The sequence below is a fragment of the Sphaeramia orbicularis genome, chromosome 18, assembly GCF_902148855.1.
Source record: "Sphaeramia orbicularis chromosome 18, fSphaOr1.1, whole genome shotgun sequence".
Lineage (NCBI taxonomy): Eukaryota > Metazoa > Chordata > Actinopteri > Kurtiformes > Apogonidae > Sphaeramia > Sphaeramia orbicularis.
The window spans coordinates 14,176,531-14,753,246 of record NC_043974.1 but is presented as its reverse complement, the minus strand read 5'-3'; the positions used below and the strand labels follow the sequence as shown (position 1 = coordinate 14,753,246).

The 576,716-nt window shown below is 37.1% G+C and overlaps 7 protein-coding genes, 3 long non-coding RNA genes and 2 other non-coding genes across 12 annotated transcripts; 8 read left to right on the top strand and 4 right to left on the bottom strand.

Annotated features, from left to right (window-relative positions):
* Nucleotides 1-70,654: 70,654 nt before the first annotated feature.
* On the bottom strand, nucleotides 70,655-78,486 carry znf16l (zinc finger protein 16 like). Its single transcript, XM_030162848.1, has 3 exons — nucleotides 77,658-78,486; nucleotides 73,615-73,827; nucleotides 70,655-71,673 (listed from the first exon to the last, which is right to left on the bottom strand). Exons 1-3 carry the CDS (start codon nucleotides 78,406-78,408, stop codon nucleotides 70,964-70,966), a joined length of 1,674 nt encoding a protein of 557 aa, XP_030018708.1. The 5' UTR covers nucleotides 78,409-78,486; the 3' UTR covers nucleotides 70,655-70,963.
* A 5,734-nt stretch (nucleotides 78,487-84,220) lies between these two features.
* Nucleotides 84,221-112,453, top strand: sh3tc1 (SH3 domain and tetratricopeptide repeats 1). Its single transcript, XM_030162878.1, has 19 exons — nucleotides 84,221-84,311; nucleotides 87,251-87,322; nucleotides 91,885-92,015; nucleotides 92,179-92,284; nucleotides 93,959-94,099; nucleotides 95,219-95,417; nucleotides 95,550-95,626; nucleotides 96,884-97,079; nucleotides 97,172-97,302; nucleotides 99,031-99,069; nucleotides 99,167-100,525; nucleotides 103,258-103,398; nucleotides 103,476-103,697; nucleotides 106,281-106,461; nucleotides 107,713-107,863; nucleotides 108,001-108,123; nucleotides 108,242-108,392; nucleotides 110,840-111,036; nucleotides 112,190-112,453. Exons 1-19 carry the CDS (start codon nucleotides 84,221-84,223, stop codon nucleotides 112,451-112,453), a joined length of 3,972 nt encoding a protein of 1,323 aa, XP_030018738.1.
* A 21,222-nt stretch (nucleotides 112,454-133,675) lies between these two features.
* htra3b (HtrA serine peptidase 3b) lies at nucleotides 133,676-180,603 on the top strand. Its single transcript, XM_030161653.1, has 10 exons — nucleotides 133,676-134,436; nucleotides 152,572-152,671; nucleotides 155,056-155,188; nucleotides 155,377-155,466; nucleotides 171,418-171,612; nucleotides 173,132-173,164; nucleotides 174,600-174,714; nucleotides 174,813-174,870; nucleotides 178,556-178,651; nucleotides 180,136-180,603. The coding sequence occupies exons 1-10, from the start codon at nucleotides 134,022-134,024 to the stop codon at nucleotides 180,302-180,304; spliced, it is 1,404 nt and encodes a 467-aa protein (XP_030017513.1). The 5' UTR covers nucleotides 133,676-134,021; the 3' UTR covers nucleotides 180,305-180,603.
* On the top strand, nucleotides 160,692-160,783 carry trnar-ucu (transfer RNA arginine (anticodon UCU)). Its single transcript is given in 2 exon segments — nucleotides 160,692-160,728; nucleotides 160,748-160,783. It is a non-coding gene; the product is annotated as a tRNA-Arg (tRNA).
* Nucleotides 180,604-191,773: 11,170 nt separating the features above from the next.
* trnaa-ugc (transfer RNA alanine (anticodon UGC)) lies at nucleotides 191,774-191,845 on the top strand. The gene has a single exon. It is a non-coding gene; the product is annotated as a tRNA-Ala (tRNA).
* Nucleotides 191,846-208,812: 16,967 nt separating this feature from the next.
* Nucleotides 208,813-262,161, bottom strand: acox3 (acyl-CoA oxidase 3, pristanoyl). The gene is made up of 19 exons (XM_030162738.1): nucleotides 261,835-262,161; nucleotides 253,557-253,724; nucleotides 251,003-251,100; nucleotides 250,741-250,876; nucleotides 247,295-247,369; nucleotides 245,570-245,659; nucleotides 243,871-244,014; nucleotides 243,248-243,336; nucleotides 234,509-234,605; nucleotides 233,616-233,798; nucleotides 231,403-231,525; nucleotides 231,199-231,319; nucleotides 228,695-228,817; nucleotides 226,664-226,777; nucleotides 224,374-224,489; nucleotides 223,270-223,444; nucleotides 221,998-222,065; nucleotides 220,641-220,727; nucleotides 208,813-209,300 (listed from the first exon to the last, which is right to left on the bottom strand). The coding sequence occupies exons 2-19, from the start codon at nucleotides 253,716-253,718 to the stop codon at nucleotides 209,181-209,183; spliced, it is 2,121 nt and encodes a 706-aa protein (XP_030018598.1). The 5' UTR covers nucleotides 253,719-253,724; nucleotides 261,835-262,161; the 3' UTR covers nucleotides 208,813-209,180.
* A 12,425-nt stretch (nucleotides 262,162-274,586) lies between these two features.
* On the top strand, nucleotides 274,587-512,791 carry LOC115438981 (uncharacterized). The gene is made up of 42 exons (XM_030162877.1): nucleotides 274,587-274,751; nucleotides 274,955-274,987; nucleotides 275,685-275,921; nucleotides 276,082-276,351; nucleotides 279,387-279,635; nucleotides 397,565-397,834; nucleotides 398,725-398,961; nucleotides 399,122-399,391; nucleotides 403,223-403,471; nucleotides 465,273-465,542; nucleotides 469,364-469,612; nucleotides 469,773-470,042; nucleotides 473,858-474,106; nucleotides 474,246-474,521; nucleotides 474,737-475,006; nucleotides 478,071-478,346; nucleotides 478,465-478,767; nucleotides 479,701-479,967; nucleotides 481,430-481,693; nucleotides 482,513-482,614; nucleotides 482,735-482,750; nucleotides 482,838-482,944; nucleotides 485,152-485,202; nucleotides 485,284-485,334; nucleotides 485,428-485,496; nucleotides 486,917-486,979; nucleotides 488,442-488,473; nucleotides 494,332-494,443; nucleotides 500,560-500,835; nucleotides 500,967-501,236; nucleotides 503,127-503,402; nucleotides 503,521-503,823; nucleotides 504,602-504,868; nucleotides 506,620-506,883; nucleotides 507,610-507,711; nucleotides 507,813-507,828; nucleotides 507,916-508,022; nucleotides 510,235-510,285; nucleotides 510,372-510,422; nucleotides 510,516-510,584; nucleotides 511,485-511,547; nucleotides 512,283-512,791. Exons 1-42 carry the CDS (start codon nucleotides 274,715-274,717, stop codon nucleotides 512,333-512,335), a joined length of 7,317 nt encoding a protein of 2,438 aa, XP_030018737.1. The 5' UTR covers nucleotides 274,587-274,714; the 3' UTR covers nucleotides 512,336-512,791.
* LOC115438581 (uncharacterized) lies at nucleotides 309,608-310,888 on the bottom strand. Its single transcript, XR_003938109.1, has 3 exons — nucleotides 310,801-310,888; nucleotides 310,567-310,599; nucleotides 309,608-309,636 (listed from the first exon to the last, which is right to left on the bottom strand). It is a non-coding gene; the product is annotated as an uncharacterized LOC115438581 (long non-coding RNA).
* On the bottom strand, nucleotides 377,695-379,163 carry LOC115438579 (uncharacterized). The gene is made up of 3 exons (XR_003938107.1): nucleotides 379,037-379,163; nucleotides 378,803-378,835; nucleotides 377,695-377,925 (listed from the first exon to the last, which is right to left on the bottom strand). It is a non-coding gene; the product is annotated as an uncharacterized LOC115438579 (long non-coding RNA).
* On the top strand, nucleotides 412,875-413,808 carry LOC115438580 (uncharacterized). The gene is made up of 3 exons (XR_003938108.1): nucleotides 412,875-413,544; nucleotides 413,626-413,676; nucleotides 413,770-413,808. It is a non-coding gene; the product is annotated as an uncharacterized LOC115438580 (long non-coding RNA).
* A 3,895-nt stretch (nucleotides 512,792-516,686) lies between the features above and the next one.
* Nucleotides 516,687-547,373, top strand: LOC115438980 (uncharacterized). The gene is made up of 18 exons (XM_030162876.1): nucleotides 516,687-516,769; nucleotides 517,837-517,863; nucleotides 518,211-518,477; nucleotides 522,604-522,864; nucleotides 525,186-525,461; nucleotides 525,542-525,823; nucleotides 527,509-527,778; nucleotides 531,098-531,358; nucleotides 531,479-531,751; nucleotides 532,988-533,344; nucleotides 535,555-535,803; nucleotides 538,355-538,594; nucleotides 542,800-542,910; nucleotides 544,444-544,459; nucleotides 544,557-544,648; nucleotides 546,772-546,819; nucleotides 546,896-546,961; nucleotides 547,179-547,373. The coding sequence occupies exons 1-18, from the start codon at nucleotides 516,733-516,735 to the stop codon at nucleotides 547,184-547,186; spliced, it is 3,141 nt and encodes a 1,046-aa protein (XP_030018736.1). The 5' UTR covers nucleotides 516,687-516,732; the 3' UTR covers nucleotides 547,187-547,373.
* A 4,184-nt stretch (nucleotides 547,374-551,557) lies between these two features.
* LOC115438739 (uncharacterized) lies at nucleotides 551,558-565,995 on the top strand. Its single transcript, XM_030162526.1, has 9 exons — nucleotides 551,558-551,655; nucleotides 555,692-555,994; nucleotides 559,510-559,782; nucleotides 562,407-562,511; nucleotides 564,789-564,804; nucleotides 565,273-565,352; nucleotides 565,545-565,595; nucleotides 565,680-565,766; nucleotides 565,938-565,995. The coding sequence occupies exons 1-9, from the start codon at nucleotides 551,577-551,579 to the stop codon at nucleotides 565,943-565,945; spliced, it is 1,002 nt and encodes a 333-aa protein (XP_030018386.1). The 5' UTR covers nucleotides 551,558-551,576; the 3' UTR covers nucleotides 565,946-565,995.
* Nucleotides 565,996-576,716: the final 10,721 nt, after the last annotated feature.

Genomic DNA, 576,716 nt, shown 5'->3' with positions numbered 1-576,716 from the left:
TGTTTATGTGCCTTGATTTTCCGTTGACCTCCTATGAATAAACTGATTAAACTGTGAAGTGCTTGAAAACATTTAAGAGTAGATTTAAAAACAGTCTGTATTTTACATAATTAGTATCAAATTTATGCTAATTTTTTTGTTCCGCATTTCATTATCCTCATAGCATAATTGCCTAACTCATACACAAATGGACAAAAGTATTGGGACACGGTGAATTGAGGTGTTTCTTTTCTAAAAGGGGTCTGGGATACAAAACAATAATGACAAATATCATAAAATAGTTTTATATTGTGAATAAGCATCACTGTCATTTTCACTATCCACTTATGGTCGGTGCTGCCGCTGGGCAAAGTGACAAGTTAGAGCAGGGGTGTCAAATTCATTTTAGTTCAGGGGCCACATTCAGCTAAATTTGATCTGCAGTGGGCCGAACCAGTAAAATTATAACATAATTATATATAAATAATGTCAATTCCAAAATTTTCTCTATGTTTTAGAGTGAAAAACATAAAATTAAACAATAAAAATGTTTACATCTATCAACTATCCTTTCAAACAATGTGAATAACATGAACAAACTGAAAAAATAAGTGTAATTTTAGCAATATTCTGCCTCATTTTATCATTTCCACATGTTTATTATAACTTACAGATCACAGTGGATCTACAAACACACAAAATATTTGATATCAGGCAGAATATTGTTAAAATTTTACTTACTTCTCTTAAAATATTTCAGGTTGTTCATATTTGTTCAGGTTATTCACATTTTTTGTGAAATTATACTTTGTTTTAGTCTAAATACACGGAAATATTTACATTTACAAAGACAGAAATTTGAAGTTGTGAGTATTTATAGGTTCTTATGATAGTATTTTACTGGTCTGACCCACTTTAGATCATATTGGTCTGAATGTGGAACCTGAACTAAAATGATTGTTAATATCTTCAGTGTAATTTTTGCATTTCACAAATTCATCCCAAGGGCCGAACTGGACCCTTCAGCGGGCCGGATTTGGCCCCCGGGCCGCATGTTTGACACCTGTGTTTTAGAGCGAAAAAAGTTAATTTACATTTTGAAAAGGTTTACATCTACAAACTATCCTTTCAAACAATATGAATAACATGAACAAACTGAAAAAATAAGTAACTTTAACAATATTCTGCCTCAGTTTATCATTTACACATGTACATTATAACTTACAGATCACAGTGGATCTACAAACACACAAAACATTGAGTAACAGGCAGAATATTGTTAAAATTGTACTTACTTTTCTTAAGACATTTCCGGTTGTTCATATTTGTTCAGATTATTCACTTTTTTTTTTTTTTTTTTGCAAAATTATGCTTTGTTTTAGTGTAAATACATGAAAATATTTCCATTTACAAAGAGAAACATTTGGAGTTGTCATTATTTTTATGTTATTATGATAGTATTTTACTAGTTCTGCCCACTTGAGATTGAAATGGTCTGAATGTGGAACCTGAACTAAAAGGATTGTTAATATCATGAGTGAAATTTTTGCATTTCACAAATTCATTCCAAGGGCTGAACTGGACCCTTTGGATTTTCATAATTATCCTCTGGTAAAAGGAATATGGAGTCCTTAGAGGTGTGAAAAGAAAGTAGATGAAGTTAACGTGGGCACCTAAAGGGGCAGTGCGTGTCATGAGTGTTAATTTGCTGTGGAGATAATGTACATACATCTGTCACACTGCACTATTAAATCTGTTCAGCTGAGATCCACATAATTAAAGCATTAGCCTCATAGCATAATTGCTTAAGTCATCAAATATATGGACAAAAGTATTGGGACATGTTGAATTCAGGTGTTTCTTTTCTAACAGGTGCCTGGGATAATTATCTCTACTGTATGTTCGCTGTCATGCTTGTTCTTCTCACTAGGGCTATTTTTTTCTCAATCTTCGAACTTTAAAACAGGTCAGTTTGACCCAGAACATAACAGGAGGGCTATGATTTTAAATATTCTTCCTCTAAATTTCTTAAATATTTTTCATGCTCTGACTGTAATTAACTATTTTCTACCACAATTTACCATTTACTTTCTTCACATCTCATTTAGGAAGAAAAATCTCCCATTAAATTTTAAGGAAATATTGATGTATATAAACTATATGGACATAAATATTGGGACGCATCATGGTTACAGATGTAAAATGTCCCGTTCATATTGATTTGACGTATAATCATCAACATTAATAATAAATTTGATATTTATCACAATATAAACCTATATTATAATATTTGTCATTATTGTTTCGTATCCCAGACCCCTGGTTAGAAAAGAAACACCTGAATTCAACGTGTCCCAATACTTTTGTCCATATAGCATATGACTTAGGCAACTATGCTATGTTTATGTTTATGTTTATGCATTTGGCAGATGCTTTTTTCCAAAGCGACTTACAGGGGAAAACCAATCAAGCTATGAGGCTAATGCTTTAAAAATGTGTAGTTGTAAGTGGGATCTCAGTTTAACAGATTTAATAGTGCAATTTGACAGACGTATATATACATTAGGGGTGTGGCAAAAAATGTCTTCATATAAAAATTGCAATTCTCATTTACTACGAATCAGAATCGATTTAAAATGTCCCAAAATCAGTTTTAAAAAATAAAACAAATCCGCCGGCAACCTGCCTCCGTTTTGTACGTGGGACGTCCTGACGTCATCACGCAGCCGGTTCTGGAACATACGCATGCGCAGTAAACACCAAAACAAAGGAAACTAATGGAGGAGGTAGGGTTAGCCATGAGCTTAGCGGTTAGCAATTAGCAGTTAGCACAATCAGCAGCTAGCGCATTGACATGCCATCAAATGGCATTATATAATTCGCAAAAGGATGAAAATACGTACATATAGCACGCCAAATGCAATAAACTGGCGTCACATACAATGCGATTTCCTGAGCTCAGTCTGTCAGCTGCATCACCCAGAGCTGAAGGACACAGTGCAGAGTCAGCCACCAGCAGCAAACCAACACACACTGCTGTGCATCACCAAACTCCTGCCAAACATGGATACATGTTTAAAACTGAATAAATGTGAAAAAGACATTTGAATGTCTGCATTTGTCATTCTGTCCTGCAAAGCAGACTGGAGTAGATCATGAGGATCCTTTGTACACCTATTGACTGAAACAGAAATCAGTATGAATCAAATCATTTTGAATTGAAAATCAATTTTGAATCGAATTGAAGCCCCAAAAATCAGAATTGAATCGAATCTTGAGTAAGTGTGACACCCATGAATGAGTGATCACATTATGGTTTTGAATGTAAACTATTTCAGGTTAAATATCATTTATACATCCTAAAATGTATAGTTTGTGTGGTATATATATATATATATATATATATATATATATATATATATATATATATATGTCAGGGTAGAGACTGTGATCTGGTAGGATCGGCGATTCTACCAGTAGAGACTCCGATCATAGTCTCTACTGGTAGAAACTCCGATCCGAACCCTAACCCTAACCCTTCTACTGGCAGGATCGGAGTTTCTACCAGTAGAGACTCTGATTGGAGTTTCTACTGGTAGAGACTACGATCGGAGTCTCTACTGGTAGAATTGCCGATCCTACCAGATCGCAGTCTCTACCCTTACATATATATATATATATATATATATATATATATATATATATATATATATATATATATATATATGTATATGTATATGTTTTGCTCTCCACACAATAATTTCATTTGACCACAAGGGGGATACAGTCGCACAGTGGGACAGCCAGGTCGGAGTCGCAGCTGGATCTCGTCTTCAGAACAAGAGAAGCAAGTGAAGGAAACACTTGACCTGTTGCGTGTCTCCTTATATTTTCTGTTCTTTACAGGTTAGTAATGGATAAAACTTTTCCAAACTATGTCAAACTCTTGTTAGTACAGCACACATGTAGGCAGCATGTTACTTAGAATCAGTCAGTGGGTTTTCTTTGTCTTACATGACATGCTAGGTGTCTACGTATTGGCTTTTGATCATTAATGCTAGCCAGTTAGCTTAATGTTCGGTGAATAGTTTAAGGGATATAAATACAGGTAATATGTGAAGGTTTTATATTTCACATTAACTAGTACAGCTCCCTGACAACCCAGTATGTTTCCAGTAATGATATATGTGATGCAGTGTTTTTGTGGAAATGTGTATTAATGTTAGTGTGTTCTCAAAAGGTAATTTTCGCTAGCTTCACCATATTTGGTGCTTAACGTGGAAAAGCCCTGTAACCAGTATATCTGGACACGAAATATGATGATATAGCATAACAATATATGGCAATAAGTTTATCATAGCCAGCAGCTTAAAGCCAGTTATAAAGAGGTATTGTACCTTTATTGTTTTCATAGTTATTGAAACATGGACAGTAGTAAATGATTCTAATTAAGTTAGGAAGATGCTGTAAACTAAAAAATGTCAATTAGAAAAGGTTGATTCAGAAAATGTGTACATGAATAAGAACAAAATGTTGACAATGAATTACATGACATATGTACAACAATAAAGAACAAGAGAAGCAAGTGAAGGAAACACTTGACCTGTTGCGTGTCTCATTATATTTTCTGTTCTTTACAGAACAACAAAATTAACCTGTATACAGGCCTCGTGTCCAGGGTGTGTAACATAAGTAAAACATTCCCACCCCAAATATACATTATCTCCACAGCAAAAAACACTCATGACATCTACTGCCCCTATAGGTGCCCACATTAACCTCATTAAGCTAACGATATGTAACATAGAGGAGTTTTAAAGTACAACCACTGCTAGCATAAAAAAATAAAAGACGAACAATCAGAACGGTAGGAATGTAATAATTAATGAAATATAATCAGTAATATTGACCCATAAAATAAATTTGATGATTTAATGTTTGTCTTGTTTGTGAGTCTAAATATAAAAGCATCTGACACTCTCATCAGATTTTGCAAATTAAAAAAGTCAATCCCAGTTAGAAAGGATCAAGAATAATAACTTTCCGTTCTCGATGTGCTGATTTAATTAGGTGGATATGAGTCGACCAAATTTAATCTGATAGTGTCAACAGCTGACTGCGCAGAAGTCTCCTGAGTCCATTTAATGGAGGAAAATAGAGGTGTGATTTATCGTATGTTTGCACAGTTGACGCCTCCACACCGTCTCTTTAAATTAGGTCTGAAGTGTGAAACGAGAAATGAGGCGACAAAACTCGACAATGCATTTCTTCAGTTAGAATAAAAACACCTGTCCTCTGTAGATTTCTAATGTAATAGTTGTAAGTTCATTTTCTTCCTGGATATTTGCATAATGTTAAACAGAAGAGACGCAATTATCCAAAGAGATTACCTCAGAGGGTAGAAATATGAGTGTCCAGCAGAAAAAGTCGGTTATTAAAAAAACTTTTTTTATGCCACCAGGGGGCAATATCACCGTGCTGCCCCCTAGTGGACACAGATAATTCAGTTTGGGTTTGTTTGTTTTGTCAGTTCAGAGCTGCCATGGTTTTCATGTTGTTGGAGATGTCTTGTCAGTTTGGTTGCAGTTAAAGATCAGTTACTTGTTTTTTGGCCCAACAAAATATCTGTCTGTAAGTAGTGTTATATCCTCCTGAGACCTGGCAATGCGTTTTTGTCCCCTGGAGGGAACAAAAGTTTGACAGTTTTACTAAAAAAAAATGCTGTCCATCGCAAATGATATTCCATTAAAAAACTAAATAAATAAATAAAAAGAATTTTAAAAAATGTATTTGAAAAAACTGTTGCATTATGCAGTTTCGACTCAAAATGACTGTTCAATATAAAAAAAAGCTAAAATTTTCACTTTCCTGGGTCTCAGGAGGATATACTAAGATGTTAAATCACTGTACATAGTCATCTGAGGCTCCTTGTGTTGCTTAATACTTTTGTTTATGTGCATTAACAGAAGACGCTAATAGTGTTAGCATGCATATGGGATTTTCCATGTATTTTAGCATCGCGCTAATTGCTATCATTAACTGACTTTTTTTTTTGTATTTTCGGAACTGTAGCTCACTATGAGTGAATGTTGTGTATGATTTACATCGACAAAGCAATGATAGATTGTGTTTTGATGTTTTACACATTTTTTTGCTCATAAAAAAAAGAAAGTATACACGATTGTAACATACATTTTGTTTTTGTGTGTACAGTTTTAGAGTCATCAAGTAAATATCCAAAAAAGCAAGAAGCTTTCAGGGTGTGCTTTTTTTTTTTTTTTTAGTTTGAAGAACTGTTTGCTATCTATACAGCTAGTTGACCAACACTAGTGAAGACAGAATAATCACTGTTGGAGTCTTTAAACTGTACCATACACAGGGGTTTAACTCTTTGAAACCTGACGTGTCATCGCTGACACACCTTGCACATATGCAGTTTGGATGGCTGGAACTCTTTCACTTTTTGTGTAATTGGAAAAATTCCAACAGTTTCTGAAACCTGAGACATTGTGCTTTATAGGCTTTAAAGCAGGGGTGTCAAAGTCCAACTCAATTTCAGTCAAATTAGGTCTAAAGTGGGTCTGACCAGTAAAAGAACAACATAATTATATATAAATAATGTCAACTCCAAACTTTCCTTACATGATGAAAATGTTTGCATCCATTAGGGCTGTGCGTATTGATCTAAATATTGATAGTATCAATACGCATATATCCAATATGCAGAACAAAAGGGGACAAGGATCTAAACTTCCCTAATTTTTACCTGTCAGGACAGGTGCTGAGTGTGAGCACCAAAGTAAAGTATTTAGGTCACTTTATTACAGATCAAATGACCGATGATGATGATATGTACAGGCAATGTCGGATGTTATATGCCCAGGCTAATGTGTTGGCAAGAAAATTCTCAATGTGTACAGAAAATGTCAAGAAGAATCTCTTCAGAGCATACTGTACTCCTTTTTATACTGCCCCCTTGTGGTCCAGGTTTAAAAAGGCTAGTGTACAGAAGCTCAAAGTTGCATATAATAATTCCATGAGAATACTGTTTAAAAAACCTCGATGGACTAGTGCAAGTGAATTATTCTGCAGTGCAGGAGTTAACACTTTTCAGGCTCTTATGAGAAACTTAATGTACAAATTTATCTGTCAACTGAACGATTGTCAGAATTCCATCATTCAGCTTTTGATTAATCCTAGTCATAGTTCGGTGCGATACCAGTCATCCCTGTGGTGACACTGGTACAGTTCTTTTATAATATTGATGATATTTTGTTTGTATTTTTAACCTGTATTTTTAAATGTATTCCGTTTGTTGATTGCTTGTTCATTGGTTTTTAAATGGACTCCCAAGTCTGCAAATAAAGATGATGATGATGATGATGATGATGATGATGAATACGAAGGTGAGTATCGGTATCGGATCAATACTAGCGTGGTGAGATCGATACTTTTGTTATAGTTTCTCTTCTATATGTCCAGTAAATTACTGAGGTGCCCATCCCCTGGGCACCTCATCTCCGTGGTGCAGTGAAGACACTGACCTAGCGCTGCACAGACCAGACCCTTAAATTCAGGGTCTGCTGATGAAACAGGAGCTGCGGCAGGTGGATGATGTATGTCATTATTGAGGGAGGGGTCCGCGGACACGCCGAGGCGGACCAGACCTCCGCCTCCACCTCCGATTCCACTGTGTGTATCAGGTTAGAGGAGGAGAGCGTCAGAGCTCAGACAGGGGGAAGAGGACGGGGCTTTGGAGGGAAGTGGGTTGTTCATGTTCCAACTTTTACTTAGTGCTGTGAGAAATGCCACATCAGTGGGTATAGCTTTAAGTGTTCTGGAAAAATGGGCAGAAGGACTCACTCACAGCATATTTTCTAATCTTTTTATTCTCAAAATAAGTAAAAAAGTTCAGACAAACCATTTTAGGTTTAGGGGGTAATGGGTTAATTGTTAACAAGTGGTTCCAGGCACAACAAACCCCGCCCCTCGCATGTATAGTAGCTTATTTTGGCATGGATCCAGCTGATGTCATCATGTCTATGCATGTGCGGATGTCAGCATATCAATTGCCTTTAAATATGTGCCAAGTTAGAAGTAAATTGAAACAAAATGGATGTTTTTGTAGACATTTGAAATTTCACCCATAAAGGCCCAATCCCAGTTCACCCCTTAGCCCCTCCCCCTTACCCCTACTCCTTGGCCCTTGCACTTGACACTACCCCTTGAAACGGAGCTGCATGGGTTAGGGGTTGAAATGTTCTGTAATGAAATGAGACAACCCCTCAAGACCTGTTACATCATCAGCAGTCATCGATGCCGCTATAAACAAAAGCGACAACTTTGTTTCCAAAAGTATTCCCCATGCCGTCAGCAGTTGTAACCGTCTGTGTTTCATGGGCTTTGGTCATCTTTTTGCGGCTATCAACTATAAACTGCAGAAATGCGATCTATAACACATTAAAATGGCATTAAACGATCGATCAAATGGTTAAGTTGTTTACGAGGAAAATATGTACATTTGTGTGTTTCTTTCATCACACTGCTACACTTTTTGGCTGCGTTTACCTCCATCTTACCAATGATTCGAACAGAATTATGGGAGATTTCTCATTCCCCTGTGTTTGTAGTGTGGTGCTGGAAAATCTCCATTTCAAGGCCTATACAGCCTTTCACCTTAGCCCAGTGTTTTTCAACCTTGGGGTCTTTCATAATTCATAGTTTGAGTTCTTGTTTGTTCAGTATTAATTGTCAGCCTTGTAAATCCAAGCTGGACTGACTGTACATATCCTGACCAAGGAAAATCAAACTCTCACTTTTTGCAGTAATCTACACCTGGCTTTTCTGCCTCCATCCATAATAATATACATTATATAGACTAAATGTCGTCTAAAATTAACATTTATTTACAACATAGTATAGCAAACTATTACATGATCAAAGAAAAATACATGTTAGCAAAAAAAAAAAAGTCTTTGTTTTGAATGTCTTGGGTCACCAGAAATTTGTGATGTTAAGGGTGTATTCACACCTACCACGTCTGGTCAGTTTAAAACGGACCAGAGTTCGTTTCCCCAGAAAGTCCGGACTTTTTTTTAGGTGTGAATACAAACATGCAAATTATGATTCGAACCAAACAAGCGGACCGAGACCACCTCTTCTAGGTGGTCTCGGTCCGCTTCTAAACGGACTCTGGGCCAGTTCACTTCTGGTGTGAATATAACCGACCTCGAACTGAACCAAACCAAGGAATCTTGCGTCTTTTTGTGCTTGACGAGCCACCATAGCCGCTGGAAGTAGCCGAGGTTTACGGGTGTTCAGAGCTAACAGCAGCAGCTATGAGCTGTGGACAGACGTGGAGCAATGAGGAAATTGAATCAGCTATTGACATTTGGTCGGATGCCCGTATTATGAAACTGGCTCCGACTGAGCTTTTCTTGAGTGTTAACATTATTTTCGTAAATTTGTGTCTGTAAAAATACAATTTATATTCCGAAAATGATCACTGTATGTAGGAGCACCACATCTATTTTCATCAACACCGGCCGTCTCTGATTCACCCCGCCCCCGACTTTTCTGTCCAGTGCTAGCGCAGTTCGTCACATGCGTGCTTCTGTTCAAGCATTTTGGTCCACTAGCAAAAAGTACAATGTGAGTGCGATCCGACCCAAATGAAAAAAATAAAGTCCGCATTTGATCCGCATCAATAAGCGGACCAAAGGACTTTTCAGGTGTGAATACACCCTAAAATGAGGTCACAAACCAAAGAAGGTTGGGAACCAGCCTTAGCCCTTCCCCTCTGTCTAATTGAGAATCGGGACAACACTACCCCATCACGTGTACACGCAAAACAGAGGGGGAGGGGCCAAGGGGTGAACTGGGATTCAGCCTATGAGTAAATGGGAAAAAAAAAAAATCATAAAAAATGTGAACTTTGACTTAGCTTTGTAACCACATCTATTCTAGGTCACTGGAAATCTATAAACCGAATCTGCTATGAATTCAACCAATAGTTTTGCTGCTACAGACATGTGAAATTTCACTCATTATAAGTAAATGGGAAAAAAAGATTTGAAAAATTAATTTGAAAAAATTAAAACTTTGACCTACTTTTCCCAAAATGGAACCACATCTGTTCTGGGTCACTGGCAATCTATAAACCCAATTTGGTAGGAATTCAACCAATAGTTTTTCTGCTAGAGTGTAAACAAACAAATAAACAAACCGAACCACAAACAATACCCTTTGCCTTCTCTTCAGAGGGCGGGGTAATAAATAAATAAAAGTGATTGACAGCGCGGTAATGATGTCAACTGGGTTCATGTTTGATTCAGTTGATAAGTACTGTCAGCGTATGCCTCCGCCCACTCACTCACATATATAACCACCACGTGGGTTTAGATTATTAATTAAAATGCTGATTAACTAGGTCTGTGGATCCATGTGGATCTGACTAAATCCTACCCAGCAGGTCTTCAGGTCAGGGCATAGACCGGATGGAAGGGAATCTAGAGGAGTTCAGTGGTTCAGGTCTAACAGTTATAAGAGCTGAACTGAAGTTTGACAACAGAAGAGGTCCTGGATCAGGACTAGCATGGATCCAGTTACAGACCCCATACTGGCACAGGTCAGATAGGAACCCAGACCATACTAACCCAGGTCAGTGCTAACCCAGATCAGTACTAACAATGACCTGAGGGTACCCAAGACCAGTACTAACACAGACCAGTACTAACAAGACCTGATTGTAATCTAGACTAGTACAAACAAAGACCAGTATTAACACATACCCAGTATTAACATAGACCAGTACTAACACAGACCAGCATTAACATAGACCAGTACTAACACAGACCGGTTCTAACACAGACCAGTATTAACATATATCTATTCCTAACACAGACCAGTACTACCACATACCCAGTACTAATACAGACCAGTACTACCATAGACCAGTACCAACATAGACCAATACGAACACAGACCAGTACTAACACAGACCAGTGCTAGCACAGACCAGTACCAACATATGCCTAGTATATGGACCCCTAAGGGTTAATGACAGTCTTGTAGTCTAACTGGAAAGGCCTGTGGTGAATGAATTCCTCCCCCCTGGTGGATTATGTGTGTATTGCATGTATCTAATTGTATACATCAGGTTTTTCAAGAAAAAAAATCTCACCCTGATCATGTAGAGGGCTTCAAAACTCATGTATCAAATATGATACGTTTGGCATTATAGGGTTAAAAGACAAAACGATAACTAACTGACTATTTTGTGCTTAGAAAACTAACTATAACATACAAAAATTATGGATAAAATTCCCTTCGTTTTCATCTTTGCCACTGTCGGACTGAAATAAATCGGTTTATTTCATGTGAGCAAGTTTAGCTCAGAACACGTCTCGTCACTAATGGTTTAGAATCGTCTTCTCGTCCCTATTCTACCTGGAAACATGGAGACTAAAGCTGGAAGAAAGCAGCAGAGTCCTGTCTGAGATTTATGTGAATACGATGGAGAGGAAGAGAAAAGGCTGAGGCTAACACTTTAACCTCTTCATGTATGAATTATGAGAACCTTAATCAAGATTTTTTTTTACCTGAGTGTTGTTTTTTTTTTCTCTTCAGGCATTAAAGAAACAATGCGATTGAAAAAAATTTTATGAGCCTATTTTTCATGGATTTGCAAAAATGTTGATTTTTGAAGTAAAGAAACATGTATTTACAAACATACTGTGTGAAAACTATGAAATAAGTACATTTTTAATGCTGCTAATCTGATGTTTTCTCACATTGTAATATACTCTAATACTAGTCATTACTCACTTCATGGAAATAATATGCAATAAATAAATTAATAAATAAAAACTTTTATTGTTAATTACAGTCTAATAAAAATAGCTAGCAATTGCTTTACACTCAAACATGTTACTGCAGATCAGGTTTATCAAGAACAGTAAAGTTACAGTAATGCTATGAATGTCAGTGTATGGGATGGTGCATGAGCGCCAAATGTGTTAACTGATATGGAACTAAAACAAAAAAAATCCATGAATGTACAAGAGAACAGCTGTAGAATAGCTGTCCACTGTGGTGAGCACTATGCATGAAAGGGTTAATACTGTGGATCTCAGCTGAACAGATGTAATAGTGCAGTGTGACAGACATATATACATTATCTCCACAGCAAATTAACCCTCATGACATCTACTGCCCTTATCGGTGCCCACGTTAACCTCAACTACTTTCTTTTCCCACCGCTAAAGGCTCCATATTCCTTTTACCAGAGGATAATTATGACACCTGACCCTCTAACTTGTCACTTTGCCCAGCGGCAGCACCGACCGTAAGTGGATGGTGACAATGACAGTGATGCTGTTGGAGCTGTGTGAGCGTTCAGCGGTGATTTAGATGAGATTAGCACTGACGCTATATTAAAGCAGTGGTTTTCAACCTTGGGGTTGGGACCCCACGTGGGGTCGCCTGGAATTCTTTTTTTTTTTTTTTTTTTTTATCTTGCACTGCATTATTTATGCACTGTTTATTAGGTTTTACTGTTAAAATTTTAATATAGGACTGATTTTACAGGAATTTTTACAATGTACATAGCTGGTCCTGAGTATATATATGATTTTCACTGAAAAATGCAAAATACAGACCATAATATTACAATAAATGGTGGTAAATTGCTTAAGAAAGGTTAAAAATACAGGAAAAATTAATTTGGGAAATGCTACAAAAAAAGGCACTGGGTGTTTATGGGTTAAAATCCAGATAGAAATGAACCAAATTAACCATTATTATTATTATTATTATTATTATTATTATTATTATTATTATTATTATTATTATTATTATTATTATAACTGTACCCAACAGTGTCTTTAAAAGCAATATTTCCTATTGTTTAAAGCTGAAAGTATGAAATAAAAAGACCCTCACAGACACAGAAATGTACAGTACAGCCTCAATAAACTGCAAAATCCTATTTTTTCATGTTTTTTGTGTTAGTCAGAAATAAAGCATTCATTCACTATGGTTTTACTGTTATTATTTTAATATAGGACTAATTTTATACCAATTTTTACAATGTACATAGCTGATCCTGAGTATATACATGATTTTCACAGAAAAATGCAAAATACAGACCATAATATTAGAATAAATGGTGGTAAATTGCTTAAGAAAGGTTAAAAATACAGGAAAAATTCATTTGGGAAATGCTACAAAAAGGGCACTGGGTGTTTATGGGTTAAAATCCAGATAGAAATGAACCAAAATGAGAAAATATTGGCTTAGAAATTAGGAAAATTATGCTTTTTATAACCATTAAGAAAAGTTGCAGATTATTATTATTGTTTTTTCAATAACTGTACCCCACAGTGTCTTTAAAAGAAATATTTTTTATTGTTTAAAGCTGAAAGTATGAGTTCAAAAGACCCTGACAGACAGGATACAATCAGACTGAAATGTCCAGTACAGCCTCAATAAACTGCCAAATCTGATTTTTTCATGGTTTTTTTTTTTTTTTTTTTTTTGTGTTAGTCAGAAATAAAGCATTCATTCATTATGGTTTTACTGTTATTATTTTATATTTTAATATGGGACTAATTTTATAGGGATTTCTACAATCTACATAGCTGGTCCTGAGTATATACATGATTTTCATTGAAAAATGCAAAATACAGAGCATAATATTAGAATAAAACACTTAAAAAAAGGTAAAGAGGAAAATTTCAGTTTGGAAATGCTACAAAAAAAGGCACTGGGTGTTTATGGGTTAAAAACCAGATAGAAATGAACATTCAAAATTAGGAAAATGAGGCTTTTTTTTAAACATTAAGAAAAGTTGCAGATTATTATTATTGTTTTTTCAATAACTGTACCCCACAGTGTCTTGAAAAGCAATATTTCTTATTGTTTAAAGCTGAAAGTATGAGTTAAAAAGACCCTGACAGATACAGAAATGTACGGTACAGCCTCAATAACCTGCAAAATCTGATTTTTTCATGCTTTTCTTTTTTTTGTTAGTCAGAAATAAAGCATTCATTCATTATGGTTTTGCTGTTATTATTTCAATATTGGACTAATTTTACCCCACAGTGTCTTTAAAAGCAATACTTCTTATTGTTTAAAGCTGAAAGTATGAGTTAAAAAGACCCTGACAGACACAGAAATGTACAGTACAGCCTCAATAAACTGATTTTTTCATGCTTTTTTTGTGTGTGTTAGTCAGAAATAAAGCAACATCCGTGTAAAAACTGAGTTCCACTGAACCCGTTGTGATTAAAATAGCACCAAACAACATTAGTCCAAACCCTGTGGACACGTTCCACTGTTGTTTTCATTGACCTTCACTGAATTGTGAATCATGTTTCATGCAGGTGTGTTGATAACTCACCGTTTAATGGGGAGATGGAGGAATGTTCCGTCCTCCCGGCACCGATGGTGAAAGAAACGGAGGAGGAAAAAAAATAAAAAGAATCTCCTCTTCCCCCGTCTGTGCTCTGAAGTATTTTCTCCGTCAGATGTGTGTGTGTGTGTGTGTGTGTGTGTGTCAGTATACACCCGTCTCCAGGACAGCGAGCTGCTCAGAGCTGCTGCACTCTCATCTGCCTCTCCACATGCTCTCCACCATCCCTCTCTCCCTCTGAGCTGGTAGACACTTGTTTTTTCTCTCCACCACAGTGACATGTTTTCTCTCTCTCTCTCTCTCTGTTTCTCTCTCTCTCTGCTTTTTGCTCTTTTACCTGCTATCCTCCTCCTTTTCAGACAGACCCAAGCATTTCCATGACAAGTGCATCTTCAAGTCAAACAGGACGCACGCCATGCACACATTTTTAATTTTTTTTTTTTTTTTTTTTAACTGTAGGGTTTTCAGACGGAGCTACAGATCAATAACAATAAGAGCTTCAGCTATTATTTTTGGAATCAATTAGTCTATTGATTATTTTTCTTCCATTGGATTAAATGATTATTTGAAGTGGTAAAAAAATAGTAAAAAATGTGAAAAAGATGTGTGTGAAAATGACAGACGACGTGTCCTTTATTTCAGCTCCAACAACCACAAAAAAAAGTATAAAAAGTTAAAGGATATAGGAAATTATAGAAAGAACAACAGGATCTATCTATCTATCTCTCTATCTACCTCTCTTTCTCTCTCTCTTTTTCTGTATCTTGCTCTATCTATCTATCTATCTATCTATCTATCTATCTATCTATCTACCACTCTCGTTCTCTCTCTCTCTCGCTTTCTGTATCTGTCTCTCTCTCTCTATCTATCTACCTCTCTTTCTCTCTCTCTCTTTCTGTATCTTGCTCTCTCTCTCTCTATCTACCTCTCTCTCTCTCTTTCTGTATCTTGCTCTATCTATCTATCTATCTATCTATCTATCTATCTATCTGTATCTTGCTTTCTCTCTCTCTCTCTATCTACCTCTGTCTTTCTGTATCTTGCTCTCTCTCTCTCTCTATGTATGTATGTATGTATGTATGTATGTATGTCTGTCTGTCTCTTTCTCTCTCTCTCTTTCTGTATCTTGCTCTCTCTCTCTCTCTCTCTATCGTACACAATCATAATCACAGGTAACTTTACTTCCATAAACTGTAAATACTCAAGTACATTTATCTGAACTGTTTCCATCTCTCTGACAGTCCTAATCTTCTACTAATGTTCAGAAGCAGAAATGCATTTATGATCTGAGTCCAGGAGGGTACATTACAACATGGAAAACCTGTTTCAATAACACAGACAACTGATAGAACCTTTCAATGAGAAACACAGTTAAGGGACAACAAGGAGGAAATGATAGAAACATCATTCAGCACTAAAAGATGGAAATACAGGAATAATAATAATAGGCTATTCATCATCTTCATCCTCATAATAATAGTCTTTACAGAGTACTTCTCATACAAAGCACATGGAGCTGTTCAATGGAAACTGAAATGCAAAATGATGAAAGACAACAAAGTATGAGACTGAAATGATACATTATTAAAAAAAACAACTACATATGTATGTGTGTGTGTGTGTGTGTGTATACATATACAGCAGGGGTCTCAAACATGCGGCCTGGGGGCCAAATGCAGCCTGCCATAGGTTCCAATGCGGCCCCTGGGATGAATTTACAAAGTGCAAAAATTCCACAGTCAAGGCTGTGGAACTCATTTTAGTTCAGGTTCCACATACACACCAATAGGATCTACAGTAAAATAGTAATAACATAATAACCTTCAAAAAATAATGACTATATTTTCTTCTCGGTTTGATGTGAAAAAAATATTACATTATGTCTGTAAACAATGACAACTTCAAATTTTTCTGCAAAAAGTAACATTAAATTGAATTAAGCAAAAAAATGTAGCTTGAATTAAGGAAAAAATCTTAAACTAAGCAAAAAAAAAAAATAATTCAATTAAGTAAAAAAAAAAATCCTGAATTAAGCCAAAAAAAAAAAAATCTCAAATTTAGCAAAAAAAATCTTGAATTAAGCAAAAAAAAAAATCTTCAGTTAACATAATTTTTTTTTCTTTGTTTTAGTGCAAAAAATAACATTAAATTATGAAAATATTTACATTCACAAACTATTCTGTAACAATAAAATGTGAATAACCTGAACAAATATGAACAACCTGAAATATCTAAAGAAAATTAAGCACAATTTTAACCATTTTCTGCCTGTTCCTCAGTCTTTAGTGTCTTTGTAGATCTGATCCATAATGCACATGAAGAAATGAGAAATTGAGGCATAATATTTTTAAAACTGCACTTATTTTTCTTAAGAAATTTCAGTTTTTTCAGGTTATTCACATCTTTTTTGTTTGAATACTTTACAAAAGTAAGTATCTTCATAATTTAATGGGGTTTTTTGCACTAAAACAAAGTCAAAAGTTTGGAGTTGTCATTATTTATAGGTTATTATGCTATTATTTTACCGGTCTGGCCCACTGCAGATCAAATCGGGCTGAATGTGGCCCCTGAAAGAAAATGAGTTTGAGAGCCCTGATATACAGTATATGTATACAGGGTGGGGAAGCAAAATTTACAATGAACATTTAGTTGTTTTTTCTCAGCAGGCACTACGTCAATTGTTTTGAAACCAAACATATATTGATGTCATAATCATACCTAACACTATTATCCATACCTTTTCAGAAACTTTTGCCCATATGAGTAATCAGGAAAGCAAACGTCAAAGAGTGTGTGATTTGCTGAATGCACTCGTCACACCAAAGGAGATTTCAAAAAATAGTTGGAGTGTCCATAAAGACTGTTTATAATGGAAAGAAGAGAATGACTATGAGCAAAACTATTACGAGAAAGTCTGGAAGATACTATTAAAGAAGAACGGGAGAAGTTGTCACCCGAATATTTGAGGAACACTTGCGCAAGTTTCAGGAAGCGTGTGAAGGCAGTTATTGAGAAAGAAGGAGGACACATAGAATAAAAACATTTTCTACTATGTAAATTTTCTTGTGGCAAATAAATTCTCAAGACTTTCAATAAACTAATTGGTCATACACTGTCTTTCAATCCCTGCCTCAAAATATTGTATATTTTGCTTCCCCACCCTGTATGTATATGCATACATGCTCAGTCAAATGACATCTGCAAAGCCTTATGGTGAATGGAAGCTAAAGGATAGACTGTTGTGTGGAGAACGAGTGGGAACAAGGAATGGGAATAATATTAGATAAGTTACACTTCCTCCCACTCCTTTTTGTCTTTTTGTCACTGTGTAGTTTTTTAAGTTTTCATGTTTACTTACTAACAACTTAAGTTAGAACTAACATAACACCGAAAAAAAGATAAAGTCAAATATATTTAGGCACTGGGTACTGCCAAAATGCTGTGGCATGAAATGTGGGTTTGTCTATTGCCTCAGAGCCAATCAAATGATCTGAATTCTGCACTCTGAAGGGTCTCCCAGTGGCTGATTTATATTCATTTAAAACCCGGGCAAATTCCTCATATGTGGCAAAATAAAAGTCGCCATGTTTCATGTTGTTTGCCTGCATGCTGAAACTGAAAGTGTGAATATATGCACAAACAGTTTCCAGTAACTGGTTCCTTAGCCTTTTTCTGTACCTGGGTAGGCACAGGTACTATAAGAGCAGGGAGATGGGTGACAGGTTACCAGTCTACACAGGATAGAACCAGGGCACTGACTGGCTCTGAGGTAGTTATTGGTGAACAACTTCAAATGGTACAAAGGTAAGCGGTGAACTGCCAGAGGTAAAAAAAAAAAAAAAAAAAGAAAAGAAAAAAAGGTAAGGTTAAACAAAACTGAAAAATAATGTATATTTCAGAATTATACAAAAAGGCAAACAAGAAATGGGTTAACAACTTAAATCAGTTCTGCAGCAATGGAGGTTGATCAAGCCTCGAAAGTTGGTGCTACCAATTCCTACAGGTGTCCAAACTTTTCTGAATTCCTTCCAACCCCCTCTGTCTGCATCAAAGTAGTGTTGGAACATACTTTGGTACCATACCGTTGCGAGCATTATTTGAACAATATTGTACTGCAGAAAGTAGTGTGTCACTATAAAAATGGCGAGGAAAAGGCGATTAACGAAAGAAGAGAGACAGACCATCATAACACTTAGAAATGTAGGTCTGTCCTACAGAGAAACTGCCAAGAAAGTCCAGGTGTCAGTAAGTCCAGTTTCCTTCACCATCCAAAGGCACTCATAAACTGGGGGAAATGCTGACAGGAAGAGGTCTGGCAGAGCCAAAGACACAACAGAATCAGAAGTAGAGTTTATGACAGTCAACAGCTGGAGTGAGAGAAGACTCACAGAACAACAGCTTCAAGCACAGTGAAGATAGTGGTCGGAGTAAGCAAGTCTCAGTTTCAACTGTGAAGAGAAGACTTCTAGTTGCAGGTTTGATGGGTCGAGTTGCTAGAGGGAAATAAATTGATTTTGCGTCAATCCGACATTGACAAAGACGAAAATGAAGGGAATTTTATCCATAATTTTTATACGTTTTAGTTAGTTTTGTAAGCACACAATATAGTTTCAATTGGTTATCGTTTTTTGATTTAATTATAGTTTTTATTTATTTCAGTTAACGAAAACGTTTTTTCAATTCTAGTTTTCGTCATTTCGTTAGTTTTCGTTAATGATAATAACCTTGCTAAGAATTTCACCACTTACCAGTGACACAAAGAAATCTAGTGACACAAATGAATCCTAACTAATACTGACTAAGTGATTGAACTGAAGAATTCAACTATCTAAATTAAAATATTTCAAAGGAAACAAAGCTTCAATTCAGGACAATTGTAATCAAATAATTTTTTTTTAATCGACTTGAGTCTGATTTGAATAATAATGTTGTTGGTCGTATTCATGCCTGCATTGACATGTATCTGTGGCGATTAGAAGAACATGGTTCTAAGTACAGCTGGGTGGTGGATTCACATCTAAATGCGTGGTCACATTCTTATAACAGGCTGCACATACTCATTTGTGCATCGACAGCATCAAGAGTTTTACAGACGTCTGAAAATCTTGAAAAGTACATCGAAATACAGGTGATGACAGGTTGTGAATGGGTGTAAGTGCTGTTGGAGTGCACAGAAACAAGTGTTCTGAAGCTCACATAATCTGAAATTCATGTACATGTCTGTAAGCGATTGAAGATCCAATCATCACTGACGCATATAGGCTACAGGGTTCCATTTGTTTCACACTGCACTTTGGGTAATGAACAAAACCCTTTAATAATGTATTTCCCTCTTCATCTGTAGTGACGCTGTAAACAGAAAATAGGACCAGTGTCCCTGTCTGTCACTGGCATGTTCTATCAAGACTCAATATAACTTGAATTTGCGAGGTTGTACTGTGGTCTTGATGGAGGAGATGAATCTCCCAATAGAAGTGGGTGGTACTTTGACTGGAGGAGAACTCAACTAATCCAATGAAAGTCCATATATCAGTCCATCCAGAAAAACGCAATTATGTGACCAAATAAGTCAATGCATAATCAAGGAAATAGCACACATTATGGGGCGGTCCACATTTTTTCAAAAAGGGCACATACTCACCACAAAAATTGCATATTTCCATGTAAAATATGCAGAATATGCTGGGCTCACATGATGTCATAATTCATACATTTTTTGGCATTAAGTTTAAAGGTGCTGTATGTCGGATTGTGGCCAAAACTGGTACTGCAATCATATTCAAAATACTGTAGAGTGTGGTATCCTCTCTGCCTCCCCCCAGACTAGGGGTTGCCAGATCCAGCATGAGCGTCTACCAAGGTTATAATAGTTTTGGATTTTTAATTATAGTTTAGTTTTAATTAGTTTTGCCTTTTTTTCCCCTCTAATTCAGTTAGTTTTAATTAGTTTTTAGAGCAGGTTTGTGAGTTTTTATTAGTTATCGTTTTTTTCTTGATGCTTAGTTTTAGTTTAGTTTCAGTATTAGTTTTAGTTATTTCACATATTTTATCTTCCTCACCATCCTATTCAAAGAAATTAGTGAGGTGCGAATCAGCGGGTTACTCTGGACACTTTATTTGGGGGTCGGGTTAGGGCGGCTCATTGACTGAGCAGAGACACAAACACATGTACAGTACAATGTATAAATTCCCTATAGTAGTTTGGGGAGGGTGCGATTCATACACGCCACTTACGTGAAACAATGCAAAGATATGTAAAGCGTGAGAGGAGATGCACAAAGCAGCCAGCAGTAAACCACATACAAACATATATAAACCAGATAGAAACATATATAAACCAGCAGTAAACTAGATAGAAACACACATAACCCAGCTAACCAGCAGTAAACCACATACAAACATATATAAACCAGCTAACCAGCAGTTAAACCAAATAGAAACATATATAAACCATATAGAAACATATATAAACCACTTATAAACATATGTAACCCAGTCCATCAGCAGTAAACCACACCTTAGCAGATATCTCATCTCTTAATCATCTCCAGTTCCATTATTAGCCAGCTTTGCTTCAGTTCAGTTCAGCTAGCTGTAGCTAGTAACATCAAATGTTTTTTTTTAACATTATAACAGCTTCCATACCTCTGTAATTGGATTAGTTTTCATCCTCCTCTTTTCTCCTCTTCTAAACTGTGCAGTTCAGGCCTTGGAAGGCCTTTTCATGGTGATAAACTCTCCAGTTTTTACCTGGATGCTAGTTCAACACTGACGCTATCATTTAGCTCCGCTCTGTCTCTGTCACTCACACACACACGGAGCGCAAAAAAAACAAAATCCCGACCCCACGCATCACTAAAGTAAACCCCAGACAGGACTGTGCTGCTTTGTCCCAGCTTTAGTCTGTATGGTCCAGGTAGAGTGGGGACCAGAAGACGACTGGAAAACACAAGTGACCAGACATGACAGACTGTGGAGTGTCGTATGGTGCCGTCAGCTCAAATTGCTGGAGTGAAATAAATCAATTTGATATCAATCCGACATTGACAAAGACGAAAACGAAGGGAATTTTATCCATAATTTTTATACGTTTTAGTTTTGTAAGCTCACAATACAGTTTCAGTTAGTTATCGTTTTTTCTTTTAATTAGAGTTTTTATTTATTTCAGTTAACGAAAATGTTTTTTCAATTTTAGTTTTCATCATTTTGTTCGTTTTCATTAACGATTATAACCTTGGCGTCTACTACAAGTGTTTCCACTAATCCTTGCCACCACACCATAAATTTAATACAAAAAATCATCACCAGACTTATTCTACATAAGTATAATATATAATAGAACAGGACAAACATCCTGCCCACTCAAATGAAAGTTTGCGAAGATTCAGGAGATACGGAAAAGGGAAATGAGCCTTAAGTTTCACTTTTAGTACAAGCGGCATGGATCGCTACGATACCCCCCCCCCCTTTCGGATTACACACCGCTACATGAAGAGGTCACTTCCACAGAAAACACTGAACTACAAGGAGCTACCATGGCAAGTGATAAGTCCTACACCGGTACCCGGTCTGTTCACCAGTCCCAGATCGGCAGTTTCTTCACCAGGGCCAGGAGAAGAGACTGCAGCCCGGCCCCAGGAGAAGACACCACTGCTGGTCTGGAACTGGGTAGCTCTTCCCAGGTGGTCAGACTAAGGGAGAGCCAGCGTCGGTCTTCAAATTCTTCTCCGCTTTCATCCATCTCCATGTTTCAAAATCATCTCCTACATATCCTTGTTTTGTTTCTCACGTATTTGGGAATAATAAGAGTCCTTTTAGGTTTGTTAACGTCAGACATTTGTGATCAGAAATGTTCCAGCTGCAGCTCAGTGGGAACTGGCAACCTGGATGCTGGAAGGCTACTGACTCTGTGATTGGCAGACAGGTGAGGGGTGGAGCCTCAGACCAAAACACACAATGACAACATAAACATAATTTCAGGGCTGACACTGAGCTTTTCAAATGCAAATATTCTGGCTGGACTACTACTGTCAGTGAGATCAGTATTTGAAATGAACAGGATTCCTTCATGTCTGGTGACAGTCAAGGCCATTTTATAATTACTTAGAACAGAATTCCTACATACTGCACCTTTAAAGGATATTGTATATTGTAACTTGACAAAGGTACTGATGTAATATGTGACACGAGATGTCATTGGCTCGTGCGTCCACAGAAGGTAAACTAACCGAGACTCAGAAAAAAATCCTGCAAGATTCTGAAAAATGCAGCTCATTTGCCAACAAAACTATCAGTAAAAAACAGAATAAACCAGTACCTGATGTCCTACAGGATAGCGGTTCATACTATTTTACACCCCATGCAACTGTACATTGGAACATAAAAGAAAATTGACGATGGAACCACTTTACCAGCACGAAAACATTTGAAAATGGTTTCTGCTGCAGTGATAATATTCTGTGAACATCTCTATCATAATACTGGACAGTCTCAGAGTGTCTGTGTGTGTATCTGTGCGGTTCTGAGACATTGAGATGTTTTTAACTAGCCAATTTGGTACCTACAGTTGAGGAATAGTCTCATCTGTTTTTAATGGATTTACTAGGGTGGTCCAAAAAAAATTTGTTTTCAGATTCTCTGGATTAGAACCCTGCATTTGGTTCCATGTCTGGTCAAATTACTTCGGTCCAAATTTTATGCAAATGAATTCATATTTAGAGGTTGCACAAGACACGTGAAGATTGCTCCATATACTATAGCATAACTAGCCAAATGAACAAGGCATATTAGAATAATTTGTCATTTTATTCTCAAAAATCAAACTGCAACTCGCATAAAATTGTTACTTAGAAAGTCCAGCAACCACCGTTGCTTTATTGAAATTACAAAAAATGTTCCTGTGTTCTTTGACAACTTGGAGCCAGTACTGTTTCTGATCTTCATTTTTTGTTCAACTACAGTTGAAGTCTTGAATAAGCTCCACCCCTCCTTCAGCAACATCACTGACAACTTTTCTGGAATACAATATTTTATCAGCCTTCTGAAAGTCTGCATCATCAGCCCAGTCTTCTGGAGGAATTCTGAAGAATGTTTGTGGCAGATCCAAAGTTTCAAAGAAATGCATGGTGCTGGTGGTGACAAAATCACTGATCTGCTTCCCTTCATAATCTGATGGATTAAGGGCATCACAACACTTTAGTGGAACCTCTGAACCTTCATTTTCCATCATGTTGTGAACCATCAGCTGCTTCTGCTCTGGTGTCACACTGATATGTATTTATCTGTTAACAGTCAAAAATAGGCATTAGAAAAATTCCAGTAAATTAACCTGGTATATGCCTTACTTCATACATACATTGCTAGATGAAGCACTCAAACCTTGGTTTTGATTGTACTGCTGCTTCTCTTAGCAGGTCAGCTCGGCTATGCTGAAAATGCAAAATTAGTCCATTTCAAGGAAACTTCCAGCAACTTGTGCAACCTCTAAAACATCTCCTTTTTCTTCCAATTTTTTTCCTAAATCATCTTTTGAATGCCAAAACCTAATGCAGGGTTCTAATTGAGGTTATCTGAAACTTTATTTTTTACCATGATTGCTGGACCACCCTAGGAGCGTGGTATTGTGGTATTGGTAAGTCACAGTACCGCTGTATACAGAACAGTGTTGCACTTCAGCGCTGGATGAAACAAGTGGTGCCAGGCACAACAAACCCCGCCCCTTGCATGTATTGTAACTTATTTTGGCATCGATCCAGCTGATGTCATCACATCTATGCATGTGCTGATGTCAGCATATCAATTGCCTCTGTATATGTGCCAAGTTTGAAGTAAATTGAAACAAAATTGATGTTTTTATAGACATCTAAAATTTTGCTTATTATAAGTAAATGGGAGAAGAAAGAAGATGGAAAAAATTAATGAAAAATGTGAACTTTTACCTACTTTCCCCAAAATGTAACCACATCTTTTCTGCGTCACTGGCAATCTATAAACCAAATTTGGTATGAATTAGGGATGTAAACAATTAATCGACTATCAATTAATTGTGAATAAGAATTTGCTTGGTTAATTGCCCTTTTCCACGACAGCATCGCCAGCATCTCAGTGATGCAAAGTCAGAAATGCCCATTTCTTCTAAACTGCCCCTCTTCAGATCTATTTATTTTATTGAATTTCTTTAGTTCTACTCCATAAATGTCATTGCCTGGATTGTATCCAATGGTACAATGAAGCAATCACTAAGAAATATGATATGCTTTTTTATGAAATATATAAACAGTATTTAGCTTTTATTCTTATAGACCCTAATGAAAGAGAAATTCAGGTTCACAGGAAAATCGGCGCTTATCAATTAATTGTTAATCAATCAATAAGGTCAACCAACTGATGATTAATGGATTAAATGATAATTTGCATCCCTTGTATGAATTCAACCAATAGTTTTGCTGCTAGAGTGTTAACAAAGAAACAAACCAAACCAAAAACAATACCCCTTGTGTCCCCTTCAGGGGGGTGGGGTAATTATTTTTTTCTGAGCTACTAGTGAAACATTGAAGGCCGTGTGGAAGAGGACCCACTCAGGTTGATGTAAATGACTCAGTCTAAGGCAGAAAAATGATCCTTATTTTCAGGTAATTGTACACTAATGAAAAGATAATTATAGATTGCAGGAAAAAAAAAACATATCCATTCATCATCTACTCATCTTATTGTTTCCGGATTTGCACAGAGACATGAAATAACCAGAGCTGCAGGAAATGAAAGTGGACTTGGCCACATACATGCTCATTTATATGTGAAGTGGGGACATTGGTTCACAGGTGAATATAAACATGGGAAACATATTAAATCAGTCAGTTGAATTAAAAAACACTCATGAAAGTGGAAGAAAAGTTATCATTGAGGCAATACCATATGGAGCGTTTTTGTGAGTACAAAGCTTTGAAGAGTACCGTCTGATTATTGTGCATATGGTGGGAACATAAGGTCACTGATGTTTAAAGCTAATCAAAATAACAATCCGCTGTTACATAAAGGCTTTTCAGTGCGTGACTGGAAACACTTCAACAAGCTACTGAGATAAACCCAGCGCAGATTCTTGTACCAATACATAATGGAAGCAGTGCTGTGTTTGCTAACATAGGCCTGATGAACCTCGGAAAAGCGTCTTCAGAGCCCCCACTTCATCATAATTGAAAGGTGGAGTTGAATGCGGCAGACTGGCAGACCTACCGCGGGTGGCTCTCAGCGATTAGTCTTCTGGAATAGACACTGACACACTGGAAGCAAGGACAGTGTGGGGGGGGGCAGGTGTGAGTGTTATATAAGTCACTATAGTGTGTGTGTGTGTGTGCGCCCCACATTCTCACAGCACAGTATCAGTGTGATATAACAGATGCTGGTGACAGAACCAGCTGGGCCTTTAGATCCAGGTGACACAGGTCTGACAGGGAGAACTCACCATGACACTGAACTGGGACTCTGAGGTGACCAGTCATTTTTGGGGCAAGTTGCAACAGGTTGATTTGTTAATGGGAAATGGACTGAACTTATATAGCACATTTTCTACACCTTCATGGTGCCCAAAGCACTTTACAATTCCTTACATTCACCCATTCACACACAGCACTGCCAGGCCCTACTGGGAGCAATTTAGGGTTCAGTATCCCAAGGACACTTCAACATGTGGACAGTTGGAGCCAGGATTCGAACCGCCAACCCTTTGGTCATTGGACGACCTCTACCAACTGAGCCACAGTCGCTGGCTTAAACTAGAAAAGCACTCAGAGAGCGCAGACCTCTGCCAAGGCAGATCAGCCCCCCCCAATCACCACCAAAATGTAATCATTTGTTCCTTGTGCCAGTATCAACATTTCCTTAAAATTTCATGAAAATCCGTCTGTAACTTTTTGAGTTATCCAGCTAACAGACAGACAAACCCTGATGAAAACATAACCTCCGTCGTTACACTTGGTGGAGGTAAAAAGAAAAACGAGAAAAGCACTCGCAGAGCACAGACCTCCGCCAAGGTAGATCAGTCATTGTCGTCCCCCCCCATCACCGCCAAAATTTAATCATTTGTTCCTTGTGCCGGAATCAACATTTCCTGTAAATTTCATCCAAATCCATCCATAACTTTTTGTGTTATCTTGCTAAAAGACAGACAAACAAACGTTGGATCAAGGAGGCAATAGAGATCAAGTATCGGGCGATCAACAATCAGCCGGGAGGAGGGGGCGTACACCCTTTCACACACCTGGGATTCCCTCCTCCAGACACCACCCAAGGCAGGGGAGGTGCGGTCGGCTCGAGGCGTCACAGTCACAGTTGAAACTGTCAAGCAGGTAACATCTAAAAAGTAGAAAAGCACTCTGAGAGCGCAGACCTCCACCAAGGCAGATCAGTCCCCCCACCCCCGATCACCACCAAAATTTAATCATTGCTGGTCCTGGCTACTACTAAGGGTTTAAGAGTCATGAAGTGAAAAAGAAGGAATTGAGAGGAGTCTTCTGTCTAAATATGGACACCCTACCTCCTAAACTCTCACTGCTAATCAAGATTCAAGATTACATTTACTGTCAATGTACAGTTAGTTAGTTAAATGCATCACACACATCTATACTGACTCACACCCTGATAAATAATGATTTAGTGGCAGATGTAAAATGAGAATATCATGCTTGTGTCCTGTTCCTGTTTTTCTTATGGTTTTGGATTCCAGTAGTTTATTGTCCCTGCTCATTTAGATTTTCATTTACTCCACATTCATTTGCAAGTTTGATCTTTGTGTATTTATTTATCAATTCCTTGTTCTCTGCTTGCATCTGGGTCCTGTTCTGTTACAAATTCTTAACAAGTGGCCAATAGACACGATTAAAGGTCTGTCTGTCTGTGTTTGTCTGATTTGAAAAAGTTATTACCCTGTGCAAACAAGATAATGCATACAAGATAAAGAATCTGGATCACACATCTTTCAGTCGTTCCTCACACAAAGTTGATTCCAATCTTAATATCGACACACTCTCTCTCTCTCTCTCTCTCTCTCTCTCTCTCTCTCTCTCTCTCTCTCTCTCTCTCTCTCTCTCTCTCTCTCTCTCTCTCTCTCTCTCTCTCTCTCTCTCTCTCTCTCTCTCTCTCTCTCTCTCTCTCTCTCTCTCTCTCTCTCTCTCTCTCCCAGTCTTCGTTTTGTTTTTGCTATATTTGCAGACTTCGGCCCTGGCATTGTCAGCAAAATAGCTCCATCAATCACATAAATGTGATTTGTCTCCCTCAATGACTGTCACTTGGAAGATGGAGGACAGGGAGGATGGAGCTGTGGTGGGCAGACCAGACCAGCCATGCACAGTTTAGATATTATTATTATTATTATTATTATTATTATTATTATTATTATTATTATTATTATTATGCATATGTTTTCAGTAAATGATTGAATGCATGATGTGGCTGATTCAATAGTCGCTTTTCCATTGAACATCTGCGCAAAACTTTACCAATATTTACTAAATGTCGAAAAAACAGAAGTGCGTAATGTCAGTTTTCCCATTAAATCACAAATGCGATGATTTGTTTATTTATTATCACGAGATGACACGAGAAGTCATTCCATAAACATGGTGTCCAATGTAAATATGGTGTTGATTTACAGATATACTAATTATTATTATATATTACCACTCTATCTCGTACTAAATTAAAAAATGATTGGGTTTCCTGGTGTGTCCACACATACCGCGATATGTTTCTTCTTCTTCTTCTTCGCTTGTTGTAATGTACGTCAACATCCGTTTTTTTAAGTCACCTGACTCTAGTTGCAAGAAAAGGTCTTTCCATTGCAGTTTTGCATGATATACCATTTGTGCTATGCCCAAAAAACCACCTCTTTTGCCAGCGTAAAAACCTTTAATTGAAATATGAGACTTTTGACAAAATTGTCGTTTTTCTGTTTGGTAAATTTTTATGCGCAAGTTATATTCGAGCAATTTGAGGGTCAATGGAAAAGCGACTACTGATGCTACATAATGTCTAGGTATCATGAATTGAGCTGCAAATATGAAATGCATCTACTGATTTCAAATGTTTAACACCTGTTGCACCTGATCCACTAATATTTTCAATACATGTAAATAACTAGTGTAAAATAAAGTTATTCACCTTTTCATGGTCATCAGATATGACCCATTTGGATGTTCAGAGGCTCCATCATTAACGTGGAAACACCGTCATCTTCTACAACATTGATTCACCAGTAAAACCCATATAGTTGGATCAATGACAGTGGATGGACACACTTGGATTATGTTCAGTTAATGAAAGATATGCTGGAAAAGTCACTTTTTGACATGATCAGTGAATTAAATAAAGGAAAATACCTGATTTTCACTGAAAAAACCCATAAAACAGAGGATCATATTATAATAAATGGTGATAAATCACTTAATAAAGGTTAATTATAGGGGGGACTGACAGGATGTGTGAATGAGTGTCACAAGAGCCAAACAGAGGTGAGAGTTGAAAACAGTGGCGTCCTACTGTTGACAAGTGCAGCAAAAAAAGATCTCTTCTACACAAAAAAGATGCCCTTTCCAGATTACCTAGCCAACTATTCACTTCTACTACATATACAAGACGGACCAACTCCAACTCCGGAGGATATAACGAGCTTGGAGGCTTTCATCGACAACTACTATCTACAAAACAGGTGTCAAACACACGGCCCGGGGGCCAAATCCGGCCCGCCAAAGGGTCCAGTCTGGCCCGTGGGATTAAATTGTGAAATGTAAAAATTGCACTGAAGAAACTAGAAGCACTCGGAGAGCGCAGACCTCCACCAACACCAAGGCTGATCAGTGCCCCCCCCCCCGATCACCACCACAATTCAATCATTTCTTCCTTATCCCATTTCCAACAAACCCTGAAAATTTCATCCAAATCTCTCCCTAACTTTTTGAGTTATGTTGCACACTAACGGACAGACAGACAAACAAACAAACAAACAAACAGACAAACAAACCCTGGCAAAAACATAACCTCCTTGGCGGAGGTAATTAATCATTTTAGTTCAGGTTCCACATTCAGACCAATTTAATCTCAAGTGGGTCGGACCAGTAAAATACTATCATAATAACCTATAAATACTTACAACTCCAAATGTTTCTCTTCTAAATGTAAACATTTGTATGTCATTTTACTGTATTTACACTAAAACAATCATTTCACAAAAAAACACAAATAACCTGAACAAATATGAAAAATTTGAAATATCTGAAGTGTAAGTTTACCAATATTGTGCTTCTTTATTAAATATTTTGTGTGTTTGTTGATTCACTGTGATCTGTAAGTTGTAATTTACATGTGTAAATGATTAACTGAGACATAATATTGTTTAAATTGCACTTTGTTTTCTCAAGAATTTCAGTGTGTTCATGTTATTCACATTGTTTTAAAGGATAGTTGGTAGATGTAAACATTTTCATCGCATAATTTAACTTTTTTTCTCTCTAAAACATAGAGGAAAGTTTGGAGTTGACATTATTTATATATTATTATGTTATTATTTTACTGGTCCAGCCCACTTCAGATCAAATTTGGCTTAATGTGGCCCCTGAACTAAAATGAGTTTGACACCCCTGATCTACAAACAACCATGGACTCGGACACAGCAACATCTAACCTCAAAAAGAGGAAGAGGGAGTTGGATCAGTGAAAGTGGATAGAGACACTTGGTTTGTGTTCAGTTAATGAAAGATTTGCTGGAAAAGTCCCTTTTTGACATGATCAGTGAATTAAATGAAGGAAAATACCAGATTTTCACTCAGAAAAAAAAACATAAAACAGAGGATAATATTACAATAAATGGTGATAAATCACTTCACAAAGGTTAATTGTTGAGGAAAACTTCATTTGGGAGCTACCGCAAAAGGTCTTTAGGGGTTAAAAGACTCCTCATTTTTCAGCCTGTCTTGCAGAAGGTCTCAATTTAATAGCTTCTCATCAGAGGCAGAAAAACCAAAGAACAGAAAATGTGATATATTTCAGCCGTGCTTTCACCTGTACAAAGGCTGCTAATGATAAGAAACGCGGTCCTCGTCTGTCAGTATTAACTCATACCAGTATGAAGCTTCCACTTCACAAAAACAGAGCGAAAGCCTTTGATTTCTACTTGGAAATACACAGCAGAGTTACTCTATACGAGAACAGACTAAAGGCCAGTGTTCTTGCAAACTACAATATCAACCACATTTCCATTTTTTTCAGTGAAATGCAAAATTAGTAGTGTTTTTTTTTTAGTTGATTCATGTCTTTTGAAACAGCTTTTGTGTAGGTATTAGGGTTGGGAATCTTAGTTGTAAGGCTGATACGATAAAGCATCTCTGTTCTGATATATTAAAAGATACATGTGTGGCACCTCGTGATGCGATACGATTCACACCCAAATCATGATATAGGGCGATTAAGCACATTCTGATTCAACAAATTCATTTTTCATTCATTCTTAACGATTCCCATCCCTATTTGTATGCCACACGTGTCCCTCTTGTATGACAACTCACAGAGGATCTCATTTCTCTTATGCTGTTTCTCACAACTGGAAAATAGTCTCTGGCAAATGATGAAATGAACCCAGGTCTGGACATCACCTTAAAGCAATACTTATATTTCAACCTGTCACTAGTTCCATTTTAATAACACACCTCAGCCTCTGTAAAAGCCTAAAGCTCTGTATTACTCATGTGTGATTTGGTGAGAATTGGCCTCTGACAGCAACGGAGATTAGGTCAGAGAGGAGGACTGAGTCTACCACTGAAAAGAACACAAAGACGGATCACACATAATAATAATAATAATAATAATAATAATAATAATAATAATACGGCCTTTTCTAAATATTTTCAATAAATCAGATTTTTCCTATGCTTGCAGAGCATGTTTTAATCAGGAAATCACATCTCAAACTTTTATGAATTAATTGTATTTAAATTGTATTTTGCACTGTGAGGCACTGTGTGGCTCTTTGTGTCTGTGAAAAGTGCTCTGTAAATAAAATTTACTTACTTAATATAATCAGGGAATTTTGTATTAGTCTTTAGTCTTTAATCTTTAGTCTTTAGCCTTTAGCTTTTAGCCTTTAGCCCTTAGTCTTTAGCATTTAGTCTTTAGTCTTTAGCCTTTAGTCTTTATCCCTTAGCCTTTATCCCTTAGTCTTTAGCCTTTAGTATTTAATCTTTAGTCTTTAGCCTTTAGTCTTTATCCTTCATTCTTTAGCCATTAGCTTTTAGCCTTTAGTCTTTAATCTTTAGTCTTTAGCCTTCATTCTTTAGCCGTTAGCTTTCAGTCTTCAGCCTTTAGTCTTTCCGCCTTTATTCTATAGCCCTCAGTCTTTAGCCTTTATTCTTCGGTCTTTAGCCTTTAGTCTTTAATCTTTAGTCTTTAGCCTTTAGCTTTTAGCCTTTATCCCTTAGTCTTTAGCCTTTAGTCTTTATCCTTCAATCTTTAGCCTTTAGCTTTTAGCCTTTATCCCTTAGTCTTTCAGCCTTTAGCCTTTATCCCTTAGTCTTTAGTCTTTAGCCTTTAGTCTTTATCCTTCATTCTTTAGCCTTTAGCTTTTAGCCTTCAGCCTTTAGTCTTATCCTTCAGTCTTTATCCTTTAGCTTTTAGCCTTTATCCCCTCAGTCTTTCAGCCTTTAGTCTTTATCCTTTAGTCTTTAATCTTTAGTCTTTAGTCTTTATCCTTCATTCTTTAGCCTTTAGCTTTTAGCCTTCAGCCTTTAGTCTTTAGCCTTTATTCTTCGGTCTTTAGCATTTAGTCTTTAATCTTTAGTCTTTAGCCTTTAGCTATTAGCCTTTATCCCTTAGTCTTTACCCTTTAGTCTTTATCCTTCAGTCTTTAGCCTTTAGCTTTTAGCCTTTAGCCTTTAGTCTTTATTCTTTAGTCTTTAGCTTTCAGCTTTTAGCCTTTAACCTTTAGCCTTCAGTCTTTAGCCTTTAGCTTTTTAACCTTTAGTCTTTAGCCTTCAGCCTTTATTCTTTAGTCTTTAGTCTTTAGCCTTCAGTCTTTAGCCTTTAATCTTTTAGCCTTTAGGTGAAAACCTGCTGCCTCTCCACAGTTTTCAGACGCCCTGTAGCTGCACAGTATTCCATCTATTTACACAAGCGCTGCAGCAGTATCCACTAGAATCTTTTTGCGTTTTAGCATCTCGTAGGCGTAGCTCAGTCTGATTAAACACCTGTAGCCTCCCCTGCCGTCGCACATACAGTATTGACGTTACTCACAGCGGATGCAAATTCAGTCATGATTACTGCTCAGCTGACCTGAGATATTGCCTCTCTGAATTTACACACCTTTTTTTTTTCCTTTTTCTCTGTATTTTCTTCCCACCGTGAAGTTAAAAGCTTCAGTTAAAACAGTTCGACTTTACAATACTTCAAACCTTCATGAGCCTCATGTTCAAACTCGAAACACTGCGATTTCAGCATCAAACTCTGTTCTTTTCATTTAGAGCTAAAACAACAACAGTGTTTCCAGCTTTTACCACTTCATCAGTCTCTGTGACTCTAAAAGTTGTTTCTTTGTGGTTCTCATCCCATCTGGTCACTTTCGGAGGCTTTTCTCAAAAGCCCCGTGGCGTTACTTTTCCTCTCCATGGGAGACCCACACAGTGACTCACATTATGAATATATTCAGGAGATAGTACCAAAATCCAATACACTGGTTTCTTCCACATTAACTTCAGAAATCTTTATTCTAAACAGAAGGTTGGGGGGGGAATATGGGGGGGGGCATTGTTTGAAGGAATTTCTATGATTGTTATATGAACAATAACGTGTATTTATGCACCATATAGGATTGATGCTTAACCCATAAAGACCCAAACATCCACCAGTGACCAAAACCATCTACTGACCTAAACTGTTTAATACCTGTTGATCCACTAATTATATCGATACATGTAAATAATTGGTGTAAAATGCAGTTTGTCATCTTTTCATGGTCATCAGATATGACCCATGTGGACGTTCAGAGGCTCCATAGTTACCATGGAAACTCCATCATCTTCTACAACATTGATTCACCAGTAAAACCCATGGACTTGGTTTAATAACTTGTATTTACATTCAGTTAATGAGATATTTTGTTCAAAAGTCACTTTTTTTTTTCCCTGTTTTGATGTAATAATCTTTGAATTTACACAGAGTTTTTATGAACATCTACATGATCAGTGAATTAAATATAGGAAAATACATGATTTACACTGAAAAATGCAAAACACAGAGAATAATATTATCATAAATCAGTGGTTCCCAACCTTTGTTTATCTTGTGACCCCATTTTAACATCACAAATTTCTGTTGACCCCAGACATTCAAAACGGAGAGATTTTTTTGTTTGCTAAAATTAATTTGTTTTTGATCATGTAATAGTTTGCTATACTATGTTGCAAATAAACGTTAATTTTAGTCGACATTTAGGCTTTATAATAGACGGAGGAACTCAAACTATGAATTATGAAAGAGCTGCAGCATCTTAAACCGACCACAATGAACATTTGACAGATAAACAGAACCACAGTGCTTCAGGTTCAGCTTCACAGTTTGTCATGTCTTTTATGGATTGGGATTGTCTCTGTCAACTCATTATATATTTTTTATTAGTAAGTTTTTATTTTTATCAATTACTAGAAATTTCAGGTGACCCCATTTGAATTCCAGGTGACCCTAAGGTTGAAATACACTGATATACATATTAACATACATGTTCATACATAATAATATGTTTGTTTGTTTGTTTGTTTGTTTGTTTGTCTGTTAGCAAGATAACTCAAAAAGTTATGGACAGATTTTCATGACATTTTCAGAAAATTTTGATACTGGCACAAGGATAAAATGATAAAATTTTGGTGGTGATTGAGGGGGTGGCTGATCTGCCTTGGTGGAGGTCTGCGCTCTCCGAGTGCTCTTCTAGTTACCTCCCCCAGGAGGTATTGTGATCACTTTGCTTTGTGTGTTTGTTTGCTGTTAGCAAGATAACTCAAAAAGTTGAGGACGGATTTGGATGAAAATTTCAGGAAATGTTGATACTGGCACACAGAAGAAATTATTACATTTTGGTGGTGATTGGGGGGGGGGGGGGAGGGGACTGATCTGCCTTGGCGGAGGTCTGCGCTCTCCGAGTGCTTTTCTTGTTTATGTATTGTGGTTATCTCTCTCAGCTCAACATATATTTTTACCTCCGCCAAGGAGGTTATGTTTTTGTCTGTGTTGGTTTGTCTGTCTGTTTGTCTGTCTGTCTGTCTGTCTGTGTGCAAGATACCTCAAAAAGTTATGGATGGATTTGGATGAAAATTTCAGGAAATGTTGATACTGGCACAAGGAACAAATGATTACATTTTGGTGGTGATCAGGGGTGGGGGGGGCTACGGGGGCCCACTGATCTCCCTTGGCGGAGGTCTGCGCTCTACAAGTGCTTTTCTAGAAAAGACAGCGCAGACCTCCGCCAAGGGAGATCAGTGGGCCCCCGTAGGCCCCCCCACCCCTGATCACCACCAAAATTGAATCATTTGTCCCTTGTGCCAGTATCAACATTTCCTGAAATTTTCATCCAAATCCGGGGCACTGATCTGCCTTGGTGGAGGTCTGCGCTCTCCCAGTGCTTCTAGTTTATTAGTAAGTTTTTTTTTATTTGTTTTTATATTTTGTCAATTGCTAGAAATTTCAGGTGACCCCATTTTAATTCCAGGCGACCCCATGTGGGGTCCTGACCCTAAGGTTGAAAAACACTGTCATAAATGGTGATAAATCACTTAAAAAATGGTTAAATATAAATAAAAAATTATTTGGGTCTTTATGAGTTGATGACTAAAAATAAAGAATTACACTTTAAGACTTTTCTTTTTTTAATATTTGAAAGTAGAAAAACAGAATGTAGCCACTTTAACGTCTCCAGTATTCAGGCATTAACAGACATGTGCAACAAATACAGAGATGATTATGTATTTATTGCTATTTCATTCCCAAATATACCCTTTAAATCTGTCAGCAACAGCTCCTCTTCCACCAGGCACCATCTGTCACTGGTAACAATTGCTCATTGGACACAGCCCCGTGCTTGTTCACAACATCTACTGCAAACGATCTTTTCCCTCCTTGTATATACAATATTACATAACACCGTCTTCATGTGACATATGTTGTTGTGCAATGTCACATACGTTGGCATTCAAACAGGCACGAGGTGATTGTAATACAGATGAATATCATATCATGTTGATAATGGGTGATTCATGCCTCCTCCGGCATCACAGCCTTCCCACTAGGATAAATAAAGGGTCATAAATATTAAAACAGTGAGCACATGGGCTGAGCAGGTTCAGTCTAAATGAGTGACTGACGATCATGTGGTGGTGTTAATTACCCTCAACAGCTGCTAAATGTTAGATGGGACTTTGTCTGGATTATTCTAATGCCTTAAGGACGTGGATGTGTGTGTCGGGACTGTTTTAAAACCCTCTGCTTGCTATTTGATATCATCCCGCATGAGGCATCGTGGATTAGTCGGGCATGTTACCTTGGCAACCATTCCCAACAGTTAACAGAGACCTGGTAGCGTCAAGATAAGGCCACATCTGTGCAGACATTTGTTCAGATTAGTCCTCACCTTGCTTGGGTTTTGACCTTTACTGGATTCCTGCAGCTGGCCTTCATATTCAGGCCTACAGAAAATCTATAATTGGAAGTCAATGGAGCTGAAGTTTCACTGCAGAGGAAGACTTACATGCACTGAAATGAACAAAAGAAGCTTAGAACAGAAATAACACTGACATGGAGTTTTAAATGCGTGCCCTGCCCACACTAACATGGATATTTGGCAAAAGGAACATTTTTCTCTATGTTTGGGCCCCTTAAACAACAGTTTATTTATCCCGGTGTTTTTCAACTTTGGGGTAGGGACCTCACGTGTGGTCACCTGGAATTCAAATGGGGTCAGCTGAAATTTCTAGTAATTGATAAAAATGTAAAAAAAAAAACAAAAAAAAAAAAACAACTTACTAATAAAAATATCTGGTGAGTTGACAGAGACAATCCCAATCCATAACAGACAAACACTGTGAGTCTGAAACTGAAGCACTGTGGTACTGTTTATCTTTCAAATGTTCATTGTGGTCGGTTTCAGATGCTGCAGCTCTTTCATAATTCATAGTTTGAGTTCTTGTTTGTTCAGTATTAATTGTCAGCCTTGTAAATTCAAGCTGGACTGACTGTACATATCCTGACCAAGGAAAATCAAATTCTCACTTTGTGCAGTAATCTACACCTGGCTTTTCTGTCTCCGTCCATAATAATATACATTATATAGACTAAATATCATCTAAAATTAACATTTATTTGCGACATAGTATAGCAAACTATGACATGATCAAAAACAAATTAATTTTAGCAAAAAAAAAAAAAAAGTATGTGCTTTGAATGTCTGGGGTCACCAGAAATTTGTAACGTTAAAATGGGGTCATGAGCCAAAAAAGGTTGGGAACCACTGATTTATCCATTAAAACAGATGTTTGTTTTTGTTTTGTTTTTTCTGTGAAAGAATGCTTTACACAGTAACAGAGAAAACTATTTGAGCAGACTTACTGAGAGAGACAAATTCCCATCTCATCCAGTCCACCACATAGGACGATATTATGAAGAAAAACTCCTACGGTAAATGGTGATGTTTTTGATCCTGTATGAATCATGTCATCATTTACTCATACGATGTTTGTCAGTTTTAAGTTTATTACTCAAGAAAATCGTACTTCATTGTAAAACTGTTGAAGTAGCAGTCTGTGTGAAGGTAAGACATAACAAGTTAAGTCAAGAAAAGCTAAGCTAAGCTAAGGTAAGTTAAGTTAAGACACCACAAGACAAGTTAAATCAAGACAAGCTAAGCTAAGTTGAGTTAAGACAAGTTAAGTTGAGACAAGTTAAGCTAAGTAAAGTTAAGTCAAGACATGACAAGACAAGTTAAGACAAGACAAATTAAGATAAGTGAAGTGAAGTTAAGAGAAGACAAGACAAATGAAGAGAAGACAGTTTAAGCTAAGTCAAGACAAGTTAAGACAAGACAAATTAAGCTAATGCCGTGTTTCCACTATGTGGAAGTGGCTCGGCTCGGCTCGGCTCGGCTCAACTCGACTCGACTACCAGGTCCTATTCCTGGAAACAGTTTCCATTACAGGATACTACTGACTTTACAGTACCTGGACATCATAGCGATGCATTACTTCCATGTCGTCTGCTCAGAGAGTTGCTGATAAACTTGCTCGTTTCATCTTGTCTCATCAAGCTTATGCTGAATTTTTCCGTCTGAACCTCCTCGACAACCCATGGTGTAGTTTTACAGGCTGTCATGTGGATTAACCTACCGCTAGATTTACTGTCAACTTCCGCATCTGTTTTTTGTAAAACGGTGGGTCACATAGACAGAGCCCTCAGGATGACGTAGGCAAGGTAGGCAGCTGCCTAGGGCCACCCCCCCCCCCCCCCCCCCCCCGCTGAAAAGGGCCGCATGGTCATTTATCTGTACAACTAATTAAAAACCATCCATTGTAAACACACCACCACAGTGAGGCAGCGTTAACCCTCTCCTGTACTGTTTTGTGACTGGGACCCCCCAGACTAGAGGGACTCCCCCTATGCAATGACAGACACTCTGAGGGTCATGTAGAAGTGACCTCCGCCGTCACACACCCCCCATCACACCCCCACTTGCTGTGAGTGAAACAAACGGTCTGTCCACACTGAGCACGGCGGCAGCCATTTTAAAAGAACAGCAATGATGAAGCGCTCCTACCCTTCAGGGTTTGCAAAAAGACAAAAAAAGAAAGAAGAAGAGGAAAAACGCCAACGACACAGCGTTAAGTATGAAGTAAACCATTGTTTTCTCCAAATAGGCTACAACTGTGTGATATGTTTGAAAGTGTCCAAACAAAAGCCCTCACATCAGTGACCAAACACACAGATAGATGTTAGCATGAGAGGGGGAGGATTCAGTTCAACAACTAATCATATACACACAACACAACTGTGTTCTGTTGGAAGAAGTTAAGGAGAGAATAAACACAACTTCTCAATCACCCTTTTCTACTGCTGGACAGCGTTCCAAAACTTCTTTGGAGTTAAATAATTTGGATGTGGAGGACCGAAGTACGACAGCATTAACAGTATTTAGTCCTGAAAAGCCAAAGCTAAGCCTACTGAAGTGTTTTCACTTACTCTGGACGGTTGTCTGCTCCTGCTGCGGTCACAGACACAACTTTATTCCAAACTAAATCGTCTGGTCCTATGAATCCCATCCAGTTTGGACAAATAATCCATCCAGTTCAGTGGACATTTTCGGTTAGCTAGCAATTTCCGTTGGTGATCTGTCCATCCCATTAGGAGAAAAATGTCCCTTTTCCATTGCGTTTGTCCGTCTCATCCATACGTCTGTTCCTTGTGTGTCAGCTGGTTTAGACACAGAAGAGGACTAGAGTAGGACTGCAGCAAAAGTTTGTATTTTCAAGCCAGTCCCTCACATCAGCTCTGTGCCCTCACTGCGGAACTGAGTTCTGTTCACGTTCAAGGAGGCACACGTAAACAATACATGAGGCGTTCAGGAACAATTAGAATAATTAGGAAATGACATCCCTTTTCAAAATCGTCAAATATTCAGAATATTCAAATACAACATTAAAAAAAAAAAAAAAAAAAAAATGAATGGCGGTGTCTGTGAACCATGTCTGTGAACCATGTAATCACAATCCTACGTTTTAAACTCTGTAATTATCTATATTTCCCACACTTGCCCATCAACACATCACAACACTTTGCACCATGTGCTCAGGTAGTTTTGCCAATGAGGTCTGATGTTCCATTTTGGTGCATTATGGGAAGTGAAGTTCTTCTCCTGCAAAGTTACTATCAAATCCTCCTCACTTTAATCATATACTTCTAGAATAAGGACAAAAGTAAGCCTACTCACCAAATGCCTTTTTTTTTTTTTTTTCTTTGTAGGTGCTTTGCTTAAATTTCTGTCAGCACCAAGTGATAGTGACAGTGCCACCTCCTCACAAGCTGAAGGTATTTGTCAGGCTACATGGAATTAGTAACATCACAGTCTAGGAAAAAAAATCTTATCATTAGTAAATCTATCACAATCAATACTAATTGCATATTTTTATATAATAAATAGGCCTAATAATAATAATAATAATAATAATAACAACAATAATAATAATAATAATAATAATAATAATAATAATTTAAATAATTTTATTTGTTTATCCTTTTATCATCAGTAGTTCTAGTACTAAATGCACCAGAAAACAGGAAATCGCATCTGGATTTTATTTTTCTTCTTCGGTGATTTGACCACCACATCTTTGCGTATTAGGGGCCTCACTTTACTTTCTTGCCTAGGGCCCCCAGATATCTTGAAACAGCCCTGAGTATAGCCCACAGAAATGTTTGTCATATAACAAGTGAACAAATGTGAAAGAGGGAAACTTGTACGCTTGAGATGGACAACATGGTGCTCTGCAAGCTGATGTTAGCGTGATTTTGGGAGGTAATAAAGAGCTCGTTCTACACCTTTGTCTCTGAGTGGTGTAACACAAAGCGAAGTGAAGTAAAGATAAGACACCACAACTTAAGACAAGTTAAGCTAAGCAAAGTTAAGTTCAGACACAACAAGAGAAGTTAAGACAAGAGAAAATAAGTTAAGCTAACCTAAGTGAAGTGAAGTAAAGATAAGACATGACAAGACAAGTTAAAGTAAGCTAAGATAAGACGAGGTAAGTTAAGATAAGATAAGACAAGGCAAGATATGACCTTATTTATCCTACCATCAGGAACTTTCACAGTTCAACAGTATTAACATACAACACACAAGTAAAGATAAAAGGCAAGTGGAAAAACAACCAACAAGTGAAAATGAAATCTATAGAGCAAAATACAAAATGTTGTATTAATATAAATATGATAGAAATTTAGAATTACAATTAAAATTAAATATTATGTACATGTTTACATCGTGGTTGCACATACACATGGTGTGTGTATGTGTGTATGTGTGTGTGTGTGGGGGGGGGGGCGGCACCAAAAGTCCTTGTGGTTATGGTTACTGTCTGTGTCCGTAATCTGCTCAGAGTCACTGAAACTGTCTGTGCTGTCAGCTTCAACAGGACCAGACTGTTTTCTCCTCTTTTAAAACTTTTCCACCTCCTACTTGAAGAATGTAGTGGAATGTGATGAGGTAATGGTCATTTTGGTTTGTCACGTTCGACAACAGATGCAGTCCACTGAGCCGTTACGTTAATGTGTTTTCCAAAGTCATGTCCTGTGGGACACATCAGAAGGCATCTGTTAAATGTAAGGTGTCCACGGGTTAGAGTCCTCCAGAAACAAGGAATTCTCTGAGCATTTGTGCTGGTTTGAGTGTGTACAGATATATTTTGTAAAATAAAAGCTGGGATAAAAAATAAATAAATAAGAGAAAGAGAGAATATATCCATTTAGAAAAAAAATCACATTAATGTGGATGGGCCATTAAATACAGTCATAATAAGATGTTTGTATGTTCTCATCTTTTATTTTAATGGATATGTTACTGTTGTTTTTTCTGGTATTAAAAGATTTCATTATTAATTGTAAATATATGACACACAAAACCTCAGAACATAAGGCTTAAAATACTGATCAGTGTTTATTTATTTATAATGTAGTTCTAATAACATCATAATAAAAAAGTTTTACTGCAGTTTCATATTATATATAATGAGCTTTTCATGTTACAAAACCTATTCATAAGTAATACAAACAAAAATTTGAGAACTTAGAGACTTTAAAGCTCTTGTAGCTTCCATTACCAGTGACACTTACCACTGTTTTTCTATTTGTTTGTGTGTGTGATTCTTGTCCACAGTGAATGTGCTGTGTTATCTAAATGTAAATTATATGTTGTGAAGGCCTCACTTGTAAACAATGTTGATCTCAATAAGACATCCAAATGAAATCAGCAGTAAAAGACCGAAGAATGTGAAACTACATAATGATGTGAAAAGAATCTGAGAATGTATTTTAGTTTCATGGCAACAGTGTAGTGCAGTAAAATCACAGTAGATTAACTCTTTAACCCCTTAGACTTTATTCCAGGTAAACATTCTGCTGTGAATTGTCGTGTTTCAGTAAATTAAGATTTAACAAAAGTATTTTAACAGGAGGATACAAAGTACAACTTAAAAGAATCTTCATTACATGTAAATTTAGATAACAAAAAAAAAAACATATGGAAAGTGGTGCAAATGAGAAAATGCACTGCAAAACACAAAAACACATGCATAATCATCAAATGCTCTGCAAATAAAGAAACGATGCAAACCAAGAAAACAACTGCAGATGAAAAACGCTGCAGAACCAGTCACTATAACAGAAGTGCTCCAAACCTGCAGGGGGCAGCATTTATAGACAACAGACTAGTGTCAAATAGAATCAAATAAAAGTCACATGACTGCTACGCTGTAACGTCCCACTGTGTTCCCACTGTAGTTTGAAACCCTGTCAGTCAGCTGTTCTCCGTCTCTCTCTCCATCCTGTGTGTCTCTGCATTGAGCTGTTCTGCTGATAGCGCCCCCTACAGGTTTGGAGCACTTCTGTTGTACTGACAGGTTCTGCAGCGTTTTTCGTTTGCAGATGTTTTCTTGGTTTGCATCATTTCTTTATTTGTAGAGCACTTGATGATTATGCATTTGTTTTTATGTCTTGCAGTACATTTTTTCATTTGCACCACATTCCATATGTTTTTTTTTTTATTATCTAAATGTATATGTAATGAAGAAAAATTAGATTTTTTGTTGTTGTTTTGTTAACATGAACATAAAAAAAAAAAAATCTGTTGGTCTTGAGGACTCGCTCTGAAATTACAAGTCCTTCTCCTCCACCTGTGATCTGACGTCGACTTTTCATTTGCACCACGTTCCTCTTTTTGTACCTCGTTCAGATTTGTGTTTGAGTTTGTGAATTTGTATCGTTTCTGTACTTGCAGCTGTCTTCTCAAACTGAGACGCGCTGGGCCATTGCAATGTTTGGCCCTTGTCGGCTGCTGTAAAAAACAGTTAAAAAAAAAAAAAGAAGCAAAACCGTCTATTTTTTTTAGCAAGTTGGTCTCACTAACTGCTCTGTGTTTTGCCCCTCATTCTACAGGTAGCAGAGGGTGCACTGAGCATGCTCAGATGTCTATGGAAAGAACAAGGTCTATTCCACAGGGGTCAAATATGCGGACCGGGGGCCAAAACCGGCCCGCCAAAGGTTCCAATCTGGCCGCTAGGATGAATTTGTGAAATACAAAAATTACACTGAACATATTAATAGTCAAGAATGTTGAAATCATTTTAGGTCAATTCAATCAGACTAGTAAAATATTACCATAATAACCTATAAATAATGAAAACTGCAAATTTTCCTCTTTGTTTTAGTATAAAAAAACTAAAATTAGAAAAAAAAGTTACATTCACAGACTATCCTTTTACAAAAAATATGAATATCCTCAACAAATATGAACAATCTGCAATATCTTAAGAGAAGTATGTGGAATTTTATACAATATTCTGCCTGTTGCTGAATCTTTAAGTTATGATGCACATGTATAAATGATTAACTTAGACGTAATATTGTTAACATTGCACTTTTTTTCTTAAGAATTTTCAGGTTGTTCATATTTGTTCATGTTATGTTCGAGTACGGTTCGTAGATGTAAACATTTTCGTACTTTTTTTCACTCAAAAACATAGAGAAAACTTTGGAGTTGACATTATTTAGCAGTTCTTATAATACTATTTATATTATTTCACTGGTCCGGCCCACTTTAGATCCTATTAGGCTGTATGTGGCCCCTGAACTAAAATGAGTTTGACATCCCTGGTCTATTCTATCAGCATGTTTTGAAATTTTTCTTATTGAGCGAACGCTTGAATTTTTATGAATATTTCAAATAAGTCATACATTCAGAACGCTCACCACAGACACGTCAGGGGTTAAAGGGTTAATAGATATCTTCAACATGTAACTAGTCACTGGTGCAGATGAAGAGATAATTACTCCACAGAAACAACCGTTTGTTGTCTCACTTTCTATTTTTCTGATTAATTGAAATGATTAATTTGTTCCAAGAAACAGGACATTTGAGAAGATAGTGGTTAATTAACTTGTAATTCTGCGTCGATAGATACGGAAAATAATTGTGCAGGAATGGATTCTGTAATGATTTCTTTGGATGTTGGAAGTCGTCATCATCAGCGGATCTGAAAACTCCACTGGGAACATTTCATTACACTTCATCAGGAATGTAAATCCATTATTAATGCGGGAATTTATACTTCCACTGAAGCGGAGCGACTACCGCTATAGCATGTTTGAAATGCTCAGCAGGAGTCAATCTATGTGACGCTATATCCAGATTTTTTATCTTCAGCCTGTAGAGAAATACATTATCTGTAAGCAGTGCAGAGCTGCAGAAAAGATGTTCTGCTGCAAATCGTATCTGACGTGATACAGACTCCGAAAGGTTCTGAAACGAAACGCTAATGCAAAAGCAGCATGATGTTGCATTTTGACTGACAGTATGAAATTGACATGCAGAGCACCAGGGCCGTCTTAACAGTATTATGGGCCCCTGGGAAAGTAGTGTACTGGGGCCCCAACTCACAGGAAGTACTATGGGCTTGAAGTTAATGGTCTAAAACATTTTAATAGAAAATGAAAAAATCTGTAAACAAATTATTGCATTTTTTTAGTACAAAATACAAACCAAAATTGTAAAATGATTGAAAAATTCCAGTACAAAATAATAAAATGATTGAAAAAGTCCAGTACTAAATAATAAAATATACATAAAATGATTGAGAAATTCTAGTATAAAATAAAACAAATCTATATAAAAACATTCGAAAAATCAGAATAAAAAATGAAAAAAAAAAAAAAATTGTTTACCCATTGTTGAATAAAATCTCATTGAAGCATCCATCCATCCATCCATCCATCATTCATCCATTATCCATCCATCCATCTGTCCATCTGTCCATCATCTGTCCATTATCCATCCATCCATCATCCATCCATCCATCCATCCATCCATCTTAAATTCAGTTTGACTTAATTCTAGTTTTTTTTTAAGCCAAATTAATCAAGGTGGACCAGTTGAATTTAATTTAATAGGATAAATGATAAATGTTGGATTTAGCTGAATCATCTTCAATAAATGTAGTTCAATAATTGAACGTGGTTTGACACTGAACTGGTCCAATTACAAAAACTTACACCAACTTTTTCATTTAATTGGGTTTAATGTGGAACTAATGTGAAAATTAAAACAAGACATAAAAAATTTTAACAAAAGAGTCAAAGGCTGACTACAGCAAAATCAGAGATGGGAGCATTTTTAAAGATTTAAAGAAGATCATATGCTGTATTTCTCTCTCTCTCTCTTTCTGTGCGTAGATAGATAGATAGATAGATAGATAGATAGATAGATAGATAGATAGATAGATAGATAGATAGATAGATAGATAGATAGATAGATAGATAGATAGATAGATAGATAGATAGATAGATAGACACAGTTGCGGAAAAAATTATTAGACCACCCTTGTTTTCTTCATTTTCTTGTTCATTTTAATGCCTGGTACAACTAAAGGTACATTTGTTTGGACAAATATAATGATAACAACAAAAATAGCTCATAATAGTTTAATTTAACAGCTGATATCTATCCATTTTCCATGTTTTCTTGATAATAACCAAAATCACTTCAGTTCTAAGACCAATATCTATGACATTGTACTGACAAAAACAGTGCTTTTAGTCATTCCATGTTTTCTGTCTGTTTTAGTCACATGACACACACAGGAGTTAGTACTTGATTGCATAACCACTGTTTGTGATGACTTGATGGTCTAATATTTTTTTCCGCAACTGTATACAGGGTGGGGAAGCAAAATTTACAATGAACATTTACTTGTTTTTTCTCAGCAGGCACTACGTCAGTTGTTTTGAAACCAAACATATATTGATGTCATAATCATACCTAACACTATTATCCATACCTTTTCAGAAACTTTTGCCCATATGAGTAATCAGGAAAGCAAACGTCAAAGAGTGTGTGATTTGCTGAATGCACTCGTCACACCAAAGGAGATTTCAAAAATAGTTGGAGTGTCCATAAAGACTGTTTATAATGGAAAGAAGAGAATGACTATGAGCAAAACTATTACGAGAAAGTCTGGAAGATACTATTAAAGAAGAATGGGAGAAGTTGTCACCCGAATATTTGAGGAACACTTGCGCAAGTTTCAGGAAGCGTGTGAAGGCAGTTATTGAGAAAGAAGGAGGACACATAGAATAAAACATTTTCTATTATGTCAGTTTTCTTGTGGCAAATAAATTCTCATGACTTTCAATAAACTAATTGGTCATACACTGTCTTTCAATCCCTGCCTCAAAATATTGTAAATTTTGCTTCCCCACCCTGTATATTTACCTCTGCCAAGGAGATTATGTTTTTGCCAGGGCTGCTTTGTTTGTTTGTTTGTTTGTCTGTCCGTGTGCAAGATAACTCAAAAAGTTATTGACGAATTTGGAGGAAAATTTCAGGAAATGATGATTCTGGCACAAGGAACAAATCATTAAATTTTGATGGTGATCCAAGGGGGGGGGGGCTGATCTGCCTTTAAGGTCTGCGCTCTCCGAGTGCTTTTCTAGTTTATGTATTGTGATTACCTCTCTCAACTCAACATATATTTTTGATTAGTAAGGGTTTTTCCATTTGTTTTTTTTTTTTTATTTTATTAATTGCTAGAAATTTCAGGTCTGGCTCTCCAAGTGCTTTTCTAGTTATATATTTTTTTTAACATTTGTGATTGTAGCATGTCATTTTAAGCAATCTTAAATGTTCTCCTTTTCTTTCTTTCTTTCTTTTTCTTTCTTTCTTTCTTTCTTTCTTTTTTCTCTATTAAAAGCCTGACTAGGGACTGAAGATGGAAACTAGTAATAGATATAATCTGTATGAGTGAATCATCAGTTACTCCAGCTTGTTTGTAACAGGTAGAAGTTTCACTATGTAATTTGCATTGTCCCTATCAAATAAACTTTATAAATAAAAAATACAATAATTTTGGTTAGTTCAGTTAATTTCATCAAATTGGCCTGATCCAATTTCCTTTACTTGGACTAACATAATCGCCTTCACCCGTAAGTAGCTGGGATAGGCTCCAAGCGACCCCCATGACCCTAGTGAGGACAAAGTGGGTTCAGATAATGAATGAATGAATGAATGAATGGACTAACAAAATTAAATTTAGTTGAAACAACCCAAATAAATGTACTTTGACAATTAATTTAGGTAATACTGGAGCTGTTTTAAGTAATTTAATGTAAGTGAGTGAATTTGTACTTATTTCATTTCGTTTTATTTAGGTCAGTGTTTTTAGCTTACCAGCCATCAGGCTGTAAGCTATTGTCGTCATGTGTCGTCTGTCGTCCGTTACAAAAATTTCAATCGTCTTCTTCTCCGAAACTACAATTCCAATTGACTTCAAACTTGGTATACAGCTTCTTTATGACGATGTCAGCAAAAGTTAGTGAAATTACTTGGTTCTGGACCTGATTCTGGATTTGGTGCGACTTTGAAAAATGTCCCCATTATAAGAGACAGGAAGTGAATCGATGCAATAACTCAGTAAATATAAATGATATCCAGTGTAAATTTCTACAGTCCAGCCCTGATGGGGAGATGACCAAAACATAATGTCCACATGCTGATCAGGATCTTCTTCTGGATCCAGGAACTTATGGAAAATTTAACATGGGCTCTTATGGGGAAAACACTTCAATCGTCTTTTTCTCCCAAACTCCAGTTCTGATTGACTTCAAACTTGGTATACAGCTTCTGTATGATGATGTCAACACAAGGTATTGAAATCATTTCGATCTGGATCTGATTCTGGATTTGGTGTGACTTTGAAAAATGTTCCCATTATAACAGATAGGAAGTGGATTGATCCAATAAATCAGTATCAATGATATGAAGTTGGAATTTGAATTTTTTACAGATCTGATTGGAATATGACCAAAACATGGGCTTTTTCTGTAATATAATAAATACACAGAACTGGGTGATAATAAATGGCATCTGGATACATTTCCCAAAGCTTTTAATTTGGCCGGTAAGCTACAGGGCCATTGGTCCTATTTTTCAACCGTGGGGTCGGGACCCCACATGGGGTCACCTGAAATTTCTAGCAATTGATAAAAAAAATAAAATAAAAAATACCATGCAAATAAAAAAATATATGGTGAGTTGACAGAGACAATCCCGATCCATAAAAGACATGACAAACTGTGATGCTGAAACTGAAGCACTGTGGTTCTGTTTATCTGTCAAATGTTCATTGTGGTCGGTTTCAGATGCTGCAGCTCTTTCATAATTCATAGTTTGAGTTCTTGTTTGTTCAGTATTAATTGTCAGCCTTGTAAATCCAAGCTGGACTGACTGTACATATTCTGACCAAGGAAAATCAAATTCTCACTTTGTGCAGTAATCTACACCTGGCTTTTCTGCCTCCGTCCATAATAATATACATTATATAGACTAAATGTCGTCTAAAATTAACGTTTATTTGTAACATAGTATAGCAAACTATTACATGATCAAAAACCAATTAATCTTAGCAAAAAAAAAGGTCTCCATTTTGAATGTCTGGGGTCGCCAGAAATTTGTGATGTTAAAATGGGGTTATGAGGCAAAAAAGGTTGGAAGCCACTGGTTTAGCTGAACCAATAATTCAAATTTAGCTGGAAAAATTTAATTTACTTTAATTAAAGAAAAACTAACTGATTGACTTTAGTTGAACAACTTTAATACAGCATTTGTGGCATTTATTTAGATTTAAGTAACATAAAATCAGATTCCATGTGTACTGCACTGAAAAAAAGAGCCTGAAAATAAAAGTGTGTGCATGAACAGACACAATGTGGTATCTGAATGAAAGGTCAGTGTTCAGCAGCTCCTCCGAAGTCTCCAATATCAGACTGTTCTTGAATGCACCAGTAGCTTTTACATTTAATAGCCTGCTCTCTACTGTATAAAAATGAAATGAAAAGGTCACTCAGATAGATTTCCTATCTGAAAATAGTCTCCCTGAGCTCATTTTAATATTGCACTGAAATGAGTGAGACACCCAACGCCACCTGGAAGGTAACAAATCAGTCTAAAAACATGTGGCGAATAGGTTTGGAAACTGAGCCGCACTAATGTGATGTGCACACTGTGGGATAACACACACAAGGCATTTCTGTTTATTTTAACCAGATAACCCCTTTAAACCAGAGTTTGCTAACACAATAGCTCCTGTTTTTCATAGTTTTAAGGTTTAATAGTGCAAAAAAGTATAGAAAATTCAACTGCATTGTATTGAATCCATTCATCCTTTGACCTTTTTCTGTGTTGGTGCAAACCACGCTAACTGCATCCACCTGCACATGAAAAAGCTTTCTAAATGCAATCTATTTAAGACCCCCCCCCCCGGGGACGTATCCGAGACAAAGTGTAGATTGGAGAAACCGTGAGGGGTGGGAAGTGAAATATCCAAGAGCTGAAAAGGGAATCAGAAACGGTGCTGGTCGCCCCTAGAGACCAGCCACATGTGTTCAAACTATATGTCCAATGGGCACATTACAATTAAATATACATATAGATCAGATTAGATTAGAGTACATTAGAGTAGAGTAGATTGGATTACATTAGATTACATCAGAGTAGATTAGAATAGATTAAATTAGATTAGATTGGAGTAAATTAGACTACATTAGATTGGATTACAGTAGATTGGATTGGATTACATTGCATTACATTAGATTACATTACATCAGAGTAGATTAGATTAGAGTAGATTAAATTAGATTAGATTGCATTGGAGTAGATCACATTACATTACATTAGATCAGAGGAGATTAGATTAGATTAGATTAGATTAGATTAGATTAGATTCGAGTAGCGTAGATTACATTAGATTAGATTTGAATACATCATATTATGTAATGTTATATTGGAGTAGATTACATTACATTTGACAAGATTAGATTAGATTAGAATACATTATATTATATCAGATTGGAGTAGATTACATTACATTACATAACATTAGATTAGATTAGATTAGATTAGATTACATTTGATTCGATTCGATTGAAGTAGATTAGATTACATTACATCAGAGTATATTAGATTAGATTATAGTAGATTACATTACATTACATTACATTAGAGTAGATTGGACTAGAGTAGAGTAGAGTAGAGTAGAGTAGATTACATTTGATTTGATTCGATTGGAGTAGATTAGATTAGATTAGATTAGATTAGATTAGATTAGACCAGTTGGATTGGATTGGATTGGATTGGATTGGACTGGATTAGAATAGATTACATTTGATTTGATTAGATTGGAGAAAATTAGATTAGATTAGATTACATTAGATTGGATTACATTACAGTAGAGTAGATTGTATTTGATTTGATTAGATTGGAGTAGATTAGATGAGATTACATTAGATTGGATTAAATTACAGTAGAGTAGATTGCATTACATTAGATTAGGATTACATTACATTAAATTAGATTAAATGAATTCATTTTTATTATCTAATCACTCTTCTTCATGGGTTTCCAACACACAAATACAGTTGCTATTGTCTGTACGTTTACATCCACACTGCTCACAGATTCAACCTTTTCCTGACCTTAGAGGAGGATCACATGGGGATTAATCAAATGCCTATAGAAAAGCCCGAGCACGTACAGATCATACGTATACGTCCAGTCATTCCCATTATATATGCAAGAGGAAAGGTGAATAGACCTATATTTGTTTCTTTTATTGAGTTGTACACGGCCGGCGCTTCAAGGCTGTCAGTGGTCTGGTGTGTGTCAGTTCTGATAATAAACAAAGCAGACAGAGTGGATCTTGATCTGCATTTATTCCTCCTGACAGAGAAAAGCAACTATAAAGAAGCTCAGTCATTAACAGTATGCCTGCTCCCACTCCTCTGCCTCAAGGGAAACAACGGCATTTACATCCAGTACTTGACAAAGAATACAACTAATAGACATATTAACATGCCCGACAGGGAGAGGCACTAACAACCATGACCATGACTGGGTTTACATGGAGCCCTGATATTAACCAGGCTTGGAAGAATCCTTGACTTTGTGTTTGTGCATGTAAATATTAGATCCTGATTTAAGTAACCCAGATAAGACCACATACTGGTGTTCAGATGTACACTGTAAAAAAAAAAAAAACCTGTAAAAAAAAAAAACAGGAGAGCTGAAAAAATAAAGTTAAATAACAGAAAATAACCATCTCATAAAAATACCCATAAAAATTTCCATAATTAAAATACAGTTTTTGGCCCTAAATTTACATGAGATTTTGCATATTTTGCTGTAGTGGCTCAGTACCAGGGTCAGTACCAGAGTCAGTACCAGGGTCAGTACCAGAGTCAGTACCAGGGTCAGTACCAGGGTCAGTACCACAGTCAGTACCAGGGTCAGTACCAGAGTCCTGTACAGGGTCAGTACCAAAGTCCTGTACAGGGTCAGTACCAAAGTCCTGTACAGGGTCAGTACCAAAGTCCTGCTCGGGGTCGGTACCAGAGTCCTGCATGAAGTCCACTTTCTCCAAACTTTTCTGCCCGTACCCTCACAGCTGAGTACCCTGACCCATGATTAAACCCACTGTCTGCAACAGGGCTGTCAAACTCATTTTGGTTCAGGGGCCATATTTAGCCCAATTTGATCTCAAGTGGGCCAGACCAGTAAAATAATGACTTAATGACCTATAAATAATGACAAATCCAAGTTTTCCATTTTGTTTTAGTACAAAAAACCCCAATTAAATTATGAAAATATTTACATTTTATAAAAAAAGATGTGAATAATCTGAAAAAACAGAAATTTCATTTGAAAAATTAGTGCAATTTTAACAATATTCTGCCTCGATTTATTATTTATACATGTACATTACACACAATGTTACATAAACATTTGGTAACAGGTATAATATTATTAAAATTTTGGCGTTTGGAACTAAAATTTGAACAATTTCTACAATGTTCCATCTCTTATTATTAACACAACTACAGATCACAGTGGATCCATAAATGCACCAAACATTTAGTAACAGGCAGAATATTGTTCAAATTGCACATTTCAGGTTGTTCATCTTTGTTTTTGTATTTATTTGCATTTTATTGTGAAAGAATAGTTTTGTAAATGCAAATATTTTCACAGTGTTATGTTATTTTTTTCACTTAAATTCTTTCCACATAATTTTTCACAAAGAAAATTTGTAGTTGTCATTATTTATGGGTTTATTGTGTTGTTATTTTTACTGTAGATCACATTGGTCTGTATGTGGAACCTGAACCAAAACGATTTGGACAACCTGGACTGTTCTGGTTCATTTTTGCTCTTTCATCCCGTGGGCCATAATGAAACCTTTGGTGGGCCAGATTTGGCCCACAGGCCACATGTTTGACACCTGTGGTCTACACAATAACTCACTTTTAAGGGCTTTATTTTTGGCTAAAACACACACCACACACAGGGACAGGGATCATTTGCAGAAACGGTGACATGGCTGCTGAGCATCAGTATGATGGGATCCGTAACAACCATGTCACATCCGTCCACTGACACATTTTGTGTTTTTGTTCAGCTGTTATTGTTTTAGATCCACAATATGAACACTTATGAATAAGAGGATAATTAGCAATAGTAAGTATATAAGTTTATTCCTAATAAAGTACTGGTACTGACCAGAGCATCATGGGTAATGTCACGTCCGTCCACCAGCAAAAGTTTTCACATACACGTGCTATTCAAAATCCAATATTTCTGAAAATATAGCTTCCACTGTCAAATAATATCAGTAGTCTGTGCACAAATGGATTAGCATTATTTCAACACAGTTCTATGCATTTCTTACAACTTTTTTTTTTTTGACAAAAATGGCCACTCATTTGATCCGTTAACTATATATATACATGTACAGGGTGGGGAAGCAAAATTTTCAATGAACATTTAGTTGTTTTTTCTCGGCAGGCACTACATCAATTGTTTTGAAACCAAACATATATTGATGTCATAATCATACCTAACACTATTATCCATACCTTTTCAGAAACTTTTGCCCATATGAGTAATCAGGAAAGCAAATGTCAAAGAGTGTGCGATTTGCTGAATGCACTTGTCACACCAAAGGAGATTTCAAAAATAGTTGGAGTGTCCATAAAGACTGTTTATAATGGAAAGAAGAGAATGACTATGAGCAAAACTATTACGAGAAAGTCTGGAAGATACTATTAAAGAAGAATGGGAGAAGTTGTCACCCGAATATTTGAGGAACACTTGCGCAAGTTTCAGGAAGCGTGTGAAGGCAGTTATTGAGAAAGAAGGAGGACACATAGAATAAAAACATTTTCTATTATGTCAATTTTCTTGTGGCAAATAAATTCTCATGACTTTCAATAAACTAATTGGTCATACACTGTCTTTCAATCCCTGCCTCAAAATATTGTAAATTTTGCTTCCCCACCCTGTATATATATATGTTGTGTGATTCATCCATGGTGAAACTACTGCAGGATATAACTGTGGATGACGCAGTAACATATTTGAGTTCATTACTGAGGCTGGAGCAGAAATAGGCCTAAATGAAGGCTTTGGCTCCAGTACCTGTCAGTCACATCCATCCTCCCGCCCACCTATCTGTCAGTATGGATCCTGAATTAGCACAGTTGTATTACAATACTAAATCTATACAAGATAAGAATAAAACTGACTGGAATCCCTGTGGTCATGCTTGTGTCACATGTTCTATTAAAACCATCCTGGGCTTATATGTACAGTAACATTCGAAGCACAGACACACAGATCTGACTGTATTTGTCCTCCTGCTGAAGATCCAGTTCACAGTTCACTGTTCATCACTTTAATTAATGTGTCTGAAAATGAATCAGTGACATGAAGCAGTGATGGAGGCTGTGATAGAACACTGCTGTAAATGAAGCTGTACCTGGTGTAATCTAAACCCAGGCCAACAGTCATGTCCATGTTCACCTACTGATGAAAGTTCAAAACATCCACAGACTACTGAGGAAAAACATGAAAAGGTGCGTCCTGTCTGTCAGGATGAGCTTTTGTTTCCTCAGCTGTCAGCCTGACTGATGGGATTGCATCAGTATATTATGGGATGGCATTCTCTCCTCTCCTTTGGTAAAGGATGTTCTCGTGCAGGGGTTTTTCAAAGTGTGGGATAGTGGGCCTCCCCTAAGACAACTCAAAAGCAGCTGAACCCCCCCCCCCCCCGCCCCTTATGTATTATTACTGTTATTGTTGTTGCTTTGTATGTTCCATGCAGGCTTAAAAAAGGTTTCAACATTAAATTTTATAAACATCTTTATTTTTTAAACATCTTAAGCATGTTTATATGTTCTTAAACATATATTTTTTAAACATTTTAAATATCTTTATCTGTGAATGTTCTTAAATATCTTTTTTAGACACATTGTAACACCGTTGTGTGTTTTTACCATCTTTTTTAGACAAATTTTAACATCTGTGTGTGTTTTAAAATATTTTTTTGCACATTTTAACATCTTTGTGTGTTTTAACATCTTTTTAAGTACATTTAACATCTGTGTATGTTTTTAACATCTCTTTTAACACGTCTTAACATCTTTGTGTGTTTTTAACATCTTTTTACCTCCGCTAAGGACGTTATGTTTTTGCTGGCGTTGGTTTGTTTGTCTGTCTGTCCATGTGCAAGATAACTCAAAAAGTTATGGATGGATTTGGGTGAAATTTTCAGGAAATGTTGATACTGGCACAAGGAACAAATGATTAAATTTTGGTGGTGATTGGGGCTGGGGATGGGGGGGTGGGGGTGGCAGTAATCTGATCTGCGCTCTGCAAGTGCTTTTCTAGTTTCCAATATGTTTTCACATCTGTGTATGTTCTGAACATCTTTTCTTCATACTTTAACACCTTAAAACATCTTTAGAATACACTTAACCTCCAAAGACCCAGGAAATGTCAGCAAAGTACAATTTTTTTTTGTTTTTTTATTAAATAAGTGCCTATATTGGAAACATCATGATGCAACAGTTTTTTCAGATGCAGTTTTTAAAATTTTTATGGAATGTCCTTTGTGGTGGACAGTTTTCTTTTCTTTTTTTTTTCGTATAAAGTTGTGAAACTCTTGTCCACAAATGTGGACAGAAAACCCATAGATGGGTCTTAGGAGGTTAAACATCTTACAAAAAACAAAAACATAAAAACAAAACAAAGAAAACCCAAAACATCTTCAATTTTTTAAGAAAACATAATTTAACCTTTCGACAGATTTTTTTCAAAAATATCCTCACTCATCTGATGTTATTCCACATTAACGCTTGTGGGCTACACTTAAAATGATCTCCCTGTTCCAGTAACTAAATTGAAAGTAAATAGCAACAGCCCTAACCTCAGTTCAACAAAATCATACATTTTGAGGCCTATTTGTGCAATTCCTCAAATCAAATGAATAATAATGAACAGATCAACGTCAGTCAGATATTTTTATCATCACTGCGCACCACAGCGCTGCTTTTGTTATCAGCATTTACTTTAATGTTATCCTCTGTATTTTGCATTCTTTTCAGTGAAAATCAGGTATTATACCAAGACATGTTCATGTTATAACTAGACATTTCTTGCTATTTCTCCTCTTGTATCAAGAGATTTACAGGCAATGAGATATTTTCCTAATCACGACAAAATGTTTTCATCTCATAATAATAATTATCATTTCATTTTCATTTAGATTAAAAAAGAGAAAAAAGGTGTATATGTATAGTACATTTACACATTAACAAGATATTTTCACATTGTAACCAATGTTTTTCATGATATTATGAGATTTTTTCATTTACAGTCGTGGAAAAAACTATTAGACCATCAAAAGTCATCAGAAACAATGGTTATGTAATCCAGTACTAACTCCTGTGTGTATCATGTGACTAAAACAGACAGAAAAGAAAACATGGAATGCCTAAAAGCACTGTTTTTGTCAGTACAATGCCATAGATATTGATGGAAGAACTGAAGTGATTTTGGTTATTATCAAGAAAACATAGAAAACTGAAAGATACCAGCTCTGAAATTAAACTGTTAAGAGCTATTTTTGTTGTCATCATTATATTTGTCCAAACAAATGTACCTTTAGTTGTACCAGGCATTAAAATGAACAAGAAATTGAAGAAAACAAAGGGTGGTCTAATAATTTTTTCCGCAACTGTAATTTCATGTGCATAAGAGAAGTGCATTTTAATAAACCGTTGCAGATGCAGGTCACACATCAGCAGAAGGAGAAAGGATGGGGGCTGTTAGTATTCAGGTGAGCTCGGCCTCGGCCCTTCTCCACTGAGTCTTCTTATTTGCTGCTGATCCTCGTTGTGAGACAGGGTTCAATCTGAAACCATCTCTGAGCTCATGCGATATCATCAGCTCAGTGGACAGTCCTCTGAGTTCACCGGCTGTGGTCTAGAAATCAATACTCACACCACATAACACTTCCAAATAAAACAGAAAATGCATAAAGGTACTGCAGTTTAGTGATGATGAAAAGCTACCTTTTATTCATCTGAAAGAATCAGTAATTAACAGAAATAAAAGCAATAATTAAGACGCATTCAAGTCTTTATCTCAGTTTAGCATTTTTACGTAACTTACATACCGTTAGCCTCATAGCATAAAGTCATACACTATGGGCCGGATCTACTAAAGGTTTGCATGTATTAAAACATGTGCAAACTCATTGCACACGCAAAAAAATGTACAAACTGATTTACTAGCAGTGCGCACTAAGGGTTGTGTCTTTTAAAGGTGCAAAATGGTGCGTCTGCATCAGTTTGTATGTTTGACACAATGAATATGCAATAGGGCTGCACGATTCTGGCAAAAATGTGAATCACGATTCTTTTGCTTAAAATTGAGATCATGATTCTCTGGGATGATTTTTTTCACAAAATGTTTATTTCACTGCTGTCAAGGAAAATGGGTTCTTTTACCTCTGATTCGCATCTTTCATAGCAAGTAGTCCAGTCACTTACGCAGTGTTGGCTATGGAATTGATCTGTTGGTGTGGCTGTGTGTAATTGTGTGTATATATATATATATATATATATATATATATATATATATACACACACACACACACACATATATATATGTATATATATATTATATACACACACACACACACACATATATATATATATATATATATATATATATATATATATATATACATATATATATATACAAAATGTAGTCAAAAAATGGAAAACAAAACAAAAAAAATACTATTTACAAATTTAAAAAAAAAAAAACAGGAGAAAAAAACACATCAGTGCAGAGTTCTTCAGTAACTCACTTGGCAGAAGTTGAACACTCAAAGGCACAGTTGCCAGCTCTGCAACCCAGCCAACACTGACCTCCAGGGTTTCAGCAGCCTTCTTTTCAACACTAAGCCCCTTCTACCGGGCCAGTCAATAACAGCCTTTTTAACAAAACATATTTTAACAGTATTTTTAAACATAATTATTCACACCAGGAATAACCATTCAACACTTAATATTTCAGTTGATTTTTCTAATCAATTACCAAACCCAAATACGTTATTACTAGTGATGGGACTTTTGGTTCTTTGAAGGGAGCTGTTCAATCAGGAGCCGTTCACTGAAAAGAGTCGTTCAAAAGACTGACTCTTTTATGTTTTTGGCATTATTTTGAAACACTAATGTTTTAATGACTAAATAGGCTACATGTGATGATTGACATTACATTTTAAAGGTGTTTAATTGGTGCGGCAGTAAATATTATCTTACCGTAAAAAAGAATCATTAGTTCAAATGTGTGGGCTAAATACACGACATGAGAGGTGACATTAGGCAAATGCTGGAATTGGACCAAAAACATCACGGTACATTATGTGGACTAGTCTGTAGCCTAAAAATGAAGAAGAAAAGAAAACATTTTCTTATGAAATAACATTTTATTCTCCTCAAAATATTTTTTTTTGCAAATGTTGCAAGTTGTATGCCCATCTTTTCTTTCTGAAAAGTGCATCCAAATACTCCTCCTTTTTCTTTGGCTCATTACTCACAGGTGGTCACTCACTCACTCACTCACTCTACAACTTTTTCAACCAGTCTTCCAGCTCCACCTCCTCCAGTTTGCTCACCTCACGCTTCAAACTGTTGTTTTTTTGCTAACTTCTTGCCATGAGACATGCGCAGTGTGCAAGAACTCATTTTTTTCTGCTCAAACATCCTCCTCCTGCCCAGTGCCTCCCCAGTGACGCTAAATTGACAGGCAATCGGACATTCCCTCCTTAACAAAAAAAAAAAAAAAAAAAAAATGAAGGGCTCTTTACAAAGACTTGGTTCCCATCGTTCATTTCAAAGAGCTGTTCGAAAGATTCGATTCGTTCGTGAAAGTCACATCACCAGTTGTTACTTGGGATAAAAGCACAGAAAACCAAAAACAGTACATTATTCTATGTTACATGATGCGAAATCCTGTGAGATTTTCTCTATAATACCAACCCAGAACTGACCCTCTGTTCTCTTAACCCAAACTGCGCGGTGGTACATGGCAGAACGCCGCTTCAATACAGACACAGGTAAAAGATTGAAAACGGATGTAAATATGTATGAAATGACCTGAAAAAGCTCCAAAGTGTGCACCCTCGGTTGTGTTACTGTTAGGAACGGGAAGAGAGTGTGAGTAGTGAAAACTAATGAATGAATACAGACACGGACGGGGAGAGAATGTTTGATGTGTGTGTGTGTGTGTGTCTGTGTGTGTGTGTGTGTGTGTGTGTGTGTGTGTGCGTGCGTGCGTGCGTGCGTGCATGTGTGCATGTGTGTGTGTGTGCATGTCTGTATGTGTGTGCGGTGCCAGTTTGTGCGTGCTCCACCCACAGCAGGAGACAGCTGATGCTCAGTGACGGGGTCGCTCCGTCACACATGGAATACATAATTCCGAGGTAAATTTTAAGGTGGTTTCAGAATGAGTCACTGTTTTAAACTACTGCCCAATAGTTCAATTATATGAGTAGGCTAACCTATGAAAGGCTAACCTATGAAAGGCTAACATTATGAAAGGCTAACATTATCCTATGTTTGTCTCATGTTGAATCCATTTCCATTCATGCAGCTGCTTGTGTAACCAGTAAAACCTACAAACTGCTGCTGATCAAGTCATGATCATTTTATAATAGTGAGCAAATACTACTGATGGATTTTTGGGTAAATTAAATAGAGTAGTCTTATATGTTAGTGTTTCTAAAATGGTGTTTTTCTGGACTACTTAAAAAAAAAAAAAAAGCAGCAAAAACTTAGAGTATACCCACTTCTCCAGGGACCACTACACCACTGATTGTACTGTGTCTTCTTTAACAGCAAACTGATCCTGCAGACTGTTGGATAATCTGACCTGCTAATACACAGGTGTCAAACATGCGGCCCGGGGACCAAATCCGGCCCGCCAAAGGGTCCAATCTGGCCCACGGGATGAATTTGTGAAATGCAAAAATTACACTTTAGATATTAATAACACTGGTCAACAACAAATTTATTGTTTAAGTTTTTTGAGCTGATTCAGGATAATTTTGGTGTGCTGAATCTAAAAATCACATTAATTTTGCTCAATCAGGTCAACTTTCTGAACTATGCTACATATTGGCTTTTTAACATTTTTGCTTACATTTATGGGCATTTTCACATCATATGATACAAAATTCTTTCATATTTCTTGCAATAAATGAGTTCTGAAGATTTTACTTTTGCCAATTTATGATTAATGTTTTTTTAATATTACAGGTGAATAAAATGGCTTCGACTAGAAGATGTTGCAAAAATAAGCCTGACGTATTCTGCTACATCTGCGGTGAATACACCATTGTACCTAACAGGAATCAAGTCACAAGTTTCATAAAGTGTGCTTACCAATCTTATTTTGGTATTAATTATTACATTTTGTGAGAAGATCAAATTTTCAAAATCAAATTAGCAAAAAAACCTGACCTGATTGAGAAAAACAGATGTCATTTTTGGATTTAGCGGTGCAAAATGGTCCTAATTCAGTTGAAAAAACCTAGACAACTTGCAAAAAACATTTTTTTGTAACCCAGTGTAATCAATGGTGTCAAAATCATTTTAATTCAGGTTCCACATACAGACACATACAGTCCAATTAGATTTCAAGTGGGTCAGAACCAGTAAAATATTATCGTAATAACCTATAAATTATGACAACCCCAAATTTTCTTTGTTTTTTGGTGTAAAAAAAGTAAAATTACATGAAAATGTTTGCATCACCAAACTATACTTTTACAAAAAATGTGAATAACCAGAACAAATATGAACAAACGGAAATGTCTTAAGAAAAGTAAATGCAATTTTACCAATATTCTGCCTGTTACGAAATGTTTTGTGCGATTGTAATGCACATGTGTAAATGATAAACTGATAAACCGAGGCAGAATATTGTTAAAATTGCACTTGTTTTTCTTAAGACAATTCAAGTTGTTCATGTTATTCAGATTTTTAAGGAAACTTTGTAGATGTAAACCTGATTAGAATATAATTTTACTTTTTTCACTGTTATTATTTTACTGGTTCGGCCCACTGGAGATCAAATTGGGCTGAATGTGGCCCCCTAACTAAAATAAGTGTGACACCCCTGTGCTAACATATGTTAAATACTATATGTTAAATAAGGCTGAGTCATGTTGTCATGTGTTTAATATAAGGTCTAATTCATGTTCAAATTGCTGTTTTCAGCATACTGGTGCTGGCTGATGCAGCCGACTGGCAGAGACTGTGTGTTTTATTCCATTTAACTGCATTCTTCCTCCGTCCTGTGCAGCTCATTAGTTCCTGTTCACTCTCAGCCCAGGCTTCATTTGTACAGTCTCAGCTGATTCCATATCTTTTCCACATTGCACCGCTTCCCCGAACATTTTAACATTCATTGTTAATTTATGTCACTCATCTATACTCAGCTCTTTTATTGCCATTTTGTCCATCTCCCTCTTATTCCAATCACCGTGCGCATCCTCTGTGTTTTCCACCAAATTGACTCCGAGGATTGAAATGTGCATCATCGCCAGTGTCAGTGTTGGGCTCATTTTGCCTGAGAGGCTTTTTTTTCGCTTATTTTTCTGGAGATTATTGAGCTGTTTCACATGAATCCTGTCAGAAAGTGATATTTTATGTCAAACCCACCAGCATAAACTGCTTTCCTTCCTTATGTCAGTATAAGACAGTAACAGGTAGTGTGTTCTGCATTCTCACAGGCTGTTGGGTGGAGGAGCAGCGCCCCCTACTGTATAATAGCAGAAAAGCATCAGAGGAGATGTTTAGTATTCCATTTGAACTCTAAAACAGTGGTTCTCAAACTTTTTACAGTGGAATACCCCCTGAAAAATACACTACAAACAAAAATTTAAGGATATTTCTTTCTTTTTTTGTCATTTGTAAATAAAACTATGGTTGCTCATTCAAAAAAAAAAGTGTTTCAATTCAATTCACACACAAAAAAGGAAAAAGCGCAGTGCAAGAATCCAAACTGAAAAAAAAAAAAAAAAAAAAAAAATGAAAACTACTCTTAACTTTTGATTCGTAGCATATATTTTTTCACCAAATACCCCCAACTTAAGCTGTAGCATTTTGGATTGAAAAAACCTAGGCAAACAATGTATATTTAACTTTAATATATTAAAAATAACACATCTTTGAGTATATTTTGTGTGGAAACTATAAATTGAAAAGTGCCCTCTTTCATTGATAAGAAAACAAAATTAATCGGTCATTAATGAATAAATGAACCTGAATCTACAAAAAATAATGACTTTATTACTCAAATAAACTCAGCTTGAATAATATAAAATAGAAATGTGCTTATTAAGATTTTACCAAAGCTTAGGAGGGGCCTTTGAGTTTTTATAAATATTGACATTAAATAAGGTCAGGAGTGTCAATTTTATTATTATGAATGTATTTATGGTGTTTTATATTTCATTATTAACCCATAAAGAGTCAGTGCTACTTTTGTGGCAGTTCCCAAATGATTAAATTTTCTATTTTTAACCTTTTTTAAAAAAATTTATCACCATTTACTTTAATATTATCCTCTGTATTTTGCATTCTATTCAGTGAAAATCAGATATTTTACATTAGAGAGAGAGAGAGAGAGAGAGAGAGAGAGAGAGAAAGAGAGTGGATGGATGAATGGATGGATGGATGGATGATGGATGGATGGACACATGAATGGATGGATGGATGGATGGATGGATGGATGGATGGATGGACGGATGGATGGATGGACAGATGGACACATGAATGGATGGATGGATGGATGGATGGATGGATGGATGGATGGATGGACGGACAGACGGATGGATGGACAGATGGACACATGAATGGATGGATGGATGGATGGATGGACGGACGGATGGATGGACAGATGGACACATGAATGGATGGATGGATGGATGGACGGACAGATGGACACATGGATGGATGGATGGATGGATGGATGGATGGATGGATGGACGGACGGATGGACAGATGGACACATGAATGGATGGATGGACGGACGGACGGATGGACAGATGGACACATGAATGGATGGATGGATGGATGGATGGATGGACGGACGGATGGACAGATAGACACATGAATGGATGGATGGATGGATGGATGGACGGACGGATGGACAGATAGACACATGAATGGATGGATGGATGGATGGATGGATGGATGGATGGACACATGAATGGATGGATGGATGGACGGATGGATGGATGGACGGACAGATAGATGGATGGACAGATGGACACATGAATGGATGGATGGATGGATGGACAGATGGATGGACAATGGATGGATGGATGGACACATGAATGGATAGATGGATGGACGGATTGATGGAGCATAGATAGATAGATAGATAGATAGATAGATAGATAGATAGATAGATAGATAGATAGATAGATAGATAGATAGATAGATAGATAACTTTCAGACTTTGTGTGTATCCTGTGCACAGTCAGGCTATCCCAGCATGCTTTGCATCACGGTTCACAATGGGCAAGTGACCACACATAACCAGACAAATATAAGGAGTTATTTCTTATTTAAAATTGACGATTAGTATTTTTGATCGATTTGATTTCATCTCTCTGCACTAAAGTAACAAAATTATGTAAGTATGTGATGTAAATAATTAATTCAAGAGAACAAATGACTGACTTGTGTGTAGAAATGATTAATCTGAGTTAGAAAATAAGGTCAGTCAGATACTGTGCACATGAATTATTAATCTGTTCCCCTGAATGTATAATTAGTCCACACAGACTGGGCTGTACTCACTAGTCACTGAACTGGCACACCTCCTTCAATCAATCATGTTGACAGAAAATGAACAAACTGTATAAACGCAGGAATTAAGTCATTCCAACTTATAAATGAGTAATTTGATGGAACGCAGATCTAAGAAAAAACTCAGACTATTATTAAACCTGTGTTAACAGATGAAGGAGGGGTTGAGTTTGTGTCGGTAACAAAAAGGGGGTATCATTGTATGAGCATTTATACTTGAAGTCGTATTAATACTTCAAATTTTTATTTATTTATTTATTTTATTTTAGCCCAGTAAGGACGAGGAGCCTGAGGGACTATCATGGAAGGACAAGCCCTGGCATGGCATGTACCACCGGCAAAGTTAGAAAGTGGCTGATATCGAGAAAACATACCAGTGGATGGAAAAGGCTGGACTGACGGACAGCATAGAGGCATTACTGATGGCTGCACAAGAACCAGCCCTGAACACCAGAGCAATAGAGGCCAGGGTCTACCACACCAGACAAGACCCCAGAGTCTCAAAAATCACTTTTCTCTTCAGATCACAGTGTTATTTAAACCAGTTAATCTCCAACATGATAATAGCCCACCAAAAAAATTTCAGCAAAATCCATCAACATTTGACCCCCCCCTCACTGCAAAGTATGATGAGCCCATCAAAAAACACCAAAAACGCTCATTTTAACCCAGAAAATCACATATAATGTGGTCCTAAGTGTCCACAAATTGCTTTTTCTGGTATTCTAACACATCCCTGTAATATCAACTTCATAGGTTATTCTATCAGGTGATATATAAGTGAAAATAAGGTGATTTTAGGATAAAATAACTCAATTATAGGCTTAAAATTTGAAATAGAAAGAAGTTCAGAACAGTAAATCTAGTTGAACACAATGTCTGTTTTCTTAACCCCCTTTTCAGCAAAATACAGGTTTTAGTGAAAGACAGATATAGCTGAACACTTAAATAATAAAGCTAAATACAAGATTTCAGGTTGCATAAATTAAAGACTATAACCCCTTTAGCCCTATCAGCCCACCTGCGGGCTGAAAAAATTATAATATTCATCTACTATAAAAATATAATAAATCAGGACAATGAATGTTTTTTTTCAACTTTTGCTCAAAGTTTAGACCCTAATGTTAATAAAAGTACATCAAAAGTGTATTTTAGTGCAAACTTTAATGTTCAAACATGATTTTTAATCATTGTGGGGTGAAATATACGCTATTAAAAATCTCCGACACGAACAATTAATTTATGCATATCATCGTCAATCCAGCCGAAAAAAAACAGGCAAGGATAAAAAAATTCTAATTTCTCTTTTAGTTTGTTACAGTTTACTCGGGCATAGTAATAGATACAATATTTTAGACAATGGGAATAGATTCTGTGAGGTCTGTAAATGTCCATAGACACCAAGAACATCCATATGAACCTTATTATTGTGAAGTAATTCCTCATTTACTTTGGGTATGTCTTTTTATAATCTGGACATACCTTTATACATTTCACAGTTTATTCAAATATTACTCGCTCTATAGTTTCTCTTCCATTTCATTCTTGAGAAACTCTGGTAGCTTGATTCTGTGGGAACCATGTTCCCTCTATGGGCTCCATCCATGGCTGCATTGGCATCATCTTGGATGTCCTTAACACCTCTTTCTGCAGCATCATTAGCAACAGATAGCTCCGAGACATTCATTCATTCATTCATTTTCTGAACCCGCTTTATCCTCACTAGGCTCATGGGGGTCACTTGGAGCCTATCCCAGCTACATATGGGCGAAGGTGGGGTACACCCTGGACATGTGACCAGTTCATCTCAGGGCTGAACATACAGAGACAAACAATCACTCTCACATTAACACCTATGGACAATTTAGATTAACCAATTAACCTATCAGTGCATGTCTTCGGATGGTGGGAGGAGCCAGAGTACGCGTAGGGAACCCATGCAGGCACAGGGAGAACATGCAAACTCCACACAGAAAGGTCCCACCCCCATGGGCTGGTGTTGGAATCGAAACCAGGACCTTCTGTCTGTGAGACACCAGTGCTAACCACTGCACCACTGTGTTAGCGGTGACAATAGCCCTCATTTCTCTGTACTGCAGTTGTGTTGCCATGGCTGCTTTGGTTTCTACTGGTACTTCTTTATCAAAGACACTTAGTACCACCGTAGACTCAGTCAGGTACCACATGTGACGCAGTGTGGATGTCTTTACTTTAGGCACTTTAGTATCCATGAAGCATGGTAATGCATTTAAAAACTGAATTTTTTGGTGTTTTTTGGCATTTTTTGATGGGCATACTTTGCGGTGTGTGTGTGTGTGGGGGGGTCAAACGTTGGCGGATTTTGCTGAAATTTTTTGGGGGGGGCTATTATTGTGTTGGAGATGAACTGGTTTAAATAACACTGTGATCTGAAGAGAAAAGTGATTTTTGAGACGCCCAAGGCCGGGGTCTACCACACCAGCCAAGACCCCAGGTGTAGGCTGAGGTGTAAACTGTGAGTTCTGGTGCACAAACAGCTAAAGGCTGTAGCATCGATGGTGTTAAGTTTAAAGCCAAGGACAAAGAGCAGAGCAGCAGAGCAGCAGAGCAGAACCAGAGAAGGGCTGTGAGTATGGAGGTGTCGAAGAGACATGAGAGAACTGGATTATGGGGGGCTTTGAAGGTCAGATGAAGGATTTGGTGGTGGATCCGTTTGAACAGACAAAGCTGTGAAGCAGGATGGGTGGGGGGCAGGTGGTGGATTGCATGTGGGTTATGAGTCGGGTACCAGAGTTTCAGATGATCTGATGGTGATGGAGAAGTTTACTGGAAGGACTGGTGAGAATGGAGAGACTGTAATGGATAAAAGATGTGATCGGCCTTGAACCAGCAGGAAGAAATAGGAAAATATAAGTGAAAAAAATAGGTGAAAGGTGTAAAAAGTGGGGCTGAGTGTGAAAACATCACAAAATTTAGGAAAACATATAAAAACCTTATTTTCCAGAGATATAATTACAATGAACATGAGTACAACAGTAATAGTTATTGATTGTTTGTTCTCTTTTTCTGTAATTTAATGACTGACCTGTTCTTTGTTATGGACAGTATACATTAGCTGATTAACCAAGTCATGTCAAATTCAGGCTGGACAACATAAGCTTAGTTTCTTCCCACTGTTTTTTGGACATAAAGTACTGTTTAATAACCACAATGAAATAGTTGTACATTTGTGTGATATTTGTTTTTCTTTTTTGGCTGATTCACTTCCATATATTGAAGTGTCCTGTTTAAATTGATAATTTCTTTTGCTTACTCATGTTCAAAATAAAGTCTATCTTTACCTATACCTACATCTATACCTATATCTTCATCTACATCTATATCTACATCTATAATTAACCCTCTGGTATCCCATTCAGAGGTCCTTCCTAACCACCACATGTGCATAACAGGCACAGTTGCGGAATAACGTCAACATTTTTTTCCCATAGTTTGTTTTTAACTATTTAACATTTTTTTGTATTTAATCAACTTGAGCTGTAAATAAAAAAAACAAATATTCAATAACTGTCTTTTTTTTTTAACCCTTTAAAATGCCATGTTTGTAATACAAACAAAAAACATTTTTTGATGCAAAAAACAAAAAAAAGGTTTGTGTTTTCAACATACTACATATAAATTGGATGACTTATTTTTCTATTTACACAGGATTTTTAAAAATTAATCCGACCAGTTGTTTTGGAGAAGATTGTTGAAATGTAGACATTGGTGACCTTAAGTTTGATCCTTCAAGGTCACTCAAGGTCAAAGGTCATGGTACCAAATAAAAGTCCATATATGACTTCCTAGCAGTACTCAGTAGTAACTATATTGGTATTTGTAACCATTTACATATTATAAGTCATCAAAACATGGTCCATTATAAGTAAAGGAGAATTTTTAATATTTTGAAAATTCGTCAAAAGTTAAAAAATCTAAGTATCTCAAAACTGCAAACAAACTTTGTAGACATTGTCCCAAGAAAGATACATACACACTTTTAAATGAATCCAATCAGTAGTTTTGAAGAAAATTGTTGAAATGTAGACATTGGTGATCCTTCAAGGTCACTCAAGGTCAAAGGTCATGGTATCAAATGAAAGTCCATATATGACTTCCTATCAGTGCTCAATAGTAACTATATTGATATCTGTAACCATTTACATTTTATAACCCATCAAAACATGGACTATTTTTAATTTTACAATTTTTAATATTTCGAAAATTTGTCAAAAATTTAAATTTCTCAAAACTGTGAACAAACTTTGTTGACACTGTCCCAAAGAAGCTACATATAAAATTTGAATCTGACCAGTAGTTTTGTTAGAGAATACGCTAACGATGACGACAACACAGCACCTTCACAACAGCTCACAGCCAATCAGCTGGTGAGCTATAATAAAATTGGGCGGTACTAAGTTAAACACCATGGACGTTACCTGTTCAAAGACACACCCAGTCATGACATAAACACATCAGTTTATTAGAAAGCAGATTGTCAGTGGTTAGTGTTTTACGTCCATACATTTGGATATGTGTCCCACTTTACAGACAGTCGACAGGTCAGTTGGGCCCAATCCCAATTCACCCCTTGGCCCCTCCCCCTTACCATTCCATTTTGTGCATTCACGTGAAGGGGTAGGGGTGTCCTGATTCTCAATGAGTCGAAGGGAAACAAACGGAGATTTTCCAGGACGGGTATGAGAAATCTCCCATAATTCTGTTGGAATCATCAGCAAGATGGAGGTAAACACAAAAAAGTGCAGCGGTGTGACGAAAGAAACACAAATGTACAGATTTTGTTCGCAAATGTAATCATTTATCGACCGTTTAATGCCGTTTCAATGTGTTATAGATCGCATTTTTGCGGTTTGCGGTTGATAGCCGCAAAAAAATGCCTAAAGCCTCAGCCACAAAGCTCCTTACGAATGATGGGTTTGTACGAATCTCAGAGTTCATACGAGTTCTGGAGTTTGTAGACATTCGTGGAGAGAGCAGTAGTTTCTTACAGCCGCCTTACAAAGTCCGTACTGTTGTGCCGAATTCTACCCCCTGCCGAAAACTGCATCACACAGCAGCTGCCGAAAACCGCTCCCCCTTCCTAAGTCAGGAAGGGGGAGCAGTTTTCGGCAGGGAGTAAAATTTGGCACAACGGTCCACGAAAACTCCATTCTTATAAGTCTGCTTTGAGAAGGTCGTACAAAATGGACCATAAAATGTTCGCACGGTGTTCGTAGCTGGTCGAAACGGCATTTGTGATTGAGGCTTAAAGCCCATGCAACAGAGACGGTTAGAGCTGCTGACGGCATAGGGAAGTCTTTCGGAAACAAAGTTGTTGCATCTGTTTATAGCGGTATCTACGACTGCTGATGACGTAACAGGTCTGGAAGGGTTGTCCCATTTCATAGGGGAATATTTCAATCAAGGGGTAGTACCAAGGGGGCAGGGCCAAGGGGTGAACTGGGATTGGGCCTAGGACTAACAGGCTTGTACAGATAAAAACACCAGACACTTGGATGTTACGCTAGTTCCTTAGTTTTTTTTCTTTCATCACGTGATTTTAATCATCATACAGGCAAATATAACCATGATACAGTCTGTAACATGTGATTACACTGGTTAGAAATATGATGAAGTGTCAGCTCTACATAGCACCAGGCGGTTATCAGGATGAATGACGGTACAGCCCATGGGATCAGTACATGGAGGTTCCACATGTGGGCGCTGCAGTCCCAGTAGCAGAGGTGGGACCCGGGAGCCCAGTCCACCTGCAAGTGTCTGTAACATAACAGACCCTTAGAACAGACCCCAAGACTAAGCTTTCATAATCACTCAGAGTTTCATTTCTTGTTTGTGTGAGTTTGTGTTGTGATTGAACCACAGCAAAAAAATATATTTGTCTTGCATTAAAGGTCACAACAAAAGTTATCCAATTTACAAAATTAACTTCCTAAATAAATGTTACCTTTGATATTTGTTTTCCAATCTTGTAATGTGGTTCTGACAGGACTCTGGAGAGCAGTATAGTGATCACTATTTTTTATTATTTCAAGATAGAAACAAAAAAACCACTGAGGTGGCTGCAAAAAAAAACAATAAAAAAACAAAAAATCCATCTGTCATTAGAGCAAGTGATTGTTTTTTGGGATTTTTTTTTTCTCTATTTCAAACATAAATGTAGCAGGTGTCAGTAAAACATTATAATAGTTAATGGCACCTGCAACAACAAAAAAAATTCAGTTCCAATCTACTGCAGAAACATGGGGACACAACAGCAAACTACTCCCTCTGTTGGTATATTTATAGTTCAGATGCCAATATCTAATGTTATTAGTTACAATTTGGGCCAAATTTTTAAGCGTCGTTCCAATACATTTTCCTTTTATTAAATAATGTATTTTTTTTGGTAAATTAGAACAAACATCTGGATGGATATTGGTAGGGTTTAAAATCTTCTGCCATTCCCAAATAATTACTAGAAAACTGTAGGCTGGCAGCTCTGCTTGAATGATCTACTTATCAGAAATCGTCAATTTTGTATTTTAAAGCTCAGAATAGAGGTAACAGTCTGGAAACGCGATAACAATATTCCATTCTTTTCCATAATGCTTAAAAGTCCTGATAAAATGTCATGCTTGTTGACGTTTAATTATAGCATGCTGATGCTTATAAAACCCAAACGACCTGATGTCTCTCATGTACGTTGTGCAATTATTACTTTCTTCTCTAAAATTCCCAGCTGGCTTTATGGAAGTTACTGTTATGGAGCCGATATCATTAAAAGATGGAAGATGAAACTGTCTATCATCAGATGCATTCGTTTGACTATGAAAAGTGGAAAATACTGGAACATGGAGCTGGGGGGCGGGGGGCGCTCAGGCACAAATGGGGGGGCAAAAATCCCCACTGGCTGGGATGGAAACTGCGCCCTTCCACATTGAGGTCTGTAAGCATTACTTAGTGATACACCAATAGTGCAGCTGACCTATTTGCTATCTGTTTGTTTTGATTCTTATCGGGATGTGACGTTTACTCCTGTGGGTGGTGTTTGGGGGGGGCTCATGATGAGGTGAGGGAGCGTTTGTTCAAAAAAGGTTGAGAACCACTGGCTTAGAAAGTCAGCTCAAAGGCATTTCAAGTCGTTTTTTTTCATCAGACTTAACAATTCAGTCCTAACATTTTCTTTTTGGTGTGTTTTTTATAAGCTCAGAATATCAGTTGGATGGTTCCTTTAACACTAGTACCTATTATGCTGCATTTCCACTATGTGGAACCGGCTCGGCTCGACTCGACTCTGGTACCAGACACTATTCCTGGAGACCGTTTCCATTACAGGATACTACCGACTTTACAGTACCTGAATGTCATAGTGATGCCACGCATTACTTCCGTGCCGTCTGCTCAGAAAGTCGCTGATAAACTCACTCGTTGCGTGTTGTCTCGTCAAGCTCGTGCTGAATTTTTACGTCGGAACCTCCTCGACATAGTGTAGTTTTTCGGGCTGTCATCATGTGGATTAACCTACTGCTAGATTTACTGTAACCTTCCGCATCTGTTTTTTATAAAATGGCAGGTCACAGAGACAACTCTCCGATCAATCAGTGGTCTGCAGTGTTTACACGTAATGTTTTAGTATCTGTTCCCCAGTCCTGGAACCTCAGCGGAGGTGATACCAAAAAAAACTAGTACCAGGTACCAGATTCCAGGTCCTTTGTCGTAATGGAAACGCAGAAAGGCAGAGTCGAGTTGAGCCGGTACCACATAGTGGAAACACAGCATTAGGCCCCAAAAACCATAACATGTGACCTTTAACATCTAGCTCCATCTGCCTGTTGAGCTCAGTGATGCAGCTTTGTTCATGTGTGGTGTGAGTGGGCTCCCCTGTCCTCCATGGCAGCAGCGCCCACAGTGACAGCAGATGTCCACAGGATGAAAGATGACACCAAAGAGGCAGCCCTGGTCCTGCTCTCATATACACCTCCTATGTGTGGTTGGTTACTCTGCCGGGGTGCAGCGGTGGCTCTTGTAGGTGCCCAGGTGGCGGAAGCTGCGTCCACACTGCTGGCAGCAGTAGGGCGTGGCCCCACTGTGGATCCTCTGGTGGGTGTACAGGTTCCCCAGCTCCTTAAAGCGTCGGCCACACTGTGGACAGGCGTAGGGGCTCTCGCCGGTGTGCACCCGCTGGTGTCTCTTGAGTCCAGACAGCACTGAGAAGCCTTTCCCACACTGGGGGCAAGGGAAGGGGCTCTGAGCCCCGCTGTGGACCAGCCTGTGGCTTTTTAGCCGAGCCGCGTGGCGGAAGCGCTCGCCGCACTCTGGACACATGAACGGTTTCTCCCCGGTGTGGATACGCTGGTGTTGTCGCAGGTTCCCCAGGTAATTAAAATGACGGCCGCAGTCCCCGCACTCGTAACCCCCCTCAATCTTTATCTCCTTTTTCAGCCCTCCCACTCCTCGGCCTAAGCTCCCAGCAGCCCCTGGGCCAGCGCCAGCATCGTTCTGACCCCCCGAGCCCCGTCTGGAGTCGGTGCTGGCGTCCACCATGGCGCCAGGTGCAGCTGATGAGGTGGACTGCAGCGCCTGCAGAGCCTGGCCACGAGCGGTGTCAGCGTGTATCAGTTTTATATGTTCCTCCAAGAACACAGAGTCAGGGCAGAAGGTTCCACACAGAGAGCAGATGTAGGTGTGGCCTGGAAACGGCTGACCTGAAACCAGATTAACAGTCATCAGACAAATTCAAGCCTAAAGCTGACATTTTTCTAATGTTAAACTTTGTCTAAATTATGGGCAGGGCTGAGTGAAAGGCTGTTTCCACGAAGACTGACAATGACATCTACCTGATGTAACTCATGTTTCCAGTAGTGCTGGGCAGCGATTAAAATTTTTAATCACAATTAATCGCGTGGATTTCTGCGATCAATCACGAGAGTACTGGAAAGCACAATGCTTGTTCTTGAGGGTTCATGAGCGCTGCACAGCAACAGTTCACCCGGCTCCGGCCCCAATCCATGCATACCTCATTCAGTCTCCTCCAACACCCCTGGTCTTACAGAACAGCCCCAGTTCATACCTATCTGACTAACGTTACATTTCCTACTGATTTATGTTAATGACAAAACAGTTTGTCGGTGAAATTTCCATCCTATTATAACTAATATAGCCAAGCTCAGGCTCTGGCTTCGTTTCCTGTACAGTTGCTCCAAACCTCTGAGAACGCACGATTCATGCACAAAGAGGGGGGAGGGACAAATGGTAGTTGAGTCTGATAGACATATCATCATTCAATCATTTTGATTGGGCGCTTAAAATGATTGGATGGTGTTTTTTCAGTCCTGTCCATTCCACAGGTGACTAAATTTTTTTATTTTTGTGTTCGAGCATTGAATTAATTGGTTGTAATAGGGGTGTGAAGGGGATTTTAAGCAATATACTAAAAAATGCTCCAGGAGAACATCTCGCACCCCACCTTTAATGATTTGTCTCGTGATGAGTCACTGTACGACGGTGAAACATGAAGAGACTGTGATACTGTCTCTGACTGTGAACAATCAATGAGCTGTAGTATGTGCAGGGTTGGTGGTTGATAACATGCCAGTGTGTTTTTTAAATCGGTGGCGTTATGGTAGTTTCTGGGGTCTTCATGTCTATTTTCTCATCTTTGTACGCACACCACCGCCTTGATTATTTAACCCATAAAGACCCACCACTACTTTTGTGGAAGTTCCCAACTGAATTTTTCCTCTATATTCAACCTTTCTTGAGTGATTTATTTTATTACAATACTATCAGTGAAAATCAGATACTTTCCTATATTTAATTCACTGATCATGAAGATGTTCATAAAAGGTCAGATTAAAGTTGAGAATTATTATATCAAAAACAAAAAAACTGATGAAAAAGTGACTTTTTCAGCCAAACTGATCTCAATAAATGGCAGTGCATGTCATGCCAGTTCTTATACCATTTGTCGTGCTATACCTACACATTTTGACCTTTCGTGTGTTATTCAACGCCATTTCATCACGTGCCAATCTACGCTCCGGTTCACATAACCCTAACCCCTAACCCTCAGTGCGCGGTATTTGACAAATTCATTCAGGTTGAACAGGGGGCTAATAATGGTGTGAACACACACAAGGAAAGCTTATAATGTGTACAGATAACACGCCAATTAAAAGTGGTGTGTATATTTACGATAGTCATGATATCATGTTGTTTAAGCAAAGATATCATTTACTGAACATAAAAACAAGTGTCTCCATCCACTGTCATTGATCCAACTCCATGGGTTTTACTGGTGAATCAATGTTGTAGAAGAGGACGGTGTTTCCATGGTAACTATGGAGTCTCTGAACGTCTGAATGGGTCATATCTGATGACCAAGAAAAGATGACAAACTGTATTTTACACCAATTATTTACATGTGTTGATAGGGTTAGTGGATCAACAGTTATTTAACAGTTTAGATCAGTAGATGGTTTAGGTCGACAGTGGATGTTTGGGTCTTTATGGGTTAAGTAAGACTTGTACTAACTGGGTGTTTAAAGCTGAAACAGAAAAAGACACCCTGATGTGTGAATAATACACTACAGATTTCACAGTGTGATGCAGGAACATCAAGTGAGAGTGAGCTGCTGTGTACACACCCGTCTCCTCCTGCCCATCGGTGTTGTCATCTAGAGGACTGCTGCCGTCCCTCTGAGGTCTCGGAGGCTCAATAGGGAACTCTGGCTGCTGGACATGTGAAAGCGAGGTCTGGCCTTGGTCCAGTCCGCCTTCATCCCTCGTCGACATCTCGTCGTCATCGTCATCGTCTGTATCTCCAGACGTTGGGTTGTCGCAGTCAGAATCCTTCATGACTGGGAAAAACGGTAACAACGATAAGGTAGTAATATTAAGGACAGGGTTCATACACAGTTTTCAAGGTCAAATTCAAGCACTTTTAACTCTTGGGGGTCCGCGGTCACGGCCCAGTGACTGAATCACATGACATTTTCAACACGTTGTAGCATCGGAAGTTGGTCACATAGACTACTGGGTACAATTGCATTTGAAAGTGTGGACTTGAAACACTCTCTCACTTTTGATTTGATGTTGATAGAGCAAATACAACTGTAGATATGATGGTTTGAACTCAGAGCAAACAAACATGAAAAAAAGTATGAAAATAAGGTGGGGGGGGCATTATATTTCTGACCATATCTTTGTCATTTTTCAAAACGGAAAAAACTGGCTGAATCTGCGGATTCTAATCCACAGACTGCATTAACATTAAAGGTAAGGGTGAGAATGACCCCCACCTGAACCGGAGGTGGAAACCAGGAGGACCTGGAGTAGGGGGAGAAAACGCCTATGTAAAGATATGCTTTTATGTCACATATTTGAGTATAGTTTTAATTTATTACAATTTAAATTTTATATACCTAATATTCAGAACCAATATTCACTTTTAAAGTCTTTGAAAAGGTTCGTTAAGCATCTTTGTGTTATTTATGCAATAAATTATATACACTTTTCAAATTGGATTTTCTATTTCTTGTGTGTTTTTTGGCCTTTTATGTTAATATAGTAGGTTAAAGTGAAAAAATAATAGGCAGATGATATAGATGAGGTTGTGCTGAAAAAAAAGATACAAAACATGGGTATAATAAACATTTCTATATATAGTACATAAAGGCAAAATCAAAAGTACTCAAAAATGGCCACAATGGGCTCAGACCCTTCACAATCATTTTCTTCATATCAGATGATATCGACATGTATCACAACATAAATCAAATCACAATTTTTTTGTTAAGCTTAAATTTCCCGTTACTCATAATCATAAGTTAGTTGTGAAGACGAGAGAGAGAGAAATACATACATATATCATGGAACTTATGGAAAAGGCCCTCCCTCCACTCTTAGAATCACCCCCTCCCCTCCACTGTTGTGTATTATTCCCCATACTTTATTCACCCCCCCCCAGCCCCCCATCTTAAGATTTATTGACCCTCATCTTATAAGTGTCTTAAGTTTCAGTTATATGGCCATATGGTTTGTGTGTATTAGTATTGCGGTAGGCAATTTATTTACCTTTTATAGATTTTATGAACTTGTAGTTTTTCTATTACTACTCCAAGCTTCCATAGGTGGGTCAAAATTAACCGCATTCACTTTCAGTGGAATTTCATCTGGACCTTTGATTCATCTGACATTCTACATTCACTCATTCTACATTCTACAGCAAGACCAAATAGGTGAAGACACCATGGACCAGATGGTTTACACCTACACCTGCAAGAGTCCAACAGAAAGGTGGTCCAAGGGGGTGTGCTGTAGCACCATGGACCACTATACAGGTCTGGAAAAAATTAAGAGACCACTGCAATTTCCTGTGAAATCAGCATGTGTGCATGTATGACAGCCATTCCATTCCTGTGTCTGTTGAATTCCAACACAAGCACACCTTATTCTACTAAATACACACCTGATCCATGTCTTATTTACGAAGGAGAAGTATAAAAACCACTACTGTGGCCATCACTATCTTCTTACAATAGGTAAAAACAGTACTATTAGTACCACAAAAGTAACTGGAATCCAAAAATAACTATTGAAAACTACTGGACTTCTGCTCTGACAATGTTGTTCATCCACTGTCACTGATCCAACTCCATGGGTTTTAGTGGTGAATCAATGTTGTAGAAGATGACTGTGTTTCCATGGTAACTACAGAGCCTCTGAATGTCCAAATGGGTCATATCTGATGACCATGAAAAGATGACAAACTGTATTTTTACACCAATTATTTACATGTATTGATTGATCGATGGATCAATAGGTATTAAACAGTTTAGATCAGTAGACGGTTTTGGTTGTCAGTGGATGTTTGGATCTTTATGGGCTACGAGTTCAGATGTTCTGGAGCAGAACATCTGGTAAAGCTTCCATTTTACTGTTAACCTCCCGAGACACAGGGAAGTAAAGGTTTTTGGGTTTTTACATTAAGTAATTAACTTGATTGGAAATAGCATGATGCAACTTTTTTTCAGATACATTTTTTTATGGGATGTCCTTTGCTCAGATCTCTGCACTGGCTTCCTGTGGCTCAGAGAACAGACTTTAAAACAGCTCTGCTCGTTTATAAGTCTCTCAATGGTTTACCACCAAAGTACATCTGTGAAGTTTTGGTCCCATATGAACCATCTTGGACCCTGAGAACCTCAGGGACAGGTCTTCTGCTGGTGCCCAGAGTCAGGACTAAACAGGGTGAAGCTGCATTTCAGTTCTATGCAGCTAAAATCTGGAACAGTCTTCCTGATGATGTGAGACAGGCCTCTACTCTGACAATGTTTAAGTCCAGGCTGAAAACAGCTCTGTTCAACTGGGCATAGAACAACTGAAAGGGTTTTATCTGACCTCTTCTCTTTTGCTTTGTTTTAACTGATTATTATTTATTAGGGTGGTCCAACAATCATGGTAAAAAATAAAGTTTCAGATAACCTCAATTAAAACCCTGCATTAGGCTTTGGCATTCAAAAGATGATTTAGGAAAAAAATTTGGAAGAAAAAGGAGATGTTTTAGAGGTTGGACAAGTTGCTGGAAGTTTCCTGGAAATTGACTAATTGTTCATTTTCAGCATCGCCGAGCTGACCTGTAAGACAAGCAGCAGTACAATCAAAACCAAGGTTTGAGTGCTTCATCTAGAAATATATGTATTAAGTAAGGCATATACCAGGTTACATCTGTGGTACTGGAGTGAAGAATTGGTTGGCCTGGCATTTTGTGACTCCAGTGTGACATAAGAGCAGAAGCAGCTGATGGTTCACAACCTGATGGAAAATGAAGGTTCAGAGGTTCCACTAAAGCGCTGGGATGCCCTTGATCAAGCAGATTATGAAGGGAAGCAGATCAGTGATTGTGTCACTACCAGCATGATGTGTTTCTTTGAAACTGGGCTGATGATGCAGACTTTCAGAAGGCTGCTAAAATTGTGCATTCCAGAAAAGTTGTCAGTGATGTTGCTGAAGGAGGGGTGGAGCTTATTCAAGACTTCAACTGTAGTCGAACAAAAAATGAAGATCACAAACAGTACTGGCTCCAAGTTGTTAAAGAACACAGGAACATTTTTTTTTTGTAATTTCAATAAAGCAACAGTGGTTGCTGGACTTTCTAAGTAACATTTTTATGCGAGATGCAGTTTGATTTTGAGACTAAAATGACAAATTACTCTAATATGCCTTATTCATTTGCTAGTTATATTATAGTATATAGAGCAATCTTCACGTGTCTTGTGCAACCTCTAAATATGAATTAATTTGCATAAAATTTGGACCGAAGTAATTTGGCCAGACATGGAACCAAATGCAGGGTTCTAATCCAGAGAATTTGAAAAAAAAAAAATTTTTTGGACCACCCTATTATTTATGTTTATTGATTATGTTTTACTTGTAATTGTGCGTTTTTAACCCGTCTATTTTCCATTTTTGTAAAGCACTGTGAATTGCCCTGGGTATGAATTGTGGTATACAAATAAATCTGCCTTGCCTTTGCAGTGAACTTTTTCTTTTTTTAAGTAAATGTGTGAACTCCTGTCCTCTGTAAAGGACACCCATGCCCTGCTGGTCTCAGGAGGTCCAGTGGACTCTGCCTCCTGGTCTGGGCTGATCTTGGACTGGACTTGGGTCCACATAGACCAGTGTTTACCTTTCAGTTCTGAGGAATACTCTATCGGTGATATCCACTCGTAATCGTACAGCCGTTTGCTTCCTGCCGGTAACATGTTGAAGATGTCATCGGCGGTGGACTCGGGCTCTCCCTGCCCGGGCCCGGACGCAGACATGCCGCTGTCCGGCCACAGGTTGAGGGGGTGGGCGTCCTGCTCCGGCCGAGCCTCCCTGGCCCCGCAGGCTTGGCCGTTCTGGTCTCCATCCATGTCGGCACACCCCCTAGAGTTCTTATCTTTCATTAAATAGTCACAAATGGCATCTATGTTCTCCTTCTTCACCCCGGGCATGACCGCCTTGGCTCTCCGGGGGTCGGTGCTGTTGTGTTTGTTCCCGGAGCTGAAGTCCGCTTTCTTCAGGCCAGCCTCCGCAGACGGATCGATGGACGCCGCGCTGGAGAAAGTGTCCCGACCATCCCTTTGGACCGTGTCAAGTCTTGCTTTTAAGGCCTCGATTTCTTCGGTTTTCTCTCGCAGCTCCATCTTCAGGACTCGTATTCTGATGCTGACCATTTTGCGGATCTCAGACAGCGCAGTGTCCACAACCACCGTGATGTTCCTGCCGAGGTGCTCCGTGATCTCACTGACCGAGCACAGCAGCTCCTCGTCGGGCTCCAGCTCCAGGAAATCGCCGTCGGCTCGACTAGCTGACCCGGGAGGCTCCATGAAAGCGCTGTGGAGTTCAGCAGACAAGCTCGTTTCAACGAAACTATGATTTCTTTTGCGACTCATAGATTAACTTCTTCCAAAAAGGTGTCTTTTAGCCAGACTTCTGCTAGCTACCAGCTAATGTTTAGTGATGCTGTAGTCTGTCAGCTGAATGTGTGCTACCGGATGTAGCTATAATTTACCTTCAAAATAAAAGCACCAGCATCTCAAACTCACTCAAACACAGTCTAAATTTCTCCACATAGACTTTTATTTTGAAATAATATGTGCTAATAAAATTATTCCGGAACTCTGCTCTGAAAATAATTCACTTAACAGATCAGAATCTATCACGAAACGCTCAATATCTGCGGAAAACTGCAGAGTTTAGAGCTGCTGTAATCACTAGCGCCATCTATCAGGACAAACGGTGCTACTGTCAAACAGCTCCCCCTTCCTAAGTCAGCCGTGAACAGGACAAAAGTGCACCCACTTCACCCTGTCACACCAGAACAGCTCCAAATGTGAGCTGCTGAAGTCATTTCACTCCTTTGGCTTTGCAAGTTTATTCTGATGGAGATGCAGTTTTATGGCTAATAAATAATAACTTCAGATCATAGTAGGTCTACAAATGCACACAACATTTAACAGGGATCATATTATCCAAATTGGACAGATTTTTCATTGGAAATTTCAGGTTGTTCATATTTGGTATATTAGTTATTCTTTTAGTTATTCTTTTAGTTTTTTTTTTTGTTTGTTTGTTTTTTTTTTGAGAAAAATGTTAATATTTTCATACTGTAATTTAACTTTTTCTCACCCACCTCATGACGCGCTGGTCAGTCACAGGAGGATGTTCAGTGATAGACTGATTCCACCCAAATGGACCACAGAACCACTACTGCCTGTGTCCATCAGACTGTTTAACTCCACGTTAAAACTGCCTAATTATAATTACACACAATTTCTGCACTCATATATGTATAACTAGCATGTTGATCCATGGGGATCCACAAGTTCTAGATGTGGTAATTTTTAAGCTGTTGTGTATTTGTGCATGCTGTACTGCATTTGTCCAGCAGTCACTGCCAAAGCATTCTGGGTATAGCAACATGATAGTAAGGCTGTTGTATTACAAAATTACTAATAACTCCCAAAATACTGGTCCTATCCACTTGCCATCTCTGCTAGTCTGTTCCTTGACAAAAAAAAATAAAAAATGAAAAATACATGAGTATGAAAAACTGCAGCAGTCAGCTCTGCTCGGATTTTGTGTGAGTCCCCAAACATATGCACACACACAATGGCTGCTTGACTTTTATGATATAGATTTCTTTAATTATCATATTGATAACTGGTATATTATCTAGTACATATGGTGCAAATTGTTCTAATTTTGTGTCTTAATAGAGTATATATATATATATATATATATATATATATATATATATATATATATATATATATATGTATATATATACACACATACATATATATGTATATATATATATATATATATATATATATATATATATATATATATATATATATATATATTTAGAGCTATATATGCGTGTGTGTGTGTGTGTGTAAAAATCAGTTCTGACCTTTAAATGTTGAGTTTAGATGGATGGATGACTGGATAGATAGATAGATAGATAGATAGATAGATAGATAGATAGATAGATAGATAGATAGATAGATAGATAGATAGATAGATAGATAGATAGATAGATAGATAGATAGATAGATAGATAGATAGATAGATAGATAGATAGATAGATAGATAGATAGATAGATAGATAGATAGATAGATAGATAGATAGATAGCAGTGCAGCAAAGGCATTTGACAAACAATAGGATACAAGTTCAAACACACTATACATAATAAATTAGAAGTAAACTTCTAATTGATTATTCATCAGTTATTAATTGATTGCTTGAGAATTGATTAATAAAGTATTCTGATTCTGATTCTAAACCAAGGACAACATTTGGAGTTGTCAGTACTTCTAAGTTATCATGCTTTTATTTTACTTGAGCTCACATCAGGCTCCTAAACTTAAACAGGTTCCACACCCCTGATGTTTAATGTTGTAATTTTTTGCTCATATTCCTGCTGTGGGCCAGATTAGATGCTCTGGAGGGCCGGTTTTGGCCTGTGGGCTGTACGTTTGACCCCCCCTGTCTTAAACTGGTGCACTTTTACCCACTCTTGCAGTCATCTGACAGACGACTGCGTGAAGAGTAAAAGTGTCATAAAACAGAATAGCATATGTTAGCACTGTGCAGGATGTGTATGACTTTAGTGCTCAGTATCTTGTGATTCCTTTCTCGTCATTGTCTATTCGCTGCTGTTATAAATTCCTGAGTTTTGCTCCACTTTTGCTGCTGCTGCTGCTGTTGACAGAGGAACTGAGTGGAGGAAAGGAAATGCTGAGTCTGTTCCTGGAATATTTGAGTGAAAAACACACACACACGCTCTGATCCTGAACTAAAACACCAAAGGAAACCGGCAGAAAAGCATGTTTGTTGTTGAAAAAGTTCTTGGATTATATGTAGGTCATTAACCACGCTGCTGCTGCTGGTGTTTATGTAAGATAAAGCATTAACCCTTTCATGCATAGTGGTCACCACAGTGGACAGTTATTCTACAGCTGTTCTCTTGTATATTCATGGATTTTATTATTTTAGTTTCATATCACCCAACACAATAAACAATACACTGTAATTGATAACATTACAGTAACTTGGCTTTTCTTGATAAACCCGATCTAACATGTTTGAGTGTAAATCAATTCCTTGTTATCGTTATTAGACTTTAATTAACAACAAAAGTTCTTTTTTTTGGTATGAAGAAACTAGTATTGGAGTTCACTACAAACAAAAAGTTAAGGATATTTCTTTTTTTTGTCATTTTTTTGGGGTCATTTTTGCCATTTGTAAATAAAATTATGTCTGGTCATTAAAAAAATGTGTTTCAATTCACACACAAAAAAGTAAAAAGTATTGTGTAAAAAATCCCAACTGAAAAAAATAGCCCCAAAAATTTTAAATATCCATAACTTTCTGTTTGTAGTGTTTGTTAAAATGCAAGAAAACATCAAATTAGCAGCATTTACTGTTTTTATTTCATAGTTTTCACACAGTATATCAGTAGATACACGTTTGCAACTCCATGAAAAATAGCTTCATTAAAAAAAAAAAAAAAATTCTCATTCTTTTTTAAATGCCTAAAGAGGAATAAAGAAACAAATCTTGATTAACGTTCTCATAATTAATGCATGAAAGGGTTAAACACAAGCCTAATGTGTGCATCTGTCGGCCCATTTGGTAATGGAAGGAGCTGTATTTGTTCAGTGAGTGATTATTAACTCCAAAACCACTCTCTTGACTTCTCAGGAAGGACTGTGGGAACATTATTTTAATACTTTTACAGCCTAGAATTAAGGCATGTGTTTGGGCTGATATTCAGATAAAGTGTACACAGCTTTAAGTGTGGAGAACACACAAAAACATGAATAATATCACAAAAAAGAGGCTATAAATACACTAAGACTCAGATACTTCAGGATACTGTTGCAGCGTCAAGTTAAGTAAAGGAAAACAGCATCTGTGAAAGAAACTTCAGACTAAAACAGACCATATTATTTCACACATCAGTCATGTTTTACAGATTTATTCTTGATGATAATGTATCTAATGATGTAAATTATAAATGTAAATGATATAAATAGAGACAACAATTTTAGAAATGTGCAAATAAAATATAGGTAAACACTAATTTAAACTGCATCCTGCAACTCACAATACAACATAAAATACAATTCATTAAATTGAAAATAAATAAATAAATAAATAAATAAATAAATAAATACATTTTTTTGGGTGGGGGGTGATTTACTTTGGAGATGAAATGTACAATATTTTACATATTTTTTACAAGAATATTTGGAAAAAATGGACAACAAAGCTGGTTGGCTGATGTTTTTTATGCATGATAAGTGAAGAATTGTTATTTTATTATATTTTATTTATTAAACTGTAAATCAGTCACTAATATTTCCAATACCTCATGTGTTTAATTTCACTGTTACACCTTTATTGTCTATTTATTGTCTCCTCTACCCCCTGCTGTTTATAGTTTATTTTTTTATTCTATGTTTATAGTTATATTGTTTATAATTTAGTTCTATTCAATTCTATTTCTTCAATTTTTTGTTATTTTTTGTCTATTATGTTCATTTTGCACTGTGGGGCCTTAGAGTCTTGTAATTTCTTTGCAATTTCTTCTTCTTCTTCTTCTTCTTCTTCTTCTTCTTCTTCTTCTTCTTCTTCTTCTTTTTCCACATGTTTCTGGGATACACTGGAGAACAATTACAAGCTTTTCATTTATTTCACTAAAAGACACATGCAAGTTCATCTATGTTTACATAAAAGACGTATAAATCTTATACTGTAAGAAATGTGAAAAGTCAGTTATTTTAATGTGCAGATCATATTTTTACAGTAGACCTGGATCTCACAGACAGACAGAACCATGTCTCTGTACTTCACAGTTTGATCAAATACTGTATATTGTAAACTGCAGCAAGATTTGTATTTTTTACCCCTTTCATGCATGAATTATGAAAAAAATGTATCTAGACTCTTTTTTTTTTTTTTTAGATTGGTTTTATTACTCAAAATTAGGCTAAACTTGGAATGCATTTTATTTTATTTTTTAAAATATGGTTTTATTAAGAAGATATTTAACCTCCTGAGATCCAGAAAAGTACAAGTTTTGCCTTTTTTAAATAAATAATTGCCTATATTGGAAACATTAGGATGCAACAGTTTTTTCAGATGCATTTTTTTAATGAAATGTCCTTTATGGTGGACTTTTTTTATTTTGTTTTTTTGTATAAAGCTGTGAAACACTTGTCCAAAAACATGGACAGAAACCGACAGCAGGGTCTTAGGAGGTTAATATTCTGAGATTACAGAGCAGTCCAAATTCTAAAACTAAGATGATCCTTTTTTTCATTGTATTGTTTAGGGTTTAGAGACTGCCCCCATGTGGTTTGGAGCAATTTTTTTTTATTTTTTATAATCTTCTGGAAAGTGAGCATAAACTATGTGTCCATAAATGTGGACGTCATTCAAAAAGGGGCAAAAAACATTCCTGTTTAGACAGGCTTTTTATGGGCCACCATGATGCTTTCTTTTATTCGTTTGTCTTCCTGATATGGTATTTTATTTTCTATCGGATTGTCTTCTCTCTGTAGCACTTTGAGATTCTGCTGAATGAAAAGTGCTTTATAAATGCAATTTATTATTATTATTATTATTATTATTATTATTATTATTATTATTATTATTAATTAATTTATTTTTTATTTTTTTGATGCATGAAAAGGTTAGCCTAATTTCTCTTTAGTCATGTTCTAAATTTGGTAACGTTTTCTTACTTTTTCTATGGAAGTATTTTGCTTGTGGTCAGTGTCATAACCTGTATAATCCCATCCAAATACAAATGTAAATAAATAAGTAAATAAATAAATTAATTAATTAATTTGCTTAAAAACGGATAACTTAAGCAAAACATAACATTAAATTGGATTATTAGTTTCAAAAATCCATGTAATGATTAAATCTATTAATTTCTGGATAAAACGTTGCAAACAGAGTGTATTTTCAGACACATTTCCTTCCTATCAGGTCATGTAAGGTCATCCCAGTTGGAACCACCAGGGCTTTTATTTTGAAAGGTCCCTACTTCCGGTCCACGGGGGGAGTCACGGAGCGGGGCAGAAGTGTCCTGGTCCACACCGTGGAAGGCATGTGATGGTGGGAAGGAGCCGAATGAGCACCGGGGAATATTTATTATAAACACAAGTATTCATTCATCTGGACATGTCGGCCAGGGCGGACCGGGACCCCGGGACCCACGGGAGACCCGGGTCAGAGCGGGAGTGGGCGGAGAGAGGCCGGGGCAGCAGAGTGGGTACGGAAAACACACACTGGTATACACACTGGTGTACTGTTAGGATGACAGTGAAGGCATCAAAGGATAAGCCAGGAAACTGCTCAGATCAGGTTTATTTTATTTTATTTTGTTTTATCATTTTTAAAAGTAATTTCACATGTTTTAGTTCATTTTAATGCATTTAGTTCCTTAAATCAGTTCACTCTCTCTCTTTCTCTCTCACACACACACACACACACACACACACACACACACACACACACACTTTAATTTAACTTAGATGTGATTTATTTTAGATACACTGTAAAAAATGACCGTATAATTAACATCAAAAAGTTGTACAATTGCAACATTAAAAAAAACTGTAAGTGAAAATACAATGCAAACTTGTTTATTTGAAAAGATTTGTGTGTTATCGATTAAATCCAGTATAACTGTAGTTTTTACAGGAAGAGTATGTGAACAAAAACAAAACCAGATTTGTATGTAGAAATGATGTATTTCTACAGGGTGGGGAAGCAAAATGTACAATGAACATTTAATTGTTTTTTCTCAGCAGGCACTACGTCAATTGTTTTGAAACCAAACATATATTGATGTCATAATCATACCTAACACTATTATCCATACCTTTTCAGAAACTTTTGCCCATATGAGTAATCAGGAAAGCAAACGTCAAAGAGTGTGTGATTTGCTGAATGCACTCGTCACACCAAAGAGATTTCAAAAACAGTTGGAGTGTCCATAAAGACTGTTTATAATGGAAAGAAGAGAATGACTATGAGCAAAACTGTTACGAGAAAGTCTGGAAGATACTATTAAAGAAGAATGGGAGAAGTTGTCACCCCAATATTTGAGGAACACTTGCGCAAGTTTCAGGAAGCGTGTGAAGGCAGTTATTGAGACAGAAGGAGGACACATAGAATAAAAACATTTTCTATTATGTAAACTTTCTTGTGGCAAATAAATTCTCATGACTTTCAATAAACTAATTGGTCATACACTGTCTTTCAATCCCTGCCTCAAAATATTGTAAATTTTGCTTCCCCACCCTGTACTGTTTTGAGAAAATTAAACTGTAAATTGAAAAACAGTGTGGTGCTGTTTAAACTGTAAAACTACAATGTTGGAATAACAGAGTATTAGCTTTCATTTTATACAATAAAAAAGCGATGAAAAAGTAAACATTTAACAATTTTACATTTTAAATCTGGAAATGAATGGATGCTTCAGTTGTCTCACGTGACTCAGTTGGTAGAGTAGGTTGTCCTGTGATCAAAGGGTTGACGGTTTGAATACTGGCTCCAACTGTCCACATGTCCAAGTGTCCTTAACACTGAACCCTACATTTTTCCCAGTTGGACCTGGTGGTTTTGTAAAGAACTGTGGGCTCCATGAAGATGTATAGAATGCACCATGTAAGTGCAGTCCATTTAGCACAGTGTTTTTCAGTAACCCTGTGTGGGGTCACCTGAAACTTTTAGTAATTGAAAAAAATAAAAATATAATTACTAATAAAGAATATATAGTGAGCTGAAAGAGACAATCCCAATCCATAAAAGACATGACAAACTGTGAAGCTAAAACTGAAGCACTGTGGTTCTGTTTTATGTGTTCAGACGGTCCAAACAGAAGACATGTCTGTTTATGTTTGTGCCTTTAACTGAGCGCTGCTGCTTTATTTATGTGAAATTACAAGTAAAAGTGAGATGAGAAACCAGCGTAAAGCCCCAAATGAAAACCCAGAAGGTTCTAGAATAATAGAAAAAGGTTTAAAATTGGAAAAGTGAATGATCTATCTATCTATCTATCTATCTATCTATCTATCTATCTATCTATCTATCTATCTATCTATCTATCTATCTATCTATCTATCTATCTATCTATCTATCTATCTATCTATCTATCTATCTATCTATCATCCATTATCATCCATCCATCTATGTATTCATTATTCATCCATCCATCTGTCTGTCCATCCATCCATCATCCGTCCGTCCGTCCGTCTATCCACTCTCTCTCTCTCTCTCTCTCTCTCTCTCTATCTATCTATCTATTATCATCCATCCATCTATTCATTATTCATCCATCCATTCATCCATCCGTCCGTCCATCCACTCTCTCTCTCTCTCTCTCTCTCTCTCTCTCTCTATCTATCTATCATCCATTATCATCCATCCATCTATTCATTATTCATCCATCCGTCTGTCTGTCCATCCATCCATCCATCAATCCATCCATCATCCGTCCGTCCGTCCGTCCGTCTATCCACTCTCTCTCTCTCTCTCTCTCTATCTATCTATCTATCTATCATCCATCCATCTATTCATTATTCATTCATCCATCCATCCATCCATCCATCATCCGTCCGTCCGTCCATCCACTCTCTATCTATCTATCTATCTATCTATCTATCTATCTATCTATCTATCTATCTATCTATCTATCTATCTATCTATCTATCTATCTATCTATCTATCTATCTATTTTTGTGCAAATAAATGTAAAATCAAAGGTGTTTAAAATTAATATCCACAAGATCAGAATATCAGATATTTCATCAATAGCAGTGGCAGATATTTGTCTGTTGTGTTATATTTTTTGACAATGATTTTGCTTATTCTCGTCAATCAATCAATCAATCAATCAATCAATCAATCAAATCTTATTTATATAGTGCCAAATCATAACAAAAGTTATCTTGTGACATTTTACATATAGAGCCGTTCGAAACCAGACTCCCGTTAACTGATGATATAATGAATAGCCGTCAGACTGTACGGTTAAAACGTTTTAGATGTTTATAATGAGTACAAAAGGGGGCTATATGACACAATTAAAGCTAAAGGAGTAAAGGATCAGCTGTCATATGAAGCACTTACACCAGTCTGACCCCAGTGTGTAATCCATGACAGCCTTAGTGTGTGTTTAACATCTTCTTCTTTGTGTTTTAACAGTGCGTTACTTCTCCAGAGATTCTGCCAGTCTGAAGGGAACTTTATCGATACTAGAGGAGAACGTCCCAACAGGTAAGTCCAGCTTGATTTGGATTTAACCCCAATGGCTCATGGGAATCGTAGTCAATGTAATTGTGTTTGTGGATTAAGGATTAATACCATTAATAATGTGAAATAAGAAAAGAAAACTGATATAAAATACTGTATAATACTGATAATTATTGTTTACTGTTAGGAAATCAGGTAGTATACAAAGATAGTTCTATATTTGTAAAATCTAGTAAAATATGAAGTAAAATGTCTTAAGATATACAATAAAGACACAGTGAAAAGTGCTTTTATGTACTTAGTAGTTTTATAACCCCACAGATAAAGTGCTGCCAAGTGTAAATGTCAAGATGTTTCAGCTTCTGTGGTAAAAATATTTTAATAATGCAATAACCAGTTCCAAAATCCACCTTTACAACACAGGTACAAGGAGATTTTATTGTAATTCAGGTTTTATTACAGGAATTTAATCACTGAAGTCCAGCATCATAGTTGTTTAGGAAAAGATAATGAAATGAAACATGTACAAAATGAAAAAAAAAACAAAAAACCCAGCTGTATATTAGATTATTGTGCAATGAGCGCTGTAAAAATACTCATCAACACCAGATGAGCTTCCTGTACTTTGATGAGAATGAAATTTGGTTTAATAAGTGACTACAGTAGGAACTCAGAGGTTCAAGGTATAAACCTCTTTCATTTCTCTCACATGACTTTACTTTTACAGGTCACATTTCTGAGGTAATGAGTAGTCAAGGTTGGCACTAAGAGCAGCCTTTTATGGTTTTAATGTAGTCTTTTTTATTTTTTTTAATCTCTAATCTAACTTTATGTTTGGGCCTAAAACACTCAAATAAAACTACTGGAATAAATAGAATATAGTTCAGTGTTTTTACATTTGATTTTCATATTTTTATTGATATATTTTCTTATAACTATATCCTGTTGTGTCACTGTAAAATGTCTTATGGGTTCAAAGAAAGAAAAAACAATAAAAAGTGAATTACAAAAAAAAAAAAAAAATACAGTTCAGTTTGATGAGCCTTTTTAATGCAAATTGTCACTGTAGTTGGTGATAATTTAACAATGGTGTGAATGTGTAAATGTTGTTGAACAGTTAGTTTGTCTAGATAATAGATAAAAAAACAAGTGGTGCCAGACACAAAAAAACCCGCCCCTCGCACGTATTGTAGCTTATTTTGGCATCGATCCAGCTGGCAATCAATTAAATGTAAATCAATTAAAATGTGCTCTCTGACGGGACATTACTGTTTTGACCCATTAAGGTTCTCATAATTTGTGCATGAAAGGGTTAAATGTCAGTAGCAGCACTTTGTTCCAGTCAGACTAATGACAACGACAATAAAGCACATTTACAAAAGGAACTAAGAACTGGAATGGGATTATTAAGTACTCATTTTGGTACTCGGTCTGGAAAAAAGTGGTGTCGGTGCATCCTTAATGTCTATGTGTGTGCTGACGTCAGCGTAGACATAGACAGCATAGACAAATTTCAGCCATTGTAAGTAAATGGGGAAAAAAAAAAGATTTTAAAAATTCATATAAAATTTGAACTTTGACCTACTTTCCCCGAAATGTAACCACATCTATTTTGGGTTACTGGCAATCTATAAACCAAATTTGGTATGAATTCAATCAATAATTTTGCTGCTAAAGTGTTAACAGTCAAACAAAGAAACAAACCAAACCAAAAATACCTTTTGCCTCTCCTTCGGGGGGGCGGGGTAATACCTTGGTAGTAATACCTTGGACCTTGGTCATGGAACAATTTGCAAAACTCATGTCAGCTTCAGCATTTTATTACCTTGGGTGAATTCAAATCTGTTCTGTCAAACTGTCTGACAGAAGTGTGTAACTGCTATCCTTAACCCTCTGGTATCCAGGTGCGCCTTTTAGGCACACTTTGCACTTTGTTTTAAAAAACTTTATATTATTTTTCACAATTTAAATGAGGTTAGAATTCAAAAGTTATTCATTTTTACATGATCTTTAAAATTCTGGCCACCAACTAAAATGTGCACATTGTAAACAAAAGAAAATTACAAGACTAGCATCTGTCTCCCAAGTGTGCCTAAAACGCACTATTTCTTCTATTTGATATGTATGATTAGGGCTGACCATGATTTACAAAAATAAAATCAAATTAGAGCAGAAAAATAAATCAATATATAATATTTAATAGTTTGATTTATAGGTGTGCATTTTACGCACACTTGGTGACAGATGCTAGTATTTTTGAACATTTGACCCAGCGCCAAAAATATTAATGCAAATTAACCATTGTTGGAGTTAATCATTGACATATACCAGGATGAAAAAATCAAATAATATGTGATCCACTTTTTATGTAGTATTTTGAAAAAAAATAATTTTTTGTGTTTTTTGCATCCAAAAAAAAAAAGTTAGTTTACATTACAAACACGGCATTTAAAGGGTTAAAAAAATGTGACAATTATTGAGTATTTGGTATTTTTATTTATGGCTCAAGTTGATGAAATAGAAAAAAGTGTAAAAGAATTAAAAACAAACTGAATGAAAATTTTTTTGACATTATTCCACAAGTGATATCCGGGATACCAGAGGGTTAAACTGGTTTTCAGCTTTTTATGTTTTTAGCCAATTTATGCTGTTTTAATTGTATGTAAGTTTTATATTCTGTTAGTTCATTTGTGTTGTACTGATGTGCCTCTTGGTCAGGTCTTTCTAAAAAAAGAGATTTAATCTCAAGGGTTAGGGTCTCCTGGTTAAATAAAGGTTTAAAAAAATAGGGCAGAGAGTGATTTTCTATGTAGAAAACACTGTCATTTACTGTCTTTCTAATTTAGTGATTCTCAGCTGGTGGGTTGCAACCCAAAAGTGGATCGCAAGCATGTTTTTTAGTGGGTTTTGGGTCTTTGTTTGAGGAAAAAAATAATGTTAAGAAACTTATCCTGAGCTTTATTTTTTATGGAGCCGAGCGCCGTGCATTCACACTTCCCAACAGTAGGTGGCGCTAATGCACTGTAATGATAATTAACACCATCATAAAAGAAAACCCAAAAGTTTATATTCATGTCATGGTGAAACTCAGGTATGACTACATCAAATATTTTACCTTTATTAAGGACAAATACCTCAGCATTTTTAAGCATGTTTGTTATCAGGCAAGTGACCATTTTTTGGTAATTTCCGCAAACATTAAATATGGGGCCAGTGACAACAGTCTACCTCTGAGCAGCACTTGCTAAAAAGTAAACACATGCAATAAAACAACTGTTATAATTTCATAAACTGAAAAAAATCTTTCATTTTCACTATTTACAGCTTCAAAATGTCTATAAAATCTCTCTGAATCACTGTGTAGTTATAAAAACCAACATGTTTCTGGAACTCACTGATGCACAGGATTGGCCCCATATTTAATGTTTGTGGAAATTACCAAAAATAGTCACTTGCCCGATAAACGGTTAATGAAAGAGAAAATGCAAGAAATTCAGCACTAGAAAAGAGCTTCAAACGTCACTAACACTTAACAAAAGACATAAACACAGACGTAAAAAAAAAAAAAAACCTTAAGAATTTGATGCATCACCAGAATCAGATATTTGGAAAAAACTGCATTTGCACAAACAAACAGATGATCCTCATGGGGACATTCACTACACACAGTTCACCACACACACACATTTACACTGTGATTATGTGGTGTGTAGGGATGGGAATTGTTAAGAATTTAACGATTCCGATTCCATTATCGATTTTGCTTATCGAGCCGATTCCTTATCGACTCTCTTATCGATTGTCATTGGGTGAGGGAATAAAAGAGTCCAAAGGGGTGTGTTTGCATTAACTGTCTTCTATATTTCCATCTGCACAGAGAAAATATACCATGACACCAGGCCCAGGTCGGGGGGGGGGGGGGGGGGGGGTGCAGTGAAAGTGAAACTAAAGACGTTTTACTAATTCCTCTATTGCCACATTTCCATTACGATGAACCAGTTCGACTCAGCCTGGCTCGTCTCCTGTTGTTGTGCACCTCATTTCCTTTCCCCTACCTTCGGAAACTTGTATTTGGGTACAACATTTGTTGCCCACACCGGAACCGGAACTAGGCCTGGCGTTTAGTCTGCCACTAGATTCACAAGCGTCGCTAAGTAGCGAATCAAATATGTGACATTCCTGTAGATGAATCACATGCTGTGGACAAATGTTTGAGCAGATTGGAGGGATTCCAGCCTTTTGAAGACATGGAAGCTTTGACAGTGTTCCAGTGGACCTGGTGTCGTCTTTTTAGACCGTTTCTGCCTCAACACCATGTTGGCTACGTTCTGACCATAACAATGCAGCGTACGCGTGACGTCATCACACATGCGCAACTAAGGCAGAATCAATAAGCAGAATCATTAAGGAGTCAGGCAAACGATTCCAAGGAATCGAGCTACTGGGATCCGGTTCTCAAAAAGAACCAGTTCTCGATTCCCATCCCTAGTGGTGTGTGTGTGTGTGTGTGTGTGTGTGTGTGTGTGTGTGTGTGTGTGTGTGTGTGTGTGTGGTACTGGCTGAAACATCGGCTGCTGTGTGTTCAGCTCTGCCCATGCTGTTGGATGTGGTCCACGGTCCTGAACGCCTTCCTGCAGACGAGGAGTCACAGGAAATGCTGAGAGGGAAACTTCGCATTCTGCAGGCTGACAGCACTGAGGTCAACGCTCTGTTCATGGTACAGCACAAACATACACACACACACACACACACCTACACACACACACGTTCATGTGGTAAACATTAATCTACACATGGAGGCTAATGCAGCGTCTGTGAGGAAGACAGTCATTACTGCGATGTTGTTTTGTTGTCATAAAACACCAAATTTGTCTCTGCAGGAGTTGTCTGCTCATCTGGTCTCCATCAACAGTGAAGAAAAAGTCATTTTTGTGTCTTTTAAAACATTTGAGGAAATATGGAAATTCACCACTTACTACACAATAGGTACGTTTGGGAAACAACAACAAACCAGATGGAACTGACTATTTCTGATGTAATGTAAAACACGGCTGCATGTGATTGGAAAAGATTGACATCGCATTATCATTTTTACTGCAGTATATGTTAGAGTTTAACCCTTAAACACCCAAACATCCACCAGTGACCCGAATTATTTACTGATCTAAACTGTTTATTACCTGTTGATCCACTAATCCTATCAATCCATGTAAATAATTGGTGTAAAATGCAGTCGGTCGTCTTTTCATGGTTGGAAATATAATATCAATTTTCACTGCTACGTGGATGACACTCAGCTCTACCTCACCTGTCCCGTTTTTTAACCTGCCTTTTGCTTTACTCTGTTTTACTGCTTGTTTTATACTCTCCTGTTTATCATACAGTGTCCTTGAGTGCCAAGAAAGGCACCTATAAATAACATGTATTATCATTGTTATTATTATCAGATATGACCCATGTGGACGTTCAGAGGCTCCGTAGTTACCACGCAAATACCATCATCTTCTACAACATTGATTCACCACTAAATCCCATGGAGTCTGACAAATGACAGTGGTTGGAGAGGCTTACTTTATGTTCAGTTAGTTATATATTTTGCTGAAAAAGTCACTTTTTTCAGTTGTTTCTGTTTTTGATATAATAATCCTCAATTTTAACGTAAGATTTAATGAGCATCTACATGATCAGGAAATTAAATATAGGAAAATACCAGATTTTCACTTCAAAATGTAACATACAGAGGATAATATTAGACCAAATGGTGATAAATTACTTATGAAAGGTTAAAAATACAGAAAAATATGTTGTGGGTTAAAAAATACAGACCAAACCATTAAATACATTATATGAGAGACAGTTGAGAACAGTTTTGCTTGGCTTTGCATGATGTTTAAATTGGCTGTATTTTAGATTTTGGAAGAGCAGTTTACAGTGGTAGTTCTGAAATGATATATTGTGCAGCCCTAATGGAAAAGTTTAAAAGCTAATCAAAGAAGAAATGGCTATGAAACGTATCAGTCTTATAGTCTGTTGTCTACTGTTGTCTATACTGACCAATGAAACAAGAGCCTTAACCCATAAAGACCCAGTGCTACTTTTGTGGCACTTCTCAAATGATTTTTTTCTCTATATTTAACATTTCTTAAGTGATTTGTCACCATTTATTATGAACTCATCCTCTGTATTTTGCATTTTTACAGTGAAAATCAGGAATTTTCCAATATTTAATTTACTGGTCATATAGATGTTCATTAAAGCTCAGATTGTACCAGAAAACAGAGAAAACAAGAAAAAGTGACTTTTTCAGTCAAATATATCATTAACTGAACATAAAACAAGTGTCTACAATCGCTCTTATTGATCCAACTCCATGGGTTTTACTGGTGAATCAATGTTGTAGAAGATGACGGTGTTTCCACGATAACTACAGAGCCTCTAAACATCCAAATGGGTCATATGTGATGACCATGAAAAGATGACAAACTGTATTTTACACCAATTATTTACATGCATGGATAGGATTAATGGATCAGCAGGTATTAAACAGGTTAGATCAGTAGATGGTTTTGGTCGCTGGTGGATGTTTGGGTCTTTTTGGGTTAATGTGAATAAACGGTTCCCACTTCCTGTCACCGTTCTCCTCATCGTTCTCTTCTTCAGGTTTCCTCGGACACTGCATGGAGAATCTACTGTTTGACCAAAAGTTCTGGCTCAGCTCTTTGGATGAGGACATATCTGTTGAGGTTTCCATTCAGGAGGAAACCTTGAATCTTATTTACAAAGCCATCCTCATGCAGGAAGGTACGTGATGAAATGAATCAGTTTAAGGGAGTTCAGTAGAATCTGTTCATGACATCTTACATTGTTGCAAATATACATTTAAAAACATTTGTAACACCTTTGAATACAAACGTACTATGAATAAACATATACAAACAAGTACATTCACTTAGGTATACTAGGTATATTTTGGGATATTAGTGCTTTATTTGGGTAATTATTTTATACATCTATCTTTATATGTACTGTATGTCATACTGTACAAAACAGTCAATAACAGTAGAGATCAAAATAATCTCTAGGAAATTATAGTATTAATCCAACAAATAATGAACATGAGATGGTTAAAACCCACATATACACATTCACAATTTAGATTTAGATTTGACAGTAAATACCCATTCCACATAATGACTATTGCTACTTGAAATAAATTAATTAATCCAACATTTTTCGGCACTTCCAATATATATCGTATATATTGTACAATATGCATATCCAAAAGAAACACAAATTAAAACTAGAAAAGCACTAATAGAGCGCAGACCACCGCCAAGGCCGATCAGCCCCCCTGATTATTACTAAAATTTAATCATTTGTTTCTTGCGCCAGTATCAACATTTCCTGAAAATGTCATGAAAATCCATCCATAACTTTTTGAGTTATCTTGCTAACAGACAGACAAACAGACAAACAAACAAACCCCGATGAAAATGTAACCTCTGCTGTTTCACTTGGTGGAGGTAATAAAATTAAATTAAAAACCTTACAAAGGATTTGGCAGCTTCTCAGTTTTAGTAGAAAAAGGTTTTAATTTGTTAAAAAGTGCTTTAAAAACAGTGTCTATAACATATTTTGTATATCATTGTATGCTGATGATGTGATATTGTATAAATGATATCTTGCCAAATGTTAATTAACTATAGTTTATTTCCATTTCAATAATAATTGCAACATGCTGTATTTATGTAGTCAGTTCTATTAAGTGATAAAATGGTATTCGCTCTTATTGATAATTCATGTACACACATTCAACTGCCATTTATTCTTTACAGAAACAACAACCACAAAATGCATTAAATATTTAATGTTAAAATGGTCAAATATAAATATAACTGTTGTCTTTGTCTGTGTTTTCAGGTTCACTGTTTGCGAGTTGCAGTGTTAACCAGATGTTTGACAGCTCAACATCTGGAGGCGACCTGTACCTGGAGCAGGGAGACATAGCCCAGTTTGAGCCCCCCTTCCTGGGCTCGGGGTGGACCGTGCTGTGCCTGGCTGACGGAGGCCGAGGTACTGCCCCCAAACCTGCTGTGGAGCCGGTCATCCCCTTCCATCAGTGAGTACCACACATACTTACAGACAAACACTGTAGAGGCAGTGTCCTCAGATGGGAGACCTGTGTACTTGTGATTGTACTCTTTATAATGTAGTGTTTTTATTTCTTATCATCTTAACCATCTTCCCACAGATGGTTTCTGAAATCGTGCACAGAGAGTATTTTAGTAGGTGATGGAAAACCTGCGTGCAGCTTCCCTCTGCAGTTTGGTAAGATTTACAACGGAGTTTTATGGACATAATATCAGAAACACATAAATGAATGAATGTAAGTGTAAGGTGCATAAAAGTAGAGTATTTCATGTAACTTAATACTTTTAATCTTCTATATATCAGACAAGTAATCTATTCTTTACTCCACTACATTTGTCTGACAGCATCAGATTCCCATTTTTCTTCCCATTCCTATCAGTTTAAAACCATTTATCCCCAAATGCATTGATTTTACATGTGATTAAGTGTGATGCTTGGTTGTAAATTTAACTCCAAACAATAGACAACATAAAGCAAATGAGCTCAGCCTTAAAATCCAACACAATCATTAATGCAGCAGAAAAAATGAATGAAGTGTGAAAGTTTTTTGTTGTTATTGTTGTGATTTTACTTTTGCTTATTATTATTATTAATTACTTATACCTATCCTGTGATTATTAAACTATATAATATATATATATATATATATATATATATATATATATATATATATATATATATATAGTACATATTATAACATAACATAATAGGTACTTATTATTATTACTATTACTTTATTATTAATATTCTGTTAATTACACATCACATTACATTACAATTGTTGTTTCTACTAGTACTTTTCCAATGTGCAATTGCCTGTTTTGTTTTTTTCACTACTATTTTTTTTAATAGTTTTTATAGTTCTTGTGTTACTATTTTCTTATAATGTTTCTTATACTCTACATTCAGTGTTTGTGCTGTTATTGGAACCTCAACTGAAGTTGTTTTTCTTCCCACCCCTTTTTGGGCATGTAAATCGAACTATTGTGCTGCTCTTCTGTCTAAGATTGTTATGATTGTTGATATTTGTATTATTAGTTATGTTTGCGTGTTTGCATTTATGTTCAATTTCATTGCATATCCGGAATAAATCACTGAGTCAAATCAAATCAATCAATTTCCCAAGGGTTCTGCCCAAGGGAACAATAAAGTTCTATCTAATCTAATCTAATCTAAACTAATCCAACATCATATTTCACAGACAAACACTAATAGGGACCATTTTACTGCTTGTTTAATACTGTAACTTTTGACATTATGCTGATGATACATACTTTTACAAAACATTTTGACTTAAATATTTTTACATTATATTATTAGTGTTATTAGTATTTTTACTCAAGTATAGTATCTACTGTATGTACTTCCATTGATCAATATTTAATAAGAGAGCCTCATAAATCTAATCCGGTTTTATCTTTGTTGTCCATTTAGCTCAAGGAACCTGCGTGGCCTTAGAGGAGTACGATGCTGAAGGTCCAGATGAGCTGAGCATAGCCCCAGATGACCACATCACCATTGTGGGACTTCTGGTATCCTGCTTTGATTGGTTCACGGGGAGGAAGGAGGCGACGGGAGACGTTGGCCTGGTTAAGACAAAACTAGTAAAACCTTCTGGGGACATTTACAGGTGAGTACGTCACCTCGATTTCCTACAGTAGCCCAGTTAACCCAGGTAAATGACTGGTATATGTGCCGCTGTTTGTTCTATTTTATCTCCAGTTCAGAGGAGATTTTTTTGGATGGAGAGAAAAGGACGTTCTTCAGTCTCCAAGAGGACAAAGTCATAGCAGAAACAACTGCCTTATTGAAGAAGAAATCTCAGAATGACACTGGTCACAACTACAAACTGGGTAAGACACACAGAACACAGAGGCTGCATGCTTTTATTTACTCAAGTATTTAACCCATGAAGACCCAAACAGCCACCGAGGACCAAAACCATCTACTGATCTAAACTGTTAAAGACCTATTGATCTACTAATCCTATCAATACGTGTAAATAATTGGTGTTAAATACAGTTTGTCATCTTTTCACGGTCATCAGATATGACCCATTTGGATGTTCAGAGGCTCCGTAGTTACCGTGGAAACACTGTCATCTTCTACAACATTGATTCATCAGTAAAGCTCATGGAGTTGGATCAATGACAGTGAATGGACACACTGTGTTTATGTTCAGTTAATGATATATTTGACAGAAAAAGCCACTTTTTCTTCAGTTTTATCTGTTTTTGATATAATAACCCTCAACTTTAATCTGTCCTTTAACCTGTCTCCTTTCTTTCTATACATAATAACTTCAATTGCGACTGATTACTTTGTATGTTTGATATGAAAAGTCTATATTTGATATGTAAACTGTGCTGTTCTAAATAAAGTAAAAAAAAAAAAAAAAAGATAATATGACATTTTAGAGCAAAGTACAAAAGTAAAAGTCAGCCTCGCATATGCAAACAAACCAGCAGGCAAGGAACCTGAACCCACCATGACCTGCCACATTCACCGTTCTTTGCGTTGTTCTTTATCTGATCCTTATCATGTTTACCCACCTTAAAGCTACACCTACCGATCTGATGTCGCACAGCACTTAGTAAAAATTTGAACATGAACAACCCGCCTCCCTCCAAAGCCCCGCCCGTTTCCCCCTGCCTCCCTTCCTCACCTGACGCACACGGTAGGAAGCGGAGGTAGAGGTGGAGGTGTCACGGTCTGTTCTGGCATGGCTTTGGACCCCTCCCTCAGCAATCAGACACAACATCATCCACCTGCTGGGCTTCTTTATCATTAGAAGACCCTGTATTTAAGGGTCTGGTCTGTGGATTATTGTCTTTTCTGCACCTCATCACCTACAACAAAGGCTCCATAGAGTCAGTGGACTGTGCGTTGGACTGTGCGTACTGTGAGCGGCCCAGACTCCGCACACTGTCCATGGACATTTGACGTTTCAAAGTCGATACATTCAGGGTGCGATTTGTCAAAAAAACAGAGGGGGGCAGCAGTTATCTACATGGGGGTGTGGTCCATAACAAACGTAACTAACGCTGTCTTGAAGTGAAAATTAAACTTTACATACTTTCAACGTCTAACTCCCTGGGTTCTATCTGTTTGAGTTTCAAAACCTGGTGGATTTCTTTTACATTTTAGTGTGATACACGCTTATTAAGAGCATTTTAAGATTACAGAAGAAAAGTGTAAAAATGCCAGATCGTACAGTATAGCTTTAACACTGATGTTCGATTGAATTTAACCAAATCACATCTAACTTTTTGTGTTTTTTTTGTGTGTTGTGTTTTGCTGGTCTTAACAAACTACCCATAGTGGGCTTAATAAATTTCTACTGAATTGAAGTCTCAGACAAGCGTTGAATGAAATCTAATATATCACATATCAGGTTGAAAAAGTCCCCACCTAGATTAAACTAAGGACATAGTTCAGGTCTTTCCATTAGATAAAACTGCAAGTATTAATAAGTTTCATCTTTAACCCTTTAACTGATGCGTGTTCTGTTTCTTTTACTCACCAGTTGTTGTTGTAGTGTATGTTGTCTCATTCACTGTCCTCTGCTTGTACAATCCCAGATAACATCTATCACCAGGACTCGGAAAAGAAAAAAAACAGTGAGTATTGCCACAGTTTTTCATGTTATTTTCATGTTGTTGCAAAGCGTATCTTCTGTACCATAACATCCCCTCTTTTTCTCTCTATTTCCTGAAGACAGTTTTTTAAGCAAAGGTGATCCTCAGCAGTCGGAATTAAAGACAAACATCCAGAGGATCCTTAGTCAAGGGCAAGCTTCATCCAGAGGTCCTGCTGCGACTGTAAATGGGACTAAAAATGACTCAGTCCTGCCTACGGAGACCATAGACCCACCTAAACCACCCTGTTTCACCGTCCATACAGTTGTAGAAGGAAACAACAACACAGACAACTTCATCCCCATCTTCTCTTTTTTGGAAGACCGGGACTACAAGGCAGAATTCGGTGTCCTCTACCGGCTGAGTCCTGAACTGCTGTCCTCCTCGGCCTTTACCGGACACTCCGATGAAGACGAGCTGACGGGCTTTTTGAGTGCTGCCAGGGAAACCGCCAGGAAGAAGCGTCTCTTATGGGCTCAAACTCGTCTTTGCTTTCTGCTGGGGAAGCTCAGCGCCGGACGGTTGAAGTACAGCCAAGCTCGAGTTTACCTGGAGGAAGCGCTCATTGTGCCACGAGAGGGATTTACAGATCTCAGACTGTTAGCTAGCATCTACTCCAACCTCGCCACTATATATCTTTTACAGAAAAACACAGAGAGCTTCTTTGCACTGACAGAGCGACTTGTTGCCTTGTTAATGGGCATGTCAGACTGTCTGGAAAGCATCGAGGATGACGCAGTTCTTAAATACATCCTCAAGAAAGCTATCTTGTCCCGCAACAAAAAGGCAGAAGCTCGAGCTTGTTATCTGTTAACAAAGCATCACTGGACTCAAACCGAGCCAGCTAGAGTGGTTCCTTACCTTGAGAGGTTGCTTGATCTTTGCTCAGGGGCTCCAAAAACTTGCAGCATCTCCCCAAGTTATGGATACCTTGCCTTAGGACGGCTGTACAGCGAGCTCTGCCTTCCCTACCTCAGTGTCAGTTCAACCAGGAGATCTTCCTTAGAGCCGTCAGCAACTCTGACCGACTGCCTCAGCTGCATAGACCAGTTTCTGCGCAATGCCAGCAGACTGTATGGGGTCACGGAGCAGGAAGCCTCCGTCCCATGTCATGTGGCTCCGTACTTACACCAGGCCCTTTCTTTGATCGAGGTCCACGAAGAAGGAAGCGTCGACTACCATGTGCTCAGACACCACCTCACTGTCTGTCTCAGTCAGCTGTTTTACAAGCACAGAATGGTTGGACGGGCCATCCGATATATGCATACCCTGGTCAAAAACAGTCCATCCTTGCAAACACACTCTATCCCTGAGAGAAATGGGGCTCTCATCTGGTTGGCGTGGCTCCACATTGATAACAACCAGCCAGATGTTGCATTGGATATCCTGGAGTCAGTCCTGTCTGCAATGCCAGAACACTGCACTACTCCTCAAGAAGGTCTGTGTTTTAACAGCTAAATGTGTTTAAGAAACAGTGTGTGTTCAATTGTATGTTGCTCATTACCTCTGCCAGGAGGTATTGTGATCACTTTGCTTTGTGTGTTTGTTAGTTTGTTTGCAAGTTTGTTTGTTTGTTTGTTAGCAACTTTATGGGAAAACCGTTCCAACCATCTTTACCAAATTGTACCCACAGATAGGCCTAGGCCCTGGGACCAACCCATTAGATTTTGGGCCAAGTAGGCCAAAGTTCAAGGTCACAACAAGGTCACAAAATCTCAAATTTTCCTATCATTCATCATTGAGCAATTTTTGAAAATTCATAAAAAAAGTCAAAACGACTCTGATTAGCCTCCAATTTGATCCACCTGTAGCTTATAACAATATCTTGTATCTGGCTCAAAATTGTCCACATCCCTGTGGAATGTGGACTCTGTGAACATTTCAATTTAACATTGAAAATCCCATTTACGACACATTTTTCATTATAACTCAACAAATTTTGATTGGAATTTAATATAATTTGACATACACATGACTGGTACCGAGGTTCAACTTTTTCTGCTGTATGGAACAACCTTAAAACTGTTTAATTTAAAAAGAAAAGGTTGATCCACACATGCACACCGTTCGGGGTGCTTGGCGGAGGTTTGCGTTCTCTGAACACTTGTTTTTATTTTGTAGTAACTAGCTGGCTCATAGAAAGCTGAACTCCCTCCCTGTCTGTTTTACTCTGTGCAGTTAAACTTCAGAAAAAAAAATTATTGGGGTCGCGTGAAATTTCTAGTAATTGATGACTTTTTTTTTTCTTTTTTTTTAAATTACTAATAAAAAATATTTTTTAAGGATTCAATATATATTTAATTATAATTAAAACACCACACACTTTTTCTAATAAATAACCCCCCTTCCCCAGTCACCACTAAAATTTTATCATTTGTTCCTTGTGCCAGTATCAACATTTCCTAAAAATTTCATCCAAATCCATCCATAACTTTTTGAGTTATCTTGCTAACAGACAAACCCTGATGAAAACATAACTTCTGCTGTTCCCTGATGGAGGTAATAAATGCAGGATATAATATCTGAGAGGCCATATCTTGATTGACCTGATCATGTGACCGCATGAGTTATTACGTTTCAACCTGCCTGGACAGTCGCAGTCAGAAAACCGGACCGAACAGAGAGTGGAAAGATCTTTTCTGCCTACATCCATAATAATATACATTATATAGCCTAAATGTTGTCTAAAAGTCACGTTTATTTGCCACATAGTATAGCAAACTATTACATGATCAAAAACAGATTAACTTTAGCAAAAAAAAAAAAAAAAGTCTCCATTTTGAATGTCTGTGGTTGCCTGACATTTCTAGTAATTGATAAAAATATTTTTTTATGTTTCAGTATATATTTCATTATAATTGTAACACCACACACTTTTCCATGTGAAAATTGTGGAATAATTAAACTGGATCAGAAAATAACTTGTCTCTCACTGTTACTGTTACTCCCTGTGAAATATCAGTTTGTGTATTACCACAGAACCAATCAGCGCCCTCGTTATATCATGTCTAGACTAGTAGCTTACAGCCTGAAAAGTACCAAGGCAAGCAGATAGTGAATAGGTCTGCTAGTGGTACAGTGGATTTTTAGCTCACTCACTAATGTGTTGGACTGTAAAGTAGAAGAATTGGGTTCAATTCTTGGTTGGAGTAGTACTTTTATTTATTTATTTTTTTCTAAATGATTTTTATATGGGGTCTGGGGGGGCATGGTGCCGGTAGGTAAATCCAACATTGATATAAATCCGCCACTGGGACAACGTTCAGAGTGCGAATTCCACAGGACCACAGCACTGAACTGACACAGAACTGAAGTCCCACAGCACACTACTGCATCAAACATGAAGCTCCGCCCACCTTCTCCAGCCTCCAGAGCAAAGAACACCATAAAACAACATACAGAGTATTTACAACAATTATTCCTATTCTATACTATACACTATCACTAATTTGTCATTTCTTCCATCAATTGCCACAGTACTGTTGTTGCAAAATGCACAAAAGAATGAACTGAAGTATACGCCATGTATGACCACAGTACTGTGGCAACAAGAGACGAATGAGTAAAAAAAAAACAAAAACAAGAGGCTGATGAGTTCATGAAACAGTATCCCTAACTGGCTCTAGTACAAATGCTAACATTTGATTGGTCTGTGACAATAGACAAAATGATATTTTGTGCCACAGTACTGTGGCAGTAAACACTGCCAATTTATTTATATAGCACCATTTATACACAAGACGTTTCAAAGCGCTTTGCAAAGGGATACAGTTACCTTAAAATCATAGAGAATTAAACATTTAACAAAAGGAAAGTGCAGAAAAGATAAAAAATAAAGAAGTAATTTAAAACAGGAATAAGAGACAGTTAAACAAAAGCTAAAAACAGTCTTGACTAAAATTAAGAATTAAATGTTACAGTTAAAATTGTGTGTTTATCCGGGTTTGGTGAATATACAACTGAACTTTTATTTTAGTGACTTTTCTGCAGTTAAAAAAAAAAGTCTGATTGTTATTAATAGTCATTTGTTACTATATAACTATAGTCAGCTGTTTTCTGACTTTTCATTACTGTTTGATACGAAGTGTGATATTTTAGGAGAAAAGTTCACCCTAAGGTATTTCAGGGTCTGTTAAGGTTTTGTAATGATTTCTTTCATATAACATTTAGGTGTGGTTCTGAATATGTGTGGCGTGGCGCTTCGTTCCATGGGTGACCTGCGGAGGGCGGCAGAGAGCTACCAAGCAGCTGTTGACATCTGCCAAGAGTATGAGGACCTGCCAAACTGGGCTGTAGCTCAGGCCAACCTAGGTAACATGCAGTTCTTAAAAGCAGATGTATCTGTGTTGTACTTTCTTGTGTCAGACTGTTTGTTCCTTCACCTGCAGGCCTGCTGTGTCTGAAGGCTGGAGCTAAAAGGTTAGCCCAGAAGCACCTGACCCAGGCTGTAGGTCTGTTCTCTGAGCTGGACCAAGAAGGCCATGAGGAGAACTTCATCACAGTGCTACTGGAGCTGGGGCAGCATTATGTGAAGCAGCACCAGGTGCATTATGGGAAAGGATGCTATGAGTGGGCTCTGCTCCTGGCTATCAGTGCCAACCTGTTAGACTGTAAGTAGAACGGAGTGATGCGGTTAGATATTTTTTTTTAATTGATTTATTCCTGATTGCTACTAATTGACTTCTTTGCACAACATAATATAGAAATGAAAATTCAAGGAAGCAAAAATAATAATACATACAAAAAATGTTATTTTTCCACTTTTCTTCTCATTTTAGAATTTACCATAGAATACAGACAGGCAAGAAAGAGTCCTAATAATTACCCAAAGGGAAGGCAAGGGGTATTGTTTTTGTTTTGTTTTGTTTGTTAACACTTTAGCAGCAAAACTATTGGTGGAATTCATACCAAACTGGGTTTATGGATCGCTAGTAACCCACAATAGATCCAGAGCCCTATAAAAAGAGTTATGACACACTTTGATGTGATCACATGATTCATGTAAGCCTGAAAAGGTTCAAACGAACTAAGCGCTCCCATGTTATTTCATGGGAGAAACAGCAGTGAGCATGGTAAATCTGAAAATAAACCACACACAACTGTTGTGTCACTACTGTATATACTGTTGTGTGTGTTATACTTCTGAGTAGTGGGGTTGACCACTGAAAGGACTGACTTTATTACTTGGAAAACTTCAATTTTGGGGGGACAGGTTGGTGTTAGCTTGGATAGACTACTTACATGAGAGGTGCTAACTTTACAAGTTCATTCATTCTGTAGTTGTATTGTTCTCATAAGGAGATAGACAATTTATCATTTTTAAGTTTTACTATTATAGGACTGTGGTCCAAACAGAAAACAGTGGTTAGCTGTGAACACTGTGTGTCTGCCAAGCTCTGCTCTGATAACACACACAATATGACATTAACCAGCGGATAGCATAGCGGCTAACCTAGCATGTTAGCATTAGCACAGACAATAAACTCATTAAAAACTCAACACTAGCAAACTCAACAGAATCCTTATAGGATGAGTTGGATCTTACAGACGCCAAGTGACAGAAGTTTCTCCTCCTTTAACTCATGAATAATAACTTTAATGAACTTTTAATTATCAGAGCTCAGCTCTACAGCAGCTCTCCTCCTAATTAGCGCATTAGCCCAGCTGACAAACTGAACCAAACACCACCAGGTTCAGCAAAACAACTAAAATAAAACCCACTGATAACAACATTTGTACTAATGTTACCTTATCGTGAAAACTCCATACTTTGTGCTTATAGTGGTTAAATCTCAACAGCTGGACAAGTCAAGCTAGCAAACTATAGGACTACAGCTGAAAATCCAACATAACAGTTGTTTAAGACATAAATGTATACAAACCCTAACCAAGGACAACTGAATTTACAACATGAATGTGCGCTAATACAGGAAATACACTCGATAATTTGAAAGATGATAATATCTTTTTAACTTACCGCTAGAGTTGATAGATCAGCTGGAATAGAAATGAATGTGTTCTGACAGCGTTACACTCAATGTTTGGAACTATTAGCCCCTCCATGACCCAGAAGTAGGTGCGTCTTTCTTTGAAAACAGGAGTCTATGGAAGTGTCACTACTCTGATACATATCAAGGACTCTGAATAGATCTAATTACATTTGGGGAAAAGTATGTCAAAGTTCACATGTGATTCACATAATGGAGGGAAATATAGGATGTAGAAGATGAGCTTGACTGCAAATCAGGAGATAATAAATTAAATAATTATAAATAAAGAAATTGTGTTTGTACATGAAATAAAATTAAATATCTGGGGGAAAATGGTGACAGGTTTCCCAAATTAAATGTATGTAGCGTTTAAGAACAAATTTGTTAGATGAAGCAGTTGTTTTTTTTTTTGTGTTATTGTTATTTTTGATCAGATGTCTGCAGCAAAAGATTTCTGAACTTGTTTTTATCATCACAAAAACACTACACGCAAAACTCCTGCAAGTTAAAGTGGAACAACTGAACACAGTCTTTAAAAAAAAAAAAAAAAAGACTTGCTAGTCTCGCAACATAAATGCTACAAACAACCCATGATGCAACACCCTCCTCATTTACTCTCATACCCAGTCCATTATGTTCAGACAGCAGGTCTTAATGCACAATTCGGATTTTTTGGCAAAATCAGATTTTTTTGTGTGCTCGTTTCTACTACACATTAAATGCAACTTCCATCAGTTTTGAGTATGAACTAAATGCGACCCTGAAGTGACCCACATGAGCAAAAGAAGTCCTGATGTAATACGTGACCAGGCAGGAACACACTGTGTTTAGGTATGCAGAATTGTGACGTTTGTCGCATTTCAATAATGTAAAGCTCGGATAAATGCTACCTGGCCGTTCAGACTGAAGTCGCATTGCAAAATATCAGACGTGTATCGGATTTAGGACCACATATGAAAGTGGTCTGGGTCGCATTTGTGCTGTTCAAACTGTCTTTAACAGATCGGATACAAGTCACAAATGGGCAAAAAAAAATCGGATTTGGGCCACATGTGCCTGCAGCCTGAATGTAATGACAGCCATTTGTTACATTAGGTTCAGCTGTGGTAAAAGACCACCAGACTGTGTATATTTCAGTGGTTTTTTGCCGGGTTTTATTTAGTTTTAACTCTCCAATCATCTGAAGTTCCTCCTCATTTCCAGGTCAGCTGACTGCGACCAGACACTTATGCCGTCTGTATGGGTGTGAGAGTCCAGACCAGGCCCAGTGCATCATCTACAGCCAACACCAGGTCCAGCTGCTGCAGCGGACCGGAGACAGAGGACAGGAGGGGGACGCCCTGGACCACATCAGCCACCTCTACCTGAGTCTGGGCACCGACAAGTACGGCAGTGGTTCAGACCAACGCTGCAAACAGAAATGCACTGTTTTATAGATTTACATACACTGAATAGAAGTAATATTGTGTCATATTTTATGTCTGTTTTCATTTTACTCTACTTTTAGTTCTATTCTTATTTTACTTTTTGTAAAATGTTCTGTTCTATTACTTCTTCATTTTTGTAATTATATATTTGCTTTATTCTTAATTTCTTACGTATTGTTTTTTTTTTCATATTGTTCCTAATTTCATTGTACACACAATAACAATTAAGGCTATTATTCTTCTCCTCTTCCTCCTCCTCTTCTTCTTCCTCCTCCTTTTTCTACCTCTCCCCCTCCTTCTCCCTCTTCTTCTTCTCCTCCTCCTCCTCCTCCTTCTCCTCCTCTTCCTCCTCCCCTTCTTCTTCTACTTCTCTTTCTTCTCCTCCTCTTCTTCTTCCTCCTCATTGTTTTTCTACCTCTCCTCCTTCTCCCCCTTCTTCTTCTACTTCTCTTTCTTCTCCTCCTCCCCCTTCTTCTCCTTCTTTTCCTCTCCTGCTCCTCCTCCTCCTCCTCCTTATCCTCCTCCTCCTTATTCTTCTTCTCTTCCTCCTCCTTCTTCTCCTCCTCTTCTTCTTCCTTCTCATTCTTTTTCTACCTCTCCTCCTCCTTCTCCCTCTTCTTCCTCTGCTCCTTCTCCTCCTCCTCCCCCTTCTCTTCCTCCTTCTTCTTCTCTTCCTCCTCCTTCTTCTTCTTCCTCTCCCTCTCTTCCTCCATCTTCTTCTCCTTCTCTTCCTCCTTCTCCTTCTTCCTCTTTTTCTCCTTCTCTTCCTCCTCCTCCTTCTCCCCCTTCTTCTTCTTCCTCTTCTTCTCCTTCTCTTCCTCCTCCTCCTTCTCCCCCTTCTTCTTCTCCTCCTCCTTCTCTTCCTCCTCCTCCTTCTTCTTCTTCTCCTTCTTCTTCTCCTCCTTCTCTTCCTTCTCTTCCTCCTCCTTCTCCCCCTTCTTCTTCTTCCTCTTCTTCTCCTTCTCTTCCTCCTCCTCCTTCTCCCCCTTCTTCTTCTCCTCCTCCTTCTCTTCCTCCTCCTCCTTCTTCTTCTTCTCCTTCTTCTTCTCCTCCTTCTCTTCCTTCTCTTCCTCCTCCTTCTCCCCCTTCTTCTTCTCCTCCTCCTTCTCTTCCTTCTTCTTCTTCTTCTTCTTCTTCTAACCCCAGTGACATCCCATACTTCTTCTTCCTTGTATTTGTATGTCATGTCTTTCCTGTGTGTGTTTCAGGGCCTATCAGGCAGCTCTAGACTACACTAAGACCAGTCTGGGTATTTCCATAGATCTGGGTTTTAAGGAGAAGGAGGCCTATGGCTGGTTACAGGCAGGAAAGATCTACCACCTGCTGGGCCAGATCGAACTGGTGGACCTCTATGTCCAGGTCAATCAAGTTCTTTTAAATGTAAAAATTATAAAAAGCCCTTAGTTTGCACAGCGCACAACACCCTGAGGATAAACACAAAATGTCCCAATAAATGGAATTGGAGAAACATGTGTTTTTGGAAATGTTATTTGCAGGCAGCTCAAGATGTGGGTCTGAGCACAGGAGACACCAAATCTGTCCTCAAACTACTAGAAGCTGCAGGAGATATTTTCTTCAACAGCAGCCAGGACCGGGACAAGGCCATCACCTTCTACAGGGTACAGTCAGACTAAAACCCCTGCTTTAAATGTGCAGTTTACACCTTTCTGTTTTTCTTTAAAAAGTCTTTAAATGTCCTACTGCTCTGTTTCGGGGTGTCTGTGGGTGTTCGTGTAGGACCGTGCTCTGCCCATTGCAGTGAAGAGTAACCATGTTCACACCAGGCTGAGGCTGTGTAATAAACTGACTGAACTGATGCTCAGTCTGAAACTCCACAGGGAGGCGCTGGAGTTCGCTCAGACCGCCCTGGACATCAGCATCAGCCTGGGTATGAACACATCACATGATCCACAGCCAATGAGCTGACAGACGATTTTACATGTATAATAGATGAAAGTCATGTTATTGTCCTGATGAAAATATAAACGCAATTAAAATATACATACATACATACATACATACAAATATACAGGGTGGGGAAGCAAAATTTACAATGAACATTTAGTTGTTTTTTCTCAGCAGGCACTACGTCAATTGTTTTGAAACCAAACATATATTGATGTCATAATCATACCTAACACTATTATCCATACCTTTTCAGAAACTTTTGCCCATATGAGTAATCAGGAAAGCAAACGTCAAAGAGTGTGTGATTTGCTGAATGCACTCGTCACACCAAAGGAGATTTCAAAAATAGTTGGAGTGTCCATAAAGACTGTTTATAATGGAAAGAAGAGAATGACTATGAGCAAAACTATTACGAGGAAGTCTGGAAGTGGAGGAAGCAACAAAAAACGTACCAAAGCTTTTATTAAAGCTCTCAAATCCAAAATCCTAAAGGATCCAACCAAATCCATGAGAAAAATGGCAATTGAACTTGAGGTAGACAACAAGACCGTTACAAATGCAGTAAAGTATGATTTGAAGATTCAAATTCTCATGACTTTCAATAAACTAATTGGTCATACACTGTCTTTCAATCCCTGCCTCAAAATATTGTAAATTTTGCTTCCCCACCCTGTACATATAATATACATACATACATGCATATATACATATAATATACATACATACACACACATATATACATATAATATTCATACATGCATACATATATACATATAATATGCATACATACATATATACATATATTATAAATATACATACATATAATAGAGGGTATGCACATGACGTCACCGCTAGCAGACGTCACCACGGTTACGCCCACTGAGTGGCAGAAAGAGGGAGATGAGTGGCAGCGTTGGCTTCAATACTGTCTAAACTGAAGAACAATATTTAATAAAAAATGGGGAAGAGTTGTTGTGCGATTGATTGTATGAACAGGTTTGAAAAACAGTCGGAGCTATTGTTTTACAGACACCGAAAGACAAAGAAAAGAGAAGTAGATGGATCCACAAATCCAGGAAACCAAACCTAGATCTGTGGATCCTGTTTGGTGTCAGCTAACATTAATTCATGCTGTATTTTTGGGTCAAATCAGACCTTAAATGACGTATTGTTTTGGCTAACGTTACTTCTTAGTAAAGCTCTTGGTTTCATGATCAGATCTTTCATGGTTTTTATCTTGATTTGTGTGATTCTGAACCTTGTGCTCCTACACGATTAGTAAACTAACTTGAACTGAGGTTAACCTAGTTTTTCAAATATGGGGGAACTGGAGAATAAAGATATGATGGCGTATTAGGGCCACATGAGAAAATAAAAACACTTGTCACTACAAGTATAAAGTCATAAAATATCGATATAAAACCCATAATTTTATGAGAATAAAGTCAAAAAGAATCACAATGTTATGAGAATAAAGTTGTAGTTATAAAAAAAACCCTCATAATTTAACAAAAATGTCATTCGTTTATGAAATTAAAGTTGTCCTATTCTGACAATAAAGACATAATATTACAAGAATAATGTCATAATTTAAAAACAGGTGGGAAAAATGTCATAATTTACGAGAATAAAGTTGTCCCCTGCTGGTCCACAGCAGTAGTATTTGTGTTGTATAAAGTACTTGATCTGAACTAGACTCAGTAAACCTCCTCAGTACCAGTAGATCCTGCATATATTCACTGGGGTCAGTCCACGGTCTACTGTAAATGCACTTTGGATCAGCTGGTTCTGGGCCCTAGTTTTGGACCCTGGTTGTCAGTGATGATGAAACCATGTATATTTGTTTCAGGTAAAAATAGCGCTGATCCCCTACACCCTGGATGACAAGATACGCGATTTCTGTCCACATGTCAGTGTTCATGGACCACTTGTTCTTTGGTAGCTCGTACAGACTCATGTCCAGTCCAATTGTCCTTCATTTAATTTCATATTTCACATTTTCCCACTCTGGCTGTGTTTACAGCTATACTCTGTCATGTTGAGCAGGTTGGTTTTTGCCACTCAGTCTGACTTAGAGGGGCGTGGCCTGGAGAGGAAGTTACGTATGTGCATACCCTCTATATATATATATATATATATATATATATATATATATATATACATATGATATATTTGTATAATAATCCTCAACTTTAATCTGACTTTTTAGATTACATTACATTACATTAGACTTTATTGATACCACATTGGGGAAATTCAATGATCAAGGCAGCAACAGAATGAAGTGCAAGAAAAAAGTGTACATGCATTACATGCAAAAGCAAATAGTTTTTCATTTTTTAGTAAATCAGAACTTTTCAGACATTCAGATATCATCAGCTGAAACCTAACCGTCTGGTTTTTGCGTTCTTGTGCTGATTCTTCCAGGTGAGCGTCTGAATGTGCGGGTGTCCTACCACCGCCTGGCGTCTCTGTATCACAGTCTGGAACAGTATGAACTGGCCGAACACTTTTACCTCAAGACGCTGTCACTGTGTCCTGCACCTCTGCAGTTCGACGAGGAAACGCTCTACTACGTCAGGGTTTACCAGACACTGGGAGACATCATATTCCACGACCTGAAGGTAAGACATTTCCAACAGAGCATTTTTTACCATATTGTTTAAAATCCCCTTCACACACGATTACAAGCAATTAATTAATAAATGCTTGGACACAAATATAAAAAAAATGTAGTCAACTGTGGAACGGACAGGACTGAAAAAACACCATCCAATCATTTTAAGGACCCACCATCCTTCCTTCCTTCCATCCATCCATTAATTATCATCCATCCTTCTTTCTTTCCATCCATCCTTCCTTCCTTCCTTTCATTCATCCATCCATCCATCCATCCATGTTTGTGCAATAACGCCAAAAACCTATTAAGCACTAAAAGGGTTTTGACTTGTTTCTCTAGTATCTGTACATATGTTTAATTTTGGACTTGTTTCTCTAGTATCTGTACATATGTTTAATTTTGGACTTGTTTCTATAGTATCTGTACATATGTTTAATTTTGGACTTGTTTCTATAGTATCTGTACAAATGTTTAATTTTGGACTTGTTTCTCTAGTATCTGTACATATGTTTAATTTTGGACTTGTTTCTATAGTATCTGTACATATGTTTAATTTTGGACTTGTTTCTCTAGTATCTGTACATATGTTTAATTTTGGACTTGTTTCTCTAGTATCTGTACATATGTTTAATTTTGGACTTGTTTCTATAGTATCTGTACAAATGTTTAATTTTGGACTTGTTTCTCTAGTATCTGTACATATGTTTAATTTTGGACTTGTTTCTATAGTATCTGTACAAATGTTTAATTTTGGACTTGTTTCTCTAGTATCTGTACATATGTTTAATTTTGGACTTGTTTCTCTAGTATCTGTACAAATGTTTAATTTTGGACTTGTTTCTCTAGTATCTGTACATATGTTTAATTTTGGACTTGTTTCTCTAGTATCTGTACATATGTTTAATTTTGGACTTGTTTCTATAGTATCTGTACAAATGTTTAATTTTGGACTTGTTTCTCTAGTATCTGTACATATGTTTAATTTGGACTTGTTTCTCTAGTATCTGTACAAATGTTTAATTTTGGACTTGTTTCTCTAGTATCTGTACATATGTTTAATTTTGGACTTGTTTCTCTAGTATCTGTACATATGTTTAATTTTGGACTTGTTTCTATAGTATCTGTACATATGTTTGATGTGGTGCTCACCTCTACAGGACCCCTTCGACGCTGCCGGTTACTACCACCTGGCTCTGGCTGCAGCCATGGATCTGGGCAACAAGAGGTCTCAGCTGCATCTGTGCACGCGCCTCGCCACCATCTACCACAACTTCCTCATAGACCGGGAGCTCTCTCTCTTCTTCTACCAGAGGGCCAGGGCTCTGGCTGCAGAGCTGAACGTCAGGAGGGTGAACCTGTCTCCAGACCAGCTGTACAGGAGCCCCTCACAGTACAAGACCACAGGGGGTGATGGGAACTGAGGCCAGACTTGGATTTCTTTCTTTTTTTTTTTTTCCTTTTTGTACAGAAAGATGGGTGATGATTGGTTAAAACACTGACCTTGAACCCCAACAACCTCAATTCTGACTGCAGATAGAAAACAAATGAGTGATTCACATGAAAATGAAAGAAGACAGCCTTGGTGAAGCAAATATAAACACTGGGGTCCATCACTTTAACTCTCCGGTATCCAGGTGCGCCTTTTAGGCACACTTTGCACTTTGTGTTAAAAAACTTCATATTAATTTTCACAATTTAAATAAGGTTAGAATTCAAAGTTGTTTATTTTTGCATAATCTTTAAAATTCTGGCCACCAACTAAAATTTGCACATTGTAAACAAAAGAAAATTACCAGAGTAGCATCTGTCTCCCAAGTGTGCCTAAAACACACTATTTCTTCCATTTGATATGTATGATTAGGGCTGACCTGGATTTACAAAAAATAAAATTAGAGCAGAAAAATAAATCCATATATAATATTTAATAGTTTGATTTATAGGTGTGCATTTTATGCACACTTGGTCACGGATGCTAATATTTTTAAACATTTGACCTAACGCAAAAAATAATAATACAAATTAACCAGTGTTGGAGATAATCATTGACATATGCCAGGATAAAAAAATCAAATAATATGTGATCCACTTTTTATGTAGTATATTGAAAAAAAAAAATTTGTTTTTTTTTTTTGCATCCAAAAAAAAAATGGTTTGTTTACATTACAAACACGGCATTTAAAGGGTTAAAAAATGTGGCAATTATTGAGTATTTGGTATTTTTATTTACGGCTCAAGTTGATGAAATAGAAAAAAGTGTAAAAGAATTAAAACCAAACTGTATGAAAATTTTTTTGACATTATTCCACAAGTGTGCCAAAAAGGCACACTTTGTGCTTAGTAAGGGCCTTGCTGGACGGGATACCAGAGGGTTAATGTCTGATCTACTACTGCTACTACTACTACAACCAGTACTACTACTACTACTAATACCAGGGTGCGATTTGTCAAAAAAAACCCAAGAGGGATGTTTTTTTTTTTTTTTTAATCATAAAAAACAAACAATCAACAGGGCTAATTCTTTTTTAAGTTAATGCTAGTAGGGGTGTCACAATACCAAAAATTCAGGAATTGATACTGATACCACTAAAAGTACACGATTCTTGACACCAAATCAATACCACAGTAAAAAAAAACAACAAAAAAACAATAATCATAAATACCTATAAACTTAAACAAGAAATACTTGAAGTATTTGCATATAAGTGAATATTGCTGTTGCCTCTAACTGTCTCATCTGTCTGCACTGTCAGTCACAGTTTACTGCTTTGAATGCACAGATGTGATTGGCTGAGTGGTATCATGTGGGATGGCTCTACATCAGGGGTCTCAAACTCATTTTCTTTCAGGGGCCACATTCAGCCCGATTTGATCCCCAGTGGGCCGGACCAGTCAAATAATAAAATAATAACCTATAAATAATGACAACTCCAAATTTTTGTCTTTGTTTTAGTGCAAAAAAAAACAAAAACAGTTACATTATGAAAATACTTCCTTTTATAAACTATCCAAAAAAATGTGAATAACCCGAAAAAAATGAAATTTACATTTCATTTGTTTATTTGGAGCATTTATAGGATACAAACAAATTCACAATTCCCCCCTGAAAAAATCATTCATTTATACTCAAAAAGGAGTGGGAAGAAAAACTTTTTTAATCCCACCCCCATTCTCATCATCAAATAACTGAAGATAATAACTTTTAAATACTCACTCCTGTCCTTTGACTTCAAGCCAGAACAATGAACAAAATAGAACAAAATAGGCCTATACCAAATTAGAATAAACTCATTTGACAGTATTTACATTGCATAACCAAAATGTGTGTAAAAAGACAGAAACAAAGTACATTCCTGGTGGTGTTACCACAGGTAACAGTTAACCGTCAACTTACATGATAATAATTACATACCAACAATGGTAAAAACAAAAAACTGCAATACCACAAGTGGTAAAGAACAGCAATAATTACAGACCAACAATGATAAGAAAAAAAAAACAAAACTCCAATAGCACTAATGGTAAAGAACAGCACATACCAGTGATGGTAAGAACAATAGCAGATGGTAATGGACAACACAGACCAACTAGATGAGGAACAACAAGCACACATTAACATATAAAACAGAGTATTTATGGAACATCAGTATTAAGACCCTCCATCTTTATACTGGGACCAGACCATATTTTTGTATAGCAGTTTAAATTGGTGGATATTTTGGCGTTGCTTGTGTTGGATGTCCAGACTATTCCAAAGTTTCACTCCACATACAGACACACAAAAGCGTTTACGAGTGGTTCGAAATTTGGGTATTTGTGAAATCTCCAAAACCTCTCAAATTATGAGTACTCTCCCAAATTGTGAAGTTTATAAAATATTGTGAAATTTGAAGTTTATAAAACGAAGTAAATAAAAAAACTTAAGAAATTTTAGTGGAATTTTAACCATATTCTGCCTCAACTTATCATTTCTACATGTGCATTATGGATTGGATCTACAAAGACACTAAACACTGAGGAACAGGAAGAGAATTGTTAAAAGTGTGCTGAATTTTCTTTAGACATTTCAGGTTGTTCATATTTGTTCAGGTTATTCACATTTTATTGTTTCAGGATAGTTTGTAAATTTATGTATTTCCATAATTTAATGTTATTTTTTGCACTAAAACAAAGACAAAAATTGAAGTTTGTATGATTTATAGGCATACTACTACTTGTGCTATGACTCTAATACTGCTACTACTATTATTACTACTACTACTACTACATACTCTACCTGCATGTCCTCCTTCACCTCATCCATAAATGTCCTCTTTGCCTCCATCTTCATCATCCCTCTACCAACATATTCACTCTCTCTCCTCTGCACATGTGCAAACCATCTTAACCTATCCTCTCACTTTTTTCCTCTCAATCCCACCATAGCTGTCCCTCTGATATGCTCGTTCCTAATCAAGAATGGAAATGTATGTGATTTACATGGTTAATTTGACAGATGTTTATGCTGGATGTCCTTCCTTATGACTATTTATCTGGGCTTGGGACCGGCCTAGAGACCAGAATTAGGACTAGACCCACATCTGGAACCAGTGGCTGGATTACTGCCTTTCAGATGACTGATAAAGTTAATTGTTTTGAAGTTGCTTTTGTGAGATTGTAATAATGTTCGGTTTTATAATATTTCTGATACATGAAATCTACTTTTGTTTTTTACTTTTACAACACCTGATTGTATTTCCTTAGACGTCTGCCTTTTGGTTTTAACCCATAAAGACCCAAAGACCCACTGGAAACCAAAACCATCTACTGATCTAAAAATGTTTAATGACTTCTTAACCACTAAACCTATCAATACTTTAAAATAATTGGTGTAAAATACAGTTTGTCATGTTTTCATGGTCATCAGATATAACCCATTTGGACGTTCAGAGGCTCTGTAGTTACCATGGAAACACCATCATCTTCTACAACATTGACTCACCAGTAAAACCCATGGAGTTGGATCATTGACAGTGGATGGAAACACTTGATTTATGTTCAGTTAATGATAGATTTGACTGAAAACGTTGCTTTTTCTTCAGTTTTATCTATTTTTGATATAATTAACCTCAACTTTAATCTGAGCTCTAATGAACATCTATATGACCAGTGAATTAAATACAGGAAAATATCTGATTTTCACTGGAAAAAACACAAAATACAGAAGCTAATATTATAGTAAATGATATTAAATCACTTAAAAAAGGTTAAATAGAGAGAAAAATTCCTTTAGGAAGTGACATAAAAGTAAAATTGGGTCTTTATGGGTTAAGGAGCTGGGTTTGTTTGCTTTCTAAGGTTTGATACTGATGAATATGATGAGCTATAATAGATGCAGTTTTCCTCAATTTTCTCAGACAGAAGAGGCCTCCAACAAGGTACATGGAAATAAAATGTTAAACTAATGGGAAAGTTTGTTTTTGTTCAACCTGATGTCTTTCTTATAAGTTGTGCTGTTGTGACATCTTTAAAAAGTTAGAGACTCTAAAGAATCCCAAAAAAATACATGACTTTCTTTTTTTCTTGCATTAATCACAAAATTTCTAAAAAAAAAAAATTCCTGCATAGCGAACTGCATAGGGATCTAAATGTCCAGGTAATTTAACCTCCTAGTACCCAGCTATGGACTGGCTTGTGGACAAGAGTTTCAAAACTTTATAAGAAAAAAAAAAAAAATGTCCACCTCAAAGACATTCCAAAAAAAAAGCATCTGAAAAAACTGTTGCGTCAGTCTATCCTCCATCAACACATACATTAGTCTAAGGACTTTGAAGACAGTTTGCACACATTTGAGTTTGTTGTAAGAACTGAACTGATTTGTAGTAAATTACTTCTTTTGTGGAGGACAAACTGGTGAAGTGTTCAGCTGTAGGACTGTCAGTGGAAACACCAGAGAACTAAACACAGAGGGTCTGGTGTTTCTGAACAAACTGTGGGGATTCTACAGTGAGTTTATGAGTCCAACAGAAGGGAAAGGTGCTGCTTCGCTTGTTGCCTTCGCTGTAAAACCGGAAACTCTGTCGAATTTTCAAAATATTACGAGTTTAATCTCATAAAAGTACGACTTTATTCTCGTTAAATAATGACTTCATCCTCCTTAATCAATAACTTTATTCTTGTTAATCAATGACTTTATTCTCGTTAAATAACGACTTTATTCTCGTTAAATAATGAGTTTTTTAAAACTATGACTTTATTCTCATTAAAAAACAACTTTATTCTCATTAAATAATGACTTTATTCTTGTTAAATAATGAGTTTGTTCTTGTTAAATAATGACTTTATTCTCGTTAAATAACAACTTTATTCTCATTAAATAATAACTTTATTCTCATTAATCAATGACTTTATTCTCTTTAAATAACGACTTTATTTTCGTTAATTAATGACTTTATTCTCGTTAGTCAACGACTTTATTCTTGTTAATTAACGACTATTCTCGTTAAATGAGTTTATTCTCATTAATCAACAACTTTATTCTTGTTAATTAACGACTATTCTCGTTAAATAATGAGTTTTTTAAAACTACGCCTTTATTCTCATTAAATAACGACTTTATTCTTGTTAATTAATGACTTCATTCTTGTTAAATAATGACTTTATTATCATTAAATAATGACTTTTTAAAAACTACGACTTTATTCTCATTAAATAATGATTTTATTCTCATTAAATAACGACTTTATTCTCATAGTGACAAACTTTTTTTTTTCTTATGTGGCTCTAATATGCCGTCGTACTGTCCACCTCAAAGGACATTCCAGAAAAAAAGGTGCATCTGAAAAAACTGTTGCATCAGTGCGCCCCCCCACCCCCGATCACCACCAAAATTTTTATCATTTTTTCCTTGTGCCAGTATCAACATTTCCTGAAAATTTCATCCAAATCCATCCATAACATTTTCAGTTATCTTGCTAACAGACAAACCCCGAGGAAAACATCATCTCCTTGGTGGAGGTAAAAAAGCCAAAACTTGCACTTGTTGTACTTTTCTTGGTCTCAGGAGGTTAAGAGGTTTTAAAATTATAGCATTTAATGAGAAATACATCGATATTTGCCGTCACAAAGAGTTAGATGAAAAAAATCCTCTGAGTAAAGAGCTGACGTGAGCCTGTGGTTCCTTCAGCACATACCTGGCCAGGCACTGGGTTGAGTGGGAAGGATTATTGGATTGTCTTTGTTCACTAATACAAATACCAGAACTTGTGGTCAGAAACAGATAAATCAAAAGCAGTAAAAATGCACTCCAGTGACTCCAACTTAAAAAGAGGCTCTGCATTCTTTTTTGGACATACAATACATTTGCTTTGAAGGTCAGTAAAGGCGTCATGAAATGGAGTTTTGTGTTTAAAGGAGATGAAATCCTCTGCTGTGTAGTGGTCATTACTGTTACAGCCTTTAGGGTGAAATAGACAGAAAAATTCATTGGGGAACTGACACAAAACTAGCACTGGGTCTTTACAGGTTAATATTTATCTTAAAAACAACTTTCCTGAGTCGTTTCTATAAAAAAAACCTCATCACTCTGCCAAACTAAATATTCACCAAATGACATTTTACATAAAAATCAGTAATGTTCTACTTTTACAGTAACTCATAACTAACTGGGCAAAGAGCGGGATCAAGTACCCAGACAGCAAAATCATTATGGCTTAAATCGGGCCCAAAACTGACATGCCATTTTGGCAAAGTTCTGGGTGGATGTATGGGCTCTAAATGGCCCAAAATAGGCAAGCCAAAATCAAACCAGAAGGAAGCCAAAATTCACCCAAAACTAATTGCAGACTTCCAAAATATAGCCATAATTGTCCCAGAAACTTGATCCCGCTCTTTGCCCAGTCTTTTGGTTAACCAGACATATGCCATAACTCAGCCATATATTGCTGGTGCCTCCATATCTATTATGGATCATCTTAATCATACCACAGTTAAGCCTAAAGGTTTTCATAATGCCAAAAGAAAGCCAAAAATGCAAATGTATGCCATAATACTGCCAAAATATTTGCTATCTGGGTATAGGGATGGTATGGCAAGTTTATGGCAAGCCAGAAGATTGACTAAAGAGCGGCAACATCTTATTCCATATATGGATGTGTTTTGGTTGTGTTTTGGCAAATTTCTGTAAAACCAAAACACTGCGCAAAGAGCAGGAATTTCTACCCAGAAGAAAACCCACTTCATTTTAAAAGCATGACCAACACAAATTTTGGCCTCCTTTTGGCCTCTCTTTGGGTCAATTTTGGCTACTTTTTGGCTGGATTGTGGGGATTTGGGGCTTTTCTGGGAAAATTATGGCTATATTTTGGAAGTCCACAATCAGTTTGGGGTAAATTTTGGCTTCCTTCTGGTTTGATTTGGGCTTGCCTATTTTGGGCCATTTAGGGCCCACACATCCGCCCAGAACTTTGCCAAAATGGCATGCCAGTTTTGGGCCAGATTTAAGCCATAATGATTTTGCTGTCTGGGTATATCTGTAAATCAACACAATATTTACGTTCACCGCCATGTTTATGGAATGACTTCTCATGTCATATCGTGGTAATAAATAAACAAATCATCGCATTTGTGATTTAATAGAAAAACCGACATTTCGCACTTCTGTTTTTTCAACATTTAGTAAATATCAGTAAAGTTTTGCACAGATGTCCAAAGGAAAAGCGACTACTGTCATTTATTAAGCTCCATGGGTTTTACTGGTGAATCAATGTTGTAGAATATGACAGCGTTTCCATGGTAAATGCGGAGCCTCTGAACATCCAAATGGGTCATATCTGATGATCATGAAAAGACGACAAACTGCATTTTACACCAATTATTTACATGTACTGATACGATTAAGGGTTTTAAAGTTATTAACCCTCCGGTATCCCATCCACCAAGGCCCTTACTAAGCACCAACTGTACCTTTTTGGTACACTTGTGGAATAATGTAAAAAAAAAATTCATACAGTTTGTTTTTAATTCTTTTACACTTTTTTCTATTTCATCAACTTGAGCCATAAATAAAAATACCAAATACTCAATAATTGTCACATTTTTTTAACCCTTTAAATGTTGTGTTTGTAATGTAAACAAACCATTTTTTTGGATGCAAAAAACCCCAAAAAATAATTTTTTCAATATACTACATAAAAACTGGATCACATATTATTTGATTTTTGTATCCTGGCATATGTCAATGATTAACAACAACATTGGTTAATTTGCATTATTATTTTTGGCGTTAGGTCAAATGTTCATAAATACTAGCATCTGTCACCAAGTGTGCCAAAATGGCACACCTATAAATCAAACGATTAAATATTATATATTGATTTATTTTTCTGCTCTAATTTGATTTTATTTTTGTAAATCAAGGTCAGCCCTAATCATACATATCAAATGGAAGAAATAGTGCGTTTTAGGCACACTTGGGAGACAGATGCTAGTCTGGTAATTTTCTTTTGTTTACAATGTGCACATTTTAGTTGGAGGCCAGAATTTTAAAGATCATGCAAAAATGAACCATTTTTGAATTCTAATCTTATTTAAATTGTGAAAAATAATACAAAGTTTTTTAAAATGAAGTGCAAAGTGTGCCTAAAAGGCGCACTCAGATACTGGAGGGTTAAACATGTTAGATCAGTAGATGGTTTTGGTCGTCGGTGGATATTTGGGTCTTAATGGGTTAAACTCTTACACTCATACTGTGATATTCTATATTATCTCAGGTTCAAAACCATCATCTTTTTATGAACTAAATGTAACTTTTTTCAGTTTGGGTTGAAGCTTGTCATTGGGGGGCAATAGTGGGTCCTGAAGCCAGACCAGTTGAGAACCACCGGTCTATAGTATCTGCCTTGGACTTCCCATGTTCCATCTGAACAAACAAACTTCTGGCTGCGTTGCACAGATGACAAGGTATTAAATGAGCTTAGGTGCACACATGTGTCCGCTCTGCAGAGAGAGGATGGAAATGTCATTACTGAACAGTGTTTCAGCTGTAACGACATGACCATACCGCTGCCTACGCTCAATTACATCAGCTGGATATTTTGCCACATGTTGTGTGTGCGATGAATAATGTGGAGCTTAAAGGCAGATGATTTGTCACCTCCCTTCTGTCGACAGGGGGCGAGCTGTTCTTCCAAAAGAACCTGGAGCGACTCATTGGCCTCAGTGACCCGGGTGTAAGAAATATGGGAGCTCTTTATCTTTACTGATGAAAATTAAAATGCGCAATTGATTATTGTTATGGTTTTACAGCAAGGATTATGTGTATGGGTGTTTCTATGCAACTGGGTTTATTTTGGTATCTGGCACTTTTTAGACCTAACAATAAAAGAGAAATTTAGATGTATTTCCCCCAGGATGTACCTAATGATGACCTCAGATGAATGCAAAAAATATATACTCTTGCTCTGAGCCACCCCAAAATTAATGAATTTTTGAAATTGGTTTTGTACCACTGGATGGCACCAAAGCACATATTGTTTTAACGTCCCATTTAATGTGTACTTTATGAGTCTGTACATATTTTACGTCAAGTCAAGCAGCTCTTAAGTAATTTCCTGTCATATATAAGTACACAACAAAATGAGCAAGGGTTGTGCTCATACTGTATAGAAGACATAAAAAGCCTAAAAACACAAGATTACATTAGGTAGGGGTAAGGGTAAGGGGTAAGCGGGGAATTGAGATTGGGCCTAAATAAAAGCATAAGAAAAAAAGTGCAAAGACTACTAAGATAGGATAGCACTGCAAAAAAGGCCTAGAGGATTACGATTAGATTCGTAAATTGTCTCATTTCAAGAAAAATTATCTGCCAGTGCAGTAAGAAAATTAGATATAAATAAGAAAATATTATGGAAGGATTATTATTTTAAGAAGAATAGACTTGTTTCAACTCTTCATAGTAATTTAGTTTTTTTTTAATCTATGTTATATTAATATATGGTCATGTAAAAATGAAATCACTCAATAGATATGCATCAGCAAAACTGCATAAAACTAGTAAAAATGTCTTGAGGGTAAACAATTCCTGTGTCCAGTGTACTCAACTTCCAACAATGGAGCTGGTTTTGTTATAAATATTGCTTAAAATTAGTTGTAATATCTAAGTGGGGTAGCTCAAGATGAAAATTCCTGGAAAAAGTCAAATAATCTTAGCAAGATTAAGTCTCAGTAAGTAAATAAATCTTTAAAAAATGATCTTTCAAGATAAATATTCCACATTTAAGTCCTTTTTTGCAGCGAGCACCGTGCATATTCACCTATATATTTCAGTTGGGGGGGGCCTGAATGGGAAAAAAATCCCTTCATAATTAGCATTTTTACAATAACCTGGACAGAAATATGCATATTTAAGTTTTTATGAAAAACAAACTTGCAGGTTTGAGTTTTTTCCTGCTTGTGATGTAGCCTTTGCTACATGTGCTCATTCACCTGTTCATGTATCTACTCATTTTCGTCAAAAAACCTGCCTTTCTTTCTTCCTTATCATGGCTATATTACTTTTATGTCATCTGTTCTGGTTCTTTTCACACCAGCACATCCTGTAATACATCTGTGATCTATCATACACACCGTTGCCCATAAAGTTGTAATAATTTTCTCATCACATTCCTCTTTTTATTTCTATTCATACACATCAGTATGACCTTTGACCTGGTGTAATGACCACATACTGAGTCCCAGTTACACTTTATCTATTAAGAATAATTGTCACAATCATTTCATAACAGGCAAAAATATTTTATTCCAACTTCATGAACAACAGTAGTCGCTTTTCCATTGGACTTCTGCGCAAAACTTTACCGATGTTTACTACTTGTCGAAAAAACAAATGCGTAATGTCGGTTTTTCCATTAAATAACAAATGCGACGATTTGTTTATTTATTATCGCAAGATGACACAAAAAGTCATTCCATAAATGTGGCGACGAACGTAAATATGGTGTTGATTTACAGATATATTCATTATTATTATATATTACCCCTCTATCTCGTACTAAATTAAAAAAATGATTGGGTTTCCTGGTGTGTCCACGCATACCGCAACATGTTTCTTCTTCTTCTTCACTTGTTGTAACGTCTGTCAACATCCGTTTTTTAATTCACCTGACTCTAGTTACGAAAAAAGGTCTTTCCATTGCAGTTTTGCGTGATATACCATTTGCGCTATGCCTGAAAAACCACCTCTTGCAAGCACAAAAACTTTTAATTGAAAAATGAGACTTTTGGCGAAATTCTTCCATTAGGTACATTTTTATGCGCTAGTTATATTTGCGTAATTTGAGGGTCAATGGAAAAGCGACTCATGGCTTGATAGCTTTTTGCACACTATCGGCCCGTCGTGTGATTGTCTTTAAGTGGAAGGAACCTCTGCCACCCGCCTTTGTGCAATGATTTGCATGATTTACTTTTCTTTTTAAAGTTGGAAAAGATTAAGTTTTCTGTTCGTGGACAAATTAATTTGTTTTATCAACAATGGAATCCTTTTTTCTCTACGGTCAACAAGAGTGTCCTGCTGTCTCCTATGTCCTTTTGACATATAAATTTGTTGCGATAAAAGGTCTTTCCATTGCAATTTTGCGTGATATACCATTTGCGCTACATCCGAAAAACCACCTCTTGCCAGCACAAAAACTTTTAATTGAAAAATGATACTTTTGGCGAAATTTTTCCATTAGGTACATTTTTATGTGCAAGTTATATTTGCGCAATTTGAGGGTCAATGGAAAGCGACTACTGTAAATCTAATCCATATGTTATGATCTGATACAATATGAAACTTCTGCTTTTCTTGAGCTAATTTAGCTACAGTTAGCATTTATAAATAGTTGTTATTTTCTTATATTTATAGCTACATATGGGCTTTCCCTTTTGCTACGCCTACTTAGTTTTATTTAAAAACTTCCACCGTACTGTATATTTACACATATATTATTGAAATTGGGTTCTAACGCTGGTTTCCTACACACTGTTTTTTGAGAAGCATGCGGTTAATGACTCATAATGTGTCAAATATTCAGTACGGACACAGGAAAAGAAGTAATAGTTTTCTAAATATTACCAAGTGCTGTCTGCATCCCTCCATTACCTTCAGAAATAGCGTATATTGGTGGTGAACAAGGAGCTCTGTGTTTCCTCAAGTGACACACATGTCTGTTTCAAAGACGCACACCCACGGCTGAGTAAGATACATGTGTCTCAGTCGACACCCCTCGTCAGCCCAAACAAACCTGGACTGTCGTCGAACCGTGAGTATGAGGAGTTCACGGCCCTCTTCCCCTCTGCGGCCGTCAGAGTAAAAGGAAGAATTAAAAACAGCCCGACATCTGTAACGTGTCGGGTGGGAGGGTTCGTATATTTGTGTCCATATGAGAACCAGCTTCAAAACCCTGAGAGAAAGAACATTTTTCCAAAGTGAGGTCATGTTGGACCAAGGAAAATCCTACTTTTTACAGCCTGGCTGTTGTTTTTCAATTCTGACCATCAGTATAATAAAATTTAATTAATCTCTCTGGGGAATAAGTGGCTGTGAAAGACACGTTTACAGCACAGCGCATGTGGCAGTAATAACAACAGACACCACTTCAACTGTATTTTCTAAATCTATTGTTATTAACATCAAATTATATTAGATTATATGATATTTACAGCTATAATAAACAGCATTTCCACTTTAATGTAAGTCTGGTTTTTTATTATAATTCTCTATTTATATTAATACCAAATTTCTCATTTTCTTTTATATTTCATTTCTCACTTTTTTGTGGGTTTTTTTCTACCCATCTTTTTCTTTCTATCTATCTATCTATCTATCTATCTATCTATCTATCTATCTATCTATCTATCTATCTATCTATCTATCTATCTATCTATCTATCTATCTATCTATCTATCTATCTATCTATCCCATACGTACAGTACATACGTACGTACATACATACATACATACATACATATATACATACATACACAAACATATTGTACATAGATACATACAGTACATCCATCCATCTATACATACATACATACATGCAGTACATACATACATACATACATACATACATACTCAACATTTAAAGGTCAACACCTAGTTTTTTGTGCAAATAAATGTAAAATAAAAGGTGTTCAAAATTAATATCCACTGATATTTGCTAATATCCAATTTACCAATATTGGCATCAGAATATGAGATATTTCATTAATAGCAGTGGCAGATATTTGTCTGTTGTGTTATTTATTTATTTATTTTTTTACTTTTTATGATTAAATTTTTTTCTCATTCAATCACCAGACTTGAAAACAATATGGTTAAAATGTTTTTATATGTATACTATATGTATCTATTTATGCTACTTCTGTCTAACGTATATATAATGTACTTACTTTATATCAAATGGTTTCAAGAATCGTCAATTTCAGAGGATTTTGTTCATTTGTTCAACTGTCCCTGTCATTACACCTCTTTTTTTAATTAATGTAACATGATGTTGATCAAACTTGAATACTTTATCTTGTCCAAATTACACAATTTCATCATGAGTCACATCAGATTTTCCTCCGTATTGGGCTGAAAACAACTCCCATGATGCCACACTGCATCACCACCACATATTGCGGTATACTGCTGTTCTTAAATCAGATATGACAGATATGACATTAAAACTAGAGTGATAACAAAGAAATAGTTCAAAACACAAAAGAGAAAAAAAGGCTCAGATTCACAGCCCTGACCCTGAACATGACTTCATCTACTTTACAGTTGCTAAGGTAACAGCAGGAGTAGTAAATGAAGTCATCACTGAGTTGCAAAACTTAATCTACTGACTCAAGTGGGCGGCACTGTAACCCCACAACAAGAAGGTCGTGGGTTTGATTCCAACACCAGGATAATTTTCACTTGTTCCATTGGTGATTTTTTTTTGCTTGAATTAAGTAAAAAAAAAAATCTTGAATTAAGCAAAAAAAAAAAAAAAAAATCTCCCAATGGAACAAGTGAAAATGATTTTGGTAAGGTTTTGATTTTTTATAGTCTGTCTGTCTGTCTGTCTGTCTATCTATCTAGACATCTATCTAGACATTTCTGTATGGAGTTTGCCCCATGTCAGCCCCAAACCCCTGTTAATTGCTTAAGCTAAAATTGCCCATAGCTGGCAACACATTCCGCATGAAACCCACCTTCGCCAACAGGTAGCTGGGATAGGCAACAACACCTGTGACCCTCTTGAGAATAAAGTGGTTTAGAAGATGAATGACTTAAGTTATACTACTAATGTTTTGAATTGGGTTCCCATTTAACTTTTTGGGAAAACATTATCCAGTCTTCCCATGACCTCAAGGTCAAGGTAACTTTTTTTGTAACCGTGGCTCAGTAGTGGAGAAACCCAGCTCCATAAAGTCAAAGTCCTGCCATGTATTGGTTCTTCCCTGGGGCATAAATAAAGAGAGAGTGGGGGGGGGGGGGGGTAAACATGACAAAATTCATGGGGCCCAGTATTTGTGGGGGCCCAGTGGATATAGAAGTTGTGAAAACATCGCGTAAGAGCCACTGTGTAAGAGAAGTCGGGAGGCAAACGCTGAAAGCATGTTAAGTTTCTTTTTTTTTTTTTTTTCACGCTATCATAAGTGACGTTGTTTATGTGCCAGTCAGCATGTCCATGTGGACCCAGAATGATTACATTTGGGCTGCATATAAGGCTCCCAAGGGGGTTTGTCTGCAGTTTCCATGGTGACCTCACCTGTGATTGTCCATATCGGTCATACTGGTGAAGTCTTTTTACCTTCGCATTGCATTGTGGGTATTGGGCATGTTGTTGAAAATGTGTTCTTTTTATGTGCAGGGGTTCAGCAGGGTTGTGGTGTTAGTGTTAACTTGGATTTAATGTGTGTATGGCAGTGTTTATTGGCCTTTTTGTGTTTGTTTTTGTATTTTTGTAGAGCTGCACCATGAGTCAGAGCCATAGGAAGAACAATGGCTTTCCTGTTCATCTGAGATTGTTAGTGTATAATGGAAATCTATACGTCTTGCCAAATTACAACCACTCCCTTTACAGTCAAATGACATTGAACTAACTTCCGTTCATGCTACACTATATTAAGTTAAATAATATAACTATTTTGGTCAGGAATAGGATTTTGAGTTTAATTAACTTAAAAAAAGTTGTTGAATTACTGATAAATTAACCCTGCTGCAATTGAGAAAATAGTCAGTGTAACCTAAAATGCTGAGTTGAATGGTTGGATAGTGGGGTTGATTTTACAACAGATTTAAATTACAAATAACTTGTCTTTTAGTGTTTTCTACTTTATAGTTTAAGTTCAATACTTTTAGCATTAAAGTTGAACCTACTTAAACCAACTGATTAGTCGATCATTACTCAAATCATTTAAGTGCAATCACTTGCCTCAAATTTTTTGAGCAAACTCTACTTATCTAGGCTTACAGTGTATTATATGTCTTATGTTTAAGTGTTTTGTTTATTTATTTTCTTCTGTTTGACATTCATATTTGAAATAAATACATCAATCAATTTTCATAATTTAATGTTTTGGGATTTTTTTGCACTTAAACAAAGACAAAAATTTCGAGCCGTCATTATTTATAGATTATTATGCTATTATTTTATTGGTCCGGCCCACTTGAAATCAAATTGGGCTGAATGTGGCCCCTGAAAGAAAATGAGTTTGAGACCCCTGCTGTAGATGATTCGATGTATCCCTCTTCCAACACACCTGATTCAAATGATAAACCTATCACCAAGCTCTGCAGAGGCCTGATAACAACCATCAGGTGTGCTGAAGAGGGAAACATCTAAAACATGGAGGATAGTAGCTCTCAAGGACCAGGACTGGACACCCCTGTTCTGGATTAACAGGAGAGGGCTGCTCCTCCACATCCAGAGGAGTCATTAGAGGTGGACTGGGTTTCTGGTCAGGACATGTCCAACCAGTAGGGGGCCTCAGGACAGACCCAAGACACACTGGACCACCTCTCTGTTAGTCTGGGAACGCCTCTGTTTCCTCCCTGGAGGAAACGGCCGAGGTGAGGGAAGTCCAGTTAAGTGTTTGAAGCATGGATGGATGAATACTTTATTTATTTTCGAGTGATAATTTGTTTGTGAATGTGAGTAAACTATCTGTAACAGCTGCCGGTGGTTTCCCCTCCATGGAGGAAATAGGGCATCTGTGGTGTAAATACAACCATATCATCTGGGTTATCACAGTGTCAACAAACCTCTGTCCAGGCTTTTACAGCTAAACCCACCATCAGGTCTTTTACAATAGACTTAATGGAGCTGCTTTTTATTCAGGGAAACAGTCTCCACATACACATGGAGCTGGGGAGTCCTCATAACCTGAGTAAGACAAAGGTGTAAGTGTGTGTGACGGTATGGTCTGGTCGTCTTAAATTGCCCTTACAAGGGGACTGTACTCAAAGCATGTCCTCATATCCCCAGTCTGCGGCAAAGAATGAATGACTTCATGTTTTGGAAAGAAAGAAAAAAAAAAACACAGCGAGCACATGAAGCAGGCGTCTACACCCCACTGACCCACCACGCTCTGCAATATAAACATTTAGTTCAGTCTGAGCCTTCATCAGACCTAAGGAATACTGCTCAACCTTTATTTGTGTCATTTATACTGTATATAAAAAGAAATAAAAGTGACCTAAGAAATAAAAGGGAACTAAAAGGTTTATTGTATAACCACCCTCATTGCACAACTGGTGTAATGACAGTAAAACCTATTCTATTCTATTCTATTCTATTCTATTCTATTCTATTCTATTCTATTCTATTCTATTCTATTCTATTCTACTGCACACATCATCAAAGAATCATGGGAAATTTTTTAAACAAACCACAGATGTTTCTGTGGGAAAATGCTACAGATAGTCTGTGCTCAACATCATTTATGAACCAGAAATGACCAACAAGTTAATTTTTACTGTCAAGTTTATTATTTATATTATAAAAGCCATGTGGCCTCTGTGTGTGTGTGTGTGTGTGTGTGTGTGTGTGTGTGTGTTTCGGGATCCACACAAAATCCGTACAGAGCTGACTGCTGCAGTTTGTCATACTTCTGTATTTTTGGTCAAAGATCAGACTAGCGAAAACGGAAAATTGGATTAGATTAGATTAAATCAGATTAAATTAGATTACATTAGATTAAAGTAGATTTCATTACATTAAATTAGATTAGATTAAATGAGATTATATTACATTAGATTAAATTAGATTACATTAAATTAGATTACATTACATTAGATTCAATTAGATTAGATTAAATTACATTAGAGTAGATTAGATTAGATTGGATAAGATTAAATTAGATTACATTATACTTTATTGATCCCACAAAGGGGAAATTTAACAGTCAAAGTAAAGTGCAGGAAAATGTGTCCATGCATAAATATATTACGTGTGTGTGTGCGTGCGTGTATAATAATTTATTTATGGATCTATTTAGACATTTACTTTAACCCTTTCATGCATAGTGGTCACAACAGTGGACAGTTACTCTACAGTTTTAATCTTGTATATTCATGGGTTTTGTTGTTTTAGTTCTATATCAACCAACACAGTGGACACTTATGCATCATCTCATAAACTGCAATTCATACCATTATTATAACTTTGCTGTTCTTGATTGGTTCTTGAGTGGAAATCAATTGTTAATATTTATTTTTTGCATATTATCTCCATGAAGTGAGTAATAACTAGTATTAGAATATGTTAAAATGTGAGAAAACATCAGATTAGCTGCATTAAACATGGTTTCATTTCACTGTTTTCATATTACTTTATGATATTGGGTTTTAAATACATGTTTCTTTGCTTCAAGAATAAAATTCATGGTGTAGCTGAGTGGACATTTTTTTTAACTCCATGAAAAACAGGTTGATTTAAAAAAAATTCAATCACATTGTTTTTTTTTTTCATGCCTAAAGAGAAACAAAAACACTCAGGAAAAAAAATCTTGATTAAGGTTCTCATAATTCATGCATGAAAGGGTTAAAACAGCGCATATATATAGTCCTCAAAATCTAGTACAAAAGTTCACACCTGCACAAAAATGTCTCTGTTCTGTTTTTGGATGCAATGACATTAATACATACACGTATATGTATATATATATATATATATGTGGAACACACAGTGACAGTTATTTTGTTGTTATGTTTTGGTTGATTGTTGATGTCTTTTACTCCATTAAATTGTCATTTCCTGTGCATGAGCTGCATCCACATTCCTATATTCAACAGTCTGGGCTAAAACAGTGTCCGTTTCTGCTTTAGGAGCAGTCTGACGTCTGTTCAGTCTGCACTAAAGATTTCATCCATTCACTATTGCCACAGTCTGACCACATCAAAAAAAAAAAAAAAGTCTAGTACAAACACTGCACCCATGTTCAACTTTATATGGGTCAGATTGTTTACATATCGCTAGCTGTGAATATAAACCCGTTTAATCCTATTCACAGAGGTGTGGAAGGTGCTCCATAGGTTTGTTTCCTTTGCATTTCCATTGTTTTTTTTTCATTTGGATCAGGTCAAACAACACTGAATCCATATTTCCTCCCACACAGGTGCAGAACACGTTCCTCACATCCAGCTGGACTTCACCTGTGGGGTTGGGTTCACAGAGTGTTTGATGTTTTTGTCTCAGGTCTTCTGGTTTCGTCAGATCCAGGACCTCTCACATGTTTCCCACTCCCAAACAGAGCCAGCTGTGTCCAAATGGAGAACACAGGTTAACGCTCTACATTTCACCGTCACAGTCCGATTAAAGGTCATTTCCATTTTAAATAAATTCACCATGTGTTTTCTATTTTGGATTCCCTCATTTGCTTCCTCTCAGAACTTGAGATAAGATGGATTTGGAGATTGGGTGTGGTTAGTCGAGTTTAGATTAAGGACTGGAAACGTGAGGGAAAAGCCTAGTTTTATTTTTTTTTTCCCAACATGCTCTGCTCTCAGGTCTCCAAAATAAATCATTAAACATTTTGTAACAAGAGGCAATGCATTGAAAAGTGATTTTAAACACAATGTAACAAAATGTGTATAGAGTTAGCCTCATAGTATAATTGCCTAAGTCATACGCTACATGGACAAAAGTATCGGGACACGTTGAATTCAGGTGTTTCTTTTCTAACAGAGGTCTAAGATACAAAACAATACTGACAAATATCATATTATTGTTTTATATAGGGATAAATATAATACTGATTAACTTATTAATATTAATGTTTATATCTGTTGGAATGACTTAAATAATTACAGTCTCTAGTCTCAGGATCTGTTATCTCTATGAGTTCCAAATGTCAGGACAGAACTGGGAAAGAAAGCTTTTAAATGTTCTGCTCCCACTGCCTGGAACAACCTACAGGAGGTTAAACTGAAGGAACTGGTCTTTTTTAAAATATTCAAAGTCATTTTCAATGAACGGGAAAAGGATAAAACTGGATGTAGATGTTTTTCTAATTGACTGAATTGCATTCTGCTTTGAGATGCTTTTAAAGGAGTGATATTTTGCTTTTTAAAACGGAATTATGCATTTTAAAACATTTCCCTGTGGTCTACATAAACTGTAAATGCTATACTCGGGTCTGAATTCTTCATTAATTCAACTCCACAGGTCCATCTTCAACCCTATTTCTGAGTAATGACACCACAAAGGTCGTTTTGAGTGCTGGCCCTTTAAATGCAAATGAGCCACTTCATGCCCCGCCCCCTCCAGGTTGTTGACTGTGCTGCTCTGTCCCATTCAACCACTTGTGTTTGTTAACACAATCAACAACTGAACATTTTAGAATCAGCTCAAAGTTTGGACATATTTTCAATATGGCCTACAACCGCTGCTGCTGACAAACAATTATGTCATACTCAGCGAAATTTTCTTTGGAAATCTTGACCATATATGTGCAAATGTCGTGACGTGATTAGTTATAAAACATAACAAATTAAGCAAGAAATTAAACCAGGTTATAGAAATCCACTCGATTTTTGCCAAAATGAATATAAAGATAGCTTTGCAGCACCTGGAGGGTTCAAATTCAAACTTTTGGAACTATTAGGGTCCAAATACACAAATAAATGAACCAAAGACTGATAAAAATGGGTTTAGCTAAATGTGACCCCTTTAAGAAACATTGTTGTTATACTTTTAGTACCTTTTAAAATAATGGTGATGTAATACTACTACTACTACTACTACTACTACTACTACTACTACTACTAATATCTCTATTTTACAGCTGTATCCATGATGTGTCCCAATATTTTTGTCCACATAGTTTATAAACATCAATATTTCCTTAAAGGTTAAGGGGAGTTTTTTCTTCCTTAGTGAGATGTGAAGAAAATAGATGGTTAGATGTGGTAGAGAATTATTATTTACAGTCAGAACATGAAAAATATTTTTGAAATTTAGATATCAGCCTAATCAAATCTAACGTAATATAATCTAATATAATCCAAAATAATTTAATCTAATCAATCTAGTCTAATATAATCTAATATAACCTAATATAATATAATCCATTCTAACCTAACCTAATCTAATCTAATATAATCCAATCTAACCTACAGGGTGGGGAAGCAAAATTTACAATATTTTGAGGCAGGGATTGAAAGACAGTGTATGACCAATTAGTTTATTGAAAGTCATGAGAATTTATTTGCCACAAGAAAATGTACATAATAGAAAATGTTTTTATTCTATGTGTCCTCCTCCTTTCTCAATAACTGCCTTCACATGCTTCCTGAAACTTGCGCAAGTGTTCCTCAAATATTGGGGTGACAACTTCTCCCATTCTTCTTTAATAGTATCTTCCAGACTTTCTCCTAATAGTTTTGCTCATAGTCATTCTCTTCTTTCCATTATAAACAGTCTTTATGGACACTCCAACTATTTTTGAAATCTCCTTTGGTGTGACGAGTGCATTCAGCAAATCACACACTCTTTGACGTTTGCTTTCCTGATTACTCATATGGGCAAAAGTTTCTGAAAAGGTATGGATAATAGTGTTAGGTATGATTATGACATCAATATATGTTTGGTTTCAAAACAATTGACGTAGTGCCTGCTGAGAAAAAACAACTAAATGTTCATTGTAAATTTTGCTTCCCCACCCTGTAGTCTAATCTAATCTAATCCAATCTAATATAACCTAATCTAATATAATCCAATCTAATATAATATAATCTAACCTAATCTAATGTAATCTAATCCAATATAATCTAATCTCACCTAATCTAATCTAACTGTCTGAATTGGACAGATCTAATGATGACCACATCAGATGCATAAACATTAAAACATAAAACACACAAAATACTTTTAAATATTTTCCTCTAGGATTAATACAACATTCAGATTAAAACAAGCACAACAGTCCACACAATATAAACTCCAAACTGAAGCGTGCTGAATTAGATCCTTTGCATAAATTGGGGTCAGACTATTGTCTCTGAAGCAGGTTTTGTGCCGGTGTGTGTGAGTATCCTCCATTGTTTACATGGGACCTCATATTCTGAGCTCATACTCCTGTTGCCAAAATCTCCTCGGCCACTCCTCCAGAAGATCAGCTGCTCTACAACACCTCCTCCTTCTCTGGGTCCGGCTTTACTGCTGCTACATCTGAGTGGAAGTGTCCTCAGAGTGTGTGGAGAGAAGCTGGAGGTCACCACATCCACTCTGACTGCACTGGATAGACTGTTTACAGCTGAACACCGGCTCCTGGACGCACAATTACGCGCGTGTGCCACACAGCGTCACTCCACGAGCGCACGTCGGACACCCAGGACAGCTTTATTTTACTTTATTTTGCAATTCTAGTGAGTTAGTTTATAGTCTGCATGGTTTGGAGACTTGGATATTTTAAGTAGAACACCGGGAATATGCGTGCGTAAAAGTCGCTCCATATTTGTTGCATTCAAATCCGTGCGTCTGATCCATTAAAATGCAGATCCTACTGTTCACCACCGTGTTGTTTTACCTCAAGGAGTGCGTTAACGCAGATCCCAAAGCCAAGTGTCCAACACGGTGCGATGTGAGTACCTGTCCGAGCCCCAGCTGCCCCAGCGGATACGTCCCGGACCGGTGTAACTGCTGCCTGGTGTGCGCACAGGGGGAAGGGGAGCCGTGCGGACGCAAAGACGACCTGCCCTGCGGGGACGGACTGGAGTGTAAGCACCCGGCGGGGAAGAGGCTGTCCAAGGGCTTCTGTCAGTGCAGGTTCAGCCACGAAGTGTGCGGCAGCGACGGAAAGACCTACGGCAACGTGTGCCAGCTGAAGGCCACCAGCAGGAAGGCTCTGCAGCAGGGGCTGACCGGGGTCACCCAAGTCCAGAAGGGACCGTGTGAGACCAGCACAGGTACGAGCAATGCAACTGGTGAGGCTTTTAGACCTGGGGTGTCACATTTAGCCCAATTTGAGCTCAAATAGTAAAATAATGACATAATAACCTATAAATAAGTGGTGCCGGATACAACAAGCCCCGCCCCTTACATATATTTCACTCATTATAAGTAAATGGGAAGATTTTACAAATTCATAAAAAAATGTAAACTTTGATTTACTGTTCCCAATGGGATCTATTCTGCATCACTGGCAATCTATAAAGTCAATTTGGTATGAATACAACCAATAGTTTTGCGGTCACAGACATGTCAAAGTTTGCTCATTATAAGTAAATGGAAAAGAAAAAAAGATTTTAAAAATTCATAAAAAATTAAAACTGTGACCTACTTTTCCCAAAATGTAATGACATCTATTCTGCATCACTGGTAATCTATAAAGTCAATTTGGTATAAATTCAACCAGTAGTTTTGCGGTCACAGACATGTCAAAGTTTGCTCATTATAAGTAAATGGAAAAGAAAAAAGATTCAAAAAATTCATAAAAAATTAAAACTTTGACTTACTTTTCCCAAAATGTAATGACGTCTATTCTGGGTCACTGGCAATCTATAAACCAAATTTGGTATGAATTCAACCCATGTTTTTGCTGCTACAGACATTTGAAATTTCGCCCATTATAAGTAAATGGGGAAAAAAATTTATTATTATTTTTTTTAATTCATATAAAATTTAAACTTTGACCTACTTTTCCCAAAATGTAATGACATCTGTTCTGGGTCACTGGCAATCTATAAGCCCAATTTGGTATGAATTCAACCAATAGTTTTGCTGCTTCAGACATTTGAAATTTCACCTAATTTAAGTAAATGGAGGAAAAAAAGATTTTTAAAAATTTGTAAAAAAAATTTAAACTTTGACCTATTTTCCCCAAAATGTGATGATATCTATTCTACATCATTGGCAATCTATAAACCAAATTTGGAATGAATTCAATCAATAGTTTTGCTGCTACAGACATGTGAAAGTTTGCCCATTATAAGTAAATGGAGAAAAAAAAAAAAAAAATCATAAAAAATTTAAACTTTGACCTACTTTCCCCAAAATGTGATGATATCTATTCTACATCATTGGCAATCTATAAACCAAATTTGGAATGAATTCAATCAATAGTTTTGCTGCTACAGACATGTGAAAGTTTGCCCATTATAAGTAAATGGAGAAAAAAAAAAAAAAAATCATAAAAAATTGAAACTTTGACCTACTTTCCCCAAAATGTTATGCCATCAATTCTGGGTCACTGGCAATTTATAAACCCAATTTGGTGTGAATTCAACAAATGGTTTTGCTTTTATAGATGTGTGAAAGTTTGCTCATTATAAGTAAATGGGGGAAAAAAGATGTAAGAAATTCATAAAAATTTAAACTTTGACCTACTTTTCCCAAAATGTAATGGCATCTATTCTGGCTTACTGGCAGTCTGTGAACCAAATTTGGTGTGAATTCAACAAATGGTTTTACTGATACAGATATTTGAAATTTCGTCCATTATAAGTAAATGGAAAAAAAAATAAATACATAAATAAAATTTAAAAATTTATAAAAAATGGAAACTTTGACCTACTTTACCCAAAATGTAATGACATCTATCCTGCATCATTGGCAATCTATAAACCCAATTTTGTATGAATTCAACCAATAGTTTTGCTGCTACAGTCATGTGAATGTTTGCCCATTATAAGTAAATGGAAATAAATAAGATATAAGAAATTCATAAAAAATTGAAACTTTGACCTACTTTTCCCAAAATGTAATAACATCTATTCTGGGTCACTGGCAAGCTATAAACCCAATTTGGTATGAATTCAACCAATAGTTTTGCTGCTTCAGACATTTGAAATTTCACCCAATGTAAGTAAATGGGGAAAAAAAAGAGATAAAAAAAATTCATAAGAAATTGAAACTTTGACCTACTTTTCCCAAAATGTAATGACATCTATTTTGGGTCATTGGTAATCTATAAGCCAAATTTGGTATGAATTCAACCAATAGTTTTGCTGCTAGAGTGTAAAGAAACAAACTGAACCAAAATCAATAGCCCTTGCCTCCTTTTTGGGGGTGGGGTAATAAAAACTATGAAGAATTGCAGCTTTAAGTGATCACCATCCATCTCCTGTTACTTGGTTTATCCACTGCAGGTCATCCAATAGGTTGATTAAGCTTCCATTAAAATAGCACTACATTTACCTTATACCTTTTAATCATTAATATGACACTACAAAAACACTATCTGTGCATAAATCACAGCAGGAATGTATTTTTCCTAGTATCATTTGGACTCATTTGCTAACCCTGTCCTGTGGGTCTCCCTCACTGTTTAATGAGTAAAGCTTCAAACCAGTCAAAACCAGTATACCGGTACAAATACTGGTTAAAAGGCAGGTGCAGTTTTAACAGCCTGTTAAATGGACCTGAGCTGGTTATTTACAACAGAACAGACAGACAGACACAGAGGGTTGTGCTCTTTCTGCAGGCTGCTTTAGATTCCTTTAACCAAAATGAGATCAAGTATGTGACGCTGGGTGCAAAATAATCCACATTCAGCCCAATATGATCTGAAGTGGACCAGACCAGTACGATAATAACATAATAACCTATAAATAATGTCAACTCCAAACATTTCTCTATGTTTTAGGGTGAAGAAGGTTCCAAAATTAAATTAAAAGCTAAAAAAAAAAAACATAAACATTTTTACATCTACAATCTGCTTTAAGAAATATGAAAAACATGAACCTGAAATGTCTAAAGAAAAATAATTATTTTACTTTATTATTCCTCCGTTTACATGCACATTATAACATACAGATCACAGTGGATCTACAAGTAACTGGTAGAATATTAGTAAAATTATATGTATGTTTCATAAGACATTTGAAGTTGTTCATATTTGTTCAGGATATTCACATTTTTTGTGGAAGGATAGTTTTTAAATGGAAACATTCATGTAATTTCACTGTTTTACACTAAAACAAAGATAACTTTTTGGAGTTGTCATTATTCATAGGTTATTATGATAGTATTTTATTGATCTGAAAACCTTCAGATCAAATTGGTCTGTATGTGGAACCAGAACCAAAATGATTTTGACACCCTTATTCATCTCTCAAATTTGTCCCATGAGTCGGATTGGACCCTTTGGTGGGCTGATTGTTGTCTGTGGGCCGCATGTTTGACACCTGTGCTGTAAATGCACACATGCTTCTATTTACGGTAATTCTTTACCATATGTGTTACTGTAACCCATAGACGCAGTGTGACTTTTGTGGAAGTGAATTTTTCTTTAAATTTAACCATTTTTAAGTGATTTATCATCATTTATTCCAATATTATCCTCTGTATTTCACATTTTTTTCAGTGACAATTGTGTATCTATATCATAAAAGCCAAATGGCCTATATAAGTATGTGTATGTGTGTGTATCTGGGGATTCACACAAAATCTAGAAAGAGCTGACAGCTGCAGTTTGACATAGTTATGTATTTTTGGTCAAGAAACAGACTAGCAAAAACGGCAAGTTGATAGGACCAATAATATGGGAGATATTCGTAATTTTGGAATACAACAATCTTGCAATTACGTTGCTATGACCAGAACACTTTGGCGGTGACTGCTGGACAAATGCGGTACAGCATGTACTAATACACAACAGCATAAAAACTATCACATCTAGAACCTGTGGATCCCCACCGGTCAACTAGTTTTCTTATATTTAATTTACTGATCATGTACATGTCCATAAAAGCTCAGATTGAAGTTGAGGGTTATTATATCAAAAACACAGAAAACTGAAGAAAAGGTGACTTTTTCAGTAAAATCTGTCATTAACTGAACTTAAACCCAGTGTGTCCATCCACTGTAATTGATCCAACTCCATGGGTTTTACTGGTGAATCAATGTTGTAGAAGATGACGGTGTTTCCATGGTAACTACAGAGCCTCTGAACATCCAAATGGGTCATATCTGATGAACATAAAAAGATGGGAAACTGTGTTTTACACCAATTATTTGCAAGTATTGACAGGGGTGCTGCTACCAATTGTGGGGCCCACAAAAGGTAAACGTTAAGAATGTGGACCCTTCATAAAATTTGGTATCTTTTTGATCTGTCAGAGTGGGGGGGCAGGCGCATGTACATAGGTGGGGCTGTGGTCCACACATACAGTCACTTATGCCATGTTTCCACTACATGGAACCGGCTTGACTTGGCTCGACTCGACTCGGATACCAGGTACGATTCCTGGAGACCGTTTCCATTACAGGATACTACTGACTTTACAGTACCTGGTCGTCATAGCGATGCGGTGCATTACTTCTGTGTCGTCTGCTCAGAGAGTTGCTGATAAACTCGCTCGTTGTGTGTTGTCTCGTCAAGCTCATGCTGAATTTTTACGTCGCCCACCAAAGACTGAATCTCCTCGACTGACCATGGTGTCATCATGTGGATTAACCTACCGCTATATTTACTGTCAACTTCCACATCTGTTTTTTGTAAAATGGCGGGTCACACAGACAACTCTCTGTCCAATCAGTGTTTTGCAGTGTTTACACGTCACGTTTTAGTATCTGGTCCCCAGTCTTGGAACCTCGGAGGCGATACCAAAAAACTAGTACCGGGTACCAGATTCCAGGTCCTTTTTCGTAATGGAAACGCAATAGGGCAGAGTTGAGTCAAGTCGAGCTGGAACCACGTAGTGGAAACACGGCATTACAGGGGTGTGAAATGAAACTGAAACTTAACATACTTTCAACGTCCGATTCCCGATTTCTATGTCTCTCTTATACACTGGATCTTACATGAAATTTTCACAACTGCTAACCTGCATCCACTGAGCCCCCTCAACTGCTATATGGGTCCCCCACAAATGCTGGGCCCATGAATTTGTCATGTTTACCCCCCCTATCGGCATCCCAGTGTATTGATAGGATTAGTGGATCAACAGGTATTAAACAGTTTATATCAGTAGATGGTTTTGGCCAGTGGTGGATGTTTGGGTCTTTATGGGTTAAACTGTATAAGAGATGGCATTGATTACCAATAATATACATATCTATTCCAGTCATATTTGATAGACAAAGCCTCTACAGCAGTGGTTCCCAACCTTTTTTAGCCCATGACCCCATTTTAACAATATTTAGTTCAGTATAAAGTAGCTCCTTGTTTTGGATAATCCCTTATGGTCCAACTAAAGCAAGAATGAATTTAAAAGTAAAAATGTGGGTCATTTAGAAACACTAATCTCTCAAATTGTCTCTAAAATGACCCATCAGAGAGATTTGGAATCATGTTTTGACCCTATTACAGTATTAAAACGTGTAGTAAATTGTAATTGACTGCTAGATATCAAAAGTTCTAAGTGTTCTGAAAAAAGGACTAAATCAAAGTATATTTTCAAACCTTTATATCAGTGGTTTCCAACCTTTTTTAGCCCATGACCCCATTTTAACTTCACAAATTTCTGGTGACCCTAGACATTCAAAACTAAGACTTTTTTTTTTTGTTGCTAAAATTAAGTTAGTTTTGATCATGTAATACACTCAACAAAAATATAAACGCACCACTTTTGTTTTTGCTCCCATTTGTCATGAGCTGAACTCAAAGATCTAAAACGTATTCTATGTACACAAAAGGCCTATTTCTCTCAAATGTTGTTCATAAATTTGTCTAAATCTGTGTTAGTGAGCACTTCTCCTTTGTCCTTTGCTGAGATAATCCATCCACCTCACAGGTGTGGCATATCAAGATGCTGATTAGACAGCAGGATTATTGCACAGGTGTGACTTAGGCTGGCCACAATAAAAGGCCACTCTAAAATGTGCACTTTTACTGTATTGGGTGGTCCAGGGGGGTCAGAAAACCAGTCAGTATTTGGTGTGACCACCATTTTCCTCGCACAGTCTTCTTCATGAATTCCCTGAAACAGCTTTGGAGATGGCTTATGGTAGAGAAATGAACATTCAATTCACAGGCAAAAGCTCTGGTGGAGATTCCTGAAGTCAGCATGCCAATTGCATATTCCCTCAAAACTTGTGACATCTGTGGTATTGTGCTGTGTGATAAAACTGCACATTTTGGAGTGGCCTTTTATTGTGGCCAGCCTAAGGCACACCTGTGCAAAAATCATGCTGTCTAATCAGCATCTTGATATGCCACACCTGTGAGGTGGATGGATTATCTCAGCAAAGAAGAAGTGTTCACTAACACAAATTTAGACAGATTTGTGAACAATATTTGAGAGAAATAAACCTTGTGTGTACACAGAAAAAGTTTTAGATCTTTGAGTTCAGCTCATGACAAATGGGAGCAAAAACAAAAGTGGTGCGTTTATATTTTTGTTGAGTATAGTTTGCTATACTATGTTGCAAATAAACATTAATTTTAGATGACATTTAGACAAACAATAACTCAAATTATGAATTATGAAAGAGCTGCAGCATCTGAAACCGACCACAATGAACATTTGACAGATAAACAGTACCACAGTGCTTCAGTTTCAGCTTCACAGTTTGTCATGTCTTTTATGGATTGGGATTGTCTCTCTCAACTCACCATATATTTTTTATTAGTAAGTTTTTATTATTTTTATCAATTACTAGAAATTTCAGGCGACCCCATTTGAATTCCAGGCGACCCCACGTGGGGTTCCGACCCCAAGGTTGAAAAACACTGCTCTACAATGACGTTCATACTTGTAGTTTATTGTCCCAAAGTGGTTCTGACTCCTCAATGCGTCCACACACTGTTCATTCACCTTCATTTTTCTTAACCAGAGATAACACCTCATCACATCAGCCCGCTAAACTGCTTTATTTGCGCTGAATACACACCTGCTGCAGTTTACAGGACTCCTGTCAGGTTTTGTGACGAGGACTCAAAAGTACAACTCCGAAGACACTAAAACAGCTTTGTGGTTTATTGAAAACAGGCAAAGCAGATGTCGTCAAAAGGCGGGCGGGAGTCTGTAACAGGAAGCAGGCAATACATCAGCAGACAAAGCGGGTTAAAAGCAGGGGTTCACAACCACCCATTACACTCAGTTTTAAGAGAAAACCACCAGTGTTTATGTGTGCACCCTCTCGTAGTTGTATGAATAACTGCATGCAGTAAAATGTGACAACACCGTAGTCGGATTGTAAATAGTGGGCGACGTCATCATTTGGTTTGTGGCGGGTTGTTTTGAAGCTTTGAGTTTAGCACTTTGTCTGTTTTTGATATTTAAGACACCATATTTAGTTAGATAAGAGCGACCGAGTGAAGCTAGCCAAACAGTGTCATGCTAACCCACACTGAGTTATGACAGGTATTTAAAAAATGGATGCTTCTATGAAACTGGGTTTATTTTGGCATCTGGCTCTTTTCCAGCTTTTTAGAGCCAATAATAAAAGAGAAATGTAGACATATTTCCCCCCAGGATGTACCTAATGATGACCTCAGATAAATACAAAAAATATATGCTCTTGCTCTGAGCCATCCCAAAATTAAAGGTAGGGTAGATGTTATCCTGGAGCATTTTTACTATATTGCTTAAAATCCCCTTCACACCCTGATTACAACCAATTAATTAAATGCTCTAACACAAAAATAAAAAAATTTTAGTCACTTGTGGAACAGACAGGACTGAAAAAACACCATCCAATCATTTTAACCGGCCCATCGAAATGATTGAACGGTGATATGTCTATCAAACTCAACTGCCATTTGTCCCTCCCCCCTCTGCGAGTACAATCTGGTACTCTGGAGGCGTGGCCTCGTGGGGAAGCTTGAAGAAAGGGGTTTGGATTTTGGAATTGTGTATTTTCAAAATGTAGCTTGCTCAAACCGTTTTTCCTGGCTCTCCTACCCTACCTTTAATGAATTTTTGATAAAATATTGGGGCCAAAATTAGGACCAAAATTGGGACGGGAAAAGCTACCTAGGTGTCAGTGCATTTGATCGGAAAACATGGCTCACAATGGTCTTATATACAGCTATAAATAAAAACACTGTGTTGAATTTGATGTTGGTACGGCTACCGTTCAGTTCATGAAATGGCCATAGGTATGATGTAGGAAGGTCCCAAGGCACTATTACGAAGCACATGACAACTGTACAGTCTTCGTACGACACAAAATGACGCCATTTTCTCACGGAAGCCTCAAGTCACTCTTGCGATTTGAGCTATCTTTGAAGGATGGCCTTAAGAAACTACTGCTCCCTCTACGAATGTCTACAAACTCCAGATTTTGTATGAAGTGGAAGATCCATACGAATTCATCGTTCGTAAGAATCTTTGCGACCTTGGCATTAGCTCTCTTTCCTTGAAAATGACAACATCCGTCTCAGGTCTCAGAAAATTAAACAAAAAAAAGAAAAAAAAAACAGGCATTTTTTGTCAGTTTTTCTTTCAGGTAGTAACTTTTCTTTGTCATTTGACAGAGAAAGAAAAAGCTGTTTTTTAAATTTAGTTAAACTGTTTTGACACTGAAAAAGAAAAACGCCTTGAAATTCAATTTCAATTTCTTCTATTTTAAAACAAAAATCAATTAACTACTAGTTTTTCTTTTGTTTCTGAAAGGAAAATCCAATCACCAAAATATACACTGACCATTATCCCTCAGTCTTTGTGTATTTGTAGTGTTATGTGTTTTTAGAATACCTGTAGGAAAAGCAGCAAAACCGTGTTAATTAAGCCAATTCACTGGAACCTCAAATGTTCACACCGAAGAACATTGTGGATTCGTTTTCGGCATCAAATTACCATACTTTCTGGACTATAAGCCGCACCTGACTATAAGCCGCACTCACCCCGTCTCCAACATCTCAACATCGCTTCATCAATGCTAAACTTACATGCAGCAGCTCTATTTCCTTCTTCGTCAGCCGGATCGATCGTTAGCCCAGAAAACATAAATTAGCCGCATCATTTTAGAGCTGCTAGTTCACAGTGTGGAAAAAAGTAGTGGCTTATAGACCAGAAATTACGGTAGATGAACTTTCTGAAGAAGCTATACATGTATGCGCTGAAGTTTTAACTCATGGTTGACAGATATGACCGAATCATGACCAAAAACTAAGAAAACTAAGTAGCTAATTTCACAGAAGAAATGCAGATGAACTTCTGTTTTTGGTTTTTTTTCTGGCGTGACTGGAATTTCAGTCCTGGTTTAATAAACCTATTCAAAATTGCAGCATTATTTTCATACATTTTATTCACATATTGTTCTTATTTCAGGAAAAGTGTGTGTGTTTGAAGCTCTAAAAATATTTTCATAGGCTATGGTTTCCTTCCTGCTTCGTCAGGTCATGTGACCCACCTAAATCAATATCAGATGTTTTCAGCATACTTTACATTTAATGAATATGAAAATATCCCTGTCATAACATACTTTGAGTATTCACACTCGAAGGTTAGGATTCTGCTCATTTGCGGGACATTACATTGACGTACATTCATTTTTTAAGACTTAACCTGACCTTAACTATGACCACAACATACTTCAACCTAAATCTGTTTTTACTTGATCCGACAAGACATGAAAACATGTGACCGCATATATACTTGGAGTACTTGGCCATTATGTTGGCTGCTTTTTGAGTCTTGCTTTCCTTGAATCTGTACAACTTAACTATTGCAAAGGTATCATGACCTAAAACAGCACGTCTGGGAAAGACTAGTGTTCTATAGTAACTAAGTACTAATACTTCACTACTGTACTCAAGTATGTTTTTTGTATTGTTCTGTTTACTTTCACTTTTACGTCACTACATTTCCTACAACCAGCCCCTGGAAAAGTCAAAGATAGAGCACATTAGTTTGTGTTCCTCAGATGCTATACTTACTTTTCTGTTAATGCTCTACTTGGAACATATTCTTACATACAGCTCCTTTAAAGACTTTAACTTGAGTTGCATTTCAGTTCATTTCAAGTCATTTTTTGGTAGGGCACCTGTACTTCTACTCAATTGGGACTTTCCAGTACTTTATACAACACTGGGAAAGACAGCAAGTTAAAAAATCCACACAGTTAGTATCCTCTAGGACACAGGTGTCAAACATGTGGCCCAGGGACCAAAATCAGTCCGCCAAAGGTTCTAATCTGGCCCATGGAATGAGTTTGCAAAGTGAAGAAGATATGAATAGTCAAGGGCGTCGAACTCAAAAATAATAGCATAATAACCTGGAAATAATGACTCCAAATTTTCTTCTTGGTTTAATATGAAAAAAATAATATGACATCAGGGCTATAAATAATGGTAACACCAGTTTTTTTCTCTTTGATTTACTGCAAAGAATATTAAACCCTGATATCCTTTAATAATAAAACGTCAATAACCTGAACAAATATGACCAACCTGAAATGTCCAAAGAAAAATAAGTGCAATTTTAACAATATTCTGCCTGTTTTGTGTCTTTGTAGATCTGATCTGTATGCACATGTAGAAATCATAAGTTGAGGCATAATATTGATCAAATTTTTCTTATTATTATTTCTTATTATTTTGCTTCAGAAATTTCTATTTTTTCAGGTTATTTGGATAGTTTGTAAAATGGAAATGTTTTCAAAATTTAATGTCATTTTTTGCATGTGAAAAATTTGGAGTTGTCATTATTTATATGTTATATTATTATTTTACTGGTCCGGCCCACTGGAGATCAAATTGGGCTGAATGTGGCCCCTGAAAGAAAATGAGTCTGACACCCCTGCTCTAGGATGAAGGGCAGCATCTGTTTTTTTGTTTTGGGTTGTTTTTTTTGTTTTTTTTTTTACAGCTTTTACGCTTTTCTGCATGTTCTTCATTTCCTCTGTTACAATAATATACAGAGCATGTCTGGAGGCTACATCAGTTTACGAGACTACGGCTTCTAAGTGATTAGAGAAGACGAGTTACTGGTCCATAAAACACTGATTCTTCCTTCACTACCGCTGTTTTCCTCTAGTCGTCTGTCCCAGTCTCTATTCATCGCTGCCTGAACTTTCCTGGTCTAAGTGGGACAGGATGGATGCTCGTGGGAAGGGGGTTTATACAGAACACAGCCAATGCATGACCACATTGTTCCAAAGAAAGGTAGATGACAGTGTTTAAGTGTTTGCTGAGTTCAGTTAATTTCAGTGCACTGGGAAAAATGCGTGTAACCTATTTCTTAATTGAACCTTGACTGCTGGATTTCAGAGGAATCTTAAAGCTACATGTTCGGTTTACTTTAGAAGACGGTAAAACATAAACTTGCAGCTCAGAGGAAACAGTGATTCATCATAAGTTGCATTTTATTTTCCTAGCTCTGGCCGTTGCACCCGAAGTAAAAGCAGAATTATGTTGACCTTCCAACCTATTAGAAGTTCTGACTTTTATATCATGCAGGTCGTGTCTTTGAATATGACACATGGAGAGGTTTTTCCACCGACAATGTAACAGTACGCTTCTATAAGAAAAAAAAGCAGAAAATACCCTCGCTGCTCCAAGAAACTTAAAACAAATGACTTCCTGTGTGTGAGGGTTTTTCCTCAGAGAGAGACACCAACCAGACGCCAACTGTTTAAAACATGTGAGAGAGTTCGGATCACTTGAAAGTTGAGATTAAACGTGTAAATATATAATGTATTTCAGCTTGAATTGCTTTCATTTGGAATAATATTTGTGCTTCAAGCCTTAAGTGTGTGACAATACTTGGAGTGCAGAATTCTTTTGCGAAACGTACTCGGTGAGAGAACAAGAAAGATCATTTAAGGTTTGGGTGTTTTGGTTTGGGAGTTTGTTTTGTGGTGGGAGTGTTAACAAGCTAACAGCTGTTTTGATTGCCTACATCCTGTCCACTGATCTTCATCTAAAAGAATTGGGTTAGTCGTTCTGGAAAAACCCTTAAAGGGGTCATATTTTGCTAAACCTACTTTTATTTGTCTTTGGTTCATTTATTTGTATATTTGGACCTTAATAGTTAAAAAAGTCTGAATTTGAACCCTCCAGGTGCTGCAAAGCTATCTTTATATTCATTTAGGCAAAAATCAAGTGGATTCCTACAACCTGTTTTAATTCCTGCTTAATTTGTTACGTCTATAAGTAGTTGAGTCACAACATTTGCACATATAAGGTCAAGACTTCTGACAAACATTTCTCTGTGTACAATATAATTAATTGGTGGGTTATATAGGTCTGTAGATAAAGTTGTGAGAAAGTGAAAGTGAGCACCACTCACCTTATCATTGACTACCTGCTGCCTGAAACAAATTTGCAATAAGGGGGTGTGGGTGGGGGGGGGGGGGGGGATGTGCTGGACAATATGCAACCCCCACCCCCGCTCATGGAACTCAATCCGTGAGCTGAATGATTTATAATGTTGTTATGTACAACAGTAGTTGCTAACGCACCCACACACGTCATTGCCCCCCCCCCCATGTACTCGCGCCCCCCTGGGAGAGTGCCCGCACCCCCCTGGTTGAGAACCACTGTTGTACAACATTGATTCACCTGTAAAACCCATGGAGTTTGATCAATGACAGTGGATGGACACACTGGTTATAATGTTATATTTTACTGAAAAGTCACAGTTTTCTCTGTTTCTGATATAATAACCTATGAATTTACTCTGAGCTGTTATGAATATCTATATGATCAGTAGATTAAATAAAGGAAAATACCTGATTTTCACCTAAAAATGTAAATACGGAGGATAATATTAGACTAAATGGTGATAAATTACTTAAGAAAGGTTAAAATTCAAGAAACATGTTTTGGAACTGCCACAAAAGCAGCACTGGGTCTTTATGGGTTAAAAAACAGCCACAATTTTTTCTTCTGATGCTGATAATTTCCAGTCTTCTTTTGCACGTGCAGAACTGAGCTCCAAAACGACTCCTCTCTTTCTGGTGGTAAAAAAGGGGCAGTTTTTCTTCAAATTGACTGTAATCTAAATGGGCATGATGGATGATTTGCTACAGCAGATTAGGGAGTTGGGCCTTGCAGGTCAGTCAGCCATATATTTTTAGTTTACCACGCCCTTTAAGGATGTAACGCTCCACTGACGCAGTGTGTATATGTGTGTGTGTGTGTGTGTGTGTGTTCGTCGGCCTCATACCCTTTTAACCCACACAAAATAAAGGGTTTGTGATCAAAGACTATTTAAATAGTCTGCCACAACTCGGGGCCGATGGGACTTCCTGTTTCCAGATATCTGTCAGTGGTGTTTGTGTGTGCGTTCAGATGATTGTGTGGGGATTCGTGATGATTGTAGCAGCCGTCTGTTTCATCCATTAACTCTGGAATGACTCTAACACGAAGACTTTTACACCCAATACTTCAAATATGTGAAAAGATATGAGATAGGCAAGTTAATATTCATTTAAACTTATTCTACTTGATTTTTATTTAATCTTTTAGTTTTTTTAGTTATTTTGAGGAGTTTCAATTAAGTTTTCAAAGCATTATGACACAGGTGTCAAACATACGGCCCGCGGGCCAAAAGCGGCCACCAAAGGGTCTAATCCAGCCCATGGGATGAATTTGTGAAGTGTGAAAATTTCAGCCCATTTCAGTCTCGAATGGATCAGATTAGTAAAATACTATCATAGTAACCTATAAATAATGACAAATATATTCCAAATTTTCTCTTTGTTTTAGTGTAAAGAAAAACATAAAATTACATGAAAATGTTTACATTTACAAACTATCCTTTTACAAAATACGTGAATAACCTGAATAAATATGAACAACCTGAAATATCCTAAGAGAAGTAAAAGCAATTTTAAAATTTATTTTTATTTTTTTTATGGGCTCAGCTGGCTGACAGGCAGCTGTCTGTACCGATAAGGCAGCAGCCGACACCAACTGTACTCCCAGTCATCATCGCCCATTTTTCTAACACGTTTGCTTGTGTATCCTCTTTTATTTGGACATTTTACCAGGGAGTATCTCACACTACCTTTTTTTTTTTTTTTTCCCTACTTGTCTTTTCCAGCGTCCTAACAGCAGAATGGTAGTCTGGTTCCTCCCGGTGCTGAACAAATTTGCTTTGCCAAGGGTAACTTCATAAAGTATTTGAAGCACCCTTTGATATTCTACTGTGTTTGTTATGAGTTTTGTGGAACCACATTTCGATGCCGGACCTGAGATGGTTAGGATTAGAAGAAGGGGAGAGAACAAGAGAGAAGAAGGTGGCGAAGACCCTCACAAGAAAGTATCAACAATACAAACAGCAACAACCATGCAGACAATTATAATGAGCAATATAAAGAGCAATTTTTATAATATCCTGCCTATTACTAAATGTTTTGTGTATTCGTAGATCCACTGTGATCTGTAAGTTGGAATGCACATGTGTAAATGAGAAATATGTGTGTGTAACTGTGGCATAATATTGTTAAAATTCCACCTACTTTTCTTAATAAATTCTAGTTTGTTGATGGTTGTTCATGTTATTCACATTTTTTAAAGGATAGTTTGGAGATGTAAACATTTTCTTGGTGTAATTTTACTTTTTTCACCCTAAAACATAGTGAAACGTTGATGGAGTTGATAGTTTTTATATATTATTACCCTCCCCCCTGACAGGAAGGCAAGGAGTATTGGTTTTGGTTCAGTTTGTTTGTTTGTTTGTTTGTTAACACTCCAGCAGCAACACTATTGGTTGAATTCATACCAGATTTGGTTTATAGATTGCCAGTGACCCAGAATAGATCTTACTATATTTTGGGAAAAGTAGGTCCAAGTTTCAATTTTTTATGAATTTTTAAAATCTTTTTTTTGTCCATTTACTTATAATGGGTGAAATTTCCCATATCTGTAGCAGCAAAACTATTAGTTGAATTCATGCCAAATTGACTTTATAGATTGCCAGTGACCCAGAATGGGCGAAATATGTGCGAGGGGCAGGGTTTGTTGTGCCTGGCACCACTTGTTATGTTATTTTACTGGTCTGGTCCACTTCAGATCAAATTGTGCTAGATGTGGCACCGGAACTAAAATGAGTGTGACACCCCTGCATTATGAGCAAAGCCTAATTTTAATGGAAATGAAAATGTAGGATGGAATTATCCATGAGAACAAATATGAACTACACAACACGATTTATAAAAGATCCAACATGATGCAAATCTATTTTACTCTTTTACACCATGAGTCATTAATTTGAGGGAATACAAAACAGATTTTACCTGCCGTTCAGTTTTATTTTAGTAGATCTTTTATTGTTAATTTTAAACATATTTGATTAAATTACATACATACATGTTACACTATGATTTTCAGAAAAGCACTCAGAGAGCACAGACCTCCTCCAAGGCAGATCAGTGTGTCGTCGTCGCCCCCCCCCCCCCATCACCACCAAAATGTAATAATGTGTTCCTTGTGCCAGTAACATTTCCTGAAAATTTCATCAAAATCCTTCCATAACTTTTTGACTCATCTTGCTAAGACAAACAAACAGCCAACCCCGATGTAAACATAACCTCCTTGGCGGAGTTAATAAGTGCAGATCCTGCTTTTTTTGGACTAGTGTGTAGATGTTTGATGTGGCTTTTGTGTAGTCAATACATAGAGACACCTACACTATGTTCAGACAGCAGGTCTTAATGCACAATTCGTATTTTTTGGCGAAATACGATATTTTTGTGTGCTCGTTCATGCAACACGTTAAATGCCACTTCTATCAGTTTTCAGTATGAACTGATAATACATGATTTTGACGTAAAAATGCCAAATACAGAGCATATTATTAGAATAAATGGTTATAAATCACTTAGGAAAGGTTAAAAATAGAGGAAAAATTCATTTAGGAACTGCTACAAAAAATGGCGCTGGGTCTTTATGGGTTAAACTTACATGACTGTAGATTCACGTGTAACACTTATAACAAAGAAGGACAAAAAATATCTGAAATAAATACCAATTTAATACAATTCTAATGCAATACGAATTATTTTTGGTCAATGGAATATTAATAGTGCCTTTTTCAAGTGTGTTTCACTGTAATAGTAACATCCACTGGTTTATGCTGATCCTTATACACTTTCTCATTTGTCATTTGAGGAACTCTCTCCAGTTTAAAATAACAAACCACATCTTCCTCAAAGGCTTGCTCGGCGCAGCGGCGTACACTGCAGCTGTAGAGATTACACCAAGGGCATTATTACTGGGTGAACACTACAGGCTGTATAAATACGATCCTGCCAGTGAAAGTTGATTTTCCATCCAGGCTGCCAAGTTTGTGCCATCAGGTGGGTTTGTCTGATCTGCACTGAAGTGACTTTTTTATGTTTTGATTCACATAGTTCTCAAATCTAGGCTAAAACTTTGAAGCCTGAGCTCACACATATGGTGGAAATAATGACATCCATCTTTTCACCTCATGGCTCTGAGTATGTCATCCATGGATTTTGTTTAAGGCTGATTATCTGATCAACACAAGGCACAGTATAAACAGTTTAACCACAGGCTTTGTCTGTGGCGTGTGTGTTTTTGATTCACTGCCACATGTGACAACGCAGCAAGGTTATAATAGTTTTGGATTCTTCATTACCTCCGCCAAGGAGGTTATGTTTTTGCCGGCGTTTGTCTGTCTGTCTGTCCATGCGCAAGATAACTCAAAAAGTTATGGACAGATTAGGATGAAAGTTTCAGGAAAGGTTGATACTGGCACAAGGAACAAATTATTAAATTTTGGTGGTGATGGGGGGGGGTGTCTCTGGTCATAAATCTATTTACACTTGAGTGTCGTTTTTTTATAGTTCTATCTGTCTATCTATCTATGGCTCAGTAGATCTTAACCCATAAAGATCCATAAAAGTGAGAATCATGTATTTTCCTATATTTCATTCACTGATCATGTAGATGTTTATAAAAGCTCAGATTAAAGTTGATGGTTATTATACCAGAAACAGAGAAAACTGCAGAAAAAGTAACTTTTACAGTAAAATCTATCATTAACTGAACATAAACCCAGTGTGTCCATCCACTGTCATTGATCCAACTCCATGGGTTTTACTGATGAATCAGTGTTATAGAAGATGATGGTGTTTCCATGGTAACTACACAACCTCTGAATGTCCAAATGGGTCATATCTGATGACCATGAAAGGATGACAAACTGTATTTTACACCAATTATTGACAGGTATTGATAGGATTAGTGGATCAACAGATATTAAACAGTTTAGATCAGTAGATGGTTTTGGTCGGTGGTGGGTGTTTGGGTTTTTATGGGTTAATTTACTATCACTGAGCTCTACTTTACATAATAAATCAATTAGATTAAATGTCACTGACATATGTAATAGAAAAATAATGGGGGAGTAATAGGTTTTCACTATACTTAGTATCTCTCAATACTGATTTTTTAGGGGTTTTTTTCCCCATGACTATGATTTTAAATATTCTACCTCTAAATTTCAAAAATATTTTTCTTAACTAACCATCTACTTTCTTCACATCTCAGGAAGAAAAATCTCCCATTAAACTTTAAGGAAATATTCATGTTTATAAACTATATGGACAAAAATATTGGGACACATCATATCTACAGCTGTAAGAAAGAGATATAAACATCAGTATTAATAATCACTATAATATTTATCCCTATATAAAACTATATTATGACATTTATCATTACTGTTTTGTATCTTAGACCCCTGTTGGAAAAGAAACACCTGAATTCAACATGTCCCAATACTTTTGTCCCTGTAGTGTTTGACTTAGACATTTATGCTACGAGGCTAACGCTATACACTTTTTGTCTTTACATTGTCTGTGTTTTATTAACATCTATAAAAAAAAATCCCATTAAAATTTAAGGAAATATTAATATTTATAAACTATATGGACAAAAATATTGGGACACATCATGTCTACAGCTGTAAGATAGAGATGTAAACATCAATAATAATCATTTTTGATATTTATCCTAATATACAACTATATTGTGACCTTTGTCATTGTTGTTTTGTATCTGTTAGAAATAACCCCCACCTGAATTCAACGTGTCCACATACTTTTGTCCATATAGTGTATGACTTCAGCAGTTATGCTATGAAGCTAACGTTATGTCATTGATTAACTTTATAAAACAATGAGAAGTACATGAAGCATTAACTGGTCATTAAAACATATAATTCTTTTTGCCAGTATAGGTCCTTCACATGCATCCAGTCCTCGTTACAAGTTCAACTTCATCGCTGACGTGGTGGAAAAGATCGCTCCTGCTGTGGTCCACATCGAACTCTTTCTGAGGTACTGACTCTTTGTACAGTTTTGTGATATTCTTCTAACATTGAGAGGACGTCTTGGTATCATTAAATGTCCATTTATGGTATGGGGTTCTGGATAATCTTAGGCATTCAGTTGTGATGGTTTTGGAATTACAGTCACAGAAAAAATTGTTTGTTTTCTTATGTTTTCTTCAATTTCTTGTTCATTTTAATGCCTGGTACAACTAAAGGTACATTTGTTTGGACAAATATAATGATAACAACAAAAATAGCTCATAAGAGTTTAATTTCAGAGCTGACATCTATCCATTTTCTGTTTTCTTAATAATAACCAAAATCACTTCAGTTCTTCCATCAATATCTATGGCATTGTACTGACAAAAACAGTGCTTTTAGGCATTCCATGTTTTCTTTTCTGTCTGTTTTAGTCACATGATACACACAGGAGTTAGTACTTGATTGCATAACCATTGTTTTTGATGACTTTTGATGGTCTAATAATTTTTTCCACAACTGTATGTATCTATATTACACAGTATTGGTACTGCACCTCTATTTTACATGGACCATCACTTTAACGGTACTGTTTCTGCATATTCTGTAATTTTGTACATATTAAGAACTTATTTTATTATCATCATTATTATTATTAGTAGTAGTAGTATTATTAGTATTTATTTTTATTTATTTATTTGGATATTGTAAGGTAGTTTTTATTCTATCCTATTTACCTTTTAGATATTTTATTTTATATTTGATCCTTTTATCTCATGCTACCAAACTGAGACCTGGGTATTTATAGTTTGTTCTATCATGTACCATTGATTAAATGACATTAAAGCTGAGTCTGAATAGTTCAGTTAAGGGGACATGAATGTGTTAGAGGAAACACGTGGAACACATGGAATCAACTGTGGTTTTATGTCCATCTGCTGAATATTTTTGAAACAACATATTATAACATGCAATGTTTTCTCTAAAGCTGATAGATTTGGTTTTATTTGCACCAGTTTTAGATCTCTGTGTCTTCTATTTCCACCCATTATCAGTGGAGGAGAGTGGAATTTGGACTAATAAAATGGACATTTCACATCTGGGTGCTTCTATGAAACTGGATTAATTTTGGTACTTGGCACTTTTCCAGCTTTTTTAGACCCAATAATAAAAGATAAATGTAGATATATTTCCCCCAGGATAAACCTAATGATGACCTCAGATAAATGCAAAAAATATATACTCTTACTCTGAGCCATCCCACAATTTAAGAATTTTTAACTATTGGGGCCAAAAACAGGACCAAAATTGGGACAGGAAAAGCTACCTACGTCTCAGTGCATTTGATCTGGAAAACATGGCTGTAAATGGTCTTATATACCACTATAAATAACAACATTGTGTTAAATTTGAAGGTCCTAGTGGTTTTTCTAATCCAGACATGATGGTTTTTCATGAATCTTAGTGTCATTCCAGGTTGTGTGTGTAACCCATTGTGTCCACTGGCGTTACATACAGAACCTGCCCATTTAAACACAAATAAATCACGAATGATTTTGCAACAGCAGTCCTTTTTGTGAAACACTCTCCCTTGCATATTTACTTCAATTCCCAAAATGTACCTGTGAGAGACTAAAAAGATATTCGAAAAAAATAGTAGCGCGTAATTTTCGTGTCCTTTTTACTGTGTTACATGCGGATTTTTGTATAAAAATAATATAAAAATGGGTTTTATCTGAAAAATAGTTTATTTTTTATCTCAGTAAATATTTATTTTTAAAATAGACCCAAAGTGCTTCCAAACTTGCTTTATAACATTACTCTACATCTGGTTTGAATTTTTAGCCCCCATGTGCTGTTTTTAGGGACCAGTTTTTCAGAAACATCCATATTCAACAGTATCTTTTCTTCATAGACACAGTATTCTTGCTACTTTGGGCTAATCCACATTCATGAATATAAACTCACCTATGTTTTGTTTGTTTTGTAGTTCCTGGACATGTAGCTTTACACTTGGTTTCATATTCATTTTGTATTATCTTTGGATGTATTTTGTTTGGTTTGTCTGACTTTATACAGTATGATCTTATAGCTAGTTGTGTAAAGCTAACAATTAAGGCTATTATTATTTCGAAGGGGGCAGGAAATATAAGATTTTCTTCATCCTGCTTCTTTTCGAGCATGGGTGTGTATGTGTTTGTTCACCTGATGATTGTTGAATGTCTGCTGATGAAATGCACAACTATGAACAAAATAAATGAAATGAAAAAAAAAAACCAAACAAAACAGAAACCTATTTTGGACCTTTCTCATGTTTGCGGGACAGTATTTGTTTCGTATTACATTTGGGGGTAAATCACACTGTACAGTCTGAGTCCTACTAAAGCTGCCATTTTATTGATCACACCACAGGCATCCGCTTTTTGGTCGGAACATCCCTCTGTCCAGTGGATCTGGATTTGTGATGTCAGAAAACGGACTGATTGTTACCAACGCCCATGTAGTGTCCAGCACCACGCCAGTGTCGGGTCAGCAGCACCTGAAGGTACACAAACACAATTTCTCCAAAGTCATCCTTCATATTTGACCTTAAATACACATGAACTCACTTAAATACACACTTCAGTAACGACCTAATACATGTGGTAGAGCGCCACGTTCATAAAAGAATCAAAGCTGTGTTATTGTTATTAAATATATTCCATTTAAGTCCTGATGTGTTCTGTCCTATAGGTCCAGATGCATAATGGTGATGTATATGAAGCCAGCATCAAAGACATTGACAAAAAGTCTGACATCGCTACAATCAAGATAAACCCTCAGGTGAGTAAGAAATGTTTTTTAAGTCTGGAAAAATGTTAAGGCATGAACGAGACTAACACATGTGTACAGGTACGTTAGTCTAAGCCCTTTAATAACACTGAAAAATGAAAAGAGTTGGTCAGCCTTATTTGTCTCTAACTGTTAAATGTTTCTTTATGATCTTCATGATTTTCTGTGGAGACTGATGAGCATTACAACCTGATCCACCAAAGACGACACCAAATATTTTTTTTTTTTTGAATTGAAACATTTATTAGACCTTTTACAAAATCCAAACAAAACATTTTGCCATATGTTTTTATTTATATTTATATATTTTTGTATCACATTTGATACATTGGGTGTTTTTATAAAGCATCTTAAATACCTGCAGTATCAAATTTGATACACGTTTTTAACATAATTCAACTGTACTATAAAGAATCAATTATCAAGTAATTACGCATTGTCTCAGTACATGAAGTACTTATTAAGAAAAAGAATATGTATGAATGTTCTTCTTAATGTAACTTTTTGAAAATCACCAAAGATTTTCCTGCAAAAAGTCTGTGGATGATTTAACAGCAGCAGCCATATTGAAATAGGCACAAAAAAAACACCTTCCACTGGCTGCAGTGGGATTATAATCCAGCAGGGGACAGAAAACACCTATGACCCCTTGCACTCCTGCAGCTTCACCTTTTTTGTCTAAATATGGGCACCTCTAGCTCCAAAAAAAATCAGGAATTCAATAGCCAATTGTAAACTGGCTTCAAAAGCTGATTCAGAAACCAATCTGTATCCACTATACAATCAATGAGGGCACTCACAAAACTGCAATTTCTAACCAAAAGCAACTACATCAGAGGTCTCAAACTCAATTTACCAGGGGCTGCTGGAGTCTGGGTCAGGCTGGGCCACATTAACTATTCTACAAAAAAAGGGTTTCTTTACTTTACTCGTAGCTAGTAACATGCTCTTTTTGATGAACTCGCCTTCTTTGAATGTCTTTCCAGCCCTAGCGATCATCTCATACACCACGTAGCTAGCTTCAACTGCTGCTTCATTCTCTTTGTTTGCTTTCTTGACTAAATGTTGTTGCCTCAATAGAATTTTTTCAGATTGTCGACCTGGTTCTTTCTTTTGTCTCCCTGGTATTTTGTAAACTCCTAAGCATGTCAAGTTGAGTAATGACGTCAGACGTTGTATTCCTTATACACTACAACTTTCTCTGTGCATATGAAACACGTAGGGGTGCCCCTGTGCTCACAAAAAAATATTCTGTCTCCTACTTTTACTCCTACTTTTACTGTAATTGCTTGTGCTCATTGCCAGTCTTTCTCCTCATGGCACATTTTGAGAGAGACATGACTGGAACTCGGTGATGGCAGATATTTTCCGTCCACTTGGTGTCACTCCAAAATATGTTTCAACTAAGTGACTAACATTCATACTTCCCCAGGTATTTCGCAGTTGGCTAGCTTGACAACCGTTGACAACAAATGCTGCTGAAAGCTGTCAGGAGACTATATATGGTCGCCCATAAGTGATAAAAATAAATAAAAGCGTAGCAAGACTCGCAAAAAAGTGCGCTTGAGAACTACGTGCGGGCCACACTAACGCTAAACTTATGCCATGTTTCCACTACATGGATCCGGCTCAACTCGGGTACCAGGTCCTATTCCTAGAGACAGTTTCCATTACCGGAGCCTACCGACTTTAGAGTACCTGGACGTCATAGCGATGTGGCGCATTACTTCTGTGTCGTCTGCTCAGAGAGTTGCTGATAAATTCGCTCGTTGCATGTTGCCTTGTCAAACTCATGCTGAATTTTTACATCTGAATCTCCTGGACCGACCATGGTGTAGTTTTGCGGGCTGTCATCATGTGGATTAACCTACCGCTATATTTACTGTCAAATTCCGCATCTGTTTTTTGTAAAACGGCAGGTCATAGACAACTCTGTGGTCCACAGTGTTTATGCGTCACATTTTAGTATCTATTCCCCAGTCTTGGAACCTCGATGGAGGTGATACCAAAAAACTAGTACCGAGTTCCAGATTCCAGGTCCTTTTTCGTAATGGAAACGCAAAAAGGCCAAGTCGAGTCAAGCCGGTACCACGTAATGGAAACGCAGCATTAGATGTCAAGTAGGGTGCCACAATATATCATCCCATGGGCCACGAATTTGAGACCCCTGAACTAGATCAAACATAAACGATGGAAGCTCGATCAAGTACCTGCCTAACAGGTTCAGTGTATGTCTTGCTGTAATGCCAAAAGCAATCACCTTGTCTGCAAAACAAATCTCCCCATGGGTGCAAATAAAGTAACCTTGAACTTTGAACCTTGAACGATGCAACAAAACCACAATCCTACGTCTTTGCAACTGTTTAATAAGGTAATAAATACTTTAAACATGCCTTCCAGTCTTAATAATTAATTTTCATGGGAACCTTTAATTCTAAACAAACCAGCATTTGCAAACACTCCACAGGTATCCAACCAACAGGCTCATGGCATCCATCTGTGCTCCTGGTTCCAGTAAAACTGACTCATGCACACACTGATGATGTGTGTTTGCAGTAGAAGTCACATGTCCAGGTTCATGGTGCTGTTAATAGGGTGGAGTGCACGACTGCAGTCATAATTTGAAACCTCTCCTGGGGTGAAACAAAATACTCACAGCTTTAATGTGAACCTCATCCACAGCTCGTATCACATCAGGAATTAAAGGGGAATTTCAAGATGCTGCTCTGATGCAAACTCCCAAATTTGATTATATCTGTTTGCTGATTCACTGGGCTATGAACCAAACATCCTCCCTGCATATTATTTAGAGTTTTCATCATCATATTTTGGAAAATCAAATTAGCCTCTTAAACCCTCACCATTCTTTCTGTTAAAGTTATATTTAGTATGTCATTTTAAAATATTAGTTCATGGAAAAACTCCAGACATCCCAGTCTGATAAGATGTACCTCTTCATTCTTATGATTTGTTCATTTGTTCAACGATTCTCGAGAATGAAAACAGAATAAAGGCTCAACAGGAGGTGGACGAAAAAGAGATGCGATTAATCTTGACATAGTAAAGTTACACAAATAGGCTCCAATGGGAAGAAAAATTCATGCTAGACATTTTAGACAAAGGTCTCTGGGGACTGAAAAACTTGGAAAGGTATTGGATAAAGATCAGAACAGGAAAACATGCATTTTAACAAAATCAGACAAGTTGGAAGACCTTCATACTGGTGGAATCAGAGCCAAGCATACATGGAGGACAATATGTACAGACTCCATGAGATGAGGTAGACTTGTTGTTTCATACGGGTTGGCTGAGATTGGTTCATTTTGCGATCGTCATGCTCCTCCAGATGGATATTACATCCCATTTGACCCTCAAACATAGAGTAAGTCCTCTTAAAGGGGTCATATTTGGTTAAACCCACTTTTATTAGTCTTTGGTTCATTTATTTGTGTATTTGGGGATGCTAATAGTTCAGAAAGTTTGAATTTGAATGCTCCAGGTGCTGCAAAGGTATCTTTAAATTCATTTTGGCAAAAATCGAGTGGATTTCTACAACCTGTTTTAATTCCTGCTTAATTTGTTACATCTATAACTAGTTACATCATGACATTTGCACATATAAGGTCAAGACTTCCAACGAACATTTCTCCGAGTACGACGTAATTGTTTATCAGCAGCAGTGGTTGTAGTAAAAACTGAAAATATGTCCAAACAACGAACCTAAAATGTTCAGTTGTTGGTTGAACAGGACAGAGCAGCACAGCCAACAACCTGGAGGGGGCGGGGCCTGAAGTGGCTCATTTGCATTTCAAGGACCAGTGCTCAAAACGGCCTTTCTGGTGTCATTACTCAGAAATAGGGTTAAAGATGGACCTGTGGAGTTGAATTAATGAAGAATTCAGACCCAAGCATAGCATTTACAGTTTATGTAGACCACAGGGAAATGTTTTAAAATGCATAATTCTATTTTAAAAAGTAAAATAATAATATGTTTTTTTCAGTTAAAATTAGGTATTTTCCTATATTTAATTCACTGATCATGTAGATGTTCATAAAAGCTCAGAATAAATTCAAAGGTTATTATATGAAAATAGTGAAAACTGAAGAAAAAAGTGACTTTTTCAGTGAAATCTATCATTAACTGAACATAAAATAAGTGTTTCCATCCATGTCATTGACCCAACTCCATGGGTTTTACTGGTGAATCAATGTTGTAGAAGATGACGGTGTTTCCTTAGACACACAAATACAAACAGTTATGTAGGCCACAGCCACATTTCTTGGTTTCTCACATTATATTGAGTTGTCTGAAAATACACTGCAAAGTTATCGTTAACGAAAACTAACAAAATGACGAAAACTAGAACTGAAAAAACATTTTCTTTAACTGAAATAAATAAAAACTATAATTAAAAGAAAAAACAATAACTAACTGAAACTGTATTGTGTGCTTACAAAACTAAAGCACATAAAAATTATGAATAAAATTCCCTTCGTTTCCATCTTTGTCAATGTCAGATTGATATGAAATTGATTTTTTTTTTTTGCTCAAGCAATTTTAGCATACAGCACTTCGCGGTCTGTCACTTCTTGCTACTTGCTGTTTAGAATCGGCTTCTCATCCCTATTCTACCTGAAAACATGGAGACTAAAGTTGGGAGAAAACAGCAGAGTCCTGTCTGGGATTTATTTGAATATGACAGTGAGGAAGAGAAAGATATGAAAAAGTAAAACTAATACTAAAACTAATAATTTAGAAAAAAAATTAAAACTAATAAACCTAGCAAACCTGCTCTAAAAACGAATTAAAACTGAATTAGAGAAAAGTAGTAAATAAAACTAAACTATAATGAAAAATCCCAAACTATTATAGCCTGGATACACTGATGTCATTTTGGTGCATCTTTGATCTTGTATGAATCAGGTATTCTGAGGGATTTTGTTGAAGATTCATACCCATATATGCCCATATGTGGGTATGTACATACGCATGTGTCACTGATCAGATGTTGCCATATTGTTGCTAGACTATTGGATATAATGTGTATCATACAGCCTTTCTGTGTTGACTTTAACTGTTCTCTCAACTCCATGGGGGTTTCCTCCAATAAGACAAACAGGTACATATGGGTTAATTCTCCTGTCTGAGGGTTGTGAGTTTGTGCCTCACATGGGTTTTTTAGCTGGCTTAGATCAGTCAGTAGTTTCCTATAGGTGGCTCTGTGGCGCAATGGACAGCGCATTGGACTTCTAGCTTGTCTTGGTTGAAGACATTCAAAGGTTGTGGGTTCGAGTCCCACCAGAGTCAACCTTTAAAGTTTTGGGGCAGCTGTGGTCCAGAATGTTGGACAAGTGGCTTGTAACTGAAGAGGGATCGTTGCCTGATGTGCCCTTGAGCAAGGCACTTCAACCTCGATTAGCCTTCCCAGTGCCTAACAGTCCACTGCTCTTAGTCTGCAGTGTGTGGTGTGTCCTTGAATGTTCAGCTCATGTTAAGTTTTTGGGGCCAGCTGTGGTGTAGAAGGTCGGAGAAGCGGACTGAAGAGTTGCTGGTCAATTTCCTGGAAAAGCAGAGAAATCGTTGGCTGATGCACCCTTGAGCAAAGCACTTAAGTCTCAAACACCCTGTGTCCGGGGATATTAGGTTTAAAATGGACCTTCTTTAGATCCAGCATTTATCAATATTCAGATGGTCCTGAAGGTTCCACAGACTCCATGCTGGACCTCATCCTTTAAGTCTGGATGTCAGAACTGGGATCAGCACAGTCTATTAAAACAGATTAACCCCAGTCTATCTGCTGCACCAAACACAACTCTAGTACCAGGGTTGACACCTCTACATCTTTTTAAATCACCATAGGCTCTTTTCCACCAAAAGCCGAGGAACTTATTTACCTGGAACTTATTTGGGCTAGAAGAGTTCCTGGTAATTGCGTTTCCATCGCACCCAAAGTTCAGGGTAATTTATTCAAATCAGGCAGATGATGTATGAGGGAGCAGTAACAGAAACTGTAATCCAGTTCATGTACATTCACAAACTAACCTCTAGTTCAATAAAATGGCACAGTACTGTAAGTGGACGGTTTGGGTTTAATATTTTACTGGTTGTTGAATGACTTAATCCATCTGGAATACATTTTAAATGAAGTTAACCATCATTACATATCCTTAATTTATATTTAAAAATGGTAGAACATGTATTTTCAACCTCTCATTCTTTACACTAAATCACATCTAACTTTATGTGTGATGGATGGTTCTGTTTCATTTCTATTGTTTTATAGATATAGTCCAGGTTCAACCGAAGGGCAGACAGATTTACTCAAATGCCTGCATTTAATTTGACTGCATATTACTTATAAAAGCACTTATACTCTACTTATATTTTGATGCCTTGTAAAGGAACAGACAGTATTAGGTTGGATTTTTTTTTTTTTATTAAAGTTGAAACAAAAAGTGCAAAAAGAAAAAAAAAACAACAAGGTGCCTTGAGATTAAAAGGGAAATAAACATGTGTGAAAGTGCAACCCACTCCTGGTAAGTACACCTCGCTCTAGGTTCATGAGGAGCAGAGTTCAGATGTAATAAGCAACACATACACCAAGGGTAAAGTTACTCTAACTTTAGTTAGGAAATTGTATATGTGAACATAATACATACACTAACATACAAAATAAATGGGCCCTTTGAAAATAAAAAAAAATATAAAACAAAATAAAGAGTCCTTCTAGATGACGTTGAGTTTTTGTTTCCTTGAGTTTGTATGAAGTAAAGTTCTTCAGATCCTCAGGTACACGTAAAATCGAACATCATTGAAGTCATTGAAGTCAAAGTCATGCGTGTGGACATTCAATTTTGGAACAGCGGAATGACTGGTACAATCCTACCACAAAGCAGATAGGGCATCCGACCTTTCAGTGGACAGGATTCAGTTCTCAGCACATCAGTGGGGTTGGCTCGCCATCTATTGAGATCGGTGAATCTTCAAGGAGTTTCAAATCCAACAAAACTTGACCTGCATTTTACAACCACGTTATAACCTTTTGTAAACATTAGAACTTTTATCATTGTGCAGGTTACTTATATTTATCTATCAAATGTTAACATATTCACATGGCAACATGTTCACATTATAACTTCTTGGCCAGAATCTCACATTACAGAAATATATATGCTTCTAAATGCTGAATAGTAGTGAATACCAATCAGTTAACCAAATACAGTAATCAGATAGAATACTTAACTGATATAAGAAGTTAGAATAATTCTATTCCCAACTATCATAACTTACAACTGTACCAAATATTAACAGTTCCAGCTTAAAACATTTGAATAACATTTCACATTGGCACTTGGTATGCATTTTACACATGAACATGACCTGAGTTTCAGTTACATGTTTTTAACCTTTCCTTCTCTTTAAAAGTGGAAGCTTATTTCAACAAAATACTTTCAGTATGCTTTTAATTTACTAAGTGTGATAATGTAACACAAAAACATACTTTTCACATCTTTATCAAACTATTTTTAAGCACAAGTTCAACTAATTAAGGCACGAGTGACTCAAAACATTAACACGCCACTCACACATGGAATGAAACAAGCTAGCTTACCGAGACAGGGTAACACGACGGAAACTCGCCGTTTCCCACGCTTCCCTTCAGTAACATCATTCACACTGTCACAGTTCATCCCTTACAGGTTCTTTCCACAACCGACAGTGTTTTTATTAACTTACTCCTTACTTTTCGTAAAGTTCAGTCTTAAAGAAAACGGCTAAACATGGTACGAGCGAAACGGCTGCCTGCTCCTCCCCCATCTGCTTCCGACTAACAGGAAATGAAGTTGAGTGCCTCACGAAGCATTGGCATTTCAAAATAAAAGCACGTGTGTAAATTATACAGTAAAACTTTTACTTTATCAAAATAATGTTTTTAAACAACTTAATCCTTATGAACTTTATTCTCAGAATTTTAACCTAATCTATTTATTATTGTTCCTACTTTTTAACCCTATTTATCAGCTGGGTTACAAAAGGTTCAGGCTTTTGGACCAGTGTGTGGACCAGCTGGTCCTGGACAGCCGGTCTGGAACTCCATGGTCCCGCTCCCTTTTTCACTTTCCTACATGAAAAGTAATAAAACTACTAAAATGAACAACCGAACACATGATGACAGATTCCTACTACTATGATGTGACATGTGACCTGTCTGACCTGGGCCGTTGTAAACAGTAGTAGATGATGGACCAGGACACAAACGAGCCGCAGGTTTGGAAAAAGAGGCGAGTCCGTCCAGTCCACAGGTGTCAAACTCCGGTCCTCAAGGGCCGGTATCCTGCATGTTTTAGATGTTTCCCTCTTCCAGCACACCTGACGGTCGTTATCAGGCTTCTGCAGAGTTTGATGATAGGCTCATCATTTGAATCAGGTGTGTTGGAAGAGGGAAACATCTAAAACATGCAGGATACTGGCCCTTGAGGATCTGAGTTTGACACCCCTGGTCCAGTCCATTTCAGGTGGAAATCACAATACGTAAAGAATAAATCAGTGTTCTGCTCACGGCAACAACACGAACACATCCATTTCTCTGATTTAGGTTTAGTGTCTAACTGTTGACCAGTTAGCATTAGCATTAGCATTAGATTAACCAGACTTTTGACTGAACAGCTGCTGTGCCGTTGACTACTGTTACAGCACGGAACCAACTAAACAGTGAATATTTGGGTGTTTGTTCGACAGTCGGATCCACTGCGACCATTGTGGTCCTTTAGTTTCTTTTAATCCTGCATCAGTTTCTTCTTCTTTTCTCGTATTTCTTTAGGCTTGTGTCTTACATTTGGCTCCGACATCTTTTACTCATACCTCGCTCGTTTCATGTGGGCGATTCAAAGTCCGTCTGAATTTCCTCCTCTGCAAAAATGCTCAAAAGAGCCTGGACCTTGTCGTCTGTCCACTTGTTGTAACTTCTCTTTTTGTCCATTTTTTACGAATTACCAAAATACAAAGCTTGTGGAAATTGAATGAAATTGCGTGGGTGAATGGAATGCAGAAACGCTGGGAGTCTAGTGTGACCGGACTATTCCCTCTGCATTGTGTTATTGGAAGGGCATAAACTCGGGACACAGTGATCTCATGCGGAGGCAGTCTCCATTTATTTACCCTGGACAACAGGATTATAAAGACAGTTAGCTGGGATGCTAAATTAGGTCCCGTACCCAGATCTACAATGATGAAAACATCATATCAACACCGCGCGGCACAGACAACAAAACCAACAAGCTCAACATCAAAGTAAACACAACTTAACAAACATGGACAGCACAAATAATAACAAACATCAGCAAATAAATGTACAAATACACGGGATATGATGACATGAACACTGACCTCCCGCCAGAGACAAGATGAAAAAGGGAGAGCTACGGGCACACAGCGAATTTATACACGAACACTACGGGGGACACATGAAGAAGAAGTGGGTGTGGCTGGAGGACTAACACCTCAAACAAACTGTACAATAAAGGAAGACACCAGGTATGCATAAACTATGGATGAAAATGACAATTTAACCCAATTTTGTGTAATTATATAAACATATATATTGAACGGGTGACACTAGTCCACCACTCAGTGTTCTCCCTTAAAGTTCCTGGTAATCTGGAAAGTACTACCTCCCTACCAGGAACTTCTTTGGTGTAAATTTGGGGCCAGGGGAAAGTCATTAACCTGGGAAATTTTCAGAGCAAATGCACCAGGAACTTTGAAAGTTCAGGGTAATGCACAAAGTTCCTGCAAAAGGAAAAGGGCCTTATGTCTTATGTCTTGGACCTTACACAAAACTAAGCCAACTAAGGGAACTTTCTGTTTTTGGATGGAGCAGTGGTTAGCAATGTTACCTCACAGTGAGAAGATCCTGAGTTCAATTCCAGGACTTTTCGGTCTGGAGTTTTCTGCCCCCCCCGCGCAACCACCACCATTGAAAACATGGATCCCCAAGCATGTCCTGTCGCATTCCTCATGGCAACAGGCAGTGTTTACATTGAAACTTCATCCTTATCGCATAGTCGGCACTAGCAGACACATGTGCAAACTTCACAGTCCAGGTTCTGTGCTTAGGGTCAGGTCATGAGAATCGGAGTTGCAAAGGGGTTCAGAGATCTGGGAGTCCACAAAACAATAAACTCCTGCAATGAAGATTCCATCTCATGGATATTTTAAGGACCCCACAGAGACCGCTGTGACCGTCAGGTTAATTTATGTCTCCCCACCTGCACAGTCCATTCCCCTTCAAAGATCATGCATCTGGAGCCACTGTGAACAGCAGGACGCCCCACCTACAGTTTAACTAGGCCCTAACTTCTCCAAAAAGAGGCCAACTGGATACTTACAGACTGAGTATCCTGGGGGCTTCTGTGATTAATTGTTTTCTTCTTATTTTACGATTCTACTGACAGATATATTTGTTTGTCTTCACCCTCTACTAGATTTGCTTGTGTATGTTTTCAGTGATGCAACGACCTGTTTACGGCAGCAACACACACTGTTTGCATCACTATGTATATAAGAAGGTTTTATTACAGTTGTGTTGACGTGCACTTTTATGCATTTTCTGCTGTTTAGTGGGAAAAATATTTAATAGTTGGAATAGGATACTGCGGTGTGCTTGTTGCATTGCATTGTGGGTATTGGACATCTTGCTTTCTTGATTGATGGTATGTCACGCAAAACTGGAATGGAAAGACCTTTTTTCGCAACTAGAGTCAGGTAAATTAAAAAACGGATGTTGGCGTACATTACAACAAGTGAAAAAGAAGAAGAAACAGGTTGCGGTATGTATGGACACACCAGGAACCCCAATCATTTTTTAATTTAGTACGAGATAGAGGGGTAATATATAATAATAATGAATATATCTGTAAATCAACACCATATTTACGTTCGTCGCCATGTTTATGGAATGACTTCTCATGTCATCTCATGATAATAAGCAAACAAATCATTGCATTTTTTGATTTAATAGAAAAACCGACATTACGCACTTCTGTTTTTTTTTTTTTTTTTTTTAAGTTTTGCACAGATGTCCAATGGAAAAGCGACTATTGTCATTTATCAGATTACATGGGCAGTGCAACTGAATCAATCATTGACCCTCAGATTGCGCGAATATAACTTACGCATAAAAATTTGCCTTATGGAAAAACGACAATTTCGCCAAAATTTGCGCTGTCAAGAGGTGTTTTTTCTGGTGTAGCGACATTGGTATATCATGCAAAACTGCAATGGAAAGACCTTTCTCTGCAACTAGAGTCACATGAATAAAAAAAAAAAAGGATGTTGACGGACGTTACAACAAGCGAAGAAAAAGAGTTTTAAAAGAAACATGTTGCGGTATGTGTGGACACACCAGGAAACCCAATCATTTTTTAAATTTAGTACGAGAGAGAGGGGTAATATATAATAATAATGAATATATCTGTAAATCAACACCATATTTACGTTCGTTGCCATGTTTATGGAATGACTTCTCGTGTCATCTCGCGATAATAAATAAACAAATCATCGCATTTGTGATTTAATGGAAAAACCGACATTACGTGGTTCTGTTTTTTTGACATTTAGTAAATATCGGTAAAGTTTTGCGCAGATGTCCAATGGAAAAGCGACTAGTGTGATTCTTATACTAATGTGTGCTAATGCTAACGCTAAGTACTGTGTGTATTATTAGCCTAATACTAATATTAGGTTTGATAAAATGCAAAGACTGACTTTCCTTGATGTAATAAAGCGAGTTCATATTTAACCTTTAATCTTTATGTGTCAGATTCCTAAACCTGTATACCACTGGATCCATCTGCAAACCAATCTTTTTTGTCCAGTGTCGTGTTAATTGTCTTGACTGGAACTAGGTTAGCCACATTCCATCAAGTGGAAAATCCCGTCCACATCTCCAAAAATCTCAGCTGGCGAGTCTAATTTGATATCACTGGAAACTTTGAGATTATGTGTGTTTGCAAAAAAAATTAAGACACCAGTGGGAAGTTCATTGCAAAAATACACACATCTGCTCTAAAAACCAATATCAGCTGAACATGAGTCTGGTGTGACCTGAGTTTGACATTTACCGCACTTGAACTGGGAGGAATGGAACGGTACCAAGAAAAGGGAGGAGTTTTAGAGAAAGAAAAACAGAATCCAAAACACTCCACCTTAAAGAAATCCCAATCAGAGCCCTTTCAGCTCATTCCTTCCCTCTCTCTGTCACACCATATGTCCAGTCGGCATGTGTTTCTACTCAGCTCTGTTCTTTTCACCTTCTCAGTTCTTAGACTTAGACCTTCTCACATGTTTCCTCTTATGTATATGCAGTGAGTGATGATACTTCACGTCAAGCAGGCAATTTTAACATGTTCTGCTTCATTATTCGTGCTTTGTTTCTGTAATTTTTACAGCTATACTTCATGGTGTTCCATATAAATGTTTTTTTTTTTCTTTTTTTTCTCTTTTTTTTTTTTTTCTTTGAGATGTTTAATCCATAAAGACCCAAACATCCAAAATTGTCTACTGATGTAAACTGTTGAATACCTGTTGATCCACTAATTCTATCGATACATGTAAAAAACAGTTTGTCATCTTTTCATGGTTATCAGATATGACCCATTTGGACGTTCAGAGGCTCCTTAGTGAAAAAAAAAACAAAAAACTATAAAATGAGCAACAAAATGAACAACTAAAAACAACCAAAAAGATCAATAAAATGAATAAAAATTAATAATAAACCAACAAAATAATAAGTAACACAAACAAAACAAGCCACAAACTTAACAAAATTAAAGAAAAAATGATCAAATAAACAACAAAATATAGAAAAATAAACAAAATAAGCAACACAAGTGAAATAATAACAAGGAAAAATTATGTTAAAAATGTACCCAACTGGAGCAAAAAAAAAAAAAAAAAAAAAAAAAAAAAATTGAATTTGAGCCCAGTAGTTTTTGCTTTGCTTTTTGACATCTGGTTGAATTCCAGTCAAGAGTTATATGGTCAAAACTAGGAAAAACAGAGTAAAAAAAAGAAAGAAAGAAAGAAAGAAAGAAAGAAAGAAAGAAAAAGTAGAATTATCACAACACTGGAAACTACGATGGCGTATTAGGGCCTCATAAGAAAATAAAACCGTTTGTCACTACGAGAATGAAGTCATTATTTAACGAGAATAAAGTCGTAGTTAAAAAAAAACACATTATTTAACAAGAATGAAGTCGTTATATTTCGAGAATTAAGTCATTATTTAATGAGAATAAAGTCGTACTTTTAAAAGACTCACTATTTGACAAGAATAAAGTCATTATATTTCGAGAATAAAGTCATTATTTAATGATAATAAAGTCGTAGTTTTAAAAAACTCATTATTCAACGAGAATGAAGTTGTTATATTTCGAGAATAAAGTCATTATTTAACAAAATATAACAAATTTATTCTCGTTAAATAATGACTTTATTCTCGAAATATAACAACTTTATATTCGTAGTGACAATCCTTTTTTTTTTTTAATGTGGCCCTAATATGCCGTCGTAGGAAACAACAGTAAAAACAAAACAAAACAAAGACAAAAACAGAAGGACAAAGGTGTAAAAAAAAAATTTAAATCGAAATTTTTCCTATTGAGCAAACCACTGAATTTCTAGGAATATTTAAAATAAATCATACATTCAGAATGCTCACTACAGACACGTCAGGGGTTAAAGGGTTAAATGAAGGCGTTGATGTAAATTTTGAGTGGGAGAAGTGGAAAATGTGGAAAACACAGTTATGTAAAAAAGTGGTTTTGAACAGAAGTGTCTGCGCTGATTTATTCTGTGGTTTTGTTAAATGGAAATCCTGTCACTTTGAAGCTCACAATTAAAACACTAAATCTGTGGGTTTTGGTCGTTACGTTGTCTGAATGAGGATAAATGGACCTATATGTGGTAAATGTGGTATATGGGCTTTAAACAGTTTAAGAATAAGAGCAGTTTTAAAAGTTTTACTTCCAGAAATGTTTCCTCTATCTCACGGGTGTCAAACATGCCGCCCAGGGGCCAAATCCAGCCCACCAAAGGGTCCAATCTGACCCGCGAGATAAATTTGTGAAATGCAAGAATTACACTTTAGATATTAACACTCACTGGTGTCAAAATCGTTTTAATTCAGGTTCCACATACAGACACATACAGTCCAATTAGATTTCAAGTGGGTCAGAATCAGTAAAATATTATCAGAATAACCTATAAATTATGACAACCCCAAATTATCTCTTTGTGTTTTAGGTGTAAAGAAGTAAAATTACATGAAAATGTTTACATTGCCAAACTATACTTTTACAAAAAATGTGAATAACCTGAACAAATATGAACAAACGGAAATGTCTTAAGAGAAGTAAATGCAATTTTACCAGTATTTTGCCTGTTACTAAATGTTTTGTGCGATTGTAATGCACATGTGTAAATAATAAACTGATAAGCCGAGGCATAATACTGTTAAAATTGCACTTGTTTTTCTTATGACAATTCAAGTTGTTCATGTTATTCAGATTTTTAAGGAAACTTTGTAAATATAAACCTGATCATAATAGAATTTGACTTTTTTCACTGTTATTATTTTACTAGTCCGGCCCGCTTCAGATCAAATTGGGGTGAATGTGGCCCCTGAACTAAAATGAGTTTGACACCCCTGGTCTATCTGCTCCAGGGACACCATCCAGTTCAGGGGTGTCAAACTCATTTTAGTTCAGGGGCCACATTCAGTCCAATATGATCTCAAGCTGGCCAGACCAGTAAAATAATAACAGTGAAAAAAGTAACATTAAATTATGAGAATGTTTACATGTACAAAAATCTGAATAACATGAACAACTGGAAATGTCTTAAGAAAAACAAGTGCAATTTTAACAATATTCTGCCTCAGACTATTAGTTTATCCTTTACACATGTGCATTACAACTTACATTATAATTACAAATGCACAAAACATTTAATAACAGGGTTAAAATATTGGTAAAATTGCATTTATTTATCTTAAGACATTTCAGGTTTGTCACATTTTTGGTAAAATAACAGTTTTTTACTATAAACCTTTTCATGTAATTTTCCTTTTTTACACTAAAACAAAGATAAAATTTGCTGTTTTTATTATTTATAGGTTTAATATGATAGTATTTTACTGGTCTGACCCACTTTAGATCTAACTGGTCTGTATGTGGAATCTGAATTAAAATGATTTTGACATCTTCGATTGTTAATATCTTCAGTGTAATTTTCCTATTTCACAAATCCACCCTTCAAGCCAGAATGGATCCTTCCAGATTTGGCCCCCAGGCTGCATGTTTGACACCTGTGATCTAGTTGAAATCTGGACATTTGATGCAAAATCAGGAAAAAACTTAACTCATAAAGACCCAACCATCCACTGTCGACCAAAAGCATCTATTGATCTAAACTGTTAACTGTTAATACATGTAGATAATTGGTGTAAAATGCAGTTTTTCATCTTTTCATGGTCATCACATATGACCCATTTGGACGTTCAGAGGCTCTGTAGTTACCATGGAAACATCGTCATCTTCTACAACATTGATTCACCAGCAAATGAAATGAAATAGGAGTAACGAGGCTATTTTAAAATGTAAGGAGTAGAACGTACAGATAATTGTGTGAAAACTTAAGTAGAAGTAAAAAGTCGTCTGAAAAATAATTACTCCAGTAAAGTTTAGATAAGTATTTACATTTACGTTACATTTATGCCTTTGGCAGACGCTTTTTTCCAAAGCGACTGACAGGAGAAAAAACAAAATAAAAGAATAAAATACAAGAATACATTAAAGACATACTTCATTCCTTGACACCTCTGATAAACGTGTCCCCGCTTCTACTTTATCTCATCCCTCGTTTTGCGTTCTCTCTTGCAGATCAAGCTACCTGTTCTATTTCTGGGCCACAGCGCCGACTTGAGGCCCGGGGAGTTCGTGGTTGCCATCGGCAGCCCCTTCGCTCTGCAGAACACCGTCACCACCGGCATCGTCAGCACAGCCCAGCGAGACGGCAAAGAGCTGGGACTGAGGGACTCTGACATGGACTACATTCAGACCGACGCAATCATCAATGTGAGACTGGGAATGTGGAAACCTGCTCTACCATTTAGAGCAGGGGTGTCAAACTCATTTTAGTTCAGGGGCCACATTCATCCCAATTTGATGTCAAAGTGGGCCAGACCAGTAAAATAGTAACAGTGAAAAAAGTCAAATTCTATTATCATTATGATCAGGTTTACATCTACAAAGTTACCTTAAAAATCTGAATAACATGAACAACTTGAATTGTCTTAAGAAAAACAAGTGCAATTTGAACAATATTCTGCCTATGTTTATCAGTTTACCGTTTACACATGTGCGTTACAATCGCACAAAACATTTAGTATCAGGCAGAATATTGATGAAATTGCATTCACTTTCCTTAAGACATTTTCATTTGTTCATTTTTGTTCAGGTTAGTCACGTTTTTTGTAAAAGTATAGTTTGGCAATGTAAACATTTTCATGTAATTTTACTTTTTTTACACCTAAAACAAAGAGGGAATTTGGGGTTGTCATAATTTATAATAATAATAATAACGGATTAGATTTCTATAGCACTTTTCTATGAATGCATACTCAAAGCACGTACACAGGATCCATTATTCATTCACTCTCACATTCTCCCTCTGGTGATGGTAAACTACATCTGTATCCACAGCTGTCCTGGGGCAGACTGACGGAAGCGTGGCTGCCAATCTGCACCTCCGACCACCACCGAACATTCACACACATTCATACACCAGTGTGAGTAGCAGCACTGGAGGCAAGTGGGGTGAAGTGTCTTGCCCAAGGACAAGATCGTTTTACACCTAAAAAACAAAGAGAGAATTTGGGGTTGTCATAATTTATAGGTTATTATGATAATATTTTACTGGTTCTGACCCACTTGAAATCTAATTGGACTGTATGTGTCTGTATGTGGAACCTGAATTGAAATGATTTTGACACCACTGATTGTTAATATCTTCAGTGTCATTTTTGCATTTCACAAATTCATCCTCTAGGCCAGATTGGACCCTTTGGAGGGCCAGATTTGGCCTCCAGGCCGCATGTTTGACACCCGTGGTATACACAATGCTGACCGAAAAATAAGTAGGTATATGCCGTATACCGCCAGATACCCTGGACTACACCACTGATCATGGCGTGCGGTGGTGGTGGTCGAGTAGAAACTTCGGTGAATGATTACTGTCACTTTGTTGGAGAAACTTAAGAATACAGGGTGTAATCTGTAATTCAATCCTTATTTTTGAATCAAGTAAACAACCGATAACAGTTATAAAGAGATTTGAACTGGAACTGACTTTGACTCACGACAAAAAGAAATCAGTGCTTATAACACATTGCAAAACACCCGCCCCCCAGACTTGTGATTGGTCGGAATAGAATAGATTGTGCATATTTCACAAAGATCAGCCCAATTCCAGACTGTTTTCTCATAGCTGAATACACTGACAAAACTGAATGGCTGCCCAGGCAAACACTGAAAAATCATTGTGTAGTATTTTACACATTGGTGAGAAATGTTTCTGTTTTGTTTCCTTCCACAGTATGGGAATTCAGGAGGTCCTCTCGTCAACTTGGTGAGCTTCTTATTTCTAACATGCTCTTACATTAGTGGAAAAAAAAGTTTTCGGACACTTAAAATTTTACACAATCTCAAATATTATAAGGAAATAATTGTGGAAAAATCTTTTTTGTATTTCCTGTTTTCATCAAACAGACACAAACAAATGAAAATTATAGTATATGTTTAACAAGAAAAAATAGCACAACTAAATTCATTTTCAACCTGTCATGTCTTGGATGTGTTTCATTATTTTGTTGAAACATCCAGTTTTGACCTCGATGGAACAGAGCATGTGCAGAAGGGAGGCATGTTGGTTTGGAGAATGGACCAATACTTGGCAGAGTTCAATGACTTTAGAGTGATTCTTATTCGAATGCATCACAAATGTGTAATGTACACAAATGACAAATTAGGGCCACAACAGAAAAAAAAAAAAAACGCTTTCCACTTCGAGAATAAAGTCATAATATTTTGAAAATACAGTCATAATATAATGAGAATAAAGTCGCAGTTTAAAAAAAAACAACTCATTATTTAACGAGAATAAAGTTGTAATATTTTGAGAATAAAGTCATAATATAAAAAGAATAAAGTCATAGTTTTAAAAAAAAATCATTATTTGACGAGAATAAAGTCATAATATTTCAAGAATAAAGTCATTATATAATGAGAATGAAGTTATAGTTAAAAAAAAACAAACTCATTTAACAAGAACAAAGTTGAAATATTTTGAGAATAGTCATTATATAATAAGAATAAAGTCGTAGTTTTAAAAAAAAACTCATTATTTGACGAGAATAAAGTCATAATACTTCAAGAATAAAGTCATAATATAATGAGAATAAAGTCGTACCCACTCATCAAATAATGCAGATGTTGGAACATTTAGTGCAGTTCTACTTTCATTTGGGGTTTACGCATAAAGCCCAAATACTAAGTCTATCCTCCCATCAACACATTATCATTAGTCTAAGGACTTTGAAGTGAGTTTGCACACGTTTGGGTTTGTTGTAAGAACCAAACTAATTTGGAGTAAATTTCATCTTTAATGGAGGAGAAACTGACAAAGTGATCGTCCGCAGGGTTATCGGTAAATACACCTGAACTAAAGAGTGTTGTTTCTCAAGAAACTGTGAGGATTCTACTCTGACTTTTTGAGTCCAACATTCTCGTTAAATAATGATTTTTTTTTTAAAACTACGACTTTATTCTCATTATATAATGACTTTATTCTCGAAATATTACGACTTTACTCTTGTTAAATAATGAGTTTTTACTCTCAAAATATTACGACTTTATTCTCGTAGTGACAGTTTTTTTTTTTTTTCTTGTATGGCCCTAATACGCTATCGTACAAATGCATGGGGCGTCCCAAAGCTTTTTTCCACCCCTGCATTATTGTAATTATTTGAGGTTAATCTGGATCATAATGACTGTCTGTATGTCAGGATGGGGAGGTGATCGGCATCAACACCCTGAAAGTTGCTGCTGGAATCTCCTTCGCCATCCCCTCGGACAGAATCACTCGCTTCCTCAATGATTCTCTCGATAAACACAGTAAAGGTGAGTCCACAGTAAATGCTAATCACAGTCCCACAGTAATGGAATAACAGCAGCTGACTTCAAGTGTTTGTTTTTTTTTTTTTTTTTTTTTTTTGCAGATGTGAGGTCAATAAAGAAGCGGTTCATTGGAATAAGGATGTTAACCATCACACCAGCGTAAGTGTCACTGTTAGAACCAAGAAAAATAGAAACAAGTTGTGCCAGGCACAACAAACCCCGCCCCTCGCATGTATTGTAGCTTAGTTTGGCATCGATCCAGGTGATGTCATCATATCAGTTACCTCTAAACATGTGCAAAATTTGAAGTAAATTGAAACAAAATTGATGATTTTATAGATGTGAAATTTCACCTGTGATCAGAAAATGGAAGAAGAAAAAAATATTTAAAAAAATTCATAAAAAGTGTGAACTTTGATCAGCTTTTCCCAAAATGTAATCACATCTATTCTAGGTCATTGGCAATCTATAAACCCAATTTGGTATGAATTCAACCAGTAGTTTTGCTGCTACAGACATATGAAATTTTGCCCATTATAAGTAAATGGGGGAAAAAAAATATTTTAAAAATTCATCAAAAATTTAAACTTTGACCTATTTTTCCCAAAATGTAATGAAATCTATTCTGGGTCACTGGCAATCTATAAACCCAATTTGGTATGAATTCAACCAGTAGTTTTGCTGCTACAGTGTCAACAAATTAAAAAACAAACTGAACCAAAAACAATACCCCTTGCCTCCCCTTCAGGGGTGGGGTAAATACGGCAAAACGATAATGCATCTGCCATCCTTCTGACTTGCATCATAAATACAGTCTACTCTCGTTATACCGCCAACTTCCGTTCACGGCCAAATTGGCGGTATAGCGAAAATGGCGTTACAACGGGTTGCGTCCATAATGTGCATGTCTTTACTATATGATGTCTATGCTGCCTCCGTTAACCCGTTCTAATTGCGTTTCTAAATAAATCTTGATTCTGTTATGTTGTAAGGCAGGGATCGGCAACCTTTAACACTCAAAGAGCCATTTCGACCCGGTTTCCACGGAAAAGACAACACTGGGAGCCGCACCTCGGAGGTGCCACGGCGGCGCACCTCGGAGGTGCCGCGCCGCTGGCGGTATAACGGTCGGGAAATCAATGGTATAAGTGTTGTTTGTGCATGGAACTGGGCTGGCAGATGGCGATAAGCGGAAATGGCGGTATAACGGCGGGCGGTTTAACGAGAGTAGACTGTATAATAATTATGTAAGAAGATGAGAATGTGTTCAAAGTCATTTTGGGTAATTTTTTGTTCAAATAGACAATCTAGAAAACTGAACAGTATTTGTTGGTGATTTGTTGGGTTTCTCTCTATAAGATCTGACTATATAAAAAAAACTACCTTGAGTAAATGGACGATTTAGACATGATATATACAGATTTAGAACTACAAGAAACCACACGATATTTCAGGAATATCATCTGTGCAGAACTTACTTGAGATCATATTCATCTGTATGCGGCCCCTGAACTAAAACAAGTTTGACACCTTCGATTCTTAATAACTTCAGTATAATTTTTGCACTTTGCAAATTCTTACTGTGGGCCAGATTGGAACCTTTGGCGGGCCGGTTTTGGTCCGCGGGCCACATGTTTGACATCCCTGCTACAGTGCATCTATGGACAGGTTCGTCCATCAGTGCCTTTTACTGTCCTAATGTCCCATATGTCACTGGAAAGCACAAAGCCTTTTCTTCCAGTGGGATCTGGAACTTTTTTGATTGCATGAACAGTGACAGTGACGGACACTGAAATTGTGCTTGTGCCTATAGATATGCATTTAAAGAGATTTTCCTGTGAAAAACAATGAAAACCGGACATTTTCACTAATTTATAAAAACCGCCCAGACGCTCTGGACAGGACATGAAAAGAGGACGTTTGGTCACCCTAACCTATATTATTAAAGGTCCCGTATTATGCAAATCTCACTTTGTGACAGTTTTCTTATAGTAGTGTGTGTTGCAGTAGCCTCATTATGAGGTTAGAATTTGAAAACTGTCTGTTTCCTCCCTGCCTTGCTACACCACAGTTTGTGAAAATGCCTGCTCAAACGGCCGAGTTTGAGTTGGCTCCGTTTATGACGACATAAGCGGATTTAACTCCTCCCCCTGACTGTGCCCCCACCCTGGCAAAGCGAGCCCCGCCCTGGCAAACTACCTCTTAGACAACAAACATGGCGAAGGCGAGACACGCAGGTTGTGGTGTTGTTGGCTGCACACACCAACACGATAGTTTAGTTTTGCTCCCCACTTCCGAGCCTCTCCGTAAAAAGTGTCTGGATTCTATCTGTGATGGTCATGGACCAAACAACATTCCCAAACACTTGTATGTGTGTGCCCGGCATTTCACGGACGAGTGTTTTTCGAACATGGGCCCATACAGCTCCGGGTTAGCACAAAGACTCCGAATCCAGAAGGACGCAGTACCAACGCTTCGTGACCCAAGTACAAGTGTGGGAGATGGAAGTTCTGATCATTTGTTTGTATCTTTACTGCATAACCCTACATTACGGATAAGCTGGTGGTTGATGTGTACATCTAACGTTAGCATGGCAGCTAACATAGCTCGGTTACTGCTGCTAACGTTTGCGTCCCCGTTAACATGCAAGAGCTGATAATATCCAGAGACATTCAACAGAACTACTGTGAACACGGGCCTTTTGTGGTTGGCATCAGTATAGTTAGCATCAGGCTTGTTAGCAGCTGCCTGCATTAGCGGCGGCAGGCGGCTTTCCGTGTCAGGTCCACGAACCCGACACAACACCGCCGTTTTCCGTCAGGGCTCAATCACGCTTCAAGGCAAAGAAAGCCAGTGTTTGGAAAGACGTTCTGTCTGAGACATGTGTATTGGAGACGAGAGAGCCATGGCTTCAGTCAACATTAGCGCGTAGTACCGCTAGCGTAAGCCGCGTCCTCTCCCAGAGAGGGGAGGGGGAGTGGGCGTGGACAGATGCGTTCATTTGCATACCCGGAAGCAGGCCCAGAAACGGCCTGTTCTGAGGAGGGCTGGTGAGAGCGACTTTTTCGACCGCTGGAACGCCGAAAAAAGGATGATTTTGGGGTGAACAAATTTAAATACTATGTTTTTGGGCTTCTGAGACCTATATGACGTGACTGAAAAATAGCATAATACGGGACCTTTAATGCTTCTTCTAGTGTTCATAATGTTCTGGCTGATCAGTTTATGTATGAATATTACATATTAAGTAATTACCTGGCACGGGTACAAAGGAGGAACCAAAAGCAGAGCCACAGAATTAAGTCTTCTTTTCAGTTTATTTGACAAGCAAACAAACAACAGACAGGGGACAGGCAGAAGGTGGGTCAGAGGCAGGCGGTGGGTCGAGAGCCGGGGAATCCAAACGAGACCAGTAGGACGAAGGCTGAAGACGTAGTTGGGGACGGACAGCGAGTCAGACATCCAGGGCACAGACTGTGAGACGTGGTCAGGGGAAGGCTGGTCGTTTCCGGGGACAGAGGACAGGCAGGCTTGGTCAGACGGGCAGGCAGGTCGGGAATACAGGCGGTCAAGTCAGGACGAGCAGGGTCAGGATCAGAGGTTCAGACTTAAGAAAATGCTGGAGAGTTAAACACGGAGGTAGAACAATCTGGCAACTGAACAGAGGACAGAGGAGTGAATATATAGGCCTAGCTTAATGGGCTTCAGCTGAGCTGAACAGGTGAACACAGTTAACTGATGAGGAGGTGTGGCTGAGAGGGAGAGAGAGAAAGAGAGAGAGAGAAAGAGACAGGGATGTGACATTACCTTTGAAATAAAACCACTTTCCCTATGTTTCTTCCAGGTTAATTGAAGAGCTGAAACAGCAGAACCCAGACTTCCCTGATGTTGCTAGTGGAATCTATGTGCACGAGGTTGTTCCTCACTCACCGGCACAGAAGTAGGCTTCATTCATTTCTTTTTTTTTTTTATACCCGTCACCACCACCTCTCTTCAGAGGACAACTTTATTTTTAATTACAGTTTGTGTTTAAATAACAATCTCCAACTTCACTTTCACATGTTCTGTATGCATATACAAAGAGGGAGGACTCATATAGACGAAAGTGTACAGGGACAGTCCTGTCAACCTTTATTTAATTCAAAGAGATTTACAAACTATAACAAAGCACTTGCCCTAAAGTCCTATAACTAACTAACTAACTAACTAACTAACTAACTAACTATCTATCTATCTATCTATCTATCTATCTATCTATCTATCTATCTATCTATCTATATATATATATATATGTGTATATATATATATATATATATATATATATATATATATATATATATATAATATACCAACCCCACCCATAAAAATATACATATTTATTTACATACATATAAATGCAAATACCCATAATTATACCCATATTCACAATAGCAAACAATTAAAAAATACATACATACACATTTATACATATATACAGGGTGCGATTTGTTGGGGGGATGGGAGGGATTAACCCCCCCTCTGGTTTTTACATCAGTACTTCTGCTCGATGAATTTCATCCTCTGGGGAGGGCAATCAGCCAGTTGTGATAATAGGCAGGTTGTGATAGTTTTCTGACACCTATATCCTACATTACTATCACTAATGTTCACCTGAACCGAACTGTTGGCAGTCTCAGAATTTGCAAACGTCCCTATGCACTGGGGCACTGTAAAATGGGGGGGTTAACGTGACAAATTCATGAAGCCCAGCATTTGTGTGTCCAGTGGATACCGGTTAGAAGTTGTGAAAATTTCGTGTAAGATCTGCGGTATAATAGAGGAATAGAACTCAGGAATTGGATGTTGAAAGTACGTAAAGTCTCACTTTTGTTTCACGCCAGTGTTAGTTACGGAATGCACCCCCATGTGTATAACTGCTGCCCACCCCCCAATCCGCCAAAAAAGAAAAAAAAAAATTGCACCCTGCATATATACACACATCCTCCTGACACCCAGCAATGCATTTTTGTCCTCTGTAGGGGACAAAAGTTTGACAGTTTTACTTAACAAATGCTGTCTATTGCAAAGGACATTCCATTAAAAAATTAGTAAATAAAAAAATAATAATTTTATAAATGAATCTGAAAAAACTGTTGCATTATGCAGTTTCCAATCAAGACAATTGTTTAATATAAAAAAGCTAAAATTTTTACTTTCCTGGGTGTCAGGAGGATATGCACATAAACACACACATTTTCTTTTTTAAAATGAGAAGAGGCTCAGAAGTCTAGAATGTTCCATGGAAGTATCTGTGATCTGTCTGATGTTCTTCTTCTGTGTAGTTTGGTCAGAATGTGTTAAACCACAGCATGAATTTAATATACATTTTTTATACAACACTGAATACTTTTACATATCACCATCTGTACCCTGGTTTGTCTCTAGAGGTGGAATCAAAGATGGAGACATTATCGTGAAGCTGAACGGTAAACCTCTGCTGACCACTGCTGACCTGCAGGGGGCGCTGCAGGAGGAGACGGCCCTGCTGCTGGAGGTGAGGAGGGACAACGACGACCTGCTGTTTAACATTGAACCTGATGTGATCATGCAGTAGACGGTGGAAGGTGACTGCACTCAGGCTGATTCAGACCCACATCGAAGGCCTGTTTCTGTGAAAGGCCGTATCCATGGGAACTCTGCACCAGCGTTTTTAAATGACCCTCCTGTTTATTTAACTTGACTCTCACCGAAGTTAAAGGAGCATCGCAGTATTGAGGATTTAAAGCTGTGCCTCCCACCTGCTGAGGACAGGTGGACCGTGGACCAGGTACAGACTGGTACAAGATCTAAACCCTGCTAACATATGTTCAATACTGTCTCGCTTTGGTTGCACGTTTTTATCCAATAAAAAAATCACAATAAAAATACAACCTTAAAGGGGTTTTATGTAGTATTGATATTTTAAGATAGCAAAAGCAGGGGAAGTCATATAAAAGAACACACCTAGAACCAAAACCACCAACAAATCAATGCTATGTATCCACAGACTGTATCACTCACTGAATAATATCTAAAGATCAATGTTTACACACATCTGTTTTATGGAATCAAGTTTTATTCTTGTAACGAAAACCCATTTTGACAGACGACACCACGTCTAACAGTCTTTATGTGCTGCATCAGCTGATAGTTTACATTATAGCTTTGTTAGCTTAGCTCTGTTAGCTTAGATGTGTTAGCTTAGCTCTGTTTTTAGACTGAAAACAGCCACGGTTAAACCATTAATCACCTGTTTTCTGTCTGGTTTGTGTTGTCAGTAGCTGAACTAAAGATCTGTTTGGAATCGAACAGAACTGTCACATTAATGAAACTAGAAAAGCACTTGGAGAGCGCAGACCTCCGCCAAGGCAGATCAGTGTCCCCCCCCCGATCACCACCAATATTTAATCATTTGTTCCTTGTGCCAGTGTCAACATTTCTTGAAAATTTCATCCAAATCCATCCATAACTTTTTGAGTTATCTTGTTAACAGTCAAACAAACCCCGATGAAAACATAACCTCTGCTGTTATACTTGGCAGAGGTAATAAATTAAACAAGATATTATTATAAGCTACGGGTGTATCAAATTGGAGGCTAATGGGAGTCGTTTTGAATTTTTTATGAATTTTCGAAAATTGCTCAATGATGAGAGATAGGAAAATTTGAGATTTTGTGACCTTGAACGTTGGCCTACTTGGCCCAAAATTTAATGGGTTCATCCCAGGGCCTAGGCCTATCTGTGGGTACAATTTGGTAAAGATGGTTGTCGTAGTTTTCCTGTAAAGTTGTAAACAAACAAACACACAAACAAACAAACACACAAAGCAAAGTGATCACAATACCTCCTGGCGGAGGTAATCACATTGGAGTTACTATGAAAGAATAAGTACCCTGAACATGATTCAATTACTTAATTGTCAAAGAATATCTTTGAATAGTAACAGTACAAAAAAATCAGGTTGGTGCATCAATTAAACATTAAATACCCTGGATATGAGTTAAATACTGTCACACTATGCAATAAATTGATATGAAGGTAACTAGAAAATTATGTGTTGCATTAACACGATTCTTTCAAGCATTCTGATTTGAATTAAATGCGTTGACTTTACATGCACTAGTTCATAGAAACAAAGTGAAAAAGCATGTCAGATCTCCTCATTCTAATCATGTAGGACCGATGTCCACAATAAACTCAAGTAAACTCAAAGAATCTTTTTTTTTTTCAGTGCAGATTAGTCCGAAACAAGGATCGGCAAATGACAACTTAGCAAAGATAACAACATCGCATATTAGAAACACTGTGATTTCATCATCAGAGTCCTTTCTGTTCATTTTACAGCTGTGTCCAGTGGTGAAAACAACAGTGCTTCAGCTTTTCATCACGTGGTCACTTTCTTTGATTCAAAAAGGTGTTTCTTTATGGTTCTCATCCCTTCTGACATATTGAACAAAGATCCCATTGCATTAGTTTTCTTCCCCATGACTGACGAAGTGACTCACTACTTCTTCTAGTGGTCACATAAATACATTCCCATGTCTGTTAGTGTAAATATATTAATTTCATGTCTCTACAATTCAATACATCAGCATCTTTTGGCAAAATTTCATAATTTCATTGCTTATTCCAAATGCTCCAGTGACAATTTCGGTAATTTTTTAATATTTGAGAGTAAAAATACTACATGTAGCCCCTTTAAAAGGAAGCAAAAATAGACTGAATAATGTTAACATCTAATATGAGAGATGGAAGTTCAAAAAAAAAAAATAAAAAAGCTAAAGTGATAAATTATCAAGTATTTGCTTTTTAGCTCACAGCCTATCATTCAAGGAAAAAAGTAACATTGGAGTATTTTTTGTTTCACATACTGTATTTCCATCATATTTGTTGCTTCCACCTCTCATCAGAAGGTCACAGTTGTCTCTGTATTTGCCATATCATCCATGAAAGATGTGATTATCAAACGGTTACCCAACAGTCAGTGTGGTGTCGCTTGTTCTAATGATATTTGCTGTATGTTGAATTTTTTTTATTTTAGGAATCATGCCAGTGTTTTATGGGACAAATGTGCTCAGCTAAGTCAGCCTCCAAAACCTCATTGGGTTTAGGTATGAAAATGGTTTGATTAAATGATCATGAATATAAACCAGGCAGCTTCAGCCCAAAAGTTTGTGGTGGAAAAAAGTCTTAAATCCTCAATCTGTGCTCAATTTGTGCTGCATAGTTTTAACGTGACCCATGACAGAAATGCACCATATCCACATCCAATAGAGTCAGTAGCTTCAGCCGTCACCACTTTCTACAGGGTATATATATAAAAAAAACTATACATTTTGAAAAAAATTACCCTCAGTTCTGCATTTGATCATTTTTGGAATTTTCTTTCATGGACGTCAGTAGGTAGGGGATCGGTGGACATTTGTTTAAATTTACAGACCCAGGTTTTCATGCATGAGTGAGCAGGGGCAAATTGCACAATCCAAGTTAAAACTGGTTTGCGCAAAGTAGCGGTGGGATTTAAATCCAATCAGAGGTCATGGGAGGGAACAATGGGCTTCCATCTTGTTTTCCACAAAATTTACAAACAATTAACAAATCCACAAATCAACATTGAAAGGCAGGAACAGCTGCCACGGGTAAAGAAATGAAATTGACATGGTGTCCAAAGCGTTAATGCTGTAACCTGGCAATTTTGTGAAAAACAAGATGGATGCCCATTGTCCCCTCCCATGACGTTTGATTGGATTTAAATCCACTCTTTAGGTGATTCTGTCTTATTTTAAGTATGATGAGATATTCTGACTAGAAATGAGAAAAATACACTTGGTAAGATTTTGTTTTTTTCCAATGCTCCTCTCACATGACATATTTCCAGCTACTCACGAGCACATTTTTCCTCATCTAATATCCACTTTATTACTAATTTTTTGGGGTTTTATTTTGAATACAGTAACTATCAGGCCAGTATTATATTTACACACTTATGATTTGTTTATGATCATTTTCAAATGCAATTTTTTTTGCTTCTGGTACGAATATTTAACATTTATCATCTGGCAGCACTGAGCCTCACAAATGATCTCTAATGATGCTAATTGTCCTTGATCTGCCTTTGTCTCAACACTAGGCTTTCACTGTGTAAAGCTGAAAAGATATTTTGATGTCTGTCTTGCATAACTGTCTAATATGCTATGCTAACTGTTAGTAGCATTAAGAAGTGGTGGATTCTTAAAATGCATTAGTCTAAGCACATTTTATTCTACAGTTTCTCTTGCAGAAATCTTATTACTGATTCCTCTGTTTAGATTTAGATGTTAATTACCTGTATTTTAGTACCTGCTTCAGCACTTGTAGGTATAGATCAATGAAATTCCAATATTTACTCTCAATAGCACAGTCTTATGGTAATGAATTTGGTTCTTTAGGTGCTAGATGTTCCACTTTCTTCAAAAGCTACTAATAGTAACACTACAAGGAATGCATTTATCTGCCCATTCTATGCAGAAGGTGCACACAAACTAAAGTGCAGCAGAAACTAGATTAATAATAGTGAGAATGAACCCAAATAAAGAGTGAAAAGAGGCTCCTTGAACTGCAGAGCTGAGCATATGGACACTGTGAACATCTACCGTCAGAAGCAGCTCTGGTATCCGTTGCTTGATTAGTTAGTTTGTTACTGAAGTACAGACCAACCTGTCTCTCTACTGGTTAGTGAGATCAAACTCAACATCTACTGAAGTGCAAGATTTCATGGCAAATGTAAAACACGCCCTAAATGTGAGATCTTTTCTTTAAAGAGGAACTATGTAAGATTTTACCGTTTTGGTTCTTTTTTGTGGTTTTTCTAGCATTTTTCTATATGGAGCTCCCCCTACAGTTTTGAAGTATATATCCACTGTCGTAAAACCCATTGTTACCCCCCCCCCCGACCATGTGCATTTCTTTTCAATGAAGCCGGCCAGCTTAAGAGCTAACAGGCTAACAAACATTAGCAGCTCTCACCTGTCACCATGTCCTGGCCCCGTTAGCGATTAGCATGCTGTCATCCCAGGGCTAACATTTATAACAACAACAAACATTAGAAGCTTCCACCTGTCACCATATCCTGGCCCTGTTAGCAATTAGCGCGCTATCATCGGGGAGCAAACATTTATAACAACATTCTTTTTGTAACAAATCATGTAACCATCACAATTCCCTCAAAGCTGTTTAATTAAGGTAAAAATGTGACATAGTTCCCCTTTAACCAATACTCGACTGACATCAGTGGGTTATTTAAGTGAATACACATTATTTGTGTCTACATTTCCAGTGTGGGAGAAGATAACACTGTTGACTTTGTAACTGTGTCTTTAACCCTTTAACCTCTGAGACATTGTTTTTTGACATCTGCTAAACTCCAAAAAGCAGTTATATGGTCAAAATGTGGAAAAACACAGTAAAAAAAATAAAGTAAAATCACCACAACACTGCAAATAACAGTAAAAACACAAGGAAACGGTGTAAAAAAAAAAAAAAAGTCCAAACCATCTATTTTTTTTTTTTTTTAAATCAATTTTTAAAATTTATTTTCATTGTGAATTTCCAAAAGTGTAATACAAAAAAAAGAAACAAATTCACATTTTATGATAAAAGATTTTGTAACACACAAAGTATAGCACCGCCCCAGAACCAATGGCGACCCCCATACCAACCCAACCTGCATCTCAAAAATGCGCAAAACCACTAATAATAACAAATACATGTATATAGATGAAAATGAATTTAATTTGCAGATATAAACAGATAGGTGATCAGTATCATAGACAATTATGTTGCATTGTTTCTTTAACGATAATGCAAACACCATCCCACATACTAAGGGTTTTTCGACTGGCTGCATGCATCCAGGCCACTGACCTCTCCATCATAATTATATCTAGAAAATAACTGGTCCATTGTTGCCCGAACCGTCCATTTTTATAATGAGTCGGTCTTACTCACTGTGTTTTGCCCCCATTCCACAGGCAGTGGGGGGTGCATTGAGCATGCTCAGATGTCTATGGAAAGCACAAGCTCTATTCTATCAGCATGTTTTGCTAATTTTCTTCATAATGGTCACCACAGACACGTTAGGGGTTAAAGGGTTAACACCACAGTACACACACACTCTATGTTCAACATCGTCATGTTATCTCTGCTTTATAATCGATGCTGTACTTTGTCATATCATAATCAAATGTGAACGGACTGTGTGTTGACGTGGTTTAACTCATGTACTCTCTGCTGGAATGAGGAGTAGATTTTATTAATTCTTCACTAGTTGCTTTTCCACTGACCCTCAAATTACACGAATGTAACTTCCGCATAAAAATTTACGTAATGGAAAAATGACAATTTTGCCAAAATACTATTTTTCAATTAAATGTTTTTGCGCTGGCAAGAGGTGGTTTTTTCAGGTGTAGCGCAATTGGTATATCACTCCAAAAATGCAATGGAAAGACCTTTTTCCGCAACTAGAGTCAGGTGATTTAAAAAAAAAAAAGCAGATGTTGATGGACGTTACAACAAGTGAAGAAGAGTTTTAAAAGAAACATGTCGTGGTATGTGTGGACACACCAGGAAACCCAAACATTTTTTTGATTTATTACAAGATAGAGGGGTAATATATAATAATAATGAATATATCTGTAAATCAACACAATTTTTACCTTTGTCGCCATGTTTATGGAATGACTTCTCATGTCATCTTGCGATAATATATAAACAAATCAGCACATTTGTGATTTGGTGGAAAAACCGACATTACGCACTTCTGTGTTTTTCGACATTTAGTAAATATGGGTAAAGTTTTGCACAGATGTCAAATGGAAAAGCGACTACTGTTGTAATTCACGTGTGTTTGTGCTTTTTATAATGACATCCAGACCTAAATGTTTACATGTGAAGCACTCATCTACATCAGCTTTTGGAAGAAACTTTTCCCACTGAATAAAGTTTTTTTTTTTTTTTTCCTTTTACAACACATAAAATGTTTATTACAGCTAATCTTGTTGTTGTTTGAATTCCAAAATAGGCCACATTTTGGAATCTGGGTCACAGCAAATGCATGATGGGAACATTAAAGAGCTATTCAGACATGGAGTATAATACCTGACTGTGTGAAAGCAGGCTGAACTCTGCTTGTAGCCGTCATAAACATTCCTGAATGGAAACAAGGCTCGTGTCCTGGAATGCAGTGAAAACAACACAGAGGAAAGTCTTCTTGGGGTTCACTGAGAAAGTTTCTGCAGATGTTGAACAGTTTTAACCACAACTGTTCTTAGACAGTTCATGACAGGTCAGAGAGTATTTTTAACCAGAAATATTGAGGTCATGAGTGACTGAAATGTCTTTTTCATCAGTGTCAAACTGGTTTACTCAGATTTTCCCTCAGACATCCCATCTACTAACAGGTCAGCTCATTTCTGTTTGTCTGTACATTCATGCCTAGAAACAAATATTGAGCTATCAGTGAATTAGACTCTATATTTAACTTTTCTTAAGTGATTTATCACCATTTATTGTAACAGTATCCCCCTTATTTTGCGTTTTTTCAGTGTAAATTATGTATTTTCCTGTATTTAATTCACTGATCATGTAGCTGTTCATAAGAGCTCTGATTAAAGTTGAAGGTTATTATATGAGAAACAGAAAAACTGAAGAAAAAGTGACTTTTTCAGCAAAGATATCAATAACAAGTGTTTCCATCCACAGTCATTGATCCAACTCCATAGGTTTTACTGGTGAATCAATGTTGTAGAAGATGACGGTGTTTCCATAGACACACTAGGGTCAAGTCATGCGCCTATTGACTTTGAATCAAAAAATTAGAATTGAGATAATTTCAAACTTTTTGTAGTTCAATAGTATAACATCTTAAGTTTCTAAATCCATTAAAATTTTTGCTAAAAAAGGATTTTCAAGGAAATTACAGAACTTTTTATATGAACTAAATTCAGTCCCTCGGAAAGTTCTCCAAGAATGAATAATAACATAACTTATCAATGCTATAATTTGAAATCTCAGTCATATATTTCTGTTTTCAGTATAGTTTTATGACCTTTTACACACCCTTTATGCAAACAGTTAAGTAGGAAGGACCTGTTGAGACCAGTAAAGAATGATACAGCCACATTTCTTTGTATCTCACGTTATATTGAGTTGTATTAAAATACACTGCAAGGTTATTATCGTAAAAGAAAACTAACAAAATGACAAAAACTAGAATTGACAAAACGTTTTCCTTAACTGAAATAAATAAAAATTGTAATTAAGAGAAAAAACGATAACTGAAACTGTGTTGTGTGCTTACAAAACTAAAGCGTATAAAAATTATGGATAAAATTCCCTTCGTTTTCGTCTTTGTCAATGTTGGATTGATATGAAATCGATTTATTTCGCTCGAGCAATTTTAGCATAGAGCACTTCATGGTCCGTCACTTCCTGTTACTTTTTGTTTAGAGTCGGCTTCTCATCCCCACTCTACCTGGAAACATGGAGACTACAGTTGCAAGAAAGCAGCAGAGTCCTGTCTGGGATTTATTTGAATACGACGGCCAGTGTGTCCATCCACTGACATTGATCCAACTCCATGGGTTTTACTGGTGAATCAGTGTTGTAGAAGATGATGGTGTTGCCACGGTAATTATGGAGCCTCTGAACATCCAAATAGGTCATATCTGATGACTATGAAAAGATGACAAACTGTATTTTACACCAATTATTTACATGTATTGATAGGATTAATGGATCAACAGGTATTAAACAGTTTAGATCAGCAGATGATTTTGGTCGCCGGTGGCTGTTTTCTGTCTTTATGGGTTAAAGGAGTGATATTTTACTTTTTTAAATGGAATTATGCATTTTCAAACATTTCCCTGTGGTCTACATAACCTGTAAATGCTCTGCTTAGGTCTGAATTCTTCATTAACTCAACTCCACAGGTCCATCTTCAACCCTATTTCTAAGTAATGACACCAGAAAGGTGTTGACTGGTAACTTTCTAAAGTTACCAGTTACCATGGGTTAAATTAACCCATATGGATTTATCATTTACACTGTCAGAGTTTCTCCTTTAACTCAAACTGAGTTAAATTAACACCATGAAAGTAACAAAAATAACACTCATTTTACTCAATTTTCACTCTGAAAGTAGTGTGTTTATTTTAATCATAAAAAAGTGAATCCATTAAAAATGACTTAAAATTCAATGTGAACAGGATGATTCAAAGAAAGCTGATGCATTTTTTTTAGAAAATTTATTTTTCCTCCTTTTGCTCTCTGACAGTGACAGTCTGATAGAAATTGCACAGGTTCACCTGGTTTGAAATGCAGGGGCCAGGCAAATTAACACTGGAGAGACACAAAACAACACTTCTGCCGAGGTAATTTCCACAGGCTTGGCTAACTCTTTTCATTAACCCCAACTCTGAGTGACATTTAACTCACAGTGAGTTAAAACTACACTTTGAGAGTGAAAATTGACTCTCAAATGTTTAACCCTGAAATTTCAACTCTCCAATTTTTGCTGTGTTTACATGTATTAATAGGATTAATGGATCAACAGGTATTAAACAGTTTAGTTCAGTAGATGGTTTTGGTCACTGGTGGCTGTTTGGTGTTTATGGGTTAATCCAGTGTTTTTCAACCTTGGGGTCGGGACTCCACATGGGGTCACCTGGAATTCAAATGGGGTCGCCTGAAATTTCTAATAACTGATAAAAAAAGAAAAAAAAAAGAAAAAAAAAACTTAATGACAAAAAAATATATAGTGAGTTGACAGAAACAATTCCAATCCATAACAGACATGACAAACTGTGAAGCTGAAACTGAAGCACTGTGGTTCTGTTTATCTTTCAAATGTTCATTGTGGTCAGTTTCAGATGCTACAGCTCTTTCATAATTCATAGTTTGAGTTCTTGTTTGTTCAGTATTAATTGTCAGCCTTGTAAATCCAAGCTAGGCTAACTGTACATATCCTGACCCGGGAAAATCAAATTCTGACTTTGTGCTGTGGTGGGAAAATCTGTCCATTGAGAACTCAAGAGTTAAAACTGGTCTTTGGTATGAGTTTAGTTTGCTTGCCCCCTGAACAAGTTGTGGGAGAGAGTAAGTGAGAATGGAACAGTACGCACAGAAGAAGATAGGACAATGAAAAAAGCAAGGTTACAGTCTTTGACAGCTGACAAGTGGTCGAACGTCATGAGATAATCAAGGGTTCTGTGGGAGGGGTCAGGATGGGTTCAGAGGCCCTTCATATGGAGGGAAACATTGAAGGGGTGATTTGATGGTGCCCATGTATGTCAGCAGGAGATGCTTTGTGTTCCCTGATACACACGACGGCTACTGTCCTTGATAACAGAGAATGTGCTGTGCAATTAGATACAGATAGTGTGTGTTTTGACCATGTGGTTTGAAGTTAGTTAGGAATTGTACAAGTGACATAAGTTAGCCCAGTTAGATAGGAATTACATGAGTGATATGGTTTTGATTGTTACTCAAGTGATATACAGGGTGTATATATAAAAAAAAAACCTATACATTCTGAAAAAATTACCCCCAGTTCCACATTTGATAATTTTTGGAATTTTCTTTTATGGATGTCAGTAGGTAGGGGATTGGTGGATATTTGTCCAAATTTACAGACCCAGGTTTTCATGCATGAGTGAGCAGGGGCAAATTGTGCAATCCAAGTTAAAACTGGTTTGCGTGAAGTAGCGGTGGGATTTAAATCCAATCAAAGGTCATGGGAGGGGACAATGGGCATCCATCTTGTTTTCCACAAAATTTCCAGGTTACAGCATTAACACTTTGGCCACCATGTCAATTTCATTTCTTTACCCATGGCAGCTGTTCCTGCCTTTCAAAGTTCATTCAACATGTTTAGGCCTGAAAATGTCACTGAGGACAGGACAAGTTAGGGTTAGGGTTAACCTAGTGGTGATTTCTCATAGACCGCAAGGGAAGCCCGGCTTCCCCTAAAATTATGAAAATTAAATGGTTAAATATGTACAGTTGTGTTGACATTTCATCGACTACAAATGTGTTAGAACACGTTCATCTCACAGATGAGTTCGTTCAGAATCAGCTTTATCACAAATCAGCAGACTCTATGTTGTTCACTTCTCATACATTCCTGTTGCGCTGTTTTCTCATTCGATCTCTGCTCAGTGCATTTGCCCGTAGACGCTCTGCGTCCATGCACTTCAATGGGACTGAGTGGAACAGTTTTTTTCATTGCCTCAAAACTGGACGGTAATTGGATAAATGCCACGATGTTGTCCCGCCCCCGGACGCTTGGCGTCTCTGGGGGTGAATGGAGCTGTGGGCGGAGCTCGGCCGGGCTGGATGCTGGGCTTCCACGTGCTGATTGGAGGATCAGTCGAAAGGCTGAATCCCGTTTGATTGACAGCTAATTTCAGATGTACTCCTTCACTGACACAGTTCAGTTTAATACCGTCGTGCATTCTGCTGTGAAATCGAGAGAGAAACCACTACGAAATCACTTGTTCATTTCTTGCACTGTAAATAAAACACACTCATTGTACTTTCTTGTTTCAATTTAACATAATTTCAGTGTTTTCTTGTTTAGTTGGTACGATAAGGTCACTGACCATTTTCTTAAAAAGGAACGGAGGGACGAATTTATGTTTAAATAACTTGACTTTTTTTTTTTTTTTTTTTGATGTAAGCCGACAATGAGCTTCCGCTCTCTGAAAGATGAGCAGCCGCCAGTGGGTTAACCCTAACCCTAACCAAAGTGTTAATGCTGTCACCTGGCAATCCCACCCGGTTCAATTAATGATCAGCTCATCATCAAGCTCTGCAGAAGAATGATAACAATGTAATGGCTTCCAGGTGTGATGGAAAAGGGAACTATCTAAAACATGGTGGATTCCAGCCCTTCACAACCGGAGCTGAATACTCCTGGGTTAAATGCACACAAACATTTATTCTGAAAGTCACTAAAATGACCAGATAATAGTGTGATAACTCTATATATTTTCAAAAGTGAGAGTGAGGGGATGTAGCTCAGTGGTAGAGCACATGCTTTGCATGTATGGGGTCCTGGGTTCAATCCCCAGCATCTCCATTGATGAGCAGTTTTCTGTGAGATTAATGAAATAATCTGAGTAATTACAGTGATCAGATTTTCATCCAGGCTTGAATTTCTCTGAATATCACATACTTTGAGTCCAGTTTGAACATTTTGTGTAACTGTATCTGAAAGATAGCAGCTGAAAAGTAATAAAAGAGAAGAGAACAGAAGAAAATAGAATAGAACAGAATAGAACAGAATAGAAGAGAAGAGAAGAGAAGAGAAGAGAAGAGAAGAGAAGAGAAGAGAAGAGAAGAGAAGAGAAGAGAAGAGAACAAAATAGAATAGAATAGAATAGAATAGAATAGAATAGAATGAAGTGGACTTAAACTACATTTAATTATATAAATAATCAAAACTGTACATGTTTTTTTAGAGACATTGATAAAAATCCTCTTCTGCTTGAACTTGTGTATTACTGGTTCTAGTCGAAGCAGATTTTCCACAGTAACAGAACACACACCAGACGTGGCAGCTATTATCAGCATATGTTTAGTCATAGATTTAGATGAAAAACCTCCGTCTGAGCTACCTCAGCCACTCCACCATAATGTAGATCTGGACCTTTGTCAAAGCATGTAAGCATTTTTTTTTTTTTTTATTACAGTGTAAAAAACTATTTCTGTTGTCTCCTAACAGTAAAGTGCAGCCATGTTTCCATGAGCCAGTGCCTCTTTAATTAGAGACCGCGTTAGTCGTTTGGACCTAAAAACACAGTTTGGGTGAGTGCAGGGAGCCTCGGTATGGGTAAAGCAGACATGGTCGTGCTGAGTTGTTCTGTGGTGGGTTCAAACAGACATGATGTGGGGATGCAGCGGCTGTAAATATAGAATACCAGTCAAATGAATGAGTGTGGGCACACGAGACCATGATAATATGCTTTTCACTGGCTGCAACTCGCTTTTTGACGTGGTTTCATGTGAGCCAAGTATCAGGCCTTACAAACAGCTGGGTCTGCAGTTAAAATAGTGTAATATCACTTTAATTCAGGCTAAACCTCAAAGACATAACCAGCCACTAAAAGCATCAACTGTTTAAACTAAAATGTGTAATAACTTTTCAACTGTTAATTCTATCAATGCATTGAAATAATTCAGGTAAAACATCTGCTATGACCCATTCAGACAGTCGGAGGTGCTGTTTCGATATATTATTTATTTATTTATTGGATCATTTTTTAAAATTTATTTTCATTGTGCATCTCAGAAATACAATGCAAAAGAAAAAGAAAGAAATTCACATTTTATGATATAAGATTTTGTGACACACAAAGTATAAACCCCCCCCAGGACCAAAGGCGACCCACATACCAACCCAACCTGGATCTCAAAATGCGAAAACCAACTAATAAAAACTAACACACGTATATAGATGAAAGAGAATATAATTTACAGATAAAAACAGAATAGTGATCAGGAAAGTCATAGACAATGATGTTGCACTCTTTCTTTAACCATAATATAAACACCATCCCACATACTAAGTGTTTTTCGACTGGCTGCATGCATCTGGGCCACTGACCTCTCCATCAAAACTATATCAAGTAATAACCATTGTTGCCGTGAAAAAGTATGAGGCAGACATAATATTTATTGAATTTATTCTTTTTTTGCACAGTTATTTTTATTGAGTATTTTACAGCAATATTGCAAAAAATATCTAAACAATAGGAACTGTTGTTTTTATACAGAACAAAACACATACAAAACACACATACAGCAAAACAAACCAACAAAACAACCAAACAAGCAAAAAAAAAAAAAAAAAAAAAAAAATCACAATGCAAACCACCTATCGTCTTGAACAAATGTAACAGAGTTTGTTAGATGCAAGTTTACATTTAAACATAGGTACAAAATATCACCAAAAGAAGAGGAAAAAGAAATAAAAGGAAGTATATATACATACATACATACATATATCTATACGTGCATACACATAGTTTATTCTGAGCTTTTTTTAACATCTGCATGTTGAGTCAATTAAAAAAAAGTAAAATACCTGATTTTCACTGAAAAATTAGAACCAGAATAGACTTTATTGTTATTATGCAGTTGTATGCAACAGAATTAGGGTGCTCAATACAGTACAGTGACATAAAAGATGAGAATTCACAGTATTATTAAATAAATAAATGAATAAATAAATAAATGGAAGAAACTGTAAAATAGACATAGTGTACATAAGTATTGCATTACAAATGAGATATAGTATTGCACATGAGGTGTAGTATTGCAAAAATACTACATCATTAGTAACATAAAATTTAAAAAAAAAAAAAAAAAGGGAAAATGCAGAGGATTGAAATAAAAGCAAATAAAAAAACACACACAAAAAAAGGAAAATGCAGAGGATTGAAATTAAAAAAAAAAAAAAAAATCACACAGGGACGTTTACATGTGGGGAAAAAAATGTTCTGAAGGTGCTACAACAACAGGTCCTTAAAAGGTAATGAGATGTAGATGTGTTGAATAGAATAGAATAGAATAGAATAGAATAGATCTGTCATTGTTACAGTGGCAATGAAAATCTATTTAGCAGCAAACACTTAAAGTGAAAAGACTGTTTAAAAAATATCACATAAAAGACTGAAAAATATTGGCAATATACAAAAACTACAAGATAAAATATTAAATATACAAATACTACTAAAATACTACAAAAATATACAAAAGCTAACTCTGTACTACAGATAATATGTACAACATATAAGTGTTGCACTCCAAACGAAATATAGTATTGCACATGAGGTGCAGTATTGCAAAAACACAACACCATTAGTGTCATGAAATTCAAAAAATGTAAAATATAAAGGATTGAAATAAAATAAATGGCAAAAAAAAATTACACAGGAACGTTTACATGTGGGGAAAAAAATATTCGGAAGGCGCTACAATAACAGGTCTTTAAGAGGTTGTGAATTGTAGGTGTTGTGTTGAATAGAACAGAATAATAGCATTAAGCCACCTGACGATAAAGGGTTAAAGACATAAAGTAAAGTGTGAAGGAAAGTCACGCTGTTTTTCACACTGTGCTTTATCTTCTCATATGTTGTGGTTGTATCTGAACCCTGTAAAACCTGAACCATTCAATCACTGACAGAAAATTCCAGTTCTTTGAAACTGGAGCTTTTATTGGTCCTTCTGAACAACCGAAAAAAATGTATTTATTTTTTTTCAAATATGAGTTTCAAATTTATATCATATCAATTAAGCAATCAAATTTTATTTATATAGCGCCCAAACATAACAAAAATTATCTCATGGCACTTTACATATCGAGCAGGTCGAAACCAGACTCTCATATCATATCTCGTATCATATTTGATACATCAGGTCTCTTATTATTATTGAACAAACAAAAACCTAATATAACACAAACATGGCTAACAAATTGGTAATTTCTTTTCAAAATTGTCAAAGTTCTGGATCCTTCCTCATTAATGACAGTCTTGTAGTGTCACTGGAAAGGCCTCTGGTGAATGAATTCCTCCCCCCTGGTGGATTATCTGTGTATTGCATGTATCACCTGTCCTGAAACAACACCACTAGCTTCCTGTTAAATTCTGCATCGTGTATAAAATCCTCCTTCTCACCTTCAAGCCCATAAACCCCCTCATCCCTCAGTACCTCACTAACCTCCTCCACATAAACATTCCCACACACACTCTCAGGTCGTCTTCATCCATCCGACTCACCCTCCCACCTGCCCGCTTGACCACCATGGGGTCCAGAGCCTTCAGTCGCTCAGCCCCCCCGCCTCTGGAATGCCCTCGAGGAACACATAAAAAATGCAGACTCTGTGACCACCTTCAAATCCCAGTTTAAGATTTTTCTATTCAGATTTATTCAGCGATATTTAATTTCACTTTTATCTACTGCCATTTTATGTACCTATATGTTTTATATATGTATGTGTGTATTTTTGATTGTGTTTTATTTATTTTAACAACTTTGTATGGCGACCTTGAGTGTCCTGAAAGGCATCTATAAATAAAATATATTATTATTATTATCTAATTGTATACATCAGGTTTTTCAAGACAAAAAAATACCACACTGATCATGTAGAGGGCTTCAAAACTCATGTATCAAATACGATACGTTAGGCGTAACAGGATTAAAGCAGAAACTTTGCTAAAACAGCCTTTACACAGTACTGCATATATCCTGTGGTTTGCACGAACGTACAAAAGCGATATTTGATTCAGATTAAAGAGTAAATATTCCATCCAGTAATAGTCTGGATGACAAGAAGAATTCCAGACGTACACAAACTGATTTAAGCTGATTTCTGTGTTGAGTTAAATGTGTCAGTATGGTTCTGCGCTGTGGTCAGTGTGGTTCAGATACTGTACACCACTGACTCAGTGTGTGTTCATACACACACACTATTGTATTCTGATGAGCCGTCCTGGCTTAGCGGTGATGAACGTCTGATGCGTTTGCTGTCAGTTGTTTTCATGGTGTTTCCCAGCGTGAGCAGAATCTTTGGAATGTCATTTATTACTCAGAGTCAAGAACAGTTCAGCTATAGTACAACACCAGTACGTCTAGTCCACAGGTGTCAAACATGCGGCCCGGGGGTCAAATCCGGCCGGCCAAAGGGTCCAATCTGGCCCGTAGGATGAATTTGTGAAATGCGAAAATTACTCTGAAGATATTAACAATCAATAGTGTACAAATCATTTTATTTCAGGTTCCATACATGCACATATAAACTAATTAGATCACAGTTGGGTCAGACTAGAAAAACACTGTCATAATAACCTATAAATAATGACAACTGTAGATTTTATCTTTGTTCCAGTGTAAAAAAAAAAAAAAGCAACATTTCATGAAAATGTTTACATTGACAAACTATCCTTTCACAAAAAATGTAAATAACCTGAAAAAATATGAACAACGTGAAATGTCTTGTAAATGCAATTTTATCAATATTATACCTGTTATTAACCCTTTCATGCATAGTGGTCACTACAGTGGACAGCTATTCTACAGCTGTTCTCTTGTATATTCATGGATTTTGTTGTTCTTTTCGTTGTTTTTTTTTTTTCACATATATCTTTATTAAAGTTTTAAGACACTACATATCTTTTCTGACATGAATTGGTAACATTATGTAGATCTCTCCTGAGCATAAACCCCCAGAATTACAAGCCCTCCCCAGAGTTTTCTCACAATTTATCAATAAATATATGTTTCTGTGTCAAAAATTAAACGTGTGGCGTCCAGGTGAGTGGACATTTTTGCAACTTCATGAAAAACAGGTTAATACGAATTTTTTTTTTTTCATTAATATTTTTTCTTTCTTTTTTTTTTTTCCAATTATTTTTTATTTTATTGATTTATTTTGATTTATTTTGGACATTTTTGCAACTTCATGAAAAATAGGTTAATAAGATTTTTTTTTTTTTCATTAATATTTTTTCTTTTTTTTTTTTTTTTTTCAATTATTTTTATTTTATTTATTTATTTTGATTTATTTTTCAGAAGAAAATTTTCAATCGCATTGTTTTTTTCATGCCTAAAGAGGAATAAAAACACTCAGGAAAAAATTTTGATTAAGGTTCTCATAATTTGTGCATGAAAGGGTTAAATGTTTTGTGTATTTGTAATTGTAATGTAAGTTGTAATGTACATGTGTAAATGATTAACTGATAAACTGATGCAGAATATTGTTAAAACTGTACTTGTTTTTCTTAAGACATTTCAAGTTGCTCACGTTATTCAGATTTTTAAGGAAACGATGTAAATACAAACATTATCATAATGTAATTTTACTTTTTTCACTGGTATTATTTTACTGGTCCGGCCCACTTGAGATCATACTGGGGTGAATGTGGCCCCTGAACCAAAATGAGTTTGACACCCCTGGTCTAGTGGAAAGAAATTATGTCGAATGTTTGTATTACTTCCGCCAAGGAGGTTATCATCGGGGTTTGTCTGTTTGTTTGTTTGTTTGTTTGTTCGTCTTTTAGCAAGATAACTCAAAAAGTTATGGACGGATTTGGATGTTTCATATTAAACCTAATGTCCACCACATTTGGAAGATTCAGTGACTCTGAATATCATTTTTGTAACTGATCACTGGTCAAATATACTGCACGGCCAAAAAAAAAAAAAAAAAAAGCCACACATGCAATATTTAACTGCACCTCCTGTGGTTATGATTACAGAAGACATTCACTGTCCCATCATTTTTGCCATATGTAGTGTCACAATAAGGTTCATAATATTTCCTGGTGTCCTCTTCTACAACATTAGTGGCTTTTCCATCGGACATCTGTGCAAAACTTTACCCATATTTACTAAATGTCAAAAAAAAAAAAAAAAAACAACGAAGTGCACAATGTCAGTTTTTCTATTAAATCACAAATGCGATGATTTGTTTATTTATTATCGCGAAATGACATGAGAAGTCATTCCTGCCTGTTTTGTGTCTTGGTAAATCTGATCTGTAATGCACATGTATAAGTTATAAGTTGAGACATAATACTGATAAAATTGCACTTATTTTTCTTCAGAAATTTCATTTTTTTCCCAGTTATTCACATCTTTTTTGTTTTGGACAGAAATAGTTTTATCATTTAATGTTAGCTTTTGCACTAAAAAATTTATAGTTGTCATTATTTATAGGTTATTATGCTATTATTTTACAGGTCCGGCCCACTGGAGATCAAATTGGGCTGAATGTGGCCTCTGAAAGAAAATGAGTTTGACACCCCTGATATACAGGATCAGTGAATTACATATAGGATCATACATGATTTACACTGAAAAAACACAAAATAAGGAGGATAATGTTTCAATAAATGGTGATAAATCACTACAGAAATGCTAAATAGAGAAAACATTCATGTGGGAGCGGACACAGAAGTAGCACTGGGTCTTTATGGGTTAATTATTTCCTGTTTACACTCATACATGAATCCTTTAATGGAACAGACAGATGAAACATAGTGAGCTTTTACAGTTAGAGAGGCTTAATGCGACCACGTCTGAGACAGCCCATAATACACTGTGAGGGTGTTTGGTCTGAATAACGGCTCCGTTCACAACATTCAGACAAGACAGTGCACAGTCTGACATGAGTCACACTGTTGGCCGTGATTATTAAAACAAATCACTCAGTATTTCACAACGCAGGGTGACTTGTACTCCTTCATCACTCTGTTGCAATTTGAGTAACGGCACATTTGGAAGGATGACAGATCTGTATTCAGAGATAAAGGGCCTCTGGAGGGTGGATGACCTCCATTTGGAGTTAGATACATGTGGTGAAGTTAACCCATAAAGACCCAGTGCTACTTTTATGGCAGCTCCCAATGAATTTTTCTCACTATTTAAAATTTCTTTCGTGATTTATCACCACTTATTATAATATTATCTTCTGTATTTCGTGTTTTTTCGGTATAAATCATGTATTTTCCAATATTTAATTCACTGATCATGTAGATGCTCAGATTGAAGTTGAAGATTATTCTATCAGAAACAGAGGAAACTGAAGAAAAAGTGACTTTTTTAGTAAAACATATCATTAACTGAACATAAACCCAGTGTTTCCATCCACTGTCATTGATCCAACTCCATGGGTTTTACTGGTGAATCAATGTTGTAGAAGATGACAATGTTTCCATGGTAACTACACAGTCTCTGAACGCCCAAACGGGTCATATCTGATGACCGTGAAAAAATGACAAACTGTATTTTACACCAGTTATTTACATGAATTGAGAGGATTAGTGGATCAACAGGTATTAAACAGTTTAGATCAGTAGATGGTTTTCGTTGTTGGCAGATATTTGGGTCTTTATTGATTCAACAATTGCCTCCATCATTATTTTTCATTTATCCATATAGTTGTAATAGCGTTTATTACGTAGTTCCGTAGCTGGTACAGGTTTCTTTTTTTTTTTTTTCTTAGTTACCTCCGCCAAGGAGGTTATGTTTTTGCCAGGGTTTGTTTGTCTGTTTGTCTGTCCGTTAGTGTGCAACATAACTCAAAAAGTTATGGACAGATTTGGATGAAATTTTCAGGGTTTGTTGGAAATGGGATAAGAAGAAATGATTAAATTTTGGTGGTGATCGGGGGTGGGGGGGCCCATGGGGGGGGCGCAGACCAGAAAATTTCATCAAAATCTGTCCATAACTTTTTGAGTTATGTTGCACACTAACGGACAGACAAACAGACAAACAAACCCTGGCAAAAACATAACCTCCTTGGCATGTGGGGGCCCACGGGGGGGGGGGGGCCACTGATCAGCCTTGGCGGAGGTCTGCGCTCTCCGAGTGCTTCTAGTTTAGTTTATTTTGAATATGCAACAAGACAAAATAATCTTACTTAGTGCTTAGAAATAAAACAGGTAGTAAGAAGTCATGGAAGAAAAAACAAAAACAAAACTTATACATATACATGACTTCATCTGCACATTCAAAAAGGAGTGGAAGGAAGTGTGCACATATATATATATATATATATATATATATATATATATATATATATATATATATATATATATATATATATATACATATATATATATATATATATATATATATACTACTAACAGCTGCAGTTGTAGTACATCCACTGTCAGTACTTGTAATTGGAGTAGTAGTATTAACAGTTATGGGTATTTGTACAAGCAGTTGGTAGTTTTGCTAGTAACAGCTGTTCTAGTTTTCAACAGTTGTAGTTCAGTTTGCTGTGCATCCATGTGTCTCCACTTATATAAATAGAAATTGGATTTGAAACCACAATATTTGCAATAATTAGATTAGACTTTATTGATCCCACAATGAGGAAATTCAATGGTCAAGGCAGCAACAGAATAAAGTGCAAGAAAAAAAAATGTGCATTCATAAAGATAATGCAGAAAACAAGATAAAATAGTAAATGAATAAATGAATAAATTTTATTTATAGAGCCCTTTTCACAGACAGGGAGTCACAAAGTGCTTTACAGTGCAAAACAATTAAAATACATTTTGAAATGCAATTAAAATAGTTTAAATACAATTAAAATACAATAAATACATTAAGTGCAATCATTTTATATCGCTTAGGGTAACCCTAACCCTAACCCTTTGAACATCATTCCTTCCATTAGTACCATTACTTCCTGGTACCTAACAAAGCAGGTCCACTCACTGTTCATGCAGAGGTGGACCTTACAGACCCTGTAGACCACATTGGACCTGGGACTGTTGACTCACTGTCTTGTAAAATAAGCAGAAATTGCCAAAAATAGTCACTTGCCCAATAAAGTGTTAAGAACATGTTCAAACTATATGCAAACTGTTGATATGAAGTTAAAATCAGAACTGAATCCCACTGGACATGTCCGATTATCTCCTGTTTCTCATTCATGCATGAAAGGGTTAGTGTGTGAATATAATGACGCCATGCCACCGTCTACTTCTTTCCACATTATTCATCGTTCCATCTTTTTTTTTTGTCCTGCCTACATGTGTCTTTTTTTCTGCCATTTCCAAGCAGCATCTTAATTTCACTGTTATTTTAAAGCCATCCTGTAATTTAGCTCTTGGTTTTAGGGGCAGACAGCACGCTCTATAAATGGTGGGGGTTTTGGGTCTGTTTCACTGAGGGCGCTGGCACCATCCCAGAAAAACACACTGAAAAGATTAATTTTATGTCAAGTTTTCATGTACTCACCTGGTGCTATTTCAGTGAATCATTATCTCCACTAAGTGTAATGGCGGAGGTTATGTTTTCATCGGGGTTTGTCTGTCTGTCTGTTTGTCTGTCTGTTAGCAAGATAACTCATAAAGTTATGGATGGATTTTGATGAAATTTTCAGGAAATGATACTGGCACAAAGAACAAATGATTGGAACAAATGAGCAGGAACACACCCAGAGCTTATGTGGTAAACAAACCTAAATAAAAGCACAAACTCATTTTACCACAAAAAATGACCTTTTATGAGAACTTCATAATACTGTGGTAGCCTTTTTCCACCAACTCGGCTCGCTGACGATAAAAGCCTAGAAGAGTGATTGTTTCTGAAATACTCTTTCATATTTCCTACTAATTTCATTATGAGACCAACAGCCAAAACATTTGACATTAATTGGAAGTTGTCTTGGAATTTCATCCGAAACACTGGACAGAAAAGCAGCTGCAGAGGCAGAAAAAGGAAACTGGGTTCTGTTATTTCACATTTACATTGTCAGATTTTTCACATATTTATTTTCTTTTGTTCACAATTTCTTGAATGTCAGTGAAACTTCTCTGATATAAAGTGAACTTTGAACCTTGATAATCTCTTGGAATAACTAAGTGAAGCTTTTCAGTTTGGTTGCTTCCATAAATGAGTCCAGTTTTCTGTTTTATAAAACCAGGAGTGAAATATAGGGATGGGAATCGTTAAGAATTTAATTATTCAAATTCCATTATCGATATTGCTTATTGATCCGATTCCTTATCGATTCTCATTGGGTGAGGGAATAAAGAGTACAAACAGGTGTGTTTGCATTAACATTAACTGTCTTTTATATTTCCATCTGCACAGAAAATATAACACATACAGTATGTACAAATAATAAGAACAGATGACGCTGGGCCCGGTTCGGGACGGGGGGGTGTACAGTGAAACTAAAGATGCTTTACTAATTCCTCTATTGCCACATTTCTACTACATGGAACCGGTTCGACTCAGCTCGGCTTATCTCCCGTTGTTGTGCACCTCATTTCCTTTCCCTTCTTACCTTTGGAAACTTGTATTTGAGGAGTTACGATGTTTGTTGCCCACACCGGAACTGGAACCGGCGTGGCGTTCACTCTGCCGCTACATTCACAAGCGCCACTAAGTAGCGAATCAAATACGTGACATTCCTGTTAATGATTCACATACTGTGGACAAATGTTTGAGGATATTGGAGGGATTCCACCCTTTAGAAGACATGGAAGCTTTGACAGTGTTCCAGTGGACCTGGTGTCAGCAGTTTCTGCCTCAACACCATGTTGGTTACGTTCTGACCAAAACAATGCAGGTACGTGTGATGTCATCGCACATGCACAACGAAGGTGGAATCGATAAGCAGAATCATTAAGCAGGCAGGCAAACGATTCCAAGGAATCGAGCTACTGGGAACCGGTTCTCAAAAAGAACCGGTTCTCGACTCCCATCCCTAGTGAAATAGAACAAATTGTCATATCAGTCCCCGGACTTCTACTTGTTTTGTCTGTCTTGTGTGTCGTTTCCTGTTTTATTTTGTTAAGTTTCCCTCATGTGTCTTGTCTGGTGTCTTTACTTCCTTTTTGTGTTCACCTTTTCCCTGATTACCTGACTCCTCCCTGATTGTCTCCACCTGTGTCCAATTGTCTTCCCGCCCTCTTGTGTATTTAAACCCTGTGTTCTCCCCTGTTCATTGCCAGTTTGTTTTCCTCCTTATGTGTGTGTTAACTTACCAGCGTTTTTTGGATCCTGTTTGTTCGCCTGCCTGTTGTGACCCGTTTTGCCCTTTGACCACCGTCTCTGCCTGTCCCTCGTCTGCCTGCTCGTCTGTCTTCGACCTGGTTCGTCTATCACACCTGAGAATTCGCCTGACCCCTGTCTGTTCATCCGCCTCGGTGCCCTATCCTGGTTTCGACCCCTGCCTGGACTATCGGTACGTGAGCCTGCCTATCCCCATGTACGTTTGCCTGAGTGATTGTCCTCCCGTGTATGACCTGGTCTGTCCCCTGACTCTTCTGCGTTTCTTCCTTGTCAGGTTCCCCTCGTGTGCTCCCGACCAGGGCTGTAAAGTGGTTCTCCTGGAATCCGAAACCAAGACGGTTCCCCACCACAGCCACACTGAAGAAAGATCCATTACTTTCCTGTGTGAATTATTAACTCTGACTGTATTCAATAAATCCCCTTTAATTGTATTTCCGTCTGAGGGTCTTGCATCTGGGTCCGGTTCTCGTACCATCAGTCCTAACACAAATGACTTAACTATCATACATAACCAACACAACTACGACATAACAAATTATATATTTTTAGTTCTTTGATTATTTCCATTGTATGTAACATTTTCAGTTTTTCATCCTGTTTCTGTCTAATATACGTCTAAATCATTTTCTCAAAAGGGGTGATACTACCCTCCCAGAAATTTTTGGCTTGTTCAGAAGGACCAATAAAGGCTCCATTTTCAAAGAACTGGAATTTTCTGTCTATGATCTAATGGTTCAGGGTTTCCAGGGTCACAGATCAGTAGGTGATTTTGGTCACTGGTGACTGTGATGAGGTGGGCTTCAAAGATGGACAAGCCCATTCCTCCTAAAACCAAAAAAGGTCAAATATTACAGCGATATTTGTAAAGGCTGTACACCAACAGAAGTGGAGGTGCAGAGGTCTTGTATAATCTCAGACCCCTTAAGATTTCAGTATGCAGGAGGGTTAGTGTGGAACTGATGCTCAGTGATGACAAATGTCTACACATGGACCTGAGAGGAGCCTCATCAGGATGGAGATGATCCAAGACTAGTGAGGAACCAAGATAATACTGAACACAGCCATTAAGTAGGAAACACACTGCAGTCCTCTGGAATGGGACTGTTGACCAGAGCGAGCTCCAATGATGGGGAGAGGATACTGGAGAGACATGTGAAGATTACACAGACATATTATTACCTCCACCAAAGAGGTTATGATTTCATCAGGGTTTGTCTGTCTGTTAGCAAGATGACTCAAAAAGTTATGGACGGATTTGAATTCAATTTTCAGGAAAAGTTGATACTGGCACAAGGGGGTGGGGCTGATCTGCCTTGGCGGAGGTCTGAGTGCTTTTCTAGTTTACAATCTAGTCCACAAGAATTTGGACCGTGGTGGGATTTTCATCATTTAAGCTACGTTGTCACCACAGTGGAACTGAAATGAAGATGTGCCTGAAGTGTAGCTGTCTCCAAAAAACACAAAAAACAGATGCACCGAGGATTTTTTTCTTTTACATCGACCAGAATGTAATGTAAGCAGACATAAAGCCACAGTTTCCAGACTCACAATGTCTGTGGCTTCCCCCGCCGTCAGCATACCGTCCACATAGATTCAGCGCCAGGACTATTATTATTAGGGCAAGTGACTATTTTTGGTAATTTCCACATGCATTACAAGACAGTGCTAGTTCCAATGAGGACAGTGAGTCAACAGTCTCAGGTCCAGGGTCTGTAAGGTCCACCTGTGCATGAGCAGTGAGTGGACCTGCTTTGTTAGGTACCAGGAAGTAATGGTACTAATGGAAGGAATGATGTTCAAAGGGTCAGGGTTAGGGTTACCCTAACCGCTATAAACTGACTACACTTAATGTGTTTATTGCATTTTAATTGTATTTAAACTGTACTTTAATTGCATTTTAAAATGTATTTTAATTGTTTTGCACTGTAAAGCACTTTGTGACTCTGTCTGTGAAAAGTGCTCTATAAATAAAATTTATTTGTTTATTATTTTATCTTGTTTTTTGCATTCTCTTAATGAATGCACATTTTTTTCTTGCACTTTATTCTGTTGCTGCCTTGACCATTGAATTTCCTCATTGTGGGATCAATAAAGTCTAATCTAATTATTGTAAATATTGTGGTTTCAAATCCAATTTCTATTTATATAAGTGGAGACACATGGATGCACAGCAAACTGAACTACAACTGTTGAAAACTAGAACAGCTGTTACTAGCAAAACTACCAACTGCTTGTACAAATACCCATAACTGTTAATACTACTACTCCAATTACAAGTACTGACAGTGGATGTACTACAACTGCAGCTGTTAGTACTAATATATATATATATATATATATATATATATATATATATATATATATATATATATACACACTTCCACTCCTTTTCGAATGTGCAAATGAAGTCATGTATATGTATGTATATGTGTTTTTTTGTTTTGTTTTGTTTTTTTTCTTCCATTACTTCTTACAACCTATTTTATTTCTAAGCACTAAGTAAGATTACTTTGTCTTGTTGCATATTCGAAATAAACTAAACTAAACTAAAAAAAAAAAAAAAAAAAAAGAAACCTGTACCTGGGATGATGCGGATGTGGACAGGGGTCTGGATCAGCACTGATGTTGGTCTAATGTTCTAAAAGTGATGTTCTTTTCACCTTTCATGTGATTTTCTCATATTTGTACCCCACCCCCCGAAGGGGAGGCAAAGAGAATTTATTTTAGGTTCAGTTTGTTTGTTTCTTTAACACTTTAGCAGCAAAACTACTGGTTGAATTCATACTAAATTGGGTTTATAAATTGCCAGTGATCCAGAATAGATCTGATTACATGTTGGGAAAAGTATGCTAACATCAGCACAGGCATAGACATGATGACATCAGCTGGATCGATGCGAGGTGCAGAATTTGTTGTGCCTGGTACCACTTGTTAATGCTCTTTCATGTGTTTCTTCCAGGTTATAAACTGATGCACTGACTGAAAAACCTCAAAAATTTAATGTTGGTTTGAGACTTACACAGTACTGTATGCACAAAATTGCAATCCCCGTTAACCCCAAGACCATGACATGGTTACCCCTAAATCTATGACCTACTTAACTTTATGACCAAACACATAAAATTACTTATTACCTCTGCCAAGTGTAAAGGTGGAAGTTATATTTTCATCAGTGTTTGTCTGTCTGTTAGCAAGATAACTCAAACAGTTATGAACGGATTTTCATGAAATTTTCATGAAATGTTGATACTGGGACAAGGAACAAATAATTACATTTTGGTGGTGATGGGAGGTGTAGTTGACCTTCTTTGGCGGAGGTCTGTGCTCTCTGAGTGCTTTTTCTAGTTTTGTACTAATTACCTTGTGTTAAATTGCACATGTATCATGTCTATGCGTGTGCTGATGTCAAGGTTCTAATAATTTGGATTTTTCATTATAGTTTAGTTTTATTTAGTTTTGACTTTTTTTTCTCTAATTCAGTTAGTTTTATTTCGTTTTTAGAGCAGGTTTGCTAGTTTTTGTTTTCATTATTTTCTAAATGCTTAGTTTTAGCGTTTTTATATCTTTTATTTTCTTCACCGTTAAATTCAAATAAATCCCAGACAGGACTCTGCTGCTTTCTCCCAACTTTAGTCTCCATGTTTCCAGGTAGAGTGGGGACCAGAAGACAACTAAACAAGTGATGAGAAGTGACAGACTGTTAAATATCATATGGAGCCACCAGCTAAAATTGCTTGAGGGAAATAAATCAATTTTATATCAATCCGACATTTACAAAGACGAAAACGAAGGGAATTTTATCCGGAATTTTTATATGTTTTAGTTGGTTTTGTAAACACACAATACAGTTTCAGTTATCATTTTTTTCTTTTAATTATAGTTTTTATTTCAGTTAACGAAAATGTTTTTACAATTCTAGTTTTCGTCATTTCGTTAGTTTTCGTTAACGATAATAACCTTGGCTGATGTCAGCGTATCAGTTACCTCTATATATGTGCCAAGTTTGAAGTAAATTGAAACAAAATTGATGTTTTTATAGACATTTGAAATTTCACACATTATAAGTAAATGGGAGAAGAAAAAAGATATAAAAAAATTCAAACAAAAAAATTCAACTTTGACCTACTTTTCCCAAAATGTAGCCACATCTATTCTGGGTCACTGGCAATCTATAAACCCAGTTTGGTATGAATTCAACCAATAGTTTTGCTGCTACAGTGTTAACAAACAAATAAACAAACCAAACCAAAAACAATACCCCTTGCCTCATTTTCAGGGGGCGGGGCAATAATAAAAACACATTCAGAAAAATACGTATATTTTACAGGTTATATGGAATCACCTGGACAGTGTAAAGAAACTATACAACCAAATGATTTGAGAAAACTTCCAGTCCACTCCACAGTTTAACCACTGAAAGCCATTTAGTTCTGATTCATTTAATGTTTAAATATCGTACACATTTATCTTATTATGTCTTAATAAAGAGGCTTGCAAATAAAACCCTTTGATTATATCACGTCAAATCCACCGCGCTGGTTTGAAACGGAGTCAAAGTGATGAAAACTGCGTCAGCGTCCACATTCCTCCTGACCTGACTGTAAATGCATTCCAGACTAAATAAACTTGGTGTGACCCCAAAACACAAGAAAAACAGTTCAAGATGTGTTCTTGATTATCTCTGATCTCCGTGACTGTAAAAAAGTCTTGTTAAAGTTCATCTAATTCTATGCCTGTAAATCTAAATGTAACCTTTTAAGAGTTCGATCATCACTTTTCTGTCTTGGAGTATATCATCACAGTAAATGAAACATCAACACCAGTTATCAGAGGTTATTTATTTAATTGATATTCAATATATATAAATGTATTTATGTATTACACAAGCCCAAAGGTTATGTTTGTGACCTAGAGTATTTGTCTTCATTAAAATATTACAAACTTCTCCTCAGAAAAACAGTTAAATACATGTAAGATTAAAAAAGTTATTCAACCTCATAGTAATGCACCATTTTTCCCTGATACAGCTTGAAAATTATGATAAAAAGTGATAATGGATGTCCAATGAAATCAGCTGTTAATGTGAATAGGTTAATTCAGGATATTATTTAACTCCCTAAAGACCTACAACTAGATTTGTAGCAACTTCTGATTGAATTTAACTCCACATTTAATGGATTTAACACTACATTTTACATTTATTTAACAAAAAAAACAGGTATTTTCCCATATTTTATTTACTTATCATGTAGATGTTTGTTAAAGCTTAGATTAAATTCAAAGGTTATTATATCAGAAGAGAGAAAACTGAAGAAAAGGTGATTTTTTTTCCAGCAAAATATAAAATCTACAACAATTTTAACTGATCAAACTACATGGGCTTTGTTGGTGACTTCAAAACCGCAGAACATCCCAAAAAAAAAAAAAAAGATGCATTTGGAGCGAGTGGAAAGCTGAGAAATAGCATTTTCTATTAATTATTTACATGTATTGATAACATTAGTGGTTCAGAAGTTATGAAATATTTTAGGTTGGTAAAGGTTGGACGTTTAGGTTTTTTTTTTTATAATTAAACAAAAATGGATGTGTACAATAAAAGACAAAAAGGCCATAAGGTCAGTCGGTTGGCATATGTGCAAAAATAAACTGTCATAGTCTGATGTATGAAGTGCACTTTCAAAAGAAATAAAGACGTGTAGTGATTATGCATGGATGTGTTCAGGGACACTGGCAGGTTTTGGCAACAAACCTGGAGGTAAAAACTGAAAAATGATCCTGATTACATGCTTAAATAATGAGTTAAACAGGAGTTGACGTCCTGTGCAATGGATCCGTTCTGGGGTTCTTCTCCGGCCGTCACGCTGGTTTTACAGTTTTGGCCGAAGCGATCCGACCATCGGTTTGTCTGAGCAGAACTCCTTCCACCAGGACGGACGCTGCAGAACGTCTTTACCCTGCATCACCGTCGACCACAGGTTCTTGTAAAGCTGTGGAGGAACAACAACGGTGTTACTGAAGGTAAGAAGAAAAGCACCTGGAGAGCGCAGACCACCGCCAAGAGAGATCTGCCCCCCCCCCCTTCATTTTGTTCATTATTTTCTTCATTTTTCTTCATTTTGTTTTCATATTTTCTTCATTATTTTCTTCATTTTGTTTTCATATTTTCTTCATTTTGTTTTCATATTTTCTTCATTATTTTCTTCATTTTTCTTCATTTTGTTTTATACAGTCTACTCTCGTTATACCGCCAACTTCCGTTCACGGCCAAATTGGCGGTATAGCGAAAATGGCGTTACAATGGGTTGCGTCCATAATGTGCATGTCTTTACTATATGATGTCTATGCTGCCTCCGTTAACCCGTTCTAATTACGTTTCTAAATAAATCTTGATTCTGTTATGTTGTAAGGCAGGGATCGGCAACCTTTAACACTCAAAGAGCCATTTCGACCCGGTTTCCACGGAAAAGACAACACTGGGAGCCGCACCTCGGAGGTGCCGCGCCGCGCCGCTGGCGGTATAACGGTCGGGAAATCAATGGTATAAGTGTTGTTTGTGCATGGAACTGGGCTGGCGGATGGCGATAAGCGGAAATGGCGGTATAACGGCGGGCGGTTTAACGAGAGTAGACTGTATTCATTTTGTTCAATATTTTCTTCATTTTTGGTCATTTTGTTCTTATATTTTCTTCATTATTTTCTTAAATTTTCTTCATTGTGTTTTTATATTCATTTTTCTTAATTTTGTGTTCATTTAATTTTTATATTTTCGTCATTTTTGTGCATTTTGTTCATTATTTTCTTCATTTGTGTTCATTTTATTTTGTATTTTCATCATTTTTGTGCATTTTGTTCATTATTTCCTTCATTTATGTTCATTTAATTTTATATTTTCATCATTTTTGTGCATTTTGTTCATTATTTCCTTCATTTATGTTCATTTAATTTTATATTTTCATCATTTTTGTGCATTTTGTTCATTATTTCCTTCATTTATGTTCATTTAATTTTATATTTTCATCATTTTTGTGCATTTTGTTCATTATTTCCTTCATTTATGTTCATTTAATTTTATATTTTCATCATTTTTGTGCATTTTGTTCCTTCATTTGTGTTCATTTAATTTTTGTATTTTCTTCATTTTTCGGCATTTTGTTCATTTTTTTCCCTTCATTTGTGTTCATCCTGATGCTGTGAATCCACTCCTCCTTCTGATTGGACCAAGAAGCTGTAACATGAGAATGTTCGAGGCCAGGGCTTCCCAAAGCGGGGTACGCGTACCCCAAGGGGGTACTTGAAATTTTTTTGAAAAATACATTAAATAAGTCATCATGTACCAAATACAAAATAAATAATGAGAATTAATGCTGAAATATAAAACACAATAAATACATTTATAATATAGTTTTATTGTCTGTTTTATCATCTTGTTTAAGCTCTGGTAACATTTTAAAAACATTTCTATTTCATATTATACAAAATGAGTTTATTTGAATAGCTAAGTAATATTTTTTTTGTTGCTGAAAGGTTAATTTATTAATTAATGACCAACTTATTTATTTTTCTTATCAATGAAAGAGGGCACTTTTCAGTTTATATTCTGCACACAAAATTTACTTCAAAAAATGTGTTTTTTATGTATATATATTACAGTTAAATATATGTTGTTTGTTTACAAAGTTTTGATAATATAAACAGATACCTTTGGCACAGGAACAAATTTTGCCTAATTTTTTTCAATCAAAAATGCTGATGCAAGAGTTGGGGGTACTTGGCTAAAAAAGTCTATTTCAGGGGGTACTCCACTGTAAAAAGTTTAAAAACCACTGCTCTAGGCAAACAAAAATGTTTGTGCATGTGGAAATTAGTTGAAAGTTTATTTCTGTAATCTCATAAAATTTCATTATGAACATTTACAGTTGTTTTTCATGATACATGATAAAAATATACACGTCTTTTTTTTGATTGTTTGTTTTTGCTATAAGCATTTATTACATATAATAATGACAATTAAAGACCAGATTTTGAAAGTTAAGTTCTTCCTGAAAAAAAGTGTAAAGGAATTGGCATGAAAAGACATTTTCTGACACTTTTATTGCAAAAAAAAAAAAGAAAAAAAAAAAAGAACATTAATAAATCCAGGCGGCCTGTCATAGTCATCCAGTGCAGCTATGTTGTTGGAATATAAACGCTTCCTCCTTAACTGAGCTGTCCTCATCATTTCCTGTCAAACTGAAAACATCAAAAACAGCTGTAATCAGCCTCCTGGATCTGCACCAACCCAGAGGAGGCAGAGCTGTCCTTATGACTGTTACAAGCCGTCTTTTCCATATTGTGGACAAACAGATTAATCAGTGTCAGTAAGTGTTTGGACAGATTCCAGATCAGATCTTTGTTTCTGTGGTTACAGCTCAGTTCATCTGAGTGGATGAGGATTCACAACAGCCCGACTGTACGCACTTGTTTATGTTTTTTAATGATTTTGAGGTTACATCACATGGAGATTTACAGGAAGGACATGATACACAGCCGTATTTTCAAGGTTTTTTTTTTGTTTATTCTTTTAGATTTACCTCCGCCAAGGAGGTTATGTTTTTGTCGGCGTTGGTTTGTCTGTCTGTCTGTGTGCAAGAAAACTCAAAAAGTTACAGATGGATTTGGATGAAAATTTCAGGAAATGTTGATACTGGCACAAAGAACAAATGATTAAATTTTGGTGGTGATCGGGGGTGGGGGGGCACTGATATGCCTTGGCGGAGGTCTGCGCTCTCCGAGTGCTTCTAGTTTATTTTCAGTTTTTTATATGCAATGTGTACAAACAAAATATGCCAACAATATAAAGACATAACAACAATAGGCAAGGCAAGAAGGATAACCTTCTTACAAAAACAGACAAAAAAAAAAGAGGGAAAAACAGTCAGTGCACAAGGTCAGTACAGATAACTACATTAAGTACTTGGTGTAAGAGATGTACCAATATGGTCTAAATATGGCTGCCAAATTTTCAGAAAGGTGTTACATTGTTTTCTGAGACAGTACATGATTTTTTTTCCAGCGGGATGCACCTATCAGTGAGAAGAGGGCAATCAGATTTCCATGACACCACAACGCACTTCTTGGCCACACATAGAGCAACTTCCATAAATTTGAGTTGAGCGTTGTTTAGAGAACCACGAATACTTGTAAAGTTCTCCAGTAAACAAAGTTCAGGGTCCACTGGAACATTAACCCCTGTGGTCCTGGTTAAAGTGGAGCAGATATCATGCCAACAAGGCTTCATTTTCATACGACAAGGTTGAAACTTTGAGTATCATTATTGTGGAATAAATGTATTCCTTTCATGCAGTGTAATATGTTGAATTTATTGGAAAAATTGTGTAGTTTCAGAATATAACATCCAAAAATGTGTATCACTTGTCCTTGTGTGACTTTTTGCAGATGTTTGCTGAAAAGTGGGCGAAAATTACCCTTTTTCAGTGACAAATAATTGGAAAACCCATATTAATCCTGTTGCTGCTTGCACATTTTCATTGAACTTGCTTCCATTTAACTTTAGAAGCAGAACTTATGGTCTGGCCTTTTGAATGAGGATCAGTTTCAGTGATTTCAGTTCAAAGTCAATGACGTCATATCAGCCAGTTCCTCAAAAGACATCCTGGGAAAATTCTGTTTGGATTTTTTGGCTTCTAGGTAAGAATTGGACTTGTAATTCTTTATGAAGAGTTGATATTATCATAAATCTATATGTATTCTACACCATTCTCTTTCTTTTTCTGTTGTGAATAAAGCATTACCCAACAATTAAGTATATTCTAATATTAGATCAGTCAAATCATTACTTTTACTAACCCTACCCCCATTAGCTTTTAGTTTGTGAAAAAAATACATACCATTGTAAAAAAAAGTTGCATTCACTCAATTTTTAATATCTAGCCTCCAAAATGTAATCAATTCTGCCCACCTACAGGGGCTACAGTTAGTTTACATTATTTAGGCCCAGTTACTTTCCTAAAGTCTGATCAAGTTTTTTTTACAACCAAATTTTCATATTCATTTTTGAAACTGCCCATCAATTTGTTAGATTTGGACTTGCTCTGTCAATGATGAAGCCAGTTTAACCAGCCAGAACGACTTTAGGAAGGCTTCTATAAATTAATTTATAGTTCAACTAATAAAACAACTCTTACACATGTTATGGAGTAATGCCTAATTAATATATTTTTTTTAAATTTCAGACTGACTGAATAGGGCTAAGATGCCCAGACCAAAGCCATCCAGGAGTGGAGGAAGGAAGGCCTCCTGGGGAGGATTCAAAGCTCACAGATGAAGAGAAGAAAGCATGTTATGTTTGATTTATGACAGTAATTAAATGGTTAAATCCAGTAGTGCATAGGTGAAATTTCATGGTTTTTTGTTTCAACCTCATGTCAATAAAGGCTCAGTGATTTGAAAACCACAAAAGATTTTGCATAAATGATTTCAGATTCAGATTCCTGAGAAAATTTGACCCTAAATAATAACCAAGAACTTGAATTTTTGCCCTTAATGTCACTAAAATGCAACTCAAACCTTGAACCTTGTCATACATAGGCAGGTACAGTGTAGAAAGGAACCAACATCATGCTTTTTCAAGTATTAATGCAGCGTCTGCGTTTATTCCCATGACCATGTTACAGAACAGATGAGTGTCTTCTACAAAACAGACCCAATAAATAATCAGGAAACAGGGAGTTTTTGTTTAACTTGGACTAATGCTTTTCTCCGACGCAACAGTTACGCAAACACTGATCTCAAAATCATTATTTAATAAAACTGCAGATGAATGAACTCCACGATGAACTAAAGGATTAATAACCAGCTGCTCATCCTCATGAGAAACTACAGTTCAGGAACATTTAATGTGATTTATAAATGTTATCGAGGTCTTTGAACAGAGTGGAGTTTATGTTTGCAGTGTGAAAAGTTTTCCTTCATCCTATCATCTTATTATCCTTTACCGAACAAATCTAAGTTTGAGTTTTACTATGAAAAAAACACTGAAATACCTAATACCCATGTACAAAATAGTGCCAACTTTTCCGAACAGGTACTTAATAATAATTCTATTCATAGAGTAATCCTTTTTATTCAATAATCTGTGTTCATTTACATTATATCTCCATATTTATTAAATTGGTGAGATTATTTCTTATCAAAACAGGGGGAAAAACACATTTTTTATTTTTATTTTCAGGGCACAGATTAACATTGTACTGTTGTGATTTGATACATTTTATAATTACACAAGCAACAAGAAAAGCTGACTTGCACCGTCTTGAATTTTCCTAAAAGAGTTAATATTCCAAACTCTCATTATCAGTGAGAACGAACCAAAACCATCAATGACTCAACACTATGAACCCACAGACTGAATAAAGTATAAACACACATCTGTATTATAGTATCGTCAAGTTTTCTTCTTCAAATTAAAATGTAAACATTTATTACAATATCAACCCTCTGTTCCACAAAGAAACAAATATATAATAAAGTCATAAAGACAGAAAAAAACAGTCATAAATATAGTGAAAAAAGTGACACATAAAAAAGTAAATAATTATGATGTGTTAAATGTAAATTTTGTATTGTAAAACTTGTATTGTACTCATCTGTGTTTGGGTATATTACATTTATGTTTTAAAAATTGCATGTTTATAACCTTATGTTACCTTTTAGGCTGACATTTCAACATCTGTCCAAAGACTGCAGGTGAAAAATAAGCATGAGCCTAACTCTGGTGCATTTACAGCAGTGTGAATTAAAGGTAGGGTAGGAGTGGTTTTCCTGCTACATTTTTTTTTACTATATTGCTTAAAATCCCCTTCACACCCTGCTTACAACCAATTAATTAAATACTCTAACACAAAAATAAAAAAAATTTAGTCACCTGTAGAACACACAGGACTGAAAAAACACCATCCAATCATTTTAAGCGCCCAATCGAAATGATTGAATGGTAATATGTCTATCAAACTCTACTGCCATTTGTCCCTCCCCCCTCCACACGTGACCCTCTTCATGCATGAATCATGTGTTCTCAAAGGCTTGAAGCACTTGTTCAGGAAGCGAAGCCAGAGCTTGGCTTTATTTATTTATTTAGTTAGTTAGTTAGTTAGTTATTAGGGACAGTGCATATTAATGAACATCTACAACAATTGCAGATGTAAATATGCCAGATTGTAGCAGAAGTGCTAATTTCTATCTGTGGTCCCTAGGCAGGTGACAGGAAAGACAGTTGACAAAAAGACAAAACATCATAAAAACACACAAAACAACACAGTGAGGACAATCTACTGATGGTCACAGGTTTGGTTTTCCTTCATCCAATGTTTTAAGTTGTGATTTGAAGGAGGCATATGATTGTGAGTCTCTTATGTTGAGAGGTAAACTGTTCCAATATTCAGTTCCAGTGAATGAAAGTGTGGTATTATTATATATAAATATATATATGTATATATATGTTTGTATATTAGTTATATTAGGATGGAAAGTTCACTGGCAAACTGTTTTGTCATTAACATAAATCAGTAGGAAATGTAACGTTAGTCAGATAGGTATGAACTGGGGCTGTTCTGTAAGAGTGGGGGGGTTAGAGGAGACTGAATGAGGTATGCATGGATCAGGGCCAGAGCTAGGGTGAACTGTTGCTGTGCAACGCTCGTGAACCCTCGAGAACAAGCATTGCACGTGCCAGTACTCTGGAGGCGTGGCTTCGGGGGGATGTCTGAAGAAAGGGGTTTGGACTTTTGAATTGAGTGTTTTTAAAATGTAACTTGCTCGACTGTTTTTCTAAGATCTTGTACCCCACCTTTAAATAAAGGTCAAATGAAAAAAAAAAAATCCTAAATTTCTTGTTGATGTACATTCCAGTAAAAACCTGTCAAACTTCAATTCCTCTCTTTGTCTTTTTCTGTTATTCCACCTGTTTTGACCCTAAAACACAGTAAAACAAAACCACTGAAGAAAAAAACACATAAGTACTTTATGACACTGAAACAGACAATTCACAGCAGAATGTTTACCTGGAATAATGTCTCAGAGGTTAAACAGAGACATGCTACACCATCAGATCATTTCATTGTTGAACCTATTACCAGCGTTACTGCGTCTAGAACACAGGTGTCAAACATGTGGCCTGGGGCCAAATCTGGCCCGCCAAAGGGTCCAATTCAGCCCCTGGGATGAATTTGTGAAATGCAAAAATTACCCTGAAGAAAATAACAATCAAGGATGTTAAAATAATTTTAGCTCAATTCAATCTAAAGGGAATCAGACCAGTAAAACACTATCATAATAACCTATAAATAATGAAAACTGCAAATGTTCCTCTTTTTTTTTAGTGTAAAAAGAAAAAAAAAGGCAAACTACACAAAAATGTTAACATTTACAGACTAATCTTTTACAAAAAAAATGTGAATAACCTGAACAAATATGAACCACCTGAAATCTCCTCAGACAAGTATGTGGAATTTCACTAATATTCTGTCTGTTATTAAATGTTTTGTGCATTTGTATATTCACTGTGATCTGTAAGTTATAATGCACATGTATAAATGATAAACTGAGGCGCAATATTGTTAAAATTGCACTTACTTTTCTTAAGAATTTTCAGGTTGTTCATATTTGTTCATGTTGTGTTCAAGTACAGTTTGTAGAGGCAAACATTTTCATCATGGAATTTTACTTTTTTCACTCAAAAACACAGAGAAAACTTTGGAGATGACATTATTTCTAAGTTCTTATCCTATTATTTATATTATTTCACTGGTCTGGCCCACTTCAGATCATATTAGACTGTATGTGGCCCCTGAACTAAAATGAGTTTGACACCCCTGGTCTAGAAGCTTCCTCTGCCACAATAACAAACTGGACCCACCCTGACGCTGACACAGTAACAGAATCCACTGAGAGTCCACACCACGGCTTCATTTCTCAGGCAAAACAAACACGAGTTAAGCCGTATTATGGAAAAGGAAGTTCTCAGACGACGCAGAGTGGGTCATCATCAACAACAGTCATCCATAATTCATTACTTTCTCGCTGCTAAACACAATATTTTGTGTGTTTTCCTGGAAGAGGGAGAGACAGCAGCCAAAGCTCTGCAGTCGTCTTCCAGTAAACGGACAAAACCTGACTGACTAATACGAGACAATGAGGCGTGACTGACACAGACGCACAGTTTATTCCAATTATTTACATGCCATCGAACTTCGACGGCAGCAGGGAACAAAAGCAAAGACAGAGGAAATGTCATAAATATGTTTCTGGCCTCTGAACACTCACACCCTAAACCTCAACTGCAGAGAGAAGAGAAAAATCCACTAACTCTCTTTCATTGTAATTCGAGTCATTTGGGAGGACACAAGGCTTCAGGATGGACTCAGGCCCTCGATTTGAGCTAATCAGACAAGTAGGAGGGTTAAATGTGTGATTGACAGCTGTCAGATGAGAGTTAGATGTGGCTCTACTGCAAAGACAAGGTTCCTACAGGTTTCTACAAGTTAAATTTAAGACTTCTTAAGACCTTTTTAAGACTACATAGAACAGAATTTAATGCCCGTTTTACAGCCATACTGGCAAACATTCATGACACATAGAATTTAGGAAAATGTATTTATTTACTCCACCTTGATTCCCACCGTTCTGAGTCATTTCTCACCGGAGGCTGCAAAGTTAGCAATAACTGGTTCCTAATTTCAGTAAAAATTGTGGGTTTGGAAGGGGTGGAACTGAGTCGACTGTTACTTGAGGGCAGCCGTGAGACCGAAGGGTCACCGGTCCGATTCCCTGGACTGGTGGAGAGTTGTTAGCTGGTGTGCCCTTGAGCAAGGCACTTAATCCCCCGTTTGCTACCCAGGCACCTGACCTAGCGAGCCCACTGCTCCTAGCATGCAGTGTGTGTGATGCATGATCTAGTGATGGGTTAAAGGCAGAAGACAAATTTCGGTGTGTTGTGTATGTTTATGTGAGTGACAAACTACTACTGACAAAAAGATTCTATCCTGTTGTACTTTCTTTGCAGTTTGGACATTTAACAGACACATTTAAACACAATACAGCAAACAAGTTTATGACAGCAGAACTGAAGACCTATCATATCAGATTTAAAACCTTTTAAGGGTCAAAACACAGTAATGTCCCGTCAGAGAGCGAACTTTAATTGACTGCCATTCCAACATTTATTTAAATATAAAGTAGCTCCTTGTTTTGGATAATTCCTCATGGTCCAACTAACACGATTCTCTGTGTGTCGGAGGGGAAGGGCTAAGGACTGTTCGACTCTCAAAACGCAGATTTTTCAGGACCACACTACAAATGGAGGGGAATGAGAAATCTCCCATAATTCTGTTTGAATCATCGGCAAAATGGAGGAAAACACAGTAAAAAAGTTCAGCGGTGTGACGAAAGAAACACACAAATCTACGTATTTTCTTCGTAAACAACTTAATCATGTGATCGTCTGTTTAACCCTCAGAGGTCCAAGGTCACTGCCCCATGACTGAATCACATGACACTTTCAACATGTCGTAGCGCTGGAAGTTGGTCAGGTAGACCACTGGAGAGAACTGCAATTGAAAGTGTGGACTTGAAACACTCTCCCACTTTTTATTTGATGTTGATAGAGCAAATACAACCGGAGGTATGATGTTTTGAAGCCAGAGTAAACATGAGAAAAAGTATGAAAATGAGGTTGGGGGGGGGGGTGATATTTCTGACCATATCTTCATCATTGTTTGTCCTTTTTCAAAACGGAAAAACTGTCCGAATCCACAAATTCTAATCCACAGACTGCATTAGTATTACAGGTAAGGGTGAGAATCGCCCCCACCTGAACCCCACCTGAACCGGATGTGGAAACCAGGAGGACCGGGGGTGTTGGGGTGGGGGCAGGGGGGACCAGAGAAAACGCCTATGTAAAGATATGCTTTTATGTCAAATATTTGAGTATAGTTTTAATCTATTACAATTATGATTTTATATACCTAATATTTGGAACCGATATTCACTTGTAAAGTCTTTGAAAAGGTTCATTAAGCATCTTTGTGTTATTTATGCAATAAATTACATACATTTTTCAAATTGGATTTTATATTTTTTCTGTGTTTTTTGCCCTTTTGTGTTGATATAGTAGATTAAAGTGAAAAAATAACAGACAGATGAGATGGATGAAGTTGTGCTGAAAAAAAGACACCAAACATGGGTATAGTAAACATTTCTTTATATAGTATATAAAGGCAACATCAAAAGTACTTAACTCTTTCGGTGCCAGACAGTTAAGGGGCTAATAAGCCTTAAAAGTGCCACAGAATTTGGCCATTTTTCAGTATTTCGCGTCGTTTTTATAATCGAAGTCTGAATCGTCATCAGAACTCATTTTCTAGCAGATGGGACTGTTTTGACAGATCGCTGTGTTTACGATATTACTACAAAATGGCCATCTAATTTGCATATGATTTCATTCATAAATTCATTCATAAAATTTCCCAAGCAGAAAACGAAACGCGAGCTCTTCCTTGGTCAAAAACCGCTTGGTAACATCCGACCGATTGCTACTTAGATTCAAAACGCACCGGACGCAGCCGATTCATTATTGATCATAATTTGCAAGAAGATTTGAAAGAACGTCATTGAAATGTGAGAAAGAAATGGGGGTGGATGGTTTGTTTGTACACAAATATGGTGTGTTCTCCAAAGCCGATCTGATCGGCCCGTGGCACTTTAAAGGTTGTATTCGTAAAGCTGATTTAATCGGCCCATGGCATTGAAAGAGTTAAAAACGGCCAAAACAGGCTCAGACCCCTAAGGATTAATGCCGTTTTTTTGTATTATATAGGCCACTTGTTTATGTCAAACAGCAAAAAACCTGCTAGTTGTGGATGTGTGTGTCTGTTCATGTTAGCCCAAAGCCCATGCAACAGAGACAGTTACAGCTACTGATGGAATGGGGAATTCTTTCGCAAAGAAATGTCGCATCTGTTTACAGCACCATCGATGACTGCTGATGACCTAACAGGTCTTGAAGGGTTGTCTCATTACATAGGAGAATGTTTCAACCACTACCCCTTGCAACGTAGTACCAAGTAGTGCAAGGGCCAAGGGGGTGAAAATGAGAACTGGGATTGGGCCTAAGTCTTGATACAGAAGTTTGGAAACGTGGCTTCGCCGTTTGATAACACAGTAAAATGATGTCAGGTTTATCTGCATTTATACTTAGTCTTTTGGTTTGGACTGAGAGGAGAGAGCTGCAGAGGGAAGGTTTTGCTCTTTCTTTCATTCTGATCCGTACTCACCTGTCCGTCTGCGTTCCCAATAGGTGAGTTGAGGATAAAATCAGGAGGTGCAAAAACATCCACCAAAGCCACTGCATCGTCTTTCAGCTGAAGGAAACACACATGAAGACAGATGAGAGAAGTCTTCAGATCCTTTACTTCATTTAATACCACAATGGAAAAACACCGCGTTACACATATAAGTCACATACCAGAACACACCTAGGACTAAAACCACCAATGAATCACCACTATGCATCCACAGACTGTATCACTCACTTAATAAAGTAAAAAAATCATTGTTTACACACATCTGGATTATGGTATCAAGTGTTCTTCAAACTAAAACTCATGGCTGGTTGTTTTGATGATCATTTTAGGTCTTTTTTTTTCAGTATTTGAAAGCAGAAACACTACAAATGGTCGTTTTTGGGTCAACATACAGTATATCAGGGTTTCTGCATGTAAAGCAAATCTAATTTAATGCTTTTTAATGCCACTTTAAACAAATTTAATGCCCATGTCCAACTGCAGATACAGTTTTATATAGTTTTATGACAGTTTATCGTCGACAGGCTTTAACCAGGCTCTGAATAGTTCCTCCTCCACTCACTTCTGCTGAAACTTGCATTTTCCCATTTTTCCCCACATTTGCTAATATTCCCTCTGCTCTTTTGCCACAATATGAGCACGCTCACAGCACGTTGCATTCCAAACATCTGGTGTTGATGACTTTGTGTATCGGCCATAAACAATAGACAATTAAAGGGTTCTGCCTGTCAGTCATCACACTATACTTCCGATCAAAATTATTAAATGTTTATATGATCAAAATAAATCGTGAATAACAATATTTTTTTTCCCAATCAAGTGTATTTAATTTATTAATGCTTCTGGACATCAAATTTAATGTTTTTTAACATCATTTAATCCCATTTTCTGGAAAAAATCCAGGTAATGTAGTTTATTTCCCGTCACTGTACAGGAAAGGGATGAAGACCTAAAGCTGTCAACTGAATAAAAAGTATAATATTTACCTCTGATGTATAGTGGAGTAAGATGCATAAAATGAAAATAGTTAAAAAAAAAAAAAAAAAAAAGTTAAATTCAAATTCATACAGAACTCAAGTAAAACAAAAGTGATATTCCACCACTGAAACTGACTATAAAGTGTGTTGAAGACAGAATGAAGAATTACACTGGATTATCTTCACTGACATTACTGGTGTTATGCCTATAAAACAGAGAGTAAAGTAGGCATTTATAATCCTCTTCAGTCCATCAACTTGTGACAGGAAATCATTTGTTTGGGCAGTGTTTGACGTGTCAGAGGTACAGCACATGGAAATGAGTCAAAATGTGAGACATGTTTCTGTACCTCAGCGCAGAGCGTCACAATGGCGATCTGAACCATTTCCGCTGGCTTCCTTCCACTCAGGTAATTCCCTGCATTGGAACACAACTGGAATTAAACATCTCTGACAGGAATGTGTTACCTTTACAATCACTCATTTATTCAGCCTTTATTTTAACTCAGAATACTTTGACCTCATTTGCAAAACAGCAAAAAGTACTGACAAAAGTAATACAAAGGACAACCTGTAAACAATAAAAACAAAGAGAATAACTGAAACAATCAGGACAAGAACTAAAGAAACCAACAGTGGAAATAGAGTAAAGTAAAATTAAATACTAGTCTAGGTTCAGTGTAAAAATGCGGTCATGGCTCAGGAGGTAGAGCGGGTTGTCCAATAACCAAAGGGTTGACGGTTTGAATCCTGCTCAAGACACTTTGCCTCCAATGTCACTCACACTGGTGTATGAATGCCTGTGAATGTTCGTGGTGGTCGGAGGGACCGTTTGGTGCAAATTGGCAACCAGCCAGTCTGCCCCAGGGCAGCTGTGACTACAAATGTATTTTACCACCACCAGAGAGTGAATGTGTGAGTGAATCAATAATGTAAAGCACTTTGGGTGTAGAAATCTAATTCAGTATTTTAATTAATTAATTAATTAAGAGGTTCCTACAAGTTTCTACAAGTTAAATTTTAGACTTTTTATGACTAAGAACATAATTTAATGCCCATTTCACAGTCATACTGTCTCCTAGACTCCTTGAATTTAGGAAAATGTATTTATTTACTCCAACGCCTTGATTCCCACTGTTCCAAGTCATTTCTCACCGGGGGCTGTTAAAGTTAACGATAATTGCTTCCTAATTTCAATATAAATTGTCAGGTTGGAATGGGTGGAACAGAATTTAATGCCCGTTTTATGGCCTTACTGGCAAAAATTTGCGACTCCTTGAATTTAGGAAAATGTATTTATTTACTCCAACGCCTTGATTCCCACTGTTGCAAGTCATTTCTCACCGGGGGCTGTTAAAGTTAACGACAATTGGTTCCTAATTTCAATGTAAATTATCGGGTTGGAACTGAGTCGACAAACGTTATTTTCTGTGCAGCTTGGACATTAAACAGCGACATTTAAACACAATACAGCCAACAAGTTTATGGCAACATAATTTAAGACCAACCACATCAAACGTAATACCTTTGAAAGACTTTTTAAGGTATTTAATGTGGATTTGTAAATTCAAGACTATTAAGACTTTTTAGGACCCCGCAGGAACCCTGCATCCAGTGCTTACCCTGGTACAGTGTGGCCATGTGGTTATTGAGGCTCCACAGCCCATACAGGGCAAAGAGCTTCTTTAGAACTGGTCTGAGACCAGCCGGTGTGTCCTCAGCAGACGTCCACTCATGAAACCTCTGTAGGCAGGTGTGTTCAATGTAGGCGATGGCCAGGGAACGGCAGTAGTAATACTAAACACACAGACAGGACATTTTCAGCATGGTTTTCATTTCTGACAGCCCAAAAATGCAAGTACAGGGTGACCCAAAAAAACCGGAATTTTTGAAGTGTGTATTGGCAGACATGAGTTCCCGTTTTTTTGTGTCACCCTGTATAAGACGCAAGTTAAATCTAATACTAAACTACACTAACAACCATAAGGTAAAATTATTTTTAAAAAAGCTCAACATTTTTACAGATTTTAGTCCACATTCTCCGACCAGATGGGGTCACTCAATGGCTACAGAGCATCAGTGAGGGAGGACTGTGTTCCACAAAGCAACGTATTCAAATCAGACCTTTCTTTTAGTTACACTAATCCCATTTTGAGTCATAAACAGAAAAAAACGCCTTGTAATTTGATAAATTTTTTTTTGCATTTTAGAACAAATGGACAAGTTAATTTAATTATTCTATCCAGTGATACACTCATTTCCCAGAACCACACTGCACAGCCCTGTGACACTGTAACCTCCAGCCTGCGTCGGTGACATAAATAATCCAAACCAGACGCCTACAGTCAGCAGAGACCGCCCAGAACTCACAGCTCTGGTGGATGAGTCACAACATATCAGCCCAATTTCAGCAGAAAAGCTTGGAATCACTTTTTAAAGGGTACTTGAAGTGAATTGGCATTGATGGAAATTTTGATGAAATTTTCAGGAAATGTTGATACTGGCACAAGGAACAAATGATTACATTTTGGTGGTGATGGGGGGGACTGATCTGCCTTGGCGGAGGTCTGTGCTCACTGAGTGCTTTTCTAGTTTTTTATCTGAATTTGTGCCTCTCTTGCTTTTAAGTATTACACAAAGTACAATTAATCTCATAAGTGTGACCAGTACAGGTTCACATTAATGAACTGACAACACATGATCTTTTCTGGACGTCCTGCGCTCACCTGGCTGTTGTTCCGAGCCTCAAACTCATCGTTCGTCTTGGCCCTCTGCTGTTCCAGCCTGTTCCTGCTCTCCTGCAGCAGGAAACACACCAGCCACTTGTACGCTGCCAGAGGCACTGGAATAACACACAGCAAGGCAGATACATGTACCAGGCTTTAAAGACTGTTGTAAAGGAGGACATTTTTCATATCCTACTGTGCTGAGGATGGACTTTAGTGAGACTGTACTGGGGAATACTGAATGACACCATGCACTTACTGGTGGATTTTTACAGCAGCTTTATGTTTATTTCTGACTTCACATTGACTCCAAAGCCTTAATACCCAAAACTCCTAAAATGAATACTAAACTGCACCCGTTCTACATAACCTCTGCTGGTACCCTCTGATGCCCCCCCCCCCCAATCTTATGAACTTATGACTACTGATTTTATTCCATTTATTATTTTATTCATAGATTTTTGCTATCCATTATCATCCATTGCTTAATTGTTGTGGTTTTTGTTTTCTGTTGCACTTTGACATTTTATAAATGAAAAGTGCTTTATAAATAAATTTATTCTTATTAGATTCAGATTAGGTTAGATTCAACTTTCTTGTCATTGCATGTCACAGGTACAAGGCAAAAAAATGCAGATTGCATCTAACCAGAATGTACCTTGCATCTAAATATTAATACAAAGTGAGTATAAATAGTATCAATATAATATATACAGTAAATATGAAAAATGACAGAATGAAGTGATCCAATGTCAAAAAGCTCTTGTTGAAATACTTCTTATGAGATTTACTAACAGCAGCCATTAAATGAATCACTATCAAGTGGATGAAACCTGAACCTCCCACATATAACATTTGGATTGAGAAAGTGAGGGAAATCTAATCAGATGGAGCAAATTACATATGTTCTTAGAATTCAGGGAGAGATATTTACAAAGAGATGGAGTCCCATGAATAAGCTTTCAATGCAATAAGCATTTAGAAGTGGTCATCTACATGTGTGGTTTTTTCTTTTTTTGTCATTCATGTTTCATTTGTGATTAATTGTAATCAATATCTACTACAGATGTTTTTTTGTTTTGTTTTTTTTTCTTTCATGTGTGCCATATGGGGATGTTTGGATATGTTAATGTATGTAAAATGTCTTGTATATCTGTATGAGCAAAACTAAATAAAAATTAATAAAAAAAAATAAATAAAAAAAAAAACCCTTCTGTCTGCTGTAGGATATTAAAGCAGCGCTGTACTGAATGAAGAGCAGACAAAGGAGCAGGTAAAAAAAAACATTTGTTTGCAAAATCTGGAGAGACACTGAGCCTCTCATTGTTCACGCACCGCCATAGCCTTAAACATGGATTACTATTGTTATTATTATAAGTTGAAATGGGCTTCAGATTTTTGCAAAGTCAAAAACATATTAGGAAATTTTAAAGCCAGACTAGATGTCAGATTATTGGATTTTGGAAGAGTTTTTAAAAAATCCTGTTGACGACACAGACCAGCTTTACTGAGAGGTAGCACATATTTCATTTTTGAGGTTGACTGAGATATACACTATATGGACAAAAATATTGGGACACATTGAATTCAGGTGTTCGTTTTCCAAAATGCCTCAGAGATGGTTTTTACTTAATGTTGATGCTTATAAAATATATAGACAAAAATACTGGGACACATCATGGCTACAGCTGTAAGATGTCCTGTTCATGCTGATTTGACATTTAAATATCGCTATTTCCTAAAGTTTAAAGAGAATTTTTTTCTTCCTAAGTGAGATATGAAGAAAGTAGATGGTTAGTTATGGTAGAAAAATATTATTTACAGTCAGAGCAGGGAAAATATTAAAATAAATAATATATATTAACATAATATATATAATTTAGATATAGAACATTTAACAATCATAGTCAGATAAAAAAACAACAACAGCAAAATCAATGATGAGAGCAATGAAGTAAAAACCATCTGTGAGGAAATTTGGAAGCAAAGATAACAGTTTAAACCAAATTAGCCAATGCAAAGATATTTATCCCAATATAAAACTATATTATGACATGTGTCATTATTGTTTTGTATCCCAGACCCCTGTTAGAAAAGAAACACCTGAATTCAACGTGTCCACATACTTTCATCCATATAGCATATAGTGGAGACAACTATTGATATTTAATGGAAATTAAAAGTGTGAATCAGTTAAATTTGCTAGAAATATTCTCTTCAAAATGATCAAATCTATGGGAAATGAGCTCAAAATCTGAATCTAACTTTTTGATGAGTGGAAACATCTTACCTGCAGGGTCCATACACTCCTCCAGGGTCGTTGCTGTAAACTTGCTCTGTAGGATTTGGTGGAAATCATCCAGGAAATCTACAGTGTGAAGAGGGGACTCGATCCGCACACCGTCTAAAACCAGACAACACAAAAGCTAAAGTTAAAAGGAAAAAGTCAGACCTCCAGTGCTCACATATTACAAAATAATAATGACCCAATCATAAATCCATAACAGCTTTATTTAGAGCTACTAAAGGCAGAGAGTAACTGTGTGTACAAAAGTGTGAAGATGTGAAAGGCATTTACATGGAGGGTTATTTGAAACTGGATGATGCTAATAAGGTTATGACTAATAACAAAAACTATTGGAATACTTTGTTTTGTGTATTTACAAAACTGTCCACATCATACATTTATGTGGCTGATCTGTTCCTGTCTGGGATCAAGGTAAAAGTTGGAAAAACGACCCACTGACTCATTCACATTACTGCAGATATATTTTTAACAGATATTTTCCTCCTGCTTTTTAAATACAATTCCTAAACTTTCATTTATGCGTGAACAAGGCCCAATCCCATTTCACCCCTTGGCCCTGCCCTTACCCTTACCCCTCCATTTTGAGCATTCATGTAAAGGGGTAGGAGTGTCCCGGTCCTCGATGAGTCAGAGTGGGAGGGCTATTTGGCTCTTGAAATGGAAATTTTTCAGGACCACACTACAAATGGAGGGGTACGAGAAATCTCCCATAATTCTGTTCAAATTGTTGGCAAGATGGAGGTAAACACGGCAAAAAAGTGCAGCAGTGTGACGAAAGAAACAAACAAATGTCTGCATGTTCTTCATAAATATCTTAATCATTTGATCATCTGTTTCATGCCAATTCAATGTGTTATAGACTGCTTGTTTATGACAAACATAGCAAAAAGTTCAATGCGTCTTCTCTTTCAAGCATTTCTACGGTTTGCAGTTGATATGCCACAAAAAGAGGACCGACGCCCATGCAACAGAAACAGTTAAAACTGCTGACAGCATGGGGAATTCTTTTGCTAACAAAGTTGTCACATCTTTTTATAGTGGCATCGATGACTGCTGATGATGTAACAGGTCTCGAAAAGTTGTCCAATTTCACGGGAGAATATTTCAACCTCTACCCTTTGCAACTCCATTTCAAGGCGAAGTGCCAAGTGCAAGGGCCAAGGGGTAGGGGTGAAAATGAGAATTAGGATTGGGCCCAAAAGGCAGATAAGAAAAAGAACAAGAACTACAACAAGACCAAGACCAAGACCAAGAACAAGACAGATAAGAACAAGACCAAGACCAGGACCAAGACCAAGAACAAGACCAAGAACAAGAACAAGAACAAGACAGATAAGAACAAGAACAAGACCAAAAACAAGAACAAGACAGATAAGAACAAGACCAAGACCAAGAACAAGAACAAGACAAAGATAGATAAGAACAAGAACAAGATAGACAAGAACAAGGACAAGACCCAGAACAAGACCAAGACCAAGACCAAGACCAAGAACAAGAACAAGAACAAGAACAAGAACAAGAACAAGAACATGATAGATAAGAACAAGAACAAGACCCAAAACAAGAACAAGAACAAGGCAGATAAGACCAAGACCAAGACCAAGACCAAGAACAAGAACAAGAACAAGAACAAGAACAAGAACAAGAACAAGAACAAGCCAGATAGGAACAAGTACCTTAGAGGAAGGTGACAAATATGTCTCAATGGGAAAAATCCAACAAATCTAAGACTCTAATTGAAAAGCCCAGCCTCTCTCCAAAAGAAAATCTAAATCTAAATCTTAAAGTGAAGCTGAAAACCAAAACACACAATGAAATAAAGTGGCCAAAAATAGAACCTTAAATGCTTCATGTGAACATCTAATATTAATCATTATATATCACTATATAACAGACTGTCATACATTTAAAAAACCTCAGTTGACCTTTTTATGCAAAACTTCATACTGCTTGTACTAGTCCATGTAGAGCATTAGTAAACATTCTCTTGTGTTTCAGCGGCTGATGCCTCACCGCGGAGCTTGATGTGGAGCCAGCTGAGCAGGTAGCTGCTGGTTTGTTGCAGTAAGACATTGTTGTCTCCTTCATATGTGCAGTTTGGATCGTTATCATTACGGAGATCACCCAACCGATTCACTGCAAAATACAGAAAGGTAAGAACATTATGATCACTGACAGGCAAAGTGGTATTAATGTTGGTCATTTCATTCCAGTGGGACCTGTCAGTTGGTGGATCTATCAGGTAGCAAGTGAATATTTAGTCCGCAAAGTCGATGTGTTAGAAACAGCAAAATGTTCAAGACTAGGATTCTGAGCAACTTTGACAAGGGTCACTGAGTTTGTTGTTTAGATTTTGTTGTTTATTCCCAGTGTATTCCCTGCTACCAAGAGTGGTCTAAAGAACAACAACCAGATCTCAACTAACTGAGCATCTGGAAGTACAGAGGTGGACCTCCATGGATTGAATTTATTAGTCCAACACCTCCCACAGATAATCAGTTGTCCTGAGGTTGGGATGTTCTTCCTTAGTCCATTTTTGGTCGGTTCTAACCACTGCAGACCAGGAACACCCAACAAGACCTGCAGTTGTGGAGATGCTCTGACCCAGTCGTCACCGTTACAATATGGACCTGGTCTAAGTCACTGAGTTCATTATTGGATTTGATTTGATTTTTTTTATTAGATCTTTATTTAACCAGTCCCATTGAGACCGATATCTCTTTTACAAGGGAATTATGTTGATCATTTTTCATTGTTTCCAACACATTGGCTTCAACCACTAAATGTTCACTTGCTGCCTCATATATCCAACACACTGAAAGGAACCATTGTAATGAAATAATCTATTAGAGCCTGACCGATATGGGAGTTTGGGAGCCGATGCTGATACCAACATTGGGGGCTAAAAAAAGCCAATATCCAATATATCGACCGATATATTGGCCGGTATATGAAATTAAGTTCACATTTATTTAAGTTCACATTTATTTTACAAATCATTTAAAATACATATACAAGTTATATTCATAATTTCCAGCAAGATATGATTTTGTAAAAAGGGTAACCCCAGAAGCTATCCACAGCTTGTAAACCGGGGCTCAAGACATCAAGCAAAACCGTACAATTTACTATGAAAACAATCCCCATTTCTACCTAAGCTAAAACCTAACCCTTGCTCTAAGAACGACCTAAGGTAATTCCATATATACAGACAGTGTAGAATTTAGACAGTATCAGCACATCAGCCACATGAGGCAAAAAGATACAATAACACAGATTTAAATTAAACATATTTGAGAAGCAGTTTTTGTTTTAATTGCTTTGTAAATATGGACAGGAATGCCGACTCTTTTATGGTGCTCTCAATCTCATTCCAAGTCTGTGGACCTTTAACTGTCACACTAAGACTTGAGCAGTTTTTCAGTTTCCGTTTCTTTCCCCTTATGTGATGTTTTTCTCTTGTATCGTATACATGAGTAGGTAAAAAGATTAGAACGAGATGACAGAGTCTGTCATTTAGTCTAAATATCACATTATACATTACACAGGCATTGGGGAAAGTGTTGGACTCAGTGAGTTTCAGAAGTTTGTATCTATAGAAAAGAGGATCAGAGGGAGCATTTAACTTAGTCCATGAGATTACTCAAATGACTTTCTTTTCTAAGACTCGTATTTTCTCCAGATAAGTAGGATATGGATTGCACCATATAACGTTACAATAGTTCAAATGAGGCTCAAAAAGAGACCGATACAAGTTAAGAAGAGAATCAAGAGGGAGGAAGTGTTGTAATTTAGAAAATAAACCAACATATTTAGCCAATTTCTTTGTCAGTTCCTCAGTATGTTTTCTAAAGTTTAGGAATTCATCAATGTAAATACCCTGAAATTTTGTGAATTTAACCCTCTCAGTAGTTTGACCATTAATCAGAATATGCATATGCTCAACATTATTTCAGTTTCTGCTTTAGTGAAATACAATGTAGTTGGTTTTATTGATATTCAAAGATAGTTAATAAGTTAATAAGAACATTGATCTACACAGGATATAATAATCTTATATTAGATAATTGTGGACAGGTGGATTAACAGTTGCATAAATCTTTGTTTATATCGCGAAGATAATTGACACAACTTTCAAATGCTGTATAATAGTCTTATATCAGACTGGTATGTGACCTGTAGGGAACCATGGGTTGTAGATGTGGTAGTTTTTATGCTGGGGAGAGCAGACTTTTGAAAAAGATGTGTGTCTATATTTTATAAGTAGTGACATAAAAATTGTTTGGTAAATCATTCTTTAAAATGTAAGCAACATCTACCTTAAATGAGTCCAACTACAAAGCAAGCGGGGGGATTAGCAGTCCATCCTTGTCGGAATGGGGGGGTAGTGGTCCGTGATCAATCGATCGGGCTCTATAATCTATATTCTTACCACTTTTCCTGTCAGTGTCAAATGTCATGGCTGATGCGTGTGTTAATTCTGTATGTGTGTGTGTACATTTATGATTGAAACTGACTAGCGAGGTATCCGTGTCCACCGCAGGCTTCCCTACACTCCTGGATTCCCCTTTGAGCTGCCCATGAACCCATGGGCTTACTGGAACAACTTAAAGCATGGATCTCTCTGCCCAGCTCTGCCTGAAACACATCAACATATGCACATGAGAAAAGGTGTCCACTCTGATCACTGTGGACGTGGACACAGCTTTGTCTTCACTCACCTGTCTGTCGCTCTTGTCCTTCATCACCTGTCCCATCTGGAACTCCACAAAGTTCATGAAGAAAGATTTGCTGAAGTTTTCAAAAGCGTACGCTGTTGCCAGGTATGGGATCAGACGGCATTGCTGAAGAACAGACAATACTTAGTCAACATCAACCAGGTTAGAAAATGAGAGTTCTACATAGATAGGAGGAGACTAGGAGGAGCCAAACCCACACAATTTAACCCATAAAGATCAAAACAGCTACTGACGACCAAAAGCATCTATTGTTCCAAAGTGTTTAATACCTGTTGATCCTCTAATCCTATCAATCCATGTAAATAATTGGTGTAAAATACAGTTTGACATCTTTTCATGGTCATCAGATATGATCCATTTGGACGTTCAGAGGCTCCGTCATCTTCTACAGCATTGATTCACCAGTAAAACCCATGGAGTTGGATCACTGACAGTAGAGGGACACACTTGTTTTTATGTTCACTAATTGGTATCTTCGCCTGAAAAAGTCACTTTTTCTTTTTTCTCTGTTTGATACAATAACCCTCAACTTTAATCTGAGGTTTTATGAACATCTACATGATCAGTGAATTAAATATGGGAAAATACCTGATTTTAACTGAAAAAAATATGCAAAATACAGAGGACAACATAATAATAAATGGTAATAAATCTCTTCATAATAGTTAAATATGGAGAAAGAAATATTTTGGAACAGCCACAAAAGTAGCACTGGGTCTTTATGGGTTAAGCTTTTAGACACAGTGGTTTAAAAGTACAATCTTTAACATCTCCCAGACTTTGTCCCTCATCTGAGTTCAGTGAAAGACAGAACAGTAGCAGGTCGTGGAGGGAAAGACAGGGTGTGGCATTAGTGCTCATGTGCATATGAAGTGCCTTAGGGTACTAAAATGACTAAACCTCTAAAAAAAAGAACCTAATGTGCTGTGCACTTTTAATCCCCCTCAGCCAAATATAGTGTAGGATTGTGTTGAAAGTTACTGCCCTATTATTTAGATTAGATTGTCTTTGTGTTAAAACTATTACACACATATTTATATGTGAAAGTACTCTACTATATTATAATTGCACAAGGCCATTTGACCTTGAAAAAGTAGGTCAAGGTGACCTATTTTCAATAGACTTCTGCTCCATGCCAGGGTGCATCCACAGAATAAATTTGGTGCAGATATCTACATGCATTCTTCAGATAATGCAATTATGTCATTGAATGAACAGACGGACAGATGATAAAACAATTACAATACCCCTCAGCCGAGGGGTTAAAAACGGCACATTAAAAAGTGTGCCTTTCATCTTTCTCGAAAACAAACATATCCCCCTCTCCGTTTAAAAAAAAAAAAACTTGTGCACACGCAACCGTTTTCAGAAAAATCTTCGTTTACACGGCCCCATATATCTACACCGTCATGCCAAGCCTGTAGATGGCAGCACAATGAGACAATCAAGTACCATTAACCAATCAGAATCCTGAAAACAATCAAAACAAAACATTACCTCCGTTAGTCGCATGTGACGCAAATGTATTTCCATCGAAAGCTGTGACATCTGTCCGAGATCTCTGTTTCCCTCCGTTTACACGCAAATGCGAAAAAGGAAATTTTCTGAAATCTCCACTTTGATTGGAGTTTTTAGAAACCTTTGTTTTCAGTAGGTGTGGCCATCATTGACGTGTTAACCATAGGCCAAAAACACAAAGAAAAATCTGTGTTTTGCCAGATACCCAGTAGATATAGCCTTAGAACTTGCCATTTTCAAGGTGCTATAATAATAATACTAATTTGGAATGGTTTTATTTAGTACTTTTCTAGGCACTCAAAGCGCTTTACACTGAATCCATTATTCATTCAGTCCACAGTCACACACTAGTGGTGGTCAAGTACATCTGTATCTACAGCTGTCCTGGGGCAGACTGATGGAAAAGTGGTTTCCAATGTGTGCCAACAGCCTCTTCTGCCACTACCAAACATCCATTCACATTCATACACCAGTGTGAGCGACACCAGAGGTATGGTGGGTGAAGTGCCCTGCTCAGCGACGAATTGGAGAAAGATTCAAACCTCCGACCCTCTGGTTACTGGACAACCTGCTCTACTTCGTAAGCTACAGTCACTGTAGTATCAGCTTGGAGTTTGTTCTTTATTAATATTCCCTCTTATTCTAGCGAACCAGATGCATGTTGTGCATATTCTAACCTGAAGCTGATACTCCAAAACAGGAATCTCCTCCATGTCTTTGGGTCCAAACTGTCTCCTGGTGGCTGAGAAGCGGATGGTGATGACAAGAGCCAGCTTCAGGTTGACAAGAGCTATCCTGGTGATTGATACCCTGCCCCCTGACAGGGCACCAAGAGACGCCCCGAAACGTTTGTTTGGATCCTGGAGACAAGAAAAAGACAAAATAAAGACACACATTAAAAACACATATATATATGCATGCTTATGTTTGCTTTTAAAAAAGAAGAATCATCAAAGAGATCCCCTTGAGAACAGCTGTATTTCTCCGTTTTTTTACCATTCCTGATGTTTCCTTCTGTCAAACAATAAAGTTGCCATGCTCAACTATGCCAGCTGGGGCCTTTGTTTATTCAGCTTGTCAAGGTGTTAAGTAAAACTAGAAAGAATCCCAACTGTCTGTGCCATTTAAACCTCTTAGGGGGTGCTGGAAGAATTTTCCAGGCCTGGTTGTCATTACCAGTCATGTCCTCACCACATCCATGTGGATTTGGCCCCTGAGTGCCCATTAAAACACAGCAGCAGCAGTGAAAAGTAGCTGTAATGTGAAGACAGCGTTTGACGGCTGAACAGCTGCCTCAAGCTTCTGACTCACAATGAACACACGAGATAAATGAATCACAATTTGTGTTCCCAAAGCTGTAAACAATCGGTTACATGAAAAGTGACAGAACTGTATATTTACTGTTTAAACTCCGTCTATGAGACTTGAGCTTTAGAGCAGGGGTGTCAAACTCATTTTAGTTCAGGTTCCATATTCAGCCCAATGTGATCTGCAGTGGGTCCGACCAGTAAAATAATAACAGTGAAAAAAGTAAAACTGCATTATGAACATTCCTTCAAAAAAAACTAACCTTGAAAGGTGTAACATAGTGCCCGTCAGGGGTCACGTCTCCCGTCCTATTCAGCAGGTTCTCCCGTGGAATCCTCACATTATGAAACAGCACAAACCTGTATGAACCAGCAAAGAAACAAAAGGTCAACACTGTTTGGAATTTCTACATCAGCATCAAAAAATAACATAAACCTGGTTGATTCTACATGACCTGAACAACACCCAGTAGTGACACAAAGTACGTTAATCAAAGAAACAGTGGTTTGTGATCAGAGGATAAACACATTAGGGAAGTTGGGGAACCTTGTACATTTTTAAAATGTATTTGACGGCGGTTGTATGGGTTAGTTCTCACTTCATTTTCTCAAGTTTCCTCATCATATTTCAGATTCACAAACCGTCTGTTTTCACTTTATTCTGAGCGCTGAATCCTCCTTTTTATCCTAGAAAATCTAACTCATGTTACATTAAGTTATAAATCAAACAACTGAACTAATCTCATCTGTTATTTTTACTAGAGTTTTCAAAAATAGCTTCAGGAAATAATTTATATATATATGTATGTATATATATATATATATATATATATATATATATATATAAATAAATCAAGGATTAGTTGAAAAATGTAACAAAACAAGGTTAAAAATTTGTCCAAAAATGCAATGCCAGTTTTCAAAATTCAACTCTGCTTTTTATTTAACCAATACAATTACTTAAAAAAAATGTAAAAGCTGTAAAAATGTGAAAGTTTATTTTTCTTTTTTGTCATTTATACATCTTTAGGCCACAATCAGACCAATATTGTCTTTTCTGATATACATGTATGTCACGTGTATCAAATTAGATTAGATAAGACTTTACTGATCCCACTACGACACAGGTGTCAAACTCAGGTCCTCGAGGGCCGGTATCCTGCATGTTTTAGATGTTTCCCTCTTCCAGCACACCTGACGGTCGTTATCAGGCTTCTGCAGAGTTGGATGATAGGCTCATCATTTGAATCAGGTGTGTTGGAAGAGGGAAACATCTAAAACATGCAGGATACCGGCCCTTGAGGATCTGAGTTTGACACCCCTGCACTACGAGAAAATTCAATGTTTGAGGCAGCAAAAGAAAAACGTGTGCGTGCATAAAGATAGTGCGGAAAACAATATGAAATAATACTAACAAAAGTAATACAACTAGACAGATTATATACATATATCTGGGTGCTTGCTCTTTATCCAAATTAAAATTCCAGAATTTTTCCTGACTTTTTCAAAACTGCTATTTTCTCCAACACCTTTACTTTATGTACTTATATACTTGTGTGCCTACTGTTTTGGTTGAGATTGTACCTGTTGTGTGCAGTAGAAAAGTTCATTTTATAAATGTATGAATGAATGCATAATTCGCAGTGAATTATGTTTTACCGTCAGAAACGAAAATCACAAAAGTGCATATCACACAAACAAGTTTCCCTAGAATCATTCTAGTACCGACCAGTTAGAGAAATCAGATCAGTTTTTTTTACCTCCGCCAAGGAGGTTATGTTTTTGCTGGTGTTGGTTTGTTTGTCTGTCCGTCAGTGTGCAAGATAACTCAAAAAGTTATGGAAGGATTTGGACGAAAATTTCAGGAAATGTTGATACTGGCACAAGGAACAAATGATTAAATTTTGGTGGTGATTGTGGGGGGGGGGGGGACGACTGATCTGCCTTGGTGGAGGTCTGCGCTCTCCGAGTGCTTTTCTAGTTTTTATATGCTTTCCTCATGTATTTCTTATCTTACAAGATTATGTGCCTTTGAGCAAACTCTAAAATTCAACTATGAGAGAAACTTTTTTCCATACTTTATTAAGACTTCCACACAAAATTCCAGACTTTTTCAAAACTGCTATTTTCTAAAAGACCTTTACTTTATGTACTTTTATACCTGTGTGCCTACTGTTTTGGTTGAGATTGTATCTGTTGTGTGCAGTAGAAAAAAATCATTTTAGTAAAAGTATGAATGAATGAATGCATAATTCACAGTAAATTATGTTTTACCGTCAGAAACAAAAATCACAAAAGTGCATAATATCACACGTTTCACTAGAATCATTCCAGCACCGACCAATTAGAGAAATCAGATAATTTTTTTTATATGTTTTCCTCATGTATTTCTTATTTTACAAGATTATGTGCCTTTGAGCAAACTCTTAAATTCAACTATGAGAGAAACTTTTTTCCATACTTTATTAAGACTTTCACACAAAATTCCACACTTTTCAAGCTCTGGAAAACAGTGCTTCAAAATTCCACACTTTTTAAACAATAAAAAATAAAGTACAAAAAAAAAAAAAATCCATACTTTTTGAGACTTTCAAGATCTGCGCAAGCACCCTGATATTTACAACAGAGTGGAGTGGAACTGCAAAAAGTTAGACGGTACAGATAAAACACATACAGATGTACATGTGTGTTTGCTCCTGGAGGATTCTGTTGGTGTCTGTGAATTGGTTTATTAAGAGTTTAGTTTAGACCAGCTCTAAATGAAAAGTGTCATGAGATAACTTTTGTTATGAAGTGACACCATATAAACAAAAAATTTGATTGATTGATATGTGTAATATGCATTTTAATAGCTTTGCTGTAGTTCTATACAATTATAATATAATACAATCTAACTATGGCCTTGGATGGTATCTGTGGTGATTTAATACCTAACATGTTCAGCTGCAGCCAGGGTTATTTAGAATGAGTTTAGCTCCATCTAGTGGAGACATTAAGCACTGAACAACACATACCTTGGTTCTTAGACCTTAGCTGATCAAAGGTACAGGGTGGGGAAGCAAAATTTAGAATATTTTGAGGCAGGGATTGAAAGACAGTGTATGACCAATTAGTTTATTGAAAGTCATGAGAATTTATTTGCCACAAGAAAATGTACATAATAGAAAATGTTTTTATTCTATGTGTCCTCCTTCTTTCTCAATAACTGCCTTCACACGCTTCCTGAAACTTGCGCAAGTGTTCCTCAAATATTCGGGTGACAACTTCTCCCATTCTTCTTTAATAGTATCTTCCAGACTTTCTCGTAATAGTTTTGCTCATAGTCATTCTCTTCTTTCCATTATAAACAGTCTTTATGGACACTCCAACTATTTTTGAAATCTCCTTTGGTGTGACGAGTGCATTCAGCAAATCACACACTCTTTGACGTTTGCTTTCCTGATTACTCATATGGGCAAAAGTTTCTGAAAAGGTATGGATAATAGTGTTAGGTATGATTATGACATCAATATATGTTTGGTTTCTAAACAATTGACGTAGTGCCTGCTGAGAAAAAACAAGTAAATGTTCATTGTAAATTTTGCTTCCGCACCCTGTACTTGGTGTTCTTGGACTTTAGCTGATCAAAGGTACTTGGTGTTCTTGGTCGACAGTCAAAACATCAACCTTTTGAACAGAAAAACTAGTCTGAGCTGACTCTAACCCTCCAACTGGATTGTTCTGCTTCCTGAGCCCAGAGTAAATAATACATCAGTAAGTCAGACTTTTTTATGTTTACCCTCTTGTATGTTTAAAAAAAGTAAACACATTCTACAGTTCAGAGGAACAACCACACCTTTGAGTGAAGACCTGTTCACAGATGATTTGCATCTGTCATAAACAAATATTACCTTTATGCTCATTTGCACACTGTACTCTGCTTACACAGTGTCAACTTAAAAAAAGCCCCTTGTCCTAAAAATCACCTTATATAGAAGTTTTTCTTTGATCATTTGACATTTTTAACCCTTTCATGCATGAATTATGAGAACTTTAATCAATTTTTTTTTCTTGAGAGTTTTTATTCCTCTTTAGGCATGAAAAAGGCAATGCGATTGAAATTTTTCTTATGAACCAATTTTTCATAGAGTTCCAAAAATGTCCACCCAGCTGGACGCCATGTGTTTAATTTTTGAAACAAAGAAACGTGTTTATTGATATATTGTGTGAAAACTATGACATAAAAACATTTTTAATGCTGCTAATCTGATGTTTTCTCACATTTTAACATATTCTAATACCGGTTACTACTCACTTCATGGAGATAACATGCAAAAAAAAACAAAAACAAACCTTTTTGTTTAAAAAAACCAACAACTGTTAATTACAGTACAATAACAATAACAAGCAATTGATTTACACTCAGACATACAGTATTACTGCAGATTAGTTTTATCAAGAATAGCAAAGTTACAGTGATGGTATGAATTGCAGTGTATGAGATGATGCTTAAGCGTCCACTGTGTTGGCTGATATGAAACTAAAACAACAAAATCCATGAATATACAAGAGAACAGGTGTAGAATAGCTGTCCACTGTAGTGACCAGTATGCATGAAAGGGTTAAAAAGTAGTGTGAGCCACAGTTAGGCTACGAATACTTTGGAGCATCTCATGATTTAGTACATAACTTTTATGAGTGTTGTGTGGAAACAAAATAAACTTTGAGAAGCATAGGAAACATCATGACTTTTAAAAATACCACCTTTTTTTAAACGTTTAGAGGATTGTGGATTTTCAGTCAAGGGGGTGAAGATGATAGATTTTAAAGACAGATTTATGTTAATGCTGTCGGGGCGATGTTGTTATGTACCTAAGAAGAAAACAAACAGATACTCAAAGTCATGTGTTCCAGCTAATATCCTTCTGAGACCCAGAAAAGTGACAGTTTTAGCTTTTTTACATTAAACAGTCGTCTTGATCGAAATCTGCATAATGCAACAATTTTTCAGATACATTTTTAAAAATATTTTTATTTCTTTTTTAATGGAATGTCCTTTGCAATGGACAGCATTTTTTAAGTAAAACTGTGAAACTTGTCCCTTATAGGGGACAAAAATGCATTGCAGGGTCTCAGGAGGATATCAGGCTGTTAAATGAGTCAGGCGTGGTTGTCAGATCTGAATAACTTACGTGTGTCTATTGACTTACTTATCTGTTTCATAAAGCTACTCTCACTGTATGACATATGTCTGAAATGGTTGATGTCTTGTATTTATATTGTATATTCAAGGTTCCTACACATTTTTCAAGGTTAAATTCAAGCACTTTTAAGGGTCATTTTCACCTTATCACTGAGGTCAAATACATATTTACCGGAATGCATATACTCATGATAATTTTTTCACTTTTATTCATACATTGTATTATGGCATAAACATCAAAAATTATATTTCATAATAGCAAGAAGTTTAGGAATTAAAGGGAAAAAAGGGAAGCCACTTGGCATCCCTCACGTATACTCCCACTGAGCTAAAGAGTAAGATAAAAATATACCTAGATTCGACCTGAGAACACCCAATAATTTTCTTTTTTGACATGAAGTTTTATTTTTCTAAATGTATCATCTCTCTTTAAGTAGCTTTGGTTTGCCATCTAACCTGGCACAGTTAATATGGTTGCAAGAAAATGTGAACCCTTCGGAATTACCTACATTTCTACATAAATTGGTCAGAAAATGGGATCTGATCTTTATCTAAGTCGCAAGAATAGACAGTCTGCTTAACCCTAGAACGGCAAACGTATCATATTTGATACATGGGTTTTGAAGCCTTCTATATGATCAGTGTGATTTTTTTTTTTTTTGAAAACCTGATGTACACAATTAGATACATACAATACACAGATAATCCACCAGGGGGGAGGAATTCATTCACCAGAGGCCTTTTCAGTGACACTACAAGACTGTCATTAGTGAGGAAGGAGGAAGAATTTAGACAATTTTGAAAAGGAATTACCAATTTGTTAGACATGTTTGTGTTATATTATGTTTTGTTTGTTCAAAAATAGTAATATTTGAGCACTGAGACCTGATGTATCAAATATGATACAAAACTGAAACTCATACATGGAAATTGATATTTGACTAAAACAAAAAAACATTTTTGGTTGTTCAGAAGGACCAGTTTCAAAGAAGTGGAATTTTCTGTCAATGATTTAATGGTTCATGCTTTACAGGATTAAACTAATACCTCACAAACAATTACATGTTTTCATGTTTTTATTGAACACAACATGTAATCATTCACAGTATAGGGTGGAAAAAGTATGTGAACCCTTGGGCTAATGACTTCTCCAAGAGCTAATCACAGTCAGTGGTCAGTCAACCTGGAGTCCAATCAATGAGACGAGATTGGAGACGTTGATTAAAGCTGTCCTGTCCTATAAAAAACACAGCAGTTTTGAATTTGCTATTCTTAAAAAGCATGCCTCACAGAAAAGAGCTCTCAGAAGACCTACAATTAAGAACTGTTGACTTGCATAAAGCTGGAAAGGGTTACAAAAGTATCTCTAAAAGTCTCGATGTTAATCAGTTCACGGTTAGACAAAGCGTCTATAAATGGAGAAAGTTCAGCACTGCACGGAGTGGCTGTCCTGTAAAGATGACTGCAAGAGCACAGTGCAGAATGTTCAGTGAGGTGACAAAGAATCCTAGAGTGTCAGGTAAAGACTTACAGAAATCTCTGGCACATGTAAAGTGCTATATAAATAAACTATGATAGATTGATGGCAACACCTCTGTTGACAAATCTACGAAAACATTAAACAAGAATGGAGTTCATGGGAGGACACCAGGGTAGAAGCCACTGCTGTCCAAAAAAACCCCATTGCGGCTGGCTGTGCCTTCTGTCCGACAGTTGGAGCTTAACAGAGGGTGGGTGATGCAACAGGACAACGACCCAAAGCACAGCAGTAAATCAAGAACAGAGTGGCTTCAACAGAAGAAAATACACCGTCTGGAGTGGCCCAGTCAGAGTCCTAATCTCAACCTGATTGAGATGATATGGCGTGACCTCAAGAAAGCGATTCACACCAGACGTCCCAAGAATATTGCTGAACTGAAGCTGTTTTTGAAAGAGGAATGGTCCCAAATTCCTCCTGATCATTGTGCAGGTCTGATCTGCAACTACAGGAAACATTTGGTTGTGGATATTGTTGCCAAAGGAGGGTCAACCAGTTCTTAAATCCAAGGGTTCACATACTTTTTCCACCCTGTACTGTGAATGTTTACATGTTGCGTTCAATAAAAACATGAAATTGTTTGTGAGGTATTACTTTAAGCAGACTGTGTTTGTCTTTTCTTGTGACTTAGATGAAGATCAGATCGCATTTTACGATCAATTTATGCAGATATTTAGGTAATTCCAAAGTGTTCACATTACTTTTTCTTGCAACTGTATTAAACATAAATAACTAAATTACATTAGTTATAATTGGAAGCATTTTCAAGCACTTCAACTCAAATTCAAGCACTTTTCCAACCTTGAACACACAACATTGAAATGCAAGCACTTTCAACAATTTCTAGCACTTGTACGAACCCTGCATATTGTGTATTCACTCCCTGAACTAAATTGGAGACTGCTAAACTGACTTGCCAGAGGGACGGACTGACGGACGGATAGGTCTGTCTATAGCCACTTTTACATAGAGATCCCCGAAAAAAGGTGAGATGGTGATCCCATCTTTTTTCCATCATTGACCGATTTCCACAGCCAAGCCAAACGAATAACAGAGGTGAGACAGGCTGTTCTTTTACACAGCGGACCTGTATTCCAGAATCAAAGGGACAGTGACACAGCGTATAGTGTGACGAATAACTTGCGCGTCGGAAATACCCAGAGCATAGCGGTGTTGCTAACCTCTCCAGAGTCTTTCACCTTTCAACGAATGTTAGCATGGATAGAGTCCTCCGCCTGAAGTGACAACAGCTCAGGGATCTCAGCGTCTCCCCACTTCAACATCTTTCTGGTCACGTTGATATGTTTGTTTACTGTACAAAGCCCGCACTCATTTTTAAATCCCCTTGACGCAGTGGTTGCACAGGCAATGTGTCATCAAAACGACACCTAAGTTGTGGAACAAGAGGTGTTCCTTTTATATAGCATTCAGGAACCATGATTCCACCTTTATCACGGCTCTGTTACTACCTCCAGAGGTGTTCCAGAGGTGGGACCAAATGATCCCACCATGTCATTTACACAAACATTGTTCCGGAATAAAGGTGAAATATTCCCATAACAGAAGTGCTGTGAAAAAGGGGCTAATGAAACAGCTTCATCTGTCAAAAAATATGAAAACGACGGCATCTGTATTAGGCCTTAAAGGGGTCATATTTTGCTAAACCCACTTTTATTAGTCTTTGGTTCATTTATTTGTGTATTTGGACCCTAATAGTTCAAAAAGTCTGAATTTGAACCCTCCAGGTGCTGCAAAGCTATCTTTATAGTCACTTTGGCAAAAATCAAGTGGATTTCTACAACCTGTTTCAGTTCCTTCTTAATTTGTTCCGTCTCTAACTAGTTACGTCATGGTATTTGCACATAAAAGGTCAAGACTTCCAACAAACATTTCTCCGAGTACGACATAATTGTTTGTCAGCAGCAGTGGTTGTAGTCCATACTGAAAATATGACCAAACTTCGAGCCGATTACTTAAAATGTTCAGTTGTTGGTTGAACACGACAGAGCAGCACTGTCAACAACCTGGAGGGGGTGGGGCATGAAGTGGCTCATGTGCATTTAAAGGGCCAGCGCTCAAAATGACCTTTCTGGTGTCATTACTCAGAAATAGGGTTGAAGATGGAACTGTGGAGTTGAATTAATGAAGAATTCAGACCCAAGCAGAGCATTTACAGTTCATGTAGACCACAGGGAAATGTTTTAAAATGCATAATCCCATTTAAAAAAGCAAAATATTACTCCTTTAAAGACGACATCAGTATTTCACGGTGCTGTCACCTACCCGTTATCCAGTCCGTTCTGGCCCAGCTTCTTTCCCATATCTCCAACCACGACACCAGGCAGAGCCAGCAGTGTCTTAGGATCTCTCACCTGTACCACAGCGAAAACAGAATTGACACATCGTTCTAAAATTACCAAGGAATGTATGCTAGCATTTTACTTGCATGTGTATTAAAAAAGATGGATGCCATTTTATTAAGAGATATTACGAAATCGGCACAAGTTCAATTCTGAATTTTAGAACTCGCAATTTATGTTTTCTTAATACGTTAAGTGTATTTTTTAGAAACTCAGCAAAATGGGGCAGCAGGTGCAACATATCTTGTTGACTAAAGCCCAAAGGGATGTTCCTTTAAAAAAAGTACATATATGCAGATACATAGTGAAAAGAAAAAGACAAATATAGAGTAGGTTGCCTCATTATTGACACATTAAAACACACACACAAAGATCAAACACACCAACCTCTAGTTTTGTTATACACTCTCAGACTCTTCTCTTATGTAAGTGTTAGTGGTTTTAAATGTAACAGTATCATGTGACATCAGATAAGAACCATATAATAATATGATAATATAATCATAATCTGATAATGAATAACACCCTCAGGGGTCAGAGTCGTACCGGAACGACGAAGGAGTGCAGGCCGTGGCACACCTGGTCAGGGGTGTAGAGCTGAGCGAAAACCACTGCATGGGTGGCGTTCTTACCCAGGTTTCCCACCCAGAACTTCGCTGCCTCGAAGTCTGGAGAGTGGATCACGAACTCCTACAGGGGAAGAGGTTTAATGTCTGAGGGCAACAGCACTGAGCAGCAATTCATTTCCTCATTCATTCATTCATTCATTCATTCATTCATTCATTCACATGTTTATTTAAAACCAGCTACCTGCTCATCTTTTTACTGTGTATATGATAAGTATATTTTTTGTAGATGTAGCCTTGAATACCCCATCCACAATATTGTAAAAGTAAAACAGGTATTTTTCGCTACGTCTGGTCCACACGTTAATAGTGACTTAATTAAGATTTACCTATCTCTACGTGTGTGTATGTGTGTGTGTGTATGAGAGAGAGAGAGAGAGAGAGAGAGAGAGAGAGAGAGAGAACAGTGAGGACACTTGACCTTGACCAACACTTATGTAATGTAACTTGTCACTATTGCTTAACTTTATGACTTTATGACGTATCATGGGTAAAAATATTACATAAAACAAGAAAAGTACTCAGAGCACAGACCTCCGCCAAGACAGACCCCCCCCCCCCCCCCCCCCCCCCCCCGATCACCACCAAAGTGTAATCATTTCTTCCTTGTGCCAGTATCAACATTTCCTGAAAATTTCCTGAAAATCCATCCATAACTTTTTGAGTTATCTTGCTAACAAACAAACAAACACGCACACACGCAAACACACAAAGCAAAGTGATCACAATACCTCCTGGCAGAGGTAACAAATCTAGTGTGTACATTTTCTAACATAGGGAGAAAATATCTGTTTAAAATATCTGCATTGTTGCTGACATTCACTACAAACAAAAAGTTAAGGATATTTTCCATTTTGGGGCTATTTTTTGTGTGTGAACTGAATTGATACATATTTTTTTACTGACCAGACATAGTTTTATATACAAATGGCAAAAATGATTAAAAAAAAAAAAAAAAAAAAAAGAAATATCCTCAACTTTTTATTTGTAATGTACGTGATGATCTATAAATCAATAACTTCGCCATGATCAGAGGGAAAATTACAAAATAGACGTAGCTCAAACCAATTACAGCTTCTACGGGATCAACAGTGAACTACATTTAGAGATTAAAATGTGATTACCAAACACTGACATATGAATGAAGTTTAAAAAAAAATGCACTCCATTGCCAGAAATTTGACAATTTTCCACTCTGAATCCAGTAAAAGACACTGATGTTACTGTACCTGCATTGAATTCAATGATATTTTTACAAATGGACAAAAAATGGAATAAGTGGACTGATTACAGAACCCAGAATGGTGAAAGGACTGAATAATGTGAATGTAGTGTTTGTGTAGTTTGTTTGTTTGCTTTTTGTTGTTTTTGCTGACTGTGTCCATAAAATTAAAAAAAAAACTTAAATGAAAAAAAAAAAAAAAATCTATTGAATGGATTGAATTGTATCGATACAAACATTCAATAACCGATGCATCTTGATATCATTCCAAAATTTTCATTCACTCGCAGCTTCTCCACCGGTGCGCTCAGATCATGCAGGTTATGCACATCATCTTCCCATCCCTAGTGTGTGTGTGTGTGTGTGTGTGTGTGTGTGTGTGTGTGTCTGTCCTGACCTGGGTGGAGGGATCGTATGTGGCCGTTGTCCTCATGGCTCTGGTGTTGCTGCCATGACTGAGCTCCGTCAGTGCAAAGCATCCAAATGTCTACAACCAGATACGAGCAGTTATTGGTACTGAGGTCATGGTGTTGTCCAAAAGCTGTGATTTGAGAAAAACTATAAAGTAAAGCCTTTGTGAATTGCAGGTTAAGGTTATTGCAACAACTCAAAACCTCTTTTCAAAATGTGTTATTTAACTTTTAGGGTTCATACACATTTTTGAAGGTCAGATTCAGGCACTTTTCAGGATCGTTTTCAAATTTTTCCAGTACAGTATCTTATTGTTGGGGTAAAATACAGATCTACAGGAATACATACACTCATAATTTATTTATTTTTCTCACTTTTGATCACAGTGATGTACATTGTATTATTCTATAAACATCTAAAATTATGTTTCATAATAGCATTAAGTTTAGAAATTAAAGGAGACAGGGTTGCCAGTCTTTACCTGAAATTATTTTCCAGGATATTTTCAGCTGCTACAGAGACAAGTTATCATGTTGCACACTAATCCATTCCCCCTCATTCTTTGGAAGTGTTCTTTTCTATAGTTGTAACTTGCATTTACCCAGATTGTTTCTATATGTATTACTCAGACATCTGATGTGCAGTCTATGGCTATAATTTATCTATGAAAAATAATTATGACAAATGTGTCATAGAATAATGCAAACACACCCACAGCTTACAGTGTAGCACTTCATTAGCCTGACAAACTGGAGTCACAATGTTCAACTGGACAATTCCCAACTCAACTTTCTCCTCTCTCTTACTTTCTCTCCTGCCCTTTCTCTAAAAATATTTGTATACTTTCAATAAATCACTGAAAAACAATTGCCTAATCATCTCAGTTTAGACACAAAAGGTCACAAGACAGAGGGAGGATAAATAATTTTCCAGGATAACTTAATCGTTTCCAGGACATTTGACCTTTTTTCTCATTTTCCATGTCTTCCATGACTGGAATATTGGTCAGTTATTTTTCAGGTTTTCCAGGATGTGTGGGAACCCCGAGGAGAACACAAAGTTTTATCCAAAAAAAGGGAAGCCACTTGGTGCTCTTCAAGCTCCGAGCCAAAGATTAAGATACAAATGTACCTGGAGTCAACCTGAGAACACCTGCTAATTTTATTTTTTGGCATAAAGTTTAATTTTTCAAAAGATATTGCCTTTCTGTAAGTAGCTTTGGCTTGCCATCTAACCTGGCAGAGTTAATATTAAAAATAAATCACATCACAGAGTTATAATTTTAAGCACTTTCAAACATTTCAACTAAAATTCAAGAACTTTTCAGACCTTGAAAACACAACATTGAAATTCAAGCATTTTCAAGGATTTCAAGCACCCGTACGAACCCTGAACTTTGCAGGTGAGGATTGCTGGACAACAAGTGGATGAAGTAGAGTATAAACACCTTTCACTAATCTCTGCCTGAAACCATAAAACACCTCCACTGGCCGTTCTAATACTCTCTGTGTGTTCATACTGAGCACAGGAAGTGGTTGAGGTTGAGGTTTAACACAGTGTAAACCACTACTATGTCTTAAGTGCAACTGCAGCTACAAGCGAGGTGATCATTTCAAAAAAATAAAACATATTAATATTCTGTTGAGGCTAAAATACAAATACAGTCTCTATACAATTAAAGAGAGTGTGTGGAATGGTGTTAAAATCTTACCGTCATGTCGTCAGTGCTTTCAACAAATTTGTTGTGTCTTTTGGACCCTGAGCTGGCAATAGTTGATCCAAACATCTGAAAAACACAAAATGAATTAAAAGACTGTAACGTAAAATATGAAGGCAAATTCTATTGGTTTTATGTTGCTGTGTTATATCAGTTAAAGGTGCAATAGGTCATGTTTGCACTAGTTTGTGTGATGTTGGACGTTACTCCTCTGGGTAGAATTCAGTGTACAGGTGGTTAATATGGCAGCAGGTAATTGTGACAGGTAGAGAAGGTGATTTTTTAAAAATGATTTAGATTAGATTAGATTAGATTAGTGTAGCCGCATGACGGTGGAGTGAGTGAACAGAGTCGAAAACAGAATTATAAATTATATTATCTTCCTCTCCGTGTCAAACCAAATTCCTGAACAACCATGCTGATTGGTTGGTTAGCAGGTCAGTGCACGGACATCCTCTGCAAATGACATTTACGAAGACAGATGATCTTAAGGAATGAGCCTAATGGACTTGGTGTTTACACTTAGTCGACTTTGTCCTCTCAACATCTGTGTTTTATTATGTTGCTCATCCAGAGGTGAAGATGAACCCAGAAACAAACAAAGGACTGAATGACAAAATCACTATATGTGCCATGTTAATAATGTATTACATTATGCGTTAATGTTGATTAACTCAGCACGCTAACTCTTTTATGCACGTAATACTTAAGCCATTTGCCTGAGCTGTGGTTTCACATATGTGTGTCCTGATCATGTTCACAGTGAATTATGTGAAAGTAAGAGTATCACTGCTTATAGCATGTCTGAATAATCATGCTATTATTTTACTGATGCTTAAGTGAGGTTACAGGTGATATATAAAGTTGAAGTGATCTTATTTAAGGATCTTATTTAAGGATGCAAAGTTTTCTTACAAGTCTGCACACTGTCCTCTCCCCCTCTGTCTTCCTAAGAGGGAAGAGAAACGTGATACTTTGAGATATGCAAACAACTCGTTAAATATGCATGAGGTAGGCTGGTTTCCCTCCGAAACGGACAAAGAAGGCAACGCCCCAAGGCATCGATGACTCATCAATATGCACGAGGAAGGCGTGCCGAGTTGGTTTTCGGACAGAATATAAAAGTAAATGAAACCAACTTTTCAACAGAGTCTTTTCATCTCCTGGGCTCTCACCTACAGCAAAGAGCTGTTACTATCTTCTTCGCTCTCAGAACTTCACAAAGAGCTGTTCCACCTTCTAAGCTCCCCAAGAGCTGTTCCATCTTCGCTGTTCTCCACTTCTCCTGGCGAGCTTTCCAGAACCAGCCGCCAGAGCCAGCTGTGAACCTCCTCCAGCCATCAGAACTTCAGACCTCCAGACCTTCAGGCCTCCAGCGCAAGCACGTCGCTTCACAGCCGGTTCCTGCTTCGAACTACGTCAGAAGACTTCATCCATCCGCCGTCAAGGCCTCTCCAGCCTGCATCCTTCAGAAGGCCTCTAACTTGTAAGAAAACTTGCTCCTGATTTATCTGAGTTGGTTTTATTCCAATTTAAGTAGGTTTACCGCAACATAACCTCACTAACGTTAGAATACCTTGAATATAGCCATCTGCCAACTTAATCTACGTATTCTCCTGTCCATAATCTCCTGCTCCTTTTATCGTATTTGTCTCTTGTCTCTATGTTATTTGTGTGTCTTAGCTTAGTTAATAAATTATTTATATGTGTATAAATCCATTGCCTCAGTTGTGCTTGTGTACTGTATTCACACTTGGGTTCACTGTGCAGTCCACGAACTATCACCTTTGCAAGATTTCTAAATTATTGTTTTGGGTTGATTTAAGTTTAAGCTTAGTTATAAATCTATAATTAAATTAATCAATAAATCAACACTCAATTAATAAATAATTTGGTATCCTATTCTTGCTACATTAGATTAGATTAGATTAGATTAGATTAGATTAGATTAGATTAGATTAGATAGCAATTTATTCATCCTATGGGCAGAACCCTAAAGACACTGAGGTTCCAATAGCAGCACAACACCGAATACACAAACAAAAAAAACCACAAGAAAACAGCAATAAAATAATTACAAAAAACAGAAGTGAAAAATTACAGCTACACATTGGAAAGTAGAAGTAGTAGAGTAGTAATAATAGCTTATTATGCTATAATATTATGACATAATATTATAGCATACACAATATGTATATGCAATGCATGCATATATAGTCAAATCATAACAAAGTGAAAGTTATGTGACAACAGTAATACTAGTCATGATAGTTTTGTCATAATAGTAATCATAATAGTTTGGGATTTTCGTTACAGTCTAGTTTTATTTAGTTTTGACTTTTTTTCTCTTATTCATTTAGTTTTAATTAGTTTTCAGAGCAGGTTTGCTAGTTTTTATTAGTTTTCAGTTTTTTTCTAAATGCTTATAGTTTAGTTTTAGTTTTCTCATATCTTTTATCTTCCTCGCTGTCATATTCAAATAAATCCCATACAGGACTCTGCTGCTTTCTCCCAGCTTTAGTCTCCATGTTTCCAGGTAGAGTGGGGACGAGAAGCTGACTCTAAATGGCAAGTGATGAGATGTGACAGACCGTGAAGCGCTGTACGGTGCTGCCAGCTAAAATTGCTTGGGCGAAATAAATCGATTTCATATCAATCCGACATTGACAAAGACGAAAACGAAGGGAAGTTTATCCATAATTTTTATATGTTTTAGTTAGTTTTGTAAGCACACAATACAGTTTCAGTTAGTTATTGTTTTTTCTTTTAATTATAGTTTTTCATTCATTCATTCATTCATTCAAGCTTTATTCAGGACACAGAAACTAGGTCCATAGGATAAGATAAAAAAAAACAAAACATACACAATAATAAAGAAAAGAAATAGCATAAATCCATACATTACTTATACATAAAGGCTAGTTCGCCAGTGAGACCCCATTTTAAATGTAACCCTACAGAACTAATCTTGTTTATCTCTTATTTATTTCAGTTAAGGAAAATGCTTTTTCAATTCTAGTTCTCATCATTTTGTTAATGATAATAACCTTGCTAGTCATAACAATGACATACAAATAATATAAGTATATAGGTAAAAATAACAATAATAATAATAGGAAGAAGAAGCGGTGAGAGAACTAAATTACCAACAGTAAGAACACAAACATTACACACTGGAATAAACAATATTGCACCAAAAAACTGCACAGATAATACTAATTTTAAGTTAAAACTATTCTATTGGAATCAAATAAGCAGAAACAGACATTTGTGTGACGATTAACCACCAACTATGTTTTCATCGGCATGACAGTCCCGGAGTAAGGTCCAATCAACACCAACAAAAGACAACCGAAATCCAAATCAGCTGAATATTTGACTCAGTTTCTTCGGTTTTTCATGTCGCGCTCTCTCCACTGCTACGAATCACACCAACTTACCCCTTTGTTGAGGAAGAATTTGGTTGCTACGGCCCAGTCATACATGCCCAGACAGTCATTCAGGACAACACCCTTCCAGGGGTTGGACATCACCTCTTCTTTTCTCAGTAAGTCATAGCAGAACAGCTGCTTCACCCTGTGGATGAGTTTTATGTACAGATATGACATGGGAGCTGATAAAATACTTATATAGGAAAGCTACTGAATATTAAATAAATTGTACTGTTGTCATCCACACACTTGAACTTTGAGTACATCATACCTGAGAAATGTCAGCTCTCTCATCTTCTCAATTGGGATATCTTCACCTGGTTGACGAGCGTACAGAGGATCATTCTCCAACACCTTGAACACTTTTTCCTGCAGCATAGAGAGAGAAGGTCATGTTCAGGGTACGTATCATATAAGGACACCAAGTACATTTAGTATATTACTCTTTATTTGCGTATTTTGTGAAATAACACTGGGACACAGCCTCATGGGGGTTGAATTTTCATGAACGTTTCTATTACATTTTCTTTAGTGTTTTATTTATGAGGAACAATCTTTCAGCATTTACATGGGTTTGGTGGATGTTCACTTTTAGGAAAATTTGATTGATTGAATGATTCATACTAGCACAAGACCATATAATATGACATGGTGAAAAATCCAAGAAGGGATGAACACTGTTACAAAGCAGTGTAATTGTTTATGCTAATATTTCCTGAGGATTATCCAGGGGTCCAGGGGTGCTTCTAGGGTCACCAATGAAACATCAATCCAGGAGACCAAGGTTAGCATTTACATTCTGAAAGCAGACTGCAACTCAGAACAAGATGATGTCGCCATAGTGACTAAAGGTCAGGTAGTGTGACAGGGGCTGGAGGACTTTTCGTTACCTGTTGCCATGTTGCAACCCTCGTGACCTCAAATATATCTTTGAGGTGCTTCAAAAAATTACCACGGAATAACACTTTCCACAAAAGCTCAAGCACTCAACAACAGACTATGAATTTTAAAGACAGAGTGTGTAGAGTTTGCATCTCCTCCCCATGGGTTCCCCCCGGGTCCTCCGGCTTCCACCCAGCGTCCAAGGACATACGCTTAATAGGTTGAAAGGTTCATCTAAATTGGTGTGAACAGGTGCAGGTTAGTCCTTCCCATGTCCATCAGACTATATAACAGTTTGCAGTAATCCCCCCACCCCCCTTCACACCACATGCAACCACAATGTAAATATTTAACTCAAAATTTATCTAAATATTTATCTTTTTTTTTCTCTTTATATTTCATTTTTCACTTTTGTTTGCTTTTCTACCTGTCTCTTCTCTGCACTTGCTTGTTGTACGTTGCTGCTGTTAACTGCAAAATTTCCCCATGATAGGAAAAATAAAGTCTTATCTATCTTATTTTATGTCAGCCCTGTGATAACCTGGTAACACACCCTGGTTGTACTTCGTTCTTGGCCTGACGATAGCTGGTAGAGGCTCTAGCACTCCCACGACCCTCTCAAGGATGAGGCAGTTCAGACAATGAAAACCTTTTTTCTTGTATAACATGAAAGAAATTGAACAAAAATATAATATGTAAGGAGAAAGTGAAAAAAATCATGTGAGTGTAGCAGATCATTAACACAAACATGGTTTTTATTATGTTACCATTTTGTGGAACCACTGTCAATGATTTTATCATGCTAGTTAAAAAGATTTTTTTTCACTGTATGCTGCTTCAAAACATCCACACAGAGAATTTAAATTAGGGGTTTCAAACATGCGGGCCGGGGGCCAGAGGTTCCAATCCGGCCCGTGGGATGAATTTGCAAAGTGCAAAAATTCCACAGTCAAGGCTGTCGAACTCATTTTAGTTCAGGTTCCACATACAGACCAATAGGATCTCAAGTAAAATAATAACAGCATAATAACCTACAAAAAATAATGACTCCATATTTTCTTCTTGGTTTGATGTGAAAAAAATAATATAACCCTATACCTATAAATAATGACAACTTCAAATACCAGTCTTTGTTTTAGTGCAAAAAAATAACATTAAATTATGAGAATATTTACATTTACAAACTATCCTGTAACAATAAAATGTGAATAATCTGAACAAATATGAACAACCTGAAATGTCTACAGAAAATTAAGCACAATTTGAACCATTTTCTTCCTGTTACTCAGTGTTTAGTGTATTTGTAGATCCGATCCATAACGCACATGTATAAATGATAAGTTGAGGTAGAATATTGTTAAAATTGCACTTATTTTTCTTAAGAAATTTCAGTTTCTTCTGGTTATTCACATCTTTTTTGTTTGGATAGTTTATAAAAGTAAGTATTTTCATAATTTAATGATTTTTTTTCACTATAACAAAGACAAAAATTTGGAGTTGTCATTATTTATATGTTATTATGCTTTTATTTTACCGGTCTGGCCCACCTGACATCAAATTGGGTTGAATGTGGCCCCTGAAAGAAAATGAGTTTGAGACCCCTGATCTAAATTGTTTAATGTTTTGCATTTCTGAGCATTCAATTAGGCCTCACATCAAGTTTTATATAGAGTTTTAAAGTGTCCTCTGAGAGTTTTTTTTTTTTTTATATGCATATATACAGTTCACACTGGGAGATAGAACAAATGAATGTGCTTCTATACATGACTAACTTTTATTAGCTTTCTCTTCTGTGCAGTTTCAACTTACATTTTGGCTTATCTACATCACAGTTTGAAGTAAATCATTTCATGTTGTTGAGGCAAAACTGTTATTCCATACTTAATCCACAGATGTGCTTCAGCACCAGTTCCATACAGAGATCATGTAACAGTGACAGCTACCTTGTATTCTAGGATGTCTTTTCCATCGATGAAATAGAGCATCTCCTTCCAGTTGAAAGAGGCTTTTTTCCTGTACAAATCCAGCGGACCACTGGGGAGGTCTGGGATGTCAGGGTCCATCTTGGGGTGTTCAGGCTGAACTGGGTCAGCATGTAGTGCCATTGGGTACTATAGGAATAAGAGAGACAATTACTTAGGAGCGGTCGTGGGTCTAAAATGGTGTGTTCGCAACATTATAACCACATTAACCCTGAGTTTAATCTCCTTGTAAATAATTACATTTCTGTCATTAAAGGCAAATAGCAGCTGAGGGAAGTACTGTATCTTAAAAAAAAATGGTTCCAAGCACAACAAACCCCACCCCTTGCACATATTGTAGCTTATTTTGGCATCGATCCAGCTGATGTCATCAGGTCTATGTATGTGCTGATGTCAACATGTCAAATGCCTCTATATATATGCCAAGTTTGAAGTAAATTGAAACGAAATTGATGTTAGTATAGACATTTAAAATTTTGCACATCATAAGTAACTGGGAGGAAAAAAAGATCTAAAAAAAAATGTATAAAAAATTTTAACGTTGACCTACTTTTCCGAAAATGCAATCACATCTTTTCCAGGTCACTGGCAAACTATTAACACAGTTTGGTATGTATTCAACCAATACTTTAGCTGCTACAGACATTTGAAATTTTGCCCATTACAAGAAAATGGGGAAAAAAACGATTTGGAAAATTCATAAAAAACCTGAACTTTGACCTACTGTTCCCAAAGTGTAATGAGATCTATTCTGGGTCACTGGCAATAAATAGACCAAATATAGTATGAATTCAACCAATAGTTTTGCTGCTACAGTTTTAACAAACAAACAAACCAAACCAAAAAACAATACCCCTTGCCTCCCCTTCGGAAGGTGGGGTAATAAAAAACAGAAATGTACACTACCAGCAGAATTAAGTCATACATTTTCTTGAAATAAAACAAGTCCAGCAACATTTAATAACCTGGGGGCAAATTAAACAATCCTCACCTATTAAACTGTACCAGCACTTAAGTCCTCTTTGAAACAGTTACTGTAACATTAAAATATAAAGTAAAAATGTATAACAAAAATTGAAACATAAATGTATTTTTGTCATACGAAGTGACCTTTGTAGTTCTGGTCCGTACATACTGAGGTCTGTACATACAAAAACTGTCTACTACGACTACTACTACTACTAATATTACTACTACTACTACTACTACTAATACTACTAATTGTCATATCAGTCCCCGGACTTTTACTTGTTTTGTCTGTCTTGTGTGTCATTTCCTGTTTTATTTTGTTAAGTTTCCCTCATGTGTCATGTTTGGTGTCTTTACTTCCCTTCCCTGATTGTTTCCACCTGCTCTGATTACCTGACTCCTCCCTGATTGTCTCCACCTGTGTCCAATTGTCTTCCCGCCCTCTTGTGTATTTAAACCCTGTGTTTTCCCCTGTTCTGTGCCAGTTCGTTTTCCTCCTTTTTGGTGTGATTACTTACCAGCGTTTTTGGATCCTGCCTGTCTGTCTGCCTGTTGTGACCCGTTTTGCCCTTCGACCACCGACTCTGCCTGATCCTCGTCTGACTTCGACCTGGTTTGTCCTCCACACCTGAGTATTCGCCTGACCCCTGTCTGTTCATCCGCCTCAGTGACCTAGCCTGTTTTCGACCTTCTGCCTGGACTATCCTGCCTAACCCCAATGTACGTTTGCCTGTCTGCCTGTCCTCCCGTGTATGACCTGGTCTGTCCCCTGACTCTCCTTTGCTTTCTCCTAGTCAGGTTCCTCTCTTGTGCTCCCGACCTGGGCTGTAAAGTGGTTCACTTGGAATCTGAAGCCGAGATGATTCCCCAACACAGTCCCGCTGAAGAATTATCCATTACTTTCCTGTGTGAACCAATTACTCTGACTGTATTTAATAAATCCCCTTTAACTGTATTCCTGTCTGAGGGTCTTGCATCTGGGTTCAGTTCACGTACCATCAGTCTTAACAGTACGAACTGGCCAGAAATGAACCCAGCAGACCTAGACCAGGTCAGGGGAGGCTGTCCGTTTGCAGGGGCAACGGCTGGGGGGGCATGAAGTAGTGTTACACTCCATGGTGGATCAGATGACCCAGCTGGCTCTTCGGGTCTCTAGGCTCACCCGTACCCAGGCTTCCGCCTCCTCCCAGCTGGTCGAACCCGTGGCTCCTGTTCTGTCTGTTCAGCCTCCGGACGTACCTAATATTCCTCCACCGAATAAATATGCAGGTAATCCTGAGACCTGTAGAAATTTTTTCACTCAAATCCAGTTAATTTTTGAGGCTCAGCCACATCGCTTTTCCTGTGACTCTGCTAAAGTAGCATACGTGGCTAGTCTGCTGGAAGGGCCCCTTTAAGTTATTTCAACGCCCTTTTAGAACAAGAGTCTCCGCTGACACGTTCTTTTGACAGTCTGTGTGCCGAACTCAAACGTGTCTATGACCACCCCATTCAGGGCCAGCAGGCTGGTCTGCAGCTCATGAGGCTGAGGCAGGGGGGGTGAACTATAAGACAATATGTTTGTGATTTCCGATCTCTGGCAGTTGAATCAGGCTGGAACGAGCAAGCTTTAATAACTGCCTTTCAGTCGGGTCTCCACCGTTCCATCGGCCGTGAGATGGCGCTCCGTCAGGAGTTAAGGACCCTGGATGATGTCATCGAGGCGGCCATCCAGACCTCCGACCAGATGACCTTCTGGAACGCAGAACCATCGCGGACCCGTCCTTTATCCCAGGCGGCTGAAGGTAATCCTGTCCAAAGGCTCCCTATCCCAGTAGCTGAAGCAGGTGACGGTCCTAAGGAGGAGTACATGCAGCTGGGCCGTACTCGTCTCCCTGCAGAGGAACATCGGCGCCGTCTAGCAGCAGGGCTCTGCCTCTACTGTGGACAGGATGGCCATCGTGTTGTGAACTGTCCAATAAAGAACAAGTCAGCCTCAGGTGAGGACAAATTAGTAAGCCGGATTGTGTGTGTTTCTGACTCTTCCCGTCTGCAACCTCTGGTTCTTCTCAGTTCTGCCTCCCTGTCATTACAGCACCCAGTATTAATAGACTCCGGTTCGGACGCCAACCTAATGGACAGTAATCTCGCCCTGAAGCAGGTCTCGGCCTGACGCCCCTTGAAAGACCGCTGGAGGCTAAAGCACTGGATGACCGGTTAATATGTTGTATTACCCAGCGCACTCAACCTGTGACTGTCCGGTTCTCTGACGGTCATTCTGAATCTCTGTCCTTTCATGTTTATCAGTCTGAGGCTCACCCCCTTATTTTAGGTTTCCCCTGGCTCCAGCGTCACAACCCCTGTATGGACTGGAGCACTGGGAAGGTCCGGGCATGGGGGGAGGGGTGCGCCTCTTGTCTAGTGGGAGGTATTCAGTCTGAGCCAGTATCCCAGTTTCCCCGCACCACGGTTGCCTCAGTCCAGTCCTTTAAGGTGGATGAGGCGGATTTCCCGGCCCTCAGTAAAGTACCAGAACATTATCATGACCTGAAACAGGTGTTTAGTAAGACCCGGGCTACATCCTTACCCCCACACAGACCCTACGACTGCGCCATAGACCTCTGGCCTGGAACCTGTCCCCCTAGAGGGAGGTTATATTCCCTGTCGGGTCCAGAGACCGCCGCCATGCAAAAATACATTGAGTCTCTGGCAGCAGGGTTGATTAGGCCGTCCTCGTCGCCAGCAGGGGCAGGCTTTTTCTTTGTAGATAAGAAGGACAAAACTGAGACCCTGTATTGATTACAGAGGTCTCAATGACATTACTATCCGTAACCGATACCCGTTACCCCTGATGTCATCTGCTTTCGAGCTCCTGCATGGAGCCCGGATTTTTACCAAACTGGACCTCAGAAATGCATATCATCTGGTGAGAATCAGAGAGGGAGATGAGTGGAAGACTGCATTTAACACCCCTAGTGGGCATTATGAATATTTGGTGATGCCTTTTGGTTTGACTAATGCTCCTGCTGTCTTTCAGGCCCTAGTTAATGACGTCCTCCGTGATATGCTCAACCTGTTTGTGTTTGTCTATCTGGATGACATTTTGATTTTCTCCCCCGATGAGGAGTCTCATATCCAGCATGTCCGTCAGGTTCTGCAGAAACTACTTGAGAATCAGCTGTATGTTAAAGCCGAAAAAGGGGAATTCCACCGGTCCTCCGTCTCCTTTCCTGGGTTCATCATTGGTGAGGGGAGTGTCCAGATGGACCCGGAGAAGGTCAGCACCGTCAGGGATTGGCCCACACCCACATCTCGCAAAGAGGTACAGAGATTTCTGGGGTTTGCTAATTTCTACCGCAAATTCATTCGGGGGTTCAGCAATGTGGCTGCCCCCTTGCACTGTCTCACCTCCCCTAAGACTGTTTTCAGTTGGAGCCCCGAAGCCGAGGAGACGTTTGGTCGCCTTAAAAAGGCTTTCACGTCAGCACCGATCCTGTCCGTCCCTGACCCGGCCCTGCAGTTTGTGGTGGAGGTGGATGCTTCTGATGTGGGGGTGGGAGCTGTCATCTCACAGAGATCCCTGAATGACAATAGACTTCACCCCTGTGCTTTCCTGTCACGGAGGCTGTCTGAAGCTGAAAGGAACTACGACATCGGGAATCGGGAGCTGTTGGCCATCAAGGTGGCGCTAGAGGAATGGAGGCACTGGTTGGAAGGTACGGAGGTCCCGTTCTTGGTTTGGACAGACCATAAGAACCTGGAATACCTGCGCTCCGCCAAGCGTCTAAACTCCAGACAGGCCAGGTGGGCTCTCTTTTTCACTCGTTTTAATTTTTCCCTGTCTTATCGGCTGGGCTCTAAAAATGGCAAACCTGACGCCCTGTCCAGAATGTTTTCTCCTACTGAATCTGTCCTAGAACCTGAAACAATTTTGCCAGAGTCCTGTGTTGTGGGGGCTTTTCAGTGGGCTATCGAGAAGTCTGTTATGGAGGCCCTGAAAGACTGTGACGTCCCGGAGGGGGTGCCGCCGGGTCGGCTGTTTGTCCCAGTTTGTCTCCACCCACAGGTGATCCACTGGGCTCACACTTCCAGAATGGCATGCCACCCGGGTGTTCAACATACTGTGTTCATCATTAAACAGCGGTTCTGGTGGTCCGGGATGGACAAAGAGGTGGCTGAATATGTGGCCGCGTGTCCCACCTGTGCATCATGTAAGCCATCGCACGCAGCTCCAGCCGGTCAATTACGTCCCCTGCCAGTTCCTAAGAGGCCATGGTCGGATATTTCCCTGGACTTCATGACGGGTCTGCCCCCCTCAGACGGTAACACCACTGTGCTCACTATTGTAGATAGGTTTTCTAAGATGGTTCAGTTTGTCGCCATGTCTAAGCTCCCTACTGCTAAGGAGACGGCTGAGGCTCTGTTACTTAATGTGTGTAGAATCCATGGCTTTCCTAGGGATGTGGTGTCCGATAGGGGTCCACAGTTTGTGGCCCGCTTCTGGCGGGCTTTTTGTGCCCTCATAGGGGCATCTGTCAGTCTCTCTTCTGGATATCACCCACAGAGTAATGGACAAACGGAGCGGTTCAACCAGGTTTTGGAAGCCGGTCTGCGTGTGTTGGCCTCTCATAATCCGGCCTCCTGGAGCCGTCAGCTGGTTTGGGTCGAGTTCGCACACAACTCGCTACCCTGTGCCTCATCTGGTTTGTCTCCGTTCCATGTTGTGTATGAATATCAACCGCCCCTGTTCTCGTCATCAGAGAGAGAGGTCAGCGTTCCTTCTGCCCAGGCCCTCATCAGACGTTGCAGGAGGACCTGGCTGCGGGCCAGACAGACTTCATTAAAGTCGGTCGGTTATTATAAGACCATGGCGGACCGCCGCAGGACCCCGGCGCCGGCCTATCAGCAGGACCAGCGGGTATGGCTGTCCACACGTCATCTTCCATTGAGGGTGGAGAGCCATAAGCTGGCGCCCAGGTTTGTTGGCCCGTTTCCCATCTCAAAAGTTATTAACCCTGTTTCAGTCCGTTTAAAGCTGCCAAGAACCATGAAGATCCATCCCATGTTTCATGTTAGCCAAGTCAAGCCTGCGAAGGAAAGCCGGTTGGTACCCCCCACCCAGCCCCCACCGCCGCCTCGGCTCATCGATGGTGACCCGGTGTACTCAGTACATCGACTCCTAGCGGCCCGCCGCCGTGGAAGAGGATTCCAGTACCTGGTGGAATGGGAGGGGTACAGACCAGAGGAGCGTTCCTGGGTCCCTGCGTCCTTCATCCTGGACCCGGACCTCATCAGGGATTTCCATCACCGCCATCCTGAGGTTCCTGGTCCGTCTGGAGCCGTCCCTTGAGGGGGGGGTACTGTCATATCAGTCCCCGGACTTTTACTTGTTTTGTCTGTCTTGTGTGTCGTTTCCTGTTTTATTTTGTTAAGTTTCCCTCATGTGTCATGTCTGGTGTCTTCCCTTCCCTGATTGTGTCCACCTGCTCTGATTACCTGACTCCTCCCTGATTGTCTCCACCTGTGTCCAATTGTCTTCCCGCCCTCTTGTGTATTTAAACCCTGTGTTTTCCCCTGTTCTGTGCCAGTTCGTTTTCCTCCTTTTTGGTGTGATTACTTACCAGTGTTTTTGGATCCTGCCTGTCTGTCTGCCTGTTGTGACCCGTTTTGCCCTTCGACCACCGACTCTGCCTGATCCTCGTCTGCCTGCTCATCTGACTTCGACCTGGTTTGTCCTCCACACCTGAGTATTCGCCTGACCCCTGTCTGTTCATCCGCCTCAGTGACCTAGCCTGTTTTCGACCTTCTGCCTGGACTATCGGTACGTGAGCCTGCCTAACCCCAATGTACGTTTGCCTGTCTGCCTGTCCTCCCGTGTATGACCTGGTCTGTCCCCTGACTCTCCTTTACTTTCTCCTAGTCGGGTTCCTCTCGTGTGCTCCCGACCTGGGCTGTAAAGTGGTTCACTTGGAATCTGAAGCCGAGACGATTCCCCAACACAGTCCCGCTGAAGAATTATCCATTACTTTCCTGTGTGAACCAATTACTCTGACTGTATTTAATAAATCCCCGTTAACTGTATTCCTGTCTGAGGGTCTTGCATCTGGGTTCAGTTCACGTACCATCAGTCTTAACACTAATATTACTAATATCACTACTACTACTACTTGTACTACTAATATTACTACTACTATACACCTACTGCTACTACTACTACTTCTACTACTAATACTACTAATATAACTAATATCACTACAACTACTACTAATATTACTACTACTATACAACTACTACTACTACTACTAATATTACTACTACGACTACTCCTACTACTAATACTACTAATATCACTACTACGACTACTCCAACTACTAATACTACTAATATCACTACTACGACTACTCCAACTACTAATACTACTAATATTACTAGTATCACTACTACTATTAGTACTACTAATATTACTACTACTATACAACTACTACTACTACCAATAATATTACTACTACGACTACTCCTACTACTCCTTCTAATATTACTAATATCACTACTACTCCTACTGCTAATACTACTAATATTACTAACATCACTACTACTACTAGTACTACTAATATTACTACTACTATACAACAACTACTAATAATAATACTACGACTATACAATTACTTTTACTAATATTACTACTACTATACAACTACAAATACTAATATTACTACTAATACTACTCCTTCTAATATTACTAATATCATTACTACCACTAGTACTACTAATATTACTACTACTACTACCCCTTGTAATATTACTAATATCACTACTACTAGTAGTACTGCTAATATTACTACTACTATACAACTACTGCTACTAATATTACTACGACTACTACTCCTTCTCATATTACTAATATCACTATTACTCCTACTACAAATACTACTAATATTACTAATATTCCTACTACTACTAGTACTACTAATATTCCTACTACTACTAGTACTACTAATTTTACTACTACTATACAACAACTACTACTACTAATATTACTACTACTACTCCAAATGCTACTAATATTACTACTCCTACTAATATTACCACTACTACTACTCCTACTAATACTAATAGTACTACTAGTACTACTACTAATATTACTACTACTCCTACTCCTCCTATAGTGACATCTGTGTATCCTCCTGCAGCTCTCACTGAGCTAAAGTTTAGCTAAACACAAGCTAACAGGCTACATGGAGTCAAACACTTGAGGACATTTAGCGGTAATGTAGCTAAACTGAATTCTTACCTGAGAGCCTGTGTGTGCTTCTCTTCTCCGTCAGACACCAAAATGACCTTTGTATCTGTTTATGAACTGTGTATTTACTTCTGCAGAAGAGCCTCTGACCTACTCGTACTCTACAGATGTGGCTCTAACAGTGATGGACGATTCCCGAACACATCGTTCAAAAGAATCGATTCATTTACGTAAACGAGTTGAATCACCTTCATCGATGCAGCCGTGCTTTGCTAATAAAACTGTCTATTATCTCATAAAATAGTCCTAATCACTCCTTATGTCTCAAAGGAAGCGGAGCCGGAAGTGTTGTGTGACGGGCTGAGTAGTAGGCGGGCTCTACCAGAGAGACTTGCGACACGCTCCAATGGGTGCTCGCTGCAGAACCAGAAGGGCGGAGCTGCACCAGAGTTAAACCCGCCCACCACCAGAGTCAGCCACGCCCACCAGTTCCAGAGATGAAGTTCAGGGAGCGTCCTCCAGTCCAGTGGTCCCCAACCTTTTTTGTACTACAGACCGGTTTCATGCATGAAAATTTTCCATGGACTGGGTAGAGGTGTGGGGGTTCCAATAACAAAAACCTTTGTCAGTTCAGAGCATGTGATCTAAAACACTTACACTGTACATCAGGCAATTCCAATGATTCAAAGGTAGAATATCAACTCACCCTAATGCAGAACCAGTGGAACCCTGGACTTGTTTCCCTGCAACTAGAGGGTCCCATCTGGGGCTGATGGGAGACCCACACTCCAGTTGTGTTCTGTAGATCCACTCTACTACTGTATAACTGTCATCGCAGAAAACCCAGCCACACAAAGATAATAATAATAATAATAATAATAATGGATTGGATTGTATATAGCGCTTTTCTAGACACTCAAAGCGCTTTAGATTATTGATCCATTATTCATTCGCTCTCACATTCTCCCTCTGGTGGTGGTAAACTACATATGTCACCACAGTTGCCCTGGGGCGCATGAGGTTATAAATGGAAGGATTTTAAGGACTTTTGTGACTTTTGCAGTGATATCCACATATTCTGCTTTGACTTTAATCCAGAATGCAAAGAGGTTTGAAGTTGTCTCAAACATGGATTGATGTGCTGAAGCAGTTTTGAGGGTTTCATGCTCATTAACTAGTTGGTCACAGCAAACTACGCATCGTCGTTGTGGTACTTGTGTGTCACCTGTTGTGATGAACCTGTAACTTAGGCAGGAATCATGATATTTCTTTATAAACGCAGCTTTCTGTTTGCAGGCAGTCTGTGACATCTTCTGCAGCCTCATCGTTTCATCGGTTCTTCCTGAAAAAGTTCTCCAGTGAATTTTGTTTTTGGCTCATTTCTTTAGCTTGTGTTATGATTGATTCATGAAATGACACCAGAGTCAGGAGCGGTTGTGAGGCGAGGGCGGAAACAGTCGCTTTCAAAATAAAATCTCAGCAAGACTAATGGAAAAAATAGCTTTAATATTTACCCTTTTTTTTTTTTTTTTTTTTTTGCAGCCTGGTACCAAATGATCCACGGACCAGTACTGGTCCAGGGACCAGGGGTTGGGTACTATTGCTCTAGTCTGTACATCTACAGCTCAGGTGTCAAACATGCGGCCCGGGAACCAAATCCGGCCCGCCAAAGGGTCCGGTCTGGCCCTTGGGATGAATTTGTGAAATGCAAAAATTACACTAAAATATTAACAATCCTTTTAGTTCAGGTTCCACATGCAGACCAATTCAGTGTCAAGTAGGCAGGACCAGTCAAATACTATCATAATAGCATAAAAATAATGTCAACTCCAAATGTTTCTCTTTGTGAATGTAAATATTTTCATGTATTTACATTAAAACAAAATATAATTTTGCAAAAAAGACAAATAACCTGAAATGTCTTAAGAGAAGCAAGTACACTTTTAATAATATTCTGCCTATTACTCAATGTTTTGTAAGTAAGTAAGTAAATTTTATTTATAGAGCACTTTTCACAGACAGAGTCACAAAGTGCTTTATCAATTCAAATCAGAATCAAATTAAGTTTACAGAGACCCAACAGAATCCTTCAGGAGCAAACACTTGTGATTGGTGACAGTGGCGAGGAAAAACTTCCCTTTAACAGGCAGAAACCTCGAGCAGACCCAGACTCCTGAAGGATGGCTGTCTGCCTTGACCAGTTGGGGTTAAAGAGAGAGAATTTTGTGTGTTTGTAGATCCACTGTGATCTGTAAGTTATAATGTGCATGTGTAAATGATAAACTGAGGCATAATATTGTTAAAATTACACTTATTTTTTCAGTTTGTTCATGTTATTCACATCTTTTGAAAGGATAGTGTGTAGATGTAAACCTGTTCATAATGTAAATTAAGTTTTTTTTGCTCTAAAACATAGAGAAAAGTTTGGAGTTGACATTATTTATATATTATTATGTTATCATTTTACTGGTCTGGCCCATTTCAGATCAAATTTAACTGAATCTGGCCCCTGAACTAAAATGAGTTTGACACCCCTGATCTACAGCATCACAACTGCATTAAAGTAGAGGCTTCAGTCACGGAAAAAATTATTAGACCATCAAAAGTCATTAAAAAAAAAAGTGGTTTCAATGTAAATCAATGAGTATTTTTTTTTGCCATGAGGGTCTGAACAAAACTAAACAAAAACTAGGGTTTATGCCAGTGTTTTTCAACCTTGGGGTTGGGACCCAACGTGGGGTCGCCTGGAGTTCAAATGGGGTTGCCTGAAATTTCTAGTAATTAATTAAAAAAAAAAAAAATAAAATACATTTTTTTAAAAATTACTAATAAAAAATATACATTGAGTTGAGAGAAACAATCCCAATCCATAAAAGACATGACAAACTGTGAAGCTGAAACTGAAGCACTGTGGTACTGTTTATCTGTCAAATGTTCATTGTGGTCAGTTTCAGATGCTGCAGCTCTTTCATAATTCCTAGTTTGAGTTATTGTTTGTTCAGTATTAATTATATTATATTATATATGTATAAGTGTATGTCCTTGGATGGTGGGTGGAAGCCAGAGTATCCAGGGGGAACCCATGGGGAGGAGATGCAAACTCCACACACTCCGTCTTTAAAATTCATAGTCTGTTGTTGAGTGCTTGAGCTTTCGTGGAAAGAGTGTTATTCCATGGCAATTTTTTGAAGCACGTCAAAGGTATATTTGAGGTCACGAGGGTTGCAACACGGCAACAGGTAACGGAAAGTCCTCCGGTCCCTGTGACACTACCTGACCTTCTGTCACTATGGCGACATCATCTTGTTCTGAGTTGCAGTCTGCTTTCAGATTGTAAATGCTAACCTTGGTCTCCTGGATTGATGTTTCACTGGTGACCCTAGAAGCACCCCTGGATAATCCTCAAGAGATATTAGCATAAACAATTACAGTGCTTTGTAATCGTGTTCATCCCTTCTTGGATTTTTCACCATGTCATATTATATCAGTGTTTTTCAACCTTGGGGTCGGGACCCAACGTGAGGTCGCCTGGAGTTCAAATGGGGTCACCTGAAATTTCTAGTAATTGATGAAGAAAAAATAAAAACTTACAAATAAAAAATACATGGTGAGTTGACAGAGACAATCCAAATCCATAAAAGACATGACAAACTGTGAAGCTGAAACTGAAGCACTGTGGTACTGTTTATCTGTCAAATGTTCATTGTGGTCGGTTTCAGATGCTGCAGCTCTTTCATAATTCCTAGTTTGAGTTCTTGTTTGTTCAGTATTAATTGTCAGCCTTTTAAATCTAAGATGGACTGACTGTACATATCCTGACTAAGGAAAATAAAATTCTCACTTTGTGCAGCAATCTCAACTTGGCTTTTCTGCGTCCACCCATAATAATATACATTACACAGACTAAATGTCGTCTAAAATTAATGTTTATTTGCAACATAGTATCACAAACTATTACATGATCAAAAACAAATGAATTTTATATATATATATTAAAAAAAAATCTCTGATTTGAATGTCTGGGTTCACCAGAAATTTGTGATGTATAATGGGGTCACGAGCCTAAAAAGGTCCGGAACCACTGGTTTTTGCACTTGTAGCAGCTAGGTTCCATGTCTGTATTTGGAGTATGCCATAAAATAATTTCACTGCAATTCTCCAAACAAATTCATTAGAGTCACTCGTCTGAAATATAATCTGGAGTTACAGGGGTTGGACAAAATAATGGAAACACCTTCACCTCAAGATGATAATGCCCCAATCCATACAGCTAGAATTGTTAAAGAATGGCATGAGGAACATTCTAATGAAGTTGAGCATCTCGTATGGCCGGCACAGTCCCCAGACCTCAACATTATTGAGCATTTATGGTCAGTTTTAGAGATTCAAGTAAGACGTCAATTTCCACCGCCATCATCTCTAAAAGAGTTGGAGGGTATTCTAACTGAAGAATGGCTTAAAATTCCTTTGGAAACAATTCACAAGTTGTATGAATCAATACCTCGGAGAATTGAGGCTGTAATTGCCACAAAAGGCGGACCTACACCATATTAAATTATATTTTGTTGATTTTTTAAGGTGTTTCCATTATTTTATCCAACCCCTGTATATTATAGTTATCATGGTGTTGTTCATCAGGTTGTCACCATACATTCTGCACCCCATTAGATCTAAACAAGTTGATGTTTTTTTCATGAAATGCTCTCAGTATCTCTGGTGCCACCCACACCTGTTGGTCTGATGAACCGCACCGATAAAATACATGTTCTGTGTAGGTTACTTTTTATCTGATGTTGGTCTGTTATCATTTCAGTCAGAGTGTCAAAGTCTCCACTCGGTGGTGGTTACTATGACAAAGCAAACATTTCACTGGAAGATGTTTATGGGTGAAATGTAAAGTAAAGATGATATTGAGTGATGATTAAAAAGGACAGAAACCTAAGTGTGCGATGTGTCAGAACTGAAATGTTAAAGCAACACCATGGAGTTTTTCAGCCTTCAAACTCTATTTTGACAGTCATTTTGGTGGTACAACAACTCACAATAGGTTCAATTACACATTCGTCATCGCTCCAGAGCGTTTGTAAAGCCTGCACTGGCACTATAGCAAGTGGCGTGATTGAAGTATTTACGTACTGACGAGACTTGATTGTTGGTCTGCGCCTTTTTCCCCGCCTGATCTACACCATAAACTATAGCTAAATGATGATCTGGTAGAAACTTCTTCAAAATCAATGATGAGTCAAGCCAGTCAGTCTTCAGAGCCGTACATGTGTTTATTTGCAAAAGCAAGGTAAAACACACGGAGACACACCCGGGGTTGGTCTGAAGGGTAGTTGAAAAATCCCCGTCTTTTATACATTTTTCTGGAGCTCGGGGCGTGATTTTCCGCAAACCCGGGCTCCTCCTATCAAATTCCCCTTTTCCGAGCATTTGTTTCTATTGGCTACCAATATTTAAAAACAACCGTATCTGGTGTCCGAATCATACCTTTTTTATATATGGTTGCCTAGACCCAGCCTCAGTTAAATTTCCCCAGGGATCTAACTTATTATGTTATCTTCCAGTATCAGCTAACATCTCCTGATCACTATCTGTTTTCTTTTAATCATGCCCGCTACATGTGTCGGGGAATGCTCATCATGTATTTCTAACTAAGCTGGTGGTGCGTCAAACACTCTTAGGTTACTGTCTAGAGGGAAATAACTCATGCATTCTACCTCCTGAGCTCATCTGTCAATCAGGTTTATTTTTCATCAGTATGACTGCATGTGCCAATGATCCACTCTAAAACAACAGTTTCCCTTTGCAAAGTGAAAGTGAACCGGCCCCGATGCAGTGCATTCTGCAGATAAAGCCCCCCTCATTAGTGATGCACGAATCAGCGGGTTTTGCTGCAACAGACATTTGAAATTTTGCCCATTAAAAGTAAATGGCATTTTTTTTAACCCATAATCAATCAATCAATCTTTATTTATATAGCACTTTTCATACATAGGACGTAGCACAAAGTGCGTTATATATAAGGACCCAGTGTGACTTTTGTGTCAGTTCCCAAATGAATTTTTCTCTCTGTTTAACCTTTCCAAAGTGATTTATCACCATTTATTATAGTATCCTCTGAATTTGGCCTTTGTTTCCAGTGAAAATCACCTATTTTTCTATGTTTAATTGACTGATTAGGAAGATGTTCCTAAAAGCTCAGGGTGAAGTTAAAGGTTAGTGTATCAAAACAGAAAAAAATGAAGAAAAGGTGACTTTTTCAGCAAAATATAGTGTCTCCATCCACTGTCATTGATCCAACTCCATGGGTTTTACTGGTGAATCAATGATGACTGTGTTTCCACGGTAACTATGGAGCCTCTGAACATCCAAATGGATCATATCTGATGGCCATGAAAAGGTGACAAACTGCATTTTACACCAATTATTTACATGTATTACATGTATTTACCCCTCCTGGTGGCCAATAAGTCCAGGTTGGAGCTGCTCCCCATCCAGGCAGGGGTGTAGAATTGTGTAGGGACGCTAGGGACACATCCCTACCAATATCCAGCTACTACTGTGCACTCACTATCAATACAACCACTGTCTGTTGTGTTTAGTCAATGATTATGGCACACAAAGGGTTAACAGTCAGTCTCTGCTAGAGGTCCTTCCTCTAACGTAAATATCACTCTCCAATTGGCTCTTTGGTTTTGCTAATGCACATGTGATTGGCTGTCCCCACTGTCACTCCATCTACTTGGAAAAGAAACGTGCAAGTTAGTGATGGGACTTTTGGCTCTTTGAAGGGAGCCGTTCAATCAGGAGTTGTTCACTGAAAAGAGTCGTTCAAAAGACTGGCTCTTTTATGTTTTCTGCATTATTTTGAAACACCAATGTTTTAATGACTAAATAGGCTACATGTGATGATTGACATTACATTTTAAAGGTGTTTAATTGGCGCGGCAGTAAATACTATCTTACCGTAAAAAAGAATAGTTAGTTCAAATGTGTGGGCGAAATACATGACATGAGAGGTGAAATTAGGCAAATGCTGGAATTGGACCAAAAACATCACGGTACATTATGTGGACTAGTCTGTAGCCTAAAAATGAAGAAGAAAATAAAACATTTTCTTCTGAAATAGCATTTTATTCTCCTCAAAACAAGAACAATAAATGTGTGTAAACATATGGAAAAAACTGCACAAAACACAACAGTGATTAATCACTGCAACTACTTAAATACCTGAACTCTATTCTCAATTCTACAGTTGCACGCCCATCTTTTCTTTCTGAAAAGTGCATCCACATACTACTCCTTTTTCTTTGGCTCATCACTCACAGGTGGTCACTCACTCACTCTCAAACTTTTCTATCCTCACCTCACGCTTCAAACTGTTTTTTTGCTAACTTCTTGCCATGAGACATGCGCAGTGCACAAGCACTCTTTTTTTTTCTGCTCGAACATTCTCCTCCTGCCCTACGGAGCCCGGGAGGGGACATGCAAAAAATAAAAATTATTGCGTTATAACGTAAAAGTATTGCGTTATAACGCAAAAACTATTGCGATATAACGCAAAAGTATTGCGTTATAACGCAATAGTTTTGCGTTATAATGCAATCATATATGCTCTCTCTTGATTGATGTCCGTACATAATACATTGTAATCCAGTTCGGTCCGACCGTGCCAGGTCTGACACGCCCCCCTGTCCTGTGTAGTATGACCGTAACTCTTTCATTATTAGTCCGATCGGAAAAATTCCAACGGTTTTTGAATTAAATTCCTATTTGCCCGGCTTCACGTCTGTGTGCAGCTTCATGGATACAGATGTATGTGCGCCAAGTGTGAATGATCTGCGCATGAGAAGGAGGATGTGCGCATTGTATTAAAATCCTTTATACTCCTGAGCCTCAGATGGTCCACCTGAACTGGTTTTCTTATTTTGATCATAAAAAGGTCGGAAAATATGCTTTGAGTCGTTTTGTCAATTTTTGCAGACCACTTCGAACGTTCAATATTGCAATCACTATTTGTTTTAATACTGTAATAACAATTTAAAATGACAAAAAACACAAAAACGGAATTAGTTTTTTTTTTTTTTTTTTTTTTTAGTTTTAGCAGAAAAACACTGAAATTAGACATGGATACAACATTTGAAAGTTAAATATGAACTTTAAAAGTATAAAAACTGTTTAAAACAAGCTGTGTGAGTATTTGCCTTTTATTGTGCAAAAACAGGGTAAAAATCCAAACTCTACAGGTGTGTGTGTCCCCCCCCCCCCCCACATACACACACACACACACAGGGCATTTGTCCGTTCTGTGTCTGCAGAGTGCCTTCATGTTCGTGGTTCTGCAGAAACAGTTGTGTCAGTTCACAGCTCTGATCCAGGCAGTGCTCCTATGGCACAGTCTGCACATGGAAAATAGTCTGTTGAAACGAAAAGTCCGTCCTCCTGTGGATGTGTTGAATGTCTGTGGTGTTTGGACTGATCATCATCAGTCTCTTCCTCCGTCCTTCATCTGTGTGTGGACTGTCTTCAGTCTCTGCTCTCATCACCAGAGCCTTTGCGCATCACCGTGACTTCTCTCTCTTCATCCTTGAATGTAACTACCGGTGGACACATGGAAAAATAACACACATAGAACAATGTATTAGACAAACAAAACAAGGTCAAATTGTACTATTGAAGAAAAAAAGTCACCGAACATCAGCGTATGCGCTCTTATTTTGGAGAGCGTCATGCGCACTTTTACGCACAGAAAGTCCAACATACTCCAAACTAACACATACTCTACACGGTTCGTACTTTATTCTATAAAACCACGATGCAGTATAAGCGTCAGTTTACACATATACAAAAGTGAAACAAGTAAAAACTCCATAGAAAAAAACAGACAGTGCTTCAGTCATGTAGAAAATCCACTAAATGGAACTGGGTGAACTTTACCTTTCTTCTTCAGATGTTGCTCCATCAGTCGCTCCTTCGGTCACAAATCCATCCGTAAACCTCCAGGGGGGTCATGGGACTTGGGATATCCGTCTTGCCTACATTTTCCAAAACTAGATCTAATCCGTTATCCACTCCGTTATGCGCTCCGGTTCTTCGCTCCATGAATCCGCTCTGCTGTGTGCGTCCCCAGTCACCGAATGGCTTATTTGGCGTCTTCTAGGACAGGTGCCCGTGAAATTTTTCGCACTGACCCGAGAATGTCCATAAAGCACAGAGTCTCAGGTTTCAGAAACCGTTGGAATTTTTCTGATCGGACAAATAATGACAGAGTTAGGGTCATCTGAACTACACATGCATAGGGCACAGGACTGCAGGTACAGGTGTGTCTGACCTGACGACCTGTCCGATCCCGAATGCAGATCCCAATGCAAAAACTATTGCGTTATAACGCAATACTTTTGCGTTTAAACGCAATACTTTTGCATTATTACGCAAAAACTATTGCATTATAACGCAATACTTTTGCGTTATAACGCAATACTTTTGCGTTATAACGCAAAAACTATTGCATTATAACGCAATACTTTTGAACTATTGCGTTATAACGCAATAAATTTTTTTCTCTTCATGTCCCTTCCAGGGCTCCGTACTGCCCAGTGCCTCCCCAGTGACGCTAAATTGACAGGCAATCGGACACTCCCTCTTTAAAAAAAAAAAAATGAACGGCTCTTTACAAAGACTCAGTTCCCATTGTTCATTTCAAAGAGCCATTCAAAAGATTCGATTCGTTCGTGAACGTCACATCACTAGTGCTAGTTGGACTGCTAGCGTAAGTTGTCAACATGTTTGCATTTGTGTGAAGCCTGCTACCGGACATTAGTCTGGTTTTGTCTGTCTTTTATGTTTGTCTGTCACTTCCTGTTTTATTTTGTTAAGTTTTCCTCATGTGTCTTGTCTGTTGTCTTTACTTCCGTTCCTGGTTCGTGTTCACCTTTTCCCTGATTACCTGACTCCGCCCTGATGTGTTCGACCTGTGTCTCATTGTCTTCCCTCCCTTTTGTGTATTTATACCCTGTCCTTTCCCCTGGTCAGACGCCAGTTCGTAATCTCTCGCAGTTTACCTACCAGCGTTTTGATCCTGTCTGTTCGTTTGCCTACCTGTGTTTCGACCCGTTTTTGTCATCCTGTTTTTGCCTGCTCCCTGTCGGTTTTGTCTGCCTCCATCTGCCTTCCTGGTTTTGGACCTCTACGCCTGGTTTTTTGGTACGTGAGCTTGCTTTACCCCTATGTCCTGTTGCCTGTCTGTTTGCTCTCCCGTGTATGACCTGTTTCCGTCCCTGACCTCCCTCTGCTTTTCCCTAGTCGGCGTGCCGACTCAAAACCCGGAGCCTAACCGTGGGTTCGCGTCCCTCGCCCGGAGGACGAATCCCTCGAGGATTTCCTTGGTTACTGTCCTCAAGATCCTGTTCATTATCACAGCCTTTATTTTTGTATCACCTGAACATAATAAACTGTAAACTTTTACATCCGCCTCCTAGTTCTGCATTTGGGTTCTGGGTCCGTACTATCAGCATTACAATTTGTTCTGCTTGGGTCATGTTACTCAGACAGATTTGAATATCAGTGGTATCATTTACATTTACATTTGTACATGTGACTGTTTGCCTGCATTTGTGCGTACGTCCGTGCGTGTGTACTTGGTAATTAAGATTTGAAGAATGTCAAAGAAAAGAAAACTGGATGGAATGCACTTCTTTACGAATCAAAGTGTAAGTTAGTTCAAGGGTATAGAACTGTAGAGGCTCAACACAGATACTGAATAAAAGACACTATTTAATGCCAAACAGAAACACTTTTTAAAAGTTATTTTACTTATTATTTTCATGTATTTCTATGGAAGAGAGCAACTGTTTAAAAACACAAATAAAGAAAGTTTGTGGGGAAAATACTATAAAACCTCAGATTGTAAATGTGATTCTTCATATTTGTGGGGAATAAATGACATGTAATAATTGAAACATTACAGCCTTTTTTGCTCTGGCAATAACTGTACCATCAAACTCTATGATCTATTATCTGTTCATATGTCATGCATCAACATATTTATGCCAGGTGACAGACAGCAGAGAGGCAGGAGGTAGAGGAGGAGAAGAAGGAGGAGGTACAGCAGGAGAGGCTGGAAATTCACAGATGAGGTTAAATAATAATGCACGTTAGTCATGAGAACAACATCACAGAATGCATTAAATTCTTGTATTGTCTTTAGATATCCAGATATATATTGTAAACATGTCAATTACTGAATTTTTTTTCTGGCTATGATTGTTTACTCGTTTGATCAGCCCTACATGACATGAAATTACGATTGCAAATGCAAAAAAACATCAACTTTCAGGAGTGCTGCCTTTGAGCACTTTTGTGTGCCTACCAATGTCAAAATCAAACCTACTCCCTTGCATCCAGGTGATGATACTTCCCAAAAGGATACTCCCTTCTGCACAGGTGTAGAAGTTCTCAAGTATCCTGACAGGGAGTCAGAAGTCCTGCAGATGTCTGAGGCGGAATAGACACTGACGGGCCTTCATCCCCAATGATATTACCAAAGTTAAAACTGTTGCCTTGAACGCTGACTTCTGGTGATTTTCTTGAAGACCCATTAGAAGTTTTTGACCTGCAGAACAGAGTCAACTCTATTAGACCATCAAAAGTCATCAAAAACAATGGTTATTCAATCAAGTACTAACTCCTGTGTGTATCATGTGACTAAATCAGAAAAGAAAACATGGAATGTCTAAAAGCAATGTTTTTATTAGTACAATGCTATAGCTATGGATACAAGAACTGCAGTGATTATGGTTTTTATCAAGAAAAAATGGAAAATGGATAGACATCAGCTCTGAAATTAAAATACTATGAGTTATTTTTCTTGTTATCATTATATTTGTCCTAACAAATGTACCTGTAGTTGTACCAGGCATTAAAATGAACAAGAAACTGAAGAAAACAAGGGTGGTCTAATAATTTTTCCCGCGACTGTAGGTTTTATTTTGATTTGGGACCCCTGTTCCACGTCACTGTCCATCATTTAAACTAATGCTTTATAGCTCTTTGCCATGAATGTTTAATGCATTGGTCACTTAAACTTTGTTCTCATATTTTGCTAAAGTGTTGGTTTCTAGTTCCTCTTTATGTAGAAAACATAGTGATACCAAGAATTAGACAGCTCGACCACATTCACACCACTCAAAGGAAGCTCTAATGGTTTGCATTTGCAAATGTTACACATGCAATTGTGTTTAAAAATGAAATGTTATTGAGTTTTCAAAACATAGCCATGAATAAATATAAAAAGAAGGTATAGCTTTTATGCACCTATAAGTGTTATATCAGGAGTTCATAGAACATGACTGGGGAACCAGTCCAACTAAGACCTAAAAAAAAAACAAGGGAACTGATCCATCATAAAATACCATCAGCAGAAATGGACAAAATGTTAATGCACATATGATTCCAGATCATATGTATAATAATCTGAAAATGTCCATTAGTTCTGTAGTTACTACACATACGTTTTAGACCATATATTTATATAAAGTAATGGCTTTAGGAAATATCCTGGGGTAATCTGGGATTTATCTATTTAACCAAAGCATATCTGAGATGCATATTAATTTGCTAATATTTACCATTTGCTATTCACTAGTTACAGCATCATTAGAAATGAACAGCATCACTTGGAGAAGAGAAAAGGTAACATTCTCATGCAGTGAGCAGAAGTCTAAACATGTGAAAGCTGTGGTGGTTAGGGTGTGAAGTGGTTTGTACAGAACAGAAGTAAGAACAAACCAACTGAAGTCAGAGAAAAAAGAAGACATGATAAAATGTTGGCAGTTCTTTAGTTCTGTTCTTTGTCTGCTTCTGTTTCAAGCCTGTCATCAGTTCAAAGAAGAATTTCTCTGACACAGAGCAACAAGTGCTGGATGTTGAGATGGGGTTTATCCTGGTCTGGTCCCTGACCTGTTTCTGTGAGTATATGACAAGACTTTATGTTTGAAGAAGTCAGAGATTAAGGAAAATGCTGTGAGGAGAAACTATCCTCTGTGAGACCTGTGCTAACACAGACTCTGTTGGTCATGGAGGTCATAGTTTGGACTCCAGATGTTATTTCAGTGCTGCTGTAAAGTACAGTTTTTATGTTTTATCTAATGATATTCATTCTTTGTTGTAGTGTTGAATATACACCTCTGCAAACAGGCCACAGGTAATCCACTGTCTTTATTTGTGTGATTTTAAATGGATTAAATCATTAGATATTCTGTTACCAAGTTGTCACTGTTTATATTAGTGTCATCATATCCTTAATTATTGTCAGTGAAATGTACATTAAAGTCTACGTTCAAGCTGTTTTACCTGATATCTACATTTTCATTTATGAATTCAGGTGGCAAAGATAAAATACTGAAATAATGTGCATTACAAACTGCAGATATGATGCACTGTGTGTTTAATTCTGAAATTCAGACTTCACATTTGATGTTAAATTTTTCTCATTCTTATATTTTGTTGTGTATGTGTTTGTGTATGATCAGTGACAGACTGGGCCGTTTGGACCTGTCATCTACACCAGTCTAAGAAACTGCATTTTGCCAGAGTTACAGTATTTATATGGATTGAGATGATGAGTGGTGCAAAAGTTCTTAAAAATGTGATTTGATAAGTGTTATCATGTAGGTGTTTGAGGGTTAACTCATATCCAACCACAGAATGACCCTGACACAGCTGTTCTGAACCTCCAGGGCCCAATAAAGAATTTGGTCCTGTGACACTGAACAGACACACAATGGATTTTTAATCAATCAAAACAAATCTATGTGCTGCTTTAATTATGTGCAAATGGACTGTGACTTGAAGCCACATTTTCCTAAAGTTAATTTCCTTTTGCCTAAACTGAACCACAGACAGACCACAGGCCCACCTGACCATGGACACAACATCCATTCACCAGGGGTTTGTGACCCTGACCTGCTCTGTGAATTCATCATCATCTGAATGGAAATACTACTGGTACAGAGGCAACAGAGTCTATTTTTACCAGACCACATATTCACAAACAACTGCCTCACCTGGAGGAACCTATCAGTGCAGAGGAGGCAGAGGATATCCAGTTCACTTCAGTGACTACAGCAATTCAGTTGGTAAAAATAAAGCTCACTGTTTGTCAATATAATGTTCAGCACACCTGCAGATATAATGCATTATGTGTTTATGAATACAGATTATATCTAACACTGAGACCTAAGATTTAATGTAAATATTCTCTCCTTTTCATATGTGTGGTTTCTTCAACATGAACAGTAGCACACAGGGTCGTTTTGACCCTTGATCCAAACTGGTCTGAGATATTTTATGGAGAGGCGTTGACACTCAGATGTGAGATCCAGGATGGAGGAAACACTGGGTGGACATATGAATGGACAAAGGACACATTAAACATACCTCCAACGACAAATGAATACAGAATTACCAGAGCTACTACAGCAGACCGTGGATCCTACAGATGTAGAGGAAGAACAGACTCATCTGTCACAACAGAGTGGAGTAATGTCATTGAATTGACAGTAGCAGGTAAGATGAAGCATCTGTTATTTATCAGACTGTTTATAACGCTTTAATCTGAGTGAATAAAACAACACAGGAAACAGATTGAATAGAAGAAAACTGCTGTCATATCCATCACCTGTAACCAGATAAACCAGTAGGACAGTTCTGTTATAAGAACCCAGGTTAGGGTTAGGTTTCGGCTAACCCTAACCCTAACCATCCAGGTGCTGCAAAGGTATCTTTATATTCATTTTAGCGAAAATCTAATGGATTTCTACAACCTGTTTTAATTCCATCTTAATTTGTTATGTCTGTAATTAATTATGTCACGACATTTGCACATATAAGGTCAAGACTTCCGACGAACATTTCTTAGAGTACGCCATAATTGTTTGTCAGCAGCAGCGGTTGTAGTAAAAACTGAAAATATGTCCAAACGTCGAGCCGATTACCTAAAATGTTCAGTTGTTTGTTCAATGGGACAGAGCAGCACAGCCAACAACCTGGAGGGGGTGGGGTCATTTGCATTTAAAGGGCCAGCACTCTGGTGTCATTACTCAGAAATAGGGTTGAAGATGGACCTGTGGAGTTGAATTAATGAAGAATTCAGACCCAAGCCCAAGACCCATTTACAGTTTATGTAGACCACAGGGAAATGTTTTCAAATGCATAATTCCATTTTAACCTTTTCATGCATGAATTATGATATCCTTACCCAATGTATTTTTCCTGAGAGTTTTTATTCCTTTTTAGGCATGAAAAAAATCAATGCAATCAAGTTGTTTTTTTTTAAGAAGTTAAAAAAATGGCCACTCCATGTATTTAATTTTTGAAGCAAAGAAACATGTATTTGAAACCTAATATCAGAAAGTGATATGGAAAACTACACAATAAAAACATTCTTAATGCTACTAATCAGATGTTTTCTCACAATTTAACACACTCTAATACTAGTTATTATTCATTTCATGGAGATAATACGCAAAAAAAACCCTGTTACAATCTAATAACAATTAGCAATTGATTTACAGAAAAAAAAAAAAAACAAAAAAACATGTCACTGCAGGTCAGGTTTATCAAGAACAGCAAAGTTACAGTAATGGTATGAATGTCAGTGTATGGGATGATGCATAAGCATCCACTGTGTCGGCTGAAATGCAAATAAACCAACAAAACAAAACTCATGAATATACAAGAGAACAGCTGTAGAATAACTGTCCACTATAGTGACCATTGTGCATGAAAGGGTTAAAAAAGCAAGGGGGGTGGCATGGGGGGGCCCACGGATCTGCCTTGGCGGAGGTCTGCGCTCTGTGAGTGCTTCTAGTTACTTCTGCCAAGGAGGTTGTTTTTGCTGGTGTTGGTTTGTCTGTTGTATTTGGATGAAAATTTCAGGAAATGCTAATACTGGCACAAGGAACAAATGATTAAATTTTGGTGGTGATGGGGGGGCACTGATCTGCCTTGGCGGAGGTCTGCGCTCTCCGAGTGCTTTTCTAGTTTAACATTAAATTGTACTCTGAGAACTACGGTGGCCTACGGTGGCACTTCATATACAGAAACATTTGCACAATGCATATTAAAAGAACACGCTGCATGTAAGTCAACAAATGCCAGGGGAAAATACAGAAAAGCGCTGCAAATACGGAAATGCTCTGTAAGAAAAGAGTGCTGCAGAAACTAAAACAAACGCAAGAAGAAAACGCTGAATATTCACTCACACAACAGAAGTCCTCCAGGCCTCCAGGGGCAGCGCTGAGTTTACACCCGAGGAGCAGACAACGCCGAGAAGAACAGTTTATTTTTAATCTATTTATTTTGAACTAAATCTTAATTGAAGCTATACATGCATACAAAACAAATATTTTTATCAAAAAGATTTTTTTTTTTTTTTTTTTTAATTTTTTGTCATATATATATTTTTTTTGTCAAAAAGAAAAATCGCCCAAACAGATAAATTAGCACAATGCTTATAGACACTAAAAGAAAAAAAAAAAAGATTAAAATATTAAAAATATAGAGAAAAAAAACAATCCAGCAGAGATTCAATTCAGTCCATTTTGAAGAGTTGTTGATAAATTGTCAGGGGTTTTGTGCTTTTTTTGTTAAAGACAAATTCTAGTGAGTGGATCATGAAGAATTTAAAGTTTGGGAATGTTTTGGCATATTTACTTCTGTGTATGTGGAAATTACCCAATAAAAATATCAGATTAACTATAAATTCAAGATTACGCATGTCGTTCAAAGTACATTTTTAGATGTTATAACTATACTTTTATTACATTTAGATACAATAATATTTTCAATTTTAGACCAAAAGTTAGAAGAATGCACACAATGAAAGAATGAGTGTAAAGTGGTTTCAGGGAGAAGAACAGTTTATGGTGAAAGGATTGAAGTGATGTTTGAGCACTGAGACGTAAAGGTACGTATTTTTGCCATTGTCTGTTACTTGGGTGTAAACTCAGTGCTGCCCCTGGAGGCCTGGAGCACTTCTGTTGTGTGAGTAAATATGCAGCGTTCTCTTCTTGCATTTGTTTTAGTTTCTGCAGCACTCTTTTCTTACAGTTTCCATAGTTGCAGTGCGTTTCTGTATTTGCAGCGTTTTCCTCTGGCATTTGTTTTCTTATATGCAGTCTGTTCTTTTAATATGCAAGTCATTTCTGTGTATGAAACATGTTTGCTCCTGTCGGCCACCGCAAAGAACCAGAACAAAACATGTAATTGCATTTCTCTTTCTATTTAACAAATGACCCAGTTTAACCACCCTACCCTTTGTTACACAAGTCAGTCTAATATGATATTGATAGACAATTCAGAGACCAATTAACCCGTTTAATGTTCATATCTTTGGCCAGAGTACCCTGAGAGGAAACATATAAACTCTGTAAAGAAAGGCCTCAGTCTGTACAAAACATGTAAAACATGTTCACCCAGTACACAGCTCAGTGTTTATTTGTGTTAATCATGGAAATCACATAATCTCATGACTCTTCAAATATTTGAGACTTGCAGCCAAGTTTTCCTAACGTTGGCCATATTTTCTTTTGTATAAACAGACAGACCAAAGACCCAACTGAGCAGGTCCACAACATCCATTAACCAGGGGAATGTGACCCTGACCTGCTCTGTGAGGTCATCATCTGGATGGAAATACTACTGGTACAAAGACAAGAGTCTATATAAACCCCAGAACCCACAACTTTATTCTGATCATCCACTCATAACTGTCTCACCTGGAGGAACCTATCAGTGCAGAGGAGGCAGAGGAGATCCAGTTTACTACAGCAACTACAGCAACTCAGTTGGTAAAAATAAAAGTTTGATATTAAAAATAAATGACAATGAAACACACTGTGTGTGGGTTCATATGGAGTAAATCTAACACTGATTAAATCTGATGTTTCATTTATTCTGTTTTTTTTTTTTTTTTTCATTTTTTCAACAGTGGTGAACATACCTGTAGTGACGCTGAAATCCAACTGGTCTGACATATTTTATTCAGAGACGGTCACTCTCAGATGTGAGATCACAGATAGAGGGGACACTGAGTGGGTTTATGAATGGTCAACATCAGGCCCAGAACTACCTCAGGAGCAAAGTGAATACTTGACCATCAGAGTTGAGTTTTTCAGCAGTAGACAGTACTACTGTAAGGGTAAACACAAAGAGGATAAGAATATGGAAACAGAATGGAGCAACTCCATGTCTCTGAAAGCATCATGTAAGTCTGACTTAAAATAATGAAATAATGTTTATAAATATGAATATAAAGACCTCCTTTCACTGTGTATGAACACAGTTATTGTGACTGGTTATTGATGAGTAAATCCTATTTTCACAAACTGAACAGCACAGAAACCACAGGCCCACCTGACCTCTGACACAACATCCATTCAACAAGGCAGCAGTGTGACCCTGACCTGCTCTGTGAGGTCATCATCTGGATGGAAATACTACTGGTACAAAGACAACACCTTATATAAACCCCACACCACACAAGACTTTTCTGATAATCCACAAATAAGTGTCTCAGTGGGTGGAAGCTACCGGTGCAGAGGAGGCCGAGGAAACCCAGTTTACTACACATACGACAGCAACACAGTCAGTATCAGCACCATCGGTGAGTCTGTCAATACAATATGGACATGTTTTGTTTTGTTCTTTGTTCTTAATGGTTTTAAGGAGACATTATAATTGATGGTATTAGTCATTTTCTCATGTTACATTGTGGTGACATCAAGGTGCACATATTAGTCATTAATTCATTGCCCATTAACATACATGGCAGCTGCCACAATGCAATATACATGATCTGATATCACAGCAACAGGAGGCAACAAGACTGAGTTCAGCAGAGTTAAAGGTAGGGTAGGAGATCCAGGAAAAACAGTTTGAGCCAGCTACATTTAGAAAAAAACACAATTCAAAAGTCCAAACCCCTTTCTTCAGACAAATGGCAAATGGGGAGGGACAAATGGGAATGACAGAGTTTGATAGACATATCAAACAGACATAATCATTTTGATGGACCATTTAAAATGATTGGATGGTGTTTTTTTAGTCCTGTCCATTCCACAGGTGACTACATTTTTTTTTTTTTTTTTTAATTTTTGTGTTACAGCATTTAATTAATTGGTTGGAATTGGGATGTGAAGGGGATTTTAAGCAGTATAGTAAAAAATGCCCCAGAAAACATCTCTCTACCTTTAATTCAGAGTTATTTGCACACTATTAACACTTTATTATTAACACTTTACAACAGTCTTTAGTTTAGTTAAATGAGGGTAAACAATGTTCAGGACTTGCTCTTATGGAATAATAACTGTTTCTTATGCTAATGTACAAGGCTCATAGAAAGCACAAAGAAAACAACAAATCTTTCTTTTTCCATCTAAAACCCTGAACTTTAGACTCAAATGTCAGTACAACTATATACATATAAACCAACAGGACAAAATTATTATAATAATTAATGTAATTTGGTGACAGAGATCATTTGCCCCTCACTCGGTTTTTGTCCCTTCGTTGGGCTACGATTGAGAGATTGTGTGTGTGTTTTACTGGCATTGTGTTGTCCAGTGTGTGTGTGTTTTATGGCATTGCTTTAGTCAGTGTGTGTGCACAGAGCCAGCTGCACAGACATGGTGCTTAGCCCAAGAGCACATCAAAAAGTCACAGCTACGGTGAGACTCCGATAGAGAGAATCGCTGTATTAAACAGAAACCTGACAGGTGCAGCAGTGACCGAGGAGGGTCGTTTGTTTCCCCACAGCTCAGAAACGGACAACAGTAACAGTGAGCAGCTGTATGAGCACATGAAGTGCTTTGGGAATGCCAAACAAAAATGACAACCAATCACTGATGGAATAGGGCGGGCTGTAGGCTGCCGCCCAAATCGCAAATAAGGTATAACGTTTTCCCATAACTTCCGATTGGGTGGGCAACACAGACATTTGGGTGGGCTGAGCCCACCCCTGCCCATGCCAACCGCTGGCCTTGATGTTATATAATTCATGTGCCACGACTTTCTTCCTTTGCTATCTGTAGGAAATAATTAGGAGGTGATAGTGGAGAAAGCATTAGCTAATGGCATCCTAGTTGTAGAGTATGGTCTCACAGAAAAGGGGCATTTAGGGGTGGCGGCTGGTGTCCCTGGCCCCCTGGGGCCTGTGCTCGGCTGCTGTGGGGCCTCTGGCAGGGGCCTCCCTCGACCTCGACCATCTTCGGGGCGGGCACACTGTTGCCTCTCGGCGGGGGGGCTGGATTCCCCCTCTCTGTGGTGTCTGCTGGATGACCAGGTCTTGGGGCCCTCTTGGTCGGTTCTTGATCCTTGGAGGGCGTGGGGTTGTGGTTGCATGTCTGTGTTCTTCACCTCAGTCTGTTTGCCTGGTTCACTCGGTCACAGCAGATGAATGTGAACAACTGATGTTGTGTGGATTTTTTATAGGTATTATTTGTGTGAACGTGGTATATGATATTTTGTTCATGCTTTCTTATATTCTTCATTTCATAGGTCTTATGTATCTCATTGTTGTGTTTTGTTTTTTTCGCTCTCTCTTCTGCCCAGTTTACTCAGTTCTGGTTGCAGTTATTGTCACCATTATAATTGTTTCCATAGTTGTTGCTGTTTGTATTACTGATACTTTCTTGTGAGGGTCTTCGCCACCTTCTTCTCTCTTGTTCTCTCCCCTTCTTCTATCCCCCCACCCCCACCCCCACGTCAGGTCCGGCATCGAAATGTGGTTCAGCAAAACTCATAATAAACACAGTAGAATATCAAGGGCGCTTCATATACTTTATAAAGTTACCCTTGGCAAAGCAAATTTGTTCAGCACCAGGAGGAACCAGACTACCATTCTGCTGTTAGGATGCTGGACAAGACAAGTAGGGAAAAAAAAAAAAAAAAGCAGTGTGAGATACTCCCAGGTAAAATGTCCAAATAAAAGAGGATACACAAGCAAAGGTGTCAGAAAAATGGGTAATGATGACTGGGAGTACAGTTGGTGTCGGCTGCTGCCTTATCGGTACAGACAGCTGCCTGTCAGCCAGCTGAGCCCATACACAAAAAAAAAAAAAAAAAGGAAAAGGGGCATTTAGAGCTTTATAATGACTAATACATTAATAAGCAACTAGTTAAAGGTGAATGTGTGTTTGTTCATTTAACCCTTTATAGGGCACTCTCAGAAATCCTCTGAAATTCAACATTTCAACCTTAGTGTGTTATTGGAGGACATAACAAGACTTCATTACTTTTGAGAAAATTTTCCACATTTTTTTATTGTTATGTAGAAATCAAAGTTCATTAAGTTACCATATTTGGTTCCTTACCTGTAAGTGGCAAAAAAAAAAAAAAAAAACAGAAGTAAATATAAAAAATACAAGAAAAACCCATTAGACCAACATCAGTGCTGATCCAGACCCCTGTCCACATCCACATTCTCCCTTTGAACATCATTCCTTCCATTAGTACCATTACTTCATGGTACCTAACAGAGCAGGTACACTCACTGCTCATGCAGAGGTGGAGCTTACAGAGCCTGTAGACCACATTGGACCTGAGATTGGTGATTCACTGTCCTCACTGTAGCTGTTACTGTCACGGTCTAGTAATCTGTGCGGAAATACCCAAAAATAGTCACTTGCCCAATAAAGGGTGTGTGTATTCTTATTGGTGACTGTTGTGTATTTTCAGTCTCAAATGGGGCCGTTGTGACTCTGGATCCAAACTGGTCTGAGATATACACAGGAGAGAAGATCACCCTCAGATGTGAAATCCACAGAGGAGACACAGAGTGGGAGTATGAATGGAGAAAATCTGACTCAGCCCTGTCTGAAACAGAATCTGAAATCAGAATAACTAAAGCTCATTCAGACCATACTGGAGACTACAGCTGCAGAGGAAAAATGAAACAGTCACAGGATCATTCAACAAACTGGAGCAACAATGTCACACTGACGGTAACAGTTGGTAAGATTCAGCACACATTAGTAATAAACAATTAAACTATATTCTGTAAACACAATAATCCAATAGTTCATGCATCCTATCAGATGGAGTGTCACTGATGTGTTCATTCCTCTCACAGGTAAACCCAGTTCTGTCCTCACTGTGTCTCCATCATGGCTGAGTCCTGGAGCCTCAGTAACTCTGAAGTGTCATGTTAAACCTCCATCTGCAGGATGGAGGTTTTATTGGTATAAGGCTGTTCCTCATCCATCAGATAAACTGTACAGGTATGAGCTGTTACCTGACAGCAGTGAAGGGACTGAACAGGAGGTTTTCACCATCCATGGACAAAAAAACACCACAGGTTATGTGTGTAGAGCTGGAAGAGGAGATCCACAGTTTTACTCTGAGTACAGTCAACCTAAGTTTACCTGGTGTGGAGGTGAGTTTGATTATTGTTTCAGATGCCAGATCTCATTAGTGTGAATGTGTCAGTGAATGATAATGAAGATGAGGGTGAAGAGAACGAACACTTTTTTCCACCACTGTGATGAATGTTTATGTAGCTGTATAAATTTCAACAGTTCAGACTGAGACGACCTATGGCAGTGACCCATATCAGAACTGAAAAGCTCACATTTCATGAAATTTGTACTGTTTACACTGTCATGGTGTGAGTCAGACATGAGCAAAAAAATCAGCTTTGGGAAGTTTTAGTTTAGTTTTAGTCACAGTATTGCTTTTGCTTTCCCACTCGCTGGATGATGAATTAAATTCCATTCTTTTCCTTTCCTTTTTCTTTCCGCACTTCTCAAGATGTAATGAGTAAACATGTTTATCTTAAAGGACAGGCTTTATGCATGAGGTAAATTTAACAGGCACACCAAGAAAACGTCAGCGAGCAGGAAACCAACAGGACAAACAAAGACAGACAAGAGTTCATATTTTAAGTGTTTTAAACTTAGGTTAGAAAGAAAAGAGAAATGACTTTTTAAGGCACATGTGCTTTCCACTCAACCTCACTCACTGACTGCTGATCACCCAGAATCAACAATGGTACATCACTTACCTCTGCCCCCATAGGTTCCACCCACATGCATAATTCATGTAATAAAAAGGTCCAATGTGGTTCATTTTAGGGGATTTTTTTAAAGTAAATCTCTTGCTTTTAAGAAAAACACAAAGCACAGTTAATACTGTAAGCATGATCAGTACAGGTTCACTTTAACTTTGTATTTTTATCAATATTTTACCCTCTTTTCACGATAATACTCAGGCTAAACATTAGACAAAGGATGTAACTGTAGCTTCAGTGTTCTTAGTGTGTGTGATTATGTCTTGTTTTTTCAGATATGGACTCATCAGTGTCTCTCAGAGTGAGTCCCAACAGAAGTCAACACTTCACCTATGAGTCTATCTCACTGAGCTGTGAGACCAACTCTGATAAATGGAGAGTGAGACAGTTCTATAAGAACAGTTACTCAAATTGTGATAATTACAGCTGGAGGACTGATACATCTCCATGCATCATCTCCAGAACAGTGTACAATGGTGCAGTGTTCTGGTGTGAGTCTGGATCAGGAGAGTTGAGCAGCGCAGTTAACATCTCTACTCATGGTACGTTTTCATTCCATTTTCCTATTATGTCCATTTTCTTTAACTTTAGCTGCAACAAAGATCTATTTTGAATTATCCAAACAACTGTCTCACTGTTACTACTCCCTCTAGTGGTCAAATAAATCCATTGCACCGTTTATATGAACAGGATCACTGCCCGTCTCGACAGTCCAATACATTGGCATCTTTGACAGAACTTCAGAGCTCTTTATTCTCAACACTCTAATGATCATTTTAGGTCATACTATAATATTAGAAAACAGAAATACTACATAGAACCCACTTAACAGTCAATGCAACCAGTTAAAATACAGTAAAATTTAATAAATGGGCATCATATGACACACTTTCTCACAAACATATTTATATTCTTGGTTTTAAAATCCGAAAACACCTCATCATTTATCAATAAAAACTAAATATTATGTATTTTCTTTAGTATTATGAGCGATTTGTAGTTAGATTTTTACGACAATGATTAGAGTGAAGTACTCTGCAGGTTGCAGTAGATGAATGAAACCGTTAAAGCCTCTTACAGTCATATATACATACGGTAAATTGTCTGTTTTTACTCTTCAGCCATCCGCCCCAGGGGTATTATCGTACCCTGTGGCATCTGACAGTATCATCAATTTGTCCGATCTCCTTCATGTTTGATATTTAGGTACAACTTGGGAAGCTCTTGGACAAGTTCATTGACCATTTCCTTGATCTTGACTTAAATTTCAAGGTCAAATTGGGATTGACGTTTCAAATTTGGACACCGATGTTGACTTGCATTTTTCCAGTCTTTTGGGGTCAGTGCATGGTCGTAGGAGCAGATGAGGTGAGGGGATAGTGATAGTGGTAGGGGGTCAGTGTGAGGGTCAGAAGTGGCCAAAGAGTCCTTGCAACTTTCAGTGTTGGTTTTATTTGTGTTACACTCAAACTGTATCTGACTGTTCCACAGATGATATTATCTTAGAGAGCCCTGTGCATCCTGTGACTGAAGGACAACCTCTGATTCTCAGCTGTAGACTGTGGACAGACGCTATTCTGGCTGATGTCAGTTTCTACAAAAATGGAAAAGTAATCCAGAATGGAACCAGTGAACAGCTCAGTATCTCTGCAGTGTCTAAGTCAGATGAAGGTTTTTATAAGTGTGAAAGAAAAGAGGTACTGAGCCGAAGAGTACAGGTTTGGATGTCATCAGAGAGCTGGGTGTCTGTAAAATGTGAGTGTACTTAAACTCATATATATTTGTTTGTGTAATAGAAGCTACACAATAGGTCAGAAGAAGACATTTGTTTGAGTTGTTAGTATGTGATGAATTTGTTTTATGGATAAGATCATTTTGTAAATAATACATAAAAGTACAAAAAAAGAAAATGAACCCTTTCATGCATGACGTCCACATTTGTTGAAGCTCACTTTCCGAAGGGTTATAAAGGCAATATTCTCCAAACCACATGGGGGCAGTGTCTATAGACCCTCAGCAATACAATGAAAAAAAGGATCATCTTAGTTTTAGAATTTGGACTGCTCTGTGATCTCATAAATTTAACCACTTAAGACCCAGCTATGGGTTTTCTGTCCACATTTGTAGACAAGAGTTTCACAGCTTTATACCAAAAACAAGACAAAACAAAACAAAAAACACTGTCCACCGCAAAGGCCATTCCATAATTTTTTTTTAAATATGCAGCTGAAAAAACTGCTGCATTATGATTTTTCCAATATAGGTAATTATTTAACCCTTTCATGCATAGTGGTCACTACAGTGGACAGGTATTCTCCAGCTGTTCTCTTGTATATTCATGGATTTTGTTGTTTTAGTTGCATATCAGCCAACACAGTGGACACTTATGCATCATCCCATCCACTGCAATTGATACCATTACTGTAACTTTGCTATTCTTGATAAAATTGATCTGCAGTAACATGTTTGAGTGTAAAGTAATTGCTTACTATTTTTATTAGACTGTAATTAACACCAAAAAGTTTTTTTTTTTCATATTATCTCCATGAAGTGAGTACTGACTAGTATTAGAGCATGAAAAATGTTTATATTTCATAGTTTTCACACTGCATATTAGTAAATACATGTTTTTTTGCTTCAAAAATTGAACGAATGGTGTCCAGCTGAGTGGACTTTTTTGGAACTCCATAAAAAATAGATTCATTAAAAAAATTTCAATCGCATTGTTTTTTAAATCCAATCCAACTTTATTTGTAAAGCATTTTAAAACAACCACAGTGGACCAAAGTGCTGTACAGAAAAAATAAATAAAAACCAAAATAACAGAGTAAAATACAAGAATAGATTAAAAGACATAGAACAACTGTAAAGAATAAAATTAAAAAATAATGATAAAAAAATTAAATAAAAATAAATAAATAGATAAAAATACAGAAGAATAGATAAAACCTAAATAAAAGAATAAAATACAAGAATAGGTTTAAAACATTAAAAAAGCTGTACAATTAATGCCACATTTAAGAGGAATAAAAACACTCAGTAAAAAAATCTTGATTAAGGTTGTCATAACTCATGCATGAAAGGGTTAATTCAATACATCCAAAAATTATTTCTTTCCTGGGTCTCAGGAGACTAAATATCTTCTTCATAAAACCATATTTAAAAAAAATAAATAAATCAAAAAAATCATTAAAAAATAAAAAATAAATCAAAATGCATTTCAACTTCAGCCTAATTTCATATCATAAAATCAATTTTAAAAAAAAACAATCTAAATACTTTTGTTCATAATTCATGCATGAAAGGGTTAAAAGGAACACAAGATCAGGAGTTACAGGTTAAAGAACATTTGTGATGAGGTGATGAAAGTCCACAGTGGGAGGTAATCCTGTGATGTGTTTATTTCTGTGTTTTTATGTACACTGTGTATATGTTTGTATTTTCACACACCAGGCCTCAGTGGAATTCTTACTTTCGTAGTTTTATATCGGTAGCCTCAGAGCATAATTGTCCTATTTTTGTCCAAATTTTAAAATCTGCATAACTTTACTCTTCTAACAGTGCTGCTTCATTTAATACAGATATCACAATTTGGCCAAAAATATGACTTAGACAATAGCTATATGATGAACAATATGTAAAAACTGATGTGACTTCAGAAAACAAATATGATAGGGTATATACATAAATTTGTGCTGAAATTTGTAGAAGAATGTTTAGAATTGATAAATGAAGATCAAACATTTTCACATGTTTTTTTCCAGCTGAAACAATGGAATTACTCGAGGACAGGTCTCCATTTCCTGTGGTGCTGATCATTGGTCTGGTTTCTGGCATCTTACTGATAATTCTCCTTCCACTGACAGCGCTGGGTTGGTACAAAACATCCAAAGGTGAGATGGTACCGTTAGTTTGAAATAAGAAGCAGTGATCTGTAACGTGGCAGTGGTCTGTAATGTTAACATTCCTCTGATAAACCTTTTCACAGGTTTGTGTTGGAACAGGTCAGTCTAGTCTTTACAATCACAGGAATAAATTGGTCATCATTTCATTTTCACATTTTGACTTTTATTGTTTGTAAAACTTTGTTTATTCTTTGGTTCAGATTCATGGAGTCACTGGGATCCAGTCAGGGTTCATCCACCGCCCAAAATATCAACCAGGATGAAAACCAACTACAGGTCTACTCCTCCCTTCTCCACGGTCAGTTCAGATCGACTCTTAGGCTACGTTCACACAGCAGGTCTTAATGCACAATTTGGATTTTTTGGGGAAGTCCGATTTTTTTGTGTGCTCGTTCATATTACAAATTAAATGCGACTTCTATCAGTTCTCAGTATGAACTGAATGTGACTCTGAAGTGACCCGCATGCACAAAAGAGGTCCTGACGTAACACGTGACCACGCAGCACACACTGTGTTTACAGAAGTAAATATGGAGGCATCTGGTATCAGCGTGTGTGTGGCACTGATAAAGTTTCTCTACAACTGAAGTCAGCACCATTACTGTCAAATAATTTGAAGCAGAAGCTTAAAAAAGAGCAGAGCCAGGCTTTTTGCTGTGGCCTTTTGTGGTGCAATGGCTGCTACGTCTGTACAACGGAGTATTTGGATGTGGAGGCGGAGTCAGGAGTGGTGGGATAGTGATGTTAGCGGCTTCACTCACACACACTTCATCCAGAATTTTCAAATGACAAGAAGAACGTTTAAATATATCTGTGACCGCCTCTCTGTAACACTCTCACGACAAGACACTCATCTCCAGTGATCTATATCTGTTCACAAGTGTGTTGCAGTCGGGCTCTACTGGCATTTCAATGATGTAAAGGTCGGATAAATGTGACCTGGCCGTTCAGACTGACGTCGCATTGCAAAATATCTGATATGTATCGGATTTAGGACCACATATGAAAGTGGCCTGGGTCGGATTTGAAAAAATCAGATTTGTGCCGTTCAGACTGTCTTTAACAGGTCAGATACAGGTCAAATAGCAGCAAAAAATCAGATTCAGGCCACATTTGGCTCCAGTCTGAACGTAGCCTTAGTTATTTAGTAAAGTGACTGTCAGTGGTGGCTCGTCAATAGAGGGCGCTAGGGCACTGCTCCACCTGTCTCACATGAAGAAGACGACGATAGGAACCACCTAAAATAATTTTACAAAAACATGAATATTGAAATAAACAGGCTTTACATGATACAGCCTGTGAGTATCGTGTATCATCTGCATTCAAGTGAAGTTTAAAAATGTTTTTGGTTGTTTCGTGCAAGAGAGCAGTCAATCAATCAATAAATCAAATTTTAGGAAGGACTTGGCAAACGGGGCACATATTTAGAGGCAGTTGATATTCTGACATCAGCACATGCATAGACATGATGACATCAGCTGGATCAATGCAAAAATAAGCTACAACATGTGTGAGGGGCGGGGTTTGTTGTGCCTGGAACCACTTGTTCTAAATGAGTTTTTTGCAGTGGTTAAGTAATTATTTTGTGTTGATGAAAGGTTAATTTATTAATAATAATTAATGACCAATTTTTTTTAATTTTTCTTAATGAAAGAAGGCACTTTTCAGTTTGTATTTTGTACAAAGAATTTACTTTAAAAATCGGAAATTTTTTTATATATTACAGTTAAATATATGTTGTTTGAAAATATAAACACATACCTTTGGCACAGGAACAAATTTTGCCTAATTTTTTTCAATCAAAAATGCTGAAGCTAGAGTTGGGGGTACTTGGCTAAAAAAGTCTATTTCAGTCTATTTTATTTTTCCCACTGTAAAAAGTTGGAGATCCACTGGTGTAACCTCAAATCTACATAAGCAGAAAAAAACACTTAGGATCAAGAAAGGTCTTCACCAGGGAATCAGTTCATGGAGCCATAAATAATAATTAAGTTAAAAAAAAAAAACACACTATGTTCAAAAACCAACTGCTGGATGATTAAAAATCACATCTACAGTGACTGATTTGTGGTGTTGATATTCTCTGCCCTCCAGGTGATCTCTGTGTCTATGAATCAATACGTGGTAGAAACACTGGAGACGGTACGGTATTGTATTCAATATGAGCACATTATTTGAAGTGAGAGACTGACATTTACCTCAGTTCAACTGTTCTCATTTCAGATCAACAACACAATGAATATGAAATCGTCTCGTCTCAACATCATGGTGATGCAGCGGATGAAGACTACTGTAATGTAGAGCCTCGTAACTAACGGTTACCCAGTTCAACATCAGGTCCAAATACTGATACTGGCTATTTACAGTAGCACCTAAACACCTTTACATGTTCAACACCACTGTATATATTTTATTTTTGTTCCAGATCCATAAATAGCAGTGCATAATCAATGAAATGTGACAAATATGGGCTAAAATATTGAAGCCAAGATTCAGATTTAAAGTGTATTTTTTAAGCTGCAATTGAAACATTAGAACAATTTGTGCGTTTTGATAATATATCACATGGAAAAAAAAGAGAAAAAAATCATCTAGCATTGTTAATTTGCTTTTGTATATATGTTTTTTGTATATATGTTTGACACTTTTTATTGATAAACATTTTAATTTTACAAAACCAGAACATGAAAATGAGGTCGAGGGAAGACAATTATAACATAAACATGCGTACAACATGAACTGTTTTTAATTAGTACTGTCACCGTTTGTAAAGTCCGTCCATTTTCTCCGGTGCCTTTTTCCCAGCTCCTCCTGGAGCCGCAGGGTGAAAGTCATGTGTTCCATCAGTCGAATGTTTTCTACCATACAAATAAAAAAGGCCCATTGTGATGGCTCCTTCTGTAGCCAACATTTTGTTCTGGCTTTTTTAGCTGATGTCAACAACATCTTTAGGAGGTAAACATCATCTGAATCCTGTTATGACCCTGGGTCCTAATTTATGTTTATATGTATATATGTATTCTGATACCACCCCTCCCAGTCCTGTAGGGGTGCTGTGTTTGTCTCTTGCCTTTTTGTTTTCCATGCAGGGGGCTGAGGATTGGAACCAGCCTTTAAAAATGACCCTGGATGCAGCAGCTCTCTCTTTCTCTCTCTCTCCCTGACTTGCCTGGAACGTTACAAAGTCATGAGTCGTGGTTTGAAGTCGTGACTTACGGGCTCAAAAACCAGCTTGGAACGCAGCATTAACTACAATTTCATGTCCTGAAATTGCATTTTGATTGATTCACTATGTTTAAAGTTATCATTGCAGAAAATCCAGTTGTAATTTTTTTGGGGGACATATGGTATATGTAAGTTCATGACAAACAAAGACTTTTTATTCTGCAAAAAAGAGCAATAAGAATTGTTCACAATGTTTGTTTTTGTGAACACACCAATTCACTATTTTTCCAATTTAAAACTTTAAAACTCATTGACCTTTTGGAGTTCAAAACTATTCAACTAATGTATAAAGCAAAGAATAACTTCCTGCTGGGTAATATTCAAGAAATGTTTTGTGAAAGAGAGGAAGGTTTTGATTTAAGGGGAAAGTTAAATTTGAAGATTCATAAAGTGCACACTACGTCAAAAAGTTTCTGTTTGACCATCCGTGGAGTAAAATTGTGGAACAAATTGTGTGTGGAGATGAAACAAATAACATAATTCAGTTTTAAAAAGATATAAAGAATTGATTCTTGTGAAGTGCATAATTTAATAATGACAATGAGGGCTGTTTGTTTATGGATGATGTTGAACTGATAAATATGCTGTAAATATTGAAGAAAATGGTTGAATTGTTGAGTCTGTTTGTATGACTGTACTACCATGATCATTCTGTTTTGAGTAATTCCATTACTGCATTATGTATTAGTTGTGGGTTAAATGCTAAAATTAGGAAAAATGTATTGTTTGATTTTTGCTTTAAGTTAATGATAAAGGTGTAAAAGCACTTGTGGGGTCGTAATAAATAAGTTTATACTTCTTCATACTCCTTTTCGACCATGCAAATTCAGACACGTACTTGAAGAAAGATTCTGTACATTTAAATGTTTTTGTCTTATTTTGCTTTTTTTTTTTTTTTTTTTTTTTTTTCAATTTTGTTTCTTTGCATGTTCTAAATAAATACATAGAAATAAACTTCCGCCTGTTTGTGACCCCTGTGTACTCCAGTGTTGGAAGCTCAGACTGGTGTTTCTGTTCAGGTGTGTGTTTGAATGTGTTTTAAAGCTAAATAATGACAAATGAAGATTTTTTTTCCCCTTTTGCAACCGTAGACAAACAGGATTTGACTTGAAATGAGTCTGTTTTGGCCTGATGACGTACGTTTGGTGTAAAACTACAGGTCAGACTTTATCTGTGTAACAATACAGTCTTCATGTTGCCGTTTACTTTGAGTGTGATCAAATGGAAGAATAAAAGTAATGTTAAAAGAGACCATCGATTTGATAAATGAGCATCTTGTTTCCATGGTGATAACAATATTCAACATATTACCAGTGCAAATATCTATGCGGGCATGTATGAGTTTATCAAATTATTACTAAAAAAAACTGTCAAAGTGAAGTGACTGTGGTTCTTTAACAGAAAACACAAAATGGATTCAACTCCTGTTTGTCCATTTAAAGCAGTTGATGTAGTGTTTTGTTTTACGTGCTGTGTTTGATATGGACCTTTGGGTTTATATATTTCATCACACACAGAATAAAAGGCCTCATAAGGACACTTTCCCCCATGGGTGCTTACTTAGGTGGAGTTTTCTAAACCATGTCAGGTGAGTTCAGGGGTGATTCTAGGATCAGGTTTAGGGGGGCTGAGCACCCAGATTGCTGGCTGGCCAGGTAAGAGAAATTTCACAATTTTGGACATTTTGACGCAATTTCGGACCATCATTCCCACATTTGTGAAAAAAAAGGCCTAAAAGTTTTTGGGTGTGAGAAACTCTGTGGCTAAACCATCAAATCTGATAAAAGTTATTCAAATGATGAGCTACAGTAAAAGAGGAATGGATTGGAATCATAAAAGAAATAAACCCTAACCCTAATTTCTGGTGGAAGACAATCCTCCATTTTGCTACTGCAACTCCTCAACATATACTTATAAACAGTACATGTATGTTTCTGGAATGAAATAGCCTCCTAAAATGAGAACCAAAAATACTAAAAATGGACCTTGGACTTATTTTATGTACTTTTATTTCAAATGTAATGCAGAATTTGTAAAACACATTAACAGAAACTGACTTTCAATGTTCACTGCCTTTTTCCTTATTATATTAGCCTTATATAATACAAATATATAAATAAAAATAAATAGCCTTCAGAAAAAGAAAAGTACTTGAAATCTACAAAATAATAATAACAAATAATAATAAAATAATAAAAGATAGGCAACCCCTAACTAAGGTACAATGTATGTAATCATCTTTGAATGGACACTCTGTAGATGATTCCTTTGACTTTAATCTGTGTCGCCTCACTTTAAGGGTAGAAAATCTGTTGATTACATTCTGGTGTTCAACTTTCTCAAGCACCTCTTTCCCAGCTGACATCACAGCCAGATGCTTTAGTCTGTTTGACCCATGGTCCTCCTCAGCCAGGTATGGAGCCGACGCAAGGCACTAAAACACCTGTCACTGCTACAGCTGCTAACTGGTACTGTCAAGGCAAACTGAATAACAGCTTTCAGCGAAGGGAACATCTCATAATCCAGGAGATTGTACACTGTCAACAAGTCTTGAATGTCACCAGCCTCACTTTTGTGCTTCAGAAAGTTTTTGGCAACCATCACTTCCTCTGATTTAAGGTCAATATGGTAATGCACTGCCAGTGCTGACAAATGAGGCTCAGATAAGAAGTGGTCTGAGGTTGGACTGCATGCCTGAGTTCCATTAAGTAAGTCCTGATTCACAACAGAAAATGATTCTCAAGTTCAAAGATCATTCTGTCCAGACAAGGAAACAACAATTTCCCTCTGAGTTCTTCTGACTCAGAAGAACCACAGACTTCACTACCTGCCCCACAAGTTGACTCAACAACAAATCCATCCATTCTCTTTGTCTTCCACCTCTGTCCAGAAGACAGTTCCCAGACTGCTATCTGGTTTGTCTCACATGTAGCCTTTGCTCTTGCATGAAGATCTGCAGCAGTGGCATGTATATGTGTATGTGACTGTATGTGTGTATGTATATGGTGTGTACATATATGTGTATGTGACTGTATGTGTGAATGTATATGGTGTGTACATATATGTGTATGTGACTGTATGTGTGTATGTATATGGTGTGTACATATATGTGTATGTGACTGTATGTGTGAATGTATATGGTGTGTACATATATGTGTATGTGACTGTATGTGTGAAGGTATATGTGTATGTGACTGTATGTGTGTATGTATATGGTGTGTACATATATGTGTATGTGACTGTATGTGTGTATGTATATGGTGTGTACATATATGTGTATGTGACTGTATGTGTGTATGTATATGGTGTGTACGTATATGTGTATGTGACTGTATGTGTGTATGTATATGGTGTGTCCATATATGTGTATGTGACTGTATGTGTGTACGTATATGTGTATGTGACTGTATGTGTGTATATATATCGTGTGTACATATATGTGTATGTGATTGTATGTGTGAACGTATATGTGTATGTGACTATATGGGGGTACAGGTTGGTAGGGGTGTGTTTATGGATAATCACAACCTTATGTTGTATATCAGGTGATTAAGTACTAACAGACTGAGGACTGGAATCAGGGAGTAGGACAGGATAAGCAGTGGCTTCTTCCTACTCCCTTTCAGGCACAACAGTTGTTCTTTTTTTTCTATTATTTAATTTTTTAATTTGTGTATTATTATTATTATTATTATTATTATTATTATTATTATTATTATTATTAATAATAATAATAATAATTAATTAATTAATTTATTTATTTATTTTTCCTTTCTTCCATATGTTTTGCATTATGTCTGTGTCTGAAATAAACTAAACTAAACTAAACTATGTTTCTGCTTCAGAGTCTCAATCACTGCATCTTTGTATGTCAGAGCTGTGGCAATATCTATGGTTTCCTTCTGTAAATATCTGTGCAAACCTGCTGTTATAGACAGGAGATCCTGGAAAACAATCAGCAAATACAAAAAGGAGAATTTACTGAGTTTTGCCTTCAATCCCACTGCCATAGGTGTGCTGATAGCGCAGAGGCACTCAATGATGGCAGTGAAATTTTCAAGCACTGCAGTCACTGACCAAAGCTGGCATGCCCAGTGTGTGTTTGACAAGTGCACAAGTTCTCTTTGCTCCAATCTTAACTTCTTCTGAGTGTCCACAACTTTATGATAGTTCACAAGTGAAACACTGAAGAAAGAATGGACACTTTCCAACATGTTTTAGAGCTCTGTGGCTTCAGAAACAGCTCTACAGGTGTGACACAGGACTAGATTTAACTCACGTGCATAGCAGTGCACATATATCGCCTCAGGGTGCTGCTTTTGAAAATGGGCTCGGACCCCTCCAAATGCCCCTGTCATGACAGCTGCCCCATCATAGGTCTGGGCCACACATTTCAGCTGATCAATTCCCTTCTCTTGCAGCTGAGTCTCAATTGCAGCGGTTACTGATGCAGCATCAAACAGCATAACTGCATACATCTTAGATTCCCTCATCTCAGAGCTTTGAGTTTAAGTGCCATTAACATCAGCAAATGTATATTAACCCTTTCATGCATGAATTATGAGAACCTTAGTCAAGAGTTTTTTTTCCTGAGTGTTTTTATTCCTCTTTTGGCATGAAATTTGATTGAAATTTTGTTAATGAACCTATTTTTTATGGAGTTACAAAAATGTCCTCTCAGCTGGACACCATGTGTTTAATTTTTGAAGCAAACAAACATGCATTTACTGACATATCATGTAAAAACTATGAAATAAAAACATTTTTAATGCCACTAATCTGATGTTTTCTCACATTTTAGCATACTCTAATACAAGTTAGTACTCACTCCATGGAAATAATATGCAAAAAACCCTTTTTGGTCAAGAAAAATGTTAATTACAGTCTAATGACAAATAGCAATTAACCCTTTCATGCATAGTGGTCACTACAGTGGACAGGTATTCTACATCTGTTCTCTTGTATATTCATGGGTTTTGTTGTTTTAGTTGCATTTCAGCCAACACAGTGGATACTTATGCATCATCCCATACACTGCAATTCATACCATTACTGTCTTTTTGCATATTATCTGCATGAAGACAGTAATAACTAGTATTAGAGTATGTTAAAATGTGAGAAAACATCAGATTAGCTGCATGAAAAATGTTTTTATTTCATAGTTTTCACATAGTATCATATTTTCTGATGATGGGTTTTAAATGCATGTTTCTTTGTTTGTTTGTTTTTTTTTTGTTAATTAAATGCTTGGTGTCCAGCTGAGTGGACATTTTTGTAACTCCATGAAAAATAAGTTCATAAAAAAAATTTCAATCACATTGTTTTTTTCATGCCTATAGAGGAATAAAAACACTCAAGAAAAAAATCTTGACTATGGCTTTCATAATTCATGCATGAAAGGGTTAATTTATGCTCAAACATGTTCCTACAGATCAGGTTTATCAAGAACAGCAAAGTTATAGTAATTGTATGAATTGCAGTGTGTGGGATGGTGCATAAGCGTCCACTGTGTTGGCTGATATGGAAATAAAACAACAAAAGCCATGAAGATACAAATGAACAGCTGTAGAATAACTGTCCACTGTAGTGACCGCTATGCATGAAAGGGTTAAATGACTGTAACTCACCTCACATGGTTCAGAAAACTCCACCTAAGTAAGCACTCATGAGGGAAATGTGTCCTTCTCAGGCCTTTTATTCTGTGTGTGATGAAATATATAAACCCAAAGGTCCAAGAAAGTTCAAGAACCACAATCACTTCACATGTGAGACATCTACAGGTTTTTATTTTTCTGCTGCGTACACACTGCAGCTGCTATGCCTTGTTAGCTTTTTTTTTTTTTAGTAATAATTTGATAAACTCATACATGCCCGCATAAATATTTGCACTGGTAATATGTTGAATATTGCTATCACCATGGAAACAAGATGCTCATTTATCAAATCGATGGACATTTCTTTTATTCTTCCATTTGATCACACTCAAAGTAAACGGCAACAAAAGTCTGACCTGTAGTTTTACACCAAATGTACGTCATCAGGTCAAAACAGACTCATTTCAAGTCAAATCCTGTTTGTCTACAGTTGCAAAAGGGGAAAAAAATATCTGCATTTGTGATTATTTAGCTTTAAAACCCATTCAAACACACACCCGAACAGAAACACCAGTCTGAGCTTCCAATGCTGGAGTACATAGGGGTTGCAAACGACGGAAATGTATTTATTTTTTATTTATTTACTTATTTATTTCAAACATGCAAAGAAATGAAATTTTAAAAAAAATTCTAAATAAGACAAAAACATTTAAATGTACAGACTCTCTCTTCAAGGATGTGTCTGAATTTGCATGGTCGAAAAGTAGTAGGAAGAAGTATAAACTTATTAAAATCTACCCCACAAGTGCTTTTACACCTTTATCACTAACTTAATATAAGAAGATAAGAAATAATATAAGAATCAAACAATAGATTTTTCTTAATTTTAGCCTTTAACTCACAACTAATACATAATGCAGTAATGGAATTATGCACAACAATGATCATGGTAGTACAGTCATACAAAGAGACTCAACAATTCAACCGTTTTCTTCAATAATTACAGCATATTTATCAATTCAACATCATCTATAAATAAACAGGCCTCATTGTCATTATTAAATACTGTACCTTACAAAAATCAATTCTTTCTGTCTTATTTAAACTGAATTATGTTTGACATTTGTTTTATCTCCACACACAATTTGTTCCACAATTTTACTCCACAGATGGTCAAACAGAAACTTTTTAACATAGTAGTTTATGAATTTTTAAATTTAACTTTCCCCTTAAATCATAACCTTCCTCTTTCACAAAACATTTCTTGAATATTACCTGGCAATAAGTTATTTGCTTTCTACATTATTTAAATAGTTTTGAACTCCAAAAGGTCAATGAGTTTTAAAGTGTTAATTTGGAAAAATAGTGGATTGGTGTGTTAATGAAAACCAACACTGTGAACAAATCTTATCACTCTTTTTTGCAACATAAAAAGTATTTGTAATGAACTTGCATATACCGTATGTCCCAAAAAAAAAAAAAAATTACAATTAGACTTTCTGCAGTGATACCTTTAAAAATTGTGAATCAATCAAAATGCAATTTCAGGACATGAGACAATAACTAATGCTGCGTTCCAGGCTGGTTTTTGAGCCCGTAAGTCCCGACTTCAAACCATGATTCATGACTTTGTAACGTTCCAGGCAAGTCCCACCAAACTGCCTGAGCACAAGGAATGGGCTCTATGCACAGCCCCACTACTTCCTGAACTTAAGGTAGCTCTTTTATTTCCTGTTTTTTATTATTGGACACACTGATTAATCCAGGTGTGTCTGACCACAGTAGTCCCAACAAGAAGCAGCAGACACACCTGGATTGATCAGTGTGTCCAATAACGAAAACAGCAAATAAAGGAGCTGCCTTAAGTTCAGGAAGTAGTGGGGCTGTGCATAAAGCCCATTGTGGTAGTTAAATGTAACCAAACCAGCATGGCAGACCATACGTTATGCTCATTTACAATCATTTCTATCACCAAAGGTGTTTGCTCTTTGCTTATTTGAGGGAAACAGAGGAGGAAAAAGGGCGCATAAGGCAAGAGAATCTGTTATATCTTTTATGGTATGTTGTTTGTGTATTTGGATACGTATTTGGTATTAATTTATTCTTGCACTCATTGGACTGAAAACTAGCTAACACTAGAGCAGCTGGTGATTATGCAGAACATTTACACATAAATAATGTCAGAGGAATACCTTGTTTCAATAAACAATCTGCATAAACAGCGCATTCATGGGGGCTGCCATTGCTACGTGACATCAGAACTCGGAATTGGGAGTATATGGATCTAGTACGAGTTCACAGGTGCATTTTCACTGGTAGAAGGTTAGAAAAACACCAGTTACGGTTGCCTGGAACGCAGCACTATGACCTACATCTTGCGTGTTGCATCTTGCACCTTCATTGGATTTGCTTCAGTGGTCACAGAAATGGGGTTCTTTCTAAAGCATGTCAGAAGTCCCTTCCCACCAAGTTTTGTAAAGAGACATGTTGTCCATTGTGTTCACGTCTTACAAATACGAAGTTGTTCATTGTGTCTCTTTTGAAAAAGTGACTGCTTGTTTCTTTTTGTTTTCAACTAACGAAATGAATAATGAATTACATCAAAAAGGAAGCAGATTTCTGAGTTTTGCAAAATGTTGGTAAGGTGTGAAAATGGATGATTAAAGAAAGATATTAAATTATTAACTCATGGAAGACTGGATTGAGCTTTTCCTCCTTTTCAGCTTTGTTTTCTTTTTTCTCTCTTTTGTCATCAGGATGAAATGCAAACTCTTTTCATTCATATGGATGACAAGAGTATCAGAGTGCCAAACCTGGAAGAAACGAACCCATGACATGCTTTACAAAGATCCATATTTCTTTGTGTCCACTGAACCAAATTAAATAGGGTTTTCTGCAAAATGTAGGTGACAAGTTATAGTTTCATACCCTGAAATAACATTTAGATTGTTTAACTATTTTGAAAGTTATCAATGCGGAAGGTCTGATTGTAATTTTTTGTGGGACATTCGGTATATTTCCTCATACCTCCAAACAGTAACTTAAATAAGGTCAGACCAATGAATTATACAGAATGTGAAGTGATTTTTGATTTAAAATCTCCTTTGCTCTGACCAGGACTGAGATGTTTCTGGATAGTTTGTTTTGTACATGTTTTATGTGAGGTTTCCAGAAAATTTTATCATCAATTATTACTCCAAGAAACTTGTTTTGATTCACTCTTTCTATATCTACACCCTCTATTTGTACCTTTACCTGATTACTTGTTGTACATTTACCAAAAATCATGATTCTCATTTTACACAGATTTATGGACAACGTATTTTTGTCAAACCATAATTTAGTTTTATTTAGCTCTGAAGTGACTGAGTCCAAAAGTTGTTGTAAATCCTCACCAGTTCCTAAAATATTTGTGTCGTCAGCAAATAACATAAATTTCACTTGTTCAGACACTTTACATATATCATTGATGTAGATTAGAAACAGTTTTGGTCCCAACACTGACCCCTGGGGGACGCCACACACAATATCCAAACACTCCAATAAATAAATATGGTACAGAAGTGATGATCGGAGGGCTCGTGGAAGTCATGACGTGCGGATCCTCTGATGACAACAAAAGGTCAAATAAACGACGGCGATTAAAGCAAAGCGTCTCTACATGTGAGTGGTGTGTAAAGCGTAAAAGGATGAGGCTGGTGTTCTGACTGTCGACAAACCAAGGGGTGAACCAGGACGTACATAATGTGCTCCCTGTGTCCTCTCCCAACTCCCAATCACAACGCCAGACCAAAACTACAGTCCAAAATATTTATTTGTAAACAAACAAAACCATCTTCCAAGATAAACTACATTTCTTATCTCCAAAACTACATTCAGGAAAAAAAATACAATAACTAATTTAAAGGTGAGGTATGAGATCTTAGAAAAACAGTTCGAGCAAGCTACATTTTGAAAATACTCAATTCAAAAGTCCAAACCCCTTTCTTCAGACATCCCCCTAAAGCCACGCCTCCAGAGTACTGGCATGTGCAATTCTTGTTCTCAAGGGTTCATGAATGCTGCACAGCAATAATTCGCCCAGCACAGACCCCGATCCATGCATACCTCATTCACTCTCCTCCAACCCCCCCCCCCCCCTTACAGAACAGCCCCAGTTCATACCTATCTGACTAACGTTACATTTCCTACTGATTTATATTCGTGACAAAACAGTTTACTGGTTAACTTTCCATTCTAATATAACTAATATAGCCAAGCTCTGGCTCTGGCTTCGTTTCCTGTACAAGTGCTCCAAACCAATGAGAACGCATGATTCATGCACGAAGAGGGGTACGCACAGAGGGGGGAGGGGCAAAAGTCAGTTGAGTTTGATAGACATATCACCGTGCAATCATTTCGATTGGGCGCTTAAAATGATTGGATGGGGTTTTCTCAGTCCTGTCCGTTCCACAGGTGATGACATTTTTTTATTTTTGTGTTAGAGCATTTAATTAATTGGTTGTAATCAGGGTGTGAAGGGGATTTTAAGCAATATAGTAGAAAATGCTCCAGGAAAACATCTCACACCCCTCCTTTAAACTCCCTAAACCAAAAACAGGAGGAAAATGTGAAAACAAAAGAGCCACCCTCCCTACCAGAAAATTAGGACTGTTTCACCAAACTACTATTTACAAATATTTACAGTGTAGAAACTACTATAAACAGAAACATACGACACAATTGTTGGCGACCAAAACAAAACGCACAGGATCTGTTGGGAGCTGAGAGAGAGAGAGAGAGAGAGTGGGGGGGGGTGGGCGTCTGTTGCATCCAGGGCCATTTTTAAAGGCTGGTTCCACCAATCAGTAGCCCCCTGCATGGAAAAAAAACAGGCAAAAGACAAACACAGCACCCCTGTAGGACTGGGGGGGGGGGGGGGGTGTTACAACACAACATCAGAATACATATGTACATACTACAGAAAGAGTCACTACAATGGACCTTTTTTATTTGTATTGTAGAAAACATCAAGAACTTCAGTATTTTATTTGAGAAATGTAAAAAAGACATGGATAGATGGTCCAATCTCCCACTATCCATAGCTGGCCGAATTAATCTAATTAAAATGATTGTGTCCCCAAAATTTTTGTATTTCTTTCAAAATATTCCTATTCTGATGAAGAAAACTTTTTTCAACTCACTGGAGAGGAGCATTTTATCATTTATCTGGAATGGTAGTCCACACAGAATTCAAAAAAGAGCGCTTCATAGACCCAAAAAACTTGCTGAACTTGCCCTACCCAATTTTATCTATTATTATTGGGCATGTAATATTAAAGCAATGCTGCACTGGATTGAGAAAAACTCACCAGGTAAATGTAAGAGCTGGGTGCAAATGGAACGCTCTTGTAGTCCATGTAATTTGGGTTCTGTACTTGGAGCCTCATCCGCCCCCCCTCAAGTACAATTTTGTTCCAATCCAGTGGTCAATCATTCTATCAGAATCTGGTCACAATTTAGGAGACATTTGAAGTTACAAAAAACATCAGTGCACTCCCCCATTAACAACAATTGTAATTTTCCACCCTCTCTTTCTGACTTTACCGTTGGAATTTGGTTTTCAAAGGGCATTCGCTCTGTTCCTAACCTTTATGTAGATGGAAGATTTGGGTCCTTTGCTCAGCTTTCCCAGATATTCGATGTACCGAAAACTCAATTTTTTTTTCGATATCTCCAAGTCAGGCATGTTGTACAGAAAAATATTCCCTCCTTCCCTAACTTTCCAGCATACAATGAACTTGACCATATTCTCTCACTTTCTCCGTATTGCAGAGGTTTTATTTCTACTCTCTATAACACAATATGTGATATTGCCCCTCACACACCCCAAGAAGTTAGGAGACTTTGGAAGAATGATCTAGGTGTAGAGATGACAGATGACCAGTGGGAAGCAACTCTTAATTTAATTAATACCTCTTCCCCTTGTGCCAGGCACAGCTTGATACAACTCAAAATTGTCTTAAGGGTACACTTGACTAAGGCAAGAATGGCAAAAATGTTCTCAAATGTAGACCCATCTTGCCCTCGCTGTAAAGGCCAACCAGCTGATTATTTACATGTGTTCTGGTCCTGTCCTAAACTCAGTACTTTTTGGGCCAACATTTTTAGTGCTTATTCAACAATGTTTAAAAAAAACATGTTACCTAATCCCATGACTGCTTTATTCAGACTCAGACCTGAAACCTGCCCTCTTGAGAGTAAAGCTGCTGTGATCATAACATTTTCCTCCTTAATTGCCGGACGTCTCATTCTCCTCTCCTGGAAGAAACAAGCACCTCCAAACGTTACTAGATGGATTAGAGACACCATGCACTTCCTTAAACTTGAGAAAATTAGATATACTCTTAAAGGTTCCTTGCAAAAATTTAGAAAGACTTGGACTCCCTTCTTAGAATATCATGAGAGTTTACAAGAACCACTGAATAAGGATGAATAACTGAATGGCGAGGCACCCCCCCCCCCCCCCCCCCTTTGTTTTTGTTTTGTTTTGTTTTGTTTAATTTTGAATTTTGAAACTTTTATGTCTTCCTTTTTTTTCCTCCTTTCTTATTATGGTTGTCCTTCTATTTTCTTATCTGTGATTATTATGTCATATTTTGGGCACCTCTTTTGTAATCCTTTCATAATTAAGAGAATTAAGTCCTCCTTGTAGATTTGAACTCGGTAGTACTAGTGGGATAACTGGGAGGGCAAGATGGGGTGGTTGGGTGGGTGGGAAAAGGGCATATTCTCCTTATAGTTGTCCTCATTTAAACAATGTATGTATCCTATTTTTTACAGAAACATTGTTTGTTACTGTATGTGTGCATTGAAAACTTTAATAAAAACTGTTAAAAGAAAACATTTGACTGATGGAACACATGACTTTCACCCTGCGGCTCCAGGAGGAGCTGGGAAAAAGGCATCGGGAAAATGGACGGACTTTACAAACGGTGACAGTACTAATTAAAAACGGTTGATGTTGTACGCATGTTTATGTTATAATTGTCATCCCTTGACCTCATTTTCATGTTTTTGTTTTGTAAAATTAAAATGTTCATAAATAAAAAGTGTAAGACATACATACAAAACATATATACAAAAGCAAATTAATAATGCCAAATTATTTTTTTTCCTCTTTTGTTCATGTGATATATTATCAAAACGCACAAATTGTTCTAATGTTTCAATTGCAGCTTAAAAAATACACTTTAAATCTAAATCTTGGCTTCAATATTTTAGCCCATATTTGTCACACAGTATTTTGTCACACAGTATTTGAACCTGTTGTTGAACTGGGTAACCGTTAGTTACGAGGCTCTACATTACAGTAGTCTTCATCCGCTGCATCACCATGATGTTGAGATGAGATGATTTCATATTCATTCTCTTGTTCATCTGAAATGAGAACAGTTGAACTGAGGTAAATGTCAGTCTCTCACTTCAAATAATGTGCTCATATTGAATACAATACCGTACCGTCTCCAGTGTTTCTACCACATATTGATTCATAGACACAGAGATCACCTGGAGGGCAGAGAATATCAACACCACAAATCAGTCACTATAGATGTGATTTTTAATCATCCAGCAGTTAGTTTTTGAACATAGTGTGGTTTTTTAGTTCATTATTCATGGCTCGATGACTGCAGGTCTTAATGCACAATTCCGATTTTTTTGTGATACCTGATTTTTTTGTGTGCTCGTTCATATTAGAAATTAAATGTGAGTTCTATCAGTTCTCAGTATGAACTGAATGTGACCCTGAAGTGACCCACATGCGCAAAAGAGGTCCTGACGTAATACATGACCACGCAGCACACACTGTGTTTATGGAAGTAAATATGGAGGCATCTGGTATCAGCGTGTGTGTGGCACTGATAAAGTTTCTCTACAACCGAAGTCAGCACCATTACAGTCAAATAATCTGAAGTAGAAGATTAAAAAACAGCAGAGCCAGGTTTTTTGCTCTGGCCTTTTGTGGTTCAATGGCTGCTACATCTGTACAGCGGAGTATTTGGATGTGGAGTCGGAGTCAGGAGTGGTGGGATAGTGATGTTAGCGGCTTCACTCACACACACTTCATTCAGAATTTTAGAATGACAAGAACGTTTAAATATATCTGTGACCGCCTCTCCGTAACACTCTCACGACAAGACACTCATCTCTGCCGACCTATATCTGTTCACAAGTGTGTTGCAGTCGGGCTGTACTGGCATTTCAATGACGTAAAGGTCAGATAAATGTGACATGACCGTTCAGACTGATGTCGCATTGAAAAAAACATCTGATATGTATCGGATTTAGGACCACATATGAAAGTGGCCTGGGTCGGATTTGAAAAAATCGGATTTGTGCCGTTCAGACTGTCTTTAACAGGTCACATACAGGTCAAATAGCAACAAAAAATCAGATTTGGGCCACATTTGGCTGCAGTCTGAACGTAGCCTAAGAGTCGATCTGAACTGACCGTGGAGAAGGGAGGAGTAGACCTGTAGTTGGTTTTCATCCTGGTTGATATTTTGGGCGGTGGATGAACCCTGATTGGATCCCAGTGACTCCATGAATCTGAACCAAAGAATAAACAAAGTTTTACAAACAATAAAAGTCCAAATGTGAAAATGAAATGATGACCAATTTATTCCTGTGATTGTAAAGACTAGACTGACCTGTTCCAACACAAACCTGTGAAAAGGTTTATCAGAGGAATGTTAACATTACAGACCACTGCAACGTTACAGATCACTGCTTCTTCTTTCAAACTAACGGTACCATCTCACCTTTGGATGTTTTGTACCAACCCAGCGCTATCAGTGGAAGGAGAATTATCATCCAGATGCCAGAAACCAGACCACTGATCAGCACCACAGGAAATGGAGACCTGTCCTCATGTAATTCCATTGTTTCAGCTGGAAAAAAAAACATATGAAAATGTCTGATCTTCATTTATCAATTCTAAACAATGAAGCAGCACTGTTAGAAGAGTAAAGTTACATAGATTTTAAAATTTGAACAAAAATATGACAATTATGCTCTGAGGCTACCGATATAAAACTACGAAAGTAAGAATTCCACTGAGGCCTGGTGTGTGAAAATACAAACATATACACAGTGTACATAAAAACACAGACATAAACACATCACAGGATTACCTCCCACTGTGGACTTTCATCACCTCACCACAAATGTTCTTTAACCTGTAACTCCTGATCTTGTGTTCCTTTTAACCCTTTCATGCATGAATTATTAACAAAAGTACCTAGAATTCTATCTAGATATTTCTTTTTTTTTTAGATGGATTTTATTAGTCGAAATTAGGCTAAAGTTGAAATGCATTTTTATTTCTTTTTTTTTGTTTGTTTTTTAAACATGGTTTTATTAAGAAGATATTTAATCTCCTGAGACCCAGGAAATAACAAGTTTGGGAGTTTTTGAATTAAATAATTACCTATATTGGAAAAATCATAATGCAGCAGTTTTTTCAGATGCATTTTTTCAAAAATTCATGGAATGCCCTTTCCGGTGGCCAGTTTCGTTTTTTTTTTTTTTTTTTTTTATAAAGATGTGAAACTATTGTCTACAAGTGTGGACAGAAAACCCATAGCTGGGTCTTAAATGGTTAAATTTACGAGGTCACAGAGCAGTCCAAATTCTAAACTAAGATTATCCTTTTTTTTTCATTGTATTGCTTAGGGTCTATAGACACTGCCACCATGTGGTTTGGAGAATGTTGTCTTTATAACCCTTTGGAAAGTGAGCTTCAACAAATGTGGACATCATGCGTGAAAGGGTTCATTTTCTTTTTTTTTTGCAGTTTTATGTATTATTCGCAAAATGATCTTATCCATAAAACTAATTCATCACATACTGATAACTCAAACAAATGTCTTCTTCTGATCTATTGTGGAGCTTTTGTTACACAAACAAATATATATGAGTTTAAGTTCATTTGTCGTTGTAGGTCTGTTTATTGTGTCCAGTGTCCATTCATATGTCCACCCAGTGTTTCCTTCATCCTGGATCTCACATCTGAGTGTGAACGCCTCTCCATAAAATATGTCAGACCAGTTTGGATCAAGGGTCAAAACGACCCTGTGTGTCACTGTTCATGTTGAAGAAACCACACAAATAAAAGGAGAGAATATTTACATTAAATCTTTGGTCTCAGTGTTAGATATAATCTGTATTCATAAACACATAATGCATTATATCTGCAGGTGTACTGAACATTATATTGACAAACAGTGAGCTTTATTTTTACCACTGTAGTAAACTGGATCTCCTCTGCCTCCTCTGCACTGATAGGTTCCTCCAGGTAGGACAGTTATTTGTGAATATGTGGTCTGGAAATAATAGTCTGTGTTGTCTTTCTTCCAGTAGTATTTCCATCCAGATGATGGTGGATTCACAGAGCAGGTCAGGACCACATATCCCTGGTCAATGGATGTTGTGTCCATGGTCAGGTGGGCCTGCGGTCTGTCTGTGGTTCAGTTTAGGCAAAAGGAAATTAACTTTAGGAAAGTCTGTCTACATACATGTTACAGTAACCTGAAAAACTGGGACAGGCTCTGATCTCCATGATTACCAACAAAGACTTTAAGGTGCATTTTGACAATATAACAATTCAGAGTGTGTGATTGGGTTTTTTCAGGGCCTGATCCATGTGGGATCCAAATACAATAGGCAGAAAAATAAACCTCTATGAATCCATAAAAACATACACATCCATTTATATAAAAACCTAAAACAAACTGAAATCAAGTGATCAGCTGATTAACCAAAACTAACCCAACTAGTGCATTCACTTTGGTAGAAAATCTTGGACTGATTCTCCAGATATGCCTCTGAAATAAATAAAAAAGCTGAGGGTATAAAATAAATAAATAAAAAAACAAGATAGAACCTCTCAAAGTGTGATATTTCTGCTTCACATCTTCAAACTGACATGAAACAACCCATTAACTCCTCAGTATTTATTTGTATTTGTTGAGGCAGAAAAATTATATTTAATCTTAATAGAATGTGTATCTTCTTTTGCCTTATTTTTAGGATATTAAACAACCACTGATCATACAAACCATTTTTTCAGCTGATGGCAGAGGTAAATGGGTCTGCATTTGTTGTTCTTCTTCATCCTTGATGTGTTAGTCCAAGTGTTGTTGTATTATTATGTTTTACACTAAACAAATACTGTACAGGCTGAAACCTGGGTTCTTATAACAGAACTGTCCTACTGGTTTATCTGGTTACAGGTGATGGATATGACAGCAGTTTTCTTCTATTCAATCTGTTCCCTCTGTTGTTTTATTCACTCAGATTAAAGTGTTATAAACAGTCTGATAAATAACACAGGCTTCATCTTACCTGCTACTGTCAATTTAATGACATTACTCCACACTGTTGTGTCAGATGAGTCTGTTCTTCCTCTACATCTGTAGGATCCACGGTGTGCTGTAGTAGCTCTGGTAATTCTGTATTCACTTGTTGTAGGTCTGTTTATTGTGTCCAGTGTCCATTCATATGTCCACCCAGTGTTTCCTCCATCCTGGATCTCACATCTGAGTGTGAACGCCTCTCCATCAAATATCTCAGACCAGTTTGGATCAAGGGTCAAAACGACCCTGTGTGTCACTGTTCATGTTGAAGAAACGACACATATGAAAAGGAGAGAATATTTACATTAAATCTTAGGTCTCAGTGTTAGATATAATCTGTATTCATAAACACATAATGCATTATATCTGCAGGTGTACTGAATATTGTATTGACAAACAGTGAGCTTTATTTTTACCAACTGAGTTGCTGTAGTTGCTGTAGTAAACTGGATCTCCTCTGCCTCCTCTGCACTGATAGGTTCCTCCAGGTGAGACAGTTATTTGTGAATGATCATCATTCTGTGTGGTCTGGGGATCATAGCCTGTGTTGTCTTTCTTCCAGTAGTATTTCCATTCAGATGATGATGAATTCACAGAGCAGGTCAGGGTCACATATCCCTGGTGAATGGATGTTGTGTCCATGGTCAGGTGGGCCTGTGGTCTGTCTGCTGTTCAGTTTAGGCAAAAGGAAATTAACTTTAGGAAAATGTGGTTTCAAGTCACAGTCTTTTGTAAAACTGTGACCATTTGCACATAATTAAAGCAACACATAGATTTGTTTTGATTGATTAAAAATCCATTGTGTGTTTGTTCAGTGTCACAGGATCAAATTGTTTATTGGGCCCTGGAGGTTCAGAACAGCTGTGTCAGGGTCATTCTGTGGTTGGATATGAGTTAACCCTCAAACACCTACATGATAACACTTATCATATCCAGTTTTTAAGAACTGTTGCACCACTCATCATCACAATACATATAAATACTGTAACTCTGGCAAAATGCAGTTTCTTAGACTGGTGTGGATGAAAGGTCCAAACGGCCCAGTCTGTCACTGATCATACACAAACACATACACAACAAAATATAAGAATGAGAAAAAATTTAACATCAAATATGAAGTCTGAATTTCAGAATTAAACACACAGTGCATCATATCTGCAGTTTGTAATGCACATTATTTCAGTATTTTATCTTTGCCACCTGAGTTCCTAAATGAAAATGTAGATATCAGGTAAAAGAGCTTGAACGTAGACTTTCATGTACATTTCACTGACAATAAATAAGGATACAATGACTCTAATATAAACAGTGACAACTAGGAACGCACTCGGAGAGTGCAGACCTCTGCCAAGACAGATCTGTCCCTCCCCTCTGATCACCACCAAAATGTAATCATTTGTTCCTTGTGCCAGTATCAACATTTCCTGAAAATTTCATCCAAATCCGTCCATAACTTTTTGAGTTATCTTGCACACGGACAGACAGACAGACACACCAACAGCAAAAACACAACCTCCTTCGTGGAGGTAACTGGGAAATAGAATATCTAATGATTCAATCCATTTAAAATCACACAAATAAAGACAGTGGATTACCTGTGGCCTGTTTGCAGAGGTGTATATTCAACACTACAAGAAAGAATGAAAATCATTAGACAAAACATAAAAACTGTACTTTACAGCAGCACTGAAATAACTTCTAGAGTCCTAACTATGACCTCCATGACCAACAGTCTGTGTTAGCACAGGTCTCACAGAGGATAGTTTCTCCTCACAGCATTTTCCTTCATCTCTGACTTCTTCAAACATAAAGTCTTGTCATATACTCACAGAAACAGGTCAGGGACCAGACCAGGATAAACCCCATCTCAACATCCAGCACTTGTTGCTCTGCGTCAAAAAAATTCTACTTTGAACTGATGACAGGCTTGAAACAGAAGCAGACAAAGAACAGAACTAAAGAACTGCCAACATTTTATCATGTCTTCTTTTTTCTCTGACTTCAGTTGGTTTGTTCTTACTTCCGTTCTGTATAAACCACTTCACACCCTGACCACCACACCTTTGACATGTTTAGACTTCCTGCTCGCTGCATGAGAATGTTACCTTTTCTCTTCTCCAAGTGATGCTGTTCATTTCTAATGATGCTGTAACTAGTGAATAGCAAATGGTAAATATCAGTGAATTAAAATGCATCTCAGATATGCTTTGGTTAAACAGATAAATCCCAGATTACCCCAGGATATTCCCTAAAGACATTACTTTATACAAATATATGGTCTAAAACGTACATGCAGTAACTACAGAACTAATGGACATTTTCACATTATTATACATATGATCTGGAATCAAAAGACAACAGTGCATTAACATTTTGTGCATTTCTTCTGCTGATGGTATTTTTGATCGATCTGTTCCCTTTTTTTTTTTTTGGTCTTGGTAGGACTGGTTCCCCAGTCATGTTCTGTGAACTCCTGATATAAGATTTATAGGTGCATAAAAGCTATACCTTCTTTTTATATTTATTCATGACTATGTTTTGAAAAACTCAGTAACATTTCATTTTTAAACACAATTGCATGTGTAACATTTGCAAATGTAAACCATTAGAGCTTCCTTTCAGTGGTTAGAATGTGGGAGACCTGTCTAATTCTTGGTATTACTATTTTTACTACATAAAGAGGAACTAGAAACCAGTGGTGGACCGTGCATTTCACACCTAGGCCTTCAGTAGTGCTCTGTCGGAATCAAGCCATCCCTCAATTACTATTTTAAGGTTATAAAAACCCTCTTATTATGCAGAAATGCAGTATAAAGAGCCATTGCATTACAGATAGATAACTGGTGTCGCCACAATAAAGGCCTTTACTGAATAAACAAACCCGGGGTACACAAGTCTTCTTCTACTGCAGCTACAACTGCGACACACATGAAGCCTCAGTCACAAATACCATTACGAATGGCTATGAACGGCTATGAACACCGTGCGAACGATTTATGGACCATTTTGTACGACCTTCTCAAGGCGGCTGTATAAGAATGGTGTGTTCATGGAGTGTTCGTGGACCGTTCCTAAGTTTGTAGTCAGGGGAGCGACTTTTGCAGGATGCGCTAACGAATGCCTTATGAACAACGTAAGAACAACCCACAACGTTCGTGGATCAGAAGGCCTTCCCTGGACCCACATGTTCCTGCAGCGGCCACAAGTAGATCTCAAGAACACATTACGGTGTTATTAGGGGTCCCTTACAGTATTCACACAAACGGACGCACAGACAGAGATTCACACAGCGTTCTTAAGGTGGACATAAGGTGCAGTGCAGTAGTACGACATTTGTGGCGTTCTTATAGGGGTCGAATATAAACTATCAAGATGGAGTGAATGACTGGTCTCAAACACACGGTGCAGAAGATATAAAGAATAAAGTCTTTTATTAACAGAAAAATAAACTTGAAACAAATTTGCAGATATAATGCACAGTCCACAGAGACGAGGATCAGGGTGATGGATGTGTGTGTTGGACGGTTAGTGTTTTTAACGTTCACTTCTCTATTATTCTTGTGTATCTTTGTTTTATTCTTATACCTTCTACTTCAAATTTCTCAATTTGATGTCTTATTATGACTCCTAATTTCTAACAGTGGTCGGTTTTCATGCAGTAATATGTGATTTCAGCACCATGGACAGCGCACGATCCCAAAGACAGAAAACACACATTCACAAAAGGCTTAATGTAAAAATAAGTTAATGTAGTTTAATGTCTGAAAAGAGCATCAATAATCACTAAATTATGCGTGGACATCTGTAATGCTGGGATAGGCTACAGTGCCAACACGATTCAGCGGTTCAGAAAATAAATGAATGAATGAAATAATGAATGAACAGTACTCTAAGATTAAACTATGTTCAGTTTTTTTGCTGAGGTGAAAGTCGACATGACTACAGCTGTCCACACGAACTTTGGTGATGATTGATTACTGTTCTGGACATTAAACTACATTAAGTTTTTTTTTATTAAGCGCTTTAGAATGTCCCTCTACTTCCACTGCTGTCGGACTGAAACGGTGTTAGATGTTCCATCCTACCATCGACTTGGGAGCACCGTGAGTTTCACGTAGGGCTGACGTGCATTGACCTTACAACAAAATAATTCATGAAGTGTCCGTAGGTCTGATGTAGGAAGGTCTCAAGACACCCTCAGGAAGACCGTGACAACTGTATACAGTGTTAGTACAACTCAGAATCACATCATTTTCTCACGGTGGCCTCAAGATGTTCCTGCGTTCTGAACGGGAGCCGTACCGACTTCGTAAGATGGCCGTAAGAAAACTACTGCTCCATCTATGAATGTCTACGAACTCAAGAACTCATACAAACTGGGGCCTTCCTAATCCGAATGACATGGAATAACGAATGACCACTAATTTGGCGTAAGATTTGGCATAAGTGTCATTCCATTTCTCAAGGGAGAAGGTGGTCATAAGAATGGATAACACATTGTCATTCTACAGAATGACAGTGTCATTCTATAGGATATTGGTGACATTTCCTTAAGAGAGGTAGACAGAGATTATAACAAGGAGAAAACACTGTCATTCTTATGAATTACAGTGTCATTCCACTGAGTAGAAGTGTCATTCCATTTCTGAAGGGAGAAGGTGGTCGTCGTTTTTCGTTATTCGAAGTCATCTGTCATTCCCATTATAGCTGTCATTCCATTTACACTATTCCGAATGACAAGGGAGCAGTTGTTACGCCAAATCTTACGCCAAATTTTACGCCAAATTTTAGTGATCATTCATTATTCCATGTCATTCGGATTAGGAAGGCCCTACGAACCGGGAGATTCGTACAAACCCATTGTTCGAACAAAGCGTTGTGACTGAGGCTTAAAGAAGCATCAATAATAACCTCATTAACTTGCAATATTATTTAGGAAAATAGTAACATTTTACACACCAAAAAATCTGATTATTTGTACACAAAATCCATCCTCCTTTCTTTCCTCAAAAACAGTTCAACTACTCTGTTGGACAGATTATTCATGCGAGTACCGGGGGTCGTAATTTGTGGACTGAAAGTGATGGACAAATCATTTTCCTGGTTGTGACCGGCTTGCTTGCTTCACAATTGTCTGACCTTTCTTAACGATGTCCAGCTTTTCTGGAAAAGTCCATCTTGAAAATGGCTTTGACAATAAATCTGCATCCAAATCCATTTCTTCTCCTCCTTCAGCTGTTGTGTTTTGACAAAACAGCTGTTAAACCAACACAACTTGTTCTGTCCTCACTAGACGTATAGCTATCTAGCTATGACAGACAGTGAACAGACTGTTGTGCCGAATTCTACTCCCTGCCAAAAACTGCACCACCAGCAGCTGCCGAAAACAGCTCCCCCTTCCTAAGTCAGCCATAAAGAGGACAAAGTGCACCAAATTCACCCTGTCACATCAGAATAGCTCCAAATGTGAGCTGCTAAAGTCATTTCACTCCTGTAGCTTCACAAGCTAATTCTGAAGGGGGATGCAGTTTTTGGCAATAACTAATGTCGAATTCTGCTCCCTGCCGAAAACTGCATCCCAAGCCATGGGTGATGTAATTTTTGACCGTATCTGTTTATATTGTTATATATTTTGTGTGGGCGACACGGTGGTGCAGTGGTTAGCACTCGTGCCTCACAGCAAGAAGGTCCTGGGTTCGATTCCAACACCTGTCGACAGAGGGTGGGACCTTTCTGTGTGGAGTTTGCATGTTCTCCCCGTGGGTTCTCTCCGGGTACTCCGGCTTCCTCCCACCATCCAAAGACATGCACTGATAGGTTAATTGGTTAATCTAAATTGCCCATAGGTGTGAATGTGAGAGTGATTGTTTGTCTCTATATGTTCAGCCCTGTGATGAACTGCCGACTTGTCCAGGGTGTACCCCGCCTTCGCCCCTATGTAGCTGGGATGGGCTCCAGGCGACCCCCGTGACCCTAGTGAGGATAAAGCGGGTTCAGAAAATGAATGAATATATTTTGTGTGTTGTGTATCTAAGATTTAACTTTAGAATGTTTTATATACCTTACAGTTTGCACATTCTTTAATATTAAACAGATAAAAAAAAAACATCTGCTGCTGCATCTAGGGCCATCTTTAAAGGCTGATTCCACCAATCAGTAGCCCCCTGCATGGAAAAAAAACAGGCAAAAGACAAACACAGCACCCCTACAGGGCTGGGGGCGGGGGGCTTTACAACACAACATCAGAATACATATGTACATACTACAGAAAGAGCCACCGCAATGGGCCTTTTTTATTTGGATCGTAGAAAACATGAAGAACTTCAGTATTTTATTTGAGAAATGTAAAAAAGACATGGACAGATGGTCAAATCTCCCACTATCCATAACTGGCCGAATTAATCTAATTAAAATGATTGTGTCCCCAAAATTTTGTATTTCTTTCAAAATATTCCTATTCTGATGAAGAAAACTTTTTCCCAACTCACTGGAGAGGAGCATTTTGTCATTTATCTGGAATGGTAGTCCACACAGAATTCAAAAAAGAGCACTTCATAGACCCGAAAAACTTGCTGGACTTGCCCTACCCAATTTTATCTGTTATTATTGGGCATGTAATATTAAAGCAATGCTGCACTGGATTGAGAAAGACTCATCGGGTAAATGTGAGAGCTGGGTGCAAATGTAATGGCGTTAGTACAAACACTGAATCCAAATGCAGTAACTCGGACACAAAAATAAGGTTCAAAAGGTTTATTATTCACACACAGGTGAAAGAATAATAATATTGACAGAATCTTGAGGATAATGGTGGGAGATATCCTTCTCAGATTCGTCCTCCGGTTCGAGGGCAGCAGCCCGTCTCCCCGAGCGGCGTTCGGGGTCTTTTTCCCGACTGGGGAAAAGCAAAGGGAGGTCAGGGACGGAAACAGGTCAAACACAGGCAGGCTATCACTCAGGCAACAGGACATATGGGCTAGACAAATACTCACGTACCAGAAAGTCAGGGCGAGAAGATCGAAACCAGGTAATCAGATGAGGCAGGCAAAACCGACAGGGAGCAGGCAGTAGGCAAAAAACCGAGGAATCCAAAAAGGGTCACAACAGGCAGACAAAACGAACAGACGAGGTCAAAACGCTGGTAAGAACTACGAGAGTTACAAACTGGCGTCTGACTGGGGGAAGAGACAGGGTTTAAATACACAAAAGGGAGGGAAGAAAACTAGACACAGGTGGAGCAAATCAGGGCGGAGACAGGTAATCAGGTAAGAGGTCAGGGAGAACAGGGAACAGGAAGTAAAGACAACAGACAAGACACATGAGGGAAAACTTAACAAAATAAAACAGGAAACGACAAACAAAACATAAAAGACAGACGAGACCAGACTAACGTCTGGCTGCGGGTATGACAGCAAATGGAACGCCCTTGTAGTCCATGTAATTTGGGTTCTGTACTTGGAGCCTCATCCGCCCCCCCTCAAGTACAATTTTGTTCCAATCCAGTGGTCAATCATTCTATCAGAATCTGGTCACAATTTAGGAGACATTTGAAGTTACAAAAAACATCAGCGCACTCCCCCATTAACAACTATTATAATTTTCCACCCTCTCTTTCTGACTTTACCTTTCAAAGGGCATTCGCTCTGTTCCTAACATTTATGTAGATGGAAGATTTGGGTCCTTTGCTCAGCTTTCCCAGATATTTGATTTACCGAAAACTCAATTTTTTTTTCGATATCTCCAAGTCAGGCATGTTGTACAGAAAAATATTCCCTCCTTCCCTAACTTTCCAGCATACAATGAACTTGACCATATTCTCTCACTTTCTCCGTATTGCAGAGGTTTTATTTCTACTCTCTATAACACAATATGTGATATTGCCCCTCACACACCCCAAGAAGTTAGGAGACTTTGGAAGAATGATCTAGGTGTGGAGATGACAGATGACCAGTGGGAAGGAACTCTTAATTTAATTAATACCTCTTCCCCTTGTGCCAGGCACAGCTTGATACAACTCAAAATTGTCTTAAGGGTACACTTGACTAAGGCAAGAATGGCAAAAATGTTCTCAAATGTAGACCCATCTTACCCTCGCTGTAAAGGCCAACCAGCTGATTATTTACATATGTTCTGGTCCTGTCCTAAACTCAGTACTTTTTGGGCCAACATTTTTAGTGCTTATTCAACAATGTTTAAAAAAAACATGTTGCCTAATCCCATGACTGCTTTATTCAGACTCAGACCTGAAACCTGCCCTCTTGAGAGTAAAGCTGCTGTGATCATAGCATTTTCCTCCTTAATTGCCGGACGTCTCATTCTCCTCTCCTGGAAGAAACAAGCACTTCCAAATGTTACTAGATGGATTAGAGACACCATGCACTTCCTTAAACGTGAGAAAATTAGATATACTCTTAAAGGTTCCTTGCAAAAATTTAGAAAGACCTGGACTCCCTTCTTAGAATATCATGAGAGTTTACAAGAACCACTGAATAAGGATGAATAACTGAATGGCGAGGCACCCCCCCCTTTGTTTTTGTTTTGTTTTGTTTAATTTTGAATTTTGAAACTTTTATGTCTTCCTTTTTTTTCTCCTTTCTTATTATGGTTGTCCTTCTATTTTCTTATCTGTGATTATTATGTCATATTTTGGGCACCTCTTTTGTAATCCTTTCATAATTAAGAGAATTAAGTCCTCCTTGTAGATTCAAACTTGGTAGTACTAGTGGGATAACTGGGAGGGCAAGATGGGGTGGTTGGGTGGGTGGGAAAAGGGCATATTCTCCTTATAGTTGTCCTCATTTAAACAATGTATGTATCCTATTTTTTACAGAAACATTGTTTGTTACTGTATGTGTGCATTGAAAACTTTAATAAAAACTGTTAAAAGAAAACATTCGACTGATGGAACACATGACTTTCACCCTGTGGCTCCAGGAGGAGCTGGGAAAAAGGCATCGGGAAAATGGACGGACTTTACAAACGGTGACAGTACTAATTAAAAACGGTTGATGTTGTACGCATGTTTATGTTATAATTGTCATCCCTTGACCTCATTTTCATGTTGTTGTTTTGTAAAATTAAAATATTTATAAATAAAAAGTGTAAGACATACATACAAAACATATATACAAAAGCAAATTAATGATGCCAGATGATTTTTTTTTCTCTCTTTTTCCATGTGATATATTATCAAAACACACAAATTGTTCTAATGTTTCAATTGCAGCTTAAAAAATACACTTTAAATCTAAATCTTGGCTTCAATATTTTAGCCCATATTTGTCACACAGTATTTTGTCACACAGTATTTGGACCTGTTGTTGAACTGGGTAACCGTTAGTTACGAGGCTCTACATTACAGTAGTCTTCATCCGCTGCATCACCATGATGTTGAGATGAGATGATTTCATATTCATTCTGTTGTTGATCTGAAATGAGAACAGTTTAACTGAGGTAAATGTCAGTCTCTCACTTCAAATAATGTGCTCATATTGAATACAATACCGTACCGTCTCCAGTGTTTCTACCACGTATTGATTCATAGACACAGAGATCACCTGGAGGGCAGAGAATATCAACACCACAAATCAGTCACTATAGATGTGATTTTTAATCATCCAGCAGTTGGTTTTTGAACATAGTGTGGTTTTTTAGTTCGTTATTTATGGCTCCGTGACTGCAGGTCTTAATGCACAATTCAGATTTTTTTGTGAAATCTGATTTTTTTTGTGCTCGTTCATATTACAAATTAAATGCGACTTCTGTCAGTTCTCAGTATGAACTGAATGCGACCCTGAAGTGACCCGCATGCGCAAAAGAGGTCCTGATGTAACACGTGACCACGCAGCACACACTGTGTTTATGGAAGTAAATATGGAGGCATCTGGTATCAGCGTGTGTGTGGCACTGATAAAGTTTCTCTACAACCGAAGTCAGCATCATTACAGTCAAATAATCTGAAGTAGAAGATTAAAAAACAGCAGAGCCAGGTTTTTTGCTGTGGCCTTTTGTGGTGCAATGGCTGCTACGTCTGTACAGCGGAGTATTTGGATGTGGAGTCGGAGTCAGGAGTGGTGGGATAGTGATGTTAGCGGCTTCACTCACACACACTTCATTCAGAATTTTAGAATGACCAGAAGAACGTTTAAATATATCTGTGACCGCCTCTCCGTAACACTCTCACGACAAGACACTCATCACCTGCAACCTATATCTGTTCACAAGCGTGTTGCAGTCGGGCTGTACTGGCATTTCAATGATGTAAAGGTCGGATAAATGCGACATGACCGTTCAGACTGATGTCGCATTGCAAAACATCTGATATGTATCAGATTTAGGACCACATATGAAAGTGGCCTGGGTCGGATTTGAAAAAATCGGATTTGTGCCGTTCAGACTGTCTTTAACAGGTCACATACAGGTCAAATAGCAACAAAAAATCAGATTTGGGCCACATTTGGCTGCAGTCTGAACGTAGCCTAAGAGTCGATCTGAACTGACCGTGGAGAAGGGAGGAGTAGACCTGTAGTTGGTTTTCATCCTGGTTGATATTTTGGGCGGTGGATGAACCCTGATTGGATCCCAGTGACTCCATGAATCTGAACCATGGAATAAACAAAGTTTTACAAACAATAAAAGTCAAAATGTGAAAATGAAATGATGACCAATTTATTCCTGTGATTGTAAAGACTAGACTGACCTGTTCCAACACAAACCTGTGAAAAGGTTTATCAGAGGAATGTTAACATTACAGACCACTGCAACGTTACAGATCACTGCTTCTTATTTCAAACTAACGGTACCATCTCACCTTTGGATGTTTTGTACCAACCCAGCGCTATCAGTGGAAGGAGAATTATCATCCAGATGCCAGAAACCAGACCAGTGATCAGCACCACAGGAAATGGAGACCTGTCCTCGTGTAATTCCATTGTTTCAGCTGAAAAAAAACATGTGAAAATGTCTGATCTTCATTTTTCAATTCTAAACATTCTTTTACAAATTTCTGCACAAATTTATGTATATTCCCTATAGTATTTGTTTTCTAAAGTGCATTTGAAAATAAATAAAAAAATAAACTCAATGGTCTCATCAGTTCTTACATATTGTTCATCATATAGCTATTGTCTAAGTCATATTTTTGGCCAAATTGTGATATCTGTATTAAATGAAGCAGCACTGTTAGAAGAGTAAAGTTATGCAGATTTTAAAATTTGGACAAAAATAGGACAATTATGCTCTGAGGCTACCGATATAAAACTACGAAAGTAAGAATTCCACTGAGGCCTGGTGTGTGAAAATACAAACATATACACAGTGTACATAAAAACACAGACATAAACACATCACAGGATTACCTCCCACTGTGGACTTTCATCACCTCATCACAAATGTTCTTTAACCTGTAACTCCTGATCCTGTGTTCCTTTTAACCCTTTCATGCATGAATTATGAACAAAAGTGTCTAAATTTTTTTTAGATTGATTTTATTAGTTGAAATTAGGCTAAAGTTGAAATCCATTATGATTTATTTCTTTATTTATTTTTTTAATATGGTTTCATGAAGAAGATATTTAATTTCCTGACATCCAGGAAAGCACAAGTTTTGGCTTTTTTGAATTAAATAATTACCTATATTGGAAACATCATAATGCAGCAGTTTTTTCAGATGCATTTTTTCAAAATTTTATGGAATGTCCTTTGCGGTGGACAGTGTTTTTTATTGTTTTGTTTTGTTTTGTGGGTCTTAGGAGGTTAAATTTATGAGATCACAGAGCAGTCCAAATTCTAAAACTAAGATGATCCTTTTTTTCATTGTATTGCTGAGGGTCTATAGACACTGCCCCCATGTGGTTTGGAGAATATTGCCTTTATAACCCTTTGGAAAGTGAGCTGCAACAAATGTGGACGTCATGCATGAAAGGGTTTGTTTTCTTTTTTTGTACTTTTATGTATTATTTACAAAATGATCGTATCCATAAAATAAATTCATCACACACTAATAACCAGTGTAGCTTCTGTTACACAAACAAACATATATGAGTTTAAGTACACTCACATTTTACAGACACCCAGCTCTCTGATGACATCCAAACCTGTGGTCTTCGGCTCTTTACCTGTTTTCTTTCACACTTATAAAAACCTTCATTTGACTTAGACACTGCAGAGATACTGAGCTGTCCACTGGTTCCAGTCTGGATTACTTTTCCATTTTTGTAGAAACTGACATCAGTCAGATTAGCGTCTGTCCACAGTCTACAGCTGAGAATCAGAGGTTGTCCTTCAGTCACAGGATGCACAGGGCTCTCTAAGATAATATCATCTGTGGAACAGTCAGATACAGTTTGAGTGTAACACAAATAAAACCAACACTGAATGTTGCAAGGACTCTTTGGCCACTTCTGACCCTCACACTGACCCCCCTACCACTATCACTATCCCCTCACCTCATCTGCCCCTACGACCATGCACTGACCCCAAAAGACTGGAAAAATGCAGGTCAACATTGGTGTCCAAATTTGAGATGTCAACCCCGATTTGACCTTGAAATTTAAGTCAAGGTCAAGGAAATGGTCTGTGAACTTGTCCAAGAGCTTCCCAGGTTGTACCTAAATATCAAACATGAAGGAGATCGGACAAATTGATGATACTGTCAGATGCCACAAGGTACGATAATACCCCTGGGGCAGATGGCTGAAGAGTGAAAACAGACAATTTATCGTGTGTATTAGGCCTATAACAGTACACATACCGAACCAAACTGTTTTGGTACGCACCTTTTCGGTTCGGTACACAGCCGTATATAAATGGCACAATATGTTGAGAAAAAGAAAAAGGAACGAAAGATGTTGTTCGATGCAAAACTTTAAATCTATGCAAGTTCCACATGGACATATTGAAGGAACGCACATTGACCCGAAATACAAAATAGCAGCTGATATAAGGCAAAATAAAAAAACAACAAATATGACATGAACCTGGAAGGAAGAGACTGAAGACCCTCCACTATCATTACAGTCCCGTTTGAGATCACTGCAGGTTCAGGTGAAAGACAACAACAAGGAAAGAGACGGTGGTAAGACGAACGTTGCTTGCTGCCTATGAACTATGGTAGTTCTAACACACTTACACTTGCTCTCTCTGTCTGTCTCTCTCACATACACACGCTGTATAACAGAGGAATAGAACCTGGGAGTTGGACGTTTAAAGTATGTGAAGTTTCACTTCCGTTTCATGCCAGCGTTAGTTACGTTAGTTATGGACCGCACCCCCACGTATACAACTGTGTGTGCCCCCCCCACTCCGACCAAAAAAAAAAAACCCCCCCCCCCCCTCTGTGTTTTTGACAAATCGCACCCTGCACACACAGACATAAATACACAAGGTAGTCTAAACAGTTTGTTATCTGTCCTAAAATCAATAATTTGGTTAATTTTGTTGTCAGTGTTGCTCTTAAGTTTGTTAAAAGAGAATACGAGTTTGCCCTCTTGTTAATGTTGCACTTCATGTGGAATTTGTTTGTTCAAAACTACCTTTCAGGGAAAAGTGCAATACTAATGTTTAAAATACATTAAGTAATATTTTATTTATTTTATTTTCTATTTGATTTATGGCAGCAGTATTATATTACTCTTGTTTTTCTCTATTCTATCGTCTCCAAAAATGAAGGGAAAAATGTTCACAAATTCATAATAAATGCATTAAAGACATTTTGAGGGTTTTTCTTTCCTCCTGTACCGAACCGAAAAACCAAACCGGGGCTTTGAAAACCGAAAATGTACCGAACCGAAAATTTTGTGTACCGTTACAGGCCTAGTATGTATATATAACTTTAAGAGGCTTTAACGATTTCATTAATGTACAGCAACCTGCAGAGTACTTCACTCTAATCATTGTTGTAAAAATCTGACTACAAATCACTCATAATACTCAAGAAAACATATCATATTTAGGTTTTTGTAATAAACGATGGAGTGTTTTCAGATTTTAAAACCAAGAATATAAATTTTGTGAGAAAGCGTGTCATATGATGCCCATTTGTAAAATGTTTACTATATTCTAACTGGTTGCATTAACTGTTAAATGGGTTCTATGTAGTATTTCTGTTTTCTAATGTTAAAATATGACCTAAAATGATCATTAGAGTGTTAAGAATAAAGAACTCTGAAGTTCTGTCAAAGATGCCAAAGTATTGGAGAGGTGCAATGATCCTATTCAAATCAATGGTGCAATGGATTTATTTGACCACTAGAGGGAGTAGTAACACTAAGACAGTTGTTTGGATAATTCAAACTAGATCTTTGTTGCAGCTAAAGTTATAGAAAATGGACACAAAGGGAAAATGGAATGAAAATGTACCATGAGTAGAGATGTTAACTGCGTTGCTAAACTCTCCTGATCCAGACTCACACCAGAACACTGCACCATTGGCCACTGCTTTGGAGACCATGCACGGAGACGTTTTAGTCCTCCAGCGGTAATTACCACAATATGAGTAACTGTTCTTATAGAACTGTCTCACTCCCCATTTAGTAGAGTTGGTCTCACAGCTCAGTGAGATAGACTCAGAGGTGGAGTGTTGACTTCTGTTGGGACTCACTCTGAGAGAAACTGATGAGTCCATATCTGAAAAAAAAAGACATCTTTATCATAATACTGGAAGGTCTCAGAGAGAGAGTGTGTGTGTGTGTGTGTGTGTGTGTGGTTCTGTGAAATTTAGACATTTTTAACAGGCCAGTTTGGTACCTACAGTTGAGGAACGGTCCCATCTCTACATTAAATATCTTAGCAAGTTGATAGGACTAATATTTTAGGAGATATTAGTCATTTTGGAATACAATAACCTTACAAACATGTTGCTATGCCCATGATGGTTGACAGGAAGTGCAGTACCACGCAGCATGATGGGAAAACATGTGACTCATGAGTTAATTTTAAGCTCAGTGTTCTTAGTGTGATTATGTGATTACGAGCACAAGCTCTAGATGTGGTAGTTTTTATGCTGGGTACAGCTGACTTTTGGGAAAAGATGACTATATTTTATAAGTACTGACAAAAAAATTGTTTGGTAAATCATTCTTTAAATTTTAAATGACAGTTCATATATCAATAGTGATATCTAGGGACTGAAGTTAGTAAATGCGTTGTTCCTGTTTTTAACTTCATTTATCACTATCCCTTGGTGAAACAATACACATGAAAAGCATGATCACAGGAAGAGTTGGAATGTTTTGTAAAGTCTAATTTATGCTTAATGCACTGAAAAAGATGAACTGGGAATAAAGAAGTTAAATGTGGAGGAAACAGTTATTTCTTATTTGTCTGTGTTGTTGTGTGTCCTGCCTGTGCCGCTTCCTGCTGACTTTTCTTTATGTGACTGTTAAAGTGATCTGATATGTGAAGTCTGTGTTTGTATACACATGTCCTGCAAGTTGTCCAAGCAGATGATTATTAGAAAGAAAAACACTCACTTCATAACTGAATAGTATGTAAAAACATGACATTACTATTTGAGGTATTGTCATAATAAAAAAAAAAAATCCATAAGCAAGAACCTTACGAATTTCACAAAAATGCTTGTCTGAGCCATGGTAATCACATCTGACACTTGTTTCTCAAAAGACAAAACAAGAAATAATCAAACTCACCTCCACACCAGGTAAACTTAGGTCGACTGTACTCAGAGTAAAACTGTGGATCTCCTCTTCCAGCTCTACACACATAACCTGTGGTGTTTTTTTGTCCATGGATGGTGAAAACCTCCTGTTCAGTCCCTTCACTGCTGTCAGGTAACAGCTCATACCTGTACGGTTCATCTGATAACTGAGGAACAGCCTTATACCAATAAAACCTCCATCCTGCAGATGGAGGTTTAACATGACACTTCAGAGTTACTGAGGCTCCAGGACTCAGCCATGATGGAGACACAGTGAGGACAGAACTGGGTTTACCTGTGAGAGGAATGAACACATCAGTGACACTCCATCTGATAGGATGCATGTACTATTGGATTATTGTGTTTACAGAATATGGTTTAATTGTTTATTACTAATGTGTGCTGAATCTTACCAACTGTTACCGTCAGTGTGACTTTGTCGCTCCAGTTTGTTGAACGATCCTGTGACTGTTTCATTTTTCCTCTGCAGCTGTAGTCTCCAGTATGGTCTGAATGAGCTTCAGTTATTCTGATTTCAGATTCTGTTTCAGACAGGGCTGAGTCAGATTTTCTCCATTCATACTCCCACTCTGTGTCTCCTCTGTGGATTTCACATCTGAGGGTGATCTTCTCTCCTGTGTATATCTCAGACCAGTTTGGATCCAGAGTCACAATGGCCACGTTTGAGACTGAAAATACACAACAGTTACCAATAAGAATACACACACACACACTATAATAACAAACTGACTGTAAGTAGTTACATATACAGATCAGTAACCATGATGAAGCACTTATTAATGCCTTATTCTGCAAGACCATGTTCTACAACTACTGGACTAAGTGTTATTAACATTATTAACTAACTACTGGAGAAACAGAATGTTCCCCTTAATAACTGTGTTTAAAAGGTTGGAGAGTGAGGTTAATTTACTTTATTCTTCCTGTATGGAAATTCAGTCTATGCATTTTACTGAACCTAAGACAATGGTGATAATTTAGTACCAAAATTTACTATCATAAAAACCATAATCAGCGCAAATAAATCCCATTCTCTGCATGCTCAATGACACTGTCTACACGCTCGCGGTTACTGAATTTTGTCACTCTGGGGGAGGGCATTGAATAAAACCCCTCTTCCTCTGATTGGTCAGTTTAGAAACCTACTGTCTCCAGGTCAGAACTAATCTGAAGTAGACCAGGGCGGGTCATCCGGTGCCATCCTGTGTTGGCCTTGCACACTGAGGTTAATACACGTTGCCTTGCCCTGAAGACAGCCATTTCAATTTTATGCAGACCAGATGGCAGAAAGAAAAGAAATATGTTGAGGAGCAGACAAAAATATAAAACCTTCGACAGCATAGAAACAGTGGTAAGGCCGATGCAGGAGCAATTGAACTGCCCATTAAGAGGGAGAGGAGATGCCCACCACCAGAGTTAAAAAATTCAGCAAACGCGAGTGCTGAGAAAGCACAGAGAATGACAGCGAGTCTGCAAAAAGGATAGCGAGCGTGCATAGTGATGGTGAGCGGTAACAGTGGCGTGGAGCGCACAGGGAGTGGGATTTATGTGGGCTGATTATGGTTTCTATGCACGCAAATTTTGGCACTAAATTATCGCCATATTGTACACACTGGACCTAACATTAGCATACACAGCTGCCATAGCAGGTGTTCTGGGACCAAGTCCACATCTTCATCAACAGTCTGGGACAATAACAGAAGAATGAACCTCTGTATAGTGTGAGAGAATAGAGGAGGAGGAGCAGAAAGAACATGTCAACTAAACCCCAATGGTGGGCCATCAGGGCCAGCAAGGCCTTCTCTGCTGGCCTCAATACTATCAGAAACACTGACCTGCATTTAAGAACAAAATTCAAATATTTGCTCCATTAAACTGTATTAATTTATTACAAATCAGATTTCAGTATCTCTGTGCTTCCAGTGTTAATCTGATCTGCCCTGGGCCTTCAGAATGAGTAGTGAAGGCTCATGCATCGGGACTGTTTCTTTAACCAATCAGGTTTCAATTTCACCTCATGGTAAATGTGTGTACCTTAATAAAGTGCTTCCAGAATATAAAATGGGAAATGATTAAATTAGCACCAGTGAAAGTGAATCCCCTTAAACCACTTGAACCCTAATGAACACACAAGTTTTTTGGATTCTACATGCGTTTCCTATTGTCAGACTCACCGATGGTGCTGATACTGACTGTGTTGCTGTCGTATGTGTAGTAAACTGGGTTTCCTCGGCCTCCTCTGCACCGGTAGCTTCCACCCACTGAGACACTTATTTGTGGATTATCAGAAAAGTCTTGTGTGGTGTGGGGTTTATATAAGGTGTTGTCTTTGTACCAGTAGTATTTCCATCCAGATGATGACCTCACAGAGCAGGTCAGGGTCACACTGCTGCCTTGTTGAATGGATGTTGTGTCAGAGGTCAGGTGGGCCTGTGGTTTCTGTGCTGTTCAGTTTGTGAAAATAGAAATTACTCATTTATAACTCGTCACAATAACTGTGTTCATACACAGTGAAAGGAGGACTTTATATTCATATTTATAAACATTGTTACATTATTTTAAGTCAGACTTACATATTGCTTTCAGAGACATGGAGTCGCTCCATTCTGTTTCCATATTCTCATCCACTTTGTGTTTACCCTTACAGTTGTACCACCTACTGCTGAAAAACTCAACTCTGATGGTCAAGTATTGACTTTGCTCCTGAGGTAGTTCTGGGCCTGATGTTAACCATTCATAAACCCACTCAGTGTCCCCTCCATCTTTGATCTCACATCTGAGAGTGACCGTCTCTGAATAAAATATCTCAGACCAGTTGGATTTCAGCGTCACTACAGGTATGTTCGTCACTGTTGAACAAATGAAGAAAAAAAACCCCCCAGAATTAAACATCAGATTTAATCAGTGTTAGATTTACTCCATATGAACCCACACACAGTGTGTTTCATTGTCATTTATATTTAATATCAAACTTTTATTTTTACCAACTGAGTTGCTGTAGTTGCTGTAGTAAACTGGATCTCCTCTGCCTCCTCTGCACTGATAGGTTCCTCCAGATGAGACAGTTATGAATGGATGATCAGAAAAAAGTTGTGGGTTCTGGGGTTTATGTAGGCTCTTGTCTTTGTACCAGTAGTATTTCCATCCAGATGAACTCACAGAGCAGGTCAGGGTCACACTCTCCTGGTTAATGGATGTCGTGGACATGCTCAGTTGGGTCTTTGGTCTTTCTGTTCATACAAGAGAAAATATGACCAACGTTAGGAAAACTTGGCTGCAAGTCTCAAATATTTGAAGAGTTATGAGATTATGTGATTTCCATGATTAACACAAATAAACACTGAGCTGTGTACTGGGTGAATATATTGACATGTTTTGTACAGACTGAGGCCTTTATTTACAGAGTTTATATGTTTTCTCTCTGGGTATTCTGGCTCCGCACCAAAGATATGGACATTAACAGATTAATTGGTCTCTGAATTGTCTGTCAATATCATATTAGATTGACTTGTGTAATAAAGGGTAGGGTGGTTAAACTGGGTCATTTTTGTTAAAAGGAAGGAGAAATGCAATTACATGTTTTGTTCTGGTTCTCTGCGGTGGCCGACAGGAGCGAACATGTTTCATACACAGAAATGGCTTACATATTAAAAGAACGTGCTACATATAAGAAAACAAATGCTAGAGGAAAGCGCTGCAAATACAGAAACACGCTGCAAAAACAGAAGAGCGCTGCAAATACGGAAACTGTAAGAAAACAGTGCTGCAGAAACTAAAACAAATGCAAGAAGAAAATGGTGCATTTCCACTCACACAGTGGAAGTGCTCCAGGCCTCCAGGGGCAGCACTGAGTTTACACCAGAGAAACAGACAACAGCAAAAATACATATCTTTACATCTCTGTGCTCTCTAACATCAAACATCACTTCAATCCTTCCACCATAAACTGTTCTTCTCCCAGAAACCACTTCACACCTATTCTTTCATTGTGTGCATTCTTCTAACTTTTGGCCTAAAATTGAAAACCTTATTGTATCTAAATGTAATAAAAATACAGTTATAACATCACAAAATGTACTTATATACTTTGAACATGACATGTGTAATCTGGAATTTATAGTTAATCTGATTATTTTATTGGGTAAATTCCACATACACAGAAGTAAATATGCCAAAACACTCCCAAACTTTAAATTCTTTATGATCCACTCACTAGAATTTGTCTTTAACAAAAAAAAGTACAAAACCCCTGATAATTTATAAACAACTCTTCAAAATGGCCTGAATTTACTCTCTGCCGGATTTTTTTCCCTCTGTATCTTTAATATTTTTATCTTTTTAGTGTCTGTAAGCCCTTGCGTTATGTTAATTTATCTGTTTGGACGATTTTTCTTTTTGACATCTTGATATTTGTTTAAAACTCTCAATGTTTTGTATGCATCTATATCTTCAATAAAGATTTATTTAAAAATAAATATATTAAAAATAAACTGTTCTTCTCGCCGTTGTCTGGGTGTAAACTCAGCACTGCCCCTGGAGGCCTGGAGAACCTCTGCTTAGTGAGTGGATATGCACTGTTTTCTTCTTGCATTTGTTTTAGTTTCTGCAGCACTCTTTTCTTACAACGCATTTCCGTATTTGCTTTTCTGTTTTTGCAGAGTTTCCCTCTAGCATTTGTTTTCTTATATGCAGCGCATTCTTTTAATATGCAAGTCGTTTCTGTATATGAAGTTCGTTTTCCCCTTTCAGCCACCATAGTTCAATTTAATGTTAAACAAATACTCTAAAGTAGGGGTGTCAAACTTATTTTAGTCTAATAATTCAGCCTAATATGATCTCAAATGGGCCGGACCAGTAAAATAAAAACAGTGAAAAAAGTACAATTACAATATGAAAAAATATTAACATCGACAAACTATCTTTTAACAAACATCAACAACCATAAAAACACGGAAATGTCTTACGAAAAATAAGTGCCATTTTAACAATATTACACCTCCGCTTAACATTTACACATGTGCATTAAAACTTATAGATTGCACAGGATCTATAAAGCCACACATTTAGTAAAAGGCTGAATATTGATAAAATTGCATACATTTGTCTTAAGGCACTTCAGGTTGTTCATATTTGTTCAGGTTCTTCACATTTTTTGTGAAAGGATAGTTTGTAAATGGAAACATTTTCAAGTAATTTTACTTTTTTTTTTTTTTTACACTAAAGCAAAGCCTTTTACATTTTACTGGTCCGACCCACTTGAGACCAAAATGTGTGTATGTGGAACCTGAACTAAAATGACCAACTGTTAATATCTTCAGTGTATTTTTTGCATTTCCCAAATTCATCCCAAGGGCCAGATGGGATCTTTCGGTTTTGGCCCATGGGTCATGTGTTTGACATCCCTGTTCTACAGGTTGAAACCTGGGTTCTTATAACAGAACTGTCCTACTGGTTTATCTGGTTACAGGTGATGGATATGACAGCAGTTTTCTTCTATTCAATCTGTTTCCTCTGTTGTTTTATTCACTCAGATTAAAGCGTTATAAACAGTCTGATAAATAACAGATGCTTCATCTTACCTGCTACTGTCAATTCAATGACATTACTCCACTCTGTTGTGTCAGATGAGTCTGTTCTTCCTCTACATCTGTAGGATCCACGTTGTACTGCAGTAGCTCTGGTAATTCTGTATTCATTTGTCGTTGTAGGTCTGTTTGATCTGTTCGGTGTCCATTCATATGTCCACCCAGTGTTTCCTCCATCCTGGATCTCACATCTGAGTGTGAACGCCTCTCGATAAAATATCTCAGACCAGTTTGGATCAAGGGTCAAAACGACCCTGTGTGTCACTGTTCACGTTGAAGAAACCACACATATGAAAAGGAGAGAATATTTACATTAAATCTTAGGTCTCAGTGTTAGATATAATCTGTATTCATAAACACATAATGCATTATATCTGCAGGTGTACTGAACATTACATTGACAAACAGTGAGCTTTATTTTTACCAACTGAGTTGCTGTATTCACTGTAGTAAACTGGAACTCCTTTGCCTCCTCTGCACTGATAGGTTCCTCCAGGTGGGACAGTTATGTATGAATATGTGGTCTGGTGATCATAGCCTGTGTTGTCTTTGTACCAGTAGTATTTCCATCCAGATGATGGTGGATTCACAGAGCAGGTCAGGACCACACTCCCCTGGTCAATGGATCTTGTGTCCATGGTCAGGTGGGCCTGTGGTCTGTCTGTGGTTCAGTTTAGGCAAAAGGAAATTAACTTTAGGAAAATGTGGCTTCAAGTCACAGTCTTTCGTAAAACCGTAGCCATTTGCACATAATTAAAGCAGCACATAGATTTGTTTTGATTGATTAAAAATCCATTGTGTGTTTGTTCAGTGTCACAGGACCAAATTCTTTATTGGGCCCTGGAGGTTCTATACTGTATAATACTATAATAATACTGTAACTCTGGCAAAATGCAGTTTCTTAGACTGGTGTGGATGAAAGGTCCAAACGGCCCAGTCTGTCACTGATCAAACACAAACACATACACAAAATATAAGAATGAGAAAAAATTAACATCAAATGTGAAGTCTGAATTTCAGAATTAAACACACAGTGCATCATATCTGCAGTTTGTAATGCACATTATTTCAGTATTTTATCTTTGCCACCTGAGTTCCTAAATGAAAATGTAGATATCAGGTAAAACAGCTTGAATGTAGACTTTCATGTACATTTCACTGACAATAAATAAGGATACAATGACACTAATATAAACAGTGACAGCTAGGAACGCACTCGGAGAGTGCAGACCTCTGCCAAGACAGATCTGTCCCTCCCCTCTGATCACCACCAAAATTTAATCATTTGTTCCTTGTGCCAGTATCAACATTTCCTGAAAATTTCATCCAAATCCGTCCATAACTTTTTGAGTTATCTTGCACACGGACAGACAGACAGACAAGCCAACACCGGCAAAAACATAACCTCCTTGGTGGAGGTAACTGGGAAATAGAATATCTAATGATTCAATCCATTTAAAATCCATTTAAAATCACACAAATAAAGACAGTGGATTACCTGTGGCCTGTTTGCAGAGGTGTATATTCAGCACTACAACAAAGAATGAAAATCATCACACAAAACATAAAAACTGTACTTTACAGCAGCACTAAAATAACTTCTAGAGTCCAAACTATGACCTCCATGACCAACAGTCTGTGTTAGCACAGGTCTCACAGGATAGTTTCTCCTCACAGCATTTTCCTTCATCTCTGACTTCTTCAAACGTAAAGTCTTGTCATATACTCACAGAAACAGGTCAGGGACCAGACCAGGATAAACCCCATCTCAACATCCAGCACTTGTTGCTCTGCGTCAAAAAAATTCTACTTTGAACTGATGACAGGCTTGAAACAGAAGCAGACAAAGAACAGAACTAAAGAACTGCCAACATTTTATCATGTCTTCTTTTTTCTCTGACTTTAGTTGATTTGTTCTTACTTCTGTTCTGTACAAACCACTTCACACCCTGACCACCACACCTTTGACATGTTTAGACTTCCTGCTCGCTGCATGAGAATGTTACCTTTTCTCTTCTCCAAGTGATGCTGTTAATTTCTAATGATGCTGTAACTAGTGAATAACAAATGGTAAATATCAGTGAATTAAAATGCATCTCAGATATGCTTTGGTTAAATAGATAAATCCCAGATTACCCCAGGATATTCCCTGAAGACATTACTTTATATAAATATATGGTCTAAAACGTACATGCAGTAACTACAGAACTAATTGACATTTTCACATTATTATACATATGATCTGGAACCAAAAGACAACAGTGCATTAACATTTTGTGCATTTCTTCTGCTGATGGTATTTTTGATCGATCTGTTCCCTTGTTTTCTTGTTTTGTTTTTTTTTTGGTCTTGGTAGGACTGGTTCCCCAGTCATGTTCTATGAACTCCTGATATAAGATTTATAGGTGCATAAAAGCTATACCTTCTTTTTATATTTATTCATGACTACGTTTTGAAAAACTCAATAACATTTCATTTTTTAAACACAATTGCATGTGTAACATTTGCAAATGTAAACCATTAGAGCTTCCTTTGAGTGGTTAGAATGTGGGAGACCTGTCTAATTCTTGGTATTACTATTTTTACTACATAAAGAGGAACTAGAAACCAGTGGTGGACCGTGCATTTCACACCTAGGCCTTCAGTAGTGCTCTGTCGGAATCAAGCCATCCCTCAATAACTATTTTAAGGTTATAAAAACCCTCTAATTATGCAGAAATGCAGTATAAAGAGTCGTTGCATCGCAGATAGATAACTGGTGTAGCCACAATAAATGCCTTTACTGAATAAACAAACCCGGGGTGCACAAGTCTCCTTCTACTGCAGCTACAACTGCGACACACATGAAGCTTCAGTCACAAATGCCGTTACGAACGGCTACGAACACCGTGCGAACGATTTATGGACCATTTTGTATGACCTTCTCAAGGCGGCTGTATAAGAATGGTGTGTTCATGGAGTGTTCGTGGACCGTTCCTAAGTTTGTAGTCAGGGGAGCGATCTTGTCCAAGATTTTCTACAGTCGCAGTACGAAACCCCCTTTTGCAGGATGCGCTAACGAATGCCTTATGAACGTAAGAACAACTCACGACGTTTGTGGATCAGGAGGCCTTTCCAGGACCCACATGTTCCTGCGGTGGCCACAAGTAGATCTCAAGAACACATTACGGTGTTATTCGGGGTGCCATATGGTATTCACACAAACGGACGCACAGACAGAGATTTGCACGGCGTTCTTAAGGTGGACATAAGGTGCAGTGCAGTAGTACGACATTTGTAGCGTTCTTATAGGGGTCGAATATAAACTATCAAGATGGAGTGAATGACTGGTCTCAAACGTACGGTGCAGAAGATATAAAGAATAAAGTCTTTTATTAACAGAAAAATAAACTTGAAACAAATCTGCAGATATAATACACAGTCCACAGGGACGAGGATCAGGGTGATGGATGTGTGTTGGACGGTTAGTGTTTTTAACGTTCACTTCTCTATTATTCTTGTGTATCTTTGTTTTATTCTTATACCTTCTACTTCAAATTTCTCAATTTGATGTCTTATTATGACTCCTAATTTCTAACAGTGGTCAGTTTTCATGCAGTAATATGTGATTTCAGCACCATGGACAGCGCACGATCCCAAACACAGAAAACACACATTCATAAAAGGCTTAATGTAAAAATAAGTTAACGTAGTTTAATGTCTGAAAAGAGCATCAATAATCACTAAATTATGCGTGGACATCTGTAATGCTAGGATAGGCTACAGTGCCAACGCGATTCAGCGGTTCAGAAAATAAATGAATGAATGAAATAATGAATGAACAGTACTCTAAGATTAAACTATGTTCAGTTTTTTTGCTGAGGTGAAAGTGGACATGACTACAGATGTCCACACGAACTTTGGTGATGATTGATCACTGTTCTGGACATTAAACTACTTTAAGTGTTTTTTTATTAAGCGCTTAAAAATGTCCCTCTTCTTCCGCTGCTGTCGGACTGAAACGGTGTTAGATGTTCCATCCTACCATCGACTTGGGAGCACCGTGAGTTTCACGTAGGGCTGACGTGCATTGACCTTACAACAAAATAATTCATGAAGTGTCCGTAGGTCTGATGTCGGAAGGTCTCAAGACACCCTCAGGAAGACCGTGACAACTGTATACAGTGTTAGTACAACTCAGAATCACATCATTTTCTCACGGTGGCCTCAAGATGTTCTTGCATTTTGAACGGGAGCCGTACTGACTTCGTAAGATGGCCGTAAGAAATGTACTGCTCCATCTACGAATGTCTACGAACTCAAGAACTCGTACAAACTGGGGCCTTTCTAATCTGAATGACATGGAATAATGAATGACCACTAATTTGGCGTAAGATTTGGCATAAGTGTCATTCCATTTCTCAAGGGAGAAGGTGGTCATAAGAATGGATAACACATTGTCATTCTACAGAATGACAGTGTCATTCTATAGGATACTGGTGACATTTCCTTAAGAGAGGTAGACAGAGATTATAACAAGGAGAAAACACTGTCATTCTTATGAATTACAGTGTCATTCCACTGAGTAGAAGTGTCATCCATTTCTGAAGGGAGAAGGTGGTCGTCGTTTTTCGTTATTCAAAGTCATCTGTCATTCCCATTATAGCTGTCATTCCATTTACACTATTCCGAATGACAAGGGAGCAGTTGTTACACCAAATCTTAAGCCAAATTTTAGTGATCTTTCATTATTCCATGTCATTCAGATTAGGAAGGCCCTACGAACCAGGAGATTTGTACAAACCCATTGTTCGAACAAAGTGTTGTGACTGAGGCTTAAAGAAGCATCAATAATAACCTCATTAACTTGCAATATTATTTAGGAAAACAGTAACATTTTACACACCAAAAATTCTGATTATTTGTACACAAAATCCATCCTCCTTTCTTTCCTCAAAAACAGTTCAACTACTCTGTTGGACAGATTATTCATGCGAGTACCGGGGGTCGTAGTTTGTGGACTGAAAGTGATGGACAAATCATTTTCCTGGTTGTGACCGGCTTGCTTGCTTCACAATTGTCTGACCTTTCTTAACGATGTCCAGCTTTTCTGGAAAAGTCCATCTTGAAAATGGCTTTGACAATAAATCTGCATCCAAATCCATTTCTTCTCCTCCTTCAGCAGTTGTTTTGACAAAACAGCTGTTAAACCAACACAACTTGTTCTGTCCTCACTAGACGTATAGCTATCTAGCTATGACAGACAGTGAACAGACTGTTGTGCCGAACTCTACTCCCTGCCAAAAACTGCACCGCCAGCAGCTGCCGAAAACAGCTCCCCCTTCCTAAGTCAGCCATAAAGAGGACAAAGTGCACCAAATTCACCCTGTCACATCAGAATAGCTCCAAATGTGAGTTGCTAAAGTAATTTCATTCCTGTAGCTTCACAAGCTAATTCTGATGGGGGATGCAGTTTTCGGCAATAACTAATGTTGAATTCTGCTCCCTGCTGAAAACTGCATCCCAAGCCACAGGTGATGTAGTTTTCCACCATATCTGCACAGCAAATTGTGGTCTTTGGAATAAACTCCATGTGACTTAAAATCAACTCGATTTAAGTGTACATGTGAGACCACTGAAAACACTCTAGAGCAGGGTTAAAGTAACTCTTTTCAGGAGTTAAAATTTAACTCTTCTGGGAGTTACAAAAACTAATCTCATGTAGACTAAAACACAACACTCACCTGGAATTCATTTTATGTGAACTCTGAAACTCTCAAAAAACACCATATAATGACTAGTTGTTGTTGTTGTTTTTTTAAGTGTGCTCAAACACATGCTATATAGATGCTTATTAAGTGCTCTTGCATGAAGTGCTTTCCAGGTGTCCAGGTTATGGCTCTGAACTGAAATGGGATGAACGTCTATGGAGGCATGAAGCAGTGACAGCAGCAGCAATGATCTGGCACCGAACCAGAGCAGAGGAGCCGCCTCAATGAGCTCCTAATGCAGATCTGCTCCAGGTGTGACAGGTGCCAGCAGGTGAAGTTGAGTGAGTCTGAGGGAGGGGTCTGTGGCAATGCAGGAGTGCACCATGACACTTACTATTTGTTCAATAGCTTTGCTCTCAACTCTTGTATGAATAACCTAAGACTACAATGCAAGTGAGCTAAAATTAGCATGTTCGACATTCTAAGTTTGCAGCAAGAGCTAATTTTAGCAGCTGGTTAGTAAGTTGGTCCGAATAGAAATATACACATTCTGATACTGACAGAGCTGACAGGAAAGTTACTTCCAGCCTAATAAATAGCCTTATTTCATTAGTAAAATGGTACTTATACGACACCTCATATGACATCCATGTCATGCGTCGACGTTTATGTTGATTTTATTTTGGGTTTTTGTCTCTTCCTGTTTTATTTTGGTGATGGTGGTCACCTTCCGGTTTTGTCTGCACTCTGTCAGTCTTGTCTCTGTCTTTCCTATCCCATCATTGCTTGCACCTGGTGTCCCTCTTGTTATTGCCCACACCTGTTTGTGATCCCTGCCTTCCCTATATATTTCTCCTCACTCCCTTTGTCTCTCGTCAGTGTGTTGTTTTTGTTCTCTGGTGAAGACCTTCCCTAGTTAAGTATCTTGAATCTAGTTCCATGTATTATCTGTATCAGGCTTTTGGTTTTATATAGAGCATGCTGTGCTTCTCCTTTTGTTAAATAGGTTTTTTAGTTTATTATTGAGCATGTTGTGCTTCCTCCCTTTGTTCATCCGTTTTTGCCTTTTGTATTTTTGTTCTAATAAATCCTTTTTACCACTGACCTCTGAAAGTCTTGAGCATTTGGGTCCACACTAAGTGTCGTGTCGTAACAATCCATGAGCACACTGGTCTTCTCTGTTGCTCTGTCCAGAAATCAACACCCATTATGGTGTTCAATCATGGTCTTCCTCACCTGGTAAATGTACCCTGAAAAATGACACCATCAAAGACACAAGCTAGAGTTAAACTTACAGAATGAACTCCAGAAATTTAACTCTTTCACTCTTTTTTTTTTTACCTAACTTCAGATTATTTTACTCCACAAATTTGCTGTGTGTTTATATTGTTATATATTTTTTTGTGTTGTGTATCTAAGACTTAACTTACCTTACAACATTAAACAAATAAAAAAAACATAACTACAATATCTTACAATATTATTAATTACATAATTGCTGCAGAGGTATGATGGTGTTAAGAGGTTGAATAATTCACAGTTAATTTCATACCCTACAGTCAGAAAGGAGAAAAAGTTGTGACAGGATGAATTCGGTGCACATTGTCCTCTTCGTGGCTGACATACGGAGGGGGAGCAGTTTTTGGCAGGGAGTAGAATTCAGAACAACACAAACGAATCTCGGTTTGACTGACACCTTTAGTCATCTTTTTTGTAAAACTGTAACACAGACAGAATACAGCAATTACTTCATTATAACAATATCTTCTTTACACTGAACTAACAGTAGTTTACTAACAAAATGAGAAACTTTACCAAACATTAGTGTTAATTGGTATTTAAATTTCTTGTACTTTGAATAAATAAAGCAAAGTAAATAAAGCAGTTCGAATTGCCTAATTAGCATATGAAAAGTCTGCTAGCTTAATGCTAACCGCTGCCCTATACTAACCTGCTGCTGTATGCTAGCCTGTATGCTAAACCGCTGCCGTATACTAATGTTTTTACTTAGAAATACATTTTCATACTCAAAATTTACTACAAATCCATTTATATCTAACTTACAGATCAATATCCTATCACTATTTCTAAATCTACAAAACTTACAGCCTTATGTGGGCCAAGACGACACGGACGGCTGCTCTTCATGACAGTTTCCATAGTAACCATTATACAACTTCTGCCACAAGAGGGCAGTATGAACCAACCAAACTTGCAAAGCGTTAGGATAAACATTAAAGATAAACTAACCCCAACACTCCCCGCCTGGTATGAATACTTCTATACCACTAAAATAAATTTAATCAGTCCTTTTATCTCTGGGGAGCAGCAGAATAAGTTGTTACAGGTCGCAGATATACACATGGAGTCCCTGACTACTAACCTTGTCCCTAACTACTGTTAGTTCAGTGTAAAGAAGATATTGTTATAATGAACTAATTGCTGTATTCTGTCTGTGTGTTACAGTTTTACAAAAAAGATGATGAGTAAAGGTGTCAGTCAAACGATGACTCGTCTGTTCACTGTCTGTCATAGCTAGATAGCTATACGTGTAGTGAGGACAGAACATAACTATATTTCTGTTTGTGCAGCTCACTACAGATGCAGTTTGCTAGCTTTGGCTAGCACGCGCTCTGACTATCCAATCAAAGGGTGTGAATACGCTGACGTTACCGTACGCCTGCTAGAGGGACTTGGTGTCACCAACTCAAAATCTGATTGGTCGAAGCAACAGTTTCAATGACACTTATGTTTTGCTAGAGGGCCTGCAGAACTGATTGTGAAGGCCTCCAGGCTTTCAGAAATGTGATTGGTTACGTTTACATTTATGCATTTGGCAGATGCTTTTTTCCAAAGCAACTTACAGGGGAAAACCAATCAAATCAATCAATTAATCAATCAATCAATCAATCAAATTTTATTTATATAGCGCCAGATCACAACAAAAGTTATCTCATGACACTTTATATATAGAGTTGGTCAAAACCAGACTCTAAGCCAATTTACAGAAACCCAACAGAATCCTCCAGGAGCAAACACTTGTGACTGGTGACAGTAGCGAGGAAAAACTTCCCTTTAACAGCAGAAACCTGGAGCAGACCCAGACTCCTGGAAGATGGACGTCTGCCTTTACCAGTTGGGGTTCAAGAGAGAGAGAGAGTAAAGGAAGAGAAAAAGAGAGAGCGATAGAGATAGAGACTGGGGGAGAAGGGGGGAAGTAGGGGGAGACACACGGATGCAGTTGAGGATAAGTGAGTGAGGATGATGAAGGCAGGAGAGAGGCAGGACCACCGCAGCAGGTCCAGAGATGATCCTGGGAAAATCTGTGATAATCCTGGGATAAACCTTATTAAAATATTTAAAATGGAATGTCTGAAAGTGCTAGGACAGGAGGTGCTCTCGGAAGAGCTGGGTCTTCAGGAGCTTCATGAAGATAGGCAGGGACGCCTCTGTTCTGGTAGTGCTTGGTAGAACGTTCCACCAACGTGGAACGACCCATGAAAAGAGCCTGGATTGGTTAAATGCTTTAATATGAAAATACATGTCTGGAAGCAGCACAACCAGGGAAAAAGCTATGAAAGGAAGTGGACAGACCATTTGGAATTATTTAATAAGTATTCATGGACAAAATATAATTAACATCAGTCTGTGATTCAGATATTGTTTAGGCCAGCAAAGACCCTGACGGCCCACCACTGGTCAGACCAATGAATTACACGGAATGTGAAGTGATTTTTGATTTAAAATCTCCTTTGCTCTGACCAGGACTGAAATGTTTCTGGATAGTTTGTTTTGTTTGTTTTATGTGAGGTTTCCAGCAAATTTTATCATCAATTATCTCCAAGAAACTTGTTTTGATTCACTCTTTCTATATCTACACCCTCTATTTGTTCCTTTACCTGATTACTTGTTTTGCATTTACCAAAAATCATGATTTTCATTTTACACAGATTTATGGACAACGTATTTTTGTCCAACCATAATTTAGTTTTATTTAGCTCTGAAGTGACCGAGTCCAAAAGTTGCTGTAATCCTCACCAGTTCCTAAAATATTTGTGTTGTCAGCAAATAACATAAATTTCACTTGTTCAGACACTTTACATATATCATTGATGTAGATTAGAAACAGTTTTGGTCCCAACACTGACCCCTGAGGGACGCCACACACAATATCCAAACACTCCAATAAATAAATATGGTACAGAAGTGATGATCGGAGGGCTTGTGGAAGTCATGAGGTGTGGATCCTCTGATGACAACAAAAGGTCAAATAAAAGATGGTGATTAAAGCAAAGCGTCTCTACATGTGAGTGGTGTGTAAAGCGTAAAAGGATGAGGCTGGTGTTCTGACTGTCGACAAACCAAGGGGTGAACCAGGACGTACATAATGTGTTCCCTGTGTCCTCTCCCTGCTCCCAATCACAACGCCAGACCAAAACTACAGTCCAAAATATTTATTTTTAAACAAACAAAACCATCTTCCAAGATAAACTACATTTCTTATCTCCAAAACTACATTCAGGAAATAAAATGCAATAACTAATTTAAAGGTGAGGTATGAGATCTTAGAAAAAGCTGTTCGAGCAAACTACATTTTGAAAATATTCAATTCAAAAGTCCAAACCCCTTTCTTCAGACATCCGCTAAAGCCACGCCTCCAGAGTACTGGAACGTACAATGTTTGTTTTCGAGGGTTCACAAGCACTGCACAGCAACAATTCGCCCAGCACAGACCCTGATCCATGCATACCTCATTCAGTCTCCTCCAACCCCCCAACTTTTACAGAACAGCCCCAGTTCATACCTATCTGACTAACGTTACATTTCCTAGTGATTTATATTAGTGACAAAACAGTTTGTCTGTGAACTTTCCATCCTAATATAACTAATATAGCCAAACTCTGGCTCTGGCTTCGTTTCCTGTACCAGTGCTCCAAACCACTGAGAACGCATGATTCATGCACGAAGAGGGGTACGCACAGAGGGGGAAGAGGGGAGGGACAAATGGCAGTTGAGTTTGATGGATGTATCACCGTTCAATCATTTCGATTGGGCGCTTAAAATGATTGGATGGTGTTTTTTCAGTCCTGTCCGTTCCACGGGTGACTACATTTTTTTATTTTTTTGTTTAGAGCATTTAATTAATTGGTTGGTTGGTTGGGTGTGGAGGGGATTTTAAGCAATATAGTAAAAAATGCTCCAGGAAAACATCTCACACCCCACCTTTAAACTCCCTAAACCAAAAACAGGAAGAAAATGTGAAAAAAAGAGACACTCTCCCCTACCAGAAAATTAGGACTGTTTCACCAAACTATTATTTACAACTATTTACAATGTATGAACGAATGGGGGGGGGGGGGCATAGCGGGAGGGAGAAAGAGAGAAGGGGGAGAGAGAGAGATAGAGAGAGAGAGAGAGAGGGGAGAGAGACACAGAGGGAGATAGAAAGAGAGAGGGGGGAGAAAGAGTGAGAGAAGGAGAGAGAGAGAGGGGGAGAAAGAGAGAGAGAAGGAGAGAGAGAGAGGGAGGGAGAGAGACATAGAAGGAGGAGGGGGGGGGAGAGGGTGGAGAAAGACATAGAGGGAGCGCAAAAGAGAGAGAGGGGGCAGCAGGAGTGAGAGAGGGAGAGAGAGACATAGAGGGAGAGAGAGGGAGGGGGGAGACATAGATGGAGAGAGAAAGAGAGGGGGGGAGAGAAAGAGTGAGAGAAGTAGAGAGAGAGAGGGAGGGGGGGTGCTGCTGCATCCAGGGTCATTTTTAAAGGCTGGTTCCAATCCTCAGCCCCCTGCATGGAAAATAAAAAGGCAAAAGACAAACACAGCACCCCTACAGGACTGGGGGGGGGGGGGGGGGTGTATCAGAATACATATATACATATAAACATAAATTAGGACCCAGGGTCATAACAGGATTCAGATGATGTTTACCTCCTAAAGATGTTGTTGACATCAGCTAAAAAAGCCAGAACAAAATGTTGGCTACAGAAGGAGCCACCACAATGGGCCTTTTTTATTTGTATGGTAGAAAACATTCGACTGATGGAACACATGACTTTCACCCTGCGGCTCCAGGAGGAGCTGGGAAAAAGGCACCAGAGAAAATGGACGGACTTTACAAACGGTGACAGTACTAATTAAAAACGGTTGATGTTGTACGCATGTTTATGTTATAATTGTCATCCCTTTACCTCATTTTCATGTTCTTGGTTTGTAAAATTAAAATGTTTATCAATGAAAAGTGTCAACCATACATACAAAACATATATACAAAATCAAATTAACGAATGCCAGATGATTTTTGTCTCTTTTTTTTTTCATGTGATATATTATCAAAATGCACAAATTGTTCTAATGTTTCAATTGCAGCTTAAAAAATACACTTTAAATCTGAATCTTGGCTTCAATATTTTAGCCCATATTTGTCACATTTCATTGATTATGCACTGCTATTTATGGATCTGGAACAAGAATAAAATATATACAGTGGTGTTAAACATGTAAAGGCGTTTAGGTGCTACTGTAAATAGCCAGTATCAGTATTTGGACCTGCTGTTGAACTGGGTAACCGTTAGTTACAAGGTTTTACATTATAGTAGTCTTCATCCGCTGCATCACCATGATGTTGAGACGAGACGATTTCATATTCATTGTGTTGTTGATCTGAAATGAGAACAGTTGAACTGAGGTAAATGTCAGTCTCTCACTTCAAATAATGTGCTCATATTGAATACAATACCGTACCGTCTCCAGTGTTTCTACCACGTATTGATTCATAGACACAGAGATCACCTGGAGGGCAGAGGATATCAACACCACAAATCAGTCACTGTAGATGTGATTTTTAATCATCCAGTAGTTGGTTTTTGAACATAGTGTGTTTTTTTTTTTTACTTAATTATTATTTATGGCTCCATGAACTGATTCCCTGGTGAAGACCTTTCTTGATCCTAAGTGTTTTTTTCTGCTTATGTAGATTTGAGGTTACACCAGTGGATCTCCAACTTTTTACAGTGGAGTACCCCCTGAAATAGACTTTTTTTAGCCAAGTACCACCAACTCTAGCTTCAGCATTTTTGATTGAAAAAAAAATAGGCAAAATTTGTTTCTATGCCAAAGGTGTGTGTTTATATTTTCAAAACTCTGCAAATAAACGACATATATTAAACTGTAATATATATATTAAAAAAACACATTTTCAAAGTAAATTCTTACAAAATACCAACTGAAAAGTACCCTCTTTCATTAAGAAAAATAAATAAATTGGTCATTAATTAATTAATGAACCTTTCATCAACACAAAATAATCACTTAACTACTCAAATAAACTCATTTAGAACAAGTGGTTCCAGGCACAACAAACCCCGCTCCTCACACATATTGTAGCTTATTTTTGCATTGATCCAGCTGATGTCATCATGTCTATGCATGTGCTGATGTCAGAATATCAACTGCCTCTAAATATGTGCCACGTTTGCCAAGTCCTTCTTAAAATTTGATTGATTGATTGACTGCTTTTCTTGCACTGAACAACCAAAAACATTTTTAAACTCCAGTTGAATGCAGATGATACACAATACTCACAGGCTGTATCATGTAAAGCCTGTTTATTTAAATATTCATGTTTTTGTAAAATTATTTTAGGTGGTTCCTATCATCTTCTTCTTCATGTGAGACAGGTGGAGCGGTGTCCTAGCGCCCTCTATTGTCGAGCCACCACTGACAGTCACTTTACTAAATAACTAAGACTACGTTCAGAAAGAGGGTCTTAATGCACAATTCAGATTTTTTGTGTGCTTGTTCATATTACAAACTAAATGCGACTTCTATCAGTTCTCAGTATGAACTGAATGCGACCCTGAAGTGACCCGCATGCGCAAAAGAGGTCCTGACATAATACGTGACCACGCAGCACACACTGTGTTTACAGAAGGAAATATGGAGGCATCTGGTATCAGCGTGTGTGTGGCACTGATAAAGTTTCTCTGCAACCGAAGTCAGCACCATTACAGTCAAATAATTTGAAGCAGAAGATTAAAAAAGAGCAGAGCCAGGTTTTTTGCTGTGGCCTTTTGTGGTGCAATGGCTGCTACGTCTGTACAACGGAGTATTTGGATGTGGAGTCGGAGTCAGGAGTGGTGGGATAGTGATGTTAGCGGCTTCACTCACACACACTTCATTCAGAATTTTAGAATGACAAGAAGAACGTTTAAATATATCTGTGACCGCCTCTCTGTAACACTCTCACGACAAGACACTCATCTCCAATGACCTACATCTGTTCACAAGTGTGTTGCAGTCGGGCTGTACTGGCATTTCAATGACGTAAAGGTTGGATAAATGTGACCTGGCCGTTCAGACTGATGTCGCATTGCAAAATATCAGATATGTATCGGATTCAGGACCACATATGAAAGTGGCATGGGTTGGATGTGAAAAAATCAGATTTGTGCCGTTCAGACTGTCTTTAACAGGTCAGATACAGGTCAAATAGCAGCAAAAAATCAGATCTGGGCCACATTTGGCTGTGGTCTGAACGTAGCCTAAGAGTCAATCTGAACTGACCGTGGAGAAGGGAGGAGTAGACCTGTAGTTGGTTTTCATCCTGGTTGATATTTTGGGCGGTGGATGAACCCTGATTGGATCCCAGTGACTCCATGAATCTGAACCAAAGAATAAACAAAGTTTTACAAACAATAAAAGTCAAAATGTGAAAATGAAATGATGACCAATTTATTCCTGTGATTGTAAAGACTAGACTGACCTGTTCCAACACAAACCTGTGAAAAGGTTTATCAGAGGAATGTTAACATTACAGACCACTGCAACGTTACAGATCACTGCTTCTTCTTTCAAATTAACGGTACCATCTCACCTTTGGATGTTTTGTACCAACCCAGCGCTGTCAGTGGAAGGAGAATTATCAGCAAGATGCCAGAAACCAGACCAGTGATCAGCACCACAGGAAATGGAGACCTGTCCTCGTGTAATTCCATTGTTTCAGCTGGAAAAAAAGCTGTAAAAATGTCTGATCTTCATTTATCCATTCTAAACATTGTTTTACAAACTTCAGCACAAATTTATGTATATTCCTATAGTTTTTGTTTTCTAAAGCGCATTTCAAAATAAAAAAATAAAATCTATGGTTACATCAGTTCTTACATATTGTTCGTCATATAGCTATTGTCTAAGTCATATTTTGGCCAAATTGTGATATCTGTATTAAATGAAGCAGCACTGTTAGAAGAGTAAAGTTATGCAGATTTTAAAATTTGGACAAAATATGACAATTATGCTCTGAGGCTACCGATATAAAACTACGAAAGTAAGAATTCCACTGAGGCCTGGTGTGTGAAAATACAAACATATACACAGTGTACATAAAAACACAGAAATAAACACATCACAGGATTACCTCCCACTGTGGACTTTCATCACCTCATCACAAATGTTCTTTAACCTCTAACTCCTGATCTTGTGTTCCTTTTAACCCTTTCATGCATGAATTATGAACAAAAGTATCTAGAATTTTTTTAGATTGAGTTTATGAGTTGAAATTAGGTTAAAGTTAAAATGCATTTTTATTTATTTATTTTTTTTTTAATATGGTTTTATGAAGGAGATATTTAATCTCCTGACATCCAGGAAAGCACAAGTTTTGACTTTTTTGAATTAAATAATTACCTGTATTGGAAACATCATGATTCCACAGTTTTTCAGATGCATTTTTTCAAAATTTTATGGAATGTCCTCTGCGATGGACAGTTTTTATTTATTTTTTATTTTTTTGTTTTGTGGGTCTTACGAGCTTAAATTTATGAGATCACAGAGCAGTCCAAATTCTAAAACTAAGATGATCCTTTTTTTCATTGTATTGCTGAGGGTCTATAGACACTGCCCCCATGTGGTTTGGAGAATATTGCCTTTATAACCCTTTGGAAAGTGAGCTGCAACAAATATGGACGTCATGCATGAAAGGGTTAATTTTCTTTTTTTGTACTTTTATGTATTATTTACAAAATGATCTTATCCATAAAACTAATTCATCACATATTAATAACTTGAGTAGCTTCTGTTACACAAACAAACATATATGAGTTTAAGTACACTCACATTTTACAGACACCCAGCTCTCTGATGACATCCAGACCTTTGCTCTTCGGCTCAGTACCTCGTTTATTTCACACTTATAAACCCCTTCATCTGACTTAGACACTGCAGAGATACTGAGCTGTCCACTGGTTCCATTCTGGATTACTTTTCCATTTTTGTAGAAACTGACATCAGTCAGATTAGCGTCTGTCCACAGTCTACAGCTGAGAATCAGAGGTTGTCCTTCAGTCACAGGATGCACAGGGCTCTCTAAGATAATATCATCTGTGGAACAGTCAGATACAGTTTGAGTGTAACACAAATAAAACCAACACTGAATGTTGCAAGGACTCTTTGGCCACTTCTGACCCTCACACTGACCCCCTACCACTATCACTATCCCCTCACCTCATCTGCCCCTATGACCATGCACTGACCCCAAAAGGCTGGAAAAATGTAGGTCAACATTGGTGTCCAAATTTGAGACGTCAACCCCGATTTGACCTTGAAATTTAAGTCAAGGTCAAGGAAATGGTCTGTGAACTTGTCCAAGAGCTTCCCAAGTTGCACCTAAATATCAAACATGGAGGAGATCGGACAAATTGATGATTCTGTCGGATGCCACAGGGTACAATAATACCCCTGGGGCGGATGGCTGAAGAGTAAAAACAGACAATTTACCGTATGTATATATGACTGTAAGAGGCTTTAACGGTTTCATTCATCTACTGCAACCTGCAGAGTACTTCACTCTAATCATTGTCGTAAAAATCTAACTACAAATCACTAATAATACTAAAGAAAATGCATAATATTTAGTTTTTATTGATAAACAATGGGGTGTTTTCAGATTTTAAAACCAAGACTATGAATATGTCTGTGAGAAAGTGTGTCATATGATTCCCATTTATTAAATTTTACTATATTTTAACTGGTTGCATTGACTGTTAAATGGGTTATATGTGGTATTTCTGTTTTCTAATATTAAAATATGACCTAAAATTAGAGTGTTGAGAATAAAGAGCTCTGAAGTTCTGTCAAAGATGCCAATGTATTGGATTGTCAAGACGTGCAATGATTTGTTCAGATAAACGGCGCAATGGATTTATCTGACCACTAGAGGGAGTAGTAACAGTGAGACAGTTTTGATCATTCAAAATGGATCTTTGGTGCAGCTACAGTTAAAGAAAATGGACACAAAGAGAAAATGTAATGAAAACGTACTATGAGTAGAGATGTTAACTGCATTGCTCAACTCTCCTGATCCAGACTCACACCAGAACACTGTACCACTGGCCACTGCTCTGGAGATGATGCATGGAGATGTATCAGTCCTCCAGCGGTAATTACCACAGTTTGAGTAACTGTTCTCATAGAACTGTCTCACTCTCCATTTAGTAGAGTTGGTCTCACAGCTCAGTGAGATAGAGGTGAAGTGTTGACTTCTGTTGGGACTCACTCTGAGAGACACTGATGAGTCCATATCTGAAAAAAAAATACATCTATATCATAATACTTGAAGGTCTCAGAGCACCTGTGTGTGTGTCTGTGTGTGTGTGTACGTGTGTGTGTGTTACAAAACATGTTGCTATGTACATGACTGTTGACAGGAAGTGCAGTACCACACAGCATGATGGGAAATAAAGTTAAAAACAGGAACGACACATTTACTAACTTCAGTCCCTAGATATCATTATCAATATATGAACTGTCATTTAAAATGTAAAGAATGATTTGCCAAACAATTTTTATGTCAGTACTTATAAAATATAATCATCTTTTCCCAAATGTCAGCTCTCCTCAGCATAAAAACAACCACATCTAGAGCTTGTGCTAGTAATCACATAATCCCACTGTTGTGTGTCCTGCCTGTGCTGCTTCCTGCTGACGTTTCTTTATGTGACTGTTAAAGTGATCTGATATGTGAAGTCTGTGTTTGTATACACATGTCCTGCAAGTTGTCTAAGCAGATGATTATCAGAATGAAAAACACTCACTTCATAACTGAATAGTTTGTAAAAACATGATATTACTATTTGAGGTATTGTCATAATATTATTTAAAAAAATAATAAAAAATCCAGAAGCCAGACCCTTACGAATTTCACAAAAATGCTTGGATGAGTCATGGCACTCACATCTGACACTTGTTTCTCAAAAGACAAAATAAGAAATAATCAAACTCACCTCCACACCAGGTAAACTTAGGTCGACTGTACTCAGAGTAAAACTGTGGATCTCCTCTTCTAGCTCTACACACATAACCTGTGGTGTTTTTTTGTCCATGGATGGTGAAAACCTCCTGTTCAGTCCCTTCACTGCTGTCAGGTAACAGCTCATACCTGTACGGTTTATCTGATGGATGAGGAACAGCCTTATACCAATAAAACCTCCATCCTGCAGGTGGATGTTTAACATGACACTTCAGAGTTACTGAGGCTCCAGGACTCAGCCATGATGGAGACACAGTGAGGACAGAACTGGGTTTACCTGTGAGAGGAATGAACACATCAGTGACACTCCATCTGATAGGATGCATGTACTATTGGATTATTGTGTTTACAGAATATGGTTTAATTGTTTATTACTAATGTGTGCTGAATCTTACCGACTGTTACCGTCAGTGTGACGTTGTCGCTCCAGTTTGTTGAATGATCCTGTGACTGTTTCATTCTTCCTCTGCAGCTGTAGTCTCCAGTATGGTCTGAATGAGCTTCAGTTATTCTGATTTCAGATTCTGTTTCAGACAGGGCTGAGCCAGATTTTCTCCATTCATACTCCCACTCTGTGTCTCCTCTGTGGATTTCACATCTGAGGGTGATCTTCTCTCCTGTGTATATCTCAGACCAGTTTGGATCCAGAGTCACAACGGCTGAGACTGAAGATACACAACAGTTACCAATAAGAATACACAAACTATAATAACAAACTCACTTTAAATAGTTACATATACAGATCAGTAACCATGATGAAGCACTTATTAATGCCTTATTCTGCAAGACCATGTTCAACAACTACTGGACTAAGTGTTATTAACATTATTAACTAACTACTGGAGAAACAAAATGTTCCCCTTAATAACTATTTTTTAAAAGGTTGAAGATTAAGGCTAATGTACTTTATTCTTCCTGGATGGAAATTCAGTCTATGCATTTTACTGAACCTAAGACTATGGTGATAATTTAGTGCCAAAATTTACTCTCATAAAAACCATAATCTGCGCACATAAATCCCATTCTCTGCACGCTGGATGCCACTATCCAAATGCTCGCGGTAAGTGAATTTTGTTGCTCTGGGGGCAGGCATTGAATAAAACCCCTCTCCCACAGATTGGTCAGTTTAGAAACCTACTGTCTCTAGATGCCATCCTGTGTTGGCCTTGCACACTGAGGTTAATACACGTTGCCTTGCCCTAAAGACGGCCATTTCAATTTTATGAAGACCAGCTGGCAGAGAGAAAAGAAATATGTTGAGGAGTAGACACAAATACAAAACCCTTGACAGCATAGAAACAGTGGTAAGGCCGATGCAGGATTGCACCGGATGACCCGCCCTGGTCTGCTTCAGATTAGTTCTGACCTGGAGACAGAAGGTTTCTAAACTGACCAATCAGAGAGACAGGAGTTCTATTCAATGCCTGCGCCCAGAGTGACAAAATTCAGCAACTGCAAGCACTTAGAAAGCACAGAGAATGACAGCGAGTCTGCAACAAGGATAGTGAGCACGCATAGTGGTAACAGTGGTGTTGAGCACGCAGAGAGTGGGATTTATGCGCGCAAATTTTGGCACTAAATTATCGTCATATTGTACACACTGGACCTAACATTAGCATACACAGCTGCCATAACAAGTGTTCTGGGACCAAGTCCACATGTTCATCAACAGTCTGGGACAATAACAGAAGAATGAACCTCTGTATAGTGTGAGAAAATAGAGGAGGAGGAGCAGAAAGAACAGGTCAACTAAACCCCTGTGGTGTGCCATCAGGGCCAGCAAGGCCTTCTCTGCTGGCCTCAGTACTATCAGAAACACTGACCTGCATTTAAGAACAAAATTCAAATGTTTGTTCCATTAAATTTTTTAATTTATTCCCAATAGATTATTCTCTTCATTTCTCTTGGCTGCACTGCTTCCAGTACGTGAATGTGGATGTAAGATATTTTATCCAATCAGATTTCAGTAACTCTGTGTTGCCAGGGTTAATGTCATCTGCCCTGGGCCTTCAGAATGAGTAGTGAAGGCTCATGCATCGGGACTGTTTCTTTAACCAGTCAGGTTTCAATTTCACCTCATGGTAAATGTGTGTACCTTAATAAAGTGTTTCAAGAATATAAAATGGGAAACGATTAAATTAGCACCAATTACAATGAATCCCCTTAAACCACTTGAACCCTAATGAACACACAAGTTTTTTGGATTCTACATGCGTTTCCTATTGACAGACTCACCGATGGTGCTGATACTGACTGTGTTGCTGTCGTCTGTGTAGTAAACTGGGTTTCCTCGGCCTCCTCTGCACCGGTAGCTTCCATCCACTGAGACACTTATTTGTGGATTATCAGAAAAGTCTTGTGTGGTGTGGGGTTTATATAAGGTGTTGTCTTTGTACCAGTAGTATTTCCATCCAGATGATGACCTCACAGAGCAGGTCAGGGTCACACTGCTGCCTTGCTGAATGGATGTTGTGTCAGAGGTCAGGTGGGCCTGTGGTTTCTGTGCTGTTCAGTTTGTGAAAATAGAAATTACTCATTTATAACCAGTCATAATAACTGTGTTCATACACAGTGAAAGGAGGACTTTATATTCATATTTATAAACATTATTACATTATTTTAAGTCAGACTTACATATTGCTTTCAGAGACATGGAGTTGCTCCATTCTGTTTCCATATTCTCATCCTCTTTGTGTTTACCCTTACAGTTGTACTGTCTACGGTCATTAAAATAAACTCTGATGGTCAAGTATTCACTTTGCTCCTGAGGTAGTTTTGTGCCTGATGTTAACCATTCATAAACCCACTCAGTGTCCCCTCCATCTGTGATCTCACATCTGAGAGTGACCGTCTCTAAATGAAATATCTCAGACCAGCTGGATTTCAGCGTCACTACAGCTCTGTTCGCCACTGTTGAACAAATGAAGAAAAAAACAACAACAAATTAAACGTCAGATTTAATCACTATTATATTTACTCCATATGAAACCACACACAGTGTGTTTCATTGTCATTTATATTTAATATCAAACTTTCATTTTTACCAACTGAGTTGCTGTAGTTGCTGTAGTAAACTGGATCTCCTCTGCCTCCTCTGCACTGATAGGTTCCTCCAGGTGAGACAGTTATGAGTGGATGATCAGAATAAAGTTGTGGGTACTGGGGTTTATATAGGCTCTTGTCTTTGTACCAGTAGTATTTCCATCCAGATGATGAACTCACAAAGCAGGTCAGGGTCACATTCCCCTGGTTAATGGATGTTGTGGACATGCTCAGTTGCGTCTTTGGTCTGTCTGTTTATACAAAAGAAAATATGACCAACGTTAGGAAAACTTAGCTGCAAGTCATGAATATTTGAAGAGTCACAGCAATTTGTGATTTCCATGATTAACACAAATAAACACTGAGATATGATTGAGTGTATAGACTGACATGTTTTTCCAGTTTATTTTTCTTCCATGTATGGTCCAAACACACTTTGCACAAAATTTTATTAATGAATGAATGAATGAATGATAGACAGACAGATGTACTTTACTGAACCCAAACTGTCTTACTCCAGAGCACTCGTAAATGGACTGTAGAGATGGGTATTCACATGTGAAAATGGTCTTCATTGTGGTTTCCACGTTTCGTTTTCTGTTGAATGGTTAAACTACCAACCCATGTAGCCATGCAATATGTGATGTTGCTTTCCAAATCATCAATATAGAACATCCACACACTACAAAAAATCAAAATCACTGGTTCCGTTGGCTGATTTTTTTGTTTTTTTGCTTGAATTAAGCAAAAAAAAAAAAAATCTTGAATTAAGCAACAACAAAAAAGCTTGAATTAAGCAAAAAAAATCTGCCAATGGAATGAGTGAAAATTATCTTGGTAAGATTTCTTGAAATAAGATTTTCCAGATCTACTGTCTAAAAATAAGTTCTTATTTCTCACTGAAAAGTTACTCTTTAGATGATTGAGTCTTATTTTAAGTGTGATGAGATATTTTAACTAGAAATGAGAAAAATACACTTGGTAAGATTTAGATTTTTTGCACTGCAGGATTTTAGTGCACACACCAAAAAGCCTCAGTCTACAAAGGAAGAGGATCCTCTGGGCCAAACAACCAGTGTCTGTCTACTCCTATTCATAGACAAATTCCCCATCAAACACCACATACAGTAAAACCAAAAGGAAAACGGGACAGAAAATTAATGCTGTAATAAAACACCTCAGCAGTCTTATTAAGTAAGAGTGGACTAAACAAAACAGGCCTATATTTTGTCATGAGACAAATGTCATGAGTTACATGTTTTGTTCTGGTACTACCAGTACAAGGACTTCAATACTAAACAAATACTGTACAGGCTGAAACCTGGGTTCTTATAACAGAACTGTCCTACTGGTTTATCTGGTTACAGGTGATGGATATGACAGCAGTTTTCTTCTATTCAATCTGTTTCCTGTGTTGTTTTATTCACTCAGATTAAAGCGTTATAAACAGTCTGATAAATAACAGATGCTTCATCTTACCTGCTACTGTCAATCTAATGACATTACTCCACACTGTTGTGACAGATGAGTCTGTTCTTCCTCTACATCTGTAGAATCTACGGTGTGTTTGAGTAGCTCTGGTAATTCTGTATTCATTTGTCGTTGGAGGTATGTTTAATGTGTTCGGTGTCCATTCATATGTCCACCCAGTGTTTCCTCCATCCTGGATCTCACATCTGAGTGTCAACGCCTCTCCATAAAATATCTCAGACCAGTTTGGATCAAGGGTCAAAATGACCCTGTGTGTCACTGTTCATGTTGAAGAAACCACACATATGAAAAGGAGAGAATATTTACATTAAATCTTAGGTCTCAGTGTTAGATATAATCTGTATTCATAAACACATAATGCATCATATCTGCAGGTGTACTGAACATTATATTGACAAACAGTGAGCTTTATTTTTACCAACTGAGTTGCTGTAGTCACTGTAGTAAACTGGATCTCCTCTGCCTCCTCTGCACTGATAGGTTCCTCCAGGTGAGACAACTACTCGTGAATATGTGGTCTGGGAATCATAAACTCCATTGTCTTTCTTCCAGTAGTATTTCCATCCAGATGATGGTGGATTCACAGAGCAGGTCAGGACCACACTCCCCTGGTCAATGGATCTTGTGTCCACGGTCAGGTGGGCCTGTGGTCTGTCTGTGGTTCAGTTTAGGCAAAAGGAAATTAACTTTAGGAAAATGTGGTTTCAAGTCACCGTCCATTTGCACATAATTAAAGCAGCACAGAGATTTGTTTTGATTGATTAAAAATCCATTGTGTGTTTGTTCAGTGTCACAGGACCAAATTCTTTATTGGGCCCTGGAGGTTCAGAACAGCTGTGTCAGGGTCATTCTGTGGTTGGATATGAGTTAACCCCCAAACACCTACATGTTAACAGTTAGCATCAAATACATTTTTTAAGAATTTTTGCACCACTCATCATCTCAATACATATAAATAACTCAGGCAAAATCCAGTTTCTCAGATTTTCAGCATCATCAAATATGTCTTTTTTGGACGTTCAGAGCTCAGAAGTCAACGTGAAAATGCCATCATCTTCAACAACACACTGATCCACAAATAAAACCCATGTAGTTGTAGAAATGGCAACAATTGTAAGCACTTTTTTATGTTGAGTTAATGATATATTTTTGGTCAAAAATTCACCTTTTCTTCAGTTTTCTCTGTTCTGACATAACCTTTGAATTTAATGTAATTTTTATGAAAATCCCTATAATCAATTAATTAAATCCAGGATTTTACCTGATTTTCACTGCAAAATGCAAAATACAGAGAATAATATCATAATGTATGGTGATAAATCACTTAGGGCTGGATCTACTAAAGGTTTACATGTATAAAAACATGTACAAACTCATTGCACATGAAAAAAAATGTACAAACTGATTTACTAATAGTACATACTAAGGGTTGTGTCTTTCAAAGGTGCAAAATAATGCGTCTGCATCTAGTTAATATATTTGCTGAAATGAATAGGCAGTATGGGGCATCTACATGCAATTGTGTGTGTGCTGGGAGGAGAAAATGTAAATATATTAATTTAGCAATTGAGATGTATGTATGACATTTGTTTGGACAAATATAATGATAACAACAAAAATAGCTCATAACATTTTAATTTCAGAGCTGATACCTATCCATTTTCCATGTTTTCTTGATAATAACCAAAATCCCTTCAGTTCTTACATCAATAACTATGGCATTGTGCTGACAAAAACAGTGCTTTTAGACATTCCATGTTTTCTTTTCTGTCTGTTTTAATCACATGATGCACACAGGAGTTAGTATTTGATTGCATAACCATTTTTTTTGATGACTTTGATGGTCTAATAATTTTTCAGTGACTGTAGACTGCAGAAAAGTGGCAAGAAAATGTAAATATTCTGTTAAACAGCTTGAAGAAGATGTTAGTTCACACTGTACTGGACATTTTACAATTAGTGTTAATAGATGGGGTGGCAGGACACATATACAATAAAATGTAAATGTTAAAGAACAATACAAGAACACTACTATAACCAGTGAGAAACATAAGATAATGCATCGAATGAATCAATCAAAACCATATAAATAAAGACAGTGGGTTACCTTTGGCCTGTTCGCAGAGGAGTGTATTTAACACTGTAAGAAACATTGATAATCATTAGACAGTGATAAAGGTAAAGATTATATTTAAAAAATGGTATTGGAATAACATTTGGAATTCATTAATGGCAGTAAAGGCTCCTCAATCAACACAGTTTCATTGGTGAAGCTATAACGATCAGCAATGAGTGAGTTCCGTATGTACTCACAGAGAAATGCCAGCGACCAGACCAGAACATGTCCCATCTGAACATCCAGAACTTGCTGCTTTGTCGGAGAAATTCTACTTTGAACTAGTAACAGTCTCGAAACAGAAGCTTTAAGACAAAGAGAGAACTAAAGTTTACTTTTAATCAATTTTGTCTTCCGATTTCTTCATCCTTTGACTTGAGCACGTCTCCATTTCCTTCCCCTTTCCAAAAAACTCACTTTGCTTCAAGCTCTAACCACAGCAGCTTTGACAGGTATTGACTTCTGACCCATTGTACCACATTTATCCGCATTTGTGACAACACACAATAAGTATTTTTAAAGAGTATTCATAATTGCACATTTATGAGACACTACTGAATGTAATTCTACTACATTAACATTAATTACATTGGTGAAAAGGAATATAGAAATGCTGAACATTTGCCATTAATATGCACATGATCGTGAATGCATTTGTTTTGTTCAGGAGACCACAAGTTCAGATGGTTTCAAAGTTCATACCGTGAACAGTTTTTTCACCTTGTGGATAATTGACGGTTTCATAATTTTAATTACAGGAAATGAATACCTGACAGCAGGAATAAACTAAAACACAAAGATAGTGTGTGACTGGTATCACTACAATGTTGGGATTCAATTCTTCAATTCACATAAAGGTTTATGAGAAAAATAACACAATAACTATATTAGAGAGATGTGCATGCAATGACAACGAGTTATTAAAACATAGAAGCTACAGCTGGTATTTGAAACTTCCCGAAAGTGGTAAAAAAAAACAAAACAAAACAAAAAAAACCACCATCATCATTGTGCATGTCATTCTCTCCTGTTCATCATCATTAGAGTAAACAGATAAGTAAAACTGTTTTGTTTTTCTATATCTGGAGGACATTCTCATGTCATGTTAGTCCTACAAAGTCTTCATAAAGGATTTTAACTGGGTAGCGGTTAACTCACCTCAACCAAAACATCAGTTAGCTAAGATTCAGCACAAGTCGCATTTTAAAAGCTAAATCAGAGGTTTACCAGTGTTTACTCAACCTGAGACGTCCCATCATTTGACTGTTAAAGGAGTGATATTTTGCTTTTTTCAACAGAATTATGCATTTTAAAACATTTCCCTGTGGTCTATATCAACTGTAAATGCTATGCTTGGGTCTGAAGTCTTCATTAACTCAACTCCACAGTTACATCTTCAACCTTATTTCTGAGTAATGACACCACAAAGGTCATGTTATGCCCCGGCCTAGGGGTTCACCAGGGCGAACATAATGTGCTCACTTTTTGTCCCCTCCCAGCTCCCAAGCACACACATCAGTCAAAACTAAATTCACAGTGTTTATTTTTTAAAATCAACTAAAAGGAGGGTTAGGGGAGGGCACGGCTAAAACAACAAACAAAATTATCTTCTTTACAGTTTAAACTAAATTACCTACTCAAAAATAAATGCACGAAATAAAATACAGCAAACTTGCCTAAACTTCCTAACCAAAAAACAGGAGAAAACAGGAAACAAAAGAGCCAACCTCCCCTACCAGAAAAAGGTTCAATTTAAAAAAAAAAAAAAAAAAAAAAAAACTATTTACAACTAGATATAATCGAAGTGTCACACGAGCACATGAAGACTGATGGTCACACACACAGAACACAGGGCTGAGAGCTGGCAGGAGGCGAGAGAGAGAACAAATGGAAGCTCCGGGGCCATTTTTAAAGGGGCCGGGCAATCGCCTTCCACCAATCAGCATCCTGCAAACAAACAGACACAAAAGGGCACAGCTCACCTACAGGACGGGGGAGAACACACACACTAAACAGAAAACACATATACATATAAATAGACAAATTATGACCCAGGGTCAGAACAGTCATTTTGAGAGCTGGCCCTTTAAATGCAAATGAGCCACTTCACACCCCACCCCTCCAGGTTGTTGACTGTGCTTTCTGTTTGTGCTTTCAGCCACTTGTGTTCGTTAATACAACCAATAACTGAATATTTTAGGTAATCAGCTTGAAGTTTGGACATATTTTCAGTTTCTACTACAACCGCTGCTGCTGACAAACAATTATGTCGTACTCGGAGAAATGTTCGTCAGAAGTCTTGACCTTATATGTGCAAATGTTGTGATGTAACCAATGGGGATGTAAACAATTAATCAACTATCAATTAATTGTCGATAAGAATTTGCTCGATTAAATTATTAATAGTCGGTTAATAGCCCTTTTCCATGTCCTGTCCGAAGACTGCCGGTTTGTCCACGCTGCAACACTGCAGCTGGGATAGCCAGTCATTGAACCGGATCACAGCGTTGATGAGTTAGAATCACTTTAGGGACATGGTGGAGCCAAACACAGACCAGCCCATCTGTTTGTGGGAGCAGTGCACCCCCGCCTAAATACACACACAAATGCAGGGTCAGTATCGGAGCGTTTTCCCTGGAGGTTGGTCTAGTCTAAGGTCATCTGGACTATCTGGTCCATGAGACAGAAGGTGAAAACATCCTCCAGGCTCCTGATCCGGGCCACAGGTATGTCCTACGTGAAATAGCGGGGGGTGGCATCTCCGCTGAAATCTCACTTCATCATATCAGTGATGCAAAGTCAGAAATGCTCATTTCTTCTAAACTGCCCCTCTTCAGATCCATTTATTTTACTGAATTTCTCTGCAGAATATATTTAGTTCTACTCCATAAATGTCATTGCCTGTACTGTATCCAATGGTTCAATAAATCAATCATTAAGGAATATGACATGCTTTTTTCATGAAGTATATAAACAATATTTAGCTTTGATTCTTATAGACTTGATCAAAAGAGAAATTCAGATTCTCAGAAAACTTATCAATTAATCGTTCATCGATCGATAAGATCAATCAACTAATGATTAGTGGATTAATCGATAATTTTCATCCCTAATAACCAGTGGTGTAGTCCAGGGTATATGACGGTATACAGAGTATATCTACTTATTTTTCAGTCTTCATTGTGTATACCCACTTCTAAATCCCCCTGATGCACACCATTCAGTAGTATCTGAGCTAAACTGCTCATGTTTTCTCCTAGGATGGTGAAGCCATGACCTGCCCTACTCTGCCTCTAATTGGCTAGTACTCTGTGCCTTCACTGATTTGATTGGTTAACTTTAGGCATGAGGACTGATGAGCCAATCAGTTGGACACCCCAGGTGCCAGTGCCACCCCAGTTGATTGACAGGTCACTGTACATCTCATTGAAAGACGCACGATTAATGAAAATGTGAATGAGAAAGGCAGAATAAACGTCTTTCAAGTGACACATATGTAGAGAACCTACTTTCATGGGAAACATAATTCTGAGGTAAGTTCTAAGGTGGTTTCAGAATGACTCTCTGTTGGGGGGCGCAGTAGTAAACCAGATGGAAACATATATAAATCAGATAGAAACATATATAAACCAGGTAGAAACACATATAAACCAGATAGACACATATATAAACCAGATAGACACGTATATATATATATATATATATAAACCAGATAGCCACATATATAAACCAGATAGCCACATATATAAACCAGATAGACACATATATAAACCAGATAGACACATATATAAACTCGATAGAAACATATATAAACCAGATAGACACATATAAACTCGATAGAAACATATATAAACCAATTCAGCTGTAAACCACACACCTTAACAGATATCTCATATCTTAATCATCTACAGTTCCATTATTAGCCAACTTTGCTTCATTTCAATTCAGCTAGCTGTAGCTACTAACAGCAAATGTTTTTAAACATTATAAAAGGTTACATACCTCTATAACTGAATTACTTTTCTGCCTCCTTATTTCTCTGCTTCGAAACTGTGCAGCTAAGAGCTTGGAAGGCCTTTTCATGTTATTCATGGTGATAAATTCTCTAAATTTTACCTGGATACTTCGATCATCACCTAGCTAACACTGACATTCTGCTCCGCTCTGTCTCGGTCACTCATGCACATGCGCAGTGAGCACCGGGTCTGGAAGAGTTCACCTGAGAAATTACGGGGGGGGTGATGTTTCGTGTTTTTTTTTTTTTTTTTTTCAAATTTCTTTATTATTAAGACAGTTAATGAAAATTTTTCACGCTATCAGTATTATTATTATTATTTTTTATTTTTTTATTTTTTTTTTTATTTTTTTTTTTTTATTCTTTTTTTTTTTTCTTGCTTACCAGTGCTCCCCCTCCAGGGGTTATCGCCATAACATTAGTCTACATCTAGTTTGAATTTTTAGGCCCTCTGTCCAGTTTTTAGGACCAGTTTCATAGAAGCACCCAGTGGTCAAACATCCCCTTGGTCCATCAACATACATATATTCACTTTATATCTCTACGATCCAATGCATTGGCTTCTGTGACAGAGCTTCAGAGTTCTTTATTCTAAACACTAGTGGAAAATTTTAGGTTATTTTTTCATATTTGAAAGTACAAATATTACATGTAGCCCCTTTTATGTGATAAACTTGATATCCTGGGCATACAGATGTAGCATAAACCAAAAACAAAAAAACAAAACTGTGTAGACAACAATTACAAGTTGCATTTGTGGAAAATAATCTTTTATTTTTAGCTTCCTACATAGGGCATGGTTACTGAAGTTTGGTTTACACTGGATGATGACAGGCTGTAACAGTTCTGAGAAGTGCGGTTCATGTCCTCTTCAAATATTTACTTTCATTTCTACTGTTCTTTACCCATAAAGACCCAGTGCTACTTCTGTGGCAGTTTACAAATGAATCTTTCTCTCTATTTAACCTTTGTTAAGTGATTTTTCACTTTTTTTTTAATATTATCCTTTATATTTTTCATTATTTAGAGTAAATCATGTATTTTCCTACATTATTTCATTAAAGCTCACAGTAAATTCAAAGGGTATTTTAGCAAAACTGAAGAAAAATGAAGAGGAGGTGACTTTTTCACTTTTTACACTTAAAAAGACACCACACATGACAAAACTGTACATTTAACTGATTTATTTTGCATAAACTTTGGTGGTCATTGTTTTGACTCAAAGTGATATATTTTTTTGCAGTTACCAAATAAAATTTTCTCTTTGTTTAACCTTTCATTACCATTTATTATAGTATTATGAACTGTATTTTGGGCTTTTTCTGTGAAACTCTAGTATTTTCCTATATTCATCTCATTGATCAGGTAGATGTTCAAAAAAGCTCCGAGTACTGTTGAGGGTTACTCTATCAGAACCATCAGAAACAGAGAAAACTGAAGAAAAAGTGACTTTTTAAATTAAATCTCTCAATAGCTTAACATAAACCCATAACCCATAGACCCAGTGCTACTTTTGTGGCAGTTCCCAAATGAATCTTTCTCTCTATTTAGCCTTTGTTAAATGATTTATCACCATTTATTACAATATTATCCTCTATAGTTTACTTTTTTGTGTAAATCGTGCATTTTCCTACATTTAATTCATGATTTTATATGTAAAGCACTTTGTGCTACATTTCATTGTATGAAAAAGTGCAATATAAATAAAGATTGACTGATTGATAAAGCTCAAAGTAAATTCAAAGGTTATTTTACAAAAACAGAAGAAAACTGAAGAAAAAGTGGCTTTTTCAACAAAATCTATCATTAACTGAACATAAACCAAGTGTTTCCATCCACTGTCATTGACCCAACTCCATGGGTTTTACTGGTGAATCAATGTTATAGAAGATGATAGTGTTTCCACGGTAACTTTGAAGCCTCCAAATGTCCGAATGGGTCATATCTGATGACCATGAAAAGATGACAAATTGCATTTTACACCAATTATTTACATGTATTGATAGGATTAGTGGATCAGAACCCATGAAATATTTTAGATCAGTAGTTGATTTTCTTGCCAGTGTCTTTACAGGTTAAATAAAGCCATGAAACTGCCCAAAGAGACATAGACACATGAGTTCTTCTTTTGACATAAAACTGCAGGAACAGGTGTCTCGACACATGGAGGAACTACAAGCAGAGGAATCAAAGACTGAGGCTGACATCCAGTGTCTGAAGAAAAGCAGGACAGTTCTGTCTGAGTACAAGTTTGTCCACAATGAACCATGACACAAACACCGACTGGGACCAGGATGCTTTTAACACTAAACATCTGCTTATGTTTGGATGAAGACGAGCACAGAGGTGATGAAGCAGAAGGTTTGTGAGCGCTTCGAGTGCATGCAAGCCGCCCTGAAGCAGGACGAGAAGAGTGTCCTGGACTCTCTTGAGATGGACCTCAGGCAGACCAGGAGCAGGCTGGACCAGGTGTTGAAGAAAAGTCTTGTTATGTCCTCCAATTGGTAAGACAAGGCAGATTTATTTGTATAGCACAATTCATACACAGGGCAATTCACAGTGCTTTACAAAAATGGAAGAGACAGGTTAAAAACACACAATTACAATTAAAACATAATCAATAACACATAAATGATAATGAATTAAAAGAAAGTAAAAGGTCAGAGGTCAGATAGAACCCTTTCAGTTGTTCTATGCCCAGTTGAACAGAGCTGTTTTCAGTCTGGACTTAAACATTGTCGCAGTAGAGGCCTGTCTCACATCATCAGGAAGACTGCTCCAGAGTTTAGCTGCATGGAACTGAAACGCAGCTTCACCCTGTTTAGTCTTGACTCTGGGCACCAACAAAAGACCAGTCCCTGAGGTTCTCAGGGTCCGAGACGGTTCATATGGAACCAACATGTCACAGATGTACTTTGGTGCTAGACCATGGAGAGACTTATAAACGAGCAGAGCTGTTTTAAAGTCTATTCTCTGAGCCACAGAAAGCCAGTGCAGAGATCTGAGCACAGGACTAATATGGTCGTACTTCCTGGTTCTAGTCAGGACCCGAGCAGCAGCGTTCTGGATGTTCTGCAGCTGTCTTACAGCTGGTTTAGAGAGTCCAGTGAGAAGGCCGTTACAGTAGTCTAACCTGCTAGAGATAAATGTGTGGATAAGTCTGTCTAAGTCTGGTTTAGACGGTAAACCTTTGATTCTGGCAATGTTTTTGAGATGGTAAAAGTCTGATGATGTTATTGATTTAATGTGGCTGTTAAAGTTTAGGTCTGAGTCCATTATTACCCCTAGATTTCTAACCTGATTTTTAGCTTTTAAAGTAACAGATTCCAGATGACTGATGACACTTTCTCTGGGTTTTTGTGGGCCAAAGACAATGACTTCAGTCTAGTCTGAGTTTAGTTTGAGAAAGTTGTTTTTCATCCACACAGTGATCTGATGGAGGCAGTCACAGAGTGAGTCCACAGGCCCATGTTCACCTGCTGTCAGCGAGATGTAAATCTGAGTGTCGTCTGCATAGTTATGGTAGGACCCATTATTACTGCATATTAACTGGCCCAGGGGCAACATGTAAAGACTGAACAAGAGGGGTCCCAGGATGGACCCCTGGGGGACCCCACAGGTCACTGCCATTCGGTGTGACACAGTTTCCGATTTGAACAAAATACTTCCTGTCCTCAAGGTAGGACTTGAACCATTTCAGGGCAGAACCAGAGATGCCTACCCAGTCCTCTAACCTCTGTTAAAGGATCAATAACACACTGAGGTTGAAATGTAGAATTTCAGAGTATTTCTATGAGTGAACTATAGGACGTGAATGATCACTCTGTTGCAGTAGTGTTGGGGAAAAAAGCTGAAGAGAAGATTGGGGAAGAAGGCAACCTGGGATGGAAATATAACAAAGAATGTTTGAGGTTAGTAGTTTTAGGAAACACAAACACATCTGTCGCTTTGAGTCATTTCATGGTGCATTTCTATTGGGTGTTCATCAGATGTAGATTATTACAGCCTCACACTGTGATGGTCAAACTACATTTAATCTAAGACTGTCTTTGTGTCCAAGACCTGATCAACAGTGGCTTAATTTCTCTAACTACTGTAACCCATATGAGACAATGGCCTACTAAGGTTGTGTATGTCATTTAAGTGCAAAACTCACACTGTCCAGTAGGATGCGCAGTTGTGCTTTGAATAACCTAAGCCTCATGTGTTCAGTCACTTCACTTCAAAGCACACTCTGTATGGTTGTCTTGAGCTAACCAAAACGAGTGAGTAAGAAAATCTTCAAGTAACATCAAATATACTGGTGTATGGGTCCTAATAATCTGTTGTAAACAGGCTTTACACCTTGGCAAACGCCTGCGAGCTGTGAGAAGTGACTACTTGTTGAGAAATTACATGTGGAAATCCTGGTGAGTGTACAACATGTTCGCTATTAGCCGGAAGCTAATGTTATGCTATAAACTTGACATTCTTACCAGATATCATTCTAAAAACCAATCGGGAGTTACATGGCCTTGTCATAATGCTTTCTCTAATGTTTTACCTGCTCTGGTGCATTTTTGTATTACTGCAAATTGTATGTAATGATTGGAATAAGCTAATGCGCTAATGCTAGCGCTAACTGCTGATGCTAATTGCTAACGTGGTCCATGCCCTTATCTAGGCCGGAATTAGCATCACTACACTGCACGTGCTCTTTGCACTGTAAATAAGTTTTATGATAAAATATACAGCCGTTTGGTTTGAAAGATGGTTTTGGTGGTAAAATCATAAATATTGTGTGAATACTGTTAAAACTTCATTTCATTGATATTGTTAAATGCAGTTAATAGCCAATAAGGTTAAAAAGGAATGATAAATAGTTTATTCTGATAAAGGAAATGTGGTTAATTTACAATTTAATGTTAACCAGTGTTGTATTTGTTAAAAATAGGAATTCTAGTGTTGTTTGATACCACACAGTGTGATACTACTAAATCTACATGGTAAATCATCATAACCTTGTAAGCTGACTAAGCTAAAGTACCAGAGTACTGAAATGTACATTCATTCATTTGGATACAATTGTCATTATGACATTGGAATGTTAAAATTCAATGTACTTCAGACAGAAATATAATTATAAGAACCAGAACCGAATGTTTACTTTATGCACACTTTGTGTAGATTGGTTTTATAGTGATCTTCGAAATCTGATGGCGAGTCCAGCCCATGGTGACTGCGAGGGGTGTTAATGGTGTGGCCAGCCTGATTCCTCTGCCACAGAAGAACTTCAACATGAACTGTTTCCATTGGATCCAGATAAGACACAACAGCATTAGAATACACTACCTGGGTAACAACAGTAGTAACGGCTGCAACTAAAGATACTTTATCAACCAAACTGAACTCAAATCATACTTTCTTGGGGAAAGAGCTCTATTTTATTTTGGGGTGTTATTGTTGTACTTTTATTTTCATAACATAGTACTCAAACAAATGCATTTTTCTTATGGTGGAGTAATAAAACACCATTGTTCATTTTCCTTAAATCTTGGCAATTCATTCCAACCTATCATCTCCTCTACCGAACCTAGTAGATGTGAGTGCCTCACCTGCACTGGTCCACTCTAAGGGTGCTACACTACAATATGGGACCACTGTTTTTTAATGGGCTTCATGGTGACTTCCAAATGAGTTTTTCCTCTACATTTGACCTCTGTTGAGTTATTTAACACCATTTATTATAATATTATCCTCTGCACTATGCATTTATTTGTAAAAAATATTGTATTTAATTTATAAGTCATGTAGATGTTATTACGCCCCAGTCTAGGGGAACCAGAACATAAAAATGGCTCCCCTCCTTCTTCAAGCTTCCAATAAAAAAGGCCGTGCAATCACTGTACAGTCCCATGTATTTAATTATTTAGCAGAACAACACAAGGCGTGTGGGAGGGCAGGGCCTAAACAACAAACAAAAAGGTTCTTAAACAGAAAACTTCCTTTCCTAATATCAAAAGAATAACAATTTCTCATCTTCCTAAACAAAACAGGAGAAAACAGTGAAAACAAAATGGCTTCCCTCCCCTACAGAAAAGTGGACTGTTAACACACACACACAAAAAAAACCCATAGAATCAATACTCTGTTTACAACGATGAAGACTGCTTGACAGTATCATGGTCTGCACTCCTACGTGACCCAGCTGGCTACCTGAAGAGAGAGAGAGAGAGAGAGAGAGAGAGAGAGAGAGAGAGAGAGAGAGAGAGAGAGTGGGCTCTACCAGCTTCCTCCTTCAAAAGCTGCTGCAGCCAATCAGCTTCTGCCACCTGGAAACATAGGAAATGGACACACACACACAGAGACACACACACAGAGTGGGAAACACCACTCTGTGTCCAGGAGAAGAAACAGCACCAACAGGAACAGAATATAAACACAATACTTATGACAAAGGGTCATAACAATATTCATAGACGCTTCAGATAAATTCAGAGGTTATTCTATCAAAACTGAGAAAATAATGGCCTTTTCTGCTAAATATATCATTAACTGAACATCAAACAAGTATCTAAAACCACTGTCATTTATCAAACTACATGTGTTTTACTGGTGAATCAATGCTGCAGAAGATTGTGGCGTTTTTCAAGTCCAAATAAAACATATGCTGATATAAAACTGAGTAACTGCATTTTACCTGAATTATAATGTATTGATAGGATTAGTGGTTGAAAAGTCTTGAAACATTTTATATCAGTCGATGTTTGTTGTGCGCTGACAGCTGTTCAGGTCTTCGAGGATTAATGTGACAAAAAACACATTTCTTATTTCCACATGACCGCACACTGAAAACATAACTTCATTATATTTCTGGTAGGGATGGAAATCGATAAGAATTTAATGATTCCATTATCGATTTTGCTAATGATCCGATTCCTTATCAGTTCTAATATCGATTCTCATTGCGTGAAGGAATAAAAGAGTACAAACGGGTGTGTTTGCATTAACTGTCTATTATATTTCCATCTCTGCACAGAAAATATAACATATACAGTATGTACAAATAATAATAACAGATGACACTGGGCCCAGTTCCAGATAGTCATATATGAGGTGGATAACAGGAATGTTAAGGGGGTCCTCATCATACAACCATACAGTGAAAGTGAAACTTAAGAGTTCACTAATTCCTATGTCTCCAACTGTTGTGCACCTCATTTCTTTTCTCCTACCTTTGGAAACTTTTATTTTAGGGGCACAGCATTTGTTGCCTGCACTGGAACCAGGCCTGGATGACAGTCTGGTGTTCACTCTGCCACTAGATTCACAAGTGTCGCTAAGTAGCGTATTAAATACATGACATTCCTGTAAATGAATCACGTGCTGTGGACAAATGTTTGAGTAGATTGGAGGGATTTCACCCTTCTAAAGAAATGGGAGCTTTACCAGTGTTCCAGTGGACCTGGTGTTGTCTTTTTGGAGCGTTTCTGCCTCCACACCATGTTGGCTACGTTCTAACCAAAACAACGCAGTGTGCACGTGACGTCATCACGCATACGTAACGAATCGATAAGTAGAATCGTTAAGCAGGCAGGCAAACGATTTCAAGGAATCCAGCTACTAGGAACTGGTTCTCAGAAAGAACAGGTTCTCGATTCCCATCCCTACTTTCTGGTATTAAGTATGTAAACGCAGTAAGACAATTGGCTACGGCAATTTAATATTGGAACATGTCATTTTACTTCAGTGCAACGAATTTATCAAACAGGTTCAGTTATGTGTACACCTATCACAAGTCAAAACAGAGCTAAACTGGACTAAATTACAAAGGGGGGGGCGTCAAATGAAGAGCCGTTTGAGAGCCAAAAGATCCGGCTCTTCTAGGTGAACTGAATCAAATGGACCGGATCACTGAGAAGAGCTGAAACTACCATCACTAATGGCTCTTGTTTCTGGACTATATAAAATGTAGTTGCTGCATATGTTTTACAGCCAGTAGATGGCAGTGTTCACCACAAAACGGTCTAAAAATCAATCCTAGTAAAAGGTCAGAATACTCAAAGAACAAATGACTATTAATAACTATAATTTCTGTACTTAGTGAACTGATGAAGGAACTCTGACACTGTGATAAATGTTAATCTGTTTTGTTAGTGTTAATTTAACTCTAGAAAGCGTGGAACTAAATAAACCCTAAAAGGTGTTAAAACCAACTATGTGGAAGTTAATTCAGCACTGAACTTTTTGTTGTATATAAAGCTGTTCTCTTTCATTTTCTGTCCAAACTTATAATTTTCAGTCCCCATTTTATAGTCTTACTGCTTTACCACTAAAAGCAACAGGTGGCCATCTGAGAAAATCATTGAAAGCACTCTGAAACACATAAAAAAGTGCTTATATACATTTAGGAAATTATCTATTAGATATTAGAAACATGAAATATTGTCCAAATGACTATTCAAAGCTGATGTTTAGATTACTCCTCATGTAACAGTGTGAGAACACCTCAAAAAAGCACTACACTGGAAAAAAATCTAAATCTTACCAAGTGTATTTTTCTAATTTCTCATCAAAATATCTCATCACACTTAAAATAAGATGGAATCACCTAAAGAGTAACTTTTAAGTGTCCATTTCCAGTGTATTTTCAGAAAAGTCTTAATTGGGGGAAGTTAAAGTATTAAAAGCCAATAATGTTTTGTATTTAGAGGTCAACTAGATCTAGAGTCTAAGTCACACTAACATTAACAAGTTTATATTAAATGAATGTAACTCACCTCACATGGTTCAGAAAACTCCACCTAAGTAAGCACCCATGAGGGAAACATGTCCTTATGAGGCCTTTTATTCTGTGTGGGATGAAATATATAAACCCAAAGGTCCATATCAAACACAGTATGTAAAAGAAAACATTATATCAACTGCTTTAAATGGACAAATAGGAGCTGGAATCTATTTTGTGTTTTCTGTTAAAGAATCCATCACTTCACATTTGAGGTTTTTTTTTTAGTAATAATTTGATAAACTCGTACATGCCTGCATAGATATTTGCGCTGGTAATATGCTGAATATTGTTATCACCATGGAAACAAGATGCTCATTTATCAAATCGCTGGACATTTATTTTATTCTTCCATTTGTTCACACTCAAAGTAAATGGCAACAACAGCCTGACCTGTAGTTTTACACCAAACATATGTCATCAGGCCAAAACAGACTCATTTCAAGTCAAGTCCTGTTTGTCTACGGTTGCAAAAGGGGCAAAAAAAAAAAAACTTCATGGGTCATTATTTAGCTTTAAAACACATTCAAACACACACCTTAACAGAAACACCAGTCTGAGCTTCCAACGCTGGAGTACACAGGGGTCACAAACTGATGGAAATGTATTTTTATTTATTTATTTATTTATTTATTTCAAACATGCAAAGAAACTAAATTTAAAAAAAAAGAAGCAAAATAAGACAAAAACATTTAAATATACAGAATCTTTCTTCAAGTATGTGTCTGAATTTGCATGGTCAAAAAGGAGTAAAAAGAAGGATAAACTCATTTATTCCTACCCCTCAAGTGCTTTTACACCTTTATCAATAATTTAATACAAAAATCAAATAAATTTTTCCTAATTTTAGCATTTAACCCATAACTAACACATAATGCAGTAATGGAATTATGCAAAACAGAATGATCATGGTAGTACAGTCATACAAACAGACTCAACAATTCAGCAATTTTCTTCAGTAATTACAGCATATTTATCAATATATTATCCATCAACAAACAGCCCTCATTGTCATTATTAAATACTGCACTTCACACAAATCAATTCTATCTTTTTTAGACTGAATTATGTTATTTGTTTTATCTCTACACACAATTTGTTCCACAATTTTACTCCACAAATGGTCAAACAGAAACTTTTTAATGTAGTGCTTTATGAATTTTTAAATTTAACTTTCCCCTTAAATCATAACCTTCCTCTTTCACAAAACATTTCTTGAATATTACCCGGCAGGAAGTTATTCTTTGTTTAATACAGGGCCTGCTGCATCCAAGGCCATTTTTAAAGGCTGGTTCCACCAATCATCAGCCCCTTGCTTGGAAAACAAAAAGGCAAAAGACAAACACAGCACCCCTACAGGACTGGGAGGGGGGGTTACAACACGACATCAGAATACATATATACATATAAACATAAATTAGGACCCAGGGTCATAACAGGATTCAGATGATGTTTACCTCCTAAAGATGTTGTTGACATCAGCTAAAAAAGCCAAAACAAAATGTTGGCTACAGAAGGAGCCACCACAATGGGCCTTTTTTATTTGTATGGTAGAAAACATTCGACTGATGGAACACATGACTTTCACCCTGCGGCTCCAGGAGGAGCTGGGAAAAAGGCACCGGAGAAAATGGACGGACTTTACAAATGATGACAGTACTAATTAAAAACGGTTGATGTTGTACGCATGTTTATGTTATAATTGTCATCCCTTTACCTCATTTTCATGTTCTTGGTTTGTAAAATTAAAATGTTTATCAATAAAAAGTGTCAACCATACATACAAAACATACATACAAAAGCAAATTAACGATGCCAGATGATTTTTGTCTCTTTTTTTCATGTGATATATTATCAAAATGCGCAAATTGTACTAATGTTTCAATTGCAGCTTAAAAAATACACTTTAAATCTGAATCTTGGCTTCAATATTTTAGCCCATATTTGTCACATTTCATTGATTATGCACTGCTATTTATGGATCTGGAACAACAATAAAATATATACAGTGGTGTTGAATATGTAAAGGCGTTTAGGTGCTACTGTAAATAGCCAGTATCAGTATTTGGACCTGTTGTTGAACTGGGTAACCGCTAGTTACGAGGTTTTACATTATAGTAGTCTTCATCCGCTGCATCACCATGATGTTGAGACGAGACGATTTCATATTCATCTTGTTGTTGATCTGAAATGAGAACAGTTGAACTGAGGTAAATGTCAGTCTCTCACTTCAAATAATGTGCTCATATTGAATACAATACCGTACCGTCTCCAGTGTTTCTACCACGTATTGATTCATAGACACAGAGATCACCTGGAGGGCAGAGAATATCAACACCACAAATCAGTCACTGTAGATGTGATTTTTAATCATCCAGCAGTTGGTTTTTGAACGTAGTGAGTTTTTTTTTTTTTACTTAATTATTATTTATGGCTCCATGAACTGATTCCCTGGTGAAGACCTTTCTTGATCCTAAGTGTTTTCTCTGCTTATGTAGTTTTGAGGTTATACAAGTGGATCTCAAACTTTTTACAGTGGGAAAAATAAAATACACTGAAATAGACTTTTTTTAGCCAAGTACCCCCCAACTCCAGCTTCAGCATTTTTGATTGAAAAAAATTAGGCAAAATTTGTTCCTGTGCCAAAGGTGTGTGTTTATATTTTCAAACAACATATTTAACTGTAATATATAAAAAATAACAATTTTTTTAAGTACATTTTGTGCAAAATATAAACTGAAAAGTGCCCTCTTTTATTAAGAAAAATAAATAAATTGGTCATGAATTAATAAATGAACCTTTCATCAACACAAAATAATTACTTAACTACTCAAATGAACTCATTCAGAACAAGTGGTTCCAGGCACAACAAACCCCGCCCCTCACACATGTTGTAGCTTATTTTTGCATCGATCCAGCTGATGTCATCATGTCTATGCATGTGCTGATGTCAGAATATCAACTACGTCTATATATGTGCCACATTTGCCAAGTCCTTCCTAAAATTTGATTTATTGATTGACTGTTCTCTTGCACTAAACAACCAAAAACATTTTTAAACTCCACTTGAATGCAGATGATACACGATACTCACAGGCTGTATCATGTAAAGCCTGTTTATTTCAGTATTCATTGTGTTGCCCTTAAGGCATGTTTTGTAAGAGTTTTATGGTTTCTTGATAATTTATTATTGTAGCAATGTGTTTGTATAATGTTAAATAAGCAAGACAGTTTAAAAAGTACGTTAAATGTGAATTTCACTGAATTTATTTTGCTATATGCAAACTTCCGGTTCGCGATCTATCACTTCTTGTAGTAATATGCGCAAACTTTACTTCGAAGCTCGTCTGTACTCATTCAAAATGCCACCAAATCATCCTGCAAAGTCACAGCAGAATATTGGAGAGGCAATGCTGTCAGTTTATGAAACTTTAAGTATTTTCGGGATGTGTTTGCTGAGAGATTGTTACATATGTTGTTTTAATTATTTACAGTTTTCACCAGTTTTATGAATAGCATGTATGTTGAAGAGGAAACTACAGTAAAAGGAAAATTCTTATTCTACGTCTCATCTTTGACTCCGGTTTAATTTGGTGTTTAGTCTGTGTTTATACACACTGTACAAGACACTAAATTCATGTTTTTGTAAAATTATTTTAGATGGTGCCTATCGTCTTCTTCTTCATGTGAGACAGGTGGAGCGGTGCCCTAGCGCCCTCTATTGACGAGCCGCCACTGACAGTCACTTTACTAAATAACTAAGGCTACCTTCAGACTGGAGCCAAAATGTGGCCCAAATCTGATTTTTTGCCACTATTTGACCTGTACCTGACCTGCTAAGACAGTCTGAACGGCCAAGTCGCATTTATCCGACCTTTACATCATTGAAATGCCAGTAGAGCCCGACTGCAACACACTTGTGAACAGATATAGATCACTGGAGATGAGTGTCTTGTCGTGAGAGTGTTACAGAGAGGCGGTCACAGATATATTTAAACGTTCTTCTTGTCATTTGAAAATTCTGGATGAAGTGTGTGTGAGTGAAGCCGCTAACATCACTATCCCACCACTCCTGACTCCGCCTCCACATCCAAATACTCCGTTGTACAGACGTAGCAGCCATTGCACCACAAAAGGCCACAGCAAAAAACCTGGCTCTGCTCTTTTTTAATCTTCTGCTTCAAATTATTTGACTGTAATGATGCTGACTTCGGTTGTAGAGAAACTTTATCAGTGCCACACACACGCTGATACCAGATGCCTCCATATTTACTTCTGTAAACACAGTGTGTGCTGCGTGGTCACGTATTATGTCAGGACCTCTTTTGCGCATGCGGGTCACTTCAGGGTCACATTCAGTTCATACTGAGAACTGACAGAAGTCGCGTTTAATTTGTAATATGAACGAATGCACAAAAAATCAGATTTCCCCAAAAAATCCGAATTGTGCATTAAGACCTGCTGTGTGAACGTAGCCTAAGAGTCGATCTGAACTGACCGTGGAGAAGGGAGGAGTAGACCTGTAGTTGGTTTTCATCCTGGTTGATATTTTGGGCGGTGGATGAACCCTGATTGGATCCCGGTGACTCCATGAATCTGAACCAAAGAATAAACAAAGTTTTACAAACAATAAAAGTCAAAATGTGAAAATGAAATGATGACCAATTTATTCCTGTGATTGTAAAGACTAGACTGACCTGTTCCAACACAAACCTGTGAAAAGGTTTATCAGAGGAATGTTAACATTACAGACCACTGCCACGTTACAGATGCTTCTTATTTCAAACTAACGGTACCATCTCACCTTTGGATGTTTTGTACCAACCCAGCGCTGTCAGTGGAAGGAGAATTATCAGCAAGATGCCAGAAACCAGACCAATGATCAGCACCACAGGAAATGGAGACCTGTCCTCGAGTAATTCCATTGTTTCAGCTGGAAAAAAACATATGAAAATGTCTGATCTTCATTTATCAATTCTTAACAATGAAGCAGCACTGTTAGAAGAGTGAAGTTAAGTAGATTTTAAAATCTGGACAAAAATATGACAATTATGCTCTGAGGCTACCGATATAAAACTACGAAAGTAAGAATTCCACTGAGGCCTGGTGTGTGAAAATACAAACATATACACAGTGTACATAAAAACACAGACATAAACACATCACAGGATTACCTCCACTGTGGACTTTCATCACCTCACCACAAATGTTCTATAACCTGTAACTCCTGATCTTGTGTTCCTTTTAACCTTTTCATGCATGAATTATGAACAAAAGTGTCTAGATATTTTTTTTTAGATGGATTTTAGTAGTCAAAATTAGGCTAAAGTTGAAATACATTTTTATTTCTTTTTTGTTTGTTTTTTAAACATGGTTTTATTAAGAAGATATTTAATCTCCTGAGACCCAGGAAATAAGTTTTGGATTTTTTGAATTAAATAATTACCCATATTGGAAAAATCATAATGCAGCAGTTTTTCAGATGCATTTTTTCAAAAATTCATGGAATGTCCTTTCTGGTGGAAAGTTTTTTTTTTTTTTGTTTTTTTTTTATAAAGCTGTGAAAGTCTTGTCTACAAGTGTGGACAGAAAACCCATAGCTGGGTCTTAAATGGTTAAATTTATGAGATCACAGAGGAGTCCAAATTCTAAAACTAAGATGATCCTTTTGTTCATTGTATTGCTTAGGGTCTATAGACACTGCCCCCATGTGGTTTGGAGAATATTGTCTTTATAACCCTTTGGAAAGTGAGTTTCAACAAATGTGGACGTCATGCGTGAAAGGGTTCATTTTCCTTTTTTTGTACTTTTATGTATTATTCCCAAAATGATCTTATCCATAAAACTAATTCATCACATACTGATAACTCAAACAAATGTCTTCTTCTGATCTATTGTGTAGCTTTTGTTACACAAACAAATATATATGAGTTTAAGTTACTTTGTCATTGTAGGTCTGTTTATTGTGTCCTTTGTCCATTCATATGTCCACCCAGTGTTTCCTCCATCCTGGATCTCACATCTGAGTGTGAACGCCTCTCCATAAAATATGTCAGACCAGTTTGGATCAAGGGTCAAAACGACCCTGTGTGTCACTGTTCATGTTGAAGAAACCACACATATGAAAAGGAGAGAATATTTACATTAGATCTTAGGTCTCAGTGTTAGATATAATCTGTATTCATAAACACATAATGCATTATATCTGCAGGTGTACTAAACATTATATTGACAAACAGTGAGCTTTATTTTTACCAACTGAGTTGCTGTATTTGCTGTGGTAAACTGGATCTCCTCTGCCTCCTCTGCACTGATAGGTTCCTCCAGATGGGACAGGTATTTGTGAATATGTGGTCTGGCGATAATAGTCTGTGTTGTCTTTCTTCCAGTAGTATTTCCATCCAGATGATGGGGGATTCACAGAGCAGGTCAGGACCACATATCCCTGGTGAATGGATCTTGTGTCCACGGTCAGGTGGGCCTGTGGTCTGTCTGTGGTTCAGTTTAGGCAAAAGGAAATTAACTTTAGGAAAGTCTGTCTACATACATGTTACAGTAACCTGAAAAACTGGGACAAGTTCTGATCTCCATGATTACCAATAAAGACTTTAAGGTGCATTTTGACTGAATAAGAATTCAGAGTGTGTGTGTGTTTGTTTTTTTCAGGGCCTGATCCATGTGGGATCCAAATACAATGGGCAGAAAACTAAACATCTATGAATCCATAAAAACATACACATCCATTTATGTAAACATCTACAACAAACTTAAATCAAGTGATCAGCTGATTAACCAAAACTAACCCAACTAGTGCATTCACTTTGGTAGAAAAACTTGGACTGATTCTCCAGATACGCCTCCAAAATAAATCAAAAAGCTGGGGGTTTAAAATAAATAAATAAAAAACAAGATGGAAGCTCTCAAAGTGTGATATTTCTGCTTCACGTCTTCAAACTGACATGAAACAACGCATTAACTTCTCAGTATTTATTTGTATTTGTATTTGTTGAGGCAGAAAAATTATATTTAATCTTAATAGAATGTGTATCTTCTTTTGCCTTATTTTTAGTATATTAAACAACCACTGACCATACAAACCTGCAGTGGCCCAGAGGTGCAACAGGCCAAAAAATTATCCACTAGACGAAAAAAATTATCTACTACAAGAAAAAAAAGAGAACAACCTAAAAAAATTATCCACTAGATGAAAAAAATTATCTACTACAAGAAAAAAAAAGAACAGCCCAAAAAAATTATCCACTGTAAGAAAAAAAAGAGAACAGCCTAAAAAAATTATCCACTAGACGAAAAAAATAAAAAATCCCCTATAAGAAAGAGACCAGCCAAAAAAATTATCCACTAAAAGAAAAAAAAAAGAGAACAGGCGAAAAAAATTATCTACTAGTCCGAAAAATTATTCACTATAAGAAAAAAAAAAAAAAAAAGAACAGGTGAAAAAAATTATCTACTATGAGAAAAAAAAAGAGAGCAGCCCAAAGAAATATCCACTATAAGAAAAAATAAACCCATCATCCACCTTTTCAATTACGGGGGCGCTGTTTTCCCAAAAGGTGTCTTGCTTTAAAATTAAGGCCACCACAAAAAATAAAAGGATAGGCTGAAAAATTTTAAGGCTTTCGGCTAATGTGGCTAATGCTAAGGAAGTACCCCACCGGAAGTGGAGGTCGTGCGCTAAAAAATAAAGTTATTTTAAAATATAGATATTTCGTTAATATAGTTTGCAAAACAGTTAAATGATTAAATACGGTTCCAGTGTCTGCTCAAGGTTAGGCATGGGCGTTAAATGGTTAAGGTTAGGGTTAGGGTATGGCTGGGGTTAGTTTTCAGTGGTAAAAAGAAATTCTAAAATTATTTTATTTTGAGAGGAGCAGAAGAGGAGCTTCCTGTGGAGCTCCACTATCATGGCATCGCCCATTTGTTTGCATGTAGACCTCCTCAACTCAAACGGAGTGTCTTCACTAACACTAGCTCAAGAAGGACATTTTGTGGAGATAAAGATGTCAGCCATGGTACGTGGTGCCGTCCTGGGGTACCTGGCACCGAGCTGTGGCATCGAGCTGCGGCACCGCGGTGCCACGGCAAGTGGTTGGCACTGCGGCACCTGGCACCGAGCCGTGGTACCGCGGTACCTCGCGGCACCAACCGAGGTGCCGCGGCACCAACCGAGGTACCACGGCACCTCGTGGTACCAACCAAGATGCCGCGGCCCAACCGAGGTGCCAACCACTTGCCGTGGCACCTCGGTGCCACAGCTCGGTGCCAGGTACCCCAGCACGGCACCGCGTACCATGGCTGACATCTTTATCTCCACAAAATGTCCTTCTTGAGTTAGTGTTAGTGAAGACACTCCGTTTGAGTTGAGGAGGAGAGCTCTACATGCAAACAAATGGGCGATGCCATGATAGTGGAGCTCCACAGGAAGCTCCTCTTCTGCTCCTCTCAAAATAAAATAATTTTAGAATTGCTTATAGTGAATATTCATCAAAAATGATATTGAATGTCAGGCAGTTGAACAATTCAACACCGTAATCACACAATTGTTTACTTGCACTGGTAGTTCACAAAGTTGCCGTCAACTTTTCGCGTTAGCATTAGCTTAGCAACGAACCTTCACACAGTGCACACAAGGGGCATTTACCACTGAAAACTAACCCCAGCCATACCCTAACCTTAACCATTTAACGCCCATGCCTAACCTTGAGCAGACACTGGAACCGTATTTAATCATTTAAATGCTTTGCAAACTATATTAATGGAAATATCTATATTTTAAAATAACTTTATTTTTTAGCGCACGACCTCCACTTCCGGTGGGGTACTTCCTTAGCATTAGCCACGTTAGCCGAAAGCCTTAAAAATTTTCAGCCTATCCTTTTATTTTTTGTGGTGGCCTTAATTTTAAAGCAAGACACCTTTTGGGAAAACAGCGCCCCCGTAATTGAAAAGGTGGATGATGGTTTTTTTTTTCTTATAGTGGATATTTTTTTTGGGCTGCTCTCTTTTTTTTCTTTTAGTAGATATTTTTTTTCATCTAGTGGATAATTTTTTTAGGCTGTTCTCTTTTTTTTCTTATAGTGGATAATTTTTTGGGCTGTTCTCTTTTTTTTTCTTGTAGTAGATAATTTTTTTCATCTTGTGGATAATTTTTTTTAGGCTTTTCTCTTTTTTTTCTTGTAGTAGATAATTTTTTTCATCTAGTGGATAATTTTTTTAGGCTGTTCTTTTTTTTCTTGTAGTAGATAATTTTTTTCGTCTAGTGGATAATTTTTTGGCCTGTTGCACCTCTGGGCCACCGTACAAACCATTTTTTCAGCTGATGGCAGAGGTAAATGGGTCTGCATTTGTTGTTCTTCTTCATCCTTGATGTGTTAGTCCAAGTGTTGTTGTATTATTATGTTTTGTACTAAACAAATACTGTACAGGCTGAAACCTGGGTTCTTATAACAGAACTGTCCTGCTGGTTTATCTGGTTACAGGTGATGGATATGACAGCAGTTTTCTTCTATTCAGTCTGTTTCCTCTGTTGTTTTATTCACTCAGATTAAAGTGTTATAAACAGTCTGATAAATAACACAGGCTTCATCTTACCTGCTACTGTCAATTTAATGACATTACTCCACACTGTTGTGTCAGATGAGTCTGTTCTTCCTCTACATCTGTAGGATCCACGGTGTGCTGTAGTAGCTCTAGTAATTCTGTATTCATTTGTCGTTGTAGGTCTGTTTAATGTGTCCTTTGTCCATTCATATGTCCACCCAGTGTTTCCTCCATCCTGGATCTCACATCTGAGTGTGAACGCCTCTCCATAAAATATCTCAGACCAGTTTGGATCAAGGGTCAAAACGACCCTGTGTGTCACTGTTCATGTTGAAGAAACCACACATATGAAAAGGAGAGAATATTTACATTAAATCTTAGGTCTCAGTGTTAGATATAATCTGTATTCATAAACACATAATGCATTATATCTGCAGGTGTACTGAACATTATATTGACAAACAGTGAGCTTTATTTTACCAACTGAGTTGCTGTATTCACTGTAGTGAACTGGATCTCCTCTGCCTCCTCTGCACTGATAGGTTCCTCCAGGTTGGACAGTTGTTTGTGAATCTGTGGTCTGGTGAAAATAGACTCTGTTGCCTCTGTACCAGTAGTATTTCTATTCAGATGATGATGAATTCACAGAGCAGGTCAGGGTCACATGCCCCTGGTGAATGGATGTTGTGTCCATGGTCAGGTGGGCCTGTGGTCTGTCTGTGGTTCAGTTTAGGCAAAAGGAAATTAACTTTAGGAAAATGTGGCTTCAAGTCAGTCTTTCGTAAAACCGTAGCCATTTGCACATAATTAAAGCAGCACATAGATTTGTTTTGATTGATTAAAAATCCATTGTGTGTTTGTTCAGTGTCACAGGACCAAATTCTTTACTGGGCCCTGGAGGTTCAGAACAGCTGTGTCAGGGTCATTCTGTGGTTGGATATGAGTTAACCCTCAAACACCTACATGATAACACTTATCAAATCCAATTTTTAAGAACTTTTGCACCACTCATTATCTCAATACATATAAATACTGTAACTCTGGCACACTGATCATACACAAACACATACACAACAAAATATAAGAATGAGAAAAATTTAACATCAAATGTGAAGTCTGAATTTCAGAATTAAACACACAGTGCATCATATCTGCAGTTTGTAATGCACATTATTTCAGTATTTTATCTTTGCCACCTGAGTTCCTAAATGAAAATGTAGATATCAGGTAAAACAGCTTGAATGTAGACTTTCATGTACATTTCACTGACAATAAATAAGGATACAATGACTCTAATATAAACAGTGACAGCTAGGAACGCACTCGGAGAGTGCAGACCTCTGCCAAGACAGATCTGTCCCTCCCCTCTGATCACCACCAAAATTTAATCATTTGTTCCTTGTGCCAGTATCAACATTTCCTGAAAATTTCATCCAAATCTGTCCATAACTTTTTGAGTTACCTTGCACACGGACAGACAGACAGACAAGCCAACACCGGCAAAAACATAACCTCCTTGGTGGAGGTAACTGGGAAATAGAATATCTAATGATTCAATCCATTTAAAATCACACAAATAAAGACAGTGGATTACCTGTGGCCTGTTTGCAGAGGTGTATATTCAACACTACAACAAAGAATGAAAATCATTAGACAAAACATAAAAACTGTACTTTACAGCAGCACTAAAATAACTTCTAGAGTCCTAACTATGACCTCCATGACCAACAGTCTGTGTTAGCACAGGTCTCACAGAGGATAGTTTCTCCTCACAGCATTTTCCTCCATCTCTGACTTCTTCAAACGTAAAGTCTTGTCATATACTCACAGAAACAGGTCAGGGACCAGACCAGGATAAACCCCATCTCAACATCCAGCACTTGTTGCTCTGCGTCAAAAAAATTCTACTTTGAACTGATGACAGGCTTGAAACAGAAGCAGACAAAGAACAGAACTAAAGAACTGCCAACATTTTATCATGTCTTCTTTTTTCTCTGACTTCAGTTGGTTTGTTCTTACTTCTGTTCTGTACAAACCACTTCACACCCTAACCACCACACCTTTGACATGTTTAGACTTCCTGCTTACTGCATGATAATGTCACCTTTTCTCTTCTACAAGTGATGCTGTTCATTTCTAATGATGCTGTAACTAGTGAATAGCAAATGGTAAATATCAGTGAATTAAGATGCATCTCAGATATCCTTTGGTTAAATAGATAAATCCCAGATTACCCCAGGATATTTCCTAAAGAGATTACTTTATATAAATATATGACCTAAAACGTACATGCAATAACGACAGAACTAATGGACATTTTCACATTATTATACATATGATCTGGAATCAAAAGACAACAGTGCATTAACATTTTGTGCATTTCTTCTGCTGATGGTATTTTTGATCGATCAGCTCCCTTGTTTTTTTGTTTTTTTGGTCTTGGTAGGACTGGTTCCCCAGTCATGTTCTATGAACTCCTGATATAAGATTTATAGGTGCATAAAAGCTATACCTTCTTTTTATATTTATTCATGACTATGTTTATAAAAACTCAATAACATTTCATTTTTAAACACAATTGCATGTGTAACATTTGCAAATGTAAACCATTAGAGCTTCCTTTGAGTGGTTAGAATGTGGGAGACCTGTCTAATTCTTGGTATTACTATTTTTACTACATAAAGAGGAACTAGAAACCAGTGGTGGACCGTGCATTTCACACCTAGGCCTTCAGTAGTGCTCCATCTGAATCAAGCCGTCCCTCAATAACTATTTTAAGGTTATAAAAAACATCTTATTATGCAGAAATGTATATAAGATCTTGCATGTAAGAAATGCATATAAGATCTTGCATCGCAGATAGATGACTGGTGTCGCCACAATAAATGCCTTTACTGAATAATCAAACCCAGGGTACACAAGTCTCCTTCTACAGCAGCTACAGCTGTGACACACATGAAGCCTCAGTCACAAATGCCATTACGAATGGCTATGAACGGCTACGAACACCGTGCGAACGATTTATGGACCATTTTGTACGACTTTCTCAAGGCGGCTGTATAAGAATGGTGTGTTCATGGAGTGTTCGTGGACTGTTCCTAAGTTCGTAGTCAGGTGAGCGATCTTGTCCAAGATTTTCTACAGACGCAGTACGAAACCCCCTTTTGCAGGATGCACTAACAAATGCCTTATGAACAACGTAACAACAACCCACGACGTTCGTGGATCAGGAGGCCTTTCCAGGACCCACATGTTCCTGCAGTGGCCGCAAGTAGATCTCAAGAACACATTGCAGTGTTATTAGGGGTCCCATATGGTATTCACACAAATGGACGCACAGACAGAGATTCCCATGGCGTTCTTAAGATGAACATAAGGTGCAGTGCAGTAGTACGACATTTGTGGCGTTCTTATAGGGGTCGAATATAAACTGTCAAGATGGAGTGAATAACTGGTCTCAAATGCATGGTGCAGAAGATATAAAGAATAAAGTCTTTTATTAACAGAAAAATAAACTTGAAACAAATCTGCGGAGATAATGCACAGTCCACAGGGACGAGGATCAGGGTGATGGATGTGTGTGTTGGACGGTTAGTGTTTTTAACGTTCACTTCTCAATTATTCTTGTGTATCTTTGTTTTATTCTTATACCTTCTACTTCGAATTTCTTAATTAGATGTCTTATTATAACTCCTAATTTCTAACAGTACAGGTCCGTTTTCGCGCAGTAATGTGTGATTTCAGCACCATGGACAGTGCACGATCCCAAACACATCAAACGCACATTCACAGAAGGCTTACTGCAAAAATAAGTTAACGTAGTTTAATGTCTGAAAAGAGCATCAATAATCACCAAATTATGCACTGACATCTCTAATGCTGGGATAGACTCCGCCCCCACGACCGTCTGGAGGATGAAGTGGTTCAGAAAATAAATGAATGAATGAAATAATGATTGAACGGTACTCTAAGATTAAACTATGTTAATTTTTTTTTTTTTTTTTTTTGCAGGCGTGAAAGTGGACATGACTACAGATGTCCACACGAACTTTGGTGATGATTGATCACTGTTCTGGGACATTAAAGCTATACCGTATGATGTGGCATGTTTACACTTTTCTTTTGTCATCTTCAAATGCTCCTAATAAGCGTGTGTCAAACTAAAATGGAAAAGAAATCCACCAGGTATTGAAACTCAAAAAAAAGTTTAATTCTCATATAATGCTCATATTTCTGATAAAATTATAACCAATCATTTTATTCGGTCCGAAAGAAATAATTGGCCAAGCCTGGCTGAGCCTCCTGTCAATCATCCATTACACCCGTCCAGCATCCGATGTGTCACATATGTGTCCCTCTGAATCTGGCACTTCACTCGCACTGCTCCTCCTGTCACTGACCACAGTCTCCTGTCTTAGGATGTGTATGGATAGAACTCAAATGCACATGTGGAAGGGAAAAAACGGATTTATTAACAGAAACAACAACCAAGGAGAACAAACAGGAGTCCGGTGAATGAATTATGGAATTTCCTAAATGTATATAAGCACTTTTTTTATGCGTTTCAGAGTGCTTTCAATGATTTTCTCAGATGGCCACCTGTAGCTTTTAATGGTAAAGCAATAAGACGATAAAATAGGGACTGAAAATCATAAGTTTGGATAGAAAATGCAAGAGAACAGCTTTATATACAACAAAAAGTTCAGTGTTGAATTAACTTCCACACAGTTGATTTTAACACCTTTTAGGGTTTATTTAGCTCCACACTTTCTGGAGTTAAATTAACACTAACAAAATAGATTAACATTTATCACAGTGTCAGAGTTCCTTCATCAGTTCACAAAGTACAGAAATTATAGTTTTTAATAGTCCTTTATTCTTTGAGTATTCTGATGTTCTTTTACTTAAAATTTATTGATTTTTAGACCGTTTTGTGGTGAACACTGCCATCTACTGGCTGTAAAACCTATGCACCAACTACATTTTATATAGTCCAAAAACATGAGCCATTAGTGATGGGAATTTCAGCTCTTCTCAGTGATCCAGTCCATTTGGCTCAGTTCACCTAGAAGAGCCGGCTCTTTTAGCTCTTGAACGGCTCTTCAGTCTACCCCCCCCCCCCCCTTGTCATTTAGTCCAGTTTAGCTCTGTTTTGACTAGTGATAGGTGTATACATAACTGAACCTGTTTGATAAATTTCATTGCACTGAAGTAAAATGACATGTTCCAATATTAAATTGCTGTAGTCAATTGTCTTACTGCGTTTACATACTTAATACCAGAAATTCATACATGAGTTACACTAAAAAAAAAAAAAAAGCAAAATATAGAGGATAATATTATAATAAATGGTGATAAATCACTTAACAAAGGCTAAATAGAGAGAAAGATTCATTTGGGAACTGCCACAAAAGTAGCACTGAGTCTATGGGTTATGGGTTTATGTTAAGATAATGATAGATTTAGTTTAAAAAAAGTCCCTTTTTCTTCAGTTTTCTCTGTTTCTGATAGAATAACCCTCAATTTTACTCAGAGTTTTTATGAACATCTACATGATCAGTGAATTGAATATAGGAAAACACTAGAGTTTCACAGAAAAAAGCCCCAAATACAGAGCATAATACCACAATAAATGGCGATAAATCACTTACAAAAGGTTAAATAGAAAGAAAATTTTATTTGGTAACTGCAATAAAAATATCACTTTGAGTTAAAACAATGACCACCAAAGTTTATGCAAAATAAATCAGTTAAATGTACAGTATTTGTCATGTGTGGTGTCTGTTTAAGTGTAAAAAGTGAAAAAGTCACCTTCATTTTTCTTCTGTTTTGCTAAAATAACCTTTGAATTTACTCTGAGTTTTAATGAAATAAAGTAGGAAAATAGATGATTCACACTAAAACATGCAAAACATAAAGGATAAAATGGTGATAAATCACTTAACAAAGGCTAAATAGAGAGAATGGTTCATCTGGGAACTGCCACAAAACTAGCACTGGGTCAATGGGTTATGGGTTTATGTTAAGATAATGAGAGATTTAGTTTAAAAAGTCACTTTTTCTGCAGTTTTCTCTGTTTCTGATAGACTAACCCTCAGCTTTACTCAGAGTTTTTATGAACATCTACATGATCAGTGAATTGAATATAGGAAAACACTAGTTTCACAGAAAAAGTCCAAAATACAGATCATAATACCATAATAAATGGTGATAAACCACTTACAAAAGGTTAAATAGAGAGAAAAATTTATTTGGTAACTGCAATAAAGATATCACTTTGAGTTAAAAGAATGACTACCAAAGTTTATGCAAAATAAATCAGTTAAATGTACAGTATTTGTCATGTGTGTAAAAAGTGAAAAAGTCACCTTTTCTTCATTTTTCTTCAGTTTTGCTAAAATAACCTTTGAATTTACTCTGAGCTTTAATGAAATAATGTAGGAAAATACATGATTTACACTAAATAATGCAAAATATAATGGACAAAATGGTGAAAAATCACTTAACAAAGCTTAAATAGAGAGAAAGATTCGTTTGGAAACTGCCACAGAAGTAGCACTGGGTCTTTATGGGTAAAGAACAGTAGAAATGAAAGTAAATATTTGAAGAGGACATGCAACAGACTTCTCAGAACTGTTACAGCCTTTCGTCATCCAGTGTAAACCAAACTTCAGTAACCACGCCCGCTGTAGGAAGCTAAAAATAAAAGATTATTTTCCACAAATGCAACTTGTAACTGTTATCTGCAGAGCTTTTTTCTTTTGTTTTTGGTTTATGCTGCATCTGTATGCCCAGGATATCAAATCTATCACATAAAAGGGGCTACATGTAATATTTGTACTTTCAAATATGAAAAAATAACCTAAAATTTTCCACTAGTGTTCAGAATAAAGTACTCTGAAGCTCTGTCACAGAAGCCAATGTATTGGATTGTAGAGATATGAAGTGACTAAATGTATATTGATGGACCAAGGGGATGTTTGACCACTGGGTGCTTCTATGAAACTGGTCCTAAAAACAGGACAGAGGGCCTAAAAATTCAAACTAGATGTAGACTAATGTTATGAAGGAAGTTTGGAAGCATTTTGGGTCTGTTTTAAAAATAAATACTTACTGAGATAAAAGAGAAACTATTTTCAGATATAAAACATTTTTATATTATTTTGCATTATATCTAATACAAAAATCTGTATGTAACACGGTAAAAAGGACACAAAAACTATGCACCTACTTTTTTTAATATCACTTTATTCTGTCACAGGTACATTTTGGGAATTGAACTAATTATGCAAGGCAGAGTGTTTCACAAAAATGGCTGCTGTTGCAAAATCACTGACAATTTATATGCATTTAACTGGGCAAGTTCTGCATGTAACGCAAATGGACACAATGGGTTACACACAAAACCTGGAGTGAGACTGAGATTCATGAAAAACCCTCGTGTCTGGATTAGAAAAACCCATAAGATCGACAAATTTAACACAGTGTCTTTATTTATAACACTATATAAGACTATTTACAGCTATGTGGTCCAGTTCAAATGCACTGACACCTAGGTAGTTTTTAATGTTCCAATTTTGGTCTTATTTTTGGCCCCAATATTTCATTAAAAATTCATTAGTTTTGGGATGGCTCAGAGCAAGAGTATAATATTTTTTGCATTTATTTGAGATCATCATTAGGTACATCCTGAGGGGAAATATGTCGAAATTTCTCTTTTATTATTGGATCTAAAAAGATGGCAACGTGACAGACACCAAAATATACTGAGTTTCATAGAAGCACCCCACTAGAGGGAGTAGTGAGTCACTCTGATGGTCTCCAATGATGAGGAAAACTAACACCACAGGGCCTTTTATTTAGCCAAAGCACCAGAAGGTCACCAGATGGGATGAAAACCACTTAGAAACAACTTATAGTGATAAAAGCTAGAAGCGCTGTTGTTATTTTTTACCTCCGGACACAGCTCTAAATGAAAAGAATGGAGTTTGATGCTGAATTCACAGTCTGTGGACACATTGCATCGATCTGTTGGTGGTTTGGTCGTTCTGGTATACATCCTACCTCTTCTGTTGAGAATGTGGAATATCAACACTATATCTAAACCTTAAAATGTATAAGATCGATAACACAAGTGAGACAAATGGCTTACATTGAATATATCCTTATGTAGACTAAAAAATAAATATTAAAATCTAATATTTGAACATAATATTTCTGATATAATTATACATGTGATAGAATCTTACTTTAGTGAACATAAATCTTTTTTTTTTTTTTATTAAAGGTCCTTTTAACTCTGATCAAGGAGAGAATATAGGAACTTGTCTCAAAACCACACTATTGAATCCTACACAGACCTTGATATCCAGCTCTGAAAAAAAAAAGAGACCTCTGCAAAATAATCCTTTTCTCTGATTTTATCATTTATAGGTATGTGTTTGAGTAAAATGAACATTTTGGCTTTATTCTCTAAACTACCGATAACATTTGCTTCCAAATTTTAAATAAAAATATTGTTATTTAGAGCATGTATTTGTAGAACACGACACATGGTCAAAATAACAGATGCAGTGTTTTCAGACCTCATATAATGCAAAGAAAACCAGTTCATACTCATTTGTAAACAACACAAAACTAATGCTGTAACATGGGAAAAGTTCAGATATCAATATTTGGTGGAATAACCCTGATTTTCAATGACAGCTTTCATGTGTCTTGGCTCTTCTCCATTGCTGTTGGATGACTTTATGCAGCTCCTGGCATAGAAATTCAAGAAGGTCAGCAATGTTCCATGGCTTGTGACCATCCATGTCCCTCCAGAAGTTTTCAAAGTGGGTTCAGGTCTGGAGACTGGGCTGAACATGACAGGGTCTTCATCTGGTGGCCTGTCATCTACACCTTTACTGATCTAGCTGAGGCCAGGAGCATTGTCCTGATAGAAGAACCAGTTCTCAGAGTTTGGGAACATTGTCAGAGCAGAAGTCCAGTAGTTTCAATAGTTATTTTTGGATTCCAATTACTTTTGCGGTACTGTTTTTGCCTACTGTAAGAAGATAGTGATGAACACAGTAGTGGTTTTTACTTCTTTTTAAATAAGACATAGATCAGGTGTTAATTAAGTAGAATAAGATGTTGCTGCTGTATTTGGCAACGTTATTATAAATAGTGGAGGTAGCACTGTTGTCATTTTATGGCTGAAATTATAGCCAGACAGCAGTTCTCTTAGTCCATGGGCCAGACCAGGTAGTGGTACCACCAAAGGGGGCAAAACCTTTGTGGTGCCATTTTGTTAGTAGGACGGTTTTCCAGGAGTTGACGTCCTTTGGCGATATCAGTTGCGAGTCTTCATCTTCTTCTCTAGAGTGGATCAGGCATTTAAGGTGTGCCCACTTGCATGCTGTGCCACTCATCCCTGAGTCCATTTTCAGTTCGGCCCTAGCATCCAGACCTGCAAAGACACCAAAATACCTTATGTATTCTTTTCTTGTCTGTTTGCATTGGGATTGGCACTATAACATGTGTGCTTATGTACGAAATGAAACGATACATTCGTTTTCTGCTCCGTAGTTGTCTCATTACTAAACTGCTGTCTTTGTTGTGATCACTCCAGAACTTTCATTTGCTCTGCATGAAAAGAGAATTTATCATCACTTCACTTATTTCAATCTTAACTATGTCTTGACTAAGTCTTAAATAAACATTAATATTTACTTGCCTCGGATGCGGTGCTCGAATGGAATGAAAACACATATACTATTTTCTGACAGAAACAATCAATTGTAACATCTTCCTATAAAATCTGAAAAGTAGAAGCATAATGTAACGTCACAACCTTATCTTGGACCAATTCCACTAGCATTTTTACAGGAAAAGGTGGAATAATTCAGAAATACCACCATACGCCATTAAGCGTAATGATTCATTTTTTTTTGAAAAAAAGAGGTTGTCACACTTTGACCTGAAGTGTGGGTAGGTTGGCGAAAGGCTGCCTGGAAAAAGTCCAATCTGGTCTTAAAACTAAAGCAAAAACAACAAGACAGAGTCCATTTGATTCAAAAAAAAGGTGAAGAGCTTTATTGCCCTCAAATGCATCACAGGAAATGAGCACAAAATGATAATAACAAAAAAAATAACACAGGTCTGCACAGCACTACAGCCCTTCTCTAACTGCCTAAGCAATGTCAGACCCCCTCCATTTAGGCCCCTCCCACTGGACCATACCATTTGTAATTGGCACCAATTTAAACATTTCATCAAACTACATACGTTATTTTCCATAGTTAAACCACAAAACAGTTTATGTGTTTTAAACTCATATCAAAAGAGTCATCTTATTAGTTATAGCATTTACATACTCTTTAATACTCAGAAAAACCTGGTCTGGTGCAGTGTGACAGGCTGAGCCTATTTTCCTCGTTAAACTCAGGCACTATAAAAGGCAGCCTGATGCTTCCCTCGGGTCCTTTTCCACTGACCAGTACCAGGAAGCACTATGGTAAGTAAAGAAGAACATATAATTAGGAACAAAATTTCACAAACTAGAACCTAATATAATTAAAGACCTAATTCAAAACTTATTTGTGTCTGTGTGTTTTTGTATGATTTCATAGAAAAAACAGCACAGGAGACTAACTTAGGTGTTTAAATGTAACCCAGTGTGTGCACCCACCAAGCTCTGAATAGTAATGCTACCTGGCTATTGTTTGCCATGTGGAGGAGGTGAATGTGTGGTGTGTGGTGTATGATTAGTGGCAGGGGTGACTGCCACAGAGTCACCATATAATCATGACTAAGCTACTCATTTGGAAAGGCTATAATGGTTTAATACACATATAAATGTCCTCCTAACAAAATGGTACCACAAAGGTTTTGCCCCCTTTGGTGGTACCACTACCTGGCCTGGCCCATGAACTATTACTGTGGGTTTATTCAATGGCTGATAGCTATGACTAAGCTACTACTCTGGAATGGCTATCATAGCAAAATATTATCTATAGATATAGGCCATTTCAAAATGCATCACTAGAACTTGCCCCCTTGGGTGGTACCAATATCCCAAATATCTGGTCTTGGCCCATGGACTATCTTTTTCTCTGCCATTTCTGTATCTGTGTCAGTAACAGTGGCCGAGCAGCTGTGGGCTCATGGACAGACCTTACTGGCTACACCTGGAACCACTGAGTCACCTGACGGGACATTAAATCAGAGGGGAGGGGGAGCCAGGTGCACCTGCAAATGTTGTTCTGCTGGGTAAAGACTGTACAGGTGTGTAATGTATTATCGTCTGGACAGCATGAAGACAGAACAGTGCCTGTTTCTACTGCAGAGGATCAACCTTAAAGGGGTCATATTTTGCTAAACCTACTGTTATTTGGTTCATTTATTTGTGTATTTGGACCCTAATAGTTCCAAAAGTTTGAATTTGAACCCTCCAGGTGCTGCAAAGCTATCTTTATATTCATTTTGGCAAAACTTGAGTGGATTTCTACAACCCGTTTTAATTCTTTCTTAATTTGCTGTGTTTTATAATCCTGTTTTAAAATCCAATGGTGTAGTGGTCCCTGGAGGAGTGGATATACTCCCAATTTTTGCCTTTTTTTTTTTTTTTTTTTTTTTAGCAGTCCAGAAACACGCTCTGTGATATCAGACTACTGTATATAATTTACCCAGAAATCCATCAGTAGTATTTGCTCACTATTATAAAATGATCATGACTTGATCAGGAGCAGTTTGTTGGTATTACTGATCACACAAGCAGCTGCATGAATGTAAATGTATTCAACATGAGGCAAACTTAGGATAATGTTAGCCTTTCATAATGTTAGCTACACGCAGGCTCGTGGTAGTGATGTGACATTCACGAACGAATCAAATCTTTTGAACGGCTCTTTGAAATGAACGATGGGAACCGAGTCTTTGTAAAGGCCCGTTCATTTTTTTCTTTGTAAAGGCCCGTTCATTTTTTTTATTTTATTTTTTTTTTTTTTTAGGGAGGGAGTATCTGATTGCCTGTCAATTTAAACATACTGTTCTTGTTCTGAGAATTGCACTACAGTTCAGGTATTTAAGTAATTGCAGTGATTAATCACTGTTGTGTTTGTGCAATTTTTTCCGTATGTTTCCACACATTTATTGTTCCTGTTTTGAGGAGAATAAAATATTATTTCATTAGAAAATGTTTTATTTTCTTCTTTATTTTTAGCCTACAGACTAGTCCACATAATGTACCGTGATGTTTTTGGTCCAATTCCAGCATTTGCCTAATGTCACCTCACATGTCATGTATTTAGCCCACACATTTTAACTAACTATTCTTTTTTATGGTAAGATAATATTTACTGCTGCGCCAATTAAACATCTTTAAAATGTAATGTCAATCATCACATGTAGCCTATTTAGTCATTAAAACATTGGTGTTTCAAAATAATGCAAAAAACATAAAAGAGCCAGTCCTCTGAACGGCTCTTTTCAGTGAACAGCTCCTGATTGAACGGCTCCCTTCAAAGAGCCAAAAGTCCCATCACTAGCTTGCATATTAGGCCTAGGGCGCCAACTGCTGGAGGGGGAGCCACTGGTAAGCCAAATAAATAAATAGATAATTAAAAAAAAAATAATGGTAGTAAGTGTTATAGTAAATAAAGACATACTAGTACTGATAATGTGAAAATTTTTCATTAATCGTCTTAATAATAAAGAAATGAGAAAAAAAAAAAAAAAAAACTAAAAAAAAACAATACAACTTCCCCTGAAATTTCTCAGGTAAACTCTTCCAGACCTGGTGCTCACTGCGCATGTGCGTGAGTGACAGATACAGAGCAGAGCTGAACGGTAGTGTTGGCCAGGTGTTGAACTAAGCATCCAGGTTAAATTTAGAGAATTTATCAACATGAAAAGGCCTTCCAAGCTCTTAGCTGTACAGTTTAGAAGCAGAGAAAAGAGGAGGCAGAAAAGTAATCCAATTATAGAGGTATGTAACCTTTTATAATGTTTAAAAACGTTTGGTGTTGCTAGCTACTGTATGGAAATGAAGCAAAGTTGGCTAATAATGGTACTGTAGATGATGAAGATATGAGATATCTGCTAAGGTGTGTGGTTTACTGCTGAACTGGTTTATATATGTTTCTATATGGTTTCTATATGTTTCTATCTGGCTTGCTGCTGAACTGGTTTATATAGGTTTCGATATGGTTTCTATGTTTCTATCTGGTTTATATATGTTTCTATTGGGTTTATATATGTTTCTAGCTGGTGTATATATGTTTTTGTTGGGTTTCTTTCTGGTTTACTGTTGCTGAACTGGTTTATATATGTTTCTATCGGGTTTATATATGTTTCTATCTGGTTTACTGCTGGTTGGCTGGTTTATATATGTTTCTGTCTAATTTATATATGTGTCTATCTGGTTTATATGTTTCTGTCTGGTTTATATATGTTTCTATCTGGTTTACTGCTGGTTGGCTGGTTTATATATGTTTATATCTGATTTATATGTGTTTCTATCTGGTTTGTATTTGTTTCTATCTGGTTTATATGTTTCTATCTGGTTTATATTTGTTTCTATCTGGTTTATATGTTTCTATCTGGTTTATATTTGTTTCTACCTGGTTTGTATTTGTTTCTATCTGGTTTATATTTGTTTCTATCTGGTTTATATATGTTTCTATGTGGTTTGTATATGTTTCTATCTGGTTTATATAGGTTTCTATCTCATTCATATAGGTTTCTATCTGGTTTATATAGGTTTCTATCTGGTTTATATAGGTTTCTATCTGGTTTACTGCTGGCTGCTTTGTCCATCTCCTCTTTGTGACACCCCCCCCCCCCCCCCCCATTTTTGTGGTTAGGTGGGTGGGGGTCACAAAGAGGAAATGCGCAAAGTGTGAGAGGAGATGCACAAAGCAGCCAGCAGTAAACCAGATATCTTCTCTAAATGTGCGGTCATATGGCCAGTGGTTTAAAACAGTGAGTCATTCTGAAACCACCTTAGAACTTACCTCAGAATTATGTTTCCCATGAAAGTAGGTTCTCTACATATGTGTCACTCACTTGAAAGACGTTTATTCTGCCTTTCTCACTCACATTTCCAAAAATCGCACATCTTTCAACGAGATGTAAAGTGACCTGTCAATCAACTGGGGTGGCACTGGCACCTGGGGTGTCCAACTGATTGGCTCATCAGTCCTCATGCCTAAAGTTAACCAATTAAATCAGTGAAGGCACAGAGTACAAGCCAATCAGAGGCAGAGTAGGGCAGGTCATGGCTTCACCATCCGAGGAGAAAACATGAGCAGTTTAGCTCAGATACTACTGAATGGTGCACATCAGGGGGATTTAGAAGTGGGTATACACAATGAAGACTGAAAAATAAGTAGGTATACTCTGTATACCGTCATATACCCTGGACTACACCACTGGTTATTAGGGATGCAAATTATCAATTAATCCATTAATTGTTAGTTGATTGAGCTCATCGATCGATGAACGATTAATTGATAAGTTTTCTGAGAATCTGAATTTCTCTTTTGATCAAGTCTATAAGAATTAAAGCTAAATATTGTTTATATACTTAATAAAAAAAGCATGTCATATTCCTTAATAACTGATTTATTGAACCATTGGATACAGTACAGGCAACAACATTTATGGAGTACTGTAGAACTAAATACATTCTGCAGAGAAATTCAGTAACATAAATGGATCTGAAGAGGGGCAGTTTAGAAGAAATGGGCATTTCAGACTTTGCATCACTGACATGATGAAGCGAGATTTCAGCAGAGATGCCGCCCCCAGCTATTTTCGGATGGCTACAGGTGACCGCAGGACGTCTCAGGTTGAGTGAACGCGGTAAACACTGGTAAACCGCTGATTTAGCTTTTAAAATGCCACTTGTGCTGAATCTTAGGTAACTGGTGTTTTGGTCGAGGTGAGTTGACCGCTACCCAGTTAAAATCCTTTATGAAGACTTTGTAGGACTAACATGACATGAGAATGTCCTCCAGATATAGAAAAAAATAGGACCAATGGCCCTGTAGCTTACCGGCCAAATTAAAACCTTTGGGAAATGTATCCAGATGCCATTTATTATCACCCAGTTCTGTGTATTTATTATATTACAGAAAAAGCCCATGTTTTGGTCATATTCCAATCAGTTCTGTAAAAATTCAAATTCCAACTTGATATCATTGATACTTACTGATTTATTGGATCAATCCACTTCCTATCTGTTAGAATGGGGAAATTTTTCAAAGTCGCACCAAATCCAGAATCAGATCCAGATCCAAATAATTTCATTAACTTTTGTTGACATCATCATAAAGAAGCTGTATACCAAGTTTGAAGTCAATCGGAATTGTAGTTTCAGAGAAGAAGACGACTGAAATTTTTGTAACGGACAACAGATGACGCCGCATGACGACAATAGCTTACAGCCTGTCGGCCGGTAAGCTAACAACACAGTTTTACTTATCTGTGTAATCTAATGATGATGGGCAGGAGATAATGACATGCACAATGATGATGGTGTTTTTTTGTTTTTGTTTTTGTTTTTTTTTAACCACTTTAGGGAAGTTTCAAATACCAGCTGTAGCTTCTATGTTTTAATAACTCGTTGTCATTGCATGCACATCTCTCTAATATAGTTATAGTGTTATTTTTCTCATAAACATTTATGTGAACCAAAGAATTGAATCCCAACATTGTAGTGATACCAGTCACACACTATCTTTGTGTTTTAGTTTATTCATGCAGTCAGGTTATTCATTTCCTGTAACTGAAGTTATGAAACCATCAATTATCCACATGGTGAAAAAACTGCTCACAGTATGAACTTTGAAACCATCTGAACTTGTGGTCTCTTGAACAAAACAAATGCATTCACGATCATGTGCATATTGATGGAAAAAAGTTCAGCATTTCTATATTTCTTTTCACTTATGTAATTAATGTTAATGTAGTAGAATTACATTCAGTAGTGTCTCATAAATGTGCAATTATGAATACTCTTTAAAAATACCTATTGTGCATTGTCACAAATGTGGATAAATGTGGTTGTGCAGTTGGCAGGAAGTTAAAACCTGTCAAAGCTGCTGTGGTTAGAGCTTGAAGCAAAGTGAGTTTTTTGGAAAGGGGAAGGAAATGGAGACGTGCTCAAGTCAAAGGATGAAGAAATCGGAAGAAAAAATAGATTAAAATTAAACTTTAGTTCTCTCTTTGTCTTTAAGCTTCTGTTTCGAGACTGTTACTAGTTCAAAGTGGAATTTCTCCGACAAAGCAGCAAGTTCTGGATGTTCAGATGGGACATGTTCTGGTCTGGTCGCTGGCATTTCTCTGTGAGTACATACGGAACTCACTCATTGCTGATCGTTATAGCTTCACCAATGAAACTGTGTTGATTGAGGAGCCTTTACTGCCATTAATGAATTCCAAATGTTATTCCAATACCATTTTTAATATATTCTTTACCTTTATCACTGTCGAATGATTATCAACATTTCTTACAGTGTTGAATACACTCCTCTGCAAACAGGCCAAAGGTAACCCACTGTCTTTATTTATATGGTTTTGATTGATTCATTAGATGTATTATCTTCTGTTTCTCACTGGTTATAGTAGTGTTCTTGTATTGTTCTTTAACATTTACATTTTATTGTATATGTGTCCTGTCACCCCATCTATTAACACTAATTGTAAAATGTCCAGTAGAGTGTGAACTAACATCTTCAAGCTGTTTAACAGAATATTTACATTTTCTTGCCACTTTTCTGCAGTCTACAGTCACTGAAAAATTATTAGACCATCAAAAGTCATCAAAAACAATGGTTATGCGATCAAATACTAACTCCTGTGTGCATCATGTGATTAAAACAGACAGAAAAGAAAACATGGAATGTCTAAAAGTACTGTTTTTGTCAGCACAGTGCCATAGTTATTGATGTAAGAACTGAAGGGATTTTGGTTATTATCAAGAAACCATGGAAAATGGATAGATATCAGCTCTGAAATTAAACTGTTATGAGCTATTTTTGTTGTTATCATTATATTTGTCCAAACAAATGTACCTTTAGTTGTACCAGGCATGAAAATGAACAAGAAATTGGAGAAAACAAGGGTGGTCTAATAATTTTTTCCACAACTGTATGTGTGTAGGAAGAATAGATGCAAATACATTCTCTCTTTTATCTGATCATCTTAACAGGACAGGATGGGGTGAATGGATATGATACATCGAATCCACAGACAGGTACATTAATATTCACACCACAGATGTTTAATCCTCATCTTACTGACTGGGGTCTGTGCAGGCGTTCAGTGTGTTTCTAGATTTTCTGTTTTTGTTGTGATTAGGTATTTTCAACAACACTAATGTGTCAGGACCCCAGTGAAAAGCATTCAGTTCCAATATACAGTATCATATACGTCTGGTGAGCTTTGTGTAGACACAAGGAAGCTGTAACTTAACTAATGTCCTAAACTTTGTGATGAAGAGCTTCAATAAATATCACAAAAACAGAACCTGAATTTAACAGCAAAACCACCTGACGTGACATTTAAGCCAATGAAACGTAAAATTTATCATTTAATGAACTAGTGGAGATTCCTTATTAGGGTAAATGATAATATATTTTTTTTATCTATATCTAAATTGAATATCTATGAAAACAGTTAAATAATCAGATAAAATTGTGAAAATTTTCTGCAGCATTGATCACCAATAAAGTCCATGCACTTTAATTACAGTGGTTGTAGATGCTTGTTTTTAAGTTCAGTTCCTGATATACAAAGTTGGAATAAAATATTTTAACCTGTTCTTATGGAATGATTGTAACAAAGTTTTTCCTATAGATAAAGTGTAACTGTGACTCAGTATGTAATTAATGCACCTGGTCAGAGGTAATTATTGATGTGTATAAATAGGAATAAGAAAGAGGAATATCTCTGAAAAACAAAATTATTCCAACTTTACAGGCAACAGTGAATTTTTTATGAAGAGAAAGTAACTTTTTTTTTTCTTGATAATCTTTAAATCTACTCCAAGATGTCACGAACATCTACATGATAAATACATTTTCAGAAAAATGCAAAATGCAGACATAGTGTTATAATAAATACTGATAAGTTACTTAGGAAAGATGAAACTTAGAGGAGAAATCATTTGGAAGTCACCACAAAAATAGTTCTATGTCATTAAGGCTTAAATGATAAAAGCTGCAAAATGTATTTAAGGAAAACATATTTCTATTTAACCCATAAAGACACAGTGCTACTTTTATGGCAGATCAATGGCAAATGAATTTTTCTCTCTAGTTAACCTTTCTGAAGGGATTTCTCATCTTTTATTGTAATATTATCCTCTGTGTTTTGTGTTTTTTCAGTAAAAATTATGTATTTTCCTATATCTAATTTACTGATCATGTAGCTGTTCATAAAAGCTCAGATTAAAGTTGAGGGTTATTATATCAGAAATAGAGAAAACTGCAAGAAAAGGTGACTTTTTCAGTAAAATCTATCATTAACTGAACTTAAACCCAGTGTGTCCATCCACTGTCATTGATCCACCTCCATGGGTTTTACTGATGAATTAACCTCCTAAGACCCACTGTCCACATTTGTGGACAAGAGTTTTACAACTTTATACAAAAAAAAAAAAAGAAAACTGTCCACCACAAAGGACATTCCATAAAAATTGTTAAAACTGCATCTGAAAAAACTGTTGCATCATGATGTTTCCAATATAGGCACTTATTTAATAAAAAACAAAAAAGAAAAGCTTGTACTTTGCTGACATTTCCTGGGTCTTAGGAGGTTAATGTTGTAGAAGATGACGGTGTTTCCACGGTAACTACGAAGCCTCTGAACGTCCAAATGGGTCATATCTGATGACCATGAAAAGATGACAAACTGTGTTTTAAACCAATTATTTACATGTTTTGCTAGGATTCGTGGATCAACAGGTATTAAACAGTTTAGATCAGTAGATGGTTTTGGATGCTGGTTGGGTCTTTATGGGTTAATATGATGTGAATTTTTCTAATACAAAAAAAATAAGTTGTTCTTATAATAATAATAATAATAATAATAATAATAATAATAATAATAATAATAATTATAATAAGGATAATTTCAGATAGCATCAGTTACATTTTACCATAATATACAGTGAGAAGACACAAGTTAATATAAGATGTACCCTTAAAAAAATAGTAGTATAACATCTATAGTGTTACAAATAAAATTGTATTGACTAATGAATAAGGTTTTAAGTACATTTAAACTCTTAGTGATTTATCACCATACATTATGATATTATCCTCTGTATTTTGCATTTTTCAGTGAAAATTAGGTAATGTCCTGGATTTAAATTATTGATTATAGGGATTTTCATAAAAATCACATCAAATTCAAAGGTTATTATATTGCGTGAAAACTGAAGAAAAGGTGAAGTTCTGACCAAAAATATATCATTAACTCAACATTAAACAAGTGCTTACAATTGTTGCCATTTCTACAACTACATGGGTTTTATTTGTGAATAGTGTTGTTGAAGATGATGGCATTTTCATGTTCACTTCTGAGCTCTGAACATCCAAAAAAGACACATTTGATGATGTTGAAAATCTGAGAAACTGGATTTTGACTGAGTTATTTATATGTATTGAGATGATGAGTGGAGCAAAAGTTCATAAAAATTGGATTTGATAAGTGTTATCATGTAGGTGTTTGAGGGTTAACTCATATCCAACCACAGAATGACCCTGACACAGCTGTTCTGAACCTCCAGGGCCCAGTAAAGAATTTGGTCCTGTGACACTGAACAAACACACAATGGATTTTTAATCAATCAAAACAAATCTCTGTGCTGCTTTAATTATGTGCAAATGGCCACAGTTTTACAAAAGACTGTGACTTGAAGCCACATTTTCCTGAAGTTAATTTCCTTTTGCCTAAACTGAACCACAGACAGACCACAGGCCCACCTGACCATGGACACAACATCCATTGACCAGGGATATGTGACCCTGACCTGCTCTGTGAATCCACCATCATCTGAATGGACATACTACTGGTACAGAGGCAACAGAGTCAATTTTCACCAGACCACAGATTCACAAACGACTGCCTCACCTGGAGGAACCTATCAGTGCAGAGGAGGCAGAGGATATCCAGTTCACTTCAGTGAATACAGCAACTCAGTTGGTAAAAATAAAGCTCACTGTTTGTCAATATAATGTTCAGTACACCTGCAGATATAATGCATTATGTGTTTATGAATACAGATTATATCTAACACTGAGACCTAAGATTCAATGTAAATATTCTCTCCTTTTCATATGTGTGGTTTCTTCAACATGAACAGTGGCACACAGGGTCGTTTTGACCCTTGATCCAAACTGGTCTGAGATATTTTATGGAGAGGCGTTCACACTCAGATGTGAGATCCAGGATGGAGGAAACACTGGGTGGACATATGAATGGACACTGGACACAATAAACTTAACTACAACAACAAATGAATACAGAATTACCAGAGCTACTCCAGCACACCGTGGATCCTACAGATGTAGAGGAAGAACAGACTCATCTGTCACAACAGTGTGGAGTAATGTCATTAAATTGACAGTAGCAGGTAAGATGAAGCATCTGTTATTTATCAGACTGTTTATAACGTTTAATCTGAGTGAATAAAACAACAGAGGAAACAGATTGAATAGAAGAAAACTGCTGTCATATCCATCACCTGTAACCAGATAAACCAGTTGGACAGTTCTGTTAGAAGAACCCAGGTTTCAGCCTGTACAGTATTTGTTTAGTATAAAACATAATAATACAACAACACTTTGACTAAAACTTCAAGGATGAAGAAGCAACACAAATGCAGACCCATTTACCTCTGCCATCAGCTGAGAAAATGGTTTGTATGGTCAGTGGTTGTTTAATATCCTAAAAATAAGGGGGAAAAGATGCACATTCCATTAAGATTAAAATATAATTTTTCGGCCTCAACAAATACAAACACAAATAAATACTGAAAAGTTAATGCGTTGTTTCATGTCAGTTTGAAAACATGAAGCAGAAATATCACACTTTGAGAGGTTCCATCTTGTTTTTTATTTATTTATTTTAAACCCCCAGCTTTTTTATTTATTTCAGAGGCATATCTGGAGAATCAGTCCAAGTTTTCTACCAAAGTGAATGCACTAGTTGGGTTAGTTTTGGTTAATCAGCTGATCACTTGATTTAAGTTTGTGTTAGGTGTTTACATAAATGGATGTGTATGTTTTTATGGATTCATAGAGGTTTAGTTTTCTGCCTTTTGTATTTGGATCCCACATGGATCAGGCCCTGAAAAAAACAAACAATCACACACTCTGAATTCTTAATCAGTCAAAATGCACCTCAAAGTCTTTGTTGGTAATCATGGAGATCAGAACTTGTCCCAGTTTTTCAGATTACAGTAACATGTATGTAGACAGACTTTCCTAATGTTAATTTCTTTTTGCCTAAACTGAACCACAGACAGACCACAGGTCCACCTGACCATGGACACAACATCCATTGACCAGGGGAGTGTGACCCTGACCTGCTCTGTGAGTTCATCATTATCTGGATGGAAATACTACTGGAAGAAAGACAACACAGACTATTATCGCCAGACCACATATTCACAACTAACTGCCTCATCTGGAGGAACCTATCAGTGCAGAGGAGGCAAAGGAGATCCAGTTCACTACAGTGACTACAGCAACTCAGTTGGTAAAAATAAAGCTCACTGTTTGTCAATATAATGTTCAGTACACCTGCAGATATAATGCACTATGTGTTTATGAATACAGATTATATCTAACACTGAGACCTAAGATTTAATGTAAATATTCTCTCCTTTTCATATGTGTGGTTTCTTCAACATGAACAGTGATACACAGGGTCGTTTTGACCCTTGATCCAAACTGGTCTGACACATTTTATCGAGAGGCGTTCACACTCAGATGTGAGATCCAGGAAGGAGGAAACACTGGGTGGACATATGAATGGACAAAGAACACAATAAACATACCTACAACAACAAGTGAATACAGGATTTCCAACGCTACTACAGCACACCGTGGATCCTACAGATGTAGAGGAAGAACAGACTCATCTGACACAACACAGTGGAGTAATGTCATTGAATTGACAGTAGCAGGTAAGATGAAGCATCTGTTATTTATCAGACTGTTTATAACGCTTTAATCTGAGTGAATAAAACAACAGAGGAAACAGATTGAATAGAAGAAAACTGCTGTCATATCCATCACCTGTAACCAGATAAACCAGTAGGACAGTTCTGTTATAAGAACCCAGGTTAGGGTTAGGTTTCGGCTAACCCTAACCCTAACCATCCAGGTGCTGCAAAGGTATCTTTTATTCATTTTAGCAAAAATCTAATGGATTTCTACAACCTGTTTTAATTCCATCTTAATTTGTTATGTCTGTAATTAATTATGTCACGACATTTGCACATATAAGGTCAAGACTTCCAACGAACATTTCTTTGAGTACGACATAATTGTTTGTCAGCAGCAGCGGTTGTAGAAAAAACTGAAAATATGTCCAAACTTCAAGCCGATTACCTAAAATATTCAGTTATTTGTTCAACGGGACAGAGCAGCACAGCCAACAACCTGGAGGGGGTGGGGTCATTTGCATTTAAAGGGCCAGCACTCTGGTGTCATTACTCAGAAATAGGGTTGAAGATGGACCTGTGGAGTTGAATTAATGAAGAATTCAGACCCAAGCCCAAGACCCATTTACAGTTTATGTAGACCACAGGGAAATGTTTTCAAATGCATAATTCCATTTTAACCTTTTCATGCATGAATTATGATATCCTTACCCAACATATTTTTCCTGAGTGTTTTTATTTCTTTTTAGGCATGAAAAAATAAACAATGCAATCAAGTTGTTTTTTTGTTTTAAGAAGTTAGAAAAATGGCCACTCCATGTATTTAATTTTTGAAGCAAAGAAACATGTATTTGAAACCTAATATCAGAAAGTGATATGGAAAACTACGCAATAAAAACATTCTTAATGCTGCTAATCAGATGTTTTCTCACAGTTTAACTCACTCTAATACTAGTTATTATTCATTTCATGGAGATAATACACACACACAAAAAAAAAAACTGTTACAATCTAATAACAATTAGCAATTGATTTACAGTAAAAAAAAAAACATGTCACTGCAGGTCAGGTTTTTTTAAGGACAGCAAAGTTACAGTAATGGTATGAATGTCAGTGTATGGGATGATGCATAAGCATCCACTGTGTCGGCTGAAATGCAAATAAACCAACAAAACTCATGAATATACAAGAGAACAGCTGTAGAATAACTGTCCACTGTAGTGACCTCTGTGCATGAAAGGGTTAAAAAAGCAAAATATCACTCTTTTTCTTAAATTCAAATTTTATTTGATTTTGTAATGGAGAATTTACATGTTTTACATTCACATGCACAGATAATATTTTACAATGTTGTTTTTTGATATTTCTTTTCTCTTCAGAAAAGAACAAAATCTATCTGTACAATTGTTTTTCTGTGTATATCTCCAGTGTTTTCACTTCTTGATTTCTTTTCCCCGTTTTTTTTAAACAACAAAATCTTAATTTAAAAAAAAAAAAAATAGTAATAATAATACATATAGTTGCTAAACAACAGTGGGTGTCACAATCTGTTCTTTTTGAGTGTTCATAAAGTCCATCCATGCATCCATAGAATATCACTTCTTTTAAGACAAATGTCTGCAATTTTACCGATACTCAGCCTTTTACTAAATGTTTTCTGTATTTGTTGGTCCACTGGGGTCTATAAGTTGTAACGCACGTGTGTAAATAATAAGTGGAGGCGTAATATTGTTAAAATTGCACTTCATTTTTCTTAAGTTGTTCATGGTTGTTTACATTTGTTAAAGGATAATTACCTCCGCCAAGGAGATTATGTTTGTGTCGGCGTTGGTTTGTCTGTCTGTGTGCAAGATAACTCAAAAAGTTATGGACGGATTTGGATGAAAGTTTCAAGAAATGTTGATTCTGGCACAAGGAACAAATGATTAAATTTTGGTGGTGGTTGGGGATGGGTGTGTGTGTGTGTGTGTGTGTGGGGGGGGGGGGGCACTGATCTGCCTTGGTGGAGGTCTGCGCTCTCCGTGTGCTTCTAGTTTGTAGATGTTAACGTTTTCATGATGTAATTGTACTTTTTTTCACTGTTTTTATTTTACTGGTCCGGCCCATTTGAGATCATATTAGGATGAATGAACCTGAAGGAGGTTATGTTTTTGCCAGCGTTGGTTTGTCTGTCTGTCTGTCTGCCTGTGTGCAAAATAACTCAAAAAGTTATTGATGGATTTGGATGAAAATTTCAGGAAATGTTGATACTGGCACAAGGAACAAATGATTAAATTTTGGTGGTGATGGGCGGGGGACTGATCTGCCTTGGTGGAGGTCTGCGCTCTCCGAGTGCTTTTCTAGTTTAACATTAAATTGTACTCTGAGAACTACGGTGGCCTACGGTGGCACTTCATATACAGAAACATTTGCACAATGCATATTAAAAGAACACGCTGCATGTAAGTCAACAAACGCCAGAGGAAAATACACAAAAGCGCTGCAAATACAGAAATGCTCTGTAAGAAAAGAGTGCTGCAGAAACTAAAACTAATGCAAGAAGAAAACGCTGCATATTCACTCACACAACAGAAGTCCTCCAGGCCTCCAGGGGCAGCGCTGAGTTTACACCCGAGGAGCAGACAACGCCGAGAAGAACAGTTTATTTTTAATCTATTTATTTTGAACTAAATCTTAATTGAAGCTATACATGCATACAAAACAAATATCAAGATGTCAAAAAGAAAAATTGTCCAAACAGATAAATTAGCACAATGCTTATAGACACTAAAAGAAAAAAAAAAAAAAAGATTAAAATATTAAAGATATAGAGAAAAAAAAATCCAGCAGAGAGTCAATTCAGGCCATTTTGAAGAGTTGTTTATAAATTATCAGGGGTTTTGTGCTTTTTTTGGTAAAGACAAATTCTAGTGAGTGGATCATAAAGAATTTAAAGTTTGGGAGTGTTTTGGCATTTTTACTTCTGTGTATGTGGAATTTACCCAATAAAATAATCAGATTAACTATGAATTCAACATTACGCATGTCGTTCAAAGTATATAAATACATTTTGAGCTGTTATAACTATACTTTTATTACATTTAGATACAATAATGTTTTCAATTTTAGACCAAAAGTTAGAAGAATGCACACAATGAAAGAATAAGTGTAAAGTGGTTTCAGGAAGAAGAACAGTTTATGGTGAAAGGATTGAAGTGATGTTTGAGCACCGAGACGTAAAGGTACGTATTTTCACCATCGTCTGCGTCTTGGGTGTAAACTCAGTGCTGCCCCTGGAGGCCTGGAGCACTTCTGTTGTGTGAGTGGATATGTAGCGTTTTCTTCTTGCATTTGTTTTAGTTTCTGCAGCACTCTTATCTTACAGTTTCCATAGTTGCAGTGCTTTTCTGTATTTGCAGTGTTTTCCTCTGGCATTTGTTTTCTTATATGCAGTCCGTTCTTTTAATATGTCATTTCTGTGTATGAAACATGTTTGCTCCTGTTGGCCTCTGCAGAGAACCAGAACAAAACATGTAATTGCATTTCTCTGTCTATTTAACAAATGACCCAGTTTAACCACCCTACCCTTTATTACTCGAGTCAGTCTAATATGATTTTATTGACAGACAATTCAGAGACCAATTAACCTGTTAATGTTCACATCTTTGGCCAGAGTACCCTGAGAGAAAACATATAAACTCTGTAAAGAAAGGCCTCAGTCTGTACAAAACACGTCAATATATTCACCCAGTACACAGCTCAGTGTTTATTTGTGTTAATCATGGAAATCACATAATCTCATGACTCTTCAAATATTTGTGACTTGCAGCCAAGTTTTCCTAACGTTGGTCATATTTTCTCTTGTATGAACAGACAGACCAAAGACCCAACTGAGCAGGTCCACAGCATCCATTAACCAGGAGAGTGTGACCCTGACCTGCTCTGTGAGTTCATCATCTGGATGGAAATACTACTGGTACAAAGACAAGAGCCTGTATAAACCCCAGAACCCACAACTTTATTCTGATCATCCACTCATAACTGTCTCACCTGGAGGAACCTATCAGTGCAGAGGAGGCAGAGGAGATCCAGTTTACTACAGCGACTACAGCAACTCAGTTGGTAAAAATAAAAGTTTGATATTAAATATAAATGACAATGAAACACACTGTGTGGGGGTTCATATGGAGTAAATCTAACAGTGATTAATTCTGATGTTTCATTTATTCATTTTTTTTTTTTTTCCATTTGATCAACAGTGACGAACATACCTGTAGTGACGTTGAAATCCAGCTGGTCTGAGATATTTCATTTAGAGACGGTCACTCTCAGATGTGAGATCACAGATGGAGGGGACACTGAGTGGGTTTATGAATGGTCAACATCAGGCACAAAACTACCTCAGGAGCAAAGTGAATACTTGACCATCACAGTTGATTTTAATGATCGTAGACGGTACTACTGTAAGGGTAAACACAAAGTGGATGAGAATATGGAAACAGAATGGAGCAACTCCATGTCTCTGAAAGCAATATGTAAGTCTGACTTAAAATAATGAAATAATGTTTATAAATATGAATATAAAGACCTTCTTTCACTGTGTATGAACACAGTTATTATGACTGGTTATAAATGAGTAATTTCCATTTTCACAAACTGAACAGTTAAGAAACCACAGGCCCACCTGACCTCTGACACAACATCCATTCAACAAGGCAGCAGTGTGACCCTGACCTGCTCTGTGAGGTCATCATCTGGATGGAAATACTACTGGTACAAAGACAACACCTTATATAAACCCCACACCACACAAGACTTTTCTGATCATCCACAAATAAGTGTCTCAGTGGGTGGAAGCTACCGGTGCAGAGGAGGCCGAGGAAACCCAGTTTACTACACAGACGACAGCAACACAGTCAGTATCAGCACCGTCGGTGAGTCTGACAATACAATATGGACATGTTTTGTGTGTTCTTAATGGTTTTAAGGAGACATTATAATTGATGGTATTAATCATTTTCTCATGTTACATTGTGATAACATCAAAGTGCACATACTGGTCATTAATTCATTGTTTATTAACATCATGATATCACAGCAAGAGGAGGCAACAAGACTGAGTTCAACAGAGTTAATTCAGAGTTATCTGGACACTATTAACACATTATTATTAACACTTTACAACAGTCTTATGTTTAGTTACATGAAGATAAACAATACTCAGGACTTTCTCTTATGGAATAATTATTTCTCATGCTAATATACAAGGCTCATCCTGAACAAAGCATGTTAATATAATTCATGTACCATGACGTTCTTCCTTTGCTATCTGAAGGAAATAACTAGAAGGTGATAGAGGAGAACGCATTAGCTAATGGCATCCTAGTTGTAGAGTATGGTCTCACAGAAAAGAGGCATTTAGAGTTTTATAATGACTAATAAATTAATAAGTAACTAGTTCAAGGTTAATGTGTGTTTGTTAATTTAAAACTCTTTATAGGACACTTTCAGAAATACTCTGAAATTCAACATTTCAACCTTAGTGTGTTATTGGAAGACGTAACAAGACTTCACTACTTTTGTGAATTTTTAAAATTTTTATACCCCGCAGCCAATAGGTATTGTAATCGTTTTGTCATCCATCTGTCTGTCTGTCCATTAAACGACGTAATCGAATTATTTGAAGAATGCATTGACATGTCTGCATCAAATTTATTCTGTGGATGCATCTTGGCAGGGAGCAGAAGCCTATTGAAAATAGGTCACTTTGACCTACTTTTTCAAGGTCAGATGGCCTTGTGCAGTTATAATATCTGAGTACTTTCAAATATAAATATGTGTGTAATAAGTTTTATACAAAAATAATCTAATCTAAATTATAGGGCAGTAACTTTCAACACTATCTTACACTGTATTTGGCCAAGGGAGATATGAAGTGCACAGCATGTTATGTTTTTTAATTATGTAGAAAATCAAAGTTAATGAAGTTGCCATATTTGGTTCCTTACCCATAAGTGGCAAAAAAAGAGAAGTAAATATAAGACTTACAAGAAGAACACATGTAATGTGAAAGGAAAATGTATTTTAAAACATTCCAACGACCTAAGTGCTGATCCAGACCCCTGTCCACATCCACATTCTCACTTTGAACATCATTCCTTCCATTAGTACCATTACTTCATGGTACCTAACACACCAGGTACACTCACTGTTCATGCAGAGGTGGACCTTACAGACCCTCTAGACCACATTGGACCTCAGATTGTTGACTCACTGTCCTCACTGTAGCTGTTACTGTCATTGTCTTGCAATTTGTACAGAATTGACCAAAAATAGTCACTTGCTCGATAAAGGGTAAAAGTGTGTGTATTCTTATTGGTAACTGTTGTGTATTTTCAGTCTCAAACGTGGCCGTTTTGACTCTGGATCCAAACTGGTCTGAGATATACACAGGAGAGAAGATCACCCTCAGATGTGAAATCCACAGAGGAGACACAGAGTGGGAGTATGAATGGAGAAAATCTGACTCAGCCCTGTCTGAAACAGAATCTGAAATCAGAATAACTAAAGCTCATTCAGGCCATACTGGAGACTACAGCTGCAGAGGAAAAATGAAACAGTCACAGGATCATTTAACAAACTGGAGCGACAAAGTCACACTGACGGTATCAGTCGGTAAGATTCAGCACACATTAGTAATAATTAAACTACAGTCTACTCTCGTTAAACCGCCCGCCGTTATACCGCCATTTCCGCTTATCGCCATCCGCCAGCCCAGTTCCATGCACAAACAACACTTATACCATTGATTTCCCGACCGTCATACCGCCAGCGGCGCGGCACCTCCGAGGTGCGCCGCCGTGGCACCTCCGAGGTGCGGCTCCCAGTGTTGTCTTTTCCGAGGAAACCGGGTCGAAATGGCTCTTTGAGTGTTAAAGGTTGCCGATCCCTGCCTTACAACATAACAGAATCAAGATTTATTTAGAAACGTAATTAGAACGGGTTAACGGAGGCAGCATAGACATCATATAGTAAAGACATGCACATTATGGACGCAACCCGTTGTAACGCCATTTTCGCTATACCGCCAATTTGGCCGTGAACGGAAGTTGGCGGTATAACGAGGGTAGACTGTATATTCTGTAAACACAATAATCCAATAGTACATGCATCCTATCAGATGGAGTGTCACTGATGTGTTCATTCCTCTCACAGGTAAACCCAGTTCTGTCCTCACTGTGTCTCCATCATGGCTGAGTCCTGGAGCCTCAGTAACTCTGAAGTGTCATGTTAAACATCCATCTGCAGGATGGAGGTTTTATTGGTATAAGGCTGTTCCTCATCCATCATATGAACCGTACAGGTATGAGCTGTTACCTGACAGCAGTGAAGGGACTGAACAGGAGGTTTTCACCATCCATGGACAAAAAAACACCACAGGTTATGTGTGTAGAGCTGGAAGAGGAGATCCACAGTTTTACTCTAAGTACAGTCGACCTAAGTTTACCTGGTGTGGAGGTGAGTTTGATTATTGTTTCAGATACCAGGTCTCATTAGTGTGAATGTGCCAGTGAATGATAATGAAGATGAGGGTGAAGAGAAAGAGCAGTGTTTTTGACCACCGCAGAACTGTGGTGAATGTTTATGTAGTTGTATAAATTTCAACAGTTCAGACTGAGACGACCTATGGCAGTGACCCATATCAGAACTGAAAAGCTCACATTCCATGAAATTTGCACTGTTCACACTGTCATGGTGTGAGTCAGACATGAGCAAAACAATCAGCTTTGGGCGGTTTTAGTTTAGTTTTAGTAACAGTATTGCTTTTGATTTCCCACTCGCTGGATGATAAATTAAATCCCAGCATTCATTTCCTTTCCCTTTTCTTTCCGCACTTCTCAAGATGTAATGAGTAAATACATTTATCTTAAAGGACAGGCTTAATGCTTGAGGTAAATTTAACAGGCACGCCAACAAAACATCAGCGAGCAGGAAACCAACAGGACAAACAAAAACACAGACAAGAGTTCATATTTTAAGGGTTTTAAACTTAGGCTAGAAAGAAAAGAGAAATGACTTTTTACGGCACGTGTTTTCCACTCAATGTCACTCACTGACTGCTGCTTATTTACTCGAGCTGATCAACCAGAATCAACAATGGTACATCACTTACCTCTGCCCCATAGGTTCCACCCACAGGCATAATTCATGTAATTAAAAGGTCCAGTGTGGTGCATTTAAAGTCTTTTTTTTTTTTTACGTAAATCTCTTGCTTTTAAGAAAAACACAAAGCACAGTTAATACTGTAAGCATGATCAGTACAGGTTCACTTTAACTTTGTATTTTTATCAGTATTTTACCCTCTTTTCACAGATAATACTCAGGCTAAACATTAGACAAAGGATGCAACTGTAGCTTCAGTGTTCTTAGTGTGTGTGATTATGTCTTGTTTTTTTCAGATATGGACTCATCAGTGTCTCTCAGAGTGAGTCCCAACAGAAGTCAACACTTCACCTCTGAGTCTATCTCACTGAGCTGTGAGACCAACTCTGATAAACGGAGAGTGAGACGGTTCTATGAGAACAGTTACTCAGACTGTGATCATTACAGCTGGAGGACTAGTACATCTCCTTGCATCATCTCCTGGACAGTGTACAATGGTGCAGTGTTCTGGTGTGAGTCTGGATCAGGAGAGTTTAGCAACGCAGTTAACATCTCTACTCATGGTACATTCTCATTCCATTTTCCTTTTATGTCCATTTTCTTAAACTTCAGCTGCAACAAAGATCTATTTTGAATTTTCCAAGCAACTGTCTCACTGTTAGTACTCCCTCTAGTGGTCAAATAAATCCATTGCACTGTTGATGTGAACAGGATCATTGCACGTCTCGACATTGGCATCTTTGACAGAACTTCAGAGCTCTTTATTCTCAACACTCTAATGATCATTTTAGGTCATATTTTAATATTAGAAAACACATAGATGAAAAAATAAGTTAAGGTCTGCACAACCTGTGAGCTCCCAAGAAGATATTTATTCACCACAATAGTGACGTTTAAGGCATCGGCCCTTCATCAGACATGGGACAGGTCATGACACACAGCTGGTTATATAGGATACTAATTACAATCACGTGACAGATAATGCAAATTATCTCACGTTAACAGTAACTTTTAAATAGATGTGTCTTTAAATTCATATTAATTCATACAATAATCAAGTTTCTTTAAATTAATATAAATACAATGATGAAGTTACTTTACATTCATGTAAATTCACACAAATACGGTGATCAAGTTGCTTAAAATTGAGATAATTTCAGATAATTTGCATTACGTGTCATGTGATATCGTAATTAGTGAGACCTTATCATATTTTTTCATCCACTGTTTTTGGGATCCTGCACACCTTTTAACAGTTGGATGTGCGTGTCATCACCTTTTTTCATAGAAAACAGAAATACTACATAGAACCCATTTAACAGTCAATGCCACCACTTGGAATTTAGTAAAGTTTAATAAATGGGTACCATATAACACACTTTCTCACAAACATATTCGTATTCTTTGTTTTAAAATCTGAAAACACTCCATTTTTTATTAATAAAAACTTAATATTAAGTATTTTCTTTAGTATTATCAGTGATTTGTAATTAGATTTTTCTGACAATGATTAGAATGAAGTACTGTGCAGGTTGCAGTAGATTAATGAAACTGTTAAAGCCTCTAAACGTCATATGTAGTCATTTACGGTAAATTGTCCAGTTGGGCAACACGGTGGTGCAGTGGTTAGCACTGTTGCCTCACAGCAAGAAGGTTTTGGATTCGATTCCAACACCAACCAACAAGGGTGGACTATTCTGTTTGGAGTTTGTGTGGGTTCTCTCCTGGTACTCTGGCTTCCTCCCACCATCCAACGACATGCAATAATAGGTTAATGGGTTCTTCTAAATTGTAAGAGTGTTGGTTGTTCATCTCTATATGTCAGCTCTGCGATAAACTGGCGACATATCCAGGGTGAACCCTGCCTTTGCCCAGTGATTGCTGGGATAGGCGGCACCCCCACGACCCTCTCTAGGATAAGGCGGTTCAGAGGATGAAATTGTCTGGTTTTTACCCCTCAGCCATCCACCCCTGTGGTATTGTCGTACCCTGTGGTGTCCAACAGTGTCACCGCCATCATTTAGGTGCAATTTGGGAAACTCTTGGACGAGTTCATTGGCCATCAACCTAGACCTTCAATTTCAAGATCAAATTGAGGTTGACATTTCAAATATGGATGCCAATGTTGACCTGCATTTTTTTAGTCTTTCGGGGTCAGTGCATGGTCGTAGGGAATTGTGAGGGTCAGAAGTGGCCAAAGAGTCCTTGCAACATTCAGTGTTGGTTTTATTTGTGTTACACTTACACTGTATCTGACTGTTCCACAGCTTATATTATCTTAGAGAGCCCTGTGCATCCTGTGACTGAAGGACAACCTCTGACTCTCAGCTGTAGACTGTGGACAGACGGTATTCTGTCTGATGTCAGTTTCTACAAAAATGGAAAACTAATCCAGAATGGAACCAGTGGACAACTCAATATCTCTGCAGTGTCTAAGTCAGATGAAGGTTTTTATCAGTGTGAAAGAACACAGGTAAAGAGCCTAAGACCACAGGTCTGGAAGTCATCAGAGAGCTGGGCGTCTGTAAAATGTAAGTTTAATCTTATTTTTTTCCTGTCTTTCTACAATTTTCTAAAGTAAAGCCTGAAATAAAACAACAAACATCATGAGTAGGATTGGATTCAGTTGATAGTTTATGATGTAGAACTGAAATTAGAGATTTAATTAAAGAAACCTAAAAATCAGATAATTAAATTAAGCAGTTAAAAGTAGATAAGTCTGCTTTAGCAATGGGAGATTTATTTGCATGGCTTTATTTCTTACTCCACCCTCGAAGGGGAGGCAAGGGATATTGTTTTTGTGTTGGTTTATTTGTTTGTTTGTTTGTTTGTTTAACACTCTAGCAACAAAAACTATTGGTTGAATTCATACCAAACTGGGTTTTTTTTGCATTCACCTATGGCTGAAATTTCAGATGTCTGTAGCAGCAAAACTACTGGTTGAATCCATACCAAATTGGGTTGATAAATTGCCAGTGACCCAGAATAGATGTGATTACATTTTGGGAAAAGTAGGTCAAATTTCAAATTTTTATGAATTTTTAATATCTTTATTTTTCTCCCATTTACTTATAATGGGCAAAATTTCAAATGTCTATAAAAACATCAATTTTATTTCAATTTACTTCAAACTTGGCACATATATAGAGGCTATTGATATTCTGACCTCACCACATGCATAGACATGATGACATCAGCTGGATCGATGCCAAAATAAGCTACAATACATGTGAGGGGCGGGGTTTGTTGTACCTGACACCACTTGTTTCTACGGGTTTCTCTGGAAAATCAGTTTGAAAGTCTGTCGTATGATTGATATTAATATTAACAAAGATGATTTATTACAGCTGGGTCCGTGGTTGAAAGCCCTCCCTTTCCTGTGTGGTTTGTCATTGGACCAATTTGTGGAATTTTATTGATAATCCTTCTGTTCCTGTTGTGTCGCTACAGTAAGTTAAACAGTGAAAGCTTTTCCTTATCATATTCTATTAATCACACTTAAACACCTTTATGTTAAATGTGTGTTCTTAATATGATCCTGTGGTAGTAACAGAGTGTCTTTTCCACAGATTCATACTGTATCAGGTCAGTAAGGAATTCTCCTCCATCTTTTCCATGTCAGTAATACAGTATAATATGAGTGCTCTCTTAACCTGACTGTATTTTCAGATGGTTTAGGTGTCCTCACTCTCCAAAAAGCAGTCAGAGCTCTGCTGCAGACCACATGATGAACCAGACTGAGGCTCAACATGACCCTAACCCTTCTCCTCTTCATGGTCAGAACATTTAATTATTTTACTCCAACATTTCAGGTTCTATGCTGCTTATTTTTAACCCTTAACCCTATAATGCCAAACGTATCATATTTGATACATGAGTTTTGAAGCCTTCTGTATGATCAGTGGGATTTTTTTTTTTTTATTGAAAAACCTGATGTATACAATTAGATACATGCAACACACAGATAATCCACCAGGGGGAGGAATTTGTTCACCAGAGGCCTTTCCAGTGACACTACAAGACTGTCATTAACCCATAAGGACCCAGTGAGACTTTTGTGTCAGTTCCCAAATGAATTTTTCTCTCTATTTAACCTATCCTGAGTTTATTACATTAAGATTCTCTGAATTTTGCTTTTTTTCAGTGAGAATCATCTGTTTTTTCATGTTTAATCAACTGATCATGTAGGTGTTCATAAAAGCTCAGAGTAAGATGAAAAGTGATTGTATCAAAACAAAAACAAAAAAAACAGAAGAAAAAGTGACTTTTTCAGTAAAATCTATCATTAACTGAACATAAACCCAGTGTGTCCATCCACTGTCATTGATCCAACTCCATGGGTTTTACTGATGAATCAATATTGTAGAAGATGACTGTGTTTCTGTGTTCACTATGGAGCCTCTGAACGTCCAAATGGGTCATATCTGATGACCATGAAAAGATGACAAACTGTATTTTACACCAATTATTTACTTGGATTGATAGGATTAGTGAATCAACAGGTATTAAACATTTTAGATCAGAGGGTGGTTTCGGTCTTTATGGGTTAACGAGGAAGGAGGCAGAACTTTGCCAATTTTGAAAAGGAATTACCAATTTTTAGACAAGTTTGTGTTGTGTTATGTTTTTATTTGTTCAAAAACACTAATGTTTGAGCATTGACACCCGATGTATCAAATATGATACAAAATTGAAAGTCATACATGGAAATTGATATATGAAAAAAGAATGTTTTGGTTGTTCAGAAGGACAAGTAAAGGCTCCAGTTTCAAAGAAATGAAATTTTCTGTCAGTGATTTAATGGTTCAGACTTTACAGGTTTAAAGAACTAAACAGCCCATGGCAAAAAAAAAAAAAAAAGTATCTTGTAAAAATGTTTATTCACTTTTGAACCACTAATCCTCTCAGTACATTTAAATAATTCAGGTAAAATGCAGTTTCTCAGCTTTTCTACTGCATCAAATGAGTCTTTTTTGGACGTTCAGAGGCTCCGCAGTGAACATGGAAACACTGTCATCTTCTACAGCATTTATTCATGAATAAAATGATTAATGTTCAGTTAGTGATATATTTTGCTGAAAAAGTCACTTTTTCTTCAGTTTTCTGTTCTGATATACAGCGTTCTGGCGAGGTCTTAAAAAGTCTTGAATTTACAAATCTGCGTTTAATACCTAAAAAAGTCTTTAAAAGGTATTAAATTTGATATGGTAGGTCTTAAGTCATGTTGTTATAAACTTGTTGGCTGTGTTGTGTTTAAATGTGTCTGTTAAATGTCCAAACTGGAAATAAAGTAATGTCAGTCGACTCAGTTCCACCCGTTTCAACCCGACAATTTATGCTGAAATTAGGAACCAATTATCAATAACTTTGCAGCCACCAGTGAGAAATGACTCAGAACGGTGGGAATCAAGGCACTGGAGTAAATAAAAACATTTTCCTAAATTCTAGGAGTCAAGAATTTTGAGCAGTACTGCCATAAAATAGGCATTAACTTCTGTTCTATGTAGTTTCAAAAAGGTCTTAAAAAGTCTTAGATTTAACTTGTAGAAACCTGTAGGAACCCTGTAAATAATTTTAAGAGTTCTTATGGAAATCACCACAGTTAGTCAATTAAATATAGGAAAAAACCTGATTTTCAGTGAAAAATGCAAAATACAGTGGATAATATTATGCTATGTAGTGATACGTGACATAACAAAGGTTAAATGTAGAGACAAAATAATTCAGAAGTCGCCACAAAAATTGTTATAGGTCCTTAAGCGTTCAAAAAACTCCTCTTACCATATATTTTCACTAATAATCAATGGTTTAACACACTTTTATAAGTATTCCAAATCAGTTCTTGATGCTTTTCACATGTTTTACAGAATAATTCACCAAACCAATGTTAAAACAGCTTAGAAAAAAGCATTTAACATTTGTCTGTATGTAATGACATGCAGCTCATGAGGTTTTCACCTGTGCTTTTCACTTTTCTGCAGCTGATGCTTTTCTGTACGACTCCATCAAAGACAACGGAGACTCTGGGAGCGGTACAGAGTATCATACTTTAAAATGTTCATTATTGCTGGAACACGGAATATCTATTAAAAATAAAAATGTATGTATTTCAGGGGGACCTTCAGATGTCACATATTCTTCAATTGAACTTAAAAACATGAAGGGTGAGTCCTTAACTGTAACCAGAACTGCTGTCAAATCAAACATTCATCTATATCAACTAAATGCACGGTTTTAACCTGTTTGATCGTTTCAAGGAGCCGAAAAACAGAAACCAGGAGAGGAGTGTACTGTTTACTCAGAGGTGAAGCCAAAACCAGCTGCAGGTAAAACTATCATTGTGCATTTTCTGAATATGAATAAGAATGAATGAATAAGAATGAATGAATGTGAATATGAATATGAATGAATAGGGCTGTGTATTGGCAAGAATCTGGCAATACGATACAAATCACAATACTAGAATGACGATGCAATATATCATGATATATCAGGATACTGTTAAAAAGGCAATTTTTTTTTGTTTCTTTTTTTTTTTTAATGATTATTTCTTAGAAGAATTGAATTACACCATACATATGTACAAATACTAAACACATTTTTATTTGATCCCAACAGGATCTAATGCTATATCACAAAATGTTCCTGTGTTCAAACTTAAATTATGTTTTACAGACATTACAGTTTAAGATCCTGCTCAAATGTTCATATTCTATTAGTTCAGAACATTATTTTTGTCCCAACGAAGGAACTACCATCTGCCTCAGACAGTAAAAAGTGCTTTTAGGATGCTTCAAATAAACATTATTTAATTAAACAGTGTTAAATAATAATAATAAATAAGATATTAACAATAAAGAAAAAAACAAAAACAAAAATGAACCTCCACCATATCTGCATTTGAATAAATACCTAAAGTATTGATACAGTACTTAATATTGATACAGTATTGTGAAAGGAAATATCGTGATATATTGCAGAACCGTGAATGTGAATATGAATGACTGTGAATATGAATGTAAATGTGAATGCAGGGTTCCCAGGTGTTCTTAAAAAGTCTTGAATTTTCAAATCTGCTTTTAATGTTTTAAAGGGGTCATATTTTGCTAAACCCACTTTTATTAGTCTTTGGTTCATTTATTTTTGTATTTTTGGATCATAATATTTCATAAAAGTTGAATTTGAACCCTCCAGGTGCTGCAAAACTATCTTTATATTCATTTTGGCAAAAATCGAGTGGATTTCTACAACCTGTTTTAATTCCTGCTTAATATGTTATGTCTATAACTAGTTAAGTCACGACATTTGCACATATAAGGTCAAGACTTCTGACAAACATTTTTCTGAGTACGACATAACTGTTTGTCAGCAGCAGCAGTTGTAGTAAAAACTGAAAATATGTCCAAACTTCGAGTCGATTACCTAAAATGTTCAGTTTTTGGTTGAACGGGACAGAGCAGCACAGCAAATACAACCTGGAGGGGGTGGGGCCTGAAGTGGCTCATTTGCATTTAAAGGGCCAGTGCTCAAAATGACCTTTCTGGTGTCATTACTCAGAAATAGTGTTGAAGATGGACCTGTGGAGTTGAATTAATGAAGAATTCGGACCCAAACATAGCATTTACAGTTTATGTAGACCACAGGGAAATGTTTGAAAATGCATAATTTCATTTTTTTTAAAAAGCCAAATATCACTGTGTGGGTGGGTATGTTGCATTTAATTATCCTTATTGTGTCTGTTCATAGATGATAATGTGGTGTACACCCAGGTCCACGCCCACGGTAAAGGAAAAGCCAAAAGAAAGAAAGGTAAGAAAGGTCTATATCACAGGTGTCAAACATGCAGCCCGGGGGCCAAATCTGGCCCACCAAAGGCTCCAATCTGGCCCCTGGGATGAATTTGTGAAATGCAAAAATTATAGTAAGATATTAACAATCCTTTTAGTTCAGGTTCCACATTCAGACCAATTCAGTCTCAAGTGGGCAGGAGCAGTAAAATACTATCATAATAACATATAAATAATGACAACTCCAAATTTTTTCTCTTTGTAAAATAAATATTTTCATGTATTTACACGAAAACAAAGTATAATTTCACAAAAAATGTGAACAACCTGAACAAATATGAACAACCTGAAATGTTTTAAGAGAAGTAAGTACAATTTTAACAATATTCTGCCTGTATTACAATGTTTTGTGTATTTGTAGATCCACTGTGAACTGTAAGTTTTAATGTACATGTGTAAATGATAAACTGAGACAGAATATTGTTAAAATTACACTTTTTTTCCAGTTTGTTCATGTTATTCACATTGTTTGAAAGGATAGTTTGTAGATGTAAACCTTTTCATAATGTAAATTTACTTTTTTCACTGTAAAACATAGAGAAAAGTTTGGAGTTGACATTCTTTATAATTTATTATGTTATTATTTTACTGGTCCAGCCCACTTCAGATCAAATTTAACAGAATGTGGCCCCTGAACTAAAATGAGTTTGACGCCCCTGGTCTATATCATCCAACCTTTTATGGATACAGTAAGTAGTCGCTTTTCCATTGGACATCTGCGCAAAACTTTACTGATATTTACTATATGTTGAAAAAACAGAAGTGCGTAATGTCAGTTTTTCCATTAAATCACAAATGTGATGATTTGTTTATTTATTATCGTGAGATGACACAAGAAGTCATTCCATAAATATGACAACAAATGTAAATAGGGTGTTGATTTACAGATATATTCATTATTATTATATATTACCCCTCTATCTCGTACTAAATGAAAAAATGATTGGTTTTCCTGGTGTCCACACATACCGTGACATGTTTCTTCTTCTTCTTCGCTTGTTGTAACGTACGTCAATATAGGTTTTTTTTTTTTATTCACCTGACTCTAGTTGCGAAAAAAGGTCTTTCCATTGCAGTTTTGCATGATACACCATTAACTACACCCAAAAAAACCACCTCTTGCCAGCGCAAAAACTTTTAATCAAAAAATGAGACTTTAGGTAAAATTATTGTTTTTCCATTCAGTAAATTTTTATGCGCAAGTTACGTTTGCGCAATTTGAGGGTCAACGGAAAAGTGACTTGTGATGTTACTAATGACAAACACAATTTAATGTTTAATGTGTGTTTTCATGCTTTAAAATGTATCTGCAGACGACTTCAGCTCTTTTGTATTTTAATGGTTTTACATAATTTACATTACACATTACATTACAGTCACTGTGAACTCTCATTTCTGACATTTTTTTTTTTTTAAGGAAAAGCATCTCCGGGAGCTCCAGAGGAAACCGTATACTCAGCGGTCAAATATGCTACACAGAAGTAGAAGTAGTAGAAGTGACAAATGATAATGCAGTATAAAGCTCTTTACGAGTGATTTTATCTAAATCTTTGCAGCTTTGCGCACTTTAAGGCTATGTATAGTTTATTTAATGTCTGATTATTTTAAAGATAACTATTGGTTGGATTTATTCATCTGTTGTGTGTTTTTTGAAGTATAGTTCATTCAATGTTGTTGTATTATATACTGTATTTTTTTTTCTGTCACTTCATGTAAAAAGCTACATGGACAAATTTAATAGCAATGTTTAATATATAAAATATTCTAAAAAGCAGTAGAACTTGCAGTATTTAGAGGATAGTACACTGTTTTAAGTTGGCCTTTCTTAGTGCTTTTGATACAAAATAATGATCATTAATAGTTGGTTTTTATATGTGATAATCTACCACCAGAACATCTGATTGTATTATTGTATTATATTGTACTATTTTCTCTGTCTTTTTTTTCAATTTGTATGTTTTAGTTGGTACATCAGCAGACCAAGTACTCTATGTATTTTTTTATTTTTATTTTTTTACCATGCAACGCATCAATAAATATTGCATTTTAGATGTTGAAAGTGTGTTTGTCTAACGAAGTTTTATAATCCACCATAATTATTTATTAAAACTGATGATTTATTCACAAATTTCAATGTAAGCACAAATCTTAGTGTTGTTCCCTGGGAATATGATGAATAAAAGATGTGTACTCGATCAAAATGTATCAGGAACGGGTGTACTATAGTATATTACACTCTACTATACAAAACTATGATATACTATACTATACTACAGGGTGGGGAAGCAAAATTTACAATCAACATTTAGTTGTTTTTTCTTAGCTGGCACGACATCAATTGTTTTGAAACTAAACATATATTGATGTCATAATCATACCTAACACTATTATCCATACCTTTTCAGAAACTTTTGCCTATATGAGTAATCAGGAAAGCAAACGTCAAAGAGTGTGATTTGCTGAATGCACTCGTCACACCAAAGGAGATTTCAAAAATAGTTGGAGTGTCCATAAAGACTGTTTATAATGTAGAGAAGAGAATGACCATGAGCAAAGCTATTACGCGAAAGTCTGGAAGATACTATTAAAGAAGAATGGGAGAAATTGTCACCCAAATATTTGAGGAACACTTGCGCAAGTTTCAGGAAGCGTGTGAAGGCAGTTATTGAGAAAGAAGGAGGACACATAGAATAAAAACATTTTCTATTATGTAAATTTTCTTGTGGCAAATAAATTCTCATGACTTTCAATAAACTAATGGGTCATACACTGTCTTTCAATCCCTGCCTCAAAATATTGTAAATTTTGCTTCCCCACCCTGTATATTATACTATATTATATTGTACTATAGAATGCTTTCTCACTCATGGACATTGTCCACACAGGAACGTGCACATCTGGCAGTGCACCAAACCTCCACTGTCTTCAGCCCCTATTCTTCTCTTCTGATGCTGTGGATGTATTCAGTCTGATCACTGTGATGATTTTATATGACAATTTCTGCTTCACTTCTGCTGTTCTTCAGAATAATGTAGGATGGAGCAGCTGTAAAGAATCCTGCAGGAACTCTTTTAAACAGAAAGCACTGATTGTTTTATTATTATTGATGTCTGGAAATGTGCAGCCAAATCCTGGCCCAGACACCACTACAGGATTTAACACCCCTGCAGATTTTAAACAAAGAGCTGGTCTGGGTTTGTTACATCTGAATGTGCGTAGTCTTGTTGCTAAAATGGATATGTTGCAAATCTGGGCGCACTCGACTGATACAGATGTCATTGTTTTAACAGAAACTTGGCTGAGTAAATCTGTCCCAGATACTGTTGTAAACATCAGTGGCTATAATGTGTTTAGGTCTGACCGCCCTAAAAGAGGTGGAGGTGTCGCCATTTACACCAAGAAAAAGTTCCAAGTGAATGTGCTGCTCTCCAAATCGGTGTTAAAGCAGTTTGAGTTTTTAGCATTGGAACTTGAGGTCTCCAAATCTCTGAGTATTAATGTTGTTGTTATCGAGCACCCTCAGCTGAAAATTGTGTCCTGCCTAATTTAACCCTTTCATGCATAGGCCACTCCAGTGGACAGTTCTTCTCCAGCTGTTCTCTTGTATATTCATGGGTTTTGATGTTTTAGTTCCATATCAGCCAACACAGTGAACACTTACGCACCATCCCATACACTGACATTCACACCATTACTGTAACTTTGCTGTTCTTGATAAACCTGATCTGCACTAACATGTTTAAGTGTAAATCAATTGTTATTTGTTAGACAAGAAGTTTTTTTTTTTGCATATTATCTCCATGAAGCGAGTAATTACTAGCATTAGAATATGTTAAAATATGAGAAGACATCAGATTAGCAGCATTAAAAATGTTTTTATTTCATTGTTTTCATATCACTTTCTGATATTGGGTTTTAAACATATGCTTCTTTACTTCAAAAATTAAATGCATAGATATTTTTGTAACTCCATAGGAAAAAAAAACTCAATCGCATTGTTTTTTTCATGCCTAAGGAGGAATAAAACCACTGAAGGAAAAAATCTTGACAAAGGTTCTCACAATTCATGCATGAAAGGGTTAGTGCAGCTTCTTTCAGAATTCAGCTCAAAGGAATTTATAGCTTTGGGTGACTTTAACCTGAACTGGTTACAACCAATGTCAGATGAGCTTCGATCCCACTGCGACTCGCTGAACATCTTCCAATTGGTAGGCAGTGCAACTCGACCAAACCTTAAAAATCCAGAAAAATCCTCTTTAATCGATCTCATTCTAACAAATGCTCCTCATAAATACACAACTGCCTCAATATTTGCAAACAATGTCAGTGACCACTGTGCTGTTGCAACAGTGAGAAATACAAAAACACCTAAAACCAGACCACGCATCATTTATAAACGTGACATGAAGCACTTTTCAGAGCAAAGTTTCTTTCATGATTTATTTCTTTTTGACTGGGCAAAAATTGATCTTATAGCCGATGTTGATATTGCCTGGAAGTGTTTCTCTGATGGTTTTTAAAACATTTTTAACAAGCATGCTCCATTTAGGCGGTATAGAGTTAAGGGCAGAAACAATGCATGGTTCACCTCAGACCTTTCAGATCTCCTCCACCAGCGCAACCTGGCCTGGGCTAAAGCCAGAAAAACAGATCTAAACTGACTGGTTAGCCTTTAGGCAATTACGTTATACTTGTACTGTCAAAATCAAGAAAGTCAAAGCCAATTATTTCTTATCACAAACTACACAGAATCTAAATAACCCCTCAAAATTCTGGAAAACTATCAAATCCATTTCTGAAAATAGTAAAGGTTCTGAGCTACCACCATGCATTATTAAAGACTCTGAAAAAATCTCAGATAAAGATAAAATGCTCACTTGTTTTAATGAACATTTTATTGCCTCAGGGCATTTATTTGAGTCTCTAAACCCTACAAATTTAAACCCCACTCTTAACATTTCTTCCACTAAATCTGAGTATCAGGCTCAGTCAAGACATTCTTTTAATTTTAACCCCATTTTAGTTTCTGAGGTGCATAAAGCCCTCAAGCATTTAGACACAGTAAAAGCTGCAGGCCCTGATAAACTGGAGCCTTACTTTTTAAAGTTAGCATCTGATTTTATTGCCCCACCCTTGACCCATATTTTTAACTTATCCTTGGTCACTGACACTATACCTTCAATCTGGAAGTCTGCCCTAGTCACTCCTCTGCTCAAGGGGGGTGACCCCACAGTCTAAACAATTACAGGCCCATTTCCAAGCTCTGCGTCCTGGCCAAAGTTCTGGAGTCTCTGGTTAGTGATCAGCTGAAGGATTTTTTAAATGAGAATAGTATTTTATCTGATTTTCAATCTGATTTTAGAAAAAGACAGCACAATTACAGCAGCACTTAACATTTTTAATGATCTTATAGATTTTATTGATAACAAACAGCACTGTGCAGCCCTTTTTATCGACCTGTCAAAAGCTTTAGACACTGTGGATCACCCTATTCTTTTACATAGATTATTTAAAGCAGGAGTGTCAGAACACGCAGTTGGCTGGTTTAAAAATTACTTGACAGACAGGAAGCAGAGTGTGCAGGTAGACAGCTGTACTTCCAGTTCATTCACCTTGACAAAAGGTGTGCCACAAGGGTCAGTCCTGGGGCAACTTTTGTTCATACTTTCCATTAACAACATCAATTTCAATATATCAAACGCAAAATTTCATTTTTATGCTGATGATACAGTCATGTACACTTCTGCTTCCACTCCTGTCCAAGCCCTTACCCAGTTACAATCTGCTTTTAACACTGTCCAACACAATTTTCCTGACTTAAGACTGATTTTAAATGCAGATACAACAAAAGTCATGGTGTTTTCAAACTCAAGGTCCAAACTGTCAAACCTGCCTTCACTGATCACTACCCAGGGAAGTCAGATAGAATTCGTCCCGACCTATAAATATTTATGCATTTTAATTGACAGCTCCCTTTCTTTTTCTGTGCATTATCAGCAGCTTGTTAGAAAACTAAAAGTAAAACTTGGCTTCTTCTTTCGAATCAAATCATGTCTGTCTTTTGAATCAAGAAGGAGACTGGTTTCAGCTACATTTCTGTCTGTGTTGGACTATGGTGATGTCTTGTACATGTATGCCTCCACCCATAGTTTACGGTCACTGGACACTGTGTATCATGGAGCTCTGAGGTTCGTCACCAATTTTAAATCTCTTACCCATCATTGTTTGCTTTATGACCATGTAGGATGATCTTCTTTGTCGGCTTGCAGATTGAGTCACTGGCGTATTTTAATTTATAAGTCTATTCTAGGTCTGCTCCCATTCTACCTTCTGACTTACATCAGTTGGAGAACCACAGACGCTTATAATCTTCGTTCTCAGGATCTTTTCTTTTTGTCTGTTCCTAAAGTTAGAACTGAACAGGGGAAAAAGGCCTTCAGGTTTGCGGCCCCATTCACCTGGAATGAACTACAAAAAGACCTGAAACTTAAGGATCTGGTTTCGTTGGACACTTTTAAGAGGATGTTGTATGACTTGGAGAGGGAGACATGTGGCTGCAGATGTTTTACCTGACGCACTTTGTCTTCATTTCATTGGCACTTCTTGCAAAGTTGACTTTGGAAGGTTTGACTTGTCGATGTGGTTTTTGTGTATTTGTTTTATGTATGAAAGTCTGTCTGTAACTATTTAATGTACTGCTGCCCGTCTTGGCCGGGACACTCTGAAATAAAATAAATAAAATAAAGCTCAGAGTAAATTCAAATGGTGTTGTATCAAAACAGTGAAAACTGAAGAAAAAGTGACTTTTACAGTAAAATCTATCAGTAACTGAACATAATCCCAGTGCGTCCATCCTCTGTCATTGATCCAACTCCATGGGTTTTACTGGTGAATCAATGTTGTAGAAGATGACGGTGTTTCCACAGTAACTACGGAGCCTCTGAACGTCCAAATTGGTCATATCTGATGACCGTGAAAAGACGACAAACTGTATTTTACACCAATTATTTACATGTATTGATAGGATTAGTGACTCAGCAGGTATTAGACAGTTTAGATCAGTAGATGGTTTTGGTCAGCAGTGGATGTTTGGGTCTTTATGGGTTAAACAGCTGCAGAGAGGTGGAAGTAGACTTAACAGCAGAACTACAAACAACCTGCAATACAAAATAAATAGACAAAATAGGTATTAAGAAAAGAAAAGCAAGAATATCCTCCTACTGACACCATCAGCCCTTTTGACTTGAAATCTGACTAATTATCACAGCTCATTACACTCTACGGAAACCCTTGAAGGCCACTATAGTGAAGCATTTCAGCTACTTCCTGCTACATAGAGGTTTAGTTGTGGGTGTGAACAGAGAGCATCTCTACCTGGAAAGAATCACTTTGGTTTTTTTACTGCTCTCTTGTCACTGTCCTTTTTGAGAGTGAAGGAGGAAACAGATGCTGTTCCTCTCCATACAGAAATGGCTGATGGTCACTTTCAGGGTTTAATCACCTTCTTCTCATGGAATGCACTGTTGCTTCTTGGGGTCTGCTTCCATGGTACGTGCACCTTTTATTCATGTTAATGGGGTAGAGTGGGCTAAGACTACACTGTTTGTTATTATGTGTGCATATAATGTTATTTTTGGACAATATCAGCAGTTTTACTTCTGTTTTCTGTATTTGCAACTGCAGCATTTAAACTAATGAATGAAAAACACAGCTGTAACATCTTATCTGTGATATATAAATGACTTTAGCCTGAAAACACATCGCATAATCTGTTATACTCTTAATTCCTGCTGCAAGCTTTTTACATTATGACAAATTCCATCCACTTTAGATCTTGTAAGACAGTTGTGCAAGTCAAAATCAGTTCTTGTATTTTCCATTTGATCACAGATGACATAAACTTTTGGAGGGGGGGGCTCTATCTTTGGGTTCGACTTCAGGGTTAGTAGTTGGCGAATACAGTTTTCTGAGAGCAGCTTTTTACTGTTACCAACTACGCCTTATTTCCTGACTTGAGATTTTGACATGAGTTATGACCAAAGTGTCTTAAACTGAGACTTCATGCACGTTAACCCAGACACTGTGGTCAGATGCACTGCAAATGTAAAACTGATAATCTGGAAATGATGACAAGTGCCACAAAAGGAAGCAGATAACGTTATCTCTGAACACCAACATCGACAAAGTACTAGTTTTAGTACAAACTGATCTTTATCCAAACAACTGAGCCTCAAAAAATATTCATTGCACCATAGTCACGTATCAGAATTATTTTCCAATAGTGCACATTATTTGAGTTTTCTGCTTTAATATGTATAAGCCAGGCCACACAATATTAACCCATAAAGACCCAGTGCTACTTTTGTGTCAGTTCCTAAATGATTTTTTTCTCCGTATTTAACCTTCCCTAAGGGATTTATCTTCATTTATTGTAATATTATCTTCTTTATTTTACATTTTTTGCAGTGAATCATGTATTTTCCTATATTTAATTGGGATAGCCTCTGAACGTCCACATGGGTCATATCTGATGACCATGAAAAGATGACAAACTGTATTTTACACCAATTATTTACATGGATTGATAGGATTAGTGGATCAACAGTTATTAAACAGTTTACATCAGTAGATGGTTTCAGAGGTTGTGCTAGATATTTTTATTGTCCGTCATTTTGACGGACAGCGTCGTAAAAATTCCATCATATCATATTATTATCCGTCATTTCAAATGTATATTTTTTAATGATAAAGAGATATATTTAGTAGTATTTAATGTTCAAAAACATCTCAATGATGCAGCAGCTGTAGTTGCTGCGGGCTGATAAACCAACGTGATATCACGACTGGCATAATTCTATACACCACTTTTAACTGGTGTGTTATCATGCACTGAGGGTTAGAGTTCAGGTTCTGTGAACCACAGATCTACGCACAAATGGACATGTGGTATGTCCTTTCATGTGTTCATACGCATGAAAGGTAGAAAATGCGTACGTATAACACACCAAATGCCATCAGAACTGGTGTATTCTTTGCTTGTCCGTCATCCTTCACTGCATCAGTCCCTCTTTTTTCACCGCATTTATCTATGCCCATCATATTTACTGGACTTTTTAGAATAAGGAGACTCTGCTGTCTTCACAGTTTGCACTAGCAAAGTAGCATCTAATTTTGGCTAAAGTCAGCAAAACAACGACACAAGACTGGACACTGACTGATTAATATTCACACTCACCATCAACTGGACAGGGGGTCTACTACAGGTGGACTAACAGTGGGTCATGTGACTGCAGTTCTGCTGTTGTATTCAGTGTAGTTGTGAAGAGTGGGGCTGTTGGTTCTGTACAGGTGGAGGCTGGTGTGGACTGTTTAAGTGTTCAGAGACAGACAGACCAGCGATCCTGCAGCAGGTTCTGTTCACAGTGTTGTGCGAAAACTTTCTGTGGTAGTGTTAGAGCAGTGGTTCTTAACCTGGGGTTCGATCGAACCCTTGGGGTTCGGCGGAGGTCAAGACACACACTCGACTCATTAGTTGGCTGTGTGTGTCGGGCTAGGTCCGTGTATGTAAACAAACGGCTTCGGAGACTCTTTCTCTGATTGACATCCAATATACGCGGTGTATTGTTGTTACTTATAGCACTACAACACACCCGGAAGTGTTTATAATCTCTTCCACTTGTCTGACGATGAATTATTTGAGTATTTTCCACATCGTTGTTATGACTTTTGCTACTTCCTGTTAACCATGAAGGCAGCCATGTGTAGCGTTTGTTTACATTTTTCAGTCACCGCACTGGTCAGTTACAATCATGTGACGATCGACGCACTGTCGCGGATGGAGAAATCGTATTACGCTAAAGCCGAGCTAGTGCCGTAATAAAACAACGATCACAAAAATACTGAAGGAGTATAACGAGAACTTTTTTTTTTGCTACACTACATGCAATTATCTTTTTTTTATGTCAAAATTGCGTGGTTCGGAAAGTTCGGAGTTCATTATTATTGTAGCCTGATGGAAATTAGGTGATGGGTGTGTGTTAAAATGTTAAAAATGATAAATAGCATAAATACAATAAGTTAATTATTGGAATACATAAGGTTAAAAATTAAAACCATTTCAGTGTGGTTGTATTAAAAAGGTCATGTCTTTGTGAAAAGGTGTGTAATTTGTTGTGAGTTCATGTCTTTGTGAAAAGGTGTGTAATTTGTTGTGAGTTCATGCACTTTATTGGTTTTGTTCTTTGAACACAGTGATGTTAATGCACGGTTCATTTTGTGCACCAGTAAAACATATACCTGTGTCTTGAATTTGAAAAAAATCATATTTTATTTTTTAATAAAGAAGGGTTCGGTGAATGCGCATATGAAACTGGTGGGGTTCAGTACCTCCAACAAGGTTAAGAACCACTGTGTTAGAGATTGGTGTGTGTGTGTGTGTGTGTGTTCCTTTAAGTGCGAGAGCGGTGTGTGGCATGTGCGTGTGCGTATGGTGTGAGTGGTCGAGCAAGGTGAGGGAGTGGCAGTTTTGAGTGTGAGTGTGTAAGAGGACAGAAGGAAAAAGTGTTCTGACATCGATATACTGTGCATAAAATAAAAGCTGCTGTCGTCCACTACTGGCAAGGGAGTTAACCCCGACATCTGCCCTGGAGGAAATCTGCCCTGTGCTCACTGACTATGGTCGGACAAGCTGAGCAGGAAAGGTTAACAGTAGATTACCCTCAGTATTTGAATCTGTCAAAATGATGGACAGCCTTCAGAATTTTCCGTCATATAAAAAAAATCCGTCAATGACGGAATATTTTTGGTAACTGTTGTGTATTTTCAGTCTCAAACGGGGCCGTTGTGACTCTGGATCCAAACTGGTCTGAGATATACACAGGAGAGAAGATCACCCTCAGATGTGAAATCCACAGAGGAGACACAGAGTGGGAGTATGAATGGAGAAAATCTGGCTCAGCCCTGTCTGAAAGAAAATCTGAAATCAGAATAACTGAAGCTCATTCAGACCATACTGGAGACTACAGCTGCAGAGGAAAAATGAAACAGTCACAGGATCATTCAACAAACTGGAGCGACAAAGTCACACTGACGGTATCAGTCGGTAAGATTCAACACACATTAATAATAAACAATTAAAATATATTCAGTAAACACAATAATCCAATAGTACATGCATCCTATCAGATGGAGTGTCACTGATGTGTTCATTCCTCTCACAGGTAAACCCAGTTCTGTCCTCACTGTGTCTCCATCATGGCTGAGTCCTGGAGCCTCAGTAACTCTGAAGTGTCATGTTAAACATCCATCTGCAGGATGGAGGTTTTATTGGTATAAGGCTGTTCCTCATCCATCTGATGAACTGTACAGGTATGAGCTGTTACCTGACAGCAGTGAAGGGACTGAACAGGAGGTTTTCACCATCCATGGACAAAAGAACACCACAGGTTATGTGTGCAGAGCTAGAAGAGAAGATTCACAGTTTTACTCTGAGTACAGTCGACCTAAGTTTACCTGGTGTGGAGGTGAGTTTGATTATTGTTTCAGATACCAGGTCTCATTAGTGTGAATGTGTCAGTGGATGATAATGAAGATGAGGGTGAAGAGAAAGAACAGTGTTTTTGACCACTGCAGAACTGTGAAGAATGTTGTTGTAGTTGTATAAATTTCAACAGTTCAGACTGAGACGACCTATGGCAGTGACCCATATCAGAACTGAAAAGCTCACATTCCATGAAATTTGTACTGTTGACACTGTCATGGTGTGAGTCAGACATGAGCAAAAAAATCAGGTTTGGGCAGTTTTAGTTTAGTTTTAGTCACAGTATTGCTTTTGCTTTCCCACTCGTTGGATGATAAAGTAAATCCCAGCATTCATTTCCTTTCCTTTTTCTTTCCGCACTTCTCAAGATGTAATGAGTAAACCCCTTTATCTTAAAGGACAGGCTTTATGCATGAGGTAAGTTTAACAGGTACACCAAGAAAACGTCAGCGAGCAGGAAACCAACAGGACAAACAAAAACACAGACAAGAGTTCATATTTTAAGTGTTTTAAACTTAGGTTAGAAATAAAAGAGAAATGACTTTTTAAGGCACATGTGCTTTCCACTCAATCTCACTCACTGACTGCTGCTTGTTTACTCGAGCTGATCAACCAGAATCAATGATGGTACATCACTTACCTCTGTCTCCATAGGTTCCACCCACATGCATAATTCATGTAATAAAAAGGTCCAGTGTGGTGCATTTAAAGCAATTTTTTTAAGTAAATCTCTTGCTTTCAAGTAAAACACAAAGCACAGTTAATACTGTAAGCATGATCAGTACAGGTTCACTTTAACTTTGTATTTTTATCAATATTTTACCCTCTTTTCACAGATTATACTCACACTAAACATTAGACAAAGGATGTAACTGTAGCTTCAGTGTTCTTAGTGTGTGTGATTATGTCTTGTTTTTTCAGATATGGACTCATCAGTGTCTCTCAGAGTGAGTCCCAACAGAAGTCAACACATCACCTCTGAGTCTATCTCACTGAGCTGTGAGACCAACTCTGATAAACGGAGAGTGAGACAGTTCTATGAGAACAGTTACTCAGATTGTGATAATTACAGCTGGAGGACTAGTACATCTCCTTGCATCATCTACTGGAAAGTGTACAATGGTGCAGTGTTCTGGTGTGAGTCTGGATCAGGAGAGTTGAGCAACGCAGTTAACATCTCTACTCATGGTACGTTTTCATTCCATTTTCCTTTTATGTCCATTTTCTTTAACTGTAGCTGCACCAAAGGTCTATTTTGAATTTTCCAAACAACTGTCTCACTGTTACTACTCCCTCTAGTGGTCAAATAAATCCATTGCACTGTTGATGTGAATAGGATCATTACACGTCTCGACATTGGCATCTTTGACAGAACTTCAGAGCTCTTTATTCTCAACACTCTGAAGATCATTTTAGGTCATATTTTAATGTTAGAAAACACATATATTTAGATGAAAAAATAAGATAAGGTCTGCACAACCTGTGAGCTCCCAAGAAGATATTTATTCACCACAATAGTGATGTTTAAGGCATTGGCCCTTCATCAGACATGGGACAGGTCATGACACACAGCTGGTTATATAGGATACTAATTACAATCACGTGACAGATAATGCAAATTATCTCATGTTAACAGTAACTTTTAAATAGATGTGTCTTTAAATTCTTATTCATTCATACAATAATCAAGTTTCTTTAAATTAATATAAATACAATGATCAAGTTACTTTACATTCATGTAAATTCACACAAATACGGTGATCAAGTTACTTAAAACTGAGATAATTTGAGATAATTTGCATTACCTGTCATGTGATCTCGTAATTAGTGAGACCTTATCATATTTTATCATCCACTGTTTTTGGGATCCTGCACACCTTTTTACTGTTGGATGTGCGTGTCATCCCCTTTTTAATAGAAAACAGAAATACTACATAGAACCATTTAACAGTCGATGCCACCAGTTAGAATATAGTAAAATTGAATAAATGGGTATCATATTACACACTCTCTCACAATCATATTTATATTGTTTGTTTTAAAATCTGAAAACACCCCATCATTTATTAATAAAAACTGAATACTATGTATTTTCTTTAGTATTATGCGTGATTTGTTGTTAGATTTTTATGACAATGATTACAGTGAAGTACTCTGCAGGTTGCAGTACATTAGTGAAACTGTTAAAGCCTCTTAAAATCATATGTAGTCATATACGGTAAATTGTCCAGTCGGGCAACACGGTGGTGCAGTGGTTTGCACTGTTGCCTCACAGCAAGAAGGTTTTGGATTTGATTCCAACACCAACCAACAAGGGTGGACTATTCTGTTTGGAGTTTGTGTGGGTTCTCTCCTGGTACTCTGGCTTCCTCCCACCATCCAACGACATGCAATAATAGGTTAATGGGTTCTTCTAAATTGTAAGAGTGTTGGTCGTTCATCTCTATATGTCAGCTCTGTGATGAACTGGCGACATATCCAGGGTGAACCCTGCCTTTGTTCAATGGTTGCTGGGATCGGCTCCAGCACCCCCATGACCCTCTCTAGGATAAGGCGGTTCAGAAGATGAAACTGTCTGGTTTTTACCCCTCAGCCATCCACCCCTGTGGTATTGTCGTACCCTGTGGTGTCCGACAGTGTCACCGCTATCATTTCGGTGCAATTTGGGAAACTCTTGGACGAGTTCATTGGCCATCAACCTAGACCTTCAATTTCAAGGTCAAACTGGGGTTGACGTGTCAAATTTGGACACCAATGTTGACCTGCATTTTTCCAGTCTTTTGGGGTCAGTGCATGGTCGTAGGGGACGATGAGGTGAGGGGATAGCGATAGTGGTAGGGGGGTCATTGTGGGGGTCAGAAGTGCTTAAAGAATACTTGCAACATTCAGTGTTGGTTTTATTTGTATTACACTCAAACTGTGTCTGACTGTTCCACAGATGATATTATCTTAGAGAGCCCTGTGCATCCTGTGACTGAAGGACAACCTCTGATTCTCAGCTGTAGACTGTGGACAGACAATATTCTGACTGATGTCAATTTCTACAAAAATGGAAAACTAATCCAGAATGGAACCAGTGAACAGCTCAATATCTCTGCAGTGTCTAAGTCAGATGAAGGTTTTTATCAGTGTGAAAGAAAAGAGGTACTGAGCCGAAGAGCAGACAGTTGGATGTCACCAGAGAGCTGGGTGTCGGTAAAATGTAAGTTTAATCTTACTTTTTTTCCTGTCTTTCTACAATTTTCTAAAGTAAAGTCTGAAATAAAACAACAAACATCATGAGTAGGATTGGTTTCAGTTGATAGTTTATGATGTAGAACTGAAATTAGAGATTTAAATAAAGAAATCTAAATATCAGCTAATTAAATTAAGTGGTTAAAAGTAGATAAGTCTGCATTAGCAATGGAAGTTTTATTTGCATGGCTTTATTTCTTACCCCACCCTCGAAGGGAAGCAAGGGATATGGTTTTTGGGTTTTATTTTTTTTTTGTTTAACACTCTAGCAACAAAACTATTGGTTGAATTCATACCAAACTGAGTTCATAAATTACCAGTGATCCAGAATAGATGTGATTACATTTTGGGAAAAGTAGGTCAAATTTCTAATTTTTTATGAGTTTTTAAAATCTTTTTTTTTCTCCCAATTACTTACAATGGGCAAAATTTCAAATGTCTATAAAAACATCAACTTTATTTCAATTTACTTCAACCTTGGCACATATATAGAGGCAGTTTATATTCTGACCTCACCACATGCATAGACATGATGACATCAGCTGGATCGATGCCAAAATAAGCTACAATACATGTGAGGGGCGGGATCTGTTGTGCCTGAGACCACTTGTTTCTACGGGTTTCTCTGGAAAATCAGTTTGAAAATCTGTCGTATGATTGATATTAATATTAATAGTGATGATTTATTACAGCTGTGTCTGTGGATGAAAGCCCTCCCTTTCCTGTGTGGTTTGTCATTGGACCAATTTGTGGAATTTTATTGATAATCCTTCTGTTCCTGTTGTGTCACTACAGTAAGTTAAACAGTGAAATCTGTTCCTTATCATATTCTATTAATCACACTTGTGTGTTTTTAATATGATCCTGTGGTAGTAACAGAGTGTCTTTTCCACAGATTCATACTGTATCAGGTTAGTAAGGAATCCTCCTCCTCCATCTTTTCCATGTCAGTAATCCAGTATAATATGAGTGCTCTCTTAACCTGACTGTATTTTCAGATGGTTTAGGTGTCCTCGCTCTCCAAAAAGCAGTCAGAGCTCTGCTGCAGACCACATGATGAACCAGACTGAGGCTCAACATGACCCTAACCCTTCTCCTCTTCATGGTCAGAACATTTAATTATTTTACTCCAACATTTCAGGTTCTATGCTGCTTATTTTTAACCCTTAACCCTATAATGCCAAACGTATCTTATTTGATACATGAGTTTTGAAGCCTTCTGTATGATCAGTGGGATATTTTTTTTTCTTGAAAAACCTGATGTATACAATTAGATACATGCAATACACAGATAATCCACCAGGGGGGAGGAATTTGTTCATCAGAGGCCTTTCCAGTGACACTACAAGACTGTCATTAACCCAGTGTGACTTTTGTGTCAGTTCCCAAATAAATTTTTCTCTCTATTTAACCTTTCCTAAGTTTATTACATTATTATTCTCTGAATTTTGCATTTTTTTTAAAGTGAAAATCGTCTATTTTGCATATTTAATTGACTGATCATGTAGATGTTCATAAAAGCTCAGAGTAAGATGAAGAGTGATTGTATCAAAAAAAAAAAAAAAAAAAAAAAAAAAAAAACAGAAGAAAAAGTGACTTTTTCAGTAAAATCTATCATTAACTGAACATAAACCCAGTGTGTCCATCCACTGTCATTGATCCACCTCCATGGGTTTTACTGGTGAATCAATGTTGTAGAAGATGACTGTGTTTCTGTGTTCACTACGGAGCCTCTCAGCGTCCAAATGGGTCACATCTGATGACTATGAAAAACTGTATTTTATACCAACTATTTACATGTGTTGATAGGATTAGTGGATCAACAGGTATTAAACATTTTAGATCAGAAGGTGGTTTTGGTCTTTATGGGTTAATGAGGAAGGAGGCAGAACTTTGCCAATTTTGAAAAGGAATTACTCATTTTTAGACAAGTTTGTGTTGTATTATGTTTTTATTTGTTCAAAAATAATAATGTTTGAGCATTGACACCCGATGTATCAAATATGATACAAAATTGAAAGTCATACATGGAAATTGATATATGAAAAAAGAATGTTTTGGTTGTTCAGAAGGACCAGTAAAGGCTCCAGTTTCAAAGAAATGAAATTTTCTGTCAAGGATTTAATGGTTCAGACTTTACAGGTTTAAAGAACTAAACAGCCCATGGCAAAAAAAAAAAAATTATCTTGCAAAAATGTTTATTAACTTTTGAACCACTTATCCTCTCAGTACATTTAAATAATTCAGGTAAAATGCAGTTTCTCAGCTTTTCTACAACATCAAATGAGTCTTTTTTGGACGTTCAGAGGCACCGTAGTGAACGTGGAAACACTGTCATCTTCTACAACATTGATTCACCAGTAAAACCCATGGAGTTGGAGCAATGATTAATGTTCAGTTAGTGATATATTTTGCTGAAAAAGTCACTTTTTCTTCAGTTTTCTGTTTTGATATGCAGCGTTCTGGCGAGGTCTTAAAAAGTCTTGAATTCACAAATCTGCGTTTAATACCTCAAAAAAGTCTTTAAAAGGTATTAAATTTGATACGGTTGGTCTTAAGTCATGTTGCTATAAACTTGTTGGCTGTGTTGTGTTTAAATGTGTCTGTTAAATGTCCAAACTGGAAATAAAGTAATGTCAGTCGACTCAGTTCCACCCGTTTCAACCCGACAATTTATACTGAAATTAGGAACCAATTATCAATAACTTTGCAGCCCCCAGTGAGAAATGACTCAGAATGGTGGGAATCAAGGCATTGGAGTAAATAAAAAACATTTTCCTAAATTCTAGGAGTCACAAATTTTGACCAGTACTGCCATAAAATAGGCATTAAATGCTGTTCTGTGTAGTTTTAGAAAGATCTTAAAAAGTCTTAGATTTAACTTGTAGAAACTTGTAGGAACCCTGTAAATAATAATATTTGAATTTACTCAGAGCTTTTATGGAAATCCCCATAGTTAGTCTATTAAATATCAGAAAATACCTGATTTTCAGTGAAAAATGCAAAATACAGAGGATAATATTATACTATGTAATGATACGTGACATAACAAAGGTTAAATGTAGAGACAAATTAATTCAGAAGTCGCCACAAAAATTGTCGTAGATCTTTAGAGGTTAAAAAACTAATTGTACCATATATTTTCAATAATAATAGATGGATCAACACATTTTTATAAGTATTCCAAATCAGTTCTTTATGCTTTTCACGTGTTTCATAGAATAATTCACCAAACCAATGTTAAAACAGCTTAGAAAAAAGCATTTAGTATGTAGGTCATGAGGTTTTCACCTGTGCTTTTCACTTTTCTGCAGCTGATGCTTTTCTATACGACTCCATCAAAGACAACGGAGACTCTGGGAGCGGTACAGAGTATCATACTTTAAAATGTTCTTTAATGCTGGAACACGGAATATCTATTAAAATTTTTTTAAAAATGTATGTATTTCAGGGGGACCTTCAGATGTCACATATTCTTCAATTGAACTTAAAAACATAAAGGGTGAGTCCTTAACTGTAACCAGAACTGCTGTTAAATCAAACATTCCACTGTATCGACCAAATGCACTGTTTTAACCTGTTTGATCGTTTCAAGGAGCCGAAAAAAAGAAACCAGGAGAGGAGTGTACTGTTTACTCAGAGGTGAAGCCAAAACCAGCTGCAGGTAAAACTATCATTGTGCATTTTCTGAATATGAATAAGAATGAATATGAATATGAATATGAATATGAATGAATAGGGCTTTGTATTGACAAGAATCTGGCAATACGATACAAATCACAATTCTAGGATGACGATACAATATATCACAATATATCAGGATACTGTTAAAATGGCAATTTTTTGTTTCTTTTTTTTTTTTTAATGATTATTTCCAGGAAGAATTGAATTACACCAAAAATATGTACAAATACTAAACACATTTTTATTTCATCCCAACAGGATATAATGCTATATCACAAAATGTTCCTGTGTTCAAACTTAAATTATGTTTTACAGACATTACAGTTTTAGATCCTGCTCAAATGTTCACATTCTATTAGCTCATATAATACAAACATAATTGTTTGTCAGCAGCAGCGGTTGTAGTAAAAACTGAAAATATGTCCAAACTTTGAGTCGATTACCTAAAATGTTCAGTTGTTGGTTGAACGGGACAGAGCAGCACAAGAAATACAACCTGAAGGGGGCGGGGCCTGAAGTGGCTCGTTTACATTTAAAGGGCCAGTGCTCAAAACCACCTTTCTGGTGTCATTGTTCAGAAATAGGGTTGAAGATGGACCTGTGGAGTTGAATTAATCAAGAATTCAGACCCAAGCATAGCATTTACAGTTTATGTAGACCACAGGGAAACGTTTGAAAATGCATAATTTCATTTTTTTTAAAAAAGCCAAAAATCACTGTGTGGGTGCGTGGGTATGTTGCATTTAATTATCCTTATTGTGTCCGTCCATAGATGATGATGTGGTGTACGCCCAGGTCCACGCCCATGGTAAAGGAAAAGCCAAAAGAAAGAAAGGTAAGAAAGGTCTATATCATCCAACCTTTTATGGATACAGGAAGTAGTCGCTTTTCCATTGGACATCTGCGCAAAACTTTACCGATATTTACTACATGTTGAAAAAACAGATGTGCGTAGTGTCAGTTTTTAAATCACAAATGCAATGATTTGTTTATTTATTATTGCGAGATGACACGAGAAGTGATTCCATAAACATGGCGACGAACGTAAATATGGTGCTGATTTACAGATATATTCATTAACTAAAAAATGATTGGGTTTCCTGGTGTCCACACATACCGCAACATGTTTCTTCTTCTTCTTTGGTTGTTGTAACGTACGTCAATATACGTTTTTTTTTTTTTTATTCACCTGACTCTAGTTGTGAAAAAAGGTCTTTCTGTTGCAGTTTTGTGTGATATACCATTAACTACACCCAAAAAAACACCTCTTGCCAGCGCAAAAACTTTTAATCGAAAAATGAGACTTTTGGCAAAATTGTCATTTTGCCATGAGACAAATTTTTATGCACAAGTTATATTTGCACAATTTGAGGGTCAATGGAAAAGCGACTCATGATGTTACTAATGACAAACACAATTTAATGTTTGCTTAATGTATGTTTTTATGCTTTAAAATGTATCTGCAGACGACTTCAGCTCTTTTGTATTTTAATGGTTTTACATAATTTACATTACACATTACATTACAGTCACTGTGAACTCTCATTTCTGACTTTTTTTTATTTTTATTTTTTTAAGGAAAAGCATCTCCTGAAGCTCCAGAAGAAACCGTATAGTCAGTGGTCAAATAAGCTACACAGCTAATGGCAGAAATGAAAAATGATAATGGAGTATAAAGCTCTTTACGAGTGATTTTATCTAAATCTTTGCAGCTTTGCGTACTTTAAGGCTATGTATAGTTTATTTAATGTCTGATTATTTTAAAGATAATTATTGGTTGGATTTATTCATCTGTTGTGTATTTTTTGAAGTATAGTTCATTCAGTGTTGTATTATATACTGTATTTTTTTTTTCTGTCACTTCATTTAAAAAGCTACATGGACAAATTTAATAGCAATGTTTAATATATAAAATATTCTAAAAAGCAGTAGAACTTGCAGTATTTAAAGGATAGTACACAGTTTTAAGTTGGTATTTCTTAGTGCTTTTGATACAAAATAATGATCATTAATAGTTGCTTTTTATATGTGATAATCTACCACCAGAACATCTGATTGTATTATTGTATTATATTGTACTATTTTCTCTGTCTTTTTTTCAATTTGTATGTTTTAGTTGGTACATCAGCAGACCAAGTACTCTATGTATTTTTTTTTTTTTTTTTTACCATGCAACGCATCAATAAATATTGCATTTTAGATGTTGAAAGTGTGTTTGTTTAATGAAGTTTTATAATACACCATAATTATTTATTAAAACTGATGATTCATTCACAAATTTCAATTTAAGCACAAATCTTACTGTTGCTCCCTGGAAATATGATGAATTGTGTAGCTGTGGAGCATATACGATCTGTGCTCTGTAGGCTGTGGATGGTCAGCTGTGTTTGCCGTTTGAAACATGAATAATAGAAAGAGTAAGGGTGGTGTGGAGAAGCAAGAATTAAAAAGAGGAAAGCTCTGGAAGCAAACACAGCTAATTGTGCCAAAATCGGCAACTTTTTCACAAAAACGACCTCCCGGTTGGAAACCACTAATGAGGACGATGAACCGGGTAAACCACCTTTCAAGCTAGTTAATTACCGAGTCAGTGAATTGTGTGGCATTGTGGCGTGGAACATAACGTTATGTAATTTAAATAATAGTATGATGTGACGCCACAGAACTGTGAAACTTTGTCTTGTAGCTCCTCAGAGTCAGAAAGCAGATCCAGCAGCAGACACCAGCCATGAGCCCACAAGTCCAGAGTGGGCAGGTAGGACTGCTCATAGAGGGAAGATTATTAGAATAAATAGGCTACAATGAAGAGTGTGGTGTAGGCCTGTTCAGTATGAAAGGTGCTCTGAGATGCTCCATGATTCATTTTTTATTATTAAAAGTGAGACAGTAAATACACAAAGCCCACAACTGAAAGGCAATAGCATAAAGTAATATTAAATAAGCCTGCATATTTTGCCAATGTAAATATCTTAATTGGTTAAGTAAGTCAAAATGTCTGTAGATATTATTTTTTATTGTGATCCAGGTGCAGGCAAGTCTAGGGAAACTGGAGGAAGTGTGAAAGGGAGAGCAGAGTCTACTGATGAAAGAGGAGCAGCTCAGCAGCACAACCCTGAACCACTAGGCACAAATGACACAGATGAAGAGGAGTCTGTTGTTAGCTTTGATTGCTTTGCTCACCCTCAGTCACAGGATATACAGACATTTTTTTCTTATCATCCTCATCAAACCCCTAATATCACTATACCAAAAGTTTTCAATAGCAAAGATGGAACAAACCGCAAGTAAGTTGTGATGGAAATCTTTTGTTGCAGAGGATACAAAAATGATAGTTATTAGAAATTGCAGCAAGCTTTTTTTTTTTTTTAATTATATTTTATTTATTATTTTTATATATTCTTTTATTTCATTTCAAACATTTTAAAGGTTTGAAAAATGTTAACACTTATAAGAACAAAAATATAGATTCTGTTATTGTTGTGTTGTGAGGAATAATAATGTTGGAGATGTCGATGTGCACTCACTGTTGAAATAAATCCACATTGTGAAGCAACCTTTACTTGCACTGAATTGGAAATATTTTAGAAAATACACTGAATTACAAGGCTTTGCAGAACAGTGTGTAGACCTAACATGTAAGGTTATAATTCCATGATTTTAATAATAATTGTTTGTGATCTAAAGTGGGCCGGTCTGAGGTATGAAACTCCAGGGCTGAAAATGAGTCTCAGTCCGGTCCTGCTTGATAGGGCACTAATGTAACAAATAACATATACATAACAGACTGTTAAGGGAGCACAAAAGACACAATACCTGTACAATATAATACAAGATACATATTCAAACACTTACTATACAATTAAAAGAGAATAAGACATCACAACATATCATGACAACATTTGATCACAACATCAAAACATCACAACAGGCTTGTCTTTTAGTATTGGCGGCTATAAGTGTTGATAAGCCACATTTTAAGTTTTTTTGTGAAGGCCTTGTATGTTGTAAGCGGGTAAACCTCCTCAGGTACTCAGGTACTTATGCATTCGTTTTATGTATAAAAGTCTGTCTGTAACTATTTGATGTACTGCTGCCCGTCTTGGCCGGGACACTCTTGAAAAAGAGATTTTTAATCTCAGTGAGGTTTTCCTGGTTAAATAAAGGTAAAATAAAATAAATAAAATAAAGCTCAGAGTAAATTCAAATGGTGTTATATCAAAACAGTGAAAACAGAAGAAAAAGTGACTTTTACAGTAAAATCTATCAGTAACTGAACATAATCCCAGTGCGTCCATCCTCTGTCATTGATCCAATTCCATGGGTTTTACTGGTGAATCAATGTTGTAGAAGATGACAGTGTTTCCACAGTAACTACAAAGCCTCTGAACGTCCAAATGGGTCATATCTGATGACCATGAAAAGATGACAAACTGTATTTTACACCAGTTATTTACATGTATTGATAGGATTAGTGTTTCAGCAGGTATTAGACAGTTTAGATCAGTAGATGGTTTTAGTCACCAGTGGATGTTTGGGTCTTTATGGGTTAAACAGCACATATGACACATATTACAATGCTGATCTCTCCACAAGCTGCAGAGAGGTGGAAGTAGACTTAACAGCAGAACTACAAACAACCTGCAATTCAAAATAAATAGACAAAATAGGTATTAAGAAAAGAAAAGCAAGAATATCCTCCTACTGAAACCATCTGCCCTTTTGACTTGAAATCTGACTAATTTTCACAACTCATTACACTCTACGGAAACCCTTGAAGGCCACTATAGTGAAGCATTTCAGCTACTTCCTGCTACATAGAGGTTCAGTTGTGGGTGTGAACAGAGAGCATCTCTACCTGGAAAGAATCACTTTGGTTTTTTTACTGCTCTCTTGTCACTGTCCTTTTTGAGAGTGAAGGAGGAAACAGATGCTGTTCCTCTCCATACAGAAATGGCTGATGGTCACTTTCAGGGTTTAATCACCTTCTTCTCATGGAATGCACTGCTGCTTCTTGGGGTCTGCTTCCATGGTACGTGCACCTTTTATTCATGTTAATGGGGTAGAGTGGGCTAAGACTACACTGTTTGTTATTATGTGTGCTTATAATGTTATTTTTGGACAATAGCAGCAGTTTTACTTTGTTTTCTGTATTTGCAACTGCAGCATTTAAACTAATGAATGAAAAACACAGCTGTAACATCTTATCTGTGATATACAAATGACCTTAGCCTGAAAACACATCGCATATTCTGTTATACTCTTAATTCCTGCTGCAAGCTTTTTACATTATGACAAATTCCATCCACTTTAGGTCTTGTAAGACAGTTGTGCAAGTCAAAATCAGTTCTTGTATTTTCCATTTGATCACAGATGACATAAACTTTTGGAGGGCGGGCTCTATCTTTGGGTTCGACTTCAGGGTTAGTAGTTGGCGAATACAGTTTTCTGGGAGCAGCTTTTTACTGTTACCAACTACGCCTTATTTCCTGACTTGAGATTTTGACATGAGTTATGACCAAAGTGTCTTAAACTGAGACTTCATGCACGTTAACCCAGACACTGTGGTCAGATGCACTGCAAATGTAAAACTGATAATTCCGAAATTATGACAAGTGCCACAAAAGGAAGCAGATAAAGTTATCTCTGAGCACCAACATCGACAAAGTATTAGTTTTAATACAAACTGATCTTTATCCAAACAACTGAGCCTCATAAAATATTCATTGCACCATAGTCATGTATCAGAATTATTTTCCAATAGTGCACATTATTTGAGTTTTCTGCTTTAATATGTATAAGCCAGGCCACACAATATTAACCCATAAAGACCCAGTGCTACTTTTGTGTCAGTTCCTAAATGATTTTTTTCTCCGTATTTAACCTTCCCTAAGTGATTTATCATGATTTATTGTAATATTATCTTCTTTATTTTACAGTTTTTGCAGTGAAAATCATGTATTTTCCTTTATTTAATTGGGATAGCCTCTGAACATCCAAATGGGTCATATCTGATGACCATGAAAAGATGACAAACTGTATTTTACACCAATTATTTACATGGATTGATAGGATTAGTGGATCAACAGTTATTAAACAGTTTACATCAGTAGATGGTTTCAGAGGTTGTGCTAGATATTTTTATTGTCCGTGATTTTGACGGACAGGGTCGTAAAAATTCCGTCATAACATATTATTATCCGTCATTTCAAATTTATATTTTTTAATGATAAAGAGATATATTTAGTAGGATTTAATGTTCAAAAACATCTCAATGATGCAGCAGCTGTAGTTGCTGCGGGCTGATAAACCAACGTGATATCACGACTCGCACAATTCTATACACCACTTTTAACTGGTGTGTTATCATGCACTGAGGGTTAGAGTTCAGGTTCTGTGAACCACAGATCTACGCACAAATGGACATGCGGCATGTCCTTTCATGTGTTATTTGATGGCATGTCACATACCATCAAATAACACATGAAAGGTAGAAAATGCATACATATAGCACACCAAATGCCATCAGAACTGGTGTATTCTTTGCTTGTCCGTCATCCTTCACTGCATCAGTCCCTCTTTTTTCACCGCGTTTCTCTATGCCATCATATTTACTGGACTTTTTAGAATAAGGAGACTCAGCTGTCTTCACAGTTTGCACGAGCAAAGTAGCATCTAATTTTGGCTAAAGTCAGCAAAACAACGACACAAGACTGACTGATTAATATTCACACTCACCATCAACTGGACAGGGGGTCTACTACAGGTGGACTAACAGTGGGTCATGTGACTGCAGTTCTGCTGTTGTATTCAGTGTAGTTGGGAACAGTGGTGCTGTTGGTTCTCTACAGGTGGAGGCTGGTGTGGACTTAAGTGTTCAGAGACAGACAGACCAGCGATCCTGCAGCAGTGTTGTGTGAAAACTTTCTGTGGTAGTGTTATGAGATTGGTGTGTGTGTGTGTGTGTGTGTGTGTGTGTGTGTGTGTGTGTGTTCCTTTAAGTGCGAGAGCGGTGTGTGGTGCATGCGTGTGCGTATGGTGTGAGTGGTCGAGCAAGGTGAGGGAGCAGCAGTTTTGAGTATGAGTGTGTAAGAGGACAGAAGGAAAAAGTGTTCTAACATCGATACACATTGCATAAAATAAAAGCTGCTGTCTTCCTCTACTGGCAAGGGAGTTAACCCTGACATCTGCCCTGGAGGAAATCTGCCCTGTGCTCACTGACTACAGTCAGACGAGCTGAACAGGAAAGGTTAACAGTAGATGACCTTCAGTATTTGAATCTGTCAAAATGACGGACGGCCTTCAGAATTTTCCGTCATTTAAAAAAAAAATCTGTCAGTGACGGAATATTTTCGGTTAACACAACCTCTGGATGGTTTAGTCACCAGTGGATGTTTGGGTCTTTATGGGTTAATCCAGACCTGGACAAAGTAAGGCCCACGGGATCTGAGTGCTGCTTTTGTTACAGTAGATCACCCAGTTCTGTTAAATAGACTGAGACACCTGGTCGGCCTCTCTGGCACTTTTGTTAATTGGTTTCAATCCTATCTTACAGATAGAACATTTCTGGTAAGTATGGATCCATGCTCTTCAGGGATCCATGGAATTAGATGTGGTGGACTCCAGGGCTCAATCTTAGGCCCCATGCTTTTTAACTTATATACAGTACAGGCCAAAAGTTTGGACACACCTTCTCATTCTTCGCATTTTCTTTATTTTCATGACTATTTACATTGTAGATTCTCACTGAAGGCATCAAAACTATGAATGAACACATGTGGAATTATTTACTTAACAAAAAAGTGTGAAATAACTGAAAACATCTCTTATATTCTAGTTTCTTCAAAGTAGCCACCCTTTGCTCTGATGACTGCCTTGCACACTCTTGGCATTCTCTTGATGAGCATCAAGAGGTAGTCACCTGAAATGGTTTTCACTTCATAGCTGTGCCTTGTCAGGGTTACTTAGTGGAATTTCTTGCCTTATTGATGGGGTTGGGACCATCAGTTGTGTTGTGCAGAAGTCAGGTTGATGCACAGCTGACAGCCCTATTGGACAACTGTTAGAATGCATATTATGGCGAGAACCAATCAGCTAAGTAAAGACAAACGAGTGGCCATCATTACTTTAAGAAATGAAGGTCAGTCAGTCTAGAAAATTTCAAAAACTTTGAATGTGTCCCCAAGTGCAGTCGCAAAAAACCATCAAGCGCTACAACGAAACTGGCTCACATGAGGACCGCCCCAGGAAAGGAAGACCAAGAGTCACCTCTGATGCTGAAGATAAGTTCATCTGAGTCACCAGCCTCAGAAATCGCAAATTAACAGCAGCTCAGATTAGAGACCAGATGAATACCACACAGAGCTCTAGCAGCAGACACATCTCTACAACAACTGTTAAGAGGAGACTGCGTGAATCAGGCCTTCATGGTCAAATAGCTGCTAGGAAACCACTGCTCAGGAGAGGCAACAAACAGAAGAGATTTATTTGGGCCAAGAAACCCAAGGAATGGACATTAGACCAGTGGAAATCTGTGCTTTGGTCTGATGAGTCCAAATTTGAGATCTTTGGATCCAACCGCCGTGTCTTTGTGCGATGCAGAAAAGGTGAACGGATGGATGCTACATGCCTGGTTCCCACCGTGAAGCATGGAGGGGGAGCTGTGATGGTGTGGGGGTGCTTTGCTGGTGACGCTGTTGGGGATTTATTCAAGATTGAAGGCAATCTGAATCAGCATGGCTACCACAGCATCCTGAAGTGACATGCCATTCCATCCGGTTTGCGTTTAGTTGGACCATCATTTATGTTTCAACAGGACAATGACCCCAAACACACCTCCAGGCTGTGTGAGGGATATTTGACCAAGAAGGAGAGTGATGGAGTGCTGCGCCAGATGACCTGGCCTCCACAGTCACTGGACCTGAACCCAATCGAGATGGTTTGGGGTGAGCTGGACCGCAGAGTGAAGGCAAAAGGGCCAACAAGTGCTAAGCATCTGTGGGAACTTCTTCAAGACTGTTAGGAAACCATTTCAGGTGACTACCTCTTGAAGCTCATCAAGAGAATGCCAAGAGTGTGCAAAGCAGTCATCAGAGCTAAGGGTGGCTACTTTGAAGAAACTAGAATATAAGATATGTTTTCAGTTATTTCACACTTTTTTGTTAAGTACATAATTCCACATGTGTTCATTCATAGTTTTGATGTCTTCAGTGAGAATCTACAATGTAAATAGTCATGAAAATAAAGAAAATGCAAAGAATGAGAAGGTGTGTCCAAACTTTTGGCCTGTACTGTATGCTTCCACTTGGGGACATAATCAGGAGACATGGCATCAATTTTCAAAGCTATGCTGATAACACACACTTGTACATTGCCATGTCTCCTGAAGACACTCGGCTAATTGATGCCCTTTTTAAACTGTATTTTAGCTATTAAAACCTGGATGGCAGAAAACTTCCTGCTGCTCAACCAGGGTAAAACTGAAGTTTTAGTTATCGGTCCTGAGGCTACGAGAGAAAATACTTGCCAAAGCTGCAAGTATATTCTTTCAACCCATCAAAACAAGTAAAAAAACCTGGGCGTTATCTTTGAGTCTGAGCTCACTTTTATCTCACATATTAAATCCATCATAAAAACAGGTTTTTATCACCATAAGAACATAGCCAGAGTCTGTCCAGTTCTCTCTCAAGCAAACACGGAGATGCTAATGCATGCTTTTATCTCCAGCAGAACTGACTACTGTAATGCCCTGCTTTCTGGTCTTCCCAAAGATAGAATTTCATAACTTCAACTTCTCCAGAACTCAGCTGTTTGAGTGCTGACAAAGACCACAAGGCAGGCTCACATTACAGAGATTTTAAAGTCACTGCATTGGTTTGATATGATTTTAAGGTCCTTTTAATGGTCTTTAAATGTCTGCATGGTCTTGCTCCTTCTTATCTTTTAGATCTGCTTTTACCATATGAACCCTCGTGGACCCTGAGGTCCTCTGGCACTGGCCTTTTACTTGTTCCAAAAGCTAACACAGAAACTCATGGAGAGGCAGCTTTTCAGCATTATGCGCCTCGCCTATGGAACAGCCTGCCAGGGAACCTCAGGGCCGCAGAGAATAATGCCCTATTAATTTAGCTTATGTTTTTAACTCCTGTCTCCCTTAGTTTTTGATTTGACTTTTAATTTGACCTTTAACCACTGCTTCTGTTTTATCTGTTTATTGCTTTATATTTATATTATATTTACGTATATGTTTTATATTACATTTATACTCTTTTAACCAATGCTTCTTTTTATCTTTTTAATGTTTTCATTTATATTCTCCAGTGTTTCATTGGTGGGGGCCCTCCGCGCCGGGGGGTGGCTGTGGGCTCCAGTGGCTTTGACGCTTGCTCAGGAGTCTTCTCCCAGTGGGGTATGGGGCCCTGCCGCCGCGATGCGGTGGCATTTGCCCCCCCTCACCGGTCAGGATGTGGCTTTATGATGGCGGCGCTAGGTTGCTGGGGGCGGTGGCTCCCCCCTGGTGCAGGGGGCTTCCTGTGATAGTGCCTCCTCTCTGTTGTTTTATGGTCCCCTGTGCTCAGCCTGTTTCTTTCCTTTATTTCTTTATCTATTTCTTTCTGTTTCATTATTTATGTGTATTAACATTAGGTATATGGGTGGTGGGGTGTATGTGTGTGTGTGTGTGTGTGTGTGTGTGTGTGTGTGTGTGTGGTGGTGGTGGGGTGCACTGATTTTATATGTAAAGCAATTTGTGCTACATTTCATTGTATGAAAAAGTGCTATATAAAAAAAGATTGATTGATTGATATGGAGTAAATCTAACAGTGATTAAATCTGATGTTTCATTTATTCAGTTTTTTTTTTTTTCATTTGTTCAACAGTGACGAACATACCTGTAGTGACGCTGAAATCCAGCTGGTCTGAGATATTTTATTCAGAGACGGTCACTCTCAGATGTGAGATCACAGATGGAGGGGACACTGAGTGGGTTTATGAATGGTCAACATCAGGCACAAAACTACCTCAGGAGCAAAGTGAATACTTGACCATCAGAGTTGATTTTAATGACCGTACATGGTACTACTGTAAGGGTAAACACAAAGAGGATGAGAATATGGAAACAGAATGGAGCAACTCCATGTCTCTGCAAGCATTATGTAAGTCTGACTTAAAATAATGTAATAATGTTTATAAATATGAATATAAAGTCCTCCTTTCACTGTGTATGAACACAGTTATTGTGGTACTGGTTTTTGATGAGTAATTTCTATTTTCACAAACTGAACAGCACCGAAACCACAGGCCCACCTGACCTCTGACACAACATCCATTCAGCAAGGCAGCAGTGTGACCCTGACCTGCTCTGTGAGGTCATCATCTGGATGGAAATACTACTGGTACAAAGACAACACCTTATATAAACCCCACACCACACAAGACTTTTCTGATAATCCACAAATAAGTGTCTCAGTGGGTGGAAGCTACCGGTGCAGAGGAGGCCGAGGAAACCCAGTTTACTACACAGACGACAGCAACACAGTCAGTATCAGCACCATCGGTGAGTCTGTCAGTACAATATGGACATGTTTTGTGTGTTCTTAATGCTTTTAAGGAGACATTATATGTATATAAGATTAATACCATACATGATGGTATTAATCATTTTCTGATGTTACATTGTGATAACATCAAGGTGCACATACTGGTCATTAAGTCATTGTTTATTAACATCATGTTATCACAGCAAGAGGAGGCAACAAGACGGAGTTCAACAGAGTTAATTCAGAGTTATCTGGACACTATTAACACTTTATTATTAACACTTTACAACATTCTTATGTTTAGTTACATGAAGATAAACAATACTCAGGACTTGCTATTATGGAATAATTATTTCTCATGCTAATATACAAGGCTCATCCTGAACAAAGCATGTTAATATAATTCATGTACCATGACGTTCTTCCTTTGCTATCTGAAGGAAATAACTAGAAGGTGACAGAGGAGAACGCATTAGCTAATGGCATCCTAGTTGTAGAGTATGGTCTCACAGAAAAGAGGCATTTAGATTTTTTTAATGACTAATACATTAATAAGTAATTAGTTAAAGGTTAATGCGTGTTTGTTAATTTAAAACTCTTTATAGGACACTTTCAGAAATACTCTGAAATTCAACATTTCAACATTAGTGTGTTATTGGAGGACGTAACAAGACTTTATTACTTTTGTGAAATGTTTCAATTTTTTTACCCCTCGATCAAGAGGTATCGTAATCATTTTGTTGTCCGTCTCTCTGTCTGTCTATTATACGATGTAATCGCATTATTTGAAGAATGCATTGACATATCTGCACCAAATTTATTCTGTGGATGCATCTTGGCAGGGAGCAGAAGCCTATTTAAAATAGGTCACCTTGACCTACTTTTTCAAGGTCAGATGGCCTTGTGCAGTTATAATGTCTGAGTACTTTCAAATATAAATACAATGATCCCTTATTTTTCGCGGTTAATGGGGACCGACACCCCCCGCGAAAATCGAAAATCCGCGAACTGGAGCCGGAGCCCCCCGAGCCTATCCTAGACCTAGGTACATGTATGTATGTATCTATAAATAGTATATAAGTACTGCAAATGTAATAATTATGAAATAAATGAGATATATATAAAAGAAAACAATGATTAGTACATGTGTACATGCATATATATAGATCGGATACATGTACGTACTGTAAAACATCTGAAAGAAAAGAATGTAGAAAGTAAACAAAACACACACGTGCATACGTACTAACAGCTGATACGTACTCTCTCCTCTCTTCATTTGTGACGCTTATCCATCGTATACGTACACACGAACACACACACATCTACTCCCAGCTCTCTTTTCCTCTCATACGCATAAGAAACGAATCAGTTCTCTCTCTCTCTCTCTTTGGTCTCGAGCATCAACACACACAAACACACGTACATGGGCATGCATGAACTGACATTTCTACATTTTCTCTCTCTCTCTCTCTCGCTCGGGGTAAGCGGTTGCTGGGCCGTCTGCGTTTCTCGTGTTGCTTACAGGAGGCTGTGAGTCATCGTTTGACGTTTCGCTGGAAGCTGCGGCCTCTCGTCTACTGTGGGGTGGATTTTCGCGGAATTTCCGCGATTTTTTCTTGATTTTTTAATTTTTTGATGAATATTTCTGAAAAATCCGCGAATAACTAAAACCGCGGAACTTAAAGCGCGAATTGGCAAGGGATCACTGTATATATGTAATAAGTTTTACAAAAAAATGATCTAATCTAAATTATAGGGCAATAACTTTCAACAGAATCTTACACTATATTTGGCCAAGGGAGATATAAAGTGCACAGCATGTTAAGTTTTTTTTTATTTTTATATAGAAAATCAAAGTTAATGAAGTTACCATATTTGGTTCCTTACTCATAAGTGGCAAAAAAAAGAGAAGTTAATATAAGACATACAAGAAAAACCCATGTAATGCGAAAGGAAAATGTATTTTAGAACATTCCAACGACCTAAGTGCTGATCCAGACCCCTGTCCACATCCACATTCTCCCTTTGAACATCATTCCTTCCATTAGTACCATAACTTCATGGTACCTAACAGAGCAGGTACACTCACTGTTCATGCAGAGGTGGACCTTACAGAGCCTGTAGACCACATTGGACCTGAGATTGTTGAATCACTGTCCTCACTGTAACTCTTAGTGTCACTGTTTTGTAATGTGTGAGGAAATAACCAAAAATAGACACTTGCCCGATAAAGGGTGTGTGTATTCTTATTGGTAACTGTTGTGTATTTTCAGTCTCAAATGGGGCCGTTGTGACTCTGGATCCAAACTGGTCTGAGATATACACAGGAGAGAAGATCACCCTCAGATGTGAAATCCACAGAGGAGACACAGAGTGGGAGTATGAATGGAGAAAATCTGACTCGGCCCTGTCTGAAACAGAATCTGAAATCAGAATAACTGAAGCTCATTCAGACCATACTGGAGACTACAGCTGCAGAGGAAAAATGAAACAGTCACAGGATCGTTCAACAAACTGGAGCGACAAAGTCACACTGACGGTATCAGTCGGTAAGATTCAGCACACATTAGTAATAATTAAACTATATTCTGTAAACACAAAAATCCAATAGTACATGCATCCTATCAGGTGGAGTGTCACTGATGTGTTCATTCCTCTCACAGGTAAACCCAGATCTGTCCTCACTGTGTCTCCATCATGGCTGAGTCCTGGAGCCTCAGTAACTCTGAAGTGTCATGTTAAACCTCCATCTGCAGGATGGAGGTTTTATTGGTATAAGGCTGTTCCTCAGTTATCAGATGAACCGTACAGGTATGAGCTGTTACCTGACAGCAGTGAAGGGACTGAACAGGAGGTTTTCACCATCCATGGACAAAAAAACACCACAGGTTATATGTGTAGAGCTGGAAGAGGAGATCCACAATTTTACTCTGAGTACAGTCGACCTAATTTTACCTGGTGTAGAGGTGAGTTTGATTATTGTTTCAGATGCCAGATCTTATTAGTGTGAATGTGTCAGTGAATGATAATGAAGATGAGGGTGAAGAGAAAGAACACTTTTTTTCCACCACTGCAGAATTGTGAAGAATGTTGTTGTCGTTGTATAAATTTCACCAGTTCAGACTGAGACGACCTATGGCAGTGACCCATATCAGAACTGAAAAGCTCCTATTCCATGAAATTTGTACTGTTCACACTGTCATGGTGTGAGTCAGACATGAGCAAAAAAAATCAGCTTTGGGCAGTTTTAGTTTAGATTTAGTCACAGAATTGCTTTTGCTTTCCCACTCACTGGATGATGAAGTAAATCCCAGCATTCATTTCCTTTCCTTTTTCTTTCCGCACTTCTCAAGATGTGATGAGTAAACATGTTTATCTTAAAGGACAGGCTTTATGCATGAGGTAAATTTAACAGGCACACCAAGAAAACGTCAGCGAGCAGGACACTGACAGGACAAACAAAGACACAGACAAATAAGAGTTCATATTTTAAGTGTTTTAGACTTAGGTTAGAAAGAAGAGAGAAATTACTTTTTAAGGCACATGTGCTTTCCACTCAATCTCACTCACTGACTGCTGCTCGCTTACTCGAACTGATCAACCAGAATCAACAATGGTACATCACTTACCTCTGCCCCCATAGGTTCCACCCACATGCATAATTCATGTAATTAAAAGGTCCAGTGTGGTGCATTTAAAGTGATTTTTTTTAAGTAAATCTCTTGTTTTTAAGTAAAACACAAAGCACAGTTAATACTGTAAGCATGATCAGTACAGGTTCACTTTAACTTTGTATTTTTACCTCCGCCAAGGAGGTTATGTTTTTGCCAGGGTTTGTTTGTTTGTTTGTCTGTTTGTTTGTTTGTCTGTTTGTTTGTTTGTTTGTTTGTTTGTCTGTCCGTTAGTGTGCAACATAACTCAAAAAGTTATGGACAGATTTGGATGAAATTTTCAGGGTTTGTTGGAAATGGGATAAGGAAGAAATGATTAAATTTTGGTGGTGATCGGGGGTGGGGGGGCCCCACGGGGGGGCCACTGATCAGCCTTGGCGGAGGTCTGCGCTCTCCGAATGCTTCTAGTTATCAATATTTTACCCTCTTTTCACAGATTATACTCTGGCTAAACATTAGACAATGGATGTAACTGTAGCTTCAGTGTTCTTAGTGTGTGTGATTACCTCCGCCAAGGAGGTTATGTTTTTGCCAGGGTTTGTTTGTTTGTTTTTTTGTTTGTTTGTCTGTCTGTTTGTCTGTCCGTTAGTGTGCAACATAACTCAAAAAGTTATGGACAGATTTTGATGAAATTTTCAGGGTTTGTTAGAAATGGGATAAGGAAGAAATTATTACATTTTGGTGGTGATCGGGGGTGGGGGGGCCCACGGGGGGTCCCATTTCCAACAAACCCTGAAAATTTCATCAAAATCTGTCCATAACTTTTTGAGTTATGTTGCACACTAACGGACAGACAAACAGACAGACAGACAAAAAAACAAACAAACAAACCCTGGCAAAAACATAACCTCCTTGGCGTGGGGGGGGCCCACAGGGGGGGCCACTGATCAGCCTTGGCGGAGGTCTGCGCTCTCCGAGTGCTTCTAGTTATGTCTTGTTTTTTCAGATATGGACTCATCAGTGTCTCTCAGAGTGAGTCCCAACAGAAGTCAACACTTCACCTCTGAGTCTATCTCACTGAGCTGTGAGACCAACTCTGATAAACGGAGAGTGAGACAGTTCTATGAGAACAGTTACTCAGATTGTGATCATTACAGCTGGAGGACTAAAACATCTCCATGCATCATCTCCAGAACAGTGTACAATGGTGCAGTGTTCTGGTGTGAGTCTGGATCAGGAGAGTTTAGCAACGCAGTTAACATCTCTACTCATGGTACGTTTTCATTCCGTTTTCCTATTATGTCCATTTTCTTTAACTGTAGCTGCACCAAAGATCTATTTTGAATTTTCCAAACAACTGTCTCACTGTCACCACTCCCTCTAGTGGTCAGATAAATCCATTGCACTGTTGATGTGAACAGGATCATTGCACGTCTCGACATTGACATCTTTGACAGAACTTCAGAGCTCTTTATTCTCAACACTCTAATGATCATTTTAGGTCATAAATTAATATTAGAAAACACATATATTTAGATGAAAAAATAAGTTAAGGTCTGCACAACCTGTGAGCTCCCAAGAAGATATTTATTCACCACAATAGTGATGTTTAAGGCATCGGCCCTTCATCAGACATGGGACAGGTCATGACACACAGCTGGTTATATAGGATACTAATTACAATCACGTGACAGATAATGCAAATTATCTCATGTTAACAGTAACTTTTAAATGGATGTGTCTTTAAATTCTTATTCATTCATACAATAATCAAGTTTCTTTAAATTAATATAAATACAATGACGAAGCTACTTTACATTCATGTAAATTCATGCAAATACAGTGATCAAGTTACTTAAAATTGAGATAATTTGAGATAATTTGCATTACCTGTCATGTGATATTGTAATTAGTGAGACCTTATCATATTTTATCATCCACTGTTGTTGGGATCTTGCACACCTTTTTACTGTTGGATGTGTGTGTCATCCCCTTTTTAATAGAAAACAGATATACTACATAGAACCCATTTAACAGTCGATGCCACCAGTTAGAATATAGTAAAATTGAATAAATGGGTATCATATAACACACTTTCTCACAATCATATTTATATTGTTTCTTTTAAAATCTGAAAACACCCTGTCGTTTATGAATAAAAACTGAATACTATGTATTTTCTTTAGTATTATGAGTGATTTGTAGTTAGATTTTTATGACAATGATTACAGTGAAGTACTCTGCAGGTTACAGTAGATTAGTGAAACTGTTAAAGCCTCTTAACGTCATATCATTTACGGTAAATTGTCCAGTCGGGCAACACGGTGGTGCAGTGGTTAGCACTGTTGCCTCTCAGCAAGAAGGTTTTGGATTTGATTCCAACACCAACCAACAAGGGTGGACTGTTCTGTTTGGAGTTTGTGTGGGTTCTCTCCTGGTACTCTGGCTTCCTCCCACCATCCAACGACATGCAATAATAGGTTAATGGGTTCTTCTAAATTGTAAGAGTGTTGGTTGTTCATCTCTATATGTCAGCTCTGTGATGAACTGGCAACCCATCCAGGGTGAACCCCGCCTTTGTTCAATGGTTGCTGGGATCGGCTCCAGCACCCCCATGACCCTCTCTAGGATAAGGCGGTTCAGAAGATGAAATTGTCTGGTGTTTACCCCTCAGCCATCCACCCCTGTGGTATTGTCGTACCCTGTGGTGTCCGACAGTGTCACCGCCATCATTTAGGTGCAACTTGGGAAACTCTTGGACGAGTTCATTGGCCATCAACCTAGACCTTCAATTTCAAGGTCAAATTGGGGTTGATGTGTCAAATTTGGACACCAATGTTGACCTGCATTTTTCCAGTCTTTCAGGGTCAGTGCATGGTCGTAGGGGACGATGAGGTGAGGGGATAGTGATAGTGGAAGGGGGGTCATTGTGAGGGTCAGAAGTGGTTAAAGAATACTTGCAACATTCAGTGTTGGTTTTATTTGTGTTACACTCAAACTGAATCTGACTGTTCCACAGATGATATTATCTTAGAGAGCCCTGTGCATCCTGTGACTGAAGGACAACCTCTGATTCTCAGCTGTAGACTGTGGACAGACGGTATTCTGTCTGATGTCAGTTTCTACAAAAATGGAAAAGTAATCCAGAATGGAACCAGTAAACGGCTCAATATCTCTGCAGTGTCTAAGTCAGATGAAGGTTTTTATCAGTGTGAAAGAAAAGAGGTACTGACCCGAAGAGTACAGGTTTGGATGTCATCAGAGAGCTGGGTGTCTGTAAAATGTGAGTGTACTTAAACTCATATATATTTGTTTGTGTAACAGAAGCTCCACAATAGATCAGAAGAAGACATTTGTTTGAATTATCAGTATGTGATGAATTAGTTTTATGGATAAGATCATTTTGTAAATAATACATAAAAGTACAAAAAAAGAAAATGAACCCTTTCATGCATGATGTCCACATTTGTTGAAGCTCACTTTCCAAAGGGTTAGAAAGGCAACATTCTCCAAACCACATGGGGGCAGTGTCTATAGACCCTCAGCAATACAATGAAAAAAAAAAAGGATCATCTTGGTTTTAGAATTTGGACTGCTCTGTGATCTCATAAATTTAACCTCTTAAGACCCAGCTATGGGTTTTCTGTCCATATTTGTAGACAAGAATTTCACATCTTTATTAAAAAAAAAAAAAAAAAAAAAAGTCCACTACAAAGAACATTCCATAAAATTTGGAAAAAATGCATCTAAAAAAACTGTTGCATCATGATGTTTCCAATGTAGGTAATTATTTATGTTTATGTTTATGCATTTGGCAGATGCTTTTTTCCAAAGCGACTTACAGGAGAAAACCAATCAAATCACTCAATCAATCAAATTTTATTTATATAGCGCCAGATCACAAAAAGTTATCTCATGACACTTTATATATAGAGTTGGTCAAAACCAGACTCTAAGCCAATTTACAGAAACCCAACAGAATATTTAATTCAAAAAAGCCAAAACTTGTGCTTTCCTGGGTTTCAGGAGATTAAATATCTTCTTCATAAAACCATATATATATATATATGTATATAAAGAAGTCAAAATGCATTTCATCTTTAGCCTAATTTCAACCAATAAAATCAATCTAAAAACAATCTAGATACTTTTGTTCATAATTCATGCATGAAAGGGTTAAAAGGAACACAAGATCAGGAGTTACAGGTTAAAGAACATTTGTGATGAGGTGATGAAAGTCCACAGTGGGAGGTAATCCTGTGATGTGTTTATTTCTGTGTTTTTATGTACACTGTGTATATGTTTGTATTTTCACACACCAGGCCTCAGTGGAATTCTTACTTTCACAGTTTTATATCGGTAGCCTCAGAGCATAACTGTCATATTTTTGTCCAAATCTTAAAATCTACATAACTTTACTCTTCTAACAGTGCTGCTTCATTTAATACAGATATCACAATTTGGCCAAAAATATGACTTAGACAATAGCTATGTGACGAACAATATGTAAGAACTGATGTGACCATAGATTTTATTTTATTTTTTTAATTTTGAAATGCACTTCAGAAAACAAATTTCGATAGGGTATATACATAAATTTGTGCTAAAATTTGTAAAAGAATGTTTAGAATTGATAAATGAAGATCAGACATTTTCACATGTTTTTTTCCAGCTGAAACAATGGAATTACTCGAGGACAGGTCTCCATTTCCTGTGGTGCTGATCAGTGGTCTGGTTTCTGGCATCTTACTGATAATTCTACTTCCACTGATAGCGCTGGGTTGGTACAAAACATCCAAAGGTGAGATGGTACCATTAGTTTGAAATAAGAAGCAGTGATCTGTAACGTTGCAGTGGTCTGTAATGTTAACATTCCTGTGATAAACCTTTTCACAGGTTTGTGTTGGAACAGGTCAGTCTAGTCTTTACAATCACAGGAATAAATTGGTCATCATTTCATTTTCACATTTTGACTTTTATTGTTTGTAAAACTTTGTTTATTCTTTGGTTCAGGTTCATGGAGTCACTGGGATCCAACCAGGGTTCATCCACCGCCCAAAATATCAACCAGGATGAAAACCAACTACAGGTCTACTCCTCCCTTCTCCACGGTCAGTTCAGATCGACTCTTAGGCTACGTTCACACAGCAGGTCTTAATGCACAATTCGGATTTTTGGGGGAAATCCAATTTTTTGTGTGCTCGTTCATATTACAAATTATATGCGTCTTCTATCAGTTCTCAGTATGAACTGAATGTGACCCTGAAGTGACCCGCATGCGCAAAAGAGGTACTGACATAATACGTGACCACGCAGCACACACTGTGTTTACAGAAGTAAATATGGAGGCATCTGGTATCAGCGTGTGTGTGGCACTGATAAAGTTTCTCTACAACTGAAGTCAGCATCATTACAGTCAAATAATTTGAAGTAGAAAATTAAAAAAGAGCAGAGCCAGGTTTTTTGCTGTGGCCTTTTGTGGTGCAATGGCTGCTACGTCTGGACAACGGAGTATTTGGATGTGGAGGCGGAGTCAGGAGTGGTGGGACAGTGATGTTAGCGGCTTCACTCACACACACTTCATTCAGAATTTTAGAATGACAAGAAGAACGTTTAAATATATCTGTGACCGCCTCTCCGTAACACTCTCACGACAAGACACTCATCTCCAATGACCTATATCTGTTCACAAGTGTGTTGCAGTCGGGCTCTACTGGCATTTTAATGACGTAAAGGTCGGATAAATGCGACCTGGCCGTTCAGACTGACGTCGCATTGCAAAATATCTGATATGTATCGGATTTAGGACCACATATGAAAGTGGCCTGGGTCGGATTTGAAAAAATCAGATTTGTGCTGTTCAGACTGTCTTTAACAGGTCAGGTACAGGTCAAATAGCAGCAAAAAATCAGATTTGGGCCACATTTGGCTCCAGTCTGAACGTAGCCTTAGTCATTTAGTAAAGTGACTGTCAGTGGTGGCTCGTCAATAGAGGGCGCTAGGGCACCGCTCCACCTGTCTCACATGAAGAAGAAGACGATAGGAACCATCTAAAATAATTTTACAAAAACATGAATATTGAAATAAACAGGCTTTACATGATACAGCCTGTGAGTATCGTGTATCATCTGCATTCAAGTGGAGTTTAAAAATGTTTTCGGGTGTTCAGTGCAAGAGAGCAGTCAATCAATCAATAAATCCAATTTTAGGAAGGACTTGGCAAACGTGGGACATATTTAGAGGCAATTGATATTCTGACATCAGCGCATGCATAGACATGATGACATCAGCTGGATCGATGCAAAAATAAGCTACAATATGTGTGAGGGGCGGGGTTTGTTGTGCCTGGAACCACTTGTTCTAAATGAGTTTATTTGAGTAGTTAAGTGATTATTTTGTGTTGATGAACGGTTCATTTATTAATAATTAATGACCAATTTTTTTGTATTTTTCTTAATGAAAGAAGGCACTTTTCAGTTTGTATTTTTATAAAGAATTTACTTTAAAAAATGTGTTATTTTAATATATATATTTAATATATATTTTAATATATGTTGTTTGAAAATATAAACACACACCTTTGGCACAGGAACAAATTTTGCCTAATTTTTTTCAGTCAAAAATGCTGAAGCTAGAGTTGGGGGTACTTGGCTAAAAAAGTCTGTTTCAGTCTATTTTATTTTTCCCACTGTAAAAAGTTGGAGATCCACTTGTATAACCTCAAATCTACATAAGCAGAGAAAACACTTAGGATCAAGAAAGGTCTTCACCAGGGAATCAGTTCATGGAGCCATAAATAATAATTAAGTAAAAAAAAAACCACACTATGTTCAAAAACCAACTGCTGGATGATTAAAAATCACATCTACAGTGACTGATTTGTGGTGTTGATATCCTCTGCCCTCCAGGTGATCTCTGTGTCTATGAATCAATACGTGGTAGAAACACTGGAGACGGTACGGTATTGTATTCAATATGAGCACATTATTTGAAGTGAGAGACTGACATTTACCTCAGTTCAACTGTTCTCATTTCAGATCAACAACACAATGAATATGAAATCGTCTCGTCTCAACATCATGGTGATGCAGCGGATGAAGACTACTGTAATGTAGAACCTCGTAACTAACGGTTACCCAGTTCAACAACAGGTCCAAATACTGATACTGGCTATTTACAGTAGCACCTAAACGCCTTTACATATTCAACACCACTGTATATATTTTATTGTTGTTCCAGATCCATAAATAGCAGTGCATAATCAATGAAATGTGACAAATATGGGCTAAAATATTGAACCCAAGATTCAGATTTAAAGTGTAATTTTTTAAGCTGCAATTGAAACATTAGTACAATTTGTGCGTTTTGATAATATATCACATAAAAAAAGAGACAAAAATCATCTGTCATCGTTAATTTGCTTTTGTATATATGTTTTCTGTATATGTTTGACACTTCTTATTGAGAAACATTTTAATTTTACAAACCAAGAACATGAAAATGAGGTCAAGGGATGACAATTATAACATAAACATGCATACAACATCAGCCGTTTTTAATTAGTACTGTCACCGTTTGTAAAGTCTGTCCATTTTCTCCGGTGCCTTTTTCCCAGCTCCTCCTGGAGCCGCAGGGTGAAAGTCATGTGTTCCATCAGTCGAATGTTTTCTACCATACAAATAAAAAAGGCCCTTTTTATTCTTTTAAGACTTTTTATTCTGCAAAAAAGAGCAATAAGAATTGTTTACAATGTTTGTTTTTGTGAACACACCAATCCACTATTTTTCCAATTTAAAACTTTAAAACTCATTGACCTTTTAGAGTTCAAAACTATTCAAATAATGTATAAAGCAAAGAATAACTTCCTGCCGGGTAATATTCAAGAAATGTTTTGTGAAACAGAGGAAGGTTATGATTTAAGGGGAAAGTTAAATTTGAAGATTCATAAAGTGCACACTACGTCAAAAAGTTTCTGTTTGACCATCTGTGGAGTAAAATTGTGGAACAAATTGTGTGTGGAGATGAAACAAATATCAAACATAATTCAGTTTAAAAAAGATAGAAAGAATTGATTATTGTGAAGTGCAGTATTTAATAATGACTATGAGGGCTGTTTGTTTATGGATGATGTTGATCTGATAAATATGCTGTAAATATTGAAGAAAATGGTTGAATTGTTGAGTCTGTTTGTATGACTGTACTACCATGATCCTTCTGTTTTGCATAATTCCATTACTGCATTATGTATTAGTTGTGGGTTAAATGCTAAAATTAGGAAAAATGTATTGTTTGATTTTTGTCTTAAAATATTGATAAAGGTGTAAAAGCAATTAAGGGGTAGGAATAAATGAGTTTATCCTTCTTTCTTCTCCTTTTTGACCATGCAAATTCAGACACATACTTGAAGATAGATTCTGTATATTTAAATGTTTTTGTCCTGTTTTGCTTTTTTTTTTTTTTTATTAATTTAGTTTCTTTGCATGTTCGAAATAAATAAATGAAAATAAACTTCCGCCTGTTTGTGACCCCTGTGTACTCCAGCGTTGGAAGCTCAGACTGGTGTTTCTGTTCAGGTGTGTGTTTGAATGTGTTTTAAAGCTAAATAATGAAAAATGCAGATATTTTTTCCCCTTTTGCAACAAACAAACGGGATTTTACTTGAAATGAGTCTGTTTTGGCCTGATGACGTATGTTTGGTGTAAAACTACAGGTCAGACTTTATCTGTGTAACAATACAATCTTCATGTTGCCGTTTACTTTGAGTGTGAACAAATGGAAGAATAAAAGAAATGTTAAAAGAGACCATCGATTTGATGAATGAGCATTTTGTTTCCATGGTGATAACAATATTCAACATATTACCAGTGCAAATATCTATGCGGGCATGTATGAGTTTATCAAATTATTACTAAGAAAAATGTCAAATGTGAAGTGATGGATTCTTTAACAAAAAACAAAGTGGATTCTAGCTCCTGTTTGTCCATTTAAAGCAGTTAATATAATGTTTTCTTTTACATACTGTGTTTGATATGGACCGTTGGGTTTATATATTTCATCACACAGAGAAATAAAAGGCCTCATAAGGACATGTTTCCCTCATGGGTGCTTACTTAGGTGGAGTTTTCTGAACCATGTGAGGTGAGTTTCATTCATTTAATATACATTTGCTAATGTTAATGGTACTTAAACTCACTGCTGTGAGATCTAGTTGACCTCTAAATACAAAACATTTTTGGCTTTTAATACTTTAACTTCACCCAGTTAAGACTTTTCCTAAAACACAGTGAAAATGGACACTGAAAAGTTACTCTTTAGGTGATTATGTCTTACTTTAAGTGTGATGAGATATTTTGAGTAAAAATGAGAAAAATACGCTTGGTAAGATGTAGATTTTTTTTCCAGTGTAGTGCTTTTTTGAGGTGTTTTCACACTGTTACATGAGGAGTAATCTAAACATCAGCTTTGAATAGTCATTTGGACAATATTTCATGTTTCTAATATCTAATAGATAATTTCCTAAATGTATATAAGCACTTTTTTTTATGCGTTTCAGAGTGCTTTCAATGATTTTTTCAGATGGCCACCTGTAGCTTTTAGTGGTAAAGCAGTAAGACGATAAAATGGGGACTGAAAATCATAAGTTTGGACAGAAAATGAAAGAGAACAGCTTTAAATACAACAAAAAGTTCAGTGCTGAATTAACTTCCACACAGTTGGTTTTAACACCTTTTAGGGTTTATTTAGTTCCACGCTTTCTAGAGTTAAATTAACACTAACAAAATAGATTAACATTTATCACAGTGTCAGAGTTCCTTCATCAGTTCACTAAGTACAGAAATTATTGTTCTTGATAGTCATTTGTTCTTTGAGTATTCTGATGTTCTTTTACTTGGAATGGATTGAATTTTTGACCATTTTGTGGTGAACACTGCCATCTACTGGCTGTAAAACCTATGCACCAACTACATTTTATATAATCCAGAAACAAGAGCCATTAGTGATGGTAGTTTCAGCTCTTCTCAGTGATCCGGTCCATTTGGTTCAGTTCACCTAGAAGAGCTGGCTCTTTTGGCTCTCAAACGGCTCTTCATTTGACACCCCCCCCCCTTTGTAATTTAGTCCAGTTTTGCTGTTTTGACTTGTGATAGGTGTACACATAACTGAACCTGTTTGACAGCATGTGATTCATTTACAGGAATGTCACGTATTTAATACGCTACTTAGCGATGCTTGTGAATCTAGTGGCAGAGTGAACACCAGACCGTCATCTGGGCCTGGTTCCGGTGCGGGCAACAAATGTCGTGCCCCCTAAAATAAAAGTTTCCAAAGGTAGGAGAAAGGAAATGAGGTGCACAACAGTGGTAGACAGAGGAATTAGTAAAGAGTCTTAAGTTTCACTTTCACTGTACAGTCGTATGATGTGGACCCCCCCATATCATGTGCCCCCTGAACATTCCTGATTTCCACCTCATATATGACTATCTGAAACTGAGCCCAGTGTCAACTGTTATTATTATTTGTACATACTGTATGTTTTCTGTGCAGAGATGGAAATATAAAAGACAGTTAATGCAAACAAACCTGTTTGTACTCTTTTATTCCCTCACCCAATGAGAATCAATAAGAGAGCTGATAAGGAATTGGATCATTTGGAAAATGGATAATGGAATCAAAATCGTTAAATTCTTATCAATTCCCATCCCTACCGGAAATATAATGAAGTCATGTTTTCAATGTGTGAACATGTGAAAATAAGAAATGTGTTTTTTGTAGGTCTGACAATCGCGGCCACGCCCCAGTGAGCAAAGAGACACTGGGACGGATCTGGAGCAGAATCGCTGACCAACTTGTCCCGAAACCGCTTGGCAGATCCGTCCCGGTGTCCAAATGGACATTGGGCCAAAACAGGTACTGCTCCACGAAACAGACCTTCTACAGAAGCGGTCCAGCTCTGGTCCAGCTCCGTTGTGCCAGAGTCCCCCACATTCCAGATGCGTTTCAGATCCATTTGCCAGATTGGTGCCAGACCCGTTAGCCCAAGCTTTGCCTTACATACGACATTATTATTATTGTTATTATTATTATTATTATTATTATTATTATTACCATCATTATCATCAACAACTGGCCTATTGCTGTTGTCAGTGTTTAGGCTATATGCAAAATACCAAGATCAGATCAGTCTAGACAGGTCATGAATTTGCAGGGGCAAATACCTGACTGTCGAAAAATTAAGACCAAAAATATCTATACACAAATGAATATATGAAGCTGAATCAAGGATGTAGCCTAAGAATCTCTTTGAGCTACTCCAACCTGACCCCCACGGGTCCCACGGGTTACCCCCATCAGTGATCTGTGATCTGACTCTGTTATGCACTCCGCTTCTCTGCTCTGTGAATCCGGTCTGCTTTGTGCATCCCCAGTCACAGAATAGCTATTTTTGCGGCTTCTAGGATGGGTGCCCGTGAAATTTTCGCATTGACCAGAGTATGTCCATAAAGCACAGTGTCTCAGGTTTCAGAAACTGTTGGAATTTTTCCAATTGGACAAATAATGAAAGAGTTACGGTCATCTGAACTACACATGCATAGGGCACAGGGCAGGGTGGTGTGTCAGACCTGACACGGTCAGATCCAGAATGCACATCCCAATGCAAAAACTACTGCGTTATAACGCAATACTTTTGCGTTTAAACGCAACACTTTTACGTTATAACGCAAAAACTATTGCATTATAACGCAATACTTTTGAACTATTGCGTTATAACGCAATTTTTTTTTTCTTCATGTCCCTTCCTGGGCTCCGTACATCTTAAAGTATTGTTCATTCATTATTTCATTCATTCATTTATTTTCTGAACTGCTTTATCCTCCAGACTGTCGTGGAGGCACTGTAGCCTGTCCCAACATTGCAGATGTCCACGCATACTTTGGTGATTATTGATGCTCTTTTCAGACATTAAACTACGTTAACCTATTTTTACATTAAGCCTTTTGTGAATGTGCATTTTCTGTTTGGGATCGTGCGCTGTCCGTGGTGCTGAACTCACACATTACTGCATGAAAACTGACCCATACTGTTAGAAATTAGGAGTCATAATAAGACATCTAGAAGTTTGAAGTAGAAGGTATAAGAACAAAACAAAGATACACAAGAATAATAGAGAAGTGAACATTAAAAACACTAACCGTCCAACACACACATCCATCACCCTGATCCTCATCCCGGTGGACTGTGCATTATCTCTGCAGATTTTATATACCTCACAGTTTGCACATTCTTTAATATTAAACAGACTAAAAACATAACTGCAATTTTGTCCTCTTCATGGCTGACTTAGGAAGGGGGAGCAGTTTTCGGCAGGGAGTAGAATTCTGCACAACACATTCAACCTCTGTCCTCTGTTTGAACTGGACTGAGAGAAGCTGCTGTTGTGTCTGTGCATGAGTTCAGATTAAAGACAAGGTGTTACTGACTTTATCTGATTGGATGTCCATGAACTCCTATTGTGTGTGTGTGTGTGTGTGGGTGTGTGTGTGTGTGTGTGTGTGTGTGTGTGTGTGTGTGTGTGTGTGTGTGTGTGTGTGTGTGTGTGTGTGTGTGTGTGTGTGCAGATGGGAACATATGATTGTTTTGGTTTTTTTTTTTTCCTAACAAAAAAAAAAATAGAGCCAGATTCAGGTAAGAGTATAAGATCAATTTGTGTAACCTCATTTTCCACAGCAACCAAATATTCTATTACAATGATGTTATAAGTTGTATAAATGTACCAGTTTATATCTCTTATTAGATATAAAACACAATGTTTGGTTATTTGCCTTTTGGTTAAAGCACTAAGAGAGAGAGGGGAGCAGAGAGACACTGAACATATACACTGATCTACAATTTCTTTGAAATTATCTGCCTCAGAGATTAAATGTGCTAAATGTTACATATTTTAATCAGATTAATTGGAGAATAAATGACAAAAGTGCTGGTTTGCTGATGTTTTGACGGTATATGATAAAGTGTCATTCCACATATATGTTGGTTTATGTACATTTATAAACAGATTTATAAATGTTCTACTTATAGAACCTGTAAAGTCAATGTATTGTCATGTGCAGACTGTTTTGAAGTATCTGGTAGCTCTGACACTAATATTCCTCTGGAGTTAAACCCATTTTCTCGTATATGTATATGTATATGTATATGTATATGTATATGTATATGTATATGTATATGTATATGTATATGTATAGGAGCTGCTGTATCAAAATGGAGGATTGTCTTCCACCAGAAATTAGGGTCAGGGTATATTTCTTTTATGATTCCAGTCCATTCCTCTTTTGCTGTGGCTCAGCATTTAAATAACTTTGGTCAGATTTGATGGTTTAGTCACAGAGTTTCTCATACCCAAAAAATGTTATGCTTTTCTTTCACAAATGTGGGAACAATGGACAAAAATTGAGTTAAAATGTACAGTGAAATTTCTCTTACCTGGCCAGCCAGCACTCTGGGTGCTCAGTCCCCCTAAACTTCTGATCCTAGAATCGCCCCTGATGTGGGTTCTGGAAAGGCCTCCTGATCCACAAACGTCGTGGGCTGTTCTTACGTTGCTCATAAGGCATTCGTTAGCGCATCCTGCAAAAGGGGGTTTCGTACTGCGTCTGTAGAAAATCTTGGACAAGATCGCTCACCTGACTACAAACTTAGGAACGGTCCACTAGCACTCCATGAACACACCATTCTTATACGGTCACCTTGAGAAGGTCGTACGAAATGGTCCATAAATCGTTTGCACGGTGTTCGTAGCCGTTTCTTAGCAGCATTTGTGACTGAGGCTTCATGTGCGTTGCAGTTGTAGCTGCAGTAGAAGGAGACTTGTGCACCCCGGGTTTGTTTATTCAGTAAAGGCATTTATTGTGGCTATACCAGTTATCTGTCTGTAATGCAACAGCTCTTTATATGCATTTCTGCATAATAAGATGTTTTTACAACCGTATAATAGTTATTGAGGGGTGGATTGATTCAGACAGAGCACTACTGAAGGCCTAGGTGTGAAATGCACGGTCCACCACTGGTTTCTAGTTCCTCTTTATGTAGTAAAAATAGTAATACCAAGAATTAGACAGGTCTCCCACATTCACACCACTCAAAGGAAGCTCTAATGGTTTACATTTGCAAATGTTACACATGCAGTTGTGTTTAAAAAATGAAATGTTATTGAGTTATTCAAAAACCTAGCCATGAATAAATATAAAAAGAGGGTATGGCTTTTATGCACCTATAAATCTCATATCAGGATTTCATAGAACATGACTGGGGAACCAGTCCTACCAAGACCAACCCCCCCCACACACACACACACAAAAAAAACCCCAAAAAAACAAGGGAAGAGATCGATCAAAAATACCATCAGCAGAAGAAATGCACAAAATGTTAATGCACTGTTGTCTTTTGATTCCAGATCATATGTATAATTATGTGAAAATGTCCATTAGTTCTGTAGTTACTGCATGTACGTTTTAGATCATATATTTATATAAAGTAATGTCTTCAGGGAATATCCTGGGGTAATCTGGGATTTATCTATTTAACCAAAGCATATCTGAGATGCATCTCAATTCACTGATATTTACCATTTGTTATTCACTAGTTACAGCATCATTAGAAATGAACAGCATCACTTGTAGAAGAGAAAAGGTAACATTCTCATGCAGTAAGCAGGAAGCCTAAACATGTCAAAGCTGCGGTGGTCAGGGTGTGAAGTGGTTTATACAGAACGGAAGTAAGAACAAACCAACTGAAGTCAGAGAAAAAAGAAGACATGATAAAATGTTGGCAGTTCTTTAGTTCTGTTCTTTGTCTGCTTCTGTTTCAAGCCTGTCATCAGTTCAAAGTAGAATTTTTTTGACGCAGAGCAACAAGTGCTGGATGTTGAGATGGGGTTTATCCTGGTCTGGTCCCTGACCTGTTTCTGTGAGTATATGACAAGACTTTACGTTTGAAGAAGTCAGAGATGAAGGAAAATGCTGTGAGGAGAAACTATCCTGTGAGACCTGTGCTAACACAGACTCTGTTGGTCATGGAGGTCATAGTTTGGACTCCAGATGTAATTCCAGTGCTGCTGTAAAGTACAGTTTTTATGTTTTGTCTGATGATTTTCCTTCTTTGTTGTAGTGCTGAATATACACCTCTGCAAACAGGCCACAGGTAATCCACTGTCTTTATTTGTGTGATTTTAAATGGATTGATTCATTAGATATTCTATTTCCCAGTTGTCACTGTTTATATTAGTGTCATCATATCCTTATTTATTGTCAGTGAAATGCACATTAAAGTCTACGTTCAAGCTGTTTTACCTGATATCTACATTTTCATTTATGAATTCAGGTGGCAAAGATAAAAGAGTGAAATAATGTGCATTACAAACTGCAGATATGATGCACTGTGTTTAATTCTGAAATTCAGACTTCATATTTAATGTTAAATTTTTTCTCATTCTTATATTTTGTTGTGTATGTGTTTGTGTATGATCAGTGACAGACTGGGCCGTTTGGACCTTTCATCCACACCAGTCTAAGAAACTGCATTTTGCCAGAGTTACAGTATTTATATGTATTGAGATGATGAGTGGTGCAAAAGTTCTTAAAAATTGGATTTGATAAGTGTTATCATGTAGATGTTTGAGGGTTAACGCATATCCAAACAAAGAATGACCCTGACACAGCTGTTCTGAACCTCCAGGGCCCAATAAAGAATTTGGTCCTGTGACACTGAACAAACACACAATGGATTTTTAATCAGTCAAAACAAATCTCTGTGCTGCTTTAATTATGTGCAAATGGCTACGGTTTTAAAAAAGATTATGCCTTGAAGCCACATTTTCCTGAAGTTAATTTCCTTTTGCCTAAACTGAACCACAGACAGACCACAGGCCCACCTGACCATGGACACAAGATACATTCACCAGGGATATGTGACCCTGACCTGCTCTGTGAATCCACCATCATCTGAATGGAAATACTACTGGTACAAAGACAACACAGGCTATTTTCACCCGACCACATATTCACAAACAACTTTCCCACCTGGAGGAACCTATCAGTGCAGAGGAGGCAGAGGAGATCCAGTTTACTACAGTGAATACAGCAACTCAGTTGGTAAAAATAAAGCTCACTGTTTGCCAATATAATGTTCAGCACACCTGCAGATATAATGCATTATGTTTTTATGAATACAGATTATATCTAACACTGAGACCTAAGATTTAATGTAAATATTCTCTCCTTTTCATATGTGTGGTTTCTTCAACATGAACAGTGACACACAGGGTCGTTTTGACCCTTGATCCAAACTGGTCTGAGATATTTTATGGAGAGGCGTTCACACTCAGATGTGAGATCCAGGATGGAGGAAACACTGGGTGGACATATGAATGGACAAAGAACACAATAAACAGACCTACAACGACAAATGAATACAGAATTACTAGAGCTACTACAGCACACCGTGGATCCTACAGATGTAGAGGAAGAACAGACTCATCTGACACAACAGAGTGGAGTAATGTCATTGAACTAACAGTAGCAGGTAAGATGAAGCATCTGTTATTTATCAGACTGTTTACAACGCTTTAATCTGAGTGAATAAAACAACAGAGGAAACAGATTGAATAGAAGAAAACTGCTGTCATATCCATCACCTGTAACCAGATAAACCAGTAGGACAGTTCTGTTATAAGAACCCAGGTTAGGGTTAGGTTTCGGCTAACCCTAACCCTAACCATCCAGGTGCTGCAAAGGTATCTTTATATTCATTTTAGCAAAAATCTAATGGATTTCTACAACCTGTTTTAATTCCATCTTAATTTGTTATGTCTGTCATTAATTATGTCACGACATTTGCACATATAAGGTGAAGACTTCCAACGAACATTTCTCCAAGTTCGCCATAATTGTTTGTCAGCAGCAGCGGTTGTAGTAAAAACTGAAAATATGTCCAAACTTCGAGCCGATTACCTAAAATGTTCAGTTGTTTGTTCAACGGGACAGAGCAGCACAGCCAACAACCTGGAGGGGGTGGGGTCATTTGCATTTAAAGGGCCAGCACTCTGGTGTCATTACTCAGAAATAGGGTTGAAGATGGACCTGTGGAGCTGAATTAATGAAGAATTCAGACCCAAGCCCAAGACCCATTTACAGTTTATGTAGACCACAGGGAAATGTTTTCAAATGCATAATTCCATTTTAACCCTTTCATGCATGAATAATGATATCCTTACCCAATATATTTTTCCTGAGTGTTTTTATTTCTTTTTAGGCATGAAAAAAAACAATGCAATCAAGTTTTGTTTTTTTTTTTTGTTTTTTTAAGAAGTTAGAAAAATGGCCACTCCATGTATTTAATTTTTGAAGCAAAGAAACATGTATTTGAAACCTAATATCAGAAAGTGATATGGAAAACTACGCAGTAAAAAAATTCTTAATGCTGCTAATCAGATATTTTCTCACAATTTAACTCACTCTAATACTAGTTATTGTTCATTTCATGGAGATAATACACACAAAAAAAAAAACTGTTACAATCTAATAACAATTAACAATTGATTTACAGTAAAAAAAAAAATAAAAAAATAAATGTGTTACTGCAGGTCAGGTTTACCAAGGACAGTAAAGTTACAGTAATGCTATGAATGTATGGGATGATGCATAAGCATCCACTGTGTCGGCTGAAATGCAAATAAACCAACAAAACTCATGAATATACAAGAGAACAGCTGTAGAATAACTGTCCACTGTAGTGACCACTGTGCATGAAAGGGTTAAAAAAGCAAAATATCACTCTTTTTCTTAAATTCAAATTTTTATTTGATTTTGTAATGGAGAATTTACATGTTTTACATTCACATGCACATATAACATTTTACAATGTTGTTTTTTCGATATTTCTTTTCTTTTCAGAAAAGAACAAAATCTATCTGTACAATTGTTTTTCTGTGTATATCTCCAGTGTTTTCACTTCTTGATTTCTTTCCCCCTTTTTTTTAAACAACAAAACCTTGATAATAATAATAATAATACATATAGTAGCTAAACAACAGTGGGTGTCACAATCTGTTCCTTTTGAGTGTTCATAAAGTCCATCCATGCATCCATAGAATATCACTTCTTTTAAGTCTGCAGTTTTACCGATATTAAGCCTTTTACTACATGTTTTCTGTATTTGTTGGTCCACTGGGATCTATAAGTTATAACACACATGTGTAAATAATAAGTGGAAGCATAATATTGTTAAAATTGCATTTCATTTTTCTTAAGTTGTTCATGGTTGTTTACATTTGTTAAAGGATAATTACCTCCGCCAAGGAGATTATGTTTTTTCGGCGTTGGTTTGTCTGTCTGTGTGCAAGATAACTCAAAAAGTTATGGACGGATTTGGATGAAAATTTCAAGAAATGTTGATTCTGGCACAAGGAACAAATGATTAAATTTTGGTGGTGGTTGGGGATGGGTGTGTGTGTGTGTGTGTGGGGGGGGGGGGGGGGGGGGGACACTGATCTGCCTTGGTGGAGGTCTGCCTGCGCTCTCCGTGTGCTTCTAGTTTGTAGATGTTAACATTTTCATAATGTAATTGTACTTTTTTTCACTGTTTTTATTTTACTGGTCCGGCCCATTTGAGATCATATTAGGCTGAATGAACCTGAAGGAGGTTATGTTTTTGCCAGCGTTGGTTTGTCTGTCTGTCTGTCTGCCTGTGTGCAAAATAACTCAAAAAGTTATTGACGGATTTGGATGAAAATATCAGGAAATGTTGATACTGGCACAAGGAACAAATGATTACATTTTGGTGGGGGGGGGCACTGATCTGCCTTGGTGGAGGTCTGCGCTCTCCGAGTGCTTTTCTAGTTTAACATTAAATTGTACTCTGAGAACTACGGTGGCACTTCATATACAGAAACATTTGCACAATGCATAGTAAAAGAACACGCTGCATGTAAATCAACAAACGCCAGAGGAAAACACAGAAAAGCGCCGCAAATACGGAAATGCTCTGTAAGAAAAGAGAGCTGCAGAAACTAAAACAAATGCAAGAAGAAAACGCTGCATATTTACTCACACAACAGAAGTCCTCCAGGCCTCCATGAGCAGCGCTGAGTTTACACCCGAGGAGCAGACAACGCCGAGAAGAACAGTTTATTTTTAATCTATTTATTTTGAACTAAATCTTAATTGAAGCTATACATGCATACAAAACAAATATCAAAATGTCAAAAAGAAAAATCGTCCAAACAGATAAATTAGCACAATGCTTATAGACACTAAAAGAAAAAAAAAAAAAAAAGATTAATATATTAAAGATATAGAGAAAAAAAAATCCAGCAGAGTCAATTCAGTCCATTTTGAAGAGTTGTTTATAAATTATCAGGGGTTTTGTGCTTTTTTTGTTAAAGACAAATTCTAGTGAGTGGATCATAAAGAATTTAAAGTTTGGGAGTGTTTTGGCATATTTACTTCTGTGTATGTGGAATTTACCCAATAAAATTATCAGATTAACTATAAATTCAAGATTACGCATGTCGTTCAAAATATATAAGTACATTTTGAGATGTTATAACTATACTTTCATTATATTTAGATACAATAATGTTTTCAATTTTAGACCAAAAGTTAGAAGAATGCACACAATGAAAGAATAAGTGTAAAGTGGTTTCAGGGAGAAGAACAGTTTATGGTGGAAGGATTGAAGTGATGTTTGAGCACTGAGACGTAAAGGTGCGTATTTTCACCATTGTCTGCGTCTTTGGTTTAAACTCAGCTCTGCCCCTGGAGGCCTGGAGCACTTCTGTTGTGTGAGTGGATATGCAGCGTTTTCTTCTTGCATTTGTTTTAGTTTCTGCACCACTCTTTTCTTACAGTTTCATTAGTTGCAGTGCTTTTCTGTATTTGCAGCGTTTTCCTCTACCATTTGTTTTCTTATATGCAGTCTGTTCTTTTAATATGCAAGTCATTTCTGTGTATGAAACATGTTTGCTCCTGTCAGCCACCGCAGAGAACCAGAACAAAACATGTAATTGCATTTCTCTTTCCATTTAACAAATCACCCAGTTTAACCACCCTACCCTTTATTACACAAGTCAGTCTAATATGATATTATTGACAGATAATTCAGAGACCAATTAACCCGTTTAATGTCCATATCTTTGGTGGGGAGCCAGAGTACCCTGAGAGAAAACATATAAACTCTGTAAAGAAAGGCCTCAGTCTGTACAAAACATGTCAATCTATTCACCCAGTACACAGCTCAGTGTTTGTGTTAATCATGGAAATCACATAATCTCATGACTCTTCAAATATTTGAGACTTGCAGCCAAGTTTTCCTAACGTTGGTCATATTTTCTTTTGTATAAACAGACAGACCAAAGACCCAACTGAGCAGGTCCACAACATCCTTTAACCAGGAGAGTGTGACCCTGACCTGCTCTGTGAGGTCATCATCTGGATGGAAATACTACTGGTACAAAGACAAGAGCCTGTATAAACCCCAGAACCCACAACTTTTTTCTGATCATCCACACATAACTGTCTCACCTGGAGGAACCTATCAGTGCAGAGGAGGCAGAGGAGATCCAGTTTACTACAGTGAATACAGCAACTCAGTTGGTAAAAATAAAGCTCACTGTTTGTCAATATAATGTTCAGCACACCTGCAGATATAATGCATTATGTTTTTATGAATACAGATTATATCTAACACTGAGACCTAAGATTTAATGTAAATATTCTCTCCTTTTCATATGTGTGGTTTCTTCAACATGAACAGTGACACACAGGGTCGTTTTGACCCTTGATCCAAACTGGTCTGAGATATTTTATGGAGAGGCGTTCACACTCAGATGTGAGATCCAGGATGGAGGAAACACTGGGTGGACATATGAATGGACAAAGAACACAATAAACAGACCTACAACGACAAATGAATACAGAATTACTAGAGCTACTACAGCACACCGTGGATCCTACAGATGTAGAGGAAGAACAGACTCATCTGACACAACAGAGTGGAGTAATGTCATTGAACTAACAGTAGCAGGTAAGATGAAGCATCTGTTATTTATCAGACTGTTTACAACGCTTTAATCTGAGTGAATAAAACAACAGAGGAAACAGATTGAATAGAAGAAAACTGCTGTCATATCCATCACCTGTAACCAGATAAACCAGTAGGACAGTTCTGTTATAAGAACCCAGGTTAGGGTTAGGTTTCGGCTAACCCTAACCCTAACCATCCAGGTGCTGCAAAGGTATCTTTATATTCATTTTAGCAAAAATCTAATGGATTTCTACAACCTGTTTTAATTCCATCTTAATTTGTTATGTCTGTCATTAATTATGTCACGACATTTGCACATATAAGGTGAAGACTTCCAACGAACATTTCTCCAAGTTCGCCATAATTGTTTGTCAGCAGCAGCGGTTGTAGTAAAAACTGAAAATATGTCCAAACTTCGAGCCGATTACCTAAAATGTTCAGTTGTTTGTTCAACGGGACAGAGCAGCACAGCCAACAACCTGGAGGGGGTGGGGTCATTTGCATTTAAAGGGCCAGCACTCTGGTGTCATTACTCAGAAATAGGGTTGAAGATGGACCTGTGGAGCTGAATTAATGAAGAATTCAGACCCAAGCCCAAGACCCATTTACAGTTTATGTAGACCACAGGGAAATGTTTTCAAATGCATAATTCCATTTTAACCCTTTCATGCATGAATAATGATATCCTTACCCAATATATTTTTCCTGAGTGTTTTTATTTCTTTTTAGGCATGAAAAAAAACAATGCAATCAAGTTTTGTTTTTTTTTTTTGTTTTTTTAAGAAGTTAGAAAAATGGCCACTCCATGTATTTAATTTTTGAAGCAAAGAAACATGTATTTGAAACCTAATATCAGAAAGTGATATGGAAAACTACGCAGTAAAAAATTCTTAATGCTGCTAATCAGATATTTTCTCACAATTTAACTCACTCTAATACTAGTTATTGTTCATTTCATGGAGATAATACACACAAAAAAAAAAACTGTTACAATCTAATAACAATTAACAATTGATTTACAGTAAAAAAAAAATAAAAAAATAAATGTGTTACTGCAGGTCAGGTTTACCAAGGACAGTAAAGTTACAGTAATGCTATGAATGTATGGGATGATGCATAAGCATCCACTGTGTCGGCTGAAATGCAAATAAACCAACAAAACTCATGAATATACAAGAGAACAGCTGTAGAATAACTGTCCACTGTAGTGACCACTGTGCATGAAAGGGTTAAAAAAGCAAAATATCACTCTTTTTCTTAAATTCAAATTTTTATTTGATTTTGTAATGGAGAATTTACATGTTTTACATTCACATGCACATATAACATTTTACAATGTTGTTTTTTCGATATTTCTTTTCTTTTCAGAAAAGAACAAAATCTATCTGTACAATTGTTTTTCTGTGTATATCTCCAGTGTTTTCACTTCTTGATTTCTTTCCCCCTTTTTTTAAACAACAAAACCTTGATAATAATAATAATAATACATATAGTAGCTAAACAACAGTGGGTGTCACAATCTGTTCCTTTTGAGTGTTCATAAAGTCCATCCATGCATCCATAGAATATCACTTCTTTTAAGTCTGCAGTTTTACCGATATTAAGCCTTTTACTACATGTTTTCTGTATTTGTTGGTCCACTGGGATCTATAAGTTATAACACACATGTGTAAATAATAAGTGGAAGCATAATATTGTTAAAATTGCATTTCATTTTTCTTAAGTTGTTCATGGTTGTTTACATTTGTTAAAGGATAATTACCTCCGCCAAGGAGATTATGTTTGTGTCGGCGTTGGTTTGTCTGTCTGTGTGCAAGATAACTCAAAAAGTTATGGACGGATTTGGATGAAAATTTCAAGAAATGTTGATTCTGGCACAAGGAACAAATGATTAAATTTTGGTGGTGGTTGGGGATGGGTGTGTGTGTGTGTGTGTGTGTGGGGGGGGGGGGGGACACTGATCTGCCTTGGTGGAGGTCTGCCTGCGCTCTCCGTGTGCTTCTAGTTTGTAGATGTTAACATTTTCATAATGTAATTGTACTTTTTTTCACTGTTTTTATTTTACTGGTCCGGCCCATTTGAGATCATATTAGGCTGAATGAACCTGAAGGAGGTTATGTTTTTGCCAGCGTTGGTTTGTCTGTCTGTCTGTCTGCCTGTGTGCAAAATAACTCAAAAAGTTATTGACGGATTTGGATGAAAATATCAGGAAATGTTGATACTGGCACAAGGAACAAATGATTACATTTTGGTGGGGGGGGGCACTGATCTGCCTTGGTGGAGGTCTGCGCTCTCCGAGTGCTTTTCTAGTTTAACATTAAATTGTACTCTGAGAACTACGGTGGCACTTCATATACAGAAACATTTGCACAATGCATAGTAAAAGAACACGCTGCATGTAAATCAACAAACGCCAGAGGAAAACACAGAAAAGCGCCGCAAATACGGAAATGCTCTGTAAGAAAAGAGAGCTGCAGAAACTAAAACAAATGCAAGAAGAAAACGCTGCATATTTACTCACACAACAGAAGTCCTCCAGGCCTCCATGAGCAGCGCTGAGTTTACACCCGAGGAGCAGACAACGCCGAGAAGAACAGTTTATTTTTAATCTATCTATTTTGAACTAAATCTTAATTGAAGCTATACATGCATACAAAACAAATATCAAAATGTCAAAAAGAAAAATCGTCCAAACAGATAAATTAGCACAATGCTTATAGACACTAAAAGAAAAAAAAAAAAAAAGATTAATATATTAAAGATATAGAGAAAAAAAAATCCAGCAGAGTCAATTCAGTCCATTTTGAAGAGTTGTTTATAAATTATCAGGGGTTTTGTGCTTTTTTTTGTTAAAGACAAATTCTAGTGAGTGGATCATAAAGAATTTAAAGTTTGGGAGTGTTTTGGCATATTTACTTCTGTGTATGTGGAATTTACCCAATAAAATTATCAGATTAACTATAAATTCAAGATTACGCATGTCGTTCAAAATATATAAGTACATTTTGAGATGTTATAACTATACTTTCATTATATTTAGATACAATAATGTTTTCAATTTTAGACCAAAAGTTAGAAGAATGCACACAATGAAAGAATAAGTGTAAAGTGGTTTCAGGGAGAAGAACAGTTTATGGTGGAAGGATTGAAGTGATGTTTGAGCACCGAGACGTAAAGGTGCGTATTTTCACCATTGTCTGCGTCTTTGGTTTAAACTCAGCTCTGCCCCTGGAGGCCTGGAGCACTTCTGTTGTGTGAGTGGATATGCAGCGTTTTCTTCTTGCATTTGTTTTAGTTTCTGCACCACTCTTTTCTTACAGTTTCATTAGTTGCAGTGCTTTTCTGTATTTGCAGCGTTTTCCTCTACCATTTGTTTTCTTATATGCAGTCTGTTCTTTAATATGCAAGTCATTTCTGTGTATGAAACATGTTTGCTCCTGTCAGCCACCGCAGAGAACCAGAACAAAACATGTAATTGCATTTCTCTTTCCATTTAACAAATCACCCAGTTTAACCACCCTACCCTTTATTACACAAGTCAGTCTAATATGATATTATTGACAGATAATTCAGAGACCAATTAACCCGTTTAATGTCCATATCTTTGGTGGGGAGCCAGAGTACCCTGAGAGAAAACATATAAACTCTGTAAAGAAAGGCCTCAGTCTGTACAAAACATGTCAATCTATTCACCCAGTACACAGCTCAGTGTTTGTGTTAATCATGGAAATCACATAATCTCATGACTCTTCAAATATTTGAGACTTGCAGCCAAGTTTTCCTAACGTTGGTCATATTTTCTTTTGTATAAACAGACAGACCAAAGACCCAACTGAGCAGGTCCACAACATCCTTTAACCAGGAGAGTGTGACCCTGACCTGCTCTGTGAGGTCATCATCTGGATGGAAATACTACTGGTACAAAGACAAGAGCCTGTATAAACCCCAGAACCCACAACTTTTTTCTGATCATCCACACATAACTGTCTCACCTGGAGGAACCTATCAGTGCAGAGGAGGCAGAGGAGATCCAGTTTACTACAGCGACTACAGCAACTCAGTTGGTAAAAATAAAAGTCTGATATTAAATATAAATGACAATGAAACACACTGTGTGTGGGTTCATGTGGAGTAAATTTAACAATGATTAAATGTGATGTTTTATTTATTCTTTTTTGTTTGTTTTTTTCATTTGTTCAACAGTGACAAACATACCTGTAGTGACGCTGAAATCCAGCTGGTCTGAGATATTTCATTCAGAGACGGTCACTCTCAGATGTGAGATCACAGATGGAGGGGACACTGAGTGGGTTTATGAATGGTCAACATCAGGCCCAGAACTACCTCAGGAACAAAGTGAATATCTGACCATCAGAGTTAATTTTTACACCAGTAGACAGTACTACTGTAAGGGTAAACACAAAGAGGATAAGAATATGGAAACAGAATGGAGCAACTCCATGTCTCTGAATCCATCATGTAAGTCTGACTTAAAATAATGTAATAATATTTATAAATATGAATATAAAGTCCTCCTTTCACTGTGTATGAACACAGTTATCTCTCCTTTATGTGAAGCACCTTGAAACATGTTATTTTAAAAAGTGCTATATAAATAAAGCTTTACTTACTTACTTACTTACTTATTGTGACTGGTTATAAATGAGTAATTTCTGTTTTCACAAACTGAACAGTACCAAAACCACAGGCCCACCTGACCTCTGACACAACATCCATTCAACAAGGCAGCAGTGTGACCCTGACCTGCTCTGTGAGGTCATCATCTGGATGGAAATACTACTGGTACAAAGACAACACCTTATATAAACCCCACACCACACAAGACTTTTCTGATAATCCACAAATAAGTGTCTCAGTGGGTGGAAGCTACCGGTGCAGAGGAGGCCGAGGAAACCCAGTTTACTACACATACAACAGCAACACAGTCAGTATCAGCACCATCGGTGAGTCTGTCAATACAATATGGACATGTTTTGTGTGTTCTTAATGGTTTTAAGGAGACATTGTAATTGATGGTATTAATCATTTTCTCATGTTACATTGTGATAACATCAAGGTGCACATATTAGTCATTAATTCATTGTTTATTAACATACATGGCAGCTGCCACAATGCAACATGATCTGATATCACAGCAACAGGAGGCAACAAGACTGAGTTTAACAGAGTTAAAGGTAGGGTAGGGGATCCAGGAAAAATGGTTTGAGCCAGCTACATTTAGAAAAAAAACACAACTCAAAAGTCCAAACCCCTTTCTTCAGACCCCCCCCGAAGCCACACCTCCAGTGTACTGGATTATACTCACTGAGGGGGGAGGGACAAATGGCAGTTGAGTTTGATAGACATATCACCATTCAATCATTTTGATGGGTCAGTTAAAAAGATTGGGTGGAGTTTTTTTCAGTCCTGTGCATTCCACAGGTGACTACATTTTTTTTAATTTTTGTGTTAGAGCATTTAATTAATTGGTTGCAAATGAGATGTGAAGGGGATTTTAAGCAATATAGTAAGAAATGCTCCGTAAAACATCTACCCTACCTTTAATTCAGAGTTATCTGCACACAATATTCAGGACTTGCTCTTATGGAATAATAATTATTTCTTATGCTAATGTACAAGGCTCATAGAAAGCACAAAGAAAACAACAAATCTTTCTTTTTCCATCTAAAACCCTGAACTTTAAACTCAAATGTCAGTACAACTATATACATATAAACCAACAAGACAAAATTATTATGATAATTAATAGAGCCCAACCGATTAATCGGCCGGCCGATTTACTGGGCCGATTATAGCGTTTCGCCGATTAATCAACATCAGCCAATATGTAGCCGATGTATTAATTTTTTTGCTGCGCAGAGATTCTGTTGCTCGCTGCTCCTGTGTGTGTGCTGCCCAGAGAGTTAGAGAAACACTAAAGCGAGTTAGTTTGACTTTCACTCCTGCTCGGACAATGACGCTATCACCCCCACACACACAATCACATTATCACAGAGCTGCCCCCCCCCCCCCCCCCCCCGACCTGACCTCCCCCCACTGGTGAAAATCACGGACTGCTACCGTGTGCTCTGACGAGAATAGACCACTAAAGCACCCCCCACCCCCCCACCCCTCCGAAAATCACAGACCCCCCCTGTCTTATGAAGTATTCACCTCCACACACACACCCATGTCCATGCGCTTCCTGTCTACCTCACAATTTCACGCCTGGGTATTAATAGTGTAGGGGAGACCGGGGACAGTTGTAACACGGGTCAGTTGTAACTCTTGCTATTGCTCCAATCAGGAACAACTTAGGACTCACCTAATTCACTCTGCACATGCTCAGTTTAGTCCTTAGTCCACATGGGAGTTGTAGTGCCATGAGGCAGACACATCCAAATTTGTGAGTGAAAACATAATTGTGTGGTCAGTCATATTTTTTGCTGTAATTATTTTTTTGATTGCATAGTTTGCATTTGAAAGTTGTGTAAATTATCTGTGTGAGATAAACAAAGATTTATGCAACTGTTAATCCACCTGTCCACAATTATCTAATATAAGATTATTATATCCCATGTAAAACAGTGTTCTTATTTCATATATTGGCCAATATATCGGTTATTGGCCAATATCGGATATCGGCCACTATATTGGATATCGGCTTTTTTTTAGCCCCCAATATCAGTATCGGTATCAGCTTCAAAAATCCCATATCGGTCAGGCTCTAATAATTAATATAATTTAGTGACAGAGATCGTTCTCCCCTCACTCAGTTTTTGTCCCTTCATTGGGTGACGATTGAGAGATCGTGTGTGTGTGTTTTACTGGTCTTGTGTTGTCTATTGTGTGTGTTTATGTTTTAGTCAGTGTGTGCGCACAGAGCCAGCTGCTCTGCAGGAGCACAGACATGGTGCTCAGCCCGAGAGCACATCAAAAAATCTGCTACAGTGAAATTCCGATAGAGAGAATTGCGGTATTAAACAGAAACCCCGACAGGTGCAGCAGTGACCAAGGAGGGTCGTTTGTTTCCCTGCAGCTCAGAAATGGATGACAGACAGTGAGCTGCTGTTTGAGCGAATGAAGCGCTTAGGAAATGCAAAACGATGACAACCAATCACTGACGGAATAGGGCGGGCTGTAGGCTGCCCACCCAATCGCAAATCAGACCCAATAATATTAATGTAGTCTGTTATATTTTTCTTTTGGATAAACGTTTTCCCTTAACTTCCGATTGGGTGGGCAAGACAGACATTTGGGTGGGCTGAGCCCACCCCTGCCCATGCCTACCGCCAGCCTTGATGTTAGTATAATTCATGTACCTTTGCTATCTGCAGGAAATAATTAGGAGCTTATAGTTGAGAAACCATTAGCTAATGGCATCCTAGTTGTAGAGTATGGTCTCACAGAAAAGAGGCATTTAGAGTTTTATAATGACTAATACATTAATAAGCAACTAGTTAAAAGTGAATGTGTGTTTGTTCATTTAACCCTTTATAGGGCACTCTCAGAAATCCTCTGAAATTGAACATTTCAACCTTAGTGTGTTATTGGAGGACATAACAACACTTTATTACTTTTGTGAAAATTTTCACATTTTTTTTATTGTTATGTAGAAAATCAAAATTACTTGGTTCCTTACCCATAAGAGGCAAAAAAAAATAAAAATAACAAGAAGTAAATATAAAAAATACAAGAAAAGGAACATGTATTTTAGAACATTAGACCAACATCAGTGCTGATCCAGACCCCTGTCCACATCCACATTCTCCCTTTGAACATCATTCTTTACATTAGTACCATTACTTCATGGTACCTAACAAAGCAGGTACACCCAATGTTCATGCAGAGGTGGACCTTACAGACCCTGTAGACCACATTGGACGTGAGATTGTTGACTCACTGTCCTCACTGTAACTGTTTGTGTCACTATCTTGTAATGTATACAAAAATAACCAAAAATAGTCACTTGCCCGATAAAGGGTAAAAGTGTGTGTATTCTTATTGGTAACTGTTGTGTATTTTTAGTCTCAAATGGGACCATTGTGACTCTGGATCCAAACTGGTCTGAGATATACACAGGAGAGAAGATCACCCTCAGATGTGAAATCCACAGAGGAGACACAGAGTGGGAGTATGAATGGAGAAAATCTGACTCAGCCCTGTCTGAAACAGAATCTGAAATCAGAATAACTAAAGCTCATTCACGCCTTACTGGAGACTACAGCTGCAGAGGAAAAATGAAACAGTCACAGGATCATTCAACAAACTGGAGCGACAAAGTCACACTGACGGTATCAGTTGGTAAGATTCAGCACACATTAGTAATAAACAATTAAAATATATTCAGTAAACACAATAATCCAATAGTTCATGCATCCTATCAGATGGAGTGTCACTGATGTGTTCATTCCTCTCACAGGTAAACCCAGTTCTGTCCTCACTGTGTCTCCATCATGGCTGAGTCCTGGAGCCTCAGTAACTCTGAAGTGTCATGTTAAACCTCCATCTGCAGGATGGAGGTTTTATTGGTATAAGGCTGTTCCTCAGTTATCAGATGAACCGTACAGGTATGAGCTGTTACCTGACAGCAGTGAAGGGACTGAACAGGAGGTTTTCACCATCCATGGACAAAAAAACACCACAGGTTATGTGTGTAGAGCTGGAAGAGGAGATCCACAGTTTTACTCTGAGTACAGTCGACCTAAGTTTACCTGGTGTGGAGGTGAGTTTGATTATTGTTTCAGATACCAGGTCTCATTAGTATGAATGTGTCAGTGGATGATAATGAAGATGAGGGTGAAGAGAAAGAGCTGTTTTTTCAACCACTGTAGTGAATGTTTATGTAGTTGTATAAATTTCAACAGTTCAGACTGAGACGACCTATGGCAGTGACCCATTTCAGAACTGAAAAGCTCACATTCCATGAAATTTGTACTGTTCACACTGTCATGGTGTGAGTCAGACATGAGCAAAAATCAGCTTTGGGCAGTTTTAGTTTAGTTTTAGTCACAGTATTGCTTTTGATTTCCCACTTGTTGGATGATAAATTAAATCCCAGCATTCATTTCCTTTCCTTTTTCTTTCCACACTTCTCAAGATGTAATGAGTAAACCCCTTTATCTTAAAGGACAGGCTTGATGCATGAGGTAAATTTAACCGGCACGCCAAGAAAATGTCAGCGAGCAGGAAACCAACAGGACAAACAAAGACAGACAAGAGTTCATATTCTAAGGGTTTAAAACTTAGGCTAGAAAGAAAAGAGAAATGACTTTTTGAGGCACATGTGTTTTCCACTCAATCTCACTCACTGACTGCTGCTTATTTACTCGAGCTGATCAACCAGAATCAACAATGGTACATCACGTACCTCTGCCCCCATAGGTTCCACCCACATGCATAATTCATGTAATTAAAAGGTCCAGTGTGGTGCATTTAAAGTGATTTTTTTTTTTTTTACGTAAATCTCTTGCTTTTAAGAAAAACACAAAGCACAATTAATACTGTAAGCATGATCAGTACATGTTCACTTTAACTTTGTATTTTTATCAGTATTTTACCCTCTTTTCACAGATAATACTCAGGCTAAACATTAGACAAAGGATGTAACTGTAGCTTCAGTGTTCTTAGTGTGTGTGATTATGTCTTGTTTTTTCAGATATGGACTCATCAGTGTCTCTCAGAGTGAGTCCCAACAGAAGTCAACATTTCACCTCTGAGTCTATCTCACTGAGCTGTGAGACCAACTCTGATAAATGGAGAGTGAAACGGTTCTATGAGAACTGTTCCTCAAATTGTAATTATTACAGCTGGAGGACTGATACATCTCCGTGCATCATCTACTGGACAGTGTACAATCGTGCAGTGTTCTGGTGTGAGTCTGGATCAGGAGAGTTTAGCAACGCAGTTAACATCTCTACTCATGGTACATTTTCATTCCGTTTTCCTATTATGTCCATTTTCTTTAACTGCAGCTGCAAGATATTTATTCACCACAATAGTGATGTTTAAGGCATCGGTCCTTCATCAGACATGGGACAGGTCATGACACACAACTGGTTATATAGGATACTAATTACAATCACATGAGAGGTAATGCAAATTATCTCACGTTAACAGTAACTTTTAAATAGACGTAAGTGTCTTTAAATTCTTATTAATTCATGCAATAATTAAGTTTCTTTAAATTAATATAAATACAATGATCAAGTTACTTTACGTTCATGTAAATTCATACAAATACAGTGATCAAGTTACTTAAAATTGAGATAATTTGAGATAATTTGCATTACCTGTCATGTGACATGTGACAATTAGTGAGACCTTATCTTATTTTTTTATCCACTTTTTTTGGGATCCTGCACACCTTTTAACAGTTGGATGTGCGTGTCATCACCTTTTTTCATAGAAAACAGAAATACTACATAGAACCCATTTAACAGTCAATGCCACCACTCGGAATATAGTAAAGTTTAATAAATGGGTACCATATAACACACTTTCTCACAAACATATTCGTATTCTTTGTTTTAAAATCTGAAAACACCCCATTTTTTATTAATAAAACCTTAATATTAAGTATTTTCTTTACTATTATCAGTGATTTGTAATTAGATTTTTCTGACAATCATTACAGTGAAGTACTCTGCAGGTTGCAGTAGATTAATGAAACTGTTAAAGCCTCTAAACGTCATATGTAGTCATATACGGTAAATTGTCCAGTCGGGCAACACGGTGGTGCAGTGGTTAGCACTGTTGCCTCTCAGCAAGAAGGTTTTGGATTCGATTCCAACACCAACCAACAAGGGTGGACTGTTCTGTTTGGAGTTTGTGTGGGTTCTCTCCTGGTACTCTGGCTTCCCCCCACCATCCAACGACATGCAATAATAGGTTAATGGGTTCTTCTAAATTGTAAGAGTGTTGGTTGTTCATCTCTATATGTCAGCTCTGTGATGAACTGGCGACATATCCAGGGTGAACCCTGCCTTTGCCCAGTGATTGCTGGGATAGGCGGCACCCCCACGACCCTCTCTAGGATAAGGCGGTTCAGAGGATGAAATTGTCTGGTTTTTACCCCTCAGCCATCCCCCCCTGTGGTATTGTCGTACCCTGTGGTGTCCAACAGTGTCACCGCCATCATTTAGGTGCAATTTGGGAAACTCTTGGACGAGTTCATTGGCCATCAACCTAGACCTTCAATTTCAAGATCAAATTGAGGTTGACATGTCAAATATGGATGCCAATGTTGACCTGCATTTTTTTAGTCTTTCGGGGTCAGTGCATGGTCGTAGGGAATTGTGAGGGTCAGAAGTGGCCAAAGAGTCCTTGCAACATTCAGTGTTGGTTTTATTTGTGTTACACTTACACTGTATCTGACTGTTCCACAGATGATATTATCTTAGAGAGCCCTGTGCATCCTGTGACTGAAGGACAACCTCTGACTCTCAGCTGTAGACGGAGGACAGACGGTATTCTGTCTGATGTCAGTTTCTACAAAAATGGAAAACTAATCCAGAATGGAACCAGTGGACAACTCAATATCTCTGCAGTGTCTAAGTCAGATGAAGGTTTTTATCAGTGTGAAAGAAAAGAGGTACTGAGCCGAAGAGTACAGGTTTGGATGTCACCAGAGAGCTGGGTGTCTGTAAAATGTAAGTTTAAACTTAATATTTTTTTTCCTGTCTTTCTACAATTTTCTAAAGTAAAGCCTGAAATAAAACAACAAACATCATGAGTAGGATTGGATTCAGTTGATAGTTTATGATGTAGAACTGAAATTAGAGATTTAATTAAAGAAACCTAAAAATCAGATAATTAAATTAAGCAGTTAAAAGTAGATAAGTCTGCTTTAGCAATGGGAGATTTATTTGCATGGCTTTATTTCTTACTCCACCCTCGAAGGGGAGGCAAGGGATATTGTTTTTGTGTTGGTTTATTTGTTTGTTTGTTTGTTTGTTTAACACTCTAGCAACAAAAACTATTGGTTGAATTCATACCAAACTGGGTTTTTTTTGCATTCACCTATGGCTGAAATTTCAGATGTCTGTAGCAGCAAAACTACTGGTTGAATCCATACCAAATTGGGTTGATAAATTGCCAGTGACCCAGAATAGATGTGATTACATTTTGGGAAAAGTAGGTCAAATTTCAAATTTTTATGAATTTTTAATATCTTTATTTTTCTCCCATTTACTTATAATGGGCAAAATTTCAAATGTCTATAAAAACATCAATTTATTTCAATTTACTTCAAACTTGGCACATATATAGAGGCTATTGATATTCTGACCTCACCACATGCATAGACATGATGACATCAGCTGGATCGATGCCAAAATAAGCTACAATACATGTGAGGGGCGGGGTTTGTTGTACCTGACACCACTTATTTCTACGGGTTTCTCTGGAAAATCAGTTTGAAAGTCTGTCGTATGATTGATATTAATATTAACAAAGATGATTTATTACAGCTGGGTCCGTGGTTGAAAGCCCTCCCTTTCCTGTGTGGTTTGTCATTGGACCAATTTGTGGAATTTTATTGATAATCCTTCTGTTCCTGTTGTGTCGCTACAGTAAGTTAAACAGTGAAAGCTTTTCCTTATCATATTCTATTAATCACACTTAAACACCTTTATGTTAAATGTGTGTTCTTAATATGATCCTGTGGTAGTAACAGAGTGTCTTTTCCACAGATTCATACTGTATCAGGTCAGTAAGGAATTCTCCTCCTCCATCTTTTCCATGTCAGTAATACAGTATAATATGAGTACTCTCTTAACCTGACTGTATTTTCAGATGGTTTAGGTGTCCTCACTCTCCAAAAAGCAGTCAGAGCTCTGCTGCAGACCACATGATGAACCAGACTGAGGCTCAACATGACCCTAGCCCTTCTCCTCTTCATGGTCAGAACATTTAATTATTTTACTCCAACATTTCAGGTTCTATGCTGCTTATTTTTAACCCTTAACCCTATAATGCCAAACGTATCATATTTGATACATGAGTTTTGAAGCCTTCTGTATGATCAGTGGGATTTTTTTTTTTTTTATTGAAAAACCTGATGTATACAATTAGATACATGCAACACACAGATAATCCACCAGGGGGGAGGAATTTGTTCACCAGAGGCCTTTCCAGTGACACTACAAGACTGTCATTAACCCATAAGGACCCAGTGAGACTTTTGTGTCAGTTCCCAAATGAATTTTTCTCTCTATTTAACCTATCCTGAGTTTATTACATTAAGATTCTCTGAATTTTGCTTTTTTTCAGTGAGAATCATCTGTTTTTTCATGTTTAATCAACTGATCATGTAGGTGTTCATAAAAGCTCAGAGTAAGATGAAAAGTGATTGTATCAAAACAAAAACAAAAAAAACAGAAGAAAAAGTGACTTTTTTCAGTAAAATCTATCATTAAATGAATATAAATCCAGTGTGTCCATCCACTGTCATTGATCCAACTCCATGGGTTTTACTGATGAATCAATATTGTAGAAGATGACTGTGTTTCTGTGTTCACTATGGAGCCTCTGAACGTCCAAATGGGTCATATCTGATGACCATGAAAAGATGACAAACTGTATTTTACACCAATTATTTACTTGGATTGATAGGATTAGTGAATCAACAGGTATTAAACATTTTAGATCAGAGGGTGGTTTCGGTCTTTATGGGTTAACGAGGAAGGAGGCAGAACTTTGCCAATTTTGAAAAGGAATTACCAATTTTTAGACAAGTTTGTGTTGTGTTATGTTTTTATTTGTTCAAAAACACTAATGTTTGAGCATTGACACCCGATGTATCAAATATGATACAAAATTGAAAGTCATACATGGAAATTGATATATGAAAAAAGAATGTTTTGGTTGTTCAGAAGGACAAGTAAAGGCTCCAGTTTCAAAGAAATGAAATTTTCTGTCAGTGATTTAATGGTTCAGACTTTACAGGTTTAAAGAACTAAACAGCCCATGGCAAAAAAAAAAAAAAAGTATCTTGTAAAAATGTTTATTCACTTTTGAACCACTAATCCTCTCAGTACATTTAAATAATTCAGGTAAAATGCAGTTTCTCAGCTTTTCTACTGCATCAAATGAGTCTTTTTTGGACGTTCAGAGGCTCCGCAGTGAACATGGAAACACTGTCATCTTCTACAGCATTTATTCATGAATGAAATGATTAATGTTCAGTTAGTGATATATTTTGCTGAAAAAGTCACTTTTTCTTCAGTTTTCTGTTCTGATATACAGCGTTCTGGCGAGGTCTTAAAAAGTCTTGAATTTACAAATCTGCGTTTAATACCTAAAAAAGTCTTTAAAAGGTATTAAATTTGATATGGTAGGTCTTAAGTCATGTTGCCATAAACTTGTTGGCTGTGTTGTGTTTAAATGTGTCTGTTAAATGTCCAAACTGGAAATAAAGTAATGTCAGTCGACTCAGTTCCACCCGTTTCAACCCGACAATTTATGCTGAAATTAGGAACCAGTTATCAATAACTTTGCAGCCACCAGTGAGAAATGACTCAGAACGGTGGGAATCAAGGCACTGGAGTAAATAAAAACATTTTCCTAAATTCTAGGAGTCAAGAATTTTGAGCAGTACTGCCATAAAATAGGCATTAACTTCTGTTCTATGTAGTTTCAAAAAGGTCTTAAAAAGTCTTAGATTTAACTTGTAGAAACCTGTAGGAACCCTGTAAATAATTTTAAGAGTTCTTATGGAAATCACCACAGTTAGTCAATTAAATATAGGAAAAAACCTGATTTTCAGTGAAAAATGCAAAATACAGTGGATAATATTATGCTATGTAGTGATACGTGACATAAGAAAGGTTAAATGTAGAGACAAAATAATTCAGAAGTCGCCACAAAAATTGTTATAGGTCCTTAAGCGTTCAAAAAACTCCTCTTACCATATATTTTCACTAATAATCAATGGTTTAACACACTTTTATAAGTATTCCAAATCAGTTCTTGATGCTTTTCACATGTTTTACAGAATAATTCACCAAACCAATGTTAAAACAGCTTAGAAAAAAGCATTTAACATTTGTCTGTATGTAATGACATGCAGCTCATGAGGTTTTCACCTGTGCTTTTCACTTTTCTGCAGCTGATGCTTTTCTGTACGACTCCATCAAAGACAACGGAGACTCTGGGAGCGGTACAGAGTATCATACTTTAAAATGTTCATTATTGCTGGAACACGGAACATCTATTAAAAATAAAAATGTATGTATTTCAGGGGGACCTTCAGATGTCACATATTCTTCAATTGAACTTAAAAACATGAAGGGTGAGTCCTTAACTGTAACCAGAACTGCTGTCAAATCAAACATTCATCTATATCAACTAAATGCACGGTTTTAACCTGTTTGATCATTTCAAGGAGCCAAAAAACAGAAACCAGGAGAGGAGTGTACTGTTTACTCAGCGGTGAAGCCAAAACCAGCTGCAGGTAAAACTATCCTTGTGCATTTTCTGAATATGAATAAGAATGAATGAATAAGAATGAATGAATGTGAATATGAATATGAATGAATAGGGCTGTGTATTGGCAAGAATCTGGCAATACGATACAAATCACAATACTAGAATGACGATGCAATATATCATGATATATCAGGATACTGTTAAAAAGGCAATTTTTTTTTGTTTCTTTTTTTTTTTAAATGATTATTTCTTAGAAGAATTGAATTACACCACACATATGTACAAATACTAAACACATTTTTATTTGATCCCAACAGGATCTAATGCTATATCACAAAATGTTCCTGTGTTCAAACTTAAATTATGTTTTACAGACATTACAGTTTAAGATCCTGCTCAAATGTTCATATTCTATTAGTTCAGAACATTATTTTTGTCCCAACGAAGGAACTACCATCTGCCTCAGACAGTAAAAAGTGCTTTTAGGATGCTTCAAATAAACATTATTTAATTAAACAGTGTTAAATAATAATAATAAATAAGATATTAACAATAAAGAAAAAAACAAAAACAAAAATGAACCTCCACCATATCTGCATTTGAATAAATACCTAAAATATTGATACAGTACTTAATATTGATACAGTATTGTGAAAGGAAATATCGTAATATATTGCAGAACAGTGAATGTGAATATGAATGACTGTGAATATGAATGTAAATGTGAATGCAGGGTTCCCAGGTGTTCTTAAAAAGTCTTGAATTTTCAAATCTGCTTTTAATATTTTAAAGGGGTCATATTTTGCTAAACCCACTTTTATTAGTCTTTGGTTCATTTATTTTTGTATTTTTGGATCATAATATTTCATAAAAGTTGAATTTGAACCCTCCAGGTGCTGCAAAACTATCTTTATATTCATTTTGGCAAAAATTGAGTGGATTTCTACAACCTGTTTTAATTCCTGCTTAATATGTTACGTCTATAACTAGTTAAGTCACGACATTTGCACATATAAGGTCAAGACTTCTGACAAACATTTTTCTGAGTACGACATAACTGTTTGTCAGCAGCAGCAGTTGTAGTAAAAACTGAAAATATGTCCAAACTTCGAGTCGATTACCTAAAATGTTCAGCTGTTGGTTGAACGGGACAGAGCAGCACAGCAAATACAACCTGGAGGGGGTGGGGCCTGAAGTGGCTCATTTGCATTTAAAGGGCCAGTGCTCAAAATGACCTTTCTGGTGTCATTACTCAGAAATAGTGTTGAAGATGGACCTGTGGAGTTGAATTAATGAAGAATTCGGACCCAAACATAGCATTTACAGTTTATGTAGACCACAGGGAAATGTTTGAAAATGCATAATTTCATTTTTTTAAAAAAGCCAAATATCACTGTGTGGGTGGGTATGTTGCATTTAATTATCCTTATTGTGTCTGTTCATAGATGATAATGTGGTGTACACCCAGGTCCACGCCCACGGTAAAGGAAAAGCCAAAAGAAAGAAAGGTAAGAAAGGTCTATATCACAGGTGTCAAACATGCAGCCCGGGGGCCAAATCTGGCCCACCAAAGGGTCCAATCTGGCCCCTGGGATGAATTTGTGAAATGCAAAAATTACAGTAAGATATTAACAATCCTTTTAGTTCAGGTTCCACATTCAGACCAATTCAGTCTCAAGTGGGCAGGAGCAGTAAAATACTATCATAATAACATATAAATAATGACAACTCCAATTTTTTTCTCTTTGTAAATGTAAATATTTTCATGTATTTACACGAAAACAAAGTATAATTTCACAAAAAATGTGAACAACCTGAACAAATATGAACAACCTGAAATGTTTTAAGAGAAGTAAGTACAATTTTAACAATATTCTGCCTGTATTACAATGTTTTGTGTATTTGTAGATCCACTGTGAACTGTAAGTTTTAATGTACATGTGTAAATGATAAACTGAGGCAGAATATTGTTAAAATTACACTTTTTTTTCCAGTTTGTTCATGTTATTCACATTGTTTGAAAGGATAGTTTGTAGATGTAAACCTTTTCATAATGTAAATTTACTTTTTTCACTGTAAAACATAGAGAAAAGTTTGGAGTTGACATTCTTTATATATTATTATGTTATTATTTTACTGGTCCAGCCCACTTCAGATCAAATTTAACAGAATGTGGCCCCTGAACTAAAATGAGTTTGACGCCCCTGGTCTATATCATCCAACCTTTTATGGATACAGTAAGTAGTCGCTTTTCCATTGGACATCTGCGCAAAACTTTACTGATATTTACTACATGTTGAAAAAACAGAAGTGCGTAATGTCAGTTTTTCCATTAAATCACAAATGTGATGATTTGTTTATTTATTATCGCGAGATGACACAAGAAGTCATTCCATAAATATGACAACAAATGTAAATAGGGTGTTGATTTACAGATATATTCATTATTATTATATATTACCCCTCTATCTCGTACTAAATGAAAAAATGATTGGTTTTCCTGGTGTCCACACATACCGTGACATGTTTCTTCTTCTTCTTCGCTTGTTGTAATGTACGTCAGTATACGTTTTTTTTTTTATTCACCTGACTCTAGTTGCGAAAAAAGGTCTTTCCATTGCAGTTTTGCATGATATATCATTAACTACACCCAAAAAAACCACCTCTTGCCAGTGCAAAAACTTTTAATCAAAAAATGAGACTTTAGGTAAAATTATTGTTTTTCCATTCAGTAAATTTTTATGCACAAGTTACATTTGCGCAATTTGAGGGTCAACGGAAAAGTGACTTGTGATGTTACTAATGACAAACACAGTTTAATGTTTAATGTGTGTTTTCATGCTTTAAAATGTATCTGCAGACGACTTCAGCTCTTTTGTATTTTAATGGTTTTACATTATTTACATTACACATTACATTACAGTCACTGTGAACTCTCATTTCTGACATTTTTTTTTTTCTTTTTTTAAGGAAAAGCATCTCCTGGAGCTCCAGAGGAAACCGTATACTCAGCGGTCAAATAAGCTACACGGCTAATGGTAGAAGTGAAAAATGATAATGCAGTATAAAGCTCTTTACGAGTGATTTTATCTAAATCTTTGCAGCTTTGCGCACTTTAAGGCTATGTATAGTTTATTTAATGTCTGATTATTTTAAAGATAACTATTGGTTGGATTTATTCATCTGTTGTGTATTTCTTGAAGTATGGTTCATTCAGTGTTGTTGTATTATATACTGTATTTTTTTCTTGTCACTTCATTTAAAAAGCTACATGGACAAATTTAATAGCAATGTTTAATATATAAAATATTCTAAAAAGCAGTAGAACTTGCAGTATTTAAAGGATAGTACACAGTTTTAAGTTGGCATTTCTTAGTGCTTTTGATACGAAATAATGATCATTAATAGCTCTGGTCTACAATTTTTTAGAAATGATTTGCTTCAGACATTAAATGTGCTAAATGTTATGTATTTTAATAAGATTAATTGGAAAATAAATGACAAAAGTGCCGGTTTGCTGATGTTTTCAAGGTATATGATTAAGTGTTATTACACATATATATTGGTTTATGTACATTTATATAATAGTTTTATAAATCTTCCACTAAATAGAACCTGTAAAGTGAATGTATTCTAATGTGCAGATAGTGTTTTGAAGTAGCTCTTGTAGCTCTGAGACAAATATTCCTTTTGAGTCAAACCCATTCTCTCGTTAATTCTTGAATTTCACATTTTGACCCAAGGCTGTATCTTGGAAAGTTCAGCCAACCAGCATTTTTGACTTGATTTTTCTTTATCAGTGACTCTCATGTGTAGTTGCTTTTTATATGTGATAATCTACCACCAGAACATCTGGTTGTATTATTGTATTATATTGTACTATTTTCTCTGTCTTTTTTTTCAATTTGTATGTTTTAGTTTGTACATCAGCAGACCAAGTACTCTATGTATTTTTTTTTTTTTTTTTTTACCATGCAACGCCTCAATAAATATTGCATTTTAGATGTTGAAAGTGTGTTTGTCTAACGAAGTTTTATAATCCACCATAATTATGTATTAAAACTGATGATTTATTCACACATTTCAATTTAAGCACAAATCTTAGTGTTGTTCCCTGGGAATATGATGAATAAAAGATGTGTACTCAATCAAAATGTATCAGGAACGGGCGTACTGTAGTATATTACACTCTACTATACAAAACTATGATATACTATACTACACTACATTATACTATATTATATTGTACTATAGAATGCTTTCTCACTCATGGACATTGTCCACACAGGAACGTGCACATCTGGCAGTGCACCAAACCTCCACTGTCTTCAGCCCCTATTCTTCTCTTCTGATGCTGTGGATGTATTCAGTCTGATCACTGTGATGATTTTATATGACAATTTCTGCTTCACTTCTGCTGTTCTTCAGAATAATGTAGGATGGAGCAGCTGTAAAGAATCCTGCAGGAACTCTTTTAAACAGAAAACACTGATTGTTTTATTATTATTGATGTCTGGAAATGTGCAGCCAAATCCTGGCCCAGACACCACTACAGGATTTAACACCCATGCAGATTTTAAACAAAGAACTGGTCTGGGTTTGTTACATCTGAATGTGCGTAGTCTTGTTGCTAAAATGGATATGTTGCAAATCTGGGCGCACTCAACTGATACAGATGTCATTGTTTTAACAGAAACTTGGCTGAGTAAATCTGTCCCAGATACTGTTGTAAACATCAGTGGCTATAATGTGTTTAGGTCTGACCGCCCTAAAAGAGGTGGAGGTGTCGCCATTTACACCAAGAAAAAGTTCCAAGTGAATGTGCTGCTCTCCAAATCGGTGTTAAAGCAGTTTGAGTTTTTAGCATTGGAACTTAAGGTCTCCAAATCTCTGAGTATTAATGTTGTTGGTTGTTATCGAGCACCCTGAGCTGAAAATCGTGTCCTGCCTAATTTAACCCTTTCATGCATAGGCCACTCCAGTGGACAGTTCTTCTCCAGCTGTTCTCTTGTATATTCATGGGTTTTGATGTTTTAGTTCCATATCAGCCAACACAGTGAACACTTACGCACCATCCCATACACTGACATTCACACCATTACTGTAACTTTGCTGTTCTTGATAAACCTGATCTGCACTAACATGTTTAAGTGTAAATCAATTGTTATTTGTTAGACAAGAAGTTTTTTTTTGCATATTATCTCCATGAAGCGAGTAATTACTAGCATTAGAATATGTTAAAATGTGAGAAGACATCAGATTAGCAGCATTAAAAATGTTTTTATTTCATTGTTTTCATATCACTTTCTGATATTGGGTTTTAAACATATGCTTCTTTACTTCAAAAATTAAATGCATAGATATTTTTGTAACTCCATAGGAAAAAAAAACTCAATCACATTGTTTTTTTCATGCCTAAGGAGGAATAAAAACACTGAAGGAAAAAATCTTGACAAAGGTTCTCACAATTCATGCATGAAAGGGTTAATGCAGCTTCTTTCAGAATTCAGCTCAAAGGAATTTATAGCTTTGGGTGACTTTAACCTGAACTGGTTACAACCAGTGTCAGATGAGCTTCGATCCCCCTGCGACTCCCTGAACATCTTCCAATTGGTAGGCAGTGCAACTCGACCAAACCTTAAAAATCCAGAAAAATCCTCTTTAATCGATCTCATTCTAACAAATGCTCCTCATAAATATACAACTGCCTCAATATTTGCAAACAATGTCGGTGACCACTGTGCTGTTGCAACAGTGAGAAATACAAAAACACCTAAAACCAGGCCACGCATCATTTATAAACGTGACATGAAGCACTTTTCAGAGCAAAGTTTCTTTCGTGATTTATTTCTTTTTGACTGGGCAAAAATTGATCTTATAGCCGATGTTGATATTGCCTGGAAGTGTTTCTATGATGGTTCTTGTTACATTGTTAACAAGCATGTTCCATTTAGGCGGTATAGAGTTAAGGGCAGAAACAATGCATGGTTCACCTCAGACCTTTCAGATCTCCTCCACCAGCGCAACCTGGCCTGGGCTAAAGCCAGAAAAACAGATCTAAACTCTGACTGGTTAGCCTTTAGGCAATTACGTTATACTTGTACTGTCAAAATCAAGAAAGTCAAAGCCAATTATTTCTTATCACAAACTACACACAATCTAAATAACCCCTCAAAATTCTGGAAAACTATCAAATCCATCTCTGAAAATAGTAAAGGTTCTGAGCTACCACCATGCATTATTAAAGACTTGTTTTAATGAACATTTTATTGCCTCAGGGCATTTATTTGAGTCTCTAAACCCTACAAATTTAAACCCCACTCTTAACATTTCTTCCACTAAATCTGAGTATCAGGCTCAGTCAAGACATTCTTTTAATTTTAACCCCATTTTAGTTTCTGAGGTGCATAAAGCCCTCAAGCATTTAGACACAGTAAAAGCTGCAGGCCCTGATAAACTGGAGCCTCACTTTTTAAATTTGGTATCTGATTTTATTGCCCCACCCTTGACCCACATTTTAACTTATCCTTGGTCACTGATACTATACCTTCAATCTGGAAGTCTGCCCTAGTCACTCCTCTGCTCAAGGGGGGTGACCCCACAGTCTTAAACAATTACAGGCCCATTTCCAAGCTCTGCGTCCTGGCCAAAGTTCTGGAGTCTCTAGTTAGTGATCGGCTGAAGGATTTTTTAAATGAGAATAGTATTTTATCTGATTTTCAATCTGGTTTTAGAAAAAGACACAGCACAATTACAGCAGCACTTAACGTTTTTAATGATTTTTTAGATTTTATTGATAACAAACAGCACTGTGCAGCCCTTTTTATCGACCTGTCAAAAGCTTTAGACACTGTGGATCACCCTATTCTTTTACATAGATTATTTAAAGCAGGAGTGTCGGAACACGCAGTTGGCTGGTTTAAAAATTACTTGACAGAAAGGAAGCAGAGTGTGCAGGTAGACGGCTGTACTTCCAGTTCATTCACCTTGACAAAAGGTGTGCCACAAGGGTCAGTCCTGGGGCCACTTTTGTTCATACTTTCCATTAATAACATCAATATCAATATATCAAATGCAAAATTTCATTTTTATGCTGATGATACAGTCATGTACACTTCTGCTTCCACTCCTGTCCAAGCCCTTACCCAGTTACAATCTGCTTTTAACACTGTTCAACAACATTTCCATGACTTAAGACTGGTTTTAAATACAGATAAAACAAAAGTCATGATGTTTTCAAACTCAAGGTCCAAACTGTCAAACCTGCCTTCACTGATCACTACCCAGGGAACTCAGATAGAATTCGTCCCGACCTATAAATACTTATGCATTTTAATTGACAGCTCCCTTTCTTTCTCTGTGCATTATCAGCAGCTTGTTAGAAAACTAAAAGTAAAACTTGGCTTCTTCTTTCGAATCAAATCATGTCTGTCTTTTGAATCAAGAAGGAGACTGGTTTCAGCTACATTTCTGTCTGTGTTGGACTACGGTGATGTCTTGTACATGTATGCCTCCACCCATAGTTTACGGTCACTGGACACTGTGTATCATGGAGCTCTGAGTTTCGTCACCAATTCTAAATCTCTTACCCATCATTGTTTGCTTTATGATCGTGTAGGATGGTCTTCTTTGTCGGCTCGCAGATTGAGTCACTGGCATATTTTAATTTATAAGTCTATTCCAGGTCTGCTCCCATTCTACCTTCTGACTTACATCAGTCAGAGAACCACAGACGCTTATAATCTTCGTTCTCAGGATCTTTTCTTTTTGTCTGTTCCTAAAGTTAGAACTGAACAGGGGAAAAAGGCCTTCAGGTTTGCGGCCCCATTCACCTGGAATGAACTACAAAAAGACCTGAAACTTAAGGATCTGGTTTCATTGGACACTTTTAAGAGGATGTTGTATGACTTAGAGAGGGAGACATCTGGCTGCAGATGTTTTACCTGACGCACTTTGTCTTCATTTCATTGGCACTTTTTGCAAAGCTGACTGTGGAAGGTTTGATTTGTCGATGTGCTTTTTATGTATTTGTTTTATGTATGAAAGTCTGTCTGTAACTATTTAATGTACTGCTGCCCATCTTGGCCAGGACACTCTTGAAAAAGAGCTTTTTAATCTCAATGAGGTTTTCCTGGTTAAATAAAGGTAAAATAAAATAAATAAAATAAAGCTCAGAGTAAATTCAAATGGTGTTATATCAAAACAGTGAAAACTGAAGAAAAAGTGACTTTTACAGTAAAATCTATCAGTAACTGAACATAATCCCAGTGCGTCCATCCTCTGTCATTGATTCAACTCCATGGGTTTTACTGGTGAATCAATGTTGTAGAAGATGACGGTGTTTCCACGGTAACTACAGAGCCTCTGACCGTCCAAATGGGTCATATCTGATGACCATGAAAAGACGACAAACTGTATTTTACACCAATTATTTACATGTATTGATAGGATTAGTGACTCAGCAGGTATTAGACAGTTTAGATCAGTAGATGGTTTTGGTCAGCAGTGGATGTTTGGGTCTTTATGGGTTAAACAGCTGCAGAGGGGTGGAAGTAGACTTAACAGCAGAACTACAAACAACCTGCAATTCAAAATAAATAGACAAAATAGGTATTAAGAAAAGAAAAGCAAGAATATCCTCCTACTGACACCATCTGCCCTTTTGACTTGAAATCTGACTAATTTTCACAACTCATTACACTCTACAGAAACCCTTGAAGGCCACTATAGTGAAGCATTTCAGCTACTTCCTGCTACGTAGAGGTTTAGTTGTGGGTGTGAACAGAGAGCATCTCTACCTGGAAAGAATCACTTTGTTTTTTTTACTGCTCTCTTGTCACTGTCCTTTTTGAGAGTGAAGGAGGAAACAGATGCTGTTCCTCTCCATACAGAAATGGCTGATGGTCACTTTCAGGGTTTAATCACCTTCTTCTCATGGAATGCACTGTTGCTTCTTGGGGTCTGCTTCCATGGTACGTGCACCTTTTATTCATGTTAATGGGGTAGAGTGGGCTAAGACTACACTGTTTGTTATTATGTGTGCTTATAATGTTATTTTTGGACAATATCAGCAGTTTTACTTCTGTTTTCTGTATTTGCAACTGCAGCATTTAAACTAATGAGTACAAAACACAGCTGTAACATCTTATCTGTGATAAACAAATGACCTTAGCCTGAAAACACATCGCATAATCTGTTATACTCTTAATTCCTGCTGCAACCTTTTTACATTATGACAAAATCCATCCACTTTAGGTCTTGTAAGACAGTTGTGCAAGTCAAAATCAGTTCTTGTATTTTCCATTTGATCACAGATGACATAAACTTTTGGAGGGGGGGGCTCTAGCTTTGGGTTCGACTTCAGGGTTAGTAGTTGGCGAATACAGTTTTCTGAGAGCAGCTTTTTACTGTGACCAACTACGCCTTATTTCCTGACTTGAGATTTTGACATGAGTTATGACCAAAGTGTCTTAAACTGAGACTTCATGCACGTTAACCCAGACACTGTGGTCAGATGCACTGCAAATGTAAAACTGATAATCTGGAAATGATAAGTGCCACAAAAGGAAACAGATAAAGTTAGCTCTGAACACCAACATCGACAAAGTACTAGTTTTAGTCCAAACTGATCTTTATCCAAACAACTGAGCCTCATAAAATTTTCATTGCACCATAGTCATGTATCAGAATTATTTTCCAATAGTGCACATTTTTTGAGTTTTCTGCTTTAATATGTATAAGCCAGGCCACACAATATTAACCCATAAAGACCCAGTGCTACTTTTGCGTCAGTTCCTAAATGATTTTTTTCTCTGCATTTAACCTTTCTTAAGTGATTTATCATAATTTATTGTAATATTATCTTCTTTATTTTACATTTTTTGCAGTGAAAATCATGTATTTTCCTATATTTAATTGGGATAGCCTCTGAACGTCCAAATGGGTCATATCTGATGACCATGAAAAGATGACAAACTGTATTTTACACCAATTATTCACATGGATTGATAGGATTAGTGGATCAACAGTTATTAAACAGTTTACATCACAAGATGGTTTAGTCACCAGTGGATGTTTGGGTCTTTATGGGTTAATCCAGACCTGGACAAAGTTAGGCCCGCGGGCCACATGCAGCCTGATAGCTGACCCTGACCAGCCCACATGAGGTCACTGGCAAATTAAAAGTCAAATGCAAATATATATCACTGTAATAGATGCAACCAATGCAACGGCACAGCTTTTATTTTGTAGGATCCACTAAATTAGCATTTTTTCGCACATACTTTCCGAACTCAGCATAAAGCTTATGGTTATAATAAAGCTTATTGGTTTGTTGGTCAGTTTCAGGACATTAAGATGTCAGCTAACACCAATAAAAGAAAGAAAGTTTGATTAAGAATGCAAAGATTTTAACAAGACATGGACTTCTAAGTATTTCTTCACTGAAGTCAGAAAAGGAACTGAGATATGCAAACAAACAAAGCTGCATTTATGGTTTTTAATGTAAAGTTAACATGGAGCTGGTTTTGCACATTTTCAGAAATGTTTTTGTGACTATTCATTAAATACGTGTATTCTGTGCTCCACATTTTCATTGTGCCATTGTATTGTTTCATTTACTGTTTTTATAGAGATATACTGTATATTGAGCAGAGCTGCAAGTGCATTGATTCGGCCCTTAATAATTGTCAAAGTTTCTCATGTGGCCCCATAAGAAAATTAATTGCCCACCCCTGGGTTAATCTACAGTAATGAGGGATGTCCCGATCCTATCTACAGATTGGTATTTGCTGCCGATCTGGCATTTTTTAGAAGATCGGATCGGATTTAGTCACAATATCAGGCCAATGCGGGCCCAGTTCAGGAAGAGGGGGGTGGGACGTCCTGCTCCCTTAAATTAAAGAGTTTCGGGAAGTAGGGGAAAGCTGCTTAGTAGTTGCTAAGTAGAGTTAGTAAAGCGTCTCTAAGTTACACTTTCACTCTGTGCTCGTACTCATTATGAGGTCTGGTTGTGATGCGCGGCCCGCAGTTCTCACTGCGGCCTCCCCACCAAATTTTAACTTAGTATTTTCTATTAGAAAGGGCAAGAAAGGTGGTGGTACTGCCTCAGTTGCCTCTGATGCACTTTCCACCAAGCAAATGTTATTTGATCAGTACCCTACCTTTGAGCACCATGCCTTTGTTTTTAATAACCCTGTAATTATCTGTGTCACTGTTTACAGACCACCAAAACAGTGTGCAGCTTTTATTCATGAGTTTTCAGGGTTTTTATCAATAATCCACACCTCTTATAATATGGTTTTAATTTCTGGTGATTTTAATTAGCACATTGATAACAAGTCCGATAAGTTGTGTAAAGATTTTATGAACTTACTGAACTCCATGGATTTTACCCAACATGTCATACAGCCAACTCACAACAGGGAACACACTCCGGACCTTGTCATTAGCCATGGCCTGTCCACGAGTGTGTCCTCTGTTGTTGATTTGGCTGTATCTGACCACTACTGTGTGTTTTTGAACATCACTGGTTTGAACAAAAGGGAGACCTCGGTGAGGAGGCGCTGTCTGACCCCTGAAGTGGCTGCAAATTTTATTGAAGTTTCACAGGAATACCCTCCAGTTCCTTTATCTGCATCCTGTGATTTTATTGATGAAAATTTTAATAACAAACTAAAGTCAAGCCTCAATTCTGTAGCTCCGCTAATTACAAAAAAGTGAAAACAAAGCCTACACCCCCATGGAGAAATGAGGAAACATGAACGTTGAAAAGAAAATGCAGGATGGCTGAAAGAAAATGGAGGAAGAACAAAATAACAATAAACCATCAATTATTCTTGGAACAACTTCAAATTTACAACAAGGCAGTCAGACAAGCAACAAACACGTATTTTGTCAAAATAGTGTTCTCTCACAAAAATAATCCCAAACTCCTTTTCTCCACAATTGATCATTTAATCAACCCAGATATCAACAGACACTCTGCCACAACTGACTCCTTGTGTGAAAGCTTTGCAGACCACTTCAGAAGCAAAATCGATTATATTAGATCCAGTATTTTACCTTTTCAAGAAACCATTTTTAATCAGACTGAGGGTCTACTTTTACCTGATGAAACACTGGACAGTTTTGCTCTGATTGATGCTCAGACACTTGGTAGAGTTTTCTCCCAAGTAAACCCAACCAACTGCCTTTTAGACCCAATTCCCACATCACTTTTTAAGTTATTTTATGGATCCTTTGAAGGCGAGCTTTTAAACATTGTTAATTGCTCTCTTCAGACGGGCACCTTTCCTGCTGCCTTTAAAACGGCGGTGGTGAGGCCCCTTCTGAAGAAGAGCAATTTGGACCCTGACAATTTTAATAACTACAGACCTATATCCAACTTACCTTTTTTAAGCAAAATTTTAGAGTAGGTTGTTTTTAATCAACTGAACGACTTTTTAAATAAAAATACCATTTTAGAGAAATATCAGTCTGGTTTTAGGATTAATCACAGTACAGAGACAGCTCTTTTAAAGATCATCAGTGACCTCAGGTGCAACTTGGACTCACACAAGATCTCAGTCCTGGTGCTACTGGATCTGAGCGCTGCTTTTGTTACAGTAGATCACCCAATTCTGTTAAATAGACTGAGACACCTGGTCGGCCTCTCTGGTACTGTTGTTAATTGGTTTCAATCCTATCTTACAGATAGAACATTTCTGGTAAGTATGGATACATGCTCTTCAGGGATCCATGGAACTAGATGTGGTGGACCCCAAGGCTCAATCTTAGACTCCATACTTTTTAACTTATATATTTTTCCACTTGGGGACATAATCAGGAGACATGGCATCAATTTTCACAGCTATGCTGATAACACACACTTGTACATTGCCATGTCTCCTGAAGACACTCGGCTAATGGATGCCCTTTTTAACTGTATTTTAGCTATTAAAACCTGGATGGCAGAAAACTTCCTGCAGCTCAACCAGGGCAAAACTGAAGTTTTAGTTATCGGTCCTGAGGCTACGAGATAAATACTTGCCAAAGCTACAAACATATTCTTTTAACCCATCAAAACAAGTAAAAAAACCTTTTTTTTTATCTTTGAGCCTGAGCTCACTTTTATCTCACATATTAAATCCATCGTAAAAACAGGTTTTTATCACCATAAGAACATAGCCAGAGTCCGTCCAGTTCTCTCTCAAGCAAACACGGAGATGCTAATGCATGCTTTTATCTCCAGCAGAATTGACTACTGTAATGCCCTGCTTTCTGGTCTTCCCAAAATTAGAATTTCACAACTTTAGCTTCTCCAGAACTCAGCTGCTTGAGTGCTGACGAAGACCACAAGGTGGGCTCACATTACAGCGGTTTTAAAGTCACTGCATTGGTTTGATTTGATTTTAAGGTCCTTTTAATGGTTGTTACACGCCCCCCAATATAAAGGTGTCCAGGATAGGGAGGGGTGTCACACCTCTTCAGTCTCCAAAAGCATACAACGAAAAAGATTTAAAATAAAGCCAGTTTATTCAAGGCTGCTCTCTTTAAACAAGGTGTTTACAAAAATGAACAAAGTAATCCGGGTGAGTGCAGTTGGACAAGGTGGTACCAAAGTAAATCAAAACTCAGTAAAACAAAACCAAACTACCTGGTGACCCCTGCACTACCAAAAGAAACTGGTGGGACAAAAAAAACATCTATCTCCTTTCTAGTCCCAAAATAAAAATACAGAGGGTGGCACCAACCAACTAATCTAGTGTATATAACATAAAACAAGACTTAGTGCAGTGTATAGGGTACCCCAACTTAACTAAACCCAACTCAACTCACCACAGGAGAACACAGGTAGAACACAAAAACAAAATGGCTCTGACCAAGCATGGACAGACAAGAGCAGCACCAGACAGAGAGGCAGGGGTGAATTTATAGTTGCTGTGGCTGATCAGGATTGGTCTGTTCCTCCTTCCTTCACCCGAGCCGGCCCCCCCAGGCACAGCCCCGGAGGAGGACCCAGAGCTAATGGTCACACCCCAACAACCAGGCCATCCCTGACCTGAAAACAAAAGGGGAGGAGAAACACACACACATATCCATATTCATGCCCTAGGCATGTAACAATGGTCTTTAAATGTCTTAATGGTCTTGCTCCTTCTTATCTTTTAGATCTGCTTTTACCATATGAACCCTCGTGGACCCTGAGGTCCTCTGGCACTGGCCTTTTACTTGTTCCAAAAGCTAACACAGAAACTCATGGCAAGGCAGCTTTTCAGCATTATGCGCCTCGCCTATGGAACAGCCTGCCAGGGAACCTCAGGGCCGCAGAGAATAATGCCCTATTATTTTAGCTTATGTTTTTAAGTCCTGTCTCCCTTCGTTTTTGATTTGACTTTTAATTTGACCTTTAACCACTGCTTCTGTTTTATCTGTTTATTGCTTTATATTTTTATTATATTTACATATATGTTTTATATTATATTTATCCTCTTTTAACCAATGCTTCTTTTTATCTTTTTAATGTTTTCATTTATATTCTCCGGTGTTTCATTGGTGGGGGCCCTCCGCGCCGGGGGGTGGCTGTGGGCTCCAGTGGCTTTGACGCTTGCTCAGGGGTCTGCTCCTGGTGGGGTATGGGGCCCTGCCACCGCGATGCGGTGGCATTTGGCCCCCCCCTCACCAGTCAGAATGTGGCTTTATGATGGCGGTGCCGGGTTGCTGGGGGCGGTGACTCCCCCCTGGTGCAGGGGTCTTCCTGTGATAGTGTCTCCTCTCTGCTGTTTTATGGTCCCCTGTGCTCAGCCTGTTTCTTTCCTTTATTTCTTTATCTATTTCTTTCTTGTTTATTATTTATGGTATTAACATTAGGTATATGGGTGGTGGGGTGTATGTGTGTGTATATGTGTGGTGGTGGTGGGGTGCACTGATTTTATATCTAAAGCACTTTGTGCTACATTTCATTGTATGAAAAAGTGCTATATAAATAAAGATTGATTGATTGATTGATTGATTGATTGATTGATTGATTGATTGATATGGAGTAAATCTAACAGTGATTAAATCTGATGTTTGATTTATTCAGTTTTTTTTTTCATTTGTTCAACAGTGACGAACATAGCTGTAGTGACGCTGAAATCCAGCTGGTCTGAGATATTTTATTCAGAGACGGTCACTCTCAGATGTGAGATCACAGATGGAGGGGACACTGAGTGGGTTTATGAATGGTTCACATCAGGCACAAATCTACCTCTGGAGCAAAGTGAATACTTGACCATCAGAGTTGATTTTAATGACCGTAGATGGTACTACTGTAAGGGTAAACACAAAGAGGATGAGAATATGGAAACAGAATGGAGCAACTCCATGTCTCTGCAAGCATTATGTAAGTCTGACTTAAAATAATGTAATAATGTTTATAAATATGAATATAAAGACCTCCTTTCACTGTGTATGAACACAGTTATTGTGGTACTGGTTTTTGATGAGTAATTTCTATTTTCACAAACTGAACAGCACCGAAACCAGAGGCCCACCTGACCTCTGACACAACATCCATTCAACAAGGCAGCAGTGTGACCCTGACCTGCTCTGTGAGGTCATCATCTGGATGGAAATACTACTGGTACAAAGACAACACCTTATATAAACCCCACACCACACAAGACTTTTCTGATAATCCACAAATAAGTGTCTCAGTGGGTGGAAGCTACCGGTGCAGAGGAGGCCGAGGAAACCCAGTTTACTACACAGACGACAGCAACACAGTCAGTATCAGCACCATCGGTGAGTCTGTCAATACAATATGGACATGTTTTGTGTGTTCTTAATGCTTTTAAGGAGACATTATAATTGATGGTATTAATCATTTTCTCATGTTACATTGTGATAACATCAAGGTGCACATACTGGTCATTAATTCATTGTTTATTAACATCATGATATCACAGCAAGAGGAGGCAATAAGACTGAGTTCAACAGAGTTAATTCAGAGTTATCTGCACACTATTAACACTTCATTATTAACAATTTACAACAGTCTTATGTTTAGTTACATGAAGATAAACAATATTCAGGACTTTCTCTTATGGAATAATTATTTCTCATGCTAATATACAAGGCTCATCCTGAACAAAGCATGTTAATATAATTCATGTACCATGACGTCCTTTGCTATCTGAAGGAAATAACTAGAAGGTGACAGAGGAGAATGCATTAGCTAATGGCATCCTAGTTGTAGAGTATGGTCTTACAGAAAAGAGGCATTTAGAGTTTTATAATGACTAATAAATTAATAAGTAACTAGTTCAAGGTTAATGTGTGTTTGTTAATTTAAAACCCTTTATAGGACACTTTCAGAAATACTCTGAAATTCAACATTTCAACGTTAGTGTGTTATTGGAGGACGTAACAAGACTTTATTACTTTTGTGAAATTTTTCAATTTTTTTACCCCTCGATCAAGGGGTATTGTAATCGTTTTGTTGTCCGTCTGTCTGACCTACTTTTTCAAGGTCAGATGGCCTTGTGCAGTTATAATATCAGAGTGCTTTCCAAGATAAATTTGTTTGTAATAAATTTTACACAAAAATAATCTAATCTAAATTATACCGCAGTAACTTTCAACAGAATCTTACCCTATATTTGGCCAAGGGAGATATACAGGGTGGGGAAGAAAAATTTACAATGAACATTTAGTTGTTTTTTCTCAGCAGGCACTACGTCAATTGTTTTGAAACCAAACATATATTGATGTCATAATCATACCTAACACTATTATCCATACCTTTTCAGAAACTTTTGCCCATATGAGTAATCAGGAAAGCAAACGTCAAAGAGTGTGTGATTTGCTGAATGCACTCGTCACACCAAAGGAGATTTCAAAAATAGTTGGAGTGTCCATAAAGACTGTTTATAATGGAAAGAAGAGAATGACTATGAGCAAAACTATTACGAGAAAGTCTGGAAGATACTATTAAAGAAGAATGGGAGAAGTTGTCACCCGAATATTTGAGGAACACTTGCGCAAGTTTCAGGAAGCGTGTGAAGGCAGTTATTGAGAAAGAAGGACACATAGAAGAAAAACATTTTCTATTATGTAAATTTTCTTGTGGCAAATAAATTCTCATGACTTTCAATAAACTAATTGGTCATACACTGTCTTTCAATCCCTGCCTCAAAATATTGTAAATTTTGCTTCCCCACCCTGTAAAGTGCACAGCATGTTATGTTTTCTTTTATTGTTATTTAGAAAATCAAAGTTAATGAAGTTACCATATTTGGTTCCTTACCCATAAGTGGCAAAAAAAAGAGAAGTTAAAATGAGACATACAAGAAGAACACATTTAATGCGAAGGGAAAATGTATTTTAGTACATTCCAACGACCTAAGTGCTGATCCAGACCCCTGTCCACATCCACATTCTCCCTTTGAACGTCATTCCTTCCATTAGTACCATTACTTCATGGTACCTAACAAAGCAGGTACACTCACTGTTCATGCAGAGGTGGACCTTACAGAGCCTGTAGACCACATTGGACCTGAGATTGTTGATTCACTGTCCTCACTGTAACTCTTAGTGTCACCGTCTTGTAATGTGTGCAGAAATAACCAAAAATAGACACTTGCCCAATAAAGGGTGTGTGTATTCTTATTGGTAACTGTTGTGTATTTTCAGTCTCAAACGGGGCCGTTGTGACTCTGGATCCAAACTGGTCTGAGATATACACAGGAGAGAAGATCACCCTCAGATGTGAAATCCACAGAGGAGACACAGAGTGGGAGTATGAATGGAGAAAATCTGACTCAGCCCTGTCTGAAACAGAATCTGAAATCAGAATAACTGAAGCTAATTCAGACCATACTGGAGACTACAGCTGCAGAGGAAAAATGAAACAGTCACAGGATCATCCAACAAACTGGAGCGACAAAGTCACACTGACGGTAACAGTTGGTAAGATTCAGCACACATTAGTAATAAACAATTAAACTATATTCTGTAAACACAATAATCCAATAGTACATGCATCCTATCAGATGGAGTGTCACTGATGTGTTCATTCCTCTCACAGGTAAACCCAGTTCTGTCCTCACTGTGTCTCCATCATGGCTGAGTCCTGGAGCCTCAGTAACTCTGAAGTGTCATGTTAAACCTCCATCTGCAGGATGGAGGTTTTATTGGTATAAGGCTGTTCCTCAGTTATCAGATGAACCGTACAGGTATGAGCTGTTACCTGACAGCAGTGAAGGGACTGAACAGGAGGTTTTCACCATCCATGGACAAAAAAACACCACAGGTTATATGTGTAGAGCTGGAAGAGGAGATCCACAGTTTTACTCTAAGTACAGTCTACCTAAGTTTACCTGGTGTGGAGGTGAGTTTGATTATTGTTTCAGATACCAGGTCTCATTAGTGTGAATGTGCCAGTGAATGATAATGAAGATGAGGGTGAAGAGAAAGAGCAGTGTTTTCCACCACCGCAGAACTGTGATGAATGTTTATGTAGCTGTATAAATTTCAACAGTTCAGACTGAGATGACCTATGGCAGTGACCCATATCAGAACTGAAAAGCTCACATTCCATGAAATTTGTACTGTTCACACTGTCATGATGTGAGTCAGACATGAGCAAAAAAATCAGGTTTGGGCAATTTTAGTTTAGATTTAGTCACAGTATTGCTTTTGCTTTCCCACTCGCTGGATGATGAAGTAAATTCTAGCATTCATTTCCTTTCCTTTTTCTTTCCGCACTTCTCAAGATGTAATGAGTAAGCATGTTTATCTTAAAGGACAGGCTTTATGCATGAGGTAAATTTAACAGGCACACCAAGAAAACGTCAGCGAGCAGGAAACTGACAGGACAAACAAAGACACAGACAAGAGTTCATATTTTAAGTGTTTTAGACTTAGGTTAGAAAGAAAAGGGTAATGACTTTTTAAGGCACATGTGCTTTCCACTCAATCTCACTCACTGACTGCTGCTTGTTTACTCAAACTGATCAACCGGAATCAGTACATGTTCACTTTTGCTTTGTATTTTTATCAATATTTTACCCTCTTTTCACAGATTATACTCAGGCTAAACATTAGACAAAGGATGTAACTGTAGCTTCAGTGTTCTTAGTGTGTGTGATTATGTCTTGTTTTTTCAGATATGGACTCATCAGTGTCTCTCAGAGTGAGTCCCAACAGAAGTCAACACTTCACCTATGAGTCTATCTCACTGAGCTGTGAGACCAACTCTGCTGAATGGAGAGTGAGACAGTTCTATGAGGACTTTTATTTATTTTGTGATGATTACCGCTGGAAGGCTCAAACATCTCCATGCATCATCTCCAGAACAGTGTACAATGGTGCAGTGTTCTGGTGTGAGTCTGGATCAGGAGAGTTTAGCAACGCAGTTAACATCTCTACTCATGGTACGTTTTCATTCCGTTTTCCTATTATGTCCATTTTCTTTAATTGTAGCTGCACCAAAGATCTATTTTGAATTTTCCAAACAACTGTCTCACTGTTAGTACTCCCTCTAGTGGTCAAATAAATCCATTGCACTGTTGATGTGAACAGGATCATTGCACGTCTCAACATTGGCATCTTTGACAGAACTTCAGAGCTCTTTATTCTTAACACTCTAATGATCATTTTAGGTCATATTTTAATATTAGAAAACACATATACTTAGATGAAAAAATAAGTTAAGGTCTGCACAACCTGTGAGCTCCCAAGAAGATATTTATTCACCACAATAGTGACGTTTAAGGCATCGGCCCTTCATCAGACATGGGACAGGTCATGACACACAGCTGGTTATATAGGATACTAATTACAATCACGTGACAGATAATGCAAATTATCTCATGTTAACAGTAACTTTTAAATGGATGTGTCTTTAAATTCTTATTAATTCAGACAATAATCAAGTTTCTTTAAATTAATATAAATACAATCATGAAGTTACTTTACATTCATGTAAATTCATACAAATACAGTGATCAAGTTACTTAAAATTGAGATAATTTGAGATAATTTGCATTACGTGTCATGTGATATCGTAATTAGTGAGACCTTATCATATTTTTTCATCCACTGTTTTTGGGATCCTGCACACCTTTTAACAGTTGGATGTGTGTGTCATCCCCTTTTTAATAGAAAACAGAAATACTACATAGAACCCATTTAACAGTCAATGCCACCACTTAGAATATAGCAAAATTGAATAAATGGGTATCATATAACACACTTTCTCACAATCATATTTTTATTGTTTGTTTTAAAATCTGAAAACACCCCATCGTTTATGAATAAAAACTGAATATTATGTATTTTCTTTAGTATTATGAGTGATTTGTAGTTAGATTTTTATGACAATGATTACAGTGAAGTGCTCTGCAGGTTACAGTAGATTAGTGAAACTGTTAAAGCCTCTTAAGGTGATATGTAGTCATATATGGTAAATTGTCCAGTCGGGCAACACGGTGGTGCAGTGGTTTGCACTGTTGCCTCACAGCAAGAAGGTTTTGGATTCGATTCCAACACCAACCAACAAGGGTGGACTATTCTGTTTGGAGTTTGTGTGGGTTCTCTCCTGGTACTCTGGCTTCCTCCCACCATCCAACGACATGCAATAATAGGTTAATGGGTTCTTCTAAATTGTAAGAGTGTTGGTCGTTCATCTCTATATGTCAGCTCTGCGATGAACTGGCAACCTATCCAGAGTGAACCCCGCCTTTGTTCAATGGTTGCTGGGATTGGCTCCAGCACCCCCACGACCCTCTCTAGGATAAGGCGGTTCAGAAGATGAAATTGTCTGGTTTTTAGTCCTCAGCCATCCACCCCTGTGGTATTGTCGTACCCTGTGGTGTCCGACAGTGTCACCGCCATCATTTAGGTGCAATTTGGGAAACTCTTGGACGAGTTCATTGGCCGTCAACCTAGACCTTCAATTTCAAGGTCAAATTGGGGTTGATGTGTCAAATTTGGACACCAATGTTGACCTGCATTTTTCCAGTCTTTTGGGGTCAGTGCATGGTCGTAGGGGACGATGAGGTGAGGGGATAGTGATAGTGGAAGGGGGGTCATTGTGAGGGTCAGAAGTGGCCAAACAGACATTGCAACATTCAGTGTTGGTTTTATTTGTGTTACACTCAAACTGTATCTGACTGTTCCACAGATGATATTATCTTAGAGAGCCCTGTGCATCCTGTGACTGAAGGACAACCTCTGACTCTCAGCTGTAGACTGTGGACAGACGGTATTCTGTCTGATGTCAGTTTCTACAAAAATGGAAAACTAGTCCAGACTGGAACCAGTGAACAGCTCAATATCTCTGCAGTGTCTAAGTCAGATGAAGGTTTTTATCAGTGTGAAAGAAAAGAGGTACTGACCCGAAGAGTACAGGTTTGGATGTCACCAGAGAGCTGGGTGTCTGTAAAATGTAAGTTTAATCTTACTTTTTTTCCTGTCTTTCTACAATTTTCTAAAGTAAAGTCTGAAATAAAACAACAAACATCATGAGTAGGATTGGTTTCAGTTGATAGTTTATGATGTAGAACTGAAATTAGAGATTTAAATAGAGAAACCTAAAAATCTGATAATTAAATTAAGCAATTAAAAGTAGATAAGTCTGCATTAGCAATGGAAGTTTTATTTGCATGGCTTTATTTCTTACCCCACCCTCGAAGGGAAGCAAGGGATATTGTTTTTGGGTTGTTTTTTTTTTTTTGTTTAACACTCTAGCAACAAAACTATTGGTTGAATTCATACCAAACTGAGTTCATAAATTACCAGTGATCCAGAATAGATGTGATTACATTTTGGGAAAAGTAGGTCAAATTTCTAATTTTTTATGAGTTTTTAAAATCTTTTTTTTTTCTCCCAATTACTTAAAATGGGCAAAATTTCAAATGTCTATAAAAACATCAATTTTATTTCAATTTACTTCAACCTTGGCACATATACAGAGGCAATTTATATTCTGACCTCACCACATGCATAGACATGATGACATCAGCTGGATCGATGCCAAAATAAACTACAATACATGTGACGGGCGGGGTTTGTTGTGCCTGAGACCACTTGTTTCTACGGGTTTCTCTGGAAAATCAGTTTGAAAATCTGTCGTATGATTGATATTAATATTAATAGTGATGATTTATTACAGCTGTGTCTGTGGATGAAAGCCCTCCCTTTCCTGTGTGGTTTGTCATTGGACCAATTTGTGGAATTTTATTGATAATCCTTCTGTTCCTGTTGTGTCGCTACAGTAAGTTAAACAGTGAAATCTGTTCCTTATCATATTCTATTAATCACACTTATGTGTTTTTAATATGATCCTGTGGTAGTAACAGAGTGTCTTTTCCACAGATTCATACTTCATCAGGTCAGTAAGGAATCCTCCTCCTCCATCTTTTCCATGTCAGTAATACAGTATAATATGAGTGCTCTCTTAACCTGACTGTATTTTCAGGTGGTTTAGGTGTCCTCGCTCTCCAAAAAGCAGTCAGAGCTCTGCTGCAGACCACATGATGAACCAGACTGAGGCCCAACATGACCCTAGCCCTTCTCCTTTTCATGGTCAGAACATTTAATTATTTTACTCCAACATTTCAGGTTCTATGCTGCTTATTTTTAACCCTTAACCCTATAATGCCAAACGTATCATATTTGATACATGAGTTTTGAAGCCTTCTGTATGATCAGTGGGATTTTTTTTTTTTTTTATTGAAAAACCTGATGTATACAATTAGATACATGCAACACACAGATAATCCACCAGGGGGAGGAATTTGTTCACCAGAGGCCTTTCCAGTGACACTACAAGAATGTCATTAACCCACAAGGACCCAGTGAGACTTTTGTGTCAGTTCCCAAATAAATTTTTCTCTCTATTTAACCTTTCCTAAGTTTATTACATTATTATTCTCTGAATTTTGCATTTTTTTAAAAGTGAAAATCGTCTATTTTGCATATTTAATTGACTGATCATGTAGATGTTCATAAAAGCTCAGAGTAGGATGAAAAGTGATTGTATCAAAAAAAAAAAAAAAAAAAAAAAAACAGAAGAAAAAGTGACTTTTTCAGTAAAATCTATCATTAACTGAACATAAACCCAGTGTGTCCATCCACTGTCATTGATCCAACTCCATGGGTTTTACTGGTGAATCAATGTTGTAGAAGATGACTGTGTTTCTGTGTTCACTACGGAGCCTCTCAGCGTCCAAATGGGTCACATCTGATGACTATGAAAAACTGTATTTTATACCAACTATTTACATGTGTTGATAGGATTAGTGGATCAACAGGTATTAAACATTTTAGATCAGAGGGTGGTTTTGGTCTTTATGGGTTAATGAGGAAGGAGGCAGAACTTTGCCAATTTTGAAAAGGAATTACTCATTTTTAGACAAGTTTGTGTTGTATTATGGTTTTTTTTGTTCAAAAATAATAATGTTTGAGCATTGACACCCGATGTATCAAATATGATACAAAATTGAAAGTCATACATGGAAATTGATATATGAAAAAAGAATGGTTTGGTTGTTCAGAAGGACCAGTAAAGGCTCCAGTTTCAAAGAAATGAAATTTTCTGTCAGTGATTTAATGGTTCAGACTTTACAGGTTTAAAGAACTAAACAGCCCATGGCAAAAAAAAAAAAAGTATCTTGCAAAAATGTTTATTAACTTTTGAACCACTTATCCTCTCAGTACATTTCAATAATTCAGGTAAAATGCAGTTTCTCAGCTTTTCTACTGCATCAAATGAGTCTTTTTGGACGTTCAGAGGCACCGTAGTGAACGTGGAAACACTGTCATCTTCTACAACATTGATTCACCAGTAAAACCCATAGAGTTGGAGCAATGATTAATGTTCAGTTAGTGATATATTTTGCTGAAAAAGTCACTTTTTCTTTAGTTTTCTGTTTTGATATACAGCGTTCTGGCGAGGTCTTAAAAAGTCTTGAATTTACAAATCTGCGTTTAATACCTAAAAAAGCCTTTAAAAGGTATTAAATTTGATACGGTTGGTCTTAAGTCATGTTGCCATAAACTTGTTGGCTGTGTTGTGTTTAAATGTGTCTATTAATGTCCAAACTGGAAATAAAGTAATGCCAGTTGACTCAGTTCCACCCGTTTCAACCTGACAATTTATACTGAAATTACAAACCAGTTATCAATAACTTTGCAGCCCCCATTGAGAAATGACTCAGAATGGTGGGAATCAAGGCATTGGAGTAAATAAAAACATTTTCCTAAATTCTAGGAGTCACAAATTTTGACCAGTACTGCCATGAAATAGGCATTAAATTCTGTTCTATGTAGTTTTAGAAAGATCTTAAAAAGTCTTAGATTTAACTTGTAGAAACTTGTAGGAACCCTGTAAATATTAATATTTGAATTTACTCAGAGCTTTTATGGAAATCCCCATAGTTAGTCTATTAAATATCAGAAAATACTGGATTTTCAGTGAAAAATGCAAAATACAGTGGATAATATTATACTATGTAGTGATATGTGACATAACAAAGGTTAAATGTAGAGACAAAATAATTCAGAAGTCGCCACAAAAATTGTCGTAGATCTTTAAAGGTTAAAAAACTAATTTTACCATATATTTTCAATAATAATAGATGGATTAACACATTTTTATAAGTATTCCAAATCAGTTCATGATGCTTTTCATATGTTTCATAGAATAATTCACCAAACCAATGTTAAAACAGCTTAGAAAAAAGCGTTTAGTATGTAGGTCATGAGGTTTTCACCTGTGCTTTTCACTTTTCTGCAGGTGATGCTTTTCTGTACGACTCCATCAAAGACAACAGAGACTCTGGGAGCGGTACAGAGTATCATACTTTAAAATGTTCTTTAATGCTGGAACACGGAATATCTATTAAAAATTTTTAAAAAATGTATGTATTTCAGGGGGACCTTCAGATGTCACATATTCTTCAATTGAGCTTAAAAACATAAAGGGTGAGTCCTTAACTGTAACCAGAACTGCTGTCAAATCAAACATTCAGCTATATCGACCAAATGCACTGTTTTAACCTGTTTGATCGTTTCAAGGAGCCGAAAAACAGAAACCAGGAGAGGAGTGTACTGTTTACTCAGAGGTGAAGACAAAACCAGCTGCAGGTAAAACTATCATTGTGCATTTTCTGAATATGAATAAGAATGAATGAATCAGAATGAATGTGAATGAATGTGAATGAATATGAATGTGAATGAATGTGAATGAATATGAATGTGAATGTAAATATGAATGAATGTGAATGAATGTGAATATGAATGAATGTGAATGAATGTGAATATGAATGAATAGGGCTGTGTATTGGCAAGAATCTTGCGATACGATACAAATCACAATACTAGGATGACGATGCGATATATCATGATATATCAGGATACTGTTAAAAAGGCAATTGTTTGTTTCTTTTTTTTAAAATGATTATTTCCTGGAAGAATTGAATTACACCACAAATATGTACAAATACTAAACACATTTTTATTTGATCCCAACAGGATCTAATGCTATATCACAAAATGTTCCTGTGTTCAAACTTACATTATGTTTTACAGACATTACAGTTTTACATCCTGTTCAAATGTTCACATTCTATTAGCTCATATAATACAAACATAATTGTTTGTCAGCAGCAGCGGTTGTAGTAAAAACTGAAAATATGTCCAAACTTTGAGTCGATTACCTAAAATGTTCAGTTGTTGGTTGAACGGGACAGAGCAGCACAGCAAATACAACCTGAAGGGGGCGGGGCCTGAAGTGGCTCGTTTACATTTAAAGGGCCAGTGCTCAAAACCACCTTTCTGGTGTCATTGTTCAGAAATAGGGTTGAAGATGGACCTGTGGAGTTGAATTAATGAAGAATTCAGACCCAAGCATAGCATTTACAGTTTATGTAGACCACAGGGAAATGTTTGAAAATGAATAATTTCATTTTTTTAAAAAAGCCAAAAATCACTGTGTGGGTGCGTGGGTATGTTGCATTTAATTATCCTTACTGTGTCTGTCCATAGGTGATAATGTGGTGTACGCCCAGGTCCACGCCCACGGTAAAGGAAAAGCTAAAAGAAAGAAAGGTAAGAAAGGTCTATATCATCCAACCTTTTATGGATACAGGAAGTAGTCGCTTTTCCATTGGATATCTGCGCAAAACTTTACCGATATTTACTACATGTTGAAAAAACAGATGTGCGTAGTGTCAGTTTTTAAATCACAAATGCAATGATTTGTTTATTTATTATTGCGAGATGACATGAGAAGTGATTCCATAAACATGGTGATGAACGTAAATATGGTGCTGATTTACAGATATATTCATTAATTAAAAAATGATTGGGTTTCCTGGTGTGTCCACACATACCGCAACATGTTTCTTCTTCTTCTTCGCTTGTTGTAACGTACGTCAATATACGTTTTTTTTATTCACCTGACTCTAGTTGCGAAAAAAGGTCTTTCTGTTGCAGTTTTGTGTGATATACCATTAACTACACCCAAAAAACCACCTCTTGCCAGCGTAAAAACTTTTAATCGAAAAATGAGACTTTTGGCAAAATTGTCGTTTTGCCATTAGACAAATTTTTATGCACAAGTTAAATTTGCACAATTTGAGGGTCAATGGAAAAGCGACTTGTGATGTTACTAATGACAAACACAATTTAATGTTTGCTTAATGTATGTTTTCATGCTTTAAAATGTATCTGCAGACTACTTCAACTCTTTTGTATTTTAATGGTTTTACATAATTTACATTACACATTACATTACAGTCACTGTGAACTCTCATTTCTGACTTTTTTTTTTTTTTTTTTAAGGAAAAGCATCTCCTGGAGCTCCAGAGGAAACCATATACTCAGCGGTCAAATAAGCTACACAGCTAATGGTAGAAGTGAAAAATGATAATGCAGTATAAAGCTCTTTACGAGTGATTTTATCTAAATCTTTGCAGCTTTGCGTACTTTAAGGCTATGTATAGTTTATTTAATGTCTGATTATTTTAAAGATAATTATTGGTTGGATTTATTCATCTGTTGTGTATTTCTTTAAGTATAGTTCATTCAGTGTTGTTGTATTATATACTGTATTTTTTTTTTTTCAGTCACTTCATTTAAAAAGCTACATGGACAAATTTAATAGCAATGTTTAATATATAAAATAATCTAAAAAGCAGTAGAACTTGCAGTATTTAAAGGATAGTACACAGTTTTAAGTTGGCCTTTCTTAGTGCTTTTGATACAAAATAATGATCATTAATAGTTGGTTTTTATATGTGATAATCTACCACCAGAACATCTGGTTGTATTATTGTATTATATTGTACTATTTGCGCTGTCTTTTTTTCAATTTTTACGTTTTAGTTGGTACATCAGCAGACCAAGTACTCTATGTGTTTTTTTTGTTTGTTTGTTTTTTTATCATGCAACGCCTCAATAAATATTGCATTTTAGATGTTGAAAGTGTGTTTGTTTAATGAAGTTTTATAATACACCATAATTAGTCATTAAAGCTGATGATTTATTCACAAATTTCAATCTAAATCTTACTGTTGTTTCTTGGGAATATCAGGAATAAAAGATGTGTACTCAATCAAAATGTATCGGGAATGGGTGTACTATAGTATATTACACTCTACTATACAAAATGATACGATACTATACTATACTATACTATATTATACTGTACTATAGTATGCTATACTGATACTGTTCTATACTATGCTATACTGTATAGTACTGTACTGGTCTGTACTGTACTACATTATACTACACTGTATTATACTGTACTGCACTATACTACACTGTACTACACTGTACAGTATTATACTATACTATGCTATACTGTACTGTACTGTACTATTCTGTACTGTACTATACTACACTGTAATACACTATGCTACACTGTACTATACTGTACTGTACTATAGTATACTCTACTGTACTGTATAACTACACTATACTGTCTGTACTGTACTACACTGTACTATACTGTAAGTACTATACAATACTATACTGTACAATACTATACTATGCTATACTGTACTATACTATACTATACAGAGGTCGCGTTAACCGAAAATATTCCGTCATTGACGTTTTTTTTTTAAATGACGGATAATTCTGAAGGCCGTCCATCATTTTGACAGATTCAAATACTGAAGGTCATCTACTGTTAACCTTTCCTTTTCAGCTCGTCTGACTGTAGTCAGTGAGCACAGGGCAGATTTCCTCCAGGGCAGATGTCGGGTTAACTCCCTTGGCAGTAGAGGAAGACAGCAGCTTTTATTTTGTGCACAGTATGTCGATGTTAGAACACTTTTTCCTTCTGTCCTCTTACACACTCATACTCAAAACTGCCACTCCCTCACCTTGCTCGACCACTCACACCATACGCACGCGCCACACACCGCTCTCGCACTTTAAGGAACACACACACACACACACCTACACACACACACACACACACACACACACCTACACACACACACACACACACACACACACACACACACACACACACACACACACACACCAATCTCATAACACTACCACAGAAAGTTTTCACACAACACTGTGAACAGAACCTGCTGCAGGATCGCTGGTCTGTCTGTCTCTGAACACAAACAGTCCACACCAGCCTCCACCTGTATAGAACCAACAGCACCACTGTTCACAACTACACTGAATACAACAGCAGAACTGCAGTCACATGACCCTCTGTTAGTCCACCTGTAGTAGACCCCCTGTCCAGTTCATGGTGAGTTTGAATATTAATCAGTCAGTGTCCAGTCTTGTGTCGTTGTTTTGCTGACTTTAGCCAAAATTAGATGCTACTTTGCTCGTGCAAACTGTGAAGACAGCTGAGTCTCCTTATTCTAAAAAGTCCAGTAAATATGATGGGCATAGATAAACGCAGTGAAAAAAGAGGGACTGATGCAATGAAAGATGACGGACAAGCAAAGAATACACCAGTTCTGATGGCATTTGTTGTGTTATATGTATGCATTTTCTACTTTTCATGTGTTATTTGATGGCATGTCCATTTGTGCATAGATCTGTGGTTCACAGAACCTGAACTCTAACCCTCAGTGCATGATAACACACCAGTTAAAAGTGGTGTATAGAATTATGTGAGTGGTGATATCACGTTGGTTTATCAGCCAGCAGCAACTACAGCTGCTGCATCATTGAGATGTTTTTGAACATTAAATAATACTACATATATCTCTTTATCATTAAAAAATATACATTTGAAATGACGGATAATAACATGTTATGACAGAATTTGTACGACCCTGTCCTCAAAATGACGGACAATAAAAATATCTAGCACAACCTCTGATACTATACTACTGTACAGTACTATACCACACTGTAATACACTATACTACACTGTACTATACTATACTGTACTCTACTGTACAACATTATACCATACTGTACTGTACTACACTACACTGTATGTACCATACTACACTGTACTGTACAACACTATACTATACTATACTATACTGTAAGTACTATACAATACTATACTATGTTATACTATACTGTACTGTACAGTATTATACCACACTTTAATACACTATACTACACTGTACTATACTGTACTGTACTATACTATACTCTACTGTACTGTACAGCACTATACTGCACTGTTCTACACTGTTCTGTACTATACTATACTATACTGTACTGTGCTATACTGTACGATACTATACTATGCTATAATGTTTGTACTATACTACACTGTACGATACTATACTGTACTATATTATACTGTACTGTACTACACTATACTATGTTATACTGTACTATGCCATGCTATGCTATACTGTACCATACTATGCTATGCTATGTTGTACTGTACTACATTATACTATATTATACTACACTACACTATACTATTTATGATGCTTTTGATCAGTTAAAGCTGCAGTTACGAAAGCTTTACCTACAGATTTGCACATCTAACTGCAGTTTGTGTCTGTGTTTACAAAGATGAGGTGAGGTGTGAGTGTGATAATGACACTTTGAACATCTATCTAGCAACATATTTGTTGGTGTGAAGAGGAAGGAAAACTAAAGTTATAATGGTCTCACATTTACCGGAAATGCCCCGGCCCGTTTCTTCATTCTCCATTTCACACTTTCACACTGGGGTTCATACACTCTTTTCACAACTGATCAGATCATGTAATGTTCATTTTTAATCCAGGCTGTATTTTGTAGTCGAGACTGGTCTTTTGTTATTTTGAAGGTTATCTCAGATGAAGAGGACTTGGAGTTTTGACCTGAAAATCATGTATGACCACAGCAACAGAGTAATTAGTCAACAACATTAACGACTGTAGAAGTTTTCACCAGTTGTTTTTTTTTTTAATCTGTTTTCCTCATACCTCATCCAGCCATCTCACTACTCACACTTCCACCAGGGATTTGGGGCCCTGCTAAATAAATGTCACTTTGAGCCCCACCACCACCACCACTTCAACACTGCTACCATTATAAACCCTAAAAATATATTAACACTGTGCAGGTGTGAATCAATATTCTACTTAAAATGTGATTTTATGAATTTGTGCAAAATAGTTGAGAAATCTACATTTTAAAAACATCTTTTGATCATAACAGCATTGGATTTTTTTTTCCTGCATTGATATACAAATACAAATAAACTATAGTTTTACTTTTTGGATGTATTTGTATCATTTTGGAGTGCTGGCACCTGGACTGAACCACATCATGAAATAGGGGGGGGGGGGGTGGATTTTATATTCTTTTCAGCTCTTTTCACTTTCTATCTTTATATGTTTTAAATTGCAATAGAAGGGGTTTTAAGATTTTTTTTTTTTTTTTGCTGTTTTACACTTTAGTCAGTGAGAAGTAAGATTAAAAAAAAAACACATTTCTGTCATCTTCATATACTGTACATACATAAAATGCCACATTATATAAATAACAATGCAATATTAATGATAAATTCCTTTTCTTCAGACTACTTTTAGTGTGTCTGATATGCAGTACCCTCAGGTTTAGGCAACTACTGTAACATTTTGGCATATTTGTTCAAAACGACTTGTAGCAAGATCATTTTAGGTTCTGTAATTTTTGTGTGAAAAAATAGGGAAGCAGAGACAGCACAAAGCAGAAAAAGAAGAAATGACTGACCACAAATGTATGTTAACGTATCTTCTTTGCTCACCGCTGTCAGTCGGCGTTGGAGTGGTGTTTTATTTTGCAGATACAGTGAGTTTTGGACGTAACTATGGGGCAAACTTTGCCCTGCGTCGTACCATTATTTTGTGAGTATATAGATTTATTCATTTTAATGGTATTTTGTTGCATGCTGCTTAAGGACTAATTGAACCCATAAAGACCCAAAAAACCACTGACGACCAAAACCATCTACTGATCTAAACTGTTTAATACCTGTTGATCCACTAATCCTATCAATACATGTAAATAATTGGTGTAAAATACAATTTATCCTCTTTTCATGGTCATCAGATATGACCCATTTGGACGTTCAGAGGCTCCGTTGTTACCGTGGAAACACCATCATTTTCTACAACACTGATTCACCAATAAAACCCATGGAGTTGGATCAATGACAGTGGATGGAAACACTAGGTTTATTTTCAGTTGATGGTAGATTTGCTGAAAAAGTCACTGTTTCTTAAGTTTTCTCTGTCTCTGAAATAATAACCTTCAACTTTAATCTGAGCTTTTATGAACATCTACATGGTTGGTAAATTAAATGTAATAAAATACCTAACGTTCACTGAAAAAAACACAAAATACAGAGGATAATATTATAATAAATTGTGATAAATCACATAAGAAAGGTTAAATATAGAGAAAAATTCATTTGGGAACTGCCATAAAAGTAGCACTGGGTCAGTGACAGTGGACGGACACACTTGTTTTATGTTCAGTTAATGATGTATTTTGCTGAAAAAGTAGCTGTTTCTTCAATTTTCTCTGTTTTTGATACAATAACCATTAACTTTAATCTGAGCTTTTATGAACACCTACATGATCAGTACATTATATATAGAAAAATACATGATGTTCACTGAAAAAATGCAATACAAAGGATAACGTCATAATAAATCACTTAAGAAAAGCTAAATATAGAGGAAAAAAAATCATTTGGGAACTGCCACAAAAGTAGCACTGGGTCTTTATGGGTTAATATCTGGCAAGAGTACTGTCCTTGAAATAAATAATTAAAAAAAAAAAAAAAAGAAAGAAATGATAAACAGAGTAAAGTTAAAGGAGGATTCTGCTCATATATGATTCTACTTTTTGCTGCTTGCTCTCAATAGCTTGTCAAAAATATCTAACAAAGGATTAATCTTTATTTTAGTGCTCCTCTACTGTGGACCCACCAAAGGTAACTTCCCTTTTTTCTGCTCCTATTCTATTCTATTCTATTCTATTCTATTCTATTCTATTCTATTCTAGCTTCAATAAGTACAATTTCAGTCGTAAAATATGTTGAATGCTTATAATTTTAGCCTTTTCTCTGCTTGTAAATATATAAAACAAATCATTCATCTTTTTTTCAGTGTTCCCCTTTTGCGGAGTTGGTAAAGATAATTTTTCTCTCTTTTTTTTGCTCACAACCACCTACACTGTGCTTAAATTCCATGCATTTTTAATAGTGCTTTTTTATATAAATAGTTTAAAATTGAGAATTAGTATAAAAATAGTCCTTGTCTACTACTGTTCTGATTTTAGGTGAAGAGATGCTGACACTTGAGCCCGACTTTTCCCATTTTTATGTCGGAGAGTCTGTGACCTTTAAATGTAACATAAAGGGAAACAAGACAAACATGGATTTTAAGTTCACCAGGAACGGGAAACATCTACAGTCCAGTAAAGATCATGAGCTCAACCTGAGAAGCCTGACAGCGGACATGAGCGGTGAATACCAGTGTGTCGGTCACCACCGGAGCCCCTCAAACACCCCAGAGCGCAGTAACACTGTCACTGTGACTGTAGCAGGTGAGATCATTTAACTATTTATTTATTCATTTTCCTGTTCACTTTTATTTTGACTTTGTTTTTGTGATTTCAGTTCAGTTCCAGTTATTTTCAGTGGCAGGTTTTTTCTTTGTACACACAATTACAATAAAGGCTATTCTATTCTATTCTATTCTATTCTATTCTATTCTATTCTATTCTATTCTATTCTATTCTATTCTATTCTTATCTGTTCTAATCTGTTCTATTCTATATTATTCTATTTTATTCTAATCTATTCTATTTTATTTTATTCTATTTTATTTTATTCTTTTCTATTTTGTTCTATTCTATTCTATTCTATTTTATTCTATTCTATTCTATTCTATTCTATTCTATTCTATTCTATTCTATTCTATTCTTATCTGTTCTAATCTGTTCTATTCTATATTATTCTATTTTATTCTAATCTATTCTATTTTATTTTATTCTATTTTATTTTATTCTTTTCTATTTTGTTCTATTCTATTCTATTCTATTTTATTCTATTCTAATCTGTTCTATTCTATATTATTCTATTTTATTTTACTCTATTCTATTCTATTCTTATCTGTTCTAATCTGTTCTATTCTATATTATTCTATTTTATTTTATTCTGTTCTATTTTATTCTAATCTATTCTATTTTATTTTATTCTATTCTATTTTATTCTTTTCTATTGTATTCTATTCTATTCTAATCTGTTCTAATCTGTTCTAATCTGTTCTATTCTATATTATTCTATTCTATTTTATTCTAATCTATTCCATTTTTTTTTCTATTCTATTCTATTCTATTCTATTCTATTCTATTCATTTAGTTCATGAAAAGGCTTAGTTTCACCATTTTCTTTTTCTTTTTTTTTATTTGGGTACTTGTTAAAGTTGAGATTCACTACGTAGAACCAAAGAGGGAGTGTATTAGAAGAAATTTACATAACATCACTTTAAAACATGTGTGAGGGCCAAACCCGGCCCGCCAAAATGTCCAATCACAGGATAAATTTGCGAAGTGCAAAAATTACACTGAAGATATTAACAATCAAGGGTGTCAAACTCATTTTAGTTCAGGTTCCACCTACAGATCCATAATAAAATAAAAGTATAATAACCTATAAATAATGACAACTCCATTTTTCGAGGTTCTAGATTCAACTGGACTAGTTTTGCTCTTTTAAAGCAATACTAGTCTGGTTGAACCTCGAAGAACTACCAAGAACAATGACCTGGGCAAATGAGAAATTGTTCTTATTTTGGTTCCAAACTCCAAATTTTTACCAATATTCTGCCTGTTACCAAATGTTTGTGTAACACTGTGTGTAATGCACATGTATAAACGATAAACTGAGGTATAATACTTTTAAAACTGCACTTATTTTTCTTACAAATTTCAGTTTTTTCAGGTTATGTAAATTTTTTTTGTGAAAGGATAGTTTGTAAATGTAAATATTTTTATAATTTCATGTTTTTTGTTGCACTAAAATAAAGAGAAAAAGTTGTCATTATTTATATATTATGATGCTATTATTTTACTGGTCCAGCCCACTGGAGATCAAATTGGGTTGAATGCGGCTCCTGGAGGAAATGAGTTTGACACCCCTGCTTTAAAACATGTATTCACATAGTTCAGATGAACAACAATCCATGAAAAAACAACTATCATTGACCTGAAAAACTGAAAACTGCACATCCAAAAATTAGGGTTATACACTCTTGCCCATAAAGTTGTTTTCAGACGTAAACACAGACTTAACCCATAAAGACCCAGTGCTACTTTTGTGGCAGTTCACAAATGAATTTTTCTCTGTTTTTTAACCTTTTAACTTAAGTGCTTTATCACCATTTATTGAAATATTATCCTCTTAATTTTGCATTTCTTCAGTAAAAATTAGGTATTGTTTCTATATTTGATTCACTGTTTATGCAGATGTTCATTAAAGCTCAGAGTAAATTCAAATGTTATTATGTCAGAAACAGTGAAAACTGAAGAAAAAGTGACTTTTTCAGTAAAATATATCATTAACTGAACATAAAAACAAGTGTGTCCAGCCACTGTCATTGATCCAACTCCATGCGTTTTAGTGGTGAATCAATGTTGTAGAAGATGATAGTGTTTCCATGGTAACTATGGAGCCTCTGAATGTCCAAATGGGTCATATCTCATGACCATGAAAAGATGACAAACTGTATTTTACACCAATTATTTACATGGATTGATAGGATTAGTGGATTAGCAGGTATTAAATGTATTAGATCAGTAGATGGTTTTTAATTGCCAGAGGCTGTTTGGGTCCTTATGGGTTAAATAAATAAATAAATACATCACAGTGTTGCAATCATTTTATGAGAAGTAAATATATTTTATTTACTTTATGGGCAACAGTATATATTAACTATAATAACGAGAATTTAAGACATTTGACCTACAAATTTAATTTATTTGAAATTTCAGAGTATTTTTTATTGTAGGATTTCATCACTTATTTATGTATTTATTTATTTATTTATTTATTTATTTATTTATTTATTTAATATTGTTGGTGAGTATAAACCTATATGAACAAAAGTAGGGGTTTATTGCATAAATATTACTTTTGCTTGATCAGTGACTGTGAATACACTGCTTTAACCCATAAACACCCAGTTAGTTTAACTTTTGTGTCAGTTCCCAAATTAATTTTTCTCCTTATTTAACCTTTCTTTTTTTTTGTTATTTATTTTTTATTGTTGTCTTTTGAGAAAACATAACATAAATACAAACAGTAATAGAACAAACAGCAGAAAAAGAATCCAACATTCAATTAACTTTAGTCCACATGTACATCCATATGCTCATATACCCATAGTAATTTTCTTCTTTGCTATAAAGTTTGAGGATATGCCCCCCGAAGGAGCACTATTTAACCTTTAAGTGATTTATCACCATTTATCATAATATCATCCTCTCCATTTTGCATTTTTTTCAGTGAAACTCAGGTATTTTCCTGCATTTATTTGTCTGATCATGTACTTTTACCATCATGCTGAGATTACATTTGAGGGTTATTATATCAAAAACAGAAAAGTTGAAAAAAAAGTGTCTCCATCCACTGTCACTGATCCAACTCCATGGGTTTTACGGGTGAATCAGTTTTGTAGAAGATGACGGTGTTTCCATGGTAACTACGGAGCCTCTGAATGTCCAAATGGATCATATCTGATGACTCCTTGGCCTTTTAACACTCGTGCAATGTTGGTATTTTGTTTTTATATTTTAACTTGTTTTATTTATGTATTTTTATTAGATTTTAATGTTTTTTTTAATGCTTTTTTAAAAATTTTTATTGTGCTTTTAGCCTTCAGTACAGCACTTTGGTCCACTGTGGTTGTTTTAAAGTGCTTTATAAATAAAGTTGGATTGGATTGGACTATGAAAAGATGATAAACTGTATTTTACACTAATTATTTACATGTATTGATATAATTAGTGGATCAACAGCTATTAAACAGTTTAGATCCATATGGTTTTGGTAGATGGTGTATATTTAGGTCTTTACGGGTTAATTCACTACTGGTGCATTTTTCTTTTGAAAATGTGGAAGCTAAGGTGGCTAAAACCAACTCCACCAACATTAGAAGATTGGTGTGAGACAGTCTTGCAACTTTTCAAAATGGAAAAATTGACTTACTCTATCCAAATCCAGAGGGATAAATTTTACTATATTTGGGACAAATGGATTAAGTTTGTATCCTTTAGCCGCCCAGAATTTGTATCACTCCTCTAAGAATTTCTTTTTTGTAATCTCCCTGTCTTTATTCTTTGTGAATGTTTTACTTTTGCATGAATGTGTAATTGTTTAAAGAACCCAGAGGTATTGAAAGCTGTGATTGTCTTTTTTTTTTTTAAGTGAGAAGTACCAAAACTGTAAGCACTCAGTTCATATGTTTTTTGTTTTTTTTGTTTGACACTGTTGTATGTATAAAATAAGAAAAACAAAAAGGGCTCTAATAGATATCATATGTATGAATGTTAATGCAGAGATATCTTGCTCCTTTTCCAATAAAAACAAAATCCCCCCCCCCCCCAAAAAAAAAAAAGAAAATGTGGAAGCTGATATTCACTTTAACTTTTGTGTTTGTAACCCTAACAGCACACAGACCCAAGGCTAAAATATCAGCAGACAGAAAAAAGCTACCGGAAGGGGGAAGTTTAACACTGAGCTGCTCTGTGGATGGTTCTGCTGGGTGGACGTTCTGGTTCACACACACCACAACACAAAGTCAATTTCAGGAGATCGCTACATTAAACTATACCATCATCCACAGTCCTGGCATCTACTGGTGTGGAGCGAGTAGAGGGAACCCAGAATACTTCACCCAAGACAGCGACGTGTTCCGCATTGAGATGTCCTGTGAGTGGAGTGTTTTCATACTTTTTATTATTATCTAGACCAGTGGTTCTGAACTGGTCTGGCTTCAGGACCCAATACAAATTATGTTAAGCGGTGACCCAAATTGATAAAAGTTAAACTTCTCAAATTTATTTAATAAAGATTGTGTGTTTTGAACCTGAGATAATACAGAATATCACAGTATGAAAACACAGAACACTAGTTTAATGATGAACCCAACTGACCAGTAGGTGGTGATGATGAATAGGGAAATATTCTTTTTTACACCAAATTAGGTCCATTTTAACTAAAACTAAAAAGTTAAAAATGAAAAGTACATTCAGTCACTTATTCAAGAATTAAACACAGTGAGGTTTTAGTCCTCAGTGTAGGTAAAACCATATCTGATGTAGTCATTTTCATACAAGAGTTGAGATGATATGAACATAAACCTTCTGGGTCTTCCTGTCAAATGTCTGGTGTTAATTACAGTGCACTACCACCACCTACTGTTGGGGGATGTGAATGGATGGTGCTCAGCTCTATAAAAAATAAAACACACCATCGGTTTATTACCCCTCGCCCTGAAAGGGAGGCAAGGGGTATTGTTTTGGGTTTGTTTGTTTCTTTGTTAACACTCTAGCAGCAAAACTGTTGGCTCAATTCGTACTAAATTTGGTTTATAGATTGCCAGTGATCCAGAATAGATGTGATTACATTTTGGGAAAAATAGGTCAAAGTTCAAATTTATTATGAATTTTAAAATCTTTTTTTCTCCCATTTACTTATAATGGGCGAAATTTCAAATGTTTGCAGCAGCAAAACTATTGCTTGAATTCACATTCACATCAATACTGTCCAGTTCTGATATTTGTTGTGTGTTTCAATACAGTGCACATATTTCCTGTATAATTTTTTAAGCTATTAATGTAATTTTGTAACTTTTTTCCACCCTAAAACATAGAGAAATGTTAGGGGTTGACATTGTTTATAGGATATTACCCCACCCCCCAAAGGGGAGGCAAAGGGTACTGTTTTAGGTTTGGTTTGTTTGTTTGTTTCTTTGTTTGTTAACATTCTAGCAGCAAAACTATTGGTTGAATTCATACCAAATTTGGTTTATAGATTGCCAGTGACCCAGAACAGATCCCATTACATTTTGAGAACAGTAGGTCAAAGTTCGAATTTTTAATGAATTTTTCAAATCTTTTTTTTCCATTTACTTATAATGGGCAAAATTTCAAATGTCTGCAGCAGCAAAACTATTGGTTGAATTTATGCCAAATTTGGTTTATGGATTGCCAGTGACTCAGAATAGATCCCATTACATTTTGGGAAAAAAAGGTCAAAGTTTAAATTTTTTTATGATTTTTTTTTTTCTTCTCCCATTTACAAGCGAAATGTCAAATGTCTATAAAAACATCAATTTTTTTTCAATTTACTTCAAACTTGGCACATATATAGAGACAATTGATATGCTGACATCAGCACACACATAGACATGATGACATCAGCTGGATCGATGCCAAAATAAGTTACAATACATGCGAGGGGTGGGGTTTGTTGTATCTGGCACCACTGGAAACTAGTTTGTGACCCACTTTTGGATCACGACCCAGCAGTTGAGAATCACTGATCTAGAGAATAAGTGTACACTGTAGTTTCAAATTATAAACACTCTAGTCTGTAAGTGGATCTGAAACAAATAAGATGTGACTGAAGCATGGCCTTTCAGCTTAAATTCAGCTTTAATTATAATAAATGGTGATAAATCTCTTAGTAAAGGTTAAATTGAGAGAAAAATTCATGTGGGACCTGCCACAAAAGTCACACTGGGTCCTTATGGGTTAAAGAGAGGAATACTTTTGGAGTACATTTCACAGTGGTGAATGTCCAGTGCTTGAGTGTCACTATAGTCTAAAACCTAAAAAAAGTTTTCTGATTAATTATGTTGACCAATATTTTACTGACAAACAGATGTCATACTACATTTAAGGCAGGGGTGTCCAGATCTGGTCCTCGAGGGCCGGTATCCTGCATGTTTTAGATGTATCCCTCGTCCAACACACCTGATTCAAATGATAAGCCTATCATCAAGCTCTGCAGAAGTCTGATAATGACCTTCAGGTGTGCTAGAAGAGGGAAACAACTAAAACATGCAGGATACCGGCTCTCGAGGGCCAGGACTGGACACCCCTGATTTAAGAGAATGTAGTCTGTAATCTGTACTAAATACATTGTAAAAAAAAAAAAAAAAACCCTGAAGGACACAAGCGTTCATAATCCTGTATGTTTTCCCTGTTGATTCTATATTTCTGTCTATTTTTATATGATGTAAACAGTGTCCAACAGGGCTGTAGTGAAATTCCAGAACCGCCCAAACGGTTCTCCAGTTTTCATTGGTGAGACGGTCACTCTCATATGTGAAATCGAAGGAGGTGGGGACACTGAGTGGGAGTATGAGTGGAGGTCAACCAGCTTTTACACACCTCCACCACACCAGGAGTACAGGATTCAGAGTGTTTCTCGTTCCCACTATGGAAGTTACTACTGTAAAGGCAGAAAGGACTCGTCTTCATCAACCGAATGGAGTGAAGCCCTCGAATTCACAGTGTCATGTGAGTCACACCGCCTCCTTTTACCAGTGCCTGTCATTTATGTCACCTTTAATTTCTAACAGCTTGTTTTTGTTGAACAGCACTGCCCACAGTTGTTCTGACGAGTAGAACTAAAACCGTACCATTCGGGAACAATGCAACGTTAACCTGCTCTTCGAATGATCACTACAGTGACTGTCGTGGCTGCCACTACTACTGGTTTAAATACTCACCTGACTTCTCTCAAAGTCACATGATCAAGGGCGGTGGACGAGCCGCAACAATCAGCGTCTCAGAAGGAGGCGTTTACTTCTGCAGAGGAGGAAAAGGAAACCCTGTGGTTTTTACAGAGGACAGCAATGCAGTAACTATTGAAACAAGAGGTGATATTTATGGCAAAACAGAGAGTACTGCCACCATTATGCTCTGGTTATTCGTAGTTTAACTTACCCACATTCAAATTCAGGTTCAGATTCAAATTCAGATTCAGATTTAAGTTCAGATTCAAATACAGATTCAAATTCGGGTTCAGATGCAAATTCAGATTCAAATGCAAATTCAGATTCAAATTCGGATGCAAATTCGGATGCAAATTCAGCTTTAAATTCAGATTCACATACAGATTCAAATTCAGAGTAAGATGCAAATTCAGATTCAGATTCAAATTAAAATTTGGATGCAAATTCAGATTTAAATTCAGATTCAAACACAGATTCAAATTCAGACACACACACACACACACACAGTACCTGATATTAGCATTAGTATATAACATATATAGTCACAGAAAAAATTATTAAACCACCCCTTGTTTTCTTCAATTTCTTGTTCATTTTAATGCCTGGTAAAACTAAAGGTACATTTCTTTGGACAAATATTATGATAACAACAAAAATGTCTCATAAGAGTTCAATTTCAGAGCTGATATCTAGACATTTTCCATGTTTTCTTGATAATAACCAAAATCACCCCAGTTCTTCCATCAATATCTATGGCATTGTACTGACAAAAACAGTGCTTTTAGACATTCCATGTTTTCTTTTCTGTCTGTTTTAGTCACATGATACACACAGGAGTTAGTACTGGATTGCATAACCATAGTTTTTGATGACTTTTGATGGTCTAATAATTTTTTCCATGACTGTATTAGGAGCAGTGAGCTGACATAGATGGTTTTCAGGGATAATTCCAGAAATTAGACAGCATGGCATCCTCTCTCTCTCTCTCTCTCTCTCTCTCTCTCTCTCTCCCTCCCTCTCAATTCAGTTCAGTTCAATTCAATTCAAAAAGGCTTTATTATTGGCCTTACAAACAAACATTTACATTGCCAAAGCAAATTGTACATTGCAAGGTGAAATGTGCTAAGAGTACAAATCTAAGAAGAGTATTCGTATTAAGGCATTTAAAATACAACTATCTATATCAGGGGTCTCAAACGGCGGCCCGGGGGCCAAATGCAGCCCGCCAAACGTTCCAATGTGGTCCATGGGATGAATTTACAAAGTGCAAAAATTCCACAGTCAAGGCTGTAGAATTCAGGTTCCACTTACAGAACAATTTGATCTCAAGTAAAATAATAACCTACAGAAACTAATGACTCCATATTTTCTTCACAGTTTGATGTGAAAAAAATAATATTATAATAATTAAATGGGGTTGTTTTGCACTGAAACAGAGAAGAAAATTTGGAGTTTTCATTATTTATAGGTTATTATGTTATTATTTTACTGGTCCGGCCCAGTTGAGATTAAATGGGGCTGAATGTGGCCCCTGAAAGAAAATAAGTTTGAGACCCCTGATCTATTTCAGTGGTGGATTTACCTACGTACTGGCCACTCCACCTTCCAATAGTATTTCCAAGTCCTTCAAAGTCTTGGATTTTGTTTGTCCACCGTCTGCCCAGACATGAGCTAAAGGCAAAACAAAGCACTGCACTCAATGACAAATTAGATTAATTTTATACATATTCCATTGTTTGAGGTTATCAACAATGACAATGCTTTATTGTTAAAAAAAACATGTTCCTGGTGATAAGGTTGCTTGAACTGTATGCTTTCATTGTGATCAGTGTCCATCAAGCCTTCTCTGTCTGTGGATCCCAACTGGCTCGTGATATTCAAGGGGGAGGCGGTCACTTTCAACTGTTGGGTTAACGGAGGTCCACAGCGGAAGTGGACGTATGAATTAAGCACGCCCAACTCAGAAACAATGACAGCATCCGGACCCGGAGGACGCTGGAATATCATTGCGTCAGAAGAAACAAGGGGAACTTACAGGTGTTTGGGTAATGACCAGTATGCTACAACAGAGTGGAGCGATCCTGTCTCACTGCTTTCATGTAAGTCTGATTCTATTTATTGCATTCTTTGTTCTTTGTTACAATAGTGAATATATATCCTCCCAAGACCCACTGTCCACATTTGTGGACAAGAGTTTCACACCTTTATACAAAAAGAAAAGAAAAGAAAACTGTCCATCACAAAGAACATTCCATAAAAAAAATTTAAAAATGGCATCTGAAAAAACTGTTGCATCATGGTGTTTCCGATATAGGCACTTATTTAATAAAAAAACAAAAAGCTTGTACTTTGCTGACATGTCCTGGGTCTTAGGAGGATATTAATGTGAAAATCTCATTTTTATTTAAGCTAAGTGTATTTTAGCATTTTATTATAGCTGAGAAATAAGAAGAAAATACACAATAATGATTTTTTTTTTTTATTATAAAAGGCCAATTTGTGGTTTTTTGGAATAAATAATTAATAATAAAAAAAAAAAAAAAATTAACTGCCATTTAAAAGGTTAAAATCCTGACAATGATTGAATGTTTGAGAGTTTTGAACATTTCTGAGGTTGTTCAAGAGATTTACAGAGGGAAAAAAAGGCAAAAAATATTGATATATGATGATTTTACGTTTTTTTGTTGTTGTTTTTTTGTGCGTATACATTTTTTTTCCAGTGGGTAGTAAAATTGAGGAGTTTACAAGAGTTAATAGATTAACATGGTAAATTTGCACAATGACACAAGCGGGCCGGTTGAATAAAACTTCATCAGAAAATGATCTATGATGGCAAAGTAAAACTGAAGTGTTTAGATATAGTGGTCACAGGATTTTTATTTATTTATTTATTTATTTATTTATTTTGGGACAGAAAAGCAGAACAAAAAAAATGTTTTTTCCAATCATTATATAGTTCTGTGATAGCACTGTCAAGATGTCTCTGAATTCCTGGAGTGATATATATCCCATGAAACAGCGAAAGGAAGATAATTTACATTTTCATATCTACTTATATCCTGTAAAATAGTAAATATAAATAGGATTGGTCAATTCCATCAGTGGTGCAATGACCTATATAGTTAACTCATACGTCCTCTGCACCGGAGAAGAACAAAACACTCAAAAAACTGTTTCATTCAGTGTAAAAACATATTTTATGAGGAAATAAAAAACTCCAAAATGGCATCAGGAATATCGACTAAACAGCTTTTCCCCTATACCGTTAGCCTCATAGCATAAAAGTCATACACTATATGGACAAAAGTATTGGGACACGTTGAATTCAGGTGTTTCTTTTCTAACAGGGATCTGGGATACAAAACAATAAAAAAACAGGGGTCTGGGATACAAAACAATACAAACAAATGTAATAATATAGTTTTATATTGTGATACATATCATTTTGATTATTAATATTAATGTTGATATCTCTATCTTACTGCTGCAGCCATGATGTGTCCCAATATTTTTGTCCATATGGTTTATAAATATCAGTATTTCCTTTTTAATTTTATGGGAGGTTTTTCTTTCTCAGTGAGATGTGGAGAAAGTAGATGGTTAGTTGTGGTAGAAAATTGTTACAGTCAGAGCATGAACATTTAAAATCATAAGTATGGATAACATTTTTTTTTTTAATAAAAGAGAAAACAAATGTTGAGATAAATTAAGTTAAAACCATCTCTGAGGCATTTTGGAGGCAAAGAAAACAATTTAACCTTCCTCTTGTGTTAGGGTCGGCACTAACCCATTTTAGGTTTTAAATACATAAATGAACCACATAACATTTGTTTATTGAATCAAGGCTTTTTAACTTTAACCTCTATTTCAACAAAACAATACTGTTTTTTTCTTTCACTAAATTATGAAATGCTCTGGTTGAAATTATGACCTTTGTGTTGGTAGGGTTGGTTTCGGCCCAGTTATAAAAATATGATTAGAAAGCAATAATTAGAGCCAAAACTGTTTTTTTGTTTTGTATCCCAGACCCCTGTTAGAAAAGAAACACCTGAATTCAGCGTGTCCCAATACTTTTGTCCATATAGTGTATGACTTATAGAAATGCTATGAGGCTAACGATATGCAGTTCAAAACATTAAAACATCAGTTACTAACTAAAGGGACTAAAAATGAAGTGACTTTAAAACCAAGTTGCATCTTCACAGCCTAATACTATCATTTGCATGGAAGATTATATTTGAACAGTTCTGTACGGTGGCCCTGAAGGGCAAACCACAACGACGAATCACAAAGCACACAAGAAAAAGGAAAGAACACAAGAAAAACACACACACACAAGAAAAAAAAACACACACAAGAAAAAGAAAAGTACACAAGAAAAAAACACACACAAGAAAAAAACACACATAAGAAAAAGAAAAGTACACAAGAAAAAAACACACACACAAGAAAAAAAAAAACATAAGAAAAAGAAAATCGCACAAACAAGAAAAAAAACATACACAAGAAAAAGAAAAGTACACAAGAAAAACACACACACAAGAAAAAAAATCACATATAAGAAAAAGAAAAGTACACAACAAAAACACACACAAAAGAAAAAAACACACACACAAGAAAAAGAAAAGTACACAAAAATTAGAAGCACTCGGAGAGCGCAGACCTCAGAGCAGCGCAGACTGATCAAGGCTGATCAGTGGGCCCCCCCGTGGGTCCCACCCACCCCCGATCACCCCCAAAAGTTAATCATTTCTTCCTTATCCCATTTCCAACAAACCCTGAAAATTTCATCAAAATCTGTCCATAACTTTTTGAGATATGTTGCACACTAACGGACAGACAAACAGACAAACAAACCCTGGCAAAAACATAACCTCCTTGGTGGAGGTAAAAATATACACACACAAGAAAAACACACACACACACACAAGAAAAAAACACACTAAAGGAAAAGAAAATCGTGCAAACAAGAAAAAAAAAAAAAACACATGAGAAAAAGAAAATCATACAAACAAGAAAAGGTCCTGCTGGAATAAGCAGGTACCTGCTGTGACCAGAATCTGGATGCTGATTGGACTGTCTTTCAGACAGGAAGAGGGACAGTGCTTCTGTCCAATCAGCATCCAGGTCCCGGTCATGGCAGGCACCTGCCTTTTCTGATAGGACCTTTTCTTGTGTGTTTACTTTTCTTTTTCTTGCTTGCTTTGCACTTTGTTGTTGTGGTTTACTCTTCATGTCCACCGTAGCACTGACTTGAAAACAGGTTCAATAAAATGAAGTGTATATCATAATCTTACACAGAAAAGAGGCTAACCAATGTTAGTATTCAATCAAAATGATGAGTACTGTAATGAGACTAACTCACACAGATACTAAATGTCCTGTTTTGTGCTTGTGTTCTGAATACAAAACATATAGTCGGTACCCCAAAGGTCAGTCTGAGTTCCGATACTAGAACCCTACCACCAGGAGGCAGAGTGACCCTGACCTGTTCTGTGACCCCATCGTCATCTGGATGGAGGTTTTACTGGTACAGGGGTCAGAAAACCTCCGTCCTCCAGACCACACAGGAGTTTGTTTCCAGCGTCTCTGAGGAAGGACTGTACTGGTGCAGAGGAGGAAGAGGAAACCCAGAGTACTACACAGAGTACAGCAATCCAGTCAGTGTTGACGGAGCAGGTGTGTGTGTGTGTGTGTGTGTGTGTGTGAAACATTACAGAAAAAATACACACACACACATACACACACAGCCAAAACTGATTTAATCACTTGCTTTTGTATTATTTGTGAAATAAACAGTCATGAGCAGTGCTGCTGTGAGGATGCAACACCAATGGCCTTGTATACACTATGAAGAAGCTGCAACTATCAGGTGTGACATCAAGGATGGTGGAGACACTGAGTGGGAGTATGAGTGGGAAACAACCAGCTCACAACGACCCCCGAACCAAAGACAATTCACCATTAGTTATGAGTCTGACAGTGTGTCCTACTGGTGTAAGGGAAGAAAGAAAAGTGCACAACATGTTTCAACAGGATGGAGTAGTGCTTTTCAGATACCAGAATGTTACGGTAAGTCTGACTGTATTTCACTACACACACACACACACACACACACCTACAGCAGGTTACTGTTGTTAACATAATAATTAGAATCAGGTCTGTATGAAACCTGTTCAGATTCAGACTCAGAATACTTTAATAATCCCACAGAGAATGTTGTGGTTACAGTTGCTCCATGGCAGCGCAAGTAAATGTAGCCGGGAAGAAATCATCAATATTTATCAATATTATATCATCAATATTACAATATATATACTGTACATTGATATGTACAAAGCTCTAAATACACACACTCATACACATATAAGTATATTGCTCCAAATATCTATATCTATATCTATCTATCTATCTATCTATCTATCTATCTATCTATATATATATATATATATGTGTATATATATATATATATATATATATATATATATATATATATATATATATATATATATATATATATATATATATATATATATACCTAAATATACATATTAGAACACAACCAGGACAAGCAATGTGTATGATGTGTGCTGTACAAGTATTTTCAACATGGTAAGTAACAGAAATACACATGAATACCAGTTACCCTCTTTGCAGGTGTGCAGATTTACTAAGTGTCCAAAATACTGTTGTGTGTAATTATGTGGTTATAAGGATAAATTATGTTATGTTATGTTGTTATGTTATGTTATGTTATGTTATGTAGTGTTGTGTTGTGTTGTGTTTGTTGTGTTGTTCATGTCGTGCTATGTGTGTTGCATTGCATTGTGTTGTGTTCCATTACATTCCAATGCTATACAGTGTGTAATGTTATGTATGTATGTGTTGTGTATTGATATGTTGTGTTGTGTTAATTATGTTATGTTATGTTATTTATGTTATGTTGTTATATTATGTTATGGTATACTATGCTATGTTATGTTACCTTATGTCATGTTATGTTATCTTGTTATGTTATGCTATGTTACATTATGCTATGCTGTTATGTTATGCCATGCTATATTATTTATGTTTTGTTTTGTTATGTTATGCTATGTTATTTATGTTATGTTATGTTATGTTATGTTATGTTATGCTATGTTATTTTATGTTATGCTATGTTATGTTATGTTATGTTATTTATGTTATGCTATGCTATGCTATGCTATGTTATGTTATGTTATTTATGTTTTGTTGAATTGGGGTTTATGTGTCTGAGCATTCTCTTTACTAGTCTAAATAACAACAGGTTTGACATTTTTCCAATAGGAATACCAGAACCGGTCCTCACTGTGTCTCAGTCCTGGCTGAGTCCTGGACACTCTGTAACTCTGACCTGTCAGGGTTTAGAGCCATCTCGAGGATGGAGGTTTCACTGGTACAAAGCTGTCCCCAAGCTCAACTATGTGCGTGATTACCCCTATCGTTATGACTTTATACAGGGGGATATGACTCGAGTTGAGTACCACGTCTATGAACTACTGCCTGGCAGCATCAACGGAACCACACAGAATGTCTACATAGTCCATGGGCAAACACACACAGCAGGGTACCTCTGCAGAGGTGGAAGAGGAGACCCGCTGTATTACACAGAGTATAGTGAACCTACATTTGTCTGGTCTGGAGGTGAGTTTGTTAGGTTTTTCTTTCTAGTGGGCATGATAATCTGTCATCAAACCAGTGTTTTAACCCATAAAGACCCAGTGCTACTTTTGTCGCAGTTCCCAAGTAATTTTTTTTTTTTGTAGATTTCATCTTTCTTAAGTGATTTACCACCAGTTATTATAATATTATCCACTGTATTTTGTGTTTCTTTCAGTGAACAGTATATATTTTCTCATATTTAATTCACTGATCATGTAAATGTTCATTAAAGCTCAGATTAAAGTTGAAGGTTTCGGATGCCTCTTGGACGCCTCCCTGGGGAGGTGTTCCAGGCATGTCCCGCCGGTAGGAGACCTCGGGGAAGACCCAGGACACGCTGAGGGACCATGTCTCTCAGCTGGCCTGGGAACGCCTCGGGATCCCCCCGGAAGAGCTAGAGGAGATTTCTGGGGAGAGGGAAGTCTGGGCATCCCTGCTTAGACTGTTGCCCCCACGACCCGGCCCCAGATAAGCAGTAGAAAATGGATGGATGGTTGGATGGTCATTATATTAAAAACAGAGAAAACTGAAGAAAAAGTGACTTTTTCAGCAAAATGTATCATTAACTGAACATAAACCAAGTGCCAGGCAAATATGTAAATAATAACCCATAAAGACCAAGTGCTACTTTTATGTCAGTTCCCAAATAATTTTTTCTCTGTATTTAAACTTTTTAAAGGATTTATCACCATTTATTATAATATTAACCTCTTTATTTGGCATTTTTCACCGTAAATCATGTATATCCCTATATTTAATATCCTAATTTTAATTTAGATGTAGAGTAAATTTTAAGGTTATTATATAAAAACAGAAAACTGCAGAAAAAGTGATTTTTACAGTAAAATCTGTCAATAACTGAACATAAACCAAGTGTGTCCATCCACTGTCATTGATCCAACTCCATGGATTTTACTGGTGAATCAATTTTATAGAAGATGACGGTGTTTCCATGGTAACTACGAAGCCTCTGAACATCCAAATGTGTCATATCCGATGACCATGAAAAGACAAAAAACTGTATTTTACACTAATTATTTACATGTATTGATAGGACTAGTGGATCAACAGGTATTAAACAGTTTAAATCAGTAGATGGTTTTGGTGGATGTTTGGGTCTTTATGCTTTAATACACTCAACATCAAGAGGAAGTCACAAACCAGAACACATTTAAAACCAAAAGTACCAATGCATCAATGCTATGTATCCACAAACTGTATCAGTCACTGATTAAAGTATAAAGCTCATTATTTACACACATCTGTACTGTGGAATCATCAAGTTTTCTTTTTCAAACGAAACTCATTGTCGGTTATTTTGACCGACGGTCAAAATAACAGGGTGTGTTATGATATTCACATACTGTGTCAGCTGATAGTTTACATTATAGCTCTGTTAGCTTAGTTCTGTTTTTAGACAGAAAACAGCCACAGTAAAACTACAAATCAAATAGTTTTCTGTACGGCTTGTGTTGTCAGTTGCTGAACTAAAGATCTGTTGAGAATTGAGCAAACAGGGTCAGGACTGTCACAGTTGAGTCTGAACCGTGGATCAACAAACGACAACTTAGCAAAGATAGTAACATCCCATAATACCTTTATTCCTTCATGAGCCTCAGAATCAAACTCACCTGTATGGAAGAAACACTGTGGTTTTCATTTAGAGCTGTATCCAGTGGTGAAAACAACAGTACTTCTAGCTTTTATCCCTTCCTCACTTCTCTTTGACTCTAAAAGTTGTTTCTTAATGGTTCTCATCCATTTTTGATGCTTCTGGTATTCATTTTCCTGACCACTGAAGACCGGCAGAGTGACTCACTACTCCCTCTAGTGGTCACATAAATCCAACAGACCCTCAGTGAACATACTTTCAAACTCACATTACCTCAGTTATAGTATTTTATCTATATTTTTATGTTCGTTATGTATATTTAATGTGGAACACTTGTTACATCTCACTTTGAGCAGTAATTTCTTGTATGAATTGTTAGTAGTCTCACACGTTGAAAACAAAAGTACACAGTGAGTATGGATTCAATTTCCATTGGCCCCTGTCTTTATGAATCCACCCTGCTTGTGTCATTCCTCTCTCACTACCCTCTGTGGTCAAAAAAGGCCCAACATACATTAAAGCAATTATAAATGTAGAATTCATTTCATGTCTGTCATTTCTTTGTCCATTTTTTTCTTAGATTTACAATCGTCACTGTCTCTTAAAGTGAATCCCGACAGGGCCCAACACTTCACTGACGATGATGTTTTCCTGAGCTGCGAGGGCAACTCTACCGAGTGGAGAATCATGTGGTCTGACGATTTTTTTCTGCACAGCTGTTATATGACTGGAAACACATGCCGATTCTCAAGTTATTTTGATACACATAGACTGTTCTGGTGTGAGTCTGGATCGGGAGAATTCAGCAATGGAGTCAACATCACCATTTGTAAGTTTTTATCATCACATTCAATATGTAATATTATCATGAACATCTAATGTTTATTTCATTAATGAACATTTATGAACATCTAATGTCCAATATTATCCAATATTCACTGATTAAATTCTGTTTTCATTGAATGTAATATTTGTGAATTTACTCCACTGTGGTTTATGAAAACAGTTACAGTAACCGGTACTACCGCAACATTTACACGGGGCCGGGTATCTGGCAAAACGGAGATTTTTCTCTGCATTTGTGTCTATCGTTTACACCAGTGGTTCTCAGCTGGTCTGGCTTGAGGACCCACTGTCACCCCTCAATGACAAACTGCGACCCAAATGAATAGAATTTAAACTTCTCGAGTTTATTCAATGCAAAGATGGTGTTTTTTGAACCTGAGATAATAATAGTAATAATGGATTAGATTTATATAGCGCTTTTCTATGAATGCATACTCAAAGCGCACAGTGGATCCATTATTCATTCACTCTCGCATTCTCCCTCTGGTGGTGGTAAACTACAGTTGTATCCACAGTTGCCCTGGGGCAGACTGACAGAAGCGTGGCTGCCAATTCGCGCCTACGGCCCCTCTGACCACCACCGAACATTCATACACATTCATACACCAGTGTGAGTAGCAGCACTGGAGGCAAGAAGGGTGAAGTGTCTTGCCCAAGGACACAACAGCACATGACTGGGACATGAGTGGGATTCAAACTGCCAACCCTTCGGTTATTGGACAACCCGCTCTACTATCTGAGCCATGGCCGCCCAAAGATAATACAGAATATCACAGTATGAAAACTGCAGAAGCCGAGAACAGCTATGGATTTACATACTATTTTATGGTCATTATATGGTCATAAAACGATAGATAATCAAGAACAATCAAGATAATGAATTATTTAATTCATTATCTTGAGATAACAAAGTTGTTGTTGAATGTCTGTTCTGTTCTGCTCTGTACAGCACATGTCAGCAGCAGCTCTTGAAAGCTACAATGTGGAGGATGTGGTACCTGCACGCATCTAAGTTGTGTATACGGTTCTCTATTACGAAATAACAAAATGAATTAATTAATTATCACAAGAAAATGATCTTTGTTGTCTCAAGATAACAAATTAATTAATTTATCATGAGATGATGACCATAAAATAATATGTAAATCCATGGCCATTCTAGGCTTCTGTACAAAGCACAGAAGACAACTTTAATGATAAACCAAACTACTAGCTGGTGATAATGATAAATATGGAAACATTCCCTTTAACACTGTATTGGGTCCATTTGAACCAAAACCAAAAATGTGAACTCAGTTAAAAATTGAAAGTGCATTCAAATACACTGAGGTTTTTGTCCAATGAAGGTGAAACCATATCTGATGTAGTCATTGTCATACCTGAGTTTCACCATGATTTGAATAGAATCTTCTGGGTCTTCTTTTATGCTGTGAAATGTCTGGTGTTAATTATTATTACAGTGCATTACCACCACCTACTGTTGGGGAGTGTGAATGGGCAGGGCTCAGCTCCATAAAAAATAAAACACAGGATTGGTTTATTAACATTATTTTTTGCCCAGACAAAGGCCCATGACCCACAGAAAACAGGTGGTGACCCACTTTTGGGTCAGGACCCACCAGTTGAAAATCACTGATTTACACGACAACAATGGCCACGCCCACCACAAACAAACTATAAACAGCGTCAGGAAAGCTCTGTAAACACAGGGAACCAGAGATCCCGGATGGACATCACAGTTTTGGAAATACATTTGTGTCACATGTGCAACTATTGATAGTTTTGTTTTAACTATGTTCATGGGTGTGTTTTAGAGCAGTGGTAGCATTCATGTTGATGCAGATGCTTTTTGAGAGTAGAGGACAGTTAGTGCTCAGTCAGCAGTACTCGATGGTCTCACCACGCTGCCATCTACAGTCTTGGCATGCTGTTGGTGGTGTAAATATACAGGGTCATGAAAACAAAGACTTTTCTGAAAACGGTCATGTGTGCACAAGTTTTTATTTTAAACAGACGGGGGAAATATACGTTTTCCAAAATATCTGGCTACATGTAAATGTAACCTACGTCCTCTTTGTGACTCTGTCTTTTGAGTTTATCAATAAACATAACATTAAATATATGGTTTAACCCTTTATAGGACACTCATTGAAATACTCTGAAATTCAAAATTTCAACCTTTATGTTATTGGACGTCATCATCTACCTCCTCTTGCCAGAAAACATCCAAGCAGAACTTCATAAAAAGTAAACACATGCAATAAAACAACTGCTATAATTTCATAAACTGAAAAAAATCACTCATATTCACTATTTACAGTTTCAAAATGTCTATAAAATCTCTCTGAATCACTGTATAGTCTTATAGAAACCAACATGCTTCTTGACCTCACTGAAGCATGGGATTGGCCCCATATTTAATGTTTGTGGAAATGACCAAAAATAGTCACTTGCCTGATGAAGGGTTAAACATGGCAAAAAGTTGCACTGAAGCTGCAGTACAAAAACTGAAGTGGTGTTTCATTGTTTTACAGCTGAAGGTATCATCCTGCTGAGTCCGATCCATTCAGTGAATGAAGGAAATTCTGTTACTCTTGGCTGCAAATTGACAACAGGAAACACTTCAAGGGTTGCCTTCTACAAAAATGACAAACTTATCCAAAATGACAGCCGACTGGAGTTGAATATCTCTGCAGTGTCCAAATCAGATGAAGGCTTTTACAAGTGTGAATCCTCAGGATTTCAGTCACAATCGAGTTGGGTGGCTGTAACATGTGAGTATGGTGAAAACAGCCTTTAAATGCTGTGTTTCAGTCTTTTACAGCAAGGGTGTCAAGCTCATTTTTCAGTTCAGGGGCCACGTTCAGCCTAATATTTTATTTTATTTTTTAAAATTAATTAATTTATTTATTTCGAACATGCAAAGAAACAAAATAAAAACAAAACAAAAAACAAAATAAAACAAAAATAAACATTTAAATGAACAGAATCTATATTCAAGCACATACAAGTCTGAATTTTGCATGGCCGAAAAGGAGTAGGAAGAGCTATAAACTGATTTAATACCCCTCAGTGCTTTTGCACCTTTATCACTAACTTAATACAAAAATCAAACAATACTATTTTCCTAATTTTAGCATTGAACCACAACAAATACATAATGCAGTAACTGAATTATACACAACAAAATGTTCATGGCAGTACAGTCATACAAACAGACTCAACATTTCAACCATTTTCTTCAATAATTACAGCATGTGATCTGAAGTAAAATAATAACATAGCAAGTGGTCCCAGGTACAACAAACCCCGCCCCTCACATGTATTGTACACTCTCAAAAATAGAGGCACGAGATCAGAACATTTATGTACCTATAAGTACATTTTTTAAGAATGTTCTCTCAAAAGTACAATATTGTTCTTTAGGAGGCCAGAACTGCACCTTTAGACTATGAAAAAGGGTCCAAAGTTATGTAAAGTACAAATTTGTACTATAAGGTACCCTGCAGCATTCAAAAATGTGTGTAGACCATGAGAATAGGCTATAGGCTAGGAGAACTGAACAGTAGGCCTAATTATAGTTCAAACATTAGGCTTAGCACATTATTTATTATATATCATACTGTAATTACTCTATATTATATTTAATAATAATTTGTGTTTTAATTTAATAGACCAATTAGCTCAGTGATAACAGCCTAATAATTTATTTAGCTTATTAGAACCTCTGATTAAACTGGTCTACAAGGAAAATGCTTCCAGAATAAAAGTAATGAAATTTTACCACATGAGAGTCACTGATAAAGAAAAATCAAGTAAAAAATGCTGGTTGGCTGAACTTTCCAATATACAGCCTTGGGTCAAAATGTGAAACTCAAGAATTAACGAGAGAATGAGTTTGACTCAAAAGGAATATTTGTCTCAGAGTTACAAGATCTACTTCAAAACACTGTCTGCACATTAGAATACATTCACTTTACAGGTTCTATTTAGTGGAAGATTTATAAAACTATTATATAAATGTACATAAACCAATATATATGTGTAATAACACTTAATAATATACCTTGAAAACATCAGCAAACCGGCTCTTTTGTCATTCATTTTCCAATTAATCTTATTAAAATACATAACATTTAGCACATTTAATCTCTGAAGCAAATCATTTCTAAAAAATTGTAGACCAGTGTTATTGCCATAATCTCTGTTTTATCAAGTTTTCGTTCACACCTCCATGTCTTGATGTCGTAGTTTGCCTATGCCGTTTTGTTTTGTTTTGTTTTTTTTCTCAATTAGGCCACCAGTTCAAACTTTAAACATCATGGCATTATCAACTATACGAGAGTTTTCTTTCTATGTAAGGTACTTAAGGTACAAAAATTGACCATTTTGAAAGGGTACAGAAATGTCTCTCAAAAAAGTACACCCCCAGAGACAAGCATTTGTACCCTTTTAAGTACAAGCTGGTACCACTGTTTTTGAGAGAGTAGCTTATTTTGGCATTGATTCAGATGATGTCATCATGTCTATGTGTGTGCTGATGTCAGCATTGACAAATTTCGGCGTAAGTAAATGAAAATTTTTTTTGAAAAATTCATAAAAAATTTGAACTTGATGAAAAAAAAAATTTAAAAATTCATACAAAATTTGAACTTTGACCTACTTTTCCCAAAATGTAATGACATCTATTCTGGGTAACTGGCAATCTATAAACCCAATTTGGTATGAATTCAACTAATAGTTTTGCTGCTAGAGTGTGAACAAACAAACCGAACCAAAAACAATACCCCTTGCCTCCCCTTCAGGGGAAACAGTAATAACCTATAAACAATGTCAACCCCAAACCTTTCTGTATATTTAGGTTTGAAAAAGGTTACAAAATTAAATGAATAGCCTAAGAAAAATTGCATCATGAAAATTTTTAAATCTACAAACTATCCTTTAAAAATACGAATGACATGAACAGCCTGAAATTTCTTCAGAAAAATAATAGAAATTTTAACAATATTATGCCTCAGTTTATCATTTACACATGTGCATTACAACTTACAGATGACAGTGGATCTACAAATGCATAAACCCTTTAATAACAGGCAAAATATTGTTAAAATTACACTTATGTTAAGTTGTTCATATTTGTTCAGGTTATCCAAATTTTTTGTGAGAGGATAGCTTTTAAATGTAAACATTTTTGTGTAACTTCACATTTTTTACACTAAAACAAAGAAAAAAAATTTGGTGTCATCATTATTTATAGGTTATTATGATAGAATTTTACTGGTCTGAGCCACTTGAGACTGAACCTGAAAAAAAAAAAAGATTTTGACAATGTTGATCATTAATTTCTTCAGTGTAACTTTTTCATTTTACAAATTCATCCCACGGGCCGGATTGGACCCTTTGGTGGGCCGAATGTTTGACAGCCGTGTTTTACAGGTTGATGTTTTTGGATAGTGTACTGTACTGTGTAAAGTCTTACGCAGCCTTTAGCTTTGTCATTTTTGCAGGGTTGTAATGTGTGTGTGAAATATACAGGAAATACATGCACAGTATTGAAACACACAAGAAATATCTGAACTAGACAGTATTTAATGTGACCTCCATTTGGATTCAGTAAATCTTTAACTCTCTTGGGTCGACTGTCTGGATGTTTTCTTAAATAATCTTGTGTTATATTATATATGATCTTTTATTTGTTGGTCTGTCCAGATGATCCCACATCACTTATACAATATTCTTTTCTTTTTCCTGAAATGCATGACCACACATATGTATTTGTCAGTATTTGTAATAATATATACAACTGGAGTATACAGCAAATATGTAATTAATAATAACCCATAAAGACCCAGTGCTACTTTTATGTCAGTTCCCAAATGATTTTTCTCTCTATTTAAATTTTTTTAAGTGATTTATCACCATTTATTATAATATTAACCTCTTTATTTGGCATTTTTCACTGTAAATAACGTATTTCCCTGTATTTAATGTCCTATATTTAATTTAGTTGTAGAGTAAATTTAAAGGTTATTATATCAAAACAGAGAAAACTGAAGAAAAAGTGACTTTTTCAGGAAAATATTACATTAACTGCCCCTGGTTTTCTCCTTCCAACTCATTTTCGAACAATACTTAAAGAATTTATTTTGTTATTACTAGTGTACATGGCAATTGCTATATTGTCTTGATCACCTCTATTTATTCATTTATTTGGTCTGCTATTCCTTCCTTGTACACACAAAATTTTGTTTTTTTCTTCTGCTTGAAACAAACAAACAAACAATTAGATAAATAAAATGATTATCCTCTTTAGTTTGAGTTTTTTCAGTGTAAACCAGGTATTTTCCTGTATTTAATTCACTGATCATGTAGATGTTCATTGAAGATCAGAGTAACTTCAAAGGTTCTTGTATCAAAAGAAGAAAAAACTGCAGAAAAAGTGACTTTTTCGGTAAAATCTATCATTAACTGAACATAAACCCAGCGTGTCCGTCTACTGTCATTGATCCAACTCCATGGGTTTTACTGGTGAATCAATGTTGTAGAAGATGACGGTGTTTCCATGGTAACTATGGAGCCTCTGAACGCCCAAATGGATCATATCGGATGACCATGAAAAGATGAAAAACTGTATTTTGGACCAATTATTTACATGTTTTGATAGGATTAGTGGATCAACAGGTATTAAACAGTTACATCAGTAGATGCTTTAGGTTAAAGGTGGATGTTTGGGTTTTTATGGGTTAAAATAAAAAAAATGTATTTCAGAAAAAAATGGGAATGTTGTAGAAGCTATATTGTTCAAAATAAAGACCATTACAATCCTGCAAAAACAACAAAGCTAAAGGCTGCGTAAGACTTCCGTACAGTAGTTGCATGCTCACTGATCTGTTTACAGTCAAACTGCACAACCGAACATGAACTGTTGTCTGTTTTTTATGCACTAACCTTAATTTAACATCATTCTTTGTTGTTATAGCTGCATCCAAGTCTTCATTTCCTGCATGGATGACCATTTGGCTGATTTGTGTTGCTGTACTGGTCCTTCTCCTGCCACTGTTAATGCTGTGTTGCTACAAAAAGTCAAAAGGTCAGACTTTTATCAACCCATAAGGACCCAGCGCTACTTCTGTGGCAGATCCCAAATGAAATTTTCTCTCTATTTAACATTTCTTTAGTGATTTATCACCATTTATTATAATATTATCCTATGTATTTTTCACTTTTCACTGTAAATCATGTATTTTCCTATATTTAATTTCCTATACTTAATTTAGATGCTCATGAAAACTCAGAGTAAATTCAAAGATTGTTATATCAAAACAGAGAAAACTGCAGAAAAATTTCATTTTTCAGTAAAGTATGTCATTCACTGATCATAAATCGAGTGTCTCCATCCACTGTTATTAATCCAACTCAAGTTGCATAAATCCACTGTACCCAACTAATGATATCTCGCCTCCCTTCTGTATTATGTTATTTAGGAGTAGGACTGTTTGCAGACCCAGTGCTACTTTTATGGCAGTTCCCAAATGAATTTTTCTCTATATATAACATTTCTTAAGTGATTTATTATAATACTATCCAATGTATTTTCACTTTTCACTGTAATTCATGTATTTTCCTGTATTTAATTTCCTATACTTAATTTAGATGCTCATGAAAACTCAGAGTAAATTCAAAGATTATATCAAAATAGAGAAAACTGCAGAAAAAGATCATTTTTCAGTAAAATATAGCATCCACTGAAAATGAATCAAGTGTGTCTATCCACTGTTTTTGATGAAAAAAATCAAAATGCATGAAAGTTCAATCAAATCAATCAATCAAATGTTATTTATATAATGCCAAACCATAACAAAAGTTATCTCATGACACTTTACATATAGAGTTGGTTGAACCCAGACGGAGTTGTACAGAGATACTGCATTCACATTCAAGTTGCATAAATCCACTGAATCCAACTTATGTTATCTCACCTGCCTTCTGTATTATGTTATTTAAGAGTAGGACTGTTTGCAGACCCAGTGCTACTTTTGTGTCAGTTCCCAAATGAATTTTTCTCCATTTTCAACCTTTCTTATGTGATTCATCACAATTTATTATCATATTATCGTCTGTATTTTGTGTATTTTTTTACAGAAAAGTAAGTATTTTATTAGATTGAATTTACCAATCATGTAGATGTTCATAAATGCTCAGATTAAAGTTGAGGGTTATTATATCAGAAACAGAGAAAACTAAAGAAAAAGTGACTTTTTCAGGAAATCTATCATAAACTGAACATAAACAAGTGTGCCCATCCATTGTGATTGATCCAACTCAATAGGTTTTACTGATGAATCAATGTTGTAGACGATGACAGACAGTGTTTCCACGGTTACTACAGAGCCTCTAAAAGTTCACATGGGTCATATCTGATGACCATGAAAAGATGAATAACTGTATTTTACACCAATTATTTACATGTATATTGATAGGATTAGTGGCTCAACAGGTATTAAACAGTTTAGATCAAAAGATGCTTTATGGGTCTTTATGAGTTTATTATAAATTATGCTGAATATTTAAAAAAAAAATGCCATTCATAATATTAACAACAATCTTTTATTCTTTTCCACAGATATTTGTTGTAACAGGTTGGTTTTGCCTCATTCTTCAGTTAAAATAACAATACTGATCATATTTAGACTTCTCCTATTTTTACACTTTTTTTCTTCATTGTTTTTTTTCCAGATCTACAGAGTCTCAGGGAAATGATCTCGTCTCCGTCCGACCTGTCAACCAGGATGAAAATCAGCAGCAGCTCTACTCCTCCCTCCTCCACGGTCAGTTTGGATTGAATCATGAATATTATTATGAAATGATATAACAATTACAAGGCAAGGCAAGGCAAGGCAAGTTTATTTGTATAGCACATTTCAGCAACAAGGCAATTCAAGGTGCTTCACACAGGACATTGAAATAAAAGAAACAAAAGAAACACATTTAAAACATTATAAAAGAAACATATAAAAGGTGATTAAAAACAGCAAGTAAGAAAACAACACATAAAATAAATAAATAAATAAATAAAATAAAATAAAATAAAAATAAAAACACACACACATTAAAGTAAAAGTTGCAGTGCAGAGTTTCAAAGAGAATATAAAATTTAAAAAGTCAAAAGCCTTTTAGTCAAAGGCAGCAGTGAACAGGTCAGTCTTTAACCTGGACTTAAAAGAACTCAGACTCTCAGCAGACCTGATATTTTCTGGTAGTTTGTTCCAGATATATGGAGCATAGAAACTGAATGCTGATTCTCCATGTTTAGTTCTGACTTTGGGAACACAGAGCAGACCTGTACCAGATGACCTGAGAGGTCTGGATGGTTCATACTGGACTAGAAGGTCTCTAATGTATTTTGGGCCTAAACCATTCAGTGCTTTATATGCTAGTAAGAGAATTTTGAAGTCTATTCTCTGAGAGACAGGGAGCCAGTGTAGAGACCTCAGAACCGGGCTGATGTGGTCCACTCTCTTGGTCTTAGTGAGGACTCGTACAAACAGAAATGGAGGATGTCATATGATTTATACCCACTCTGTCATAATGATAAGCAGTTATTTTATTAACCCATACAAACCCAGTGCTACTTCTGTCGCAGTTCACAAATATTTTTTTTCTCTATATAACTTTACATAAGTTATTTATACTAATTTATCGGGTTTTTTTAACATTCTAAAATTGTTGGGATGTAATTTTTCCATTGTTGGGTTGTAATTATTGTTGAAATATATTGTATTATAAGTTATGCAGACTATCAGTTACATAGTTACCATGTGTAATATACACTACAAACAAAAAGTTAAGGATATTTCTCTTTTTTTGTCTTTTTTTTTTTGTTATTTTTGCTGTTTGTAAATAAAACTATGTCTGGTCATTAAAAAATTGTGTTTCAATTCAATTCACACACAAAAAAAGTAAAAAGCACTGTGCAACAATCAAAACTGAGGAAAAAAAATATATATATATATCCTTAACTTTTTGTTTGTAGTATACATCAGTTTTACTCATCTGTTCACTATGTGTTATTTGTATTATTAGGACTCTAAACAGATGTAACGTTATCATTAAAGAAGCGAAAGTAATGGGTTATGTTGTAAAAATGAGAGGTGGGGGTGGCATATAATATGTTTTCTTCTTCCAACTCGTTTTTGAACAATACTTATTGAATTTATTTTGTTATTACTTGTGTACATGGCAATTGCTATATTGTCTTGATCGCCTCTATTTATTAATTTATTTGGTCTGCTATCAGTTCCGTGTACACACAAAAGTTGTTTTTTTTTTTTCTTCTGCTTGAAACAAACAAACAAACAAATAAATAAATAAATAAATAAATAAAATGATTATCCTCTTTAGTTTGAGTTTTTTCAGTGTTAATCAGGTATTTTCCTGTATTTAATTCACAGATCATGTAGATGTTCATTAAAACTCAGAGTAAATTAAAAGGTTATTATATCAAAAACAGAGAAAACTGAAGAAAAAGTGACTTTTTTTTTTTTTAGCAAAATCTATCATTAACTGAACATAAACCCAGTGTCTCCATCCACTGTCATTGATCCAACTCCATGGGTTTTACTGGTGAATCAATGTTGTAGAAGATGATGGTGTTTCCACGGTAACCACGGAGCCTCTGAACATCCAAATAGGTCATATCTGATGACCATGAAAAGTTTTCAAACTGTATTTTACAGCAATTATTTCATGTATTGATAGGATTATTGGATCGACAGGTATTAAACAGTTTAAATCAGTAGTTAGTTTTGGTCACCAGTGGCTGTTTAGGTCTGTATGGGTTAAAAATACCAAAATATCTCCCTTTTCTGCAGTTTTAACAATATATTAATTGCATTTTTAAAACAAAATGGTGCCTAAACTTGATAATAATGGGATGTTCACTGTCCTGCAGGTGATCTCTGTGTCTACGAATCAGTCGCTGGTTCCAGAAACACTGATGGTACAGTATAAAGTTTAATTAACACACATTTTACCTGCGATAAAAAATCTATCCTGATAAACTATTCTAATTTCAGGTGAACACCAGGATGAATATAGAAATGTCATGTCTCAAATCCAGCTGAAAAACACTGGACAGACACGTACGTCAACAATGCGCAGATATAATATTTAGCTATTTACTTTCTTCATCAGTTTTTATTTAATTTCTTCCAATAAGTAGTTTAACTTTTGGTAAGACTTAGAATTTTGAAGATTTTATTTATTCTTTTAACTGGACTGACACATATTCAGGTTACGGTATAAAGCACAAATGAACAAATTCATTCATTCATTCTATTTATTGTGATTTTGTTCCAGGTCCATAAATACAAGTGAATCATCAGCAAAACATGACATCCACGGACAGCAACATGGAAAACAATAGTAATGTTACTCAGCAATATTGATACAACAGCTTCCATCTAAACCTCAGTGTTTTGTGCATTTGATCATAAATGACATAACTTTATGCCATTATCTCTCAAAACTCAAACTAGCTTTTATGATTATGTTCTTACGCTTTTTTTTTTTTTTTTTGCTTTTTTTGTTGTTGCAATGCGATTATTCAGTATTCCTAATACAATTTATGTTGTGATTAAGATTAGATTGGTTGATTTGTTGTTTTTAAGCTGAAGTTTTCAATGTATGTACTGTTTGTTATACTTTTATACTTATTGGTTAATTAATTATTGCTTCATTAAATGCAAAAATCTCCGTTTTAGCATTACCTTTGTATGTGGGAAAAATACTGTGGCAGTAACACAAAAACTCACATATTACTGGTACTGTTCTTACAATGTACTGTATAGCCACACTTTTTGAACAGTAAACCCAAATAAAGCCTTCTCATGCTCAGTTTTACAAATAAAAAACATTCCTGCTAATGTTCCATCATGAATGATACGGAGACAAAATCATAGTTGCATATTTTTTCCATGTATAAATCCTGCATGAGTAGTTATGTCTAAAACTGTAACCTGCATCATAGTGTTGTCTTAGAAAATACTTGTTTTCATCAGTGTTGATTAGAACTGTAAATGAGTACCCATGAATGAACGCTTTTGACCTGGGAAAAAGATGCTGATTTTCCTTTCTTTCACTGAAAAAAAAAAGTCTGATGCTCTTGACGTTAGCAAGTCTTTTTCTGTTACTCCACCCTGTTTTGACACTGGAGGACCATAAATGATTCAAATGTTTGCCTCAAAACTCAGAATTTCACCAGATGTTCATTAATGCTCAGAGTAAATTCAAATGGTATTATATCAAAACAGTGAAAACTGATGAAAAAGTGACTTTAACAGTAAAATCTATCAGTAACTGAACATAAACCCAGTGTGTCCTTCCACTGTCATTGATCCAACTCCATGGATTTTACTGGTGAATCAATGTTGTGGAAGATGATGGTGTTTCCATGGTAACTACGGAGCCTCTGAACATCCAAATGGGTCATATCTGATGACCATAAAAAGATGATAAACTGTATTTTACACCAATTATTTACATGTATTGATAGAATTAGTGGATTAACAGATATTAGACAGTTTAGATCAGTAGATGGTTTTGGTCAGCAGTGGATGTTTGGGTCTTTATGGGTTAAACAGCACAAATGACACATATTACAATGATGTTTTGTGATGAAAACATGTTTTATGTCTTTCCTCAAGCTGCAGAGAGGTGGAAGTAGACTCAACACCAGAACTACAAATAATCTGAGAAACAAAAGACAAAATAGGTATTAAGAAAAGAAAAGCAAGAATATCCTCCTACTGACACCATCAGCCCTTTTGACATGAAATCTGACTCATTTTCACAACTCATTACACTTTACAGCAGTGTTTTTCAACCTTGGGGTCGGGACCCCATGTGGGGTCGCCTGGAATTTCTAGTGACTGAGAAAAATAAAAATAAAAACTTACTAATAAAAAATATATGTTGAGTTGACAGAGACAATTCCAATACATAATGGACATGACAAACTGTGAAGCTGAAACTGAAGCACTGTGGTTCTGTTTATCTGTCAAATGTTCATTGTGGTCAGTTTCAGATGCTGCAGCTCTTTCATAATTCATAGTTTGAGTTCTTGTTTGTTCAGTATTAATTGTCAGCCTTGTAAATCCAAGCTGGACTGACTGTACATATCCTGACCAAGGAAAATAAAATTCTCACTTTGCGCAGTAATCTACACCTGGCTTTTCTGCCTCCGTCTGTAATAATATACATTATATAGACTAAATGTCATCTAAAATTAACGTTTATTTGGAACATAGAATAGCAAACTATTACATGATAAAAAAACAAATTTGTTTTAGCAAAAAAAAAAGTCTCCATTTGACTGTCTGGAGTCGCCAGAAATTAGGGGCCAGATCTACAAAAGGTTTGTGTGTATTAAAAACGTGTGCAAACTCATTGCACACACAAAAAGAAATGTACAAACTGATTTACTAATAGTGCGCACTAAGGGTTGCGTCTTTCAAAGGTGCAAAATAGCGCGTCTGTATCTGGTTAATACATTTGCCACAATGAATATGCAGTATGGAGTGTTTACATGCAATCGTGCATGTGCTGGGAGGAGAAAATGTAAATATATTAATTCAACACATGCAAAGTGATTTATCAAACCCGAAAACAATTTTGCTCATAGAAACTGCATCTACAGGGTGGGGAAGCAAAATTTACAATGAACATTTACTTGTTTTTTCTCAGCAGGCACTACGTCAATTGTTTTGAAACCAAACATATATTGATGTCATAATCATACCTAACACTATTATCCATACCTTTTCAGAAACTTTTGCCCATATGAGTAATCAGGAAAGCAAACGTCAAAGAGTGTGTGATTTGCTGAATGCACTCGTCACACCAAAGGAGATTTCAAAAATAGTTGGAGTGTTCATAAAGACTGTTTATAATGGAAAGAAGAGAATGACTATGAGCAAAACTATTACGAGAAAGTCTGGAAGTGGAGGAAGCAACAAAAAAGCGTACCAAAGTTTTATTAAAGCTCTCAAATCCAAAATCCTAAAGGATCCAACCAAATCCATGAGAAAAATGGCAACTGAACTTGAGGTAGACAACAAGACCGTTAGAAATGCAGTAAAATATGATTTGAAGATTTAAATTCTCATGACTTTCAATAAACTAAGTGGTCATACACTGTCTTTCAATACCTGCCTCAAAATATTGTAAATTTTGCTTCCCCACCCTGTACATTTAACACATCTCAAAAGCAGGTGCAAATGGTTTGGGTGTGTAATTGCACACACATGGAAGTGGTTAGGAGACAAAGAAATGATGAAACGAGATGCAGAGAACGCATTTTTAACCCTTGTGTGAACATTTTTGGAGTGACGTAAGAAAAAATAATTGAGACGAATGCCCCCCCCCCCCCCCCCCCCCCCCCCCCCACACACACACACACACACACACACACTTTACGGGACTCTTTTCCACTCCTGATAATTGTGATAAAAATAATGCACCGACATTAGGCTACAGTGTGACAAAATGATGTGCGCCTGACAGTCATTCCATCCAACTACCCCCCCCCAACACACACACACACACCTTTAAAATGAATGAATGAATGAATGAATGAGTCATGCAATACCTTCTATAACTCCACTCTACTCAACATTACTGTTAACACGTTCTTTTATTGGAAGCTCTAAGGATGAGTCTGGATTCAGATCGGTCTCAAAGTTGACAAAATTAATTCAGATCACAAATAAGGTGGACACTCAGCGCTGAGGACTCAAAGACAATGAACCTCGAACATGACATAAAATGTACATTTATTGACCCTATGGGTGGGCTCACCCGTACAAATGGGTTAGTCTTTAATTTAGCGTTATCTAAAAAGATCAAACAGATGTGGGGCCTTAACTCTAAGTAAACTTATGCCAACAATCAGTTTACCCTTATCACCTATATTTGACAACACTATGTGTGTGAATGGACATGTTCAGACGTGTATCTAGAAGCAGACCAGAACCTACTTAACTCTTGTGCAGACAGATGGTTCCTATCTTAACAAGCTTATCCTAGTGATAAGATACTGAAACTACAACAGAGTACTACATAATCCTGGTCACAAAGAATTCACTATTAACATAATTGAAGTAAAACAGATTAAACAAAAGAATCCTATGTTAAAACAATAACTATTTAATACTAAAATTATTCATCATAAAACTTCAATATCTAAAGTAAAATATATTTCATTACATTTCTGTGCATCTGGATCCTTCAGCGCACTGTTCCCATTAGTGCTGGTTTATCCCAGAGCAGGTTTTCCAGCGTACTGTCTCCAGTAGCACACGCAAAACCCTCATTTAAATAGGGTGGTCTGCAAGACTTTGCACCTGTTGTAATTTGTGCAAGCAATCTGAGTAAATCACCCACAAACTGCGGTTCCACCCCACATGCAAAATTCTAGATTGTGCAAATTACTACATGCAAATTGGGATCTTAGTAAATCCGGCCCTTGATGTTAAATTGGGGTCACGAGCCAAAAAAGCTTGGGAACCACTGCTCTACGGAAACCCTTGAAGGCCACTATAGTGAAGCATGTCAGCTACTTCCTGCTACATAGAGGTTCAGTTGTGGTTGTGAACAGAGAGCATCTCTACCAGACCACTTCATTTTTTTACTGCTCTCTTGTCACTGTCCTTTTTGAGAGTAAAGGAGGAAACAGATGCTGTTCCTCTCCATACAGAAATGGCTGATGGTCACTTTCAGGGTTTAATCACCTTCTTCTCATGGAATGCACTGTTGCTTCTTGGGGTCTGCTTCCATGGTAGGTGCACCTTTTATTCATGTTAATGGGGTAGAGTGGACTAAGACTACACTGTTTGTTGTTATGTGTGCATATAATGGTATTTTTGGAAAATATCAGCAGTTTTACTTTGTTTTCTGTATTTGCAACTGCAGCATTTAAACTAATGAGTGAAAAACACAGCTGTAACATCTTATCAGTGATATATAAATGAATTTAGCCTGAAAACACATCGCATATTCTGATATACTCTTAATTCCTGCTGCAAGCTTTTTACATTATGACAAAATCCACCCACTTTAGGTCTTGTAAGACAGTTGTTTGAGTCAAAATCAGTTCTTGTATTTTCCATTTGATCACAGATGGCATAAACTTTTGGAGGGGGGGGGGGGCTCTATCTTTGGGTTCAACTTCAGGGTTAGTAGTTGGCGAATACAGTTTTCTGAGAGCAGCTTTTTACTGTGACCAACTACGCCATATTTCCTGACTTGAGATTTTGACATGAGTTATGAGCAAAGTGTCTTAAACTGAGACTTCATGCACGTTAACCCAGGCACTGTGGTCAGAGGAATTGCAAATGTAAAACTGATAATCTGGAAATTATGACAAGTACCACAAAAGGAAGCAGATAAAGTTATCTCTGAACACTGATATCAACAAAGTATTAGTTCTAATACAAACTGATCTTTATCCAAACAACTGAGCCTCATAAAACATTCACTGAACCATAGTCATGTATCAGAATTATTTTCCAATAGTGCACATTTTTTGAGTTTTCTGCTTTAATACTACTACTTTAATAATTTAGTGCTACTTTTGTGTCAGTTCCTAAATGATTTTTTTTCTGCATTTAACCTTCCTTAGGTGATTTATCATCATTTATTGTAATATTATCTTCTTTATTTTGCATTTTTTGCAGTGAAAATCATGTATTTTCCTATATTTAATTGGGATAGCCTCTGAAAGTCCAAATGGGTCATATCTGATGACCATGAAAAGATGACAAACTGTATTTTACACCAATTATTTACATGGATTGATAGGATTAGTGGATGAACAGGCATTAAACAGTTAAGATCAGTAGATGGTTTTGGTCACCTGTGGATGTTTGGGTCTTTATGGGTTAATCTATGGCAGGGCTCACCAACACGGTGCCCGCGGGCACCAGGTCGCCCGCAGGGACCACGCGAGTCACCCGCAGGCCTGCTCAAAAAATAGAACTAGTTCAGGGTTCTCCAACACGTTGCTCGCGATCTACCGATGGTTCGCCAAGGGTCACTAATATAAGAACACAAAGTTGATTCGTCATTTGGTAGAACAGGTCTAAATTTCCACCCAATCAAAATTACAAGTGTCCTGCCCCCCTCCCGAGATGAAATGGTCTACTAGCTGTCAATCAAACTTTAGCGCTGGTTTGCTGCCTGTCACTGGAGAGGGATGGAGCCCAGGATGAGCCAGATGCCAGGCAGGTAATGGGTTTAGCCCCGCAACGATGTGGGCCAAATATAGTCAGGGAGTTATTTTCACCAACGATGAGGCACGGACTTCTGTTTGACAAATGTGAAAGACGAGTGTGTGTGTGTGTGTGTGTGTGTGTGTGTGTGTGTGTGTGTGTGATCTGTGGCGCGTTCTGGAAGTCAGTCAAAGATGCAACGTGGAGTGGAATTTCACCAAAGGTCACAGCAACTTTTCTGGAGATTCTCCAGTGGGAATCAGCCTCCGTAAAGAGAAGGTAAAAGAGCTAAAAACTAAAGTCCAAAAACAACAGTCCATGTTCACTAAACTGACCAAGGCCAGCACTTCAACAGAGGCATCAGTAAAGTGGGTCACATCCTGGACAAGCGCAAACATATGTGCACTATGTGCGCATGCGCTCAGACAGCTGGAGTCGGACCTGAACAGGTGCCTCTGCATTTGACTCCAGTGTGATGACTGTAGAAGTGACAGGGATGGTGGATTTATGTACACAAAGTTCTGGTTTTAATTAATATGTTTTGACAGCATATGTGAATTTAGAAAAGGTCAAATCCTTCAGAAAAACAGCAGCACATGCTGGTGAAGTTTTATTGTGTGAGTGATAACGTTCCTTTTCACAATTTCAAAGTATTAAAAATGCACATACAGGTGTGTATTATTTTTTTTTAGTAATTCTATAAAAATATGCAGGATTGTCCCGTTTCATAATTTTTGACATAGTATTAAAATATTTAGGAATACAGCATGCAAATGCTTGTATTTGTTTTTTTCTACTTTTGATTTTCTTAATTAAAGTAAAATAATAGTTTCATATTAACACTTTTTAAGTATTGTAAATGTTAAAACAAAGATATATAAATAAATAAAATAAATGAAGAGCACAATGTTACAAACATATGATACAAAATATGTGTATGTATGAAAAATAGCTATGTAAATAAATGTTGCTAAATTAGAGTAGCCCTCCGGCAACTTCATTAGGTAAAAGTAGCTCACATAAGAGAAAAGGTTGGTGACCCTTGATCTATAGTAATTAGGGATGTCCCAATCCTATCTACAGATTGGTATTGGCTGCCAATCTGGCATTTTTTAGAAGATCGGATCGGATTTAGTCACAAAATCAGGCAAATCTGGGCCTAGTTCAGGAAGAGGGGGGTGGGATGTCCTGCTCCCTCAAGTTTCCGGAAGTAGGGGAAAGCTACTTAGTAGCTGCTAAGTAGACTTAGTAAAGCATCTATAAATTACACTTTCACTCTGTGCTTGTACTCATTATGAGGTTTGGTTGTGATGCGCGGCCTGCAAATAAACTGACATTCTTTTGACCCGCCCCAACCCAACCCATGAGTAACCCGCTTCACATCACTAACGCACGGCACTGAACGCACCCCTATATACTACTTGGATGGACTTGTTCATAGACAAACTACATAAGAAAACATAAGGTTCTAATTTGTCCCACAGTGTGAATTTGGAAAGTGCAAAAATTATACTAAAGTTTTTAAGAGTCAAATGTGTCATAGTTGTTTTAGTTCAGGTTCCACATTCAGCCCAATTGTGATCGCAAGTAAAATAATAACATAATAACATATAAATAATGACTCCAAATTTAAATCCAAATTTCATTGTAGAAAGTCCATATCGGATCAGTTTTGGATCGGTTGTGGCAAAACTATCAGATCAGAAGCAAAAAAAATCCAGATTGGGACATCACTAATAGCAATGTCACAACTATCAACCACAGCAAGTGGTGTTTGACTCATTTTTACTGGACCACTCCCCTTTTACTATTTTCACTAAAAGTGAAAATGTTGGCTTTGGCTTTAGTTAAGGAATGCATTAAATGTGGCATTATGATATTATCCACTGTCACAGCATTATTTTATGGACACATAATGTTGCTGAATCTAGACCAGAATAAACCCCAGATCATAGCACTGCCCCCACAGGTTTATACTGTAGGCACTAGGCATGATGGGTAATCGCTTCATCTGCCTCTCTTCTCACCCTGATGCACTCACCACTCTGGATCAGTGTTGTATAGTAGCAAAATAAAAATACTTCACTACTGTACTCAAGTACGTTTTGGGAGAAGTTGTTCTTTACTGAGTATTTTTCTATTTTGTTTACTTTCACTTTTATTTCACTATATTTCCTAACTCTGTTGCATACTTCTACTCCAATACATATTTAATGCACAGTATCATTACATGTTACAAAAAATGAATTAAAGAAAATTTGGTGTTTTTACCGTTGAGATTACCATGACTGCAACAAAGCCAGGAAGCAGATTTGTCATTTGGTCTAGTTTGAGCCTTCCTAAAAAAACTTCTTCTTTCTATAAACACCTTGGCAGTCCAACAGCGGCAACTAAAGTGCTCATGTTTGGCCATATTGCACAGTGCCACATTTTGCTAAAGCCAAACCCAGATTATAAGTACAAACACCTCAGACCAGCTGTGAGAGATGGTGGTGGAGAAGGGGTGATTTAGGCTTGTTTTGCAGCCACCCTGAAGTCATTGAGCAACTAGTCAAAAACTTTATGAAGAATAAATTCAATACATTACTTTCTCTTGTGTTGCAGATGTGGAAGCTGTCAAGTGTAAACAACGAAGTGGAAAAGTTGGAGAAACTGTGGTGCTTTCCTCAGATTTACCCCCTGAAGGGGTCAGCTCAGCATATTGGAAGTATGACAATTTCACCATTGCAGATAAGGATGATTTGGTTTCTGAACAGCATCCATTCTTGGGCAGAGTCGACCTAAACCTTACAGACTACAGTCTAACAATAAGAAAACTGACTGTTCACGACTCTGGTAACTTCACTTTTCTCTCACTGGTGAATGACGAACAAAGAGAAAGTGTCTGCATCACTCTGCAGGTTCAAGGTAAGACGATGAATCAATAGATCAGTCCATCTTAGACAGTGGTGGAGAATCTGAGCTCCATAAAATAAAAGTCCTGCCGTGTATTGGTTCTGCCTCTTCACTTAACACAGATGATTCCACTAATTATCCCATCGACCTGGATGAGGAGTTGTGTTCATCAAAATAGGCTGGTTCAGAACCCTATAAAGAGAGTTATGACACACTTTGATGTCGCCACTCTGGTGATCACATGGTTCATGTAAGCCTGAATAGGTCCAAATAAACTAAGCGCTCCCATGTTATTTAAGGGGAGAAACAGCAGTGAGCATGGTAAATCTGAAAATAAACCACAGACAACTGTTGTGTCACTGCCACTACTGTATGTACAGTTGTGTGTGTTATACTTCTGAGTAATGGTGTTGACCACTGAAGGGACTAACTTTATTACTTTGAAAACTTAAATTGCGGGGGGACAGGTTGGTGTTAGCTTGGATAGGCTACTTACGTGTGTGGTGCTAACTTTACAAGTTCATTCATTCTGCAATTGTACTGTACTCATAAGGAGATAGACAATTTACTATTTTTAAGTTTTACTATAGAACTGAGGTCCAAGCAGAAAACAGTGTTTATCTGTGAACACTGTGTGTCTGCCAAGCTCTGCTTTGATAACACACACAATACGACATTAACCAGTGGATAGCATAGTGGCTAACTTAGCATGTTAGTGCTAGCACAGATCCTAAACTCATTAAAAACTCAACATTAGCAAACTCAAACTCGACAGTAGTCTTATAGGATGAGTTGGATCTTACAAACGCCAAGTGACAGAAGTTTCTCCTCCTTTAACTCATGAACAATAACTTTAATGAACTTTTATTTATCAGAGCTCAGCTCTACAGCAGCTCTCCTCCTAATTAGCGCATTAGCTCAGCTGACAAACTGAACCAAACACCACCAGGTTCAGCAAAACAACTAAAATGAAACCCACTGATAACAACATTTGTACTAGCATTACCTTATTGTAAAAACTCCATACTTTGTGCTTATAGTGGTTAAATCTCAACATCTGGACAAGTCAAGATAGCAAACTTTAGAGCTACAGCTGACAATCCAACATAGCAGTTGTTTAAGACAAAAATGTATACAAACCCTAACCAAAGACACCTGAATTTACAACATGAATGTGAGCAAATACAGGAAATACACTCGATAATTTGAAAGATGATATCTTATTGACTTACCGCTGGAGTTGATAGATCAGCTGCAATATAAATTAATGTGTTCCGATGGTGTTAAACTCAGTGTTTGGAATTATTGACCCCTCCATGACCCAGAAGAAGGTGCAGAAAGAAAAGAAAGTAAAGAAATACCATCATTACAGTCAGTGTTTGTCTGCTTAGGGCCTTCTGGTTATAAAGGCATAACTAATCTCTGGTCTGATCTCAAACTGGACCTTAACACTCAGGGCCATCCGCCATAAAATGGATCTAATTGCAGAAATAGAATATAATGTCATGTATGTGTAGCCAATGTGTGCTGACACTGCGTTGCTACTAACTCTGGGTTGTGTTTGTGCATGGTCGGGAATGACATGACTTCTGCCTTATTGAAGGGGGAATATATTATATACGTGTATAAAATACGTGAAAATCAATACAGTGACTTCTTATGGCCAGATTTCCCCCTTTAAAGGGATGGTATCATGTAGTCCTTTCTTTGAACTTACTTTCCATGAGAACACCTTTAAAAACAAGGGAGTTGTATAACAAACTGAGTGAAAAACTTCTGTGATGCTACGTCAGATTTCTACAGTAGTATATTACATAAAAGTGTTGTATTTGATTAAAAAAAATCAGAAGTCTAAATAAAGGCATCAACACTAGACAGCATGTGTAAACCTGTTAACCCTTTAACCCTTCATGGGTCTGTGGTGAGCATTCTGAATGTATGATTTATTACCTCCGCCAAGGAGGTAATGTTTTTGTCGGCGTTGGTTTGTCTGTCTGTCTGTCTGTCTGTCTGTGTGCAAGATAACTCAAAAAGTTATGGATGGATTTGGATCAAAATTTCAGGAAATGTTGATACTGACACAAGGAACAAATGATTAAATTTTGGTGGTGATCGGGGGAGGGGTGGGGGAGTGGGGGGGCACTCATCTGCCTTGGCGAAGGTCTGCACTCTACGAGTGCTTTTCTAGAAAAGACAGCGCTGACCTCCGCCAAGGCAGATCAGTGCACCCCCCACCCCCCCCCAACCCCCGATCACCACCAAAATTTAATCATTTGTTCCTTGTGCCAGTATCAACATTTTCCTGAAATTTTCATCCAAATCCACACATCTTCCATCTGTGCTAAACAGTCATTTATGCAGTGTAAAATTTTGCATCGCTGTTTTTGGACCAATCAAAAGATGGCAAAGATTTTCTCTGATGTAAATCCAAACTGTAACCGCTGTGGTGCTGCTCCTGCTAATCATGTTCACTTGTTTTGGTCTTGCTCAAAACTTAATACTTTTCGGAATAATATTTTGCTTAGATTAGCAGTGCTGTGAGTAAATCAGTGCAATCATGCCCCCTACTGGCAATTTTTGGAGTTTCCTCTCCTGCACTGGGATTGTCCAAAGCCCAAAGTGACTCGATAGGTTTTTGTACACTATTAGCCCATCGTATGATTCTGTTTAAGTGGAAGGATCCTCTGCCACCCACTTTTGTGCAATGGGTGCATGATTTACTTTTCTTTTTAAAGTTGGAAGGTTTTCTGTTCGTGGACAAATTAGTTTGTTTTATGAACAATGGAATCCTTTTTTCTCTACTGTCAACAAGAGTGTCCTCCTGTCTCCTATGTCCTTTTGACGGAGAAATGTGTTGCTGGTTTGCATTGTATTGACTCAGTCCTGAGTATTGTAAAGAGGAGGTGATAATGTTATTTATCTTATTGGGTTTTTTTTTTTCTTTTCTTTTTTTGGGGGGTTTGGTAGGTTTGTTGTGTGGTTTTGTTTGTATATGTTGTGTCTGTGTAGTTCCCTGTGTATGGGTACATGTTTGTGTAAATGTGTAATTTGAAATAATAAAAAAAGATTAAAAAAAAAACAAAAAACATAACCTCCTTGGCGGAGGTAATAAGGCAGTAACTATCATCAGACTCTTACACTATATTTGGTGGAGGGGGGCTAAAAGTGCACAGCACGTTATGTAATAGCAAGTGATGTTTCATGTTAATTTTTTTTCTTTTTTAATTGAACGTTGACCAGAATTAATATCCCATAAACTAAAAACCTCAGGACTAATACAAGCGAGAGCTCAACAAGAGTCCCTCTGAGAGGTATTCAGTTGTGTAACTTCATCTAATTTCAAAGCTTTTGTTTATTTGTTTGCTTCTAATATTTTCATGTTTACAGAGGTTAAGAAGAAAATGGAATTTCAGGAGATTCACTCAAAAAAATGTAGTTTTATCAGCCTGAGTCACATTGCAGGAAAGGTATATATATTGTTGTAATGTCTACATTGACCTATTGTTCTCCTTCTTCTGTCTTATTAGAGGTCCTATCGGAGCAGCCTGAGCTGAATATCATCAACCTAGACTGGCACCTTGTGAATGAGTCCTGTACATTTGGGCTCCAGTGCAGTTCACCCTCTCACAGATCCGTCTCCTACAAATGGACTGTGAAGAACCAAACCCAGAGTGGACCCACGTTGCATTTTGTCTTAAGGCCACAGGATGGATACACCACAGTCACTTGCATCATTTTCAACTCTTTGAGTGAAAAATCAGCATCTAAAACCCTATGGTGCGGTCCACCTGTTAAACCAGGTAGTATCTTTTGGAATTTTATTTGGGGTGTTCACTAAAAATGCATATACCAGAAAGTAGAGGTATAGCATGTATTCATGATATGTTATATGACATGAAGTGGTTTGTATAAATAAACTTTAATTATATTTAAGTCAGCAGGCAATATATGTCAGATTATAATGTCTATCTCTATCTGAAATATTAAAATGTTGGTGTTAAACTAATATAAATATTGCTAAATGTATACTCCCTAGCACAAGTACATTTACCATGTTGGTCATGCTTTTAAGAGCTTATTGTTAGGAATTTAGTTCACCACATGTGAAATGAAAAAAGAAAAGAAGATAAATATTTAAAAAAAAAAAAATCAAATAAAAAGAAACATATAAGCAATAATAATAACATGAGGATCTGAGTGACTTTGACAAGATTCAGATTGTGATGGTCAAACGGTTGGGTCAGAGCATCTCCACACCATCTTGTTGGATGATCCTGGTCTGCCGTGACTAGACTCTACCCAAAGTGGTCTAAGGATGTACAACTACATCACAAATCAAGTCCCCATGTTACAACATCCAGGATTTCAGGGATCTGCTGCTAATGTCTTGGTCCAGATGCCACAACACACCTTCAGAGATCTGTTTTTGTTAAAAAAAAAAAAAAAAGGGGGGGGGGGGTCCAGCACAATATCAGGTGGAAATCTACAGGGTGTATCAAAAAAAAAAAAAAAAAAAATTGACATTTTGAAAAATTACCCCCAGTTCCACATTTGATAATTTGTGGAATTTTCTTTTATGGACGTCGGTAGGTAGGGAATTGATGGATATTTGTCCAAATTTACAGACCCAGGTTTTCATGCATGAGTGAGCAGGGGCAAATTGCACAATCCAAGTTAAAACTGGTTTGTGCGAAGTAGCGATGGGATTTAAATCCAATCAAAGGTCATGGGAGGGGACAATGGGCATCCATCTTGTTTTCCACAAAATTGCCAAGTTACAGCATTAACACTTCGGCCACCATGTCAATTTCATTTCTTTACCCATGGCAGCTGTTCCTGCCTTTAAAAGTTAATTCAACTTGTTTAGGCCTGAAAATGTCACTGAGGACAGGCCAAGTTAGGGTTAGGGTTAACCCTAACCCTGACCTTTGATTGGATTTAAATCCCACCGCTACTTTGCGCAAACCAGTTTTAACTTGGATTGCACAATTTGCCCCTGCTCACTCATGCATGAAAACCTGGGTCTGTAAATTTGGACAAATATCCACCAATCCCCTACCTACTGACATTCATAAAAGAAAATTCCAAAAATTGTCAAATGTGGAACTGGGGGTAATTTTTTCAAAATGTATCTATTTTTTTTATACACCCTGTATATTATAAAGGCCAAGTAGCCTCTGTGTGTGTGTGTGTGTGTGTGTGTGTGTGTGTGTGCGTGCGTGCGTGCGTGCGTGCGTGTGTGTATGTGTGTGTGTGTGTGTGTGTGTGTCTGGGGATTCACAAAAATCTGTACAGAGCTGACTGCTACAGTTTGTCATACTTATGTATTTTTGGTCAAGGAACAGACTAGCAAAAACGGGAATTGATAGGACCAATATTTTGGGAGATAGCCTATTAGCAATTTTTGAATACAAAAACCTTACAATCACGCTGCTGTACCCAGAACGCTTTGGCGGTGACTGTTGGACAAATGCGGTACAATATGTACGATTACACAACAGCATAAACGCTACCACATCAAGTACCCATGGATCCCCATGGGTTAACATGCTAGTACTGTTAAATTCCCACAGATGCTCAACTGGCTTGAGATTAGGTTATCCTTTCTTAGATCACTTTTGGTTGAACTGGTCAACTGCAGACCAGGAACACCCAACAAGACCTGCAGTTGTAGAGGTGCTCTGACCCAGATATCACTGTTATAATATGGACCTGGTCAAAGTCACTCAGTTCATTATGTTGATCATTTTGATGCTTCATCACACCAACTTCAACGACTAAATGTCTCCTTGTTTCCTTGTTTCCTAATACCTGCTGTCCCCTGAAAGGTGCAATTTTAACAAGATGATCCACATTATTACTACTACACTTGTCAGTGGCCGCAATGTTAGAGCTGATCTGTGTATTTAATGCAATTTGAGCATTTTTATTATAGGACCGATTTAACTTATTTCACTAAAGTCAAAAGAGACTCCTGCAGCAAGCCTATAAATGTTGTTTGCAACCAAGTTTTCTTTTATTACTTTATACAAGATAAGACAGACAGAGTGTAGGTGTATGTTAACTTCATCCCTTGTATCTTTGATTGACTAGAATAAGCGGCTTTTCTCTTTGTTTAAAATTAAAATGCTGTAATGTCTTGATATTACATAATTTGGAGTCACACTAAGTGAATACTGTTTCCAGATATGGTTGATTTTTTTTTTTTTTTTTGGAAGTTTTAACCATTTGTCTTTGTAAGCAAAAAAAAAAAAAAAAACATTGAAAAGCTTCAGTTCTAATTAAAAATCTACTCTTGGATTCCAAGTGTAGTGTCTAAGACACATTGAAAAGGAAATTAAATTATTACATATATATGTGTATTATCACTTTCTTTTGTCATTCTGCTCATGCACTAATGTGAATTAATCCTTCTTTGTTCTAGAAGTACCGGTATACAAGCCTTCTACACTGTCCATTGCACTGGTTTGTTCTGTCTTACTGACCATTTTGCCACTGTCACTGCTGTGCTGGTGCAAAAGGATAAAAAGTAAGACACTGTCTTGTTCATTTTAGCTAAATTACAACTGTTTGTTATTGTAAAGCAGGGGTGTCAAACTCATTTTAGTTCATTGGCCACATTTAGCACTATATGAGCTGAAGTGGGCCAGACCAGCAAAATAATACCATAATAATATATAAACATAATGTGCTTGCACTTGAAAACCCTCGGCCTTCAGTCCACGGCAAAGTTTTTGCACATACAGACAGACGGACAACAAACTAATGACAGTACCCTGCGGTGAGGGCAGAGGGTAAAAACTGTCAACTCCAAACTTTATAGTATGTTTTAGAGTGAAAAAAGTAAAAATACACCAAGAAAATGTTCACATCTACAAACTGTCCTTTAAAACATGTGAATAACATGAACAACCATGAACAAACTGAAATTTATTAAGAATAATAAGAACAATTTTAATAATATTATCCCTTAGCTTCTCATTTATACATGTGCATTACAATTTACAGATCACAGTGGATCTACAAATACGCAAAATGTTTGGTAACAGGCAGAATATTATTTTTAAAAAATTGCTCTTCTCTTAGTATATTTCAGGTTGTTCATATTTATTCAGGTTATTCACATATTTTGTAAAAGGATAGTTTGTAAATGTACATAATTTCATGTATTTTTTCTTTTTTCTTTACACTTAAACAAAGAGAAATTTGGAAAAATGTGTCATTATTTATAGGTTACTATGATAGTATTTTACTGATCTAATCCGTTTGAGATTGAATTGGGCTGAATTTGGCTCCTGAACTAAAAAGATTGTTAAAATTGGGTATTTTGCCTTATTTAATTTACTGATCATATAGATGCTCATAAAAGTTCAGATTGAAGTTGGGGTTATTATATCAGAAACAGACAAAACTGAAGAAAAAGTGACTTTTTCGATAAAATTGATCATTAACTGATCATAAACTCAGTGCGTCCATCCACTGTCATTGATCCAACTCCATGGGTTTTACTGGGGAATCAATGTTGTAGAAGATGATGGTGTTTCCACGGTAACTATGGAGTCTCTGAACGTCCAAATGGGTCATATCTGATGACCATGAAAGATGACAAATACATTTTACACCAATTATTTACATGTATTGATAGAATTAATGGATCAACAGTTATTAAACAGTTTAGATCAGTGGATGATTTTGTTCAACCAACAACTGAACATTTTCGGTAATCGGCTCGAAGTTTGGACATATTTTCAATGTGGACTACAAACCGCTGCTGCTGATAAACAATTATGGCATACTCAGAGAAATGTTCTTTGGAAGTCTTGACCTTATATGTGCAAATGTTGTGATGTAACTAGTTATAGACGTAACAAATTAAGCAGGAATTAAAACAGGTTGTAGAAATCCACTTGATTTTTGCCAAAATGAATATAAAGATAGCTTTGCAGCTCCTGGAGGGTTCAAATTCAAACTTTTTGAAGTTTTAGGGTCCAAATACATAAATAAACAAGTGTTCAGAGAGCGCAAACCTCCGCCAAGCACCCCGAACAGTGTGCATGTGTGGATCGACTATTTCTTTTAAAATTAAACAGTTTCAAGGTTGTTCCATACAGCAGAAAAAAGTTGAAGCTTGGTACCGGTCATGTGTATGTCAAATTAGATTAAATTCCAATCAATATTTCTTGTTATAAGGAAAAATGTGTCGGAAATGGGATTTTCAGTATTGAATTGAAATGTCCACAGAGTCCACATTCCACAGTGGAGGTGGACAATTTTGTGCCAGATACAAGATATTGTTATAAGCTACGGATGTAACAAATTGGAGGCTAATCAGAGTCGTTTTGAATTTTTTATGAATTTTCGAAAATTGCTCAATGATGAGAGATAGGAAAATTGTAGATTTTGTGACCTTGCTGTGACCTTGAAATTTGGCCTACTTGGCCCAAAATTTAATGGGTTCGTCCCAGGGCCTAGGCTTATCTGTGGGTACAATTTGGCAAAGATGGTTGTAATAGTTTTCCCGTAAAGTTGCTAACAAACAAACAAACAAACAAACAAACAAACACAAAGTGGTCACAAAACCTCCTGACAGAGGTAATGAACCAAAGACTAATAAAAGTGGGTTTAGCAAAATATGACCCCTTTAAGTGAAAGTTTCACACTTCATAAATCCATCTCATTGGCCAGGTTAGACCCTTTGGGAGGCCTCTTTCGGCCTGTGGGCCATATGTTTGACACCTTTGTTGTAGATCTTCCTATATCATAAGATGCTACAGTCATTAATGTTATCACCATTATGTTTTCACAGTTATGTGCTGTACCAGGTTGGTATTGCGACTTCCTTAAATGATAATTATACAGTCATGGAAAAAATTCTTAGACCATCAAAAGTCATCAAAATCAATGGTTATGCAATCAAGTACTAACTCCTGTGTGTATCATGTGACTAAAACAGACAGAAAAGAAAACATGGAATGTCTAAAAGCACTGTTTTTGTTAGTACAATGCCATAGATATTGATGGAAGAACTGAAGTGATTTTGGTTATTATCAAGAAAACATGGAAAATTGATAGATATCAGCTCTGAAATTAAACTATTATGAGCTATTTTTGTTGTTATCATTATATTTGTCCAAACAAATGTACCTTCAGTTGTACCAGGCATTAAAATGAACAAGAAATTGAAGAAACCAAGGGTGGTCTAATAATTTTTTCCACAACTGTACAGTAACACAACTTTCTAATTTTATTTTCTTTTATGTCTCCTTTAAAACTTTTATTTCTTGTTTCAGGGTCACAGAGGGCTCTGTTACACCCCAAACTATCAATCAGAATGAAAATACACAGCAGATCTACTCCTCTCTTCTCCACGGTCAGTGTCGATCAACTCATAATTAAAGCTAATTGGTAGTAGAAAAAATAAGGCATGTCCAACTCTGTTATGATGATGGCTGATGGTAATAACATGGTTCCCTGTCTGCAGGATAAATGGTATCTAAAGTGTATTTAAAAATGTGCAGGAAATTGAAAATAACTCCTTTTTTCGATTTTTATTGCCTTCCAGGTGATCTTTCTGTCTATGAATCAGTCAGTGGCTCTAGAAACACCGGGGATGGTAAAATATAATGCTTTATTATCACTTATTAACATATTTTCTCACTGATCGGAATTTACTTCACTTAAAATATTCTAATTGCAGACAAGGAGCAGAATGAATATAATAACCTCACGTCTCAAAGTCATGGCGATGCAGAGATGGGCGGTGACTACAGTAATGTGAGTCCTGGTAAGTGCAGGTTACCGTATAACTATGGGTACAAATATTAACACAGACTGTTTAGGTCCTGGGAACTTTGTATTTTGTTTTTTTTTTACTATATTGTATCTGCTTTAATCTTTTTTATAATGATTATGATGATAATAATGTTTTCAGTTGTGTGTTGTGATTTTCTTCCAGAGCAATGAATACAAGTGCATCATCAGCGAAATGTGACATACATGGACAGCAACGTGGAAAACAGAATGTATTAGAAAAATCTACAAATATTTTGAAAATTAAATAAATATGATAAAATTTTATATCTGTAGTCTAGATTTAATTCCCAACGCAGTAGGATATAAATATTTTAACTTTTTTTATGTGAATTAGGAGAAATTAAAAATTAATTACATTTTCTTTTCAGTTATCCTTGCTATTTTGAGCTTAAAAAATAATGATGTTCAACTCAAAATCTAGGTTTGAATGTTTCGTTTTGTTTTTTTGCACTGATGATTGTTTAAATGTAATATTAAGATTAGTATATGTTGGCTGCCTTTGTTTTAATAGCTTAGAAAATACATAAGAGGGTTGTTTGTGGTGTTGGAGGGTTGGATTTGGTCTTTTATTGATTACACTGGCCTACAATATTTTACAAATTATCTGCCTCTGAGGTTAAATGTGCTAAATTTTATACTTTAATGATGAGACAAATAAGAAAACAAATAACAAATTTGCTGATTAGATGATGTTTTCAATGTATATAATAATGTGCTATTACACATATATGTTGGTTTACATAGTAGATTTATAAATGTTCCATTAGAAAGAACATGTAAAGTGAATGTATTTTAATGTCCAGAAAGTGTTTTGAAGTAGATCTGAGACAAACGTTCCTTTGGAGTAACACTCATTCACTCATTCAGCTCAGAATTTGACATTTTGAACCAAAACTGTGTCTTGGAAACAACAGAAAAAATAGCATTTTTGACTTAATTTTCCTTTATTAGTGACTCAACCTTGGTAAAGTTTAATTACTTTTATGCTGCATCTTTTTTTTTTTTTTTGTATGTGTCATTAGTTGCTTTTCCATTGACCCTCAAATTGCGTAAATATAACTTGCGCATAAAAATTTACCTAATGGAAAAATGACAATTTCACCAAAAGTCTCATTTTTCGATTAAAAGTTTTATCACTGGCAAGAGATGGTTTTTTGGGCGTAGCGCAAATGGTATATCACGCAAAACTGCAATGGAAAGACCTTTTTTCGCAACTAGAGTCAGGTGAATTAAGAAAATGGATGTTGACGTACATTACAACAAGCGAAGAAGAAAAAGAAGCATGTCGTGGTATGTGTGGACACACCAGGAAACCCAATCATTTTTTAAATTTAGTACGAGATAGAGGGGTAATATATAATAATAACACTGGGTTACAAAAAAATGTTTTTTGCAAGTTGTCTAGGTTTTTTCAACTGAATTAGGACCATTTTGCACCGCTAAATCCAAAAATGACATCTGTTTTTCTCAATCAGGTCAGGTTTTTTTGTTAATTTGATTTTGAAAAATTTGATCTTCTCACAAAATTGATTACATTTTTGTGACTTTATCAGTTGATTTTTTATATAGTTCTCACCCAAAATAGGTTTTAAGAGAAAAAAAGTCATTTTCTAACAGGATTCCTGTTAGGTACAATGGTGTATTCACCGCAGATGTAGCAGAATATGTCAGGCTTATTTTTGCAAGATCTTCTAGTCGAAGCCATTTCATTCACCTGTAATATTAAAAAAACATTAATCATAAATTGGCAAAAGTAAAATCTTCAGAACTCGTTTATTGTAAGAAATATGAAAGAATTTGTATCATATGATGTGAAAATGCCCATAAATGTAAGCAAAAATGTTAAAAAGCCAATATGTAGCATAGTTCAGAAAGTTGACCTGATTGAGCAAAATTAATGTGATTTTTGGATTCAGCACACCAAAATTATCCTAAATCAGCTCAAAAAACTTAAACAATAAATTTGTTGTTGACCAGTGTAATGAATATACAGTATCTGTAAATCAACACCATATTTATATTCATCGCCATCTTTATGGAATGACTTCTCGTGTCAAATCACGATCATAAATAAGCTAATCATCGCACAATGGATGTCGGTATTTCATAATGGAAAAACCGACATTACGCACTTCTGTTTTTTTGACATTTAGTAAATATCGGTAAAGGTTTGCGCAGATGTCCAATGGAAAAGCGACTATTGTCTTGTTAGGTATTTGGCTACAGCTTGCTTATATACATAAGATCACACAAATCACAGACCAGTTTATAGGTTAGATTACTTGAGGTGGGTAGAAATTACACAGAATCTTTTATAATATTGTATATTGTCTGTGTATATGCCCTTAAAAAATATTTTTATTGTCTAATATTTATCTGAGCGAGTTTTGCTTACAAAGACCAAAGTGTAAATGTAAATTCATAATAAGATATTCTGCAAACTTTTCCTTTTTGAAACTGTAGCTTCAGCTTTAAGATCTACACTTAGACTAACAACCACAATACATTAAAAAGTAGAAAAAAAAAAAAAAAAAGCATAACAATTTTAATCCAATAATTTAAAAAAAAACTTTGAAAAATTAAATACTACCAGAAATTATTTACAGTGGTCTGTTTATAAGTCTATGTAATGAAATATATCATCAGGAAAACCACAAAAATATTTTATATAGTAATATTTGTTTGTTTTTTTATTTACACATCACAAAGAACAAGAAAAAAACTTTAAAAAGAATTTTCATGCAAGTAACACCATTGTGCAGTAGAGGATAGAAGCCAAAAAAAGCTTACATAAATACCTCTCTGAAAATAAAGAAGACAAAGAAAAAAATAAATAAATAAAAATATGATATAACGGAAATAATATTCAAATGTACATAAATGAATAAAAATATAAATCAAATGATATACAGCCTTATATTTTTTCATAAATTACAGTCCTTTTCAGATGCTTTGCAAATAATAATAAAGAAGATGTTCATTGAAGTTCAGGTCGTAGATTATTCCAAAGATGTGGTTACCAATATTTTAGGGAATTCTGAAATTATTTATAAAATTTCATATAAAATTTTTAAGAATAATTTAGTTTCTTTCAAATATATAATTCAATAATTGGACCCAAAGGAGAAATGAGTGTTTTATTTAGTGTCTGGTAATAAAATATATACATACACTTTTTTAAAAAATTTTGTAAATAATTTTTTCCTGTGTTTATTTTTGTTACCTTAAAAAATGCTTTAAATGCTCATTTTAAAAGATCTGTCAGTGTTGGTTCATAGTGATATGGTTCTCTTATCCTTGTATGTTGACACTTTTAGCCACTTGGTGGTGTCATGCTGTTTGGATTTTACTCACTAGTACTTGTGATCGAATACTCTTCAGTTCTATTATGTGTGGATGTAGGAATGAAGCAGGAAATGTGTTTAAATATGAAATACTGGTTAAAATGTGCTTTGTTTTTCACAATGATTTACATATAATATTGCATTAATTTTGGATAATACTTCTGCTGTTCACTGTTTGATTTCCAAATATTATAAAATGTGTGATATATAATGAGTGTCATCCTTTACACTGAGATTTCTGATGTCTAAAAAGGGGAAGGGTGTGTCCCTGCTGCCACCCCAGACTCACTCGTACAGGCATTATTATGTGTCGTCTCTACAGTTTAGAGCCTAAGCCTGAATTTGTGACGTGTCTTGAAATACTATGTATTACGATAAAATTGAACTGAATTGAAATTTGTTTTGAATTGTCACTAAACGTGCCTTTTCTTTCCTGGTTCTGTTTCTCGAATGACTCATGGTCAGAATCATTTTTACTGTCACTGTGTCACTTCTTCTTTCAAAGGAAATGTCAGCAAACTTGCACAGTTGCACTTCAGTTCAGGGTCACTTATCCCAAGAAACAGGGCGAGCTTTAAAGTGAAGCACTGGCACAGAAAGAGAAGTGTAACCGTCAAAGGCAAAACAGGTTTTTAATCCAATACACAGTAGATAACCTTCACTTAATCACCAGTACAGTCAATACTTTTGTGTAGTTTTTTTTGTTGTTGTTGTTGCTGAGTAAAATCTTCAGTTTAGTGAAATAAGATCATCAGTCGAAACATCTACAGCAGCTTAGAGCAAACTTTTTTTTTTTTTTTTTTATGCTCTGTATATCTGGAACAAACTACCAGAAAATATCAGGTCTGCTGAGAGTCTGAGTTCTTTTAAATCAAGGTTAAAGACTCACCTGTTCACTGCTGCCTTTCACTAAAAGGCTTTTGACTTTTTACATTTTATACTCTCTTTCAAAACTCTGCACTGCAACTCTTACTTTAACGTGTGTGTTTTTATATTTTTGGGTTTTACGTGTTGTTTTCTTACTTGCTGTTTTTAATCACCTTTTACGTGTTTCTTTTATAATGTTTTAAATGTGTTTCTTTTTCCCTGTCAATGTATTTCAATGTCCTGTGTGAAGCACCTTGAATTTCCTTGTTGCTGAAATGTGCTATACAAATAAACTTGCCTTGCCTGGCTTTGCCTCACAGTGCTGATATTTTAGGGTGTAGAAACAGCTTTTTCACCTTGAAAAAATCGTGAAATCTAAACAGCAGTTGTGACAGTTTTCAGTTAAAAGTGACTTGCTGGTCAACCATAAACAAATATCATAAAATGACATGGGAAGTAACACTGTGGTGTGTTTGTTGCCGATGCTCGACTTCACACATACACACACGTAGGGTTTCGTGAGCGTCTGTTTCAGGGGCCACAAGCCTCATACTTTCTGTTTCATCTTGTGGGTAAAGTGTCAGGTTTATATGTGAACAGACCATCTCTGTCAAGTTGATAGGAAGTGTGCAGGCCATGCACAGACCACCACTGCAAAAGCACTTTACTGTTAAGGCACTAATAATTACGGTATTTTCTAGGTTGTTTTTATAACTGGGCTTCCTTTTTTTAAGTTTACCACCACAATTCCCATTGCGTCACAGAGCAATGAAACCACTATACTCTACAACTGGCTGCTGAGAACAGAGGTGAAACTAAATGTCACATCTTCCAAATCACAGGTGTCAAACATGCGGCCTGGGGACCAAATCCGGCCTGCCAAAGGATTCAGTCCGGCCCTTGGGGTGAATTTGTGAAATGCAAAAATTACACTAAGATATTAACAATCCTTTTATTTCAGGCATAATATTGTAAAAATTACATTTATTTTTTCAGTTTGTTCATGTTATTCACATCTTTTGAAAGGATAGTTTGTAGATGTAAACCTTGTCATAATGCAAATTTACTTTTTTTACTCTAAAACATAGAGAAAAGACTGGCGACTTGTCCAGGGTGTACCCCGCCTTCGCCCCTATGTAGCTGGGATAGGCTCCAAGTGACCCCCGTGACTCTAGTGAGGATAAAGCGGGTTCAGAAAATGAATGAACATAGAGAAAAGTTTGGAGTTGACATTATTTATATATTATTATGTTATTATTTTACTGGTCCTGCCCACTTCAGATCAAATTTAGCTGAATGTGGCCCCTGAACTAAAATGAGTTTGACACCCCTGATCTATATGTTTCCCTACTTCTTCTTCTTCTTATTATTATTATTATTATTATTATTATTATTATTATTACCTCCGCCAAGGAACAGCAGAGGTTTTGTTTTCATTGGGGTTTTTCTGTCTGTCTGTTAGCAAGATAACTCAAAAAAGACAGATATGGATGAAATTTTCGGGAAATGTTGATACTGACACAAGGAACAAATGATTAAATTTTGGTGGTGATTGGGGGGGGGGGGGGGGGGTGATCCACCTTGGTGGAGGTCTGTGCTCTCCGAGTGCTTTTCAAGTTATTATTAATACCTCCGCCAAGGAACAGTAGCCGTTATGTTTTCATTGGGGTTCGTCTGTCTGTCTGTTTGTTTGTTTGTTTGTTTTTCTGTTAGCAAGATAACTCAAAAAGTTACAAATGGATTTTCATTAAATTTTCAGGAAATGTCGATACTGGCACAAGGAACACATGATTAAATTTTGGTGGTGATCGGGGAGTGGGGGTGGATTTTGATGAAATTTTCTCTCCGAGTGCTTTTCCAGTTATTATTATTACCTCTGCCAAGGAAGAGTGGAGGTTATGTTTTCATCGGGGTTTGCTTGTTTGTCTGTCTGTTTGTTTGTCTGTTAGCAAGATAACTCAAAAAGTTATGCACAGATTTGGATGAAATTTTCAGGAAATGTTGATACTGGCACAAGGAACAAATGAGTAAATTTAGGTGGTGATCGGGGGGGCTGATCTGCCTTGGCGGAGGTCTGCGCTCTTCAAGTGCTTTTCTAGTTATTAGGACTGTGCAAAATGAAATTAAACTTGAGTGACCTCTATGGCTATACAATAAGTTTATAGTTTATTTTATGCATATTAATACACTTAAACCTGCAGAATTATTCCCAAGCAATTTCTTCCAAGTTAACCCTTTATGATTCACTCATAGAAATACTCTGAAATACAAAATTCCAACCTTAGTGTCATACAGGAGGACATAACAAGACTTCATTACTTTTGTGAATATTTTTTTTTACATTTTTTTTATTGTTATGTAGAAAATGAAGGTCAATGAAGTTACCATATTTGGTTCCTTACCCCAAGTGGCAAAACAAAAGAAATACAAGAAAAAAAAAAATACAAGAAAAACATATGTAAAGTGTAAGGAACATGTATTTTAGAACATGAAAACAACATTTTTAGAACATTAGACCAACATAAGTGCTGATCCAGACACCTGTCAACATATACATTATCCCTTTAAACATTGATTGACTTATTTATTTTATTATTATTATTTATTTAGTTATTAGGGACAGTGCATATTAATGAACATCTGGAATAATTGCAACTGTAAACACACCAGATTGTAGCAGCAGTGCTAATTTCCGTCTGTAGTTCCTAGGCAGGTGACAGGAAAGACAGTTAACAAAAGACAAAACATCATAAAAACACACAGAACAACACAGTGAGGACAATCTACTGATGGTCACAGGCTTGGTTTTCCTTTATCCAATGTTTAAGTTGTCATTTGAAGGAGGCATATGACTGTGAGTCTCTTATGTTGAGTGATAAACTGTTCCAATACTCAGTCCCAGTGACTGAAAGTGTAGTTTGTCCAACCTGCACCTTTATGGCCCCTCCCAGTCTCCTGGAGCTGTGGCCCCTCCCACTGACAGGTCGGGATTTTATAAAATATGTCAAGGGAGGAGGGGCAAGTCCATGCAAGACTTTCAATATCAGGCAAGCATTGTTTAAATTCACAAAATTAATAAAATTGAGAAATGTATATTTCTCCAAAACAATGCAATGGCGGAACCTAAACAATTTGTTGTCAAAGTTTTTATGGCTTTTTAAAATAGTGAGTCTATGGGTTTGAGCGTTGTGCCAGCAGCAAGTGACCAGGAAGTTCTACAGTATTCAATGTGAGAGAAAATCATAGAGCGTAAAAACAACTTAGCAGCGTATAAGGTCAAAAAAGATCTCACTTGTTAAAATTTTCCACATTAAAATTTACTGTTTTTTCATCATCATTCCTTACATTAGTACCATTACTTCATGGTACCTAACAAAACAGTTACACTCACTGTTCATGCAGAGGTGGACCCAAAAGCGAAGACACACCAAGCTGACTGCTGACCGTCACCAGAAAAGGTAGCCTGACTGATCAGTCGGTGCCAGTCTCCCTCATACATAGGGATGGGAATCGAGAACCGGTTCTTTTTGAGAACCGGAACCCAGTACCTCGATTCCTTGGAATCGTTTGCCTGCCTGCTTAACGATTCTGCTTATCGATTCTGCCTTCGTTGCTCATGTGCGATGACGTCATGCATACGCTGCATTGTTTTGGTCAGAATGTAGCCGACATGGTGTTGAGGCAGAAACGGTCTAAAAAGATGACACCAGGTCCACTGGAACACTGTCAAAGCTTCCATTTGTTCAAAAGGGTGGAATCCCTCCAATTTGCTCAAACATTTGTCCACAGCATGTGATTCATTTACAGGAATGTCATGTATTTGATACTCTACTTAGCAGTGCTTGTGAATCTAATGGCAGAGTGAACACCAGGCCGTCATCCGGGCCCAGTTCCGGTTCCGGTGCGGGCAACAAACATTGTACCCCCTCAAATCAAGTTTCCGAAGGTAGGGGAAAGGAAATGAGGTGCACAACAATGGGAGACGGGCCAACTTGAACTGGTTCTGGAACCGTAGTGGAAATGCGACAAGAGAGGAATTAGTAAAGCATCTTTAGCTTCACTTTAATTGTACCGCCCCTCCCCCAAACCAGGCCCGGCGTCAACTGTTATTATTTGTACATACTGTATATGTTATATTTTCTGTGAAGATGGAAATATAAATGACAGTTAATGCAAACACACCCGTTTGTACTCTTTTATTTTCTCACCCAATGAGAATTGATAAGAGAATCGATAAGGAATTGGATCAATAAGCAAAATCGATAATGGAATCACTAAATTCTTATCGATTCCCATCCCTACTCACACAGTTAAAAAAGTGTGAAGAACACACCACAACGATTACCGACCCAAACGTGCATTCTGTGCTTGTGCGAGACATAAACCCAGAAATGACGGAACATCCCTGTGGACCAAAACCAAGAGCTCGCTGTTGTCAGTCATTGTTGTCAGCAGAGAGTGTTGAGTCGTCCAGAAGGGTTGTTGTTGTTGTACTTGTTGAACGGATGACTAGTAATAAGAAGATACTGGTGTTGTCAGCTCTCTGGCTTCTTCTTGTGGAAGAAGAAAGATGTTGCAGGTGAAAACTATGGAGAAATTACACTATGCTAACAATGCTAACAGTGTTCACCTCATGGAATGAATGAAGTCCATCATCAACACTGACTGACACTCATTCAGATATGCTATGAGCAGTGAATGGACTATAATAGAAGACAATAATAGTGGGAAGTACTTTGGCATAGCTGGATTCACATGGAAATTTCTCATTCACTGATTCACTAGTCAAGGGCTATCCCTCCACCAATCAGATTGGTCCGACTGATTGACAGGTAGTGGCTGACTACACATGCTGAATCGGTCGAAAAGACTAGTGATGGCATTAACGACAACCGACTGAGTGGAACACACCAACCAGACTCATGTCACCGACCTCACCAGACTGCCCAACGATGTCTGACCGCCAAAAATCGGTTTGGTGTGTCTTCGCCTTTCCAGACCCTGTAGACCACATTGGACCTGAGATTGTTGGCTCACTGTCCTCACTGTAACTGTTGCTGTCACTGTCTTATAATGTATGGGGAAATGACCAAAAATAGTCACTTGCTTGATAAACAGGTTAAAAATGGCTTTAAATATCGGCAAGAACAACAAAATGTACTTCTTGTGGGTCAGTCAGGTCAGAACAGACACAGATCCTCTTTCACTGACTTACTGTAATCTACCACAAGCACGACTTTTATCTTAATGATACCAAGTTCACTTCCCTTTGTGTTCGATACTCACGCTACCAAACAGGCAGCAACCCACAGACTGAGAGAAAATAGTGGTGAAAAACCATGCACATAAATAAAAATACAGCATACATGTTAGCATGCATATGCAAAAAGTTGATATCAGCCCAGAACAGACAAAACAAAGAGCTGAGGAAACAAATGTTAGACAGAGGCTTTGACAAACTAGGAACGACTTTGAAACAGTTTTATATGATACAGATCAGTGATTTTTAGAGGATAACTTTCATCCAGTTTCAGGCCTTTGCTAAAATATCTGACAGGTACATCACCTCCTCAATAACTAATGCAGGTAGTATATTATATGAAGTGGTAAAGATTGAATCCATGATGATAATGATGATGATAAAGATAATGATGATGAAGATGAACCAGCCCTTGATACTCATAACAGTAGTAGAATATGGAAATCAATGTAAATTCACATGATCTTTTGTAGATTTTCTGAAAATTTGCTTAACTGCTAACTCACAGGTGTCAAACATGTGGCCCATGGGCCAAAACCGGCCCAATCTGGTTCCAATCTGGCCCATGGGATGAATTTGCAAAGTGCAGAATATGTTAACAGTCAAAGGCGTTGAACTCGTAAATAATAGTATAGTAACCTAGAAATAATGACTCTAAATGTTCTTCTTGGTTTAATGTGAAAAAAAAGAATATGACTTTACGCCTCTACATAATGGCAACACCAGTTTTTTGTCTTTGATTTACTGCAAAGAACATTAAACTCTGATATCCTTTAATAAAAAAACGTCAATAACGTGAACAAATATGAACAACCTGAAATGTCTAAAGAAAAATAAGTGTAATTTTAACAATATTCGGCCTGTTTTGTGTCTTGGTGGATCTGATCTGTAATGCACATGTAGAAATCATTAGTTTAGGAATAATAATGATCAAATTTTCTTATTATTTGTTAGTTTTCATCAGAAATTTCCGTTTTTTCAGGTTATTCACATCTTTTTTGTTTGGATAGTTTGTAAAATGTAAATATTTTTATAATTTAATGTTCTTTTTTGCATACAAAAAATTTGGAGTTGTCATTATTTATAGGTTATTCTGCTATTATTTGACTGATCTGGCCCACTTTAGATCAAATTGGGCTGAATGTAGCCCCTGAAAGAAAATGACTTTGACACCCCTGGGTTAAACCAACAGTTCTCTAGAACCATCTAGAATCATCATTGTTACCTTGCTTTAACTCTGGTATTCTGCTCATGGAACAGATGTTTGCACCTGCTCCTTTTAACCCTCTTATTTTCTAGTTCACGCAACAAGAGCAACAGTTTTTGTCTCTGTTGCTCTTGCGACTACGTCTCAGAAAGCACTGAGTTTTTTTGTTTGCTTGTTTGTTTTTTTAAGATTAAATGCACTTATTAAGAACTATAATTCTGTTCCAATCCACTTTGAACAACA

What these genes read in the sequence shown, in the direction of transcription:
- znf16l (XM_030162848.1), bottom strand. Translation starts at nt 78,408, where the DNA reads ATGAGTCGCAAAAGAAATCATAGTTTCGTTGAAACGAGCTTGTCTGCT. An exon ending in GTATTCCTCAGAACTGAAAG is followed by an intron (nt 73,828 to 77,657) that starts GTAAACACTGGT and finishes CGTTTTTCCCAG; the next exon opens with TCATGAAGGATTCTGACTGC. An exon ending in CGATGGGCAGGAGGAGACGG is followed by an intron (nt 71,674 to 73,614) that starts GTGTGTACACAG and finishes ATCTGGTTTCAG; the next exon opens with GTCAGCCGTTTCCAGGCCAC.
- sh3tc1 (XM_030162878.1), top strand. Translation starts at nt 84,221, where the DNA reads ATGTCGGCCAGGGCGGACCGGGACCCCGGGACCCACGGGAGACCCGGG. An exon ending in CAGCTTCCCTCTGCAGTTTG is followed by an intron (nt 95,627 to 96,883) that starts GTAAGATTTACA and finishes TTGTCCATTTAG; the next exon opens with CTCAAGGAACCTGCGTGGCC. An exon ending in GGACATCAGCATCAGCCTGG is followed by an intron (nt 108,393 to 110,839) that starts GTATGAACACAT and finishes TGATTCTTCCAG; the next exon opens with GTGAGCGTCTGAATGTGCGG.
- htra3b (XM_030161653.1), top strand. Translation starts at nt 134,022, where the DNA reads ATGCAGATCCTACTGTTCACCACCGTGTTGTTTTACCTCAAGGAGTGC. An exon ending in GAGGTCCTCTCGTCAACTTG is followed by an intron (nt 173,165 to 174,599) that starts GTGAGCTTCTTA and finishes TCTGTATGTCAG; the next exon opens with GATGGGGAGGTGATCGGCAT. An exon ending in TCTCGATAAACACAGTAAAG is followed by an intron (nt 174,715 to 174,812) that starts GTGAGTCCACAG and finishes TTTTTTTTGCAG; the next exon opens with ATGTGAGGTCAATAAAGAAG.
- acox3 (XM_030162738.1), bottom strand. Translation starts at nt 253,718, where the DNA reads ATGGCACTACATGCTGACCCAGTTCAGCCTGAACACCCCAAGATGGAC. An exon ending in AATTCTTCCTCAACAAAGGG is followed by an intron (nt 247,370 to 250,740) that starts GTAAGTTGGTGT and finishes TGTGTTTTTCAG; the next exon opens with ATGTTTGGATCAACTATTGC. An exon ending in CATACGATCCCTCCACCCAG is followed by an intron (nt 244,015 to 245,569) that starts GTCAGGACAGAC and finishes CTTCCCCTGTAG; the next exon opens with GAGTTCGTGATCCACTCTCC.
- LOC115438981 (XM_030162877.1), top strand. Translation starts at nt 274,715, where the DNA reads ATGGGGTTTATCCTGGTCTGGTCCCTGACCTGTTTCT. An exon ending in CATTGAACTAACAGTAGCAG is followed by an intron (nt 465,543 to 469,363) that starts GTAAGATGAAGC and finishes TTGTATAAACAG; the next exon opens with ACAGACCAAAGACCCAACTG. An exon ending in CGACTACAGCAACTCAGTTG is followed by an intron (nt 474,107 to 474,245) that starts GTAAAAATAAAA and finishes TTTGTTCAACAG; the next exon opens with TGACAAACATACCTGTAGTG.
- LOC115438980 (XM_030162876.1), top strand. Translation starts at nt 516,733, where the DNA reads ATGGGGCAAACTTTGCCCTGCGTCGTACCATTATTTT. An exon ending in CTGCGTCGTACCATTATTTT is followed by an intron (nt 516,770 to 517,836) that starts GTGAGTATATAG and finishes TCTTTATTTTAG; the next exon opens with TGCTCCTCTACTGTGGACCC. An exon ending in TGGTTCCAGAAACACTGATG is followed by an intron (nt 546,820 to 546,895) that starts GTACAGTATAAA and finishes TTCTAATTTCAG; the next exon opens with GTGAACACCAGGATGAATAT.
- LOC115438739 (XM_030162526.1), top strand. Translation starts at nt 551,577, where the DNA reads ATGGCTGATGGTCACTTTCAGGGTTTAATCACCTTCTTCTCATGGAAT. An exon ending in CGGTCCACCTGTTAAACCAG is followed by an intron (nt 559,783 to 562,406) that starts GTAGTATCTTTT and finishes TCTTTGTTCTAG; the next exon opens with AAGTACCGGTATACAAGCCT. An exon ending in CTACTCCTCTCTTCTCCACG is followed by an intron (nt 565,353 to 565,544) that starts GTCAGTGTCGAT and finishes ATTGCCTTCCAG; the next exon opens with GTGATCTTTCTGTCTATGAA.